The 576,716-nt window shown below is 45.8% G+C and overlaps 1 protein-coding gene across 4 annotated transcripts; it reads left to right on the top strand.

Annotated features, from left to right (window-relative positions):
• Positions 1 to 95,609: 95,609 nt before the first annotated feature.
• ABCB9 (ATP binding cassette subfamily B member 9) lies at positions 95,610 to 493,895 on the top strand. 4 transcript variants are annotated; one of them, XM_069619638.1, is made up of 12 exons: positions 95,610 to 95,980; positions 140,465 to 141,154; positions 145,377 to 145,491; positions 145,627 to 145,757; positions 152,949 to 153,154; positions 197,007 to 197,204; positions 206,568 to 206,696; positions 256,184 to 256,372; positions 363,752 to 363,925; positions 443,943 to 444,102; positions 478,667 to 478,803; positions 493,257 to 493,895. In XM_069619638.1, the coding sequence occupies exons 2-12, from the start codon at positions 140,539 to 140,541 to the stop codon at positions 493,533 to 493,535; spliced, it is 2,334 nt and encodes a 777-aa protein (XP_069475739.1). In that variant the 5' UTR covers positions 95,610 to 95,980; positions 140,465 to 140,538; the 3' UTR covers positions 493,536 to 493,895. The 4 variants fall into 4 exon arrangements, with proteins under 4 accessions (XP_069475739.1, XP_069475740.1, XP_069475741.1 ...); XM_069619639.1 differs by having other exon boundaries at positions 95,615 to 95,852; XM_069619640.1 differs by lacking the exon at positions 95,610 to 95,980 and adding an exon at positions 96,484 to 96,603.
• Positions 493,896 to 576,716: the final 82,821 nt, after the last annotated feature.

The following is a 576,716-nucleotide window of genomic DNA, read 5'->3' as shown; positions in this document are numbered from 1 at the left end:
ATTGAGAACTATTTTGAGACTTTTGAGGGCTTTTTCTTGGGGTATGTTAGTATATAGTTCCTCAATGTCCATAGTCACCAAAAGTTGTTTTTGTGGATTGAATTAAAGGCCCTCAATTAGATTAACGATATCACTTGTGTACTTTAGGAATGTAGAGGTAGAGGTTTGCGCTGCTAGTGGCTTGTGGAAATAGTCCACGTATCTAGATATTGGCTCCAAAATAGAGCCTGAGCAGGATACAATCTGTCTCCCTGGTGAATTTGACACATTTTTGTTTATTTGTGGTAAGATGTAGAATAGGGGTATGTGCCCTTCTGATGACTCCAAAAAGTCTGATTTATTATCAGAAAGAATCCCTGCCTGATGCCCTTTAGCAGCCAGTTCAATCATCACTTGGATCAAAAGAGAGCTTTTTGAAATGGTTCGAGACAGACAACAGTCTATTAACTTCCTGATCATATTTGTTGGCATCCCATACCACTATTCCTCTACCTTTATCTGCAGCCTTAATCACAATATTAGTATCCTTGCGTAAGGTTTCCACAGCTTTAAATTGAGATAGTCAGATTAGGTGTTTGTGAACATTGAAATGATTCTGAATAGTACATTGACAATAAGGCCACATATGATAAGAGGAAAGCTGTTAAAGTGAGTTGTGTAGGAGAAGGTGATCTGGTGAGTTAAACTTCCATACCTCTAAGACAAGGGCCTTTGAAGTGGTCGGCGATGTGGAATTTTAAAGGGATTGTGAAGGTAAGAAGTTTTGGAAGGGGCCATGATGTGCTTCCGGGTTCATGTGGAGCAGAGTATGGTGATCATGAGTTGTCTGGTAGAAGATCCTGGTCAAGCAGGCTGGTTAGGCAATTGGAAGAAAGTAAAGGATGATATGTAAGGAACTGATTTTGTTCAGGCTGTGCTTTTGTTTTTTCTTGTTTTGTTGTGTTTGTGTCTGGTTTGTTTAGCGAAGGGAGGTGTGTAGTGTGCTTGATGTCAGCGTTCTGCCTAGGGTGGAATGTATGTGCTCAAAGGGGGGTTCTGGAATGGGAGTTAACGGAAGGAGAGCAGACGACAGGATAGAAGTGCCATGGGGAGAAGGACACTTTGCTGGTGGGCTTATGTAGAATGAGACGTAAATAAAATCCTATGCCTCTTGCCTACCGTGTCAGCATCATGTGTGAGGGGTCATAAATGACAGATGGACACAACGTTGTAATTTTCTCAACATTAGACATTTTATTAAACAAAGGGGTTTGGATAAAGTCCTCTCTGTCCCTATCCAAAAGCGAATTTCCCTGCCTATGAAAGTAAAACTAAAGATCTGTCTAGGTCACGTCGTTTAAATTAAGCAAATTGTCCTTGTCCAAAACATATTTGACCCTCACACTAAAAATTAACAATAAAAAGGTGAAAGGTAAAGGTCTCTGGTTCAAGGTCAGCAAAAAGTGTGTAAAAAACAAATATGAAAGTTCAACAAAACAATACTTGTATCCAGGGGTTGATTCCCTTTCCCTGAACTGTTTCAGGTAGAATATTGAAAATGTTCTGTTCAAACAATAGTTCCTTAAGAGTAGTAGAATTTTTTCGCTCATCTCGTGTTTTCTTAAAGATGATGAAAACGTATCTTTTCCCACAACACTGTTTGGAAGTCTCTTCTGCTTTACAGCATGGCAATATGTCAATTTTCAACAACTGCTTTACAAATGACAGTGTATCTTTCATACAACTTTTCCAAGGATGATTTCCTGATATACTCCTCTGCCAGGAATTATTTCAATTGATTCTTAAGATCTCCTGGTAAAGTCTGTTGCCATGGTATCTTTCACTATGTTTCTTTCATATTCTTTATGCACTACTTTGTATACTCACCTGCCAGGAATCACCCCCGTCTGGATCTTGCAGCTCTCCCGGTGTACTCTCCTGCCAGGTATCTCTCTTAAAAAAGGGTTCACTGCCTGATGGGTTTCCATCTCCAGGTCTACCTACAATGTTCACCTTCTTTCCAAGTATAACGCAGTTGCACATCTTCACTGTTTTTACCTCATTGGCTTCAGATAATGCTTGTTCCAACTTCCCCCAAATTAACATCTTATATATCGAGATTTGTTCAGGTTCTGTCAGTCAACCCCTTCATTAGTATTTCTTGGTTATTGGCAATGCTTGTCCCAATTTTCCCCAAATTGACATTTCATATCAGGAGACTTGTACACATTTTGCCCTTCAACTTCTTCATTAGCATCTCTTGGCTTATGGCAATGCTTGTTCCAAGTAGAGGTGTGCTGAAGTTCGGCTTTCTGTAAGTATTCGGCCGAAATCCGGCTGTAAATCAGCTATCCGCCATTCGGCCGAATACTAACTCGACTTGTACTCAAAGCTGAAGTTACAGCCCTACATGAAACACATCGTACTCGTTATGCATTTTTTTCTGTTACCTATCAAATATTTTTAAAGATTACATGAGGATAAAATCAATTTTAAAAGGCATAAAAGTGAATATGCCCTCCCTGCACATGAAGGCGTGAGGAGTACGGCAGGTGGGTTGTCTCAGAAAGCAATGTGCATGTGACTTTTCCAGTTGCACAGGATTCTTTCGTTCGTGAGGCCAGTCCATGCCCACTTTTGATCTCCACCCCCACCAAGCCATGACTGGCCTTTTCCACCTTGAAGGGTCTTCTCCTGCCCCAAATCTCTCAGGGTTTCTCAGTGAGCTGTGTGTGCATATGCCAAATGGAATTTCCCTGGTGAAATATACACTAATATTCCTGCGTGCCGAACTACCGGTGTCTCCCGCTCCTACCACCCTGAGATGTTTGCAACTCGTCACCTCAAACCGCTGTGAAATCAATACTGCATTGCATTGTCTCTTGGTGCGTCCACAGAGCACCTGTGCATCTACATTTCCATGTACATGGGTAAGCAGGAATGTCTCTTGCACTTGAACACTGAACTTTGTTAAATCGACTATGCGAATTGCACTGAAACAAATAGACCCCCCTCAAATGCCCCACATCCTTCTGCACCAGGAGCTTGTCTGGTGATGAGTGTTGCGTTCCAACAAACAACTGCATTGCGCTTAGTTATCCAATAAGCAAATCGTACGTCGTACGTTGCATATATAAATATCTACATATATCTATATATATATATATATATATTTCTGAGGCTTGTGGAATCCGCTTAGATCACATGCTGTGCATAGGCCGACATCTAGTGGAATCGACTATGCGAATTGCACTGAAACAAATAGACCCCCCTCAAATGCCCCACATCCTTCTGCACCAGGAGCTTGTCTGGTGATGAGTGTTGCGTTCCAACAAACAACTGCATTGCGCTTAGTTATCCAATAAGCAAATCGTACGTCGTACGTTGCATATATAAATATCTATATATATATATATATATATTTCTGAGGCTTGTGGAATCTGCTTAGATCACATGCTGTGCATAGGCCGACATCTAGACATCTAGTGGAAGCTGCAGAGTATTACAGTTTGTTTTTCGAAACTCGAAAAAGGGCGTCGACACAGGGCGTGCCAGTAATACTATCCCTAGTGTGACGTCCACTGTACCCATGATCCCTCACGCGTCTAGGACCCTCAGATTGTTTTTTTCCGCCATACTGGTCGGAAGCATTTCGTGGAGTTCCCTGGCCTTAGCCATACTTTTGCTAAATATTGCTAAATTAACCCATTCTCCACCCCAACGTCGAGTCATTGAACTTCCACACTCGACGCCGGCCCGGAGAAGAATTCGACCGTCGACAGCTGCACGACGGATTTGGGCCTAGGAAGGCCTCTGGCCTCGGCCCGGGCCTTGGAAGGCCGCTGGCCTCGGCCCTGCAAGTAGGGAGAGTGGCGGGTGGACATACTCTACACTCTTTTGGTATATAGGTACATTCTTATATATTCCTACACTTACAAGCCCGCTGCCACAAGGTGCATATGGAGGGTACCCCTTTCCAAATCTGCCCCAAGTGCAACCGCAAATAACCTTTGGTCGACAGGCACGCCACATGCAATCTCTGCATGCCGAGGGACCACCCCGAGGCGAACTGCAGAGCGTGTAGTAGGTTTAAACCCAAAACACTTAAGGACCGTTCGATCAAGCGTTGGGCCCACCACGCCAGGCGTCAAGAGGCCATGGCAGCGGAGGGCGCCTTCAGCGATGGCAGCGACGCTGTGCTTTCGGACGGTGAGGGCATTATGGCGTTGAAAGACAGCCGAGCGGAAGTCCCCGACCTCGGAAGGTCGTCCGGCAGGACGGCTATGGGGAAGATCCCCGGCGACACAAGCGCTTCCCACAGCACTTGAAGTGCAACCGGGACTCGACGCGCACGTCGAGTTCTCGGAAAGAGGCACATAGAGAACGGTCCGAATCGGCGTTCTCGATCAAGATCGCCGCATGACTCCAGGCAATCATCCACTGTTGCCAAGAGTGCCTTGCTCCCCAAGGTAACGGAAGTTCGATCGTCGGAGGACGAAGCCGACTTCCATCCCCAGACTGCACTCCAGGAGTCGGCACCCGCAGACCGCGTTACGGCGGCTCCCGAACCCCTACCTCCACACTCGAAGGATAGGGACACTACCCCCGAACCTCAACGCAAGGCGTCGAAAGGCTCCAAAGGGCCGAAAAAACAGGGAAAACACTCTTCCACTCACGGGGAGGGGGAAAAACAACAAAGGAAGCAGCCTCTGCCTACTTCCACACCTTTAAGACACTCCACTCATAAACAGACAGACAAGTCCAAGTCTTCTGCTATCACAAAGACCCCTACTCAGACCACCAAGTCTAGTCAGGATAAGTCAGAGAAACTTTCAGAAAGAGTCATCCCCAGTTCTAGAGAATGGTCGAGTGATGACATAGACAGGGTCATGTCAAGGATGTCATCATTGGCAGATTTTTACGCAAAAAACCCTGAACACTTTCTCTCTTATACTCCCGACGGGTCAGCACCCTCAGGCTCTAAGGATCCTATACCTCCAAGTAAAAAGTCCCGGTTTGAAACACCAACACGGTCTTCGGACCCCTTCTATGTACAGCCCTACTCTCAGTATCAAGGAGAGACATCCTTTTGTGAGGATCCAGATTTGGGCATGTTGGAAGAACAAACTGGTACGCGCTACTATGGGGATGATGAGGACCAAGAAGAGGATGAGGACGACCCGGAAACCTACAGAGTAGATTCCCCGGTAGAGAAGGAACCCCCGGTTACCGACTCCCCTGTCGACAACCAACCTCTCCTGAATGAAGTTCTGTCTCGAGCAGCTGAACATTTCCACATTGACACCCAGGGTGCTCCAGAGGAGAAGGACTTCGCCGAAGAGTTAGTGGGAGAAAGGAGGCCTGTTGCTCAGGCCATCCCTATCCTGAAGTCTATTCAGAGGAGAATAGACCCTTCACTCGTAAATCCTAACCTCACCAGAGCAGTGAACCCCAGGATTGAGAAACTTTTCAGGGCAGCACAATCAGACCCACTGTATATAAGGGGGCATCTGAAGCCGGACTCCCTGGTTGTTACAAACACCCGTAAGAGGGCTGGAACACCCTTGTCATCGTCCGAAGCTCCTCCCGACAAGGAGAGCAAGAAACTGTATGGTTTGGGCTGGAAAGTAGCCTCCACTTCCGCCTACCAGGCAAGGATTGCCAACTCCACCACCCTGTTGGCCAGCTACAACTGCCATCAGTGGGAAGACGTCGCGGCACTCATAGACTCCGCCCCAGAACCCTTAAAGAGCCAGTTGGCACGAGTTTCGGCGGAGGGAAGAGCTGTGTCCTAAAGGCAACCTTTGATGCCGCCGGCAGATTGATAGCAGAAGGAACTGTTATCAAGAGACACGCTTGGTTACGGCAGTCTGGATTCAAAGCTGAAACCCAAGCATCATTGTTAGATAAACCGGTGGAGCCGGATCTGTTGTTTGGTAAGGCGGTCGAGGATGCGCTGAAAAATGCCAAGGACGAGTATGAAACACTCAAATCCCTAGGCCAACTAACCCCCAGGTGCAGGGTACACCGTGGAGCAATAATAACCAACAGTCTACCCAGGGTTACGGCAGGGGTAATAAGAGGACGCGGAAAAGGTAGAGGCAGCCCCAGTAGAGGAGGCGGCACGCCTCCACCAAAACAGTGATGCTCCGTTCAGGGTCGCTTCTCACGCAACCCCAGTAGGGGGACGCATTTCCAACTTCACCCAAGCTTGGGAAGGGATCACATCAGACAGATGGGTGCTGTCCAAAGTATCCGCGGGGTACTGCATAGAACTTTTAGAGCGTCCCAGAAACCATCCTCCACGACAAAAAATACATTCCTCGGACCACCAGAAGATCCTCCTCGAGGAGATCGTCAATCTGCTAGCAAAGGACGGGATAGAACTCGTCCCGGGACACCAGGTAAACAAGGGTATTTATTCAACTTACTTCCTTGTGCCAAAAAAAGATTTGACAATGCGCCCAGTATTGGACTTATGGCCTGCAAACAAGTATGTCAAGCCCCAAAAGTTTTGCATTACTACTCTCCAGGAGGTAATCCCCCTCCTAAAAAAGGGGGATTACATGGCAACATTGGACATGAAAGATGCCTATTTTCATATTTCCATGTTCCCAGCGCACAGAAAGTACTTGTGCTTCAAGGTGGACAGTCGGCAATACCAGTTCAAGATACAGCCCTTCGGAATAGCTTTGGCTCCAAGGGTATTCACCAAGGTACTGGCGGTGGCGGCAGCACACCTACGCAGGGAGGCAATCCCAGTGTACCCTTACCTGGACGACGGCTCATCACAGGGGAGACCCCAGTAATTTGCAGAGCAAACATTCAAAGGACTATCGACCTCCTCTTCAAATTGGGCTTCTTAATAAACGAGAAAAAGTCAAGTCTGGTGCCAAGTACATCCAAACAGTTCCTAGGAGCTATCCTAGACACTCAAGAGGGGTTGACCTTTCCTTCCGAGGAAAGAATTCGGAATATACTGCTGCAAATTCCGCAATATCAGTCCAGTCGCCAGATAACGGTACGTAAAGCAATGCGTTTGCTGGGCATGATGGCATCATGTATTTACCTGGTCCCCCACGCGCGCCTGGGCATGCGTCCCATGCAGGAATGGTTGGCGAAACAGTGGTCTCAGGCAAGTGGTCAGTGGGACAATCTAGTGGTCGTTTCGCCAACACTTGTACAAAGCCTTCACTGGTGGACAAGAGAGAATCTGTCCAGGGGAAAACCCTTTTACGATCCCGAGATACAGGCGGTAGTCACAACCGATGCATGCCTGACTGGGTGGGGTGCTCACCATCTCCACCACACAGCTCAGGGTCTCTGGTCGCACTCAGTGGCCAAGAATCACATCAACCTGTTAGAGCTTCTGGCAATATTCAGAGCACTTCAAGCGTTCGAGCCCTACCTGTTAAATCTGTCAGTGCAAATCCAGACGGACAGCACTACAGCCATGTTCTACCTGAACAAGCAAGGAGGGACTCGGTCGCCAAATCTGTCCAAGCTTGCCCAGAAAATCTGGATATGGGCACTCGGACGAAACATCTTCCTGTTATCGCAACATGTTCCAGGGGATCTCAATTCCCTAGCGGATGCTCTGAGCAGAGACCCCCTCCCAGAGGAACACAAATGGTGCCTACACAGATAAGTCGTAGAAGATATCTTCTCTCAGTGGGGTTTCCCCACTATAGACCTATTCGCCACAAGCGAAAACAGACAATGCCCAGGATTTGTATCCAGGTTCCCCCAACCAGACTCCCAGGGGAACGCCTTGTGGATGAACTGGTCAGGGATGTTTGCGTACGCTTTTCCACCAACTCCTCTAATCAGGAAGGTGGTCAACAAGATGAACAGAGAATCAATGACGCTCGTCCTAGTTGCTCCCATGTGGGCAAGACAACGGTGGTTCCCACACTTACGCAGATTGGCGGTGTGCGAACCCATCAAACTTCCGGGGTGGTACAACCTACTGTCCCAGCACCAAGGTCAAACAGTGCATACTCAACCCAACTCAGTGAAACTGGCAGCATGGCTCCTGAGGTCATAGAGTTTGGACATCTACATCATTCGGTGTATGGACATCCTAAAGGAATCTAGGAAACCTAACACGAGGCACTGCTACTTTGACAAATGGAAGAGATTCGTTATCTGGTGCCAGAATAAACAAATCAACCCAGTTGATTGCGCTCCTTCCACTATTGTTACATACATGCTCCACCTGCTGGACGCAGGACTGGTTTTTAACTCACTGAAGGTACACCTGGCAGCCCTGTCAGCATACACCACTTCCCATAACAAGGTGTCGTGGTGGAAAGTACCAGTAGTTAAAGCCTTCATGGAAGGAGTAAAGAGACTTCACCCTCCTATTTCAAACCCACCACCAGGATGGGACCTTAACGTGGTGCTATCTAAGCTGATGGGGCCCCGATTCGAGCCCATGCACAAGAGCAGTCTCAAACACCTGACTTACAAAACGGCCTTCTTAGTAGCAATTACATCTATAAGAAGAGTCAGTGAAATTCAGGCTCTGTCAGTGCAAGATCCCTTCTTTACTGTCCATAAAGATAAACTGGTTTTACGCACACACCCTAGGTTCTCACCTAAGTGTATTTCAAAATTCCACGTGAACCAGTCCATCGAGCTTCCGGCTTTCTTCCAAGACCCACAAAGCTCGGCTGAGGTGAAACTACACACACTAGATGTGCGTAGGGCGGTCCTCTACTATGTAAACAAGACCAGACCGCTAAGGAAAACAGATCAGCTGTTTGTCTCCGTAGCTACAGGCAGAGAGGGGGATCGCATCTCTAAAGGTGCCATCTCTAAGTGGATTATTAACTGCATCCATCTGTCCTACTCACTTTGTGAAAAGACTCTGCCTTTCACGCCTAGGGCCCACTCTACAAGAGGCATTGGGGCCGCTCTGGCTTTCATTGCAAATGTACCCCTTGATACCATTTGCAAAGCAGCTACTTGGAGCTCTATTCACACTTTTACTCAGCACTACTGCATTGACACTCATTCCAAGACAGATACACAAGTGGGACAACCGGTTCTAAGACATTTATTTGCTCATGACCCTTCTCACATCTCACCTCCTTCTTCAGGTACTGCTCGCTAATCTATGCACAGCATGTGATCTAAGCAGATTCCACAAGCCTCAGAAGGGATACATTACTCACCGTAATCGTATTTCTGATGCTTGTATCTGCTTCGATTCACATGCGACCCACCCTTCCTCCCCTCTGAGAGAAGGCGCATGGATGCTTGTAGTCTTACCTTTCTATCTATCTGCTTGGATTATCTGTACTCGCGCTACTCCTCATGCTACCTCATGTCAGAAAAAATACAATCTGAGGGCCCTAGACGCGTGAGGGATCATGGGTACAGTGGACGTCACACTAGGGATAGTATTACTGGCACGCCCTGTCTCGACGCCCTTTTTCGAGTTTCGAAAAACAAACTGTAATACTCTGCAGCTTCCACTAGATGTCGGCCTATGCACAGGATGTGAATCTAAGCAGATACAAGCATCAGAAATACGATTACGGTGAGTAATGTATCCTATATATATATATATATATCTCCCTCACCCATGAAGGATATTTTAGAACATGGTACATCGATGGGCAAATGATAGCTGTGCACATTCCTCAACGGAAAAGTTCTCAAATAAAATGCATTCCACTTTTTCACCTTCCAAAGAAAAACTTGTGGTGCCTCTCACCAGAGAAGCTGTGCTTGCGTGTCGCTTATGGCACACAAAACAATTTCCTGCGATTTCCCCCCAAGACTCGCAAGTGAATCTGTAGGGGCAGCATTCTTAGGCCACTAACGGGAGTGAGGACTTGCCCAGGTTCACACCACACTCGTCAATGTTACCAAGTGAGCAGCACTGTGAACTCTTTCACTTTTAATTATTCCGCTGTACACAGCTTGGAGGTGAGCATGTGTTTGTGAACACAGTGCTGTTATTGTTTTGTTTCAATCATCCTGTTATTAGCTGCACGCTGTCCTTGACGAAAAGAACATATTTCTCAGCACGATGGTCTGACTGGGCTATGCTTCTTTTCATTCTGCATTTGAGAAAACACGACAATATCGGCTGCCACAAGTACTAGAAATACATTTGTCGTGTGTCTCCAGTGACTGATTTATTCAGTTTCCAGGCTAAGAACGAGAGACACAGGCTGTTCAGCTAGCCCAGCCACCTTATTTCTTGCCATGCATCTTATATGTAGGGATTAGTTGCTGAGACGCAGCAGGCATTGTGACATCCAGATTTTAACAACCCCTCCCCAGGAGACCTGTTGGAACTGAAATCCACAGTACTGAAAGAAGCACTGGCTCCCTTCTCCTCTCTCCACCACCCACAGCGCCCATAATGTCTAATTCAGGGCCCACCCTGTAAACATAAGGGGAGAAAAACGTGCAGTTTTTTACTAGGAGTGGGCTTCACCTGTCACTTATTGGAGCTTGGATTGATTTGGAAAGACTAGGTGGGGAATTACTTTTAAGTTGTTTCTTTATTATTTGCAGGGCCTATTATAATATGAAAATGTTCAAGTAATTGGAGTTGTGATGACTCCTTTTGTGTTGCAGTGCCTTGCTAGAGCCAGAAGGCTAAAGACTGGGCAGGCCCAAAGGAATATTTAAAAGTACAAGTAGACCCGCCCTAGTCTCCTCTCACTGTGATTGCATACTATACTTTTGGGCTAGTCTTAGTTACTTGGGTCATGCCCAACAAGCGACACCCATGAGCGCACAAAAATACAAACTGTGCTGTTATTGAACAGTTTATTTTCTGATAATGTATTCCTTTCACAGTTTACACAAATATCTTCTAAAGACATCAAAGAAGAGGAAATGCAATAACGAATGGATGCGTTTTTCATTTACAAAGGGTTTTTTCTTGTCTACATAACTTTATTAAAAAGGCAACTATTCGGCACGTGTTTGGCTCCAGCCGAATACTTGTCCAACTATTCGGTATTCGGCCAAATACTTAAATCGACTATTCGGTACACCCCTAGTTCCAAGTTTCCCCAAATTGGCATTTCATATAAGGAGATTAGTACAACATTTGCCTTATCAATCTAATTGGTTGGTATTCAAAATAGTTATGCAAATGTTCATAGGTTTGCTGGCACGTCCCGGCACCCCAACTTCTATGGGCTGACTCAACCGGTGTAACATGTGGCCGCAGCAAAGTTTTATCTTTGGGAAGGTTTCCCCTGTCATACAAACTCTCGTTCGGGTACTATGTCGTCCTTCCAACCACTTGCCGATGTAACCGAGGCAGCCCCACAGGACCGCGTCCCCTACAGCCTTGTGGTGGCGGTCTGCCTTCCAGCGGTCCCTCCAAGGCACCTGGTGCACTTTTACCGGACTTGTGTTACTCTGGTAAAAGATGCTTCCAGGCGGTTGCCTGCAAGTGTCTGGTTCCTCCTGTACGGCTCTTCTCTGTGCCTCTGCTTCTGCTGTTGGTTTCGCTCCTGCTTCGCTTGCTCTGCAGCTCTCCTCTCTTCTCTTACTTCTGCCACTCCTGCTTTTAAAAGGCACACCATTTTTAAATGTTCTGCACAGTTGATCTTAATCACGACAACTAGTCTGCACATTTAGCTTGATGTCACTTCTGCTCCACATTAACTCCTATCTCACTCCTATCTCCGCTTCTTCATCCAAGTACTGTAGTTTTTATTGGAGTTGGGGTCCATATCATTTTTAGGCTCTTGAAAACTGCATTGCTTCGAATACTTGTTGGAGTGGAAACTGTCACAAAACTGGAGGTGTTAATGTGCAGTGGTATGTTGCTCAGAACTCTCATTTAGGATAAAACCATCAGAGACAAAGGATGGTAAATGTGAGCCATGTGTACCTGGGTGTGAATGTTATTCTGTTTGGGTTTTACCATGGGAGGGACTTGTAAAGTGACAACATGCCATTAGGTATTTAGGGATCATGGGGGGGGAACCCCCTCATTATAAAGAGTAGAATACTCCGTCACCACATCTGCCAGACAGCCATCTCCTCCGATGTGATCCTCCCTCACAATACCACTGTCAGGATCAGTTAGCGGCTGCCTTCCCCTGGCCCCATGGGAGGAGATCTTAGGTTGGGGATCAGTGATGACTCCGCAGGATTTATCACACACAATTCACATTTCTAATTAATCCCTTCCCCCGACAGATTCCTCTTCTTGTATGCATATCTCCAGCTGCATTGGGAAACATTTTCGGCCAAAAGGGTCACCATGCAGCTCCATGTCGGCTCCAATGTGCAGCTATGACACCTCAGGTAATGTCAGGTGCAGATTACCAGCCCATGACCATGGTTCCCTTTTTATACACACTAGCTATGCTTCTCACGAAAGCCACTAGCATTGTTTCAATTTTAACTGTGCCATGCAAATTCCCAGGGTAGGCTACAAGCCCCTGTAGAAACTGCTCAAAGCAGATGTCAGTCTCTGACACCACATGGTCTGTCTTCATTGCCTGTGAGAGGAACACAATACAGAAGACTGTTCTGGAAAAGATCTCTGTGAGCGTGTCACTAAATTGTACACTTTCCTCCACAAGAGAGTAAAGCACACTCCCACCATAGCTCTTGATTTGGAGCCTTCGTCAAAGAGAGCCTTTCTTAGTTCATCATCCTTCTAAAAGAAGAGTTTGCACTCCTGTTCCAGGAATGATGTTGTCACTTTTGGGGAAACACCACCCTTAATGGTGTCATTCCGGAGCTCGCTCGAGAGCAGCAGAGCACTGTACTGAGTGTGGGCAGACAGCATTTGGGCTGGCATCTTTTCACAGTGCACTACTGTGAGTTGATGTCTGTGCATCGCTATGTGCGTCCATTGGAATTAGTCTTTGGTCTGGTGTTGTTTGTTCAAAAAGCCATGAGAGAGTTGTGACATTGGAAAATAGTGGCAGCATTCTGAGCCAACACCGGGATTGAGTTCCACAGGGTGGGTGCATGACAAGATAAGGATTTAGGAAGTCATTTTTGCAGATGAGTAGTGATTCAAGCCGGTTGTTTGATTTTGCTGCGCGAGGAGCATGTGCCAAAAGATATGTGGAGCTTCCTTCCAGCAAACTGTTGCTTAAGGCTGTTGAAACTATGGGCCTATCAACCCCAATTAAGGCAGTTGTAAAGTTTGACATAACTACATTCTGGAGAAGGATCCCACAAATGAGACATTTCTTTAAAACCCTGCAGTAGCTGCCTGTCATTGCAGTCGGTAAAGTGCGCACTAACCTGTTTCTTTGTAGTTTTTCTTGATGTTTCCGAAAGGTCCCCCTTAAGGCATCCAGCTCCTGGAGTGTGAATATAGGGACATGTGTGCCCTCAGGGAAACCCTCAATGGGGAGAAAACCCTGGAGTCCGGCAGTGATGAAAGAGGCAAAATCCAGATATACAGTCAATATTGCTTTGTGCGAAGGCTGGGCTCCAATAAAGCAGCGAGCGGAAAGATTTGTGAGCATGTAGCCAGCGGGAAGTTGAAGCACATCAGAAATAGCCATAGGAGCAGGATAAAAGGAGGAGGCAGCAGAGACAGAATTCGAGGGATAGGAGGATTCCAGGAATGAAAGAGTGGGAGCCGTCGGAATGGCATAGAAAAGTACTTTTTGCCTTCTGGGAATATATAGCAGATAGAGCCCCAATTTCTAAGGAATTTCAAAGCACATTGTGCATTTAGCTACTGTGTAGGTCCATATTAAACTCATTTTGAGGAAATGTGCTTATACAATATCAAGATACTATTTACAAGGAATTACTACAAATAATTATCTATTGTGGCTCAACATCCAAGCAATATTGACTAGTTATTCTTAATGTAAGCCTAGTTGAACTGTATGCTGGATTTTGTACTAAACAATCTCCTTCTGTGGTTTATGGTGACTAAAACAACATCAGAATATCACGGTGCCATAACTGAAGAGATCTACTTCCCAATTAAATATGGTATCTACAAAAAGGGTGAATCAAAGAAATACCACCATCTCCTTCACCCAGAAAAGTGACTCTCCCACGCCAAAAGAAGAGACTCGGGACCCAGCCATGCAAACTATTCTTAAAGAAATAAGGGCTCTAGAACCATTTATGGAAGCCACAAATGCTAAGCTGTAAATGCTTGATGATGATTGAGTCAAGAATGAATGAAGTGGAGAGACGTGTTGGCGATGCTGAAGATGTTATTAGGAGAATTGAATTGCTGGAAACTACAGTCACATTTTTGCAAAAACAATCCGAAAACCTCAAACAGGAATAGAAGGAATAACCTGCGGGTTGTGGGCCTTCGGAAGGAATTGAAAAAGATAATACTATCTTGTTCCTAAATTCCATGCTTCCTAAACCTTTGGACCGTCCAGCGTCTGCGCAGCTCAATATCCACAGAGCTCATCTAATGGGGCCTTATCAACTCAGTACGTAATGCTAATGATGCCTCCCGAACTTTCATCTTTGCCCTACTAGACTACACATGTTTTACTTATTATGGATAAAGTTAAGCAGCTCTCGAGGGAGGGTAAGATCATCTTCATATCCCAGGATGTGTCTAATGCAACTGTGGCTTGGAGGAAAGGACTTGCCCTACGACAGCTAAATGACAGATATGGGTGTGCAGTTATATTTTCGAATGTAATAATTTCGAAAGTCAAAATGTCACAACATATTATTTCGAAAATATTCATGTTGAATAAACAATAAGTCATTTTTTTTTTAATAATTCTACATACAACGTAAGTGTTGCAATATATTCCATATTTTATTAAACAGTAAAATTGGTATATAGTTAATTATAAATACTTAAACTTTGTTTTAAAAATATAATAACATTTTTAATTACAATAAATACTTTATTAAAAGGTACTACAATAACTACAATAAATATTTTATTTAAAGATACTACAATAAATATTTGATTAAAAGATAAATATTTTTTTTAATAATTACAGGTGTATTGGGGACTTGCAACTTGGAATAAATAGTATCTGTTTTCACCGCTAGATGGTGCCATTGGATAACAAATTGTAATGTAGATTTTGTTATTTGTTAAAGTTCTTGACGTAACGGTACGTTAGCTTTACGTTGACGTAGGTGCCATTTTTAAAGTCCAGTTCGTATCCGCTTTCGTTCCGTTCGGGTCTCCGCGCTGCGTGTTCCTGGATTAAGTGTTTTTGGATGTGTGTTTTTCGAGGATTTCCTGGACCTGATGGATTTTTTTTTATCATATGGATTTTTCCTTTTGGATTGTGGATTGGAATCGGGTCTCCGTGCTCAGGCTTCTTGGATTTTGTCTTTTTGGATGTGTTTTTTGGTGGATTTCCTGGACCTGAAGGATTGTTTTTATTCATTTGGATTTTTCTGTTGGATCGTGGATTGGAATATGGATTTTTACACTTTTTTTTGCTGGATCTAGCTTTTTCACCGTGGATTGGGATATGATTTTTTTAGTTTTTTTCCTTGGCTGGCGTTGACTTTGATTATGGATTTCGACTTTTTCTTCGGTGGATATCATTTTTTTTTCTTTGGATTGGGATATGGATTTCGGAATCGTTGGACATGTTGGATTGGCGTCATTGATTACTTTGGATTCGCTATGCCGGATCGTGGACTCTTCAAACTGTGAGTTTTTTTACATTTTAAATTGTATGCAATTGAGTCTAAGTAGTTGTGTTTGTCTTCTTGGTTAAACTGTTTCACTATTTGTTAAATGTTTTGGTCATAGTCCCGGTAGTTCCTTCTTTTTAAATGGGTGTTTGCAAGTGAAATTCTCTGAGTCTAAATTCTTGATGCGATTGTTCACATATTAAGTCCTTTAAAAAGTACCACAAATTTGGGGTTTTCGTGTTAAAGTTCTTGTTAATCCTGTTGTGCCACCCTTCCAGCATATTGTTTGTTTTTGGCCTCCCTTCCATTACGGCATTGTAGAAATTGCACCATTGTATATTATATTTAGGCCTTCGTCTAGTGCCATTTCGTGTCAACTGTCCCAACCAAGTGCTTTCCATATAGTCCATTAAGTCTGAATTTTGTCCTTCATTATTTTTGAAATATTCACTGTCTATTAAATGTTCGTAAAATGGTATAACGTTTTCTTCCTTTACAAAGGCTAATGCGAATAGTTCTTTTACATTGTGTTGATATGTACTGTCCTCTATGTATTTTGTGTGGAGTCCTAGTTTCTGTAGTTTCCTCCAAATGGCCTGTGTGAAATGGAAAAAACATCCCTGTATGTTTGTCTCTTTATATACTGATGACAATGCCTTAATTTGAGCGATTTCAAAATCCATTATGATATTAGTAGGTTTTGTTTCTGGTCTTTAATTTTCTGAAATACAATTTTGTAGATATCTTCCGTTTTTTTTGGGCATCAAGACGTAGATTAGGGGTATTAGGTGGCTATTTACGGATCCATGTATAGTAAAAAAAACTGTTGGAAAGGCTGGGGGCATGTTTTGAAAGTCGCATCACTTTGCCACATTTCACACTCGCCAAGTTGTTTTAAATTGCTTTCTGTTGAAAATATTAACATTTTTTCATCCTTTACTTCTAATGTTCCGTGATGAAAATGTTCTCCTTTTTCTGTTATTTTAAATATATCAGGGATGTTTATATCGTTGTAATTTCTTGGTGCTGGCGGAATATTTTCTTTCTGTTGTTTTGTCCTGTTTATTGTACGTTGCATGTGTTTTTCTGCAGGCATTTGTGCCGAGATGTGCAATGGCATTTTGTTACAGGTTCGAGCAATTACAGACCCACTGGCCTCAGTAGGGTTTTCTACTGCTTTTCTCTTCTCTTCAGTTCATTCAGAGTTTTTTAAATTATTATACTGGTTCTGTCAGGAAGATGGTTGTGTTCCCCTTTTAATTTTACAACGGAAGTCTCAGTTATTACTCTTCCTGTACATTTTGTTTTCGCATATTCCGTGCACTTCCAATATGTTCTTTCATTTTTGTGGGATTCTTTATTATAAACGTATCAATTGTGAATTAGCTGTTGTCCTCCCTTCTGCGAAGTTACATACTCCACGTTCTCTGTCATTTTAAATGTAAAATAACGAAAAAAAAGTTTCACTATTTCTGTCACACATTATGTATAGTACACTTTTCGAATTGCCTATTTAGGTATATATTTAGTATGGTAATATTACCTGTACTTGCCTGAAGTAGTTGCACTGTTCGTCCTTTAGTATGCTCTGACCTTAGGTTCTGTCAGGTAATGACGGTTTGTCACAACCGTCATCTGTTCCTCAGTGTTTATGTAAGGTTCTTTACTCTTTGCTTTCATTTATTCGTTTAACCCTTACTAATCGTCCTTTCGTGTGTTTTTCGTCATTCATAATGTGTTATATTGATGGACGGCGAGACGGTTCTGTGGGGGGGGTATTGAGGTGGGTGTTTTGAGGGGGGGTCAAACCCCCTCCCATTTTAGCATTGCCTTTTTGATTTTTTTTTTGACATTTTCTTTTCGAATTAGTGTCTTTTTCTATTGTATGTATGTGATTTCGACATATTTACATTCAACCTTATTTTTTCGGCATTTTTGTTTTTCGGCATTACTTTTTCGATATTATTACTATAAACCACAGATATGGTATCGTACATCCAGCCATGCTAAAGGTTACCCTCAATGGCCACACTTCCACCTTTGAGAATCCATCTGACTTAAGAAATTTTGTTCAGAGTAACAGAAGAGAGGAAATGGATACGTCAAGACCGCCTAATTGAACACTAACCCTTATCTTGAAGCGCTAATACATTAGAATACTAGGTTGAAATTGTTCACCGGAGTGGAGTGTTAGGCGAGCTTTCTCCCAAACAGATCTCCACCCTGGTTTATGCCATTCATACTCATCATGAATAGGAGTGGCTCTTTCCTGTTAGCCACAATTCTATCTTTAGATTTTTTTTGCTTGGAAATTACAAATATCCATGTTGATTTTGTTTGTCTAACTACTTCCCTTTTGTGTCTCTCCCTCTTGTTTATTACCACTTAAGCAGATTAATCAATTACTGTTTACTTGATGTCTACCCTACCGTGTTACTACTCACATTGCCATGCTAGCCTTCATCTTGAAGAAATATATATAGAACATTGGTTATCTTCATGTGTATTTTAACCTTAATCTAAAAACATGCCTTTTAATATAACCTCCTGGAATATTAAAGAACTGCTTAACCCTATTAAAAGACAAAATGTCCTATCTCATCTTAATAGAGCTAAGTCATCAATCGCATGTATTCAAGTAACACATCTTTCACAGGCAGAAGCTGCTAAACTAAAACACCTCTGGGTGGGTCAAGTGTTCTCTAGTGCTGCAAATAGGAAAAAGAATGGAGTTATTACACTCATTAATAAGGCGTTCAATTGTAAAGTTATGACTACCGAATCAGATGATCTATGCAGATGGGTGTTGGGTGTTGGTTAAGATGTTAGTAGATTTGGATCTACTTACCTGTTTGCTCACCGCCACCTCGCCTGCAACCCTATGGCATCAGATCCGTCCCTCTAAAGCGGGCCTGATCCGACGCCGCAGTGTCCCTTTTTATTTATTCCTTTATTTTTGGTCCCAGCCACCTCCAATTTCGAAGAAGTGGGGGACATCCCTGCAACCCCCAAGCCCAATAATACTGAATATGGGGGACGGGGGACACCCCCGCAAAACCCGCTCCACGTGGTCGGTATATATATATATATATATTTTTTAAACTGTCTTTATTTGCATTTTCCAAAATACACTTTTTATACACAAACAGCGAGGAAAAAAACTCAAATAGACCCACAGGGACATGAACCCCCCTGTGACTCAACCCTCCCCCCACCCTCTCACAAGCATATTTTTAGCAGATTACGTTAGCACCAAGAGAAAGAAAAAAAAAGTTTCAACACTAACAGTGAATCCCAACCATTACTTCTTTCCTGAGTATACGAACGTGGAGAGTGGGGAGCACTCCAGGCAGACCTCACAGGGACTCCACAGCTGAAGCCATTTCTGTATCCTCTGCCCTTGCCATATAGCTCCTGAAGGGGCCCCAGTAGTCTTTAGGTCTGCTGTTGGGAGGAAGCGTCAGGTTGTATTTAGTCTCTATGCGTTCACAGCAAGCCATGAGGTTGAGCCAATGGTGGAACGAGGGTGGTGCCGGGGCGCCCCACTTGCGTGCCACTAGTGACCTTGCGACCATCGAAGCCATGCTTACAAGGCGATTCTGGCAGACGGAACCAAAGTCCACCAGTGCTAATAGCCAGCATTCGGGGGTGAGTGGGATAGGGATGTCGATCACACTCGACACTGCTTCAGCTATGCTCGACCATAGAGCGAAGACCTGGGGCACAGCCACGCAACGTGAAGGAAATCGGCAGAGGTTTGATATCCTCTCTTACATTCCGGGGGCTGGAGTGGATACATTTTGTAAAGCTAAGGGGAGAGAAATACGTCTGATGTAAAAATTTGAAGTGGATCAAACAAAATCTACTATTGACAGAGATGGACTTGGTCTGGGCACAAATCAGGCTCCACTGCTCTTCAGACAATGTTTTCCCTAGGGTGTCCTCCCAACTACCCCTTATAGTGGGTGTGAGGTGAGGTCTTGATCGCCCGAGCCATATCGTACAGGGTCGAGACAAGCTTCTTAGTGGATGCCAGAGCAGTGGTATAAGAAATGAGGGGAGAGGAGTGCGGGGAGTTCAGAAAATCCCACCACCTGGTTCTCAACACTTCCCTCAGTCGGAAATATAAAAGCTGTGTTATAGGGTTCCAAGTGCCCCTCGCCTTGAGGACCTCCCAAGGTGGAAATTTACCATCCGGCGCGACATCACCCAGTGTATGAATCTGGAGGTTAGAAAAGTGTTGTACAAAAATTGTCTCGTGTGTGAGTGGAATACCCCGGACGTGGAATAAGGCCATCGCGGGGGAGTACCATTGGGTCAGACCCGCCCACGCCACAAGTCGATGCCAAGCTCTAATGGTGGTGTCAACAGGTTGAATTTCAGTTCTAGGACATTTCTCCCATGAGGCCCAATGGAGACCCCTATGATCATCAGGATACACAATGGCCCTCTCCAAGCGGGAATGGTGTAGATCGTCCGAGGGGGACCACCACCACACGGCGTACTGTGCCTGCACGATCAGATAATATAAGTAGAGATCAGGTACATCCATCCCACCCTGGGAGTAAGGACGACAAAGAGTTTCCAAGGAGACGTGAGGATGTTTCCCAGCCCATATTAGTTTGGTCATCATACTCTTAACTCGTTGCCAAAAAGACGCAGGAGGCCAAATCGGGACATTATTAAACACATATAACAACTTAGGCAGGACCACCATCTTAGACAGCGAAATGCGAGCCCCAGGTGTCCACTCTGTGTTCCAAGTGTTGTAAGGCGGAGAGGTCATTCTCCTTGTAGAGCCTTGGGGGAGATGTGGACACACTAATGCCCAAATAGCGGATGCTTTGCGGATGCCACGCGAAGGAGTCCCCGCCGTCGGTGGGGAGAAACACCAGGGGTGAGCGGAAGCACCTCAGAATTGGCCCAATTGATACAGAGGCCAGATAAAGCCCCAAAGTCAGAGACCTCTTCTACCACAGGGTTCAGATTAGTCTGCAGGTTTTTTATGTAGATTAACATATCGTCCGCATATAATGAGACAATAGAAGTGTGGGAGCGAAGTGTAACCCCTCCTATGGGTGTGATATTCCCTAAAAGCGCAGGCTACTGGCTCAATGGCCAGAGCAAATAGGATAGGGGAAAAAGGACAGCCCTGCCTGGTGCCCCGCTTTGGATGAATGGGGTTGGATTGGATGCCATTAGTATACGCCAAGACCCGCGGGGCTGTGTACAGCAAGCGGATCCACTGTAAGAACATGGTACCTATACCTGCCCGCCGGAAGACCTCTAACAGAAAGGGCCACTCGACCGAGTAGAATGCCTTTTCCGCATCGAGTGCTGCCACCACTATAGGAACCTCGGGGTTAACATTGTGCATCAGAGTGAACAGTCTACGTAAGTTATTCTGTGTAGAATGGCCCGTTATGAAACCATCCTGGTCCAGAAGAACCAGGGCTGGCATGTGGGGTAAAAGCCTATCTGCTAATAGTTTGGCAATGATCTTGTTATCGGTATTCACCAACTACAGGGGCCCCTGCGATGCCCAATGTCTGGAATCCTTGTCCGGTTTAAGCAGGACAGTCACCAAAGCCGTCCTAGTGATCTCAGGAGGACCCCGGACGAGGTGGATGCTTCAAACAGGTTACGCAGATGCAGGACTATTAGTGACAGAAATGCCTTATACAGGTCGGCGGTGATGCCATCAGTCCCCAAGGCTTTACCGTTAGGAAGAGATTGAATAACTTTAAGCAATTCTTCGCCCGTAGGAGGGACATTCAGCAATGCCCCCACTTCTGGATCCAGCCATCCCAACACCACCCTATCTAGGTACCGTGTGATGTCGTCATGGGATGCTGTAGACTTGGAAGTATACAGCGTATCATAGTACTGGTGAAATGTTTGGTTTATCCTACCAATAACTCTAGTGGGTTCACCCCATGCAGTCACGATTTCTGCTATAGGTTGTAGGTGACGTTCCTGCCTAATAGCCCAAGTCAACGTTCTGCTCGGACAATCCCCCTCCACGTATCTGGCAGCTATGATCAGGTCCCCCAAAAATCTGTCCTACTCGCCATAAGAAGGCAGATCTCACGTTTCTTGGCCTCAATGCAGTCCTCTGTTTCAGGGGAATTATTCTGGGTCAGGCACAACTCCAGCTCCTTCAATTCCTTTTCCTTTAATTAAATGGCCCTACGAATACACCTCAGGATATCCGCCCCCCCCGAGAGATACACCAACCCCAAATGAACACTTTAAACTTTCCCAGACCACCCTAGGGTCCGGAACGGAGACAGCGTTTATTTGAAAGAATTCAGAAATGGCCTGGCAGATATCCTCGCGGAAACCTACGTCCTCCAGGGCTCGAGCTCTAAATCTCCACCGACGGTGTCTAGGGGGGACGGATGGACCATCGAATTGGACTAGGACAAGGGAGTGATTGGACAGGGTGCGGGGTAGTATCAGAGATTTGGAGGAACCACAGGACAGTTCAGGGGACAAGAAAATGTAATCTATTCTGGTGGAGCTCCCGTGCACACTCAAATAAAAGGTGAATTCCCGGCTGTCCGGGTGTTGAAGGTGCTAGATGTCAGCCAGGGAGTAGTCTGAAGCAATGGAAGACCATTTGGTAGCCGCACGAGAGAGGGATGTCTGTATTGAGGAAGACCTATCGTGTATCAGAGACAAAGTCACATTGAAATCCCCCGCCCAGACCACCTCCTACCCCAGAAACGTACATAAGTGCATAGTGCAATTTTGAAAGAATTCCGGGCAATCATAGTTGGGACCATATATGTTTACAAATAGGACGGACCATACCGCAATTTCCCCCGCGACCAGGACAAAATGACCCTCTGCATCCGTGAGTGTTTTATGCAGTTTAAAGTTTAGTGAACGGTGAATGTAAATTGCTACTCCCCTGGAATGCGTAGAGAAGGACGAGGCATATCTATGTATTCCCCAGCTCGCCAATGCTGTTAATTAATTCTCCAGCCCCAAGTGAGTTTCCTGGACACATAACACGTTCGCGCGATGGCTCCTCACGTACTTTGTAATGAGGCGTGTCTTCTTCCCGTTAGTGAACCCCTGGATATTCCATGTGACCACAGTGAGTGTTGTGTTGGAGAGGGCATCAGCCCCTCGGTGCTGAGATACGTCAAGTGGGAACTAGGACTGTGAATAGAGGCAGCTAGTTTGTCAGTAAGGGTATATTCTGAACATAGTGGACACAAAGTGGAATCCCAAGGTGCATATAATTTTAATGACATGGAAGAGAGTACCCACCCACCTCACCATAAAATCCAATAGTACATCTCGTACAACAATCAATACCCTCAGAACTCGAACTTCCCACCCTCCCCCTCCCACGCCAGAAAACCCAATCTACCGGTTAAAACATACCATCCCCACCCACAAACCCTATACCAAACACACCAAGCAAGAAAGCAGTGCCGCTGGGCATGGGGGCTTCTGGCGGCCGCTGCAGCTCCTTCTGTCCGGAGGCTATAACATATCCCCTGAAGAAGATTCAATTGCCATATTACTCCTTCATCTTTATCAAGAAAACTGAAACAGACAAAGATATGGCCCTGTGAGGGCCCCAAGCCATACAAGATAATGAAACATTACACCCAGCGCCCAGATCAGGGGGAACGCCGGGGGGATTCATCTGGACCCAGAATTTCAGTAGCAAATCTCTCTGCCGCATCCGAGGAAGTGAAGAACAGAGTTTTGCCATTGTGCACCACCCTGAGCTTCGCGGGGTACAGCATTGCATAGCGCACAGCCTTTTTCTTTAGAATGTTCTTAGCATTTTGAAATGGTTTCCTTTGGTCCTGTACTTGCTGACTGAAGACGGAAATAAACCTATCATTGCGGAACCCCATCTCAGAGTTTTCTTCTCTCTCGCCACCCTCACCAGCGTGTCCCGGTCTCTATAGTTGAACATGCAGGCAATGATGGCCCTCTCAGGAGCGCCCGGGGGCGGCTGGCTCGCCAATGATCAGTGAGCTCACTCCACCATGAAATGATTAGTGACCGGCGGATTGTCGAGTATCTCCATCAATAGCTTTTCAACAAACTGTTCCATATTGTCTTTCTGGGTGGATTCTGCCACACCCGTAATCCTTATGTTGTTCCGCCTAGATCTCCCTTCAAGATCTTCGTTCTTGGCCACGACTTTCTGCACCATTTGTTGGAGTGAGGCGACCTCCCGCTGGAGCGACGCAATTTTGTCCTCGCCTTCCCCAATTCGATGTTCCACTTTGGACATTCTGCTACACATCTTGTCAATCTGGACCGGAGATGTGTCCACCTTCCAAGATAAAGCATCAATTTTTGAACTGAGACTGTCTGTACTCCCCTTCAGCGCTAACAGGGTTTGATTGAGAGCCCCAATGTCAATCTGAGAGGAGACCGAGCTCGGCTCCTGCTGTGGTGGGTCACGGTCCAGCCTAGCAAATTTCTCCATTCTAGATTGCTTTTTCTGGTTACCCATGCCAGGCAGACACCACAAGGAATATGCTAGCCAACTTTAAGGTGAGGAACCGTGGGGTAGATTTGCTGCTCCGGATGAATCCCTGCCACCCCTGGCTCAGTCCTCCCCCTGTTGCGCTCCATTAGTAGGCACTGAAGTCAAGTGAGAAGGGCCGCCGGGGGGTGATATTGGGCCGTCCAGGGGACCCGGGCGTGAGCGGCCACAACTGGACCGCAGCGCCCCGCTCTGCCCGGAGCACCCGTCACTCAGACCAAGGCTCCCGGATCTCAGCCCAGGCCTCCACAAGGCACCCCCGACCAGGTGCCGGCACCAGTTAGGGCAGATTCAGAACAGGAGGGTGGCCACCCCCGGTACCACCACGGGAGCGGAGTCCAGCAGCACCCGCGGGGCAGATACCCCTCCAGGTGTCCCAGAGTGCAGGCCCGGGCCCAAATGAGGCTCCCGAATCACCGCCAATGTCGGGGGCACCGTACCTGAAGAGTGTCCCAAGAGCTGAGTCCACAGAGTGCCGCAATAGAGATCCACCCACCGGCCCCTCCAGCCCGGAATGTAGAAGAAGGGAGGTCCTCCAGTAGGGGCCCGGAAGGCAGATCCGCCGGCCGCATAACCAGTGAAGAGGCAGTGACGAAGTGTCAGGATAATGGGCCGGCACTCTTCAGAACCTGGCTAGAGGTATGAGCTCCGGCCAAGGTGGATGCGGTCCGAAGCCCGCAAGACCCAGAACCGAGCCACCTCAGCGCAGAGAGAGGCCCCAACTCACAAAGGCAAACCTTTAGAAGCAGGTAGGAATCCGCATCCAGGAGCGACGCAACGAGAGGGGGGGGCACACCTGCCGGCGAAAATCGCTGTTTCACTCCAAATCCTCCTCCCCAGACCCCATCCAGCACCCCAGAGTATCTCGTTGACGTACTCCTCCAAGCGGCGAGTTCCAGCATTCCACAGGGGGGACTGACCACGCTCTGCTGCCCGGAGCCTCCCAGATCTGAATGCGTGACAGGTAACACGGCAAGGCCGGGGCAGGGGACGCTAGCCTATGCAGGATCCACATTCAGCCCAGGTGCTACTTGTGCAAGCCGCTGCCGAACCCGGATAGACGTCTGGTCAGGCCCGGCCAACGGCGTCCAGTGTACGGGTCCGCGCCGCAGCTGTTAGCGCTGGGGGATGGGCTGCGCGTCAAGGATCACAGGGCCCGATGGTCCAGAGCACCTGAGGCAAATGTGGGAACCACCGGACCTCCGATGCCGCCACCGCTCCCAATGATACGAGGTACCTTCTGCCGCAGCTTAGACTCAGGAACGCGGCTGGGTGCAGCGATTAAAGGGCTTAATTCTGTCTGTATCGCTCTTTCAAGTGTACGCTTCAAAAGTACCAAATCTCACTCACAACTCACTAACTTCATATCAGAATTAGGTCTAATTGATGCTTGGCACATAACTCATCCCTCTGATATGGAGCTTACCTTCTTCTCCAACCCCCAAAACTTCTTCTCAAAAATTGACTTTGCATATATTTCCAAATCCATGGCTAACCGTCTTCTAGATGCCCAAATACAATGCATTGCTCTGTCAGACCACGCACCAGTCCATGTCCAACTCTTAGCTCCACAAAATACGTATAAATCCAATATGTTGATTTAATTTCAGCCCTCTGAAAGATGAGTCATTCACACAAAAGCATGAACATTTCTTTGCAGAAAATAATAGCCAAGAAACATCTATTGCTAATAATTGGGACTGTTATAAGGCTGTACTTAGAGGTCATATTATATCCTTTGCCACCAAAAAAAACAAAAGTCCTAAACAAGAATCTGCCAATATTCTTAAAAGAATCAATTCCCTAGAATCTCCGTACATACATACCAATTCCATATCTACTCCTAAGGAAATTATTAAACTTAGAATGCAATACAACAACATTGCTCCACAATACTCATGTGCTAATCTCTCGAAGTGTAAAGCTAAAATGTATCATCTTTCCAATAAGTCAAGTAAATCATTCACATCATATCTTAAACTTAAAAAAGAAAAAGCTAGAATTGCAGTCATTAAAGATCACACAGGAAATAGAATCTTCTCAGATCAGTAAATCAAACAAGTTTTCTCTAAATTATATCAGGAATTGTACACCCCCGATGTTCCCCCCAATAATTCTCATGTTCCAAACTTTCTTCGACATGTGCCGAATAATACATTTCCAAGGATTGATTTTCAAACATTGAATGTTCCTATCTCTCAAGCCATAAATGATCTCAAAAAAGGTAAATGTTCTGGCCATGTGGCTTTCCTATCGATTTTGTTCCTCACTTTAACAATCTTTTAGTTCCCAAACTTAATGAAGTTTACTCCCATTTAATTACAAAGGATGAAGCACAGAGAAAATTCTCAGAAGCTATGCAAATAGTTTTTCCTAAACCCAATAAAGACTCCGAATTGCCCCAGAACTATAGACCAATCTCCTTGATTAATACTGACTGTAAAATCTTTGCCAAGATTCTAGCAAATAGACCTATCCCCTTTTTACTTAATTTACTTAAAATGATCAAGTAGGATATGTTAAAGGGAGATTATCTTCTGCCAACATAAAGGTATTTATGGATGTTGTAGATTCAATTAACAAATCCAAAGACCCCTGTGCTCCTGTAGCACTGGATGCAGAAAAAGCTTCTGGTAGAGTAGAATGGTACTACATGTTTCAAGCCCTTAAATGGCATGGGATTGATAACCCATTTCTTTCCATGGTCAAAGTATTATATTCTAATCCCAAAACTGCTGTTTTTATTAATGGATACATTTCCCCATACTTTACATTATTTAGAGGTACATGTCAATGCGGCCCCCTTTCTCTACTTCTTTTCATCTTGGCCTTAGAACCCTTTTTAGAGGCAATCACACAGGACACCAACATACTGGTCATTAAGTGTGGAGGAGTCGAGATTAAAACTGCGGCTTATGCAGATGATTAGCTGCTGGACATTATTATGCAATTCTCTTTAGCCTCTGGCTAGAAACTTAATACTAATAAATCAGAGATTCTGCCTCTCAGCATACACTGCACTATGCATCACACTCAATCGTTGGGGATGAAATGGTGTCCCACTGGCATTAAATATCTTGGCATTCCTATTTCTTCTATTAAAGATATAATTAAACAAAACACTGCAACCTTACTATCTAGAGTAAAATAGCTAAATAACTAATGGTCCCACTGTATCTATCCTAGAGGGATCATTTGGAATCTATTAAATTGATGATATCCCCAATTATCCTACACCTTCCAATACCCCCATCCAATACCACCTTCCCTCTTCTTTCTTTAAATTGATAGATTCCTGTTTAGTTAAATTCCTTTTGGGGGGAAAAAAAGAAGCTTAGATTCTCTTTATGTAAGCTTAAAAAGCCACGGGCGTGTGGCAGAGTGGGATTCCCAGACGTTAGAAAATACCATATGGCCTTTGTTTTACAACTAGCACAACTGTGGTTTACTCTTATTGACTGTAACAATGTACCTAAGTGGCTTCTTTTGGAGAGAACAATGGTTTCCCCTCTAACTCTTGCTGATTGCTTCATTATCAAGAGGAAAAATAAATTCTGTAACTGCAAGTATTAATCTATCTGCCCACCATCTTAGAACCGATTTGTTTCCCTCTGTTACAAAATCATCCCATTTCATTTCACAATATATTTGGTTTAATTTCTTAATAAAAGAACTATCTTTTGGAAACCATGGCTCACTTTGGGCATTAAGCATATTAATCAGCTATTTGTACAAGGAGTTCCACTCACCTTCAACGAAATTGCTGCTAGATTCCATACGCCGATATAATTTTTGCAGCAGTATATGAAAACTATGGACGCAATTATGGAGAACTGTGACTTATTAATATGTAAAGTCATTGCTCCGAATGCAGAAAGAATGCAACATATGTTAAATTCAACTTTTACTGCCTCCTTCTATAAGAATCTCTTAGAGGTGCCTACCATAGAAAATGTATGTCAGGTTGCATTGCAGCGGGAATGTACTTTACCAGATAGCCAGCTACACTGCCTCTTCTGTGGAAGAACATCTCCAAGGTCACCATGTCAGCCAGCTTTCCTCAAACATTATACTTCTTTCTTCATCAGAGCTTTTATTACTTCGCTTTCTCTATTTAAATGTAGACTTTGGCAGATGACAATTGCTGGCGCTGTCTACATACTCAGGCCTCCTTTAAACATATGGTCTTCAAATGCGAATGTCAAATCATTTTGGAAAAACGTTTGGAATACCCTTAAGCTTATTTTTAATTTACAAAAGACTTATTTGAGATTCCATTTCTTAGGTAGTGCAATGATACATCATGTAACAGATAAGAATGGATGTTAGTTGTTTGATCTTCTTATAGTAGTAGCTATTCAAGCCATAACATCTAACTGGAAGAATTTAAATCGCCTTCATTATAAAATATGGTGGAGCTCCATTTTCAACAGCCATAGGATGGTAAAATGCAATGGGTCCTCTCCCGTCTTACTACAAAAACACGATTTGAAATGGCACGTATTCCCAAGATTTTTAGATACTGTAGTATCCAACTAATGAATGAAGTAAAGATCTGTTTATAATGTTTTCTGAAATTACCCCTTCCCTTGCTTTTGTACATTTTTGTCTTTATTGTTCATTGTTCTTGTCACATTATATGTATGTTGATATACTGATCTAAAACTTTAAGTATGATATGCATTGTTGCTCTCTCCATACTTGGCTGTAATAGATTGTGACTTGTATCCCCATTAAGAAAATGTTGTCTTACTGTATGTATACCTTATAATTGTTGTGTAAGTTCTCCAGCATGGGGTCTGGCATGGATTTACATGCTCATGAATATTCCCTGTCGTCAGGCTGGGAGTCCTCGGTAAAAAGAAAAAATAGTTTCACTTTCACTTACAAACTGTATTTCTCCTTTAAACCAAGCACTGTCCTCTAGGTCATACTGCCTCCCATCCAATGACAGTCCACTCCATAAGCCCCTCCTCTGGCAGCCATCTTCAGATTGTTACTGCACGCTTCAGTGTTGGAGTACTCAAGTTTGCTCTGCAAGCTACTTCTAAGTTTTGTGTTTTTGATGAAGGTTCTATTTTTGTTCCAAAAGAGCCTGTGTCCTCTTTTCTCCATCTGCCAACAGCAGGGATCTGTTGTCAGTGAATTTCAGTGCCCCTCCAGATCGTCGGAGATTCCAGAAGGCCATCAGGCCTACTTTGTGCCCTCCAACCATGATGGAGGAGGAGGAGGGACGGCCCCTCTTCAAGCCCCTGCACCAAGTGCCGGCTAGGGAATGTGTTTGTGGAAGACTAGCACCTGCAATGCCTCTACTGCACGCACCAACAGCATAAGGAGGTAGAATGCGTCTTCGCTTCCAGCAGTTGACCGTCGTTTTTTGCTTTCTACTTCGTTGAGCTCTGCGTGACGGCCACTATGTCTACCAAGGATGGAAAACTGTTTGTCAGAGAACTGAGTTTCGATACAGACGAACAAAGCCTGGAGCAAGTTTTTGCACCATCTGGACAAATATCGGAAGTTGTTGTGATAAAAGATCGAGAGACTCGGAGGTCTAGAGGGTTTGGATTTGTCACATACCGGAGTGCAGATGAAGAGAAGGACGCGATGCAAGCTATGAATGGGGAGATGGTTGATGGTCGGCAAATCCGAGTTGATCTGGCCGGAAAGTCGGGTGGTGGACGAGGAGGTGGCGGCGGCGGCTACAGAGGAGGATCCGTTGGAGGGCGTGGATATTCGCGAGATGGCGGATACAGTTATGGTGGGAGAAGTGGAGGCTATGGCGGTGGCTCCAGAGACTATTATGGCGGTGGTGGAGGCGGCGGCAGGAGTGGGGGATACAGCCGATCAGGAGGATTGTACTATGATAACTGTATGCTCTCAAGTAAAAATTCTGCCTGACTCGACATCATCCTTCCAATGGCTGTATTTATAAAGATTTTTGGATCCTCGCTGATTGATACATTATCGTATAGTTTACCTGCAGTGGTTGCTAGTTATCCGAGCTGGCCAATGCAATACTGAGTTGATTTTTTCACCTTGAGTTATATCATTGCCTTGTCCTGATGACACAAGAAAGATGAGATGTTTGGATGCTAAAGCTGTGGAATCTCTTTTTATAACATTCCTTTCGTGTTGGCAAGGGGCATGTATATAATAAAGGGTTAAGTGAAGCCCCGCCCTAATTCAAGATGGCAAGATAATTGTTCATTTTTTGTAAAAAAAAAAAAAAAGAAAAAAAGTATTTTTTTTTTTACTGGAAACAATTGCATTTTCACTGTTGTAATTTAGTGGTTACGGAATTCTTGTATCCAACTCTTGGCTTCATGAAGCCCATTAAAAGACGGTCTGAAAACAAAACAAAAATTTTTTTTAAAAAAGGAGGTAGAGTGCGAGATATGCCTCGGGTTCACCAAGAAGACGAGGGACAGGCACAGTAGACTGGCAGTGTGGCTTAACGCTATGGCCTGTGCCCTGTGCCCTGGGCAGGGCCATGCCTCACCCAGGACCGGCCAGTCCAAGGAGTGGTCTTCTATGTCCTTTTGAGGGCGCCTCCTCCGTGGGGGCCCAAGACAATGCAAAGAACCGCAAGTCACCACCAAGATTGCAGTGGAAGCGGTCCCAAGGTGGATAGGGCGCGATTGACATCACCATCCGCCTCCATTGCAAGCTGTCAATCCAGCTCCTCCTCAAAAAGGAAATCTACCGAGGCTAAACTCCAGGAGAACTCTGAGAAGCTGCGGACGGAGGAGAAGAAGGCCGAACTGCCCAAGTAGGCCCAATCGGCACAGCCTAATACTTTGTCGACAATGGAGTTGCTGACAGCTGCTCTCACGACTGCTAAGGGAGCTGACCCGGTGAAGGTAGCCCCCACAGCACAGAAGGTATCCCTGCTCCCAAGGCGCCATACCGCTGCAATGATTTTGGCAAAGTCTGCTGGGACGCCATAAGGAAGGAAAGCGGCTCAGGCTCTGCTTCAAGCCCCACAGGGGAGGAAAAATGGGGGGCAAGGAGGCCCCCAAAAAAGCCCTCAGAGGCCGTGGCCCAAGCCATGGAGGTCTCGTCCACGGACGACGAGGACCAGGTGTCCTTGCACACGGTCCACGAGGACGACAGTGACTGAGATGCCGATGCATGGTCTAGTTTTCCGATCCCGCCAGCTCAGCCGAGGGATGTCTCTCTGGACATTCTGTCGACCCTTCACACGTTGGCATCAGAGATCCAGAAGAGGATGCCACCGGGCCCGGTTCCAGTGGTCCACCATGCCCCTATTCAGCCTCCAACGAAGAAGAGGAATCATCATCATCCGATGCCCCCATTTCAGCCATCCCATCTGCGTCGAGCCCCTTCTCCCCCAGCAGATCCAGACACGGGTACCGGAACTGACATGGCCACGACTATGGAGGACGACGAGGATATCGTCGCAGTGGACGGCGAGTCTCCGCATTTGGATGCTCCACCTATTGTGTCTCCACTCCATGATCGCCAGAGCCTCCAAGCTTTTTCAGCTTGTGCCCGAAGAAACCAGGAAGGAGGGTTTCTTGTACCAGAGGCGTGAGGCCAAGAGGAAGACAATCATGGCGGTGCCCCTTCTGGATGACGTGTTGTAAGTGTCCTGGCCCTCATGAAGAACCCTTGCACAGCTCCAGCCAAATGGGATAGGCTGGAGAAGAAGTATCGTACGCTGGACTCTGCACCCAAGTGCTTGTAGTCGCAGCCATTGCCGGATTTGGTGGTATCGGCTGCTGCGAGGAAATGGTCGGCTAACCCGTCTTCGGTCTCTCCGGACAGCGAGGGGAAGAAGATGGACCCCATGGGATGGAAGTTCATTTACACCACAGCATCCACTATCAAGGCTGCCAACGCACTGGTGATCCTAGCCTGGTATGACAGGAAGCTGTGGTACAAGCTGGGGCCTATTCTGGAGTTCCTCCCTGACAATAAGAGGATGGAGGCAATCACTCTTTTCCAGGAGGAGGAAGTTGTGTCTGATCACGCCATTACAGTGGCATTGGACGTCGCCGACACGGGGTTCCGGCAGATGGGGAACAGTGTCTGCCTTCGTCGACAAGGCTGGTTGAAGGCAACAGATTTGTAGAAGATCATCACCACCAACAGATGGGTGCCGGACGCTCTTTCCCAGGGACACACCCTGGAGTTTCAATGCAGGTGTCCGCGGATCCCTCCGGTTACCTGTCAGGAGCAGCACATCCCTCGGCTCCTGGAAGAGGTATGGGTCATGTGGCGGAAAGGGTAGATTGAGCTAGTTCCACAATGGCGCAGGCGGTCTGGAGTATATTTCAGATACTTTCTGGTCAGAAAGAAGACTGTGGGGCGGGGGCCCATCCTAGACCTGCGACGTCTCAACAAATACTTAGTCCCAAAAGTTCTGGATGGTCACGTTGCAGCACGTGCTCTGCCAATTTATAGGATGGAGACTGGACATTGCTGGACCTGGAGGACGCCTATTTCCATATCCCCATTCACAAGAAACATCAAAGGTTTCTGCGTTTCGTAGTGCAGGGCCAGCACTATCAGTTAAAGGCCCTACCTTTCGGATTGACGTCGGCCCCCAGAGTGTTCACAAAATGCCTGGCGCCAGTGAAGGCCCATCTAAGTCTATGGGGTATACACATGTACCCGTACCTTGACTGGCTCATCTGGGCCCACTTGCGGGAGTTGGCCGTCGGACACACAGAGGCGACCGACCAGCTACTGACGGATCTGGGATTCTCCATCAACTATCTAAAGTCCTGCTTGACAACATCACAGAATGCGCTATTCCTAGGAGCCAGGCTCAATAGGGTGTCCTGCCTGGCGTCACGCTTGGAGGAGAGGGTAGCGGCCATTCAAGGGAAGGTGCAGCGGCTGTTGTCGATGAAGACAGCCACAGTGCAAACCATCAAGTCATTGCTCGGCATGATGTCCTGCATATACCTCATCCGGCTCTGCAGGTTGCAGATGCAACCTCTGCAGGAGTTCCTGGATGCTCGGTGGAAACAGGTGTCCGGAAGCTTTGCAGACAATATCCCGCTCAACGAGGTGTTCCGTCGGGCGATAGAGTGGTGGGGACTCTGCCCCAACATCGCTCGGGCACAGGGTTTCAAAACCGCCATACCAGGTGACGGTCACTATGGACGCTTCCATGAAAGGCTAGGGAGCCCACACTGGACATCTGTACGCCAGTGGCTGCTGGAGAAGGATCTCCATATCAACATTCTGGAGCTAGGGCAGTGTTCTGGGCCCTCAAACGTTCCTTCCATCTATGAAGGGCAAGGTGGTAAGGATCTTCATGGACAACACCATGTTCTACGTCAGGAAACAGGGGTGCACTCTATCCCCAGCGCTCTCAAAGGATGCGCAGGATTTGTGGCGCTGGGTCGTGGTACAAGCGATGTTCCTCGTCCATCTCCACCTAGTGGGAGTCAAGCACACCTCAGCAGGGAATTGCACTCCTGCCATGAGTGGGAACTTTGGCAGGACCAGGTGGATCGCATCTTCGCCAAGTGGGGTACACCCCAGATCGATCTGTTTGCAACGGCGGCAAACTCCAAATGCCAGAAGTTTGCCAGCATATTCCTCCAACCGAGAAGCCTAGGGGACGCGTTCTCCTTCCCGTGGGAAAGGATGTGTCTGTATGTGTTTCCTCCATTGCCTCTCCTGTTATGGGTCATCAACACACTCCGACAGTGCCAATGCAGGATGATACTCATCGCCCTGGCGTGGCCTAGGCAGATTTAGTATTTGGACCTTCTCAGCCTGTCAGCCTCTCCTCCAGTCAAGCTGCCAGTGGTCTGGGATCTTCTCATCAGAGGACGCGCATTCCTTCACCACGACCCAGGATCGTTGAACCGGAGGGTTTGGCTCCTGCAGCGCTAGAGTTTGGAGAATACGAATTGCCTGCAGACTGCAGGGAGGTCCTCGCCAAGTCCAGGGCATTGTGGACTTTGAAGTGCTACGGCCACAAGTGGAAGCGTTTCGCTACGTGGTGCCGGTCTCCGAAGATTACCCCTCTGAGGGTCACTGCCACGCAGATTCTTACATACTTGCTATCCTTGACCAAGGCCAGACTGGCGCACGCCTCTCTCATGGTACATCGGGCAGCTATTTCCCACTACACCAGGTCTCCAGGAAGATCTTCACGTTGGTTGGTCTCATCGACTCGTCAAGGAGTTCCTCAAAGCACTTTTTTTTTATCTTTCCTAACGGTGAAGACTCCTGCCCGGGCATAGGAACTCAACATGGTGCTGACAAGGCTCATGGGGGGCCCCCATCGAGTCTATGCATTTGGACCTTCTCAAGCTCCTCTGGTGGAAAACGGCTTTCCTTGTGGCAATCACCTCTACCTGACTTTACATGAATCGAGGGTGGTGCTGCGGACGCACCCCTCATTTATGCTGAAGGTTCAGTCGGAATTCCACATAAACAAGCCTTTGGTGTTACCTGTTTTTTTTTCTGAAGCCTTTGTCACTGGCTGAAAGGGCCTTGCACTCGCTGGACGTTGCTTATGCCCTGAAGTTCTACGTGACACGCACAAAGAGTTTTCGGAAGACTTCTCAACTGTTCATGATCTTTGGTCCTGTGACCCATGGGAAGGCCTTGTCCAAGGCTTCCATCTCAAGGGGGCTCTCCAGCTGCATCGTGCACCGTCATCGGTTGGCGAACCGACTGCTGCCCAGTCGCCCGAGAGCCCACTCCACCAGAGCGACAACGGCCTTCCTGACTGGTGTGCACCTGCTGGACATCTACAGGCGGCACACCTTCACGATTCTACTGCGTTGACAGATTCCAGGGAGGAGTCCAGAGTCAGCCAAGCAGTGCTAAGCAACCTGTTAGCTTGAGGTGAGTCTGTTCCAGAGGTAAGAGTTGATTACTTCTGTTGAGCCTTGCCACCTTCTGTGGTTGTGCATGTGTGTACTGGCATGTATTCTTTATTCATGAGCATGTGAATCCATGCCAGACCCCATGCTGGAGAAGGAACAAGTTACATACCTGTAACTATTGTTCTCCAGCATGATTCTGGCATGGATTCACATGCCAAACCTCCCTCTGTCCCCTCTGCGTCTCTTCTCGGTCATATTGCCACTTTACGTGCTTACCAAATCTGAAGATGGCTGCCATAGGAGGGGCTTATGGAGAGAACTGTCATTGGATGGGGGCATTATGACCCAGAGGACAGTGATTGGTTTAAAGGAGAAATACAGTTTGTAAGTGAAAGTGAAACTGCTTTTTTCTTTTACCAAGGATTCCCAGCCTGACAACGGGGAATATTCAGGAGCATGTAGCTCCATGCCATACCCATGCTGGAGAACAATAGTTACAGGTAGGTAAGTTGTTCCTTATATGCCTTGCATGCTTGCTGGTTAAAATAAAAATCTTTAAAACATAAAAAAGGGGCATCATCTGGCCAGGCTGTGTCTTGGCCCATCTGTTTAAATTTAGTAATGTATCACAGGGTTTCCAAAGTACTTTGTTTGAAGTCCAATAACTGTGAGCTGTAATGGTGATCTGTCTTCCAAACATGTCACGGATACTATTTGGGAAGCCTGGATAAGAGTCCAAAATGAAGTTGTTGGTGGTGACCAAAGGGGTAGCCCAGGCAAGGGCACTACCAGCAAGATTGGAAATTGTAGAACCTACCTTTGATTGGTCTGTAGGGAAAAATGAGGACTTAAAGGTGAATTGCACGGTACACGTTTTTTAGAATTGCCTATTTTCCACCTGACAAGGCACCAGGTGGTAGTTCATGGGAAGGATGTGCGTGCTTGATGGACCAATCTGCGGAAAGCAAGGTTTTCTTTTTAGAGTTTGCACCTATGTTGTTAAGGCTTGCACTGCGGCAAGCATTTGCTGCATAGCAGGGTATAGGAGTTGCTTTCTGATAATGCAATCAGTAAAGCGTGCATTAACCTGTCTCTGTAGTTTTTCTTGACGTTTAAGAAAGGTCCTCTTAAGGCATCAAGCTCCCTGAGTGAGAAAACAGGGAGCTTTGTGCCCTCAGGGAAATCCTCAATGGGGGGAAAAACCCTGGAGTCCCGCAGTGCTGAAGGAGGGAAAATCCAGAAGTCTGATAAGTATTCCTCTGTGGGAAGGCTGGGCTCCAATAATGCAGTGAGTGGAAAGATTCACGTGCAAGTAGCCAGTGGGAAGCAGAAACCGATCGGAAATAGCCACATGAGCAGGATAAAAGGAAAGTTGCAGCAAGGAGTCAGTGGGGACAGAATTAGAAAGATAGGAGGAATCCAAGAATGAAAGAGCGTGAGCCATCAGAATGGCAAAGGTGTAAAGGCTACCTCGGAGAGCGCAAGGAAGCTCAGGAAAAGAAAGACAGTGCCAGTGCTTGGAAAGAAACGAAGCGACGCGCTGGGTATAGTCTTTTCACCGAAAAAATTGTCCAGCTTTTTTCACCTCAAATTTTTCATTGAATTGCTTTTTTATCGAAATAAGCATTCATTTAATTTTGACGTTTTTCAATTAAAAAGTCTTTCAGTAAATAATTTTAGGTGACATAGCTCTCAAATGTTTGGGTGTTATTTAGGGTGGAAAATAGGGGTTTGGGGTGGATCCCCCCAATAAAATGAAAGTCTCCAGTTCTGAAATTACTCGCTGACACTGCACAAGTTAGAGAGAGCTGTCCAGTGCTGAGCTAGATTGTTGTTGTATTCAATCTAGTCATGGGTGTAATTTTAGGGGGGGGATAGGGTTGTTTGCCCCCCCCCCAACTTTCATGGCACACCATTTTATCCCCATTCATTTGGCTGGGGCACGTTTTCTTCAGATGTCATGTCCCCCCAACATTTTCAGAAAAGTTACTCCAATGAATCTAGTTCAGCACTGGACAGCTCCCTCGGACTTTATGCATGTTTTGCCGTTTTTTTTTTATACATAAAGGTCATTTACCGATTTTACGTTAAAAAAATGAAGTGTTCATATACCGAAACGCTTTACGGTAAAAGTGTTTCTCTATATAAACTCTTTTCACTTTATGTATGTAAAATCGGTAAAACATGTCCTCGATGTATATTTTTCGAGGTAAAGACGTAACCGACGCACTGCACTTACCGCTGGTTGTCCTCAAATAAACAGTGAAGTTCTTAACTGCGGGAATGCTGGTTTGCTGTGGGCGCCATGTTGTAACCGCTAGAGCGCTGTTAGCAATGCGTGGCTGTGAAACACGTCGGCGCCATGTTGGATTTCTCTGAAAGCTTTGAGAGACGGTTGCCTTCCATCTGTGCCACAGGGACCACGCAGGAACATGTCTCCTGACACTGCCGCGATTTTGGCCGTGTGTTTGAAATCAGCTTCTTTATCGACTGCAGACCAAAAAGCACTGTCCAGCCTCCACAGATCAAAGCTTGCTATCCATGCATGCCACTCCAGAGGTTCTGCTGTTTCAGGCCTCTACAGTGAGCTGTAAGATGGCCAGGTTTCCTTCTTTGGCCCCAGATGGCGAAAGCAAAAAGTTGGATACTTTTGGCTGAAAAGTGTTTGGTACTGGTTTCCTAGCCTCGAAGGCAGTACATGCCATCTTAACTCTGGTAAAAGGCACTCACTGTTTGAGGAGTGGCAAGGTGTGCAGCGTGTTACCAGAAAAGCTAGGGGTAAAGGAGCACAGAGAGGCAGCTTCTGTTTCCTCAGGGACGCCAAGTCCAAAACACTCTTTTGGACTTCTACAACCCCTCTAAGGGGGCAGGGGTGATGGAACTGCTTGCATTTGGACTATTTCATCACATTGCTTAAATAACATTCTACTCTCCTTGTAGAGGGTTGAGAAGTGGTACGTTGTTGGTAATCGCAATCTCAAATCCTCTGTCTCTTAAATGGATAATCTTCCAGAATGATTTTTGATCCTTTTCTTTGACAGCAAGAATTAGTGCTTCACATTTTTGCTTGGCCTTCTCTTCCTTTTTCGCTGTTATTAATTCCTTGCATTCCTTTCTAACCCTGGGAATGACGGAAAGGTTGTGATTCTTTATTGACGTCCGGCAGTATAATAACTCCAGCTTTTTCTTTCCACAGCCACGATCATATCAGCTATCCTGATGTTTTATTTTAACTGTAGTGCCAAGATCAATTTACAAGGTTGCGTAAACATTTTTTCAAGGCTCATGACAATTTTGTGATTCAACTCCCATACTATGGAGTGACTGTTTTAGTGAAGAGGGGAGGATGTAATGAAATATTTAAAGGAATGATCTATTCAAGTCTTGACTGTCCCATCTCAGCCTCTTCCGATTCATTTGAGTATGTTAGTGAGCAAATTCCAGTTCTAATGTAATTGATATAGGGAACTGATTGCTTTTGCATCTATTGTGCACTTCCATCCTCTGCACTCTATTCCAATGTGGCAGGTTTACTAATATAGTCTGACTGCAGCAAGTTCCCTGCGGAATTTCCCCACTAGCACGGGCATTGCATGCTCTTACCCCCAATCTAAAGAGGATGTGTGCTGTCTCGATAGCATGTTTATGTTGTTGCTTTTGTTTTGTGGGCTCTAAAGTAGGAATGGCCCAAATTTGATTGTCGTCATCCAGGAAATAATTCATTTTATTCAGGGGTTCATGTTGCAAATTGAAATCACCTACTATAATAATGATGGGTCTTTTCACATAACCTACCCACTTATCTAGCAGCTTCTCCTCAAGAGTGAGCAGTGTATCAAGAGCCTTGCTGCCATACGTGTGGTTGTATACACTTACCAGAATTATGCACTTGTCTAATAGCTCTACAAAAAAGACATAATAAATGCTTAATGGCTTCTAATGTAGTAGGTTGAAGATTCAGGCCTCCGTTAATCTAGAAACTCAACCCTCTTTATTTTCTGGTACTGATGGTGGATGGGGGCCTACCTCCCATCTTGGAAAATTAGATTTCTGAAATGTATCTGCCAAAGGACAATTTCAGGGTGGTCCATTTGGCCCATATCTTACAGACTTTTGAGTTACAGGACTGACTGGTGTCACTGGAAATTCATGATGCCTAAATTCACTGGCCGCTTTCTCCCAAACACAGGAAGTACCTAAGGTTTGTGGATTGGGAACACCCATTTCCAGCCTTCTGCTTTGAGGGTTTTCACCAGACTGTTAGCTGTGATAGCTGCTCATGTCAGGAGAGACAAGGTTCCTGCCTATCTTGATGATTGTCTCATTGTAACTCTCACTCCAGACCCTCCTGCACCACACCTGCCATCTGCTGCACAGCTTGGGATTTTTCCTGAACTTCAGAAAATCTTCACTGGACTGATTGTCAAGTGAAATGTATTTCTCCTTTGTGTTCTCGATTATTCTGGTCATTCTCCTAGTTCTTCACAGACTTCGCACGTTTGGGCCCCATGATCCTCATCGCTCCAGACTGGGCTCAGAGAGTGTGGTGCCCAGAGCTTCTGGACATGTCCATCTGTCCACCTCTGCACCTTCAGACGAAAGTGGACCTGCTCTCATATTTGGAGGATCAGGTCCTTCACCCAAACCTCTGGAGCCTCACTGTTCATGCTTCACTTTCGGAGACACTGAGATGTAAGTAGTGATCATTGTTTTGAATACCCTTGATGGACTCCTTTTCAATAGGAGTCCTGCCACCAAGTATTATTTATGCCTGCAGATGGTGTACATTTTTGTCTTGGTGCAGGGACAAGCGTCAGGATCCCTACTTCTGCTATTCTGGATTGTCTGCTCTTTGGTCCAGCTGGGCCTGCTGATGGGCACTGTGAAGCGGTACGTGGCCAATATTTCAATCTTGAAGAAATCCCCTGAGTGGGGTTAATTTTTCACCATCCGCATTGGTATGAAGTTCTTGTGGAGATATGGTACAAAGTTTTACCATGTGTGGTTTTTGTTCTGGCATGGGAATTAAATCTTGTGTAAACCTTCTTGATGGTGACCTCCTTTGAGCCCCTTCATTCTTGTTCTTTAAGATTGCTTACTCACTGCTGCTATGAGTGAGCTCTATTCTCTTTTGATGAAGCCTCAGTACCTTGTGTTCCCTAAGGAGCTAGTTTCTGAGAGTAAATCCAAACTTCCTTTTCAGGGTTGGCAGGTTTCTATCTTTCTCTGAAGGTTCATCTTCTGTCCTCCACCTCATCCATCCAAGATGGAGAGTTTTTATTGACTGTATCAAGGCAAGGTTCTCATCTACTATGTCACTTAAACGAGAGACTTCCGGAAATATGACAAGCTCTTTGTTGGTTACGCTGTTTCTTGTGCGGACTGGTCCACTAAAAAGAAGACTCTGTCCAGGTGGATCGTAATCTGCATTTTTAAATTCTATGATCTAGCTGATAAAGACATGCCTGAGTGTCTTGGGCTTACCACAGCAGATCTGGGGGCGACTTCTGTTCTGTAGAGAGGTGTGCCAGTTTTGGACACCTGTCTGGCAGCTTCTCGGGCTACCCTGAACACTTTTGACAATCACTTCTGCTTGGACTCTTTCTCTGGACAGGATGCCCATTTTGGGCAGGCATTGCTTTAGAGTTTTATGGTTGAGGTTTTGGTCCTTGCTATCCTCCCACCTTCAGTGTTCTGTACTGCTAGGGGAGTTCTTTTAAGATGAGAAAACTGTGAGAGGAAGGAATTAATGAAAAGAGCAAATGACTTGCCTCTCTGTAATGCTCTTTCTGATGGATTAGTCCTTCCTTCCACTGATCCCACATCCTCCTATGCTTACCCTCTTGTCGGATAGTTCTTTCACCTCTTGCTGGTTTGCAGTCCCTCAGCTACTTAGTGCTAGGGAAAAATGCAGAGGTCTTTGGGCATTGTGAGAAACCTGAAGGTGTCCCCCTGATTAGTCCCCGGGGATCTTTAATCCAGGTGGCCAGGACACGGCCATCGCTATTGGATCCAGTTTCTGGGGGTGGACCAGTGAGGGAGGATCACCTGATCACCTGGGGGGGTTCTTGGGGCATGGAAGTCGGACACACACGGGTGAGACGTGGCATCCCCTTTCTTATAACACCCTTTTCTCAACTTAGCACATAGGATACTCACTGCCCCCCGCCCCCATTTTTTCCGACATGAACACTTTCCACACCATGAAAGCCGATGGACAAACACCAGAACCGTCTACCTGACGTGTCCCAACACAAGGGTCAGGCAAAGTCAGGTAATTGACCAGAATCACACACACCTGACGGCCCTTTCCCTTCCCCACAGGGATGAAAGGTGGAGCACGAGAGCACAAGATGAGCAAGGCAGACCTCAGAGCGAGAGAGCTAACCCAGCATGGCAGTTCAAGAGGAGGAGAAAGACAGCGAGAATCAAGGGGGTGACAAGGAGAGAAGCAACCTTGCCCTTTCTGACCCAGGTTCGTGAAACCTGCGCTGAAGAAACTGTAAGAGTGCGAAACATAGCCAGCTTGTGAGTTTCTGCAGATATCAATGGTACATGGGGCCCTCCTCTGCTGATAAGCCCGTGAGCGACGCTTGCCACCGTGGTACCCTCCTTGACTTCAGAAGAGAAGAAAAACCAAGTGGTTGATCACAGCCGGTGAGTCGAGGGGAGCGCCGATAAAAATCCGAACTGTGTTGGACAAAAGTAGCAAGTGGCTAATTGAAGAAAGTACAAAGAACTGTTAATGTGAGAGGGGAAAACCAGCTACAGAGGAGTCGGGCACCACATGGGTGCTCACTCGGGAAACTCTGGGCAATTATCCTATTGTTGAAACTACCGTTACCAGAAGGCCTTGGGAAAGGCGTGAGAAAGGGGTCAAAGTGGTCATACAGGGGTCTAGTAAAATCCTCTGTGCAGACAAATGATTGTAAAGCTAAGGGAAGTGAATCCTGCATCGAAGAACTATTCAAAGAATTGTGTGATTAGCAAAGCTGGCAAGAGTGAACCCGATGGAGGGATGCCGACTAAAAGCGGGCAAAGCCCGAAAGTCCCAATGAATAGTGTGTTGACAAGAGTGAACCCGGCAGAGGGTTATACACAGTGAACTGTGTTGGCTCAGGCTGTGAAAGCTCAAGTGTATGCTGTGCTCCGGAATCCTCCCTTGTCCCGTGCTCAAAATGTGTGGAAGGGAGATGCTCGGCTACCACATCATGACTTATTAATTGTGTACACTTCTTTCTTGTAATTATTATCCCACTATTTTGACAAGACGCCACTAGGGACTGCCTTATTATTTGATGGTTGTAGCTTGCTCGCATCTTAGATTTAGGTTTAGTTTAGGCGTTTTTCCAACCTTCCAATACAGTTTAATAAGCACCCTTGAACTGTGATCACTTATGTCTGTCTTTACTGTTGCCACCATGAGTTCCTTACAGCAGCAATGTCTCAATATATACTGCCCCTGACGTCCTGTCCTGGGCAGCACTGGATTCGAATGGAGCTAACACAGAGCCGTATGGTGCCACCTGGTGGATGAAATGGTTCCAAACAGTGTTGCTGGAAGATGAGATAGATGTGGAACTTGTGGGGGGAAGGAATAATCCATCAGAAAGGATATAACCAAGAGGTAAGTAATTTGTTGTAGACTACATGAAGAGCACATTTCAGATTTAAAGAATGTGCGACCACCATAAAATAAAAGGTGTCTGTCACGATAAAAAGGGCCTCCGTTAATTTGGCCATTCATAGGCAATTGGGCATAAATGTTGACGCCAACACCACGGAGCAGATGATGGGTCACCAAAAAGACCTCCTCAAAAAACACTGCAGATTGTTCAAAGCTACTAAAGGAAACCTATAGGGCTACATGCACAAAATCGAATTTAAGAATATGTACCAATAAACCAGATGCTGAGACCAATCCCAGAAAAAGTGAACAAAAAAATGTAGCTGAAGTAATTGCTCTCTCAACTTACAAAGGACGGCATCATGAAGAATTTGGAGGCCACTGAATGGGTGGGTCAAACAATAATCACAAGGAAATGGACATGTCAAAAATTGAGATTCTGCATAGGCTTAAGCAGCCTCACCTAGGGAGTAATCTGTGACAACCTTCTCCTGCCGAACATCACTGAACAATTCCTTTAATTGTACACAGCCTCGTCATACACCAACTAGATGTTACAAACATGTAGTGCATCCTGGTTCTAAAAACTAAACTGTATTCGTGGCACCATTCAGCATCTTCCAATAAACCAGTATTCCATGTGGACTCTGTTCAGCGGCCTCCATATTCCAACGTATAATGACAGTACTGCTGAAAGGAATGGATAAAGCCAAATACGTCCAGGAAGACTTACTTATGAATGGCACCAGCCAAGAAGAGCACCACATGTCTCAACATGATGCTCGCAAGACAAGAAAAAAGTGGATTTAAATTTCAAAAAGGACAAGTGTAAGTTCTTGCAACATAATCTTGTCTTTTTAGGATACTCAGTCTGAAGAGCAGTTGTAGAACACAAAGCTTGCTTTGAGGCATTCACAAAGCAAGAGAACCAGGTGACAAGGATCAGCTGAAGTCCTTCTTGGGTATGATGGAATATTGCACTAAATTAATCAGGAACTTCTCTATTGAAATTGAGCACTATGAAAGAAAGGCGCACAATGCTCCAAGTGTTCCATACCATCAGAATCGATCAAGCAAATGGCCTATGTCCCCTCCCATTCAATGGGGAGAATAAGACTGTGATAGCCATAGAAGCAAGCGCTTGCAGTCTAGGCGCAGGCCTCCTACAAATGGAGCAAATCAACACTGCAGCATTTGCATCTTTGCCATTTACAGAGGTAGAGAATCACTATACAGTCATAGAGTGTAAAATGCTAGCATGCATGTGCGCAGTGACTCTTTGGGTTAAGAAATGTGGGCTTCGGACGCTCCATAAGGCACATATCAACATTTTAGGCATGAGAAGTACAGACTCCTTGTCTAGAGAGACAAGCATCAGAAATGAAGGAGATCAGTCGAGCCATAGAACACTTTACAAAGTGCAGAATCGCCAGGCTGGCTACTTGCCCCTGCTAACAAAGTTTGCATGCCAGACTGGTGACATCTAGTGGTTAGCCAAGGGGTCCAGGAGCTTCCCGGGCTAGTGAATGGGCGCAGAGTTGGTATAGCCAGGATCCCCAGTGGTCACCCACACTTGGTCTTGCCCTCTGGCAGAGGACTGTCTCATGAGGCCATTTAAGAACACTGTCCATTTAAGGGAAGTAGTTTCTAAACCCGGTGAGCTGAAACAATATGTGTAATCCTTAAGGCAATGGCCTCCCTGTTCCCTAAGAGAAGCACTTTATGGATACCTGGTTCAGAGTATTTTCTTTTTTACATGCATTTATTGATATCTTTCTTTTGATCCACATACAAAACAACAACACCGTGTTCATATTGTTTACATATCAAAACTATCAGCCATATGATATCACCCACCCCCAGCATACAATACCTCTATTCTGCCAGGCAAATGGTCCTGTAACATAGGCGGATGCCTTTCATCGGCCATTATCCTTGCACATTGTACATATCTGAAGGTGTATCCCCAGATGCATTGTTCATTGCATGTGCATCATGCTCATGTGTCTCCTTGTCCATCGCTATGTATGCCCTTAACGGGCCCCATATGTCCAGCAGTCGGCAATGTTGGCGCATACTAGGTTTCTCTCATTTCACACTCGCTCATGCAGTGCAGCCATTGGTGGAATTCGGGAGCCCTCTTCTTCCCTCCCGCACCCCCCATTCCTCTGCAATCAGAGTACGGTCTACAATGAAAGCCATGCTCAACAGCCGTTTGGTACATCTCACTTCCACCTTCACTTCAAATATAGCCAACAGTCATGGCTCTGGGATCTCTGGCCATTGAAGCATACCCATGTCACCCATAGCAGACATTACCTGGTCCCCGAATGGGTGTATTGAACTATATGCCCACACCACGTGCATGAGTTCTCATCTCGCAGGCATCTGGTATATTTCGCTGTCCTATCTGGATAGTATTTTTGGAATTGCTTTGGGGTATAATAGATTTGGTGGAGGTATTTAAATTGGATATATCTAAACCTGTTATTCAACGATATCCATCGCACCGGCATACAAGTTGATCTGAGAGCGCACATCCCAATGCCACCTGCCATTTATCTTTGACTCTATGCGTACGTTTTACTTTCGGAGCTTTTATGATACTGTACATTGTAGAAACTATATTGGTGTATCTGGGGGGCTGTGCCATATATTGCATTAGCGCGGAAGTGATGGGTTCTCCCGGGGAACTCGTCCATCTTGTACATGACACTTCCCTTGGTTCAGAGGCATTTTAAACACAGTACCTTGAAGAGCACTTTGCCCAGCAAGTGTAGGAAGCCATGTAGTGAGAGAATTTAATTCTGTCAATGTTGGGAGCGAACATCTGCTCAGACACCCTAGGCACGTTTTCTTATGGCCCTCATGCAATAAATCCGCTCTAACATCGGAAGCATGCCACATGCTTCCTTATGCCACACTTATCTATAACAATCGATTGCACGGCGTGGCTGCTTCAGAAACGCACAACACACCTTTCCCTGCAACACAAACCAAAGGGTGCGTACAGTGAGGCAGCACCACATTCAAAAGTGTTTTTAATTGCTCATCATCTGTTGACCCTCCTGTGGGATATGAGCCGAGGCTCCAGGCCGCTTGCAAACAAAAGAATCATGCTGGACAATCTAAACCAGGCACAACCCCACAATTGGTCAAGTTAAAATCCAACATGGCGAGATCAGTTTGTTAAAGGGTTGGTCTGATCCCAAAGTTCTAAAGCAAACACAGGTGAATCAATTAACTATCAGCAAAGACTCTCACTCGTTCACATCCACTAATGCAGACCCTCCCAAGGGGAGGAGTCAGAGGGATCTTTAAGCCCAGAGTGCCAGTCAGGCAGTGTGGATTTTTAGAGTAGCCACGAGGAAGCTCTTTGGGGGAGAGTTAAGAGAGGAGGAAGATGGAGACATGAGTGGGAGATAAGTCAGGAGGAGGTTGGTTTTAAGTCAACATTTAATATTTTGTTCACTCTGTTTTTCACTACATTTCCGTCTGCTGTGGACATTGATCGCTGTCATTGTCGGTGACACAGTACAAACCAAAGAAGAGGAAACCTACCTCAAAGACTAGTGCATTGTGGTGTTTGTGACTGACTAGGACGATGGAAGAAATGTAGCAATAGAAGGAGAAGGAAGCTGCCATCAAGACGCTACCATACAAAGGTTAACAATACAAAGGTTAACAATATACACAATCAAGAGCAAAGGTGTTTGCTGAGATATGCCTCCAAGGAACCTCAATGATAAGGAACTCAATATTCCTCCCTTGATCTTCAGACTAAGATTAATAGAACTAGGCAAATGACGAAAATGTAGATCCAGGAACGATACTGGTGGCCACAAATGGAAGCTAACGGAGGGCACCAAATTGAAAGGTGCCACGTATGCTGCAACATTAACAAAAGACTAACCATTAAAGCAGCACCTCCTATAGTCTGTAGGCTGTACGTTGTACAACGTGGGTGTCCATTTTATCGGACCAATGTAGAACATGCAGCCAGGAGAAAAATAGGCCATAGTGCTGATGGATTACATGCCAAAATGGATGTCGATTGAAAACCTTGATGATGGACCTGGTAGTTGGGTCCTCTAGAAATTCAAAGACCTATTTAGGAGGGAAGGAAATTCTGTCTGTGTATCGGTCAGTGGAGTGCAGTTCACGTCAATGGTGATGAGTGTTTCTGCCACAAGCAGGAATCTGACCTTACAGGCCAGCCTTGTACCCTTCCCAAGGTAACGTACACATTAAGAAGGCCAACACGCACATTAAGGGGATTCCAAGTGGAAATCAGAGGTTGGGGGTTACAGTCGAAGGAGTGCACAAAGCAGTAGCTCCACAGGTAATCACATTTTTCAGTAATGCGCAGGCGGCCAGTATGCACTTCACTTTCGCCCTATTGGATAACTAAGAAATGCAGAAAGAGATGTGCTTACTGGCCTACTGCACATTAATCGAGAGATGCAAAGAACCTGAGTCAACCTGAACAGATAAATCCAAGAATAGGAACAACACAAAGCCAACAAAAAGAACCACTTGATACCTGAAGAGCAATGCTCAAACACGACTTAGACAGGTGACTAGATAAGGTAAAGGGGCCACACAAAGACAAGCCTGCCCAGTCAAAATACAGTGCCCCAATACAAATCATTAATGCAAGAGAAATGCATGTCAAGTCTTCGGAAGGAAGAACTTGGAATATGGAATGCAACACTCTACCAAGAGCAGAAATTGAACACTGAAGGAGAAGACACGGTAGAAGTAAGAAAACTGAATGAAACACCCATTGAGGGAAGCTGCGAAGATGAGCTGATCCCCGAGACAGCTGAAGGAGGATGCCATCAAACAGAAAGACCATTCTGCTGGAGTCAAGGAGCTGAGTCCCAGTCTGCCCCAGTCTCCACGTTCTGCTGAGAGGAGCTGCACGTCTTGTCCTGTTTCTACCTCCATTGGCTTGGTGTTTAAAAACACCTACAGAGCGCGGAGCACGGCACGGGGTCAAGGAGCTGAGTCCCAGTCTGCCCCAGTCTCCACGTTCTGCTGAGAGGAGCTGCACGTCTTGTCCTGTTTCTACCTCCATTGGCTTGGTGTTTAAAAACACCTACAGAGCGCGGAGCACGGCACGGGGTCAAGGAGCTGAGTCCCAGTCTGCCCCAGTCTCCACGTTCTGCTGAGAGGAGCTGCACGTCTTGTCCTGTTTCTACCTCCATTGGCTTGGTGTTTAAAAACACCTACGGAGCGCGGTGCGGGGCACGGAGTCAAGGAGCTGAGTCCCAGTCTGCCCCAGTCCGCTCCTAGCCCGCTCCTCCGCTCTCCCGCTTTCTCCGCCTGACCGCGCACCCTTTTGGATGGCCGCGGCGGCGGCGAGAGCAATGACTCTTTCTGCAGACGGCCCATTGACCCGGAAAAAATCTTCACAGCAACGGCGCACGCCAAACCCTTGGTTCATGATGAAAGCAGCCGCTGGCCCCAAGGTAAGCAAAGCGACTGGACGTGCGCTTTTGGCTGCGAATGGCTCTTCAACGATTGTGGCTACTAGCCCTTTACCGCATCCAGTTTCGTCGCCTCTCGACGGGCGATGCTCGTTAACGGATGTTCCAATTCCACCCGCTCTGCCTACCGTTCATTCTGCTGCCTCAGCAGTCCAGTCTGATAATCCCTGTTCCTCGAGTGCCTCTGCCACCAATCTTGACTGTACTCTAGCCGCCAATGGTGAACAGCCCTCGACCATGCTCCCAGGCGAAACAGACTTGTTAGTATGCAAAGCGGCTAAGGTGGACTCATTGAACATGTCTAGTGCTCCTATCCTCATTCCGGCTCCTCGGACTGACGACCAGGCCCCCACTACACAACAATTGATGCAATCAGTCTTTTTGGCTACTGCGCCCTCAAAGTCCAATCACTTTACGAACGCTGTTGGCTCCTTTTTAGACAAAAGTCCTTTGTCCCACCTAGTGACTGATGAAGAACTCTTAGAAATTTCTAATCTTGATGTGGAAAATCATTTGGCTCCCTCACTGATTCCTAAACAACCTTTGAAGGCTCAACGGCTACCCATGCCTACTGCTGTTTCCACTCGTACCTTTACTGCCAAAGACATCTTGTTACAGGAGAAAACCTCTTGCTGTCCTACTGGTCATTTGTGCTGTCTACAGACTCATTCAGCTGACGGCAAAAAAGTAATGAGGCCTTCTGTTTCTATTCCATGCTTTCTGTCTACACACAATCCAATTTGCTCCTTAATCGATCTTAGCGGACCAAAAACAGCAGGTCGAGCTGCTCTAGGAGCCGTTCTTGAAAGTACTGACAATGACAGTGCTTTAGCATGCCAAGCACCCGATGCTGGGCGATTTTCCACGTTGAGCGCTAACGAACAGTCCATAGACGCTCATCCATCCGGCACCCCCCGGTCTTTGGTGCATGAAGCTAATCCACCTCCTATTCATCTCGATTGCTCGAGCCAGCCGCCTGCAAAGAGTCGCCGAGCTCAAGGCAAAACGCACCTCCACCATACCTCCTTTGTGTGGCAATTCCATGCTGAATGCTAGTACCCCACATCCTACGCTGCTTCCGTCCGGTGAAGTAATTCAATTGACAAATTATGCCAAAAAATGTTCTACTTTCAATCCACACTACAATTTGGATAACTCAGTTTGCTCTTTGTCAGTCCATGATTTTGCACCTCAACCGCTTGGCATTTCAACTGAAGCGCTCTCACAGATACATAACAATGTCCTAGCTACTCCTGCTGTTGCCCTAGCCCCGTTCACAAAAGTCTTTGAATCTCTAATAGGGTCTATAAGCGATCAAGGCGTGGCAATCTCTAACCTAACGACAAAAATTGACAAACTTGAACATTTCTCAAGATTCCTGCAAGTTCAAATGGTGTCCAATGCTGAAAATGCGGCGAGATGGCAAGATAGGCTGAGCGACCTAGCTGCACGTCATCACTGCCAATATGACTCCTTAATGGAGGGCTTGCTGGACTCAGTGAAATGGATGTGAAAAAATGCAACTATTTCCCTGCGGGGATCCTCTAATACACGAGATAATTCACTTGGAACCGCACATCCTCATGCTTTGGTTGCTCCTGCCACAGCTGCTAAAGAGCCGGTCCAGCTTGATCCAATAGGGAGCTCCACGGCTTCCTCTCATGAGGATTTGGATCCTAACTTGAACGATCATGGTCTAGCGCCGCAAGCGAGTAGTCTCGCATCTAACGAGATCCCGACTCAAGAAAGCGTACTTGCTCAAATCTCTCTCAGTGAACTCTTTCAATATATTTAAAGGCCCGGCAAAAACCATCTCCACAAGTCTTGAAATTAATTTGAAAAAAACATCTGGAAAACAAGCACAGCAATCCAAAAAAAAAGTATCCCCGTGAAACAAACACAACAAAAGGTAATAAAATTCATAAGAAATATAACGACTCCGAAGAAGACAAGTTTGTTTATTCGACCAGCTCACACAACTTTTGCGACAATCATTGCCACCAACGCATCATTGAGGACAACAGGCGCTCCACTGACACCTTCAAGGATTCCAGCAAAACGTCGGCGCATAGCATCAAACGACACCGCCACTGGAAATGTCACTTCAGATTCTTCCATTGATTTATGCAATCTATCGACCTATTCGGTTGACCTCGACAGCTCCACCAATGCTCTCTCTGAAGCACAAGCTGTTAAATCAAGCGGGTCACCGATGATGAGGAGCTTAGAGGTAAGCAAAAGCCTGAGGATACCGCAATCAGGTCCCAATGCACGACAACTTTCTCTTCCGATTAAGAAGGCTCCTCAGCAACCTCTAAACTCAAAGCTAAATCCTAAACACACGTTGAATCAGTTAAAATCGCGTTTGCCTCAAGCTCAGCGAGTTTCCGGACCTGTCAACCTCGAGAATCCATCTTGCAAGTGGAAACTTCGTCTTCAAAACATTCATTCGGATGGCAACAAAGCTAATTTAAATCGAGCAAATATTCTAAAATTATTTGCTTGTATTCCACCATTGCGAGCTATTTCATCAGACGACATCAAAATCGTGGAATACTAAACTGAAATGTCTTCCGATCAAGTTATTCTTCACATTTCATCGGCAGCAGTGAAAAATATGTTACTCCATGCAAACGAGGATCTCCTGCTTTACGGTTTTGATCTCACTCTCGAACCGTCTGCCACGCAATCCGTTCCATCTTTCAAGGCAAATCTCGATCAGGAAGAAAGACACAGAGCCGCTCAGCGTTCAGCCCTGCGTCAATCTCTAGCCTCATCACCTGACATTCTGGATGATGCCACACATCAGTCCTTTGAAAGAAAGGCTAACAACGTGAGAAGATTCCCAAATAGACCACGTAAATAACAATGAGCCAACGCTATACAACAAGAATGAATCCTACTGTCATGGAACACGAGAGGATTTATGCATTTGTTCAATACATTCCAAGAACCTCTGGAGAACGTGTTTGTCATATGCTTACAAGAAACGTGGCTACGGGACCCCCCTACCCGCGATGGATTCACTATTCTGATAAACCCGGCTGGAAAAAATCCTAAGGGCCGACCTTTTGCAGGTCTGATAACACTTTTGAAAATCCAGAACTGGTGGTCGCTAGTAGCCTCTTTGAATCCAAATCCTTTTGTGCAAAGTACTTTGATCAAACTTTCGCTAAGATCCACCATTTCAAACCTCTTAATAATTAACGTATACTGGAATCCCGCTATGATCTCGTCAACATCTTTCATCCAGTCAGTATTGAACGAAATCGATCATACCTTTCTAGGTTATGACAATGTCTCCATGATCATCTGTGGCGACCTTAATTGCAGTTGGTTTAAATTTGATCCATCTACCAAGTTAAATGTTCGGCTTCCTGATAATGAAGTTATTTCAAGAGGCCAAACTTGGGCTAAGGACCTTTTAGAACGCAATTGTCAGATGTTAAATGGATCAATAAAAGGTGATCTTCCAGCTAATCCGACGTGGCATAGTATGTCGCAAACAAGTACTCTTGACTACATCTGGGCCTCGACGGACCTTTTTGATAAAGCCTTTTCTCTCAACGTGCAGCCAATGTCATTTAGCGATCACGACATGCTGCGGCTTGTATGGCATGAAGAGCATCGCAACATGTCAGCAAACTACTCCTCCCAACTACAAACTAATGCTGCAGGCAACCGATTGGTAACTAATGGATCTGCAATTGCTTCTCTAAGCCACAGCTTAAATATGTTGCGAAGTGACTTGCAGGCTTAACTTAGGTTATATATTAGGTTTATTCAAGACACTTCAGTTACAGTTACATGGAAGTACATACAGGAGTATGGAGTATTATCAGCACTGGCCCCATCACCCAGGCAGGGGAGCTCTAACTGCCTGCCTCAGTATGGAACCCTCAGATCAGCATTCCATCATTCACCCAACAACATTCCATATGACATCACACACTCACATATGGCAAATCAACACAGACAGTCACTATATAACACATCTCCCTCTTTTTCCAAAGCCACACACACAAAGGAAGTCACAACGTAACACATCTCCTTCCTTTATCAGACCCACACATGTACAAATCAGTCACAACAAGGTTTATTTTTTCTAAAGCCGTCTCAAACACGCATCTGATACCAAACCCAAAACAGACACACCCACGACGACACAACACTGCTCACCCATTCAAACATCAATTATACTCAGCCCGTTGGGTATGACCTACATGGCCAATACATTCAAATACTGCAGAAAAAGCTGAGACACTGGCCAGACATCCCAAACCCATCTGCGTAGCCGGCGAATGACCAAAGTAAACCCAATGCAGAATTGATAGAAACTGACATGCCACACCCCACAAATTTGGATGAAACACAGGCTTTGACACAACTACACATAAGAAAATATCACTACAGAGGAGCTACCTCCTTTAAACAATTGTGGAAACAATATGACATGGTACTCATCCACTGAGGTACCAGTCGTACTCTACACAGGCTGAGGCGCTACCTCACACACATCCCTACGTTCCACAAACCAGAGGCGCTATCTCCCTCACATACACTGTGTCCATTCACATCAAAGGCACTTTTATTGCTAACACTAATAGAGACACCTACCAGAGGCGCTACCTCCCTCATATGCACTTACGTCCTTGCACATCACTAATGCTATACTTCGCATAATCCCGGAGGCGCTACCTCCCAAACATACCCTAGTGACACTGACACTCACCTCAGAGGCGCTACCTCACAAAAAAACGTATTGTCACCAGAGGCGCTACCTCCCTAAAATACCCATTTAGCCACACTAATAAGAGGCGCTACCCCATCAAACATGACCCACATATCAGAGGCGCTACCTCTAAGTACTACCACAGTGTCATTCACCTCAGAGGCGCTACCCCTTACTAATACTGAAGGAGACACATACGCACACCAGAGGCGCTACCTCTCATAACTACCACAGTGCCACTCAAATCAGAGGCGCTACCTCTCGCTGATATCACTCATGACACACTCACCAGAGGCGCTACCTCTCATTGCTAACACCATGCCATCCTAACACCATGCCATTCACATCAGATGCGCTACCTCTAAGTAATACTACAGTGTTACTCACATCAGAGGTGCTACCTCTTGCCAATACTAATCGTGACCCTCTCACTACAGGCACAACGTCACCCACACCAAAGGCGCTACCTTAGGGTGACTACCTGACATACACCATCTTCATGTCCTTCCTTGTGCATCCATTACACAGTCAATCTTATCTCATGCACAAAATATTTTGCATTACATAGACCTTAAATGCAATGTAATGACTGTAGGTCTAATGAAAATGCAACTCGAAACTGTTGAACAATATAGTTTTAACACTTTTTGTCCTAGAAGTCCATGTTGCAATTTGCAACGTACCCTAAAATGCCTCAAAGGGTTAACTCTTAACTCACTCGTACAACACACATAAGTCACCTCCAAATCTCTTCCTAGGAAATTACTGCGTCCTGACTGCTCCTTATGAGAGTCAGATACTAGTCCATAAAAGTACTTCCTGCAAATCCTCAAGACGGTTAAACTCATAAATCGAATACTGCTGGACTTCAATACTTGTTACAATCACCCACTTCTGTACCCCGCGTCCACTCTCATTCTTTAGTACTACACCCCATGCGCTGTGCTAAAAAACTGCATCTACACATGAAAACATAGAATACTTTAAAAGGATACACAAAGTTCAAATACACAAAGTTCCCATAACAGGCAGGCTTCTCCCTCCAAACCTGATACAGCGACGCTGCACACTCGACTGTCCCTCTGTTCTCCTTAGAGCTGCATTGACCAGGGGCGGTCTACATTCTTCCGGAGCACCTTCTTCTGGGGAACCTTGGTAGATCTGTGAACCCGGGTTGACTTTCCTTTCTGAAGTTAACGTTCTCGTAGTACAAGGATGACCTCTTCCAGATTTCGTACACCATGGACTCGAACCAAATTGCCCCCACAATACGTTGCACAATTCCACATAAATGTTTTCCTCTTTGGAAATGCTCCATGCCCTTCTCGGCTTCCACTTTTCTTCCGCGTCCACTTTTCTTCCACGTCGCACGTCCGGCGTAACACAACGGAGGGTCCTTTCCTCTTCTTCCACAACCATTTTCGGCCCCGCCTGCATTAGGCTGCCTGTTCATACGGAGCATTTAAACGGCATATAACCGTAACACGGTTGCAACAGAGAAAGTTCCTTAAAGCCGTCACACACTATGACGCGAACTCCGTCACTGGTTATGACGCGATCTGCTCACCAACTCCTGCTGCACATTTTGTGACGTCATCAATCGCCCATTTGCATCGGGCGATTAATATCACCTCCGGCCAACCGTCACCCAGCCTGAGATACGCAGCACCTCGTCCGTTTCCAGGACACACGCTAGCGCTGCAATGGCTTCCTTTTGGTTCTCCTTCACAGCGTACCAGGGTGCTCAACTTTTGTACTCGCTAGCCACTTCAGTGAAACATTTCCCTGTAATCTGCCATCACAGCACTGTAGAATAATGGGGCACCTCTCTGCTCACTGTTCATGGTGCACTGAACCCCTTCTACACGCCGCTCACGTGATATCCAGAAATCAGTGGATATATCACGGTACTTCCACAAGAGAGTCTTTACAGTCTTTCCCACTATAACGGGCTTGCTTAACCTCCACCTGGGGCTACTTCCCTTTCAGGGCCACGCTCCCTTTCCGAGCTCCCTTCCCGAGGCCCTGCTTAATCCTTTAACCCCTTGGGTCCTCTCACTTTTGCTGATCCCTGAAGGAGTGGGACTTCCTTTCTCTCTCCCACCTTAACCCTGGGTGATGGGTCTCTTACTTGTACTGTGGGGGCACTGCTGATCTCCGCTGTTTCCTCCTGTCTACTGCACCCCCCGCAGCAGGCTCCTTCCTTTTTGGCTCCTTCTTTTGGGCGCAGATTCTTCTCTCAAGACCAACTCGTCGCCAATGTTGCAAAGTGACTTGCAGGCTTAACTTAGGTTATATATTAGGTTTATTCAAGACACTTCAGTTACAGTTACATGGAAGTACATACATGAGTATGGAGTATTATCAGCACTGGCCCCATCACCCAGGCAGGGGAGCTCTAACTGCCTGCCTCAGTATGGAACTCTCAGATCAGCATTCCATCATTCACCCAACAACATTCCATATGACATCACACACTCACATATGGCAGATCAACACAGACAGTCACTATATAACAAAATACACACCGGATAGTAGAATATATGCCTCTGCTGATGGACCACACCCTGAAAATCTCTAACTCAAGAATTTTTGGCTCATCGATGAAACATCTATATAGTGCTGAAATAGCATCGGCAAAAAAACTACTAAGGAAAGACCTTCGACAAATCAAAAGAGAGCTGAGTGATCCATGCTGCAAGGCAAGGAAAGTCAAGGATCGGCGGCAAACATATTGAAATTGGCTAAGATCACAATCGACCATCATCGATCAAGGACGAGCAGAAACAATGCTAAAGCAACTAGCACTGAAAAATACACGCAAAATCTGGGCCATTTTTAATAAGGGCCGATCCAAATCCATTCCAGTAATCTCTAATGAAATTACAAGTAATAAATGGCGAGAATATTTTTCTTCAATCTATGAAAAACCTGCGTGCGAAGATTCCACGCCGTTTGATGTGACAACTTCTACTTGGGATATTACACCTTCCTGCAAAGAGCTTGAATATGCAATATCCAAGCTGAAGAATTCAAGTGCTGCTGGACCAGACCAAATTTCAAATCTCATGCTCAAAAAGCATAGTGTACACTGGGCCAAATTTGTCCACGAGCTGTTTTCCCAGATTACAAATAGTAGGAAGCTTCCTTCCTTTTGGTCCAAAGCAATCGTAGTCCCTATATACAAGGTCAGTTGGGCTGATCCTGCCAATTATCGCCAGATTGCCCTTCTCGATACCATCGGAAACATTTTTGGATCCTTCTTGCGCCAACAGTTGGTGAATTGCGCATTCTCAGCTGGTAAATTTGACTGCCGTCAAACAGGCTTTACGAAACTTGTAGGGCCTGATGTGAATCCCACAATCTTGTCAATTCTAAAGTTGTCAGCAATGGCGGCGAAAAAAAGAATCTTCTTTGCCTTTGTTGACCTTCGACAAGCATTCGATGCCATCAACCGCAGCAAACTATGGGCAAAACTACGCTCTTGGCAATGTCCAGATCACCTGTTAGAACCCATCATCGCCCTGTACTCCACACCTCCATTCAAATAAGAGTAAATTCACAAGGCGACCTCACAGACTCAATAGGAACATTCAAAGGCGTCAAACAAGGCTGTCCCCTTGCAGCAGATCTTTTTAAACTCTTTATAGCTGACTTACCGGAGTGGCTAAAGTCTGTCCATTGCTTTCCTCCCAAGCTAAACTGATCTTTTGTTAACCACCTGGTCTATGCAGACGACATAGTGTTGGTTGACCAAACACAAATTGGCCTCCAACATCTTCTTTCTTGCCTGCATGAGTTTCTAACTGCTAACGAATTGTGTCTAAATGCAGAGAACACCAAAATCATGTGCATCGGACGAACTGTGTCAAAGAAGGACAGGTCCTTCCGATGGTGCATAGAAAAAAAGGCCCTAAATGTCGTTAAGTCAATCCGTTACCTAGGTGTAATGGTTAACAACTCGGTCTGCGAAGCTGCCTGGACTAGCGCTTTGGTGGACAAAACAAAAATTCTGAGTCTCCAAGCTGCTAAAATTAACAAGGACTATGGGAAATTTTCCATCTCTCCCATAGTAACGTTTTACCTTCAAAAAGTAATTCCAACACTTGCCTTTGGCGGTGAAGCAGCCTTGAATGTCAATCACAACCTATGGCATAATTGGAAGGAAAATTCTGGAGGCGTGTTTTGGGCCTTCGTAACTACATCTCTGTCAGCCTTGAGATATGAGCTAGCCTTGAACTCAATCTATATGACAATTGTCTGGAAATCTCTGTCTACCTTACGCAGAATGCAACTCGGTTCATCCATCCCGGCATGCAACATCTTCGAGACGGGAAAATAATCTGTCGACAATTCCCTTATCCATGTATGGAAACTCAAATTAAAAGCTATTATGGAGGAAGCAAGTTATCGGAAGAAGAGCTAATCCTTCGCCCACATCACGCTAAAAAGAAGCTAGCGATATGGGATTGGATTACAACTTATAACAGCCGTTTAGCTCTTAAATCTACCCTGCCCACTTCCAGAAGTTTGGTTAAACTACATTGCCAAACATAATATCTCAGGAACTGTCCATCTCGTCATCATAGGGCACAGTTTCTAAGATTCTGATTGAACGCTCTAAACACAAATGAAATGCTCTGGCTGCGTAAGAATAAAGATATAGTCAACAACAATTGCCGATTCTGAAAATCAACAGAAGTCGAGACCCTAAAGCACCTAGAGACTGCATGCCCAATGTTGACTGATCTTCGAGAAGTGCATCTAAGTGAATTTAAACCACAAATCTATGTGTCCGACGACTGGTGGGAACACGTTGTAGCAGGTCACAACATCAAGCTTTCCTGTAATTTAATCAACTTCTTTGATGAAGTCTTAGTCATTCCCTAACTGAACTTTGAGTAAACGAAGGTCATGTCAAAACAGCTTGTGTTTTCTCTATGTGACCTTGTAACATCATAGTCCAACTTCGTCTGTCAAAACTTATTTTGGCTCTTTTAGGAAAGAGAGGAGAATTTATTTTTGAAATGTAACAAAAGCTTGATATAACATATCAAGTTGAAGTTTTACAATAAAATAAAAAAAATTAAAAAAAAGAAAGACCATCAAGGTGAGGACGTTCCTTCTTCCAAAAGCACCAGCCAAGTATAGTATCTGCAATCCCAGAGTGAGATAACACCCAGATAAACTTGCAGTCATGGACTAAATGTCTTGTTCATAAAAGCAGAAATAATACAGCATCATCTTAAAGGATTTCCCAGCACACTGCACACGCACCATATTACTACAGGTAGAGGGACTTCGGGTGACGTGGGAAGTCAGAGAGAAAGTGTGGGCAGAAGGGAGAGGCTCTATGAACAAAATGCAATGGCATGCTCACCAATGGGGAGACCAATAAATATGTTAGAAAAGTACTCCTACAGGCAATGTGGTCAAGGCATTAATGCATTCCTGCTTCCACAAAATTGCAGAGGAAGTCATTATGGCACTTGGTTAAGAAGTTATAAATGATGCTTTGAGACGCATTGTTTAGCATGAGTGACAGAGAGATGTAGCAGTATTTGTTTCTGGTAACAACGGGGAACCCAACTGCTCACCCCCAACTGCCAAATGTTGTACTAAAATTGATAACCCTGTTTCATAGATGAACGCTCACAAACAGAATTTGGTGGCTGGCGTTCATATTTTCCCCAAAGCATTTTAGTAGCTTAGCAACCTAATTACCAAAAACTACAGGTCGGAGGTGTTGGAGAAACCGGGCTCAAAGATCAATTTAGCGTGATGACAGAGGCATCTTTATTCGTTCAAGCCAAGGAAAGCAGCAACCTACACCTAACTGGAACTGACTGCAATAGCTCCAACATGCCCTCCACCTGCCCCTTAGCTATATAGGTCAGTGGTCACCTGACCAAATTTAAACTTAAGGACATTCGAGAACAGATTGCTAGGTGGTGTCACTGATGGATGGGGTAGTGGGAGGGGTGGGGGGTTAATGCAGAGGTATGTAACTGTATGACAAGTGTCTGTTTGCATTTCCAGAAAATGTTATAAAAAAGGAGTTTGAACCAAAAAAAGCCATCTAAATAGAAAAAACCCAAGGGCAAATGGCAGTGACGTAATAGGCCAACTCTATGTAGTTCATGGTTATTTTCGATTTGCAATTCCTGTGGCTTTATTTGCATTCACATATTTACTCTATTTATCATTGGTTTTCTCCATCAGAGGAGGGAGATTATAGCACCGAACAATAAGTTTGCATTTAATGTGTTTTAGTACAGTGTTCCCTTGTTCACACACCCAGTGGTTTACATTATATGAATATATATCATTGTGCATTTCAACACCATGTCATGCACGTTCTTAGTATGTTAATGGAATGAAGCAAAGTTTTTTGAGGAAATATAATGCTCATGCTTTTGTTCAACTGTTTGAATTCTGTACATCGTGTAGCTATTGCTATTGCTTAGGTTGAACCATACGAAGTGTGGCTGAAGTCGAAAAGAGAATGCCAACTGTTGGGACATTTTTCTTTTAGCAACGTGTCCATCAACTTTAATGCCACTCTACCATACATGCAGATGGTTTGATGGTTTAGGTTCTCCTGACTGTTTTTTTTTTTTTTAACGAGTTTGGGCTTTTTTAATATTTCACTTTCTTCAGTCCTTAGGCTACGACGGAAGGGAGATCTTCTGTCCCCCATTTAAATGTGTGTTGCTAGCGGTATGAACTCCATTATGGAGAGTACTGCAGGGAAACATTGTTTCCCCTTTATTTTCTGTTTAGAGTACTTGTTACACATTCCAGTACAACACTGGCAGGCGGATTGCATTGGAACCTCCTTTATCCATTTACGGGTGTATTACCTTGCACCCATAGTGGTGGTCCAAAATGAATAAACCTCTTGTTTGAAGACTTGCCTTTGTGTTTATGTTCTTGTTGGGGACCTGCCAGGAGCAGAAAGGCCATATTTGGTCTTGCATTCTTGTGGGATCCTTGAAAGAAACTCAACAAATGCCATGTGTAAATGAACTGACTGGAACTTGGTAAGGGGATGCAGACATCCTCAATACACGTTCCAGACAGAGTGATATTGTGGTTGCTGGGCAGGGGCTGAGTGAGATGGCTGTTCAGGATTGGACAGCGACATCCTGTTTGAAGGGCACAGGTCTTTCTGCTGGTGGGTTGGGGGGTCACACCCAGCCCAGGATTTGTGACAGTAGTGGATCTGGAGCCATTCTAGTAGACAACTAGAGCCAAGATTCCAAAGAATAGGCCACAGAAGGGCATCGGATGGCTGCTGCAGTAACCACCATTGGCCAAGCCAATCCACTGCTGAGGCAAAGCTTTGCTTCTTGACTTTGGAGATCTGTTCCTGGTGTCTCCCTCCCTTAGACTAGCCAGCCTAGGTAGTCTTGTCTATTTTTCCCGTCCTATGGCGCTCGGAAGAGCTACTTAGCCCTTAACTGGCCTGCATCCTCTGGGGTGGGGACTATTCCATGGTCACGTCCAGCCAAATGGTGATCAATTCCCAAATGGTTGCGGACTGACACAGCAGTCATTGTCATCCAAAGAAGGCCCGGCACTCGTGACCGGAAGGCTTTCACCGGCGGCATGAATATTTGTCTCACGCAGTCCTGAATTACTTGGTGTTTGTACTTTTCTTGCTTGGAGGTATGTTTAAAAATAACCTGATCCACATTAACTTCTAGGCACAAAGCCCTCTCGTGCAGCATTGTGGGTCTGAGTTTTGGTGGTGGAACCCGAGTCTGGGGATCCTGTCTGGTGTACCCCTGGACGAGTAGGATCGGTAGCTGCCCTTTCCCTACCCGTACAAGTATTGCACTGACTCTATTTCTATGGCTGAACCAAACCCATTATCAGCTATGGGAAAACTGTGATTAAATTTAGAAAGCATCATTTATTGGCCAATAACTAGATTACTTACCTTGAACTTTGAATACATTGTTTCTAAGATAGAGGTTGGTATTCTAAAGCTCAGTTCTGAATGATGGTATGTCTTTAATAATACTCTATGGCCTATTTAAGATTGCCGAACATCTTTTTCCCCCACTTTAGGTTATTGTTAGTGTTAATGCTTAAACTGTGTACATTCTAAAGTGTGGTGTATGTGTGTTCCAATTTGGACACCAAACAAACTGAGACTGTGCTTATGTATATATTGCTTTTAATTACCTTTTTGGTGGCTTTGCTTAATGCATGTGTAGTGCTAAATAAAAAGTATTCTGTACTTGCATGTGTGGATAATCTTTTGCTTGTTCAAGCTCTTGTGTCTGCTAAAGGTAACGGCGCAAGCGAAGCACCAGGTGCAGCGGTGTTAACCAGATGGTATGGCCCACCTGGAATGCCATTGTTGGTATTGGCACCCATGGTGGGCACCATAATAGCCATAAATGCAGGGAGAAAAAACGGAGTAGCAAAGCTGGGTATGAGCCATGGTTTCTGCTTGGTTTAAGTATTAAAGAAGGCGGATTGTGTGCGCAGAAGCTGGCCGGTGTGAAAGGAAATCTACAGCCCACACTGATGCAGATCCGCTTACATCATTAGACCCAACTGGGATATCGTACCAAAACATCGAATCCGGTCACTGCGAATACCATAACATGGGAATTTATTATTATTTTCACCGTAACTATAGATGGGGGTGTGGTTTGGATCTTAAGGTTGGGGATATGTAGGGGCTGCGGGGGGATTCCCCCTGCATATAGTTGCAGTGCAATGTGTTAAAAGAAAAATCGATGTTATGGGATTCGCAGGGATATTTTCGATGTTTTAACGTAGATCACTCAACTGGTATGGAGCGAGGGCTGCCTCAGTCTGAGGTGCGGCAAGGCCAGCTGAAGGAGAGAGCGAAGAGGGATGGGATGGATTACTTGCCGAGTAGAGCCAGATGAGAAGGCCACAGTAGCAGACAACATGTGAGAAAGAGGCTGTGAGGGATTAGAAAAATGCACAGGAGCAGCAACAGTAGAACGCATACTCTCCTGGCAGGTAAAGCCTGGGGTTTCTGTAATCTGATTGGCCTCGTAAAGTTCGGAGGGTGCTAATGGAGAATAAACAATTATGTTAAAGGACATAGCAAACCTCCTGCTTATTTATCTTGCATATCTCCTTACTGCTGTTTGTTTTCTGAATCTATTTTGTGCTTTCATGAAATTTGTCAACCCTTTACTTTTGAGAAGCAGAATGCTAAATCCCAGATTTATCATCAAGCAAATACATGATATTTCCTTTTTTTCTAGGTTATAGCCACCCTAGTTTCAACTTGCAAGCCAGAGAAGAAAAGGATCAAGGGAAGAACGGAGAGCCTACCCTCCATAACTTTAAACCCGGCACACAGCGGATGTGTAAACCACAGTAAAAGGCCAGCAAAGAAACTCAAAAAGGATCCACTCAAGCAGTTTGAAATTGAGACCTCCTGCCCTCCTGAACTTGGAGTGTTGGAGAGCGAAAAAGACAAGATGAGCAGCCTGGAATAAGATTTCTTCTCTACAAACTCATCTCTGTTTTGGTCTGTTGCTCTGAAGGCAAGGCCTTCCCCTCTTTGAAGTGGAGCTTGTTTGCCCTATACAGACGAATGTATTTTTTACAGAACAGAAAGCTGACAAGTCCTTTTTAAAACCAGCAGATTTTGATATCTGTTGTATGTGTTCAGTGTTTTTTAGTGGGGCGAGGGGACGGGGGGGTCTAAACCATTAAGTTTGTTTCCTCATATGTTCAAGAAATATGTTTGGCCGCAGTCATGGTAGATTAATAGGATACAGTTGAACACTATTTACGTTGTTCCCCATTTCTTGTTGGAGTGCTGCTTTCCAATATTTTGGTTACTGTTTTACACAATTCACATCAGGTACCATATGTAAGGTAAGTAAACAAATCTGTAGCCAACTTTCAATCCAGGTCTGTACTTTTTAAGTGTAGGTAGTTTGGGCCACACGAATGCCGCCAAATGCAATGCTTGGGATAAGTGGCAATGGCACTTTTGGCGGTCATTCCTGCCTCTTGGCTGCATAGTGCCAAAGTATATCACTGATGTGCTGCAGATTTGCAATGTTGTACATGCCATTTTATAAACTCTACACCCGCTAGGGACATTATTTATGGAATTACTGCAATGGCCAAAGCGGCTCTGATATCCCGATCCTTTTTGGCAAGGTACAGTTGGCACTTCTAATTGATTAATTCATTTGAAATGAACTTTGTAAATAATGCTATTACTCAGTGACAGCTGGTGTGTATTGAGTGACTGGGTGCTGCCCGTCCCCTGTGGGCCCTGAAAGAGACTCCATTTGTGTTATGGAGCAAATGTCTTTCACTTGCTCCATAATGCAGAGGGGAAGGGTGTCCTAAGTCTTTGCTTTTGTAAAGAATCTGAAAATCTTGAGATTCTTTGAACATGACACGTTTCTGCCACCCTGCACAGTGCTGTGCATATGCGATGATGCTGACACACGTGCAGCACCATGCAGGGCATCAGGGAGACCAGAAAACCAGGGACAGTGATGGCACAGCCTTCGTTGTACTCAGTGGACGCCTCTTTCTTCCTTCATTTCTCAAGTTGGGGTTGGAGTCAGAATGATGACCCACCCACAGGTTCATTCGGACATAGAGAGGGCTCAGGGGTGGCGTTTGGTACCCTTGGCACTGCGTCATTCTGCACCAACTGGTTGTCTCAGAGAGGCAGCACTGATCAGAGGGGGAGGAGACACCAGCAGCGCTAGAAAATGTAAGTGAAAAAAGTAATGTTTGTGCATGTTGCGACTGTACAAGTGCGTGTGTGTGTGTGTGTGTGTACTTTGGTACATGTATCCATGTCTTTCGCAGGGTTGGGGGGGGGGGTCTTGCCAGTGCATTCTGGCATATATTGGGCAGAGTGAGTTTGAAAATGTTTTACAGCACAGCCCTTACTTATGTTTTACAGTGGCATTCTGCCATATTTTGGGCACAGGCAGCATAGACCTATTTCTTGTGGCATGCTGCCATATATTGGGCACTGCCAGCATAAAAATGTGATCTTTATAGAGGAACGCAGGCCTATGTTGCGCACAGGTAGCATACATATATATTTGCAGCAGCATTATTGTCATCCATTTGGGCACAGATGCCATGAGAATGTGATTTTCAGGACCGTGTTGGCATATATTGTTCAGACAGCCCTTATGGATTGGAAACCAATGCAGCTTGTTAAGTATGGGGCAAATAGCCTGTCAGTATGATGCTCCAAAAACAAACGTGCAGCAGCGATTTGGAGATGATGTAACTGATTGAGCAGGTATTGCGTCAAGTTACAGAATATAGGAATAATCCGTTTTTTAAGAGCGGGGGAAATGGCCACAGGGCATGTGTTCCTTGTGAGGTTGAAGGGAAATTTATTTCCTACATATTTGGATGGATTTCCAACGGAAGCTGATTGACGAGGGTACTATTCGCAAGCTTTCCAGCCAGAATTCTGAAGACCATAATGTGGCATCTCTGCCCCAGATCAAAGCCTTTGTTGTGTGCACTTACACTTTAGAAAGTTGTCCTGCATCTAGTGATGCAATTCTACTAAGTGGTCACTTTGTGCAGTGGCGACTGACTGAGGCTGGTTATCTGCATATAGAAACATCTGTGTGCCATTTCCTTAATTTATGGAGTTATACTGCTCAGAATGCAGGACATAACCACCATTCCCCTGAGACTCGATGGCTCACCTCGAGGCCATTTAAAGAGTAAAAGGCCAACCTCCTATTACTGTTTCAGCCTCCCTTTTGGTTTGACGTTTGTTTCTGAGGGAATTTGGCACATGCTGTAGGTCAGAGATGCTTGTCTCTCAGAATAAACATTATTAGCACCACAGACGTTGATCCAGGGGGCTTATTGATTTAAAAGAAATATATATTTGTGTTATGGCTTGCAAAGGCAAGCCTTTCACAAATAACAATTGACAAAATTAGAAAAAAGCAACATTTTGAAAAACAATCACATTTAAAGCATATCTAAAATTCATCCACTTTCTTTAAAACAACACATAAAAATGCATACTATGCTAGTATCAAAGGAACCCCTTTTCCCGTCATCAGTCTGATCCAAAACATTTCAGATACATTCAAGACCCCTAGGTAGCGGCATCTAGTCTCCTCAAAAGCCACACATTGTGTTTTAAGGTCTGTACGATTTTCTCCAGTCAGAACTCGTTATCCATTCATCCCACTTGATCCTCCTCTCTAGATTAGAGAATTGGTTTAAACGAAAACACATACATGTACCGTGAATTTTAGGACATTGAAACAACGACAAATACATTTGCATTTCTGATTTTTTCCCCCCAAACTTAGAATATTCTGTATAGAGAGAATAAGTCGGAAGCAAGTCAGACGTTTCGGCCCAATCGCCATCAAACAGTTTCTTCTTGACCAGCTGTGGGAAAGCCCTTAGTTCGTCAGTTGAGGGACTAATCCGGTGCACAATAGAAACCATGTTCCAAATAAAATGTTTGTACACAAGGCTAGTGCCACCTGTGACCTAAAGTCCACAATGAATAGCTTCTTGGTGAATGCACGCTTCTTGGCGGCACATGCCCAGAATTGTAAACAGTTGGTGGAAGATTATCACCCAGACTTTGTTTTTATTGCTGAAACTTGGTTGGGCCCTCACTCTGAACCTATTGTGATGCAAACTCGTCTTCCTAATTATGAGTTGCTGCACTGTGACCGCAGCCCTCCATGCTCCGGCGATGGGGTTGCTGTTATTTTTAACTCAGATTTTAAGGTTCTCCCTTTACATTTCATTCATGCGTCAAACATGGATGGGATCCTGATTCGTATTTCTCTTCCAGCCACTAATACTTGATATGTGCTTTTGATATATCGCCCTCCAGGTATGATCGCAGGTTTTGCGATGAGTTCCCTAGTCTTGTTGCCATGTTGCGCCAAAAATATTTTAATCTGGTTATTGTCAGTGATTTTAATCTCCCCATTAATAAATCTAACTGCCATTTAGCCAGTCAATGTTTAGCTTCGATGTCCGACATGGGTCACTTATCCGACCCATCAGCTGGGGACACCCTGGATTTTATCTTTGCGTACCCTGCAGTCTTATCTGTTTTTCCTGCTTTTCCTATTATCTGATCAGATCACATGGTGATCCCCTTTTCCTTTTACGGTGGTCTCGCTCTCGGCGGTTTACCTCGAAGCGATGTTGTCATTCTGTCTCTCCTTTGAATCTTACTTCTTTGATTCTTAAGGACTGCAGTAATGTCTCTTGAACACTTGCAACAGTTTCTCAGACGCTAAGGTCAGTGGCAGACACTCATGCACCCTGTAAGCGCTGCCCTATGAAGTCCCACCGTTCTGAACCGTGGTTCACAGCTGAACTTAAAATTCTTATACTCCATTGTAGGCAGGCAAAAGAAATGGAGGATAGCCTATTCACCTTCGGACTGAGTCTTATACCGCCTTGCCACTTTAGAATACCAAAATGCTATTTTGGTAGCTAAACAACTAAACTTTAGTGCCAAGATTGAACAGGCTATTAACCTAGAGCCCTATTTGCGGTTGTTCAAACTGTGCAGGCTAAACCTCAGTCTGCTACCCCCCGCCCCCTCAGGAACTCTGTGATTCTCTATCATCTTTTTTCGATGAGAAGATAGCCACCATTCGCAAAACTATCTACTTTCCCCAGGAGGTGCACTCTGGGACATCTCTTAGGTCCCCAACGCCTATGGATACTGAACTTGGCTCTTGGTCCGCCTTTCTAGTGTTTTCTGATAAGGAGGTTTTGGCAGCCATTAATAGTCTGAAATCGGCCTCTCCTAGCGATTCTATTCCGCTTCCAATATTGAAGAGAATCTCTGGCGACATTGCTCCGTGGCTTACCAATGCTGTCAACTAAAGTTCCTTCTCTTCATCGGTGATTCCTGATAATCTTAAGCATGCCTTTGTAATTCCACTGCTGAAGAAGCCTGGTTTGGACTCTGCGGTTTTGTCAAATGCTTGCCCTATTTCTCTGCTTCCCTTTCTAATGAAATTGCTTGAGTCCTTGGTGTCCCCTCTTCTTAGCACTTTTCTAGAATCTTCTGGTTTCTTTGATCCATTTCAATCAGGGTTTGGCCCTGGTCGAGGTACAGAATCACTGTTGGTTTCCGTTGTGGACGACTTGGCCCGTATGTTGGACCAGGGTGGGTTGGGGGCCCTAGTTTTGCTTGATCGGTCAGCAGTGTTTGACACCATTGACCACCACACCCTGATTGCCCGGCTCTCTTCGGTGGGCCTGTCTGGTCAAGTTCTTGCCTGGTTCTCGTCCTTTTTGGCAGGGTATTTTTTTGTTTTGATTTTCAACTTTTTTATTTTAAATCATAAACAAATAAACCATGACAACAAGGGTTCAAATATTCAGTAGAGGATTACAGGTGAACTCACAAACTCGGTAACCAAAAGTGAACGTGCTAAAATGTACTTAATAATGAAGTAAAGAAACGAGAAAGAGGAGACAAGAAAAGGAGAAAAAGGAAAAATGAACCTAATAAAGAAATAAGTCATTAACTGTACAATTCATGAATAATCATAAAACAATCCCCAACAAGACTATTGTTTTGGCTAGAATATCAATGGCCTATACAGACACAAAGAACAGATCAACATACCTTGCAAACAACATTGATTTACGAAAGAACAGATCAGTATATGCTTTCAATTTCGGACACGTTAACCATAGGCATCAAGGAAGCTCCCCAATGTGTCCAAAAGCGTATCAGTATCCCTGGGTTGTTTGTAAATACCCCTTTCATAGGTGGAGACGGTGAGCAACTCTTCCACCCAATCGTCGATGCAAAAAGGGGCAGACGATTTCTAGCTCTTAAAATAATCTTTTTTGCAATCAAACAAGCTTGGAGCAGCCATATTCTTTTACTGAATTGAATATCTTCTAACAGAGATACTTCTCCAAGCACCTAAAGAGTTGCAGTCATTGGAACTGTACAACATAAGACTAAACCTAGTCTTTCACAAGCCCCCCCCAAAAGTTTGTTTTTTGACTGAACCAGATCAGATGACTGAGAGTGCCCCTTGCTTGCTTGCACTTCCAACATAATTCGCTTTCCAGAAGGTGTCTCTTGAACATGCGTACCAGCGTCCAGTAAGTCCTAAAAGGAGTTTGGTTTGCGATGCTCTTAGGCCCCAGTCCATGCTAATCAGTCGCACATTACCACAGCACCATAGCCAACAACCTTGATCAATCACTTCACCCAGTTCTTCTGCCCAAACATTCACGAACGCCGGATCACCTTTACGACATGCTTTCAGGATTCCGTACATAGTGGCAGGCGGATGAAATGCATGTTTGCAGGTTTCCAAAGCTGACCTCTGGGTCACCAACTGTGACGGGTCCATACTCGTGGTGATGCTGTTCTTCAACTTTCTGTACTCTGCATAAGTGCAATCCCTCATATTCAAAGTGAGGCGCAACTGTGCAAATGGGATCCATTCGTTATCTTCAACCAAATCCTTAATGTACTTAATTCCCACCCGAAACCATGCTGGCCATAATAGTACTTTCCCATGTGATTTCAATGCAGGGTTGAGACAGATCGAGGCATCCGGGAATAAATATGGACTGGTTCCTATGCGATTGGATATGTTGCACCAGCATTCCTTAATGAAAGCAGTAAGCAGGTTTTGCCCTGTGGAAGGTTTTGTCATCGTCGTCAGTAAGGCCTTTGGAGCCAGTTGTGACAATGCATTACTCTCCCTTATTATTTCAACTATTTGATCTCCATCCGTATCGATAACCTTGCACATATGTCTAGTCATGAATGCCAGATGATAATCAGGAAAGTTAGGTAGATTCATACTGTCTTGTTTTTGAGGAAGCTGCTATTTCCACCACGCAAGTCTCAGCGGTTGGTCATCCCATATGAACTTCTGCATGATCCTGTCGATCTCCCTAAAAAAGTATTTGGCACCTTGATGGGAAGCATTGATAGGAGATAATTTACACGTGGCACTAAGGTAATTCTAATACAATTGAATTTCTCCCACGTGGATAGCCTCAAGAGTCCCCATCTATACAAATCTGATTAAAGTTTTGGCATTATTGTTGCAAAGTTCATCCTCAGTAACTTCACCACCTCCGGTTCTATCCAGATACCCAAATACCTCATTCTTTCCGGACACCTAGTAAATTGGAATTGATTGCAGGCATATTGCAAGCACATGTTATTGATTGGGAGGATCTAGACTTATCCCAATTCACCTTATAACCTCACATTGTGGAAAACTGTTGAATATCTTGCATCAGATGTGGGATGTCAATTTCAGGATTGCGTAACGCCACTAGCAGGTCATCCGCGTAAAGCCAGATTTTGTTCTCATGATCCGCCCCTATTATTGCGCGGAGATTGTCATCTGATCGCAGCAGCACTGCCAGTGGTTCCATTGACAAGATGAATAGTAGCAGGGAGAGTGGACACCCTGGTCTGGTACCCCTATGAAGCAGAAATAATTCCGAAATAAGACTGTTGTTAAGTACGCTTGCGGATGGATTCATGTACAGCTGTCGTACCGATTGCTTGAAATCTTGACCAAATCTCATCTAAACAAGTAAACAAGAAAGCCCACTCAATACGATCAAATGCCTTCTTGGCGTCTAATGGGACCACAGCATCAACGTACATTTGTTATGTCCATGTTCAGTTGTCAATAGAAAACGTCTCAAATTGCCTACCACAGCTCTTCCGGTTACAAAGCCGACTTAATTATCATGAATTAACGAAGGTATCACTGGTTCCAATCTTCTAGCTAACATTTTCGCCAAGATCTTGCAATCTGCATTTATAAAACTAATCGGTCTATAATTTGCACATCTTGTAGGGGATCGATCTTTCTTTTTTAACACAGTGATCAAAGCATGCCGCATAGTATCTGGTAGCGATCCAGTTTCAAAAGACGTGTTATAAACCTCACATAGCAGTTGCAGGGCGCTGGCAGGCAAAATCCTGTAGAATTCCACAGGCAGTCCATCGCTGCCAGGCGACTTGCCCATATTAAGCTTGGAGACGGCCAAACGAACATCTTCTATTTCTATCTTACTTTCAAGACTGGCTGTTTGATCATCGGATAGGTAAGACATTTCTAAAGAGTCCAAGAAAGTTTTCATAGTGTCCAATTCAAAATTCAAATCTGATCTGTAGATGTTTTCATAAAAATTGTGGAACATGGCATTTATTCCTTTTTGTTGCGTCTCCAGACTACCACTAGGGTTTCAAATTGCAGTGACAACACGACCACTCTCAACCACCTTCAGCCTGTGCGCAAGGAGCCTACCAGCCTTCGTCCATTCTTAAAATTGTTTATTCTTTGTCTGAACAATGTGTAATCAATTTGATCTGTTACCAGTTTATTTAGCTCGTATTTTGCCTTCCTCAGTTGAGATTTAATTCCTTCATCTCGGCTTGCAGTAAATTGCCTATACAAACGATTGGCTTCTGCAGATAGTTTCTTTATTTCTTTTTCTCTCATCCTCTTTTATTTACCAGTTTTAGATATCAGCACACCTCGAATAAAAAATTTTAACGCCTCCCATACTATAGAGACTATAATGTCCTTTGTTTTATTTATTTGAATGAATTCTTCAATCTCTTTCACAATTTCATCTTTAATTTGTTCATTCTGAAGAATGTTTGAGTTCATCCTCCACCTTACAGATTTAACCATAGTATATTGCAGAGAGAGGCACAAAGATACAGGTCCGTGGTATGAGATATTAATGAGTCCTATTCTTTAACCAAAGCAACTGTGTGTCACTCGTCCAGAAGTCAGAAAGAAGTCAATGCGTGAATAAGTGTTATGGTACAAGGAGTGAAAGCTATAGTCTCTTTCCAATGGGTGCTCCAGATGCCATATGTCCGCCAGACAGACCACCTGCTTTTCTTTGGTATCCGTGAACATTCTCTGAGCGGTCAAGTAACGGGTCCAATACTTGGTTAAAGTCACCAGCTAACACAATTGAGTCAACATTGCAGTTTTGAATAAATTCTGCAAGCGTGTTTGGTGAATATACATTACATAACAGTAGTATCGTATCTTGTATTTTGACACAAACAATTCTTCCGTCCTTTTCTGCTTTGCTGGACAGGACTGTTAAAGGTAAGTTCTTCCTAAAATGTATCGAGACACCTCTCTTGCTGGTCGAGTGTGTTGAAAAAAAGGACTGGCCTACGCACCCGTGTTTAAGTTTCAAAGCTTCATTATCATCAAGGTGTGTCTCTTGAAGGAAAGCAATGTCACATAGCGTGGATTTCAAATAACTTAACACCTTGGGTAGTTTCACAACATTGTTAAGACCATTCACATTCCAAGAGATCATGTTAAGGTGATTCATAGATTGATAATTCATGTTGTTCATCCCAATATAAGACAAATAAGGATTGCAATTAATAAAGGAAAGAGATAGGAAAAGATAAAGGGAGAGGCCCCCACCCAAACTGGGAATGTGTAACCAGACAATTCTGGCAACAGTTACAATTAGATGGCCCACTGGTCAGAAATAACGCTGTGTAGAGCACAATAGTCGCAAGTAAAAATAGTATAAACAAAGTTCCCAACCCCAGTCCCCCGCACCCTGCCCTTCATAGATGGTCGCAGCTGACACTAATGTTTAAAAATAATTCACAATCCTAAAAGCACCCAACCCCTAAATACGTTCACCTACACAACATGAACTGACATTTGAGATGAAGGATCAGCCCCCATACAAGAGGTTTCCGAAATAAGAATAGGAGTCTCAGTAGTGCCCTTTAACAAAACACAAGTACGGTCACACCATAACATCCAGAAGCAAATTAGCCTTCCAAACCCTGATTGACCGCGTATCCTAACAGTATAGTACCACATGTGTGAGAGAGCTCTAGTCAACCCTAGTGAGCAATGCAATAGAGATATACCTACCCTGAGGTCCCCATTAAGCAATGCCTTAGAATTACAAATACGCCCCCTTTGAACTATGACTGCCCATGGCACGCGCGACTCGAAGATGGTAAAACCCACCCCAGAGGAGGACAAGAGGAGCCCCCCAACACCTCTCTGACACCATGACTGCCCAGGCACGCCAAAGAAAACATGCACGCACAATCAACCTAGCGGGTTATAACACTTCTATGCAACTGGTGTTTTCGTGGGTTAAACTACTGAACCAACTCAGTGATTTTATGGACAACCAGCCCATACAACTACGCCAACACCACCAGCGGGAGGAAGGAACTCCCAATACGAGGCATGGCACAAACGCTATCCAGAAGGCAAGGGTAGGACACTGATGAGAGAAACGCTGTGGAAAGTAAGCCGCAGAGCTACAAAGAAAGTAAGAGAGAGTCCAACGTCCTACGGGTACAGGTGCTGTTACCCCTGAAAACAGAAGGTAATCCAGGGAACGGGAATACCGGAAGGTCAAGAGGGTCTCATTAGAAGTTAAACAAAACACGTCCCAGTACTTATGTGAAAGGAAGGAAACATAAGACAAGGGGACAGAACTAGAATCTTATCACACAGGACTGTGTTAATGAGACAAGGAGAAATCGGAAAACCATAGAGGGGGAGAGAGCTAAAGTTGGAAGCTTGATCCGTTGGGGGGGAAAAGGAAAGGTCCACTCATATCCCGAGGATAAGAAGAAGAAGACAATAGAGACTCTTAGGAAGTACAGACCTGTGGGGTCAGAAGTCAACCCATATCACAAGGATAAGAAAGAGAGCATACTAGACAAAGACACTTTGGGAATAAAGACACGTGAGCTCGGGAAGATATGGTTTATTCATGAAACAGCACCCTGGGAATAGGTGGATTACAATTGGAAGCTGAACAACCAAAATATTTGCAGGGAGAGCAATATACAAGAGGGTCTCCAACCCTATCAGAGAAATAGAAGGAACCTGACCAGAACTAAGACCATACCTAAGACAGAGGGAGGGGAAAATACCAGATCCCTAAAAGAATTGCAGAACTTAAGCCAGAGGATAACCAGAGATTGTTTACAAATGGTCTACGGATTGTAACAATGGAATCAAGAAAACCCTGTGATAAAACACAGCAACCAGGAGAAGGGAGTCATTCTCCTGGCCTTAGTTAAATTAGTGGTAGGGACAGATAGATTATATTTGGATGATGGAGTGACTTGTTTTGGACATTCACACTGACTGATGAGAAATAAACTATATAGTGAGAATGTCTTTACAGTATCCGCCTCCTCCTCCTGAGCACCGCAACGCTGATAACACTCGTAAAAGCCCACTAGCAACCTATGGTGTTGCCATGCCTGCTGGGCTAAGCTTCGGTGAACACCATGATCTTGCCACATGACTAACCGGCTATGCAGATGTATTCTCCCCAAAACCTGGGCGAGTGCAGGGGTTTGTCCACAAAATTATCACTCCCCTAGGGAGAGTAATCTGGAAGTCTGTAAGGTTTTAGCCAGAAGTATGGAAACAACTTGTACATGAAGAATTCAAGAAAATGCTTGACATGGGGGTAATTGAAAAGTCACACGGCGACTGGTTATCTCTCATAGTTGTGGTACCTCAATCTGACCAGAGCTAGAGGTTTTGTATAGACATTCGATGCCTAAATGCCATATCACAATTTGATGCATACCTCATGCCCCAAATTGATGGTGTTGGTGTAGAGATTGGGGCCAACAAAATATATATCCACTTTGGACCGGATGAAAGGATACTGGCAAGTAGCCCTTGAAGAAGAGGCCAAACGTGAGACAGAATTCTTCACCCCATTTGGCCTATATCTGTTCACAGTATTACCTTTTGGACATCATGGGGTTCCAGCCACCTTCCAACGTCTAATGGACCATCTACTCAAGCCTTTCCAAGGGTTTTCTAGGCCTACCGTGATGGCATTGCCTTATATAGTGACCCTTGGAAAGAACATCTAAGGCGCCTTACAGTACTTTGTACCCAACCCAGGAAGGCCAACCTAACTGCCAATTTCTCATGATGTCATCTGGCATAGCTGAGTGTAAAGTATTTGGGATTTCAAGTCCGAATGGGAGAGTCCTTCCCCAGAATGTGAAAATTGAGGCCATCCAAAACGTGACGATACCCTTCACAAAGAAAAATGGATGGGCCTTCCTAGGGTTGGTATGATCCTATCGACAATTTGAAGGTTGATTATATGAGCTAATCAGACGTTTAAAGGGCATCTTAAAGAAAAAGGGCAGCCCACCCTTTTCTGGGCAATAAACAGGGACAGAAGGCTTCAATCGCTTTCTGTCCTCATTATGCCCAACTTTATAAAATAATTAATCTATAGGAAAATGCCTCCACTGTTGGACTGGGGCTGTAGTATCTCAGCTGCATGATGAGGAGGAACTGCCCAACATTATTAGTCGAAATATTCAGCGCTGAGAAATGAATTATTCTATTGTCAAACTGGAAGCTGTAGCAATCAAATGGGTCATGTGTACAGCCTCTGTTATTACCTGACTGTAAGGCAGTTCAAACTAGTTACGGACCATGCACCACTGGTCTGGTTGGCCTGAAATAATGACACAAACTCTAGAGTATAAAACAGACCAGGAAAATGTTGATTACTTATCACTATACCCTAAGCCAGAAAGAATCAGGGACAGGACGGAGAAAAGGGGGATGTAGGAGAAAGGGTGATATGCGACAAGGCCAGGAGGGGACAGGTACCCCTCTCAGCTGGGGGTGGTGACGGGTCAGTAATGCGAGGGGGACAACTTGAAGAGGAGGTGCCAAGACCCCAACCGTGCTCTTTGTCACCTCTTTCATCCTATTAGGCTCTCATGGATGTTCTGGGGCCCTCTGTTGCTCTCCAGGGCTCTCTGCTACTTTCCAGGGCTCTCTGCTACTCTCTGGCATCTCAGCAAAAGCAATTCAAGCAGTAGGCAAGGAGGCAGAGTCGGGTTCAATCAGGTTTTATTTCATGCCAGGCTGACACAGAGCATGAACAGCATCGTTATCAAGTACACAAAATCCTCTACTCTGCTAAAACGGAGCTCCCTTTTATATCTTGTCATAGAAAGAGGATTCGAACCTCCACCCTTTCTGAACATGTCCAGGCAAACTCTTCGTTAAACATTCGCGCACTGGGCAATTATTTCTTATCTTGTTTAAACCTTCAAAATGAAATACATTCTGGCACACATCCTAGGTTTTTCCCCGTGGCTCTGCCCCAAATATGCTCATGCAGCTGGTACCCTTAGACACATCCCAATTAACTGTCTGGTTTCTGAAGGCACGGTGGCCTTGAATGTTTCAACTTCAGAACTGACTCATGCTACCACGCTCTGCAGCATTTCTCCATTTCACCCATTTTAGCAGCATTATCAGTTAAAGGCATTGTCAGTTAAAGGTGTTGTCAGTTATATAAATGGCAGAGTTCTTTTCTGTCTGGTTATAGAAAAAACCCTTAATCATTTTCCTATTCAATTTTATAATATGCATTCTGTACCTTGCCTACTTACTAAACCAAACTTAAAGCATTTTCGACTTTGTACACATTCTATTTTTCCACATTTACAATACTAAATCATTCTATACAAAATTCTCTGTCTAGCTTTAAGTGGGGGTGGGGGACTGCCCCCTACTGCATTCAGTTGTTGGTACCTTATCTTCATTTCAGCACCTCCATTACATTTCCCCGTCTTTAAAGTTCTTTGTTAAAACAATAACTTTCAACCATATACATGTCCACCCTCCTTGATACTTATCTAAAAAACATCCTATCACAATCCTACAATTTGTCACATACTAACGTATTGTTATTCTTAAAACAAAACATGTGTGTGTCATCTTCTTCCATATAAGCCCCACTTCCTGTAATCATTTGCTTTAAACTAACTGTATGCCTTAGATAATTTCACAGCCATTGTGAGACTTGAGAGGTTGGTCAAGCTTTGAGATAACCCATTAGCTCATTGTCTCTTTGTGTGTCATATCTTGTCTGCAACTCCCACCCCAACAAAATACAATCTTTCATTGATCTTCTTCTGCCCATGCATATACATATAACTTTTCTTTTGGACTGTGTCTTTCCCTCTTGTTCCACACATTTTCTTCTTCCGCATCTTCCACTTTAATCATCTTAGTTTGTCATTGGTGGACCGTCTGTGTCCTGTCATCTTTGTCCTTGCTTTTGGGCTGTTTTCATAGTCAGTCTCCCCGGTTCTTTTGATGCTTAGACCAGGAGTCCATTGTCTCTTTTTTTTTCTTTTTCACAAACAGTTCATTTTTACTGGAGTGTCTCTCTTTCAAAAAATACATTGTTCGAATGAGTCCAAAAGAGGGGATGTTTCAGCATTGGGACACAGGGTTTGGGAGTCTTTTGCAGACACAATTCAGACGCCCAATCTTGTCGAGCTTCCACTGGGTTTCTCTACGACCTCCCTCTTTTTTCACGCGGTTCAACGTTAATTTCCCAAGGCATACAGGTCCCTCGAGATATACCTGTAATATAAAACTGAATGAGTTTCTTTTATAAAATGAACATGTCTCTTCCATCTAAAACATTTCCTATCACCCTATTTCCTTAAAACCTCTCTTCTCCACATTCCAGCTCTCATACCCTACCTCCTAGAAATCGTGAGACATTCCCTTTTATTGAACACCCCTGCCTCCTAGACAAAGCTACAAGACATTCTTGCCTTACAAACAAAATACCCCCCATCCCTAGCTCTGTGTCAGCTGGCTAGAACCTGACTTTGTTTTCAATAATATACAATACATGTTGTCCTTCATGGGACACGTTTTTCCCTTTAGGGTGACACATGTAAACCTAAGATGACAAAAATAACAATTAAAGAAAGACGTCTTCTTCTATTCTGGTCTTCTAGGCACGTCCGTAGCAGATGACAGAAGCGTCCTTTTGGATCCCTGTCATCTGTAGAAAGTCAAAATAGGGACTAAGGTCATTCGGGCACTGGTAAGGGGTCAGGTTTTCTTCCCAATTTCAACCCTTTCTTCCTTTTCTGCTATCAAGAAATACTTTCTGGCTCATTCTCCCCTACTTGTTGGTGCACATAAACAACTATTTTCCAACCACCCCGCAGGATACTTAGTTTGGGCTTGGTTCCTTGCTCCGCTCAGCTGCACGTGCTTCTTGGTTAGCAGTAAATTCTTGCTGGTTCGCTTCAAGTGCTTCCTCAGCTCAGCAGCCATTCTTCCTTTTCTCTTCTTGTCTTCTGTTGGACCATGGCCTTTGCATTCATCCTAGGGAGACAAAACAGAGGTGTTTCGCCGCACACCGTCCCTGCCTAACTTAATCTAGCCTACCTCTGTTTTTCAAGTCTATGGCACCAATTCTTCCTATGTGCCTCCATTTTTTATCGTACCCAACAGTGTTTGCCTCGTCTAATGATTGCATACCCTTAGCACATCAACCTTTTTTGACATTATGAACACAAAAATAATTACTCGCCCTCAATTTAACTTCTGTTTTCTGTGGCTGTCTGAAATGGCCATTTTGTCATCTATTTTCTACTCTTTCCACACCTGATTGCACCTATCTTGGGAAAAACAGCTTAACACTTGAAGACATTGGGCCTCATTACGACCGTGGCGGTCCGGAAATAACGGTGGCGGTAAACCCGCCGCCACCGTTGTTTCCGGACCGCCTGATCCCGACCCCTGCAGGCGGGAGGTGATGTTCCCGCCAGGTCTGACCTGGCGGGTTTAACACCGCCCGCCTGCAGGCGGACGAGGAAACACCGGCAGCATTACAAGATGCTGCCGGTGTTTCCATGATCCCGATTCCCATTGAGTCCCATAGGACTCAATGGGAAAGGGGATTTACACCATTCCGCCTCCGTGATTCCCGGAAAACCGGGGTTGTGATGCCCCGGTAATTCCGGGAATCACGGAGGCGGAATGGTAATACGAGTCCGGCGTTAACCAGGCGGTTTTACCGCCTCGGTTAACGCCGGACTCGTAATGAGGCCCATTGTGTCTCTTACTACCTCTTTTCCTGTTACTCACCTGGATCTTACTTTTAGTGCTGATTAATTGTATGCCCAGACCCTTTTAGTGTGAACTAGTACTTACCTTTTTCTTTTTCTCCCTAATTAAGGCCATGCAGACATTTCTCACACTTCCACGCGAGGGTCCATGACTTTCATCTGTAAAATAAATCAAAATTGTTACAGGCACTCAAAAAATGTTTTTTACTTACCTCACTATATTTTCTTAAAATGGCTTGTGTGATTTTCCCTTGTTTGGTTGACTCAATTCTTTGTCAGCCATACTCCTTTTCTTGGTCTTTATGGTCTCTGATGCTTTTTATTGCCCTACGCTCCTTTTTTGCTGTTGGCCAGGAAACCTCATAAGTGCTATTTGTTTTCCAATTTTTTGTTTTTTGTCCGTTTTATGCTTTTGAGTTTATTCACTATCCTTTTATTCATTTGCCCAATTGTTCCCTTCCTCAATTTTTCTTTTATTCATTTTTTTTAAAGATAATCAATCATTTTCATCTTTTCTGATTTATTTATTCCTGATCCTGTGTAACAGAGGCCCAAAGTCTCCCTAACATTTTTATCCTTTATTCTAATCATCTCTTATTTAAGTTGGGCATTTATTTCATTATTATTTTCTTTTTCATGTATACTAAAACACACGTCATTTCTTTTTCTGCGTGATGCTGTAAGGAAAGTACCATTTCATACTTCATTAAGCCCTATATGGCTGCATTGTCATCTATGATATTGTTTAACCAAAAATGTTTTATCTGAACCATTACTGTCCTTCATGATTCTCATTTCATTCTGTTTGTTTCTTAATCATTTGCCATGTTTCCCTACGTTATGGCTGCCTTTAATTTCCTATATAATATTTTCATTATTTCTCCACCATGTCATACAGCTGGCTATATTCACCATGCTGCCACAATAATAAAATATTTTAATTTTCACCCAAACAATCTCATTGGCCTTCTGCCGTTTTCATGCCTTCAAAATTGTGCTTTTGTCTAAATGGGGCATCTCCCAAATAAACAAACATGCTTTCATTGATGGCCTAAAAACCCTCATCATGCTTTCAGGCTTCGTCATTCAATTCTTTCTTCAGCCATCTGAGTCCTATAATAATAGAATCTCAACTGATTGTCCTGAATCAAAAAGGTTTTTCACTATTTTTCAAAGAATTTTCTCCACGTCAGCCGCCAAGGCCTCAACAATTGTAAAATACCACCCTTGGTATAACACCATTCAGGCAGTCCTATCACGCACGGTGGAGCTCCTGACAAAATACCTTTAGGAGCACCCCAAAAAACCACATCCAATACATTTGTGCTGTCTTGAAATTCCCCAAAAAGCAGGTCACAGAGGACCCAGTAACCCCCTTCACTTCAGAGGGCATTCTAAGTCAGAAATAATAGAAAACATGAATAGCATTGGACCATTCAGCTCCAAGGCGATGCCTGCCCCTGTCCGCACATTAGTTTAAAAACCCAGTTTAAAATCACTTGCTCCACATCTCATGACGTTCACCAATACCTCCTTCAATCCCAACATTATTTAAGCAGCTGTAAAACAACCTTTAGGAGTGTTCCTCCACTCACCCTTGTTCATACCATGCCAGATTACATGCTAGAGTCTGTTCTGTTGCACTTATCATTTGAGTGCCATTGCTTCCGCTTCACTACCACATTTAATAATGCCACCGGCCCTTTCCTTTCCCCACAATGCTTACAAAAACTGCTCATTCATTTCCCGTGTCATTATCAGAATTAAATTGGATTACTACACTACCCTCCTTGCAGACATCCTAGCAAAAAATCTTCACAGGCTCTAAAAGTGTGCAGTGATGCTGTGTGCAACTCTCAGTATTCTCAAAAGAATATGCATTACTCACGCTATGTGAGCTGCTCACTGGCTACCCGTGAAGGAACGGTTAATTTCAAAATCCTAACCATTATGCACAAATGTATGTCTCACACAGCACCAGTATATTTAACTGATGCTGTTAATAGTCAGTTTAGCCTGACCCAAAAAAAGTCACCATGTCACTCAACTACAATTCCCACTAACCGAAGAGCTAATGCCAGAGGGCATTAGTCTTGTTCCCAAACCATGGAATGCTTCCTCTAGCAAACTTAGAGCTACCTTGTTTAACTACCCTATCAGTTCCCCCAGCGGTGTCTATAAGCATCCCCCCTGCTGCTTAATAACCTCTATGCCATGTGTTTACCCAATTTGTACTCTATCCAATGTACGCTAAATATGCAGCTCATCCATTGTAACCACAGTATGTATTTATTTATCCTATAACTACAGGCGAAGCTGTGGCATGCAACCACTTGTGTATGCCGTTTTCATTATAATCTGCAAGCCTCTTCTTTGTAACAGCACCACGATGCCTAAGGGCTTCTGAGTGCTCCATGAAAAATAAATAACTAAAGGTTTTTTTCATGCACTCAAACCTTTCCTTTCTACTAGGAGTCGCTCATTCCTTGCCAAACTACAGTAAGCACTACCATTGGATTAATACAATGCCCCTTCTCTGGGCACTCATGGACAACTCCTCAAAAATAAAAAATATGTATAGCACAGAAAAATACCTTTAGGCAATACTGAATATTCCCATACAGAAGCCTCTCATAAGCCAGGAGAAAATCGCACTGGCTATCAGTAAACAAATGCATTCCTTTATTAAACTCATGGGCAGCACACAAAAGATGTCTTTTTGTCCACGCCCTTTCATACTTAACAGAATGAATCACTCTTGTTAGTCCATCAGACCCTCCTGGTCAGTCCAATATATATATATTTCTGAGGCTTGTTGAATCTGCTTAGATCACATGCTGTGCATAGGCCGACATCTAGTGGAAGCTGCAGAGTATTACAGTTGGTTTTTTGAAAGTCGAAAATGGGCGTCGACACAGGGCGTGCCAGTAATACTATCCCTAGTGTGACGTCCACTGTACCCATGATCCCTCACACATCTAGGACCCTCAGATTGTTTTTTTCCGACATACTGGTCGGAAGCATTCCGCGGAGTTCCCTGGCTTTAGCCATACTTTTGCTAAAATATTGTTATATTTCCACATTTCTCCAACCCAACGTCGAGTCACCGAACATCCACACTCGACGCCGGCACGGAGAAGGAATCGCCGTCGAGAGCTGCATGACGGATTTGGGCCTCGGAAGGCCTCTGGCCTCGGCCCGGGCATAGGAAGGCCTCTGACCTCGGCCCTGCAAGTAGGGAGAGTGGGGGGTGGACATACTCTACACTCTTTTGGGTTATAAGTACATTCTTCTATAGTCCTACACTTATTAGCCCGCTGACACAAGGTGCGTATGGAGGGTACCCCTTTCCAATTTTGCCCCAAGTGCAACCGCAAATACCCTTGGGTTGACAGGCATGCCACGTGCAATCTCTGCTTACCGAGGGACCACCCCGATGCTAACTGCAGAGCCTGTAGTAGGTTCAAACCGAAAACACTCAAGGGCCGTTCGATCAAGCGTTGGGCCCACCACGCCAGGCGTCAAGAGGCCATGGCAGCGGAGGGCACCTTCAGTGATGGCAGCAACGCCGTGCTTTCGGACGGCGAGGGCAACATGGCGTCAATTGACAGCCAAGCGCAAGTCCCCGACCTCGAAGGTCGTCCGTCAGGGCGGCTATGGGGAAGACCCCTGGCGACACAAGCGCTACCCACAGCACTTCCACAAAACACACAAAGTCCAACCGAGACTCGACGCGCACATTGAGTACTCGGAAAGAGGCACATACAGAACGTTCCGATTCGGTGTTCTCTGGGCGTTCTCGATCTAGATTGCCGCATGACTCCAGGCAACCATCCACTGTTGCCAGAAGTGCCTCGCTCCCCAAGGTAACAGAGGTTCGATCGTCAGAAGACGAAGCCGACCTCTATCCCCAGTCCGCACTCCAGGAGTCGGCGTCTACAGGCCGCGCAACGGCTGCTCCCGAGTCCCAACCTCCTCTACACAGAGATAGGGACACTACCCCCGAACCTTGGCGCCAGGCGTCGAAGGACTCCGGAGGGGCGAAAAAACAGGGTAAACACTATTCCACACATGGGGAAGGTGGAAAACAACAGAGGAAGCAGTCTCAGCCTACTTCCACTTAAACAGATGGACAAGTCTTCGTCTTCTGTTACCCCTAAAACCCCTGTTCAAACCAGTAGCTCTAGTCTAGATAAGACAGGGAAAGGCCTTCAAGAAAGAATCGTTCCCAGTTCAAGAGAGTGGTCTACTGATGACATAGACAGAGTAATGTCATCATTGGCAGATTTATACGCCAAAAATAAACCCTGAACACTTTCTCTCTTTTACCCCAGATGGGTCAACTCCCTCAGGCTCTAGGGATCCGATTCCTAGAAGTCCCGGGTCGAAGTTCCTTCTTCAGACCCCTTCAGCATACAGCCCTATTCTCATTATCAGGGAGATCCATCCCTTTATGAGGATCCAGATTTGGGCATGATGGAAGTGCAAACTGGGACAGGCTACTATGGGGATGACGAGGACCAAGAGGAGGAGGAGGACAACCCAGAAACCTACAGGCTAGATTCCCCGGTAGATAAAGAACCCCCGGTTACCGACTCCCCTGTCGATAACCAGCCTCTTTTGAATGAAGTGCTGTCCAGAGCGGCAGAACACTTCCACATTGACACCCAGGGTGCACAGGAAGAGAGGGATTTTGCCGAGGAGTTAGTGGGAGAAAGGAGACCTGTTGCCCAGGCCATCCCTATCCTTGAGTCTATACAAAGGAGGATAGACCCTTCCCTTGTTAATCCCTATCTCACTAGGACGGTAAACCCCAGAGTTGAGAAGCTTTTCAGGGCAGCCCAAACAGGCCCACTGTACATAAGAGGGCATCTGAAACCGGACTCCCTGGTAGTTAGAAACACCCGTAAGAGGGCGGGAACACCCTTGTCATCATCCGAAGCTCCTCCTGACAAGGAGAGCAAGAAGATTTATGGCTTGGGCAGGAAAGTAGCCTCCACTTCCGCCTACCAGGCAAGGATTGCCAACTCCACCACCCTGCTGGCGAGTTACAATTGCCACCAATGGGAAGAAGTCGTGGCACTCATAGATTCCGCCCCAGAACCCTTAAAAAGCCAGTGGGCACGAGTTTCGGCGGAAGGGAGAGCCGTGTCCGGTTGCATATTAAAAGCAACCTTTGATGCCGGGGATAACGCCGGCAGATTGATAGCAGAAGGTACTGTTATCAAAAGGCATGCTTGGTTGCGACAGTCTAGGTTCAAAGCCGAAACCCAAGCATCATTGATAGATAAACAGGTGGAGCCGGATCTATTGTTTGGAAAGGCGGTCGAGGACGCGCTGAAAAATGCCAAGGACGAGTATGAAACACTCAAATCCCTAGGCCAACTAACCAATAAACCCCCTAATCAGAGAGGGAATGGCAATTTTCATCGCCCACGCAGACAAAATTCCCAGAGAGGATCTAACTATTCCCAGGGGCAGGGTACACCATGGAACAATAACAACCAGCAGTCTACCCAGGGTTATGGCAGGGGTAATGAAAGAGGGCGTGGTAAAGGTAGAGGCAGCCCCAGTAGAGGCGGCGGCACGCCTCCACCAAAACAGTGACGTTCCGTTCAGGGTCCCTTCTCACACATCCCCAGTAGGGGGACAAATTTACAACTTCATCCAAGCTTGGGAAGGGATCACATCAGACAGATGGGTGCTGTCCACAGTATCCGCCGGGTAATGCATTGAACTGTTAGAGGTGCCCGAAATCATCCCTCACGACTAAAAATACATTCTTTGCACCATCAGAAGATCCTCCTCGAGGAGATCGTCAATCTTTTAGCAAAGGACACGATCGAACTCGTCCCGGGACACCAGGTAAACAAGGGTATTCATTCAACTTACTTCCTTGTGCCAAAAAAAGATTTGACAATGCGCCCAGTATTGGACTTACGGCCTGCAAACAAGTATGTCAAGCCCCAAAAATTTTGCATGACTACTCTCCAAGAGTTAATCCCCCTCATAAAAAAGGGGGATTACATGGCAACATTGGACATGAAAGATGCCTATTTTCATATTTCCATGTTCCCAGCGCACAGAAAGTACTTGCGCTTCAAAGTGGACAGTCGGCACTACCAGTTCAAGGTACTGCCCTTCGGGATAGCCTTGGCTCCAAGGGTATTCACCAAGGTACTGGCGATGGCGCCAGCACACCTACGCAGGGAGGATATCCCGGTGTACCCTTACCTGGACGACTGGCTCATCATGGGGGAGACCCCAGTAATATGCAGAACAAACATTCAAAGGATGATCGACCTCCTCTTCGAATTAGGTTTCTCAATAAACGAGAAGAAGTCAAGTCTGGTGCCAAGCACCTCCAAACAGTTCCTAGGAGCTATCCTAGACACACAAGAGGGGTTGACCTTTCCATCACAGGAAAGAATTCAGAATATACTGCTGCAAATTCCGCAATATCAGGCCGGTCGCCAGATAACGGTAAGCAAAGCAATGCGTTTGCTAGGCATGATGGCATCATGTATTTACCTGGTCCCCCACGCGCGCCTGCGCATGCGTCCCATGCAGGAATGGTTGGCGAAACAGTGGTCTCAGGCAAGTGGTCAGTGGGACGATCTAGTGGTCATTTTGCCAACACTGGTACAAAGCCTTCACTGCTGGACAAGAGAAAATCTGTCCAAGGGGAAACACTTTTACGATCCCGAGATACAGGCGGTAGTCACAACCGATGCATGCCTGACCGGGTGGGGAGCTCGCCTCCTCCACCACACAGCTCAGGGTCTCTGGTCTCACTTAGTTGCCAAGAATCACATCAACCTGCTAGAGCTTCTGGCAGTATTCAGAGCGCTTCAAGCGTTCGAGCTCTACCTGCTGAATCTGTCAGTGCAGAACTGGATGGACAGCACTACAGCCATGTTTTACATAAACAAGCAGGGTGGGACTCGTTCGCCAAATCTGTCCAAGCTTGCCCAGAAAATTTGGATATGGGGACTCAGACGGAAGATCTTCCTGTCATCTCAACATGTTCCAGGGGATCTCAATTCTCTGGCGGATGCTTTGAGCAGAGATCCCCTCCCAGAGGAACACGAATGGTGTCTACACAGAGAAATCGTAGAAGATATTTTCTCTCAGTGGGGTTTCCCGACTAAAGACCTATTCGCCACAAGGAAAAACAGACAGTGCCCAGGATTTGCATCCAGGTTCCCCCAGCCAGACTCCCAGGGAAACGCCCTGTGGATGAACTGGTCAGGGATGTTTGCGTACGCTTTTCCACCAACACCTCATCAGGAAGGTGGTCAACAAGATGAACAGAGAGTCTATGACGCTTGTCCTAGTTGCTCCCATGTGGGCGAGACAACCGTGGTTTCCACACCTACGCAGACTAGCGGTGTGCGAACCCATCAAGCTCCCGGGCTGGTACAACCTACTGTCCCAGCACCAAGGTCAAACAGTGCATCCTCAACCCAACTCAATGAACCTAGCAGCATGGCTCCTGAGGTCATAGAGTTCGGACATCCCAAATTACCACAGAGATGTATGGACATCCTAAAGGAATCTAGGAAGCCAAACACGAGGCACTGCTACTTTGACAAATGGAAACGATTCGTTATCTGGTGCCAGAACAAGCAGATCAACCCAGTTGATTGCACTCCTTCCACAGTTGTCACGTACATGCTCCACCTGCTGGATGCAGGACTGGTATTTAACTCACTGAAGGTACACCTGGCAGCGCTGTCCGCATACACCACTTCCCATAACAAGGTGTATTCCAGTGGTTAAAGCTTTCATGGAAGGAGTAAAGAGACTTCATCCTCCTATTTCTAACCCACCAGCAGGATGGAACCTTAACGTGGTGCTATCTAAACTCATGGGCCCCCCATTCGAACCCATGCATAAAAGCAGTCTCAAACACCTGACTTATAAGACGGCCTTCTTAGTAGCAATAACTTCTATAAGAAGGGTCTGTGAAATTCAGGCTCTGTCAGTGCAGGATCCATGCTTTACAGTTCATAAAGATAAACTGGTTTTACGTACACACCCTAGGTTCTCACCTACGTTTATTTCTAAATTCCACGTGAACCAGTCCATCGAGCTTCCGGCTTTCTTCCAAGACCCACAAAGCGGGGCTGAGGTGAAACTACACACCCTAGATGTGCGTAGGGCGGTCCTCTACTATGTAAACAAGACCAGACCGGTAAGGAAAACAGATCAGCTGTTTGTCTCCGTAGCTACAGGCAGAGAGGGAGATCGCGTCTCTAAAGGTGCCATCTCTAAGTGGATTGTTAACTGTATCCAGATGTGTTACTCTCTTTCTGGAAAGACTCTGCCTTTCACGCCAAGAGCCCACTCTACTAGAGGCATTGGGGCCACTCTGGCTTTCATTTCAAATGTACCCCTTGACACCATTTGCAAAACAGCTACTTGGAGCTCTATTCTCACTTTTACTCAGCACTACTGCATTGACACCCATTCCAAGACAGATATTCAAGTGGGACAAGCGGTTTTAAGACATTTATTTGCTCATGACCCTTCTCACATCCCACCTCCTTCTAACACTGCTCGCTAATCTATGCACAGCATGTGATCTAAGCAGATTCAACAAGCCTCAGAAGAGATACATTACTCACCGTAATCGTATTTCTGATGCTTGTATCTGCTTAGATTCACATGCGACCCACCCTTCCTCCCCTCTGAGAGAAGGCGCATGGATGCTTGTAGTCTTATCTATTTATCTATCTGCTTGGATTATCTGTACTCACGCTAATCCTCATGCTACCTCATGCCAGAAAAAATACAATTTGAGGGTCCTAGACGCGTGAGGGATCATGGGTACAGCGGACGTCACACTAGGGATAGTATTACTGGCACGCCCTGTGTCGACGCCCATTTTTGAGTTTCGAAAAACAAACTGTAATACGCTGCAGCTTCCACTAGATGTCGACTATGCACAGCATGTGAATCTAAGCAGATACAAGCATCAGAAATATGATTACGGTGAGTAATGTATCTGATATATCTATCTATATATATCTATCTCTATCTCTATCTCTATATATATATATATATATATATATATATATAATTTATTTGGATTTATAAAGCGCCAACGGCCCAGGGGCATTGTGGCGCTGTTACAGGGAGGTTTTCTTGCAGATACAGTTGTTTATACATAAACGTTACATTTCTGGGTCCAGAGCAATCATGTCTATACAGGGTACAGTTGTTTATACATATTATACGTATTTCTGGGTCTAGTGAGGTCAAGTCTATACAGGTACAATTGTATCTATACAGGGATAGATTTACATAGTGGTTTAGTAGGCATAGTATTGATGAGATGGATTAGTATATAGAGTACAGGATAGTATAAGTTATTGATCACTATGACATTATCTAGGTCTATATGCCATAGTGGCATAGGTTCAATAGAGTATTATTGGAAAGGTTGTGTTTTGTATATGCCTGCCTTTAAAAATCCACAACTGGGGGCCCAGCTCTAGCCATCCGGCTCCTAAAAACTGGAATGCCCTCCCACCAGCACTAAAAATGAAAGAATCTTGCATTTCTTTCCTCAACATGCTGTAAGCATTAATGTGCAATCAAGCCCCTTCCTAGTCTCATCATGTTAAATAGCTAGGCTGGCTACAACAATGCCATCATGTGCTAATTATTCTCTTGTTAAATGTATTCTTGTACCTACACCATTGCATCCTTTGTACTCATGCCAAAACATGCCCTTGGGCTAATGTGCGCCTACACGTTTAAATAACTACCACTGAAAGGTGCCTATTGAAATCCCACCATAGCTGACACATTTTCCTCAAAAGACTGCTAAACAAATGCCACATCTATAATCCAAAAAGCCATCTTTGCTACATGGATACACAGTCCCACTGTCTTATCATTAGATCAAAAATCGTTTTTCCTTGCCATATTTCTCCTTGCATTCCAAAACCCTAGTGCCACTTAACTCTTCTAAGCACATCCGGTCAACCTCTGAGGCTGTCCTACCGTGAAACACATTCATTTTCCTGTTTTGCAAAAATATTTCTCATTTTTAGGTTGACGCCTTTTATTCCCAGGTGTGTCTGTGTATTCTGTGTTTGCATATTGCTGAGCCTACATGTACGCTCACTTAGACGCCCCCTGTCAGCAAATTAATTTAGCATGTAATGCACTTTATTTTCAAAAAATAAATGCAATGTATAAAACACACTCACTTGAGCATTTTCCAGTTTACTAGAATAGCTTAACAATTACATCAGCTGTACACATAGCTGATACCTCCCATGCATCATGCACTGCTGTCTCTCTCAACTTAATTAATCTATGGTTCTCGAGGGTGTTCAACCTATCAGTGCTTTAAAGCAATACCACTGAATATGTAAGGTGCTATATGACTGCCAAATAACATGACAGGACATATTTTTCTCCTTTTAATGTGTCTTTTTGCCACATAAAAATAATGTATGTAGTTTTACCGCCCTGCTACAAAATGACCACCATGAGTCATAATGAAAAATGTAATGACCCAACCAGATCCGAGCCCTGCGCTTACCAGCCGTCCCACTAAAACATTCAGCTGCTGTCTTCTTTAATAAGTATCCCCTTACTGCTGGGTTATTAAATGAGTAAACTGCAACTACACTTATGAATTTTTCCAACTTCCAAGTGTGTGCATCTATTCCATAATGTGCAACAATGCTCAGAATGACCCTTCACATTTGCAGTCTATATTTGACACATTGTTTCTAAATAAAATAAAGCCTGTCTTTTACTGCACTCGCTTGTGTTCGATAAATACGGCCTTGCAAGACACACAATCATTTTGTTTTTCTTTCACCATGGAGCGATCGCTAAGCTTGGCAGTGCTTATCTCAAAGAACTGCCATCGCACATTCCTGTCTTGATAAATCACTGCATTCACTCTCGTGGGCCATAATGAAAGCATTTTTCTTTTCTCTTGTATTACTTGGTTGCATCCTGCTTAAACATTAATTCTCAATTGCGTGTTTTCAAGCCGCTGCTCTGACTACATTTTTTATGCTACACAAAATATATTCATGTTTTTATCATCTCACAAATATAAGCTAATTAAAATATAAAAATCCACTTTCGAGGGGATTGGGTCCTCCGACGTATTCCATATCTATGACAGGTAATCACCACAGCTTTGCTGCTTCGGAAACTTTTCCGGCGTCTGCGTCCTGCGTCGTCGACGTCGATGCGCCGACGTCGAGGACCTCCTCCGACGTCCGACGTCATCCGATGTGATAAGTAGGACGCACGACGCCTGTAGCCTCAGTTCTGTTTTTTCCGCGAACGTGTTGCTTCGTGTTTCTCGGTTCTAAGCCTCGACTCTTTGGAGTTCTGTTCTTTCTGGTTCTTCGAACCTGTTTGTTTGTGTATTTCTTCGACGATGTCTTCCACTGCGTCGTCAACCCCGCGTCCGGGCTTTAAGAAGTGCGGCGAGTGCGGGTCCAAGATGTCGGTGACTGACTCGTACGACGCCTGCCTCTGGTGCCTCGGGGAGGCCCACGACACGGATGACTGTATCGACTGCCTGTCGCTCACGTCCAAGGCCTTGCGCGAGCGTAAGAAGAAATTGTCGGTAGGTCGGGTGTCCAAGCCCCGGAAGTCGAAGTCGGCGGGGGTTTCGACGGATGATTCGAGGGTTGACTCTCCGCGTCATCGTCGGAAGTCTCGTCGGTCTTCTTCTAGGAGTCGGTCTCGCCACTCCTCCGCCTCTTCGAGGCATTCTCGGAAGCGCCGACACCGGTCGCCTTCCAGGTCCTCTTCGGAGGACTCTGTCCGGCCCGTCGGTTACCCCTCTAGCCGTGCGACGCCGGAGGAATGGGCTTCCTTCGGGAAGAAGATGTTGGCGATTCTTGAGTCGCAGGGTACTCAACCGTCCGCGCCCCCGAGTGGTGTCGGCCGTGTGAGGTCGAGAGCCACCGCTCGCAAGAGTGGTCGGCGCGAGTCACGGGAGAGGTCCCGTTCGGACAAGGAGGCTCGTTCTCGCCGTACCCGTTCCAGGTCCCGGTCCTCAACGCGATCGAGACCGTGTGCACCTGTGATGTCTTCGAGGAAGACATCGACGCCTGTGGCGTCGAGGGCGTCGACAGGCTTTCTCGAGGCTCCGGCTCCGAGGAAGTCGTCGAAGCCGTCGACGTTCAGGTCGTCGAGGGACACGCTCGGGGGTCCGGCTTCGAGGGCTGTGTCGACGCCACCGATACTGGAGGCGCTGCATCTGACGTTGACGCCGATTTCCTCGACGTCGACGCCGATCCTCTCGGCGCCGTTGCCGGTTTTCTCGACGGCGGCGCCGATTCGCTCGACGCCTTTTGTGTCGGAGGTGCCCCGTGTGTACCCCCTAGGAAGGCTCTGGCTAAGAGCAAGCACTCTCGGGTGCCTTCTTTTCGCCACCTGGAATATATTTCAGAGGCGGATGAGGATTCTGATGGCCTGGTTCCTCGTCAGGTGCCAGATGACATTGTCTCGGGCCATAGTCAGTTTGACGATTTGAGGCAGTCTCTGCATGATGCCAGTGGACTGGACACCTCTCCGGAGGTGGAATTTTGTCGGCCTGAGCCTGGCTCCCATGCCGATTCCTCTTACCGGCGCCTTATGGCTGGGGTTTCTGAGTATCTGGGATGGTCTGCTCCCCCAGGGGAGTTTGTGCAGGATGACCTGACGGACATCCTTGATGTTGGTCCCCCAACTGACCCGGTACTGCCGTTCCATATGGCTTTACAGAGAAGGGTGGCGGCGGCTTGGACTGCTCCGGAGAGTCTCCCGGCGGTGGGCAAGTCCTTGTCGCGTAAATACCGTCCAGCCAGTAGCGACCCCTGCTACTTGACCAGGCACCCCACTCCTGAAAGTTTGGTGGTGCAGGCGGCCACGGCCCCGGCAAAGCAGGCGTCGTACCCTACCATCCCTCCTGATAGGGACGACAAGCGTTTTGATGGCTGGGCGAAGAAAGTGTTTTCTTCTGGTGGTATGGCGCTTCAGGCGGCCAACTCCATTTGTGCCTTGTCACGTTTCGCGCACACTCTGTGGAACTGTGTTGCGTTGGCGGCTGAACATATTCCCGAAGGGGTTGAACGGGATGGTTTCCTTGCTATGGTCCAGGATGGTAAGGATGCCATGTGTGAGTCCGTTCAGTCGGGTCTGGACTTGGCTGATTGCGTCAGTAGGTCCATGGCGGCGAGCACCGTGATACGCAGGTTTGCGTGGTTGCGGAAGTCGGGGTTTGCTCCTGATGTGCAATCCCGGCTCCTCAACATGCCCTTTGACGGTGAACACCTTTTTGGCAGCAAGGCTGACGAGAGCCTTGAGAGGTTGCAGACCTCAAAAGCTGCAGCGAAGTCGTTGGGCGCTGCAGTTCGCCAACCTCCGCCTTTTCGTCCTAGGGGACAGCAGTGGAGGGGTGGTTCCTTTCGCTATTACTCGTCCTTCAGTACAGCGAGAGGGGCTGGCAGTCAAAGAGGACAGCGCAGGGGTACCAGAGGTGGACGACAGGGTACCCGTGGTGCCAAGGCCGCTCGGGCAGTTGCCTCTTTGCCCTCAGGTAACGCCGCAGCCGCTCCTACTCAGTCATGAGGCCATGTCCCATGGTTCGCCGGTTGGGGGAAGGCTGGCGCAGCATCTTGTAGAGTGGCAAGCCATTACTTCAGATGTGTGGGTTCTGGAGATCATAGCCCACGGCTACTGTCTTCCCTTTCGGCACAGGCCTCGCGACAATCCACCGGGGAACCTCTCTTTGAAGTGTCCGGATCCGCTCCTTGCGCAGGAAATTCAAGCCCTGCTGGTGAAAGGCACTATAGAACTGGTGCCTGTAGCGGAGAGGAACAAGGGATGGTATTCCCCTTATTTTTTGATTTCCAAGAAAGACGGGGGATTGAGACCCATCATGGACTTGCGCGGTTTGAACAAACTCCTCAGGAAGGACAAGTTCAAGATGGTTACTCTCTCTCAAGTCCTCCAGGCCCTTCAGCTTCAGGACTGGTTGGTGTCACTCGACCTCAAGGATGCTTACTTCCATGTGCCGATCCATCCCAAGCACAAGAAGTACCTGAGGTTCGCGGTTGGCGACTCGCACTTTCAGTTTCGGGTCCTGCCGTTCGGATTGACCTCCGCCCCAAGGGTCTTCACCAAGCTCATGGTGGTGGTGGCAGCGCATCTCAGGCAAGGGGGGATTCACGTCTACCCCTACCTGGACGATTGGTTGATCAGGGGGAGCTCTCCCGAGCAAGTCCTGGATCATCTGTCCGTCACCTGCCACTCCCTTCACAGGCTGGGCTTCTCCCTCAATTTAAAGAAGTCCCATTTGACGCCAACGCAGAGGCTCCAGTACATCGGAGCAGTGCTCGACACTTCCCTGGGGCAGTGTTTTCCTCCCCAGGTGAGGGCTCTTCACATTCAGCAGATGGTGCACAAGTTTCAGCATGCCCAGACGCTCCCAGCGTTCGAGTTATTGAGGTTGCTCGGCCTCATGGCATCCTGCATTCTTCTGGTGCCAGAGGCTCGCCTGCGCATGAGATCTTTGCAGTGGGCACTCAAGATGCAATGGTCGCAGTCCTCCGGCAGGATGTCGGACCCTATTCAGGTGCCGCCCTCGGTCGCCCAGGACCTTCTGTGGTGGGCCGTCAAAGGCAACTTGATGAAGGGGGCTCCGTTTTGGCTTCCCTGGCCGGAGGTGACGATCGTGACGGATGCATCCCTCACGGGATGGGGAGCTCATGCCAGCGGGCTGACAGTCAGCGGTCGTTGGTCTCCGTCGGAGTCCAGACTCCATATCAATCTGTTGGAGCTGAGGTCCGTCAGGCTAGCCCTGAAGGCTTTTCTGCCGACTGTGCGAGGGAGGAATGTCCTGATCCTGACGGACAACACGGTGGCCATGCACTACCTCAACAATAAAGGGGGGGCAGGGTCACTTCCTCTGTGCAGGGAGGCGATGCAGCTCGAGTTCTGGGCCATCCAGCAGGAAGTTTCGGTCTCGGCAGTTCATCTGGCCGGAGTCGAAAACGTGACGGCGGACGCTCTGAGCAGGCAGAGCGCGATCTCTCACGAGTGGGAGTTGGCTCAGGAGATTCTCCTGGAGATCTTCGCCCTTTGGGGGACCCCTCAAGTGGATCTCTTCGCCTCCAGTGTCAACCGGAAGTGCGAGAGGTTCTGCTCGCGGGAATTTCCTCCAAAAGGAGCCTTAGGAGACGCGTTCGTGGTGGATTGGTCGTTCCCGCTGCTGTACGCGTTTCCTCCAGTCCCCGTCATCCCGCAAGTGCTGCGGAGGTTACGGAAGTTCGGTTCCCGGATGATCCTCATTGCTCCGGCGTGGGCTCGGAGGACGTGGTACCCGGACCTTCTCGACTTGTCCATCTGCCCTCCATGTCGTCTTCCCTACCGAGACGATCTGCTCTCACGGGAGGGGGGTCTGGTTCTCCATCCAGAGGTCAGATCCCTCAACCTTCACGCTTGGCTTCTGAAAGGTTGAGGTATAGGGATTGGGACCTCCCTGAAGACGTGATGGAGGTGTTGCTCTCGGCCAGCAACAAAGTCCCTGTACCGTTGGCGTAAGTTCTGTGAATGGTGCAGGGTTAAGAATGTGGATCCTTTCACATGTGACATTCCTTAGTTCTGTCTTTTTTGCTTTCTTTGGCCCACAGGGGCCTGCAAGTGGGTACCATTAAAGGTTACCTGGCGGCGCTGTACATATTTAAGCGCTCGTCTGAAGAGTGTTCCTATTTTAAAATTCCTTTAATTTCTCAGTTTCTGAAAGGGCTCACTAATGTGTTCCCTCCGTCACCTTTCCAGGTGCCCGGTTGGGATTTGAACCTTGTTCTCAAGTTTCTGATGGGTGCTCCGTTTGAGCCTTTGCATTCATGCCCTTTGAGACTGTTAACTCTTAAAACTGTATTTTTGGTTGCGGTGACTTCCGCTCGCAGAGTGAGTGAGTGAGTTACAGGCACTTTCAGTTAAGCCACCCTTCACTGTGTTTCATAAGGACAGGGTTGTCTTTAGAGTTCGTCCTTCCTTTCTTCCGAAGGTGGTGTCGGAATTTCATTTAGGCCAGAAGGTTGTTCTTCCGGCGTTTTATCCTCTTCCACATCCTGGTTAGGAAGAGGAGAGGTTCCATAGGCTTGATCCTAGGAGAGCTTTAAGCTTTTATGTTTCACGCATGTCCCGGGACAGAGTGGACGATCAACTCTTTATTGGTTACGCTGGTAAGCGTTTGGGGCAAGCTGTGACGAAACAGACTTTGTCCCGCTGGATTATTTTGGCCATCTCGGAGTGTTACCGCTTGGCGGGTAAGGACCCACCGGCTGGCTTGCGGGCCCATTCTACCAGGGGTATGGCTGCGTCTACTGCCCTGCAGAGGGGTGTTCCTATTCGCAACATCTGTGATGCAGTCGAACGGTAGTTTGCTCATGAGTCTCCATGGCCGCCACTTGGATAGCTGTCCTTTCCCTTTGGTGTCCCATGGTCCATATTCGCTCCAGCACCATATTTCTCTCTGACAGTATGGCCATGTGCAGCTTCTCTGACGAGAGTCCATGGATCACTTGCTGGCATACCTCAAATTCTTTGTGGGAAAAGTCGCATCTTATTGCCATCTCTCTTAATCAAGCATTAAAGTCATCGATTTTTCTCATTGGCCCACTGGCGCCGGACTCATTTGGAAGTGTTCGAAGTCAGGATTTAGTTGTGGTTTAAAGTTGTCAGTCAGGACAGTTTTGGCTGTGTCATAATCATCTTCCGTTCCCCCTGTTTGGTAGTGCGTTGAATAACCTGAGCTCCAGTGTCTTTAAGTTAAGCATTAGGAATGTTCTCGTCTTCTTGGTCTGTGACCCGCTTTTATTTAATGTGTATCTCTAATTGTTGCAGCCATAGTTCCCCCTTGTGGGCTGCTCTTGGCCCATAAGGGTCAAATGGTTTCATAAAGGTCCCCTGGGATGAGTTTAGCCACTTGGCGCCTTCAGGGACTCATTCCTGGGCAGCTGCTCTTGCTGATCAGGCCATGGGGTCATCCGCCATGTTAGTTGTGTTATGTCCCCTCTGGGTGGTGTGTGTAGTTCTGTAGGGTTATTGGCCAGACGCCCCCGCCTAGTTAGCTGTTCGATATATTGTGGTGTGTCCCCCAGTACTTCCAGGACACTGTTTTCGTGCTGCCGGTGGTGTCTGTGTGAGCGAGGCGCTTCTGCCAGCACTGGCGTTGACCCAGCAGCATGGCCTGTACTGCATAAGCCGCGAATGGAGCAGTGATGTTTCCGCTCCCCATGCTCCGCTGTCGACTGGTGCACGCGGTGCGGTCACGTAGTGGCAGACTTGTGTCTTTGCCACTGCCTCGTCGCCAGTGTGGTGATCGCTCAACGGGGCCCCGATGAGCACGGCATAGCTCTCAATTCACACGCTTTTGGCGTAAAGAGCTGACTCACCCGCAAAGCCACATCACACCTATCATAAGTTATTTTCCAGGAGAGGAGCTCATGATTAACCTCCCCAAAAAGGCAAATGTTAATTTGTGTTGGGGGCTGTGGGGTTTGCGAAAAATACATCTGACATGCCCCTCCATACACCCTTCCCCCTCCTCCCCCCCGGCAGGATTCCAGTAAAATTTGTATTATTTCTGGCACTGGTGGTGCCCTACAAGTAAGTACTGGGACGAGGAAGAGGGACGTGGGGCTAATGGACAATAGGAGCACGAGGGTTGCAGAAAGGAAGAACGTTTGGTGTTTGCATTTGGGCGTGTCAGTCCGATGAGTTGGACAAGTTCTGCCAATCAGTGGTCTTTGTGGATGACGATGAAGGCCCGGAACCGTCTAAATAGTGTGTATACGAAAACGGGAAACTTTAGTCACTTCAGCAACTCCCACGCCACAGACACTTGGCAGCGCCCTGCAGGCCAAGCGCACTTAAAAAACAGACTTTCTGTTTTACATCCTGTGCCAAATTTTTACAGAACGGCCTCTGTTTAAATTGTACATCTCTCTGAAAAGACCGCATCGTATTTGTCGAGTCCTGCCTCCCTCACTGGCGCCATCGCCGGCGGGGGCAGTTTTTGTTGGCGCGCGCACTCATTTCCGACTGCAGGTGAGCACAAGAGGTCTCCCCGTGACGTCACCGCTGGTGGGCGGGCCTAAACTCGGCGGCTCTCCCTGCACTGCGCGCGGCTAAGATGTCACGAGGGCCGCTGCACACACCCAGGGGACGCTGCCAAGGTAGGACCTTCCGTATTCCATATACAACCGGTCGAACTGTGTGTATTGCCGTCTGAACCTTTAAGCCCAGAGAGGGTCTAACGCCCGACCCCATAATAACACGTCAAGATAGAGCTCACTGGGCCTGCGGTTAAAACTGCGCGTAACTTGCAAGTTCGAAAGCTGATGCGATAGATGCACCCTTTCATCTTTGTCGTGTTCATAATAGGAGTACCTTTGAGTAATAGTAACGTGGATGCGCTAAAATGTAGGCAGAAAAGACTGCGTGTTATTTAATAATGAGTCATAGTAGCGCGTTTACAAATCGCCAATGAAATTAAAAATAACTTGCATTTCCACTGCAAATATTTTTCTCTTTGGCAATGTTTGTAAAGCTTGATTTAATTAAATGATTTCGTTGGGAATATGTTCAAACTAGGTAATGCAATTCATACAAAAGTGATATTTAAAGTACTCCTCTGCAATGAAAATGATTTTACATACGTATTCTTCAATTATTATAGAACTCGTTTAGCCTACATTGTTACAATATTCGGTTTCTGCTGATGAAACACTGAAAATGTGTGTTCTGCAAGGATGTACGCCAGTTTGCAAAAACTGTTACTGTACCCATTTGTTCCAAGGTAACTCTATAGTCTTTCCATTATTTAAAAAGTGCCACAGAACACTGCTGGGATATAGACACCATGGTAGTTGTAACCTGCACCGAGTGTATGCACAGTCCATTCAAGGATAGAGGGAATGTGACTGTGCCCGGTCTATGCTAGGCAGATTGAATGGGAGTATACCGTCTGCCTAATCAAACATAGAGGGGATACAGGTGAAATGTAAAGTACATGCAAGGGTAGATTGCATGCCCTATTCATGCAAGAGTACAGGGAATGTATGTTCAGTCATCAAGCACGAGTGCATGTCCTATCCATGGAAGGATAATTATAATTGGTTATTTATAATCTGCTTAATACCCAGAGGTTTTTAATCGAGAATGCAGGGATCGAACCTGTGTTGCTCCACATTGTCTTGCTTTCAAGGTGAGCTATCCTCCCAACCCAAGGATAGAGCGAATGTGCGTGTATGTACTGGCTTCTTTGTCATAAAACCAAATGGCCATTTTATGTGAGTGGACTATATTTGCCCTGGGTTTTTTTGAGAAGATTTGTTTTCCCTTTTTATTTTAAAATGGGGGGGGGGGGATTGGGGTGGGGGTGTCGCCCCACTCACCTCCTTCTACACTCCTCCCTTTTATCCCCCCCACTTACTCCCTCTACTACTTTTTCCAGCCATTTCACGCTCCATCCCACCACATTTCCTTTTCCAACATTTCTTTTCTCAATTGTGGGATCGAAATGGAGGTATTCTTAGTAGAATTTGTTAATTGGTGGTGAGTGTACATGCATGCACTGTTCTGCAAGGAAATGGGGAATGTGTGTGAGTGTATGTACAGTCCATGCAAGTGCAAGTGTATGTACAGTCCATGAATGATGCAAGTGGGTGTACAGCTCATGCAGATACAGGAGGTTTGAGTGTATTTACTGTCCATGCAAGCATACAGGTATGCAAGTGTATGTACACTCATGAAAGGATAAAGGGTATGCACGTGCTTATGCAGTCCATGGAAGGATAGAGGAGGCATGTGTGTCTTTACAATCCATATATGGATAGAGGGTATGCTGTTGTATGTACAGTCCATGCAAGTATACAGGGTATGCAAGTGTATGTATAGTCCTTGAAAGGATGGCGGATATGCATGTGTATGTGCAGTCCATGGAAGGATGCAGGAGGTGTGCATGTATTTACAATCCATACAAGAATACAGGGTGTGCACTTGTATGTACAGCCATGCAAGGATACAGAGAAGGTGTGATTATATATACAATCCATACAAGGATACAGGGTATTGTGAGGTGTCAGCAATGCGAAGCGGACAACTTTTGGATGATTGTTCAAAATATGACATTTTATTAAATCATAAATGTTATTTAACGCCTCACTATCCCTATTCTGATGAGGATTTCGCTGCCTATCAAAACTAAAGGAAAACACTAACATAGGCTATCTGGCCCTCACACTTAAACATCAGATGCACAAAGAAAACGTATGGCAATTCAATTATCATCAACATTGATATTCACAGTTTCTTGATAACCTCTTAGTAACCTGGGTGAGCTCCCGTTCCCCAGGATTCAAGGTAAACTCCGCTCCAATGTTCAACAAACAAGGAAATCCATTTATGTAGTACATTCTTAGTTCAGTTCTTAGCTCCTTCAATGTTAAAGTTACATTTTGTTAACCAAAGATCCAACAACAGCAAAGCTTTTCTTCTTGGTGAAATTAAGACTCCACAACTTCAAGTTGTCCAAGAAGAATTAACACAGTTAAAAGGACATAGTACTTCTGTAAATGTTAATGAAACACAGTTCTTGGTTAACACTTAATAAGTCTCTCTTAACAATATTAGGAATTAAAGTAGGTATCTTTGTCAGGATGACTGCACAGCACTATCACTTGCACTTCAACAACTTCCTTCTACAAGAGTTTACCATGCAGGCTTACTCTCTGCCTCATAGTATTCCACATTCATTTGTGCTACTGAAGTCTCCAATCTACTGACAACCAAAACACCACCACAGCTTCAGTACTTTGTGACACCACCACAGCTTCAGTACTTTGTGACTAACAGGTTTTGGTTATGACAAGATTCACTTTAGGATACTTCAGCACCTTCAAGTAGACAAGGCACTCTTCTTCTGAACCTACTTTCAGTGGGGCAGCCTCTTTGCCTTTCTTGTCTGTCTGCAACCAACAACAACCTAGAATTGTCTTTTGAGATGCACCGTTCTCTTTCTCCCTGTTCTTTGGCAATGTAGGTTGGATCAACTTCAAAGAATGTTTATAAGTAGCAAGTTCCCCTTCCCCAACCTTGCCTTTATCCCTTTGCCAACTGTTAGCCAGAATAATTACCCAGAAGTTTTGTTGCCACTTTTTTGGCTTCAGGTAATGCTTGCACTCTTGTATCTTAGGCAATGCTGAGATTCTATTTGGCTCACTGTACTGTTTAGACTGTTCTCTGGCTTTGGGAAAGGTTAGATTCAGTCTCAATTGGAAAAATACCTTGTTCACTCTTGGCTTGTGCAATGCTTGCTATCTCACCTCCAAATAATATTGAAACGCTTGACATTCTCTTAGCAATTGTTTACTGCGTTAATACAGATTTAGAGGTCCCTCTTCCTCTTAGAATCGTAAATAGTGCTTTACAAGGTTTACAGTTTTTAATAATTGCTTTTCATAGCGTTTGCTTCTCACACAAGTGAAAGAGAGAATACCCGATCATACACTAGTGCTACTTTTCAAGTGTTCCTTTGTTAAAGACTCAATGATCGACTTTGTATCACTTCTGCTGATACGCAAGTGATTATTTAGCTGGATAATGTTGCTGGCAGTGCTTGCGCAAGGAATTCGTACGCCTGGTTTAACTCGCCAGCATCTGTGTTCTTTTCTCAGGGTGCTGAACAACTTCTGACTTCACTTGGGACTCATACCCTTCTTCGCTGAAGGTGTCTCTGTTCCGGCCACTCAATTAAGGAACCCCTCTCGCTCCTGAGACCCAGAGATTCACAGTAGTTCCCTGCCACAGTCTCTGACATGCTTTCTGCTGCGTAATGTCTGCAATTTGGCTCACATGGGGAAGGGCAGCCTTCCTACCCGCCATCAACTGTGCAGCCTCTGCACACTAGAGTTTGGGGGAGCAGGATGCACAAAGGACAAGCAGATGAAATCTGCTGCATCAGAGTCCCGGTGTCCCTTTGGTTCTCCCACCTCTGCCTGGATTTCCAACATTGCCGTCTTCCTTCTGCTTCTACTACTACTGCATACTCTCCAGCCACAGTTTCAGCTCCTCCCTATTGCTTGCACCCGAGGGGGCCTTTTAAGCCTCTCAGCTTCCCTCAGGTGTGGGCTACCCAGCTTAATTGCCTGACTACTACTACAGCATGACTTTTCAGCCCTCTTCCTTGTCCCAGTACTTACATGATTATGGGACGTGTAGTCTCCAACAACAAAATCAGTTATTCTGTTGTGCAAACAGCCATTAAAAATGTGGGGTTATGGGGAAAATTACACAGGAGGTTTTCCCAGTCTTCCTGCCCCCCCCCCACACCTCTCCCATGTGATCCTACCGCAGATCACCACCCAGGGTTGGGATCAGGAAGTATTTGCCCTTCCCTGTCCACATAAGAAGGGTCTTAGGACAGGTTTCTGGGAAGAATCATTACTGATTCATCACAGTATGCAATTGTATGAACAGTCCATGCAATGATACTGGAGCTACAAAGGTATGCACAGAGAGGGGTGGTAGTGTATGTATAGTTTATGCATGGAAAGAGGGGTGCAATTGTATGTTGCATGCAAATATGTATGGAGTGCAAATGTATCTAGAGACTATGAAAGGAACTGTAAAGGTATGCCAGAGGACTGAGGTACGTGCTACACAGTCACCATTCAGCAGAGTGCCCAGAAGTTCTGGCCTTATGACCCTTGATGGGGTTTTCTGTGTAGCTATTACGTTGTTCACTACTGACTGGCTTTTATTAGGGTGGGGCCTTCCAATTGTTTCATCGTCTTCCTTGATTGAGTAGACAGATATATTAGCCAAGAAGGCTGAAATATCTGAGACTGGTCTTTTACTTTCAGTGTGAGGTCCTCACTAGCTGGCTCCTGTTCTTTTCTGTTTTCCTTTCCTTTTTTTCAAAATGTTATTTATTCATTTGGTACTTTATATACAACACTAAAACATAATACAATGTACAGAGTAATACTTATTCAAATACAACATAATAGTCAAATATTTAAAAGAATAAGAAAGATAGAAATCGAGGTGAACAAAAAAAGCCAGAGAACAATCAATAGAGAATTAAAAGAAACAAATGAAATAGAAGAGTAAAATTACAAAATCCAGAGAAAGTAAGAACCCTAGAATACGAATAAATAAGATAATTAAATGACCCCAAATCCTCTCATAGTTATCAAGTTGGTCCTTTGCATTAAAGGATACTTTCTCTCTCCTCGACAAAAGGGACAAACTCTGCAACCAATCATCAACACTGTGGTAAGTGTCACTTTTCCGAAATTTCAGAATGTGATTCTAAGCTAGAAAATGGGCTCTATATGTCCAGAGCATTTTACTGTTAGACAACCCAATATTTGACAGAATTAAACCCAACCCACCAAGAAGCAGATCTCCAGGTATAGATAGATCCATAACTAGTTACAATTATTCTGGGATGGTGTTTTTCAGAGAATGTATCTTTCCACACAACCACAACATATGGAGTGTGGTGCCCACCTCTTTTACATTTCCAACAAACGTCTGTATTACACAGCTTGCACGATCTCATCTTCCATGGAGACCAGTATAGATAATGGTTAATTCTTTGTTGTGTATATCTCAAGTCTAAATCCACTTTGTATTTAACTGGACCTGTACATATGCGGTTCCATTTGACAATGAGCAACGCAATTCCAAATCCCAATTTGCTGTGCCAGTTATAGAATCTGTTTTCCTTTCCTCTTCCTTTTTTTCTGTTGACTAACAGTGTTTCTGTAGGTGATAATGATAACTTCCTGAAAAAGTTCCTGGAATCGTTGGATTTGTTATGGTTATTGTTGTTATTCAAAGCTTTCTGGACCACCTCTTTTCTTGATTTCCCTCTCCCGAGGGTTCTTACTCTGGGTCACTAGCAGAAGGGTCTTTACTGCTCTAGTGTTTTGTTTTGTTTTCACTCAGGTCTATTCTCAGTGGTCGTTTGAGGGGGGTTGGGTGTCCTCAAGGGGGTGTAAACATGCTACACTTCGTTGGTTTTCCAAAACCTCCTCAGAAGGGGGTATTGTTGAGGGTTCGTTGGTAGGCGCTTTGTCTAATGTTTCCTCCTGATAATTAATACTGGCAACCGGCATCGCTCTGCTGTTGTTCATTGCCGTGATGAATCCTTCGATATATAACCTCTTCGAATGTAGCATTGCTAGAAGCGTGGTATGGTCTTTTAAGGTGTCATTAATGCCTTTGTATAGTTTTACGAAGGGGGCCATTGCAATGGTAACCACTGACCTCTGGGGGAAAAAAGATCTTGTTTGCCTTTTCCTTACCCATTGTCATTTCCTCTTCTTTCCCGCTTTTGGGTATAATCTGTTGGATTGACAGCCATGGGTGCGGGGAGTCCCTCTAGGGGACTGTCTTTCTTTGCCAGCCAGGTTTGTTCTTTCCATAGGGCTCCTTGTCTGATCGGATACAGTAAGTTCCTGGATGCGGTCGCCTCTATTAAGGTGCTCCTCCCCCCTCTCCTTATCCGTTTTTTCGGAGCCTTCTACATAGCTATTAGCATCACTGGTGGTCGTGTTTTCCCAGGATTGCCCCGCTAGACTAGATTCTTTTGTAGTTCTCATAGTCATATGGTCATTCTCGTGTCTTTGTCTGTTTGGGTCCTTTTGTAGGACTGACTGGTTCTTTGTGGTCAGTTTGGGGTTGTTCCCCACATCTCGTTTCACTCTTTTCGCTGTGCCCTCACTTTTCTGACCGGTTGCTTCTCAGGCTGTCTGCTCCTTGAGGGTATGACAGTGAGGTCTTTGTCTGTAGAAAGAGTCCTTGGTCTCTTTTGAGGGGGAGGTCGCTTGTGTAATGTAATGCATTGTTTTTGATGCTCCCTTGGTGTTTCTCCTTCCTCTTCCAGGGTTCCTTCCAGCAATTTGTTGTCTGTGGGTTCATTTGAATATATTCTGGCATAGGTCGGGGTATATTAAGCCTTTTTGGCTTTTCAGGTGGACGTTCGACCCTACCCTAATTTCTTTCCAGCTGACTGTTTCTAATCTTCCTGGCACTTGGTTCCATCCATCTCCACTTAAGTTTGGGTGTTGGCTTACTGTGATGTTCAATGTTTGCCTGTAGGGAGGGGCTGCTGTTTTTCCCCCTCCTTTAGTCTGTAAAAGTAGCGATTTAATCTGGCAGGCACCACTTCTGTGCCATTACTAGTGCTTGTCCCGTAGTTGCTTGTTTTTAGAATTCCTTTTGTAGATTGGACGGGGGTGTTAGTGCAGTATTAATATGTATCAAAGCACTGCCTCCTTGTTCCTCTCTCTCCCCTGTGTCCGGCGTTCCTTCCGTTAAGGACCCTGTTCTCGTTTGAAGCTAGGGTCTCCTGGCCGTGCTGTCACGTCTCCCACTAGTACTTCTCCCTGTATGTCACTCATTTCCATTGATTACAGGGTTAGTTCATTATTGTGGTTTGGAAACTGTAAATTGTTATGCAGTTGTGCCTCTGTATTTTTACAGAGATTGTTAGATCTGGCGCCACAGTCCTTTGGCACCCCACCCTCAGTGCTTCCTTCTATGCCCTCCATTTTAAGCCCTCCTCACCTTTTGTTTGAGCGAGTCTTTTGACAGAAAGTTTTATCCTTGTGCTGTCGCCCCATAGGAACATATCGTGTTCCAATGCATACTGTGTTGGCGATGTTAAACATTGTGGGTCAGATTCGGAGGGACTCTCGGGAGCAAACAGGCTATTAGTCATTTCTCCTGTTTCCTGGTATTGCTTACCAGAGTGTCCCGGATGGTGGGATGACTCGCTTCGTTCTTTGTTCGGCCGAAACGATCAATCTGAAGGGAGGGCTTCGGTTCCAGGTGGTCTTGAGCAGTGCGGGCGCACCAAAGGCTGTTGAGCCTTCCCTCGTGATGTCTGCCCTCATCCCAGTTCAGATATTATTTTGTCATGGTTGTCCGCTTCTCTCCTCCGGGCTTCTCCAGGTTTAGTCGGGGTCAATGCACCTGACTCGATGCTGGATAATTGCGCAGTCGCTCTGCGCCTGGAGTAGATTTAGTTAAAGCAGCAGCCCCTTTCTCCAGGCACTTTCTCCGACTCTTTTTTTTGCCTCAACGAAATACACAGCGATAAGGCTTCCAGTCCTCCTTTTCTGCAGTAGAACTCTATGCCGGACTCACTGCGCAGGCGCTCCGTGCCTGGGGTAGATTATTATACTTTAGTTAAAGCGGCAGTCACTTTTTATGGGCATTTTCTCCGACTCTTTCGCCTTAACGAAATACACTGAATAATCCCTGTGGACCGATTGGGCTAAGTGATGACTGCAGCCAATTGCAGGAGAAGAGGAATCTTATGTGTATTCAGTGTGTGGGTTCCAAAACAGCACATAATACTAACTATTCCTGCTATCGTTTCAGGGATTCCAAGGTTGCAATTCCCACCCGATAAATCCATTACTGTGGATGGAAACCATTTCCGTTGCTTACCGGGGGGTTTTCCTGACTTTAGAATCACCCATTGAGGAAACGGGCACACAATTCAAAGCTGGGCATCACTCTAGAAGACAGGAAGGGCGAACACTGATGTTTACAAGGCCAGAATCAAATGTAAAATGGTGGCAACATATGATACAACCTCAGGGCCCGACTGGCCTCAACCCACAAAACCACAAGCACATAGCCCTGCGTGTGACAGGCAAGTACAGCCCACACAGGACAAGTGCAAACCACAACCCATAGCACCACCCAATCGGAGGAGAGACTAGCCTTTAAAAGGCAGTCAGCCCAATCATTGTCAATCCTTGGAGCTGGCAGGATGAGAGCAGTAGAAATTGGGAGACCCCTGCCCTGGAGACACCAAGCGAGGCGAGCATGCCCCGGACACCAGGAAGGTGGAGACCATGGTGTGTGATGAGAAAGAAAATGTGTGGCGTAGAGAGAAGGCTGAGAGCTTGGTAGGAGGAGAGTTGTTAAAGTAGTACTAGTAGTAAGAATGTGGTGGAGGGAGGAGATTCTGATTTGCTGGCAACAGAGCAAGATATTGCTGAAGGTACAGTTATTGTTTGGGAGCAGAGAAAGGGCGATGCCACTTGAGAAAGGATAGTGAGGATTAACTTGTGAAGAGGAGGAGAGTGATATTGTGTAAAGGAGAGATACAACTGAAAGAGAGTAAGGATGGAGATAACATCACGTGGAAGCAGGTAGATACACATTTTGAAAAGAGAGGACACCATGAGGAGGTAGGAGTGAGATATTTATCTAGAGATTTGTTTCAGGTAGCAGGAGAGGAGTGAGGAGAGGTGTTGTGAAAGAATAACAACGAGAATGAGAGGTGCCATCAGCAGGGAGAGCATTGTTGGCATGAGGAGAGAAAAGACTACCATCAGAGGGAAAGGAATAAATCAAGCCTCTGGAAAGGGCATGGAATCATATCAGCTTAGGCAGAGGACAGAAGAATAGACCACCCCACAGTTGTTGAGGCAAGGGAGATTCTGGAGGACAACGTTGGTCAAGGAGAAAGTGTTGAGGTGGGATGAGTAATGAGACGCTGCCGCTGTGCCAGGGCACAGGAAGCACCGCTTTGGATTAGTGAAGCCGAAGCAGGGCCAGGTTAAAATCCACATGAGAGTGGGGGTCTATGTGAGAGCAGGACCAACCTTCTCTGAAGAACCCACCAGGGGCACACCATATCATCAAATAGGCATCATCCTTGGGCCCAGCTTTTTCGGAAGCCCCCTTAATTCTATCGGGAGGAAGCTACAAAGAGAAGTTCTAGAAAGCAGTGGTTGGGAAGACCCCCAAAATTCCTGCCTGCCAGTGACTTTTGGGTCTGCAGCTGGAGAAAACCACAGCTTGAACCGAGGGTCCGAGGACCAGACGACCCCCATCATACCACCATTGTAAGGGCCGTCGACACCCTCTTTGAAGAAGTATGATTGTTTATGCACCTAGGCTTTGAAGGTTTGGGCTTACTTTCAACTATGCAACACAGAACACTTAATTGTAGAACCCATTTGGATTAAGGGGAATGTCTCTATTTCTATAGACCCATTTTTAAGACTCACTGGCCCTCCCCTCACGTTAGACCCTGACATCTTACTTTTCATTGAGTGTGGTCATCATACTGATGCTTTGAGTTTTGCAAGCATCCTGACACACTGCACAATCTTTTGAGCAACTAGTTGATAAACCTTTAAAATTTACATCTGGTGTCTGATCTCAGTTCTGGAAACACAGTGGCCATCGTTTTACCGGCCTGTCTCGCAGGGGATTGAAGTGAATGCCCTACAATAGAGGGTGTAAGTATATGTTTAGTCCACGCAAGCATGCAGGGGGGCAAACGTTAAATACAATGTATGAACAGCTAGAGAGTGGTTGTGTAGGTACAGTCTAGGTAAGGATACAAGGGATGCAATTGCATGTACAGTCCACACATTGATAGATTGGAAACAGGTGTAGTACACCTCATGGAGTGATGCAGAGGATACACGTGTATGTACAGTTATTGAAGAGGTACATATTTGTACAATACATGCAAATATACATTCAATGCAAGTATGTGTACAGTCCATGCAAAAATGCAGGGAATGTGACTGTAGGTGTGGTCCATGCACACATTCAGGGGATGCGAGTGTATGTACAGTGTATGCTAGGATAAAGCACGTTTATGTACAGTCTAGTACCAGATAGTTTATGCTTAAATGGAGGAGGTATAAGGAGATGTTTAATAATACAAGGTACTTTATGAGGCATGACCAGATTTTACCAAAGTAAATGCATAGGACACACAAAACATTACCGTCTTTCCGGAAGTGTACATATCAGTTTTAGGCCTAATTAAACGTCCATGTTGCTTTATCTAATGTACTTCTTTGGCCATATGCATATGTATAAGCCTATTTCTTATTGGAAGACGATAGAGCAAATTTAAAATCTGTTCCTGTTGGGCAATGATTTTAACCTGGTTTATTATATCACAAAACTATGGAACGGAATATGTGATACAATGAATGACTTTTTACTTGGTCATTATATGTAAGTTATGGATGAACACATGCTTATTGAATGTGTAATATAAACAATCTTAAATGACGGTATTATACTTACTACTTATTCTAATCTCTGCTGATTCTGACGGTGCACAGAGGATAATCCAGAGTCGCTCTACTCCTCTCTTATAGCCTTTCATGTGCCCAGAGAACGTGCAAAACAGGTGCCCCCCAAAAATGCCGTTTTATGCAGCACATTGTTGCAGAAGTAAGGGCCTCCCAATCTCAGTGAGTGAAATAAAATTGATGAGCAGGAGCTAAAAGCAACGCCCGAGTAAGGTGTTTCACCCAGTGAACAGGGATCTAACGCCATTCCTTGAATTTGTTTTTGCCAAATGACATTTCGCACATTTTGGTTATGGCCGTTTTACTCTCCTTTTTTAACTGCAAAGGGCGGGCCGAGACCCCCGGCCCCACCGCATTTCGCTTCTTCCCCCCCTTTCTATATACCTTACCCAAACTTACCATCTATATGTTTGTGGTAAAAAATTTGGCGCAAATGTCATTTGCCAAAAATGGGCAATACCGGGAGCAGGTGCTACCTAAGAAACACCATGAACTACTGCATAGAGTGCTGCAAATCTAACTTTCATGTGAAATGCAAACTGTGACCATTACACACGACCCTGAAGCAGTACCGCGTAATGAAGCTAGAGTTTGATAAGCCACTCCCTATGAAGAGTTCAATCAAAGTGAGGGAATGGGGTTGTGCTCCTTATTCTGCCTTATTGTAGACGCCCAAAAGTGAGATGGATAAACTGAGTATTAAAACCTTCAAATAATAGAACTCATAGACTTAATGAAAAGGCACCTGTAAAGAGATTTCCAAGCACAGAGTTCATGTCACATGGGTTTTCAGTATGGCACCAGTTGTCCTGGGGCGTCAACGGTAGCTCCTGTTAGCTGTTGCTGTGAGGCTAACTAGGCTCCTCTAGGCTACAGGCAGGTGTCAAATAGTGCCCCATCCAAGTTATTGAGAGCCCTGCCAGCCTTACTTCTCCTGCGATTTGCTTTTGGTAGATTCTATGTTCTCTGTGCTTCTGGTTTGATCTCCGTCATCTCTGCTCCTAGTATGTGGCTGTATAGGCCGTAATTGGATGAGGGTGTTGTGTTTTATTTTTTTTATGTAACCATATCTTTATTCTTTCCAGAAAGAAAAAAAACGTTTACCAAGACAATCCGTCATGCACATTTCGACAAAATATTCCATTACACTGCCTCATTCCCAATCCTATTTTCGACTTGTGTCAACATTAACCATAACTCCCCCCTCACCAGTTCCTTTCTTTCCACCTCCTCCTCTACACTATCCCTTAAGCCGCTTCATCTTCCTCCCACTCCTCCAAAAATCCCAGTGTCTGCAGTCTCATTGGGATATACAGGTGCATCATGTCCTTACATGCATAATATAAAAAGGGCGACCAAACTTTTCCAAACTTCCTTCTGAGGGAGCCTCATAATATTGCTGTCATTTTCTCCACATCCCCAATGTCCCAAATTTTATGGTACCACTGTACCATTGACGGAGGCTCTGACTTTTTCCACAGCTTGGCTGTGCACCGCTTGGCTGCTAATATTAAATTGGCCCATAATCTCTCCGCTCCCCCTGCCATTCCCTTTTCCCCTCGTAAAGTAATCCCCAAAAGGATCTCCGTCCCTGTGAAGTCCCTGTCAATATCCAGTATTTCCAGTACTTTTGTTTTCACCTCTTGCCAAAAATGCCTGAGCCGTTGGCAGCTCCACCATACATGCTCCATGGTCCCTACTTCCCTGCACTCCCTCCAACACTCTGCTGGCAGCATGCGATAAATCTGATGTAGCTTCTCTGGAATATAACGCCACTGGTGTAGTATCTTGTACTGCAGCTCCCTTTGTTGCATATGCGAGGTGAACCAACTTTTCCTCGCTCTATCCCACTCGTAATCTGTGAACACCTTCCCCCATTTTTTCCTCAGCATCTTCTCGTCCTTCTCCTCTTCCTCCTGTATTAGGCCATAAATTGCTGATGTCACTCCCTTATTCGCCACTGACGTCAGCACTAGTTTTTCCCAATCAGTGTGCTCCCTTGTTGCCCCTTCCTTCATCACAGCTTCCCTAGGCCAGTGCTGGACTTGATTGGATGCAAATAGGTCCTCATCCACTAATCCCCAGTCTCTCTTACCTTCTTCAAATGATTTATAATGCAATCCTTCATAAAAGTCCCCCACCCACCTCACTCCTCCATCGCTTGAACCTACCATACTTTCTCCCCAGTGGAAAAGCCGGGTTCCCACAAATTGGAGTACCTGGCGAGGGCCAGGGGGACAGGCTGAATCTCCCATTTAGCTGGTCGCAAACTTTGATTGTGTTACTAGTTATCAAATTCCTCTCAAGGCCTGCAGGTCTGTCACCCATCCCTCAACCCCGAGATCTTCCATAGGTGGATCCCCGCCCCTGCCCGTTCCATGCAAATCCAGTGCTTCTCATTGTTTGGCCTCCCCCATACAGCCATGGCTCTTAGCTGAGCTACCCAAAAGTATTTCATTATATTGGGGGCACGCCACTCCCCCCTTTCTCTTACTCCTGAATAACATTGGTCTCCCTATTCTCGGTTTCTTCCCTCCCCATATATATCCCATGAGACAGTTTTGGATATTTTTTATAATTTTACTCAGTATTGCCAGTGTAATCACCTGGAATAAGTATAACAAGCGAGGGAGTATGTTCATTTTAATTACTGCAATCCTTCCAAACCATGATGTGCCTATACCCTTCCACCTAGCTAAGTTCGTTTTGATTTGCTTTATTAGGCCTGGGTAGTTCGCCCCCACTATCCCCCTTAAGGATGCCGTTAATTTAATCCCTAAGTATTTAACTGACCCCCACGCCCAGCTAAATGGAATGTTCTGTTCAAGCAATCTCCTCTGTTCCTCAGCCATAGACAGATTCAAAATCTCAGATTTCCCGAAGTTTACTTTGACCCAGACACCTCTGCGAATGCTTGTATCTCTCTCATAATTACCGGGTTGGATCTCTCCGGGTCAGTGACCGTCAGGATCACGTCATCCGCGAATAACCCAATTTTGTGCTGACCCTCCCCCCCACTTTACCCCTCGGATTTCCCCATTTTCTCTAATCCAATGTGCAAAAGATTCTGTTACCAAGGCGAAGAGAAGGGGAGATAGGGGACATCCTTGCTTCGTTCCTCGTCTTATCGGAAATGGTTTAGTCAGCCCCCCATTCACTCTAACACTTGCACGAGGTTCCTGATAATTTGCTAGTGTCATTTCCCTAAAATTCGGCCCCAGACCAATCCTTCCAAATACCCGTTTTAGGAAGGACCAATTGACGCAATCAAATGCCTTCTCAGCGTCTAACATCACCAGGCATGTCGGCTTAGCTCCTCTGTCCCTCCCCACCTTATCGATAATATGAAGCACTCTCCTTATATTATCGGACGCGCTCTTGATTAACCAAACCCGGCAGGATTCCCTCCAGACGAGCCGCCAAAACCTGTGTGTACAATTTAGCATCAACTTTGATCAATGCGATAGGGCGGTACGAGGAGCAATGGTGTGGATCCTGATGTTAGTCCATCCTCCCCCGGACTTTTATTACTCTTATGCCTTTCGATTGTCTGCAACACTTCCTCATATGCTATGGCTAGCTACCTGCTCCTGTGTGAGGCACTGACCCTCCCAGGTTTCCAAATATCTCCTCTGATCCTCCTCTTTCACCGCCTCCTCCCAATAGAGCGCTGCAAAATATTCTTTCACTACTCACCTCTTTTCCCCTTCGGTCGCAACTCATTCCCCCTCTCCCCTCCAACGCCTCTATAAACGCCCTCTGCTCTTTCACTCTTATCTGCCGCACCAGAGCCGCCCCCACCTTGTTCCCTTGTTCCTAGAACCTCTGCCTGCTTCTCAGTAAAGTGCTCTCCACCGCCCTGTTGGTTATCTGTCTAAGTTGGCCTTCCGCATGCGCTAGCTTCCTGGCTGCTTCAGGTGTCTCCCTCTCCTTGTGCAGGTGCTCCAGTTCCCTAACTTCACCCTCCAATTTCCTTTCTGTCTCCTCTCTGTCCACCGCCTCTTCTTCGCAGCCCTTATAAAGTGGCCCTTAATATGCCTCTTGAATCTCTCCCATCCCTTCCCCGAGTTCCTCCATAAAAAGGCGGATCTCATTCTCTGTCTGCTGCCTCACTACCTGATCCCTCAGGATATAATCCTGCAGCCTCCAGCTCCCCTTTCCTCATTTCAGATACCCCTCCTCCCACTCTACCGAGATCATTGCATGGTCCGATATCTTGCTATCTGTATTTTACTTGTTGCTTGGATCACCCCTTTAGTTGCCCAGATGTAATCAATACGGGAGTATGTTTGTGAGCATGTGAATAGAAGGAATAGTCCCTCTCTTGTGGATGGAATATCCTCCAGACGTCCCTAACCCCTTCCTCTTGGAGTTTCCCCAACAAATGCCCAGACATCGCCCCTACAGTGTGTTCCCTCATCCCCCCCCACCTCTATCCCATACCCGGTCTGCTACCATATTAAAATCCCCTGCGATGATCAACTCTCCATCCCTGAATTTGCTCAGCTCCTCCAGAAATCTGAGTATAAAACTTTCCTGCCCCTGGTTGGGGGCATACACTGATGCCACCATATATAGCTGGCCCCTCAGCACCCCTTTAATCATCACAAATCGTCCTTCCCCGTCCTGTCTTACTTTTACCCCCTCCAAGCGCATGTATCTATGTCTCATTATTGCTACCCCTGCCCTTTTAGTTGCTGCCATAGTGTGGTATTGTGTAGGGTAGTTTCTATGTCTGAGGCGTACCTCATCCCCTTTTGTCAGATGTCTCCTGCAGACACACTATTGCTGGTTCTCCCTTATTCAATTCAGACTTGATGAAGAAGCACCTGTAAAGAGATTTCCAAGCACAGAGTTCATGTCACATGGGTTTTCAGAATGGCACCAGTTTTCCTGGGCGTCAAAGATGGCTCCTGTTAGCGGTTGCCGTGAGGCTAACCAGGCTCCTCTAGGCTACAAGCAGGTGGCAAATTGTGCCCCGATCCAAGTTATTGCGAGCCCTGCCATCCTTACTTCTCCTGTGATTTGCTTTTGGTAGATTATATGTTCTCTGTGCTTCTGGTTTGATCTCCATCATTTCTGCTCCCAGTATGTGGCTGTATAGGCCGTCAATGTATGAGGGTGGTGGTGTTTTTTCTATTTGTAATGCTCTAGCTAGTTCAGCCTCGCAATACATTGTATAATTCACTGTTGGGGATCGGCCAATCTCTCCTCCTACCTGTGGTTTTCTAGTCTGGGTTACTCTGGGGTGTGGCTACATTAAAGACTGCAGATCTGGAAGTTCTTGTTCTGGTGATTCTTTGGCAGGTTTGATCTTTCAGCAGCTGGAGAGTGGCAGAGCGTTTGCCACTTCTCTTGCTATGGCAACAGAATGTACAAATATGCGTATGCACATTGAACAGTGGGGAGGGCACAGGGGGCCCTCTAGTTCTGCGCTGCACCCATGATTTGGGCAGTTTCTATGCACACACAGCCCCTCTTTGCAGAACAGGTTGTGCAGGATTTCTGTGGTAGATTTGTCCCATTCATCTATTATTTTTGGTTGTAAGGTGGTGCTTAGGTGCCACCTATAAGCCGAAACAATTGCATTGGAGTACAGCTAAGAGGGATAGGACATGTGATTAGAGATACACAGTTGGTAGGTTATTGGCCATGGCCATGCTAACACCTACGTCCCTTTCCACCCACTGCCAGCCCCTGCCACCCAAAACGCATCCTCCCGGGATCTCTTTAATCTAGCTCTATCAGCAATAACGTCACACTTGAGGCAGTGTTATTTCTAAGCACTCTGCAGAGTTAAGAGCTTAATGTCAGCCTTATGTACTGGTGTAATACACATTTCTTAATCATGTGTGCCGTCTGCCACTTGATATCTGTTCCTTGAACTGAAGTTCTGTTCAAAACAAGCATTGACAAATCAGTCTTGACTTATAAATATAGGTATTCGGTAGGCACTTGCCGGGCACTCAGGACCACAATTTTCCAGCTGTTGCTATGCTATGGCCAGGCCGTCATGTCATGGCAGCCCTGACAAAAGCCAACACTTGTTTAATGTTGGACCCCACACCTCATTCCTAAGAAGGCAGATAGGAGAGATGATGGTGTCAAAGAGTTTGTATTCATTTTACTGGTGGATGAAAGTATACTAGTTGCTACTTGGTGGTGTATAATGCAGATATGACTTTTTCAGGAAGGGCTTTTATTACCAGTTTAAACCCCTTGAAGCCCCTACTCTGAGTTCTTAGGAAGTGTAGCCTGTGACATACCCAACTCCTGTTTCAGTGCGAGATATTTTAAACGTGTTGCGGTTGGTCTGGGATAGCATAGTGCTGGTCTTTTGGTCTTTTTTTTTTTTAATTATTTTTTTAGATTCGTTGCTTACATCTAAGATTGTGCTTGGGCCCTTATTTGGTAGGTGTTCCTATGACCAGGCGATATGCATGTGCAAGGCATGTGGTGTCTTGTTCAAGCTCACACCGAGGTAGGGCCTGGGAGTGTTCTAGCAATGTAGCGAGGCTATTGATATAGAGAGTGCACAGGGTTGGGCCGCGGTTGCACCCTTGTCTCGCTCCACATTCCTGTTTGAAGGCACATCGTTATGTTGTTAATCTTTACCTTGTAGCTCGATGAGTCATGCATAGGTTTAATTACGCTGTATGTCTCCTCCCTTTCCTGCCTTCAGGATTTGGTTTTCTTAACATATTTGCTGATCCAATGGCAATGCAATAAAGCCCGGGGGGGGGGGGGGGTGGTATCGGGTCCTATGTTGCCTGCCCCAAGAGGGGGCCCTTTGTTAATTATTTATTATTCTTTACCATGAAGAGATTGCTATTTAACCAATACAATTCAAGCGTCTTGTGTTTAAGAAATGTGGGGGATCTTGGTAGGGTATGTTCCTTGAGAATATGTGATTGTCCCCCTGGGTAAGAACAAAGTCTAGGTCTGCACATGTATACACTTTTCTTTGAATTATAACACATGGTCATGTCATCATACAAAATGAAGCCCCCGTCCTCCGATTGTCTTCTAATAATGCAGCTTAGGTCCAAAAAGAGTCTGTTGATTGCTCGTAGGTAGATGCATTGATCCCATTATGTGGGAAACCCTTCGTTAGGCGTGTACATAATTCAAGTGCTTCAATGTACCGTAACAAGATCACCACCAAGTGTATTGCCCCTCCTGTGGTTTTATTTTTTTTTATAGCTGGTTGAATGAACTAATTTCTCTTATGCCCAGCTGTTGTTAGATCCTGTGTCAGTGCAAGTTTAATTCAGTTATTATGATCCATCAAACGTTGTAGAAAGTCTGCATTTCTGTGCTTCTGTACTTCTGTCTATATAGAGCTGAAGTTATATTCTGACGTGTGACCATTAAAGGCGTTATGGTAGACGTTTAGGGGCTAAGCAGGTGTACACAATAAAATACTAGTAATCGACAGTAGTGACTTCAACAGGCGCATCCTTCAGCAGATTCTGAAATAAAATTGCCGTTTTACGTTCTTTCTTCCAAGGGCTGGAAAGTGGATGTCATTGGTCACCTGTTCTTTGTGCTGCATAAATCATTTAATCATTTAGTGTATTTAAACACTAAAGTGTGTTTTTTTTTTTTTTTTAATGTCTTTTAAAAAAAATATCCTTTGGGGTGCTATGGCGTGCTATATGGCACCTTCCCGCTGCTTCAGAATCCCTGTTAGGCCTTAATGTCTAAAAAATTAAAGGTGGGCAGGCGGGTACTACTATGCAACCCCCCACCCCACCGCCCCAGCACTTCTCCCCTCCATTCTTCCCTGCACTTGCACGATCTGAATGACACAAGGCCTATTAAGATCGTTGTTTTGTCCTCCTTCTGTTTCCCCCTCCCTGTCTTGTCGCGCTTAGACACTTGTGTACAGGCGCGTTATAAATGACTTATCATATAATTCCACTGTAAAGTGCAAACTGCGTGCATGTTTCTAATGACATCTACAACAACTGAGTTTATATTTTTGACATGTGGGTAGGGTGTGTGGGCGGAGTCTTGTGTGGCTATGGGTGGGGCATACATCTCAGGGTTTTTGATTTTCAAATGAAGGCAGGTATGCTAGGTCCTGTTCTTAAGTGGAACATTTCAGGAGTCTATTTGCATTCGAGAAGTCTATTTGCTCTTTAAGGTGAGGATGTCTAACTGTTGAATTCCCCTGAGGGCCGCCGGTTCAACATGCAGAGCGGAGAAGGAGGGCATCCACAGAGCCACGGAAAGGAAGCACATGCGATGAATTACTTGCATATCCCCTAAAGGCTATGAGTCTGGCCACAAAGCACTGAAGGAGGTTGACTGATGGAAAAAATAACGGCGCAGAAATGGTTAATGAGTTTCTTTTTTCTGTATGTTGTTTTATGTTGAGTTTTGTTTTTTTAAACGTATACATTTTATTTGTTATATACTGCACCATTCATCACTGTAATGGTCTAAGGAAGCACTACGGTTTATCCAGAGAGTGGCAGATTGGGATGCCTTCAGGGTTATCCCAACAGAATACATTTTTCCACTTTGCAAAGTCCGGAATAGTAATTCGGGGCTGCCAAGCAATGGGGCAAGATGTGGCATGGCTAGAATAAACTGAGTGAAAGGTGCATGTAGTTAGAGAGTAAAAGGGTGGGACTTTCTGCTATGGATCTGTGGATATTCTAGGTTGTGTTAGAAGGTTGGCAATTAGAAAGGGGATGGACTAATGTGATGCCCTGATAATATATTTGAGGGGCATTCGCTGCACAGATTAGAGTTCCTGTGCTAGGGGGCTATTTTACTGTCGTGGCTGTACCACATACGGCTGTGGCACATTTGCTGCTAATAGAGTGCTTTATGTCACAGAAAGGCAACCGTACTGCACACACCCCCCTCCCCCCACACAAGAACAGCCCTGAAGGACCTGCAGGAGGGTATGTGGTGCAATCATGTTCCATGATATTTTTATAGGGCCTTCATGTCATTGTTAAGTGGTATGGGGGTGAATGGCCCCTCGGCAGACTGTAGCCTGAAAAGACATCCGGGTTGAAAATTGCTGGGTGCTGTAAGGAACTCATGGTGACAACAGTAAAGACAGACACAAGTGATCACAGTTCAAGGGTGATTTTTAAACTATATGCAGGTTGGAAAAACCCCTAATCTAAACCTAAATCTAAGGTGGGAGCACGCGTCGACCATCAAATGAAAATAAGGCAGTCCTAGTGTTGTTGTGTCAAAATAAAAAGGGCCTTTACTAAGAAACCTATTGTCAAACCTCACAACTAATACGAAAAGGGTGTGGGATAGTTCTCAAGAAAAGAAAGAAGTGTTCATAAATAATATGTCAGGATGTGGTAGTCCGGATCTTCTTTCCTCACATTTTGAGCACAGTGGGATCTTGGAGCACAGCACACACTCGAGCTTCTCCAGCACGAGTCGCCAGTTCCATTCCAGTTTATAAGGGGCCTCGATGGCCAAGTCTTGTTTTTATTGAAAGTTTCTTGCCTTCGACGGCCTGAAGTACTCAAACAATAATCAAAAGTTTGTTCAACAAATGAAAGTTTGTTTCCTGGTTTTACTTGGGGTGAGGGCTTCAACTCTGAGTCCCACTCTTCCGGCGCTGACCCCTGTTCCTCGTAGGGTTGGGTGATTGCTTTTCACCCCTTGGATCTCCCTCTTCCGGACTTGAAACCTAAAACAGTTCTTTTCAATGTCAAGGCCTTCAGTGGAAGGTTTCCTGGTGCCAAGGGCCTAATAGGTTAACCACACAAAAAATTAACTAACAAACACAAAGTTCTGTTTTACGAAATTTCTCGGTGATGGCTTCACCCTAGGGGTCCCCCTCTTCTGGGTGCAGACCCCTTTTCTACTTGTAGCCTCCCTCCAACGGGTTCACTCTAGCTTTTCTGAGGTGATGGATTCACCCCTGGCTCTCCCTTGTTCGGGCTCGGACCCTTCTCAAATGTCAGTCTTTTTGAACAGTTCATAGTGGACATCCCTCGGCCGGGTTCACGTCCCTCGGTTGAGTTCACTCTAGCCAACTTCACATTCATAAATGTTTGCGGGATTCACTTCCCTTTCTTTCTCACAGTTCTTAGGTCAAAGCTTTCGACTGTACTAGGATTTTGCTTGACCCCCTGAATGACCACTTTGACCTAACTGGGCAGGTCTCCTACGGCCTTCTGGTAACCAGTTTCATTCAGACGGGGATCGACCAGAGTCTCTTGAGTTAGCACCCACGTGGTGCAGGTTCCCTCTGCACCTGGTCTCCCCTTAACCCTTTTGCAGTTCTTTGAACTTAGTTCAACTTGCCACTTTGCGTCTTTCATTCACCACATTCTGGAACTTATCGGCTCTCCCCCTCGACTCACCAGTGTGATGAACCGCTTGGCTTTCCTCGTAACTGGAGTCAAGGCCGGTACCACGGTGACAGCAGTTTCCCTCACTGCGGCTTATCGGCGTCAACACTCCCCGTCCCGTGTACCATTGACATCTGTTGCAGCACACTTGGGCTATTGTCCTCGGTCTTACGATGCCCGCCGCAGAGGTTTCGCGGGTCTGAGTCAGAAAGGGCATGGTCGTGTCTCTCCTTGTCAGCCTCTCGATATTTGCCGCCTTTCTCCTCCTCATGAACTGTCGGACCTGTATAGCTGTCTCGTTGTGCGTCTGCCTTGCTCGTATTGTGCTCTCTTGCTCCACCTTTTATCTCTGAGGGGAAGGGAAAGGGCCGTCGGGTGTGTGTGATTCTGATCAATTGCCTGACTTTGCTTGACCCTTGTATTGGGACATATCAGTTAAATGGCTCTGGTTGTGGTCCCTTCTCTGGTGTGTTGTGCAAAAGTGTTTGTGTCGGAAAAGTGGGGATGGTGGTGGTTTTGAATGTCCTATGTTTTAGGATGTGGAAACAGTGTTGTAAGAAGGGGGACACGGCGTCTCACCCGTCAGTGTCCCACTTTCAACCCGAGTACCCAACCACTCCAGGTGATCCTCCCTCACTGGTCCACCCCCAGGAACTGGATTCAATGGCGATGGCCGTGTCTGGGCCACCTGGATGGTAGACCCCCGGGGACTAGCCAGGGAGACACCTTCAGGTTTCTCACAGCGCTGAGAGCTATTTAGTTCTGGTTATAGTCTAGTTGGCTCGAACAGCTCCCACGAGCTATATTTGGCTTGCCCGGCCAACTCATGCCATAAAAAAATATACCTGTGCGACTTCACCTCTGTATGTTTTTGAATGTGTATGCATATCGTCCAGAAGATATAGTTTCTTGTCCCGCAGAGATAACTCCTGCTTACTGGGTGATACGGAATACCCAGGACCTGCTTTTAACCATGAGTATTACATTTCGTGCAAAAATGATCTTATGTCCTGGGGTTTCCTTAAAGCCAAAAAGAAAATAAGGGATTTCTTTTCGACATTAATTATTCAGGTCTCTCTGTAGAACAGTAGTGCTCAGTCCTTTGCTCCCTCCCTTCTGGTGGGCAAAATGTTACACACTTTCTTGGCTCAATATGATGGTTTGCTTTGCTTTCGTAGAAGTTGTCAAGATGTCGCGCTCTATTCCATGAGCTCCTACAAAATCTGGCACAACCACCACTTGTGCCATGGTCCACCTGAATATAGGCCATATATCCAACTATTAAGCATATTTTAATATTGAATTCAGGCTTGTGCTTGTTGGGATTAACCCCATTTCTATAGATGTCAGGACTTCCCTGTGTCCTACTCCTCCACCTGTCTAGAAGCTTTTATAGGAGCATTAGCCCAGTCCAACCCCCTCACTTGCTGCCCCTCTTCTGGGGCCCCTTCTCTTCCTTGTCCCTTCACCCCTTACTACCCTCTTGTTTCCCTCCTGGTTCTCACCTTTTCACCATTCCGCCATTCGTAACTGCTCCCACCACCCCTTTCTCTTAGTCTTGCCTTTCTTCCTTTCCTTCTGATGGTAACTTTCTCCCCTTCTTCACACTTAAACTTGCTCCCTTCCTGCTCCTCCTTCTTAGTTATTCTTGCCACATCTCCGTCTGTTGCTCTCGACTCTAACTCCTCCTCTCATCAATCTCGACTCTTTTTCCTCCTCACTCTCTGATGGTCCAATGTTCCTCCTCATCCTTCTCCTTAATGCTCCTTTCCACCTCTGCTCTTCTCTCTCTTCGATCTTCTGTCCTTCTCTATGCTCCTTTTTACTTCCGCCCTGTGACAAAATTACTACTGCTCTGCTGGAGTAGGGAGTACAGGGATGAGAAGTGGCCAAATCACCTACTCAAGCCCACACTACTACTACTACTGGTAAACCACCAGCAGTGATCCCAATTATAAAGGTTAAACGGGCTCCAGCCTCCTTCGCCTTTTGTGGCAGTGCAGGACAAGATCAGTCTATATCCTCAGGAGGGGTGTGAGCTGATGACATTAGCAACGCAAACAGGAATAGTACAACGGTTTCAAAATAAAGAAATGTTCATTCAAGTTTCTATAATAATAAACAGTAACAAATCAATTAAATAACTAGAAAACACTACCCAACCTGTAAAAGAAAACACAAAGAATGCAGATGTTTGTGAAAAGGTTTCAAAGTCACTATAATCCCAAAAGTGCTCAACAGCATTGCACCAGACTTTTTGGCACTGAACTTGGAGTCTGGGCAAAGCCCAGGTCGAGTCGTGGAGCGTCGACAACAGGTTCCCAATGTGTGGTGGTGTTCGGCAGTGACATCTGCTTGCAAGTCGAAGACTATGGGAATGGCAGGTGATGTCTGGTCAGCGACATTGGAAGTCTTGGTGACCGAGAAGCAGAGACTTTTCTTCGGTGGCGAGCCATGCTTGGCTGGGTCAACACAACATCGGGGTACTGCAGTGATGTCAACTGAGGTGATGACCAGGTAGCAGTGTCAATTTGGGGACACTAGGAGGTACACCGGGTTTCCGAGGTGGAGACGGAGGAACTTCGGCACCAAATTAACTCAGAGATGTGGAGGAAGTTGAGTGTCAGTCATGGATGACTGCAAAGTGTCCGTTGCAGCCACTTGAATGCCATTAGAGGTGCCTAAACTGGCTCCAAGGGAGTGCCAGGGGTTGCTTCTTGGTTCGGTGGTTGCTGAGAGACCCAGTGTAGGCTTTCCAGGGACAAGGAGTGTCCTTATTGTCTGCTTGCCCACTCCATGGAGCTTGGCTGGAACCTGGAGGGATACTTCACCTCCAGTGCAGCCAAAAGAGGGGCCTTGGATCAGCAACAGTTCACCCCCACTATTCCCTGGGAATGGTTATGGGACATAGCTCGACTTTGCCTTGAATGCCTTCTGTCTTCACATCTATGATGGAGGACTTTGAAATAGCATGCACTTCCAACAAATGTCCAGTGAATGCTTCTTGTCCTTGATAAAAGATGAATCAAAGAATAGGAGGAGGGTGCCCCTCTCCTTTTGCAGGCTAAATGCCACAGGGGATTGGTCCAAAGCAAGCCTGCAATTATGGGTTCAATCCCTTTTGTTGTAACAGGTGCCCTTTGCCTTATGACCTCACACTCTGGATACCTTGCGTGCAGGAAACTGAGGGGACAGGAAAAGGAAGAGAGTCCTAACAGAAACCTAGCAGATGGGAGCAACCTCGCCCTGTGGCTCCTCTAACTCTGCTCCCTTCTCATGCCTGCTGACTTTAACACTCTTGTGTGAGAGTGGCTTTGTTATGTCAGTGCAGCCTTTGAGTTTCACTGATTGAAACCTTCTATGGGAGGTTCCTGTGCCATGAGGGAAGGTGTTACCCTTCCTGCAGAAGAATAAAAGGGGCATCATGCTGGCCCTTGGTCCATGTAGTTGTAGTGGGGCCAGTCAGACCAAACGCAAATCCACATCAGTCATGCCATAGCTGGGCCCTTCTCAGATCTGACAGTGTGATACAAAATTGATGTGGCTGTATAATTGTGTGCTCTGTAAGGAAGGCATAGTATCAAAGTTAGGCAGACACAAGTGATCACAGTTCAAGGGTGTTTTTTTAAACTGTACAATGGGTGAGATAAATGCATAATCTAAACCTAAATCTAAGATGGGAGTAAGCTACGACCATCAAATAATAATACAGTCCTAGTGGAGTCTAGTCAAATAAAAAGGGCCTATACTAAAAAAAAACCTATGCTACAAAATAATGTGGGCTAATGCTCACAAGAAAAGAAAGAAGTGTTCACAAAAGAATGTCAGGATGTTATGGTCAGGGTCTCACTTCCCGATGTTTTTTAGCATGGGACGAGCTTACAGTTGCTTTTCTCTATATCCGGGTCTCTGTGGCCAAGTCTCTTCTCATGCAAAGTCTCTTGCTTCAGAGGGCCAGATATGCCAAAACAACAAAACAAAATGATCCTTCTACTCATCTTCACGTCAGGCGATTACCCTTCACCCTTGGATCTCCCTCCATCGGGCTCCGAATCTACTGTCAGCCGTTAACCTCCCTCAGTCGGGCTCAGACCAACCACTCACTGTGGACATCCCTCAGTCGGGTTCTTACTTGTCGTCACAATGTTATTACACTTAGCTTCTTCACAATGTGGGATTCACTTCCCTTAGCTTTTCTTTTGACGTCCCTTAGTCATGTTCACTACCGCCTTTCAATCACGATCTCACCATTTGTAATATTCAACAGTCTTAATGTCTTTTTAAGCAATCATCTAGTTTCCGTTAGGTCCCCCTCATTGGGGCTCAGACCTTCCAACGCACTTGCCAATTTTAAATAGAGACTGCGAAGGGCGATAACATCTTGCTGGGTCACTGTTAGCCTATGGCAAGTGCATGTCTCGCAAAGTCACAGTCCACACAGCCCTCCCCTCAGCTGGGCGCAGACACCTGTTTCACAATTCCCTCAGTCGGGTTCACAATTTCACATTCCTCAAAACTTCTGCAACATGCCGAGGACTTTCGATTGTACAAGAGGATTTGGCCTGACCCTTGTATGACCACCTTGACACCTCACGCCGGCCTTCCCTATGGCCTCTATACAGTCTCTTAGTTCAGGAGAGGGGTACCAGCAGAGACCTTGACTGAGCACCCACGTGGCACTGGACCACTCTCTGGTACCAAGTTAGTTAAAAAAAAAAAAAAAGACCGCTCTCTATTTACCTTCTTCCTTCATGCATATTGTTGCCATTGCGACCTTGAGCCTAACACAGTCCGGTCCCCTATAAGGTTCTTCCCACTCACTGGCTGTGCTGAACTCGTTGGCGTTTCTTTGCAGCTGGAGTCAGGGGCGGTACCACATTGGCAACCGCATCTCCCCGCCCTATCGGTGCGGGAGGATTCCCTGTACAGATGACATCCGTCACACCATTCGCAAGCTATGATTCCCGCCTTATGTTTCCTTCGTCAGAGGCTTTGCAGGTCTGGGTTGAAAAGGGCATGGGCAATTCCCTCCTTGACGTCCTTTCATGTCTTGCCGCCTTTCTCCTCTGCTTGAACTGCTGTCTTGGAATAGCTGCTTTCTCGTGCGTTCGGCCTTGCTCAGAGTGTGCTCTAGTGCCCTGACTTTTATCCCAGCAATTGCCTGACTCCGCCTGACCCTTGTGTTGGGACATGTCAGGTAAATGGCTCTAATATTAGTCAGTTGTCGCTTACTGTGAGTGAAAGTGTTCGTGTTGGAAAAGAGGGGGACTAGTTTCTAAATGTACTATGCTGTAGGATGGGAAAAAGATGTCATAAGGAAGGGGATACTGTGTCTCACCCTTCAGTGTCCTACTTCCTCTCCCCAAAGCCCCCTCATCCAGGTGATGCTTCTGTACTGGTCCACCCTCAGGAACTGGATCCAATAGCGATGGCCGTGTCCTGGCCACCTGCATGACAGATCCCTGGGACTTGAGTGAGACATCTTCAGGTTTCTCACAGCTCTTAGTAGTCATCATGCCACAACAGGCATGGTTTATATTTAAAGGTTTACGTGCCACCAGACTGACTACGGCATACAGTTATTAAGTTTCGAAAACTGGTGTAGGAGCTTAAAAAGCCACCTCTGCTTGTAGGAACTTTGTGTTCTAGCAGCTGTCAGGAATGCATGTGCCCTTTAACCCTGCCCTGTGCCAATGAGGGCTGGTGCTGTAGATGTTAGTAGACTGGTTACAGCAAAGGCACATATGTGCATTATAATGTTTGCGTGGAGCATTTATGAAAGGGGTATGTGATTAGCAGACCTCCCTTTCAGTGACAGAATTACCCGTACCATTTTAGTATTCAAAATAAAATGTGGGGCTTTCACACCCTGGCACATGGCATCCTGCCACGCTCCCCCCCATTACCTCCTCCACCCTGAGGTGGCCCAACGAGGTATGGTTATTTCATTGGAGTATGCCATTTTGAATCGGTATTCTTTTCATCTGCAGTTACTACTCTCTGGTAGAGTCCTGTTCTCTTCTACTCTGGCGGTGGGTAAGTGTTTGGTTTTCTCGTTAGCACAGGGTTTCATTAAGCTGCAAGAGCTGGCTGAAGAAGGATTCTCTTCCTCGTGTAAGACTCCACAAACTCTGATCTTGCAGTGTTGCTAGGGTCCTTGTGATGCCAAATCTGATCCTGTTTTTTGCTGAAACTAGTCATCCACATTACTGTTTGGTGTCCCATGGATGGCATTGATAGCAGGTCTCCAGCATGTTGAGTCCTGATTTTCCATGTTCCTCTGTTTTACAAAATGGGTATCTTTATAGTAGAGGGGTAGCACCCCCTGCCCTCTTTCCCCCATCCCCCTACCTGATTCCACCACTGCCTCCAGTGAAGCTTACTAATGTAATTTTGTATGTTTAATTAGTACCCCTCTTTAGTTTGAAGCAGTTGCCGCCTTTGATTAATGCTACCTTTTGTAAGTCACCTGTTTACTTGTATACATTTTGTTTCTGTTGTCCCTATTATATGTCCTGATTGTTTACACCATCATAAACTGGCTCCCTACTTGTTCTCATCGTTACGCCATTGTTCAGGCACCCTTTGGGGCAATACTTCCTACATCTGTAAATGTGCATTGCATGTCATTTCTGTTCAAAACTGACATCTCTGTTCTTCAAATAAATGCAAATAGTAGTAACAGCAAGTGCTTTATGATAATTGGTAGTATCATTCCTTCCATGGGGAACAATGAGTCCTCTGTGATGAGTATATGGGACTTTTCTACCGGTGGGAAAATGATATAGGGGACTACTTTGTGATTCAAAAGGGTTGTCCTCTATTCACTGGTGTAACGGGCCCCCACCCGCCCCTTCTCCATGGGGGGGGGCCCTGCCTCGGCCCTCGCCCTGACTGAAGTCAAGTCGCGGGCTGGGCTGGGGACGTCTAGTGGCCCAAAAAGGAGCTGCTCCACCTAAAGCTCCCCTGTGTACGCCAGACTGATGTGCTCAGGGGAACCGGAGGTGGAGCGGCTCTGGCTCCCGCCCTCCATGCAGACAGGGACAGGAAGCTCTAAAGAGCATTCCGGTTCCTATCCATGTGGTGGGGGACTGCCGTAGACCTGGAGAAGGAGCATTGTGGCTGATCCAACACAGGATGCAAGTAAAAGTGTTTTGTTCTGTGTATGTGTGCATGATGCATATGCGTGTCGGATCGGCATGTATGTAAATCGATAGTCTTGTATGCATGTGAATGGTGTTTGTATGGGTGTGAATGCATGCATCATTGTGTGAATGAGAATGCAGTGTGTGTCAATGTTCTGAGTGGGTACACGTGTGGGAAGAACAGGAATACCCACATCCCGGGCGTACTGTACGTCAATATAATTGCCTGTGGCCCCTGAATCAATGACCACAAACTCGTTCCAGGGTTTACCCAAAGGGAATGAAAAAACCACTGTAAGTGTAAAGGGGGATAAGGCATTGGAGTCTGGGGGTTGGTTACTCAGCAATCAGACTCTGTCTATTGTTGAGCTTTGGCATTTTCCTGTCGTTTGACAGGCCTTTTGGGGCAGGACCGCAGGAAGTGTTCAGAGGCGCCGCAGTAGAGACAGAGGTTGTTCTTCCTCCTGTTTTCCCTCTCTGCCAGAGACAAAGGACCCCACACTGCACCTATTTGCAAGGGTTTGCTATCCCCGCTGACTGCGGTATCAGAATGCGTGGAGACCAGGGGAAGGGGTCTCCTCTCGCCCTTTGTGATGTCTATCTGAAGCATGAGGTCCAGTAGTTCAAGGAAAGCCATGGGAATGTTAGCCAGGGTTTACTTGAGGGAGTCGGACAAGCCTTCTTGTCCTCCGGGCCAGTTTGTCTCGGCCACCAGTTGGTTAGACTTTGGTAAATAGGTCAACAGAGGTGTGTCTCCCTGGTGCAGACCAAGTAGTTCTAAATCGGTGGCCTGTGATTTATACCATGTGTCAAAGACACGACTCATGGCGGTGATTAGCGTATTGCAATTATACAGCATGTAGCTGCCTTCTTCCAGTAGAGGATTAGCCCATGCAGCAGCAGTTCCTCCTAGATAGGATAACACAAACGCTGCCTTCGTAGTGGAGTCTGGCAAGGAGGCCGGGCGACACAGAAAATGGAGTCTGTGTTGGTTGATAAAAATCCTGAACAGTTTCTGGACTCCATTGAACCTTTCCGCGGGAGCCAAAGGGAACTGAGCCGACATTGGCACAGGAACTGGATCCTGTCTTGGTAATGGAAAACCCGAGCCGGAGGCTACCGCAAGAGCAAGTGTTTCTACTCCAAGGGGTTGTGTCTGTTAAGCATCAATACAACGCTGTGTGGCTTCATGTGCAGCTGTCATGTCTGCCCGGAGCTCATGGACCAATTGAATAATAGTAGCCAGGGTGTCGGAGGTGTCCATTAGGATGGCTTCTGATTTTGTTAGGATTCACCCCCTGGGCTGCCTCTCCATGTGTATTGGCAGAATCCTGTGCCACAGATCAGGAAGGCAGCAGAACTCGTTAACAGTTGACAACGAGTTCTTCGCACCTATGTACCCCTCTGTTGTATGAAGGTATCAACCGGAGGTGTCAATTAATTGGAAGACTGGGGACACACACCACGACACCACCGGCTGCAAAGCAAGAGATCCTGTTAACACAGGTGTGCAGCACAAGCAGAGAACAATACAAAACCAAATCAGGCTAACCTCTGGTCAGGAAGAGGAGCGAGGTCCAAGAACCTTACCCGATGGCACGAGGACGCCCAACCTTCCAGGAGAGTGCACTTAAGGAAGTCTCTAGTCTGTGCAAGCAAGGTAATAGTAGCACAGAGGAAGTCCACCGAAGAGACCGCCGTGAAGCGGCATTGGAATCCGGGTGAGGAAAAGTGTTTGGTAAGGGAGGAGGCAAAAGGAATTCCGAAGACTAGATCTGTAGTTAGCTTTAGGCAAGCATCGAGGTACCAAACATGAAGCAGAGCAGTCCGTAGAGCAGGCAGGGTAGTTGGTGTTTGGCAAGCAGCGAGGTACCAAACGTGGAGCAGAGCAGTCCGTAAGCAGGCAGGGTCAAATGCTGATCATGGAGTTCAAAGTACTGAAGAAAGGAACGGGCAAAAGCGGGGTCCAAGGAACAGATAAGAGTCAGCAGCGGGAGTTAAAAGGGACGTGATACAATGGAATTTTTGGAAACCACTCCAATCCAAAGCGCCGGTCTATGGAAGAGGGCGGTCTTAAGTTCTCTGTGTCACGTGACCAGCAGAGACCTGCTTTCTCGCTCTGGTCATGTAATGACGCGCATGCCATGATTTCCACAGTTTCCATGGCAACCCCCACTGCGCAAGAAGCGACGCTCTATGCATACGTGGGGATTACTGTACCTCAAGATGGGGGCATGCGTTTTCAGGCATGGATCGTGCCGAGGTGTATGCAGATCCTTTCCGTGCATGAAGCAGCCTAGGTGCACGTATAGATGGATTCCTGACACAAAGCCAGCTTATCATTACTGGCATTATTTGCAGCGCAAACATGAGTATTTATTTATTTTTGCATTTGTTAGGCGCTGTAAACACAGAGTCATCAAATGTTCTTGTATGGGAATACTGGCATACATTAGTGTTCATGAGTTGCCCTAAAAAGCTGATTGCAAACTATCTGGCTTTATACGCAATTTTACAAAGTAAGTGAGCTGTATAATGCACCATTTGAACCTATTATTTGCTAAGTATTCTCGGACCGGCGGCTGGGGCAGTTGTATTGCTTTACTCGGACCACCAAGTTAGGTCAGTCTTGCCACATAACAAAATGGACTTCAAGGGTAAAGCAAACACAGATCCACTCTTACTCCACTGCTTTAATCGTGATTTCCACTGGATTGGCATGTTTCAATGGGAATCAAGAGTAAACCAATAAAACGTCAACTTGATTCATGTTTGCTTTACTCTTGATGTCCAGTTGTTACGTAGAAAGAGTAGCTTACCTTGGTGGGCCATTCGGGATATACTTTTTTTTTTTTTTACTGTATTACAGTAAAACGTATATCCAGACTGGCCCACTAACGTAGGCCAGTCTTGCCACGTAATAACAGAATGGCATCAAGAGTAAAGCAAACAACCCATGAGCAGAAACTAGTCATTGCACAAGGAATGAGTAAGGAGTCAGAACCAGGCACACAAGGGAAAGCAGGAGGGAGCAGGAAGAATGGGGAACTACTCCAAAACCAGGGACAAAATCACACCAAGAATAGAGCTCACCAGAAAATAATGCTTGCCAAAAGGAATGGAGAAACCCTCCCAGCTAAGGGAGACTGGGGAGGGGGGAGGGGGAAGCACAGGTAGTCTGCAGCCTGAATATGGAATCCAATAAGAATAGCCTAATTGCTGCCACCGTGCCATATTGCTTGCTTGCAGACCCTTTTTTATCCAGCCTTGCATCCCATATTGGATGCTTCCCTGTATCATTCTGCTCCTTTTAGGATACCCACATACCGGCACAGGAAGGTAACCTATGTCCGCAGAGGAATCTGTGCCACCATGCCAGATCGTGAAAGAGCCGCCAAGAACAGAAGTGCATCCTCTGAATGCCAGAGATCCTGGCACGGCACAACTACGTGAAAGAGAAAACTCGGGCATATGTGGCAGCTGTATCAAAACACGCGGTCATAGATATGGGCCTCAGAGCAGTAACTTCTACCTGATGCTCCCAGTTTTTCAGCCCAAGAAGAAGTTATTACAGATTCTATTCTGTTCTTCTACATCTATAGTGGCCTACAGCTCATTAAATCTCCCTATCAGAAAGTCTAAGTACCCTTGGATGGGAATTTCTTTCCCAATACGTGCGTCCGTCCTGTTCGTGATGTGCTGCCTTTGGAAAAAAGGCAACACCTCACGAATGAGATGGACGCACGTATGCTAAGGCCCTGGATACAAACCGCAAGATTCTGGTGCTGAATAAGGATGCAAAATATGTGGAAAAAGTGAGGAACAATGAAGGCTTCTCAAAGGGGCACATAAAAGGACCCTCCGGCAGACTTCAGAAGGCTGGTATTCGTAAGAAAACCCACAAGATTGCAATCGAGGGGTTGAAACAATGAGAAAAGTGATTCCAACCATAGGCTTGGGCCTCTGTCCTGAAGAAAGTGGCTAGACTTAGGCAATTGCCACTGAAACCGGTCAACTACAGGTTCAGGGTGATGTCATGAACCCCCAAGACACTCAGATGAATTGAGAGCTTGGGAAAAAATCTTTTTAAGAAGCATATTTCTTCTGCATAATTTTTATTTGCAGTGCACCAAAATGAAAGGAATAAAAAGAAAAAAAATACCTTTTGAAGTGTTTTTATCGTTGGCTATAGGAATGTAGTGAGTAAGTCAAGGGACATTCTCTTCTCTATCCCCTTCTCTAGATAGGTGGCACCCCAGCGCCAACTAGTGAAAGAAATAACCATACATGGCAGCAGGCAAGGATGTTCAGAGCCATTGGAGATATCGGCGAGCCTACTAGACCACCAGGGACAAGGAAGGGAGAGGGATCCACCCTTCCTGAAAGGACTAACTGGGAAGTCTATGGGAACCCTGGAACACAGGCCGGAACATTGATCTTCTAGGACCACTCACATTGAAACAAGACAATGTTGCGGAGCTCCCAAATGAGGGAGAGGCGATAGCGGAGCAAACCATTGGTCCCCTAGACCACCAGAGATGCAAAGGGTAGAAGAAGCCCTCCCCCTACCAATTGCCAACACCACCATCATTGGTATGTGGACGGCCCTTGCAGAGAAAATGACCAGGGCGTAATCCATGTTTGTTTTGCCATCACACATATACAGACCGTAGGTGTTGTCTGTGTGTGTGATTTCTTTTAAACCCTCAATTTGCTTGTGGAAGATGAGTGAATCCATAAATCCCTGCAAGAATGTCAACCAGTGGAAGCGCTTCCTTCTTACAAGAATGCTGTAAATGCTGTTGGCAATGTCCCCTTCGAGCGTGAACAGCGCTCCTGACATACTGATGGCGTAAAAAGGAGGATCAGCTGTCCTGTCCCTGAAATGAAGATGTAGCCGGAGGTGGGTGAGAAAGGAGCAAGTGCCGGTTGCGATGGTGAGAAGGAGTGTGATGCTTGACAACGACTCCCAGGATCCTTCGTGGTTGACTGTTTTGGCTGGAGCTAATGGGCTTTGTAGTCCAAAACACCTGGAGAGCTAAATGTTGCAAACCCCTGCACTATTTCTTGATCGTGAAGCCTGTGCGTGGGTAAGACTTTTGTTGAAAAACACCTGGCAACTCTCACAACAGTCAGCGTTTACGATCAAACAACAAATTCTATCCATAAATCAGTTTATCAGCTCCAAAGGTTACGTAGGCTAGCCCTTCCACCAATGTTTTTTCTTCTCGAAAATTGGTATGGGCCGAGTCCTCCATTAGCGAATCCATGAATTTGCTCACCCAGGGGTGGAATGGGTAATGAGTTTTGGTGGATGGGGTTTGGTGAGGTAGAGCAAGGCATTGGTGGGCTTTGGTCCCTATACATGGATCCATTCTACTCTAAACATACTCTATCACTGTCTTCACTCTCAGACACCTCCCCTAGGGATGCTTTCAGCAGATTAACAGACGTTGTACCCTTTATCAGCAACTGATCCCTCAGCTTGGTTGCGGCTTCCTGTTTCACTGCACGCCGCTTCTGCAGTTCTCAACCCATACCCTTACAGTCTTGATCGGCTCACGTAAAATGTACTACACTGTCTTTTGGATTCCAATACCTGCCAACATCCAGTTTCTTAGCTGGATCTTGACCAGTCTGATAGTCCTTTCACTGCTTCTGCCCAGGTGCCGTCCATTAATGTATCAGACTGGTGTTGCTAATTCTCCTCCAAAACTCATTAGCCCTGTGTAGAAACCTAAGCTACACATCCCATGACCAATTCTGCTGCCATTTCAGGATCCTTTGTAATTGCCATGTGATTTCTCACCTACAATCACATTTTTTAAAAGATCTGTAGTCGCCTATCTCTTTCCTGTTATGAGACTTTGGCTCCAGCTGTGGGTACCTATGTGTCCTCCATTCTAGCAATAAACTCGCTGGTGGATTCTCACTGTTCTTGATAACTGATTGAACCCATCCAGCACTATCAATACCCTATGTTTGTCCACAAAATAGACTTGCAAACTGTCAGTCTTCTAACTCCCCTCCTTTCCATCTGTAATGTTTTCTCCGGATTCTCAGCCATGTTGACAACAGGTTTATTATCTTCTGGCTCTGGCGATGCTGCTCCATCAACAAGTTATCATGCCTCTGTGGTTCTATGTGCTATTTCTGCATTTTGAAGGCTGAACACAAAAAAGACCAATCGATAAAATCCTCTCGCGCCTTGAGAAGGCGATTTCCCCCACCAACCCCACTTCTAACCTCTCCTGTGCCGGATAGATTTCAATGAATTCTGGGGTGTCGCCCCCCAAACTCACCCTTTCATCCATATATACACATACTCGATTTCCTTTTTTCGATCATTATAAAACTATTTTTCTCTTCAACGGTTGCGGTTAGATGTTTAATCAATCAACTGGAAGTGTTGCATTTCTGTTCAGGTAAGACTGCTACCAACTTACTGGGTGCTAATAAATCCTGTATACTCCCATTCTGGCAATCTGTGTATACAACGCCCCTGATGGAGCTGGGGATGGGAGCAGGCTGGCCTCCTTTTGGGGCTGAAGGGATATTATCTAAACTCGGAGTTACTATCCCTTTGGGACAAACTGGAGTATGCAGAATAGGTGCTTTACCGTTAAGGCCCACCTGTGGACTTGGCCTCTGGTTTGCTGGAGAAGGTGATGGTCATTCACCCATAATACCTCACTTATATTCCTCTAACTCATGTAGCTCTTCCTCCATCCATTTCTTGTGAATTGCAACATCATTGTCCCTGACTCCTAAATTACACCTCAACTGTTCATTCTCTGTCCTTTACACTCTTTTCTTCTGCTACCTCCTCAGCCAGAGCTACTACCAAAAAGTATTTTTCCATCATTTATTTATGAGCATAATGTTTCCACTCCTGGCCTACCTGTCCACTCCTACCAAGGGACTGAAAGGGAGCCATCCTTAGAAAGAGGCTGGTAAGGTGGAAGAATCTCACATGGTGCTGTCTGTGTTAGTGGGACGCCCATTGGAGGGTTTCTCCAGCAATAGGGTGTGTGAGACAGGCATGGTATCAAGAGAGACAAAGACTCGAGGAAAACAGTTTCAAAACCTGTATTTAATAAAGTTCTGTTGTTGGTGTAATACCTAAATGTCCCTAACTCCAAAGGGATTGTTCCCTCAACTGATGCTTCTAAGTGCCGTGGATGTCTGTAAGTCCAAAGACAAAATCTGTCTGTGTCCAAACCTATGCTTGTGCTCACTCTTTGACGAAATGTGATAAAAACTCTTCTTAAAAGAAAAACAGTGGATCCAAAAAGAAATATCAACCAAGGTTGGTTCCAGGTGGTCTTCTCACCAGGTGTAATTCTGCCAATGTCATAAAAATGAATATGATCAAAAAGGGTTGTTCGTGAAACCTTCTCCACAGGGTCCTTGTTATGTTCTCAAACAACTTTTCAATGTCTCTGCTTCCTTCGGATTACCTTCCCCAAGCTCCAATTCCTCCAAGTTTCAAGCAAAACAAAATATAACACAGTTCCTCAAAGGTATTTTAGGGTTCCCTTCCCCAAGCGTAGGCCCCTTTAATCGACACAAATGTTCAGTTTGCTCCTTTCTCTAATCACAGTCCTGTTAGGGGCAGTATCAGAGGCTTTCGAGAACGCCAGGCTCTTTGCTCCTCCTTGACGCTACCACTCTGACAAATAATCCATCTCCCCTTCTCCTACTTTCACAATAGGTTTCCTGCGCCCCCTTTCACACTTTTCATATCTCACATACTTTCGTCTCACTTTTCGGTGCACATTTGCACCGGTTTCTTGTTCCTTTTTACTGTACTGTCGTCTTATCGTACTTACTCGTACCCTGCTCCTCTTTTCGGGTTGCTCGCACCCGCTCGGTACTTCTTTCGTTTTTTTCATTCTGTCTTCTTTCCTTTTGTAGCACTTGCACTAAGCATTTCTTTTTTCTTTCTTTGATTTCATGCTGCTTATAATGTTTCAACTCCGCTCCAGCCACCCGCACGCTACTGAGTTTCTCTCTTCCTTTTCGCATGAAACTCACCGGTAAGTGTGGCGCTGGCAAGTGGTCTTCCTCAAGTTGCTTGTGTCGAGGCCAGGGTCTCGTCACCTGCCCCTCTGACACGGCACACATCCCAAGGGAACGAGAAATGTCTTGAACACGGCTAGCGGGCTGCAGTTGAGTACCTCACTTCGACTCTTTGGAGACACAGATCCCTAGCCACACTGCACCCCTTCTGGGATACTGGGTCAGCGTCTCGGCACACCATTCTTCTCCAGGTTCTCCTGCTTTCTTCACTGCCTCGGTCTGCTGCTTGGCGCCCACGCTCCACACTGCACATCCAGCTCGCTCTCTTGTTTGTACAAAACCACATCTTTTGTAGTTGAAAGAAGAGTCAAGCGGAGTCAGGTGTAAGTGGTCAGTGCTAAATACCTGAACCTGCCTGACTCTATTAGTGGGACAACCTAATGGTAGTTGGCAGCAATCTTCTCTCTGTTTCTCAAAGTGTTCCTCCTAGGTAATCCTCACTGCTCTTGGTCGCCTCTTCCTCATCCCAATATATATTGGAAATGGGGAGCGGGAGATGTAATGGGACTGGAAATATCCCATAAAAGCTGATGGGGAGGATTTTGGGGTGTATTGGGAAAAGGGGAATACCATGTCTCGCCCTTGGGAGTTCTCCTTCCAATCCCTCATGACTCTCCACTCCCTCGCTTGTCCAACCCCAGAGTCGGGATCCAAAAGCGATGACCCTTCCTTGTCCACCTGAATAGAGGATCCCGGGGCAGTAGGTGGGAGAACACCATCAGGTTTCTCACAGGTCCCATATTCTTCGTGTTATACCAAGTATTTACTTTTACAGCACACTTTATATTTCTGATCAGGGTGTCTGCAGCGATACTCTGTTATACCATCCATGAGCTTGTCAAACTCCTGCCTCATGCACCTGACCTCCTGCGCTTCCTCCCGCTCTGTTTAAATGTATTAAGGTATTCGCAAGTAGCATGCTTTTCAAATGGTACGGTTCTCTCTGTAACTTCACATCAACATCTGCCAACACCTGTGCACAGTCTTTCGTAACTGTCTATCTTTTGCATCCGTAGGTTTTTGCGCCTCCACAGCATTGCTTTTATCAGTGGCTATTTATTATACTTTGCAGCCTCAATTCTCCCATAAGTCTTGGATACTATTTCTGTGTCCCTCCTCGCGGCCGGGCCAGCCATTTTAGTAATCCTTTTATCGGTAATCTCTCCCACTATTCTGTCATCTTCACTAGTAGGGGAAGCAGTAGTGGTATCCGCCATATCTGCAGCACACCTCATGGGCATTCACAATGTCTTTTGGGGTCCATTAATGATAAGTTCAAACAGGCATATTTGTTGTGCACACACTCCACCCAAAATTCACCATCCCACTTCTGACACCAAATGTAAGAGTGGACCCCCATTGAACTTGGCTCGCAAGGGCTTGGTTTGGGATCTGCAAGGGGATCGGCCAAGCCACTGTCTAGTCCCCTGTTCTGGGTCAGTTGGCTCTTATTCACTCCATAATATGAAAGGAGCCACTGCTGGCTCCAAGTGTTGCAGCAAGTAACATTTTATTAGGCTATATTGTAAGGTCCCAGGTGTCTAAACATGTGACACTGCATATATATGTGTCCTTTCACAACCTAATTGTACCAGAACACCGCTATTTCATGCCTCTTACCCCTACTGCCTCTAATAGAGAACCCTGAACTGCCTGTCTCATTGTTCACTTCACACCATGTCAATAGACGTATGAGTCCATATGATTGCTGGCCCGTTGGCGTGCAATTGGCTAAACAAAGAACCTCCTAACCCAATGAGTAGGTTACACCATGCATTTATATTGAAACCCAACTAGATGTGGAGGTTGCCAACCCGTAGAAATGCACAGATGATTAGGTCCCCCCTCCCGTCAAGTTCAGGCATAATTTAAGCTGTCTTTCTGGCGTCCTGTGCCACAACGTAGGCCTCTGGGAGATGCATCCATGCAGCTGTAGTAATGTTTCTCAACAGAAAAAATAAATGGTGCAGTGAGAGGAATTGGATGCTCAAGCAGGACAGTGGGTGACTTTCGTTGCCAGCCGATAACGGAGCCGGCTCAGACTGGCATCTCCACCTCTCTTTGGTGTATGGCTTCCTTGGTCCACAGGTAAAGCAGACCTGCACTCGCAGGTGATGGCTAAGGCCTCCTCGGAAACGAGACTGGCGGAGTGAGCACCTGAGGCCTGTTAATAAAGCATGGTATCAGTACATCTCACTGCATTAGAAGTATATATGCATTATATGTATAAATGCATTAACTCTTCAGTAGCTGCAGTTTCAAATCCTATTACACTCTGTAATCTAACACCAGTGAGGACAGAGTTTATACTCTTGTGCATCTCCAGCAGAGCATCTTGTAAGAATGGTCCAGAGTACCTCTCAGACTGCTTGAGCAAATGCATCCAGAGAAGAGCCCTAAAATCGAGTACACTTGACCACAGAACCTTCAAGCATAAGAGATTTGGGGAATGGAGTCTGGCAGCAACGGGCCCTGCTGTATAGAAACCTCTCTCCCAGAAACTGACATTACAACTAGACCACCTGAATTCAGGAAAGGGCTAAAAACACTCTTAAGAAAGCTTTTCCCTACAACTTCTGAGTAATTAGCCTCTTGGTGGTGCTTTTTGTGTGTACCTCGCATCACTTTGTCTATTCTTTGAGGTTTTTGTTAAGGTGTGTTTTTATCCTGGTTCTTTTGACAACCTTTGCTTTTTAATGTATTGTATTTTCATCTGTTCCCGATGTGCCACGATGAAGGATATTGTTTTATCATAATTGTATTGGTCATAACATTTGTTCTGTTTTTATTGTTGATTTCCAACAATGACTATACAAATTAGCTGTTAAATACCCATATAAACCTCTGTGCTTTGTTTGGACTCATCTAAAATATTTAGTGTACTACGCCACAGGGTGTCCAGTCATAATATCGAATACAAAATTTCGAATGTCAAAAAAGTCGAATCAAAAATGTCGAAAAAAAAAATGTCGAATTATTTTTTTTTTCAATATTTTTTTTTTGGGCTCTAGTTTATATATAAAAAATAGGTAAAAACAAAAAAAAAAAGAAAAAACGGGGGTTGGGGGGAACCCCCCCATTTCGAAAAAAAACGTCATAAAAAATAAATTCGACATTATTTTTTTCGACATTTTTTTTTCGACTTTTTGACTTTTGAAATTTTTGATTTCGAAATTATGTCTATAAACCACACCACAGGCAGAGACCTTCTGTGAGCATACAGCATTATAGCTAGTTAGCTATAATCATTTTGTTTTTAGTGCCCCAAAACTGCAATGCCACAAGATATTTGCTTGTTCTTTAGCCATATTGATGTTTGGCCTTCTTCCTGCCTTGCCAGGTCAGGAAATCCCATATAAGGTCATGCACTTGGCCAGGAAAGCTGCAGCTTTCGCAGGCTAATGATGCCGTTGTGTGTGCATGGCCCAAGAAGTGGGTGGGACTGCCTGGTCCCACTCTACATCCGTGGTGCAGGTGAGTCTAGGTGTGGGGCATGAGTGGATAACTACTGGCTGTTTAAATGGTGCAGATTATTACCATTGGTGGGCTTGGACTTGCTCCCAGGCTGGATTTTGGACGAAGATGGCTCCTGCAGTCATTTCTTCAGATCAGCGTTGGAGCCAAGAATCCCTTGTAGAAAAACAGCCTGCTGAAGATTGAAAGACGACTTCTGAAGAGGCCCCGCATCCCTTCCTGTGTCTGGCCTGGTGAAGCCCTGTTGGACTACATGATCAGTGAAGGCCCTGAGCAGTGCTTCAACCCCTGGACTGGTGGGACCAACCAGTCTCAATGTGTTCTCAAGGAGCCAGCCATCCTGACCCATTGAAAGTGTCCCTGGACCACCCTGTGGACTGACCAGCTCTCCAGTGGGCTACCTGGCCAGAACCATCGCCATTCCACGTTTGCAGCCGGAACTTCGGTGGTGTACGTCACATTCTTGACGAATTTCAGCCTCCCCGCATCAAGTGATCCTGCTCCGGAAAGACATCTAGAACCGTGACTGGAAGGACACCTGCTGTTATCTGTGTGTGGTGGCTGTCGCTGGAACCCGCCTTCACGCATCCTGTGTCTCCTGAAGCTGGCTGTACCGGTGCATTCCCCATTGCCAAGGGTTGCACTCTGCTCCCGACCGGGAGAATCCTTGCACCCGCAGCTTCTGGGCACCTCTCACCAGACTCAACAGCAGGAAATCCAACCTCCAGCAACCCCCAGTTGATCCATCCAGTTCCCCGGGAAAATCAGAGTCTGGGATGTAGGTAGTCTCCTCTCCCCCTGTCCTCCATAGAATAACATTGAGAACAAGTCTCTTTTTATCCTTCCTTTCCACTGCTCTTCGGTCGTCGCACCTGAGCAGCAAAACCTGAAAGAAACACCTTTTACCTACCCAGTAACTTTGTTGCATCTCTTCATTTGAACAATCACCAAGACAAGTAACATACATGCATCAGATACATTCTGGGGAGAAGCATTGTGACCTTTGGGCACAAGGCCCCACTCTTCTTAGGGATTGGGTTTATGAAGCTAAGGAATATCTCTTGTGACTTGGTTCCATTTTACTGCATCACTTTACTTACCTCTTTTGTTGATTTGTCATTAAATGCATTTTAAGAACCTATGTTGACTATATATATGTTTATTAGTGAGTGTTGTGCAATATTACCTGCTTGATGTGTTTAAGACGTAGAATAAATATAGTCTTTTTGTTCATTCCTGTCTAAATTGAATTATTGTGTGCTTCACTGTGTGGACTCATTGTGGACCCCCGACCTGACACTTGCTCTCCTGAGAATAGCCTTGACTGCTCTCCATTGCTACCTCGATTTGGTTTTGACTAAACTCTGAGCTCACTGTTCACTTAACTAGGGTGGTCTCCTAAAATCTGCCCACAAGGCCAGATTCCAGAAATCCATTTTACACAGATTAATATGCATAATACCCCTTCCTTTAACGGGAAAGAGGAAGAGCCAAGGTGTAAGAAAATGGAGGAAATTAGATGGAATGCGGTCATTACGTCTGGCAAAATTCCAAAAATGTGATAATTGTCACTATACAGACATTAAAATCCAGAAGAATTTGTAAGGCATTTAACAAAAAATGTGCAGAATTGTTTCTTGGGGGGGCTATAAGGCAACTAATTAAGCAAAATGCCCTGAGCGGGGGGGGGCATTACCACTTCAGGTAATGTAGTTAACGAAGGCCTGGGGCATTACCTGAAGTGATAATGCACCCCTGCAAGTGGATTATTGCTATTAGTACCCAAGCCCGTAAGACTGGGGGTACTGAAAGCATTTTTGTTTCTGTTTCAAAACGTTCTGGCTTTTCGGAATAGAACATTGCTTGTATAAAAAAAAAGGTCGCCAGTGAAGGGAAAACGAAGTCTGTTTTTCCTTTCCATGGCAGCCATTGAAAAAAGTAAACGAAAAAATGGCCGCCATGGAAACGGGAGAAGGGACTACATGTAGTCCCTTCTCTCTTTCCATGCACTCATTAAAGTAAACAAAAAAAAGGCTGCCATGGAAAGGAGAGAAGGGACTACGTGTAGTCTCTTCTTCCTTTCCATGATGGCCTGTCACATATCGGGAGCGGACACACTGGGCAAAAAAATGTTCCCAGCGCGTCCGCTCCCGAAATTGAAGGTAAGTGGAAGATGCCAGCCTCCAGTTGTGAGGCGGCTTGGAGCGGGGGATTACTGCTGGTAATTCCCCTCGTTCTAAGCATTCTCATTGACTGAGAGGCACTCCCCCCAACCCCCCAATCTCCCGGGTTCTAATATAATGTGGGTATGAGAGTATGCGGTTCTTCCCCATGGACATATTAAATCTGTCTCTGCAGGGCCCAAAAAGAGTCCTTTACATCACCTGGGACCAAGGACAGATGTCTCTGAAAAATATCTGCACAAATATCTTTTAACTAGTAGCCTGAGATCTTCACCTACCATAACACTAGAGGCATTCCCGTTCAAGGGAATCTGCCGTTTGGGAAGCACCTTTGCTTACCAACCTCTAAAACACTGCAAAAATCTACCAACGCCCTGAGAATGGCAGAGAACCTGTTAAAGATGAACGTTTTTAAACATGCCTTCAATTGCTCTATATAAGACACAGCTCTCCATGTATATACATGAACACTCTATACGGAAACCAATAATTCTTACCTCTCACATTGCAACTTCTGTGGGCTGCCTTTGTAGGTTGTGCATAATGTGCATTATGTGGAATGCGATTTACCTCTGAATGTTTTTGTATTCCCCTCCTTTTCCAATCTCCTCTTCCACGAGGCTGGGGCGGCTATCAGCTTTACAGGTCCATAGGATTCAAGTATTGCCCACGGGCTTCACCACTTAATTATTACATCTGTGTGAACGAGTACTATTGGCTGGAGGTTGGCACATATGTCTGTCCTATCCTCAAAACTAAAATCATCCCTTGTATTCCAAATCATTCCATCAAACGTCTCTTCAAATATCCAATATCGCACCTTTGCCGCCCATATCTGGCCAAGTTCCCACAATCCCTTGTATGTCCTGTCTTCCTTTATTCCCTCTTCTGTGCTACTAAAGTCTCTTTCCTGAACTTCCTAGGTTTGTGGTTTGGCTTTTGTGCCCATTGCTCTTTCAGATTTCATTTGATTTGATTTGATAATAGTGTTATAGAGCACACTACTACCCATGGATCTCCTTACAACGTGTCCACTGTTTATTCAAACTCTCTTCCCGTGTGTATTCTTCCTTCTTCCTCTTCCCCTTTTAGTCAGGCCATCTTTGGGGTAACTTTACCAGGGTGAATTCCATTTCAGGCCTCTTAGGCTGAGGGTCCAATTACACTTTTTTTCTCCCTCTCTTCACGTGTGTGCGCCCGTGTGTGGGTGGTCTCTCTTTGCGCCGGAGCATGGTAGAAATTGCCACCATGCAATGGAGTGTTGCTAAGCAGGTGTGTCCACTTGAAAGGAGGTGTGCGCCGAAGGTGGCGGCAGCTGCGCATCCAAAGACAATGTTCTTGATTACACGTCAGAAGAAGCATAAGGAAAGCCAATGTAAATGGCCCCCGATCACCAATCTGAGGGTTCAGGAGTAGCCGACCTGTCACACTCGATATATATATATATATATATATTTGGATCTAGACCCATTTGACATCAACGTAAGAGCAATGCTGTGTGGGGCCGCCTGCTCATGTCCCCCCCGCCCCCACAAGTTCACTATGCGTCTGTCCCCCTAGCCACATTTGGGTGGTACCTCCACCCTCTGTTTCCACTGTGCTGACCCTAAACCTCACCATTTGCACCGCTCGCTGCATCGAACTGTCCCCCACCTTCCTTCCTGCTGCACCTTCCTGCCACCGCAGAGAAGCGCAACCAACTGTTGTGCGTCGGCCTCTACATGACGCTTTCATGTGCATCGCGCTTCTCTGAGATGGTCTATAAACCGCAGTCTATTTTGGCCTAGAACTCCCGCAATCCATTACCACTGACCATGCTGGCAGCAACTGATGGGAGTTGTTGGCCAAAACATCTGGAGGGTGACCAATTGACTGCCCCTGGTAGATGGTGCGTGATGATCAGTGTCCTCCTTTTGGGTGACTAGGGGTTGCAGTTGCTAACCCTAAGTTACAGCTGGCAACCTCTGTGCACTGCTTTGAAAAACCTGGGAATCAGCCGATGTAAATACTGATCTATGCATTTCACTTTGACTTTAGGAGGTAGTGTTTTCAATCATGTATTGGCATGCTTCATCCCTGAGAATTCAATGAGCATTGAAGTAATGTGCAGTTACTCTTCATGCAAGTCACGGTTTGTGGGCTGCCATATCTGCTCATAATACTTTGGTTCAGTGGGTCCTCTGTTAATTTATAAACCCCTGTTTAACCTTTATTGTCAGTGTAAATATATTCAAATATAGAGCAGTTCCCTAAAATATATTGTAAAATGGTGATTTTGCTCAATCGGTCTACTGTTCTGGGGAAGGCTAACACCCACCATATTTATTTTCCTTTCAGAGAAAGATATGCAGTGAGCAGAGCATCCATGACCCGCTGGCGTTCTTATTAATATTTCCCAGAGGAGTGAGGCCATGGCACCGTGGACGGCCATGAGTGGCACCGTCTTGTTTACTGTGGCAGATCTCGGTATCACAACATTACTACATGCAGACCGCGGCAAAAGTGTGGGTACCATCCAGGACCAGGCAGATCGCCCCTCATTGGACTCCTGGTTGGCCGTGTGGGGGACCTCGCTGCTGAGGGGCGTCTTGCTATGTGGCGCTCTGGCCGGAGTGACAAACTTTGAACTCTGCAGAGAGAAATGGTTTAAGCCAACAATGTCCACTGTATCTTTCATTGGCTCAGTCACCGGCGCGTGCGCCCTGCATAATCTCCTCCTTCGTCCAGGCGTCCAAGAGGCCGGGAAGGAACCCTGGTTTTGGAGTTTGCTTGCCTGGACATGCGTGTCTTCTGCCACCACGCTCTGCTTTTGCAGGCTGCTCTTTCCGGTTGCACGTTCACCAGAGCATCAGAGAGCACCCAGCAAAGGACACAGGGAAGAAGACGAGACCTCTGGCAGTCGTCGCGACAGCAAGCGGGAGCAGGAAAAACCATCATTGGCCACAGTTGCTCAGCTGTTGACTCACTGCAAGCCAGATGCTGCTTTAATTGGCGTGGCATCCATCTTTCTAGTAGGCTCTACCCTAAGTAAGTTAATTGTGTTGAATTCTATTGCATAGCCAGTTTGTAGAGCACACCATCTCTAAGAGGCATGTTTGCACTGCAATGAGCAAATTTGTGCTTTTCTAGGTTACATATACATTAGTCAGTCACTTTCCAAAAACAGATGCAAGATTTATAGACTGACCACTACCTGAAAAGATCAAAATTCAAATAAGTAATAGAACATGCACTCCACTGACTGACCAATCAGTATGCTCAGGGCGAGGGCTGCAACTTGTATTAAAGTACTGCTATCCACAATGCAAAATGCTTCAGCTGCCAATCAGAAACTTATGCTGACTGCATCCACTGCTCGTGGAAATGAACAGGTCCTAGAGACCTTCCTAACAGCATTACTAAACACCAAAAAGGCATTATTTTAAGATAATTACCATCCCACCCTTGTGTGTCTTTGACATTAGCTCTCAGAGCATAGCTTGAATGGTGGGATCTGTATTCTCTATGGAACATTCAATAATGACTTCAATGTGCTGCATTAGCACATGGAAGTCATAAATGGGTACAATCGACTGTCTTTATTTAATTTTTTTTAAACCAATTCTTTTGCACAAACTTATCAAAAATTATATGGGGTAGTGGGTAAGGGTATACCCGCACACCCGCTCCGTCCTTTGCTGCCACTCTCTGGCCGGCCTCTCTTGGCCCTCTTCCTGCTCCCTCCTGTGAGGCTAAGAACCTCGGGGTCATCTTCGACTCTACACTCTCCTTCTCTCCTCATATCTCTGACGTCTTTAAGAAGTCACACTACCAGCTGCACCTCCTCAGAGGCATTCTTCCTTTCTTCTCCTTCCCCCAGAAGCTCACTGTCTCCAGAGCGCTGGTTTTCTCTAGGTTGGACTACTGCAAAAGCCTCTTTCTAAATCTGCCTGCTTCTACTCTTCGCCCTCTGCAACTCATCCAAAACAGGACTGCGAGACTTGTCGTTGGCCTCAAGCCCAGGGATCGTATCTCTCCAGGACTGAAATCTCTCCATTGGCTCCCACTGGCTACGAGGATTAAGTTCAAAGCCCTCTGCATTGTCCTCAAGGCCTTCTGGGGCCTGGGGCCTCAATACCTTCAACACTCTCTTCCTAAATATCTTCCTTCTCGAGCTCTTCGCTCATCTGCCTCCAACTCCCTCAGGGTCAGTCGCTTTTCCAAGCAACGAGTTGGTGGTAGATCTCTTTCTTCGGCTGGGGCCTCCCTCTGGAACAGCCTCCTTGCCTCCCTGAAACTTGACGCGAATCATCTCCGGTTCTGGAAGCGCCTCAAAACCTTTCTTTTTGCTTCTGCTTTTTCTCCTCTTCTCCCCTACTGACTTCCTGGCTGAAACTGCAATGGTTACCTGGCCACCAACTGATCACGGGCCCAGGTCCCCTCCCCCGCCAGTCGCACACCTGCACTGTCTTCCTGGCAACCCCTGCACTTGGGGACTGTTTCTGTATCCCTACAGTCCCACTACCAGCACTTGACACCTGTTGTCTGCACTTACCCTTGCCACCTTCTGGCCGTACTTTTACTTATTGTTTGTTTATTCTATCATCCCATGTACTGCACTGTCCCTCTCCTTCCCCCCGCACTGTCCCACTACCGCCTTCCCATGCACTTGGGTGATCTGAATGACACCTGGCCTAGTAGGATTGTTGTCTGTCTTCCCTCTCTTCCCCCTCCACCATTGCCTCGTCGCACCTTGAAACACATGTGTATAAGCGTGTTATAAATGCCTTATATCATATCATATATATATAAGGGGTAGGGAGTGAGGGAATAATGTTAAATTAATGGGAGAGGAATGGAGGGGAAAGGGGCCCAAAATAAATGTCGCGTATTTTCAGAGAAAAAAATGACCTATTCTGAGTCCATTGGAATTCATGGAATGCAGTCAGTAAGTACTGATTGCTTTTCGATCATTGTGATTTTATAATCGGATAAGGAAACAGCAGAGAACATTTCTCTGCAATCAAGAAACAGCAATGTAGTGTTCCAGCAAGATACCTTTCAAAAAGTTAAACCATCTATGCAAAAAAAAAAATCCCGCTGCACATTCAACGTGACAGGAAACATCCAATTGAGAACAGCTTAATTTAACATTACTGCCAATGTATGCTCCTGTTAAAACCGTTCCAGTACAACCAAGTTACAAGTAAAATGTTTACATTTTAAAGGCAACCCTATTATTTAAATAGTCAAAATAAAACCATGTTTAATTTAATAGCACATGTTGTCCATTTACATTACTCACTATTAAAGTAATGTTTTATACTTCACCACTAGAACTCCAACACGTGTATTGCTATTGCCATATGTGCTAGTAGCCTTATAGGAGACTGTCAAGGTTAAATGTTAGTGTTAATAATGTACTATGTGCATGATGGGTCTGAGCTGTGTTGCCTATGTTTAGGTTTTTAAAGGTTGCAGCTGAGCATGACCCATGCAGTCTGTTTTGTGATGCTCCGCGTAAATAAGATGAATGATGCAGCCAATGTCACAGTTCCTCTCTGAAGAGCCATTGCAGGGTGATGGGCTTGTGCAGGATGGGGTTGATCTGCAGTAGGGTGTGATGCTGTGCTGGTCATGAGGCAGGGTTTGATTGAGTATTAGAAAGGTTATGTGGGGTGGTGGAACGCAGCGGGGTGTATGCAGTCAAGACGGCATCGCGCAGGATGCAGTGTTGGACCAGGTTTGGGATATGGACCTGGATCCTGTGAAGGACATCAGGAAAATGGTTGCCTTTAAAGGACGGATGCTTGGGCAGAGTGGGGGCCTTGCGTATGTGAGAGGTGTGAGAGGCAGCCGCTCAAACTGAATCATTAAGGAGCCATCGTTGGAACGGATGCAGCATTAGAATAGAGTCTGAAGACGTCAACTTATAAAGGACCATCATACCTAGGTACAACGAAGAGCATGATGCTGTGCCAACAGAACTGCAGCGACCATTGTCCCACGATGCAATACATGCCCTACTACCATAGACCTGCATACCTTGATACCAACTAAGGGTCCAGAGTTCCTTATGGATTGGCTGCTGCACTCTAAACTTGCAGCATGAGGGAGTGACCTGGTAGGTCATCTGTAATAACAGGAGCACAGGCACTACGTGGATAGCAGACAACTATTGTGCATACTTAGAAATGAAAATTGGCTTTGGGAGATTCAGTGTCTACCTGCCAAGAGATCAAGGCATGCACCTTCTCTTTTCATCCTCCCGCTGCTTAGGTGCCACCTGCATTTCTTCTCCTTAAGCCAAAGCCCTCCTGCTAGCCTATATACGCCGGGTGCTGGAGCATGCTGTGCAGTGCACCTGGGTGTTGCATTGAGCCAGTGTGGGAGGACTGGAAATCCAGGATCCTTGCCTTCAGTGCACACCAAAGATACTCCTGGGTCACCTCTCATGCTCCCATTGCTGACACACCGCCGGCAGAGCACCACGTTCTTCAACATCTGCAGTGCACATGTGCCCTCCCCACCTCTGCCACTCTTCAGGCTCCAATTGAAAAGGCAATAATGGTTTGGGACACAACGCATCACTCCTTACACTGAGGATCAATGATAGCTGGGGTAGATACAGCAGCGGTACACTTTAAGCCTGGAAACCATGATACTTTAGGTACGTTTGAGCCCTTTAATGTCGGAGACAAAGGGAACCTTTGAGGGGGGAAGCACAGACAGCTGAACAGGGGCTCAGAGGAGCGCGCACAGGCCGCAAGGTGGAGAAGGGAGTTCAGCAAAAGGCACTCTTTTCTGATTCCATAGCAAATGCGCACCCACCATCCACTAAAAAAAACAGCCATTGCAATTAGCTACCAAAACAAATATTGCAGCATGAATTAAACAAAGGCCAGTGAAAATACAAGGGAACTTGAATTTAATTAATGTATTTGTTACATACGCTCCTATGTGAGAGCGAAAGTTTTCTGTGGCCAAACCTAAAAGTCTTCTTGCGGTCAGACATCATAGATGAACCCGGAGGCAGCAGTTCCTAATAATAGCAAGCAATGCAAATGCGGGACAGATATCTTGGGATACAATAAAAGGATGTTTTAGATTGTGGATGCCAAGGATTTGGGTGGGCACTGCTAAATTGGTTTTGTCGAAGTAAACTCTATACATCGTTTGATTAACAAATATACATTCAATCTTCCGTGTTTTGTGACAGATATTCTTGGTGATTTTCTACTTTTCATCTTTGTCTCTATTTCTCCCTTAGCGGATATATTTTCCCCATATTACGCTGGTTTGGTAGTTGATGGGATTGTCATTCAAAAGAGCATGGCTCATGTTGCCAGCTTAATGGTTTTCTTGTCACTCTTTTCACTAGCAAGGTAAGCAAATACTAGTGATTTACCTTTAATGAAAGTTGGAGAAATCTGTAAGGCAATGTTTGCTGTTCTTTTCACATCCTGCGCAATTACTGTATGGTAATATTTTATTGTGCATTGTCTCCTCTCTGCCATCAGCGCATTCTCGGCGTGTGTTCGGGTCTACCTCTTCAGTTCTGCTTACACCCGACTGAACCTGAGAATCCGCCACCTGCTTTTCAATGCCCTGCTTTCCCAGGAGATTGGTTTCTTTGATGAAAATCAAACAGGTTTGACGATACCTTCTTTAATAAACTCTAGTGTCAAAATTGGCCAATAATTTGCATAGAAATCCAAAATCACATGATTTTATCTCTTTAGGCAATTAAAAGGTTTCAAGTGGCTTACATATATTTATTTATTGTGAATTTTTTAGGCACTTATACAGTAAGTCAATTCCATTTTAAAGCACCCACCGGGCAGCAGGGAGGGAACATGGGATTGAAAAAACAATAAATACAGTGGAAGATAAAGACAAACGTACTATGCCTCGTGATTATTCCGAACATGCAAGTGCAACGAGAAGAGGGAAGCGGAAGTGGGAGTGGGGTAGGCGCTTGAATGCCCACGCTCGTGGGTTAGCAGCAGATGAAGTGCATGGAAGTGCTGTCCGACCAGGAGCTGCATTGGATAGATAGTGCAAGCCTACAGGACGAAGGCCGGTGGGTGCCGAGGCAAGTGCTGCGAGGCAGGGGCGATTGGATGTGGGAAGCCATGATACCAAAGGATGCATAAGGGCCCAGGTCACCAATCACAGTGACTGTGCAATTAGAGGAGGGTGGATGGGAAGTAGGAGCTGAAGAGGAAAGTCTTGAGGACCTTCCGGAATTTGAGGAAGACCTGCTCAAGACGAAGATGTGGGAGGCTGTTCCATAAGAGGGAGCCAGCTGAAGAAAGTGAACAGCCCCCGGCCCTCTGTTTGGTGATACGCTTTACACCCAGAGAGTTTTTGCCAGAGGATCGTAGAGGGCTAGGGGGGGGGAGTATTTAGTAAGAGAAAGTTGCAGATAGCGTGGTCGCAGGTCCCAGACAGCCTTGTGGATGATGCAGAGGGATTTGAATTTAATCCGTGGAGCAACCGGGAGACAGTGAAGAGTTTTTAGGGCAGGAGAGATGCGGTCCCTGGGCTTAAATCCAAGGCTAAGTCTTCCTATGCTATTCTGGATTAGCTGGAGGAGACGGAGAGAGAAAGAAGGTAGATTCAAGACAAGTCTATTGCAATAGTCATGTCTAGAGAGAACCAGGGCTCGGGTAACATTCAACTTCCGGAGAAAAGGGAGAATTCCTGTGAGAAGGAAGAGTTGAAAGTGGGACTTCTTGGCAATGTCCTGAGTGTGAGGGATGAAGGAAAGGGAGGAGTGGAAGATGACACCAATGTTTCGGGCTACAGAAGGAGCACGGGGAGACCCCATAGAGGATGGCCAGAGAGAGGGGGGGGAGAGGGAGCAGGGGTCCTAATGGGAATGATCTCAGTCATGCTGGCATGGAGGCAGATAGCGCTGGAAGTGCACCAGGCCTGGATGGCAGATAGGCAGTCGGGGATGATGGAGGATGCAAGAGAGGGTCAGCAGGAAGTTTGAAAAAGAGTGAGTGTCAACTGCATAGCACTGGAAGTTGGCAGAGAAGGAGTAGATGAGGAGTGCCAGCTGAGTAAGGTAAGTGATGAAGAGCCTGGGGGATAGGTTTGAGCACTGGGGGATACCACAGGTGGAGAAGGAAATAGGTGAGGAGAAGGTGCCCAAAATGACTTGTGATGAACAGTTAGTTAGGAAGGAGGTCAGCCGGTCTAGTGTCTGCGCCGAGATACCAAGGGTATCATGGAGCCATTTTATTAGTATAGAATGGTTGACTGTGTCGAAGGCAGAGGAGATATTGAGTAGGATGAGGACAGCTGGGGAGTTAGTGTCCAGAGATGCAAGCAGTTCATCACGGGTGTTCATAAGAGCAGTTTCCGTGCCTCTGGATGCTCGGAATCCAGATTGGTGGTCGTGGAGACCACTAACAAGTTCAGTGTGTGAGGTAAGTTGTGGAAATGCCTGCTTCTCGAGGAGTTTCCCAAGGAACGGGTGGATAGAAATAGGACTGCAGTTGGCTGGACAGGTAGGGTCTGCTGTAGTTCTTTTCATTGGGGGGGCACAAGGGAGTGCTTGAGGGAGGAGGGGAAAGATCCACTGGCAAAAGAGTGGTTGCAGAGATCAGCGAGTGCAGGGGCAGGAGAGCCTATGTTGTCCTTCATGGTTCTGGAGGAACAGGGGAAACCTGTTTGGAATAGACCTTCATGGAGCGGACAACTCTGGTACCTTCTTCAGGTGTGACAGGAAAGAAGGAGGAGAGAGAGGTAGAAGGAGGGTGAGAAGCCATAGGAGGCAAAGGAGTGGGGGACGGGTTGGGGGAAGAGGGTAGCAAGGGTGCTCAGGATATCCAGAGTTTTAGTGGTGAAGTGTGTGGCCGTGCATTGCAGAGGTCTGGGGCCAAAGAGTGGAGGAGGAGACTGTGGAACGGTTGGCTAGTTCCCTTCAGATTTTGGATGCACCAGATACCGGAGCCTGGATGTGGACCCTTTTGTTGGCACGGATGGAGAGTCTGTATTGCCTTTGGAGCAGGCAGCAGGCCAGTTTGTCAGAGGGTGTACTGAGGTATAGCACTTCTGTTCCGCAACTCTGCACTTGCGTTTCAGGGCTGCGAGTTCAGAGTTGTACCAGGTGTTATGTTTGGAGGTGGGTTTCAGGCGGAGCCCCGTGACTGGCGCAAGAATGTCAAGTGTGTTGGTAATGGCCAAATGAAGGTTGCTGAGAGCAGAGTCAGTGGTAGTTGGTGGGGGGATGGAGGTGAATGCGAAGGCAGCAGCTGACGCACGTTTGATCGGACGGATGTTCGTGAACGAGGTTGGCAGAGCTTTTGGCGGTGCGGTCAGAGAGGACCCAGGTGAGAGGAGAGAATGATCAGACCAAGAGAGTAGAGTGACCAGAGGGAGAGAGAGAGAGGTCAGAATGGATGAGGGCATCCAGAGTGTGTCCAGCTTAGTGGGTTGGACCAGAAGGGAAAATGGAGAGGGATAGAGATGTGCACAGGTCAAGGAAGAGAGTGGATGCTGTGAAAGGGGAGTCCAATTGGATGATGAAATCGTCCATGAGGAGGAGGTTGGAGGTAGTTGAGAGTAGGGAGGAACAGAAATCGGCCCATTCAGAGAGGAACAGGGTGGTAGCGCCAGCAGGCCTGCAGATAGTAGCAACGGTCAGAGAGGAGGAGGGAGAGATGACCAACTTGCAGACCAGGCTTTCAAAGGAAGAATAGAGCTGGGCGTTAAGAGTAGCCAGGTGAAGGAGGTTGCCACCTTTTTGAAGGTTTGCTGAGGTGGAGTACAGAGGCGTGGTACACCAGTCAGAGGGGGGGGGGCATAGAGAGTGGGAGAGGCAGGAGAAAGAAGGAAGTTAATGAGGTGACAGCAGGTGCCGGTCAAAGAGGAGGAGGAGGAGGAGGAGGAGGAGGAGGTTGGGTTGAGGACCCTGAACCAAGATAGTGCCTGTGTGATAGACATTAATGATGCAGCGTGATTATGTGAATCCGGCCAAGAGGACTTCCCACTTGGTGCCACCATTAATGGGAGAGGATGTGAAAGGGAGAAGAGTGGAGATGAGTCCATAGATCTGGAGAAGGGACAGAGAAAAGGATGTCAGTGAAGACCTCTCTGGACGTTGCACTGACATCGGCGTCTGAGATAGGTAGGTCAGGGTTGGCTCTCAGTATGTTTTCTTATGCTTTTTCCTACAATACTTTGTAATAGAGGGAGGCTAAGTGATAGTGTAGCAGTTGGCTTGAGAAGATAGGAGAGATAGTGAGTGCCATCAGGGTGGCAGAGGCTAATTGAAGGGAGGAGTAGAGGCTGCACTGCAGGTCCCTGCTCTGCTCACAAGGGGCCTAGCGGTTGCAGGAGGGGCACAACATGCAATGCAATCTGCGGTGTGCAGGATGTATAAACACAGCACCTAAGTCTGAGAGTCAAAAGCAAGGCACACATGCGATGAAGAAGTAGAATAGGTGAGGCAGGCAGAAGTGAGAGGCACAGATCATGTTCAGAGTAGATGGTGGCAGTAGAAGAGTTCAGCCATCACTCATGTGATGAATTTGCAGATAGTGTGCAGGTCCAGTGGCACAGGAACGTGTGGGTGCCAGCTGCATCAGGATATTTCTTAAAGATCCAATGGGGGAAAGAGGAAGGGAGGGCCCTTCCAGCCCAGAGAGGCTCAGACAGGGCCTTTTGTGTGGGCCTTCGGTGGGGAGCCAGCAGAACAGCCTGCCGGCTCCTGATTGGATGTTAGTAGTAGACAGCAGCCAATCGGCATGCTGGCATCTGTGCAGTTATGGCAACCCCTGGAAGCCAAGTGTTGCAGAGGAAAGAGGCGTAAATATTGATGTGGGGGGTGTCCCCACTCTTCCTGGGAGCCCTCACACTCTTTTCCTTGTTTCTGGGCAAAATCAGGAAGCCTAAATGTCCGTAGCCGCTCAGCGCAGGAAAACGAGGCAGATTGCAGAGGTAATGCACTTTGCCAGCAAGCACGAGTGCCTGCTCAAGATCAGCCCCTTGTCTTACCAAATTCATGTAATCTCCTCAGAGGGTGGGAGAGCAAGGCTCCCTGATGCGCCCATGGCAGTGTCCTTCTTGCCCATTCAAAGACTTCCAAATCATATTTGGACCACAGTTTGAAAACGTAAGCTTGAAAAATTAAAGTTTGAAATTTCAAATCCCCAAAACATATACTATTAACCATAAAAGTTCAAAAATAGAATTAAAAGTTTTGCTATAGTAGTTTATCGTCAACTTGGAAGGTTCTCTTTAAAACCGCTACTTAAATTATATGAAGCAAAGGTGGTCCCAACTGTATGCTATGAATTAGAAATGTCCCATCAATTGATAAACTATACTTTTGATTACATTGAAGGCCTTCTATGGAAAAATGCTTTAGGCCTACCAAACTCAGTTCAAATGTCGATTATTCAACATGAGTTGGGCCTAAACTCGAATAGAGCCCTTCCATGTCAAAATATTGGGCACCCACCGCATCATTCAATATTTGCACAAATGGATACATTAAGCGCATTGAGAGAGAGAGAGTGAGCTGGCCCAGTCCAGTTGCACATTTCTTGATTCTGCGTCTACCAATTTAAACGAAATTGTGGCAAATAACATCTTTTCCAGGAAGAAATGCAAGAAGTATGACTGGGTCAAGACTGGTGACAAGGTTAGGTCATATAAGTTGAATAAAGAGGTAAAAGAAAGGCACAGAAAAAGAGGAAGCTGTGCTCCCTACTTTTATATCCTTCATTGGGTTTTGCCAGATGCCTTTTACCATTCCGACTGAACGTTTTGCCAACCAAAAAAGAATGGTTTTAGAAGGGAACTGTAGGGCATAAACGATGCAAAGTGTGGATACTGCTTAGGGCCTGTAGAGTCTTTGAAGCATTTGGTCTCTGAATGTCCAGCTTTAAGGACACTTGGAAATAACCTTCTTGGAAATGATGTTAATTATACTGGCTTTCAAGCCTGGACAACATTTTGGGAAACGGTTCATTCTGATTATTGTTCAAGATCTACTTTGTTGGCTTTATATTCTTTTTTTAAGGAAATTGAACTTGTCCTAACATGAGTACTTTTGATATTTTTGATATTGACAGAAATTAACAATTTCATTTTCAATGTTGTTCTTATCTTAATGTAAAGAGGTTTTATGTTGAAAAGGTAATTTAGAGTGATATGAATTATTGTTGACGTGTTAAGAGCTATTTATTTAGGTCATATGACGCAATCATAAACAAATAGTAATTTGTTTAAGCAAAACACTGCAGGAAAAAGGTTAAAGAGTTGGTAGAGGTAAAATGAGGGCATAGGGGCAGTCTGGTAAAATCTTAGAAACCTAAAAAAGCCAAAAAGTGGAAGTGTTGTTTTGGTAGAAAATAGGATACCCCCTTGACCCCCCATCAAGTGTACCTATAATTGACTTCTGGATGGAAAAACCATATTCGGGAATACTTTTTGAAACAGGACATGGAGGAAAATTATGCTGGAAAAGCAATGTAAAGGAATGTGTGCCAAAATTGCAATCCTTTGCATTTAAGAAAATCCTTTAAAAAGTCAGTGACTTCAAACTTTTATTTTCTCACACAATGGAAGACTTTATATAACATCTTTAGAAATACAATTCTAAGCAGTCAAAGGGACCTCCTCCTCTAGACATAGAACCAGATCATCACATGTAGAACCTCAAGTGCAAGCAATCGGATCTATGTGACAATACCAAATATGAAAAGTTTGAGTTACAAAATTGCAAAGCCCACTTGTTCACATTTTGTGACTCAAGCTTTTCGTAATTTGGTTGTTTGTCCCCTGCTTTCCCTTTAATGTATGCCAGGGACACCCCCTCAACGACCAAGCCCATAATGCCCAGCTCACCTAGTTCAGCATTTTGGGATTCAACATTTTGTATTGTGCCGAATGCGCAATAAAAGCACATTCAGCATGATATTTATGGTATTTTGGGTTAAACCCAAGCAATCAGCCTGTTTCGCCAGTGATCTTGTTTTCAATCCCTCTTGCTTTGAGCCATGGTTTTTCTGCTGGGATATCGTTACTGCCTCAGATGCCTGTGCCTGCTGTTACCGGAGCCCTAGTGTTCAGGCCCTCAGACTGCTGCTAGACCTCTGTCAACCTGTTCTGCTCCTAGTCTCCTTTTCCCTAGCTGCTGTAGCTCCCAAGTTCCCCTTTCCCCTTTTGCTCAGTATTTTGTAAACATTAGCATATGTACTGAATGGTTTGTAATATTTTAATCGATGTGTTTGGGCTTGCGGGGGCCTATTTCAAAACAAGGTTTGGGGGCCCCCTTGTTTACAGCTGGGAGAACCAGTCTAAGGCAGCTGGGGGTGCATAGATTTAAAGGAGTGCACAGATTTGTTTAATAGCCGCAGATTACCATGGGACAGGAAACCAGTGGGGAGCTGAAATGCTATTAAGCTCTATGTCAGCAATGTGCTAATTCAGTAGAAACCAGAATAAAAAGGCAAGCAGCTAATGAGAATTGATGCAAGCCCCGAGGGATGTGACAGTTCAGGTTGCCAGAAAACGCAGCTGTGAAATGTGTGCTGAAAAGTGCCCATTTAACATACTGGATTAAATAAGTATTTTCTTTGTGGTAAGACTGCCAGCATGGGCGTAGCTGCTTTGGGTGGGGTGCAGGGTGATCATCAGACACTGTTAGAACTGGGCACTCAAGGCTAAATTCCAACACTCTTACTGGCATCCAACATGTTTTGCAGAATGTATTAATTGAAATGGGTGGTGTGAGGTGTGGATGTGTAGATAGCAGTGCACTTGACAGGGAGAGCTTTAGAATCCTGTTGACCACTAATCTCAGTTCTTGCTCTTCCAGGGGACATCATCTCCCGCTTGACTGCTGACACAGCAAAGCTGAGCGATGTGCTTGCAGGAAATGTGAATATCTTCTTGCGAAGCGCCGTGAAGGTGCTGGGGATTATCAGCATCATGTTTAGTCTCTCCTGGCAGCTATCGCTCGTCACCATCCTGGGATTTCCAGTCATTCTACTGGTCTGTAAAGCCTGTGGGAATTACTACAAGGTAGGAATAAGGACCAGATCTCACTTTTGTATTCCCGACTGCAATTTTATATTTGCTCTCAAAGAGAGGAAGAGTCTATGATGGGATGTTAAACCTCCTTGAGAGCATTCACATTAGAGGGCAACTGAAGAACATTGTTTGTGCTTGGACTTCCTTGACATAAAGTAGTTCCAGAAATTGTGAGAGCTATCCTCTCAAAAAGAAATGTTTCTACAGCTGTGCACCATGTAAATATAGAAATGAAAGGTGATGCAAAACAGTTCTCAATTCAGTATTTTAAAAATAATTGTACTATAGATGAATGACCTCTCTTGGTGATCTGCCTTGTGAGAAACCTGAAGGTGTCTCATCCACTAGTCCCTAGGGATTGTCATCCAGGTGGCCAGGACATGGCCATCGCTTTTGGATCCAGTTCATGGGGGTGGACCAGTGCAGGAGGATCACCTGGGTAAGGGGTCTGGGGGGACTGAAAATGGGATACCGGATGGTGAGACGTGGTATCCCCTTCCGTGTAACACCTTTACCCCATCCTACCAAGTAGGATACTTAGGAACTCAACCCCACCCCCTTTCCCAACACGTACACTTTCTCACAGACTGTGAGAGAAAACGGACTAGCATCTGAGACATATACCTGACATGTCACAATACAACCGTCCGGCAATTACTGACCATTACACACATCTGACTTCCATCACACTTCCCCACACGGATAAAAGGTGGAGCACGAAAGCACACTCTGAGCAAGGCAGAGCGCACGAGCAAGCAGCAGTTCCAAGTTGGCCATTTAATACAAGGAGAAAGACGGCAAATCCAAAGAGGATTGCAAGAAGGGAAGTACCCTTGAACATTTCAACAAAAGACTGTTGCTTTCATGAACCTTCGAGAATAGGAAACGTAAGACCAGGAATCAAGGCTGAAGAATTCTGCATTGTGTCGGAGATACCCGAGGCCCTCTAGTGTCGATAGTCGAGGCAGGTAGAATTGCTTGCCGCCGTGGTACTGTACTTGGCTCCTAGAATAAAGTAGCGCCAGTGAAGCCCGCACAGGCGGTAAGTTGGGGAGACTGATACCAGAACGGTATGTGTTGAAGCATAGGTTGCAAGCGGCAACATTATATAGTGAAAACTGAGGAGAACAGTGCTTGAAGCGTATGTGGCAAGCGACGCAAACACAATTAAACCGCATTGAGTGATTGAACTTTGAAGCCAAGATACGATACCGCAGACAGAATTGTCCGGCACCATGTGGGTGCTCATTCGAAAGTCTGTTAGGTATCCAGCTGAAAGGTGGCAAATGTGAAGAGCGATAAAGAATTGTGAAATTGAAGTGGTCCTGCAACAGGTAAAGCAAAAACCTGTGCACATTCAAAGTCTTTGATGGTTGAAGTTGGTCCGAGCCCGGTGGAGGGAGATCAGCTAAAAGGTTTCTGGTTAAAGCAAGTTGTGTAAAGTTGGGATTAGTCCGAGCCCGGCAGAGTGAGACTAATTGAACATTGTGTTGAGAGGGATCTGAGCCCGACTGAGGGGTATCCGAGATCTGAGCCTGACTAAGGGGGGATCCGAGATTTGAGCCCGACTGAGGGGCATCCAGGGTGACTGTGAGTCACCGGAAAAAAAAAAAAAAATCCTATGAGAAATTGGATGCATAAATAATTTACGAACATTGTGTTGAGAGGATCTGAGCTCGGCTGAGGACAAACCGAGGCGACTAGTGAATTGCCTAAGAAATGGAGTACTTGTGAAAATCTGAAAGAGGAAAATAACTTGTCGTTTGTTTGGTGCATCAGGCCCTCTGAATCAAGACACTTTGAAAGGCAAATAGACTTCGGCATGGAAGGCCCTGATGCTAATGTTTGAACTGTATCCTCGTGCTAGTAAAGACGGAGACTATGCAAAGCTCTAGTGTACTGCCTTGACCCGTGTTGAAAACATGGGGAAGGGAGGCCAACGGTCTGAACATCCTGACATATCAGTTTGTGAACACTTCTTTCTTTTTCATAACATTGATTCCCATGCTATTTGTATTTATAGGTAAGCATTGGCAATAGGTTTATTAGTATAGGCCCTTTTATTGTGACAAGACACCACTTGGACTCCGTTATTATATGATGTTATCTAGGAATTGGGCTCTCCATGTCATTTTGGGGCTATAACTCCCATGATCCCTCACCATTGATTATGCTGTCTGAGGTTGATACGAGTTGTTGTGCAAAATATCTGGAGAACCAAATAAGGCAGACCCCTAGACAGTGTTCCATCCTTAGGCTGCTGCTCCTTCCAATCACTCTTACCATTCTCTTTTGAACGTCTGTCCTCTGACAAATGGAAACATTCATTTGCCCCCATTTCAAAGTCGCTGGTGGGCCGAGGGCTGGCACATCTGCTTAAAGCTGGGGTCCGCAACCTATGACTCTCCAGATGTTTTGGACTACGACTCATGACCTCTTGCCATTGACTAGGCTGGCTAGTTCTTATAGGAGTTGCTTTAGACCCCTGGCTTAAAGCGATAGTCAATCGTGCATTTATGAACATAATTTTCTCTTGATATTTTATTTATTATGAATGGCAAAGTTAAGCATTTACAATTATTTGTCAACATTTTTATATTGTACTACAATTATCTTTTAACTATAATGTTTCACTGACAAATTTCTTGAGTGTTCTCATGAGACTTGCTCGTTCACATACTTTACAAGGCTTTCAAAAACATATAAATCACTTCTTTTTTCCCACATAAGTAACTCTTGATTCAAGCACATGATGTGTTTAATTTGCGAAGACTTACACCTCAGAGCCTGCCACGGTTGTGCAAACGAAAACTGGTATATTTCCCAAACGCCAACCCACCGGAGTGAAGCCTTCTACCTGATATTACCAACTGGATTGGAGTGCATTCCCTAAAGGTGTTGCAGCTCCAGATACTCTTAATGGACAAAATGTTTTAAATTGTATTGGTAATTAATGCGGGTGACATTCAAATTGAGAATTCACTAGAGGGTGTACTTTAATGAGTACCTGCACTAATCTTGGTAAACAAGAAGCACCTTTCGTTTTTCCAGGTGAAGCATTACATTTATAGTGATGTTAATGCAATTCACTGGCAGCTGCCAGTCAACAAAGCACCTGAACTGTCTAATTTGGATTAACGTTTACAAAATGAACACAGTCAAAAATGTAATTTTTCTTGAAAAAAAGTCCTTGTGGGTAACATTCAAGAGCATCCTTGCATGCGTGCAGCAGGTTATGAACACCACAACGAAAGGCGGATGGTACATGTGTGGTCTAAACCCACTTCAATATAGGCTGAAATACATTTACTGGCCCCTTGGGATCTGTGCGCTGGACAAATTCTTAGATGCTTTGGTTGACTTTAATGTGGGTTGGAAGTGGGCAATATCTATTGGATCAATAATGGTAGCTGGCGATTTAAACTCTGCTTGTCCCTTGTTGGATTAAGAAGTACACACAACAACCTTCTTAGTTAAGGCACATTCTTTGGGGCCTAAGGCTGGCTGGGGATAGAAATGGACCTCACGCTCGGCTGGGGTTGGCCTTCGGATGTTCAATGGGGCACTGCCAGGTGACATTCCTTTCGAGCCCACTTGGCAGAGAGGAAATTCGGCCTCTGATGGATTAAATCTTTGTAGATAAACACTTTTTAGGAAGTGTTTTCAGTTGAAGATGTCCCCCAAAACTGAAAGTGATCATTCAATAGTATCTAAAACATTTGATAAAGAACTTGTCCTGGGACATAGATCTGAACTGGTAAATTTGGAGACAAATTCCTCTGGTAATAGAATTAAGTGGAACGCCTTTGCTATAATAATTTTCAATACAAGAAAAGTAGACCTAATGCAAGAAACTTTTATGATTGGAAGTTGAATGTGTTTAGTATGAATAACTAGGAAACCTTTATAGCTGAAAGCTTTATGTTCCTCCGGCACCAACTCTGTGTGTCAAGCACTTCGCTAAACCACAAACTGCTGGCCAATCTCTTTCCTCAGCTGGCTCCCTCCTATGTAACAGCTTCCCCCCCCTTCCTCTTTGTCTTGAGCCAGATCTCCTCAAGTTCTTCAAGCTCCTCAAGACCTTCCTTTTCACCTCCTCCTTCCCTTCCTCTGTCCACTGCTAAACCCCACTGTTGCTGAGATTGGTCACCATGGCCCTTATGTGTCCTCCTGGGTCCTGGCCTTCCACACTAAATCACCTTCAGCCTCTGCCCTCCCCAAAACTTGCCTTGGCACCCACTGGCCTTTGCCACCACAGGCCTGCACTTATTTATTGGCAACTGACCACTCTCACCAAGTCACTTAATAGCTGCTTACTCCGTAGCACTTCTCTCTTTGGTACACCAAGCACTTACCCACCATTTCCTCACCCCTTCCCTGCACTTGCATATTCTTAATGCTCAAGAGGCCTAGTAGGTCCGCCTCAATCTTTGATTGTTATATTTGATTTTCTTTCCCATGTTCCCTCCCTGTTGCCCTGTGGGCACTTTGAAACACAATTTACTTGATGTTTAAGCGCCTTATAAATGCACAATAACATGAATAAAAAATAAAATCCAGGCCTTTGGGAATTCCTTTCATATGCATCTTTTGAGTCCTAGAAGATTACTCGTGCTTATGATCCAACGGTTGTCCATAAGAACAGAGAATTTAGACAAACTCTAAGGAATGTTTATCGGATGTCAGTTGACCCTGTAAGAAAAGCTAGGAATATATGTATGCTTCAAGAAACTCATGAAAATTGGTTAGGAGGCAAAAAACTGGTCTCTTGCCGAATGATGTGGAAGCTATGTGGAAGGCACTGGCTGCCTCAGATGTCAGGCATTTTTGGAGATTGGTTTATCAGTTAAATTCCACCCAATCTGTTGCACAAATCAATGCAGTTTCAGAAGCTGCATAGGTAACCCTAATTCGGGGATTTGTATTCGACTGAGGTAGATTGCTTTATTCAAATTGGTGAGTTTGCTAATGACGATGATTTTTGGTCTTGTGAGCTTGGTCCGGACGTGATACTCAAAATGATTACCCATTTGAGTGATTCCAGGGCTCCTGCCCCTAACAACTTGTCAACCCACTTATTTAAGGGTGATCCCTCTTCATGGGCTTCCATTGTCTCCATTCTTTTTAAAGAAGCTGTAATAAAAGGAGAGTTTCTGTCTTTATGGAATACAGCGTATGTGGCTCCCATATTTAAGAGTGGGCCTAGAGCTATTCTGAACTTAGATAGGAAAGTTTCCGCTTCAGTTCTTCTCCGTCACTTGGAAAACTAGGCCATCAGCACATGAAGGATCAATAGACCACAGACTGGTTTTAGAAAGTCTCATAGTGCCAGTCTAAATGTATTCCTAAATGGGTGTTTGAAGGGCAGACCTGATGGAAAATGTATGAATCCACGTACCTGGGTTCAAATCATCTATCCTCCGCGCTTGACACTATTGACTGGAATCGCCTGTGGGGAACACTGCATGCATTGGGCATACCAAAGGGATTGCTCAAATTAATCATGGGTCTACATGAGGGTTCTAATATTAGAGTCCGATTGGACCAGAAAGATGATATGTCCAGGAAAATGTTTACGTTTACTGCGCAGAGGTAGAGGCGGATTTTTGCCCCCTGCATCTTCAATTTATATATGTCAGACCCTGGTGAATTATCGGAGCAGTCCTCTTTTGCTCCACCAAAACTGGGATTGCTCAGGTTAACTTGGTTAGCTTATGCAGATGACTATTAATTGACCAAACACCAATTGGTCTGCAGCGGCTACTTGCATGTTTCTCCAAATTTGCTGTGGATAATAGATTAAAAATGAACATCTCTAAGTCTTAAGATATTGCAGTTCACGAAGGGGAAAAGAAAATCTGATTTTGTATGGAGGATGAAAGATTCCTGCTTGGAACTAGTGGAGAATATAGTGTACCTGGGTTTTCCTATTGTTTGTCGGCCTGGCAAACAACATGTCACTGATTGTCTGTTTTATAAGGCGAAAGCTTTATCGTCTCAGTTGGTGCGCATTCATAGTGGGTACAAGTCTTATAATCCCAGAAGTACTAGGAAAGGGGCTGAGGAGGCAAGCTATAACAGTAGTCAGGCAATTAAGCCTAACGGCCCACACCTGAAGTAACCTGGCAGGCAATTGGAAGGAGCTGGAACGGTCACAAGAATGCACGCTGTAGTAGTAGTAGTAGTAGCAGAAGGAAGAAGGCATGAAGCTGTAAAACCAAGCTGAAGTGGGAGCACAAGAAGGTTCTGTTCCCCCCTAACTCTTAAGTGCAGAGGCGGCACAGCGGAAGACGTGCAGGAGGGCGGTCCACATTTGAGCCAGATTGCTGTGGTTACGGAGCAGCAGACATGAAGGAGACCGAGGCAAGAAGTAGTTGGCGAGCCGTGAGCCTCAGGAGCGAGAGGGGCTTCGTATACGTGTGGCCAGACCAGAGACGCCTTATGGGAGAAGAGTGTGGATCCCTAGCTAGTCAGAAGCAGCAGACGTTGTGGCAGAGGCCGGAAAAGCAGTGCAACCTGCAGAACAAGGGTCGGAGAAGCCGGTGAGTGAAGCAGTGTTCTACAACCTTGCGCGCGCATTGCCGGCAACAGTATCCAGTTCCTTGTTCACTTACGTAGGAATTAAAGTGAGTAGAAGCTGTTCGTTGAAGTTAAAAGACTTTAACAATGGAAATGTTGCACTCGTGTACAATGTGAAGTTATTTTTGTTGCCTGAGAAGCTAATGTTTTTTAAATCCATTTTTCAATCTGTAAAGACTGTTACTACTTGAAGGAGTGGTTGCGTGTCCCTAATTAAGGAGGGGTAACACTGTGAAAACCATTACTGAATACCTAAACTTGACAATACAAGTATGACTACCTTTAACTTGTGAAAACTACATGAAAGAGTGGTCGTGTGTGCCTAATTGTGATTTCTAAAGAAAGACTGACTTTTATTCTTTCTCTTAAAATGGCATACCTCTCATTTTATAAAAAGATTGAAGTATCTATCCATCTATCTATTCAATAAGAGAACATGCATTGCCCAAGCCAAGAGTCTCCCCATATTAACAATGGAACCAGCCTTTCACAAAAATAAGAAGCAATCTTTTGAAGTTGATATGTTTATTGCCCTAGGATAAAAGTGCAAGCATTACCTAAAGCTGAGAGTGGCAGAGAGGCAAAGAGGCTGCCCCTTTTGAAGAGAGTTATTCAGAGGAAGAGTGCCTTACTTACTTGACGTTTTTGAAGCACTTTAAATTATGTCTTGTCGAAGCCTGTCTAGTAGTCTAAAGTACTGAAGCTGTGGTGGTATATCGGATTGTCAGTAGTTGCAACATTGTAGTAGTTTAAATGATATGGAGTACTGTGAGACAAGGCAACTGTTCTCATAGCGTGTCAAGTAGAAGAAGTTGTTGAAGTGGAAGCAGCAGTACTAAGTCATCCTGACAAATATACCATTGTGAATTCAAACTGTTAACCAATAACTGTGTATCGCTGGCAATTGTGGATATTTCATTTCTTTTTGAACTGTGGCAAGTCTTCACGAAAGTGTGACAACGCATTGTGGCTGAGATTACCATTGGTACTATTTGGAAGAAGTGGAAAGTGGATATTTCACCAAGAAGAAGAGATTTGCTAGTAGAATTTTGGCTAGCAAACGTTTCCATTGACTTTGAAATATCAAGAACTGATTTAAGATATTACATTCGTTGGTTGAACACTAACAAATCTGAGTTTGAATCCCAGGGAAGGGAAATCCCCCAGGAAATTAGGTTATCCAGAGACTGTGAATGTTGTTCGTGTGATGTTATATTGCCTCATATATTCGTTGTATCTTTGTGGTTTAGTGTGAAGGCCAGTTACACAATTACTCCTATTAGGGGACTTTAACATAGGTTTCAATGACCAAATGGACAAAAATGCCGCAGATATAGTCAATATAATCAGTTCACTAGGACTCACTCAAAAAGTCAATAAACCGACCCATCTAAAAGGTAGAATACTGGATTGGGTAGCGGACTACAACTGAAAAGTCACTATCTCATCTATCATGCCTCTTTCATGGACAGACCACTCGTTGGTGTCCTTCTACCTATCCACCAAAAGACCTACTCCACTAGCTCCACCCTGCCTCACCAGAAATAAAAAAAGTTTTACAGCTGAGAAAGTAATCCCTGCTATACTCCCTAATCTGAACGCACTGTCCGAAAATCTTGATCCCAGTATCCTAGTGCATGAATATAAGATTATGCTCACTACACTAGACAAAAGCGCCCCTCTCAAATTAAGATCTAGCAAACCAATAGCCCATTTAAACAAATGGTTTACGCCAAAATTTAAAGACCTTCGCATTTTGAAAAGAAAGAGTGAAACCAATTGGAGACTTTGCCCTTCCAATGAGAACAAAGCCAAATTAACCTCACTCTCCTCGCATTATAAGAAGGAAGTTTGCCGGGCCAAACACGACTCCTATGATGAGCGCATTGCCAAATCTAATTCTAGTATGAAAGAACTTTTCTCCGTTCTAAAAGAACTTGAGTCCCCAATAGCTTTACCCAATATCTTTGCCAAAGACCAATCTTGGTGTACAGGCATCCAACAGGCGCTAGCTAACAAAATCAACATGCTCCAAAATAAAATACAGCAAAAAAAAGAAGCACTGAATCTACAGTACTCGCCTAAAAAACCTCTGCCTAGTGAATCACTAACGGCACACAATAATTTATTCCACTTTTCCAAAATGTCTACTTTGGACGTTGAAAAAATAATCCTGTCACTGAGACCTTCTAATTGCAAAGGTGACACTTATCCAGCAAAACTAATAAAAGATGCTGCTAGGGAATTATCTCCATTCATTACTAAACTGATTAACGCCTCCTTTGCTTCATGCTCTATCCCTGCCAACCTTAAACAATCTTGGGTGCTCCCTCTCCTCAAGAAGCAAACACTAGATCCTCCCATCCCTACTAATTAACGCCCCATTACCACGGTTCCATTTTTACTTAAGATTCTGGACAAAGCAGCCTACATTCAAATTCAAAAACACCTTGAATTGCATAAACTTCTAGGGAATAGACAATCTGGCTTCCACCCATTACACGGCATGGAAACAGCTTTAATTGACTTAAAATCCCAAATAGACGGGCTGAGAGACAAAAGGAGGACAGTACTTCTGCTCTTACTCGATTCTCAGCCGCATTTGACCTGGTTGACCACAAGGTCCTCTGCAGACACCTTGACTCTGCCGCCCATTTCTCCACGGAGGCTATCAGATGGATCGAATCCTTCCTGAGTGAGAGAACTATGAGAGTTTTCTCCCCCTCGGCAGCTGCTGACCCGACCCCTATCTTGTGTGATGTTCCTCAGGGTTCATGTGTCTCGCCAACTCATTACAATATCTTCACCAAACCCCTGTTCGATGATTTGGAACATCTGGGTGTCACCCACACAAACTATGCAGATGACACCCAGATTCTCCTCTGTTAAGGAAAGCGTCTCGTGGGCGCTGGGTACCTGAACTTCCAGTGGATGGTCGTGGTGAAGTAGCCAGGCTGTCCGACTGATGGTTGCAGAATGTGTGACGCGAGGAACCAGCGCAGCACCCACCCTGAATTCAAACAGGGTCAGTGGTGAACCAGCTCCCAACGCCACGGATGCGCACTTCCCTGATTTGTGTGACGTCGGGACAGTGCAAGCACTGACAGGGAAGGCGGGTCTTGACTGGATGGAAATTCCACAGATGATACCACTGCTAGGCTCCAGAAGTAGCGGGAGTCCGATGAAGAGAACTGAAGTAGGCAGGTGCAGTGGAAGGATTTGTAGACTCAGAACTCCAGGGAAGGCAAGGCACTGAACCAACAGGCAAGAGGCAGGAGGCAAGGCAGTGAACCAACAGGCAAGAGGCAGGAGGCAAGGCAGTGAACCAACAGGCAAGAGGCAGGAGGCAAGGCACTGAACCAACAGGCAAGGAAACAGGAGGGACTAGGAACCCTGGGGCAGAACAAGGGAATAAGCTGGAAGGTAGGAAGGGAGCAGGAAGGAATAAGGCCCAGGGATCCTACTGGCTAGAAAGGAAAGAGGCAAGAACTCCCAGAGGCAGATAAGGAAAGGAACCTTCCGCAGGGAAGGACAAGGACAGAGAACTGGGAATACTGACAAGGTGCCACTTAAGAGTGTAACAAGCGAGAACGAGATCAGGAAACAAACCGCGTTGAGACGCGGTTTGTTCAAGCAAACTGGCCCTTATATAGGGCAGGCAGCACCCAGGAGGCTTGGAACGCAATCCGTGCTGTCCCCGGGTGCTGACGCGCCCAAAATGAGGCTTGGGAAGCAAGCTTGCAACCCCCCCCCCGAGCGCTCTGTGGACGGCGCATGCGCGAAGGGCGAAACACAGCCCTCCGCGCCTGCGCAAACCACGCGTACGGGAAATTCCGGAAGCGGCTTGAGCCGCAGATGACCAAGGTTCCCCCAACCTGTATCGGGGATAGATGCGCCAGGACAGGAAGCGCCGGGACCTGCAGATGCGCCCTGCACCCTGGGTAAGTGGCATGACATCCTCCCGCTTTCTGGGGATCATAGCAAGGACACGGAGTTGGTGAATAAGATATACTTGATCATCCAAGCATGGATGGCCACTCATGGCCTATGCTTAAACGATGATAAGACTGAGTTGTTAATTTTAGGATCACAGGCCAATATCCGAAAACTAGGAAAGGAGTTTTCCTCATTTAACATTGATGATAATAGCATGAAAGTCTCCAAGGGGGTAAAAACCCTTGGTTTCCACTTGGATTCTACATTAACTTTCAACAAACAGATAAAATCCTTAACTTCATCCACAGCTTACACCTGCAAGCTGCTAAGAGCAGGCAAACCATTCCTCTCTGATGATAGCTGTCTGATCCTGGCCAGAGCCTTAATACTTTCTAGAATTGACTATTGTAATGCCTTATATAGTGGTGCTAATAAAACTACTATCCGGAAGATCCAGATATTACAAAACAACGCCTTAAGAGCAGCCCTAGGCATAAATAAAGGACCAGATATTTCTTCCCTTAGATGCCAACCTAAATGGCTGTCTAAGGGCAATAAAATACAGTTAGACACTGTCTCTGCCTCATAAATCTCTCAACAACGCTGCCCCTAGCTACCTTACAGATACATTTCAGAGAAGAATCTCTCCCAGACTAACCAGAGCTGACAACACTAACTGCCTGGCTATACCCAGATATAGGCTCACCATTATTGTTGGCAATAGCTTCCCTGTAAAGGCAGCGAAAACTTGGAACTCACTTCCACAAGACTTGCGAACAGACCAACCCTACCTACTCTTTAGGAAAAATGTTATAAAGCACATCATCCTGTCTGACCCATAGTCTCCTACCGCTTCTGTCCGTGCTGAGTCTTATTCCCTTTCGCTCACCAGCCCTACTTAACCTCTTGTCACCACTTGAAACCCAAGTGGAATCTTTTTCACCCTCGAGTCCAAGTACTCTACGGAGTGCAACATTCTGTAATTTGTATTTTTTACCATTGTATATTGCTGTAATCATATATAATACACTCTACCTGCGAGTCTAACTGCTCCACGGAGTGTAGTATTCTGCAATTTGTATACTTGTACATGATATATTACTTTAGCCATATAGATGTTATATTCTAACTTCTGTTTGTGCTTTGTATATACTGAAGCCCCACATTATCTTTGTACATACCTGTTTACTGTATAACTATGTAAGCCTTGCATTCTCATACTGTCGCACCCTATTGCCTTCAGGTCTGGTGTGCGTAATAAGTGAATAAACAAACAAACAGTTATCCTGTGTTAGATTGTGTTTCCTCAGCTTTAGTTAGGCAGGGAAGTCCTCAGCAGAGTAGTGATAGTGAGGCATTTTCTTTTTAATATGATTACTTTAATAAAATGGCAAATGTTGATAAATCAACAGTTGTCTACCTCGCATTACTAACCCCTCACACTGGATAATCAACTGTTTAAAATTAGAAGAATAATGGGATGCATTTTAAGCTGTGGTTTTATGTTGATTTTAAAAGAGACCAAAAGTATGTATTTATAGCAAAAATGTTAATGGAGTGATAATGTTTTATGGAATTGTATTGGTGTATTGTTATATGTCTGTTTTATTGCGCTGTTCCTTCCCTTTTCTTTTTTTCTTTCTCTTTTTGTGTTTCTTTGTTTTTTTATTATTATTGTTAAGGTCGAAGTTTTCTTATATTTAACCAAAAAAACAATATATTTTTATAGAGGGTGAAACCATGACCTGTTCTATTGACAAAGATCAGCGCCATTTCTATTAGCATGCATATGGTATACATAGAGGGTAATAAGAGCATTTTTTGTAAATACTGCATATGCTGTAATTCTACTACTGCATGTGGTGTATACATGGTCAAGGACCCTAACTTGGGGGTACAATAGGTAAGACACTGGGTGAGCAGCGAGAATCCATTCTGCACTGCCAGGATTTGTCAGAGAGACCAGGTGAGCCCTAAATTACCACCAAGCTACTTATGTATACCACCCCCTCCTCAATAAAACCCAGGGGGGTCTGTTACAGGATCAAACTGATGTTACTCTGCATTGGCACCTCTCTGGTTGGGCTCCCTCACCCTGACTTGCACAACTGCACCTCTGGTGTTTTTCCTTACCGTCCGCCCGCATTGAAGCCCCCATCACGTCACCTACCAAAACCGAAGGCAAGGGCACAATAATGGACTCGTTCTCTAATCAGCATAAAAATCGTGACCGAGTCCTAACAGTGGCAGTAGAACAGGGGGAACCCAGTATGCAACCAAGGAAAATCCCCAAGAAAATCAGGTCCTAGCTGCTATAGCTGCTTTGTGGTCCTTCATGGAAACCAAAATTGATGAGGTCAAGATCGATGTCCAACTTTTGTCGCAGGATGTACGTACATTAGCAGAAAGAGTTACCAATGTGGAATCGCAACTGAAGGAGACCACCATCACAACCACTGGAGACCTTGTGTCAAGAGTGAAAACGCTGGAAGCACAAAACGCCATGCTTGAACTGAGAGCGGAAGATGTGGAGGACAGATCCCTCAGAAATAATATTTGCGTCCTTGAGGGCGCAGAGGGCCCGGACACGACCACCTACATTGAAAATGTAATCCTTCACAAAATTGACCCTAGGAAGTTATCGCAGGGCATTCTGGTGGAAAGGGCCCACTGATCACTTCAGAAGAAACCCCCACCGGGGTCTTACCCCAGACCCATAATAGCCAAAATACTGAACTTCAGGAAAGTAATCCTGCAGTTTTCCAGGGAGGAGGGCGAAATACAAAGACAACTCCAAGATTGCCATGTACCCAGATTATACACCAGCTGTACAAAAAGCGAGCAACACGTTCATTCCTATCAAGGGGAGGCTCACCCAACTGGGGCTTAAATATATGCTTATGTACCCGGCTAGGTTGAAGGTGTTGCACAATGGGAACTATGCGGCATTGTTATACATGAATTGTATGAAGTAATACTAGGAGGATGCACACTTATCTGAGGATAATTGCAGTTTTGTTTGGTTGCACAATGGTAAAACACACTTTTTCGACAGCCCTGCTGCAATAAATATGTGTATTGAGCACAATAAGCTGCTTGACAAGAATATACAGGAGCTTGAAGAGAGGTAGGTGCTGCCCTCCAGATCCTTATGGGAGTGAAACATCACCACTTTACTGCAGATCCCAACAAACCTGTACGCCCTCCAAACAATGGGGAATGGGCCTTGTGAGAAATAACTGACTAGGGTTGGGGGTAAATGTATCACCTTGACTTTACAGGTAGTCGGACGGCGTACTGCAAAACGCTGGTCTTGGAAACTCCTATGTCGCTACTTGAGAGGACTAGATGTCGCTTTAACACAGCCTATGTTCTTCAGGTGGGGGCGACGTTTTGTTGCCCACTGTTGGGCTTGATACTTGGTGCCAGCCTATTGCTGGCTCAATTGCCTCGTACATAAGGCCATGGTAGGCCCAGGAAGTACAGGGGTGCCTGAACAGGGGACTCCTGTTGGGCAATGTTGAATTTTTTAGTTTGTTTTTTTGTTCTGTTTCTGTGTAGGTTGTGCTACACGCCTTGCATTGTATCGCTGCTGGGCTGTGTGGGGAGAGAGAGAGATTAAAATATTTGTCTGCCATGAATGCACTGTGCACGATGGAAAAGGGCTTGGGGTGCACGCTCCACGCCACTGGTAGGGGTAATTTGGGCTGATATGTCAATCTATTTGGGTGGCCACGTGGGAACTAGGGAGGCGGTGTTGACCATGATTAACTAATACTCAAATTAAGGTTATGACATGGAATGTGCGGGGTATGGGTCCATACATGCGCAGAAACAGGGTGAAATCATTCTTATATCAGAGGAAAATGGCTATAGCTTTACTACAGGAGACCCACCTCTCGGCGGAAAGCCAGGACGTCGTCATATCTCACTGGGGAGGAACAGTACACGCTGCCAAATACTCAAGTTTGCAAGAGGGGTTTTTATTTGGATAGAAGGGGCGATACCCTTTCTATTGTTAGAAATAGAAAAAGACAAGGAAGGGAGATACTTAATCTTGTGGGGTTACCTTGACCACAGAGAAACATGCATTGTGAATTCCTACTTCCCTAACCATATGATACCGAATCACATACGCACATTGTGCAAACGCATGGCTGGTCCGATAGCGCAGCGAGTAGAGCGCTCGCTTTGACATCTGTGCAGAGGCTGCTGACGCAGGTTTGAATCCCGGTGGTGCCAAACTCAGCCTTTCATCCTTCTGAGGTCAATAAATGAGCACCACACACTGTGGGAAATAAGCAGCGCTCAGAAACCTGAGGGTTCATAGCGCTATATAAATGCTAAATTATTATTATTATGGCATTGAAACGGGGGTGCGATTTTAACACTGTAAGCGATGTAACTCTTGATATAACCTTTCCTCCCTGGTGCGGCCCTTCCCCCGCTGTCATTGCTCTAAATACGTCAATATCTGACTTGGGTTTAGTGGATGTGTGGAGAGAAATGTACCCGGACACCAGGGCATACTCTTTTCTTCTCCTCTCCCCATAAACTATACACTAGGATAGACTATTTCTTTGTGGGGACTGAACACCTGACTGAATTTACTGCTGCCGAATATATGGGCCGCACAATGTCTGATCATTCTCCTTTAGTGAATGTATGGGACAATGCAGGCCCCACACCCCCTATTCTGACATGAGGCATGCCTACGGACGCTCTACGAGATGGGACACCCTGGTTAACGTTCTGTAGGACCCCATTGAAAGTGTGGATAATTGGGGCACTGTTTGGGAAACCATGAAAGTAGTGATCAGGGAGCAGTCAGAGCCAGTGCTGGGGGCATCTATCGGACGTTGAGGGAGGAGCTGCAGGCTGTAGAAAACAAAATGGACACATTGGAAGAATTGCACTCTGAAACGCGACGGTCGGACGTACACTACTAGAGGCCCGATCCCAATGGCTATCGGCATGGGGGAGGCTGTCCAAGTTTCATTATGGTACACGAACGGCCTGAGTCCAAGTAGATGGGGATAAGTCTGGCGTGGCTCTGCAAAGGAGAACACCCCAGAGTCATGACCACGTTGTTACATGACAAGTGTGGCGCTCCATGGAGGGCCAGGTGGCAATTAACAAGATCTTTGCTACTTATTACCCTAATCTGTATCGGCATGAAACCCAGATACCCCCAGGTGATATTGCGGAGGCACTCTCAATCCGGCTCCCAAGGCTTTCTGTAGATCAGAAGGCTGCACTTGAGCACCCTACTACTATAGATGAAGTATTAGAAGCAATCTCCTCCCTCTCCACCTGTAAAACACCGGGGAGCGACAGGCTCCCTTCAGAAATCTACACAGCATACAGTACCACTCTGGCCCCAGCATTATTAAGTCTTTGAGGAGGCCTATGATAAGTTTAAGCTTCCAGCAAGTATGAAGAAAACACTAGTGATCCCCACCCTTAAGCCTGGGAAACCGGCGGAACAGTGCGACTCATACCACACCTTAGCTATGTTAAACTACGACGTGAAAATACTCATGACTATTCTAGCTACATGCCTACGAAAAGCTATCCCTTTTCACCCGGCCAACCTGGATTTGTGCCTGGCCGCAACACTACCCTGAATCTCCGACAGTCACAACACATAATTGATCAAACTAATTTGCATACTGGACACTATACAGTAGCATCCCTAGATGTAATCGAAGCTTTTGATTTGGTCTATAAACAGTGGATGATTCCGACACTACAGAGCTTTGGGTTTCGGGTGAAATGTGTCTGTTGTGTAAAACTACTATACGCCTCCCCCACGGCTAGTGTAAAATCGGGTAGGCAAAGTTCTACACAATGGAATAAACAACGTGGAACGCGCCAGGGTGTCCGCTGTTGCCAATGCTGTGTATATAGCAACCTTGGAACCATTAGTTGTATACTTAAGACAAGAATACTTGAAGCATTACAGTGGGAGGCACCCAGCATCTCATATCATTATATGCAGATGAAGTTCTCCTCTACTTGTGCGAACCCCACCACAACTTACCTGTAATATTGGATCAGTTGAATTATTTTGCCAGGTTATCTGGGATCTCTTTCAATAGACCGAAATCCTGCCTTTGCCCCATAGCGGGACTTTGCAGAAGGGACAAAACTACACTGCCTGATCTGGGCCTAGTCTGCGAGACACACTCCTTTTTAAATACTGGGGCATTCGGATCACTCATACACCTAAAGAAACGCATGCATGCAACACACTGAAGACAGTAGATGGAATTAAGAGGTCCATGAACTTTTGATCCATGCTGCAACTTTCACGTATGGGTAGGATTGCTATAAACAAAATGCTCATTTTACCAAGGTTATTATAAGCCTGTACGAATGTCCATTATCGCATTGAGCCTGCATTTGTGCGGTCCCTGGACACACTTCTTAGGTGCTTCCTGTGGGGCCCGAGACGACATAGACTGGCCCTTGGGGTGTTATGCTTGCCTTATGGGGATGGTGGGGCGCAGTTCCCCAAGCTCGAGCTTTATTATCTGTCTGCCTAACTAAGTTTTGTTGTGAAATGGCTATCAGATGATCCTACAACTGAATCAGAGTTACCAGCATGGCTCAAGGGGCTCCTTTGGCTCCCAGAGAGCTGCTTGGGATCCTAACCTTTGCTTGTGAAGCTGGGTAGGCAGATCCGGTCCAGGGTTTTGAGAAAAGTTCAGATGCAACACCCATATACCCCCAGTGTTCAAATTGCTGCAGTTGTGTGTACGCGCGTTGAAAAACTTGGTTCCGCACAGCACTCTGTGGAACTGGGTATATCTACCTGGGGTGACATGTATGCCAATGGTACATTCAGAGATCTGGAGAGCCTACAAGGACAGCAGGGCCTTCCCTAGGGACGATTCCTGTGGTATATGAAAGTGGCGCGATCCAAATGGGCGGGGTAGCTGGCGGAACTGGAGGTGAATAAATCACTGGCCCTGATGTACACACCGGAGAATGGCTGGAGGCATGTGTCCAGACTGTATGAATGCCTGCTGAGTGATACCACTGTTAGAAATCTCAAGCTGAAGGTGCAGTGGGAGGCTGATTTAAATTTAGAGATCACTGAACAACAATGGGACCTAGCGCTAAGCTTTGTGAAAAATGTGTCTCGTAACGCGAGATTCAGACTGCTTAAAATGAATGTGCTCCATCTTAGTATATGATCCCTAGGAGAGTGACCCCATTTAATGTTAACGACACCCCCTTGCCCTTGGTCTAAAGGTGACAATGGTGACCGAATACATGTGTTTTGGACTTCTATAAAAGCTCTGGTACCGAATCGAACAAGCCTGTGCGAGGGCCGGCATCACCAGATAGCACGGGAACCCACTTGAGTGCTTGTTGGGAATTTATTGTAGAGCGAGTAAACATAACCATTCCTTTAAATTCATGGACCTTGCCTGCATATTAGCGAAAAGACGCTTGGTCATGTCATGGCAGCTTGGAAAAGGTCCACAATTGAACAATGGTACAAAGAGTGGGAGAGAATAACCTGGTGTGAGGCAGAAACGAGAGCGTGGCTTGAGGCAATGCAAGGTCATGATGACACTACACCTACCACTTTTGAAGCATGGAAGATGCTTACCGTGTCTATGTCTCACCTATTGGAAGATAAACCACCCTGAGCGTGCCTAAAGGCTACCCAGATAAGTGTAAATGAGTTTACAAGACCCATCATGGTATTGGCCCCTTTTGAAACACGGTTGTGGTGATGTTAACCCTGCTGTATGAACAATTGTGCGCAGCACCCTCCCCCCGCCCGTCTGGTGTGACCAGCAAAGTACCGGTATACTGTTGCAGGCCTAATTTTCTTTGTGTTCCGGTTTGTATTTGTTTGTAATGTTTCATACGTTTCAGTTCATGTTAGGAGATCTTAATGTTAGGCTGCGGAGCAGCGATGTAACTGTAAAATTGTAATCTGGCTATATTATTATAACATGCTGCATGGCGCTGATATGCAACTTAATAACACATTTATAAAATAAATACTTGGTCAAAGACCCATTATGCCATTACTGCTGCTAGAATGGTAAAGGATGTGTTAAAATTGGATTGCTGCATGCAGTGATTCAATTCTAATGCATGTTTTGTTGCACAGATGTGTTTATTGAACACCTGTATTCTCACCCCCCTAAAAGGAATGAAAACAGATGTTGCCATCCCGTGGGAAAATCATGAACGTTATTTATATAGCGCTTTTGCCACAGCACTGTACATAGAACCTATTCACAATGGTCACCCAACCGAAGTTGCTACTCATTTATTGACCTTGAAAGGATGAACGGCGGAGTTGGCCTTGCCAGGATTCGAATCTGTGACCTGCAGATATCACACAGATCGCAGCAGGAAGCGCTCAACCCACAGAGCTACTTTACTGACAAAAATTAAATTAAGAAATTAAATGCGACATTTTTGGCGCATTGCACCATCACCTGCATCTATTCAGACCGTCGCAGAGGGATGCTTTGCTTATCCAGGCATTTTCATGCGCATCCTGTTGGTGAATATGGGAAGCTAATTGGAATATTCCACAACGCCCTATTCTACCTTTGGATGTTCACAATTGTTCAGAGGGGTGATGAAAAGGAATTAGAATGTGTGCATCTGTGATGTGCTCGCTCTGATGTCCTTAGTGAGCGGAATGCAAAACAATTGCCTATAATTGAAGTGGATGCAGTAGGCATCCCCTGCACTCACGGGAAAAATCTAACTGGACGTGGGAGAGAATAACCGTGGTAATGGTAGTTTTAAGGGATACTTTCCAAGCGGTTTTTATATGTGGCCAGTGATCAACCGTTGTACTGAACGCAATCTCCAAACGCTTCTATCTCGCACTCCAGGGACAGGGAATTGCGGATGCCCAATTCATGACACTCTTGCCAGGTCAATGGCAATACCTCCATAATTGAGTAAATCGATTGTTGCACCAAGTGACTGGTGGTTATAGGCTATGAATGTAGATGTCTATATTTTTGTGAGAGACGATTCCAGCAGCACCCTGAAGCTTACACCCATTGCCACTGTAGAGAGAGGCAGAACGCACTAAGTGTCACTCCCAAAAAGTTGCTTATCTTCTGTGTATTGTAAGGAACGCATGGTGGCGACAGTAAAGACAGACACAAGTGATCACAGTTCAAGGGTGTTTATTAAACTGTACAGGTAGGTTGGAAAAATGTCTAAACTAAACCTAAATCTAAGGTGGGAGCAAGCTTCGACCATCAAACAATAATAAGGCAGTCCTAGTGGCGTCTTGTCAAATAAAAGGGCCTATACTAAGAAAATCTGTTGCTAATCCTTATGCTAAATACAAAAGAAGTGTGGGATAATGTTCAGAAGAAAGAAGGAAGTGTTCACATATAAGTGAGGATGCGGTAGTCCCTGTCCCACGTTTTAAGCATGGACTAAGGTATGATTCTGGAGCACAGCACATGCTCAACCTTTCCCAGCACGAGCCAACAGTTCCGTTCTCAGCAATCGGGGCCTTTGGTGGTTAAGTCTCTTTTCTACAAAAAGTCTCTTGCCTCCGAGGATCTGATGGGTTTCAAAATAATAAACAAAAGTTCCTTTCTGTACATATGTTGGGTGATGCCTTTTCCACTTCTGGATCCGGCCTCTTTCGGGCTCAGACCCTTCTCGAACGTTTGCTTCCCTTCATTGGGCTCACTGTGGTTTTCAGTGCAATTTGGTCTGTGATATTCACAAATCTTAATGTCTTTTTAAACAGTTCACTGTGGACATCCCTGGCCTGGTTCACTCTTGTCAACACATATATTGGCACTTTATACTTAGCCCCTTGTTTATCGGCATCCCTCCTTCGGGTTCCCTCTTGCCAACTTTTATTATCAATTTTACGAGACGGGATTCACTTCCCTTAGCTTCACAATCAATCATCTGTCGGTGAAAGACTTTCGACTGCACAGAGGATTTTACTGGACCACTGTATGCTCACTTTGACCCCCTTTCTCATCTTTCCCAAGCCTTCTGGTAATGGTAGTTTCCACAATCAGGTAATCGCCCAGAGTTTCCTGAGTGAGCACCCTTGTGGTGCCGGATTCCTCTGTTGCCGGTTTTACCCCTTTTTAGTATCAATAGTTTGTTTTCACAGTTCAATTAGCCGTTAACTACATTTTCTTCAACACAGTTCGGTTTCTTATCGGCTCGCCCCTCCACTCACTGGCTGTGATGAACCGCTCAGCTTTTCTTCTGCTTGGATTCAAGGTTGGTACCACGGAGACAAGCGTCTCTCCCCGGGTTGGTTATCAGCGGAAGAGGCTCCTGTGTACCATTGACATCTGCTGCAACACATGCTTGCTATTGTTCGCGGTCTTACAATTCCTTCCGCGGAGGTTTCACAGGCCTTGGTCGGAAAGGGCAAGGTCACTTCTCTCCTTGTCACCCTCCCGGTTTGCGCCGTCTTTCTCCTCCTCTTGAACTGCAGTGCTGAGTTAGCTCTCTCGACGTGCAGACTGCCTTGCTCGTATTGTGCTCTCGTGCTCCACCTTTTATCCCTGTGGGGAAGGGAAAGGGCCGTCAGAAACACACAATGTGTGTGATTCTGGTCAATTGCCTAACTCTACCTGACCCCTGTGTTGGGACATATCAGGAAAACGGCTCGGGCGTTAGTCCGTCGTCCTTCGTGATATGTGAAAGTCTTTGCATTGGGTAGAGTGTTTGCATATCCCACGTGGTAGGCTGAAGAAAAGGTGTCAATAGAAGGGAATACCGCATCTCACCCATCGGTGTCCCACTTCCACTCCCCGAGGACCCACCATCCAGAGGCATCCTCCCTCAGTCCTCCACCCGCAGGAACTGGATCCAATAGCGATGGCCGTGTCCTGGCCTCCTGGATGACAGATACCTCAGGGAGACACCTTCACGTTTCTCACACTATCTAAATCTATCTTGATTTTCCGTTAGCGAAGTCTAAGAAGCTGAAGGCTTCCATTGGCAGAGTGCTAGTCCAGGGACGAGAACCACATCATGGAAGCAAGCAAGACAGGAACAGGGAAGCTTTAACAGAAATCGAGACGCAGACTGAAAACCTCTGGAGGATTGTGAGCAAATGAGCCTGAATAACAGAAGAAGAGGACCCAGCCCTTGCAAAGCCTTCTGGCACTAGAAGGGGCCTTCATTTGGATGATTTATTTGGCTGGGAGCCAGCATAGAAACTGAAAAAGCTGCAAGAGCCGGCAGAGGACACGTGTGGCGTTCAAGGCAACGGAAATTCCCATTACCCCAGTGGGATGAGACCGAGGGGATTATGACAGACCTTTAAGTGGCTGAGGACCGCATTGGTAAGATAACTCTAACATGCAAAGTTCGAGGACATTAATAGGAAGCAACCGCATTCAACTGAGCAGAGAGTGACAGATCTGAGTCAGGATGGAGTACTGATTCCTTTACTTTACATACTGAGCGGGATCAGAAACCAATAGAGCTGGGCTTGAAGGTTTGCGCCTTGAAACACAAGCCAGGCAATCAGACACGCCTCTGGCCGGGGACTCAAGCGCGCTGCTCCAGAGGAAGCAGCGGGGAGTGAAACACTGCAACAGCGCTCCATGCCGGAGCTGCACAAAGTAGAAAAGAGGCCCTGCAGTGAGACCATCGGTCTGGGGCCCGTTGGCGGTTGCTGCATTGCTGCTCCTGACGTGGGGGTAGGGTGATTGGAGCAGCGCTCCATGTCAGGGCAGGGGAATAAAAATAAAAATGCAGTGCTCTGGGTTGGAGCAAGGCTGTGAAGATCCCTGGCCTGAAAGGCAGTGAATAAAGGAGTGCTCCAGGTTGGAGCAAATGGCAAGATGAACTGATCCAATGTGGTGCGATGTTCTACACGCATGTGATCCTGTAGATCCGGGGAAAACAGTGGTCAGTCGAACGGAAGGTAAAGAACCGACATACCGGGGGAAACTAAGCGTGTGTGTGGTCTGCCACAGCTCCAGTGAGGAAAAAAAGAAAAGGGGAAGAACGGAATTAGCATCTGCCTGTGGCAGAAACACCGGAGCGTTGCAGCTCATGGCTGAGCGTGTGTGCACCCTCTAATACTGGCAGTGTCCTGCCCGCTGTCATGCCTGGTGGAGCGAAGATTGAACAGGCACAGACCCAATACAGAACCGGACTGGCACATGCCTTCATGCAAAGTTAATAGAGGGATGCAGCTCTGTGAGTGCTTGTGCGCCCTCCTGTGCCCCTACAGTAAAGTGATACCCCTGCCTCGGTCAAAACTCCTGACTAGGCAAGGCTGAAGTGTATGCAGTCCGCAGATGATTCCCCAACAGACTGCACCTGCAGCAGTAAGGTGAACATCTCCTGCTTAACTGGGGAGGGACTGAGAGCAGCCTCCCACTGCCATGGGAAGAGCGAGAGAAAGAGCAGCACTCATGCCTGGGGGAGCAGAATAGGGAGTATGGCCCTGACATCCGCCACCAAGACGTACAATGACCGAGTGAGGGTTTTAGCGCTGTAAGGGTGCTTGGGCACCCTCTGATACCGTCAGCGTTCTGCCCACCACTCCAGTCTGGGGAGAGCGAAGAAAGTGCGAGGCCCCGGCACACTGCCACCAGTGTCACCCTGCCTGACCTACCATCCATGGACAAGGCCAATGTGGACCCAGGTGCGGGTTTCCACCAGCCCCTGAATTGGGACATCACCTGCCCAACTCTACTGCCAGGAAGGAGGGAAGCTAGGACTTGCCAGGACTTCTGCCCTGCCATCGACAGCAGTGACTCCTGCCTGAAGGAAGGGAAGGACCTAGCACATGCCCAATCCGAACAGGAAAGAGGGTGGCTGCTCACACGAGTGCTTGTGCGCCCCTTGTGCAGAGTCATGCCAACACCCCAAGGAAAAAAGGGGCTTGGGGGAGTGTGTGGCTGGTACTGCTCCAGGAAGAGCAAGTGGCCCGACACCTTGCACCGATGTCTGCCTGCCTACCAAGCTGCCACTACTGCCTTGCCAACATCAAGGGGCTGATGGAGACTGAGCATGGTGCAGCCTAGACGCCCTGCTACCTGCGTCTCGCTGTCTGCCCCGACATCAGGGGACTAAGCCGATGTGGCCCCTGGTGACCCCAGGTACGGTTTTGCTGGTTTTGTCTTGGAACTGTGCCATCCACGGACTTTGGCCTGTGGTAGTGACTGTCCCGAATGGACACTGATGTGAAGTGAACTGGTTTCATACAAGTGCTTTAAGAGGACTCAGTAAACGTGTGTCACGATTTGTCGATCCTACAATTCTGAAGTGGCCAAAGTGGTGATGTTCTGTAATGGGGGTCGTGGGGGGGTAGAGTCATTTTGTATTTCAGTAACATTTGTTTGTTATGAAAAAGGAGGAGTTTGGTGTGTGACCCTTCCATGTGTATTGCCCTTTTAAAATGGGCAGGGTTGTGTGTGGCCCTCTCATGTGTAGTGCCCTTTTAAGATGGGCTATGACTGTCATGGCCCAAGCTAATAAAAGGAGCCCCTACAGGCACGTGCCTCAGGCCGGCTGCAGACTCCAGAAGGGAATGACTTGAGTCCGTGTCTCATTTAGGCCTGCAGGCCCACACTTGTGAGCACGGGCCTGCACTCCATGGTGCTGTGGGGCCCTCGTGCCAGCAAGGTGGCTAGGCTCCGCATGGTTTGGGTATGGCTCGCCCTGCCCCAGATGAGACGAGGTGTCCCCCTGCAACCCCCTGAGGAACTGGGTCTCCAAGGTGCTGATGTCTGTAGCACCAAGGGGGCTGGCGGGATACCAGTAGCCGGCCCCCATAACAGTAATGTAAAAAAAATGCAAAGGCTGATGCGTCATGCCAAGCTTGAGCCTTTATATTTAAAGTAATACAATGCTGTCATCGGACTGATGGGCCCTCGATGCATTGCGCTTTTACAGTGCCTGGCTTCCGGCAGGGAAATGGACGTGGGGACTGCTGAGGATGAAAGGAGGAGGGGCATCGGTCAATCAAGAATGTGCTTGTACCTGCCTCCGTCCTACATTCTGTGGAAGCACTGCTTCAAAGTGATTGTGTGTGCACTGCGCACAGCCTTGGACTGGCCTGTAAAGCAATGCTTAGAGGGAGGGCCGAGCCGTTATGGTGGTATGGCCGGGGCAATGTGGGATGCTCGGTATACTTTGTACAGGGACCGCTCAAACAGTTTGTTGTGAAAGGTCCAAAATTGTGATTTGTCACAGTTTGACACTTGTTTTCATTGGTACCAGGGCGCGGCCTATTCGCAGTGCCAGGCGGATTCTGACGCATAGCCTTTTTTGTGAATCAGCGCACCCGCAAAATGTGGGTGTGTTCGCCATTTTGGGTGTGCCCTCGATTTTGGGTGTGCCCTCTGCGTTCACAAGTGGAGAATTGTTTATTGTGGGGGTTTTGTACTCCTCCGGTTTCGTGTTTCCACTGCTCGCTTCAGTTATATTGTGGTTTTGTAAAAGACCAGTAAACATTACAGCATTGGGACAGACAGCTGACCACATGTTGGATTCTGACTATGATTGGAACCACGTGCACCCCACGTTCTATGCGCAGCACCCTGCTTAGCACCTCACGGGCTCGAAAATGTAAAGTGTGGTCTGCGGATCCTTAGAGAGGCGTCTGCCACATAACACGTACCTAAAAACTGGTGACCTTCAATTAGTAGTGCCTATTCTTTTTCATCGAACTCCTACAATTTTATTTTTTGTACCCCACTATCTAAATGGTTTTGTAAAGGAACCCTGTAAATTAATGCATAGTGTAAACCTGGAACGCATTTATTATGCGAAACCCTCGGCCTTGACTTCTTCCCAAACCTCATTCCACTGTAAATCCAGAGACGCTCAATGCTGCTTTGGCACCATCTAGTGTTAGAGCGCCACATTGCAACGAAGTCTACAAAGCCCAAAGAAGATTCCAGTATTACTTACTCTTTGATGCATCTATACGTTTTTACAGAGCCCTGACATAGAACAGGTCATCCTCAGTGCCCGCGTATCCTCGGGCTGTACTGCAGTGGTCGAGGTTTTCAAGTATCGCCATCTGGGAACCGCTGCCATAGTCTGTATGTTGCAGGGCCCGGGCAAAATAGTAGTTCAATGTGTATGCATTGTATTTCTATAGATCGAAAGTAGCTGGTTAGCACCGGAGGGCAGAACAAAGAAAGTAGGGGGCAAATAAATTGTGACTATGATGTGTCCCATTTTAGAGCAAACTTGGAGGGATTATTATATAATCAAGTACGCTAAACCCTCAAAGGTAGTTCAGGCAAACTCAAGATTAACTGGGCCTATATAAGTCGCAGACTACAATTGGGAAAATGAGGACATCCTCTGGGCCATTGCGGAGTAAAAGGCATCTATGGCTCCGGGCCCTGATGGGCTTGCTCCTGCGGTCAGTAAGAGCGACCCTGAAGCCTGCCTAGACCCACTGATGAAGCTTTTTAAATACATTTTTGCTACACACAAACTCCCATCGACATGGCTCGAATCCATTGTATGTGGTCCCAATTTATAAAAAGGGTGACACACACAAATTAATTACAAGCCCATAGCACTTCTAGATGATCCAGCAACATCAGTAAAAAAAACTTTGTTAAAGGGACGTTATGGTTCCAAGTAAAACCGAAAAACCCCTGAAATTCGCCAGTTATGGAAAGCTAAGCAACCATACCTCGTGCCACCACTTTGCACTGCTAAAACTAACATCCCAGGACATCGAAGATGACATCACAAATGTCATGACGACACCACTGATGACATCACATGTTTGGCTCCCCCTTTTTTCCTTTACTGACATATCTAGGCCCCATGTTTTTCTTCAGTAACAGTCCGGAACTAAAAATTGAAAAGGTACTATATTTGTAGACTTATCCTTATATTATGTTCTTACACTAATTCCCTTAGGGTCCAGTCACATCATATGAAACATATACATAGGGGAAGACACAAGCTTGCAAGACGGCAATCCTTTCTGTGCATGAAGATAATCAGTAGGGTTATCAGCACTTTCTGATAGTTCTGTTGTTTTTTTTTTTTATTACTGTATTTGTATACATTGTACTCGCACTACTTTCCTTAGGTTCAGTCACATCATGTGATACATATACATAGGGGAAGTAGCAGCTTTGAAACGGAGCAATCATTTCTCTGCATAAAGATAATCAGTTAGGTTATGAACACTTTCTGCTACTACTGCTGCTTTTTTGCTTACTTCACATTCCCTGTATATACTCATATTTGTATGTGTTGTCTCTTTGTGTTTTGTCTGTAATAATGCAATTATGTGGTAAGTGGGTTTTATTAGCTACATATTACATGTTTCACAGTACGCAAAACTCTAATAAGAAAGCAGTTATCATTTCACTATTCAACATGGCAAGCTTATGAATATTGCACCTCCATCATGTATGCTGCACACAATGCCTATGTTTCTACATGAATAGCTTAGTATACTGGATAGAACTTCATAATAGAATGCTATTTATACTAATGCATTGCTTAATGTTATGTTATGTTATGTTATTTTGCACTTATATAGCGCCTTATATACCATTGGTATGGTCTGAAGGCGCTGGTAGGTTGAACGCCCTTGGGAACCGAAGTTCATATCAGTAGAGAGAGTAGAGAGAGTCAAAAAGGTGCGTGTGAGCACCGGGTATGTGTACAGCTTGTGCGGTATCGGTGTAATAGCTGCTTTCTAGCGGTAGGTGTGGTGGTTGAGAGGTCAGGAGTATGTGTTCGTTCTGGCAGGATTCATCCAGATCGGATGTGGCTGCGTTAGGCCTGAGGAGAACGCCTCGCTGGGGGCTGCGTAACCAGCAGTGATTACAGAGTGATGTGGGGTGAGCGGCAAATGTTGATATGAGAACAGCTATACCGAATGGTGTCATAGTATCTCTGTGTTCTATTTGAGTGGTGATGTAAGGAGAGAGTAAGCGTGTTGGTGAGATATGATGGGTTACATGCCCTTTCAGAGACTTCTAAATTCACAGAGAGGTTATTGGGTACACTTCTATATTCAACTTTCCACGGGAGGCTATTGGGCGTACTTCTTAATTCACAGAGAGGCTACAGGGCACACTTCTAAATTCAGCGGGGCTGTTGGGCACATTTCTAGAATCACAGAGAGGCTATTGGACATGCTATCTTTCACAATTTCATCTAAGTGTGGACATGCTAACTTTCACAATTCCATCTAAGGGTGGACATGCTAACTTTCACAATTCCATCTAAGAGTGGACATGCTAACTTTCACAGTTCTAACTAAGTGGGGACATGATAATATTCACAATTCCATCTAAGAGTGGACATGCTAACTTTCACAATTCCATCTAAGAGTGGACATGCTAACTTTCACAGTTCTAACTAATTGTGGGCATGCTAATATTCACAATTCCATCTAAGAGTGGACATGCTAACTTTCACAATTCCATCTAAGAGTGGACATGCTAACTTTCACAGTCCCATCTAAGAGTGGGCATACTAGCTTTCACAATTCCATCTAAGAGTGGACATGCTAACTTTCACAGTTCTAACTAAGTGGGGACATGATAATATTCACAATTCCATCTAAGTGTGGGCATGATAACATTCACAATTCCATCTAAGAGTGGACATGCTAACTTTCACAATTCCATCTAAGAGTGGACATGCTAACTTTCACAATTCCATCTAAGAGTGGACATGCTAACTTTCACAATCCCATCTAAGAGTGGGCATACTAGCTTTCACAATTCCATCTAAGAGTGGACATGCTAACTTTCACAGTTCTAACTAATTGTGGGCATGCTAACATTATGGCAGTATATCTTATTAGGATGTAAGATAGAGTGGCAATGGCTTTCAGGAGTGGAGTGATTGCTCTACTCCCCACCCACACCACACTCACGGTTTTTGGTGGTGTCTGTTAGTTGTTGGCTTTATTGGCTTCCCCTGCGGACACCTGCAGACACATCTTGGAGCCGTCTCTGTTGGAGCTGCCCTTGGCCTTGGGGCCCTTAGCCGCTGGGGGCTGCCGGGCAGAGGGCTGCCCTGGGAGGACCAGTGATAAAGATCAAGGGGCCTATCAGAGGGGGGGTGGGTGGGAGGGATGGGATCAGGAAGAGGTTTAAGAGGAGGGGAAGTGGGGACTGACTCACTTGCTCCTAGGATGGGAAGTAGGTGCAGGAAGCGGGTCGGAGCACCGACGCTGCCTCGCCGCAACAACCATTCAGGGGCGGGGGGCGGGATGGGAGGCGGGAGGAAGGGGAGAGACCAGGAAATGGTGGCTGGGCCACGAGAGGCACACGGGGAATCTAAACACTTTTACAGTGTTTTCTTTAAAAAAAAGGGATCGCGCGCTGCTGCTCCACTCGCCTTCCTTCTAGATAAGGAAATGAAGTGGGCTGCAGCGCTCGAAACGCTAGGCCCAGGAGCTGCTAGCTGTGCAGCCAATCACTTGCTAGTGGGCGGGATGGGAGGCGGGAGGAAGGGGAGAGACCAGGAAATGGTGGCTGGGCCACGAGAGGCACACGGGGAATCTAAACACTTTTACAGTGTTTTCTTTAAAAAAAAAAAAGGGATCGCGCGCTGCTGCTCCACTCACCTTCCTTCTAGATAATGCACTAAGTAGCTCATGATATTTATTCCAATGATCCTTGACACTTTTTTGTCAACATTATAATAAGAATCCCTTGTACAGACTTTTCATGAAAAGTAAATGCACATGTGATGTCATCAGTGACATTTGTGATGTCATCTTTGATGTCCTGGGTGTTAGTCTTAGCAGTGCATGGTGTTGGCACGAGTTATGGTTGCTTAGCTTTTTTTACGGAATTTCATAGGTTTTTAGTAGAGCAACTTAACCAGAACGACCCTTTAAATGGATGAAGGCCATTAGCACCCTAGGTTCACAAAGCGGGAACCTGGGGTGCTAAAAAACATTTTTTTTTTTTAGCACCCCGGTGTAGATTCCTACACCTGCGGCGTCCCGGTGTAGGAAGGGAAATCCTTTACCAAGATGGCCACCATGGAAAGGGAAGGCAGGGTTCCATACAGGGCCCCTCTTTGCTTTCCATGGCAGCATACAGAAGGCAAAAAGAGAACTCTATGACCATATTACCACAAGCACATTTTTCTTCCTTTTGAAATCTATACCAATTTCGAATAACTTTACCACAAAGCCAGTCCCAGGAGGACATGGCCACTTTGACCCCATGTTTTGTCCCTCATGGTCTTGGCCAGTAGCCAAATTGTCCAGATCATTACCTTATTATATGACCCGGACAATGTGGCCACTGTCCATGGCCACAGGCTACACCTCAGTCACCAAAGGTATATCACTATTTTTTGTACCTACATTATGACACTGGTCAAAAAATAAAACACAGGCACATTTGCAAAACCATGCTTTCAGGTCCTTCTCAATGCTCCAACCAATCGTCATATAATCTAGCCCCCACTTGATAAAATCAATTCAGACTTTACGAAAACATTTATATCTAGATCTATAATCTTTTAGCAAACCTTTGTGTAGATTTGTCAAATGGCACCACATTAATAAGCCTTTACAATATTTTGGGACCCCCCCCTCTAATTTTGCCCCTCTTGACAAAATCCCACCAAACTTCCCAAATCATGTATATCTATAGGTATTATCAGTTTCCCATATTGTGTAGATTCGTCAAATGGCCCATCATTTATAAGCTTTTATATAATTTTGGGACCCCCCCCGTCTAATTTTGCCCCTCTTGACAGAATCCTACCAAACTTTGCCAAGAGCGGGTGAAGTAGTTGCGCGCGTGCGCGGTTTTTGTTTGTTCGTGTCACTAACTCTGCTGCGGTCTTCACCGATACGTGTTTCTTCTAACGCGTGTGCACAGACTTCCCTGCTACGTGAAATCTCCTATGCGCGTGCGCTTTGCAACGTGAACTCTTCTATGCGTGAGCGTGGTCTACACCGCTATGTGCTTCCTTCAACGTGTGCGCAGTCTTCGCAGCTTCGTGTTTTCTACAACGCGTGTGCGTGGTCTTCGCAGCTACATGTTATCTACCGTCGTGTGTGCGATCTTCACAGCTATGTTTTTTCTACAACCTGTGTGCGTGGTCTCCGCAGCTAAGTGTTATCTACAGCACGTGCGCGCATTTTTCACTGCTACGTGTTTTCCGTTAATGCCTGTGCGCAGTCATCATTTCTGCGTGTTTTTCTTCAAAGCGTGTGCGTGTTCGGATGAGGCGCGTGTGAGCTCGGATTTATCTGTTAAGAGCGCGCGTGCGAGTTTGAAAAAGATACACTGATGCGTGCTTCCTTCAATGTGTGTGCACGGTCTTCTCAGCTACGTGTTATCTACAGCACGTGTGCGTGGTCTTTGCAGCTACCTGTTATCTACAGCACGTGTTTGGGGTCTTCGCAGCTACGTGTTTTCTACAACGCGTGTGCGTGGTCTTTGCAGCTAAGTGTTATCTACAGCGCGTGTGTGCGGTCTTCGCAGCTACGTGTTTTCTACAGCGTATTTGTGCGCAGTCTTCACTGTTACGTGTTTTCCGTTAACTCCTGTGCGCGGTCATCATTTCTGCGTGTTTTCTTCAACGCGTGTCCGTGTTCGGATGAGGCGCGCGTGCGAGTTTGAAAAAGAAAGTGCATGTTTTGACTGCCGCGGTATGTCAAGAGCGGGTGAAGTAGTTGTGCGCGTGCGCTTTACCACATGAACTCTTCTATGCGTGAGCATGGTCTACACCGCTACGTGCTTTTTTTCATGTTCGGATGTATTTTTGTTAACACGTTTTTTTGCTTCTTGCAGCCATATTTCATCCCATCCTCATAACCCCTCACCTCCCCAAAGATTATTTGATAAATTTGACAAGTGCAATGTTGTGTTATTTTTAATATGTTTTACCGCGATGCCCGCGGACCCCAGGCGTGAATCCAAGATGGCGGGCATCTCCAAAAATCTGACGCGCATCACCCCAGCCAATCGGAGACCACGTCACATGTCCGTGGACATGACGCAAGCCGCTTGGCCAATCCGTGTCCTGTCCGCGGAGGTGACATAGACATCACAATTTCTTTTGTCTTCCGTTTTGGTCATTTAAAAAAAAAACTGCTGGACGGATTTACACCAAATTAACAAAAGCACGCTTTCGGGACCAAGCTGCTGCTCCTGCCGCAAATGTGGTGAAAATCCGTCCAGCGGTTTGGGCTGTAGACGTGAGCAAAGTCTTTTCCCCATTATGTCTATGGGAAAAACAGAAGTTTTGCAGTTCCCTGCAGACTCTGTCGAACGCGCTACTCATGTCTATTGATGCCATGTAAATAGTATCTGTTGTGCCTCTTCATGGCTACTAACAGGTGAGATATGATAATTTGATTGAAAGCTAATCCCATAGGAAGAGCACTTTTTGGATGGCTTATAACTTTGCCCCCCCTGGACCAAACCTCACCAAACTTTGCAAAAAATAAATTTAGAGTGGGCCATATACTTTTTTTTGCAAAGTTTGGTGAGGATTTGTCCAGGGGGAGCGAAGTTATAAACCGCCCAAAAAGTGCTCTTCCTATGGGATTAGCTTTCAATCACAATTATCATGTCTCACCTGTTAGTAGCCATGAAGAGGCACAACAGATACTATTTACATGGCATCAATAGACATGAGTAGCGCGTTCAACAGAGTCTGCAGGGAACTGCTCTGGAATAAAATGCTGGACTGGAGAGCGCCTTTAAAGCTAGTGCAGTTGTTAGCATCTATTCACAGCGAGACTAGGTTTAAAGTAAGACTGACTAAAGAGGGCACAGTGTCACGACCAATTCGGACCTTCGGAGGCCTCAAACAAGGTTGTGTATTGGCCCCTGCCCTCTTCAATGTTTATATATCTGATTTAGACAACCTTTGGTCTCTTAACAGTTCCTACCCAGTTAAACTAGGGCACTTGTGTTTGTTTATTGAATTTATATAGCACTTATGCCAAAGCGCTTTACAGATTAACAACAAGATACAACATTTTGAGAAGCTTATTACAAACGTGAAACAAACCAGAAGTACAGTATATGGAACAATTTACTCAAGGGGAGGGGAGGAGGAGGGAGAGGGGGGAGGGGGAAGGTAGAGGGTATGAGAATCAGGATCGATGCTAGCAGGGTGGGAGACGGGGGGACAAGAGGGGGGAGAGTCCCAGGTGGCCTCTTGCCCTCTAGGTGGCAGTGTCCAGTGAGGTCAGTGGGAGGAGGGGGAGGTGAGTGGAGGGGGGTAGGGTTTTGGGGAGGGGAGAGGGGGGTAAGGAGAGGGTCAGGGAGTGGAGAAGAAGGGATTTCAGGGAGGAGCGGAAGGATGAGTAGGTGGAGGAGGAGCGGATGGAGAGAGGTAGAGAATTCCAGTGGAGGGGGGCCAGGAGTTGGAAGGAGCGGAAGCGCGAGGCGGCGCAAGGGGCAGGGGGTACTGTGAGAAGGTAGAGATCAGCGGACCGGAGAGAACGGGAGGGATGGTAAAATGAGGAGGGAAGAGAGATGGGGGGGGCGAGGTCATGGAGAGATTTGTAGACAAGACGGAGGAATTGAAATTTCAGTTGTGAGAGGAAGGGAAGCCAGCCGAGTTGAGAGAGAGAGAGGCAGAGATAGAGTCACGAGGACCGAGAAGACATAGAGTACGGATGGAGGAGTGGTAGATGGATTTTAGGGGAGTCAGGTGAGAGGCGGGGAGACCAAAAAGAAGAGCGGAGCAGTAGAAGAGGCGGGAGAAAATAAGGGAGGAAATTAGGAGTTTAGAAGCGTGGAAGGTGAAGGAAGAGCGGATCTTGCGGATGTGGAACAGGTGGTGCCGACAGGCGCGAGAGGTTAGGGAGATATGGTTAGAAAAGGAAAGAGAGGAGTCCAGGTGGAGGCCAAGATTGCAGGCGTGGGACGAGATGGGGAGATTGGAAGGGGGAAAGTAGATGAAAGGGGGGGATGGGGAGGTAGTGTTAGGAGGGAAGAAAAGTACTTCCGTCTTGTCAGTGTTTAGGGAAAGAAAGTGGGAAGACATCCAGTTTTTTATGGATATGAGGCAGGAAGAAAGAGTGTGGTGGAGGTCAGCAGTGAAGGAAGAGAAGGAGAGGAAGAGTTGGGTGTCATCGGCGTAGAAGTGGTGAGAGATGCCGAAGGAAGAGATGACAGGGGCGAGAAGGGAGGTATAGAGAGAGAAGAGAAAGGGTCCAAGTACGGAACCCTGAGGGACTCCGTAGCTCAGGGGGAGGCTGTCTGAGGTACCGCCACCCCAGGAGACCGTGAAAGATCGGTTGGAGAGGTAAGAGGAGAGCCAGGAGAGGACAGTGCCTTTGAAGCCAAAGGAGGACAGAGTGCTGAGAAGTAAGGGGTGGTCGACAGTGTCGAAAGCAGCAGAGAGGTCCAGGAGGATTAGAAGTGAGGATTGTTTGCCGTAGCGAGCAGAGAGGAGAGAATTAAGTACGTGAGTGAGGGCAGTCTCAGTGGAGTGTTGGGGCGGAATCCAGACTGAGAGGGGGGGGAGGAGGGAGTGGGAGGAGGCGAAAGATGAGCGTTGAGAGTATGCTAAGCGCTCGAGGAGCTTAGAGATGAAGGGGAGAAGGGAGATTGGTCGGAAGTTGGAGGTGAGAAGAGGGTTAGCAGAGGGCTTTTTCAGGATGGGGATGATGGTGGCGTGTTTGAAAGCTGAGAGACAGATGTTAAAGAAGGCGGTTAGGTAGGGGATAAGGAGGGGGTAGACTTTGGGGATGAGGGAGGTGGGGTATAGGATCAGGGGGCAGCAGTGGGGTGAGTTTTGGACAGGAGATGGGAGACACAGGCTGGGGTGATAGGAGAGAAAGAGGACATAATAGCAGAGGTCGGAGGGGAACAGGGGAGGGGAAAAGGAGAGGTGAGGATGGTCTGGCGAAGAGAGAATTTCGGAAGAGAAGAAGTTGGCAAAGTCAGAGGGAGAGAGGGGGGAGTTTGTTGAAGGGTCAGAAGTAGGAGGGGAGAGAAGACGAGAGAGGGTCTGGAAGATACGGCGGGGGTGAGAAGCTTGTGAGTGGAGGAGGTTAGAGTAGAAGGAGCGCTTGGCGGATGTAAGGCAGGAGTCGTAGAGAGAGTGATAAGAGAAGTATGAGGATTGATTAGCCAGAGACGGAGATTTGAGCCAGCGTCTTTCAAGGCGACGGAGGAAGCGACGCATTGACTGAAGGTGAGAGGAGAGCCAGGGTTGGGAAGGTTTGCGGGAGGGTGAGAAGGAAGTGAGAGGATAGAGCTGGTCAAGACTGGAGGATATAGAGGAGGACAGGGAGGAAAGGGCGTCGTCGGCGGAGAGGGAAGAGAAGAGTGGGGGGGAGAGAGGAGGTGCAGGAGTCGAGGAAGAGAGAAGGGTTGAAATTGCGAAGATCGCGACGTGAGAAGCAGGGGGATGAGGGAGTGGGGGAGGACAGAGAGGAGGAAGGAGGGGTAAGGGAGAAGGAGAGAAGGGTGTGATCAGAGAGATAGTTGGGGAGGGACGAAACAGCGGAGGAAGAGTGAGATGAGAGGAAGATGAGATCAAGAGTGGAGCCAATTATGACCAATTGGCTGGCTTTCGCCGATTACCTTATATTGTTTGATCAAACTCCATTGGGTCTATAGAGGAAGTTGGAGCAATTCTTTGACTACTAAACCCAAAACAATGTACTGGAGGGTGGGTGACTGCAAACCTGAAAAGGCTATCCTCAATTAGATATCTGGGCTACACTTTGACAAACTGTAGCTCCAGAACCGATTGGAGGACTACCCTGAGAAAGAAATTGCGTCCTTTAGTCAAACAGTTGAAAAGACTCCATAGCCAATTGTGTACTTACTAATTGCTTTTGCTAATAAAGTTCTACCTGACTAAAGTGGAACCATCGCTACTATACGGCTTAGACATTACACAGTTCGACTTGGGCCAGTATCTAAACATCCTTCAAGGTCTCATATGGAAGGAGACTCTTCGGCTATCAAATTCAATTCCCAACTCGATTGTTAGATACAAGCTGAGGTTGAACTCACTCCAATCCTGAGTATCTTGGAGACCCCTTTGGCTACACAAAAATGCTTAACACCCCACACCCCATGTTCTTTGTACATTGACATGAGTAAGATCATAGAGTGCACCACACTACACTCTCTTGCTATCTTTAAGGCCAAGATGAAGGACCTTTTGTCTCTCATTCAATCATTGGAAGAGGAACTGATCAAAAACCCAGGAAAGACTAAATATAAACTATTCAATATGGACTGGTTGGAGACTGCAGAAAGTCTCAGTAGGAAAACGGACAGATTGCCACAATACATCTGCTGGTTTCCATGTAACAAAAGCATCCTCTACATGTGCTTTTGTCTGAACCAATTTCCAACTCTTGAACGATTGGGCGGGCATCCAGGGTATTCGGATCAAACTTTACATTGTAGACTCTGTCAACAAGAGACGGTTAGAGCATCTCTAAAACATCTAGTATTGAACTGCCGTTTTCCCACGAAAACCAGAACTCTTTATTTTAAAAATGCTGTACATGAGGGCGTTTCTTGCTCAGCTGATTTTATTTTGGGCTCATTTAATGTGGGGTAAAGCTGTATCATTGATTTTAGCCCTGTGTAGCTTTCTTGCTGAAATACTACGCTTATTGACCAGTGATTGCAACGGACTCAACTAAGCATGGCATTACCTTGTTATTCTGAAGTGTTTATTCTCTTTTCTTACTTTACTCCACTTATATTGCTTCGAATTTTCTTTTGCACTGTTTTAATCATACCTTTGACTTTGTGAAAGGTTTATATTTTAAAACCATATCCCAATAAAAAAAGGAAAAAAAGAAGAAAGGAGGGGGCCACAATTGGCAGGGAATGGTAATGACGGGTGTAACAAGAGAAGGATCAGGGTTGAACATTATATTTTGAATTGCAAGAAACATTTCATATATATAGGGGATAATATGATTGTTATGGTGAAATATGCAGGGAATACTATGATGAAAACACATAGGGGCTCATGTTCATGGAATTCGTATTTTGACGGCGGGGAGCCGTTGTTTCCACTTTTATGTAAGCAGGTCCCTACCACCAAATATTGGTAATTTTGAACAGCGGGGTACAAATGTAAAGAGCAAAAGGCGGCATCCAAGCCCTTGAAATTTGCAATCCTCAGTGTAAAGTGAGTATAAGTGAGTATACGCTGCCTAGGATGCCAAGCAGCTTTTACTTTTGATTGTGAGTGCTGCTTACCATGCTTGAACTTTAAACCTAGCATATTAAAACACTTGCTAAGATTCAGCGTTAAAAATATTGGACTTTCTAATAAATTAGGAATTTTCAAAAAGACATAAATAGAAGGAAGAGAAAGGAGAACAATCTTAACTTTGATGTTCTAACATTATATTGCCTAAAAATAGGAAGGAGAAACTTTCTTTTTGAAAAATGTAAGATCGGGCAGAAAAATAAAAAAAATAGTTAAATCTTCCAATGTACTCCCATCACAATAACAGAATGGAATTGAAGCCCGAGACGAGCTGAGCTGAAGACGGTTAGCTTGCAAGTCAAATGAAATGCCTGTCTTATGTGGGTTTCTAAATCAATTTGTATAGTTGTCCAGACGGAATTGGGGACAATGCTCAAAGTGTTAGTCCGTGGACTTTACTAATTGTGAGCTTAGGCAAGTCAAGTCATTTCCCGGCATAAAAACAGCCTTTAGTTTGATATCAGGTGCGCTTTCCTCAAAGGATTTGAAGAAAGGGTGGCTTAGACCCAATGAAGACCAGGCATGTTTTATTGTTTGCCACCATGGACTGCGCCGCCTACCTCTGACGCCAACGAATCCTTGATAAGCCAGTGTGTGAGATAAGTGCACTCCCTCTTACGCCACAGTCTTGCCCATAAACTCAAAGGTTTAAAACGTAGAGTGTCGGAGATGAAGCACCAGCCGGCTTCCAAATGCAGCAGATAGGATCCACCCTGTCCCCTTTTTTTTTAAAAAAAAGGAACAATAGCCTGCTTCTAGCTCAGCAGAAAGAGATTATTTCTGCTAATTGCATTAAAAAGCTGGGTGAATACTGGAACCCAAATTGACAGGTGCAGCTTCAGAATGTCCAGTGGTGTCATGTCTCCCCCCCAGGAGCATTGCCAGTAGCTAAAGACAGTAAAGCTTGCTGAACTTCTGGACACGTAAACCCAATAACATCATCATTGGTTTTAGCCAAATCTGTCATGGGAGGTGAGCTTGACAAGGATGGCAAATGGGTCGCCAGAGATGACGGATTGTACAAAGAAGAAAAATGCGTCATGCCAACATCAGAGGAAATAAGGTTACATTGTTAATTTGCATACCATTTAAACCCTGCATATGATCTTAAAAACATCATGTTCTTGCTGTGAGCAGCACCCTCAAGCTCGATCCATTCCCCACGTTTCCATCGAGCTTTAGCCTCAGACAGACCTCTCCTGTAGTTGAGCCTGGCTGTTCTAATCAACCCTACATCTCTAAAGTGACTTATTTTAAAGCGCTGTGATAAGAGTGCCATTTAACATCCATCAGCTAAGTAACCCTTTATTGAAATACCCATTGGTTGATGTCAAAGCATAAAAAAAGATGGAGAAGGACGGCCATGAAAAAAGATCCTTTTTCGCTGCTTCAGTTAATTGGGCGTAAATGTGACTGAATTTATGATTGAATTTATAGAGCGTAAAATTACTCCATCTCAAAGGATTCCTAGCTGAATTGACAAAAGTGTGGGTATTTCCTTCTTTATAGGTCTGATAAAGGTCTGATAAAGTATTCAATAACACATGTAAGAGCTGAGTGGTCACTATTGCCACCAAATTTAAGATCAGTGCGAAACCAAAATATAATCAATAAGGGAGGAGGAATTGCCTCTCTGCCAAGTGGGTTTTAGTGCTAGATCGCCCTCAACTTGACCCTTCATACAGCACCAATTCCATGTTTTTTGCCAAATTACACCATGCATAACCATTGCTTGAGTCCGGATCTATACCTTTACGAGACCTTTACAAGGTTTTAGACTAGCGACCTGATCATAAAGAAAACGCCTGCATTCGCAGTTCAAGTCACCTTGGAGAATAACGTAATGCGAACTGTGATTTACATCCCATATAATTAAGATATCTGCCAGTATGGGGATTCCATGTGTGTCATTTATAATACGCTCACTGCCTGTTTAAGGATTTATTTGAACCACTCATGGTACATTCAGCTTCCATAAAGCCAGGATGAAACACATTCCAGACTCTACGGGTGGTACCCAAGTCGTGCCTTATAGCTGTAATTGGGCAGCGATAAGGGCAACCCGTATCCCCCTTACGGGGGCCGGTTGTAAAAACACATAAAAATCATCCCGACAAGGTGGACTCCTTAGCCAGACTTGTTGTAAAATAAGAATATCTTAGTCGCTTAAATGTACCAAGCCCCCTCAGGGGCCAAAAAGATGAGTAAAGCCACCTGTATTCCATCATCGGATCTTTAATTCCAGATTCTATGCCTATTCGTGCTTGCCTACCGCAGGTTTTCTCTTTTGTAGACATAGATTAGCAGGAATCCAAGACCAGTCGACATCCTGAATACCTACGACCTGGGCCTTCGTATCAAAATGAACAGATCTTTTAGAAGACCCCCCAGTTGCAGAGGACATTTTTAAACCACAGTAAACCTCTTGATCACAAGTAGTACTTCCTACATTGGTCATTGGTTTAGACTTTGGTAATGGCAGAGGCCCTTATTCATTGTGTACAATCAAGTCATAACCCACAGACAAGAGCCTCTCTCTCAGATAACAGCATTTCCCAAACCATACTCGAAGAAACCCATAGAACAACAAAATCAGTCCAATTTGTATCCCTAAATTCTATCTGTTCAATATCACTATTTTGAGGGTATTTATTGAGCGTGGACCTAGCTTTGGGAAGCAACGGAACACTTTAGCTGGAAAGCGGATAAAAAGGGAGCTGGGTGCTAACAGAGGGTGGGCAATTGGTAGAAAGGGATCTACAGGCAACCGGGAGGGGAGATCGTAGGTAGCAGATCAGAGTCTTAGGTAGGGTGGGGGGGGAGTGCGGGGTTTGTGGAACTAGGTGTTAGGTATGAGCCATTATTATTATTAGAGAGAATCATCTGGATTTCGTGTAAAAGGGCCAAAACATTATATCTGTGCAGAACAATAGGTGATGCACGAGGATGTATACATTCAAGCCCAAAGTGACATGTGACAGTGGATGATTTTCATTAAAGGTGCATAGAGTATTAGAGCATGTCAGAGTACCGCATTTCCGATCAGTACTTTGAATTGTGAATAGTGGACGCTCATCTAGGGTACTATGGGGTCTGGAGCCATCTTGTGATAAGTCCTCATAAACCGAGAAGTCCCGCATAGAAGATTGTACAACCTGTGGATCATCCTCATTTTCTTTTTGTAAAAATGGGATTAAGGAGTCATCCTTAACAGGTTTAAGAGATGATTTGGGTCGACCAAGCTCCTTAATGATCCCATTCTGTTTCCTTTAAAAAAAAAAAAATGCTTCCCCAATATTACTTTTTGGTGTAGATCATCACAAGCTGTTGCAGCTCCACAGTGTTTGCACGAAGAGCCTTCTTCATATTTCTCTGAAACTTTGTAGATCCCTGATTCTTAGTGGTAACCAAGTATTTGACATTTTTATAAAAATGTTGAATGTAAAAGACTTGTTTTCAGGACATCGGGCAGGTGAAACAGGGACTACAATGTGACCTGAACCACCCACCAGAACGTCTACGCTGTTACCCAGCTCTATGTGACTAGTGCTAGCTTCACGCTCATTTGTCAGAACAGTGGTAGGACTTTGCTGGAAGGACCGAGCTCTACGTCTGTCCAGATCGATCACTGTCAAGTACTCAAAAGGGAGAGTTGACCTTGGTCTATCAGCCAAAATAAAGCCCTCTAAAAGACACAACTTGGAATTCACTGTGTTTAAAATCAATTTTCTATCTTTTGAGATCCTCACTGATGTTTTCATACAAACGTATACATGAGTTTGAAACCAGTTTTAGTGCTGAAATAGAGTTCGAACCCTTGTGAAAGAATTGATGCATACCGCCTGTGTCACCCATATCAACTTTGTTGGGGAACAAATGTGTGATGGATGATGTGGTGTTCAGTCTACGTGAGGAGTTGTGATTGAAGAAGTTGCCGGACGTATTGGGGGTGGTGGGGTGCTAACTAACAGCATCTCCGGATCGCAGGGGGAGTTAGAGGTAGCGGTAATGCCCATATTAGCATTGCTATGCAAAGCCTACATAGTTAAATAAAAGAATTTCAAGGTTGCTTACCGCAGCAGACAGATGTTGAGGCAAGACCTCCACCAAGGAACAAATCGGCGTTGGTCATAAAGGTTCTCAAAGAAATTAAGGTGACTTCCGAAAGGCCACCAAGTGAGTGTCGGCGCCCTTTTCTTTTCTTTTTCTCTTTAGCGTCGTTTTTAACTTCTCTCCACTTCCAATAAGGCACAATTTATTTATTTGTATTTATGTATTGAGTATTTATCAGGAGCACTGTATAGCATAAAGTGTTTCTAGGCACCACACAGCAACAAGGGTGGGGGAAACAGGAGATCTAAACAAAAGTAACGATCCTACTAAGCCTTGTGACATTCGGATCGTGCAAGTGCAGAAACAAGTGCAGGGGGGTGGAGCAGTGGTGGGGGGTATAGTGCAAGGGCATAAGATGCAGGGAGGGGGTTGGAAGGGCAGGGCATGGGCCAGGCAAGATCTCAGGGGGGACCCTGGGGGTTGGGGCGGGGCAAGTGCCAAGGAGATGACAGGGGGGGCCACTATCTAAGTGCAACGGATTGGGGGTGGACCAGATTCAGGGGGTTTGCCCATCCCACCATGCTGATCAGGGACAGAACTAAGAGAGGGCAGTGCAGCTAGGGAGTGCTGGTGAAGACTGGTCAGGGAGGGCCTGGTGTTCTCTGTGACTCATAAGTGAACCAGGTCTCCAGTCAGTGGCTGGAGGGGGCAATATGCAAGGGAGGGTGAGGGGGAAGGAGGTAGAGAACAGCAGAGTCTTGAGAAGCTTACGTAACTTAAGGAGGTCTGTCAAGTCTGGGAGGCGCAGGGAGGTCCTTTCAGAGGAAGGCACCCCACTCTCTGCTTGGAGAAACTTCTGATCTGCAGAGAGTTGGAGCTAGTGTACCTGAGAGCTTTAGCAGGGAGGTATTTAGGGAGAAAGAGTTGGGTGTAGCAGGGTCCCAGGCCCCAGCCGGCTTTGTGGATGATGCAGAGGGTCTTGGATTTGATCCTTGCAGCTGCCGGAAGCCAATGGAGAGATTTAAGGACTGGAGAGTTTCGGTCCATGGACTTGAGGCAATGGCTAAGTCTTGCAGTCCTGTTCTGTATTAGTTGAAGGGGGCAAAGAGTGGAAAGAAGTAGATTGAGGAAAAGGCTGTAGCAGTAGTCCAGCCTAGAGAGAACCAGAGCTTTGGAGACAAGTTTCTGGAGGAAGGCAAGAAGGGGAGAATTCCTCTTAGGAGGTGAAGCTGAAAGTGGGCCTTCTTGGCAAGGTCCGTGATGTGAGGGGAGAAAGAGAGCGGAATCAAAGATGACATCCAGGTTTTTTATTTCACTTGATGGAGTTGGGAGGGCCCCAAGGGGGTGGCCAGAGAGGGGGAGGGAAGTAGGGAGCAGGGGTCCATGAGCCAATGAGAAGGATCTCGGTCTTACTGGCATTAATACAGAGATCATTAGCTGTGCACCATGTCTAAATGGCATTTAGACAATCAAGAAAGAGAGAGGAGGTAGAGGAGGGAAGCATAAAGGAGAGTGGAATGTCAGCATAACACTGGAAATGAGGAGAGAAGGAGGAAATCAAGTGGGATAGAGGGGCAAGGTAAATATGGAAGAGCCACGGCAACAGGATAGACCCCTGATAGACCCCTGAGAAATGCCACAGGTAGAGAGTGAGGTGGAGGAGAAGGGGCCCAATTGCACCTGGGAAGGTTGATAAGAAAGAAAGGAGGTCAACCAATTCAGAGCAAGGTCCGTGATACAAAGGGTGTCGTAGAGCCGCTTTAGGAGGGTGGCATGATTGACTGTGTCAAAGGCAGAGGCGAGATCAAGGAGAATGAGAACAGAAGTAGAGTTGGAATTAAGGTTTAACAGCAGGTCTTCCAGGTGTTCAGGAGAGCAGTTTCTGTGTCTCTGGACGCTCTGAAGCCAGACTGGTGGTCGTGGAGACAGCCAACAGATTCAGTGTGGCTGGTCAGTTGGGAGATGACCAACTTCTCCAAGAGTTTGCCCAGGAAGGGGGTAGTGGAGATAGGCCGGTAGGTAGTTAGCTGGGCAGGAGGGGTCAGCAGACATCTTTTTCAGTAGAGGGTGCACAAGGGAGTGCTTGAGGGAGAGTGGGAAAGAGCCATTGGCAAAGGAATGGTTACAGAAATCAGGCACGGCAGGCGCGAGAGCAGAGATGTCCTTGATAGTTCTGGAGGAGCAGGGGAGCACCTGCTAGGAAGACACTTTCATAGAGCGGACCGCTATAGAGACCTCATCCAGTGTTATGGGTGAGAAGGAGGAGAGTATAGGGGAGGGAGAGACTGGGGCAAGGGAGGCCTGAGAGCAGGTGGGGAATGTTGAGTGGGTGGGAGGGCGGTAGAGGGAAAAATTTGCAGGATGCCCTGGGTTTTGGTAGTAAAATGGGAGACCAGTGCATTACAGAGGGCCTGGGATGGAAGAGGAGAGGTGAGGCTGCAGTACAATTGGCAAGTTCTTTACAGATTTTGAAGAGTTCAGCCATATTGTTGGAGGCCCCGGAAATGCAAGCTTGGATATGGTCCCTTTTCTTGGAGCGATGGAGAGACGGTATTGCATTTGGAGCAGGTGACAGACCAGTTTTTCAGAGGATGTGTTTGAGGTCTGCCACTTCCGGTCAGCAACTCTGCTAGGTCGGAATCGTATTTGGAGGAAGGCTTCATACGGCTCCTCATGACATTGTCAAGGGTGATGGAGAGGTGAAGGTTAGGAAGGTTAGGAAGGGCTGTGTCAGTGGGAGAGTCAATAGCACAATAATATGGAGTGCTGCCACAAATCTGCTCCCAGCAGTCTCATCAAGGTAAACGGGAGCAAACAGCGACAGCCAGCTCCTGCAGCCGATGAATAATCTGTGGAGTATGGTATCCATTAGAAATGCTATTTTGCTACATTGGTGTCACTTCGACATGTTCAATGAAGAATTTGATATTTGTATTGATTTTTAGAGATAGACGTTTACATTTTTGCATTTTGTAATATGGTACGTTATTGTATTTTTTGTATGATGGTTTGATTTTGTTTCTAATGAGTGATATGTAGAACTGTATTTTCATCATTCTCTTTATTATTCTGTCTTATTTAGAAGCTTGCTGAGGGTGTTCAGAACGCCCATGCAAAAGCCAACAATATTGCTGTGGAAGTGCTTTCTGCAATGAAGACAGTGCGAAGCTTCGCCAATGAGGAGATGGAGTCGAACCTGTATGGGGAAAAATTGCAGCAGGTGCAGGGTTTGTGCAAAAAAGAAGCTGTGGCCGCAACCTTCTTTACATGTACTACCATTGTAAGTAGCTCCTGCTCCTAAATACTGTACAATCCAGGTATAAACTGACCCACATGCTACTGGTTTACACACAGATGCTTTGGCCACCCCCTAGCCCTTTAAACCACCCCATGCTGACATAGGGGGTACTTGTTGGTAGCTATGGATAGAAACCGACTGGTTGCTACATGCGACCTCTGTAGGCTGCTTTGAAACCACTTAAGCAATATAGCCGAGTAGGATGCATTACCGGTCAGGTAATTGCTCAGGCTTTAACATGAGCCCTGGGGCATTACCTGACCGGTCATGGGCCCCTCAAAGGGTTATATTGCTATTAGTACTCTGGGATACTTAGTGGCTAGTCGAGAGCAGTACAAATACAGGCTGCTTGCAAAAGCAAATAATCAGATTTTGGCTCAACGGTCTCCTCACAGGCTAATTAAGAACCAACCTCTTTCTGGAGAAAAGTACATCCACTAAAAAGTGTTTTCTTTTTTTCAAACTATTTTATTTAAAAAAAAATAGCCAACCAATTGGCTAAATAATAGATATTTTACAAAAAAAAGAAATTGTTTGCTAAAAAGCTAGTGATTTAAGAAACAAATGAACAAACTCTCTCATAAAATAGCACTTTGTCTACAAAACAAACTAAATTTGCTGGCAAAAAGCACATTTATGTAGACATTCAAACCTGAGTTGAAATTTGACTTTGCACAAAATGATTCTAGCGTCTAAATGCAGCCCCTATAGACTTCTTTGGAGCTTCTGTCATTTATCTTTTCTCGCTACTGACCTTTTAAAAGTAAGGAGCCCTGCTTTGTCTGCTAGCTTTAGTTGTCCATTTGCGCCTGCCTTTGCTTTAAATATATCATTGTTTATTAACCCCCTGCAGCCTCATGCTTTCAATATAGATGTTTTATACACAGCATGCACTTGCCCATCATGTGGGGGTCAAATATCATATGGTGTCAGTTCCTGTGATCTGGGGTCATATGATAATACTTCTGCTCCCCCTTGACTTTGTTAAAGGGAGGATGTTACCCTGTGGACAACACAAGACGCCAAAGGACCTGGTACCCTCGACCTGATTGCATGAGGCTTTTCCCTTCCAGACAAAACCTACAGTACTTTAAGTCCTCATTTGGCTGTATTTTTCCAAGGCCTATGATTGAGCACTTCAGTGAAGTTTGTTTACTCATCATGTTGTCCCACTTTCTCTGCGGGAAATATAGATTTTTTTTTTGTTATCGGGGGACCAGTTTTTTAAATGGGAAAGTTACACATAAGCAGTATAAAGAAAAAGAAAAAAATGATTACCCCTCTCTCTATCCATGTTATGTTGACCGATTAGCTAGATGTAAAACTACTACGTTTCGCCGACATGAAACATAAGTCTACACAATTTCACAGATTTTTTTAATTTTTTTATTTTACCTTCAAAACATTTACAATTTATTCTATACATAAAAAAGCAATTTTTATCACCATCGCACACAGAGTGATTGTACGATACCAATAGTAAAAAACAAACTCCAGTCTCAAAAACATAAATTGGGACAAACACTTTCTAAAAAAAGGAAGAACCATTTGATGGAGTGCTAAGAAACAGTGTAAGTATTGTTACCAAAAAGAACACACTCATTGGGAACGCAACTTGAAAAAAACAGAGACACATCACTTGCCTAATCTCTGTTTGTTCAGTGTTTAGAGGGATGTCACTCTCAGTAACACTGAACTCAAAATACTACACGAACAACTGTTCTAACCACAAAATACAAAACACAGTAAGACGTGTTGTTATACTAGTCTTGTAGGATTGTCAATATTTCGGCCCCATTTTTTGATGAGACACCATCCCTGGTGTCTTTTCCAAGTTGTTATATTGGCCTTCTTCAGGACGTATGCATATTTTTCTGTTGTATTGTATGGATCTTCTATACCCCCATAGTATGTCAATGGTCGCTTTAAAATCAATAAAAAAAACGTCACACACTTATAGTTAATGGCGGGAATCATGACAACACACTTTTGCAATTCATATTGGCTAAATAGGTCTAGTCATTAATCAAACACAAGGACAGGAGCAAATTTACACAGAAAAATTTGTAATTTCTAAAAATTGCTATATATTTCATTTCTTGCATCTTAACGCAACAAAACCCCTGAAATTCAGCTAAAGCCACCTTAACTTCGTGCCCCCGTGTTGCGTAGCCTATGACCACAATGATGACATCACAGATCACATCACTGATGACATCACTAATTACATGACAACAGTAATGGCCATTAAGCATGGCCTTCGGCCATGGTCAGTCTGCATGGCCAAAGATATTTAAACACATGAATGGGTACTAGTCATTGCCTTCAGTTATGGACAGTGGTCACAACCTTCACCCATGTGCACTGAATATTTTAAAACACTGATAGACTACCAACCATAGATTTTGCCCTTTATCAGTGGATACAGCTTTCAACAGTGGTACAGCTTTCAACCGTTTCCACTGTATATTATTAACAACACTACCAGACTCCCAGACTGCTACAGCTCTACAGCCCCCGAGCCACACGGAGATCCAGTCCACCTGTAAAGCGTGTATCGTGACATCGCCAAATCGCCCCCTTTTTTTGCTACCTGGTTCCATCCATCCAACCAGACAACAAAGAACAGTTTTTTGTCAGTACCAAGCATGGCAGTTGACCATTTATTTGAGTTTACAAAACTAATTTATGGTACTGTTCAGTACCTGGTTCGTAAACACCCTCGTCCTGATGACCGTTCGGTCCCTCAAGACAAACTGACAAGACACAACACTTGCTGAGGTTCATTGTTCACCGAACCAGAAACACTTACTATATAATGTGTCGACAATACTGGTGTACTATTATCTCTAAATAGTACATAATTGTTGCACAAAAAGTATTACTACTAACCCTCACTACAATGCAGAGTTTTGCATGTTATTGTATACCTTTGCCCTATTGGGCTAATGTATGTCTCTTTTATGGCCCAGTGTGATTGTGGCCTACTAAATTTTAAATGTGTGTTCCAACAATAAATTTTATATATACTTTTTTCTGACCATGGCTTATGACTAGTATTTGTTGAACCTAGTTCTCTGCTGCAACCCCGACCTTTGTCTTTAAACAGGGGTAGCTGCTGACTCTTGTCTCTTGCTTTATACACTGTATATTATATTCACTGATCAGGCACTAGCCATGGCCTTAAGCAAGATACTGGCCCATGGCCACAATCTTTGGCTGTGCCCACTATATGTTCTAACATATATATATGGCCCACTAGCCATGGCCTTTGACCTTGACCAGTTTGTACATCTTTTGGCCATGTCCATTGTATATTTTAAAATAATAAAAGGCAATAAGCGATGGCCTTTGACCGTGCCGACTGTGTATTATAGAACACTAACCAGCCACTAGTTATGGCCTTCGGCTGTGTCCACTGTAAATATGATATACACTAACAAGCCACTAGCCATGCATGGTCTTCAACACAACACTAGCCATTGGCCACAGCCTTTGGCTGTTTCCCGACTGTATATTCTAACATATTAATGGGCACTAGCTATGGCCTTTAGCCATGGCCATTGACTACAGCTTATAACATTGCCCACTGTATATTTTAAAACGGTGATGGGCTACTAGGCATGGCTTTTAACCATGCATGTTGGTATTTTTGAAAACAAACCGACCACTAGCTATGGCCTTTGGTGCTGGCCAGTGACCCCAGCCTTTGTCATTGCCAAGTCCACGGCCTGAATTGTTATTAAGGTAATCAAAGTTTTCATGAGCTAACTAATAAATTATGTTATGTATAATTCGGTTCCATTTGTTATTAACGAAATAGAAAATAAACTTTTCAAATTAAAAATAAGTAACGAAAAAATACTTTTTTTTATTTCGGCACCCCCAACTCCCCATTTCTTTGATTCTTACACCACCCCAACCACCCCACTACCTGTGTTAACCCCTTACCCCACCCCTATATATACTTTTTAATTTTAGGTATTTTTTGTTATTATAAAGTTATTCGTCATTTTCTATTCGTTAATTTCACTGTATACCGTATAGTTCCATTATTGATTTAATTGGTTATGTACAATGTAATTAGTGTTGTCACCAGTGATGGCATCAGTGATGTGTTTTGTAATGTCATCAGTGTTCTCATACAACATGTAATTAGTAATGTCATCAGTGATGTGATCTGTGATGTCATCATTGTGGTCATAGGCAGCACGACAGTGGGTGCGAAGTTAAGGTGGCTTTTGCTGAGTTTAAGGGGTTTTGTTGAGTTAAGTTCTCACCTTAACATCCCTGCAACTAAAGGTTTTTCCTTGAATTTCAAGGGTTTTGTTATTACATATATTTTTAGAAGCCTCCAGACCACTAGCATGGTCTTCGGCCATGGTCAGTGGGCATGGCCTTTGGCTGTGCCCACTGTCCATTTTAAAACGCTACCAAACCACTAGCCATGGCCTTTGGCCATTGTTGGTGGGCAGGGCCGAACACTACCAAACCACTAGCCATGGCCTTTGGCAACATATCGCTCAAAGACGTTCATCAATCACAAATTGATTTTGCTCTGTTTGGACATTGGTATTTTTATGTGTAGAAGATTGCAGGCTTTGAGAACTAACTACATTTAAGCAGCATGGAAATGGGAAACAAATGACTGGCTGCAAGAATAACATATGCCCAGGTACTTTCTGCACCATAGTGAAAATCAAAAGCTGGCACCCATGAATATATACACACAGTAAGTGAACATATATCTTAAAGGGAGATATACAAATGTAGTTAATTTGACCTTCCCCTTAGAAGAAAGTGTGCAAGACAAAATAGCATTGGACTTTTAAAAAAAAGTAATGAACACCAGAAAAATAACCTGATAGAGGAAATGTTCCAATGACTATTCTGGCAAAGTATAAAAGGTGCTCACCTTTTAAACCCAGCACCTGTTGTGAAATATTCCCCGGTAAACAAAATCCCAATGCGAAACAAGTGCTTGTGGTCTTTTGGGTAAGCGTCTGCACTGGGAACATGACAGCCTGAGTAAACTCCTGGTAGCCAAATACTTGAGCAAGCTTGCCAACCTAAAAAAAAACCATGTGTTGTGTCCACCCTCTGAAAAAAAGTTACGCTTTTCACCCCATGTGTGCTTTACTGGTGCCCTGAAAAGCAGCCACAATCGGGGAAGAATAACTGCACCAGTGTCCAGGATTGCAATCTCTTGCCACATCATGGGCAAATACTCATGACTTACCTACCTTCATTTTCCCCTCACCCCCAAGTCTGTCTTTCAACAATACTCTGCTTCATAAAGAGAACTTGAAAATTACACATTGTCACTCAAATATATAAATCCTTATACAACTATGTTAGGCAAAAAGTGTACAATTGTGGCATTATTCCCCCAATCTTGACGGGAGACTACACATACCAGAATGCAATTCAGCAAAAGGCAAAGAAATTGAGTGCAAAACCTTGAAGGACTGACAGTAGCAGGGTTTTAAAAAACATAATTTGGATGCCCATTCCGTTGTCCATCCATGCAGTAACCAGGACTGACCCTATTTAGCTTCAAAGTGGGACTGACCCTGATTAGCTTCAAAGCAAGGGAAGGGCCGACCCGTTTCTCTAAGTGGTCTTGTAACTTTGGCTCATTGATCGGGCAACATGGCCTGAGGTGGCTGGCCCCTTCCTCACTTTGAAGCTAAGCACGGTCTGTACTGGTTACTGCATGGATAGGAGACCTGGATGGCAGTCGTGTCACTGGCCATGGCCTTGATTTTTCACCCCGACGTCACTATAGCTGTAAAAATATCCTTTAAAATAAAAAACTGGATTCGCGTGTACTGTACTACACATAGCCTCAGCTATCCGTAGTCCTTTATAGCCTCGAATATAGCCGCAAATATCAGAAAAACTGAAGAAAAAGAAAAAATGCTTTCCTGCCCCCTCAGGCGGTTATTAAGTGCTCCCCTCACTCCCCAGATGGCCTCCTCACCTCCCCTCCCCACAGCACACTTTGCTGTGAGATGTCGGCTATTTGCGGCTATAACCGAGGCTACAGACAGCTTTGTGTTGCAAACTCAGTCCCTAGACCCCCTCCAAATCCCTAATTTCACTTGGTGCCCTCTAGCAAACCCCCATTCACTTCTATCTAGCCTGATGACATGTGCATGTTTTTTGACCTGCAAATGGCTTTTTTCTTGTGTTTCATGTTCCCATATCCTCGGCTATAATCTTGAATATCTCTTGCATCGAGAGAAAACAATATGGCGTCAGTTTCATTCCAAAAACACCCAATTTTTTGTAAATCCCTGAAATTTAGCTTTCTATTTTTGAGACAGAGGCAAGCTAGATGAGGGGATGCTGTTTTGCAACATGTTGCAGTAAAGAACTGTCCGAACATTATACAGCATGCTGTGCAGCGGCTGCCGTGAGATCGGATCGATTGGCCTCCCCAGCACCGAGAACTCAGAAGTGGCATAGCAGGCCGAAGTGACTGCGGAGCAAGGTCGCAGGAGCAGCAGGGGTGAACCTCCGGTGCATGCCGGGAGAGTCATCAGAGGAGCAGTTGTGGGACCGCAGGGACACTTCAGTGAGGGTGATCCTTTACAGGACACTCGTTACACGGTACACTCGTTGCTGCAGCCCAGCCGGGGAACATGGAACTTTGGCCCAGTGAGCCGTGACCGCCACCGGATATCTCAAGGTAGGAGCGTGAGTGGGGTGACCTTCTGGGCATACGGAGCTGATGGAGGCCTATGTGCAAAGCATAGTGGGGAGTGGGCCAGAACCCATCTCTGGCCCACTACAGCGGGGAGTGGGCATTAAGCAACCAGCCGCCCACCGGGGAGCCCATGTAAGAGGGGGTCCATCAGAACCAGGAGGAGGTAAACAAATGTACTGCACAGCATACCCATTGGTCAGTGCTCTGTGTTTTGTTGTGAACTTGCCTCCCTGTGGCCACCAGTGGTTGGGGCTGTCAGGTGGGAACTCGTTCTTTTGGAAGGTGTATGTGGAATCCCGCATTTGAATAAGCGTGGAAAGAACAATGGCATCAGGAAAGTCAAGGAAAAAAGCTAACGTAAAGGGCACAGACTTCTTTGCTCCCCGTTCCGGGCTACACAGTCAGGAAAAGCCCACTCCCAAGGACCCTATCATGGCTGCTTCAGGACGAATAGAGCAGTCGAAGTCACGATTGGCAGGCAAGCTTGACAATCCAACTGAAAAAGTGGCCCAGCTAGAAACAAGACATTGGAACAAAAGACTTCTGAGCTGAATAAACTGTGTGCGCACACACACCCATTGGTGCAGAACATGAGCCGTGAAATTGAGCCTGTGGTATTGGGCAGCAAGATCATAGATGACAGAATGGAATTTTTTAAGAACGCGCAGTGAGCACCACAGCTTACATTCATCGGCCTCCCGGTGGGATTAGAGGGGAGTGACCCATTGGAATTGGTCTCCACCTGGCTATCTGAGTCGCTTGACCTGGAGCTTGAGGAGGACCTTATATACATAGACAAGTGCTACAGACTTAAACATCCATATCTAAAACAGGTTTTGACTCCAGGGGAGGGTCCCACGCTTATGGTACGGCTGAGTTATTCTCGTAACAGAGACAGGATCCTGAAAGTGGCAGCAGCGAAGATATTTTGCACTTACAGGGTCACAGAATGCATCTTTTCCCGAGATCTTTCGCCGGTTACTGAAGTTCCCTGAATGTCGTCAAAGCCTTTCTGAAACGAGGAGTCACAGCGGGTCTCCTTCGGCCTGCCAAGCTTAGGGTATCTTGGGAGGGGAAGGACTATCTTTTTTGGGAGGCAGAGGGAGCGAATAGCTCTTAAAGTCCATTCCTCCCGAGAGGCCCCCTGACGGCGATATAGGATGAGAAGTCTCGGGGACAGAGGGAAATGTAGCCACTACTTGTTCTTCCTTTTGCGTTGCTTGTTCTAAATAACACACGTCTAGATAACATATCTGTCATGTTTTGGAAATCTCTTTCTCAAATGCGATTCTTGCGGCAGCCCGGAGTACTTTCCTTTTGTGTGTAGTCCCTTCGAAGGCTTGGCGCCTGTCAATTTTACTCTACTATACCCCTGTGGGCAGACCCTGGACACCACCTGCAGCAGACAGATGACCTTGCTTCTGTAGTAGCAGGCTCCCCCCTACTCCCCCTCACTTAGTTGGTGATGACTCCCAAAGTTGTTGCCAAAATTGAACAAGAGAACTAATTTGACAGAGGCTTGTAACGTGCTAGTGCATCCTACTTTTGTTTCCTTGTATTGTATTTGCAAGTTTGAAAGAAATAAAATTCAATTGAAACAAAAATACTTAACTACTGCACGGAATAACCCCAAACCAAGCATCTATAACAAGTTAATGCTTCATGCCCAAGTTGTTTCGGACCTGGCCCAAATCCGTGCAGCGGTCTGGGCTGTGTGCTTTGGCAAAAATTGACCTTTGTCTACGGGAAAATTAATGGGAAGTAGGCCGCAACTTTGGAATTTATTTTAGTTGTCTTCTTAATAACTTTCTTATTTTCTAACGTATCTTTACGAAACCTTGCAGTCGCTTTCGAATTTTCTGTCAAAAAAATATTAAAAAAAGTCTTTAATCCATATCACAAGTGGTACACGTTTCACAACCCTCCGGCGGCTGCTTGTTCACGTACAACACTATGATGCGGGGGACACTATTTATAACATAGCAGTGACTCTATGGTTTTCTTGTTCTAGTGTAGCCCTTTTGGCATCCCTTGGCAAACAACAGACAAACAATGACATTATATCGTGCTCATGGCAGCCATGTTGTCACTGGTTGCGAATCTCACCAAATCAGAATAATAACAGTGCACTAAATCATGATAACCAAAGATACGGAATACCAGCCATTAAACGTTTGTTATTTATACATGCAGCAGAGCCAACCATAAATAAAGGCATTCCTGCGCTGACGCTCAATGAGACTTGTTTCCATTCAATTGGATTATTTAACATCGTAATTTAATAACTCGGGTTTCCGTTATGTTAATACAGGTGCGTGGCTATTACTGAATATAATTCCAGAAGTTAGAGTATATATCCAGAAGCAATATTAGAACATAATACAGTAAAGTGCATAGTGCATTTCTGTTTCTACTGCAGACCAGGCAACTGCTTATGTAATATAAGCAAAGTGCTTACACTTAATGGTCACACTTGCTATTTGCCGCTGCACATATTAACTGGTACTGCTCTACGGCACTAAATATCTAACCATATCTATGTATATGTTTTTTTTTTAATGCTTTTGCTGAGGGACGAAGTTGAAGTTGCAAGTGGTATTTGTCTCATTAAGCCTCTTTCTCATTGATTTCAGCTCACCCAGCTGCTCTTGCAGTTCAGCATTGTGACCTACGGGGCCCACCTTGTGATATCCAACCAAATGAGCAGCGGGAATCTGGTTTCCTTTTTAATTTACATCTTTCTGTTGGGGGACTGTATGCAGGTAAGTCCACGTTCACCAATGGGATGCTTCTTGGTGGCGCCAGATCTTAGCCTGGCTGGGTCAGCAGGGTAGGTAAATTATAAGCAGCTCTATAAGCATAAATGCGAGGAACATTGGAGTTTTCAAAGACCAGCACATTTTCAGAAAGAATGCATTCTACCCTCCCAGACCTTCTTTATATTTTTCTGAAAGAAACACCAACAATGATTTTGTGTGTCTGTGCACTGAAGTACAAGAGCACTTTAAATGTAAGTGACTGTCCACTGGCAATCCACAACCACTAGTAGACTGTCCCAGTGAAGAAACAGTTCAGCAGCAGGTGAACTTAACTGAGGATCCCGCCACTACCCTGTCGGATCAATTCATTTAATTCAAAACATTTTACTATGTAATGTGGGATTTCTCCTCAGGAATTTTTAAGATATTTCTCTTGAGGTTTCTGAGGTAGTGGTAGATGAGACCTGCAGGGCCAGAGGATGAATTTAGCCATGTTTATTACTTAATTAGAAATTAATAACAATGGCATGCGTACTGGTCACGCCATTTTTAATGGGAGACTGAGTTCAGGGAAGGAGACTTTTTCCAATGTAAGGACTTTCATGGTGATGTATGTCTGCTTACCTGTACCAGCTGGGTTGCTTTGTGTTTTAGCTAATTAGAATAATTTTGTTTCTTATATTTTATGTTTATGATATTGCTGATGTACAGATCGGTTTCTCCTCAAAAAAATTGTTGATATGAAACATTCAAAAGGTTCCATTTATCAAAAATGTGTTTAGTCCAGTAGTTTAAGTGATTCCATAAAAAAGGTGCCATATTCCATCCAATAGTATTAACTACGTTTAAATGTACAACATTTTTTGAAAATGTATGTCTCTCAAATACTTTTAACCTGGCACCTGACTAAAGCTCCATATACATAAGCCCCTCAAAATGGTTCAATGTGAAGATGACTACAGTATCTTCATCAGAACTGAATCAGAAGAAAGGTCAATCCAATAACAACAATATCATACATTTTCATTTGTAATTCGATTTATCTTATTTGGAGTATTGTAACTTGCTACATGCATAATGCCCAATGACTCCCTGAATTTTAAGTTGTTCTGTTCTGTTTTAGCCTCAGGCGAGAGACAGCATGGGAAATTGTTTTTAAAGCTCAGGGCCTCAGCAGGCCAGTCTTTTGGAACTTTTCTTTTTTGGTGGGTGTTTGGTGAACAGTGCTTTTATGTTGGGATACAGTAAGAGAAACTTTATTTTTGGCTTAATTTTGTTATGCAATTTGGCGTGCACTTAGCTCTCCATTGCTGGAACCTCGACACTGAGAAATGAGCTTGGTAGAGAATGGTTGGCCGAAAAGAGAATGAAATGTTATGAAATTTGTAATGCGCACCTGGTACCCGAAGGCTGATGGGCGCAGACTAACAAACACAGAGCAAAACTAAACATACAGCAGAACTAAGAGCTGTCCGTTGTTACTACTAGCACGACTCTAAGCAAAGAGCAATGTTTTTAGCTTTTTTTAAAAAAAAGTTCTGTTGAGACCAACGTTCTTATTGAAGTTGGGAGGGCATTCCAGGCAGTGGGGGCCGCTACTTCAAAAGACCCTTGCCTTGTCTTGTTGGTCTTGTGCCGGGGAACAATGAGTATATTAGAGTTGTCAGATCTCAGTGACCTTTCCTTGTCTTTCACGATTATGGCTTCCTTCAGATATGATGGCATTGGACCAACAATACATTTGTGGGTGATCAGAAGGAGCCTGAACCGAATTCTCTCTCCAACCGGTAACCAGTGAAGGCTCTTTCTGGCCTCAGAGACATGGTCTCTTTTTCTCAGGCCCTTCACTACTCTTACTGCCCCATTTTGGATTACCTGGAGACGATGGATCTCCGTCTGGGGGATACCCACCAAGAGACTGCAGCCATAATCTAATTTTGAGCCAATGATGGCTCTCGCCAGTGTTTCTGAATTTATTTCAGAGATGAACGGGCGAAGATGGCGGAAAAGTTTTAAGAAAATAGGAGGCTGACGAGACAAGGCTATTCACCTGCGCCTTCATGTGTAGATGTCCGTCCAGACATACACCCAAAGTCTTAACCTTGGACAGAGTTTTAATAACACAATTGTCCAGGTTAATATTCTTATATTCCCCTCCTAATTTATCCAATTTGCTTGGAGAACCTACAAGGAGGAGCTCAGTTTTGGCACTGTTCAGGGCCAAACCGTTGGACACCATCCAATTTTGAATCTTCGAATAGATTGCATTAATGAAGCCTTCATCTTTTTGATATATTCCTGAGATAGGTAGGATGCATTGCGTGTCATCCGCTTAATTGGCAAACACAATCCCTTCTTCTTCCAGCATCTGGAAGAAGGGCATCATGAAGATGTTATAAAAACACGGAGACACGCATGCTCCCTGGGGGACTCCATATAATGAGAGCATAGGATCAGCTTCTGCTAATTCACTGTCAACTCTGATTTGCCTATCTTTTAATAAGGAAGATATCCATTGAATGGCCTCTTCAGAAAAAGACGCATTCTCTCTTAACTGGTGGACAGAATCGAATGGTCCACCAGGTCAAATGCCGCGGAAAGATCCAAAATCATCAACAAGGCAATCTGACCTTTATCCATACCCTGAATAAGATGGGATTTAAGGGCGAGAAGCGCTGTTTCTGTGCCATGATGTTATGTTAGGAAACCAGGTGGAATACCCAGGTCTGTTTCAGAGAAAGAGCAGTCTATCAAGGTTTTCCTTATGGGATGCAGGTTGGGGATTCTGCACAAGCCAGGAGGCAGAGAATTCCGGAGGCGTGTCGACTTCACAGTGAATGCACAACCCCCCGATACGTGTGACACGAAAAGATGGGGAAAGCTAAATATTTGCATATTGGGAACAAAGCTGTCGAGGAGGTTGATGGCCCAAACATTTGGATGCAGGAAACTCTGTACATGAAGCCTAAAGAGACCTAAAAACAAGACACAAATAATTAAAAGCTACCTGTTTTTGTATTGAGAGCCAAAGCAGGGATTTTAGTGCTTTGGAGCGGTGTTTAGATATGTCAATTCCAAGAATCAGTGCGTCACCATTGGCTGTCGTTTCTGAAAGTCTTCCTTGCATAGACTTGCATGCATGCTATTGCAGTCGTGCAGTTCAGTAGCACTTGTCACTCCCAACTTGTGTTGAAAATCCAAGAATGGAAAGATCCTTTATGTAGATGTGGTTGGAGATGACATTTGGGTCCGTGTATTGCTTTCGGGCTAGAAGAGAGTTTGCTGTCAAAGACTGTGCTTAGATTCTTGATGTTGTTGGCAAGAACAGGCAGGGAGAGGCTGGCCAGGTAAATGGTACTTGAGTCGGTCTGAGCATGCCTCGTAGTTGCATCTCCATTTAGTCACCATTTAAGAAGAGGCTACTGTCAATCATCAAATCTTTGAGGGTTTGAAACAAGGTGAGAGTTTGGATTGGTTGTCATTGCAATTGCAATTTGCGTTTAGACGATGGTTTCAAATCTTGTGTGAATAATTGGGAGAGTGGTTAGATTGGAGGAAACGCTTGCAAATGGGTTTGTGAACAGCCAAAGTCAGATCAGTGACACCAATTTGTCTCAGCCTTCTAGAAGGATCTGGTGATCAAAAGTGTTAATGTTGCTGAGAGATCTAGTTGGATAATGTCACCCACTCCTTCTGTGCCTAAAAGGTTCCTTGGGCACTTATAATAACTTGCAAATATAGATCTACAAACCATAATGGTCCCAGGAACTTCAGCTTGTGACTGTGTGAGTGGGACAATACAGGGAATATGGGAATGACACAGATGTATAAACGACCCTATCTACTTACATCAACCTTGAGAAGAGAAAGTAATCATCCATCAATCTTACTACATAATGAATGGATGAAGTACAACCTATGTATTCGAAAAGGGCAATATTGATCAAATTCCTGTGGACATAGAATCAGAACGGTTCCATGTCTTATAAATGAATAACTAAATAACGAATTAATTTATAACGAAAGAAATAACGATTTGTAAACATAATTTTGGGGGTTTCCCCTTGCTAAAATCCACCCCATCCCCCTCCCCACAAGATGTAACCATTTAATCCACCCCAGATATATTTTCTTTAAAAAATTCAGTATTTTTTCATTATTTATGTTTCTTTATAAATTTCATTTGTTGTTTATTTTTCTTTATTAACACTGTCTACCAGTCAGAACCAGATATATGTTCGCTGATGTCTTGTGGATAGGGCAGCTTGGAAGAAATGCAACAGTCTCGGGCATCTCTTTATCACATACACAAAGACGTTTGTTCTCTTTTTTTTCCAAGCCACTTTACCAGACCGAATGCAATAAGTAAGATGTACAATTGAAAGTGGCCATGTGGTGAATGTCTCCAATGGCTATTGCTCCATGCAGGATATTACTCTTTGCCTGGATGTCTTTTTAGCTGAATGCTACCATTCTGCGTGGGAGCGTCATAGAATTTGTGCTGTGGGAAGCCCTGAGGCCTTGTGATGTCTTGGGCTGCAAAAAGGTCAGTGTGTGCTGATGGAGGAAGGCGAGGATTAGCAGAGGCTTAGGGGTGGCATCCTCAGGAGCAGGGAAGTGAAGAAAGATGAAAAAGGGAGCAGCTAATTGTCAGCCAGTGGCGGCTGCAAGCAACTGTCAGTGTGGGAGAATAAGCCGGGCTAGGGAGGAAGCAAGAAGCATTGTGTGGCGTTGATTATGGGGTGGGGGAGAGACAGTGACAAAGACCATGGCAGGGGGAGATGGGAGTTGCAGGATTGGGAACGAAAGGGGTCTGAAGGGGAAGTCTGGAATGGGGAGAGCAGGGTACTCTAATCCGAGATCGAGATGGGGAAATAGCATTTTGCACAAAGGCAGCGTCATAAAGAAAGCATTATGCAAGTGGGTGGTGTGGTGAGTCAGAAAATGGACACAAACATGCTGAGGACATTTTCACCATATCTTTATTAAAGACTAAGGCCCAACTTTCTCTATCGCTATAGGGTATTCCCTACCTACTACTTTACTAACTAAGGTGCTCGTCAGTTGCCAGTGAATGTCCAAAGGGAATAATTCGGATGTCCAAAACAAATCCTAACTGACCCTACCACTAGTCTAATCAACTAAGGCCTGGAGAAGGACTCCCTTCTCCTTATGGTTGTGCTTTTGCACTTGTCTTTGCTTCTTTTAAAGTTCTTGTTAAAATGCAAGTTTGAAATAGTCTCTCGTTATTCTTGTTATCAGTTCCTTTAACTCCCTTATCGGACTGGTAGTCTTTCTCCCCTCTTCAGTATGGGTTTCCTGCCCTTGTCTTAATCCTTTGCTTTGTTTAAGTGAGTTCTGAATAGTCTTGTATAGTGCCTTCTCCTCTGGGACTTTGGCTTTCCAAACAATTATAGTTCACTTTTCTTGGTATGAACTTTCTTGTACAATTTTTATCCTCTCTGGTTTTTAGTTCCCAGTTCTCTCTCTCTGTTATGTTCCACTCTTTGTTGCTTGGATAATGGGTTATTTTACCCTCTTCCTGAGGTAGTGATGCTCCTATCCTATTTCTGTTACTCTTCTCTTTGCATTTCCTATGCTAATCTTTATCACATTCACACAGTTCAAGTTTATCAAATAGGCTTTCACGCTTTCGTAATTTGTACTGGGACGAGTTTCTCTGATTCTATAACAAGTCCCCTTTGGCTTCCCAGTATTTCTGTTCTCCCTGTTACTGTCTGTATTGCAGGGGAATGTTTCCGGTGCCTGTAGATACTGGGGGCTTTCTCCTTCCTTCTGTTTGCTTCTCGGTACGCTTTCTGCACCATCTGTTGTTTGCGACTTTCTCTCTCCTTCATGGCTTCTCGATTCCCCTTATGCAGTGCTCCAGATAAGATTTGGAAGTGGGAGTATTGTACTCCCTATTTTTTAAGGTTGGGAATAAAATCATTTTTTAGGGAGTAAAAATGAAATTCCAATTCTCAATGGGAGTATTTTATGAGCGATTAAAAATAGGTTTTAACTGGAAAATGGAAATGTTTTTGTAATAATTATTTCTTTGAACCTAGTTATTCATGGATATTAGAAAGATGCATGTTTACCTCTTCAGATCAGGCTGCAATATTAGTAGTTTCTTCCTGTGTTACTACGTTCACTACTGGCCCAAATATATCCATGGACATGTGTGGGTGAAAGCAGGGGCACAATGTTTTGTTGGGAGTATTTCTACTCCCTATTTTAATTTATTGGGAGTATTTACCTATTTTTAGGGGACAAAAGTGCCTGATACACCCCTTATCTGTAGGGCTGCCCTGATGGGTAACCAGTTCTGTCGTGGCTTCCTCAATGGGGTGGTGTCGCCGTCGTTGAACAGGCAGCCTGCCCACCAAGGTTGCTTCATGGTCACGCCACCACCAAGCTTTCCGCTTCAGCCGTCTCGGCTTCTGGCTTCTCGTACACAGTGGGCTCCCAGTGCTTCCTTCTCCTGCTCGCAGCAGTTTGAACTTTGCGGGGTTCACGGTCTGCTTCACCATCTGTATTCCTCTCTCGCTCGTTCTCCTCTTCTCTTGTGTTCTCCCTCTTCAACGCACTCATAGTTAATCGGAGATTCTGATTTAAAGGGACAAATTCTCTTTCAGTTTGACAACAGCATTTCTGATGCTTGTGAATCTGCTTAGAAACACATGCTGTGCATATAGTCCGACATCTAGTGGTAATCACAGAGTATTGCATCTTGTCTTTCAAGGATCGAAAGGGGACGTCGACATGGGCGGGCCTGTAACACTATCCCTAACGTGACTTGTAGTGTACCCAAAATCCCTCACGCGTCAAGGTCCCTCAGATTGTTTTTTTTAGCCAAGCTAGCTGGTCGCCTTATGTGGAGCTCTTACAAATTGCAAAATGATATTCTTTCCACGACCTTCGGTCGTTTATATATTGTCCGTCCCCTCTTCGACGCTTACTTCCCAACCACCACACGAAGACAGCGGAAGAACAGACTTTGACAGCTGGTGCTCTGGTCGACGCTGTCAGCCTTCTGGCCGGCCTACACAGTAGGGAGAGTGGGAGCTGAGTGGGTCTCTATTACTTTTTCAAGAATGTCTTTCCTTCTCCCCTCTCTTTGCTCCTTTGGTTTTGCCATCGATGTAATACACCTGAGCTATGGACAGGACACCATTTAAATGTTGCCCTTCCTGTAAAGGCAAGTAACCCTGGCAGGACACGCACCGGAGGTGCAATAAGTGTCTCCCTCAAGATCAACACGAGGCGTCCTGTGCTCTTTTCAGCTCTTGCATCCTAAGATGATTAAGGAGCATAGAGTTAAACGGTGGACGTCCTATGCCATGAGGCAGGCTGAGGGTAGCTCCCCTGCCGCCACAGGCGCCGAGAGTGACGAGGAGATAAGCGACGGCCGTGGCTCCAGTACAGAACCCATCGACCTTTCATCAGAGCGATTGGGCTCCGAAACATCCGTCCCTGGCCCCACCTGACAGGACAATAGTTCTGCTATGGGGAATGTACACCCTGGCGACAGGGACACACCTGCTACTCATAGAAGCAAGCACACGACCCCCCAGTACCGCCTCAACGGATCTGTCGAACCGGTCCGAGGTGCCAACTGGTACGCTGAGCTCCTCGACGGCACACTCTGATCCGCGTGGTCGGCAGCTCTCCCCGCAACCGCGTAAGTGGCATGCGTCCGGGCACTCCACAGACAAGGGCGCCAGCACCAAAAGTCACAAGGCCGTTGAGACGCCTCCTAAGAGCGCGCTGACGCATAAAGTTCTGGCAACGTCGAAATCTACGGCGAAGCCGCTTGAACAGCCTAAACCCCTCCCGGAGAGTCTCGCAAAAATAGTTTTGGTGGCCAATAAGCCCAAAGACAGGTCGAAAGACACGTCCGCCCGCCGAGAAAGGCAGGAAAAATATTCTGACAGTCCCCAGCCCTTATCCAAGACTCTCTCAGATAAATCTCAGCTTTCTAGGCAGGTAGATTGCCACGAGGAGCCCTTTTCCCCCTCTGGACCCCTCTGCCTCCTCTTTATGGACCAGGAAAAAGTTTGAAGGGTGTATGAATAGGCTTGCAAGGTTTGTGGACTTCTCAGAAGTTCACCATGCCCAAAAGGCCTAGTAAAATAGACCTTTACCCCACAGTGGCCTCTTGCCCTCTTCACGATGAGATCTTTGACCTGATGGATCCGGATGAGGTTACTCATGACCCCTATTTACAAGAGGATGATCCCTTTGAGGATTCCACTGACCAGGGCCCAGATTGGGGAGATGAACCACCGGTGGGCAACCCACCATGGTTGTCACCTACCCATACCCCAGATCCTGACACCATACGCATGGATCCTCCCTCCTCCCCACCTCTTCGTCAGGCATCTCCTATAGATGACCAGATGGCGTTTAATGCCGTTCTGAGAAAAACAGCCATGCATTTCCAGATAGCCACGCAAGAGGCAGTGCAAGATTTCGTGGAGGATATACTAAAGGAGAAGCCTGCCAGCCAGGCCATCCCTTTAACTCCATTAAAAGGCGCATCGCCCCTTCCTTAGTGACACCTTCACAGACCAGGGCTGTGAACCCATGGGTGGAGAAACATTTTCACCCCTCCCCTATGGACCCTCTCTATATTTGGGGACATGCCACACCAGATTCTCTTGTGGTCACTACAACAAAAAAGAGGGCATGGGTATCCTAGTCCACAGGTAAGGCACCACTGGACAAGGAATGTAAAAACTGTATGCCCTAGGAATGTGGGTCACTACTGCGGCAGCATATTCCACCAGGATTGCCAACAATACCAGGTTGTTGGCCAGCTATTGTGATGTTCAATGGAACAGCTACAGGAGGGCCTGCAGGAGGTCCCCGAACCAGTATGTTTTCGCCTGCCCATGATTGTGTCAGAAGGTAAACAAGTAAACCACCTTAGATGCTGCAGAGACAGCAGGGAGGACCCTGGCCCAGGGTACTCTTTTGAAACGACACGCCTGGTTAAATCACTCAGGGTACAAACCGGAAACACAAGCATCTCTCATCAACAAACCGGTGGAGTCTAACCTGTTTGGCAAGCCTGTAGATGAGGCGCTAGAAACTGCCAAGAAGGAACACGAGACTTTGAAATCTTTGAACCAGATCACTCAAAGGGCCTTTCAACAGTGAGGTGGAAGGTCTCGCCGCTCCTTTCACAGACAGTCCTATTCTCATTCCACACATAACCAATATTGAACGGGTAACGCATGGTCCTCAGGACAATGGCCTGCTGCCTCATATCAGTATCCACCTAGAGGATAACGCTGCGGGAAAGGAAGGGGTTGCAATGCCACTCCTATAGGGTCCCCGGCCTCCAGTCAGAAATGACTCTCAGATCCGGATCCACTCCCATGCCGCCCCGGTCGGGGGACGTATAACATCATTCTTAGACGCATGGGAGGGGATTACCACAGACCAGTGTGTGCTCAAGACCGTCACCCACGGTTATTCCATCGAGTTCAGCCGGCCACCTTGATTCAGACCATCGTAGTCCAGACGCTTAGCATTGGTACACATCAGAATCCTGTTTCAAGAGTTTGAGATCCTGCAGGAAAGGGCGCAATAGAAGTCGTCCCCGTTCTACAGGTAAACAAGGATATTTATTCAGTGTACTTCCTTGTACCCAAAAAGGATCTCACCATGCGCCCTGTGCTAGACTTGCGCCCAGCGAACAAATTTGTCAAACCACAAAAGTTTTGGATGATACCGCTGCAAGAAGTAATCCCTCTGCTAATGCAAGGGGATTACATGGCAATATTAGACATGAAAGATGCATACTTTCATATTCCAATGTTGCCAGCACACAGGAAATACCTAAGGTTCATGATAGAAGACAATCAATTCAAGGTTCTTCCCTTCTTCCCTTCGGCATCGCCTCAGCACCAAGAGTGTTTACAAAGGTGCTGGCAGTTGCAGCAGCTCACCTGCGCAGGCAATCCATTCCAGTATATCCTTACCTCGACGACTGGCTAATAACGGGGGATTCCTACGGAACATACCTGTCAAACACCCAAAAGACTATAGACCTCTTCAGTCTGGGATTCTCCATAAATGAGAAGAAGTCCCTAATTCGGACACAAGACGACCTTGTCTTCCCCTCCAACGAGAGGGTTCAAAACATGCGGTTTCATATCCCTCCGTATGTAGCCAGTCGAGAGGTGACGGTACGCAAGGCCATGTGACTGCTAGGGATGATGGAATCCTGAATTTATTTAGTCCCTCACGCATGTTTGCGCATGCGCCCCATGCAAGAGTGGCTCAACGGCCAGTGTTCAGGCCAGCGGACAATGGGACGATCTAGTGGTTGTCTCGGCAGCCCTCGTTCTTTCTCTGCAGTGGTGGTCGAGGGAAAACCTCTTGGAAGGGAAAACCCTCACCACCCCCGCAGTAGAAGCCACTCTCACAACGGACGCATCTCTCACGGGGTGGGGGGCTCACCTCCATCATCAGACGGCGCACAGCGTTTGGTCCACAGAAGTAGCATCCACCCACATAAACCTGTTGGAGCTGTTAGCGGTGTTCAGAGCACTGAAGGCTTTTAAGGCACAGTTGCTGGGGAAAACAGTACTGGTCCTCACGGACAGCACCACTGCCATGTACTACCGGGAAAAAAAAGGGAGGCACTCACTCTCCAGGGCTATCCAAACTCTCTCAGAACATTTGGAAGTGGGCTCTCAAACACAAGATGTTCCTACTTTCCCAACATGTTCAGGGGAACTCAATCTTCTGGCAGACATGGTCAGCAGAGACTTCCCACTACACTTAGGGTACAAATGGCAACTACACGAAGACATAGGGCCTCATTACACGGAATGCGGTAGGGGATTACCGGCACCGGTGAAGGCAGCGGTGCCGGTAATCCCCACCGCCCTACTACGAGGTCCCTCAGTGGGTCCCGCCCTTAACGTGCGGTCAGACCACACATTAAGGACAGGACCCGCTGAGGGACTTCAGTGCAAATAACGGTACCGCAAATTGCGGTACCGTTATTTGCGCCTTCCCCATTCCCATTGAGCCCTATGGGGGCTCAAATGGGAATGGGGAATGGTTCCCGGAATGGGGACTTACCAGTCCCGCAAAGGACGGAGTAGGCCGGTAAATCCCTATTCCGGGAACCCGGCCTCCGACGGCGGTAAGGGAGTAGCCATGGCGCTAATGGCGCCATGGGTACTGCCTTCCGTGTAATGAGGCCCATAGTCTCCAACGTTTTCGCAGAATGGGGCTTTCCAGAGATCGACTTGTTCGCAACTCTGGAGAACTCACAATGCCAAGATTACGCCTCTAGGTACCCTCAGAAACCGATCCAAGGGGAACAGTCTCTGGATAACATGGTCAGGGAAATTTGTTTACGGTTTCCGCCCTTCTCTCCCCTCTCCCCCGACTCTTCTACTCAACAAGATTGTGCACAAGATGCACCAGGAACCAGTCACCATGATATTGGTGGCCCCAATGTGGGCCTGCCAACCCTGGTTCTCCCATCTGATGGAGATTTCTCTCTCTCTCCTCCGATGAAACTGCCTTGCCCATGCAACATGCTATCTCAGGGGAAAACACTTCATCCATGCCCCCAGACTCTCAACTTAGCGGCCTGGCTCCTGAGGTCATAGAGTTCGGGCATCTCCAACTTCCTCAGAGATGCATGCACATACTTATATAGAAGCAAGAAAGCCTAACACCAGGCATTGTTACTCCAATAAATGGAAACGCTTCCTCATCTGGTGCAATTCCAAAAGCATCAATCCCATTGACTGCTTGCCTACTCATATTGTACTTTACCTGACTCACCTACTAGACTCAGGTCTAGTCTTTAACTCCCTGAAGGTCCACCTAGCTGCACTTTCAGCCTATACCATGTCCCAGCACCACGTCCCAGCAGATGGTGTTGTGGTGGAAGATTCCAGTAATTAAAGCTTTCATGGGAGGGGTTAAGAGAATGCCTCCCCCTATTTCTAACCCGGCTCCCGGATGGGACCTAAATGTGGTATTAACCAGACTTATGGGGTCTCCCTTTGAACCAATGCACAAAGCAGTCACTTCTATAAAGAGAGTCAGTGAACTACAGGCCCCTTCAATCCTAGACCCCTTTGTCACAATTCACAGAGATAAAGTGGTTCTGCGCACTCACCCACAGTTTGCGCCCAAGTACATTTCTAAGTTCCATGTGAACCAATCAATAGAACTACCCACTTTCTACCAGAACTCCACTAATGTGGAGGAAAAAAGCCTACAGACACTGGATGTGCGCAGGTCAGTCATGTACTATCTGGAAAGAACAAAGCCACTAAGGAAAACAAACCAATTTTTCGTTTCAGTGGTGGCTGGTAGAGGAGGGGAGCCTGTCTCTAAATCAGCCATCTCAAGATGGATTGTCAATTGCATCACACTCTGCTATACTTTTGCCAAGAGATCTGCCCTTCAAGCCTAGAGCACACTTTACTCGGGGCACTGGGGCTTCCATAGCATTAATTTCAAATGTTCCTCTCGAGTCCATTTGCAAAGTGGCAATTTGGAGATCTGTACACACCTTTACAAAACACTATTGCCTAGACACTCATTCTCGGTCTGATTCTCAGGTGGGACAAGCAGTACTAAGACACCTTTTCACTACTGTTCCTTTTCACATCCCACCACCAACTCCGGGTACTGCTCGCTAGTCTATGCACAGAATGCGATTCTAAGCATGTTCACAAGCATCAGAAGACATGCATTACTTACCGTAGTAGCATTTCTGATGATTGTATCGGCTTAGATTCACATGCGCCCACCCTTCCTCCCCGCTCGGATGGAAGGAACATAGACATCTTACTACTTCTTCCCTCTTTCTGTACTCACAATAGTCATAAGGCTCCCTCATGGCAGAAAAAATACAATTGGAGGGACCTCGACGCGTGAGGGATTTTGGGTACACTACACGTCACGTTAGGGATAGTGTTACAGGCACGCCCATGTAGATGTCCCCTTTCGATCCTCGAAAGACAGGATGCATTACTCTGCGGTTACCACTAGATGTCAGACTATATGCACAGCAAGTGAATCTAAGCAGATACAATCATCAGAAATGCTATTACGATAAGTAATGCATGCCACATTTTCTTTCTTTTCATCCCAGTTTTTGAACTTGTAATTATTTTGTGTATTAGTCCCAAATATGCCATCATGTGAAGGGCATCAGGAAGTTCCTCACGGGAATGGGAGTCCTTGTCCCCAAAGCGTGAGTCTCTCCCAGTGAGGTCCCACTTTCCTCGTCCCCTAGGGAGGCTGTTGCAGAGGAGGATCACCTCCCAATCCTTGGGGTCGGGGGGGCTCCCCCTTGTGGAGAAAGAACATGTTCCCTCAATGCGTCAAAGTGCTTGGAGTGGTGCTGCTGCAGGTCTTGACCCTCTCCCTGCTACTTTTTCATGTATGCGTTTTTCATTGATGCAGCTATTGGAATTTTATGGAATGAGATACTTGTATTATGCTGTTCACAAGCAGCTTCTACTGAACACCCCCGCTGACAGTTAAAGGCTTCAAATGAATTTTACCAATTGCTTGTTAGGTATTGACTCTTGGGGTGTCAGTCAACAGGTGAAATATACATTCTTTAAAGACTGAGATCTTGATGTGTGCATGATTTGCCAATAGAAATCGGGTCTGGCACTCTGGGCTCCTCTCCCTCTTCAGTTGCTCTGGTGTAGATCCTTGTTATGAGTTCTTATAAAGCGCACGTTCACCCTAAGATATCATGGCGCTAGAATACTATGGTCGGCAGCCCACCTGTCAGATTAGAAAAGGAGAGTTTTTTAAAAGCGGCGCTATTACAGATGGTTTTCCGTGCTCTGCAGAACAGGAGGAAAATCATTCCAGAGAGTTCCTACTACCATGGAGAAAGCCCTCACTCTCATGCTCTCCAAAAAGTCGGGACAACCACCAGATCGCGGCTGACTGGCAGGAATATAGTGTCGGAACTTCGGTTGCAGAAATTCTGCGCCTTGCCCATAAAAAGCCTTAGGCTCTTGGCATCTTAATGGGGCACTAAACTTGCCCAGGCACAGAAGCTGTTGCAGTCCTAATGTTAGGCTTTTACACCCTAAAACTCCTTAGAAGAAGGTTTCTGCTCTGTGAACCAAACCAAGCCATACAATCCATATGATATTTACACATGTGCTTCCATGCCTAGACTAGTGGCCTCTATCTTAGCCTCCCAGCATACTTGATGAGATTACTTCAGTGACTGCAGGAAATGGCAAGAAGATTGGTTACCTCAACCAGTTGCAGAGATTCTGAGACCATGCTCTTTTGAAGCATTGTGAATTACAAATGGGGCCCATTACATCACTGGGTCGAAAGTTGTCAGCGACACTTTCACACCTCACAACCTCAGCCAGTGTGTGCCCTCCCTATCTGCTCAGGCAGAGCAGCATTGGTCGGCAGGAGATTTGTCATATTGGCCTCCTTTCTCTGGAACAATCTGATGGTTTATGGTCTTTCCATCGATGGAAATGCATCGAAATGCAAATCCATCAAAATGCTATCCTTTACATGTAAAGGTATGTATACATCGAAACCTGTCCATCCGCAAAATTCGACCCTTCCTAACCTTCCATGCTACTAAACTCCTAATTTCCTCCCTCATCTTCTCTCGGCTTTTCTACTGCTCCACTCTTCTTCGGTCTGCCCTCAACACATCTTATCCCCCTTAAATCCATCTATCACTCTGCCATTCCCTCTCTCTGTCTTCTCTCTCCTCATGATTCCATCTCCTCTTCTCTCTCCTCTCTAAGCTGGCTTTCCTTTCACTCCCAACTCAAATTCAATTACCTCTTTCTCGTCTTCAAATCCCTCTATGGTCTTGCTCCATCTTACCTTTCCTCCCTCCTCTCTTTCTACACTCCTTCTCGCTGTCTCCGCTCTGCTATTCTTTTCCTACTCACTCCCCAACCTCCTCCCTGTGCCCCATCCCGCTTCCGCTCATTCCAACTTCTTGCTCCTTTCCACTGGAACCGTCTCCCTTTCCCTATCCGTTCCATTTCCTCCTATTCCTCCTTCCGTACTTCTCTTAAATCTTACCTCCTCCAATCACCAGCCTAACACCTCTTTCAACTCTCCTCAACGGTTCTATACCCCACCATAACACCTTCATGCTGCCTCTCACTCTGTCCTATTTCAATCTATGTTGCTCATGTAAATTGTTCCATATACGGTTTTCTGGCACTTGATTCATATGTTATGTAATGCTTGCTATGTACTCACTGTTGTCCTTATGTAAAGTGCTTTGGCGTAAAGCGCTATATAAAATTTTAATGAATACAAACACAAAATATGACTTTTAAATGTAAAAAATATTTGGATGCATTATTTTTGTAACGTTAAAACGTTACATGGAGCTGCCCAGTGCTGAAATCTTCAAAGGATGTTGGCACTGGGCAGCTTCATGTAACGTTTCATTTTTTTTTTTGGGGGGGGGTCCCCCACCCAACTTCCAAGACACCCCCCTAACCCAACTCTAAGCCTAATTCTAACCCTTGCCCGACCCCTTACCCTAATTCTAACCCTTGCCCTAACCCTTGCCCTACCCCTTGCCCTAGTTCTAACCCTTGCCCTACCCCTTACACTAACCCTAACCCTTGCCCTACCCTTACCCTAACCTTAATTTTAAAAAATCCATCGAATATCCATCACATTTTATTCAATGAAAATGCATTTCGATGGAAATGATTTTCGTTGGAAAAATTTGATAGAAATGTATTAGATGGATATAAATTCGATGAAAAGTCAGGATACCATCTATGACTATACCTGGAAAGAAGAACTACCACTTTATGTTTAAAAGCGTATTGAAAACACACTTATTTTTAGCCCAAAACAATCGTTCGAGTCTCGGTTTCATGTGAACCGTTCTCAGGGGTTACACCGGAGGCGCTTCCACAGCCATCACATTCTATAAGAACAAACATAACATCAAAATACCATGTTTATTGTTTAATTTTGCGGTAGGGATCTCTCATGCGCTGGCTCCTGTTTTTAATGTGATTGTGGGTAACTACTTTATTTGCTTTACTGGCGTATAAAAAAGCGTCTTTGATTTGAGTTACCGTAAGAGCAAATGGCTTCCTGAATTGCTGCAAAAACCACTCAGGGAGATTCATTTTACAAATACACCTCATATGGGGATACATACCTTCCTGTTAGATATACATTGAGTTATCACACACAAACAAGGACAGGTACTTTTCGAGATACAGAGTTAAAAATAACTACTGTGAATGACCGGTGTCTAGATGACATGTGATAGGTTATGTTTTTATTTTTATCTCCTGTATTTATGCAATAATGCTCGTAGTTTTATTGTAAGACCTGGAAAAAACTAAAACCATTAGAAAATAGGAACAAAAGGGTCTTACCGTACACTCTTTTTTTAAGAGGAAAAATCCCTCATGGTCAGATGGAACATACTTTGCGGATGGTGAATAAATTATGGTAGTCTACCAATCATTGAATGTTCCCACGTGAACTGTTCTACCGTAGATACAGCTATGGGACTGGATCCCAAGTTGTTTTGAGTAAATTTGTACTACTCACTGTAGCTATAGGGACCGTTTTCTCATCTCCTATCCTTTTAGATAGGCGGTGCACCAGCTTGAATCTAGGGATAGCGTACCTTATAGGGACAGGGTGTGCTTCTGGGTAGGGATAGCATTAGGGAACACATTGATTGCCTTTTAAATTAGTTTAAAGAATTAACGACCTGTACCTGTCCTTGTTTGTGTGACTTCCTGAATTGCTGAACAGCAAACACAAAGGTCCTCTGTAAGACCTTTATTCAGCAACTCTCTTTAGTTTTCACAGCAAAAGTCTCAAACAAAGCAATGTCTAACGGGAGAGAATGAGAGATTCAGTCGAGATCTATGTTCAGTGATTCTGCTTAATGCCGCTGGTGAAAACTGTGTCAACTGCATTTCATCTCCCACTCCACCTGCGGGGCAGGAATTAAGATGGTGGGGGCAGGTATGCATATGTAAAAAACAAAAGATAAAGGGAATGCCACCCATAGCATTTTCGCAGATACCAATGTCAGGTGGAGTAAGGAAACATCACACTCTGTACCAGAGCTGTACCGCGTTAAATACAGGAGACCCCCGCTGCTCTGATTTTGCTACGCACACAAGCAAGGAGTATGATCAGTATAAAAGCAAATAGAAGGCATTTGGGACAGAAACATATTGACGTACCCCCCACCTCCTCTCCTTTTCATATTCCCTTTTAATTTCCTGGAGACTATTCAAATTGCAGCCAATGTAGTATCAATACCAGTAATTTAACATAACCTCTTTCCTGCAAAGACTTTGGAGCTTAGGACAGTTTCTTAGAATAAGCATGCTGCTACTGGAAGCAAAGATGTCTGGAAAATATTTCCATTGATAGTGAAACCTCCTGGGAGAGGGAAAAGACTTGGATGAAAGACTCTGCCCACCAGTTCTCCTTCTCTGGAATATTAGACGTTTTTGGACACCATGTGTGATCCTCAACACACAGCCCTTGCAAATCACTTTGCAGCCAGATTTCTTGTTTGAATCAAGACCACCTGGCCTCCAGGAACCGGAGCGCATCATAGGAATATGGAAATTCTTCACCATCTCCTATTTGCCTTCATGGTAATCACTACTGGGTCTGGAGTTACCAGATCACTGACCCTGCTGCCTTTGGGTTGTCCAACTACAGTCTACGTACCTCCTTCCTCTCCCATCACTTGTTATGGGAGTACGTATGCCTCGCCACCCACTTGGGTAGCTGACAGAGCTGGCTACACCATCCAATGCCGTAGACCATGCCCCTTGCTAGGATCATAGCTGGGATTGTTTCAAGTGGGTATGATGGTGAGGCATCATGTAGAGTTTTCTGCCCCCATGTCATTCCATGCGTCACTTAGGTAACTATTTTGTGCAACAGCATAGAGCGGGAATCAGCAGCCGTCTACCTGAGTCATTGGATCATGAAACCACATTAATTTCTCACCAATCACATACTACACCAGAAACCTCAATAAATGTTATCACACTTCACCCATATCTGTCTCCACCTACATCTTTGTTGGTTACTTGGGCAGAAACGGGACATCCAGATAATGATGGTATTAAGTGAGTAACTAAAGATAAACACTGCACACAAGATCTTCAGTCCGCTCTGCTGTGCGATTAAACTTTTTCTTTTCATTTTTGCTTTCTTGGTATTCTTAATATGCTTTTTTCTATTTTTCCAATTATAAAGAAATAGGTCAGGTTCATAATATACTGCTCTGTTTATTTCCTATTGGGGAGAAGCAAGTATGATATACTTCATTCCTTTACTGTGTATTCAATCAGTCATTTCTTTCCCATGTTATTACGGATGCAATCAGCCTCTGTCTCCTCTTCCTTTTACACAGTTGGACAGCTTCCCTCCCACCCCCGTCCTCCCTAAAATTCTCCTGCACTGACCTCCTGAAAAGAAAAGTGTCTTAGGTCTGTACCTAGGTCACACCCAAAGTATTTGAAAAAAGATAAGCTTGGTAGATATGGGGAAGTATCCCCTCAAAATTTAGACAGGATGAACGAGGCGGCAGGGTGGCATCCGTGTGAATCTTGTGTGGTGGACCACATTTTCTGCAGGACTCTTGCCAAAGGGACATGGACCAAGTTTGGAAACACGTTGCAGAAGATTTTTGAATTGAATGAACAAACAAACTTGTTAATCATCAAAAAACATTAACTTAAAACACACAACAAGAATACTATGTTTTCAAAAAGCCAACAATCTGTGCACCAGGAACCAACACCACATCTACTTTTAATAGGACCTACACCAAATCCCCCAGACTCCTGACTGTGATGCGGTGGTGCAGCTTCAGAGCGCCACTACAAAGATAACATGCTTGCTGTGTAGATGCACACCGGAGACCCCACCTTCAGGAGTCCCTTTGCATCATTAGCTTTTCCCTGTTATGGCTCTCATTGTTTCACCACGTTCATGACAGCATAACCAGTCGTCGTGCATTCATGATGTGATTGCAAACATAACATCCCTCCCCACAATAGAAATATCTCAAGCTTCCCTCATAAGCTATCTAGTCCTGCATCCATCTGTGGAGTCTCACTGGGTAACGCCTGCTTTCAGTGCTGTCTTCTCCCCTTGTTCACCCGGCCTCTTCATCCGTCCTGTGGTCAGTTTCTAGGAGGTTGTCAACGATTGTATCATGGTCTTGATTCATGATATCACAGTATTGTTCAGTTTATGCATTATCTTCTTCTGTGGCCCCTGTTTCTTCCTGTGAATCATCTCTTATATATACATTTCTGATGTTTGTTAATCTGCTTAGAATCACATGCTGTGCATAGTCCGACATCCAGTGGTCACTGCGGAGTATTGCATTTTGTTTTTCGTAGTCGAAAAGGGGACGTCGACAAGGCGTGTCTGTAACACTATCCCTATAGTGACGTGCAGTGTACCCACAATCCCTCATGCGTCGGGGTCCCTCAGATTGTTTTTTTCCGCCCAGATATTGGTCGCCTTTACGCGGAGCTCCTCGAGCGATATTGCAAATATTCACTCGACCATTTGGTCGTTGTTTAACTTTACCTAACGTTAGGTTCCTCCTTCGACAAAGCTATTCTCCGCCGACAAGATCTTCGACGGCTGTGCCTTTGACGGAGGACATCCTTCGGCGTCGCCGAACACGTGGCCTGGCCTCGCTGGCCAGAAACAGTAGGGAGAGTGGGGTCGTGGGACATTTCTTGTTTCTCTTTAAGAATGCCTTTCTCTTTCCCCACCTTTTCCTTTGGGGTTGTTATCACGTCTGACCGTTTCCTCAGCTATGGAGAGGACACCCTTTAGATTTTGCCCGCGCTGCAAGGGCAAATTCACCTGGAAAGACAAGCACAAATGGTGCAACTTTCACTTGCCCCTAGACCACAAAGAAGACGGTTATGCGGCCTGTAAGCTTCTTAAGCCTAAAACTTTAAAGGACCGCAGGGTCAAGAGGTGGGCAGCCTACGCCATGTCTAGGTCCGATTCCTCACCCGCCGCTGCCGAAAGTGACGAGGAAAGTGATAACCGACCTCCGCTTCGGAGGTTGTACACCCCTCTAGGGAGTGGTCACGCTCCTCGTCGTCTGTCCCCGGCTCCGACAAGCTCGACTCACGCCCCGCTTATGGGGATGAACACCCCGGTGACACTGACGCACACGAACGCTTACATAAGCACACGACCCACAGCTCTTCCTCGTCGAAGACGAAGAAAGTATTAGTGTCAACGGAGGCGCAGGTCCTACCGGCGGCCTCCACAGACCATAAGGGTCCAAAGCCCCCCTCTCAACCGCAGACGCGACCAGCGACTGGGCTACCCCCAGATAAGGGCACTATCACCAAACCGCCAGACAGCGAGCCCCTGTCGGGTCGGCGTAGAGAACGCAACACATGTAACGTCGACGCCAGAGGAACCCTCGACAGACAATTTAGTCGTTAAGAGCTTGGCGCGTATTGTTTCCACCGATAGCCAGAGACGGATGGCGAAAGAGACACTGAATACCGCTCGCAAGGCCAGGGAAACGTTGAAATGGGACTCCTAGCCTACTAGAAGGCTTCTCAGAAGGTGATGGGAGTTTATCCTCAACGTTATGGGATAGGTGAAAGCGTTTACAGGCCGAAAGCCTTCCCTTTTCCCCCCAGACCGCTCTGGATTACCACAAGGGACCTTAGAGAGACTCCAGTTTTGTATGGACAAAATGGAGAGTTTTATGTGTACTCAATACCTTCCCACACCCAAAAGACCAAGAGAGGGACCTCAGGAGGATCCCAGGGCTAAGTACCCTAGGCTGTTTAACCCCCTCCAGGAGGATGTAGAGTTATATGACCTCACTGAAGAGGTCTCCCACTTTCATGAAGATGAGGAGTTCTTAACTAACGAACAAGAACAAAACCTAGACCAGGAAGGTTTCGAGGATAACCCAGACATGGGTGGTGGGGGCTTTGAAGAAGACCCAGAAGAAGGTGATTCACAGCCCTGGCAGTCCCCATCAGCGTCCACAGACCCTGACGCCCTAAACCTGTCCCCCCCCCAAAGACTCACCAATCAGGAATACGTCACCTATAGACGATCAACCTACCTTCAATGCACTACTACGCAAAGCACAGCGCATTTCGAAATCGAGACTGGGGACATTTCTCCTGACATAGACTTTGTGGAAAAGATCATCAAGGAGAAAACCCCCGTCAGTCAAACCATTCCCCTCCTTGCCTCAGTAAAGAGACAAATCATTCCTTTGCTATCTACACCCGCATTGGTCAGAGGGGTCAACCCAAGGATAGAAAAATGATTTAGTCCTGCTCCATTGGACCCGTTATACATCAGGGACCACTCAGTACCAGACTCCTTGGTAGTAACAAATACAAGAAAGAGGGCAGGGGTCCTGCTATCAACCAGCGAGGCACCACCAGATAAAGAGGGTAAAAAGCTGTATGCCCTAGGTAAAAGGATTACAGCCTCGGCAGCCTTTTCCACCAGGATTGCCAACAACTCCTTACTGGCAAGTTATGCAGATGCCCAATGGAGCAAACTATGGAAAGACATCGAGGAGGTACCTGAACCCCTAAGAACTCGGCTTCTGGCCACGGTTACTGAGGGAACCTTGGTCAGCCAGAGCATCATTAAGAATACCCTAGATGCTGCAGAAAGGGCTGGCTGTTCCCTAGTCCAAGGAATCCTCCTCAAACGTCATGTCTGGCTACGTAATTCAGGGTTTAAACCCGAAACACAAGCATCTCTCATTAACAAACCAATAGAGAATGCCAACCTCTTTGGCAAGGCGGTGGATGACGCACTAGAGACTGCAAAAAAGGATTTTGACACCATTAAGACCCTAGATCAGATTTCAAGGACTCCCAACAAGCGAGGTTATGGAAACAGACACTTTTTTCGAGGCCAACGCCAGCAACAACATCAACAACAGCAGCAATACTCTGCAGGCAACTGGTCCCCGAATCAAGGAACCAGTGGCCAATACACCCAGAGGACAGCGTTGTGGCAAGGGAAGAGGTTGGGGTCCCACCCCTAGAGGTTCCCAAGCCACCAATACCAAATGACCCGAAGATTCGGGTCCCCTCCCATGCATCGCCGGTCGGGGGCCGGTTAACATCCTTTCTTCCAGCATGGGAGGGAATAACATCAGACCGCTGGGTACTCTCAACCATAGCCCGCGGCTACTGTATTGAATTCAACCGCTCCCCGACGTACAGACCCCCAAGGGGACGATGCCCGTCACCAGAGCACCTCGCCATCCTTCTTCAAGAAGTGGACCAGCTACTAGAAAAAGGAGCTATAGAGGTCATGCCTCTATCACAGGTAACGGAAGGTATTTATTCAGTGTACTTCCATGTACCCAAAAAGGACTTAACCATGCGCCCTGTACTAGATCTGCGCCCAGCGAACAAATTTGTAAAACCTCAAAAACTTCGTATGGTGACATTACAGGAAGTAATCCCCCTGTTATCTCAAGGGGATTACATGACAACACTGGACATGAAAGATGCATACTTTCATATTTTAATGTTGCCAGCGCACAGAAAATACCTGAGGTTCATGATAGAGGGCAAACACTACCAGTTCAGAGTGCTACCCTTCGGCATAGCGTCAGCGCCGAGGGTATTCACGAAAGTACTGGCAGTGGCAGCGGCCCACCTGTGCAGGTTGTCCATCCCAGTATACCCTTACCTCGACGATTGACTCATAACAGGGGATTCTTACGAGACATGCTTCTCAAATAACCAAAAGACTGTAGACCTTTTGTTCCAACTGGGCTTCTCAATCAACGAGAAGAAGTCCAGCCAGATCAAACAATTCCTAGGGGCTCTAATTCGAACAAAGGACGGCCTCGTCTTCCCCTCAAACGAGAGGGTCCAAAATATGCTGTTTCAGATCCCTCAATATGTGGCCGGTTGACAGGTGACGGTGCGCAAAGCAATGCGTTTGCTGGGAATGATGGCGTCATGTATATATTTGGTACCTCACGCGTGACTGCGCATGCGTCCAATGCAAGAGTGGCTCAACAGCCAGTGGTGTCAGGCCAGCGGACAATAGGACGATCTAGTGGTGGTCTCGCAGGCCTTGGTTCTCTCGCTACAGTGGAAAACCTTGTAATAGGGAAACGATTCGCCACCCCCACAGTGGAGGCCACTCTTACCACAGACGCATCCCTCACAGGATGGGGGGGCTCACCTATCCCATCAGACTGCACACGGAGTTTGGACTCCGAGCGTAGCGTCCAAACACATAGACTTGCTGGAACTGTTAGCGGTCTTCAAAGCACTGAAGGCTTTTCAGGCACACCTGCAAGGGAAGACGGTGATGGTCCTCACAGACAGCACCACAGCCATGTACTATCTGAACAAGCAAGGGGGCACTCGCTCTCCAGGACTGTCCAAGCTGTCCCAGAACATCTGGAAGTGGGCTCTCAAACACAACATGTTCCTGTTGTCACATGTACCAGGGGAACTCAATCTGCTAGTAGACGAACTCCGCAGAGACTGCCCTCTGCCCGCAAAGTACGAGTGGCGGTTACAAGAAGACATTGTCTTCGACGTCTTCACACAATGGGGATTCCCAGAAATAGATCTGTTTGCAACTCTGGAGAACTCCCAATGCCAAGATTATGCCTCCAGGTACCCCCAGAACCAATCCATGGGGGACGGTCTTTCGATACCATGGTCAGGGAAATTTGTTTACGCTTTTCCCCCCCGACTCCCCTTCTCAACAAGATAGTGCACAAGATGCACCAGGAACCAGTCACCATGATACTAGTGGCCCCTATGTGGGCCTGGCAACCATGGCTCGCTCACCTGATGGAAATGTCTCTGTCTCCACCCTGCCCCTACAACATGCTGTCACAGGACAAGGGCAAGACACTACACCCATGCCCACAGACCATGAATTTAGCAGCATGGCTCCTGAGATCATAGAATTTGGTCATTTACAACTCCCGCAGAGATGCATGGACATTCTCAAGGAAGCTAGGAAGCCTAACACTCGTCACTGTTACTCTAGCAAGTGGAAAAGATTTGTCATATGGTGTAGAAATAAGAGCATAAACCCGGTTGACTGCTCTCCCACACAAATTGTTCTCTATCTGACTCACCTACTAGACTCAGGATTAGTGTTTAATTCTATTAAGGTTCATTTAGCTGCACTTTCCGTATACACCACTTCTCAACTTAAAGTGCCGTGGTGGAAAGTTCCAGTTATTAAAGCCTTCATGGAAGGAGTTAAAAGAATACACCCTCCCATAGCTAACCCAGCTCCCGGATAGGACCTAAATGTGGTACTAACCAGGCTCATGGGTGCACCTTTTGAACCCATGCACAAAGCAACGCTTAAGGACCTCACCCTTAAAACTGCTTTTCTAATAGCTATCACCTCCATCAGGAGTGTAAGTTAACTACAAGCGCTATCTATTCTAGACTCCTTTCTAACAGTTCACAAAGATAAGGTGGTTCTAGGCACACACCCTAGTTTTGCACCTAAATTCATTTCTAAGTTCCATGTGAACCAATCTATAGAACTACCAACGTTCTTTCAAAACCCTTCAAACATGGGAGAAAAAAGCCTGCATACACTGGATGTGGGCAGGGCTGTTATGTTTTATATGGCAAGAACTAGACCACAGAGAAAGACTAATCAGTTCTTTGTCTCGGTGGCAGCAGGAAGAGAAGGAGATGCAGTTTCAAAATCCACTATATCTAGATGGATTGTACAATGCATCACCCTCTGTTACACTCTTGCTAAGAGAGAACTACCCTTCAAGCCAAGAGCACACTCTACTAGAGGCACTGGGGCTTCCATAGCATTCATTGCAAATGTCCCTCTTGAGTCCATTTGCAAGGCGGCAACCTGGAGTTCTGTACACACCTTTACAAAACACTACTGTCTAGATGCCCACTCTAGGTCTGATTCACAGGTGGGACAAACAGTATTAAGACATCTTTTCTCTTCTGTTCCTTCTCACAACCCACCTCCAACTCCGGGTACTGTTCGCTAGTCTATGCACAGCATGTGATTTTAAGCAGATTAACAAACATCAGAACACAATGCATTACTTACCGTAAAAGCATTTCTGATGGTTGTATCTACTTAGATTCACATGCGCTCACCCTTCCTCCCCGCTCGGATGGGAGGAACATAGACATCCTTTTATCTCTCTCTTTTCTGTACTCACTCACGTCTATAAGGGTCCCTCAGGGCAGAAAAAATACAAACAGAGGGACCTCGACGCGTGAGGGATTGTGGGTACACTGCACGTCACTATAGGGATAGTGTTACAGACACGCCTTGTCGACGTCCCCTTTTCGACTACGAAAAACAAAATGCAATACGCTGCAGTGACCACTGGATGTCGGACTATGCACAGCATGTGAATCTAAGCAGATACAACCATCAGAAATGCTTTTACGGTAAGTAATGCATTGTCATATTTTTTTAACTTTCAGAGCCAACTGGAGTCCCCTGTGACAGTATGTATCCTGATGCTGGTTGCCACCATGGACCCTTTCACCCCTGTGATTATCCAAGGGTGTCTCTCGAATGGCATCGTTAATTTCGACTGTGGTGTCTATTTTACACCCCTGCGTTGCCTCCTAGCTTGAGAATCACCTGCTTTTATTTTTCTACGTAGACTCTCTCGTTGGTTGCTTTGGACTGGATGCTGTCTTTTATTGTCTTGTCTATAATCGTCAGCAGCCTTATGCAATGGCATGGAATTAATTATCTTATTTTCCTCCAAAAAAAAAGGCTTCTGCTGGGGACACATTTGTGTACAAATGCAGGGTGGTGTGATAAACCATGAGGAATTGGCATAGTGCTAACAAGGGCCCTCCCCTTGTTCCACTGCAATGCTAAATTATTTGTTGAGTGTCCGGATAAAATGTTATGCATCGTTTTTGGCCATAGGCCAGCATGGGGTGATGTGCTTATTGGCAATGATAACTTCCCCCAGAAACCGCTATCTGAGCAACTCAATTGAGCTAGCTGTAAACATCTTATGCAGTATTGCATATGTATGGCCGCATGAGTAGCTGTCGATCTGAGATATTCCTCTTCTGAGTAACGGGATATTCGATTATGATTGCTAGGAAGTGTTGGTCATTCATTACATTGCCAAAATCATTGCTCAATGTTTGCCACTGTGTCTTAGGTCTCACAGGTGAGTCATTTGGGGGATGGTCAGCCGTTGGGTGCCGTGAATATCCTCTCATGCACTGCTTTTTGCTGAGCTGGGATTTTCTTCGAACTGTGCCTAGATGTCCCACATGGTTTAAAGCAACTATTAATCAACTAATTAAGATGAAATAACTATGCAGGGTTCCCTTGCCCGGATGCGGAAAGCTCAGTGTGCTCTTTTGATAGAGTTTGCAATACCTCTTGAGCCGCAGTTGTGCGTTGATTGTTTTGACAAAAATCTTTCTGCTTTCCTTATTGGAGATGAGGTAGCACTGCATGGAAACAGGCATTCGATCTTTACCCGTCTGCCACTATTTCTAGAGAGATGGACAGTGGCATACCTCCATGCATGAGGAGTCCTACATATTCATCTGCCCAGACTTCTACTTGAGGTGAGACTACAGGTGTTTGACGGGTAATCTCCAGAGTTTGTCGAAGACTGCAAGTCACCTCTCAATTCCTGCTTGCAGGTTGGGGCCTGTACCATTTATGATGGGTTAGTAGCGGCTTGTGATCCACCACCACCTGTACCGGATTACCATATTGGCAAAGATGAAAGTGTTTTAATCTCCACAGCATGCCCTGCTAGTGCTTCCCTTGTAATCTACAAGTATCTTTAGTTGTTGGGTGTGAGAGCCTTGCTGGCGTAAGCAATCTGCTGTTGGATTTCACCAGCATAAGGACTGCACCCTGGCCTGTGGGGCTGTCTCTATCAGCAATTCCATTAGCTTTTTTGGATCAAAATACTCCCAAATACTATGCCAAAGCCTGTTTGATTTGCTCTAATGCCGCTTGTTCAAGCCTGTCCCTACTCCGCTTAGTCTTTGCACGTAAGGCACCAAAGTAGCTCAGTCATGGTTACCATGACCTCTTGGTTGCCAGGAATGGAATAAATCTTCATCAAACGTTCACTATACCTAGGAAAATTCTAGCTTATGTTGGAGAGGAGGGAAGGGGAAGCAATGCTAATGCCCTACACTTTCTTCTGTTCTAGAGAGAGACCCATTCCTTGGAAGATGTACCCAAAGGATGATAGCTTTGGCTGCAGGATAATGCATTTTCCTTTTTTGAGGGCCAGACCATTGTCTCATAGTCATCTGTAAACACTGTTGAGTCTTACCTTTTTTGTGGGGATGGAGAAGGCATATATTAAGACATGGTAGATTATAGTAATGCTTTGTAAAATGTAAATGGTGGTTTTGAGAGGTTGCCAGACACAAGACCAAGGACACTCTAGGGAACTAACCCCACCCAAGGATGCATAAAGGTGGCCACAGAAGGCTTAATGGACTCCTTCATGAGGTAACGAAGCATACAGAAGGGTGCAGGAAGTCTCTGACAACCTATGAGGAATAAGAAAGTCCACCCCACGAGCATAGAGAATGGCCCAGAAAACCAAAGACACCCTGTTAAAGGTGGGGCGTAACAGACCCAACTAGAGCAGGCAGACAATGTGGCGTGTGCAGGCATCTCCACACACTATGATAGAGGACGGTAGTTGGACATAAACTATCCAGCACTAGGGCTGGGAAGCATAGAGGAGAGGGTGCAGGTATCCCCAGAGGCCATGGCATAGTGAGTGGGGGGGGCATAGGTTACCCAGTACTAGAGCGAGGAAGTACAGTTGGGGGGTTCAGAAATCTGCAGGCACCATGGCGAGGGGGGTGTGAGCGGAATGACATGCCCAACCCAAAGTCGAGGAAGCATGGAGTAGGTAGCAAACACCAATGGATAACCTGAGGTATAAAAGACTCCTCCTAGGGCGAGGAAGTCCCTGTAGACCCCTGGCAGAGGGAAGAGCCAGCGAGTAGGGCAGGCAGGTTTGTGTTAGTCTCCAACCAGTGCAACTAAACACAAAGGAGGATGCAGGGGGGCCACAGACACATGGAATCAGCATACATACATGTATCTAATATGTTGGCCCATCTGAGGTCTAGCTGTCTTCTGCATCTCTACCAGCCACTGTGCTATTTTGAAGATACAGTGAGTTGAGTTCATATTCATCGCTCTATATTAACATTATTTCAAAGCAAAACAGTTTTTTTTGCGTTATCGACTTGTGTTTGTTTCACTCTTGATTTCCTGATATGACAGCAAAGTGGGCTTGAGATTTCGGGTCACTAGTGTATAGGTGTGGGGGCAGTGGGAAAGCAAACACTGAATAGAATATATAGTGGGATCACTGCGCTAGTGAATACATCTTTATTTGTGAATGTTCCGAAGACCTGAGTTCTGTTTTGCAATTGTGGACTTATTTCAGTGTATTCTCAGTGGCCCGTGCACCTATTTGCCTACTCCTGGGCTTACTGAAGGACAGAACTAGCCAACCAATACATGAGATGAGCCCGTTAGGGACCAATGGTGTGACTCTGTTTAACCGGACCATCATGGCTTCATACCTCGGAATGAGGCTGCATTCTGAAGAGCACCAATACATTTGCTGTGCTCCTGTCTCACCTTCTATCCCATTGCCATAAGGGGGCCCTAGGCTGATGCTCCCAAACCTGACCACAGCACTTGAGCAAAGCCCGCTGTGCATTTGAGCCCCTACAGATTAGTCAGTCACTCAAACAGCCAGGAGTCGGGCCCTGGGATATGGATTCTAGTCCTTGCTGCTAGGAGAGTGTCACGCCCAGGAAGGGTGACCTTCCAGGCAGCTTGATGTCCTTGCTCTCCCAGAAGCTCAGTCTGCCTAGGGAAACAAAGGGCGGTACACATGGCAGTGGTCCAAGCTTACCCTTCAGCTAACTCCCTATGGCAAAGGGATCCTAGTTAAACATATCCATTGAGGAGCGAGCCAGGAACCAGAGAGAGTATGTATCAGGACACTGCCCTGTGAAAAGGGAGAGAATTGCATGCCTGGGCCCTCTGTGTCAAAGTCCATCCTTATTGCTGTGCTCATAACTAAGCTCCAGATTGCTGTCAAATTTCCTTTCATCAAAGCCCCTTTGTTTCTTTTCCAGCCTGCAAGCCTCCCTCTTCTTTCCCCTCCTTCTCTCATTTCTAGTTTGCCTCTCCTCTTCCCCTACAGCTCTTTGAAACATCCTAAATGGGGCTTTAAGAGCTACGCATGAAACCCCTATACATACTGAGCCAAAGTAGGTAGATGTAGCATGTCAACAAAATGTGAATATATCTTGACATCTTCCTATCGAAAACAAAGATTCCCAATCATGATCTGCACGTCACAAGCCTGCAGCATCCCTTCAATAGTTTATACCCGAGAATCAAGTAACTAGCAAGGAATGTCCGTTTGTCGAGTTCAATCATTCCAAGGGAAAGTCCAGGATAATGTCATCTCATGTCGGATAAAAATGGCATTATCAGTCAATGACGGACATCACCCTTCTACTGAAGATCATGGTGCATATTCTACTCTTTTTAAACCTGAATAGTATTCTGTTTTACCCAAAATTACCATATATTGTTCATACTGTAATCTTCCATGTTTTTGTGCTGCGGTGCGATGCAATGCTTTCCATTACAGAGGAATTTCAGTTCTGGCAGTGGGTACAGTGCATGAACAAGATGCATATGCAATCAGTGGGGTGTGGACACCACAGTAGTGGAACCAGGTATTGCATCCATGTTGTGTTGGTTCTACCCATATTCAGAGAAGATGTACTAGTTGATTCTATCTTCGCTGAATGTGGGTAGCCAAATCCACGTGCCACTGACTGGCAGGTACAGCGAACACAGGATAATTGAACAGCTTTTACGCTTTCTTTATCCAGTGTTTGCTGCACAGAGCCAGAAAGAGTACCAGGGTGCACCGAAGACAAGCATGTAAGGAGATTGTGCGGGGGGGAGGGTTGGGAGAGTGAGGGGCATTGAGTGAGGTGAGAGAGCCTGTGGCAGCGGGATGGGAGTGTGGGATCAGGGGGAGTGGGCAGGCTGGGTCTTGCGGGGATTGGGGGAAGCAGAGCCCCTATTAAGTGTACAGACTGGAGGGATTTGAGTGGGGTAGTGACGTGGCTGTGGGAGGGTGGAACCCCCTTTAGTGTGGATAGTGAGGCCTGCGGGGTAGGAGTTTTGTAGTAATGGGATTCAGCATGTGGGAATGAGGGAGAGGAGTTGAGTGGGCAGGTATTCTAGGTGGGGGATTCAATCAGAAGTGATTCGGATGAATCACATAGAACCTTTTGTGTTGCCAGGGAGCTAAGGGCACATGTCCTGGCTGCACTCTGTTAGATCTGGAGATGCAGGTCCCCATTTACTGAGCATCTTGGAGCATGTGCTCTCCCCTCATCATCAGCAAGAGGCAGTTCATTGGTCACATTGCGCAAGCCTTCCGGAGGGCCCAGGGGACGAGGGTAACACTTAGCTTGCAAATACAGATTTGTATTCATTCAAACTTTTGGCAGCCACCCAATTATTGGGGGAATGCTGCATTCAACATTTGCTTCTTCCCAGCTCTGGATTGAAGTCTGAATCCAGGCACTGTTCCCGAATAGGCCATATCTAGTTCTGAGAAATGGCACTTCCACCCTCCAAGACAGACCTTAATTATGACAGTATGGCAACAACTTATCATGCCATTGCATTGCCGTCATCCAGATTTACTTTTATTCCAGTTACCCTTGAGGTGATATGTACTTTAATCTTAAATTTAAAACATACAAACTATAATTAATATAAAATTCCAGCTTGTCTTGCCAAACATGCCAGTTCATTGTGTGACTTCATCGCTGCATTTGTCAATGCCTCTTTGAATCAAGGTATTGTACCATCAGAGCTAGAAAAGAGCTTTTCTCACCTGTGAAAATCCTGAAGGTGTCTCACCCGCTAGTCCCCACGGATCTGTCATCCAGGTGGCCAGGACACGGCCATCGCTTTTGGATCCAGTTCCTGGGGGTGAACCGGTGCGGGAGGGTCACCTGGGTGAGGTGTCTTCGGGGACTGGAAGTGAGACACCGGATGGCAAGACACGGTATCCCCGTCCCTGTAACACCTTTACCCCATCCTACCAGCTAGGATACTTAGGAACTCAACCCTTCACTCCCCTTTCCCAACTCAAACACCTTCTCACGGACAGCTCACTGTGAGAGAAAATGGACTAACACCCCACCCGTATACCTGACATGTCCCAAAACAATGGTCAGGCAGGGTCAGGCAATTACTTACCATTGCACACACCTGACTTCATTACAGTTCCCTACACAGATGAAAAAGGCGGAGCACGAAAGCACACTCTGAGCAAAGCAAAGCACATGAGGAAGCAGCCGTTCCAATATGGCAGTTTAATACAAGGCAAAAGTCGTCAAAACTGAAGTGGATTGCAAGGAGGGAAGTGCCCTTGGCCTTTTAAATGAAAGACTGTTACTTTCATGAACCTTCGAGAATAGGAAACGTAAGACCAGTAATCAAGGCTGAAGAATCCTGCATTGTGTGTCGGAGGTACCGGGGGCTCTCCCGCGTCCCTAGTCAAGGTGGGGAGAATAGTTTGCCGCTGTGGTACTGTCCTTGGCTCCTACAACAAAGCAGCGCCAGGGAAGTCTGCAAAGCCGGTGAGTTGGGGTGACTGATACCAGACCGGTCTGTGTTGAAGCCAAGGTGAAAGCAGCGACATTGTATAGTAAAAACTGAAGAGAACAGTGTATGAAGCATATGTGGCATTAAACAGCAGATGAGTGAATGAACTTTGAAGCCGAGATGCTATACCATAGACAGAGTAGTCAGGTACCACATGGGTGCTCATTCGAGTCTCTGTTAGGTATCAAGCTGAAAGGTGGCAAATTTTAAGAGTGATAAAGAATTGTGAAATCGAAGTGGTCCTGCAACGGGTCAAGCAAAACAAAACACTGTGCACATTCGAAAGTCTTCGATAGTTGATGAAAAGTATATGAAGTTGGTCCGAACCTGGCAGAGAGAGATCAGCTAAAACTTTTGGTTAAAGCAAGTTTGTTTAAAGTTATATTGGAAATTGGAATTTGGAATTGGTTCGAGCCTGGCATAGGGTGACTAATTGAACATTGTGTTAAAAGGAATCTGAGCCCGACTGAGGGGGATCCGAGATCTGAGCCCGACTGAGGGGCATCCCAGATCTGAGCCCGACTGAGGGGGATCCGAGATCTGAGCCCGACTGAGGGGCATCCCAGATCTGAGCCTGTCTGATGGGGATCCGAGATCTGACCCTGACTGAGGCAGATCCGAGATCTGACCCTGACTGAGGCAGATCCGAGATCTGACCCTGACTGAGGGGGATCTGAGATCTGAGGGGGATCCGAGATCTGAGCCCGGTTGAGGAGCATCCAGAGTGAACCGCGAGTCACCCGAGAATGAATGTCCTACAAGAAATTGGAGGCATAAATAATTTAGGAACATTGTGTTGAGAGGATCTGAGCCCGGCTGAGGGGATTCGAGGTGAATAGTGATTCGTCTAAGAAATGGAGTACTTGTGAAAATCTAAAGAGGAAAAGAACTTCATTTGTTTGTCGCATTATGCCCTCTGAATGAAGAGACTTTGAAAGGCAAAGAGACTTGAGCACCGAAGGCCTTGATGCTAATGACTGAACTGTATCCTCGTGCTAAAGAAGGCAGAGACTGTGCTAAGCTTGAGTGCACCGCCTTGTCCCGTGCTGAAAACGTGGGGAAGGAAGCCAAACGGCCTGAACATCCTGACATATTATTTTGTCATCATTTCTTTCTTTTTTGTAACATTGTTTCCAACACTATTTGTATTTAGAGGTAAGGATTGGCAATAGGTTTATTAGTGTAGTCCCTTTTATTTTGACCAGGCACTACTAGGACTGAGTTATTATTATTTGATGGTCGTAGCTTGCTCCCATCTGTAGATTTAGGATTAGATGGGTGTTTTTCAAACCCTTTTTAAGTTCAATAAACACCCTTGAACTATGGCCACTTGTGTCTGTCTTACTGTTGATACCATGCCTTCTGTACACACCCCATTGCTCAAAAAACCTTCACAAGATCACAACGTACTTTCTAATTACTGCCCCTTTGCAGGCTTGGTGTAGCTTACCAAGGTCCTTGAAAAAATTGTTACCTTACAACTTCAGAACTTGCTTGAAGGACTTGGTTTCCAGTCAGGGTTCAGACCATGTCATGGCACCAAAACCGCTCTTGTGGCCGTCTAGGATAACATTCTGAGGTATGCTGATGAAGGTGATGTTAGCATGCTAGACATGCTCAATCTATCGGCAGCCTTTGATACAGTAAATTTTTATTTTCAATTCAACTTTATTGAAATGTTTCAGTATTGTAAAATACGATACAGCCAAATTCTGAACATGACCCAGAAAAATCCCACGTAACAATGGCCCACCAAAACATCACTCATATGTGTCTTCTAAAACCCTTTTCCCTCTTCCCCCACTCCCCAAAGCATGCTCACACTACCACCCCACCTGAGTTAACCAGGAATATTAAGGCCTGTGCTGTCTGTCCCACAATACCACCTGAATGTCTCTCCTACCCCTATAAGTTTGATCATCCTCCCCTTTGCACAATATAAAATACGTACCCAACGCACCTTCTTCCCCCTGCCCCACTCTTTCAAGCCCCACATTTCACAAATTACGCTTCCATAGACATATAGCTGGTCCGAAATTCCATCCACAGCACCTGAAGGTTTGCTGTATGGCCACCGTGATCCTTTCCATCACATATATGTTCTTCCCCATATTTATCCACTCTTACCCGGAAGTGACAGACGTTTCCAGTGCATCACCAAGCAGGCCTTTCCCTCCCGCAGCAAAGAATGCGGCAAGTGCGGCACACGGCTGCAATCCCCCTTCAGTGCCTTCCAGACCAAATAAAACCAATAAGAGTCTTTATTCTGGAGACCCCTTCCACCTCTTTAATCCACCCAAGGACTTCATCCCAATAGATTCAGACCTTGTCACACCCCCACCACATATGCCAATAATCAGCCTGCTCCCCACATTCATGCCAGCAAAGAGGACTCACCCGCGGGAACAACTTAGAGAGGCGCACTGGATCGTACTGCCACCTATGGAGTAATTTAATCTTGTGCAGTTTATACTGACAGGCAATTGAAACCTTGAACGCCCTACAGCACATTTTCTGCCATAGAGTTTCATCGACTTTCATGCCCAACTCCCTTTGCCACTTACTCCGAAATTTCTCGGTACTTCCACGGCCAGCCTCCACCAAGGCCCCATATAGGGATGAGATCAACCCTTTAAATTCCCTTCTTGAGTCCACAACCATCCTGCAAGGGGTTAGCTCCCTCTGTACCATGTCCTTCCAGGCGTCAGCTGTAAGTACACCTTTCAGATGCAGGTATGAAAACACAGATTTCAAGGGGATTGGGTCCTCCGACGTATTCCATATCTATGACAGGTAATGTCCACAGCTGTGCTGCGGACATTACCTGTCATAGATATGGAATACGTCGTCGGACCATCCCATCGAAAGAACGTTACCAGGTAAGAAAGTAACTTGTTCAACTTTTCTATTCCCAACTCCCCCTCCAGATCTACCAACTAAATGAACAGGCCATCCCTCCATAACTGACCAACTCTTGTGAGACCCGCGACAAACCAAATCTGGAACCTTTCAAGATTCGAGATCCGATCCCTCATCCCCAGAGCCCACAGATGACTCATTGGAGAGGGCCAGGTTGTGATCATCCTCATCTCTGGTCCCTTCTGCCATACATTCCAGATGACCCCTAGGATGGGGGGGTTCACTAATCCTCTGCATAATTTTGTGTCTCAGCAACCAAATCCATTCTCCTACCGTCAGCGGTCTAAGATGAAAGTTCTCTAACTACACCCACTGAAAATCCCTTTGATCCCTCAGATATGGAACTAGGGCTGTATGTTGTGCTGCCTTGTAGTACAAATTTCCAGGAAGCCCACCCGTCCTTTTTCCTTTGGCAGCACCATGAACTCGTATGCCACCCTCGCTTTCTTTCCCTGCCACAGAAACCTCAGAAGGCAGCTGTTAACCTCTCGAAACACGGCAGCTGGGAATTGAATCTAGATTAACTGAAAAAATTAGAGGATTCTAGGGAGGAAGTTCATCTTTATAGTGTTCAACCGTCCCAACCATGAGATCGTCAATTTACCCCAGAGTGGTGGGAAATGTGCTTCTTATAGACCACCTATCTCCCTTGTAACATTAATACCTAGGTAACGCAACTGATCCTCTTCGACCCTCATCCCCAATGCAGCCAGTCTCTGCCTATCATTCTACTCCATCTGGTCCAGTGGGACCAAAATGGATTTCCCCCTGTTGATTTGAAAGCCCGAGAGCGCCCCATTTTTTCCACTATCTCGACCATGGCCGGGACCGAGAACACTGGGTTCCTAAGGTGCAGTAAAATATCGATATTAAAAACCCAAATTGTATTCCACCCCCTCCCCCACGAGAATACCTTCCACTCGAGGGTCGTCCCACAGTTTCTTACCAAGTGAGATGGCAAAGAGTAACAGTGAAAGGGGGCAGCCCTGTCTCGTGCTCAGTCCCCGCCCAAACCATAGTGAGAAATGTACATTAGGGGCTACGTAGGCCTTCAGGTCCAAGTACAATGCCAGGAAACCCTGCAAAAACCTAGCCCCCAATCCAAACTTAACCAGAGTTGCCCTCAAGAAATCCCAGTTCACTCTGTTGAATGCTTTTTTCTGCATAAACAGATAAGAGCGTGGAGTTACCGACCCTGCCTCGGGTGCATAGATTTACCGATTGTGTCTACCCTTGTCTCTTCCTTATGAAACCCACCTGGTTGGGATGCCCCAGTCGAGGCATATGCGCGCCGAGCCTCGATGGCAGGACTCGGGTAGATAACTTTGCGGTCACATTGAGGAGCCAGATCGGACAAAATTAACCACATACCCTGGGGTCTCTGCCCTCTTCATGTATCACAGTGATAAGCGCCCGCACAAGTGTTATCAGGGCCCTTCCAGATTCCAGGATGGAATGAAATAGTTTGACTAGGTGCGGGACCAGGATGCCAACAAATGTCTTATAGAAACCAGCGGTACACCCATCTTCCACCAGTGCCTTTCCCATTTGCAACGTATAGATCACCATCAAGATCTCTTCTCCTGTAATAGGAGTATCCATTTCCTTAGCCTTCTCCAGGGTCAGTTTTGGTAAATACACCTCTGACAGATAGGTTTCTGTACCCGCCCCCTCTGAATGGTCCTCCCTCTTATATAAGTCTGCGTAGAAGTCAGTGAAAGTTTCAACCACTGCCCCTGTTGATGTCTCCAGCGTGTCCCCGGGTCCGACCACCCCCGCTATCCATCTGTCAGAGTGCTGGCCACGTAATCGCCCTGCCAAGAGGGCATCCACCTTGTCCTCTTTTTCATAGTATTTCTGCTTCAGGAACTGGAGCTTCCGAATTATCCTGCCTTACTCCAACAAAAGACGTTCCTCTCCCTCCTCACTTCCTCTATCTATTCCCCCTCCCCTTCCTCTGATGTCTATATCCGTCTTTCCAAGACCCCAATCTCCTTGCGCAACCTATTCCACAGCAAAGTCCTCTCTCTCTTTCTACGTGACCCCTCTCTAATCAGCATGCCTCTGCATGTCACCTTACCCGCATCCCACAATGTACCCTGTTGTACCTCCCCCTTGTCCTGCATAAGAAAATACTCTTGTATCTCCCGCTCAAAACCCTCTCGAAATACATGATCGTTCCACAGGGATTCGTTACATCTCCATTCTGAATTGTTGGGGCCTTTTTCCAGGACAAATTTAGGGTTACCATGTCCTGATCGGACAATGTAACGGGGTGGATCTCTGAGCCCAGCGCCCCCTCCAAGAGGTCCCTTGATAAGAGATAATCTATACGAGTATAGTTCCCAAGGGGCGCAGAGTAAAAGGTAAATCCCCTTTCTTGACGGTGGAAGAAGTGCCACACATCCTGCAGGCCATGCAAATCCAGGCACTCCTGTAACCCTTACCCCACCACTGAGGGGACCACCGTTCCAGTCAGTCCCATGGATTTTCTATCCCATTGTAGGTCTGCCCACATATTGAGATGCCCATCCACAACCAGGTATCTCACCCCTTCATTCAAAGCTTTCACCAGCATGGAATTAAGAAAGTGCAACTGCCCTTGGTTGGGGGCGTATAGTGTAAGAATTTAAGTAGAAAAACTAGTGATATACATTTGGTGTCTGAGTAGTGGGCCTGGCCATCTGCATACGCAAATGTGTACTCTAATTTGCTTATTGGGGAACGCGGAATTGCCGAAGCACATGCCCCATGGATTTGGAGACTGGCCATGGCTGCAAGCCATGAGCACTGGCCATTGGTTACATTATTTAGGGTATAGTGGACACTGAGCTAGGATGCAGGGTAGGTGCAGTGAATAATAGGGGTGGTCTGGTTGGGCTGGGGCCATGGTTGAGCCATATGCTGTAGGCTATTAAACAATGATTTGCATTCCCAGCATGCGCTGCTGATAACGACAGACATAAGTATGTGTTGCAAAAATATGTTTCTGAAAGGAGGTTTATAGTTCTTTCATATATGTGAAAAGGGGAATGATTAATAAATTATATATAGTGATGTAACACCATGAAACATTTTCACTTATAAAAACCTATTAAATTGACAGAAAAACGCTGTTAAAGGAATATTATGGTAAAGATGCATCCCACACTTGGGACTCCTCTGCTCCAGTAGTTCGCCAGTGGCATCCCACTTTGGCATCCCTTGGCATTTCACGTCTGGGTTCTCATGAGCACTTGCCCATCCATACGGCCCCTTCTATTTATGCACTTCTTTCACTGCACAATGCATAATTACATTTATAGAATCACTGTGTACAATTAATTTGTATAAGTAAGGGAAATGCAGATACAAAAGAATAAGTGGCAGTTAGTGTGTGGAAACTTAATAAAGCCATAGGGTTATATGTACACTTTTTGGAAGTGATTGGTGGATGGATGTGTGACTATTTGAAAACAGACATTGAGGGAGTGTTACAAATATATAATTAGAAAGGGTAGAAGTCCAGAGAGAGAGCAGAGAACGTAAGCAGGGGAAGCTCCCTGACGGCGTGACACCTGAGAGAGGTGGAGCTCAGAGAGCCTCGGATCCCGTGACTTTCAGATGTGGCCTGAACTCTAGAACAAAACGCTGGAGGCCCAACATTTACACGCAGTAAGAAGCTGAGGAGAAAGGAATACAAATCCCAGTGGTGGCATGAACAGAACCCTTTTGTGGTGGGCAAAGTGCACGTCCAACGACGCCAAAGCCACAGCACGGAGGAATCAGCGAGACATCCGCTTACCGTCAGTCATACCTGATCCCAGAGAGAGAGAGAGGATCGAGAGCGGGACGCTGGCGGAGTCGAGTAGACTGAGAATCAGAGCAGACAAAATAACCCAAGCCAGTACAAGCCCTGGTGATGTTCCCCTGCAGAATCAAAGATAATTGAGAGCATGGGAGAACCAGGAGGCTGTCATTGTTATGAAGCAGGAGAAACCCAACCTAGTACAATTTATGACACATTGGGCCACATTACAAGTCTGGCGGTACCCTGGCGGAGCTACCGGTGGGTTGCCGGCAGACTTGCAATATTTACTGGTGCCTGGCTTGCCGGCGTTCCGGGAAGTCAGGAGCTGGTAAATGTTAATCCGCATTCCCATTTGAGTCCCATCAGACTCAATGGGAATGGGGACCACGGAAGCACTGGCACTGTTAATAACCATGCCGGTGCTTCCATGACACTCTGCGGGCAGGTGCCGATCCGCCCGCCAGGTCTGACCCTGGCGGGTGGAACGACACCCGCCCGCAGGTTTTATACTATGCCGTTCCGATAACAACTGTGCTGGTAGGCTTACTGGCACCGCTGCTACCGGACCGGCATGGTTGTAATGAGGCCCATTGAGTTTAAAGTCAAAGTGGAGCTGTATTAATGCAGAAAGAGAGATCTCTACCACGAGGTACGAATAACCTGGGAAGAGGGGCAAATAGCCCATAAGTCAAAAAGTAAAGAGCAGCGAATATCAGAGCGAGAATTCTGTGAATGGGGATAAAAGCCAAGTGAACCACTTGAGGGAAGAGATATTTAGTGTAAATCACCCGAGGAGAGGGGGAACCCTAAGAGCCAAGAAGGCGTTTCACAGTGTGAAGACAAAAGATAAAGACAACATTTTCAGAATTAAAAAGAAACACTTTAATTAACTTAAATGTCAAGATGGAAAAAGGCCTATCTTGCCCTATGCTAAGGTGGGATTTCCCTACCTAAATGAAACTAAGGAAAGTCTGAGTCAAAGAGTTCAAGTTAAGAATCTCTGTGTTCAAAACCTATACTTGCACTCACAACTAATATATACATTGTGTAGGGTTGTCAGCAACCAAAAGAAACAGTGTCCAACATAACTTTCTGAGCTTCTTCCAGCTCCCTTCCCCAAGTATAAAATAATTCCACCAAAAAGTCTTAAGTTACCTTAAGTTCAAAGTGATGCAATTTTAACCAATACTCGGGGTACCCTTCCCAAAGTTCCAAGTAGCACAGTTCCAAACGCAAAAGCACATTGAGGCAACCTCCTCAAGTCAGTAAATACTTCAGATCTCAGGGTTCCCTTCCCCAAGACTCAGTCTCAGTATCACAAAAATATATTTGATCTTCTTTTAGGGTCCTTTGTCGCACTTGCCCCCTCTTTTTATTGTTGGGTTTCATGTAATATAGTTTTCACACAGTTTAGTATTCAATATGCCTCTTAGGGTCAAGGTTAAAATTCATTGATTTTAGAATGCAGCGCACAATGGTTTTACTTGAATTTAAAGTTTCATTTAGTTTCAATGTTAAAGTTGCAATGATTTCAAAGTTTCATTAATTTTAGTATTCAGCACACGGTTGGTTTTCACTTTAGAGTTCAACATACAGTGGTTTTAGAGTTTCTTTCATTTCTGAACTCAAGATATAATAGTTCTGCTTATTGGAGTTTTCATTGAGTTCGGTATTCAATAAAGGTTGGTTGAATTCATAACACACTTTCAATTCAACCCGTTGTTTAATATTGTGTCAATTTGCTTTAATTGTAGAGCCAAGCCCTAGGAGACGTTCAAAAAACATGTTTCCTTCAACATGCGAACACTGATACAAAGTATTCCGGGTAATTCATTAGATAACAATTGTTCATACCAGAGAAATGTGTTCCCTCAAACTCCTATACAAAGTTTTCCTTTAGAATGAAAGAGTTCACATGCTTGCGCACCGGGTTTTTTACTTGTTAGAAATTCACCAGTCGCATTCACAGCTTCCCCAGCAGCATGGATTTTAAGGCCTTCTGCGTGTGATATCAGGGTTCCAACTCCTGTTCCTCAGCTACTCCTGGGGCAAACTCCTGACACAGGGGAACAAACACCTTAACCACAAGAAAAAGGGACAGCCTCTCCACACCGCTCCCTTCATAATGTTCGGTTTGTTCCACAGACCCTCAACTCCTGCACCACGCTTCCATAGATCGGCTCTCTGCAGACCTCAGCATCTTAGCATGTTTTCCAAACAAAGTTCCCTGCTGCTTACATCGGCCTTCCTGCTGCTACTCCCATCCCTAGTGGGCTGGTCTCCTTTTATACACCTGCAGCCCCTTGATAGACTGCAGGTGTGGATGTCCAATCAGACCTGCTTGACCACAATTAAAGGGACATGCCTGACCTTCACTGCTCTTAACAGGCATCTTCCTCGTCCCAGTACCAGAGTGATAAAAGAGCGTAGGCTTTGTTGCTCTTAGTTGCCTCTTCTTCGTCTCAGTACTGTCAGGGTTTACATGTGGGGAAACAAGGGGAGCTGACTTACAATAACCTATAAAGGTCGGGGAGGGGTTGGGTTGGTCGTCGGTAGGGAAAGGGGATACCATGTCTCGCCCGAGGGCTCCCAAGTCCCTAGGACCCTCCACCCAGGTGATCCTCCCTCGCTTCTCAGCCCCCAGGGTCGGGATCCAAGAGCGATGGCCTTTACCTGGCCACCTGCGCAGAGAATCCATGGGGCTTAGGAGTGAGAATGACCTTAGGTTTCTCACAACAGCTAAGAAGGTATATTGTACCAACCTCAAAAGGGTATAGTAACCTGAGCCAGAAAAGAATAAAGATACCAAAAAGGGAGCATTGGAGAACTATCCCAAAAGGGGAAGAAAGACCCAAAGACATTGTACTTCTGAGACCTTCTCCTGAGATTCAGACTGAACATCTTACCAACGGGAGAAATACTGCAAAGGAGAAAAAAGTTGAACAGTCTCGAAAGTTGTAGAATATGTACAATAAAAGGAGAGAAAGAATCTCTGAAACACCTTACCCTACATTGCGTAGGACTTAGAGAAGAACGTACGCAGTGCTTGGGGGTAATATTGAGAAGCTCGACGACAATGGGCGCTGAAGAGTGGTGGAGGACTCTAGTTGAAGGAGAAAAAATTAAGATGAACATAGCGCTCATAAGACTGGTGATCCTAATACTCAAGAAACTGGAGGTACTAAAAAGCGTGACAACGCTTGGAAGACATTAATAGGCCCAGAAACATTAGACCAAGTCTGGAGAGTTAGACAACGTTCATCTAACTGTAGACAACCAACGAAAAACTGGACACGGTGAGGTTAAAGGTTTCATATATGGAAACCAAATAATCTGTGCAAATAATAAAAAATAAAAAATAAAGACATTGTGAAAGAGTGGCAAGAACTGAAACAAGAAGTGGCAAGAGGCTAAAAAGGAATCAATTAGAAAAGAAGAGACATTGCCATAATACAATCAGGAGAAGGGAGACATTCTCCTGATCTTATTGAAGTTGGTAAGAATAGTGGTAGGGTCAGTTAGAACTAGTTGTTGGACAGCGGACTGATACATTTGAGACTTTTTGACCGACGAGCATCTTGGTTATTTAGATACGCAGGGAACACCCACATAGCAGTAGGGAGAGATAGGCTTTATACTTGTTATTTAATAAACAACCAATAGAAATGTCCTCACAGTGACCACGTCCTACTATTGACCCACGACACCTGCTTAAGTGCAATGTTATGTTGGTTTTTGCTTAGCCCCAGAAAACTGTGAAGCTGGTTTCAGCAATACGACAGTACTGTCCTAATTAAGCACACTTTCACGCACCCTCTTCTTGATCGATCCCTCTCAGTGCATCACTAGCAGGCCTCAGAGAACCTGGCTTCACTGCCCTAGGAATGCTCCTGTGCTGCACTTGCCTTGGTCTATGAAACTTGGGCGAACTCTGTCCATTGACTGCATATTTTAGCAAGTATGTGGGGTGCTGTCTGGGTATTCTATTTTGTAGGTGGCTTGAAGTGATGGTTTTGAGTCATTTGTTCACTAGGCAGAAGAGTGTAGGCTATATTCTTTGCCGTATCGATAGCCAGTGCAAGCGCCTCAGGCACTAATTGTCTTTTTCTGACGTACAATCAATATACTTGTCACATTTTGTACTTTTTAAACTTTGACGCTGCCACACTGACAGCTCGGCATGTAGTACTTTGGCAAAGTGTAATCCTGAGTTGACAGTGCCTCCAACAACACTGTTAGTATTCTCTTTGGAATCTACTCTCTTTGGAATATTCTGAATTACTATCCTTTATTTGTAGGGGAGACGTGGCAGAAGATTTCCCAAATATACATTACTATTCATAATTCCAGATCAGGAAACTCTGAGTGCAGGTAGCGTACACATATTGCATGTCCTGTATCACACTCCTTGTCATGCAAGAAGATGAGGGAAGAAAATGCAGAAAAAGGCTTTCGAATCACTAACGTGAATCATTTTAAGGTGTGCCCTTTACAAGCACTAACCGGAATCCTTTTGGGGCGACTCCTTTATAAGCAATAACATGCATCCTTTTGAGGTTAGTCATTTTCAATGTTAGCCCTTTTCAGACACTACAACATTTTATTAACACGTGTGCATTTATATAAACACAGATAGACTGCTTCATTAAAACATATTTCCACAATTGGAAGCACATTCATGGTTTGCGATGAGGATGATCCATAAAGTGAGGTGCTGTGCTTAAACCATAAATTCCTTGTGCTAGTTTCTCATCGACCACTTTGACCTGCGTCATCCCATACTCTGTGATGGCTGTCACTGAAAAGTGGATTTCCCCTATTGGCACTGTTATGACTGGACATATGTGATGAGTGGACCTTAGTGTGTGCAGAGTGAATGATGTCAGTGTCTGAGTGATGTCGTGTGGAATGTTGGGTGAGGTGGATTGTTCCCTAGTGTGAGTGTTCCAGGCAAAGGCTGTTAGAAACCCTGTATCCTGGGTGGTGGGGGCCAGTGGGCTTCCTCCCTGCCCCTATACTTTTCCTGTCAACATGTGTACCTATTTCATGTAACTAAATAAAGTAACAAGCATTGACTTACCTCAGCTGCCTAAAGCACTCTTCATCTTAACACACTGCCACTCTCGCTGCCTGCCGCACAACCTTTGCTATTATTTTACTGCTGTCCTTGACTAACAAAGAAAGGTGGTGGTGTTGATCTGTTGATCAGTAATGTCCAACCATTGGCCCCTTTTCCCCTTTTTGGCTTTTCTCCATCCTCTTTTGAACACATCCTTGTCCAGCGTCTTGCCCCCACCGCTCTAACTATCCTCCTTATGTACTGCGCACACAGTTCCTTTAATTTCTTCTTCACCAAACTTGACGGGTGATGTAAATGTCTCCCATTTCTTGTCCTTCCTGTCATAATGGTCATCTCAACCATATGGCTAAAGCTCATCAACTACACAACTGGACTCCACTCTCTCTGAACCCTCGCTAGTCAACCTTCATAGCATTCCTACTAAAACCCAAGGAAACTCCTCAGAAATAATCTTCATTTTGGCCACTCTTAACTAACTCTGCTGTCTCCATTGACCTCTCTCCCTCTGACCTTCCACTCATCCATGTCCCCATCCTCATTCCCCTCTACTCCTATATCTCTCTCTGGTCACCTAGCTAAAATTCAGGCCTGACTCTGTGATCTCCAATCTTGAACCAGGTAAGTCCCCACCCCGCTCTTTCCCTCAGCCAAACTTGCCTGTGATGATTTCAACACTGTACTGCCTAACCCCTTTGACTATCACATTTGACTGGGCAGTCATTGGTGCTCCCCCATTCCCCTACTCTGAACCATCGATTTCCACAGCGATCCCACACCTGAGAAAACCATGCACCGTCACCTATTCCGCTGGTACAAGGATCACGCCCATATTCATCCCTTGCTTTCAATACCACTCTTGAATCTTCTAAAACCACTTACTACGTAAATCTCCCCTCTCTATTCACACCCTCACAACCTATACATGACCTTATGGGCCAGTCCCCCCACCCTTCTAAAAATGTATCCTTATCCTCTTCTATCTGATGATGTCTTTTCTTTATACTTCTTCCAACTCACCAAAATACATGGCACCCTCTCCACCCTTCTATTTCTCTCACCCCAGTCTCCTTCTTTCCACCTCCCATTCCCACCATCCATTATTCTCTTCCCTCTGCCCCAATTAACCTCAGTCTTCCTCCCCTTAGCCAAACAATCTTGATCTCTTCAGACCCCATATGATCAAAGGGCATGCACCTGTCCCCTCTTCTTGGCTCTCCTACCTATTCAACCTTTCTCTCTCATCAGGAAGCTTCCCAGTCTGCCACAAAATAGCCGCAGACATACCGACTGTTCAGAAGCCCATTGCAGTCCGAAACAACCCCTCATTATACCGCCATGTCCCTCTTCATCCATCTATCTATCTATCTATCTATCTATCTATCTATCTATCTATCTATCTATCTATCTATCTATCTATCTATTTATAAAGTGCCAAAGCCCTCCGGCATCCATGCCGAAATCCTTGATGGTCTTCAGCCTCACTGTTGACTAACTTGAGGTACACACACTATGTGACTACCTCCAATCAGGATGTCAGGGTAAACAATTCACTCAAACTGCTCTTGCCCATGTCTCCAACTTTGTACCCACTGCACACAACCATCGCCTCTCTGCCAACTCATTATGTTTGATCTCTGTGTGGCCTTTGACACTGTAATTCATCCCTCTATCCCCCAAACACTCTCCACCCAGGGCTTCAAAGACACTATTGAAATGGAAGGCCTCAGTGTTGCTGACTGATTCTTCTCCATCTCCTGGAACTCCAACACCTCTGCACCTATGCTTTTTCCAGTGGGTGTCCCCCAGAATGCAGTCCTTGGCCCACTCCTCTTCACTCTCTATACCTTCTTCCTGCTAAAACTCATCTTATGATTTGGCTTGCACTGCCATCTCTTTCCTGATAATTTTCAGATCTTTTTGTCCTCTCCCTTCATTCGGCCCTGCTATCTACGGTTGCATCACAAGCTGCCTCACTATCTATTACTGGACAGCTCTATGATGTGTCATGGCCAAGAGATTGTTAGAGGACTTGTATACCATTCTTTCATTGACTCACCTTTTTTCAATGTTTTTTTAACAAATCTTGTTTTTTCGAAAGAAGTCATTGAAAAGTATAGGGGAGAGTGGGGAAGTGCATGTAAGGGGGAGGGTAGGGTTGGTTGGGAATACATAAAAAAACAATAGGGGAGGGAGGTTTAGGGAAGTCCCCAAAAATCAAAAAAATGTAAAACCATCGAAAAACCATCTGATGATGAAAGAACATAGAACCAGAGGACTATAAACCAGTTAAAACATTTCTATTTGGTTTATTTTGGTGATAGAAGAGGGCTAGGCTTGACTGAGCCAATGATGATTTCAGGCACTGTACAATGGAACTCTGGATTTTCGGCAGATCCTTCAGTTTTAGGTCTGTGGTCCTCAGTTCTTCTCTCTTTGTATTAATTCAAGGCTACCTACTGGGCCGGTTAAACAGTCACTCTCTGGCTCCCTGATTTTGTTAGTGCCCCCGAATATTTCTTTTAGCTCTGTGTCTTTCTTGGCCGCTGCCAAGGTTGTCAGGGTCACAGGTTGGGCCTCCTGGACTCATCTACTCGTTACCACCACCCGGTACCTATACATTACCCGACAGGGTACTTCAGCTCCCCAACCTGTTTTGTGTTATGTGACGAATCCCGCGATGTTGTTGCTTCTCCCCAGAATCGACACGGACATGCTAGCTTTTGGAAGCTAGAATGCAGTCGGTACATAAAAATGGACAAGTGACTCCCCTCAGAGTCTGTCCTGCCCCAGAGCAGCTTCCTGCCACAGAACGAGATGCCGAGTATATGTCCCGCGGCACACCCGACCACCTGGAACCGAGAGGCGGAGAACGGCAAGGTGGGGAAGCACCACGACTTACCTCGTTGTGGGATGCGGTGGCAGTAGCAAAGCCATCCGAGTGGTCCAGGCGAGACCCGACGCACGGAGAGACACCAGTTTGGTACAGTCGCCAAACACCGAACGAAGACCGTGAGAGCTCGAGGGAAGCAGCAGAAGCCGTCCAGTGTTGCCGAGGACTGGACCTCTCACAGACCAAGTACAAAGGCACGCAGAGGGGGACAGGGATGGCACATATATACCCCAGAGGCTGTGGTTGGGAGGAAGTGCAGAGATATCTTCCTCGTCCCAGTGGGACCGAAGAGAAATACGAGTTGAGTACCGATGGGTGTGAAAGAGTGCCTCAAGAGACTGCCAGAGAGGCCTGGCAGGATAGTGAACCAGGCCAAGTTAAGAGATTGAGAAACTCAGAGGGGTCAAGGACCAAAGCATCAAGGTGTCCAGTTGAGAACAGAGGGGTGAAAGAGCACCCCACAGAGACTGAAAGAGAGGCTTGGCAGGTTAGTGAACTAGGCCTAGTTGAGAGACATTACAGAGTTGAACAAGGGGTCGGGTACCCACAGAGCGAGACGAGAAGTCGAGGGCAAGAGAACCTTTGGCATAAAGCACAAGAAGTCCAGGGGAAGAGAACCTTTGGCATAAAGCACGAGAAGCCCAGAGGAAGAGAACCTTTGGCACAAAGCACGAGAAGCCCATGGGCAAAGAACCTTTGGCACAAGTTGGGAGACGCTTTCGTACAAGTCACGGAAACCCCAAGGGTGAAAGAAAGATCCTTTTGTCACAAATCACGAGAAGACCAGAGGAAGGGAGTCGTATCCTTTGGTAGAAGACAGAACTGTGATAAAGAGTCTATTGATAAAGAGAACCTGAGGAACGCTTTGGACAGGGAGATTCCTTCCCGATTGTGTTTTGAAACTTGGATCTTTGAACTGCCTTAAGCATCCCAAAGAAGGGAGTCATCCTGCTCTAAGCAGGGTGTAGTTTAATTATAGGTTTTCTGTTGAAGTGTAAGGGATGGTAATAGGTTTAGGACACAGTACAGTGGACTTTATACTTTTGACAGACATTCTGACATTATCCTTAGTTTTGTTTGTGACAGGGAAACCCCTCTTAATCATAGGGAGAGATAGGGTTCTTCCTTACTTTTAGTTCAATAAAAGTCTGTACCAACAAGCTTGACATCTTTGTGTCCTGAGTCTACTTCTGCACCCTTACACTTGGCAAACAAATCTCTCATGTGTGGTCTAGCTAGGGCGCTCACCCTGAATTTCTCCACTCTGACCCTTGTTCTGGTCCCCCCCCCCCACCACCTTATGGGTGCTTGTCTGGCCCAGGTCTTAGCTGCTACTCATTTACTTTGGCTCCTAGTCCATGCTCTCTGTTACTCCTCATGGCCGTAATTCCATCTTGACTTGGTGCACACTTTCACATCTATCTCAGTCTCACTAACTCTCTCTCCCTCTCTCCTCCCTACCCTGTTCCCTCCATTTTTGTCTGTTCTCACTGCTGCACCTCGGTGCTGTTCTCTGTTCTGACATTTCACCCTCTCCTCTTCGCCTTCCTATCTTCTTCTCCCTTTTCCTCCTCCTTTCTCTTTCTGACCTTCCATTTTCTAGCTTGAGGTATTTTGCAGGTGGGCTTTCATAAATGTTATCCCACAGCTTGCAGAGCCCTCTGACTGTGGGCTCACGAGTGGTTCTCTCTTGTTCCGAAGGTTATCTCCTTCTGAGTTGCACATCTCATTTTACGGACCATTGTGGGTACCCTGTGAAGTCATGGAAACCGTAACAAGAGTCTCGGGGGAGTCCCTAAGGAAGCCCCCATGTACCTGTCTCAGGATCAGTCTCATAGACTTAGTGACAGCCCCCATCCCCCAGTGTCAATCAAACTCCATCTTCTACCTCTCAACTCTGACCTCATCACAGTTGCTTGATTTTATATTCCCCCAAGACAAAAGTCATCTTTCTCCCTTCCTCTACTGCACACTCTAGGCTTCCATTTTTTTCCCTCCTAACTTCATTAGCCCTGCCTTGCAGCCTTGAGATTCTCTTCAATAGCAACCTTTAACCTCCATCCGTTCATATCTACCATTGCCACCGCAGCCATGGTCCTGCTTCTCAACATAAGGAAGATATGACCACACCTCCCTCATCAGTCAGCACAAACTCTCATCTCTACCCTGGTGCTCATCAAACTAGATTACTGCTGAAGCCTACTACTCTCTTCCCCTCTACTCTTTCGCTGTACTGAACAAAGTTCTCAACTTTGTTGGACACACCCTTCATGCTGGATGGCGTATCAATCGCAAAATCGCTCACTATTTATGTTTCGGCTCCTTGTCTTTAAATCTTCCTATCCATGGTTGTCCCCCACCCCCCCATTCCCTTACTGAATCCATCTCAACTCTTTATGTCAGATTCTGTTCCTCATTTCTCCACAACCTAGGTCTTCCCCAATCCATCTGCGCCTACTACTGCTTTTGCTCCCTACTGCCACTTAACCCTCTCCACTGCTTTCCGTCTGGCTATCAAAGCCATTCCATCACTGTTTAAGGCCAACTTTACTAGCTGAGTAGAGTGTTTCTCCAAACCCCCTTTCTACCCTGTCTCAACTGATTTCCAACCGGTCTTCCTGTTTTTGTCACACATAGATGTATATATGTTTCTGCTGTTTGTTAATCTGCTTAGAATCACATGCTGTGCATAGGTCCGACATCCAGTGGTCACTGCGGAGTAATGTCACAATGCTATTCATACACATTTAGTTATGCCTGTATCTGAGTCAATGTCCCTGCTATGTGTTCTGTCATGCTACCCCTCCAACACTTGTTGTACTCTCACCTGCATGTTATCGTAAATTGTAAAGGCACACTACACAGGGAATACCTCTGAAACCTGTCTGTTCACAAACAATGTTTAAATAGGTATACAAAGGAGTACAGGAAAACCCTGGCATGAGGGGCTCACAAAAGGTATAACAATACATGACTGCTCCTCTATGAACAGTGTTGTGATGAAGACTATTCTTTACTTCTAGGACATCAACTCTGTACATTCTGCGCTGATGCAGGGCATTGGAGCCGCTGAGAAGGTATTCCAATATCTGGAGCGGAAGCCTCTCATGGTCTATGATGGAACGTTGACTCCGGAGCACCTCGAAGGAAAGGTGGAGTTCAAGCATGTTACCTTTGCCTACCCTACACGGCCCACGGTACAGGTATTAAAGGTCAGTGCTCAAACCCTGCAACATTATATTTCAGGACTGTATCTGATGTAGTGAAGCTTCACCAGCACATCCCGGTGACTTCATATGTAATGCTTCTTGGTTTACCCTTATGTTGCTGCCCGTGACCTGTACTGGCCTTTTCTTTGCTCATTGTTTAAAATCTACATGGATATTTATGATTAATACCCATGATTCTGTTTCCACAAGTCAGTAAGTTCAGAGCGTTGGCTGTATTTGTAGGTATAACGCACACATTCCAAGGGTGGCTGTCACCTCACCCTAATTGCCTATTGCCATTGCCATCTTGCTCCTCTTCCTCGTCTATTATGTATTAAAATAATGAAAACGGTTTCACCTACCTTCAGACACACCTGCCTCTGTTCTCACTATCACTACTCCTCCTTCACTCCATGAACGGCATGGGAAACAACAAGAGACTCTTCCCAGATCTCTGTTTGCTATTCAATTGGCTGCCATCTTGTTTTGTATGTTTTTGTTTGGGTGAAGAGGGAAAGGGTTTACGCTCTCCACTCAAACCTTTTTTAACAAAAAGATATAATAGCACACCAGATGGTCTGCCAGGGTGCTACTGGAAATAATTATGTCTGTGGCGGGCTGTGCCAGCACTATAGTCCTTGGTCATGCCCTTTGTTGTGCTGAGGCTGTTCAGCATTACCAAGCAGAATGGCTGAGGTTATTAGTGGCTATTAGCACCCTGGGAGGTGTCATCCACCAATAAGAATGCTCAGAACGCGGACTGTATTCACTAAGGTAAGCCTGCCTTCCAAGCATTCTCATTGTTGATGGGCACTTCTCTTACCCGCTCCCCCTTCTCCATTTAGCACCCGTGTATATTTCTACACGGGTGATGATGGAGTCCTTTTTGGAAAAAGGGAAAAGATAAAATTAAACTTATTTTTGTGGTGCAGCTCGGCTCCGGCAATGCTGCTCTTCAGGAAGTCCATTGTCCATGTTGATGACGTCACAGTCATCAACATGGAGAATGGCGTTCCCTGACGGCGCTGCCAGAGCCGGGCTGCACCACAAAGGTAAATGTCTTCCTTTAAAAAAAAAAAAAAATCCTTACCTTTAGCACTCACATAGGCAAACTACACGGGTGCTAATGGCGACATTAACCTCGCCGGCGGCCCAACCCTGTCGGTAACAGCACTGCCGCCTTTGTTTTGCTCCGGCCCTTAACTTGGGCGGCAGGCCTTTATCGACAGGGTTGGCCCACCGCCTTGGTTAATATTGCATCAATAGTTCCATCATTATCTCTGTTTCCTCCCTCTTAGGAGTTGCATTCTTCCTAGAACAATTGTAGATGTCATGTTTTGACATGTTGCCCTTTACTGGGGACACCTACTCTAAACACACCCAGTGCTGGCAGATATTTCAACTGACCACACAAGAAACACTTGCCACGAGACCACATCTCTACCACCATGTTTCGGAAGCATTAAGATGGTCTGTTTTTAAAGCTTTGTACGTAAGCAACCCTAGATCTAACTTTGGATAGTGATTTGACTTGCTACTTTAACTATGTATCCCTACATTTACTTTTTATATTAGTTTTAAAGCCCTACATAACCATGGTCTCAAAGAGCTGGGAAATGTGAGTCGGGGATACCATAGACTCATTACACAATCACTGATGTTGGGTCTGATGCTAGTGTAAGAAAATCACACACTGTTGGGAACAGAGGGGAAAAGGGCAGTGTTTGAGGTGCACATACTCGTGAACATAGGATGAGGCAGTGGGCAGCCACCACTGGTGCAAAATAATCCTAAAGTGAAAAGCACATTTCTTTTCAACACGCACACCAGTCTTGGGTCAACAAAAAGAAGTTAAGTATAGGGATTTTATCAGGGACATTGTTAAAGACCAATTAGCCTACAGAAATGTATGGTCACAAAGGATTTAGCATAGTTGCACAGGTTTTCATAGGGTGTGAAGGACCTAAACATTAGTAATAGAGGTACAATAGATCAGGAACTCTGATGTAGCGAAAATAGCGAAACATGTGTTGACACTAGGCCCAATGACAGGATTTAGTATTATATCTTCTTACTACAACTGAATAAACCTTTGAAAAAAAAAGTCTCATATTCTCTTTACCTATAAACGAAGAACGTACTAAGGATTAGAACAACCCATTATATAATGGTATGCTATGGTATGTTTTTAGTCTTTTATATTGCGCACCTCACCGCCGTAGTGGTCTTAAAGTGCCAAGCCTCCATGTATTAACAAATTGTGGCCCCACTCAGTGTGGCAGCCAGACTGGGTCTGTGGCATGAAAAGGAAATGTGGTCAAGGGGAGCAGGAAAGATGTATAGTGGGAAATGTCAGAAATGTACAGACTTAACTCACAACGCGTAGGAAGTTGAAAAGTGTGAGCGATAGCGATCGTTGGAGTGAATTAATATTAGTGTTTTATCCAAGAAGAAAATGCAATAAAAAAGCAGGGACGAGCGCTTCCATTATTAGCCAGCAGTGATTTGATGAAGGCAACTACTTGTGTGGTGGTGATATTGCGCGATGGCCTTGAGATGTGCATAAAAGTGTCTTGGAGTTGCAGAGGCTACCAACTAGATGATCAAATTGGATTCCCTCCTGCTGATGGCCAGAGGGGTTTCAGGTAAAGCTGAGCCTGCTGAATAAGGTGTACAAGCCGAGAGATGGCTGAGTGCAGAAAGAGCGCTGGGGACACACAAGGAGAGTTTGAGAAAAAGGTCTCTCCGACCCGAGCATACCAGACTGTGCTCGGCTGGAGAAGAGAGAACGAGTGTCATCCTTTTATATGGTGAAGTGATAAAGAAGCCACTATAATGCAGTATGGGAGAAATAAATTAGAGGGAAGGTTGTAAAATAATGCATGGCAATCTAGCTAGGCCAAAGGGAACATTCACCTTAAAGACAACACTCTAGGTGGGCAACTGTCTATATAAGGCCTGTATGCATGCTTTAGGGCATTTTTGCACTGCATTGGAGTGTTAAAAACACATGCTTTGGACCTATAGCTTTCCCCTTCTACATCAGTAATGCAGTTCTAATTGATATTTAGCATTTGAAAGGCCGACTTTGTGTGTCCTTTGAAATGCTGAAATATAACATACTGACCCCCCTTCCCTCCATTCAAAGGTGATTCCACCCCCACCCTCTCCTGCTGATTTCCAGTAACCCCCGCCCCCCAAAACCTCCCTTTCACCCACCACCCCCTTCCCAGCTCAACACATTCCCCCCTCTCTCCCAGTCATGCAAACACACTTCCCCCACCCGCCCTCTCCGTTCCACAGCACAATCATTCCTCCCCACACACACACACACACACGCATGCATGCATGCATGCATGCACGCACGCACTCACAAAACATACGCACGCGCGCATGCTTTTAACAACTGTGGCGAGTCGGAAGGAGGACATGACTCACCAACTTTTTATTAAAGTAAAGCATAATGCCTAACTTTCCCTATCTCTATGGGTGGGCATGCCTATTTTTCTAACTAAGCTGCTCGTTAGTCGGTCGTAAATGTCCAAAAGGAAATAGTCTGCGGTCCAAAAATTATTCTAACTGACCCTACCGCTATAAGAACTAACCCATATCCGGAGAATGACTCCCTTCTTCTTAATGGTATTTTAATACCAATATATAGGCTTCTATGCTAATATGAAATTCTAAGATAATCTCTTGTGACTTCTTTGATTAGTTTCTGTAACTCTTCAATTACGTTCTGTAATTTTCCCTTCTCTTTTGGATCCCCTTTAGTGCTTCTTTTCCAAGATATCTTTGTTACTACTTCCGGGTTATCCTAGAAGCATACTATTCAGGTGGGGTTCTCTCTGGGTGAATTAGAACGCCACTTGTTTTGTCCTACTTGCTTATTTAGCTGGCTCTCTGGTATATCTTCTGATTCACAATGTCCATTCCTTTTCACATCCTCTTTTACTGATCTGTAAGATCTTATGGATGTGCCCTTCTCCGTGGGTATTGTTATTGCTTGTTTTAATACTTTGACATTTAGATTCTCAGTGGCTCTATTACTCTCTTCTTGATAATTTAAGTGCATGGATTTAAAAATGTGTTCTGTCTCTCTTTTCTCATTTTCAACAATATAGGTTCAGCTCGTTCAAGGATAAGTCCCTCTCATAATTTATACTGGGACGAGTGATCTGCACGATATAATCTCTCTTCGGTCTCCCGTTCTCACTCTTACCTTCTCTTATGAAGGGGAACGTCTTTGGGGAGCCTTGTTCCTTAGCGACCTCCTCTTGAGCCTCGGAACATGTACGATTTGCCTTCTTTGGTGTTACGGGAGTTGTCGGCTTTGGTTCCTTAGTTTCTCGTCTTGGGCTCATGCCCTGTGTCTGTCTTATGTCGAGACTGCGCCGTGACCTTGGTGTCTCAGCCTCTCGTCTCAGGCTCCTGCCATGGGTCTTTCTTATGTCAGGGTTGTGCCGTGACTTTGGCGTCTCAGCCTCTCGTATCAGGCTCTTGCCCTGATGCTTTCTCGTGTTGGGGTTTCGCCTTGGCTACGGCATATCAGTTTCTCGTGCTGGGCTCCCGCCTTGTTGCTCGCTGGTACCAGGATTTTGCTGTGGCTCTGGCATTCCAGCTTCCTGTCTAAAGAGAGTTCAAACTTGCAGTTCTCATCTCTGGTGCGTACTCTGCCTCTTTCCACTCTGACACCACGCTGGGCCTTCTCTAGGCCGCGTATGCGTTCCTCCCTCTCCCTGCTCGTCATATAGGGTCTGTTATTTAACGTCCTCGTCTCAGTGAGTTGCACACTTTGATTTAAACTGTTATATGTTAATATCTCATAAGATGATGGTATCTCTGTGGAGTTTCTATGTCCCAGTCTTTATCTTGACAGGATTCTGATATTGTAGAACCTGTCATGTAGGTCACAGTGTGTATAATTATTGGGAGTTCCTCATGGGAATGGGAGTCCTTGTCCCCTAAGGGGGAGCCTCTCCCGGTGAGGTCCCACTTGCCTCGACCACTAGGGAGGGTGATGCAGCGCAAGCTCACATCCATAGCCTCATGAGGGGGTGGAGGGCTCCCCCTTGGGGAGAAGGGGAGAATTCCTTTGATTCGTCACACAACACATCCAATTACTTCACTCACCCATAAACTCCTGAACACACGCGTGTGCGAAAGGGGCATGACATTTTGATTTAGAAAGACCGCTCAGAGCGCTCTCCAAACAGTCTTTTTAAATCGTTTGATTTTCTCGCATTTTTTAATGCAAGTTCTTCACTCCACACCCAGTAATGCAGACCGAAATAGCAAATGCACAGCTAAAATGCAGGACCTTCTACAGACAGACAAAATTGTACTAGAAAGTCCATTCAGGACTCCATCCTAGGAGTAGATTGCATTACGTGGTGTTGGTTGGAAGCCTATGACAGACATGCCAACCTTGTGGAGCCCCCTGAGAGGGATATTTCACCACAGAAATCGGGAGAGTGTCATTTTCCCATAGGATTGCATTCAGGTTATACTTATTTTAGGCGGGAGACAGTAAAAAATAGCACTATTTTTAAATGAAAAATCAGGAGTCGCCTGCCGAAATTGGGAGGATTGGCATGTATGCTATGGCTGCACTCTGCGTATAAAAAAGGTGGTCACAAATCACATATATCAAATCACAAATTTTAGTAATTATACATCCATGAAATAAATACAGTTTCTTCCTTGTCCTTCTTTTCATCCCAGTACTTAACTTACTTATCGGCTCCATCCAAACCAATTTCATTCTTTTCTTCTCTCCCATTTTCCCACCCCACTGAGGTGTATATACACCACTCCTATCTCCAGCATGCTCTGTTTTTTCCATTTCTTGTCTCCCAGACAGAGACCAAAAGCTGCATGCAGGGTGTGTGGTACTGTTCATATTGGGTTTACGGAACATCTGCAGTTGGTTCCTCCTCGTGGTTGCTCCCTGTTCTGCAGGGATCGAACTAAGGGGTTGAGTGCTACTCCGAGGGCCTACTCCTCCTGCACTAACTCTCTGCGTGTCGAGCGTTTTGCTAAACAGAGAGTTGGTGGTCGATCTCTTTTCTCAGCAGGCTCCCTCCCATGAAACACCCTCCCCTTTCCTCATTGTCTTGAGCCGGATATCTTCAAATTCCAGAAGTTCCTCAAGACCTTCCTTTTCGCCTCTTCCTTCCCTTCCTCACTCCTCTGCTAATCCTACAGTTGCTGAGATTGGTGACCAGGGCCCATATGTGTCCTCTGGACCTCTCACACCCAATCGCCTTCAGCCTTCGCCTGCACCCAGCACTTACCTTGGCACCATTGGCCTATGCCACCGCAGGCCTGCACTTATTTATTGGCTGCTGATCACTCACTAGCACTTCTCCACTTGGCACTTATTGATGCTCACTCCCTAGCACTTCCCTCCTGGCATACCTCGCACTTCCCCCTTCTACCCCCTTCCCTTCTCTCTGCACTTGCACGTTCTGAATGCTCACAAGGTCTAATAGGTCTGCCTTTTTCCTTCATTGTTTAATTGATTTTCATTCCCTTGTTCCCTCCCTGTTGCCCTGTGGACGCTTTTAAACACAATTTACTTGTTGTATAAGCGCCTTACAAATGCACAATAAAAATAAATAAAGCACGGAGCAGGACAGAGTCAGACACTCGTCTTCTCTCAGTACGGGCCTGAACACGCGCAGAGAGAAATATATACATTTACCCTCAGCGTGCTGTCGTTGACACAGATGGTCAGCCATGTTGGACTGGGAAAATTGTGTTTTACTATTTAAAGTAGGTTGGAATGGATCCCAACGAAACACTGTATTGGAGAGGCATTCCAGTGCAGATTATGGGGAATTCCAGGGGTAAAGAACTAAGCATATTGTCCTGCAAGCATTCTGGTCTTCTAAGGTTCAATCCTCCTCTCATTCCAGAAAGAAAACAATAACGTCTAGAAAACATACAAAGCAGAAGAGACAGAATTAGAGAAGCACAAGAAAAGACTACAAAGGGATGCACAAGAAAACAGCGTCACCTTTTTTCACTTGACTTTCCTCTTCATCCTCGAGCTCCCCTTCTGCCACATCTTCCTGAAGCAAGTCAGAATCGCAACAGGATGATCTTGGGGGGAGGTCTGGGGGGGGCGGGAAATATCTCAGCAGAGAGGCAGTGGCAGAGGTTGCGATAGAAGTAGTATAGGCCTTGGACCGAAGTGGTATGGATTCCCCTTGTTCAGCTAGAAACCCAAAGATCTTTTAGTTTAAGGATGCGACCATGAGGTGCCTTCCAGTAATCGCTTGCATCAATACAAAGATATTTTAAAAGTGGAAGTAGCCAGAGAAAATAGCTGTGCCCAGGTTCTTGGTAAAGTTGTATTCTTTTGGTGAGGTAAAGGTAGATGCTGGGTAACATGGTAATGGACAAGATCTTTCCAAGTGTTACTGGTCGTTCCTTTATGGCACATGAAGCCATTACCAGATTAAGTGGATAGAAAGGTGGATGGGCTCTGAAAAAAGACTGCACAGGAACTCACTTATCCTTAATGTCTTCAGTTTATGCTTCATCTCATGTACTAGCCAATGGACAGCTTGGACAGTGGAATTCTTGTTAGACCTAGAATTTGATGGGGTTAGAGCCACAACATCTTTATCTGGTCGAAAACATGAGCTCGTCAGAGACTAGGTAAACACACCTGCCTTTTTGCAATGTTTTTTCTGCAATGGGCACTCAAGGGCCAAGGCAGTGGCCACCGCAGAGGAACATTTTGGTTTGGAGGACGCCTGAACCTTGGGGCCAAAAACAGGCAAAATCTCTTGATTGCTCTCTGTGTAAAATAGTCAATATGCTAGACGAATGTTCAAAATGACTTTCAGTTTTGACCCAATTACATGTTTCATCACTCATCACAGTCGGGTTTCAGTCATCCGAACCGCACAACCCACACGTCCCATAAAGAACACCTCATTTTCAACGTGCTTCAGCTGCAGTAAATATATACTCTAAAATGCTTCAGAGCTAAAGCCGAACCTTAGAAAAAAGCAACCCCTTTTTTTTGTAAAGTTTCCATTTATGGGAGCATTTAAGTAGAACGAGACCGCTGTGCAAAACAGGCACGTTTCAGGAGCTATCTCTCTTCCACAGCCGTATCCTGTGAGTGATATCTCATCTCCCTTCTGCAGCCACCAACTTCAAACCTCAGAAATACTTACTGGCCAAACATTTTATCTCAAGAGGCAAGCGACCACTACACAATAAGGATGAGTCACGCTTTGCAATCAAGAGCTTTGTATAACACCAAGTTTAAAACCATATTTGATGGGGGTTGGTTCCCACGCGAACAGCCTTTAGCATTCTGCCTCTTCTGTTGTAGAAAGATCTGAAAATCCTCCTACTAGAAAAGTACCACCCTTCTGAGGTGTAACCCAAATCGAATATCACAAAGCCATCATATGCCAAATTCAAAATTCTCTTTATTTTTATGCACTTTCAGCCACATAATACACAAACAATAAAAACATGCTTAAATCAAAACATTCTAAAATCATAAAATGACATAAGCAAGTCTGCAACCTTTCCCTACCCTCCCTCAACTTCATGCGCACCCTCTTCTGCCAAGCTCTATTGAATTATTACAAGGTGGCAAACGCCACCCCCTTGATAGATAGAGCCTGAGTGCCTCTAGGATCCGCCTCAATCCGGCATCGCTTAAGACTGAGACTAGCCATGAGCCAAAGTATCTAGCACAGAAAAACATAAAAGCACAAAGGACACTTTCACCCGACCTACACCAGCGCCAAACTCCCATCTTAGCTAGCTTTGAGTATTAGTTGTTCCATCTGGGCACAGGTGAACAGAGATATACAGTTAAATGTATAGATCCAGGACAAATAAGGCTTCATGCCATCCCATACTCTATGGACCAGATAATGTACGCAGGTTACATGTTTTCCAGCCTCCAAAATCAAAACCGCCTGTCTGTTTTTGCAATATTTTTCTTTTAAAATAGCAATGTACCCCTTCATAACAGACTCAGGATTTAGCCACCACACCGCCAGTCCTACCTGTACATACCCAACCTGTTTGTAGAGCTCCCTTTCCCCTTCCGAGTTCTTAACATCACTGATGTTGTCCTTATATAGGGAATCATTGGGATTAGACCTGTTCTTAATCCACATGAGGGTTGCCGTAGCTGAATTCCATCTCCAATAGGGCATAGTATACATCCAGTTCTGCCTGAATGGGGCACCTTGTTGGACCCTGAGGAAAACACTTTATTACCACCGAGTTGCCTTATTCCACATGCCTCTTCTACGTATAGGCTAGACAGCCTTGGCTTTATACATTGTCAGTTTATCTTGGTATGGAGCCCCCAGCCTTCTTACAAGCCCAAGAACACGATTCTACCAATGACCGGACATAGAACCGATAGGGGGTTAACTCCTCACCACTCTATAGTGAACAACTGCTGTGTTGGCTGTCTACATATTCTGGAGAACTGCAGTAAGAGGTGGGGCCGACACAGTATACCTCCAGGACTGACTAGAGCCTAGCTCTGTTTGTGTTATAAAATGCCTTTTCACAAGTTAATAAACACTAAATCAGATCCTTTTCAGCACCATCTATATACTTTGCCTAGATCAGGTGCATCAGAAGGCAGTCCTCCACTGTCTTCTCTGAAGCCTGCCTGGAGAAGGATAACACCCCTTTTACCTCTTCCCAGGCTTTGTCTCTCTAATAGGACCTTCCCCATAATCTTAGCTGATTAATCAATTAAAGGAATCGGTCAATAACATGCTGGGTCTATTCTAGAGACCTTTCTTAAAAAGGGGCCTAGCATGGCTAACCACCAGTACCCCGGGATCCTCTCCTCGTGTAACACATCATTGATCACACAACAATGAAGTGGTACCCACTTGATAGATGGATACAGATTGCAGTTTCACACCACCCCCGGAGCTTTATCAGACTTTTAGAACAAAATTGTCCTTTCGACCTCACCTAGTTGAAATGGATCCAGCTCCTTGGACAACCCTCCCCTTAGCTCTCCCTGTAATTGCCTATCATGCACGGAATACACTCTAGAGAAATGTGCAACCCAACCCTTGCCAGTCGTGCAGGTTTCGATACTGAAAGCCCCACAAAGAACCCCATCTTAATTATTTGCAATGATTTGGCATCTTTGGAGGCTGTTGCTTTTTCCAAATGTTCCCACATCTGGTGCTTTAACCCCCAGCCCCCTTCTCTCCTCTAAGTGTGTGTTGTGCTTCCTTAGTGGCCGGGCCTCCTAGGGGCACTTGCCTTGGCAGGAGCCAGTTCCATAGCTAGGGCTCACTTGACTCACCTGGTATGGTGGGGGAAAGCCTTACTTGCCAGGCTGGAGAAGGCCTTGATAATTTCAGCATTGTTTGAGGCCTATGGTAGAACTACCAAAATCTCAGCCCTGCTATTGTTCATCATTACACTAATAGTCCACAGAGGGACTTCATTCCTACTCATTTTCCTGATCTACTCGCAGAGAAACCGCCTCTTAAGAACTGGATCCAGAGTGTCTCATACCCGAAGGGAACCCGCAGGGTAAAGCATAGTGGGTTATGTTCCAACTCTACTGGTATCCACCAGGAAGTCCTTCAGTTACACCCATTGATGAACAGGGGCCAATACATAATCTATAATGGAGACACACTCTCATGGTTGTAGTTGCTGGAAGATATCCATTAAGTCTACCAATTAACCATTGCAGACCATCCCAGAGAGCCATTTGTACTAAAATATCCCCAGCACCTCTTGTTTCCTGTTTAATTCAGTGGCTTCTGGTTAGCAAAATGATTCCTTCTCCCATGCCCGCTGGGCCAATGTGGGTATTAAAGTCCCCTCACCACAACTAGTGAAGCCTGCTTCCCTTTATCCAATAGGTTAACTAATAGAAACAAAGAGCAAAGTATAAACATTTTCTCATTTTGAAAACTATCCATGGACTTGCCCCATCTTACCTATCTGATCAGCTCACTCCCTACTCGCCCCCTCACTTGTTATGATCATCAACATCTCAACTCTTTGCCTCTACTCAAACCCCCCTGTGCCCCATCTTGTTTCGGCGCTCGCTCTCCCCTACTCTGGAATGGTCATCCACTCCCTCGCCGTACTACTCCAACTCTACCACTATTTAAATCCAACGTCAAAGCACTCCTCCTTTCTGAAGAACCTATTTCCTAGCACTCTAGGTTTCTCCATCGACCTGGTTCCCTCTGTCCCTACCCTCATAGACAACCCTATAGCACTTTTCAGTCACCCCCCTCCATCCATAGTTTAGCATTTTCTTCACTATCCCGTTTCTATGTCATTCTGCCCGTCCTCGTCCCTAGTTTGTTTCCACCTTCCCCTGCCACATCTGGTCTTCAAGCCACAGTCGCCCTATAATCGAAGACCAACGTCCTCTGCTCTGTTATCAATGTTACATTTTGTAAACGTTTTTGTGCCAAAAATGAATTGGTTTCCTGTGAGTTCTATAAATAAATGAATATTATTCTAAGATAGTGGTGAGAATTTGACATAACTGTGCGCTCTCTCTGTGTGCGAGAGGTAGACCGGTTTGGGGAGCCTTCAAATCATCGAGAGCAAGGTCCATGATGGTCTCTACCTTATCTGTTTTCAAAGAGAATGGAGAGCCCCCTGGGGTGGTGCCCCACTAATCGACTGCCAGCACTGAAAGGATCTTGTGCCTGGGGCCTATTACTAGCCTGGTCTCCTGGAAAAAGTCCGCATCAAAAGGTAGCAACATACCAGCCGGGGTTTTTTAATGTATTTTCTTTCCGCTATCCAAACCGTCTTTAGCACTTTTTTCGTCTTCCTGTTTTAGAAAGAAACCAAGGTCTACCAACTAGAAAAGCACCACCCCACTGTGACGTAACGCAACTCGAAATGTTGTGCAGCATTCAGAGTCCACCTACGCAAGCATCCACACATGCATGGGTCACTGATAGCTTCATCCTGGTTCAACCTGCAACACATCTACCATCTCTCTTCCGGTCCCTGCAAACCACTAATAGCATATTCAATGGCTACCACCTATGCATGTCTGTCTGAGGCTTAGCTGCACCCATTTTGCTTTATTGGCCAGCTGTCCCAGCACACATCCTTGTGAAAATAAGTTACCCATTCCATCCCTCCTGAACACAAGGTTTGTTTTATCCACTTTCTATACCCTTTAATACACCTGTACCTTCTTACAAGGTGGCTCTATATCTAGTCCCTTACCTTCGGAGGGGGTGGGTGGGGGGGGGGTTTGATGGTGCTATACAGTGTGATAAATGTTGACCTATCCAAAGTTAATTCTCTCGAGTAAGCAGCCATCGGCTAGCACAGAATGTGCCACGTAATATCTTCCTGCCAACCTAAATATTATTTGCTAGCAATTGCTATTATTACCATGTGTATATTTCTATTTCAATTTAGATAATAAAAAAGAAACATTCAGGGTGGAAAGCTTTGCATAAATCATAAAGACATGTGCAGTCACTCGTGTTCCCATAAAGCTAGGGCATTTGGGCTTGAGGGCTCCCTTTTGAGGGTGGCTCAAGGCTGATTTACGTATGGTTGGTCTCCTTCTGTAATGGTGCCGATAGACTACAATTCCTAGTGGCTATGATCAATTCAGAGCTCCATGTCTGTCATGTTTTGATGCCTACAAAAGTCAAAGAAATGTTGGTGAAACTTGCTTGTTACTAAATTACTGTATTACATGTCTGCCAGCTATGCATAGCTCTGTGTCACCAAATGGGGTGTGGTTTGTGCTTAGTAAGACAACACAACTACATATGCGAATAAAATAAAAATGACCACTCATAGAATGGTACAAAGCTCTCAAGCTTTCAGTGGCCATGTGTGTTTTTTTCCATTTAGATTCTGATTTGATTTTTTTAAATTAATTTATTTATAAAGCGCTCCAGGCAGGGTAAACTCCATTAAGGCACAGATCTTAATTTGTAGAGTTAATAGTTTAATAGGTACATCCCAAGGCTAGGACACTGGAACAGATGGGTTTTCAGAACTTTCCGGAATATAATTAAAGAGGTGTTGTTTCCTAAATCAAGGGGCAGTGAATACCAAAGATGTGAGCCATATACTGAAAATTCTCTATCGGCCCTAAGAACACAGCAAGATTGTTGGATCACAAGTAATTTATTGTCCTCAGATGTAAGTGATCTGGTGGGCGGTAGTAAGAGATCTTGTCAACCAAATAGGAAGGTGCCATTACATTTAGACACTTATGGACCAAGCATAGAATTTTAAAATTGATCCTTTGATCCACTGCTAACCAGGGTAAGGAGCAATGAAGTTTTTAGAGACAGGAGTACACTTGAATGTTCCTAAAAGCAGCCTACCTGTGCATTTTAAGTCACTGCAGCTGGTACTTCGGGATACCCGTCAGAATAGCATTGCCATAATCTATCTTTGAGTTTACCAATGATCCTACCACTACTGGGAGATCTGATGGGGCCAAATAAGGAAGGACTGGTTGCAATAGTCGAATTCGAAAGGTGTAATACATTGAATGAACTATAGTGCCAACCTGGTAGTCGCAGCCCAAGTTGGACTGCCAGTAGCAACCAACATTTTTTACTTTAGAAGCAAAGTGGGTTGGTAAACTGAACAAAGCAGGTTGGTAAACTGAACAAAGAAGCAGAGGGAACAGTTCTGCTAGGTTGATTAGACAATCGTTAGGAGGCCCAAAAATATTATTTTCTGTTTTTTGTGGGGTTCGATAGCAATATTTTGAGTGTCATCCATCTTGCGATCTCATCTGTGCATTGTATAGTTGAGGGGAGACAGCAGGAACATTACCTTGCCTATATAGCTGTGTTTCATCTGCATAGGAATGGTATGACAACTCACTTTGATAGGATGCTCATCAGGGGTTGCATATAAATATTAAACAAAATAAGAGACAAGGTAGATCCCTAAGGAACTACATAATTTACTAGGGCGTCTTTCGACACATGGCTACCCATTTTAACATATTGGCAAGGTTCCATCAAAAAGGCCCAAAACCAGGCAGGTGCATGTTCATATACCCACCACTGTGGTGACTTTGGATAACATGTCGAGCTCCACCATATCAAAGGCCGCAGAAAGGTCTAGCATGATTAGCAAAGTCATTGCTCCTTCATCTGCATTTTTTAAAATGTCATCCTATATGGTAAACAGGGCTGTCTCGGTTACGTGTAAGGGATGGAATCCCGATTGGTAAGTATCCAGAATGTGGTATTTCTCTATATGGGTTTGCCGTTGATGCTTTTCTACCTTCTCCAATACCTTAGCTAGCCATGGCAATCCTGCCACTTGATGATAATTCTGGAGAATTTCTGGATCTTATGTAGATTGCTTTAGCAGTGGGGTCAGTGTGGTAATTATTAGTGTAGATGGAATATATCCATGATGCAGTGAAAAGATGACGAATGCCGTCATGAAATCTCTGAAGTGTAATGCACTGTTCCTTGAGACACACGCGGGGACTCCGTCAAAGGATTGCACGGTAGGTTTCTGTTTCATGAGTAGTTTGTATATTATATCTGAGGACACCTCCAAAAAATTCTAAGGATTTAACCACGGGGGCATTCTCAAAGGGTAGTGGGGTAAGTGTGAATGCCTTTTCATTGATCTCTTGTTAAATGGTTTCTATTTTCCGTAGAAAGAAATAATTAAAGTGTTCAGCCATTATATTAGATGGAGCAGGACTTTTTATATTGTATGAAGGAAGCTTTAGGTGCTGTTTTATCTGCAGGACCTCCACGTTTCCTCCACTGTTTTTCTTTTAGTCTATACGCTTATTGTAGATCCTTTCGATTAGATGTAACCAGAGGTTATTATTATAGTTGCTTAAATATTAGTGGGGCAATTTGATTGATTGCATGGGTTCTCCAGTTTGTTGAACGAGTTTGCAACAAACTCTGGGTCAATAGCCCATCCAGTGTTCAGCTCTCTCTTCTCCTCCTGAAACCAGGGTCCGGTTGCAGAGTTCTTTGCCTTTCTTAGTTTCAGGTGTACCCAACAAACAGACGCTTAAATGACCAGACCATGATGCAGGGATAGTATCGATCAGTGTAAATCCTGATCCCTTAACTGCCAGAATATGAAGGCAGTGCCCCTCCTAATGAGAGGGGGTAGTGGTCAAGGGCCATGAGCCATTACATTTTTGTTCACCTGGTTGGTGGGATATTATCTGTAGAGTATATCCACATGAACCTTTTTGTTTTTTGTTTCTTCCCGTTTGGAATGTACGAACAGTCTCAGAATTCAAAGCAAAATCTGGACTGGATCATCACGTATGGCCACAGGAAACTTGAGACCTCTACTGTATAGTATAAAGCCCAGTGTATTTCAGAGTACCACCACCTTTGTTCTGAGAAAATGTGCAAAGGTTATATGCCTTTAGGACCAGTCGGCCACAGTTTCACTCAGTTAAGTAGTCCCTTTAAATAGTAAGAGCCTATTATTGACTCTCTGGTTGCCCTTCCTCCATCCCAGAGAGCTTGAGATTGAGTTGGTGAACGTACCTCTGTCCACAGAGCTCCTTATACTCGCAGCCTGGTGCGGCTCTCAATATGGTTTATACTCACAGCCGAGTGCAGGGGTCTGCAACATGCGGCTCTCAATATGGTGTATACCTTCAGCCTGGTGCAGGGGTCTGTTTATACGCACAGCCTGTTGCAGGGGTCTGCAACCTACGGCTCGCAATATGGTGTATACTCACAGCCTGGTGCAGGGGTCCGTTTATACGCACAGCCTGGTGCAGGGGTCTGCAACCTGCGGCTCTCAATATGGTGCATACTCACAGCCTGGTGCAGGGGTCTGCAACCTCTGGCTCTCAATATGGTGTATACTCACAACCTGGTGCAGGGGTCTGTTTATATGCACAGCCTGTTGCAGGGGTCTGCAACCTGCGGCTCGCAATATGGTGTATACTCACAGCCTGGTGCAGGGGTCCGTTTAGACGCACAGCCTGGTGCAGGGGTCTGCAACCTGCGGCTCTCAATATGGTGCATACTCACAGCCTGGTGCAGGGGTCTGCAACCTATGGCTCTCAATATGTTGTATACTCACAACCTGGTGCAGGGATCTGTTTATACGCACAGCTTGGTGCAGGGGTCTGCAACCTGCGACTCTCAATATGATGTATACTCACAGCCTGGTGCAGAGGTCCGTTTATGCTCACAGCCTAGTGCAAGGGTCTGCAACCTATGGCTCTCAATATGGTGTATACTTATAGCCTGGTGCAGGGGTCTGTTTATACGCACAGCCTGTTGCAGGGGTGTGCAACCTGCGTCTCGCAATATGGTGTATACCCACAGCCCGGTGCAGGGGTCTGTTTATACGCACAGCCTGTTGCAGGGGTGTGCAACCTGCGTCTCGCAATATGGTGTATACCCACAGCCCGGTGCAGGGGTCCGTTCATATGCACAGCCTAGTGCAGGGGTCTGCAACCTGCGGCTCTCAATATGGTGCATACTCACAGCCTGGGGCAGGGGTTCGTTTATACGCACAGCCTGGGGCAGGGGTCTGCAACCTGCAGCTCTCAATATGATTTATACTCTCAGCCTGGTGCAGGGGTCAGCAACATGTGGCTCTAAATATGGTGTACACTCACAGCCCGGTGCTTGGGTCTGCAACCTGCGGCACTCAATATGGTGTACACTCAAAGCCTAGTGCAGCGGTCTGCAACCTGCGTCTCTCAATACGGTTTATACTCACAGCCTATAAGTTTTGGACCACAACTATCACAAGCCCTCACCATTGGCTATTCTAGCTGGGCTGATGGAGCTCAAGCACCCATGCATACATGTCTGTAAAGAGTGTTGTAAGAAGAGTTACAATCCAGTTGAAAGAAAGCAGTTTTTTAACCTGTGAGTGAAACGCCCGAGGGCTGGGTGAAAAACAGTCCCACCGTACCACTGAATGTGTAGGCAATCGCAATCCGCAGCCTCTGCAATACTACTCTGTGCTGCCCTGCTCCTACAAACATTTATTTTTATTTATTATTATTTAAGTCACTCAATCAGGGTGCCGGAATGCTCAGCCTCTCTCAGATTTCAGGATGTCCCGCCTCCAAGCCAGTCAGGTGGCCAGAAGTCAGCATTGCTGCCAGTCCCCCTCAGGGAAAAAAACTTAGCAGATTTAGCTGAATTCCGGTCCGTAAATATTGAGAATTCCGGTTGCAAATCTGCCTAATCGGCAATTGGTATTTTCTCATTCACCCTCGAGGGCGTAGACAGGCTTCTATTCCCAAGGGCCCCACCTTTGACATTAAACATAGGTGAGGGTGAGAGTGTGGAGTGGGGCGCTGCCCACGTGATCGTGGTGTGCTGATATATGTGAACATACTTAAAGCATGGTGCTACGTTGCTGGGCATGTTGTCTGGCTGGCTGCTGTTGACAACTAAGATCTGAATTGATCAATACATCCTGTAATGCTTATGTGTTCACTGTGCAGTACATAGTGTGAGCCTTTACAATAGCACAACGTATGTCGGACTTGCACCTTTTGGGGGATGGTGGGGATACTGATCACGTGCAATAACCACATTTGAAATGCATGTTGATGGGAGTGCCATGATGGTTCAGAAGATAGCTCAGTGTGTCAAACACTTGCAACAGAGATCTGTGTTCATATGCCAAATCACATTTCCAAATCCCATCAAGTAAGACTACTGTCGGTAATTGATGAACTTGAGTACAAACTTGGGTGATAGTAGCACCTGCTGTGATACAAAACAACATCCCTGCACCGCAAAGTGCTAGTTATACAAACTAACATAGCATCACTGTGGTGCAGGTCGAGAGCTTGGTCCCTCTAAACAACTTTTGCAAAAACTGGGTATCCACCTCCATTGAAGAATATAATTTATCAATCGGGTGGTGATGGAGTGGCCAAAATGGAGACGTTGGGCCAAAGTGTAAAGACCAATATCCCAGCTTTGCCAGTGGGTGGTACTGGACCGTGGACAGATCACATGGCCCTGTATATTACTGTGCTGTCTTCGGAGCAGTGGTTTGCATTCTCATATTCTGCTGCCATTGCTTAGCCCATAGCCTGCTCGTGTTTTCCCACAGGCCATTTGCGAGGGCCAAAGGTCACTGGCCCGTTTAAGATATGCTTATTTGACCCAAAAACTGTTTACTTGTTTCTACAATTTCAAATATTCTTCTTCATATCATGAATATCAAAATGTAAGTATGTGTAAAACAAGTACTATAAGCAGGTGAACTGATCACAAACCTTGTATTTTAATCAGATGAGCGCTTTTAGGTTCACATCAGTTAGTATTGGGATACTTGTAAACTACTGGTTATGACTGAGAAACCAAAGCTTCTTTCTCCTTTTGCACTTTCAAAAATATTCATGTTGGTTATCATGTGATGTATATACTTTCCAGGTCAGGTTTCCAAAACAGTTAATTATTTCAAGTTCATGAATGGCAAACATTCACAAATAATTGCACATTGCTTGGTGCCAAGAATTGGACACAATGCAGTGAGGTGCCAAAATTGTAGACTGGGCCCAAAGTGTGTGATGCTGGAGAACTCCTTGAATCTGATAGTGCCTAGCCTGTCAACATTGGCAGTACCTAAAATCGCCAGACCCTAAAAGTAATTTTCAAGGGGCATGCTTTAAAAAGTATTTTAAGTGGCTACAGTGTTGCTTCATCGATCATCGGCATAGTGGACACCACAACTTGTTTCCTGGCAGCCTCATGGCAACACCACTTAACATGTCCCATTCTAATCTCACTCTGTGTTCGGGTGCCTGCACCTTCCTGATCATTTATATTCTGAAGTCCCTTATCTATGCTTTGGTATGTGCACATTGCTAGCTGCTTCCGATCTGCCTCCTTCGTGCATGCTTCAGCAGTATACATGCTTTGAGTTTGCTAATCTGAGCTATGTACCTGTCATAAGGCTCCTCATCTGAGCTCTGCAGATGTTCTGTAGCCTGTGTACCGTCTTCATGTCTGCTATTGTTAGAACGTGCCTGGAACCTAGGCCGGAACACGAGTATCCTCACTGTGGAGAGCTAATGCCACTTGTTTATAGTTCTCATTCTAGCATGGCCAACGCTATTGATGGGACTTTAAGGAAGTGCCCACCAGGGCGGATCTGGGATATTTCATCACAGTGGCTGTGTCGCTGCGTTTCTTCTGGCCCCATATCCCCTGCCCATCGTCCACTACTGGAAAATTCAATATTATGAGATTCCTTGCCCCGCTCACCTCCATAAAAAATTCCAGAAAAAGAGGCGAAATGGCAGTTCACCTCACCAAATGCAGTGGCATGGCCAAGATGAGGTGGGTGGGTACCAACAGGGCAACATATATGGTTTTGGGTTGTGATTGTGATGAAGGCGTGAGGGAGAGATGACCTGAGAGTCTTAGTGGCTCATGATTTTTTGCTCAGGTGATCATCAGATTTGTCTACCATGGGCTACTAAATACATTAAGATGGCCCTGACTCAAAAGGGTCAACACCATTTTACAGGGAACGGAAGACGGCACAGGAGAGTAAGAAACCGCCATAGCTCCATCGGCACATGGGTTCTGTCTGCCGTGCAATTTACTCCATTCGATATAATACACTAATTTCACCAATTTCCATGCCTGCCATGGATCCAAATGGAGCCTGGGTACAGGGATAAACACACATCTTATTGAGAAGTATTTCCCTTCTACTGCGGGATGTTGGATGTTCATGCTACAATTTGCAAGTGTGCAATGGGGCTGCACATCCATATTAAGAGCACTTTTCCACATGGAGTCCTCAACCATAAAGGACAGCACTGGGAGACTCTGCACAAAGACCCTGTTGCTAAACTAACACACACACATAGTCCAGTTATATCTGTGATAGTCCCAGCTCTGACCCCAGCAGGATTAACAAAGAACGTGTGGTGCTCCAAAAGCTTCATTTGTAGCCATGGAGATGAGTGGAGAATCCAAGACGAAACAATAGTGCCATCTAATCTGCCATATTAGTACTCACGTTTGTGCCAGTACACACAATTCCACGTTGAATTACATAAATATGTCCAAAGACGAACAACAAGAAACATGTTGAATTGACAAGAATGACAGAAATGACCACCATCAATGGATAGTGTTGTGAAATGTCATAACATCCTAGTAAAATACATACTCTTTCATTCGCATATATCCCTCCAATCAGTCTCACAACTGATCCAAGCGCATCTCCTACGTGCGCAAAACCGTGGTGCCACAGAAAAAAGCATGCACGGTTTCCTGTGTATAAGTAACCAAAAAGCAATCCAAATTGTACTTATTAAACGAGAACAGCAGGAGGGTTTCACTGCCCATGTGTTGCTTAACACCTGTAGTTGTGCATTTGTCAGAGTTATGCATATTGTCCATAGCACCAAGATACTTGCATTTGTCAAAACATGTCTACAAGCAGGTGATTGCGCCAGAGACTCTTCTGGTTTGTGTGCAAGTCTGAACGAAACACAACCATTCGCAACCGTACATAGTGTAGTTTGCAGACATTTTATGTTGTGCTATGTCTGGTGTGGAGTAAACAGATTCTTTCGAGGGAATTGGGTTCTCTGACGTATTACATATCTATGACATGTAATCACCACGGCTGTGCTGCTTTGGAAAATCTTTGGCGTCTGCATCCTGCGTCGATACGCCGCCCTCGAGGACCTCCTCCGATGGCCGACGTCACTGGATGTTATAAGTACGACGCCCATAGCCTCAGTTCCGTTTTTTCCGCGAACGTGTTCGCTTCGGAGATCTCGGCGCTCCTCGACTCTTTGGAGTTTATGTTCTTTCTCGGTTCTTCGAACCTGTTTGTATTGTGAAGTTATTTTTCGTGAAGATGTCCACCTCGTCTTCCACCCCGCGACCGGGCTTTAAGAAGTGCAGGGATTGTGGGTCCAAGATGTCGGTGACGGACTCGCACAACGCCTGCCTCTGGTGCCTCGGGGAGGCCCATGACACGGATGACTGTGTCGACTGCCAAAGCCTTGCGGGAGTGCAAGAAGAAGTTGTCGGTAGGTAAGGTATCCAAGCCACGGAAGTCGAGGTCTGCGGGTCTTTCGATGGACGATTCGAGGGGCGACTCTCTGCATCGTCGTCGGAAGTCCAATGGGTCTTGATCCCGGAGTCGGTCCCACCACTCCTCTGCCTCTTCGAGGCACTCCCGGAAGCGCCATCATCGTCGCCTTCCCCGTCCTCATCCGAGGACTCCGCCCGTCGGCGGGTCGCTTATCCCACCAAGCATGCGATGCCGGAAGAATGGGCTTCCTCCGGGAAGAAAATGTTAGCGATTCTCGAATCGCAGGGCACTGGTCCGCCCGCGGTATTACCCAAATTGTTTGAATGACCCAATTGTTCGAAAGTCAAGGGTCTGAATTGACCTTTGCACAATTGACCATATATATATATATATATATATATATATATATATATATATATATATATATATATATATATATATATGGTTTCCCCCCGCAGATATGTAACAATTGACCTTCACAATTCGGTCAATTGTGCAAAGGTCAATTGTGATTCGAACAATTGTAGTTCGAACAATTCGTATACATCCCCGCCCGCGCCTCCGAGTGGGGTCGGTCGTGATCGGTCGAGAGACAATGCTCGCACGCCTTCGGGCTCGGGTGGTCGGCACGATTCGCGGGAGAGGTCCTGCTTGGACAAGGGGAATCGTTCTCGTCATGCCCGGTCCAGGTCCCGGTCCTCGACGCGCTCGAGACTGTGTGCACCTGTGGTGTCTTCGAGGAAGACGTCGACGCCGGTGGCGCCGAGGTCGTCGATAGACTCTTTCGAGGCCCCAGGCTGTCGAGGGACACGCTCGGGGCTCCGGCCTCGAGGCCTCTGTCGACGCCATCGATGCTGTCGGCGCCGCGTTCGGCGTCAACGCCGATTCCCTCGACGCCTTTCGAGGCTGTTTCGAAAGGGTACCCCGGGGCTCGGTGGAACCCCCTAGAAAGGCTCTGGCCAAGGTCAAGCATGGCTTTGTTCCACATTCTGTGCCTTCTTACCGCCATCTTGAGTTTATTTCAGAGGTGGATGAGGGCTCTGATGATGGTATGGTTCCTGATACGGTGCCAGACGAGATTCTCTCGGGCCATAGCCAGATTGAGGACCTGCGGCAGTCCCTGCACGATGCCAGTGGGCTGGACACCTCTCCGGAGGTGGAGTTTTGTAGGCCTGAGCCTGGCCCTCATGCCGACTCCTCGTACCGGCACCTTATGTCTAGGGTCACTGAGTACTTGGGATGGTCTGCTCCCCCAGGGGATTTTCTTCAGGATGACCTTACGGGTATCCTCGACCAAGGTCCACCAACTGACCCGGTACTGCCGTTCCATATGGCCCTACAGAGGAGGGTGGCGGTGGCTTGGACTGCTCCGGAGAGTCTCTCGGCAGTGGGCAAGTCTTTGCCGCGCAAATACCGCCCAGCCCGTAGCGACGCCTGCTACTTGACCAAGTACCCCACTCCGGAGAGTTTGGTGGTGCAGGCGACTACGGCCCCGGCAAAGCAGGCGTCGTATCCTACCATCCCTCCTGATAGGGACGACAAGCGTTTTGACGGCTGTGCGAAGAAAGTGTTTCCTTCAGGGGGTATGGCGCTTCAGGCGGCCAACTCCGTATGTGCCTTGTCACGTTTCACGCACACTCTGTGGAACTGTTTCCTTAGCGGCTGAACATATTCCCGAAGGGGACGAACGGGATGGTTTCCTTGCCATGGTTCAGGATGGCAAGGATGCCATGTGTGAGGCCGTTCAGTCGGGTTTGGACATGGCAGATCGCGTCAGCCGGTCCATGGCGGCGAGCACCGTTTGCGTGGTTGCGGAAGTCGGGGTTTGCTCCTGATGTGCAGGCCTGGCTCCTCAACATGCCCTTTGACGGGGAACATTTTTTTGGCTGCAAGGGTGATGAGAGCCTTGAGAGGTTGCTGACCTCCAAACCTGCAGCGAAGCCATTGGGCGCTGCAGTTTGCCAACCTCCGCCTTTTCGTCCTAGGGGAGGTTCCTTGCATTATTACTCATCCTTTGGTAAAGCGAGAGGAGCTGCCAGTCAAAGGGGCCACCGTAGGAGTGCCAGAGGTGGATAACAAGGTACTCGAGGTGCCAAGGCCGCTCTGGCTGTTGCCTCTTTGCCCTCAGGCAACGCCGCAGCTGCGTCTGCTCAGTCATCAGGCCATGTCCCATGGTTTGCCGGTTGGGAGAATGCTGGCGCAGCATCTTGCAGAGTGGCGCGCCTTTACTTCAGATGTGTGGGTTCTAGAGATCATAACCCACGGCTACTGTCTTCCTTTCCGGCAGCGGCCTCAAGACAATCCACCGGGGAATCTCTCTTTGAAGAGTCCGGATCCACTCCTTGCGCAGGAATTTCAATCCCTGCTGGAGAAAGGCGCCATAGAACTGGTGCCTGTAGCGGAGAGGAACAAGGGATGGTATTCCCCTTATTTTTTTATTTCCAAGAAAGACGGGGGTTTTAGACCCATCATGGACTTGCGCGGTTTGAACAAACTCCTGAGAAAGGACGAGTTCAAGATGGTTATTCTCTCTCAAGTCCTCCAGGCCCGTCAACTCAGAGGCTCCAGTACATCGGAGCCATGCTCGACACATCCCTTGGGCAGTGTTTTCCTCCCCAGGTGAGGGCTCATCACATTCAGCAGATGGTGCACAAGTTTCAGCTTGCCCAGAGTCTCCCAGCGTTCGAGTTCTTGAGATTGCTCGGCCTCCTGGCATCCTGCATTCTTCTGGTGCCAGAGGCCAGGTTGCGGATGAGATCTTTGCAATGGGCACTCAAGCTCCAGTGGTCTCAGTCCTTCGGCAGGTTGTCGGACCCTGTTCAGGTGCCGTCCTTGGTCGCCCTGGACTTTCTGTGGTGGGCCGTCGAAGACAATCTGATGAAGGGGGCTCCATTTTGGCTACCCAGGCCGGAGGTGACGATCGTAACGGACGCATCCCTCACGGGATGGGGAGCTCATGCCAACGAGTTGACAGTCAGCGGTCGTTGGTCTCCGTCGGAGTCCAGACTCCATATCAATCTATTGGAGCTGAGGGCCGTCAGGCTAGCCCTGAAGGCTTTTCTGCCGACTGTGGGAGGGAAGACTGTCCTGATCCTGACGGACAACACGGTCGCCATGCACTACCTCAACAAAAAGGGGGGGCAGGGTCACTTCCTCTGTGCAGGGAGGCAATGCAGCTCTGGTTCTGGGCAATCCAGCAGGAAGTTTCGATCTCGGCAGTTCATCTGGCCGGAGACGAAAACGAGACGGCGGACGCTCTGAGCAGGCAGAGCGCGACCTCTCACGAGTGGGAGTTGGCTCAGGAGATTCTCCTTGAGATCTTCACCCTTTGGGGGACCCCTCAAGTGGATCTCTTCACCTCCAGTGTCAACCGAAAGTGAGAGAGGTTCTGCTCGCGGGAATTTCCTCCAAAAAGAGCCTTAGGAGACGCGTTTGTGGTGGAGTGGTCATTCCCACTGCTGTACACGTTTCCCCCAGTCCCGGTCATCCTGCAAGTACTACGGAGGTTACGGAGGTTCGGTTCCCGGATGATCCTCATTGCTCCGGCGTGGGCCCAGAGGACGTGGTACCCGGACCTTCTCGACTTATCCATCTGCCTTCAGCGTCGTCTTCACTACCGAGACTATCTGCTCTCACGGGAGGGGGTCAGGTTCTCCATCCAGAGGTCGGATCCCTCAACCTTCACGCTTGGTTTCTGAAAGGTTTAGGTATAAGGATTGGGACCTCCCTGAAGACGTGATGGAGGTGTTGCTCTTGGCCAGACGGCCCTCAACAAAGTCCCTGTACTGTTGCCGTTGGCATAACTTCTGTGACTGGTGCAGGGTTAAGAATGTGGATCCTTTTGCATGTGACATTCCCATGGTTCTGTCTTTTTTGCTTTTGCTTTCTTTGGTCCACAGGGGCTTGCAAAGGTTACCTGGCAGTGCTGTCCATAATTAAGCGCTCGTCTGAAGAGTGTTCCTATTTTAAAATTCCTTTAATTTCTCAGTTTCTGAAAGGGCTCACTAATGTGTTCCCTCATCACCTTTCCAGGTGCCCGGTTGGGATTTGAACCTTGTTCTCAAGTTTCTGATGGGTGCTCCGTTTGAGCCTTTGCATTCATGCCCTTTGAGACTGTTAACTCTTAAAACTGTCTTTTTGGTTGCGGTCACTTCCGCTCGCAGAGTGAGTGAGTTACAGGCACTTTCAGTTAAGCCACCCTTAACTGTGTTTCATAAGGACAGGGTTGTCCTTAGAGTTCGTCCTTCCTTTCTTCCGAAGGTGGTGTCGGAATTTCATTTAGGCCAGAAGGTTGTTCTTCCGGCGTTTTATCCTCCTCCACATCCTGGTAAGGAAGTGGAGAGGCTCCATCGGCTTGATCTTAGGAGAGCGTTAAGCTTTTATATTTCACGCATGTCCCGGGTCAGAGTGGAAGATCAACTCTTCATTGGTTACGCTGGAAAGCGTTTGGGACAAGTTGTGACGAAACAGACTTTGTCTCGCTGGATTATTTTGGCTATCTCTGAGTGTTACCTCTTGGCTGGTAAGGACCCACCGGTCGGCTTGAGGGCCCATTCTACCAGGGGTATGGCTGCCTCTACTGCCCTACAGAGGGGTGTTCCTATTCGTCACATCTGTGATGCAGCCACCTGGGCTTTGGTACATACCTTTGTACGTCACTACTCCCTCGATTCCATCCGTGGGCAGGATCTGGCCTTTGGCAAGGCGGTCCTTTACTCTGCAATTTGATTGGGCATTCTAAATTTTTGTTTTCTAAATTCTTTTCCCACCTCCTTGCATTAGTACTGCTTTGGGTGTCTGTCATAGATATGGAATACGTCGGAGGACCCAATCCCCTCGAAGAACAAGTTACTCTCTTACCTGGTAACGTTCTTTCGATGGAATGGTCCGACGACGTATTCCATATCGCTCCCTCCCCGCTACGAATTTCTTATGCGATTGCAGCTTACGTTTCCGCAAGGCTTTGTGTGTCAGACTGGCAGAAGACTGGTGCCACACGTTCTGGGGAAAAACTACAACTGAGGCTACGGGTGTCGTGCGTCCTACTTATAACATCCAGTGACGTTGGCCGTCGGAGGAGGTCCTCGAGGGCGACGTATCGACGTCATCGACGCAGGACGCAGACGCCGAAGATTTTCCAAAGCAGCACAGCTGTGGTGATTACATGTCATAGATATGGAATACGTCGTCGGACCATCCCATCGAAAGAACGTTACCAGGTAAGAGAGAACTTGTTCAGTTTTTATGTTCGTACTTTTGCATTCGGGTACATGTAGTCCTGCAATTATAATGTGTACAGGAATACAAAATGGGATGCGATACCAATGCTACTACTTGTAGAACATGATTTGACATCACTGTTTGGGCATATTTTTTAGGAATCGGGAGAGTGCACGAAGAATTGATGTTGTGAGAAAAGTGGATTGAGTTTTTTTTCTGAATTTTCATATTCAGCCGTTACTTTGCCAGCATTGTACTGTTTGTACCAGAAGAAAAAACTTGCACATGCTCAAATTTTGCCACCGCCAACTCTATTATCTTTAGCCAGGTGGTAAAATGAATACTGTTTAGTTTGGTAAATGAATTTCCCAAATGTTGTGAGCTACTTGTGCTCACTTGGATGCTGTTCATTTTACTCTTGTTGCCTATGACGGCTCTTTCTGGTAAGCGTGAATGTTAGTTATTCACACTGCAGTAGGTGCATCTGGTCTGAAAGCCCCACATTCGCCCATTTAGCAATCTAATGTTCGAAAACAAGATGAACCACAAAGTTAAATCCACTTTCATATTTTGGAGCAATTCAAATTTGTCATCACAGACCTTGTCAAACAATGGCTACAAGCAGGTCACCCTTAAAATGCAAAGTACAGTCATAAAATGCAGAGATTACTTTTGGGCTCACGTTACTTTTTTCTAGCACAAAGGAATGAAGCATTAGGTTGAATTGTCTTTTCTTTTCACTTGTTAGAAGTACCTGACAGCCTGGAATAGTTCAAACTTTAGACCAGTCCGCAGAAGCATGCACAATAAAACTGTGAAATAAACATATCCCTTTTAGGTGCCCTGGGCCCGCGTGTACAGGCCGACCCTGCCAAGAACTTCTAGCTACGCCACTGCCTCCCCTTCTGCCCCCTTACAGTTTGCCACATTCAGGAAATGTCACACTTGATGTTGTGGACTTAGGCCCCCTCCTGGGCTCGTGCAATGTCATGTGTGACGAGCACATGGCACACAGCATATGATGCTGTTAATAAAAGGGGCACACGGCTTCCCGTGTGCCAGTTTCACACAAACTCCCTGCGTCCTGTGTGTATATGTCCATTCAGCATGCAGGAGGGGTCCTGCCCTGTCGGCCCCCTTAACACTGGAGCACGCCGAGTGGGTGACTGTTGCATAGCACCCCTCCTGGGAGCATGGTAGCTCCCAGGATGTTGTACTGGGTCACGTGGCAGTAGCCATGTGACCAACTTAATAAAAGAGACAAGCTGTTTCCGGCTCGTCAGTCAATACCATCCAGACTCCTGTGTCTTCTTGCACCATGCTGGTGCAGCACAGCGTGCCGTGGGCCCACCACGTGGTCTGGCCTGAACACAGTGCCCCTGCTGGGCAACGCCGTCTATATTGAAGGATCCTGCCGTGTGAGCACGGCGATTGTTGCCCCGGCTTGGGTGCCCCAAGGACCGGGGCTGATGGACCTGTGACGCCGGTGCCCCGGAGCCCAGGAGGCCGCTGGCTGGTCCCTGCGGTCCACAAAGAGCAGCTTGGCTCGTCCGGTGATCCGGACACCAGAGGGTGCCCCCTCTAGTCCTCACTCCTGCATGAGTGCAGATCCGGTGGGGGCCTGGCCCCCCCAACAATGGCGACGAGGGCTGGAGCCCGCGTGCGCATGGTGCCATCGGCGCTGCTGTGGTGGTCGCTCCGCGGGTGGCACAGGGCCCGCATTCATGGGTGCGGGACGCCTGGTGCCCACGGGGGAGCAATGCGGTGTGAAGCCGGAGCGGCCGCGCTGCCTAGGAGGTGGATGGCTGTGGCAGCCTCGGCCACGCTCCATGGGGGTGTGGCCGGAGTGCCGGAGCCCGCTCTAAGGAGCGGGCGGTCGTGAAAGCTGTAAATGGGGGGCCGCCGAACAGCTGTGGCGGTCCCGAACATTGAGCGGCGTCAGCCGCAGCACTGAGGAGTGCTGGGGCCGCCAAACAGCTGAGGCGGCCCCCAGGGAAGGTGGATCAGCACCACTCCCATAAAGGAGAAAATGAGGTGGGCCCAACTCCAACTGGGCCTGCAAGGGAGCCGCAACAAGATGCACGGCGGCTCCCAGCTGCGTCAGGAATAACGGGAGTCGGACCCCGCGATGAAGAAGGGATGAAGCGGCTGTGGCCGCAACAAAGAGGTAAGCTGCCTGCCCCTCCCCCACCCGAGAGCCGCAGCTGTCGCGCTGGCCTGGAGGTGTGGCCGTGTGAGGCACCACGGGGAGGGGGACTGCTGCAAGCAAGGGGGGGGCACCAAACAGCTGACGTGGCCCCAACACCAACTGGAACCGCCCAAAAATAAATGGTGTGAACTGGAACAGGGGAGGTCGCGCTCCCCGACATGAACCATGGGGCACAGACAGAGCCCACAACGGCCCGGATAAAAGGGGCATGTCCCGGCAAGACCTGGGCCCGCTGGGGTGAAAAGCAAGAAAAGGGGTGGAGTCTAGTCGCCCGGACCTGCAGCGTGGTTGGCCATAGCATCCGGCCTAGAGTGTGGGGGCGTTTGAGTGCACCCTACTAAGACCCAAAAGACGGGTGTCCACAATAAAGGAAGTGGACATTTGAAGTGACTGCCATCTTGCCGGAGCGAGCCCTGCATAGGGGCGTGGCCTCAGAGTCATGGCTTCCTTGGACAATGAAAAGGGGGGTGGCCGATGTCACTGGGCCACAGCAGGGGAATGAAGGAGCTGCAAAGAACGCACGACACAGCGGACCTGTGGGTCCTCCAGCGGGCATGTCGCCCTCACGAGGGTCAGCCTCAACAGCCTGGTTGCCCAGAGGGAGAATACTTGTGAACAGTCCCAAAAGGGCAGTGAGGGCTGCAGTGACCCCTGCCAAGAAAGGGGTGTGGCCGAACAAGAGCGGGCCTGCAGAGGTGAAAACAAGGGGCCCAAGGGGCTCCAGGTAGGAGGCAGTGAAGGCTGTGATTTGCTGTGGCCCCGACAGCAACAAGAGGATAGGTGGCCCCAAATACCGATAACCAATATCTCCCTGTCAGCAACCCTCGGGTAGAAGGGGATGTGAAATGAGTGGCTTGCCATCCCGCCACCAGTACCCTGCAACGGGGAGCGGTGCACCATCCATGAAGGAGGCAGACGTGGTGCCCAGTCCTCCCAGGGGCAGTAGTCCTGGACCCAAAACAGTATAATCATTTGGCCACCGCCCCCATCCTGCCACAAGGCGTGCCCTCCAGACTGTGGACTTGTCCGATGTGGCCCCTGGGCCTCCCTTTGTTTGTGACTTTGATGGGCCCAACCGAAACGAACATTGGTGCGTTTGTTTTGTGATAGTAGAACCACTCACCCAGGTTAATAAAGGGTGTGAAAAGAACTAGCAGAGTGGTTGTAGCATCAGTAGTGTGTGGTTGTGTAGGGTTTTTGTTTTGTTGTTATGAAAAAAGGAGTGGTGTTGCATAGCACCCCTCCTGGGAGCATGGTAGCTCCCAGGATGTTGTACTGGGTCACGTGGTAGTAGCCACGTGACCAACTTAATAAAACAGATGGGCCCACCATGCGGAACTCCTTTTGGTCAGGTTGGACTGTGTCCGACGACCGTCAGCTGTGCTGATGAGGTCCTGTGGTGCATGGGCGTCCCGCAGCTGGAGAACCGTCAGGTCCTGTCCTGATGACAGGCGCACCGCCTGCATGAGTGTCGCACACCGGAGATTGTGGGGTGTGCGGTTGCAGGGCAGGAGTAAAGGGGGTATGGCGGGACTCACACCGCCACAGTAGCACAGTGAGGCGGCTTACATCGCTGCCATGGTGTAACCCCTGCCACAGAAGTATTGGTCTGCTTCCGCCTGAGGGGGCGCAGCAGCGTCTGCCACTGGAGTGGCGCCATGGAGGGAGAACTCACTCCTCGGGAGAGAAGGTGCCTCCAGCCCGGGGAGAAATGAAATAAAGCGGCTGTAGCCACGCAGTGAATGGAGGCGCGAGGCTGCACATAGCTGCTGAAAGACCCGCCGAGCTGAGAGAAGTGGCAGGGCAGCAGTTATCACTGCCGCAACACTGCCCTGGCTGCAGCCTTTGTTCCAGAGGGTGCCTGTGCTACCAGGTAGAGGGAATACTGCAGCGCAGCTGCAAGATAGGTAATCTACCCGCCTGAAGGAGGGAGGCCGGAACGGCACGGCCTCCACTGCCACTCGGGACAAAGGGGGCCTCAATCGCGAACAGTAAAGCTGCGGCCTGTGACCGTAACCTAACATTGTCGGCTATCATCTCCCCATCAACACATCACACTTGGTTTCGCCTGTAAAATAAAAGGGCTATGCCCAAATGTGCACCTCCCCCCCAAATGTATCTGTGGCCCCATGACTGTGACGCTCTTGCTGCAACGCAGCCCCAGCGTGTGCTAGTAGCAGGTTGTGCCCCGCTCCTCACGGACAAGGGTGCACTGCCTGGAGTGCTTACAGTGAACCCAGTGATGGGCATTTTGTTGCGTGGAGGAGTTCGCACCTCCCCTGTGTATTAAAGTTTCCGTAATTCATTTGCCACCAGTTTTCAGAGAGCCTGACCCAACACCAATGAAGTGAAGGCCTGCACCTCCACCACTAAACGGCCGCCAAGGTGGACTTCCCAATTCTGGTTAATGTGTTCCAGAGAACCAAGATGTGAATTTTAAAGCTGTGATCCCGCATGAAATAAGTGGATTAAAATGGTCACAATAAAAGCTGGCATCTCGCATGTGTTGCATGCTTAAACTATAGACCCAGCAAAAGCTGTGTTCCTTCCTGTCTAATATGCTTAAACGGGCATGTCATGGCTATTCCACCTCTGCTGGACTTTTAAAGTGTTATATGTATGTGACCAAAGAAATAAAAAGTAATGTGTTTGGAGCTATGCTTATTGTTGTGAAATGCCATTTGTTTGAAGCTATACCCTTGGCATGGGATGTTTTGACTTAGCCCCTTCCTGGGATCGTACAATGTCACGTGTGAAGCGCACGTGGCACACCCCCACGTGATGCTGTAAGGGCCGCACAGCTTTCCCAGCGCCAGTTTCGCACTAAACTCCCTGGCTTCTGTGTGGTCCAGTCGGCATGCAGGAGCTGTGCTCCGATGTCACAGAGAGCCTAAACACACATCGTTTCTGTGTAATATGACGTTATAGTGAAGCGAATCTGAATAGTGCACACTATCTCAAACAATGTGATAATCGTGCTGTAGGCTGTTCCAGTCCCACTCTACCCTTGTCTGCGTGCAGACTGATGGCTCGGTGTGTGACGGTGATATTTCCAGAGGCGCAGCCCGTGCGATTACAGTCCTCATACTAGGAGGAAGGAGGAGGCGCCTCAAAGCTCTATTTTTAGCGTGTTTGGTAATCGCTTACAGTGGGAAAGTGCAATCTACTGACTAGCCCTGTGGAAACTCAAGATGCACCTTTCACCCGTTTGCTGACCAGGCTCATTAGGACATAATGTTTCATCGTGTTGCACGTCACTCTTGCGTGACCATGTCTGCGTGTCAAATGATTCTTCCACATATATAGAACAAATTGCACCTGATGCAAACACTGTAAGTGGAAGGCATTTTAAAACAGACTTGCTGTATCTGCCGCAGTGCTGGTCATTGGGCCGGCTCTCAGTGGATCCGAGATCCGGCACCAGATTTGGATCCGGCCAGAGTCAGCCCCCCAAGACCATGAACTGCGCTGGAATAGTAAAAAAAAAAAAAGTAAAGCGCACGCGACGGCAGCATTGCCTTTTACCGAGGCTTTGGCACTGGTGTGTAATGCATTGGCACTGGTGTGTAATGCATAATGCACCAGTGGCAAAACCGGTGGTAAAAGGCAATGCTGCCGTTGCAAGCGTTTTTTTAAATTTTTTTTTACGTATTCCAGCATTGCTGGATGTCCACTACGAGCCCCGCCCCCTCCCCAAACTCCTCCCCCACCCCGGCCCTTGTGTTGTGGGATCCCCCACCACTTTTTTTCCATTTCCACCACTGATCTGCCGTATGAAACCGGATACATGCCAACATGCTCCATTCTTTTCGGGAGATGTTAGTCCAGTCCTGGTTTTAACTTTGCATTCTGGGACTTTTAAACCTCCATTCCTCCATTACATAAATAAGGAAACCTCACAAAAAATGTGAGATTGTTTTTGCCCACTTTTCAGGGAGTTTTTTTCAAACTTGCCAAATTGGGATTTCTCGCATGCAACACCTCCCAAATGTTTGTTGGGGGCTCTAGGGAAGGTAGGAAGTAGAATGATTTTCCTTCAGTGTTTTCTTGGGAATGATGGTTTATACATGCCTTGGCTCACCAGGACACTGGAAGGCTGAAGGCCGGACCACTGCTGAGCTATAGGTGTTGTGTCCTTAAGCAGCACTTGGCACAGAAGCACAACCTTAGGGCTTGGTCCACAAAAATTGTATGGTATGTATGACATGAATAAGGACCCCCCTACCCCAAATGTGTGGTGGTTTTTGTCTTGCTTTTCAGGGAGATTTTTTAAAACTTGGCAAATTTTGATTTATGATATACAATCCCTTCCAAATGTGTGTAGGGTGTCCAGAGAATGAAGGAAGTAGAAGGGTTTTGCTTTCTGTGTTTTCTTGGACATGGCTTCAACATGCCTTGGTTCACCTCGAGATGAGTAAATTGCACACATACCCACTGGTGCAGCAGACGTTTCTTTCTAACGGCACCCTATAGAATGCAGTTGAGTGCCACGAAAAATGGGCTCCAATTGTGCACATAGCTCTTCCACCCCTTCCTTCTTCTGCCTTCCTGAGCCACTTATCTATCCTCAGCATGCATGCCAACTACCTGACCTGGCTCCTCCCTACCACTACTGCAAGCTTTGTCATACCCCACCTTTGCCTCTCTGACGTGTAAATCGCTTTGACATCATAAACCATGGCAGGAAGCGCTATACAAATGCAAGATAACAGAACATGACACTGTGAGCGGCTCAAAAGCCTGATCACTGTTAAGCCAAAGACATGCTTTGTGTCCTTAAGCACTTTGCACAGAAGCACAAGCCTACAGTTTTGGGATAAAAGAAAATCCTTTTGGTAATCATGACATAAATGAGAAAACCCCACAAAAATACATTTGAGGTTGTTTGCTTGCTTTTCAGGGAGCTTTTTCCAAACTTGGCAAATTCGGATTTCTCTCATGCAACCCTTCCAAATGTATGTTTGAGGTCCTATGGAAGTAAGTGTGTAGAAGGGGTTTGCTGTCTGTGTTTTCTTGGGCATGGCTTCAACATGCCCCAACTCACCATGAGATGAGTACATTCCAGACTTACCTCCTGGCGCATCAAACACCTCTCTCCAGCTGCCTCTCCTTTTGACTTTGCTCCTCCCTGTTCTATCCTACTGTTCCTTTGGCTCTCGAACAGGCAAATCACTTTGACATCATAACCCATGGCAGGAGGCGCTATACAAATGCAAGGTAGCGTAACATAAACCCAAAGACTGAAAGTCCCAGAATGCAAACTTAAAACCAGCACTGAATCAGCATCTCAAATGGAATGGGGCATGTTGACATGAATCAGATGCAGCCATCTAGTGCATGCTCCTTCTCTCGGCATCCTGTTTCCATCATGTTTTAGGATGGTGTATAATTTTAAAATAATATGACATGGTTGTAATTTTGCATGTTTTTTTTTATGTCCGTCCCAATGATAATGAGCTCATAAAATAACTGCTACCTACATTCACGGACGGCTCTACAGCTAAGCAGTGCTGGGCGGGCGCTTGTGGCACCAACAACAGAGGGTGCTAAACTATTCAAGCACTAATGGATTGCCTCTTCAACTGGGTTGTGGGAAATGATGGGCGGGGTTGGCAAAATGGCACTGATCATGTCTGCAATCATCAGTGCAGTGGCAGACCACACAGGAGCTTGTGTTGTTACATGAATTCATAACCATCTCTTTGACAACCAATAGTTATGTCTATGTAGATAGAGGTACAGGTACGTTAAAAGTGGCTCCTGAAGACCAGCGGCATCATTTCAGCAACAGTTTAGTAGTATTGGCAGTGACGTCAGATACGCTTTCACCTCAGTGACATCACATTACATTTGACACACATGACCACCCGTTGTACATTTTCATTAAAAGAAATGTGCATTAAATTCTCAGGTCATTACCATGGTAACAAAAAATGACTGAGGCGTGCTTACTTTAAAAGAATCAGTGCTCAGACTGGTTAAATAACGGCGTAGCAAGCAGCCCAGAGGATGTAGCCAGGGTCAAAGTCTGCCAGGTAGGGTTGCTGGTGCATTTCCACAAGGAGTGGGTTCTGCAGTAATATCAATCATATATTGTCGTTATAATGCAATGCGAAAGCAAGGTAATAACTAATTAAACACTTGATGGAATTGTGGACATTGGCCTGCGTCGCATCTAGAGGGGACTTTGAATGCTAGCATGCCCGTCCTCAGATAGAATTATGAATATTAGCATGCCTACATTTAGATAGAATTGAGAATATTAGCCTGCATCGCATCTAGATAGGACCATGAATGTTTGCATGCCCGCACCTAGGTAAAACCTGAACGCCAACATGCCCACACCTAGATAGATTTCTGAATATTAGCCTGCGTCGCATCTAGATAGGACTTCGAACGTTAGCATGCCCGCACCTATGCGAAACCTGAAGACTAGCACAGGCCACACTTAGAGTTGTGGACATTGGCCTGCGTCGCATCTAGATGAGATTGATTGAAGGATAGCAAGCCCGCGCCCAGATGAAACTTGAATGTTGGTGTGTGCCACACTTGGAATTGTGAACACCAGCCTGCATAGCATCCAGATAGGGTTGCTAGTGATAGCATGCCCACACCTGGACAGATTTCTGGATGCTAGCTTGCACCGCATCTGGATGGGACTGTGACTGCTGGCTTGCCCACACCCAGATAGAATTCTAAACATTGGCCTGTGCCGCATCCAGATAAAGTTGTGGGGGTCAACGGGTGCCACACTGGGACAGAACTGCAAATGCCAACATGCCAAAGGTCAGGTAACCCACTAACCAATATAAGCTCAAACTCTGCATACTTATCTCACTCAAAAACTCACACAACCATCTCTCGCACAACAAGCCGCACGCACTTCACAACACAGCAACAACACAAGCCGGACCAACAGCACACGCGGCCTGTCACCGATCCAATACCCGCACCAAAGCTCAGCATCTGGTGTATACCGAGTTGAAGCTGCCAACAGAACACCACTCCTCTCACTATCCTACTCCCTCTTCACCTTACTAACCCACCCCGCCTTACCTTATCATTTGCAGATCCGCCAGATGACGGTGCGCGGTACAAATACCTTTAACATTTAACATTTAAACTAATTTGAAAGTATTGAAAGTCGTTTTTGTCCTAGCTAGGGGATTCGAGTCACCGGACAGGACCAGCAACGAGTGGGATTGAAACAGCCTGTTCCATTCCATCAGCAGAGACTGGTCACATACATTGGCCAGCTGTCTCGGATGCCACTGCAAAATTAATTCTGAGTAGTTTATCAAAGTATTGGAAAGAAAACAAAATAAATGCTGTGGGTTGAGTAGCAGGCAGAGAACCTCCTGCAGTTATGAGCATGTGTACCTTATAAGGAGCTGTTTAGGGGAAGTAGTGGGCTCTGCCCACCTACCAACCGAGCACTCAGGATCACAAAGGCGTTGATATAGACATGAAACAAAAATGTTCAGAGTCTAAGATGCATAATGGGTCGACGTCCAAGCTGTCGCCATCCATATCCTACATTTACAGGACCCGGTCGATGCATTGTTCAAGACAAGCATATCTCAGGTTTCATTGACCCAAACGAGTCATGTTTTCAGGATGTTAGCCATATACTTATGTAGACTGTTAGTCTTTACAGTCATTTAGTATTTACAACACTAGACAACCCAGGGAGCTTGCTTTTTCCTGATACATGCCTGTCTTTGGAACAAGTTATGGTCCCAAACGAAGAATTCAAGAGCTGAGTCACACAACTATGCAGGATCCAACTTACATGGTTCACCAGTTCTCAAGAGAAAGGTGCATACAGGAGCCAATCCTTGCAAGTGTTGCCAAAGCAGGACATGCCAGTCTTAATGCCATTATTAGGGTATTTGAGCGCAGACCTAGCTTCGGGAAGCAATAAAGCGCTTTATAATCATAGGGGGCACAATTAGGTTAGGGAGAAGAGAAACAAGGGAGTGGGGATCTAACAGGGGAGGGAGGGCAATAGTCAGCAATAGATCTACAAATCATCAAGGGAGGCAACAGTGGGGCTCAGATCACCCAGTTTCAGGTAAATTGGGGAGTGGACTGTGTATATTCCTCCCAGGCCTGACTTTACCCTGAGTCCCATTCATATTTCTCATGACACAACGTAACACTAAGAAACAATCCATATAAATCTAGATTAACAAGAAACATTTGTACATCAGTGGCTTGACTGCTTGTTGTGGGTACCATCCAATGCAAAATCCATGCTAAGGTGACCACCCTTGGAGATATTTTGGGAAGCGACCAAAGAAGATGGCTGTACATTTTTCCTTTGATCGTATCTCCCACTCCTTATACCACCATAGGTTGAAAAGGAGTCTTTCAGGGTTTTTCCAGCACTCGGCCAGGAGTATGCCATCTGAGATGGAGTGATGAAAATTGATGATCCTCCACTAGCCATATGTAGATCAATGACCTCGTTATTACCGACTGGTTACAAAGGCAGAACCACTCGGTTATCTTCTGTCACGACTTACTGGCACCGGCGTTCCCTGTGGCAACGCTGGAGATTGCGAGCACTCTCCGTTTCCCCCTCTTCCAAGATGGCTCCTCATCCTTTGGGTTACGGTGCAGTGTTTCCACGTTCGCATGGCAGACGTCCTCTGACGTCATCTCGTTCTCTCATGGATTCCGGATATGGCCCAGCAGAGCCGAAGCTCAGTGCGTCGCTACTCTCTACAGACGCTACGTGAGTTCGCATCTAGGGAAATTATTATTCTATACCTTATTCCTATGCTTATCTTTCCTTCCTGCTCTTTCCTACAGCCTTGCCTTTCTGCCCAGCCTTCCCGTTCCGCTGGTCACGGGTCTACAGGAAACTCTGGTAGCCTCCCCTTCCAGACACGTTAGGTACATCACCAACCATTACATGATTCCTCTCGTACCTAGTTCCTTCACTCATCTCTTGTTTACTTATCTAGAATCCGGACTTCGCCGAGATTCTGTGACCAGATCCAGTGAATCCTGTAAACTGCCAGCGGATAAAGCAACCGATTCACCTCCACATCCGTTCCAGCAGGGTTTTTTCCCCCAGGAGGGTTTCCCTGGGATCCCTCGCACAACCCTTCATTTCCCTCTCAGGGAGGAGGGAGGTGTTAGGGGCCTCAGGGGACTCTCCATTTGCCTCGTTGATTGCTGCACGATGCAGGTTAGTGTTGAACCATTACAGCTAGCGACGCCATAAAAGAAAAAAGGCTTAGATACACATCATGGCTACTTTACAGGCAACCTTAGACCAAGTGCAGCAGTTAACGACCACAGTACAAGGATTGTCCCATGAGATACAAGCCTTAAAGCATGAAAATGCAATCCTCAAACAGCAAATGTTAATTAAGGCCCCCACTAGTTCAGAGATTCCTCCTGGCCCTCTACCAGGCGGGAAATACGACGGAAACCCGCATTCTTTAAGGGAATTTTTGGATGCATGTACGGTGCAATTTGCTTTTAAGACATCCTTTTTTCCCCTCGGACAGAGATAGAGTGGGATATATGATTACTCATCTCACAGGTCCCGCGCTAGCTTGGGCCACGCCGATTGTCACTTCCAACAATGCCATATTGGATTCTGTGCCCGCTTTTACGGCGAGCCTAAAAGCTATGTTTTCTCAGAGGGAATACAATGTCTCCTCTCAAGAGAAACTTCTAGATTTCAAGCAAGGGTCTTTAGGAATTTTAGAATTCATTACCCGTTTTAAACAAATGGCCCTAGGCACATCATGGGCCGATGATGCGCTTATTACGTTGTTTAGGAGAGGGGTTAATGAGGAGTTGAAAGATGAACTAGCTCGAGTTCCGAGACCAAACACATTAGCTGAACTAATTTCGTTAACCATGCAGCTGGACTATCGGCTGCAAGAAAGGCAAACGGAGAGGAGAAAAGGGAGAAGTCATCGCTCTGCGCCAGAATTAGCATCCTTCCCTAAAACAGCTACTCCGGAAGAACCTATGCAGTTGGGCACTACACAGAGTCCTCTGACTCAAGAGGAACGCGCCCGCAGAAGAAATCAGGGACTATGCATGTATTGCGGCTCTTCTGGCCATGCCGTGCACGAGTGCCCAGTCGCTCCTCTCAGAAAACCGTTTCGTTCGGGAAACGCCAGACCTCAACCGTAAGGGAACATACGGTCGGGGTAACAGATACAGGTTCCCAATCTCCTACAAGGTTGTCTCCCTCGCTGGACATGGTAGTCCTGCGTGTCACTTTTTCTCTGTCAGATGAAAACATTGTTACTGTCCCAGCCTTGGTTGACTGTGGGGCAGCTGGTTTGTTCATGGATGATTTTTGGGCGAGAAAACTGAATATTCCCCGATCTCCTAAAGCAATCGCTATACCTGTAGAAGGCGTAGACGGAACCCCGCTAATATCGGGACCCATCCGAGAACAGACTCACACTTTGAAGATGTTCATTGGATCACACAGGGGGGACGCCGTATTTGATATTATAAAAGCAGCTCACTACCCTGTCATTTTGGGCTTGCCATGGTTAAGACTACATAACCCTTACATAAATTGGACAGCCGGTTCCATTTTTTTAGGATCAGAATACTGTACCCAACACTGTCTTGCTGAAGAATCGGTCGGATTTTGTCTTCCTTCTTCGAATCCTGTTGCCCCTCAAAGGATAGTAGACTTGATTAGTCTTGTTCCTCCTGAGTACGAAGAGTTTCAGGACATTTTCTCCTCTTCCAAATTTTCTGAACTTCCGCCTCATCGTAGAGACGATTGTTGCATTCGTCTAGACTCCTCTCAGCCACTCCCTTTTGGAAAGATGTACATCCTTTCCGAGAAGGAAAAATCAGTCCTACGACAGTATTTGGATACCCACCTTAGAAATGGTTTGATTGCGGAATCGACTTCCCCTGCAGGCGCATCGTTATTCTTCATAGCAAAGAAGGACACGGACGAGTTACGTCCCTGCATTGATTATAGGGGTCTTAACAAAATCACGATTCCCGATCGATACCCAATGCCCTTAATACCAGACATCCTAGAAGCAGTAAAAGGGGCAACGATTTACACAAAGTTGGACCTCAGAGGGGCTTATCACCTCATCAGAATCAAAGAAGGGGATGAGTGGAAGACCGTGTTTCGTACCCCCTTTGGTCATTTCAAATACCGGGTGATGCCCTTCGGACTCGCGAATGCACCTGCAGTTTTTCAAAGATTCATTGCCCATATATTCTCAGACCTCCTTCATACGGTAGTGGTGTATCTTGATGACATATTGGTGTTTTCCAGCAATCCTACAGAACATCACCAACACGTGTGTCAGGTATTACACCGATTACGAAGTAACCACCTCTATTGCAAGCCAGAAAAGTGCAGATTCCATCAGACTAAAGTCACGTACCTGGGGTTCGTTCTGTCCCCTACTGGAATTTCCATGGATCCCCGCAAGGTGACCGCTATTCTGGAATGGTCCTCTCCTAGTTCTATCAAGGAACTACAGAGATTTCTGGGATTTTCGAATTTCTATAGGAAATTTATAGCGGGATTTTCCTCAATCGTTCTGCCCCTTACAAATTTACTCAAGAAGGGAAAGCCTTTTAACTGGACAGAAGACGCCCAGTCAGCCTTTGATACTTTGAAGACTCTTTTTACTTCCGCTCCACTCTTGCGAACCCCAGATCAGAGCTTACCGTTTATTGTTGAAACTGATGCCTCCCATTTTGCTTTGGGTGCGGTACTTAAACAAGCTTTTGCCCAAGGAACAGAATACCCTGTGGCTTTTCTGTCCAAGACTTTTTCTCCCTCTGAGATCAATTACACGGTATTAGAGAAAGAGTTGCTGGCTATAAAACGGGCCTTTCAAGAATGGAGACATCTCCTTTTGGGCTTCCAACATCCCATTGAGGTCCGCACCGACCATCAGAATCTCAAGAGTTTACAATACGCTGAAACTCGCAACAGCCGGCAAGCAAGATGGGCCCATTTTTTCTCTCCCTACAATATCACTTTCACTATCATTCCAGGTAAAATCAATCTTCAAGCAGACGCTCTATCTCGAAGAGATCCCGATTGCAAATCCGGTTTTCAGACCGAAAGACTGTTTCCTCATGCTACATTTATAGCTATAGTACAGGACTTCCTTCACTCTGTAGCAGCCCAAACTCATGTCTTAATGGACTCCATTAGATTTCAGGCGGATAAATTGGGACTAAGTCTCGAAGACGGATGTTTCTACCGGGGTCATCAGGTGTACATTCCCTCACTCCAGCTTCGAACTGAAGTAATGCACATGTGTCACGATTCTAGTGTAGCTGGTCATCGTGGAATAGCCAGCACCCAGGAGCTCATACTGAGACATTTCTGGTGGGAAACATTAAGAAGGGACGTGACTGATTACGTCTCTTCCTGTGTGATCTGTCTGCAAGTCAAAGTACCTCGCAGTAAACCATTGGGAAAGCTGTCTCTAGTCCAGATACCTACTCGTCCTTGGGAATTGATTTCTACAGATTTTATTGTTGACTTACCTAAGTCTAAAGATCATACCATAATGGTTGTAACAGTGGATTATTTCACCAAATTGGCTTGTTTCCAGACTCTGCCCTGAGTACCGACAGCTCCACAGATGGCCAGACATTTCATAGACTCCATCTTTTCCCGGCATGGTCTCCTTGACAGCATAGTGTCGGATCGGGGTTCTCAATATATTTCCCGATATTGGCAACAAGTGTGCTCTGCCTTAGGCATAAAGAGAGTCTTGAGTTTGGGTTACCATCCTCAAACGAATGGGCAGACTGAACGTTTAAATCAGACTCTGGAAACGTATTTGCGCTGTTTTGTACCAGCGGCACAGGACAACTGGAAGGATTTGTTACCTTTGGCAGAATTTGCCTACAATAACGCTCCTCATGCTTCTATCAAAACTAGTCCCTTTCATTGTACCTATGGGTACGATCCTTCCTGCTATTCATCCTCTCTTCTCAGATCTTCGGCCTTTCCAGATGTGGACGCCCTAATGGGCGACATTCAACAGGGACATCTTTTGGCCAGAACCGCATTACTGGAAGCTCAAGAGCATGCTAAACGTTATGCTGACTTGCATCGTTCACCATCTCCAGTGATTGTTCCGGGGGATTTGGTCTGGCTCTCAGCAAAGTTTCTGCCCAGACATCTGGTTCCTTCTAAATTGTCTCCGAAATATTTTGGACCTTTCACGGTATTGAGAGCAAAAGGTTCCTTGGCTTTTGAGTTACGGCTTCCACCTTCTTGGTCCAGAATCTACCCAGTTTTTCACGTTTCACAACTCAAGCTTCACGTATCGGATCGTTTTGGTCGATCTACTAAGGCCTACCCGCCTCCAGTAGCTACTACGGAGGGTCCGGGGTTCGAAGTCTCGGGCATTTGTGATTCCCGTTATCATCGCGGTCGACTGCAGTATTTGATCCATTGGAAGGGTTACTCTGTGGCCGACCGTACATGGGAACCAGCTTCAGCAGTCCACGCCCCCGTACTTGTTCGCCATTTTCACAAGTGTCATCCGGGCAAGCCAGGGGGTGTTACCCTCGGAAGGAGGCATACTGTCACGACTTACTGGCACTGGCGTTCCCTGTGGCAACGCTGGAGATTGTGAGCACTCTCCGTTTCCCCCTCTTCCAAGATGGCTCCTCATCCTTTGGGTAACGGTGCAGTGTTTCCACGTTCGCATGGCAGACGTCCTCTGACGTCATCTCGTTCTCTCATGGATTCCGGATATGGCCCAGCAGAGCCGAAGCTCAGTGCGTCGCTACTCTCTACAGACGCTACGTGAGTTCGCATCTAGGGAAATTATTATTCTATACCTTATTCCTATGCTTATCTTTCCTTCCTGCTCTTTCCTACAGCCTTGCCTTTCTGCCCAGCCTTCCCGTTCCGCTGCTCACGGGTCTACAGGAAACTCCGGTAGCCTCCCCTTCCAGACACATTAGGTACATCACCAACCATTACATGATTCCTCTCGTACCTAGTTCCTTCACTCATCTCTTGTTTACTTATCTATAATCCGGATTTCGCCGAGATTCTGTGACCAGATCCAGTGAATCCTGTAAACTGCCAGCGGATAAAGCAACCGATTCACCTCCACATCCGTTCCAGCAGGGTTTTTTCCCCCAGGAGGGTTTCCCTGGGATCCCTCGCACAACCCTTCGTTTCCCTCTCAGGGAGGAGGGAGGTGTTAGGGGCCTCAGGGGACTCTCCATTTGCCTCGTTGATTGCTGCACGAGTCAGGTTATTGTTGAACCATTACAGCTTCTTAATTTGAGCTAGCGCTTCTTTCCAAAATGTGTGATTTTGGACATGCTCCCCATATGTATATTTGGTCACCAGTTCCCCCTCAGTTCTTCCAGCAAAGAGGGAGAAAGTGGGAGTCATTGTGTGGGTTCGTGATGGGCACAGCACACTCCCTGTTTGAAATACAAATGGAGGTACAGTGTGCCCTTTTCCAGATTTTGCTCCATGTTTCATTGGGGATAGGTTTTGTTTTATCTCCCTTTCCCAGATGATCATGAGGGAGTGTTTATTAGCAGAGACAAGCCTATCTAAGATTTGATATAACTTGTTAGTCTTGCCCCTTACGATCCTGTCCCTCAATGTGAGGTCTATCGCAGGTGGTGCATGCATACAGGCCTTACAAACTTTGTCTGAGTTAGGCACAGGGAGCGCTCGTTCTCAGAGATATGAAGTTCATTTTTACATTCCTCAAAAAGAGAATCTCACCATGATTAAAGTTTAGAGGCTTGGGAGAGGCCTCAATCCTGCCATGCTAGAAAGTATCTTTTTCGCAAGCCTGGTGAGAGCTTGGATTGCCCCGCACTTGAGAGTGGGGCCAAACCCGCTCTGCAATCCCCACAACCAGATAGCTTTACTCCAATAAAATAGAGATGTTAGTGTGGAAGGGATAAGGATATCCTGTTGAGACCCACCCGGCAGATCTAAAAAGGGCACAGATCCAGTTTAGTGACAGATTGTTCGATATCTATCCAGCAAGCTCTGGGATCCCTCCCAGACTATTCCAACACATGAGAAAGTTGGGTGGCAATTACATATCTGTAGGGCTCAGGAAAGCCAAGGCCTTCTCTGTCTAATATCAGGTAACACTAATCTATAAACTGTCGGCTTCCTCCCTGCACGAGCAAATGTCAAAATGTTATTGAGTAGTGCTCCGATTGCTGCTGTAGGGATCTGGATCGTAAGCGCCAGGGTGGTATAGAGCAGTTTGGGGATTATGTTCATTTTTAGAGTGCAGAGCTGTGCCAACAGGAAATGTTAGCCATGTCCTCCTCGAGCGCCCTAAATAAGGGGGAAGGTTTGCATGGTAAAGAGAGTCGAAGAAGGGTGTCATTTTGATACCTGGGTAATCGAGCTCATTCTTCCTCCAGGGAAATTTGTAATTTTGCTTCAGGGAAGACATTATGTTTGGAGAGACTGATATCTTCAGGCCCTTTGATTTCGTGAATTTGATAGCAAAACCCAAGACGGCTCTAAAGGCCTCAGGCTCCTTTATTACTGCAGGGAGGAGTGTTAGGGTATTGGTCACTGTTAGCACATCATCATCTACATAAAAAGTGCCTTATGAATCTCATGACCAAGAAGAATTCCTCCTATAGAACCATTAGCATGGATCACTGTGGCAAGGCGTTCCATCGTCAGGGCTAATATCAACAGTGAGAGGGGACACCCTTGACCAGGCCCCATAGAGTTTGGTATATAAGGTGAACAAGCGCCATTGATTCAGAGTCTGGTCCATGGGAATTAAAAGATTGCTGTGATATCATTGATACATTTAGGCTCAAAACTAAAAGTCCATGCAGTCCGATAAATGAAATGCCACTTCACTCTGTCGGAAGCCTTATTGGCGTCCAATGCCAGGAAGGTCATAGGTTTAACAGTGCATCTCCTGAGCTTCGGTCAATAATAAAGCCTGCCTGGTTTTACCCTATCAGGGCATGCAGCATCCCTATCAGTCTAACAGCCAATATCTTTGAATGGATTTTAGCATCTACATTGAGTAAAGGGATTGGGTAGTACGTATTTTATTGATGAGTGGTGTCATCACAGACTTGCCCATTGAGTGAACAACAGTGCCTTTGCGTAAGTTGTAGAGAGAGGTCAATGGGGTAAGAAGTTCAGCCATGAATGTTTTGTGAAATATTGCGTGTTTGTTCTATTCCTTTCTCACATACTGTGATTTCTAGGCGTGGCCTGACTGCGCTCTTTGCTTTCAGGTACACTGAGGATCTGCTTAAAAATTCGTCTCAGATGACTGTTTTTAGTCATCCCATACGATGCCTGGGTGCATCATCCCTGACATTGTCTTTGAGATAGTTATTGCTTTTGATGTGTCAGAACAGGTTACCTGGTCCTTAAGCAGGGGATTGTCTAACTTCAACTTGATTTTATGCTGAGGTTGGGATCTCATGATCCACACAGAGACCGGCACAGTGGATTGGTCTGAAAAAACCTTAGCCCCTATGTTGGATTCAGCTATATATGGAATGAGGAAAGCTGAAATCAGGAAGAAACCAATACAACGGAAGCCTCTGTGTACATGTGAGGAATGGGCATATATCCCTCTCATACAGGAATCATCATGACTCAATAAGAGCCATTTCCCAGAGACTTGCTAGCGCCAGGGCATTCCATCGTGGTTGGGGGAAGTGTTTTATCCACTATGGGATGTGGAACCAAATTGAAATCCCTACCAGTTATATAGTCCCCCTTGATAAAAGCGGCAAGAGTCGAAGAAGAGTCAGCAGATAGTCGTGTTAATTGTCATTTGGGAGGTAGACTGAGATTTGCGTCATGGGATGTCCATATAGGGTACCCTTCAGGAGAATGTATCTTCCATTGGCATCCTTTTTGACCCCGGATTTAGAGCAAGGGGTTCCTTTTGAGACCAGTAAGGCTTTGCCTCTCCTTTTAGAGTCAGCTGAGGCAAAGAATTGTAAGGGAAATACTCTACTGCGCAGCCATTGTTTATTTGCAGAGATGAGGTGGGTCTCCAGTGAGTGGAGTCTCTTCAGAATAGACTTCATCCTAAAGGTGGAGTTCAGCCCCTGGGCATTGATGGTTAGAATTTTAAAATGATCCGAATGGGGACTTACTTATCCTTCTAATGATAGAATACCAGCCCAGATCTAATAACGAGAGCTGAGTAACATAATCAATACCGAACATACAGCAATTCATAGCTTTAGTTTCTTCATCCCTAAAATGTACCCTGAATCTCCTAACGCAATCAACGTTCAAGTCCCCGCCACCGCCTCCTGCAGGGGGAAGGTACGGTAAGCCAATCACCCCTCATGGCTTAGGGCTTCAAGTCCACCAAGCCCATCCCTACGTGTGGCCATCTCCCCACCACAAACATTGTTGAGATAACTAATACTCACTATGAGAACATATCAAAACTGACAACTAGAGACCTATTTGTGATGAGTTGACAGTTGTCCTGGTTGTAGGCTCTCAACAGGGCTAAATCAGAAAGTCTATTAGAGATTGTTCTGAGCCTTGAATGTGTGCGCGTTCAGTGAGGCATTGCATCTGCCAGGGTTCTGTATGAGATGTTTGTTCACTTTGTTAGGCAGCCTAGTAAATCCACCATAAGGAAAAAATGGGACCATGATGGTGAACACAAGTGGAGATTATCAGAGGAGGCATAGCTGCCTATCCAGAGTTCCTCCGAGGGTCCATCAGCCTGGGATGTAGTCAAGAGCTACTGGTGTGATTCAGGTACATCTAGAGGGTAAAGAGGCCATCCCGCTCAATGATGATTGAAAGTTCTTTGCACGCTCCTTGCCTCCTTTTACCATTGGGTCTGCCAACCTTAGATCACTTTCCAGCCCATGGTGCATGAGTATTGGAGGGAAAGCTCAATTTGTTGAAGCATCCGATTTGGAATTTCAGTCCATTTGGTTCATCAAATGCATGACTCCTGTCTGATATTTGCTTAGGTTCAAAAGTAAAATGAACCCCATATGTACTTTATTTATTTCTTATGCTGCCATGTGGTGAGATCTCAGAGCGACTGTCTTTTGAGCAGACCCCTCAAACATGACTTCTGTCTGACCTCTTGCTGTCGACACAATGTCCTCTTTTATCCTGAAGTAATGCACTCTTGTGAGCATATACGCCAGGCGCTTAATCTCCTGCTGGATCATGGTATACATGCAGTGAGTGAAATCCAGTTTGATATCTGTGTCATCTGGAGATTTCAGAAGACATCCAAAGAGGTCTAAGTATATATTGCTTCTGGTCAAGCTCTTGCACATGGAGGGGAATGCCCTGGATGCATATTTATTTGTTTGTGACCTATTATCAAGATCTTCTTCAAGTTTGTTGATTCGGGATTTGGCAATCTCTACTCGTTTGTCCACCAATGAGATTTTCTGCAGTAGGTCTGCTGCCCTACTCTGGATTTCGTTTGTGATTTCTGCCAATATTTGAAGGAGGTCCTTTAAAGTGGCTGGTGCTGTTATGTCATCCGGTACTGCAGCCTCTGCTGGTATTTGGTGGACCTGCATTTCTGTTGTCACCTCAGATTTTTTGATTTTGTCGAGAGGCTGCATGAGAGGTACAATCTTGCCTCTCCTGGAATTTAATCACCATTTTTGCTCTGATTCTGAGGAGGGAAAATGGAGAATCTGCAGGAAGATTGCTGTAGTGCTATTGAGATGAGCTTAATAAACAGTCCCACATGTGTCTTCCGGATTCCATTGTATATGAGAAGGAAAAAGGCACATAGCTCTGTGGCCTTGGATCCTCCTGATCCACATGCTTAGTATATGTTTGGTTCCCACTTCAGATCCCTATTGAAGAGGAAAGGCGGCTGCGGGCTGCCCTGTGATTTAGAACGTGTAGGATACGTGAAGACATCATGAAGTAGACACAGACAACTAAGTTCAAGTTTTAACAGCAATCTTTTTATTTAATTAAAAGGAGGGGTGGCAAAAGGCCTAACTTGTCCTTTGCTAAGGTGGGTGTTTCCTACCTAAATGAAACTAAGGTTAGTCTGTCAGGATGTCCAAAGTAAATGTTGTCTATGTCCAAAACCTATACCTGCCCCCACGTCTATTTGTGTACATTGTGTAGGGATATACTAGCATCAAAATGATAAGTCTTCAAATAACAGTTCAGAGCTTCTTCCAGCTCGTGTTGGAAAAGGGCTTCCATTCCCCACGGTTCAAGATAGTTCACAATACAAAAATGGGGTTCCGTTCCCCACGCTTTCAAGTCTTCAAGCTTTTCCAAATATACGATTTGTTATACTTCCCAACTCTTCTGGTCTGGTTACGTTTCACCAAGTTCTGTGTGGAACCTGAGTGTCCTCACTTCTTTTTCCCCAGGATCCTCCTCTCAGGTGGCCAGGGAATGGCCATCGCTTTTGGTCCCTACTCTCGGGGTGAATATGCGAGGGAGGATCATGTGGGGAGAGGAAGTCCTTGGGTGAGTCATGGTATCCCCCTTTCCCTTTTCACAATAAGCCCTCTGTCCCTAAAGCCTTGTAGGGTATTGTAAACCTTTTCCTCTCTGTCCAAACTGCCCCGCAGAAACAACACCTTATCACTGGAATGAGGAATAGACCAACTAGGAGGACACATCCTCATTTTCCTAAAACACACACCAATCATAGACAAAACTGTAACAGATTTTATGACACAACACACTCCAGCCAGGGACTTCTTCCACTGAAGGTGGCGTACAATTAAAAACATTTTTTTATTTTTATTTGATTGATTCTTGGTTTGAATAGGCCCCAACCCATCTCACACCCAACTTGACAAATACCCTGTGTCGCAATGGACCATGAACCAGGCCTGTGTGTAACAATGAAATATTTCTTTCTTTTTAGAATTCTATGAAAAATCAGAGCAAAACAAAAATGAGGGCAGCAGCCACCCATGGCGTGGCAATACAAATGCAAAATCCTATAACACAGTTAATTCAATTTTCTAACATAATCTACATAAACCTTTAATAGAAATGGAAACAAAATCACTTTTCTTCACAATCACAGATGGCACATGGGTTAAGCACTCCACCTGCAACACTTCCCCCAAACACCTGCTGACTAAATTCTTTGTGGATGGAAAGCAGTGGCAAGGATTCAGAAAGAAGCGGGAAAAAGATTTAAGATACAGCGCACCACCCCAGAATGGGAGGCCAGAAACAAAAATGAAAACCCTCAAATGAGCAAAATGGCATACTCGGATTTTACTGGTTACTTATAGATCAGTTAACACTTGCGGTAGGATAGCTAGGACACAAATTTGTGTGGCTGCACTAAAGAGACAAGGAAGCTTACAGGCTACTGAGCAGGGCACCAAAGCAACGAGAACACAGGTGAAAAAATAGATTTTGGGTGGAAAACCATGCACAAGAAAACACACGTGGCAGGATTGCAATTTTTTATTTCATACTGGTTTTAAAATGACAAACAGCTAAGAAAAGAGGCTTAGCAGTCAAAATCGGAAATCTGTTTTTCGGATGAGAAACAAAGGCACAGGACAGATAGGATTCTGAGGGGACGGGATGACTCTATAGGATGATAGTATGGGTTTTTCTATGGGAAATGCAAATCAGATTTATTTTAAAGAAAAGCAAAATACACGGGCAAATTCGGTTTTGTTAGCACAATGACTAGTTCAACTGAGACTAGCTTAAGGACTATTATTAAAGAAAGGCACTTGACATGAGGTGATTGAGTTCGAATTGAAACCAGTTCTCTGTGAATCTCTTTATAGGGGAATTAATACATTTAATTCAAATGATATTAAGGACTTACACACATAACTGGAAGAAAATGGAAAATAAATATGCTAACAGATATGGACTAACACAGATTCTTCTAAGGAAAGGGTAAACAGGATACTGGCAATTTGGGATATGAGTGGGATTTGAATGGGATTTCTATAGGATTTGAATAGGATGCACGGGTAAAAGAGTGGGATAGGCAGTTTTTGGGTATTTGGTTATAGGATATTTACAAGGCAATCTTGGGTTTGGCAATTTGGACCGCTAGTAAGGTCTCTGGACAGCGGGGCCAAGTATCTGGTCACTTGGCAGCAGGGTCAAGAGATCTGATTCCTGGGTCATCTGTGCTCTCTGGAATGGGATCAGCTGGGCAAGGTCTGGTCACTGTGGACAGCAGGATGGGTCAGCTGGGCCAAAGGTCTGGTTACTGGATTCTCCTAAAGGGGATCAGCTGCCTTCCCCCCTTTCTCCCTGGAATATTGGGTATGCCTGGATCTGAATATGTGGTTCTGCCTGGATTTGGATGGTCCTGCCTGGATGGGATCAGCTGCCTCTGGACCTGGTTTTTGAATTCTTTGAATCATGAAACTCCCTGTGTCTCCCTGTCTCCCCCTTGTATAGCCAAAGTGACATAATCGAATTTTACAATCTGGGGGAAGTACTCTGGACCCCCCGAATGGGATAGGCCAAGCTACTGGCGTCCCCTCCTCCCTGATTGGTTCAAGAGAAGTGACATCACTTTATGTGTGTGCATTTTATGACTCCCTTTGTCTCACAAGTCTATTTTCTTTTACAAAAATGAGTTATGGAACAAAACTTCAAATTTACACTAGTCACCATCATAAAAACTAGATATGCAGATCCTATATTTCATAAGGAATTGGCCAGTCTTAACGCCAATTCTGTGTGATGTTGCATCTCCCTTTGGCACAATTTCACCATTTTAAAGAGAGACATAATATTTAAATGTCTGCAAATGGCAACACATATGCCCAGTATTATTTAGCATATTTTCATCAAGTTTGATGTCTGTGCCATTTATACCTCACCCAGAAATGCATTTTTTCTGCCATTCCAGTTCACCACGTGCCAGAAAGATGCACATGGTCTCATGGTGCTTGTCCAAAAATCCCACAGAATACTAGCATGATATTGAATTCTTGCTTATTTAGGGTGCTGGGCAAAATGTCTTAATGTACAACTGTTTTTAAAATCAAGGGGCTAGATTAGTCACTTGTGTGGATGGTCCTTCCACTCCCACAGCCAAATTGTCTCCTTTTGGTCAGCCTAAACACAGGGTTTCCATGACTCCCCTTTGAAGCCATCCAGTGGGTGCTGGGAATAAATGTAGAGGAAATCGCACTTCTGGGTCACAACACAGGGCTTCACCCCCTTCCTTTGTCCTTTGGAGCAGTTCTGCCTGGCAGTCTGGTAGAACCAGTAATTATCACACTTTTAATCCCAGCCCATGTCCTTGAGCATCAGTTCACTGGTTAGTGCGAAATTAGCCTTTCTGCCAAACTGGTTTGACAGGAATTCCTTGGCCTCAGCCAGGCTGATTGAAGTCTTTTTGGGGGCGGGGGGAAGAGCATAATATACATAGCTTTGTAGCCCCTCTACCCACCTATACAATTGTATTTCTGTGCGAGCCACAGTATTATTTCACATTTCGTTTTCAAAGGGCATTTTTTTCCTGCTTTGCAAAAGCAGATTTACACACGTTCATTTTCTTTCATGTTAATTTCACAAAATGTGGTTTCTGTCGCACACAGTTTCCTTGGAATTTACTTTCTGAAAGGCTTTTAAGGATATGGTCAGTTTGTGGACACTAGAGATATGCTGCAAAGAGTTTCTTGGTAATTGACACGAGGCAAGAGAGAGAGAGCCACACTATAGCCTTCCTTTGCAGTAATTTGCATGTGCTTGTAAATCCTAACCGTGCGGACTGAAACCAAATTCTTTGCTCCTCATGGACTTTATTAATGAAAACAATGCCGTTCTGGGGGGGATTGTCTTATTTTATGGCAATCAAATGAAATACACATGCAGGGCTGCGTTTTAATGGAGCAAAACTGTGTGATGTTTAAAATGAAAGAAGGCACAAGTGCGATGCCGCCTTGAATGCAGGTCATTTTCTTGTGCAACCTTGAGTCTTAACAGCAGTGTATAGCCATTCTGAATTTGGTATTTTCTCTGGATTCACGTGAAGTAAAACAAAATGCAGCCGTTCTTGTGGTGGCTGTGTTCACATCACGCCACACATATGCTAAGCCGACAAAAGCACAGCCGTTTTTGGTTGAATGCTGAAATGTGGTTTTGTGATGAAGGGAATTTCTGCTATGGAGGCCTCCTAATGGATTTCTCCATAATAAGGGTTACATTCAAGGGCGCCTATACACACTGTAGGGCTCCCAGGCCAGTTATACATGTACACAAAACAGCAATGAACCTAGGCAAATGAAGCTAGAGAGATCACATATGTAACAAAATGTTTTATATTTGTATCAAAATATGATCATTACAAAAATACAATTAAACAATTTTAATACTGTTCATGATTCACCATATACATCAGTTATCAGACATCGTTCTCATCTTTCTCACCATCCATACTCAACCTCATTTACACACTCTCAATAGTTACTTCATACAAAAACAAAACAGTGACAAAACAAGTAATCACGTTTGTGTAAAAAACAATCTCTGTATATAATATTGTTGCACCTATGACATATATAGTGTGTTTTCAGAGAATAGCACAACTAGCTTTTCTACAAGAAAAGCTAGCTGTGCTATTCTATGAAAAAACAGACAGGATTACTTGTTTTGTCAGTTTCGTTTTTGTATGAAGTAACTATTGAGAGTGTGTAAATGAGATTGAGTATGGATGGTGAGAAAGATGAGAAATATGTCTGATAACTGATGTAGATGGTGCATCATGAACAAACAGTATTAAAATTGTTTAATTGTATTTTTGTAATGATCATAATATTTTGATACAAATTGAAAACATTTTGTTACATAAGTGATCTCTCTAACTTCATTTGCCTAGGTCCATTGCTGTTTTGTGTACATTTCTCCATAATAAGCAATGGAACTCAATGACCCACACCAGGGGTCAGTTAGTACACCTGAGGGATATATAAATGCCAGCCGCTTTTGGAGAAGTGAAACAGGCTTGAGGAAAGGAAGCTGGAGACCTTGGTGCTCGGAGCAGTATTGAACAGGAGAAGAGACGACGGAGCCGTGGTTGGTTGTGCGAGGGTCCGGAAGTCCTGTTACCCTCCAGAGTGGGTCTGCTTCATGGAAGCTGTGGAACTCCCATTGACCCCAGCCACCGCTATGGGAGGCAGTAGAGCAAGCAGTGCTCTCTGCAGAGGCTGTGAAGGAGAGGCAGAGTCCTGGGAAGCCTGGAGAAGCCTGTTGCAAAGGATACTGAAGAGAAGGACACCGAGGTGTGCGACCAGTGAGTGTAAAGCAGTTACACACTCATGTCGGGGCGCTCCGGTAACGCATAAAGCAGTCCTTTGCAAATGTCGAATGAACTGAAAGTAACTTAAAGTACTTTTGCATACCTGAACAAGTACTTTTAAAATACAGAGTGAACTGAAACTAATTGAAAGCGTTTTTGAATGCCGCACAGAATACAAAGCACTGTGGATACTCCCAAATAGAGTAAAAGCCAAGTGTTGTTTGAAACAGAATCAAGGAATGCGTTGTATGAAACAAGTATGGACAAAGATAAGAGAATACCAAGGAGGGTATGAAGTATTGGCCCAAAGCAAAGAGGGGCCCATGAATTGCAAGCTAAGAGTCAGCCTGTGTTGGCAAGAGCCAGAGGAATACATAAAAGGATAACAAAGTGATCTTTGTATTGTTTCCAACTTTGGAACCAATACAAAGGGGTATCTGTTCCGTGACCTGTGATGGGTGGACCACAGGTCCAACAACTGCACCTAGACCTAGTGCCCTAAATGAAAGCAGCCAATGAAAGTATGCCCAAAGAAAGTTATATTTTGCAACAGCCTGAAACTGGAAGTTGAAGTTAAGAAACAGCTGTTTAAGTGAAATGGCACAAGATAATCTTAAAGGAACCGGGAAGTGTCACAAGGAACGGTTATTTGTTAAAGCTAGAAAGGTTGAACTCTTGGGGAAGGGAACCCCAAGACTTTGTGAACTGTGTTTAACTTGGGGAAGGGGAAGCTGATCCTAAGCCAAGAGCTGGAAGTAGCTCTGAACGTTCTTATTTAACACTATTCTTTTGTTGCTGACATCCCTACACTTTCTATACAATTAGTTGTGAGGGCAAATATAGGTTTTGGACACCGACAGACATTTGATTTCGACTTCCTGATAGTCTATCTTTAGTTTTCTTTAGGTAGGGAAATCCAACCTTAGTATAGAGCAAGTTAGGCATTACTCCATCCGACATTGTAAGCTAAATACATTGTTGAAACTAACTTTTAATCTGTTGTCTGTGGCTTACTCCATGATGCCTTCACAAAGTTCCTTAATTTCTGTTCACAGTAGCTTTCTTTTAGACTAATTTACAAGCTTCTTTGCAGTTGTTGGACCACACGGTCCACCCATCACTGTCACGCAACAGACACACTTGACTTGCTTCGCTTTCATCTGCACATTGCCACTGTTTCCGCTTTACACTGGTGCTTGGTTTGTGCTCATCCTCGTAATGCTTTACCATTGCTTGCTTTGCCACTATTCACATGTTTCACTTTGCAATACTATTGTGACTCTTGCAAAATGCTTGCTCTTTCAAATTACACAGTTCCTTTATATTCCTTATGGCTCTTGCCAATGCTAGGTCATTCAAAATGCACAATTCCTTTATATTTCTAATGGCTCTTGCCAATGCTCGCTCTTTCAAAGTACACAGTTTCTTTATATTGCAAGATTCCTCAAAACTGCTTTCATTTAGTTCAGTATTCAAAACATGCTTACTTTCATTTGTATCAACATTCAATAAAGTTCTCACATGTAGGATATGTTTGCATGCCCTCCCGGTGTCCCCCTTCCTAGGTTGACTCACCGGTTGGTGCTTATGGCGTTCCAGCGAGGCTCCCAGCTGCCACAAGCTCACTTAGTGTAGTGTAGTAGTGTCACAAACCCTCCACCAGGCTTTGTGACCAGCTGGTGCTTATCCACATCAGGGTAAAGCCTGACAAGGAACGTCGGAAGCGGCCAGTTCTCAGCTCGGTTTCGGATTGCGAGCTTCGAACGTGGTGCGGCTTGACGTGCTCGTCCGTCTTGTGAGGTCCTTTCCTCTATGGTGTGGAGCGTGACGAAGAGAGTACAGAGGAATTAGGAACAGCGTTGGAGAGCGTCGGAGAGATGCAGGAAGCGAAGCGAGTCAGCGCCTGTGTCTGATCTCGCCGCTCCTACTACCTGCTCGCCACCGACACTGACACTGACGCGCGGCTGCCAGTTTCCCGCTACCACCGCGACCTCCTGTCTGGTCCTTCCAGCAACGGGACTTCATTCGTTGTATGGAGGTAAAGTGTGGTAAAGAGCGGTAAGGTGCAGCCGTACTAAGATTGGTGCCCTCCTGACCTTGCCTTGCCTGATTCTGTCTGATTAATCAGTGGGGTGTCTGAATACTGGCACTGGGCTTGGAGGGTTATAATTGCTGGTTTAAAGATACTGGCTGGAACTACTTACCTTCAAATTATAGTTTATGTGGGGCATTCAGTTACTCTTAAAGCCTTACATCTCGATTGCTGTGGTGGGTCTAGTCTGCTTGTACTGCCTCTACATAATACACGTATAAGATAGGGGAGACTGCGGGGAATAAATTCTCCTTTGATCCCACTAGCTAACTCTAGAGCCCACTCTTTTGAGTTATTATGCCGCCAAAAGTGAGCAGTGCTAAAACGTCTTACAATCTGAGGAAAGGTAAGACAAATAATCCAAAGATGCCTGTTAATCTGCCTGGAGGGGACAATTCAAACTCCCCAGCTAAGACTAGAGGCACTATCCCGGCATTGTTTGAAAAAAATACCACATGTGCGTCCTACAGATTATACGGAGGAGACTCGCCCTGCAATCCATAATGGTAGCCGTCCCCTGGATCTGACGAATTTTGATGACATAGATAATAATTCATTACTCGATTTATGTCTGTCCATACAGAAATCAATGGCCCCCCTACAAACTCTGAGGTGCTGGGAAACCCCAAGAAGGTGCCCACTCCGAGGGCAGCAAGCATGACAATCGAGGCTCAGGTACTGCAACCAGAAAATACCGCCCTGGGGTCTCTCTGCTCGGGCCGTTTGTCGGAATCACCTAATCTTTTGATTGATATAGATCAGCCTGGGAATCACGACGCCGATCGATTCAACGAATTATCACTGTTGAATTCTGCCGCGATTGCCGATCTGCAGGCGTCCTTAACTTCCTTGCAGTTTGCACTAAAAATCCTCCTAAAACTATTTGGGAAAATACATGTAAATACAGTCTTGCAGCTAAATTTACCTGGTTCAAGTTCATCCCACGGAGTGGAATCTGAAGGAAATAAGGAGCCTGATATATTGATAATTCCAACTAATACAGAGGGGGGAGAGCCCCCTCCAAAAGCAGATCAGATTCATTTGACTAAAAAACAGCGCAGAATGGCTAAGAGAGCGGCCTTAAGACACATTCCAGTGGAGGTGGCCTCTCCACTTCCCAATACAGCGAATCCCCAGCAGAAATCTAAAAAAGCTAAAAAAGGGGCTCTGAAAAGAAAAACTCCGAGGTAAGGGCCTGGGAACACTCACGAGCTGGTTATTGCCGGAGAAGTCCAAAGAAATATCTGCAGTGAGTAATGACAGTCAAGACTCTATTCTTATTGACAGCCCTATTGCTATGGACAACCAATTTTCCACCCCGCAAAGGAACAGTCTAAACAGTACCTATGAAAGCATGAACTCAGAGAAGGCATGTCCTATCCCAGCCAGAGATGAAAGTAAAGATGAAAATAGGATCTGCATCGTGAAGAACTTGAATCAAAAATGTGGAGGCAAGTGGTTACCACGAGAGGCTATGCTTGAAAAACTTCACTTAATACCTCAATTAAGAGTTATTAGGTCAAAGGACTTCTCATTTGTGGAACCACTGTGTAGCACCAATCCAAATGTAATGGCACTCCATTGTACGGTTTTGGCTTCTGCACAGCTGATCTGTAAATATAGAGGCAATCTGGCGCAGGTGGGGTTGGGGGTGGATGTTAATCCTAACGACGAAGATCCATTGATTAAGGATAAATCTAAACCTACTAAAATCAATGACAAAATCAAACTCCCCCTAATTACCGGTAAGCAAGTACAAATGAGTGATATTCAGAACACTCTCGTGGTTAGCAGAAGCTCTGCCCATGGCTATAAATAAACCATGAACTTGCTCATTGTTGTCCTGGAACACGAGGGGTTTTAAACATTTTATTGCAACTAATGGGTCACTACCTTTTATTATGAACTATTCTTTTTTTATGCTACAAGAAACTTGGTTGATTGCTCCGATTGTGATAGACGGTTTTAAACTATACCACACTCCTGCTAAAAAAGGGCGAATGGGAAGACCATTTGGTGGTCTGATGACTGGGGTGGCCAACTCTATAACATCAAGAGAAATACCCACCGACCTTGAGGATAACATTAATGCGGTGGAGGTGGTCACATTAAGTAAGGACCACTGGGCCAAGTTATTGCTGATTAACCTTTATAACCCCCACGATGCATCTGTGAGTGACCAAATTCAAGATAGATTGCAGGATTTGCTGAGTTATTGGAAGACTGAATGTAAAAGCAATCTCATTGTTATTGCAGGAGATTTTAATTGTCTTATCAAGGGAGAAGGAGGTACGACCAATAATAAATTACTATACCCTGATCCTCTTATGCAACACAACAGTGACGAGGAAGGAAAGAAATGGTTATGTTTCATGAAGAGTTGGGAGCTGGAATGCCTAAATGGAAGAACTATGGGTGACCGTCCAGCTCACTTCACATGGGGAGCAGGTGGGGTGCATCGTACCCTGGACTATTGTTTTGCTAGTGCAGAGGTGGCATCCCTGGTTAATGATATGAGAGTGGTTGAGAATGATTGGAGTGATCATAATGGTCTCAGTCTAACCCTGAATAGCTATATCGAATTGCCCCCTAAAATGATGACGGGAAGCCTTCTTGTTAATCACTCAATTTCTCGACTAATTTGGTCAGACACAAATATTTCTAGAGCTTGCCAGGATTGTGGTGATTGGGACAATAATCATTATAATAGGTTTGTTAAATTATCTATGGAGGACTTGGAAGGGTGGATTTATAACTTCACTGGTAAATATAAAACCAAACAATCATTATTGGTTATTAGAGAACCGGGTTCGACTGAGACCTATGATAAGACAATAAGAGATGCTAAACGCACACTTAGAAGGGAGATACGTAAAATCAGAGCTACCACAAAATCCATTATTACTATTCATGCCAGGATTAAAGAGATAAAAAACAGGTATAGATCTTCGCTGAAACAATGGAAAAGGGCAAAAAAACTGGCATGTTGGCAAAAGACTGTGAGGATTATTTGCTCAAGAAATTCCCGTAATATCTGGGCGCTTCTGGGGGATGCGAGGGGAAGCAGGGAAACTCCGCAAATAAACCCGATTGATGCAGAGGAATGGGTGAATTTCCTTGAGAAACGTAATGGGACCAGGGTCGCTAATCCCGAAATAACCGGAGTACCTTTACTAGCTCCGATGCCCCTCCAGGTGAATTTGGAAGAGCTCATTGATAAGATCTCTAAACTCAAAGCCTCAAGGGCTCCTGACCCGAATGGGCTTTCCAATCTGCTTATGAAGAAAAACCCAGTGTTCTGGGCTAACCTCCTAAAAATACTCTTTGAAAAAGTGCTTCAAGAGGGGAGAATACCAGAGACTTGGCAAAAAGCAATTCTGGTACCCGTATTTAAAAAAGGAAATGGATCCGATCCGGGAAACTACCGTCTGCTCTCGATGTTATACTGTTCAGGTAAATTATTTGCATCTTTACTTTTACAGAGATTGCAGACCTGGGCAGAAAATGCAGGTATCCTGGACCGCTTTCAGAGTGGATTTAGAACGGGATATTCTACTAGGCATAATTTATTAATTATGAATAGTCTAAGAGATAAAGCCCTGTCCGCTAATAACCCTCCTCTGTATGCCTTATATATTGATTTTAAGGCGGCTTTTGACACAGTTAATGGAGAAAAATTGTGGATGAAGCTGAGGGGAATGGCATGCCCGGAAGGGCTGATCCATTACCTACAACTCCTGCATCAGAATTCCTCTGTTCAGTTGAGGCTTGATGGAGGTGGATCAATCACCAGGGCGATTAAACAATTCAGAGGGGTGAAGCAGGGATGCGTAACTGCACCCACACTGTATCATCTGTTTGTCTCTGATATCCCTGAATATTTACGCACTGTACGTAATTGTCCACCGAAAGTTGGTAGCCAACATTGTTTAGTTATGGCCTACGCGGACGATGTGGTTATTTTTTACCACACGTTCAGTGGAATCCTTCGCTCGGCTGAGAGGCTCTGGGAATATGCTAAAGAGAATGAAATCACTATTAACCACACGAAAACAGAATTGATACTTTATAGTCATGGCAAGGTGAGCCGCCCGAGAATGATGTTGAGAGGAATGGAAATTCAATACACACAGTGCTACAAATATTTGGGAGTGGAATTTGATGCTAGTGGGAATTTTCAATCCTGTGTGCAAAACCGTAAAATAAAAGCGGCCCAATTAACCACTCTGATCTGTAAGTTCTCTCGTAACCAGAGTGGTTTTTCTATTTGGGCGGCTCGCCAACTATACATCCAAAGTTGGGTCCCTATGGTGATATATGGACTGGAAGCCCTGGTCGATCTTAACCTCGATTGGCTCCAAATACTGGAAGGTAAATTCTGGCGTAAGCTTTTAGGTTTACCACAGGGAATACCGATGGCGATACTGAGATTAGAATTAGGCCTACTCTCGTTAAAAGCATTGGTCTTAAAGAAAAGAGCTGTCCTTTTCATTAAGATACATATGAACAGTACCAATCAACTCCTGATGACGATGAAAGAGAACATAATTGGGAATAAACAGGTTAAGCTTGTGAGAGAAATGATCACCCTATTTGAGATGATCGAATGGACACACAACTGGGGTGATAATTTTGAATACTCGAAAGCCTAAATGGGGGAAAGACTAAACATTTGGGACTGGCAAAACAACTTTAAACATCTGGAAAGCCTACACAGCTATGGGTTTATATCCCATTTACTTTACACCTATAGAAGGGCACAAAGATATCTGAACCTATGCCCTTCTGATAATTTAAGACGCTTTATACTACTCTTGCGTATTAATCACCTACCTGTCTTAACTGTGATCGGACCTGAACGTGCCATTCCCAAACATGAGCGATGTTGTAGGATGTGTAAAAATGAAATCTCACCCGAAACTGCGAGACACGTCTTACGCTATGCCCCAGACTGAGTCTAACTTATATAAAACACTATAGTAGCTATGTCCATAATTTAGATCACATTAAGTCGAAAGATTTTTGGTATATGTGTATTAATACTCTGAATGCAAGTTTACATCTGGCTCTATATAGAGTATGTCATATGGTCAAAGGAAAACTTGAAGAATAGTTACTCCTCCATTCAAAGTTAGCTTAAGAATTATAGGTGATTGGTGATTGACGCTTAGTATCCATTGCTTATAGGGACGTAGACTTTGTCTTTGGGGGATAGATAGTTTATAAGAACTATTAAGGGAGGGACTGATTAGTGATTAATGGATTATGGGTGGATTGATAAATTACATTCTCCTTGCACGGTCAAAACATTCTCTTCTTACTTATGGATTTTATGTGAAATTGAAGGTAGTGTACTCTTTTATATTGTACCTAATTGTATGAAATTTGAACTGAGCATCTGATGAAGTTATATGAAAGAATAGACAAACATGAAATATGTGTAACTTGATAAATGTATATGATGAAGATATCTATTTTTATTCCCTGTATTATGTAATTTGATAACAATTTTATGAAATCATGTGTAAAGGTTTTGTTTAAAAAACTATATCACATTAAAAAAAAGAAAAAAAAAACAAGCTCACTTACTGTCGCTCCTTCTCTCAGGCAGCTCTACGTGGCTTTTCTCCCACCACTGATGCACCTTTGCAGCTGGGCCCCACTCTACAGCTTCGCCCGCTCATGCTGGTTCGCTCTCCATACTATGGCACAGGCCTCCAGCTTCCTTCAGCCTCGCTTCACGCCGCCTTCCAGGAGAGGTCCGCTCTCGTCCAGCAGTCCGTAGATCTGCCCCCACAGCTCACTCCATTTTCACTGTTCTTGCTGCATTTAAACTGGCCGCCAGGTTGATTGGTCCAAAAAGAACTAGACCACTCACTGCAGGCTTGGGAGTCCTGCGTTGCTCTTGCGTGCCTCCTCCTCATCCCAGTATCTAAGTGGGGTGTGTGTGTGTTAAGAAAGAGAGGATGTATAGCTCTAGTTTGTCTCTTCCTCGTTCCAGTACCTAACTGATTAATAGTGGTGGGGGTTTTACTGGATACATAGAGAAGAGACTGGTAACAGCCTACAAAGGCTTGGGGGATGTCAGAAATGGGGGGATACTGTGTCTCACGCAAGGCTCGCCTCCACTCACTAATTCTCCTCCACCCAGGTAGTCCTCCATCGCATATCCACACCCAGAGTCAGGATCCGATAGTGGCAGAGTTTCCCTGGCCACCTGGAAGGAAGCTATAGGTGGAAAAGAAGTGAGGAGAGCCTCCGATTCCTCACAGATACCCCTAAAAGTCCCAAAAATGTCTGCTGTAGCAATTAGAACCTGCACTTCAGACAGTCCAGAAAGTGAAGCCAAATATGTACATTCCCGAGCACGATGTGCTCTGGTGTATCTTGGGCCTCATGGGGCCAAGGGGAGAATGGACAGGAGAAAACAATCCCCCACCAGTTCTCGCGTAAGGGGAACTGGGCATCTAACAATCAATCCAGTCCCTTGCTCCACCTCTGCAATGCCACATCAATTGGTGCCCAAGTCACTGGGGCCCGCTAGATGACAAATGCTAGCCCTTCAAGGTGCACGCTGGTACGGAACGGTGGCCAAGCTGCCTCACCCTCTTGTCCTGGACACAGAGGGATCGCCAGCCACAGTTTCTTAACTGGTACCCCCATAGCTGAGAGGACTCCGATCTCACCCTCAATCTGCCCAGCCCGGATCGGGCCAAAAAACCACTCACTGTGCAGAAGCCTTAGAGCCACCTCACTGCCAGGTGCCATCTTGCATGCCCCGCAGTGTGAGGAAGTGAGCCCAGGCATCGCTTGTTCAGTGCCCAACGTAGCTGAACTGCCTCATTGTTGCGAAGCTCTGTTCTCCAGGATGTTTTGTAAATCTGGGGCATCCATAAAATCAGAAGGCGAGAACGTCCCACAAGATGAAGGCGGCTTCAAGGCCTCTGTCTCGGCAGAGCCTCCATAGAGCACGTCTGTCTCTGTGCTCAGGCAGTCCACCCCCAAGCATTATTTTCTAACAGTTTCTATAATACGTACAAGCCACAGTGAAATTGCTTCAGCTCACAGGGAGGAAAGGACTAGAAAGAGAAAGAATGTTCAGTGATCTGCGTGTTGATAAAACAGTATACAGCACGCTAAATGGTCAGATTGAAGAGGCAACAGTCGGAGTCGTACCACAGATGGAACAAGAGTTTACAGAATGTTATTCTGTCTGGCCCATGTCTGAGAGAGTATGGAAAACAAAAGAGGTAACAGCTGGATGGTTTAGAATTAATCTTAACGTCTGTCATTGTTCTGGGCATCCCTCCGGACCATTGTTCTTCAGCCTAACAAGCTATCACGGGTAGTATACGGGTAGGATAGCTCAGTGGTAACACGCTTGTCTTGGAAGCAAGATGACGCAGAGCAACACAGGTTTGAATCCCGGGTCCGCGCTCAGAAACCTCTTCGGTATTAAGCGCGGTATAAGAAACCAATTAGAATAATAATAATAATATAATTATAGAAAGGGGAAATACCACATGCAGTTTAGGCTTGGTCCCACCCCAAAGGGGGCAGTCCATCCCGAACTGCTTAGTCACATCAAATCTGCACAAGACCACAAGCAACCCCAGACATGTTTTGGCGTCATAACTGAGGTGTAACTTGGGCCTCTCTGTGGAACGTGGTTACAAAGGGAAGAGCCTCGGAAGTCCAGAGTTCTTCCACTAAATAGTTTGTTATTGGGCTGGTAGGAGGTGCAAAGGTTTGGGATTCTGACAGTAGGCAATTGTTTGGCTGCTAGAGTGCTAAGCCTTTGACTAAATACTCTGCCGCTACAGAGAACCTTGAAGTCAACCTCTTTCTTCATCGGAAGCCCATAATTCCCGGGAGGTAGGCCAACTCATTTTGTCTACAGATGTGATGAACTCCATGATTTTAGGAATGTTGCATTTTGTGCATTGTTATACAAGAAAGAATAGCCTTATGCTATGCACCTTAGGTAAATATGCTTTCTAGATGATTAGTAAGATATTATTCATAACCACTGACGATAAGTAAATGATTTATTGAAGAAAAAGTTAAATAGATGGAGTTCAATAGTATGATCTCATTGCAGATCTGTATCATTACATCAATCAATATGTGGTGAAAAATGTGGGCATTACATAGTTTGTTCTTGTCATGTAAAATAGCACCAATATTTGAGAAACATAAAATTCTGTCATCATTTCAAAACATTACATTGTTTATCACTTCGGTCACTGTATCCATTGTTAACACTGTCACTTAATCAAAACACAATGTCTTAGACATAATACTTAATCGCTGCAACATTTTCCAATAGTGTCTATTATCATATGAACCAAAATGTGTAATTAGCCAACACCATGGCCATGTGTTTCACCAATCGGGCTTTCTCAAGTCTAAAACCTGGATTCACTATTGTTCAAATTGCAACTTCGAACAACTCTAGCAGCATAATTCCTAGATAGTGTATTACCACAGTCCTTCATATCTCTATTTTACATGATTAATTCAATGTTCCAGTTGTACATATGGAAAGGAAGAAAATAACGGGGAAGAGGGAGCGAGAGAGAAAAAAGATCACATTAATTAAATATATGAATAGGTATGGATGAAACTATTGTTTACTCAGTTTGTTAGTTGTGATCATCGAAAATGTACTCACTTGTGTGAATAGTCTCATGTGATCTAAGTTGGTTTATATAAGCGTGGAACTTAAGGCATTGAAGGCATTTAATTGCCTGTTTGCTGAAGGAGGAGAACGCTGGTCCACGTTTCATTGTTTGTCCTGGGAATTGCCTGCCGCTCCCCCTCTGAACAGCACTGCGAGCACAGGGCTCCTGCTGTCTTGAAGGAGGCGGGGCCGCCGAGGATCACGTGACTGGCTCACGTGACACAGTGAAGTGCCATAAATCAGCAGTGAAGGCGCCCGAGCGGCGTTGACTGAAGGCATTTAATTGCCTGTTTGCTGAAGGAGGAGAACGCTGGTCCACGTTTCATTGTTTGTCCTGGGAATTGCCTGCCGCTCCCCCTCTGAACAGCACTGCGAGCACAGGGCTCCTGCTGTCTTGAAGGAGGCGGGGCCGCCGAGGATCACGTGACTGGCTCACGTGACACAGTGAAGTGCCATAAATCAGCAGTGAAGGCGCCCGAGCGGCGTTGACTGAAGGCATTTAATTGCCTGTTTGCTGAAGGAGGAGAACGCTGGTCCACGTTTCATGGTTTGTCCTGGGAATTGCCTGCCGCTCCCCCTCTGAACAGCACTGCGAGCACAGGGCTCCTGCTGTCTTGAAGGAGGCGGGGCCGCCGAGGATCACGTGACTGGCTCACGTGACACAGTGAAGTGCCATAAACCAGCAGTGAAGCCGCCCGAGCGGCGTAAGCCCTGGTGGCAGAAGGGCTGGTGCTGTTTGGCTGTTCGGCGCGATCGGCTAGCGGAAAGTATTGTTTTTATGACTTATTCATTTAAATTCAGGACCATTATTTCTAACTATTAATTAAGCCGGTCTTTGGGGAGGAGAGACGGACTAAGGCTGCTCCTTAAGCCATCGGGCGTTCCCTAGACGGCGAAGGTTTACATGCAATTACTGATCAAGATAACATTTAAGGTCCTGTCCCAAGCATTTTTAAAAAACTCCAGCATAACATTTTACTTTTAAAGTTTTTATCTTGTTATCGGATCATATTTTTTTAGCAGTACCTACTTACCCTGTTTTTATAACCATTTCTTTATTCAAAATTTTAACTTAACTGTATATCTCATTTGGTGACTGTATTATTATAAGGTGACATGCGTACCTTAAGAAGTACAAAGATGAATGGCCCAACATTAGTCCAGGACAATGTAGAAACTCAGACACGAAATTTAATGGGTAGTACGCCTCGGAGGCATCATTCTGTTAGTGCCTCTAATTCTAATAGGCATACATCTTCTGCGGATATAAAACGCTACTTCTTTGAGACAAAACCCCTATCCTGTGACTTCACCGGGAAATCAATTGACTCTTGCTTTACATTTAATACGAACACTCAACCCTCTAATGTAAAGAATTCCTTGGGAGTCTCTGATAACACCCTTATTAAAGAGGGCGTCATCCCCCTCTTAAAAGAGCCACATACAATGCCTGTAATATGTGAAGCACCTGAATCCCCAGGGTCCAATATCAATTCCAATAGAAATCAAGAGCCTCAAACACCATGTCTGAATTCTTTGGGCCCTGCTGAGGGGGTTCGGGGTGGGTGTACATTACCACATGGTTGTTATGTTCCCTCTCCCCTCCCCCTGATTAAAAGCTGTGTAGGTTTAGTGGATTCTCAACCTGCAATAATTGAACTGAGTTCAAACTCTTCTCTCTTGGAAGGAGATGATTGTCGGAACTCATTAGAGTTACCCGAAGTCTCTTTTATTTACTCAGACTCAGCACATAGTTTAGTCGCTTCATTTGCTGTTCCGACCCCCAGACGTATTCCTGATGTTTCAGTTCAACCACCTGATGACCCTATTTTGCCTCCAGTTATTTCTCCGTCCATTTTGATCGAGACTACGTTGCATGCCATGAATTTGGCTATTTCCTCTCTTTTTAAGCTGTTTGAAACACTTGATCGAAAACTGCAGATACATGATAAACAGATTGAGAAATTACTACATTGGCAGGCTACGCTTAAACTCAGTATTGAGATGAATTCCCGAAAAAAATCAAAATTAAATTCTGAGAAATCACTTAATTCTGATAAATCCCCTATTGAGTTCAGTACACAATCACAACCTCTGAAATTTACGCCTTTACCTGCTTTTCCCAATGTAATTCATGATGTTTTCTCATTCCCCCAAAAAACTGAAAAACCACAAGACAAATCTCTCCCAGATCCGATTGTCCTTGGTGACAAACAAGTGTTTAACATATTTACATCTAATGCACCCAAGCCACCCGAAATTACATCTAAACCAAAACAGAACCCGAGTGGTAAAAAAACAAAAAATGTTAAAAACATAACTAAAGCGACAACCTCGGCAAGTAAAGCTTTTATTAAAGCCCTATCCTTGCCTAGGAAACAATCCATCATGGCCGCAGAGGCAGTACAAAAAAAATATAACATCTTGGTTAACGGCAAGAAAATTAGTACACAGCCCACGGCATGCCCGACCCAGATAGTAGCCTATGACCCATTAGACGCATTAGTCGAGGCTGCTGAACAGGATAAGGCGGCAAACACACAAGCGTCACTCCCCTTAGTACCCTTATGTCCAGTGGTACAAGTAAAAGATTGTGATACCTTTGTAGCTCCATCACCTTGTTCTCTCGAGCTGATCATAGATAAGAATGCTGAAGCTAGACGGAACGAAATTAGAAAGGAGATTGATCATTACATGTCCAAACAGCGACCTTCGAATGACCAGGTTGAGATGTCGAAAGACCCTAACATTCGAGAGAAACCTCACATAACAGTGTATACAGAAAAGAATCATGTGGCACAACCACTTATTACGCCCTTGATCCCTGGGCCCTCTTCTTTAAAAAAAATGTCTGTGCCCCTCAAAATTACTACTAATCCGGTTGATACATCTTCTACCAAACAACCCTTATTTGATGTATCCGAAATCCCAATACAACAAGTAATTAAAATTGTAGTGGAAGAATATATGACTAACTTACACAAAAATGCTCCATTATCTACGAAGTTAGAGGTTGACCAGCATATCACGCATTTACAAGCAAATGATTCGAGCCATTATCCGGTTGGCCCCGTTGCAAAGGTCGATATATATCCTCAACAACAAAATCACTCTGTGGGTACAAGCTGGCCTCATTCTGACAAGTTTCCATCAGTATCAACAAAAAAATCGAAAACATCATCCAAACAACCGCTATACCCATTGATTATTCGGTGCAGAGATACACCTTATGTGAAGTATGACTTAAATCGTTCTAGTATACTTGCAATTCTAGCTGAAATCCCTGCGTTAGATGATCTGCAATCTTCCGATATTGATTTGGTGGAATTTATTTATGATAACGATCTCTCTGTTGCACGGTTTTGGGTGCTCTCACGAGTTGTGTTAAACACTTTGTGGCTTGCAAAACAAGAAATATACGAATTAGGGTTTGAGCTCCTCATTGATGTGTCAAATCAGGTTCCTATTCCTGCGGTGCAAAATACATCAATGCAGCCTTATATTTCTAATCAGAGACAGGGCGTATGTGCTCAGTCGAGTAATCAAAATTATCATCCAATGCTCCATTCTGTATCAAAGCAGTCATAACTTATCTTGCAACATCCTCCACCACTTTTGTCTATGATAAGTTGGAATACTCGAGGTCATGGGCATTTATTGAGGAATGGTTCCAATAAGTTATCGCAGCATGATATCATTTTATTTCAAGAAACCTGGCTTACGGAGCGGCCAGTGTGGGATAACTTTGAAATAGTTTTTAATCCGGCAATACGCTCTATGAAAGGTCGGCCCATGTCCGGTCTCCTTGTGGCCCTAAACAAGTCCTCTGAAGTTGTTCTAGAACACCAGTCTGCGCCAAATCGGTATACCCAATTGATAATTATTACTATAAGAGAACAAAAATATGCGATTGTAAATATATATTGGAATCCAGTTGCAATAGCCACCAAAACATTTTTTAGCGATCTGGAAGAGTTATGGTCAGAGATCATCAAACTCCCTATATACCCGCATGTTATTCTAGCTGGTGACTTAAATTTGCACTGTCTGGATATTCCCCATAATCGCAGGGATAGCAGACTGGTCTTATGGAACTCCTTTATTGAGTCGAAAAACTTGGTTATGCTAAATGGTTCATGTCCGGCCGACAGCCCGCCACAATATACGTGGAAAAGGGGTCACTCCGGTGCAATTATTGATTTTATTTATGTTAATCGTGAATTATTTCTTGATATTAAGTTGTTTTGTGTGATCTCTACTGAGGATAGTGATCACAACATATTGAATGTGAAATGGCATTGTACGGCGCCACAGAGAAAAGAGGAGATATATAATACATATCATCCTCTACTAGTGAATCAAGGTATGAATAGAGTACACTGGACTGAACACAATTTGGCAAAATTTGCCAGGGTTTTTGAAAAAACAATAGTGTATGAAAAGGTATTAGGATCCAAAAAGTCACTAGAGTATAGTGACTTGTTGCATACATTTGCTACAACAAATAAGGTAAAGACAAAGTACTCTCCCTTGCATTCTTTTAACAAGGAAGTACAGCAACAAAAGTCCTGGTTTAGAAGGGAAAAAAAGGTAGTTCTGTCTTTGCCCTCCCAAATAAAATGGCAAGCCCTCAAATCATTGAAAACAAAACATAAAAATTGGATGAAGGCCCATCGAGCTATTCTTTACCAAACTGATGGAGAACACATGCTCCAAAAGATGGGATCAAAAAACTCTGCGCAAATATGGGCACTAATTAATAAGACCAACCCTAACACGCAGATTTCCCTACAAATCAATGATGTGGCAGAGGCCCAATGGGTTGAACATTATGCAAATTTGTATGCCTGCCCTGAGAATACAAATTCACTACTTAGTCAGTGTGATCCAGGAGCCTTTACCTTGCAATTCTCAGTTACAGACATCTTATTTTATATTACCAAATCTAGTAACTCGCGTGCCCCTGGGCCAGATGGGATATCTAATCATATGATGAAACAAGATCCGAACCTATGGGCAAGGATTTTGTATCAACTTTACACTACAATCATACGCACTCAACAACTGCCTAAATCTTGGTCTCTCTCTATTATTGTCCCGGTATTCAAGAAGGGTAATAGACAAGACCCGTCAAATTATAGACCGATTGCCCTCCTTGATACACCGGGTAAGATTTTTGCTCGGTTGATTCTTAGAGACTTGCGAGCATGGATTGAAACTGCTGGTAAAACTGATGTCTTTCAAACCGGATTTGTGGCAGGGAAAGGTACGGCAATAAATATCACAGCAATTAATGCGATTAAAGCTAAATGTGAATCTCTCAATCAGCCCTTGTTTCTAGCTTTCGTAGATTTTAAAGAGGCCTTTGACTCAATCGATAGACACCTGCTAATTAGAAAATTGATTAAAATGGGCTGCCCTGGCTCATTAGTTAAATTAATTGCGCTTTTTCACACAAATACCGCAATTCAAATAAGAACCACTTTAGCTGGGCAGCTAACTTCTAAAATTACGACAGCAAGAGGTTTGAAACAGGGCTGTATTCTGGCGGCCACTATTTTTAATTTATTTATACTGGACATGGGTACGAATTTTATTGATATTAACTCAGATGCGCCAAAACTTGGATCTCATCAAATTGCATGGTTATTATATGCGGATGATCTTATTTTAATTTCTAAAACGCCGGCTGGTTTACAGAGGCTGATACAAGGGCTTTCATTGTATGTTCAAAGAAATCATATGGCTATTAACTTAAGCAAAACACAGATCATGCAATGTTATAATAATAAAAAAAAATGTCGTCCTCTAAAAACGTCTGTCTGGACCTTTCAGGAAGAGCTTATCTCTATCACCCCACAATACAAATATTTAGGAGTGATTATTAACAATCTGAAGTGCGATATACCCTATGTGCAGGATGTAAAACAAAAATTGCAAACACTAATAAGCCAAGCTAAAGTCCTTTTGCAAAAATTTGGTAAATTTACATGTTCTCAGATATTGTTATATTATGCGCAAAAAGTCTTACCAATAATAACATACGGCTCAGAAACTAAAATACCAAGAGACCGTGTGTTTTGGGACCGATTGGAGGCAAAATTTTGGCGGTCAGTGCTTAAGTTACCGAATTCAACCCCAGGGCCTTTGATACGATATGAGTTGGGTGTCCTCTCAATGTTTGTTTTTTATGCATGGAAACTGTGCTCGCTAATGAGGAAATTTCTACTGTGCACAAATTGTTCAGATCTATCTTATATATTGGCCATATATATGTTGAAATCCACACATTTTTTTCCCAAAAAATGGAGAAATTTTGTTATCAATCTTTTAGTAGAGGCCGATATAACTATAGAACTGCTTTTAACTAATCCCAACCGTGCACAAAGAAAGCTATATCAGCATGACTGGATTTGCACTTTAGAGCTTTGCTCGCAATACAAAGATTATTGCGGCCTGCCTTTTGGTACGAAAAGAATGAGAGTTGCGGCCTCTTATTTACTTAAATTCCCCTCGCACCATTTTAGAAACAATTACCTTCGATTTAGACTTAATTTATGGCCCACTAGAGAAATTTTAGCGCGAAGAGGCCAAATAACAAAACAAGAAAATAATTGTCGGTTTTGTCAATTACCAGAGTGCGAGGAAACTTTAAAACATTTGATAGTAGAGTGCCCCTCACTAAAGGATTTACGCTGTAAATTTTTTAAAAAACTGTACGAAAATTATAACTGTCTAACTAAAGATGTACTTTGGTTTAGAATATTCTCTTCACCTCTCCAAGCTGTTCGTATAGCTACAGTTCAATTTCTGCTAGCCCTAAACCTCGAGATAATTGAATGTATAATCTAATCTCCCTCGAAATGGACGACATGTGTTTTGCAACCAATACCCCCTAGCTGGTGGTTTATTAGTGGTTTTAATGATGTGGAATTTGATTCTATTTGAATTAATTAATTTTAGATGAAAATTCAGATGATGTATATATATGAATTGTGATTTTATTACTTTTTGTTGTTAATGAGAAATAACTGAATGTTGAAGTGGTGGGGTCGTTGGGTTTTGCTGAATACTGATTTTTAGCTTGATCTATTTGGTTAATGTGTGATTAATTATGTTGTATATTAAATTGAAAGGTTGATTATCAACCAACCAATAAAAAAAAAAAAAAAAAAAAAAAAAAAATAAATTTGATTGCGAGTTCTTTAATAGCCGTAGTCTCATGAATAGAAGTCATTAATATACCTGTGAAGTGTGGAGTCCTGCTCAGTAATAATTTTAGGAAAATAATCCATCCAAAGTATTAAGATAATTGAGTCTAACTCACCTCATCAGATAACACTGCTTCTTTTATTCAAAAGATATGTGAGTTGCTTCATGTGTGCTCATCAATTTACTTACGATATTCCTAGGTCGTATAAATAATATAGAAGTAGCAGGGGGCAAAATATCAGTGGCAAGCAAATAGCCAGTCATAAAAAAAAGTCACTTGCAACCTCAATTCTATACATACACACATCACACCTTTTTGTACACGCAAAGAGTAAAATATCATTAGCTAATGGCTAGTGGCGAGTGCAAATGTTGTACCCAGGATTGATTTATTTATTTGGCATTTGTTCAGTGCTTATACAAGAAATAAATTGCGTTTCAAAGTGCTGGAGTGCTCGTGAGTGAGCAGCAGGTGTAAGTGCACAGAGTAGGAAGTGCTAGGGAACTTTCATCTATAAAAATAAAATAAAATGGGTAAGTGCAGACCTACAGTGGTGAAGGCGGCTAAGTGCCAAGGCAAATGCTGTGTGTAGGCGGAAGCTGAAGGCGATTGGGTGTGGTAGGCCAGGATCCCAAAGGACACATACAGGTCCTGGGCACCAATCACAGCTACCGTGAGATTAGCAGAGGGGGGGGAAGGGGATTAGGGGGAGAAAAGGAAAGTCTTGAGGAGCTCCAGGAATTTGCGGAGGTCCGGCTCAAGATGAAAAGAAAAGATGAGGCTGCTCCATAAGAGGGAGCCACTTGAGGAAAGAGATTGGCCTTCGGCCGTCTGTTTAGCTAAATGCTTGACAAACAGAGTTGGTCCTAGAGGAACATAAAGGTCTAGAGGTAGAGTATTTAGTAAGAGCAAGTTGCAGATAGCGTGGTCCCTTGTCCAAGAGAGCCTAGTGGATGATGTAGAGGGATTTGAACTTGACCCTTGCAGCAACCGGGAACCAGTGGAGAGATTTTAGGGCAGGAGAGATGTGGTCCTTGAGGCCAAGGATAAGTCTTGCTGCCCTCTTCTGGATTAGCTGGAGCAGTCGTAGGCATGAAGAGGGTCGATTCAAGAGAAGGCTATTGCAGTAGTCCAACCTTAAGAGCACCAGAGCTCTGGTAACATTGAGCTTCTGTGGGAAAGTGAAAAAAGGAGACTTCCTTTGAGAAGGAAGAGTTGAAGGATGGACTTCTTTCATGGCAATGTCCTGAATGTGAGGGAGGAAGGAAAGAGAGGAGTTGAAGATGACTCTAAGGTTTCTGGCTTCAGATGAAGGAGAATGGGGATAGCCCATAGAGGATGGCAGAGTGAGGAGCTCAGTGCTGCTGGCATTGAGACAGAGATCGTTGGAAGTGCACCAGGACTGGATGGCAGATAGGCAGTCCGGGATGATGGAAGATGCAAGAGGGTCTGCAGGAAGTTTTAAAAAGAGTTGTGTGTCATCTGTGTAACACTGGACATTGGGGGAGAAGGAGGAAATGAGAGGTGCCAGCAGAGCAAGGTAAGTGTTAAAGAGCCAGGGGGAGAGGTTGGAGCCCTGGGGATCCCACATGTGGAGAAAGAGGCACTTTATGAAAAGGTGGCCAGAATATCCTGGGACGAACGGTTAGTTAGGCAGGAGGTCAGCCAATCCAATGCTGCTTTGAGATGCCCAGAGTATCATGGAGCTAGTTTATGAGGATGGTGTGGTTGACCGTGTCAAAGGCAGAGAAGAGATCGAGTAGAATGAGGACAGCTGGAGAGTCAAGAGCTGCAAGCAGTTCTTCACTGGTGTTCAGAAGAGCAGTTTCCATGCCTCTGGATGCTCGGAATCCAGATTGATGGTCGTGGAGACCGCCAACAAGTTCAGTGTGTGAAGTAATTTGGGGGAACGCCATAGAAATTGGGTGGTAGTTGGCTGGACAGGTGGGGTCTGCTGAAGGTTTTTTCAGGAGGGGGCTCACAAGGGAGTGCTGGAGAGAGGGTGGGAAAGAACCAGTAGCAAAAGAGTGGCTGCAGAAATCAGTGAGTGCAGGAGCAAGAGAGGCAATGTTGTCCTTGATGGTTCTGGAGGAGCAAGCGGGAAACCTATTTGGATGACATCTCCATAGAGCGGACAACTCTGGTGACCTTATCCGGTGTGACGGGGAGAAGGAGGAGAGAGAGGTAGAGGGAGGGTGGGAGGCCATAGGAGCTGGGGGAGAGGTGCTCAGGATGTCCAGCGTTTTAGTGGTGAAGTGTGCGGCCAGTGCATTGCGTTTCAGCACTGCAAGTATCGGAATTGTACCAGATCTTACATTTGGAGGCAGGTTTCAGGCGGATCCTCATGACGGGGCAAGAATGTCCAGAGTGTTAGTAATGGTCAGACGGAGGTTGCTCAGAGCAGTCAGATGTAGAGTCTGGGGTGGGGGCAGAGGTGGGTGTGAAAATGGATGTGAAGGCTGCAGCTGAAACTCGTTTCATCGGACGCTGTTTGTGAACGAGGATGGCAGGGCTGGAGCAGGTGCAGAGGGGGGAGGGGACCCAGGTAGGAGGAGAGGCGAGGAGGGAATGGTCTGACCAGGAGACATGGGTGACCATTGGGGGGGAGAGAGGGAGTGAGGTCAGAGTGGATGAAGGTGTCAAGAGTGTGTCCTGCTGTGTGGGTAGGACCATAAGGGAGAATGGAGAGGGAGAGAGTGGATGCAGAGTCGAAGTGGATGTTGAAGTCACCCAGGAGAAGGAGTTTAGAGGAGGTTGAGAGGAGAGAGGAGCAGAAATCAGCCCATTCAGAGAGGAACAGGGTGGTAGCACCCAGGGGCCTATAGATCGTGACAATGGTTAGAGAGGAGGCGGGAGAGATGGCCAACTTGCAAACCAGGCTCTCAAAGGAGGAGTAAGGCTGGATGGGTACGAGGGAGGATGGAACCCACTCAGGGAATATTATGGCAAACCCACTGCCAGCACGGTTAGGTTGTGGCTTGGAAATGATCTTGTAGCCATCGGGGAGAAGGGAGTTGAAAAGGAGTGACTGAGCCGGGATAGAGCCATGTCTCTGTAAGAGTGAGAATGTTAAGGTCAATGTCTTCAAGAAGGAGGCAGATGTTGGTGGAGTGTTTTTTGGCTGAGCGAGCGGTATGTGTAGCCATGTAAAGGAGGTCTCCGCCTTTTAAAGTTTTCAGAGGACAGGGGCGTGGTACACCAGTCAGAGTGGTAGGGACAGAGAGAGTGGTTGGGGGAGAGGCAGGTGGGAGAAGGAAGTTAATGAGGCACAGCAGGCGCCTGTCGAAGAGAAGAAGGCTGTGTTGAGGACCCCGAACCAAGATAGTGCCATTGTAATAGACATTAATGATACAGCAGGATGACGAGAAGCCCGCCAAAAGGACTTTCCACTTTGTGACACCATTAATGGGAGAGGATGTGAAAGGAGAGAGGGACTAGAGATGAGATGCGGAGTCCATAGATCTGGGGAGGGTACAGAGAAGGATATCAGTGAAGACCTGTCTGGAAGTAGCACTAACATCGGTATCTGCGATAGGTAGGCCAGGGATGGTGGTCACAATGTCTTTTTTTTGGTGCTTTTTCCTTCCAGACTTCGTAAGAGAGGGGGGTAGGTGGTAGTGTAGCAGTTAGAGAAGATAGCAGAGATGGTGAGTGCCATCAGGGTGGCAGAGGATAGAGGAGTGGTTACACTGCAGAGTCCTAGCCCAAACTCACAAGTCACCTAGTAGTTACAGAGGTGCTCAAAATACAATGCAATTGGTTGCAAGATGGTACAAACACACACCCACATTTGAAATTCAAAAGGATGGCACAGAATGCAATGCAGCAGTGAGGTGCAAGATGTTAAAAGCACACAATCCAAATTTGGAATCGCATAACGGGGCACAGAAGGGAAGGAAGGGGTAGATAATGTCAGCCAGGGAAGGCAGATTGAAAAAAAGGCACAGTAATGGTTCAGAATGTGAGTGGAGGAGGCAGATGAAAGGGTCAGACATCTCTCACAGGTCGAGGTGCAGGCGGGGGCACACGTTCGTATGTAATGGCCAGATGCATTGTGTGGTTGTCGCATAGTTTGTAGTTTCAGGAGGGTGGGGGCCCTCCTAGCCCGGATAGGCCCAGGCAGGACCTTGGGGGTGGGGGCCGGCGTTCGCCTGCCGGGTCAGCCAATTGGGCAAGATGTAGCAGGCAAGGCCCAATCGGTGAGGGGGAGGCAGGGGTCAGCAGGCAGTCCAGTGCCTGCTTTTATAGGTTGCCGATCTTTAAAGATGAATTAATCTCAGCAAAGGCTGTCCCTCGGTTTAACATTTGATGTCGATCTTTAGGTTGCTTGGTCCGCTCTCCTCGTCCCCCACTCTGAGGCTGGCAGCCAGCACCTTGGAGCCGGCAGTGATAGCAGGGTGCCCTCTGCACAGTGACAGCTTCGCCATGCATGAGCTGTGCACCTGGATTAGTATTCATTGTTAGGCGTATATAGGGTGGGTAAACGTTAAAAATAGAGATGCCCCAGTGCATAACTCACAGAATTTATTTGGATTTAAGTACATCCTGCTGAAGGTGGCAAAATCTGGTGTTCCGCATGTGTAACGCGGCACCATTTTTAAATATTGTTCATATATTGTTGATGACGTTGTACGTAGCTCATGTTACGTCATATATAAATATGACTCCATATTGGTGACAAGCGCTAGCCGCGGTTGTAAACTAACTATCTGCTTTTTTTTAATTCATTTTAAGGCTCATATCTTTTTCCTGCTTGCTTGAGTTATGTGTGTTAATTGAATAATTTAATGATCTATTCACTAGTAACATAGATAAGAAATACATGTTATCAAAGCAAGTACATGTATCCTTAAAGCAAGGAAGGTCTGCTCTTAATATACACATGCAATGTTCACCAATCATCCAATCATTGGGGCATCCATCCATTGCACTTAAAGGGTCTATAGCAACCGTTCGTAAATCTAAGGCTCATAAGATAAGTATTATACCTGCATTATCAAAGAAAAACATTGAGTTCATTATCTGTATTGAGGCCCAGAAATGTTGTTCCTAATCTGCAGATGTAGTTAGCTTCCAATCTTTTCAAAGTGTACTTTCTGTTGCCACCTTTTATCGACTGATTTACTATGGCGCATAGCGTATAAGGCCAGTTCTTTCTTGTATTTATTTTGACGTGACCTAGGGTTGAATGCCATGGCTCTATACCGATAGCAGCCCCACGTAGGTTTAGTTTAATTTTCATTTTTGGGCGTGAGGAAAGTAACCGTTAATCCTTGTTTCCCTTTTATTTTGTGCATTGTGCTTGCCATTAGAGGGATACAGATGATTTTGCAGTAGCTAAGTCTGGAGATGAGAAGGCAAAGATTAGTGAGCTGGCAGTGCAGAAACGTTTCTTCTTTGGGACCTGTCATCAACGCAGCATTCTCCTCGACCCGCAAGCCAATAACAAAACGTACAGCTTTCACTGCCCCACTCCTGAATGTGAATAAGCGAGTCCTGCAGGTGTCCTTCCAGTCCCCGCTTCTTTTTCATGTCTGTCTGCGTTCACTGCTACCAATCATCTCATATTTGTCTCAAGCAAATTAAGAAATGTATGGGCAAGCCTACTGCTAAAGCTACAGAGCTTAAACGCATACATCACCACAGGACCTGCATTCCACTGTCAGCCAGCCTCAAAACTATCAGCAGTCCCTTATGGCATGCCAGTCTACACCAGTAGGTGGCACCAGATAAGAGCCGGTCAGTTCTGAAGTCCAGGCATGATACTTGGGGCCTGATTCACGGAGCGTTTTCCTATGGGATGGCGCCATTATAAAACACTTGTGTGAATCACCCCATTAGTGTGGACCTGCCCGATACATTTTGCGTCGTGATGTACTAATGTTTGACTCAGGTGGGCGCCTGCAACTCTACTAGCAGTCTGCTCCAACCAGTTGTACTTAAAGCCACATGCCCCAGAAGACATTGGGCTTCATTGCGAGCTGAGCAGTATCCCGGCGCCCAACTGAATTACCGTTACCGACACTTGGTCCGGCGGAATTACCGCCGGATTACAAGTGGTGGTGGCAGTGTAAATCCCCATTTATTCTGAGTCCATTTTGGCTGAATCACTGTGGCGGGATTTCCGCTGCGTTAATTCCGCCGATTTCTTTCAGCGGTCAGTGGGATAATTTACCTAAAGGATTTTTCTGGAGGTAAATCCTCCACTCCAGGCCCGACCTCATAATTTGCTGTAGAGGTAAAGTTAGCAGATTTACCGCCAATTTTACCACTTGACACCATGCTTGTAAGGAGGCCCATAGTGCTTTGCTGTAGGTGTGCTGACCCAGACTGGTAGAGAATGCTGAATGCTGATTGGTCATGATTACGGGTATGTGACCAGGGGCTCTGAATGCAGTATATAGTTCTTGGTAAATATGACAGTATATTTGCCACGCCCATTGCTGGACCCACACCCCGATTCACACTATTGCATTGTATGCCTTTTCTTTTGCTTATCTGTTATTTCTGCCTCCTTCCACATCCTGTGCGTTTCTTTATTTGCCTTGTTCTTGCTTTTGCTTGGTTAAAGCTGCTGACTCTGACTCTCCTGTTTCCTTTTATTTGTCACTTTAGCTCTAGGTTAGAGTTTAAGTTTTTATTAATGTATGGTCTTTTATAAAGCGCTGCATGCAAAAGAAACTACTTCAGAGAGGCTTTTAGGATTATTTCCTGTCCACAGTGTTTTGTCGTTTCTTAGTACAGTGTCCCCTGTCCCCAACTTCTGCTTGGCTTTCTTGACAACCACACATGTGGTTTCTATTGCAAGCCGTTTCCTCTCTCTATCTAGTGGTAGTCTCTTGTGCGTATTGCCGGCTTCCCCTTTTCTCTACCGTCCTCCCAGGGCACTGTGCTAACCTCGCAGGGACGACATCAGGGCTTTTCGACCCTTTCAGTTGAATTGAGCTTTGATGCTCGGGGGCTGGGGGGGAGTGCCGAGCAGTTCCCCCCCACCATGTTCGTAGTCTTATGAGACAAGTAAAATTAATCTTTAATTCAGAACATTAAATGTGTGCTTTGTAGTGTGCATGTTACAGGCTGCCCTTGCTACAGCCCTCATGCCATCACCTCCCTCGTACCCTTTACAGGCTCCAACAACATTCTAGGCAATGAGACTTAAGCTTGAGTTGTTTATCATGTCACTTGGAACATCAAGGCGGAACCCACCCAGTAGTTGGTACCTAACCATCTAGTATTCTTTGATGTGTACCCTCTGAGCGATCTCAATGACCCAGTAGTGCCGGTGATGGAGAGCAGAGTCTTCTGGTAAGCACACATAGGTTAGGGCCAAAAAATAAATACCTGGTGTCCTCTCCAACTACCCCATGTGTCTTCCGACAACACAACAGAAACCTGGCCTCTTCCCTTAGTGCCCACGGCGGTCTCCCCTTCACCCAATAAGCAACACGACACCTGCTATCATGCCTCCATCCTGCCGCTGCCCCCAGCTTCACCTTTGCTCCCTCCTCCCGGTTCAGCATTGCTCTCTGGCATAACCACGGCTGTGGGTTTGTTACACAGCTCAAGGCTGTCAGGGAGCAAAGAGACATGTTACAGCAGCAGGCCTACTGCCAAGCAAGGTCTGCGGTAGAGCACCTGGACACTCCTGCTTCCCCAAGCTTTGAGATAATTGAGTCTTTAGTTGGAAATCTTAACAAGTTTGAAAAAGAATTTTGGCACTGAAATGTCGAAAATTAAAGTTAAAAAAATGACATATTTTGGTATAATTTACATTGCTTATGCCTTTAAGTTCGAAAATATAAGCTTGACATTTTTTAAGTATGTTATCTTTTTCATTTATTAAAGTTTGAAATTAATTTTTCCTCCGGCGCCCTAGTGTCCACCTTCCTGGCTTTATGATCTTACATCTTCTCTAACCCTCAAAAAACACTTTAGCATCTGGCAAAACGAGCCGACTGCTAATAACATTAAGCCCTGCATTCTGGGGTGACTTGGGAGTCTAGCTCACTTATGCCAAATGGCAACTTTGCTACATTGTTTTTGCTGATGTTTCTTTTTTAAAATATTTATTTTAATTATTCAAACAATAACCGCGCAAGTATTCACGGTCCAAACCATGTAAATACCTAGGATCTGTGGCATGCCAGTCCTTTAATATTCTGTTTTTCTAATGATTGGCCCCCGGCGTGGTGGGGTCAACCAATCGGCATCATGCAATGCCAGGCTCAATACCCCAGTAAATACCTGCATTCCAGCCAGGGCAGCGTTAACTGCCCCCCCTGCCCCCATCCCCGTTCGCCAGGATCCCTGCCCTCCCCATTGCCCTGCTCTTCCACTTCACCCCCCCGCCCCCACTCACTGGCCCCTGCTTACTTCTCAAGTGGACCTGCACTCTGCTTTCTGCTCCCTCCTCCCTCAAGATGATGCCATTGTCAGTGAGAAGGAACGTGGTCATCTTGAGTTGGCCTGACCTTCCCTTTAGTGGGTGGGCGCACCACTACACGTGCCCATCCATCAAAGGGAACATCTTCTCTAACCCTCAAAAAAACACTTTAGCATCTGGCAAAACGAGCCGACTGCTAATAACATTAAGCCCTGCATTCTGGGGTGACTTGGGAGTCTAGCTCACTTACGCCAAATGGCAACTTTGCTGCATTGTTTTTGCTGATGTTTCTTTTTTTTAATATTTATTTTTTTACCCCAAACAGGTGGGGGTAAGGTATATAATGGGGAGTGTCAGATAGAAGGGCCGAGAAGCGGGGGAAACTTTGCGAAACATATTTGGCGAAGGCTGCCTGCGCGGGGGGGGGGGGGGGGGGTCAGAGCCTGTGATTAAGAAACAAAAAACGAGGCGGGGCACACCAAAAGGAAGGATGATGGCGCGCTCTGTCTCTCCTTTTGTGTCTCCATGAGAGGTGCCAATCCTCTCAGGCAGCTCTTTAACTCAGCGTAGCTGCATAGTTAAAGAGCTGCCTTAGGGCTCTGCACCTCGGATTAAGAAGGTGTGGCAGGGGCATTGCTATCATACTTTTTAGTGACCTGCCTCTTTTTTAAAATTAGTGGTGAAACCCGCAGGCAGCCCTTCAACCATGCAGCTCTTTGAGTGAATGGGCTGCCTGAGGGGGGTTGGCACTTCTAGGTCTAGTCGGGTGTGAGCCCAGGAGAGTCCCAGCTCGGGAAACTTTTTGGAGACTGCCAGGGCTTTGCCCTGGCTCACTTAAAGTCCTGACTAAACCAAACATTGCAGACCTCCGCTTGATTTGGTACTTGGCAAAGTGATCTGGTGGATAGTTGCAGCATAGCTACTGGTGATAGTAATACCCCAGCTTGTCAGGGCCCACCCCTGCCCTCCCCTGACCTGAGACCACTGGAGAAGACACCCTGGTAGGCATGTGACCCCATAAAGATGTGGACACATTTTCACCAGCAACGTTTGATTAGAGCTACACAATAGAGCAGCTTGTTGCTGGTTAGGAACATCAAGGAAATCATGAATGCACTAGCCCTCTGCACAGCGCGTTGTGAGCCTATGGAAGATGTCTGAGCCAGATCTTGGATGTATATGTACTACATGGAACACCTTTAGGACCATTAATGGGAAAGGAGCACACTAGGTTATAGACATAGGAACACAATTTAGGATATGTGTTTGGGACACATGATAGGAACATAACATATGAAGAGAATTCAAACACTTGCAACCTGATGAGAGAACCTGGGGTGGGGGGACCAGTGCTCTGAGCACAACAGTGTTGGTTTAGTGGTTAGTGGTGTGTGTCAAGGAAGATTTCCCCAGAACTCTGAGCTTCTCCCAACTGGTGTGGGTAATGTGTGAGCCTCAGAAACAGCAAAATCGGGGGGTTCAGATAAACTCGGCTAGGGAATTGGGTGGACACATCCCTCCTCCCGGTTACAAGGCAGTGGAAGTATTTTACAGGGAAAAAGGTATGCGTTTCAGGAAGTGGTTGAGGCAGTTCACTTTGAGCAGTATATTGGAGGAAAAGAACTGGTTGAACGCATGGTGACCAAATGTTCAGACAAACTGCTTGGCTTTAACCACCAGTCTATGAAAACACGTAAAAGACGGTGGTAGGACTAAAAACACAACCTAACCTGTTGTTTCGTGTTCCCTTTATGCGTGTTCTACTACGCGGTAGTGCGCAGCTAGACAGGTTTCAGGCTGGTGCAATTCTGATGCACATCACCCGGACCCATTTGTTGATGGAGCAAGTGTGAAAGGTGCAGGTGCGGACTCTAGGCGGTCACACCTCTGTGCCTGCTGTTCTTGGAACGGCACATTTTGTGATCTTGGAAGTCCCTGAGAGGCATGGGCCAACTCAAAGAAAATGAACGTCTTTATACTACAAGTCCAATTTCAGTCCATCGGTCGTCCCCAGGTGTTTGCAGATGCTTTCAATATCTTACTCTTTGGAGGATCTTGCCGTCTGGGCTATTTTTAAGATCTAAAATGAAGGCCCGTTCCTTTGATTGCACCTTGTTTCTGGTCAAATTTAATGAATGACGTGACACAACCCTGGCCATCGGCAGTGAGCATGTGGACATTTAGTACAGTAATTGAGAGAGTCTGGCCTGTCACACTCATTAAAACAGGATGGTAACAGTCTAGCCTGAGGAAAAGAGGTTCTTCTGCTTTACCAGGGCCTGCGAGGTGAATCGATGAATGCCTTGTCACAAATTGAGCTCTTGCCAGTGACGTGGCTACGGATTATTGGATACGGATTAATCTGGTTCTCCGTCTGGATGACAGGATAGGTGATGGAAAGGGGGGGCGGAGAAGGTTGGATCCAGTGTTATACTTTTCTCGATTCAATATCTAAAAGGACATGGAGGACGGTTCTCCGAAAATATTGAAAAAGGCAGGATTTGCATCAATGAAATTGTGAAGAATGATAGAAGAGAAGAAAGACAGGTTTCTGCCTCTACGACTGCAAGGCGGACTCTTTGTTCATATAGCGAGTAGTCTACACAGAACCAGACATCTCAAGCTAAACTATTAGCAAATAATTGGCAAATGCGCTCCAAGTGTGGTTTTCCACCAGCTTCCACCGACAGACTGATGGGCAGTCTGAGCCGGTCAATGGAGCAATACCTCTGTTGCTTCTTAGAGCTGGGGAAAGTGGAACGAGTTGTTGAGGACAGAGGGGTTTGCCTACAGTAATGCATGGCACTCCTCCTTAAGGGAATCACCTTTTTACTGCTCATATGGCCAATAGTCGATCGGGCACTGGGTAGCGAATGCCAGAACAGGTGGGTAGCGAATGCCAGAACAGGTCAGGGTGAAATCCCAATACAAATGGTTGGTACGACGTCCTTACATTGCCTGCCTGTTCATCCCCAGGCTTTTTAACGTACACATTCCATCGAATGTGCTCATCAAATTTTTTTAGGGGGTGTGGGAAAGGGCAGATAAGAGTTTGGGCGGGAGGGCAATAGCAATAAATACATGTTGGACGGGGTTTTGGGGGGGTACCCCCCCAACAAAAAAAAAAGATGAGCACATTCGATGGAATGTGCACGTTAAAAGGTCTGTTGATGAACACGAAGCCGATGAAATGGCACGGAAGCAAATGGTTTGCTCACTGTAGGATGAGTGTAATGCTACAGGAAAACAGCGGTGACGACACATGGGAGTGGTTGTGCGCATGGCCCATATATACAGACCCATTTAATAGTCAGCCAACCAAGTCACTTATCACTTGCTGCTACGTGTTCATGCACCCAGTATTTCACACCTCCCTCTTTAAATTAGCACTTCAGTGAATCGGTTGACTTGTTGTTACAGTTCCTCCCCCCCCTTTGATGCTAGTTAATAGTTCCCCGGAGTTTGACATGGACAAGATCAGGAACTCCCAGTTGGTGTGCAGACAGCTTGGGTATCTGATCGACTGGGTAGTCTGGCCTGAGGATAGGTTCTGATGTTTCCCTGCCTGATAAGGGCCTAGCATTTCTCACACTAAGGCACCTGGGCTGGGTAGAAGGCGGTCAGTCTGCCAAGTTTGCAAAGGACTCCCAGTTAGGCGTTCACCACATCAAGGACTGCACCCAACACTTGCATCCCACATTGCCACGCATTCATTCTAGGGGTACGACGTACTTTCATCGCCTGCATGTTCATCCCCATGCATTTTAACATGCACATTCCATCAAATGTGCTCATCGAATTTGTAAGGGGGTGGGAAAGGGCAGATAAGGGTTTGGGCAGGTAGGCAATAGCAAAAATAAGTGTGGGAGGGGGTAAACCCCACCCTAAAAAATAAATTAAAACAAAAACAAAAAAAATGAGCATTTTCGATGGAATGTGCACGTTAAAATGACAGGGGATGAAATTACAGGCAATGAAATGACATGGAACCATTCTAGGAAGGTGTGGGCCTCTGATGGCTGCAAATCAGCAACATCCCAATTACAGTGAGCAATTAAGGGCTGACCTCAGACCAGGAAATACAGGCAAAAACAAGCTCTGTGAAACAGCTCAATTTCCCAGAAGCACCGGCAACGCAGCCATCATGGCTGGCCATCTCCTGGCAGAGCATATAAATATTGGCCGCTCCCAAGCATGAGCACTAGAAACCTAGAGGAAGCACATGGAAGAGAACATGCTGATCCCTGCTACAAAATCAAGTCTGTGCCGGCAAGGTGGAATTAGTGCAGCACAATAGAGCCGTGCATTGCTGCACTACAAAAGCAAGGAAGATTGAATAAATTAGCCTTCTCTGCAGCATGTTGGGAGTACCTTGGAATATTTTCGCGTCAGATCTTGAATGCATGCTACACAAAACACTCTTAGAATTATTAGTGGAAGGGGTACATATTAGGTTATACATTAGGAACACAACTTTGGAAATGTATTTGGGACACATGATTCGAGCATAACAATTAAGGAGAACTGAGAAACTTTAGGTCTGGTAACAAGCTGGCTAACTGGTGCCACAAGGGCAATTGTGTAGGTTTAGTGGTTAGTGGTGTAGGTCAAGAAAGATTATCCCACAACCCTGAGCTTCCCTCAACTGGTTTGGACACTATGGGAGGCTCGGAGGCAGCTAGCCTAACACAATGGGGTGCCTTTGAATATAGCCAGGACATTAGGTGGACACATCCTTCCACTCAGTTTACAAGGCTGCTTCAGGATTTACAGGACAGTCCTTGTTTCAGTTAGGGGCTGTGGAAATCCACTGAGATCAGTATGGAGAGAGGTGGTAGGACACATCTTAACCCATTTTCTCTAATGTATCCACACATGTGCTGCTCACTCCAGAAATCCCTAATCCCTTCACAAACCCACCACTTGTTAGACTTTCCCCATAGGGGCTAGAGGGTCACGTGTACAGAAAGTTGCTATGTGGGCTCTGAGCTGTTTCTGTGGTGATGCCGGAATCTGAGAAGCCTCCATCTTCAGTCCCCATTGCTTTGTACCCCAAAGAAATTCCCCCGTTGTGCAATCAAGCTTGTGGCATTGCTGTGGGATCTCTGAGGGCAGGGAGATGGGCAGTAGAGAGTTTCCCTGATATCTCCGAGTGTGTGGATTGTTTGCACGTGGTTACACCAGGCAGCCACCAGCAAGCAACTGTGAGTGCAAGTAATCTACCTGGCAAATAAACTTCCACAGGCTGACAACTCCCTCACTGCCACTATTGCTGATCAGATTCCATAACTCAGCAGCAGCACGGCTTCATGGCTTGAGTGCTGGGAAGCAGAGCAGAGCAGAGATCTTGCGGAAACGTTGCTTCCTCTCCAGCTCCCTTATATAGAGACTTAGGTGTCCTAAATGTATCTGGGTAGATTGAACGCTTGATTCTCGCATAAGGCGGACTGCACTTCACACGTTTGAATCCTGCAGTAGGGCTGACTTAAATTGAGTTCCATGAAATTGGGCAATAATGCAACCTGTTATTACAGAGCTTATACGCAGGAGCAATCCAGCAGGAAGGAAAGTATAAGAAAACAATCATTATCATCATCAGGACAGCTAGGCTTTGCCTGTTGTTTTAATTTGAATTCAATAGAAAATGCTCTCTGGATCGCTGGTTGCATGTGATTTTGGCAAATAGTTTCAGGTACCATATTAGGCTGGCTATCACTTGGACTGTCCTACATTCCTGTCATAATGGTTAGGATCTGGCATAATCATCAATCCTAGTGGGATTGATTTAAGGTTAGTGACCTGGCTGGGCTCCAGAGTCAATCAGATTGCTTGGTGGAATGCAGGCTTACTTAATAAAGCTATGTCGTACTGCACCAAAGGTTATAAGCATCTCAAATCGATATCTTCTAGAAGTCTAACTAACATAGCTACATGCTCTCTATAGCTGATCCTGTAATATTTAAGATACATAAACAGATAGATAAATGGGTATTAGGGATTCTGAAGCTCTGATCTGTTACAGCAACTCATATCACACATGGTTGCAGATGGGAATTTTTAGATATTTGGGATTAATCAGATTTGATCAACTAATAGCGGTTTTATGTCTAAATTCACGTTCGTTCTCAGTGACATATCATCAAATTATGAAATAGTAATGCATAAAGATCTTGATGAGATGAAGGCGTAGATACAAACTTGGTAATCCTTCTAAAACATCAAGCAGAATTCACCTCCCTTCAGAAATATCCAAATATGGTCTTCAAGCCCTCCAATCAATATGGTACTACGGCAGTATTGTTGGACGATTATTTTTTACTGGAATCTCATAAACAACTAAGAGTCGCATCTTGTAGGCGTGTAGTTAAGCAAATGTGTAATCAGTAAAAATAAATATGAAATTTCTTTGGTGACTTTCCCCCTTATTACCGTTCTTTATCATTTAATGAAGGAACCATAAATAAGTGACAAATCCCTTGCGCTGCTTACATAGAGTTACAGTGGATCACAACATCTCTCTCCAGTTTCATTAACCACGTCTTAGCTCCATATGTCACTCAACTTTCCTCCTTTCTCAGGTAAGCAGGGGAAGCCCTCAATATAATTCCCTAGGGGACATTATATTTTGCTGCCCATTGTTAGATGGTAAATCATTATATAAATCTATTCAGTAGCGTGATGGCCTCCAGGCTGTACAATGCTACTTACAAGACACATTTTCCAATCACAGACAACACACTTGCATGATAGGAGACCTGATTCTATTTTATATTGACCAGTAACTATTTTATATCCAATTAAGTACTCTACCATCAGATACAAGGAACTGCCATGGGCACTAAATTAATTCCAGCTCATGTTAATATAATGACTGGTTACTTGGAGCAGACCACATTTTTGGTGAAAAAATCAGTGCTTTGGCTTAAATGTTCTGATTTGCTAATAATATGGAGAGGAAGTAGTTGAGACTTGATGTAGTTTGTGAAATGTTTTAACAACCATGACTAGAACATTAAATTAACTCTTTTATAGTGAGAAGCTAAATAGGTGTAGTATACAACAGCAGGGGGACCAAAATGTTTAGGACGGAAACCTCAGCCGATTCCGTTTTGCATTCATTATTAGTCCATTTTATGAACATCAGGAATGTACCTTAAGTCGAGTCCCTACTAGCAAAGATAAACTGCTCTCTACCAGAAACATTTACACCAGATTGTGAAAATATGATGGAAGATTTTGCTATAGAAAATACTCTAAAGACGAAGTGCAAAAAGCTTGATCTCAAGCAGATTGCAAGGATAGGGGAACACTACTGAATCCACCCAGACAATTTATAGAGCAACCCGTTATACATTTCACCATTAGGTAGCTATGTGAAAGAGAGCAAAGAATTAGTCAATGTATTAAGCAAAGGTTGACGTTCCTTTAGGAAATATTTACTTACTCAGTCACATGTAGGTTTAAACGTGGCATTTGCTACAAGAAGGGAGCTAATTTGAGAAACCAACAGTTTGAGTTATGTTTATTTCGGACAACTCAAATGTGCCCATCAAACAAGATACATGATAAAACCATGCAATAAATAATACAGAAAAAAAACTTTAGACATAAATACAGAAGATAATAATACAAAATAGAAAACCCTAACGTCAATATCTGTGAGAACACGATCCAGGCCAACAAACCAAAGTACATGGGTGCTTAAATGGGTACGAAAGATGTGAAGAGTAGAAGAGCAGCAGAAAGACGTAGAGAGTTCCAAAGTTTAGCCGAAAAGCAATGAGTATAATGTATTTGTATAATCACAGGCTCAGAAAAAGTATAAAAGTACTCTACGTGTGTTTTTTGATCCACATTGCAGGTTTTAAAAATAGTTCAAGGCACCGGGTTGCAACCATATCTAGAATTAATTTTAGGTTTCAAAATGTAGGATGACACTTGGTAAAACTCTTGGTTTCCGAGTATAGGCAACAAGTTGTTATGTTGAATTTTAAGGTATCTTGGGTACAGGAGAAAAAAGAATCACTGCGTTCATTACAAAAAGGCCAACTTTTCAACATTTCTGCCTTTGTAGTAATGTTGCACTGATTGGAAGCAGGTCAAGGCGCATATGAGTTATCCAAAGTCTTTCCCTCTGTTTCGGCATTGGGTATTCCGCCATCGTACCCACAGAGGTTATTATGAGATGTTCTCTATTTTTGCCATTGCATAAGTTGCTCTCCACTCTTACGCTACTTAGAATTTCTCTCACCTGGAAGAAAATGTTTTTGTTGCTCTTCCTAATCAAGTGATGACTGTCAAAAAAACAGACTAATGTGCTGATGCAAGTAAGTGTCGGACATGGAACATCCTTATGCTAAGATCTTATGGGTTAGGGCTGCAACTGTCCGACATGCAAAGTCCATCTCCTGAGATCTGGGTCAGGGCCGCATCCGCTCCTATGGAGCACCCCAATGGCATCAGGGCCTCGTCCTCCAAGAAAGGCATGCTCAACTCATTGCGACTTCTCCAATTTAGAGCTGATTTAGGGACCCCAAAGCATGTTTCAGGACTAGATCTTCTCACCTTTCTTCTAAGTTATACTGCTCACAGCCCCAAATATTGGCCTCCGAAAGGCCTATAACCCAGGATCTAGCCATGTATAGGCGCAAGATGGACTTAATCAGTGGATAACCTGAAAAAATGGTGAAGTGTAATGTTGCACCATCTATCTGTGCCAAAGCAGTAAAACGGTACTTCATGGCTGGCAAATCAATTGTTATAAGAGAATACGGTGCCCAGATAGGTGAAGACTTAGAGATACTCCAACTGAGTAAATCTACAAGAACACGATCCCCTGCAACCACTATTAGTACCTTTCACCTATAAATATGAATTGGCAGCTCCCTTTCTTCCATAAAGTCTAGATAGCCATCAGTGAATCTCTGCAGAGCGATGGGTGTTCTTGCCAGTTATACGGCATTGTCCACGTACATGAGACCAACTAATAATTAGACTCTATAAAACGAATAGTCTTGATGTGAACTGGCTACATAAGCCAGTTGCTGTTTTTCCAACTGTGGGGACTGCATCGTTTGCAAACATTGCATAAATGCCCTTAAACTATTTGAGGTTCAAAATGTAAGTTGCTGTCATTATGTAGGTGAACTGCAATTAAAGGTTTGTTTTGTGTGGTCATATTTGTTCTTGCAACAAGCTATACAATGGTAGCACCATTCGCAAAAAGAAATCGGGGTGCTAGAACATATTTGAGTCATCAGTAGTCGAGATTATACCTATTCAGTGGCGCAGCGCATTAAAGAACAGGATAACTGTGACCTACTGGGTTTAGGGTATTTGGGTTTCAGTCATGTGAAGTTTCTCATGTGTAGAGGCAACCAAAATGTACTTTTATTAGAAACAAGCTTAGTTATTACATTTCAATCTAATATTCCAGTCAGAATTAACACGAATGGTGGTTATACTCTATTCGCACTAGAGGAAGGACGCTCAGCCAATCAGGCGGTGGGCACACAGGTGGAATCTGTCAGTGACTGCCTGTGTTCTCCCAGCCACGTGCTCCACTTCTTTCGCTTGGCAGTCGCCATTTATAGTTTTTTTGACCCCTTCTTCACTGCTGGCCCACACAACAGCACCTCTGTCCCCATGACATCCTGTCAGCTGCCCCTCCATAGCTTTCATGCTTGCCTGGGGCTTCTACGCTCCCTCTCCATCCGCACCACTCTCCCGTAGATATAGAAAATGGACTCAGTCCCTTTTCTATTTACCATGGCGGTGGCCATCTTTTTTCTTGACGGGAGATTGGCAATGCGAAGTATGCGCGCATCACATCTCCTGTCAAAAAAAATAAATGTCACTTTTGGCACTCAACAGGGGAATTCGGAATTGCGAATAGCTGGCATCACTGCATTTGGGGGAGAGAGAGCCCCTAGCAGAGGCCCAAATGAAAGACTTTGGCTGGCGGCCGTCACTGGACATGTACACGTCCGAACATGGGGGTTATGTAATGTAATGTAAAAGGATTTATTGAGCGCAACCAAGGCCAAAAAGGCATCTGGGCGCAACTGGCCAAAAAGCAGAAAAGAGCCAAACGGGTCACACGCCCTCCTCAGAACAAGAAAGTCTTGAGAGGCTTCCAAAAACGCAGGTGGTCTGAAATCTCCCGCAAGTATAAAGACAGTAAATTCCACAATGTAGGAGCCAAAACCGAAAAAGAGCACCTCCTGCACGCATTTTACAAAGGTGTGGAAATTGCAGCAAATTTGCAGAAGCAGAACGCAGGGGGCGAAGAGGCATGTAGCGAGTACGTTTCGACTGATGGAAAGTCGGCCCGGTGAGAAAGAAAGCCTGGTGTGCAATGCACAGTGCCTTAACCTTTATACAGCTTCTCACCGGAAACCAATGAAGTCTAGTCCATATGAGAGGGAGGCGGAGGACCGCCTCGGAGCATTCAATGCCAAGCGTGCTGCCAACTTTTGCAGTATCTGAAGCCGTTATATCAAGAAGTCCGCTTGACCCAGAAAGATGCCATTGCAGTAGTCCGACGCTCCCATTATAGAGGCTTAAGGAGAACCATCTTCTGTTCCAGAAGCATCTCAAGACCTTCTTTTTTGCTTCTGCCTTCTCTCTTCCTCTCTCCTGCTAATCTGTCTGCTTTGGCACTGGGCACCTGGTTACCCTCTGATTTTGGACCCAGAGCCCTGCCTTCCCAGCCACACACCCGCATTGCCTCCTGGCAACCCTTGCACTTCGGTATGTATCTGCTACCCTACAGTCTCCTTCCAGCACTTATCAGACACCCGTTGTCTACAACTTATTCTCGCACTTCTCACCTTCTGGCCGCACTACCTGTTGTTCTATCACATGTTCAGCACTTTCCACTCCTCCCCTCGAATTTTCCCCCTTCCCTCTCCCCTGTACTTGCACATTCTCAATGTCACTGGGCCTAGTAAGATTGTTGTTTTCCCCTCCCTTGCCTCATTGCACTCTGAAACACTTTTGTATGGGCGCGATACAAATAAAATATCATATCATGTGACTACTGTTGCCCGAAGCTGAATGGGGACAAACGGGAGCACTTCAAAAGTCTTTATTTTGAAAAACCTGCATTACAGATCCTTGCAATCTGCCCCTCTCTAGAGCCAGAGGGAAGTAGCTTAACCCCTAAACTCGTAACAAAGGGGCTAGGGGTTGGGCAGGGTCCCAAGGATTCAGGTCAGAAATCGGAGTGACAGAAATAATGGGTATTCGGCAGACCGACCACCAAAATCTTTTTTTCTCACCGTTTAACTGCAACAAATTTCGCGTCATCCACCGGCTAATCTCCGATAGACAGGATTTAAGCTTAGAGGAAGGCTCCGATGCTGGAGAGTTGACCCAAAAAATGAATTGCAGGTCATCGGCCTATGTATAGAAAGATACACCAGACGAGGCAATGAGGTCGGCCAACGGCCGCAGTAATAAATTAAAAAGAAGCGGGGACAAGGATAAACCCTGTGTAACACCACACAGGGTAAAAGTAAAAGGTGCACACAAGAAGAGACCCAAGCGAAGACTGACCCGACAAACCTGCTTGTTTCAGTCGCTGCAAAAGAATCTTATGATCAATGTTATCAAACGCTGTGGAGAGGTCAAAGAGAATCAAAACTGACCGCCAAGAGGTCCTTAAGTAGGGTCAAGTCGTCCATGATTAATATCATTACCGATTCTGTCCCCATATTGACCTAAACCTAGATTGAAACAGGTGCAGGCAACCATTTTCATCAATTTCATAATAGCAGGCAGGAGAGAGATAGGTCGATAACTGGCCGGCGGCAAATGATCCAATTGTGGCTTCTTCAGAAGTGGCATCACCACTTATAGTTATAGCTATACTTTTATGATTAGGATATTTGCATTCTATTCGGATTCAATGGGCTTTTGTTCTAGAACTCCTTTGGATGTGTGTTGTTTGAAGACCATGGGGAAATTTAAGACATTTAAAATATTTATATGTAACCAAATGAACCATTTCAGATGCCGTAATAGGGCATAAAGCTTGTGGGATGTTTTTACCCATGCATCCAAGCCCTACAATAAAACTGTGCAGTACTGGCATGGAAAACATCATGATGGCCAGAACTCCCCAGAGAGTGCACAGGGAAAACATGAATTGGCTGCCACCCATTTTTGCCTATGTTGTGAGCACAGGAGGGCACTGCCTAAAACCACCATTGGGCTACACACAGTAGCCTGAAACCATTGGGAATGGCAATGCTGATTGCCAAAAAAGCAACTCAGAACTGTGGGGAATTCATTTTCTTAATCCCAAAAATGGTTGCATTACCAGTACTCACCACTATCAGAAAGCCGGCGTTTTAAAACCACCAGACTTTTGTGTAAAATTGCACAAATGAAACAAAACCAGACCAAGGAAAGACTTGCTAAGAGGTGGAAGAATGTAAAACCATATTCTGAAATGACTTGAAGGAAGTAATTATTTAATGTATAGGTACAAATTGTCAGTTTGATTTGAATATAGAAAACTGGGAACAAAAAGTGACATTTAGCTGAAACCTGGCTTAGTAAAACTGGATTCTGCCTGACAACTACCCCCGACAGGAGAAACCTGTTCAGCCACTCTTCCCAGGCCTAGCTGCATCCTGCTGCCCCTTGCCAAAAGGAGTTGTCACCTCTCTGATTAGATTAGGGGTGGAGCACCTGGGAACTGGAAGGAACAGAACAATGCAACTCCCTTGACTCAGGCAAATGTTATATTGGGGGCGTCGTAAAGTGGCTTCCTCTTAGGGGAAACTGGGAGGGGCAGTGCCTCTGCTAGCAGCTGAGCTTGGGGGAAGTGGATAAACAAGTTATTCCACCCTGTGATGTGGGAAGCCACACCCCTTTTTGACCAGGGAATAATTTTAAAAAGATAGATAACTCATAGTGCAGACTTGTCAGAATTATATAAGTAATATCATTATTTTTGTGATTTTTCTGTGAACATTTTGAGAGGCGTTAGGACCCTGTGGTGTATTCTGGGGGGTTGCTAGCGGAAAATAGGGTCTCACTCCAAATGTCTGCATGTTAAAAATCTGACACTTCATCAATTAATGTCCATACTCCTTGCGCACATGTGTGTAATTTTGGGTAAATGTCCGATATTGCAAAACCAGTTAAAAAGCGCAAAATGTTGTCATTTTTTGAATGCAAGCCCCCAGGAAGATCAGAGGCGGACAAGCATGGACCATAAGGAATATATAATGTGCACATGTAATTTCAACAAATTGTATATCTGGGAAAGATGTATTTGAATCAAATATAGATTTGTGGGAAAACTGACCAGGGGAGGATCCTCTGACCCATAAACAGACCTCATCATGATGACAATCCATTTCCTTCCCCCAATCATGGGAGAGGGGAGAATTGGGCCAATGACAAGTAGAGAGGGGCAGGCTTAGCTAGGCCCAAGCACACACCCATTTTCAAAACACATATAAAAAGAGACTGCTGGGACAGGTAGAGACATTCAATTCCATTTGCTGCGGAGCATGCTGACCGACGACTTCACATCCAGAGATCCAACACTTAGACTTCCAAGCTAAACAGAGACTACAGAACTTTGAACCAAGAAGGCCCACTGCAAGCAAAAGTATTTGTCAGCAGGCCTCAAAATCATTTGCAAACTATTCCACAGCCGGTCGAGCTGTCTGAATTCTTTTGCCAAGAACTCTTGCCAGTACCCAGAAAGCAGTGTTACATCCAGAATCCACTTGATCCGAACCGGAAAGCAGAGCAGTATCCAGAACCAGAGGCCGCTGAATCCAGAGAGGCTAGACCAGCAGAGCAGAGCTGACCCAGATCGCTGTGAGCAGAACCGGTGCCTGATTGATCCGCCGAGCAGACAGAAACGCAGCCGGACGTGTTCACCAGATCCGTAACGAGGCCTAGTTCAAATTTATATTGTGAGTACCTAGCAGAACTGTGCAGAACCAATCTCTTAGTTAAAATAGTTTGGATTAGATTATTTTAACTAAGTAGAACTGCCTTCCTAGAAATCGTGTCATCTGTCATTTTTAAAGCTGCACAACTGTCACCTGTCAATTCTGCAGCTGCAAGCTATCACCTGTCATTTTGAGTTTACTTTAAATCCGAAAAACTACCTTTATTTAATCGTCCGTATCTCTGGAACCGTTTGGGCTAGGAAAGAAATTCTTACTTCCTACTCCTTATACTTTTACCGCAATCGCGATTCACGCACTCGCGAAATTTACCGCAATTTGCGATTTTGGCTCAATTTCTCCACTTGTCAAAATAGCAGCTCCATTCTTTCTATTGTTAAAATCCGTTTGCAACTTGGTAATAACTCATAGAGCATTGCTAAAGTGAACCTGAACTAATACCAACACGCATCTCCCACTCACCCTGAATCTCTAGAGGGAATTAAAATCAGTTGCACATTTTCCCATCCATTGCCATCACATTTAAAAAGCATTTTGGGCCTGTGTTTCAAACTCCTACCTGCTTCCTCTAAGCTTGCTGGGGGGGAACTGAATTTCGTATTGTATTTGATTGCATTCCTGAGAACTGTGTGCTCCACTTTCCATCTCCTTCCATTTCTTACATTGCATAGGGGAGGGGGGTGAATTGCCAGAGAAAAAGTGATTATCTTATCTTTTGCTAAAATCATATCAAGTATTTCTGTACTGCATTTTATTCCTCATTGCTTTTCCCTTGAAATCATAAAAGTATTTTTGCTACTTCATCCATCCTATACTAACTCCTCATTGATTGTAAAGAAGTGTGCTATTGCCAGATAACCCATTGTTGATCAACATCATATGTCTAAGTGTACTATCAGATATTAATTTATTATAAAGTGTGATACATATATATTGTTTATATTCTCAAATAAACCTTTTAATTTGCAAAACAAACCTACTTCTTGGCTCGGTGGGGTCAGGGGGATTCTAAGAGGGGGGTGTTATACAAGGGTGGTCATCCAGAGTACTGAACTAGACATAAAAATACATTAATAAGGGTTTTCCTCAGCATCCCAGACTAGGCATTGACTTGGCTGTAGTGTTGATTGAATATCACTTACAAAAGTGGGGGCTCGGAGCCGGGATATTCTGGGTTAGATCTATCACTTGTGCAGATAATACAGTGTGCTAACTGACGGGAGACATACATCCGGTCGGATCACCACGCTGTGTTACGCTGTAAAGCACTCCTCAAAGGAACGCTCTAAGGAAATGGTCTGTTTTGCAAAGTAAAATACAAACTTCTGTAAGTCAGGAAGGAACTCAAATTCCAGAATGACGACCTTGGTAGATATGAAATTAGCTAGAGAACACTTCTTACATACGCTATTTGTGAGAGGTGAGTGGACTCATCAGGACCAAACGGTCTGGTTGCAGGCAATCGCGCAACAGGTCACTGAAACAGGGTCAGATATATGGGGAGATCAGGGTCCCCTACATGTGGCCCTGAGTGAACTATATATGGCCCCTAAAGCCAAAGATAAACATAATAAGATTTCCAGGATAGCGGCATATTTGTATCTATATATGGGAGCCATGCAGGACAAATGTGCTGAAGGCCAAGATCTGGCAAATAGGCAACAGATGGCGTTAGTGAAGGCCCAATCTGATCTGGACTATTCTGAGCAGAGGCTGCTGAGGAGCCAGGAGTCAGAAAAGGACAGCAGACAGTACATCACTAAAATAAAGGAGGATATGGATGTGCTGCAACAGGAAAAGGCAGACCAGGATACCAGATTTCTGGCCTTGCAGAAGGAGTACCAAGAAGGTTTGGACTCCCTACTGCAGAGCCAGAAAAAGCTGGAGCAACAATTAGATTTCAATAGGGCATGTGCCGAGCAGGTAGTCACCCTGCAAAGCCACCTAGATAGGGAGAAGGCAGAGAGCAATAAACTGATTTTGAAAGACCTGGATACCCAGGCAGAGTTTGACCAGGAGCGTCAGAAAGCTGGTGCCTTCCAAAGGTAAAGGGACGACCTGGCGGCACAGATGCAGGCTCTTAGTCAGGAAAGGGATACCTTAGGCCAGGAAGTCTACCACTTAAAAAGGAAAATGGAAGAAAATCACCTGGCCCTCCAGGGACTGGGTGACCTCCAAAAAGAACACCAGAACTTGTTAGAGCACACCAGGAGGGTGGAGGATGCTCTGGCAAGAAAGGAGCAGGCCCAGTAGGGATGGGTCTGAGGAGGTAATCCTCCTGCAGCAGAGACTGGCCCAGTACTCCAGGACCAATCAGGAGGCACAGAGAGAAAATGAGTCTCTCTGTCAGCACAATGATAGGCTCCAGCAACAGGTAGCGATGCAGGATAGACTGATAGTCTAGTAAGGCCTTAACTGAGGAACTGAAAGCGCAGGCTCTTGCATTGCAACAGGGAACAGGGGCGGATAGAGATGAGGTTCGCTGGGAAAGAGAAACGCCTGAGCATAACCTCAGGAGCCCTAGTGCCAGAGGCCTTCACCTCTACCAGTCCCTGGACTCTGCCACCCCCATGTTCCCTGGCGCACATGAGCACGGGGCCACAGGGATGACAGACCACTATCCAGCTAAAGTTATGGGGCTCATAGGCCAGTACCACCCAGGAATGGAGGGGCGGGCATCCGGGTATGGGCACCCAAGCACAGTGCAATTTAGTGGGGAACCCCAGGGGTGTAGGCCCATTAAGGGCATCCTGAAAACCTCTGCCCAGTTAGGTCAGTGGGGGGGGTACCCATCAAATCCTGGCAGCAAGGAGGGGTCTGAAGACTCCTCTGAGCATTACAGGACACAGGAGACCAGGTCCCCACATTCTGCCAGCCATTCCCAGGCTCGCAGAATCCGGGAAAACCTGGAAGATCAGACGGGCACTTCTGGGAGCAGCGCTTCTGAGTCGGAGGATGAATGGACCAGGGTTACCCGAACCAAAAAGGCCAATAAGGCAAAAAGGGCCTTGCTTAAGGACCCATTGAAACAAATAAAGGCAATAAGGAGTGTCATCACGCCTTATCATAAGAACGCCAAGTATTCCGTTTGGGAACACTTGGAGCTCTATGAGCAAATGATGGAGACTTTCCATTTGAAGGACAGCCCAAGCTGTATTCAATATGTAAAGTGGACCTTCTCACCAGAATACTCCAGTTTCTTTGCGGGGCTGGAGGATCAAAACCATTTAAGGTGGTCCACATATAAGGCGGCCATCTTGAAACATTTTTCTGTTCACAGAAATCCTCAAGAGGCTCGCAAGGCAGCCTACAATTTGCAATGTGGGGAGGATCAGGCCCCACAAGAGTTTGTGCAAGAAATAAAGCGTGCTTTTGCGCAGACCACCAGAAGGGTGCGCACGGATAGCAGAGAATTTATCAATACGTTTTTCCATGCCTTACCCAAATACATAATGACCCAGCTCGTGAGAGATTTTCATGAGAAAAGATCTTTAGACTGGGTCATTGAACAGGCTACCTGGATCTATGAGGTGCAGAAGCCCATCGAAAATAAAAATAATGCGCCGAAAAACCCCAAAACCAACAGCACCCTGCTGCTGCCAAGGTGGCCGAGGTAAAGGTTGCCCCCGTTTTAGATTTGGAGATGGGGGGCCTAAAAACCTGCCTGCACCAAATAATTCACAGCCCAGAAGGCCCTCGGGCCAGTCACAGACAGCCAGTCGAGGAGGTAGTCCCACAAATGGGGTCCCCCGCCACACTGACTATATAAGTCCCCGCTACAAGGGAAACCAACCAATCCTGGGTTATGTGTGGACTCCTCCAGCCCAAGGGGGGGGATCCAGCTAAGCACCTGACCAGGGGAACTTCCCTCCTAACTTCCCCCAGGAGGGCAGAAATTCACCAAATCCTGGGCAGAACTTTTACCCCAGGTATCCACCCAATTTCCAGCCCCAAAGTCATCCATCCTTCTTTGCCCAATTCCCTGAGCCCAGACAACCTAATCCGGGAGAGGGGAGGCCAAGGGTGGAGGGGTACCAAAATCTTCCCAACCAGGGGTACTACCAGAGAAGGGATAGCTACCCTTCCCGGGATCAGCCCAGGGGAGAAAATAGAGCCCCGTATCAGCCTGAGCGGGTTTCACAACTTGAGCGCCAGGTCCAAAATATGGCACGAGATCTGGGTCACATACTGAGGGCTCAACAGAACCCTCAGATGAGCATGCCACTGCAGAATGCCCCAAACTCTGGACCTGGTGCTCCAGAACAATGACGGGGGCACCACCCCGATAACCCACCGGTTCCCAGGGAGGAGGCACAAGGGGAAGGGGGGGTGTAAAGCCTTGGAGGAAGCTTCCTTCCCAACTTGTAAACAGCCCCTGGAAAACCAGGAACCGGAAACAAAATCTCCTGCCCCTGAAAGCCTGCCTCCCAAGGAGCAGAGGGGGGGTAGGAGAAACAAAGGACCCAAACAGACCCACTTTGTGGTGGAGGTACAGGTCTTCCAATTTGAGGGAGAGGGAATCCACAGAAGATCCTGGGAAAAGGATCTTCTCCTTCAGAGATGGGGGAACTCCTCCCAAGGAAAAATGGGTCCCAAGGGATTCCAATCCAGACTGGGGAGATGTGGAGACTGAGCTACCGCCACCCATCATCTCATCCCAGAACCGACAATAACAAAATCCCAAGGGTCAAACCCATCCTGATGACTGCCTCCAAAAAGGGCGGGGCGGCCCAGAACCGGAACCAGGGGAACCCATAATGGCTCTGATCTCCAGTTGCCAACTTTTTTCTTTCAGATTCCCAAGGCTCTCCACAGAATTCTGCCCAAATCTCTTCGCTAGCAATGTCCAAAACCAGAAAGTTAGCCCACCAGTTGTCCAAAAATGTGCATTATCTGTGCCCCCTTGAGGAGAAGGAGGGAAGATACTATGCCCCGGTACAAGTACAGGGGCAGGGTACAATTTTGACACTGGATCCCAAGCTAGCCTTCTGTCCAAAAGGGCCTTTGAGGAACTAAATGCCGGAAGGGGGGAGAATTACCATATTCCTCTCACCTCTCTTCCTGGACAACTGCAGAACTTTGACGGGAAGGAAATTCCTGTCGAGGGGACTGCAGATTTGGACATCAAAATTGGGCGACACAAGGTGAAACACCCGGTCATAGTAGTGACTCCAGAGGGCACCCCTTGTTTACTAGGGAATGACTTCCTGAGAAGGTTGTCACCCCTAATAGATTGCGTAAACAAGGTCCTCTGGCCCCAGACTAGCCGACCAATAAAATTAAAACAGAGTGTCAACCATGTTAGTTTAAACGGCACCTGCCACATGGTTGAACAAAAATCTGACCAAGTAGAATTACACTTCCAGAACAACCAGAATCCAGACGTGACAGTAATAGCAGTAGGACAACAGACTGGTGATGGGGGGTCCTCTCTATTTCTGAAAATCAACCTTCCTTCCAGTTTAAGGTGGTATTCCACACTGGAAGGAAACACTCTGAGATTCTTCACCAATCCACAATCAGACACTCCCACTCCTATAGTCCAGAAAGATGTGAAATCAGCTCAGAGCCTGGCTGATATTCAGCAAATTGGAGAGCAGTTGTTCATCCCTGTTCAGTTAAATGACGGGAAGGACTCTGTTCTCGCTCGAGTGTGTGTGGACAACGGTAAGAGCTTCATCAGCGAAGCCATGTTCCGCCAACTCCCAAAAGATCCAGCCATTCCCACATTCAAACTGATAGACAAATGGGAAATGGACCTGGAAGCACCTAATTCAAAACATCTCCTGCCAAGCAGGTGTATGCTCAAAATCTCCATTGCCAACAAGAGCATAGTCCATAATTGTTGGGTTGTGCGAGACGTCACGGCCGCCTTTTACTTAGGCAGTGACATTCTCAATCGCTTTGCCATTAGTTTGGACCTAATAAACTTCAAAGCTTTGTCCCGATTAGCGGATAATCCCATGGGCTTTGATGATCCAGAAAAAGCATTTAGGTCAGCTCAATGAGGATGTCACCATCCCAGAAAGGACCCAACAATTCTCCCTGGAAGTGAAAGTTAAAAGAGGACAAAAATTGAAAAACCCTGATGCTTATATCCATCTAAATGCTTCTCTCCAACAGCAAGGGTTAGGGGTAAACCCAACACCATTAGTCAACATAGATCATGACACCATTCCAATAGAGGTGGATAACAGCGACCTAAAGAGTATTACTCTAGCCGCAGGCACCATTATTGGAATGGCGATTGATGACCGACATTTCTCCATTGATTTAGGAAATGAACTGTTAGGACCAATCCCCAAGGACTGTTTTGACAGTGACAGTGAGGACAATACAACACCAGACAGGATTTTCACCCGGCACGGGGGGAACTTCCTGGTGTACACTTCTTGCCCTTATGGTAAGGAAGATGTGACTTGTGACTTCAGGAGGGATGGGGTGATTTTCCAGGTCCATGAGGGCTGCCTTTCCCACCTGAAGCCTCCAGTCCAAATCAGCACTCTGACCAGGGACTTCTCCACCCAGCTGGAGGAGGCCGCTGAGATAGCCAAACAAGAAGTCTTTCCAGGCTTCAGGCAGATGGTGGAAGAGAGAGTCAACCTAGCTGATGCCTGTGTGGCTCTGGAACAGAAGCAAAAGTTGAAACAAGTTTTCTTGGATTTCCAAGATCTCTTTGCGGTAGACTCATATGACTGTGGTCGCACCGACATCCACACCACAACAATTCCCACAGGAGTCCCTTACTGAAATGGAGAACCTTTAGTCCCGGGGAATAATCCGTCCAGTCCACAGCACTTTCAATAATCCAGTGCTGGGAATATAGAAGCCAAATGGCCAGTGGAGACTCTGCGCCGACCTTAGGGAGCTCAACAAACGGGTCCATACTTCCCGATGGCCTCTGCCCTACATTGACCAAGGGCTGGCCCAGATTCAGGGGTCACAGGTATTCACAGCAATAGACCTGACCAATGGATACTGGACTGTGCCTGTCAGTAGGGAGGACCAATACAAACTGGCTTTTACCTTTGGGGGCCAGCAGTACACATGGACCCGGACTCCCTTCGGATACCTCAACTCCGGCAATGAATTCAACATTTTCCTACATAAGGCCATGCCCGGCCTGGGTGCGAGGGGTAACCTGGCTTATGTAGATAATGTCCTCATCAAAAGTTCATCTGTGGAGGAACACATAGCGGAGATCCGTTATGTTCTGACACAGTTGAGGGCCGCCGGAGCAAAACTTTCCTTTCAGAAAGCACAGTGGTGTAGAACCCGTGTTAATTTCTTGGGGCATGAGATTACTCCTCAGGGTCTCTGTCCCCAAGAAAAGAAAGTGGAAGCACTCCAGAAACTGAAAGACCCCACAACTCTGCGGGAACTAAGGAGCCTCCTTGGACTGACTAATTACAGCAGAAAGTTCATTGAAGGCTACGCAGAGATCACTAGACCCCTGATTCATCTCTTGAAGGGGGGGTCAAGTGGGAATGGGGTCCAGAACAATCCGAGGCAGTAAGACAACTCAAAAGAAGCCTCTCGCAAGCGCCTTGCCTAGCTTACCCTGTCGGAAACAAGGAGTTCTTCCTGGAGACAGGGTTCTCCAATACGTGCTTGACGGCAGTATTATACCAAAAACATGACAAGGTCAATAAAGTAATCTCCTATGCGAGCAAAACGTTATCCTCTGTGGAGGAAAAATTCAACGATTGGGAGAAGGCACTCCTGGCAACGGTGTGGGCATTGAAGAATTACCGCCCGTTCATCCATGGGGAACACATCATAGTGGAGACTCCACACCAGCCTCTGCAATATCTCCAAAGTGACGGAATCCGGCCCGGAAATGTGAGTAATTCCAGAATTACTTCCTGGATTCTGTCAATGCAAGGCTTTCCTGTGGAGGTCAGATATGGCCAAAACAAGAAGAGTCCCCTCGCGCAAGGTCTGGCTGACTTGCATGATTGTGCCAGAGAAAACTGTCTCGACGACGAAAGTCTAAAAATCAAGGACAACACGGAGGCATACCTTTATTCCCCACACAAAGTATTTGAAGAAGACAAGTGTGAGGGAATGCCCCCTGTCTATGTGGACGGATGCTCTTACCATGTTGCCACAACGGGGAGAAAGAACTGGTGGCCGGCGTAGGGAATGCATGGGTGAATGAGTCCCCAGAACCCTCCGCTGGATACAAAATTGGTCCCCGAAGTAGTCGGGTGGCAGAATTGATGGCTGTGCATCAAGCCATCCTCACTGCTGTCCAACACCAACTCCACGAACTGGTCATAATCACAGATTCAGATTATGTACGGAACGGGTTCGTGGAGCACCTGGTTAATTGGAAAACCAGAGGCATGTTATGTGCTAATAAACCCTTGAAACATGGGAAGTTAATTCAAAACATTGATGATCTGGTCACCTCGAATGGGATGACCATCTATTGGAAAAAGATCAAGGGTCATTCCAAAATAGAGGGACCAGAAAAAACTGGAAATGACTTAGCTGATCAGCTGGCCAAAACCGGGGCCATCCAAGGGTATCTAATAGAAATAGAATCCCTGTTGGGGGAAATCCAGGTCACTGCTATCACTAGGTCCCAGACAAATGCTCACAATGATCTTTCAACTGCACAATGGAGTAAGGAGACCCCTGATGCTGATTTAATTACAGCTCAGAAGGGGGATCCAATTATTGTTAAGTTTTACCAACACCTTGAGGACCCTGAGAACTTTCCCCTGACGGATACCGATTACATTGGGAAAGAGGACCTAAGAGTGTCGACTTTGTAGGCCCCGTGATTCGCTCCACTAGGGGAAATAAGTACATGTTGACCGTCACATGTTTGTTTACCAAGTGGGTGGAATGTCTCCCAGCCCCAAATTGCAAGGCAGAAACTGCAGCTGCCCTGATGATTAACCACACCTTTTCCCGTTTTGGTCTACCTCAAAGGATTCAGTCAGACAGAGGTAGCCACTTCACCAGTGAAGTAATGACAAAGATGTGGGAGATACTGGGGGTCAAAAGAAAGCTACATATTGCTTACCGGCCAGCTTCTTCTGGGGCAGTAGAGAGATACAACCGAACCATTGTGAGCATCTTAAAAAAGTTTGTGGCAGATTCTGGGCCAAGTTGGGATATCCAACTACCTCTGGTCCTAATGGCCATCAGATCTACCCCTTCATCTGCAACTAAAATGTCACCATTTGAGTTGATGACTGGACGCAAGATGGTGCTTCCCCAGCATTTGCTCTACAGAACCCAAGAGCAAACATTGATAAATGCCTCCACAACTCATGAGTATGTGGAGAATTTAAGGAAACGCCTTCAGCATGCTTTTGCCTATGCTCAGCGGAATCTAGAAAGATCAGCTGAGAGCATGAAGACCCACTATGATTTTAAAACTACCCGAAAGGAATATAAGGTGGGTGATCGGGTCTATCTATACAATTTCCAAAGGAACCAGGCCAAAGAGCGAAACTTTTTGCCTACGTGGAAGGGACCGTTTGAAATTATAGACAACATCTCCCCTGTGGCCTACAAGATCCGCATCCCCAAAGGCGGTTTGGCAGAGGGGGAAGACAAGTGGGTACATATAAATCAGCTAAAGTGTTGCCATCCCAGGCACACACTGCAACAACTGGAGGAATCCAATGGAATCCCAGAGGGGGCCGCTCCAGAGTAATTCAGTTCCAACCCTAAAATATTCCACATATAGCATATAAAATTCTGTGATCCTTGTATATGTATATATATATATATATATATGTATATATGTTCTTATCTCCTAAGTTAAAAAAGAAAATGTATATGTTCATATCTTCTGATTCATAAAATGTATATGTTTGCCACACCATTAATAGTGGTGGAAAAATGTCTAGGAATGTGTATTGCCGCTTTGCTTTATCATCCTAGGAGAGATGAAACCATGGAGACTGACCAAGGAGGACGACCGGGGACCGGGAGCAGAGACCCGAGGGGCCCGGGGTACCGCCCAATATTCCCATCAGGACCCACGAGGAGAACCGATCTATCCAACTGGGGAAGAGATGCTGGGGAAAAGATGCTGAACTGTGCCATCTACCGGAAGAAGATGAGGAGAACATCCCAGATCTTGCGAGTTCCATCTGAGAAAGGACAGAATGGCCATCGCAAGAGGGGGGGGGGCTTGTGGGATGTTTTTACCCATGCATCCAAGCCCTACAATAAAACTGTGCAGTACTGGCATGGAAAACATCATGATGGCCAGAACTCCCCAGAGAGTGCACAGGGAAAACATGAAGAATAGGCTGCCACCCATTTTTGCCTATGTTGTGAGCACAGGAGGGCACTGCCTAAAACCACCATTGGGCTACACACACAGTAGCTTGAAACCATTGGGAATGGCAATGCTGATTGCCAAAAAAGTAACTCAGAACTGTGGGGAATTAATTTTCTTAATCCCAAAAATGGTTGCATTACCAGTACTCACCACTATCAGAAAGCCGGCGTTTTGAAACTACCAGACTTTTGTGTAAAACTGCACAAATGAAACAAAACCAGACCAAGGAAAGACTTGCTAAGAGGTGGAAGAATGTAAAACCATATTCTGAAATGACTTGAAGGAAGTAATTATTTAATGTATAGGTACAAATTGTCAGTTTGATTTGAATGTAGAAAACTGGGAACAAAAAGTGACATTTAGCTGAAACCTGGCTTAGTAAAACTGGATTCTGCCTGACAACTACCCCCGACAGGAGAAACCTGTTCAGCCACTCTTCCCAGGCCTAGCTGCATCCTGCTGCCCCTTACCAAAAGGAGTTGTCACCTCTCTGATTAGATTAGGGGTGGAGCACCTGGGAACTGGAAGGAACAGAACAATGCAACTCCCTTGACTCAGGCAAATGTTATATTGGGGGCGTCGTAAAGTGGCTTCCTCTTAGGGGAAACTGGGAGGGGCAGTGCCTCTGCTAGCAGCTGAGCTTGGGGAAGTGGATAAACCAGTTATTCCACCCTGTGATGTGGGAAGACACACCCCTTTTTGACCAGGGCATAATTTTAAAAAGATAGATAACTCATAGTGCGGTCTTGTCAGAATTATATAAGTAATATCATTATTTTTGTGATTTTTCTGTGAACATTTTGAGAGGCGTTAGGACCCTGTGGTGTATTCTGGGGGGTTGCTAGCGGAAAATAGGGTCTCACTCCAAATGTCTGCATGTTAAAAATCTGACACTTCATCAATTAATGTCCATACTCCTTGCGCACATGTGTGTAATTTTGGGTAAATGTCCGATATTGCAAAACCAGTTAAAAAGCGCAAAATGTTGTAATTTTTTAATGGAAGCCCCCAGGAAGTACAGAGGCGGACAAGCATGGACCATAAGGAATATATAATGTGCACATGTAATTTCAACAAATTGTATATCTGGGAAAGATGTATTTGAATCCAATATAGATTTGTGGGCAAACTGACCAGGGGAGGATCCTCTGACCCATAAACAGACCTCATCATGATGACAATCCATTTCCTTCCCCCAATCATGGGAGAGGGGAGAATTGGGCCAATGACAAGTAGATAGGGGCAGGTTTAGCTAGGCCCAGGCGCACACCCATTTTCAAAACACATAAAAAGAGACTGCTGGGACAGGTAGAGACATTCAATTCCATTTGCTGCGGAGCATGCTGACCGACGACTTCACATCCAGACATCCAACACTTAGACTTCCAAGCTAAACAGAGACTACAGAACTTTGAACCAAGAAGGCCCACTGCAAGCAAAAGTATTTGTCAGCGGGCCTCAAAATCATTTGCAAACTATTCCACAGCCGGGAGAGCTGTCTGAATTCTTTTGCCAAGAACTCTTGCCAGTACCCAGAAAGCAGTGTTACATCCAGAATCCACTTGATCCGGACCGGAAAGCAGAGCAGTATCCAGAACCAGAGGCCGCTGAATCCAGAGAGGCTAGACCAGCAGAGCAGAGCTGACCCAGATCGCTGTGAGCAGAACCAGTGCCTGATTGACCCGCCGAGCAGACAGAACCGCAGCCGGACGTGTTGACCAGATCCGTGACGAGGCCTAGTTCAAATTTATATTGTGAGTACCTAGCAGAACTGTGCAGAACCAATCTCTTAGTTAAAATAATCTAATCCAAACTATTTTAACCTAAGTAGAACTGCCTCCTAGAAATCGTGTCATCTGTCATTTTTAAAGCTGCACAACTGTCACCTGTCAATTCTGCAGCTGCAAGCTGTCACCTGTCATTTTGAGTTTACTTTAAATCCGAAAAACTAAGTTTATTTAATCGTCCGTATCTCTGGAACCGTTTGGGCTAGGAACAAAATTTAACTTTCATCTGAAGTCTTACAATCTAGGCTTTCCAACAAGCCTAGAACCGACTTCGTACTCACGGAATTCACCCCGAATTGCGATTTTTGGCTCAATTTCTCCACTTGTCAAAATAGCAGCTCCATTCTTTCTTTTGTTAAAATCTGTTTGCCACTTGGTAATAACTCATAGAGCATTGCTAAAGTGAGCCTGAACTAATACCAACATGCATCTCCCACTCACCCTGAATCTCTAGAGGGAATTAAAATCAGTTGGCACATTTTCCCATCCATTGCCATCACATTTAAAAAGCATTTTGGGCCTGTGTTTCAAACTCCTACCTGTTTCCTCTAAGCTTGCTGGGGGGGGGAACTGAAATTCGTATTGTATTTGATTGCATTCCTGAGAACTGTGTGCTCCTCTTTCCATCTCCTTCCATTTCTTACATTGCATAGGGGAGGGGGGGTGAATCGCCAGAGAAAAAGTGATTATCTTATCTTTTGCTAAAATCATATCAAGTATTTCTGTACTGCATTTTATTCCTCATTGCTTTTCCCTTGAAATCATAAAAGTATTTTTGCTACTTTATCCATCCTATACTAACTCCTCATTGATTGTAAAGAAGTGTGCTAGTGCCAGATTACCCATTGTAGATCAACATCATATGTCTAAGTGTACTATCAGATATTAATTTATTATATAGTGTGATATATGTATATATTGTTTAAATTCTCAAATAAACCTTTTAATTTGCAAAACAAACCTACTTCTTGGCTCAGTGGAGTCAGGGGGATTCTAAGAGGGGGGTGTTATACAAGGGTGGTCATCCAGAGTACTGAACTAGACATAAAAATACATTAATAAGGGTTTTCCTCAGCATCCCAGACTAGGCATTGACTTGGCTGTAGTGTTCATTGAATATCGCTTACAAGATGGAAAGAAAACATGTCTTTGCCAGAGAGATATGTAACACATAAATAAACTTACGGATCGCATGTGCAATCTAATACATTTACATCGTGGGTGCAATACTGATTATGCATGAGATTGAGTACAGAAGGTTTGGTAATTAATGATATTTGAAATCCAATTAATGCAGTTAATGTCCGCACACAGCCATGTGAGAGGCTCGTCCATGTATCAAGGTGACTTAACACATCTTTTGACATTTGATTGTCCAGGTGGGGGAATCAACTTGTGATCCTGATCAAAAACGGGTTGATCTATTTTTTATATTTTGTAAAACGATTATTCTTGAAATGAGAAATGAAATCAGGAACTGGATTTGAATATGAAATGCCGGCTATACATTTAATAACCCACGCATTTAATAACCCACTTTGCCAATCGTTCATACTATATAGTTCCCCTACTTCAATACGTCAGTGTAGTTTTGAATATGTAGAAACTATATGATGATATCATACTTGTGGAAAATGTAGTCCATGATTTCAATGGAAGATTTACATTTTGTAGTGTTTATTAGTAATCTGTTTCCTAAACAGTTGCATCCATGGTTGCCAGGGCATGTGTCAAAATGTTTTTTTCAGGCGACGGGAGTGGATTTAAAAAAAATCAATTTTCAAAATGAAGATGAATTCATTTAGGTGTCTATTGAAGACACCAGACCATCCTTTTTGCAGCAGAACATATGTCAATGTCAGACGTCCTTTCAAATGAAGCCAGTGGTAGATTGGTTGTTGGTCCACAATTCGACAAGTGGTCACACCGCTCGATGTATTGTTTTCATGCTGTCGGTGTTTACTTATTTGTGCATTTATTTTTGTTGATTATGGGATTTTGTATGGCACCTTATTGTTCCCTTAGTTGCTTTAAAAATAGGAGCAACAAACAACTCATATGTTAGTTTTGTGTGTGGAATCGCATTCTCTCAGGTCATTTAAGTGCCAAGGACGAGTATACTCGTCCTTTTTACATAGACTTCAATAATAGCCTGCCACTTAAGGGGTTAAGCGAGGGATGCCCTTGTTCAGTTTCTAGTCCAAGACAGCATAACAATTCACCTCTTGGTTTCCATTTTAGGATGTCTCCTTCACTCTTGATCCCGGAAAAGTGACAGCGCTGGTGGGACCTTCTGGCAGCGGAAAGAGCTCTTGTGTCAATATTTTGGAACATTTCTACCCCTTACAAGAAGGAGAGGTTCTGCTTGATGGCCATCCTATCAGCAGCTATGACCACAAGTACCTACGCAAGAAGGTAATAAATATTGGGTCTGCGCAGTGTTAGCTAAAACATGCTAATTTCTCACACATAGGTTGCACCGTTTTAGAACTAAGAATTTTAGATAATGGATAGGCACTTGCTAGAAATGGCTTTGCCTTGTAGAATCGTTGGCAACTTGCAATCCACACTGTAAATTTCCCAATTGTAGAAATCAAGTGGTATATGTAACTTTATGGTTGGTTAAAGATTATACGCTTTCAGCTACGGAATATCCTTAAACCCTCTCCTGGTCGGGTAGTGACTGGGAGCCAGGTCCTTCGGGCGGGTGCTACGGACGCGCATTAAATGCAATGCGTTTTGACAATCTCACCCTCAGGGGAGGATCAGTGGGCTGTAGACCCCGGCACTAAAGCCACAATGGTGTCTTATTGGTACATGTTGGGGATGCTAAAGATTGAATGGGTATGGATTCTGAAGCGATCCCGCACCCACTAGATGTGGCCCTTCAAATACAGGATTGAGTGATCTTGGTGGGTCACTGCTTTCTATGACCAGCATGAAAGTCCTATTGGAGTACATTTTGCCCTCCATTAAGCTCCTTTCGCGAGCATGAGTGATTCATACAATAAATCAAGACACATCCTCCGCTGCTGAAACTATAATTGTGCCTCTATAAGAGAAAGGAAAGAAAGGTGAGATACTTGATTTCAGCGGGAACATAAACTTCTTCCATGCCAATGTTTTGGTGGCCATGTGTGCTGCATGTGTGCTGCAGTTTCTTAATATTTGCATAGGTGTTCTGCAAACATTGCCATCATGCATGTTTGGGCCTTTGACTAATGAGTCAAAGGCATATATAGTTGTCATACGCGTGCATTGAGAGCACCCTTTGATGACCGATCCTGGGCAGGGAAGCAGATAATCCTATTCTGACAACCATGTATGCATGCGTACATTCCAGAACATTGTACCTAATGCAAGGGACTACCAACCAACTGGCCAACTACATCTGTAAAATTGATTTGATCTGTCTTATTTATGCTAGTCGGTGTGCATGTGAAGTCCCTGTTCATCTCCATTGCATGCACAAACACTACATAGTAAGCATATCGTGTTGATGGGTCTTTGCAGTGGGGTAAGGTGTCCTTTGTGGGATTAGCCACCAATTCCGGACGAGTTTCTATGTCTATTCTAGGAGTGACAGCTTTAGAAAAAAAGTCCACACTGCAAACCTAAGAGAAGCCAGAACATCTGTTGTGTGAAGATTGAAGCTGTTCACACAGCAGCCTGAAATGTGCTAGGAATCCAGGCTGAGGCAGGCTTGCCATCACACATGCTGAGCTAATGACCGTCTGGCCCTCGGTGGCAAAGCTTTAGGAGCTTCCACCTTGCAGGCTCACTCAGCTGCAGTTACATACTGGCCGGGCCTTGCTCTCCCAGTGCATCCCAGAACCCAGGAATAGTCCTTGGGCTTTGAGTATGCTCGTCCTTTGTCCATAGACTTGATTAAAGCTCAGCAGTTAAGGGGTTAAGCAAACGTCCTGCTGCCTGAGCAAAGTCCTAGTTATAAAGTATTTTGTGTCAAGCCCAACAGGACGTCTTACGGTTCTACAACCTAATCACGCCTGGTAAAGGGCTATGAGATGTGTTCTATTGCGGTGGCACCTGTGATGAACACACCCCGATGTGCCTGCAGTAACCCTGCTGTAACAGTGGAGCATTAAAATGAATGGAGAATGCATTAAGCACAAACACGTGTACACCACTGCCGTACTCTGTCCTGCACTACCACAAGCAAAAGAAGACATTACTAGCCAGGCCAAACCTTGCGTTCTTCAACTGCCTTCTTCATTTGTGCCCTAAAAGCGTCCCTGACTCGTTCACCCCATTTCCATTGAAATCCCACCTGCTTCAGACTTGAAACTTCTGCTTAGTGCTGCATTTATGAAAAACACCAGTTAGGTTCTCCAACTGTACCTAGACCAATTAAAACCACTTAAAAGATTCCTAACTTTCTTCTTGTTAAGCCATCCAATGTCACTCGGCTCGCATTGACTATTGCAATGATGCCTACTCGGGACAGCCTTGTTCTGCTGTTGGGGGCAAGATGGAGGGTTCCTCTTCTCATACCCACCAAGGCTTTCTTGTAGAGCCCTCATGGCTGCCCTGAAGATTTCCATGGATCAGGCCTCACGTTATGGATCATACACTGTCCCAATATTCTCTGTCATCCCCTTTGTTTGGCTTCTTGGAGGCGTTCGATGATTCCCAAAATGAAGCATGCCAAATGGAGAAGACGCTTGTTCTCTTTCCCCGTCCCTTCTCTCTGGAACTCACTGCCACAAATACTGGGATTGGTTGGCAATGCTCTAAAACGTAAGGACTGCCTCAAGGCCGATCTTTTTCATGCCAACCTTTAAGTTGCCTTCTTCCGCACATCTGTGATCAATGCCAACATGCACCATCAGGGGTGAACCTTTGTGCTTTACAAACGGTAGCATAACATGACTACTTCTCGTTTACCCTCCGGGCTTTCACAGGGTTTTTTGCTGCCAGGGGCCAAGAATTTAGTAAGCTCCTCTTCCCCGGAGTAGGTTTTGTGGTGGCTCAGCCACGCTGCCAACAGGAGAAGAGGGAACCCTTTCAGTTTATGAGTGGAGTAAAGCCACATTTGGTTTGTTGCTATATAGACGCAGTTTGTTTGTAAAAGGAACTTTGTCCAAATGAAACGCTCAGTAAAGGAAGGACTCACAACAAACCCACCTATTTGGTGCCCTCATAAGCAGGCAAGACAATAAGGGCTCTTGGTGGGGCCCGGCCCTAGGATTTGCAGGGCCCCGGGCGGCAAAAGATGTGTGGGGCCCCTTTATTTGCATAACAGAAAAATGATGTCTCAAAATGAGTCATTAATATCCATGGGGATCAAATAAACTGACGTTCAGTATCTGAATTTTAACTGTTAATATTATGGTTGTAGCAATATCAGGAGTGAGGCTTATATTGGAGTAGCCGACTGAGTGAGCTGAATCTTTTGTAGAGGTGCGTATCTCAAAAGAAAGTACCTTGATGAGGAAGAGCAGGACAAAGAGTAATGGGGATCAGTGGTAAGTAATCCAAACATACCTAATGTGACTGCAGGTTTCAAGAATGTAAGGGAAGGGATTGGTTCTGAGCCAGACAGGGCAAAGTGCTATAGCTGCAGGATAGTGCAATCGTAACAGCCTATCTACTGGAAAGGTACTGAGGCAGTCGCAGGAAGCAATTCCGCAGTTCTTCAAATGTCATCAATAGGGCTGGAGTCAAGGACTGAACGTATCCTAAAGTGAAATGCGCACATTTAATTCAACTGGCCTTTCCTAATAGAAGAAAATTCAAAATAGAAATGAATCATCAAAACCCGGAGAAAACAACAGCTAGAGGAGATTTTCTTCGAACACTCTGGCAAAGTATAAAAGGTGTGCACCCTTTCAACCCAAACATCTATATTGAAATATTCTTTGGAAAGCAAAATACCAATACAAGATGTGTGCTTTGAAGACACTTTCATGTGGTTTTGTGGGTTCAAATTCTGTTGGGCGAAAACACCCAAGGGGGAATAGAGTCGGTTCTGTGAAAAAAGTTGGTGGATGCTGTCAACCCACATGGAATCGCAACTTGTACCCTGAAAATCAGCAGAGGGCCAGGCAGAACATCTGCAGTCCAGCAACCTCTCTTCCCACATCCTTGGACATGTTAAATCACAGTCCTCACAACAAATTTCCCCTCCCCACCATGACGTTTGGCTTTCAGCAATACTCTGTTTTATAAATCAGACTTGATAAGTACATACATCATAATTAAAGTACTGCAGGAATATAGGAATCCGTATAAAAATATGTTTAAAAAAAAAAAAGAGTACAAATGTTACGTTATTTTCATCCCTTCTTGAAGATTACAAATGCCAGAATGCAATTGCATAAAATTATATAAAATGGCTTGTAGGCTATATTTCAACAAAAGATAATGTGAAATGTGAACCTTTTGCATTGTTTGACAAAGGCATGCTTTAAATGATGCAAGTGAAATGTGACATTCCCCACCCCCCCCCCCAAAAAAATGTATTCAACACACCAAATGTGGACATATTTTAATTACAGATTTGGTCAGCAACTCGTTTTTTTGTATGTGCTTTCAAAATAAAAGGCCCCTTTGCAACCCCTTCCAAAACAAAGGTTCTTAATTGGACCATTACTTTAAACTAAGAGCGTGAAAAGCCCTAACTGTGGGGGACCACGGGTCTAATGGGCTGCTGGGGAGGTGGCCCGGAGGTATTTGTCTCTAGAAGCGCATCAGAGGGGATTGTGAGATGACCGCACAGCCTTGCTAAAACAGGCACAACGAAAGGCCCTGTGGCTGGAAGCAGCTTAGTCCTCGTTACTCACAGCAGCAGGTAGCTGCGGGCCCCCAAGAGCATAGGGCCCTGGGTGACAGCACAGACTGCCCATGGCCCGGGCCGACTCTGCGGATCTACTCAAAAGGGCTCCACTCAAAGGAATTACTCTATAGAATTCAAAAACGCCACAGACAAAATGGAACCTGCACAAAATGACTTACCCCAAAAGGACTCCTTTTATTGACCATCAAAGAACTTTGGTCAAACAGGACTCCCTCCAATGGACTCCCCTCAAGGGGATCCAAGAACTGGATAACTGCTATCTCTCTCTTGCACATCCACTTCCCCAATCCTCTTCCTTCTCGCACCACCAGCAAATGCACACCTTGTAAAAGAAGTATTTCACCTACATTGGTGCTTCTGACCTAACGCACAATTTCTACCTGATGGGAGCCATTTTCCTTTTCTAACAAGCGTTGTTGCCCTTCGTCTATTGTTACTTATAATATGCACCTACAGATGTTGCGGACTCCCACTCCCATCATCCCTAGCCAGCATAATCAGTGGTGAAGAATTATGGGAGCTGTAGTCCAAAACATTCAGACAGCAGCCTGAGTAACATTTATAGCTGAGTTTTTAAGAAGCTTACATAGAAAATACAGGAATGCATAGCGTCCTATTGAAACAGATAATGTTGCACTTTATGTCCCTATATCCCTGCTCCCTACCATACTTGGGTAAGGTGGCTGAGCGGGTTGAGCACTTGCAGCTGTGATCTGTGTTTGATCTGCAGGTAATGGGTTCAAATACCGGCAAGGTTGACTCAGGCTTTCATCCTTCTGAGGTCGATAAAGTGAGTACCAATTTCGATTGGGTAATAATAGTGTATGCATATATGTTCTATGTAAAGCACTTTACATAAAAGCGCTATATAAATAGCAAGTTAATATTATTATTATACCCTATGCACACACCCCCAGTGCGCATGGCTTTAAGGTCTGACAAGAACAGAAACCTCCATTCACCAAAATAAATGTTATAGCATTTCCCCAAGTCAGCGGTGGAAGCAGCCAAGACAAAGCCCACGTGAATGTTTTCCTGTGCATTCGTTTTCCTGGAAAAGTGCCCCATTTTGGATAAAGAAGAAATGAACACCCTGCGAGGAAGAGTAAACAGTTGATGCTTAGGGGCCAGCTGAGATGCACGATGTACCTTCTCCTGCTGTGGGCCCCCCACGAATGGCCGATCTCAGCTTGCTCTACAGGCGCGTCCCCCTCCATAAGGATTGAATGTAAAATAGTAAACGCTTTGTTTGATGACTGCAACAATGTGGGCGATGTCTGTATTCTTGAATAAAGGTTAACAACATTAAAGCTTCGTCTACAGGCCACTAGTGGGCGCGTGGCAGAACTTTCTGCATAGCAATGAGTGTGCCCACGTGTGATGTGTTATTTATAACGCGCCTAATACCCAGAGGTTTCTAAGCGCGGACCCGGGGATCGAACCTGCATTGCTCCGTGTGGTCTTGTTTCCAAGGCGAGCACGTTGCCCCTGAGCTATCCTCCCGACTCCGCTCTAGCCTTCCCAGAGCCGATGGTCTGTAGTAAATGTGGCTTTCTGTGGACATGCGCGTGCACGTACCCTTGTACGGGCCCCGAGGGCCTGTTTCCTAGTAAGAGCCCTCGCCTCCACCACCGAGGGCTGACTCAGCCTTTCATATCTTTCCATCCAGTAATAACAGCAGTCCCTGTTACAGAGGGAGAAGTAATCTCGTACCATGCTGTCAAGGGTCCACTGTTTGAGCCTGACTGGCCGTTCAGCCAGCCGAAGCAAAGCCCCTCAGCCCTGGCCCCCACACGACCCTCGGAGGAGCTCCTGAACGTTCAACGTGAATGCCATTTAACTTGGGAGGTAACTACTTTGCAGTGGGACCCAGGCAAAATGCATGCATTGTTAGCTGCCTGTAGGGTGGTTGCTAAGCAACCCAAGCTCGGCAGTGGGACTTGCTGGCTGGCTGCTCGGTGCTTTGCATTTTATAACACTAAGTTGGCCCAGCAAAACGGAAGGAACCCATTCTCACTAGTTTACACACCTTTCCTTTTTTGTCACGATGCGTTGCCAGGGGCCATGCCCACCCCTGCCTCGCGATGGCGTGCCAGTAATGGTAAACCTGCTCTTTAAAAAGTACTATATTTTCTGGCAATAAAGGCGGTCCAACGTGTATTTAGGTTTGCATGTCGTGTCCTTCACGTACTCTGAAGGACACGTCCTGCAAACCTAAAGACACGTTGGACCGCCTTTATTGCTTAATCCAGTTCGAAATGTTTTCTGCTCGTTGCTTTTGCTGCGTTGGGGTTTTGCGGCAATTCAATACACTATATCAATGGCCTACACAGTGCTGGAAATGGAAACCATTTTCTCTGCGAGCGCTCTACTCCATGAGCGGGTGAGGCCAGGGGACGGGGCCAAAGCTAGGTAACGGTTACACAGCACATTTACAAGTTTGGCGGTCTGGAAATAAGGGTGCTGGTAGCAACGTACCGGCACCCTTTCCGAACACCCACACTACGAGAATGCCTGCAGAGGCGCACTGGCCCCTGCAGGCAGGGCCAGCCTTAGTTAGGGCAGGGCTGGCCAGGCGACCGCCCAGGGCACCATTAGCACCCCGCCAGCTCGGCGGAGTCTTTCAAGGGCTCCCCCGAGTTGGCGTAGTTGAAGAAGGCGCTGCAGACGCCCTTTTGTTATTAAATGCGGCGGGGCGCATTTAATAACAATAGGGTGCTGAGCACCCTATTCACATGATTACCTCTCAGCTCCAAAGCGGGAGCGAGGCAGTTTTCATTGAAATAGGGTGCTCATCCATTAGCATGAGCATCCTATTCCAGTGATTAACCCCCTGCGAGGAGCCGGAGCGAGGAGGTATTAAAATAAATGTGGCGCATCCTGCAGGCCCCTCATCCCCTCCACTGTTGACCAGAGGCGCGCAGGGAGGGGTGGGGGTCAATTTTCCAAGGGTGCTGCAGCCACTAAGGCTGCAGGCATGGTGTCGGTGCCGGTGCTGGTGCGCCCGTCGCCTGATATACAGGGCCGCCGGGACTTGTAATATCCTGGTGGCACTGGGATATCAGGTGTCGGAAACGGTGTTATGAGGTCTTATTGAGGCCCACTCTTCATGGAACCCAAGCAAAGCGTGTTTTGGGAACATAAGAATGCCAACAATTTTAAATTTGAAAATGTCTGCTCTCCCAGTGGCCACACTCACAAAAAAGTCTGCAAATTGAAAGACATGTATACCAGGCTTTGGCTGTTTATGCATTTGGTCCTGAGGGCTGAGTCTTCTTGGAGCTCGGCTTGGCAACAGTTCTGGGACTTTCCTAGGCTAGCCCATGGGCCTCAGGATGCAGCAAAGCTCTGGCAGCGTTCCCAGCAAGGCAAGACAGACTTTGCCAGAACTCCACTCCCTCTTCTTCCGCCCCATTTCCTTCGCTGGGTTACAAAAAAAGCTGTTACTCTTGTGTTGAGTAATAATAATAGCACACAAGACCAGTGCTCTGTTTATTTTATTTATTTAATTATGTTTTTGTTTATAACGCACTAAAAGCCAGCAGGCACTGCCTCAGATGCGTCCTTTTAATCAATGAACGTAATGACGCACAACATTTCATATATCTTTAAGAGATCGTTTTTGAAACGTAACTTCCATCTTTTACCATAGTAACAAACAATAACAAAATATAAACTATAATCTCTACTATCACTTTGTTTCTGCATATGTATCACACAGACGTTGCCATGCGTAAACTATATAATCATCTTGTCTCTTCCGCCTCTTATGAACGTCTCTCTTGATATAACGTGGTTCCTGATCTAGATCGGCTGGATGCCCCAGCATGACATTTTCTTGGAAGGAGTGGCTTTCACCTTCGTCATTCGAATCATTCTCGTTCCTATCTTCCCTTGTCCGCGACAGGGGTGCCCATTAGGCTTGGCTTGCCTATGGGGCAATGCCGACCCAAAAACGCAAACTGCTACTGTGGGCCAGTTTTTTGGGTCAAAGTGGGCCACTTTTTGGGCCAATGTGGGCAGTTTGAGGAGTTACTTCACTATGCGGCTAGTAGTTTTGACCATTGTTGCTGAATAAATATTCTTTAAATTGCACAATTTTCATCACATTTTATCAAAAAACTCCCCGTAGGGTACTATTCAAACATTCTGTAAAAAATGTAATGAATTGCAATTTGCAACTGTGGGACACTTTTTCATTGGTGCCTGTGACCATTTTATGTCCCAGTCCATCCCTGGTGCCCATCACTTTGCGTCAGGAGTTTTCAAATGTGCTCCCCATTTCATTCGGCTCTTCCAAATCTCCTGGCTTGTTTAGCCTCTTGAAGAAGCTTGTATTGCTGGTAACTCTTTGTCTGCCATCGGAGACCGTAATAATGGATCCTGTTTCCGCCATTATAGTCCCATTTGTATCGTTCGTATGTGAGACTTTGTTTCCCTGCAATCTTTCTATTTCTTAGTTGTACCACATCGTCCACATGAATGTCCTGTGGCCGGAACCTCCTTCAGACATTTTCACAGCCATTTCCTGATGGACATTTCTCTCCCTCCAACCTCATCTTCTTTAATTGTTTTGGATTTCCGGGATGGGAGTTGATCTATAGTCTCATCAGAATTGATATAGTGCGCAATCAAGTCTTGTTCCTTGACCTTGTGCTATTTGAAACACCTTGTTTGATGTCCGCATAAATCTCTCTTTATTTCAATTGACGCGTGAGCAGTGATTCGCTGATGTTTGATACACAGGTCATCCAGGAAGTTTCAGCACTCTGAAAGGGCGGGCCACTATCAGATTTGAGCTGCTCAGGAAGCGCATGTGTTGCACATATTTTTCCAACACTGGGATGACATCAGTGGCTTCTGTAGAGTTAACAAACTCAACATCGAGATTATTGATCAATCACCAACAGATAATGACAGCCTGCATTTGTAGAACCAAAATCGATGCTCATGCACTCCCAGGGTTTGCAGCTTCTCGCTGGTGGATGTGTGGGAGGATCTTGCATTGCTATGAAGCCTGACACTGTATACACTGCTCAAGGTACCCTTCGACCCGTTTCTGCATTGGATCTTTCGTGGATTTACATGCTGTGAATATTTCCCGTTGTCAGGCTGGGAAACCTCAGTAACTTTAACTTAGTGTTTTCCTATGGAAAACTTCGACACTTCAGTGTCCTATTGACATTCTTTTTGGGTGCTCTAGGCCACACCAATAGGACATTTGATATAAATAGCCCCGCCCCCGCAGCTTCCCTTCAGATTTCAACCGTCTCCCAACTGTTGGGGTCACCTTGTGTTCCTCTTCGTGTCTTGCACTTGCTTTTCGTTTCAGCGGCTGCTATGTCATCTGTGTCCCAGAAAAAGTCTGTTTCGGCCTTGTGCTATCTGCGGCCAGAAGAAGCTATTCGAGGGGGACGGCCATACGGACTGTGTACTATCATTCGATCGATGCCTGCAAAATCTGTCAGGGGTTTTCGCAGAAGACTTTGAACGACCGTAACTGCCACCTCATCTGTTGGCTTGTAGGGTGTCCTGACCCACGTTTAAGCTACCCTGCTACAACATTTGGTGCTGTGGGCTTAGGAAATTCAAGATGGCGGAAAACCCACATGTGCGCCGAAATCCAGGAAAGCTGCGCAGTTGTGCGCACACCAAAATGGTTACCTAACTTGCCACCCACCAGGGTAAAGAAAGGTCTTTGTTAACAAAATCCACTTTTACTGATGTCAAAAAGTTGCTGAAATCGTGACTCATTGGACCACTTTAAAGATTCAACCCTTTTTGTGGGGTTCCACATAACCATCTTACTGTAAGGAGCCCCATCAAAACAATGTTAAGCAAGGATTTACTACCATGTAAGAACCATTCCTGTTTAGAATGCATTAATCCAAGAAAATCCCAAAAATGGGTGCAGTACCAGTACTCACCACTATCCAAAAGCCGGCGTTTTAAAACCCACTGTGTGTTTTTCTGAAGGCAAGCAAAATGCCTATTTCAAACCTTGCAACATGTGCAAAATATTCACTGAACACCAGCAGACATTTGGCAGAATGGAGTTTTGTGTGCCTACAAAATCTGGGAAATGAAGAGCCCAAAAACAATGCTTATAACAAAAATGCTATGGAGTCAGCAGCTTAAGCCTAACTGCAACTGGATTTAAAACCACCAAAATCGAAAATGTTAAATTAAATGAGTGACCTATGTTTGGTGTCACATGCCTTTGTAACTGTTGAAATGTCATAGTTTTGCACTTAGAATCAGCATTCTAGCTGCATGTGTAAAATTACAAGTTATTTTAAAAGCAACAAAAAGCTAGCTGAAGGTCTGGCTTAAGGAACTTGATTTTGCCTAGCAACGGATCCCATCAGGAGTGAAACTTGAGTCACAACTATGTTCCCAGGCCAATGTTCCTTTTGCTGCCCACACTAAGGATATGCCATCTATCTGATAATTGAATTTCCTGTGCTCTGCCAGAGAGTGAACAAAGCCCTCTCCACTCAGGCAAAGGTTTTTATTACAGACGTCGTAAAAAGTGTCTTCCTCCTGGAGAAGCTGGGAGGGGCACTGCCTGTGAGAAGCAAGCTGGCTTGGCAGAAACTGGAAAGACTGGTTTCTGTACCATGTGACCTGAAAAGACACACCCCTGCAGCAAGGATATGGTTTTATAAAAAGGGGGATAATTCATAGTGCGGACATGTGAAAATTTTATAAATGATACCATAATTCTTGTGATTTTTCTGCCCACAGTTTAAGACGTGGTAGGAACCGGTGGTATGTTCAGGGGGGTTTTAGCGGAAAAGTGGATATTACTCTAAATGTGTGCATGTTAAAAATCTGAAACTTCATCAGTTAATGTCCCTACCCCCTGCACACATGTATGTAAAGTTGGGTCCATGTCGGAAATTGAAAAAGCAGTTAAAAAGTCAATTATGTACCCTCCCTGAATGCAAGCTCCTAGAATGAGCAGATTTGGACAGAGACATGGCTAAATTCAGCCACACCATGTATATGTAATTTCAAACAACTGTGTAACTCTGAAGTATGTATTTTGATCATATATAGATTTGGGTGTACAGATGATAAGGGAGGTTGTTTCAAGAGATCATAAAATGACATCAATCTGACTCACAGTTCAGTTTGCCAATCAAGCGGAGGAATGGAAGCCTGACCAATGACGAATGAGAGGGGCAAGTCTAGTGATGCAACACACACACCCATTCTCAAGAAACAGATAAAAGCAGAGAGTCAGGACACATAGAGACATTCAATTTCATCTGCCGCTGGAAGCCCTGCCGGAAAAATCCATACTTACCTCCATCAAACTCCAGAAAGCCAAACTAGAGACTTCAATCTATCCAGAGCAGAGACCAGACCAGAGAGAAAGCAGTGCTGTGCCTAGCAGAGACCAGACCAGAGAGAAAGCAGTGCTGTGCCTAGCCGAGACCAGACCAGGCGCTGTGAGCAGAATCCGGAAAGACCTGACCAGACTGAAGATCGTGACCAAGTCGCTTTCCTGTTCAAAATCTCTTGTGAGTACTTAGCAAAACTCAGAACACATCTCTTAGTTTAAATTCATCTAATTCAATCTATTTAACCTAAGTAGAACTGCCTCCTATCTGTCACCTGTCATTTCTAGTAAAATTTGTCATTTTGAAAAAGTGTGCGTTTAAAATTTACAAAACCAAAAACGACCTTTACTAAATTACTCATATCTCCGCAACCGTTTGGGCTAGAGACTTGCAATAACTTTCATTTGGAAGCTGAGATCCCAGGCTTTCCTAGGACCCCAAAACGGTCGAGATAGTCCTTGCGGTTCCTTTGTAATAGCGCTCGGCGCATCCGCGAATTTTGCCGCGATTTGCAATTTCTTCACATGTAAAAAAACTGCTGCTGCCTGATTTCATTTGCCAGAAATTCGTTTAACCTGCTAACTATCCCTGCATCATTGCTAGTGTGAGCCTGGACTAATATTAACTAGATACCACTCATCCTGAACCTCTAAAAGGGAATTAAGAGCGTTTCCAGCATATTTCTCATTCATTGCTAGCACCTATCAAAGCATTTGCCTGTGTTTTCAAACTTCTGTTTAAGCTTGCTGGATTGAACTGAATTACAGTTGATTGCATTTCTGAGAACTGTGTGTTTTCCTTCCATTTCCTTGCCTTGCATCAAGGGGGGGAGGGGAGTAGCCAGAGAAAAGTGATTACATTGTTTGGTTGAAATCATATTGCGTATTTTCTGTACTGCATTTCATTCATTCAACCTTGCATCCACCTGAGCTTACATAAAGCATCCTCTACCACATTATACTTTTGTTCCTACTTACCAGTGTGCTATCTTATCCATTTCATGTCAACTCATTAGTGATTATAAGAAGTGTGCTAGTGCCAGATTCTCCGTTGTTGATCTTTATCATATCAGATTAAGTGTGCTATTCAATTATTAATTTATTAAAAAGTGTGATATATATTTTAATTTATCAAATAAACCTTTTAAACTTGCAAAACAGAATTACTTCTTGGCTCAGTGGGGTCAGGGGGATTCCAAGAGAGGGGTGTTATACAAGGGTAGTCATCCAGAACGCATGAACTGGACCTAAAGATATATCAATAAGGGTTTTCATTCAGTATTCTAGACTAGGCGTTAACTTGGCTGTAGTGCTGAATTGAATCCTCTTACAAAGTGGGGGCTCGAGCCGAGACGTTGGGTTAGATTTACCAGTTGTGCAGCTTAATACAGTGTGCTAACTGACGGGATACATACACCCGGTCGGATCACCACGCTGCATTACGCTGTGAAGCATTCCTCAAAAGGGACACTCCAAGAAAAGTTCTGTTCTGCAAAAATAAAATACTAACTTCTGTAAGTCAGGACAGAGACCAATCTCTAGAATGACGACCTTAGTAGACATGAAAATAGCCAGAGAGCACCTCTTGCATAAGCTATTTGTGAGAGGTGAATGGACCGAACAGGGCCAGGATGTGTGGTTGCAGGCCATCACACAACAGGTCACTGAAACAGGGTCAGATATATATAGAGATCAGGGTCCCTTACATGTGGCCCTGAGTGAACTATATATGGCTCCTAAAGCCAAAGAGGAACACAATAAGATCGCCAGGATAGCAGCATACCTGTACCTATATATGGGAGACATGCAGGATAGATGTGCTGAAAGCCAAAATCTGGCAAATAGGCAACAGATGGCATTACAGAAGGTCCAATCTGATCTGGACTCTTCTGAGCAGAGGCTGCAGAGGAGCCAGGAGTCAGAAAATGACAGCAGACTGTACATTACTAAAATAAAGGAGGATATGGATGTGCTGCAAAAGGAAAAGTCAGAACAGGATACTAGATTTCTGGCCCTGCAGAAGGAGCACCAAGACAGTTTGGACTCCTTACTGCAGAGCCAGAAAAAGCTGGAGCAACAGATCAATTTCAACAGGGCATGCACAGAGCAGGTAGCCACCCTGCAAATCCAACTAGACAGAGAGAAAGAGGAGAGCAATAAACTGATCCTGAAAGACCTGGATACCCAGGCAGAGTTTGATCAGGAGCGCCAGAAAGCTGGTGCCTTCCAAAGGCAAAGGGACGACCTGGCGGCACAAATGCAGGCTCTTAGTCAGGAAAGAGACGCCTTAGGCCAGGAAGTCTGCCATTTAAAAAGGAAAATGGAAGAAAATCACCTGGCCCACCAGGGACTGGGTGACCTCCAAAAAGAAAACCAGAACTTGCTAGAGCACACCAGGAGGGTGGAGGATGCTCTAGCAAGAAAGGAGCAGGCCAATAGGGACACAGCTCAGGAGGTAACCCTCCTGCAGCAAAGACTGGCCCAGTTCTCCAGGACCAACCAGGAAGCACAGAGGGAAAATGAGGCCCTCTGTCAACACAATGATAGGCTCCAACAGCAGGTAGCGATGCAGGAGAGACTGATAGAGTCGAGTAAGGCCTTAACTGAGGAACTGAAGGCACAAATGCAGGCTCTTGCATTGCAACAGGGAGCAGGGGCGGATAGAGATGAGGTTCGCTGGGAAATGGAAACTCCGGAGCATAACCTCAGGAGCCCTAGTACCAGAGGCCCTCATACCTCTCAGTCCCTGGACTCTGCCACCCCCATGTCCCCTGGCGCACATGAGCACAGGGCCACAGGGATGGCAGATTACTATCCAGCCAGAAGCATGGGGCTCATAGGCCAGTACCATCCAGGAATGGAGGGGTGGGCATCCGGGTATGGGCACCCAAGTACAATACAGTTCAGTGGGGAACCCCAGGAGAGTAGGCCCATTAAGGGCATCCTGAAAACCTCTGCCCAGTTAGGTCAGTGGAGGGGGTACCCATCAAATCCTGACAGCAAGGAGGAATCTGAAGACTCCTCTGAACTGCGCAGGACACAGGAGACCAGGTCCCCACATTCTGCCAGCCATTCCCAGGCTCGCAGAATCCGGGAAAACCTGGAAGAACAGACGGGAACCTCTGGGAGCAGTGCCTCTGAGTCCGACGAAGAATGGACAAGGGTTACCCGAACCAAAAAGGCCAATAAGGCAAAAAGGGCCTTGCTCAAGGACCCCTTAAAGCAGATTAAGGCGATCAGGAGCGTCATCACGCCTTACCATAAGAACGCTAAGTATTCTGTTTGGGAGCACTTAGAGTTGTTTGAACAAATGATGGAGACTTTCCATTTGAAGGACAGCCAAAGCTGCATTCAATATGTAAAGTGGACCTTCTCCCCGGAATACTCCAGTTTCTTTGCGGGGCTGGAGGACCAAAATCATTTAAGATGGTCCACCTATAAGGCGGCCATCCTGAAACATTTTTCTGTTCACAGAAATCCTCAAGAGGCTCGCAAGGCAGCCTACAATTTGCAATGTGGGGAGGATCAGGCCCCACAAGAATTTGTGCAGGAGTTAAAGCGGGCTTTTGCACAGACCACAAGAAGGGTGCGCACGGATAGCCGTGAATTTATAAACACGTTTTTCCATGCCTTGCCCAAATATATCATGACCCAGCTCGTGAGGGATTTTCACGAGAAAAGATCTTTAGACTGGGTCATTGAACAGGCTACCCGCATCTATGAGGTGCAGAAGCCCATAGAAAATAAAAGCAATGCCCAGAAAAACCCCAAAGCCAACAGCACCCCTGCTGCTGCCAAGGTGGCAGAGGTAAAGGTCACCCCCGTTTTGGATTTGGAGATGGGGGGGCCTAAAAACCTACCTGCACCTAATAATGCTAGGCCCAGAAGGTCCTCGGGCCAGTCGCAGACAGGGAGCCAGGGAGGCAGCCCCACAAATGGGGTCCCTCGCTCTCCTGACTATGTAAGTCCTCGCTACAAAGGTAACAGACCCATCCTGGGTTATGTGTGGACTCCTCCAGCCCAAGGGGGGGGATCCAGCCAAGCACCTAACCCAGGGAACTTCCCTCCAAACTTCCCACCGGAGGGCAGAAACTCTCCAAATCCTGGGCAGAACTTTTTCCCCAGGTATCCACCCAACTTTCAGCCCCAAAACCATCCATCCTTCTTTCCCCAATTCCCTGAGCCCAGACCACTGAATCCGGGAGAGGGGAGGCCAAGGGTGGAGGGGTACCCAAATCTTCCCAACCCGGGGTATTACCAGAGGAGGGACAGCTACCCTTCCCGGGATCAGCCCAGGGGAGAAAACAGGGCCCCGTATCAGCCTGAGCGGGTTTCCCAGTTAGAGCGCCAGGTTCAAAACATGGCGCGGGATCTGGGTCACATACTGAGGGCTCAGCAGAACCCTCAGATGGGCGTGCCGGCGCAGAACGCACCCAACTCTGGACCTGGTGCTCCAGAACAATGGCGGGGGCAGCACCCCGATAACTCACCGGTTCCCAGGGAGGAGGCACAAGGGGAAGGGGGGTGTAAAGCCTTGGAGGAAGCTTCCTTCCTCACTTGTAAACAGCCCCTAGAAACCCAGGAACCGGAAACAAAATCTCTTGCCCCTGAAAGTCTGCCTCCTAAGGAGCAGAGGGGGGGTAGGGGAAACAAAAGACCCAAACAGACTCAGTTTGAGGAGGAGGTACAGATCTTCCAATTTGAGGGAGAGGGATCCTCAGAGGATCCTGGGAAAAGGATCTTCTCCTTCAGAGAGGGGGGAACTCCTCCCAAAGAAAAATGGGTCCCTAGGGATGCAAATCCAGACTGGGGAGATGTGGAGACTGAGCTACCGCCGCCCACCATCTCATCCCAGAACCAACAGCAAGAAAATCCCCTGGTTCAAACCCATCCTGGGGACTGCCTCCAAAAAGGGGGGGGCAGCCCAGAACCGGAACCAGGGGAACCCACAATGGCTCTGATCTCCAGTTGCCAACTTTTTCTTTCAGATTCCCAAGACTCTCCACAGAATTCTGCCCAAATCTCTTCGCTAGCGATGTCCAAAACCAGAAAGTTAGCCCACCAGTTGTCCAAAAATGTGCATTATCTGTGCCCCCTTGAGGAGAAGGAGGGAAGATATTATGCCCCGGTACAAGTACAGGGGCAGGGTACAATCTCAGCACTGGTGGACACTGGATCTCAAGCTACCCTTCTGTCCAGAAGGGCCTTTGACGAACTGAATGCAGGAAGGGGAGAGAATTACCAAATTCCTCTCACCTCTCTTCCTGGACAACTGCAGAACTTTGACAGGAAGGAAATTCCCGTCGAGGGGACGGCAGACTTGGACATTAAGATCGGGCGACATAAGTTGAAACACCCGGTCATAGTTGTGACCCCAGAGGGCACCCCTTGTTTACTAGGGAATGACCTCCTGAGAAGGTTGTCACCCCTAATAGATTGCGTAAACAAGGTCCTCTGGACTCAGACTAGCCGACCCATAAAATTAAAACAGAGTGTCAACCATGTTAGTTTAAACGGCACATGCCACATGGTTGAACAAAAATCTGACCAAGTAGAATTTCACTTCCAGAACAACCAAATTCCAGACGTGACGGTAATAGCAGTAGGACAACAGACTGGTGATGGGGGGTCCTCTCTATTTCTGAAAATCAACCTTCCTTCCAGTCTAAAGTGGTATTCCACGCTGGAAGGAAACACTCTGAAATTCTATACTAATCCACAATCAGAAACCCCCACTCCTATAGTCCAGAAAGATGTGAAATCAGCTCAAAGCCTGGCTGATATTCAGCAAATTGGAGAGCAGTTGTTCATCCCTGTTCAGTTAAATGATGGGAAGGACTCTGTTCTCGCTCGAGTGTGTGTGAACAACGGTAAGAGCTTCATCAGCGAAGCCATGTTCCGCCAACTCCCAAAAGATCCAGCCATTCCCACCTTCAAACTGATAGACAAATGGGAAATGGACCTGGAAGCACCTAATTCCAAACATCTCCTGCCAAGCAGGTGTATGCTCAAAATCTCCATTGGCAACAAGAGCATAGTCCACAATTGTTGGGTCGTGCGAGACGTCCCTGCCGCCTTTTACTTAGGCAGTGACATTCTCAATCGCTTTGCCATTAGTTTGGACCTAATAAACTTCAAAGCTTGGTCCCGATTAGCGGATAATCCCATGGGCTTTGATGATCCAGAAAAAGCATTTAGGTCAGCTCAATTGCTACCTTATGCAGTTGAAATTCAGGTTAAAGAGGAAGTCACCATCCCAGAAAGGACCCGACAATTCTCCCTGGAAGTGAAAGTTAAAAGGGGACAAGAGTTGAAAAACCCTGATGCTTACATACATCTAAATGCTTCTCTCCAACAGCAAGGGTTGGGGGTAAACCCAACACCATTAGTCAACATAGAACATGACACCATTCCAATAGAGGTGGATAACAGCGACTTAAAGAGTATTACTCTAGCCGCAGGCACCATTATTGGAATGGCGGTTGATGACCGACATTTCTCCATTGATCTTAGAAATGAACTGTTAGGACCAATCCCCAAGGACTGCGTTGACAGTGACAGTGAGGACCACGCAACACCAGACAGGATTTTTACCCGGCATGGGGGGAACTTCCTGGTGTACACTTCCTGCCCCTATGGTAAGGAAGATGTGACTTGTGACTTCAGGAGGGATGAGGTGATTTTCCAGGTACATGAGGGCTGCCTTTCCCACCTGAAGCCTCCGGTCCAAATCAGCACTCTGACCAGGGACTTCTCCACCCAGCTGGAGGAGGCCGCTGAAATAGCCCAACCAGAAGTCTTTCCAGGCTTCAGGCAGATGGTGGAAGAGAGAGTCAACCTAGCTGATGCCTGTGTGACTCTGGAACAAAAGCAAAAGTTGAAACAAGTTTTCTTGGATTTCCAAGATCTCTTTGCGGTAGACTCATATGACTGTGGTCGCACTGACATCCACACAACAACAATCCCCACGGACCCTGGCATGACTCCTGTGTTTGTGAAGCAATATCGCTTGCCTCTCGCATCAATGGAGTCCCTTACTGAAATAATTAAGAACCTTGAGTCCCGGGGAATAATCCGTCCAGTCCACAGCACCTTCAATAATCCGGTGCTGGGAATATTGAAGCCAAACGGCCAGTGGAGACTCTGCGCCGACCTTAAGGAGCTCAACAAACGGGTCCATACTTCCCGATGGCCTCTGCCCTACATTGACCAAGGGCTGGCCCAGATTCAGGGGTCACAGGTATTCACTGCAATAGACCTGACCAATGGATACTGGACTGTGCCTGTCAGTAGGGAGGACCAATACAAACTGGCTTTTACCTTTGGGGGCCAGCAGTACACATGGACCCGGACTCCTTTCGGATACCTTAACTCCGGTAATGAGTTCAATATTTTCCTACATAAGGCCATGCCCGACTTGGGTGCAAGGGGTAACCTGGCTTATGTAGATGATGTCCTCATCAAAAGTTCATCTGTGGAGGAACACATAGCAGAGATCCGTTATGTTCTGACACAGTTGAGGGCCGCCGGAGCAAAACTTTCCTTTCAGAAAGCACAGTGGTGTAGAACCCGTGTTAATTTCTGGGGGCATGAGATTACTCCTCAGGGCCTCTGTCCCCAGGAAAAGAAAGTGGAAGCACTTCAGAAACTGAAAGACCCCACAACTCTGCGGGAACTAAGGAGCCTCCTTGGACTGACTAATTACAGCAGAAAGTTCATTGAGGGCTACGCAGAGATCACCAGACCCCTGATTCATCTCCTGAAGGGGGGGGTCAAGTGGGAATGGGGTCCAGAACAAGCCGAGGCAGTAAAACAACTCAAGAGAAGCCTCTCACAAGCGCCTTGCCTAGCTTACCCTGTCAGAAACAAGGAGTTCTTCCTGGAGACAGGGTTCTCTAATACGTGCTTGACGGCAGTATTATACCAAAAGCATGACAAGGTCAATAAAGTAATCTCCTATGCGAGCAAAACTTTATCCTCTGTGGAGGAAAAATTCAACGATTGTGAGAAGGCACTCATGGCAACGGTGTGGGCATTGAAGAATTACCGCCCGTTTATCCAGGGGGAACACATCATAGTGGAGACTCCACACCAGCCTCTGCAATATCTCCAAAGTGACAGAATCCGGGCCGGAAATGTGAGTAATTCCCGAATTACTTCCTGGATTCTGTCAATGCAAGGCTTTCCTGTGGAGGTCAGATATGGCCAAAACCAGAAGAGTCCCCTCGCGCAAGGTCTGGCTGACTTGCATGATTGTGCCAGAGAAAACTGTCTCGAGGACGAAAGTCTGAAAATCAAGGACAACATGGAGGCATACCTTAACTCCCCACACAAAGTCTTTGAAGAAGACAAGTGTGAGGGAATGCCCACTGTGTATGTGGATGGATGCTCTTACCATGTTGACAACAACGGGGAGAAAGAACTGGTGGCCGGCGTAGGGAATGCATGGGTGAATGAGTCCCCAGAACCCTCCGCTGGATACAAAATTGGTCCCCGAAGTAGTCAGGTGGCAGAATTGATGGCTGTGCATCAGGCCATCCTCACTGCTGTCCAGCATCAACTCCACAAACTGGTCATAATCACAGATTCGGATTATGTACGGAACGGGTTCGTGGAGCACCTGGTTAATTGGAAAACCAGAGGCATGTTATGTGCTAACAACAAACCCTTGAAACATGGGAAGTTGATCCAAAACATTGATGATCTGGTCACCTCGAATGAGATGACCATCTATTGGAAAAAGATCAAGGGTCATTCCAAAGTAGAGGGACCAGACAAAACTGGAAATGACTTAGCTGATCAGCTGGCCAAAACCGGGGCCATCCAAGGGGATCTAATTGAGATTGAGTCCCTGTTGGGGGAAATCCAGGTCACTGCCATCACTAGGTCACAGACAAATGCTCACAACGACCTTTCAATTGCACAATGGAGTAAGGAGACCCCTGATGCTGATTTGATTACTGCTCAGAAGGGGGATCCAATATTTGGTAAATTTTACCAGCACCTTGAGGACCCTGAGAACTTTCCCCTGACGGATACCGATTACATTGGGAAAGAGGACCTAAGAGTGTTGATGAAATGTCCCAAAATGTTCCGGATCCAAGACGGTTTGTTGGTAAGGAAATCCAAAGCTGGCCACGATCAGTGGGTGGTTCCTACCTCATTCCGAAGCCTGATGTTAAGTCACGCCCATGATGCGGCCACTGCCGGTCATAGGGGGTTTCACACAACATTGGAAATCTTAAGAGAGGTTGCATACTGGCCACACATGGGGCAGGACCTCGACCAGTACCTGAAGGGTTGCCTTGTGTGTGCACAATTTCAGCCATCATCCCTCACACACCGGGCGCCTTTACAAAAGAGGGGAATGACACTGCCATGGTCAGATTTACAAATCGACTTTGTAGGCCCTGTGATTCGCTCGGCTAGGGGGAATAAGTACATGTTGACCGTGACATGCTTGTTTACCAAGTGGGTGGAATGTCTCCCAGCCCCAAATTGCAAGGCAGAAACTGCAGCTGCCTTGATGATTAACCACATCTTTTCCCGTTTTGGTCTACCTCAAAGGATTGAGTCAGACAGAGGTAGCCACTTCACCAGTGAGGTAATGACAAAGATGTGGGAGATACTGGGGGTCAAGAGAAAGCTGCATATTGCTTACCGGCCAGCTTCTTCTGGGGCAGTAGAGAGATATAACCGGACAATTGTGAGCATATTAAAGAAGTTTGTGGCAGATTCTGGGCCAAGTTGGGATATCCGATTACCTCTGGTCCTAATGGCCATCAGATCTACCCCTTCATCTGCAACCAAAATGTCACCATTTGAGTTGATGACTGGGCGCAAGATGGTGCTTCCGCAGCATTTGCTCTACAGGACCCAAGAGCAGACACTGATAAATGCCTCCACTACTCATGAGTATGTAGAGAATTTAAGGAAACACCTCCAACATGCTTTTGCTTATGCTCAGCGGAATCTAGAAAGATCGACTGATAGCATGAAGACCCATTATGACCTGAAAACTTCCAGGAAGGAATATCAGGTGGGAGACCGGGTCTATCTATACAACTTCCAAAGGAACCAGGCCAAGCAGCGCAAATTTTTGCCTACATGGAAGGGACCCTTTGAGATCGTCGATAAGATCTCCCCTGTGGCCTACAAGATCCGCATCCCCAAAGGTGGTTCGGCAGAGGGGGAAGACAAGTGGGTCCACATAAACCAGTTGAAATGTTGCCATCCCAGGCACACTCTGCAACAACTGGAGGAATCCTCTGGAATCCTAGCGGGTACTGTATCAGACTAATTCAGTTCCAATCATAAAACCTACCACATCTAGTCTCTAAAATATTGTGATTTACATGAAACTGTCTCTAGTGATGCTGTTTTTTTTTTTTCAAAATAAGAATGTAATATTTCGTTACGATGAAATGCATATGCTGCCCCACTATCTCAACAGTGGTGGAAAAAAAAAAATCGTCTATGAGTAGATATTGCCGCTCTTCCTTTATCATCCTAGGAGAGATGAAACCAGGAAGGATGACCAAGAAGGACGATCCGGAGACCGGGAGCAAAGACACAACGGGCCCGGGGTACCGCCCAATCTTCCCATCAGGACCGGCGAGGAGAACTGATCGATCTGACCGGATGGAGAAGAAGATGCTGAACTGTGCCATCTACAGAAGAGGAAGAAGATTATGCGGACAGACCGGTGCGTGGGTCAAAACCCTTGGGCACGCGACTCCCCATCGACCCAAACTCAAAGTGCAGTCTCGTGGGGGGGCTTGTAGGGTGTCCTGACCCACGTTTAAGCTACCCTGCTACAACATTTGGTGCTGTGGGCTTAGGAAATTCAAGATGGCGGAAAACCCACATGTGCGCCGAAATCCAGGAAAGCTGCGCAGTTGTGCGCACACCAAAATGGTTACCTAACTTGCTACCCACCAGGGTAAAGAAAGGTCTTTGTTAACAAAATCCACTTTTACTGATGTCAAAAAGTTGCTGAAATCGTGACTCATTGGACCACTTTAAAGATTCAACCCTTTTTGTGGGGTTCCACATAACCATCTTACTGTAAGGAGCCCCATCAAAACAATGTTAAGCAAGGATTTACTACCATGTAAGAACCATTCCTGTTTAGAATGCATTAATCCAAGAAAATCCCAAAAATGGGTGCAGTACCAGTACTCACCACTATCCAAAAGCCGGCGTTATAAAACCCACTGTGTGTTTTTCTGAAGGCAAGCAAAATGCCTATTTCAAACCTTGCAACATGTGCAAAATATTCACTGAACACCAGCAGACATTTGGCAGAATGGAGTTTTGTGTGCCTACAAAATCTGGGAAATGAAGAGCCCAAAAACAATGCTTATAACAAAAATGCTATGGAGTCAGCAGCTTAAGCCTAACTGCAACTGGATTTAAAACCACCAAAATCGAAAATGTTAAATTAAATGAGTGACCTATGTTTGGTGTCACATGCCTTTGTAACTGTTGAAATGTCATAGTTTTGCACTTAGAATCAGCATTCTAGCTGCATGTGTAAAATTACAAGTTATTTTAAAAGCAACAAAAAGCTAGCTGAAGGTCTGGCTTAAGGAACTTGATTTTGCCTAGCAACGGATCCCATCAGGAGTGAAACTTGAGTCACAACTATGTTCCCAGGCCAATGTTCCTTTTGCTGCCCACACTAAGGATATGCCATCTATCTGATAATTGAATTTCCTGTGCTCTGCCAGAGAGTGAACAAAGCCCTCTCCACTCAGGCAAAGGTTTTTATTACAGACGTCGTAAAAAGTGTCTTCCTCCTGGAGAAGCTGGGAGGGGCACTGCCTGTGAGAAGCAAGCTGGCTTGGCAGAAACTGGAAAGACTGGTTTCTGTACCATGTGACCTGAAAAGACACACCCCTGCAGCAAGGATATGGTTTTATAAAAAGGGGGATAATTCATAGTGCGGACATGTGAAAATTTTATAAATGATACCATAATTCTTGTGATTTTTCTGCCCACAGTTTAAGACGTGGTAGGAACCGGTGGTATGTTCAGGGGGGTTTTAGCGGAAAAGTGGATATTACTCTAAATGTGTGCATGTTAAAAATCTGAAACTTCATCAGTTAATGTCCCTACCCCCTGCACACATGTATGTAAAGTTGGGTCCATGTCGGAAATTGAAAAAGCAGTTAAAAAGTCAATTATGTACCCTCCCTGAATGCAAGCTCCTAGAATGAGCAGATTTGGACAGAGACATGGCTAAATTCAGCCACACCATGTATATGTAATTTCAAACAACTGTGTAACTCTGAAGTATGTATTTTGATCATATATAGATTTGGGTGTACAGATGATAAGGGAGGTTGTTTCAAGAGATCATAAAATGACATCAATCTGACTCACAGTTCAGTTTGCCAATCAAGCGGAGGAATGGAAGCCTGACCAATGACGAATGAGAGGGGCAAGTCTAGTGATGCAACACACACACCCATTCTCAAGAAACAGATAAAAGCAGAGAGTCAGGACACATAGAGACATTCAATTTCATCTGCCGCTGGAAGCCCTGCCGGAAAAATCCATACTTACCTCCATCAAACTCCAGAAAGCCAAACTAGAGACTTCAATCTATCCAGAGCAGAGACCAGACCAGAGAGAAAGCAGTGCTGTGCCTAGCAGAGACCAGACCAGAGAGAAAGCAGTGCTGTGCCTAGCCGAGACCAGACCAGGCGCTGTGAGCAGAATCCGGAAAGACCTGACCAGACTGAAGATCGTGACCAAGTCGCTTTCCTGTTCAAAATCTCTTGTGAGTACTTAGCAAAACTCAGAACACATCTCTTAGTTTAAATTCATCTAATTCAATCTATTTAACCTAAGTAGAACTGCCTCCTATCTGTCACCTGTCATTTCTAGTAAAATTTGTCATTTTGAAAAAGTGTGCGTTTAAAATTTACAAAACCAAAAACGACCTTTACTAAATTACTCATATCTCCGCAACCGTTTGGGCTAGAGACTTGCAATAACTTTCATTTGGAAGCTGAGATCCCAGGCTTTCCTAGGACCCCAAAACGGTCGAGATAGTCCTTGCGGTTCCTTTGTAATAGCGCTCGGCGCATCCGCGAATTTTGCCGCGATTTGCAATTTCTTCACATGTAAAAAAACTGCTGCTGCCTGATTTCATTTGCCAGAAATTCGTTTAACCTGCTAACTATCCCTGCATCATTGCTAGTGTGAGCCTGGACTAATATTAACTAGATACCACTCATCCTGAACCTCTAAAAGGGAATTAAGAGCGTTTCCAGCATATTTCTCATTCATTGCTAGCACCTATCAAAGCATTTGCCTGTGTTTTCAAACTTCTGTTTAAGCTTGCTGGATTGAACTGAATTACAGTTGATTGCATTTCTGAGAACTGTGTGTTTTCCTTCCATTTCCTTGCCTTGCATCAAGGGGGGGAGGGGAGTAGCCAGAGAAAAGTGATTACATTGTTTGGTTGAAATCATATTGCGTATTTTCTGTACTGCATTTCATTCATTCAACCTTGCATCCACCTGAGCTTACATAAAGCATCCTCTACCACATTATACTTTTGTTCCTACTTACCAGTGTGCTATCTTATCCATTTCATGTCAACTCATTAGTGATTATAAGAAGTGTGCTAGTGCCAGATTCTCCGTTGTTGATCTTTATCATATCAGATTAAGTGTGCTATTCAATTATTAATTTATTAAAAAGTGTGATATATATTTTAATTTATCAAATAAACCTTTTAAACTTGCAAAACAGAATTACTTCTTGGCTCAGTGGGGTCAGGGGGATTCCAAGAGAGGGGTGTTATACAAGGGTAGTCATCCAGAACGCATGAACTGGACCTAAAGATATATCAATAAGGGTTTTCATTCAGTATTCTAGACTAGGCGTTAACTTGGCTGTAGTGCTGAATTGAATCCTCTTACAGGCTCAATGAGGGCACTTACCTGGCTTCGGAGGTGGGTTCGGCCCGGGGTAGCCAGTCCTCTGTGAGGGCGGAGAAGGCCTCAGGACACTGGCGAGCGGCGTCGGCGGAGCCCCCCACTAAGAAGCAACGGGCGGAGTTGCCTTCATCTGGTGTGGGAGAGGTGGCAAGTCATCTGCGTCCAGGCCGCAGCATTCGAAAGGGGTGAGTGGCTTCTCGCTGGCCAAGTCGGATCGCTCCGACAAGTCCAAGGGGTCTGGTGGTAGGCCCGAGAAGTCGAATGTATCGGACAAGGAATGTGCGAGGCCGAAGGAGTCTTCCTCGAAGCATTCATCGTCTAAAGATCACCATAGATCCTCATCCAGCCGGGACTCTTCAAAGCACCGTTCCGGTGCATCATCCAGGAAGTCCGGGTCGCCGGAAAAAGGCTAAGGCTGTGGAGGCCGCGATCCTGATGACGAGAATGGTGTCCACGGATGTTCTGTCGTCGACGGTGGTCTTTCAGTCGACTCTTCTGTCGTCGACGGTGGTGTCATCGGCTCCGTCCTTGACCGTGACTGACGGTGGTCTGCTGTTGTTGTTGTCGTCACAGATGGAGCCAGAAGGTTTGTTGCCGACGAGAGGGCAGTGGCAGTCTGCCGGCTTTGGGCCCATGCTTCCTGTGGATATTCTGCAACAGGACCCAGCTGCGTTTTCTGTTTCCTCGGGGATGGAGGAGAAACAGGAGCTGCTTTTCAATCCGTCAGCTCTGGATATGCAAGGTGCACGGCCGTTGACGTAGAGTGGGGTGGGGACTGGGCCACCCCTTTACCCATTGGTGAATCCCCAATCTCTGCTATGCTTGCAAGTCTTGAATATGCTGCAGTCATCATTGGGGCAACTGGATGCGAGGCTCCGACCGCCTCCGAGCCTGTTGGCATCAGTGCTTGAAGGTGTGCCTGCTGAAGCCCCTAGGAGGTTGCCTCTGGTGCGGTTGCCATTGCCGTTGCCGGTGGGGTTGGACCGTCCTTGGAGTCATCCTGAAGAAGGGGAGTTGCCTGATTCGGATCCGGAGAGTGCTCTGCGTGATACCCTTTCGACGGTGTCCTTGTCGCCGACAAGAGATGATGCCCGAGATACGGATCCGGAGGTGGAGCAGCCCGGTAGCCCCACACAACTGTCTCCGCCCGATGATGTTGGGGCATTCCACACCATGTTGGCTAAGGCCTGTCGGGAGTTTGGTCTGGCTCCTGAGGAAGAACGTAAGGACTGTTTTCTCTTCGACCATATGGGGAAGTGCCGGAAGGCGGTCTTCTCGGTTCCAATTCTCAACCACTTGTGGCAGGAGGGCCTGCGCACGATACGCCACCCGTTTTCTGAGCCTGCAGTGAGGGGTCGGCTGGAAAAGAAATTCAAGGCTCCTGAGTCCACCCCCAGATGTCTCATGTCGCAGCCCACGCCAGAGTCAGTAGTTTCAGCGGCGGCTGCTCGAAAGGCCAAAAGCCAACACAAGTGTGTTAAACCCCTGGACAGTGCAGCCAAGAAACGGGACGCCTTTGGGGAAAAGGTCCTGATGGTGTGGGCTACCACAGTAAAGGCTGCTAACTCCTTGGCTATTATGGCCAGATATGATGGGGTGAGTGGCACCGGATGGCTCTGATTCTTGATCATCTCCCGGAACAACACCGCAAGGAGGCTATGCTGTTGGTTAGCGAGGGGGAGGAGGCCTCCAAACACAGCATCAATATTGCAGTGGACCTGGCAGAGTCTGGCTTTAAGCAGATCAACAATGGGGTGGTTCTCCGACGGCAGGCTTGGTTGAAATGTACGGATATCCACCCAGAAGTCCAGTATAAGGTCGTCGATATGCCCTGTGAGGGTGAACACTTGTTTGAAGAGAAGATTGACGAGGCCCTGAAGGGGATGAAAAGGGATACTGAGACGTCAATGTCCTTGGGTTCCCTGCAGAGTGGCCGGTCTTTTTGCTCCTTTCGGGCTTTTCATGGAGCCTCTGGTAATGCCCGGTTTGCCTCCTCCCGTGATCGCACCTACGGGCGCTCCAGCTACTCGTCTCAAGGCTACAGGTGCTCGTTCCAGTTGGCTCACAAGAGCAGGGACTTTCAGGCATCAGCGCAAGAAAGGTGCCCAGGCCTCGACTGCTAAGGGACGGCAGGGTGACGAACCACATTGACGAGTGGCTACTTATAACTTCAGATCAATGGGAGCTGGATACAGTACGTCTCGCCCACTCTGAGTTTCGGTGCCCTCCGGTCCCTATCCATCCAGTGTATGTGGCGCAGCCGCATCTTCCAGTCTTGCGGCAAGAGGTGATACTCATGCTAGAGAAAGGGGCGATAGAACCAGTTCCGGTCGCGGAACAGGGCCTGGGAGTGTACTGCCGGTGTTTCATTGTGACGAAGCCCAATGGCAAGTGGCGGCCTATCCTAGATCTTGGGACGGGGAACAAGTTTCTGCAACGCCTGAAGTTCAAGATGCTCACTCTTCAGGATGTCATCCGCTCGGTGCACCCGGACGAGTTCCTGGCGTCGTTGGATCTGCAAATGCATACTTCCACATCCCAATGAGGCGAAAGCAGCGCATGTTTCTGCCTTTTGTGGTTGGGGAGGATCATTACCAGTTCCGTGTCCTCCCATTTGGCCTGAAGTCATCTCCCAGGACATTCACAAAGTGTCTCAGGGAGGGCCATCACGTGTACCCCTACCTGGACGATTGGTTGGTAAGGGGTGTCTCGACGGAACGGACCAGGGAGTCTCTCATGTTAGGATTCGCCATCAACTTCGAAAAATCCTATTTCACGCCGTCCAGGGAATTGGAGTTTCTCAGGGGGCAGTTTCTTATGTAGGTCAATATGGTGAATCCTTCCAGCGAAAGAGTGGTGAAGTTGCGGTCGAAATCGGCCGACTGGGGCCGCGGTGCAGTGGTCTCGATCCGCAGCTATATGTCACTGTTTGGGGCCATGGCGTCATGCATTCCACTCGTCCCTGAATTGCAGCCTGTTCATGAGGCCAGTGCAGGAATTCCTGGCGGACAGGTGGTCGCAAAGTCAAGGGTTGTGGACGGGCAAAGTGGTCGTCGACAAGGGGTTGGTGAAGGCCCTTCGATGGTGACTTTCATGGACCATCTCGTGCAGGGCATGCCCCTGCTGGAACCGGAATATCGGTTCACGATCGTGGCAGACACTTCCCAGATGGGGTTGGGGAGCGCACCTCGATGCGTCGCAGGTATGAGGCCTATGGTCTCGGCAGGAGGCATTGTTGCATATCAATGTGCTCAAGTTAAGAGCGGTGCACTGGGCGATGAAGTCGTTTCTTCCTCTCATTTAGGGTGCAGTGGTGCAAGTGTTGACGGACAATACCACCACAATGTTCTATTTGAGGTAGCAGAGCGGCACGCGTTCCCGGGTCCTGTCCAAGGAAACTCAAGAGGTCTGGCATTGGTCTCTGGCTCAGGGAATCCAAATTGTAGCTTTTCATCTGCCGGGGGTTCTGAATGTTCAGGCGGACGCACTCAGCAGGTACATCGGTCAGCTACACGAGTGACGCAGAAACTGGCATGAATCTTCCAAAAATGGGGATCTCCCCCCGATAGACTTGTTTGCCACAATGGAAAACAGACCATGTCCAAAGTTTGCCAGAAGGGGGGCTCATCCGGAGTCCGTGGGGGAAGTGTTCTCATTCCCGTGGACGGACCTCTTCGTGTATGTGCTTCCACCGTTTCCACTTATTCGGAGGACAATCCAGTGGGTGCACAAGTACCCGGGCAAGGTGATTTTGTTTGCCCCGTTCTGGCGAAGGCAGACGTGGTTTTCGGATCTCCTTCACCTGGCGGTGGAAGAGCCATTTGGTCTAGGGGGAAAACAAGGATCTCCTGTCTCAGGACAACGGCAGAGTGTGGCATCACGATCCGGCATCTCTCAGCCTGGCAGCGTGGCTCCTCACTACTCTGAGTTTGGTCGTCTAGGCATCTCCATGGAGTGTCAGCGGATCTTGGAAGCAGCAATGTGTCTTATGGACATAAATGGGCGAGGTTCTGTGCTTGGTGTGAGGGTCACCCAGAGACCCTGGTGTGAGGGTCACCCAGAGCCTTTGGACGTCTCTCCGGCCCAGGTTCTCCCGTACTTGTTACATCTGGTGCAAGGGGGCCTGGCATTATCCTCCATCAAGGTACATTTGGCGGCGATTTCTAGGTTCACGAGACTGCGCCATGCGGCTCCGTTGTTTAGTGACTGCTTGGTTAAAAATGTTCTGAAAGGACTGTTTCAGACATTCCCCCCGGAGAAGAGGTTTGCACCGGTGTGGAGCCTCAATGTGGTTCTCTCTGCTCTGATGAAGCCTCCGTTTGAACCCATGTCGTCGGCTTCCTTGAAGTTCCTCTTGTGGAAGGTTGCATTTCTGGTTGCAATTACCTCGGCCCAATGGGTGTCGGAACTGCAGCGCTGGTCATCGATCTGCCTTATCTGAGATTTATGAGGGACAAGGTTCTCCTGGCTACTAATCCGCACTTTATCCTGAAAGTGCCATCGGCGTTCCACAAGCTTGCTTCCATTGCCTTACCTTCGTTCTTTGCTAATGAGTACACGCCAGCTGAAAAGGCTGTGCATTCTCTGGAGGTTAAGAGGGCGTTGAAGTTTTATCTGAACCCTACTCAAGACTTCTGGAGGTCGAAGCAGCTGTTTGTGGCTTTTGTTCCCTCCAATAAGGGGCAGTTTATTTCCAAGCAAGGACCTTCCCGTTGGTTCTCGTCTACAATTTCTTTTTGTCACGCAAAGGCTGGCAGGCCTTTGAGGATGCTCCTAAGGCCTTTTCTACTCAGTCAGGGCACCGTGGTCTGGGGTACCACTCGTGGACATTTGCCAGGCGGCTTCCTGGGTGGTGCCGAATACCTTCACCAGGCACTACTGTCTGGGACAGCAACATGTGGAAGATGTGCAAGTGGGGCGGGCAGTCCTCCAACACCGGTTTCAGTAAGGTAGGCCCCGCAGCTTCGGGGGTTTTTCTATTTGACTTGCTGGTCTGTTTTGGTTCTCCAGTGGGTTTATGACTGTTGGGTTATGGTTTGCCTGTGATGCACCACCACTTTGGGATTGTATTGCTATGTAATCTATTCACAGCATGTGAATCCATGAAAGATCCAATGCTGGAGAAGGGAGTAGTTTCTTACCTGTAACTCCACTTCTCCAGCATGGGGTCTGGCATGGATTCACATGCTCATGAATATTCCCCGTCGTCAGGCTGGGAATCCTCGGTAAAGAAAAAATCAGTTGCAGTTTTGCTTCTGAACTGTCTTTCTTAGTAGTAACCAATCACTGGTCTCTGGGTCATACTGCCCCCAGCCAATGACTGCCCTCTCCCTAAACCCCTCCCCTGGCAGCCATCCTCAGATTTTTACCGCACGTTCAAGTGTTGGGAGTCTTCGTGCTATAGCTCTCGAGCTTTTACTGCGTTTTGCGATTTTTCAAAGAGTTTAATCTAATTTTTTTCGGTCAATCGAGCCTCAAGCTCCACCGTTTCTACTTCCGATCAACAGGGAGCGGTTTTGGAATTTTCTACGCCCCTCAAGGGCAAAGTTCTCAACGAGTTACGCTTTTGGAGGTTTCCAGAGGACCTTGAGGCCTACCCGTGGACATGGCCCAGGACAAAGGAAACTCAACGCCCGGATCCAAGCTGTTCAGGAACTGCCCTGGATGCGGATTGTAGAATGTCTTCAAGGAGGACGAGCATTCTAGATGCCTCTACTGCCTGCACGAAGACAAAACGCACGTGGAGAAGGACTGTGCGTTTTGCAAGAACATGTCCGAACGGACCATGAAGGATCGGTGTATCCGCCTAACCAACTGGCAAGAAGTTTGAGGAGGTCCGGTCCCACGGGAGGGATCCCGACGAGGCGGACGAAGAGAGCGAGGGTGGTGCCGACGAGGTTCCCGTGGAGGCGGAGGATTCCACTCCCCAACTCGGGTACCGTCGCAGCCGGTACCCGAGCCTCAGGACAACTCGGGAGTCATCTTGATGGTGATCCAGGCCTTATGTACGGAGATGAGGACCAGGTTGCCCTTACTGCCAACGGACGATCCAGCGGAACCTGCCCTGTCGTGGAGCCCTCCAAGCAAGCGGAGAAGAGTTCATCCCCCCCGCCCCTCCAGCCTGCGCGGCCCTCACAGCCTTCATCCCCTTCCCCTAATCCTAGGGAGGACACAGGAATGGAGACGGCCACGACGGGGACGGATGACGACGGTGGTGACGACGGGATGGACCTTCCATCACTACCACCTCCTCGGGCCTCCCCGCCCGATGAAATTGGCTCCTTCCACGCCATGATTGCCAGGGCATCTGAGCTCTTCACGCTCTGCCCCGAAGAACAGAAGAAGGAAGGTTTCCTCTATCAACGACGTGAGGCCAGAAGGAAGACGGTCCTCTCAGTCCTGTTAATAGACGACATCTGGGACGAGGGGTTCTTGCTCCTGAAGAACCCATCCACGACTCCTGCCAAGAGAGACCGGTACAAGAAGAAGTACCGGGTCCCTGATTCCATCCCTCTGTGCTTTAGGGCTCAGCCAACCCCGGATTCAGTCGTCTCAGCGGCATCCAAGAGGAAGGCGGCAGGGGCTACGGCTTCGTCTTCCACCTCCCCCCCAAGGACGGCGAGGGGAAGAAACTGGACGCCATGGGGTGACGGGTCATCTCGTCAGCGGCGACGACGATTAAAGAGGCCAACGCCTTGGCGATTGTGGCCCGTTACGACAGGGAGCTTTGGTTTAAGATCGCTCCTCTGCTGGACTACCTTCCGGACGACACGAGGGCGGAGGACCTAGAGATCCTGCAGGAGGGCGAGCTGGCATCGGACCACGCCATAACGGTGGCCACGGACATTGCTGACACCGGCTTCCACCAGTTGGGCAACGGTGTTTGTCTGCGTTGGCGTGGTTGGCTCAGGGCGACCGATTTCCGCCAGGATGTGCAAACCAGAGTTTTGGACATGCCCTTTGACGGAAATAACCTATTTGTCAAGGCAGTGGACGAATGGCTGCAGGCCATCAAGACCGACGCAGAGACGGCCCGGGCCTTGGGGGTTTTGCAGCAACAACGGCTGCCCTTTCGGAACTCCGGAGGCAAGCAAGGTGCCTCCAAAGGATTCGGCGGCAGTTCCTTGACGTATTGCCAGGCGGCCCGCTCCTCGTTGCAGGAGGCCTACAGAGGACGCAGCAAGTCAGGAGGATCTCGTCATCGTCGCCAAGGAGGCCAAGGCGGCTAGGCCGCTGCCAAGCAGGACTGAACCGGCCGTACCGTCGGGCCCCCACCTGAGCACCCCAGTGGGAGGCCAGCTGGCAAAGTTCGTCAGCGTGTGGGAATCCATCTCCACCGACCGATGGCTGCTGGATGCCCTGGCCCGCGGGCACACTCTTGAGTTTCTGAAGAAGTGCCCCCGCATTCCACCCATGGCCAGGAAGGAAAACCACATCCCCCAACTGCTGCTGGAAGTAAGGGCGATGCTGAAGAAAGGAGCCATCGAGCTTGTCCCAAAGAAGCTCCGGGGCTCAGGACTGTACTTGTGGTACTTCCTCGTAAGAAAGAAGACCGGCGGCTGGACCTTCTTCGTTTAAACAAGTACATGAAGGCCCAGAAGTTCTGGATCGTTACCCTCCAGCACGTGCTGGGGCAGCTGGAGGAGTGCGACTTCCTATCATCGCTGGACTTTGAGGATGCCTACTTTCACATCCCCATTCTAAAAGGACATCGAAAGTTTCTCAGATTCGTAGTCCAGGGACGGCACTATCAATTCAAAGCCCTTCCCTTTGGATTGAAGTGGGCGTCCAGGTTATTCACCCAGTGCCTAGCACCGGTGGCAGCGGTGCTGCGCCTGCAGGAGATCCACGTCTACTACTACCTGGACGATTGGCTCATCCGAGCAAAGACAAGAGAACTCGGCGTCGGGCACACAGCGAAGACCGTCCAACTGCTCACGGATCTGGGCTTCTCCATCAGCTTCACCAAATCCCATCTGGTTCCGTCGCAGGTCGCACTGTTTCTGGGAGCTAAGCTCGACACAGTGACGCGACTGGCCTCCCCGTCGGAGGAAAGGACAAAAGGCCATCATGGGCAAGGTGCAGCGGCTGTTGGCCATGGATGTGGCCAGGGTGAGGTCCATCAAGTCCCTTCTCGGCATGATGTCCTCGTTCATCTACCTAGTGCGCCTGTGTAGACTGTGGATGCGACCACTGTAAGAGTTCCTCGATGCCCGGTGGATGCAAGCGGCGGGCAGATTCGAAGACAGGATCCAGCTCAACGAGGCCTTCCGCCAGGCAATCCGGTGGTGGGGCGCCCGCGCGCATCTGACGACGGGTGCAGACTCCGGCGCATCAGGGGATGGTGACGACGGATGCCTCCATGGAGGGGTGGGGAGCACATACCCGAGATCTCCACGCAAGAGGCCTTTGGCTCCCGGAGGAGAGGTCACTGCATATCAACATCCTGGAGCTCTGAGCCGTGTTCTGGGCTCTCAGATCGTTCCTCCTGTCCCTCAAGGGCAAGGTGGTGAGGATCTTCAACCACCACTATGTTCTACATCCGGAAGCAGGGAAGCACCAGATCCCCAGCCCTATCCAAGGAGGCCCAGGATCTGTCGCCCAAGGGATGTTTCTTACCCTTCCACCTGGCAGGAATAAAGAACACCATCGCCAACTCACTCAGCAGGGAGTTGCGCTCGTGCCACGAGTGGGAACTGCGTCAGGATCAAGTAGATCTACTCTTCCAACGATGGGGCAATCCCCAGATAAACCTATTCGCGACGGCGACAAACACCAAGTGCCGGAGGTTCGCCAGCAGGTTTCCCCAGCCAGGGAGCATGGGCGATGCCTTCATTCCCCTGGGACGGCCTGTTCCTGTGCGCTTTCCCCCCGTTGCCGTTGCGACTCATCAACCAACTCAAGAGGTCCCAGTGCAGGATGATCCTCGTCGCACCGGCTTGGCCGAGACAGATCTGGTTCCCAGACCTTCTGGACTTGTCAGCGTCCCCCCCCCAGTCAAGCTGTCGATGGACGCGAATCTCCTCGCCAGAGAAGGAGGTGCCATCCTCCATCACGACCCAGGGTCGCTGAACTTCAGTGCTATGGACATAAGTAGAAGAGGTTCTCTGTCTGGTGCGGCGCACAGAAGATTAACCCTCTGCGGATTACGGCCCCTCAAGTGCTGCCGTACTTATTGTCGTTGGCCAAGGCGGGGTGGCCCATGCCACCATCAAAATCCATCTGGCGGCTATCTCCCGCTACACCAGAACTCTGGGGTGCTCATCTCTATGGTCCCATCGCCTGGTGAAGGAGTTCATGAAGGGACTGTTCTGATCATTCCTGCTGGTGAAGGCTCCGGCCCCGGCGTGGGACCTCAACGTGGTGCTGACATGGCTCATGGGGCTGCCATTCCAGCCTCTGCATTCTGCACCGTTGAAGTTCCTGTTGTGGAAAACAGCGTTTCTTGTGACCATCACCTCCGCACGACGAGTGGGAGAGATCCAGGCCCTCTCTTGTAAACCTCCATACCTGACTTTCCACGAGACGAGGGTGGTGCTGAGGAGGCACCCCTCCTTCATGCCCAAGGTGCCGTCGGACTTCCATCTCAACGAGCCCTTCGTGCTACTTGTTTTCTTCCCATCGCCTTCGTCGTCGGCCGAGAGGACTTTGCACTCGCTGGATGTAACTAGAGCGCTGCAGTTCTACGTGGACCGCACAAAGAGTTTTCGGAAGACATCACAGCTGTTTGTGAACTTTGGACCTGTGAACCAAGGAAAGGCCCTCTCGAAGGCTTCCATTTCCAGATGGCTCTCCGGCTGCATCATGCACTGTCACTGGTTGGCAAACCGACCGCTGCCTGACCGTCCGAGAGCCCATTCGACCAGAGCGATTGCTGCTACCACGGCGTTTCTATCTGGTGTGCCCCTGCTGGACATCTGCAGGGCTGCTACGTGGAGGTCGACGCACACCTTCACGAAATTCTACTGCGTCGACCGGGATTCCAGGGAGGAGTCCAGAGTCGGCCAAGCAGTGCTGCGCAACCTGTTCGCCTGAAGGTGGGCCTGGTGAGGAGGTAAGAGATGCTTAATGTTGAGCCTTGCCACCTCCCGTGGTTGTGCATGTGTGTACTGCTATGCATTCTCGTATTCATGAGCATGTGAATCCATGCCAGACCCCAGGCTGGAGAAGGAACAACTTACTTAACTGTAACTGTTGTTCTGCAGCATGGGTCTGGCATGGATTCACATGCGGACCCTCCCTTCTACCCCTCTGCGGCTCTTCACTTGGTCCTACTGCCACTTTACGTGCTACCAAATCTGAGGATGGCTGCCAGGGGAGGGGCTTAGAGAGAGGGCAGTCATTGGCTGGAGGCAGTATGGCCCAGAAAGCAGTGATTGGTTACTACTAAGAAAGACAGTTCAGAAACAAGACTGCAACTGATTTTGTCTTTACCGAGGATTCCCAGCCTGACGACAGGGAATATTCATGAGCATGTGAATCCATGCCAGACCCATGCTGGAGAACAACAGTTACAGGTAAGTAACTTGTTCCTTTTCCAGCGTTGGTATCTTTCATGGAGTCACATGCGCCCGCTGGCTGCCCCCGCCTACAGGCAAGCCCTGGTTCAGTCCCCCTCGAAGACCTTCTTCTGGCCGCAGGTAGCACCAAGCTGAGACAGAGACTTATTCTGGGACACAGATGACATAGCAGCCGCTGAAACGAAAAACATGAGGTGACCCCAACAGTTTGGAGACGGTTGAAATCTGAAGGGAATCTGCGGGGGCGGGGCTATTTATATCAGACGTCCTATTGGTGTGGCCTAAAGCACCCAAAAAGAATGTCGATAGGACACTGAAGTGTCGAGTTTTCCATAGGAAAATACTAAGTTAAAGTTACCGTGGTTTCCCAGTCTGACGACAGGAAATATTAACAGCATGTGACTCCATGAAAGATACCAACACTGGAGAAATGGAGTTACAGGTAAGAAACTACTCCCTTCTGCCCTAAGGTCATTTTTGTTTTTACTGCACCTTGGTGACCCTGATGAGCCAATTGGATTACATTCATGACCAGTGTTGGAGGAATGACAATGCAATTTCTTAGTAGCAGTTCTTCTGATGTTCTAGTTAATTCATGCTTAACTCACCACATATTTCCCATGATGCCTGTGGCCATCAGTGTTAACGATTTAAGTCCACATTTCCAGTCTCCATTTTTAACAGCCTGGATGATTATCTGAAAACATTTCATTTGATGACGCTTCAGCAATTCCTTGCAATGACATAGATTTAGGCACTGCAACTTCTGCCATCGTGTTCACATGCATGTCAGCATCATATTCTAACACTGTAGCATTTTGAAGTTGTAGCATCTTTTTTTCAATTATCTCTAAAGGGTGTAGGGCCGCTCCTGTTCCAATAAGGACTACGGGTTTAGGGTCAGTGACTAGTGATATGAGCTTTTTGTAGATATGGATGTGGCAGTGTCGATCCCTCCTTAGGACCGCTAGTACCGCTCTCTCTGTTTATGAATACCTTTGTTCTGTGGCTAACCGAGGACGACTGTCATATGCCAGTGGTTTTACTTGCCCACTATGCTCCAGCTGCTTAAGTATAGTTCGCAGCCCAAAAGGACTGGCATCTACTATGAGTTCTGACTATTTCATAGGGTCAAAATATGCCCTAGTTGTGTTTGAGGTTAGTGCCTGTTTGAGGCTCTCAAATGCAGGTTTTTCCAGTTTAGTCTATTGCCAGGGATGTTCTCGCTTTGTGAGCTATCGCAATGGTTCATATAGTCCCTAATACATCTGTAACAATATGTTACTATTGGCAGAAAGCTTCTCACTTTGGACGGATATGTTGGGGCCTACGCCTTGTATATGTCCTGAACATTTCTCGGTTCAGCCGATACCCCCTCTGCTTGGAATGTATATCCAAAAACCTCTTATCTTTGGGCAGAGGAATTAGCACTTTTCTTTCTGAAGTGTTTGGCCTTGCTGTTGAAATCAATCTAGTATAAGTGTTCATCTTTAGGCGCAGCATATACTAGTATATCGTTACTAATATTGCTCACTCCCGGAATCCCTGCCTAAACACCTCTGACAGCACACTGAAAAACCTCTGCTGTCGCGGGGATGCTGAAACACATTCTCCTGAACCTATATAATCCATAATGTGTGCAATGTGCGGTTAATGTAGTTATGTATTGGGAGCCCGGTTGCAGCATTATCTGACGATAACCAGCTTTGAGGTCTTGTTTGGTGAAAAATGAATCACCTTATATATCATCAAATACAACAAGACCCCTCTAAGATTAACTTCTAATTAATTAATTAGATTAACGTCACAAGGTAGTGTTTTATTTGAAAAAAATGTATCCATTTCCTTTATTGAAAAACCATACTGAAATATGATAAAACACGTCTAATACATCTCCACCTTACAATGAGACTATCATTAATCATTTACATTCTTTATGTATGACATGAGCGTTTCCACCTTCCTTAGCTCTACAACACTTTTCATTATAAAAAAACATTCTTTTTGCACATGGCCTAGTGGGCAATTATTTACTAATGCACAACTTCACTGTAATTCATGAATATTCAAACCTACACACACAAATACCCAACATGTTTAGTTCCTCGTGAAAATACAGTACTAGCAACAAGGGGAAGCTGGCATTTAGGACTTATTCTTGTTCCCAAGAAACATATATCCCCCAAGATACTTATGTCTTCTTTGTGATGTGTTTAGTTTCTCCTACAAACATGTAAAAGCTTTACTACAATTTCCTTCTAGGAGCAACCAACATTCAGTAGTTATGATAAATTTTAGATCTCCTATTTATCCAAGCGTCACTTCTGTCTTCACAGCACTTCAATGTCACACCATCTCACAAAACATTCTAAACTCAGTGACGTCGTCTTTGTTTTTCAAAGAATACCACTTGTGAAATAACATGTAGTGATCTTCAGTATCCTTTTTAATTAACAGACAACTTCAAAAAGGAGTTTGTTACTCCCATAATGGCAACTCTAACTCATATAGCAACTGATCCATACTTCATGCCTACGCAATTGTGACATGGAAGCGCTATGAAGACAGAAGCTTTGCATGGATAAATAGATCTAAAATTAATCAGTGCTGCTGAATGTTGATTGCTCCTAGAAGGAAATTGTAGTATTATTTGAATATTCATGAATTAGAGTGGATAAGAGTGTAAGTAAGCAATTGGCCATTTGGGCATGTACAATAAGAATTTTATTTTTTATAAAAGAAGTGTTGTAGAGCTGACGGAGGTGGAAGTGCGCATGTCATAAATAATGAATTATAGCCCAACTAGTGGTACCACCCGGTGCTGCACGGTTCTGTAGCTGACATGCCCGTGGCGGTCTGCCTTGTGTATGTTTTAGTTGTGTCTTAACTTCCTATTTTTGGAAAAGTCGCAAAATCGTCAATCTCCTGAATTCGCCTTTACTGATAGCACAGGGCCAACCCTGCCTTGTTCAGGACGAATTAGTGGGGTCAGATTTTACCATCGCCAGTACACCCCAGACTGGTATGCCAGCTTCCACTAGATGTTGGCCTATGCACAGCATGTGATCTAGGCAGATTCCACAAGCCTCAGAAGGGATACATTACTCACCGTAATCGTATTTCTGATGCGTGTATCTGCTTAGATTCACATGCGCCCGCCCTTCCTCCCCTCTGAGAGAAGGCGCATGGATGCTTGTAGTCTTATCTATCTTATCTGCTTGGATACTCTGTACTCATGCTACTCCTCATGCTACCTCATGTCAGAAAAAAAAACAATCTGAGGGTCCTACACGCGTGAGGGATCATGGGTACAGTGGACGTCACACTAGAGATAGTATTACTGGCACGCCCTAGGTCGACGCCCATTTTCGAGTTTCGAAAAACAAACTGTAATACTCCGCAGCTTCCACTAGATGTCGGCCTATGCACAACATGTGAATCTAAGCAGATACAAGCATCAGAAATACGATTATGGTGAGTAATGTATCCTATGGTTAAGTTGCTGTTTCCATAGGAAGAGCACTTTTTGAGCAGCTTATAACTGCACTCCCCCTGGACGAATCCTGACCAAACTTTGCAAAAAAAGTATATGGGCCACTCTGAATTTTTTTTGTAAAGTTTAGTGATGTTTGGTCCGGGGGGTGGAGGGAGTTATAGGGGGGTCCCAAAATGTCTTTTTTTCCCATAGTGTGAATGGGGGAAAAACTTTGCGCACACCTACAGCCCAAACCGCTGGACGGATTTACACCATATTTGCGGCAGGAGGGGGACCTTGGTCCCGAAAGCGTGCTTTTGTAAATTTGGTGCCAATCCATCCCATAGTTTTTCTTTAAATCGACCAAAAAGTATGTCTCAAAAAATTAGTGATATCTATGTCTGCTCTGCGGTCACACTTCCCTGTTCGCTATGCGGACAAGATACCGTTTTGCTAAGGGGCTGAAGTCATGACCGCCGACACGCAACGTGTCCTCCGATTGGCTGGAGTGAGGCGTGATGTGCGTCAGAATGTTTGGATGCACCCAACATCTTGGATCCGCCGACAGTGCGGCACCGACCAAAGGCGAAATGCTGTTTCGGGAGATTTTTGATGTGTCAGAGTGCTTGGGGAGGTTCAGATAGAGATGGGTGAAATACTGTATTTGTTTAGGCGGCAGGTGTTAATGATGTATTCGCCATGCCTGCCCTGTCCGGGATGTTTGTAGTTACTGAAAAAGAGGGGTCTCATAAGGATAGTACTTCCGTCCGTGCTGTGCGCAGGCAAGTTGAAACTGTTATAAGGACACGCGAGGTGTTAGCGAATATTAAAATTGAGTACATGCCGCAGTTAAAATGTTTTTGTTTCTATGGGTGTGCTACGGACTTATAAGCCACCATGGGTCTGATATGCTGCGGTGGTTGTGGCCAGGGCCTAGAGTCTTGGGTGAATGGCCGTAGGCCGTAGGCCATACTCCCAAGACTGTAGGCCCTGGCCACAACCACTGCAGCATATCCCAGCAATAGATACACCCGTACTATCGATTATCGATCAGGTGGTTGTGGGGAGGGCCTAGAGTCTTGGGTGCATGGCCTTTGGCCATGCACTCAAGAACAAATTTATACGTAGTGAAGTTATAAGCCACAATGGGTGTGATATGCTGTGGTGGTTGTGGCCAGGACTTAGTTATATTCACTGGAGTTAAAAGCCACCAGGGGTTTTATATACTGCACACCCATAAATTCGAATATCTATGGCCATACATCCAAGACTCTAGGCCCTGGCCACAACCACCGCAGCATATCACAGCAATAGATACACCCGTAGTATCGTACATCGATCAGGTGGTTGTGGGGAGGGCCTAGAGTCTTGGGTGCATGGCCCAAGTACAAAGTTATAAGCACTGCAGTTATAAGGCACCATGGATTTTATATAGTGCAGTGATTGTGAGCAGGATGTAGAGTTTTGGGTGCATGGCTGCAGGCCGTAGGCCATACACGCAAGACTCTAGTCCCTGCCCACAACCACCGCAGCATATCACATTCATACATCACACCCATACAATCGAATATCTATCTGGTAGGTGTGGGCAGGGCCTAGCGTCCTGGGTGAAAATTGAGTATATTCTGCAGTTAAAATGTTTCATTCTATGGGTGTGCTAATGACTTATAAGCCACCATGGGTGTGATATGCTGCAGTGGTTGTGGCCAGGGCCTAGAGTCTTGGGTGCATGGCTGCAGACCGTACGCCATACACCCAAGACTCTAGGCCCTGGCCACAACCACCGCAGCATATCACACCCATACCTCACACCCATAGAATCGAATATCTATGAGGTGGTTGTGGGCCAGGCGTAGAGGCTTGGGTGCAAATTGGGTATATGACGCAGTTAAAATTTTCATTGTATGGGTGTGACAATGAGTTATAAGCCACCATGGTTCTGATATGCTGCGGTGGTTGTGGCCAGGGCCTAGAGTTTTGGGTGCCTGGCCGTAGGCCGTAGGCCATATACCCAAGACTCTAGGCCCTGGCCACAACCCCTGCAGCATATCCCACCCATAGATACAGCCATAGAATTGAATACCTATCAGGAGCCTGTGGCCAGGGCCTAGAGTCTTGGGTGCATGGCCGAAGGCTAATGTACCCAAGACCGAAGTTATAAGCACTGACGTTATAAGCCACCATGGGTTTCATATACTGCGGTGGTTGTGTCCAGGACCTAGAGTCTTGGGTGCATGGCCGAAGGCCATGCCACCCAAGAGCAAAGTTGTAAGTACTGAAGTTATAAGGCATAATGGGTGTGATATGCTTAGTGGTGCACCCAAGACCAAAGTTATAAGCTGTGAAGTTATAAGCCAGCATGGTTTTTATATAATGTGGTCGTTGCGGGCAGGATGTAGAGTCTTGGGTGCATGGCTGAAGGCCATGCACCCAAGACCAAAGTTGTAAGTAATGCAGTTATAAGCCACAATGGGTGTGATATGCTGCAGTGGTTGTGGCCAGGACATCAGTGATGTCATCAATGATATTTGTGATGTCATCTTTGATGTCCTGGGTGTTTGTCTTAGCAGTGCACGGTGGTGGCGCAAATTATGGTTGCTTAGCTTACCATAACTGGCAAATTTCAGGGGTTTTTCGGTTTTACCTAGAACCATAACGTCCCGTTAACAAAGTTTTTTCTTAGTGAATTTCATAGGTTTTTAGTAGCGCAACTTAACCATAACGTCCCTTTAGCAACGTTTTTTTACTGAATATATATATTTATATAGTCAGGTGGAGATGTATTCAAAGTGTTTTATCATATTTCAGTATAGTTTTTCAATAAAGGAAATAAATGCATTTAAAAAAAACACTACCTGGTGAAGTTAATCTAATTAATTCATTAATTAGAAGTTAATCTTAGAGGGGTCATGTTGTATTTGATGTATGTATTCTAGGGGTGGCGCCGCTAATTAATATCTGTATGGCCATACCATCTATCATTGGGGTAATGTGTATCTCTCGCCTTATTGCCTTTTTGAGCAAGCGCATGTCTATCCAGATTGTTTTGGCCGCCACCACAATCGGTGAAACCCAGGGTATGGAGCCATCAATCTTTTAAATAATGTCTTCCAACGCTATTTTATACAAATCCTCGTCCACTTTTCCCCTCAAATGGAATGGTATTCTTCAGTTTTATAAGGCCATTGGTTGTATGGTGTCATCAATATGGAGCTTTTCAGGGCTACTTTCTAGGAAACCCACTCCTTGAAATAATTGTTTGTACTTCGATATAGAGCTATTGACATCTTCAGCATGCACACCACAAGCAAAATGTACAATTTGGAGAGCTGCTGTAGCATCGCATCCAAGAAGAGGGCCTTCGCTCCCCACCGTGACATAGAATCAAGCCTTTATCCTTTGTGATACATGAGTCACATCCGTAACAAATGATCCCTGCAACGGGATTGGGGTGGAACGTCACAGGTGTATATGCTCACTTTGGTGTAAACCAACGGACCTGGATTGCTAATACGTTGAAAATGCTTGAGGGCCATGACATTTACTGAGTCACCGTCCTGTGTTGATTAGCACTGGTATGTCGCCCCATTGAATCTTTACTGAACAGTGTGGCTGCCTTTTTTTCTTACTGCCTTCCCCTAGAATGCTAGAAATAAAGAAGACATCCTCATCTTTTGTGTCTTTCCCTTCAGGGTGTCATTGGATACTTCAACATGGGCCACTTTCTGGTGTCATTTGGTAAATAGAGGACACCCTTTGTTCCTGGTTTAAGGAAATTGCGCACAACATACTTTCGCAAAATGATTTGCTCTCACAGCAATTGTACACATGGCCTTTTGATGGGCAGGTTCCTGTGTGTGGTAGTACGTTTCTGTAGTATGTGCAGGCTCATAGCTTCACTGGGTCTCTCTGCCCTGGTTGTTTGTTTTTGGGCATGCTTTCTTATGGCACATTCCTCTTCTATTTTAACAGATTTCAGAGTTGAATCCATCCAGGTTGTTCTTTCCTTTGCAAGCCCGTGAGATCTACACAACTCAAGTATCCTAGTGAGTGTGATGCCAAGTTCTCTCAGAGTTTGGTTCCTAAGTTTTACAGAATAGCACCCTTGAATAATTTGAGAAGGTACCTCTTCTTCGCCGATTATATTGCATGCAAATGCAAGATGATGTAAACGAGCATGAACGTCTTGTAATGTTTCATCTTCCTTTTGCTTAGCTTCAGGAAATAAGAAATTTTCATAATCTGCATTGACCATGTGGCTGAAATAATTTCCGGGAGCTTTTTTGTTTACTTGATTTGAACCATCAGTCGATGTCAGTGTTTTAAATATCTGATGCATGGCTGGATATGCCATGTATAGCAGTGTGGATGGTTCAGCAATATCACATTATTCTCTAGTAGCATCAAAGTACATTTCTAATCTTTCCATCCAAAGTACCTGTCATGGTCCTTGATCCAATAGAGCTCCTAGATTGTCAAACTCAGAGGTGCAAGGGATTCATGTTCTTTGGCCACCACGTTGGCCATCTCGGCTCCAGCAACTTCAACAGCGATAGTATTACAGGCTTATAGCTTTCTTTCTTTGAAATTGTGGGAGCTCACTTTATGAAGTCTGTGTTCGCCCTCAGATGCACAGAAAAGGCGCACAACCAATCCTAAACGGGGATGCTACCTTGTTAGTTATCCACTGACACACTCAGATCACCAGTATCGTTGTTCAAGATGATGCGTTGGCTTGAGTTTCACTTTCTGTTGTTAATATGCGCCAGCAACACCAGTGTATGGAGCGACGCCACGTGATTGGTCTCGCTGCCTTTGTGCTGCTGGCTATGAAATTGCACAGAGGCAGGGCATTATAACGGTACGTTGGGGAACCCCTGCCAGGTGGCTGTTGGCATTGGTGTTTTAGGTAGCTAGATTGCCCGCTCATCCGTATCCCAACTTTGTCGCCAAAGTTATTCTTGGACTATTCTTGGGCTCAATAATAATAGCAAACAACACCAGTGCTCCGTTTGCAGGCATTGCACGGACTGCATCAGGCACGCCCAGCCGCTCCTTTTATTCATTGAGCTTGATGACGCACAACATGTCCTATTTCTTAAAGAGATTGTTCGTAAAACATAGCAGGAACATCAACCGGGTTGGTAGAAAGGTCAACTCAGTGGTAACTGAAACCAATCTGCAATTCCTCTGTTCTCCTAAACTCTACACTCATTTTCCACGGCATTAATTGGGTACCAATGTTCCTCTTGAGGCACGCCTCCCTCTTAAACACATGTCGGTGATCCTACCTTTTATATAAGGGAGCATCACTCATAATGTAGCATTAGTCTGGTTGAAACTGGCTTCCAACCATCCTGGTAACCAAAAATGTAGCTACCCAAACCTTTCAAAAACTTAAATGAGGCCTCAGCCTAAATACTTGTGAGCCCAGTTAATGTTGCCTCATTTCCCAATGGTGAAGTACTAAAATCCCATGAACTTCCTTGCTATGCTATGCAGTCAGCCTGGTACGCCACTTAACCTGTAGCTCTAGTAGAGATGTCTTCAACCTTTGGCTCTCTAGATGTGTTTGTCTACAACTCTGTCAGCTGCACCCAATAGAGTCAATGGTCAGGGATCATGGGAGTTGTAGTCCACAACATTTAGAGCCACTCGTTGCAGAGTCCTGCAGTCTAGTTAGGGCTTCTCCAAGTGGCCTGGCCATGCAAGGACCACCCTCACCATGCATGCACATTTTACTGCAGAAAGAGGCAGCTCTGATTCCATGATCGCACCATGACAGCACATTACATTTACATCTTTCACATAGTGATGGAAAGCCAAGAGGGCAGCCTCACCCAAAGGGATAAATAAACACATCACAACGACATGAGCATTGCAAATAGTGTTGAAATAATTAAGCTACAGTTGGAATTAACTGCAATGCGCCCCTTAGAAGTTCAGTAGATGCACAAAAAGCCATATGTGGCAAAAGAACCCCATGGAAACTGTAACTGTTCCACTGGTATTTCCACCAGGTTGGTTGAAAGGATCCTCGTTTCTCAGTCCTGGATTCCCGAGACCCAGTGAGGGAATCTTAGCGACAGCCAATGACAAAGCAAAGCAGATTTTCGAACAGTATAATTACTTCTCTTCCTGTATCTGCACCCAGGAACAAAGGAGGCAGATGAGTTCAAAATGCTCCTTGTTTATTTTATTTGTGGAAAAATAATCTAATAATTATGATATTAATAACACAGCCTTCTTTTTGCAGTGTACTGTGGTCCGTCTTAAATGCACTAATGCTTCTGTGCTATCATAATTCATTCACCCCCCCCCCCCCGCATCTCTATCTCCTCTGCTCTACTTACTACACTCGCTCCAATCCTCTTATCTTTTTCCTGCTTCGTTTCCTCACACAGACTACTTCAGTGGTGCTTTGGCGCAGTATAAAACTTTATTATATAACCTAACATAAGTCACCAAATGATTTCATGTCACCGGTGGCAATGTACGTAGTCCTAGGCATTGCGTTTACTTTTGTCCATTTTATTCAATTGAAATGAGCCTAGACTGCAATGCCCAGAGTGCAACTGATTTCAAAATGAGCCCCCAGGATTGATGCATGGTGTCCTCAGTGGCATGGACACATTGGGATATTTATATAGGATGGACCTGACCACATGGTGCTCTTTGTGTTGGTCAGGAATGACCCTCCTAGACGTGCAGGGTTGCTGGTGCGTGCATGGGCTTTTGCATAGCCGGGGGATATATAGTACATTCTAGTAATCCTAGGTCAGTAGAAGAGGAATCGGGAATGTAGCGCAGTCTAGTTTGTTGCACATAGGGGAGGTGCAAAGGCTTACGCTACTCCCAGGCAAAGTGTGGGGACAAATGCATGCACACATGCACACTATCTCTCTTTCGCACTCTCTCTCTCTATTGCCCCCTCACAACAGGGCTAGGTTTCATAGTTTTAGGGCAAAACACGGCCCTGTTGTCTCTCTACCGATGGCACGAAGGCATCCATTTAGAATCACCTTGTTGTATCTACGGCCCTGACAGTCTTCTAATCTGCGAGTGATCTATTTGGAGAAAGTGTACCATTTCTGTTACCCAGGGAGGGCCCTACTCGACTCCGCTCTGGTAAACTATCACTGAAAGAGATAGTCCATTATGAATAATGATCGCTCGTAAGGCTAGAGAAAGGCCAATGATTCAAGTGTACACAGATACATGATCAAAGAGTCAAGCTGGTCAGTGCCTAGAAGATCCAGGCCTGATTACAAGTTTGGTGGTGGTGTTAAAACATGCATTATTACTGGATACTATATGTTTTACTGCTCTGTCAAACTATAAGTATCGATTCCGAAGCTATCCTTTTCTGCTTTTGTGTGGAAGAAAATTCCTACACACATATATGTGGTCTAACCATCTGGTATTACAACATGAGGTAATAACAGTCCAGTCCTATGGACTCCAAAAAGGGGAATAACAAAAAGGTTGGCATGATCCAAAATCATGTGAACCATACGAACTACTGCTCCTCCTCTAAGGCATGGACTCTGCAATACAGCAACCTCAACCACATCAGCCTCAAGACCATCAGCACCCCCTCACCATCTACAACACGGAAGTTGATGCTCGCCAAGGTCCCCTCAGCTAACACCCTACATCGGCGCATGGGGATCAGCGACCTTGCTGGTTCAAGTCCTACTTCGTCAGCTGCCAGCAGTATGTTCAGATGGACTCCTCTAGATTGCCAATGCTACCCGGCTACCCATCACCTGTGGAACTGCCGGGAGCCCTCGTAGCAACACAGAACATCCACATCCACCAATACACCAATGACACGCAGCTATACTCCAAGATCAACTCCATCAAGGACATCCACAGGCTCAAAACCTGCCTCTCACTGATCAGTCTTGGATGTCCAGTGCATACTTGAAGCGCAACCCCTCCAAGACCGAATTCCTACTCCTCACCAACAACCCTGAACACCCAGACATACAGACCTGGCTAGCAATCATGAACCCTAATGGCTTCACTCCTAAGATCACCTCCTGTGCCAAGTCCATCAGGATCCACATCGACAAACACCTCTCCTTCAAGACACAAATAGCTAACAAAACTCAGACAGCTTGGTATCAACTCTCCCTCCTGCGAAAAGTCAAGCCCTTCCTCCCTTCATACAGCTTTAGATCCACAGTTCCATCACTGGTCCAATCCCACCTGGATTAGGGCAATGCCCTTGTCGAAGGCCTCCTTTCGTCCTCCCTTGTGCCCCTGTGAAGTGTTCTACATGCGGCCACATGCCCCATCAAGGATTTACACAGATTTGTCCACATCACCCCTGCCCTCATCGACTTTAACTGGCTCCCACTGAACGCAGAAATCACTTTCAAGACCTGCTGCATCATATATAATGCAGTCACCCAGCTACCTCTTTGAGAAAGTCTGCATTTCCGGCAGACAGTGCACCACGAGAAACCAGGACACGTGCAGACTTGAAATCCGCAGCTGCAAAAAGAAAAGTACCAGAAAATAATCTTGGGGCGTAGCATTTTCTGCCTACGCCCCAAGACTATGGAACCTCTTCCCCGTCTGCATCAGAGTCACCCCCACACTCCTACAATTCAGAAAATACCTCAAGATCCACCTCTTCAATGAGGTTCTCCTCAACACCTAGGCCATCACGTCGTCCCCCGCACCAACTAACTTGCTAGATGCTGTCCACCCCTCTTCTAACTACCACCCTGTACAGCTGTGCCTTTCCTCTGTACCCCTCTGTATCCTACCCCCCCTGCTGTATATCTGTTCTGTTGTTACCTCTGGAAAGTGCCCTGTCTGCATCTATATTGTTCTATACCTCTGTAAAGCGCTCCATTGCTTCTTGAAACTTGGTCCACGCTCAATAAATACCATAATAATAATAATAATAATGCTTTTACCCCACGGTAACCGTGAATACGTTAGTTCTGCCAAACTCATAATCACACAGTGAACATTTAACAGTTTGCATGCCAGTAACATCATGTAACTCGAATAAGTACAGGAATGAATGAGATGTATTCATTTGAGTGGACAGGTTCAAATGTTGCTTGCCATTTGTACATTTTGCAAATTGCATGTTACTGTTTTTTTGTTTCTGTTTGAAGATATAAATGAACTTCCTTTCATCTTGTGTAGCTTGTGAAAAAAAGTATAGGCGGCGCCAGTGTGGAGCTTTTCGGTGCATGTTTCCAAGTTTGCCTGACTGGGGTAAAGGGTAAGGGATGTGTGCCAACATCCACAGTGAGCAATAAGATCCTTGTCTGTGATTAGGGCCTGCTCAAAACTCCATATCATTTTAAATTCACAAGCCCTTTTCTGCGTGTTAATAAAGTAAGCTATGATGATGAGTGCGCGGGTGAATGAGGCTTAGACTCTTAGGATTTCTTCCAATGTGGTGTGGTGGTTAGTTTTGTTCATTTATAACGCGCTTAATACCAGGGATTGGTTTCTAAGCGTTGGATCGGGATTCGAACCTGTGTTTTGCGTCTCGTTGTCTTACTTCCAGGACAAACACGTTGCCCCTGAGCTATCTTTCCTCTGCGATTTGGGCCCGATTGCTACATTGTTTGCCTTGGCAAGGTATATCCCAGGTTCTGTTGTGAGGCTGTCAAGGAGGTTTTGACAATCCTTTGTTGCAGTGTTAGACTGTATGAAGGATAGCAATGGTGTTTGTAAGGGACCTCCCTTAGCATTTGCCTTTCATCTCCCTGAAGCATCAATAGATTGCAGTTTTCTAGCAAATTTAAGCAGGACATACCAATGGGGGTGGTAATTGGACCACAGTCAGTGCTCAGTTTTGTTTGTATTGAATTGTGGTGTTTGTTGGTTTTCTAAAGGGTTTGTGCATCTGGTAATTCACAACGCTGGCCTTGCAATTACATTTGAAGAAATACCACTTGTTGGCTTTCCTCTATCTGCTGTACTGTGTATTTCGTATTACTTGGTGAAGGATGTGAAAGCTTGTGCATGTTCTGTCTGGAAGGAGTCCCTCGGAATGGTAGGTGTGGCCTGCGAGTTTGCACAATAGGGAAGCCTGTTCTTTATGCTGATTATTGCATTTAATTACGATCTTTCTTTATGATATGATGATATTTCAACTATGCACAACATTAAACATATGCACAACTTTAGGGTTGTGCATAGGTTTAATGTGTGTGGCGGGGTGTGAGGTGGTGTGAAACTATACCAAATTGCCTCAGTTAAGGATGGTAAAATGATATCAGTGGAGTGGACATCGTGTTTCCAGTGTTTGGCAGTCTGCTTGCCATTGCGATCTTAGAAGGAGGAGTCGCCTATCAAAACCCCTCGCTACACGAAGCGGAGCGGAGTGGACAGAGTGTTTCCAGTGATCCCTGGGGGTCCGTGGGCCGCTGTAGCCTGTCCTGTTGAAGCAATGTTTTGACATTAAGAAAAGAAGGAAAAGGTAAGAGCCGTGCTGCCAGCGTGCGCCTGTGCGTGAGTACCCCGCTAAAAAAAAAAAAAAACAGAACATTGAACATTGAACCCTGAAACATTGTCCAAAATGAGGACGGGTGCTACGGCCAACACCCGCGCTCATGTAAAGCGAGGGCACAGCGCAGCTAATGCCGTGAGCGATAGGCTTGTAGTCGAAGGGCTATTACAAGCTATTGTTAGAACTGCCGCCCCTTCTGTATCACCGCGTCTACCCTCTGTGAGCAGAGTTTCTTGTGGAACTCGGAACACGAGAGGAGCGGATGCCAAACAAAAGCATACATCGAACGAGGTCCGCGAAGGAAGTAATGACTGTAACTATGAGAGCCCATATGAGAGTGATGAAGCGTTTGAAGAATCTGAAGAGGAGGAAGAGGAGAAAGACGTGGGTAAAAAAGTAGTCGAGGGTGAGAAGGTGACAGTTGGAGGTGGGAAAGTATGGGCCCCTGAAATGCAATTACTCTCACCTACGCACAAGATGGAAGTAGAAGCCTCACTGCAACAGAGAACTTGGTTGAAGCCGTGGAGTTAGAGGAGGATGATGTGTGTTTAGTAATGATACATCGAGCTCCAGCAGCAAGTTCCCTCTCTCCTCTAAATTTTCCGGCAAGGCTCGACCAAATGCCCAAGACCCCCACAACCCCCACAGACCTTGTGTGGACGCATGAAAAAACAAACAAAGATGACAATGGAGAACTAAATCTGGTCACAGATGAAGTGCCAAGAGATGTAAGAGAAAGTCATCAATCAACGGCAGAACCTGATGTCCAGAATAGTTCCATAGAAGATGATGAATCAGCAAGAGCAATGCAAATGATGCAGGTCCCAATCCGAAAGAAGACAAATTGTAATAGTGAATCTATACCATTAGAATCGTGTATAGAAAAACCTCCAAAGCCTGGTCCATCATTAAAACTGCTCGCATGGTGTTACGCTCACCTGGTTCCCACGGGGGCGTCGACCGGAACTGGGCCGCTGTTGTTTCCACCAGCGTGACGTGTAGCGCCGAGATGACTGACTGGACTGGCCCGCTCAGACTAGTTTGTCTGGCTCACAAGAATATTCTTCTGCAAAGGAGAAGAGGAATTAACCACCCGTGGAATTGAGTGTCAACCCACCTTCCCCACTCCCGTTGTCTTCCCACAGATCACTCTTGATCCCCTCCTTAGTCTCACCTGATGGTTTGGAAGGATGAGCTCTCCATCCTGCGTCGACCACAGGGGCGCGTTGATGACCAGTTACTTCACTGGCGTAGGGGAATTGGTGAGTTCCAGTATTGACTCTAAAGTCCAATTGTTCATAAGAGTTCAAATGTCTGATCTGCACTCTGTCCGATTCCTTGCAGGTTGCCGATTAATCCACTCGAAGATTTCCAAATGGCACTTGGTAAGATTCAGGTAAAGTCTATTGTGGTTTTCCCCTTAGGGGCTGGGGTACGGCGATGAAGCAGAGTTGACTGTGCCGACCCGAGATGAGGTGAGACCCCCGTGGTAAATCAGGTAAGTTTTGTGGGTGGTAACTGGTATTGTCTTTGCTTTCTCCCCTTGCTCACCTTGCTGTCTTTGTCTCCTTAGGTGTCGGAGGGCGGCCGCGAGATGGAGAGAGCGTGATGGAATGCTGAAGTACCGCCAAGCAGGTGAGTTCAGCGCGGCGCCGTAGGAATGCGAAGCGATGCTTCAAAGACTTCTGTCTTTCAGTTCCGTGGCGAAATGGATCAGGATTCAGGTAAGGATTAAAGTTAAAACTCCTGTTCTAACCTTTATCCTTCTTTTCATCTTGTTTCAGGAGTCCCAGGACTGAAGCGGGCGTGGCTGAAGACTGGAGCTGCTGAAAACACGGTGAGCGTTATGCTGCAGCAAGCAGAATAACGCGAAGCACGTGTGGCTGTCCAGGCGTGGTTTAAATAGCCTTGGAAGAAGATCCAGGTAAGTATTCTTCCACAGCCCCACCCAAGTAACAAAATAGTCCCTTCAGTAAAATAGTCCCTCCAAAGCCTCATTTGGCTTGAGTCTTCATGCAGCATGGTCTGCCTCAGGTGAGTATGCAGCATGGTCTGCTTCAGGTAAGTTATCAATAATGAGCCTGGCGCCCATGGCGCCAGGACTGACTTTATCTTTGACTGCACCCAAAAATTTGAAATCGCAAGTGGGAAATGACAAAACTACCAAAGCCAAGATAGATGAATTGAAGCAGAATAAAGGTAAAAAAAAAGTCAAAATATCAGCAAGCTCAAAAGACCAAAAATCCCCGAAGTTCAGAAAACTTCTTCAGAAATATTAAAGCATTGAACATCACAGTTAACAATACAGAGCACTTGCCAACAAAAAAGAAAAAAAGTAGTGAAGAAACTACAGAGTTGGCGGAAAGCGATAAGTTGGAAATTGAATCTGAGGATAAGGAAGCTCAATCTGAAAACAACAAAATCTCAGAGTAAAATCGCTCCTGTAGTGATTGAAGATGATGATGTAGAGGTCGAGGAATTGTTGAATATGTCAATTTACAGTGACACTGTAGATGAGGAACGGGAGGAAGACAATGTGGAAGAGGTAAACAAAAAAGCGATGGGAAAAGTGGTCAAGGAGAACCTGAAGTGGACCTAAATTGCCCGCAATTGCCCACACAAGATCCTGAGAAAACGAAAGAGGAGAAAACAATAGGCAAAAGAGTGTTCTCGTGGCCTCGAACACCAAAAAAGGGCCAACACATCGAATGTGAATAAAACTGAGAAGGCAGAAGAACCTCATATCTTCTACACCTTAGAAGAGAAACGTGTGAGAAGCAGGCAAAAATCAATCTCAACAACTCCGCAGAAGAGTAGTTCTAGTGAGGAGTCCCAGACAGAAAAACCATGTATTTCAAAGGAAATAGAAGAGGCTTTAAATGAGGAGACAAATGAGCTCGACCGCCAACAGTCTACCCTCTCTAGAACTAACCCCAGTAATACCCCAGTAAGGTTCAAACCCTATAGGGTTTTGGTAGAAAAAATTGAAAGCAGGAAAAGCAATGCCCCTTTAAACAGATACTGTATTACAGTTATTCCAAAAAATCCCTGTGTTAAGAACGATAAAGAGCTCACAAATTGAGCATGTGGAAATCATAACAGAATCAAACAAGAAATTCATGTTGCTACACATCGTGGACAGAAAGGATGTAGAATCTGGACAGAAAGGGTGTAGAATCGGACATGACGTGTGAGAGACAGTTGCTTGACGCAGGGTATCAAGTGTATGAGGTGGACAGCACCTTGGGTGAAACTGATCATGAAAAGTCTAAAATTAAAAAAACGCCAACGAAAAAGGGAAATGACCTCCCTCTAAAAAAGCCGCCAAAAATGAATAAAGGAGTGGAAGCCCAGACTAATGACAATACAAATCTAGAGGATGGCGAAGTGGTGACACCCAGCTTAAACGAAGAGACAAGACAAAAGAAAATGAAAATAACAGTTGAGAATTCCCTGTACATAAAGACAAAGGAACCAATGAACCCAAATCCGATACCAGATGAAGAGGAAAACAAAAAATGGGCATGGCTGGCAAAGTCGCTAAATGGATCAATGAAGAACTAATGTCATGAGGAAATGACAAAGTTGGTGATAGCCTCTTGGAATACGAGAGGGTTTTCCCATCTGTTGAGATCAAGTTATGAATCTTTAGTAAAGGCTGATATGATATGTATGCAAGAAACGTGGCTCACAAGTATACCATGTGTAGAAGGCTTTGAAGTGGCAATAAATCCAGCTACTAGAAAAAAAAGGGCCACCCGATGTCAGGTCAATTCGTTTTGATCAAAAGAAACTGCGGGTTGAGAATCAAGTCAGCTGTGAATTTATCGCCATACCTTCAGTTGGTCTGTATTGAACCAGTGAACCAAAGGACGCCAAACGCGCAAGCTATTCAGCTTTTAAATGTTTACTGGAATACAACATCTAAAACATACCAAAAATTTGAGGATGACCTTTTAGAGGCAATTGATAATATACTAATAGACGATCCGAAGGCGTTGGTGATAATGTGTGGAGATTTCAACATGAAATTAATTGAACTTGATCAAAGGAAGGCTCTGGTGAGTCCTAAGGAGAGAAACAAATGTGAATGCTGGCTGGAAGAAATGTCTCAGAGAAATCTGGTAATGCTGAATGGAGCAACAAGAGGTGACATTCTCGGTAAAGCTAACATGGCAAAGAGGGTGCCAAAAATCCATACTAGGTTACATTTTTGTATGGGAGGAACTATCACAAGAAATAGATTCACTGAGAGTTTCAGAAACCAACCAAAGTGACCACAATATCGTGTCAATAGAATGGAATAAGGTCAAAGTGTCTCAGCGCGATCAATGGAGACAAGAAATCTCGGTGGTACCTGGCCAGAATAGACTGCGACTAAGGAACACCGATATTGTGGCAGCAACAGAACTTCTGCAACAGTCCTCTGAGCCGGAGCAATCTGATCCAATTGAATATCAACAGTTACTCGAGATCTATAAAATCAAAAAGAAAAATTCCCTGAATAGACCCAGGTATCAAAAACACCAGTATGATCCGGAGGTGGCAAAAAGAGTGGGAGTTAAAGATGACACTAAGAATTCTTGCGTCAAAAGTGTCGGACGGTAAGAGTCTGTCAAAAAAAGTAAAAAACCACTACAACAATTGGTGCAAACAACATAGAGCACTGATGGAGCAGCGGGATGCCGCGACAGTGTTGATGGCCCTAAATAAAAAAAATGCGAGAGGATTTTGGGCGATAATAAATGAAACCATGAACTCTGAAAAAGCGATATTATCTAACATGATAATTGAAAAAGAGTGGGAAAGACACTATTCAGAGTTATTTAAAAAAAGAAAAATCCCAATCACTATAAAATGCTATGCACACCGACCGTGGGAAATTGAAATAGATAGAGAGGATATCCAAACAACAATAATAAAAAAGTAGTGCCTCCCGTGCCGCAGGACCCAACGGCATTTACAACGCCGATTTAAAAGAGAACATTGAGGAGTGGTCAGACTTTTGCGATATCTTGTTCCGTTCAATAATAAAAGGAGGACGGATCCCTTCAACTTGGAAATCTGGAATTATTGTCCCGGTTTTCAAGAAGGGGCTACGTACAGATCCCGCAAATTACCAGCCGATAGCCCTACTCGATGTAGTGGGGAAAGTGTGTGCAACACAGCTTCTTGCTCATCTCACAACATGGATCCGACTGCAAGATATCTTTGATATACGCCAGTCTGGTTTCGTTAAAGGAGAGTTCCGGGACTTTTTTTTTATTGTCCCTACGGGTCGGCCATGTGTTTGTAAGCATAAATCGGTAGATCGTAGGAAACTTTCCTATGGACCTTACCCGACTTTTCGCCCATTATCGCACTCGAAATCAGCCTCCATTTTGTGATAATCCTATCATTCCGCCGCATCGACCTGGCTCACCTGCCTTTGCGGCACTAAATCAAATCCCCCGCCCCTGAAACAGACTTTATCAAAACATTCATATTCCCCGCCTCTATCCGTGACGTGACTGAGCTGCGTAGGCAAACGCGCCCAGGCGTCTTCTACGCGACTCCACACAGACCCCGGAAATCAACACAGATCAGCTCACAATACAGCGCGCCACAATTCGGAATATGAAACTGTACTTTGAAATCAAACCGCAAGATTGTAAATGTGGTAAAGTACATTTATTTGACATCAAATGTTTAGAGAATATTCAGCGATTTACATTTTTATTTGCTCACGTTCCAAAAAGTTCGTATTGAGGAACGCGATGGTCCTTTGCTGTACACAGGGTCTTAGAGCATCTCACAATACAGCGCCACAATTCGGAATGTGAAACCGTGGTTTAAAAGCAAACGGCAAGATTGTACATTTGGCAAAGTACGTTTATTGGACATCAAATGTTTAGAGAATATTCAGCGATTTGCATTTTTCTTTGCTCTCGATCCAAATTAGTTTGTCTTGAGGGAAGCGATGTTCGTGTGCAGTACACAGGGTGTTGGTTTACGATAAAAATAAGCTCTTCGGTCGCACTGATAATCGCATGGCTGTTCCAACAACCAGGCACTAGGCCACCACAACGGTAGGTATGTTGCATCTAACCGTTAGTACCGCGTAAGGGCATACTTGTACTTGGCGATCGTCCCATAAAATGGTCAGGGTGGTAACGTTGTTCACGCGGAGAAGCAACTGGCGGCTGTAGAACCCGTCCGCAGGTGTCTGGTACTCGTGACACAGACAGTAGTGAATGATGTACCTAAAAACATAAAAAATGAAATTAGTCTCACCATCAGATCCTTATTAAAATTATTCATTTCATAGCGAGGACAGCGCTACTGGGTGTACACAAGTGTTTAAAGGCGTGGCGAGGCATGGAGGGGGGGGGGAGTGGAGTACAAGGTAAGTAGCATAAAATAATAAATAAATAGGGCCAGCTGGTGGCAAGTGCAAGGTAAGTGCAGAACAAGTGCTGGGAAGGGGGGGCTGTAGGATACTGAGACAGTCCCCCAGTGCAGGGGTTGACAGGGAGGCAGTGCAGGTGGAGAGTGGAAGGGCCCAGGACCGAGGTCGCAGACAGTGGACCAGTTGTAGCAGGGGAGAGGGAGAGAGAAAGCAGAAGCAAAGAGGAAGGTTTTGAGGTGCTTCAGTAAAAGCAGATGTTTCTCCTCAAGATAGTGCGCGGTAGAAAACAATATGCCACATAGAACGAACAAGTACAACTGAACCCGTCTTTAAAGCCACTGTATAGTAATGAAATTGTGGTATAAACTCATCAAAAGTTACTTACATTATATTTGCATTTTCCATTGTGTCTCTGTGTAGGGCAGACCCGAAACACCACTCCTTCTTTGCCGACGTTACTTCTTCTAATTAACGTGGCTCATCGTTTCGTTTCTGAATTTTTATTCATTATCTTTTCTTAGTCTTTCAGGATGGTCCCGGCCTGTCAAGGTCAAATCACAATAGAACCTTATATTGGGTCGTGGGCCGTTCCGCCACCCGAGCAAAACATCAAAGCAGCTGACCTTCACTTTGAGCGAGCACACATTTCTAGTTAGCTGCAGTTAGTTTTAGGGACATCTTGTCTGCGTGCCTTTTTTTTTATTGTCCCTATGGGTCGGCCATGTGTTTGCAATACGGAAACATTCTATAATTTTTGTAAAAATGATTTATATTACTGTTTGGTTTAATTGCAATGGGCCTGCAACATGAGGAGACTCGAGAGAACAGACAATCAAATTACAATCATTTAAACCGTGATGTGTATTTCTCAATGAGCTCTGCTTTAGGTGGACATGGAACAGAGGCAATGTTGGGTGGCAATGCAGTTGTCCCCTGCATAGGTTCGTTCACCACTCCATGTATGTGCCTATCGAGGACATCTACGATAAGTCTCTCAATAAACTCATATTGCATATCCTCAAACACTGGTTTGATCACCCATTGTTTACTTCTTTTAGTGAAGGCCTTATTGTAGCGAAGCGTCCCTAAAGTTCCGGTCGTCCTACTTTGTTGACGGCCAACATTATGGTTATGTGCCAAGACCGCTAAAAGAGTCCGATTTATCATGCCTTCCATGCCAAAATGCAATCTTTTGGGCCTGTACTTGAGGCACATATTGTGGAACACCTCCAAATCTCCTGTGTGGCAGAATTCCGTGAGTCCCCTCAAAGCTTTTGTTATAGTTTTATCAAATACAATCTTTTCAATGGCTTTGTGAGTGGGTGATGAAGGAATCAACCACTTCTTCTTCCGTGCCTCCTCTGTGGACAAATGGCCATGTTCACATTTGTGGAAATGCTCATTTGTCGACCATCGATGTACGTTGCTACAGTGCAACATTACTGACCGCCATTTTTCCAGTAGAATTTCCAACGACCCTTCACATGTTTTTGAGCTCCACCAAAGATGGTTGCTGATTGACTTGGACCACTGTGAAATACCTTGCAATTCTTTTTTTTTACCTGCAGCAGACAATTTTTTATTGATTGATTTTGCAAGATGCCAAACGTCAAATTGGTGATTTATATTTTTGTACTGTTCTCTCATTGTCTTGGCAATTGAAACGTGTCTGTCCGTGGCTATCAGGTCGATCACCATTCCCCGCGATTGTAGTTCTTGCAATGATGCTACAAAGCCAACTTTCTCCATGGCCACTGAGGATGTACTTTGTTACACCTGCACGACCACCGAACTCACAATTTTCTTACTTTCCATGTCCTGAAAGTGGTAGGTGCAGTACTTGGCTGAAAATCCTGGGCTGTCGCACTGTCCATCACCGGCTAGCCTGAAGCGTTTGCCCGCGAATGTACTTTCCATTGACATTTTTTCCATTCTCCAAGCTTCGCTGATGGCTGGAAATAGATAATCGGTTTGGTATTTGTAGAACTGACTTTTCGCAATGAAATGGATTCCCACAAACTGAAAGAAATACTGTAACTTTTTAAAACTTGAACCACTAAAAAGTGCGGCCGCTGCACAAAGTAGATTGCCTGCTGGCAGTTGCCCCAGCATGGGTTGTGCAGACCATGCGAACGGATGATATTGTGTACAGGTGGCATGTATTTTAAGGTTAGTGCCTCGAATTGCACGAGTCACATTAATCAATGGCTCCCCACATACTTCCCCACCAACCGAATGCCCACATTTCATCATCATAATAATATCCATCAAACAGCTATCGAATACAATGAATTTGGCCTCTTTCCTTATACTGTCACTCTGCATCCCAGCTGGTTCGGCCTGTAACGTTGAGGACATGTCACTCGCATGAAAGGTACAATCTCTGATATCGTCTTCCGCTATGCTGAGTGATATTGATGGTGTTTCATTGTCGTCCACGTCATTCTCTTCCATTGCAACATCTGTTCCTTGTCCGGAGATGGGAGAAAAAAACAATGTCTTCAACTTTCGCGCGCTCTTATTTTTTGCGGGTGTGGATTCTGTGAATTGATCTCCGACTGCATCCAAACTACCAGGAGGACATTCACTATCAATGGCTGGTGGTGGTATAGCTCCGTTGTCAATCACTTCATATTCTTCCCATTGGCACGATGCATCTCCAGTCTCAAGTCCCTGCCAAAAGGTTTGACAAGCAACATCTCTCGTTCGCTTCACTGTCTGTGTAGATCTAGTTCTTACACCCACTCGCAACTAGAGGACAGATTAGAAAAGGGATGTTCAGTTTAAACACAACTTACAGTATTGAACTATTGACAGTGAAAGACAACATAATATAGTGAACAGGACACTAACCTTCTTTTGCTTTCTTTTCTTTGAAACTTTCTTGCCTCGAACTTCAACATCTGGACGCTGTTGCTCCGACTCGTGTGTGCATGTCTCCACTTCCTCTCGCGCTGCAACGACTATATTTTCATGATAAGCACATCCATCACTCACTGAGGCTCCATCGACTCCCTGAAACATAGAACTTTCATTAGTATGTATAATAATATTGAAAACACAAAATGTACTTGGGGACCAATACCCATACGTACATCTCAATAGCAAAACACGAATGAACGCATTGTGTAGAACATTCAAACGACAATAGTTCACGCATTGTTGATCTAGTTAGATTGAACTGTCAAGATCCATACCTCGGGCTCCGCATAGACTTCCATTGATGATATTATTGAAGATGACGCTTCAGCAACTCCCTGAAACACAGTAATTGCATTAGTATGCTTTTCTATTTTGTTAAAAAGAACATAAACTTTGAGCAGGCGTCAACGGCTCATCTAAATAGACCTGCACAAATGATCAGTTGTCTAAAATAAATAATGGATATGTAAATATGATTCGATTTGCTCGATCGTTGGAAGTGTCACCACCCAGAGATCTGCATCAACTACTAGGGGTGATGTTCTTGTAGAAGAAGCTCCGTCATCTCCCTGAAACATAGTACTTGCGTTAATAAAGAAGGAAGTATAGCGGATGTAATCACGTCATATGATTTCGCTTGATCGAACTGTCAGTATCCATACCTCGAAATGCATAAGAACATCAAGGGACGATGTAACTGCGGTGCACACTTCTGCAAGCTGTTGCGCCGACCCGTAACTGCATGCTCCCCCTTCTACTTGGACTAATGCTCCATCGACTCCCTGAAACATAGGACTTTCATTAGTAATGAACACAATATTGAAAAAAGAAGACAAATAGGAGGGCGACGACAGAAGGACATATCAATGGCTAAAAACGAAAGAAACATTGTGTGTAACAATCACGCTACAAGAATGCAAGATCTGATGATCTCCATCGATGGAACTGTCCGGAAACGTACCTCGAGCATCTGAGTGACATCTACGGTTGTCGTCAATGCGTTGGACTCCTCAGCATCTCCCTGAAAGACAGTACTTGCATTATTTTGGATAACAATAATTATAACTGAAAACAAAGACTAGAGGACGAGTACAAGGGTGTACCATTAGGTAAAATAATTACACGATCAATTAAAACTATTGATTTACATGCCTAAAACAAGTCAGTGTCAGAATAGCTAAGTAAGATTACCCGATAGGCGCTTGAAGTGGCTGATGACTGCAATAACGACACGGATGGAGAATCTTCCGCCTTCATATTGAGTGGATACATAAATGGGGAAATTATTGTTAGCTAATGCTACACACTACCGCAAGGCCGAGAGATAAATACGTAAACTTGACTCACCAGTGGAGGGATGTGGACGAATAGAGTGGGAATAGCGGTTGAGAGCAATTTTCGCCTCGCTCGCGGTGTTTTCTTCTTTATTAGCAATGATGTGGAGTACATGTCTGGGCTAAAGTGCCTGCTGCAGATGCGGTATCGATCACCCCTCTTGTCCGCAAAGACTTCTAGGACTCTACTTTCTAGCTCAGAGGCTGGATATCCGCAATATCGGACCCATTCTCTTATCTGATCTATTGTCTTAGGGAAAACATGCATTATAGTACCTTCAGATTTGTTATGGGTCTTCGAAGGGCAACCGCCAATGGAACAGGCAGGCATTATGGAAAGTTCTGAAAAGTAAAGATCAACAATTCTCTATGAATACCAATGTGTTAAAACAGTAAATGACACATAAAAGGTTCAATGCAAGGTCCGTTTTGGTTCTTGGAACTATACACGTTATTCACATGCGGATAAGTATTTCAATAACTTTCAAAAAATAGAAAAAGTAATTTGACTAAACTCAGAACATGTGACTAGTTCCTTGCATGTACTGTCGTGAACGAAAAGAAAACATGGATGCAATTTGATGACTACTAGCAAATAGATATAAATTAAAAAATTGGACGCAAAATGATTATGGTACATGGACTTACCTTGACGAACAAACAGTTAGATGCAGGGATCAGAGTAGTTTCTTGTCGTAGAACAGGGAGCAGTTCACAGGTTGCAAACTGACGAGTTTGCTCAAAGTGGTCACGGAAGTTCACAGAGACGAAGAGCAGATAACCAGCACCTTCACGGGTTGACTAGCAAAGCGCAAAGAAGTTCTCATTAGAAATATGAAGTGGGTTATAAAGAATTCGAACCAGGGGTGTGTTTGTGAATGAATGACGTGTATATGTCGTGGCATTATGTGGATTGCAGGGGGCCGTCCAGCGTGAGGGGGATGCTTGGCAGGAGACACGGGGTCTGGAGGTAGACATGGGAACAACAAACCCATGCTCTATAGACCACTTTGAAGTGTACATGGTCTTTGGCACCTCTTGGCCTTTATCGCTCCCTGACAGCTCCACTTGCCAGCAGCGCAAGTACCCCGGTGCGAACTGCCTTTGATAGGGCGGGGGGTGGATCGGGGCGGTGGTCGTGCAGACAAGACACAGGAAGACTCGTGAATGGAGACACACTTATGTGGATTGCAGGGGGCCGTCCAGCGTGAGGGGGATGCTTGGCAGGAGACACGGGGTCTGGAGGTAGACATGGGAACAACAAACCCATGCTCTATAGACCACTTTGAAGTGTACATGGTCTTTGGCACCTCTTGGCCTTTATCGCTCCCTGACAGCTCCACTTGCCAGCAGCGCAAGTACCCCGGTGCGAACTGCCTTTGATAGGGCGGGGGGTGGATCGGGGCGGTTGTCGTGCAGACAAGACACAGGAAGACTCGTGAATGGAGACACACTTATGTGGATTGCAGGGGGCCGTCCAGCGTGAGGGGGATGCTTGGCAGGAGACACGGGGTCTGGAGGTAGACATGGGAACAACAAACCCATGCTCTATAGACCACTTTGAAGTGTACATGGTCTTTGGCACCTCTTGGCCTTTATCGCTCCCTGACAGCTCCACTTGCCAGCAGCTCAAGTACCCCGGTGCGAACTGCCTTTGATAAGGCGGGGGGTGGATCGGGGCGGTGGTCGTGCAGACAAGACCCGTTTGCCGCAGGGCCTCACCAAGGAGAGGCCATCTAACTGAATGTAAGAGGATGGCTGCAGGATCTACTACATGGAAGGCAGGGGGGTGAGTTTATAAATACCTCACCCTCCCAGGAGAATATACACTAGATTCATTTAAAAAATCAAAACAACCATTGTTAAAATATATGTTGGGCTTTATTTTAGATTTTAATTAAACATAAATAATAAACATTACACATTGTAAAGTTGAGGTTGCAGCACATCGAGGGAAAATCCGCGGTATTGTCCACTGTCACTGGGGAAATGTTGTCTAATGGCAAGTACCGCACAGGCAGGTATTACTCTCCGAACGCGGTGTCCGAGCCTCCCGTGAAGCCACCAAGTGAAGCAACGATAGGCCACCAGCCTGTACCACCTGTGAAAAAAAAAGATGCAAACTGTATTAAACTGACCAAACTTTCTTATCAATGTCGATTCAGGTAACACATGTCATTTTCCTTAGAAAAAAATTATATCTAGAAAATGCACTATATGGAACCAATTTACATGCGTTCCAATGATATGTAAATGTAATTTTATATGTGGGAGACGACCATGAAATAGTGGTGGCATCACTGACATCACAAACAGAGTATACTTACTCGTTACTCGGATTACGCGGACGAACAGTGCCACGAAGTTCGTGCATAAGCACCATCATCATCCTCAACACTGTCCGTGAGAGGCAGGCTTCCCTGAACTCTGGCAGCTCGGTGATGCATTGCGGACTTTGCTCGCCTTCCTGCTGACTTTGCTCGCTTTCCGAAATGTAGGCCAAGCACCCGGAATTTTCACGGCAGCAGCAGTTCTCCTCCTCAGTTGGCATTAGCTCGCACCGATTGCACGTGCACCAGGTGGAGACGCCGTCCATGCGACATGGTCCAGGCTCTTCATCCGTTGACTGGTCCTCCCAACTGCCGTCCGAATCCCCATCGTTTTCGCGTGCTTGCCTTTCCAGTAGTTCTTCCTCGGTGTACTCGGGCTCGTACATATACGGCATTATTGTGGCCATTGTGCGGTAAAGATAGTAAAATAATTTATAGCGGTGGTACTGGTATCTGTTCACACGGGCTACAAGCGGCGAAGGTAGCTGACCAGAGCACTGAAACGAGTCACAGAATACTCAAAGTAACACAGAGAGAGGAATGGAATCGAAAATCTGCTGCTGTATGTTGTGAAACGGTCTGTTTATACTTATTGGGGAAAGAGGCGTCCTGCCATTTCCATGGCAACACGTCAATAGCTGAGGCGCAGCGATTGTTGACACGAGACGTGCTTGAAATGGGCAGTACGCGTCTGCTGATGTCAGGCTCAGGGGCGGGGGATTTGATTTAGTGCCGCAAAGGCAGGTGAGCCAGGTCGATGCGGCGGAATGATAGGATTATCACAAAATGGAGGCTGATTTCGAGTGCGATAATGGGCGAAAAGTCGGGTAAGGTCCATAGGAAAGTTTCCTACGATCTACCGATTTATGCTTACAAACACATGGCCGACCCGTAGGGACAATAAAAAAAAAGTCCCGGAACTCTCCTTTAAGGGTGTAGGCTGTGGCGTAAACCTTTTAATCTTGAACCTGCTAAAAATTGATGCCATCAGAATGGGACAGAAAATATATCTAGCATTCATCGATATGGCAAATGCCTTTGGTGGAGTGGATAGAGAGATTCTGTGGTACAAACTGAAGGAAAGGGGATATAATGAGAGTCTTATCCAGGCTATTAAAGAACTATACTCAGACACTGTTATACAAGTATGCCTGGACAGAGAAAGAAACTTGACAAACCCAATACCAACCGAGAGGGGAGTGAAACAAGGATGTCCACTAGGAGCCACCCTATTCAATTTCTATATATCTGAAGTCGGAGCAGCTCTGGCAAACATGGAATCATTTCCTCCGCGTGTGAATGGAATCCAGATAAATCGCATCTTGTACGCAGATGACATGGTGATCTTAGATCAGACACCCATCGGCCTCCAATGAAAATTGACAGCCCTAAAGAGCTTCATATAAGATCTGGGACTGGAAATCAATGTGGCCAAATCAGAAATCCTAGTATTAGAAAATAAAAGGGAAAGGAAGACCAACAAGTTGGGAGCAAGTTGGATGCCAGGAACGAAACAATTGACCAAAGTGCCACATACTGGATATTTAGGAACAATCATTCATTCTAGTATAAATGATGACCCCATGAGGAAAAATCTCTTAAATAGTTGCAAACAATTAACTCTGCAAGGCATTTTAATACAAAAAAATATGGTAAATTCTTGTGTGAACCAGAAAGCAAATGCTATCAAAGCAAAGTCATACCAATTCTTACTTATGGAGCAGAGAACATGTTTGGGTGTGATCGTGCCCAAACTTTGTGGTGTGAAGGCACTTTTTGGAAGAAAATCCTTCAGATCCCCCAAAGTACGCCAACTGCCTGCGTGTTGTATGAAATGGGGCTCTCGTCCCTCAACGCAAGAATCACTTGGAACAAGCTAGCGTTGTTTAGAAAAACATTTGGCGAAGCCAATATGCACCTCTCAAAATCCTAATGGAAAGGGAGCCTCAGAGGAAATCAGCGCTGTGTGAATGGAGACAACAATGTAAAGGGATCCTAAATCAAGTGGGATCAGATGAACGAACATTATGGTATAATCCAGAGTTGGTAACAAGGAAATTGTTGGATCTTGATTGGATCGAAATTGGAGAGAAAAGATCATCCCAAAGATCCATGCAAAGCGTACCGACAGAAGTCAAAAAACGCAACACTACTGAAATATTTTATTATATCTCCCTGTAAGCGCTTAAGAAGGCTGTACCTAAAATTTCGATTGAATATATTCGAAACAAAAGATACACTGAGAAACCGACGGATGATTTCAACTGAAAATTTAATATGCAGAATCTGCACAAAAGGTGAAGAGAATTTAAAGCATCTAGTCTTGTTTTGTTCTGAACTAAGAGATCAACGCGCGAAATGTTTGGGAAAGGAGTTGAATCGTTTCCAGACTTATAATTTGGAAGATTGGTGGAAACAATTACACATTAATGAAAGTAAAACGTTAATGATTGCAACGATGAGATTCCTTGAACAGTTACAAATTCGATTGGAGACAACATCAGCTCATTTGAATAGAGAAGATCATTCGCCTGTAGGACAGGAGAACTGATGAAAAAAGCAGGGAACATATGATCTAACATATGAGCATTACCTGTCCAAATACTTGTAATTAGTGTTAGTAAACCAAAAGGGAAACGGACATGATCTCAAATTTTAAGGTCAGATGAAATGCAAATAATATGATGAGTTTTTTTTCTTTTAATACATTTCAAAAAGTTTGTATAAACTAAATGAAATCAGAAAATTAAAAAAATGATATGCTATGGCATTTATAACACGCCTATACATAAGTGGCTGGCCCAGGACTCTCTTGTCCTTGTTTATCATCATCTGTGTGGATTTTCTCCACTGTTGAATAAACACAAGTGGCTGACTTAAGGTCAAAGGTTAACATTGAGCTGAAGCAAGTAGCCATCAGCAAGCGAGAAGACAACAAGACGCTGTGATAGAGTTGCAGAGCCCATTTCAAAAGTGAGCTGCAGTACTGCAAAAGCTGTGTAGAGATAGGGTGACCCAACAACCCAGTTCTGCTGAGACTGGACTGGTCCCCTTGTCCCAAGACATTTCGTTTTAACTTCAAAAACATCCAGGGAGAAAGTGCGAGTGACCACTGGCAGAATCGTAGCTGTAACTGTATAAATCATTACATGTCGCTCACCAACAATTATGAACCAAATAAAAGTTATTAAAATGTACATAAGGGACCGTCTCAAGGGAATTCAGGTTGCAGAGAGCGACGATGCATGGAGGCACACTATCACTGTTACTCTTTGCTCTTTTAGTGGAACCCCTGGCAGAGAAAATAAGAACGTCAATGTATTGAAGGGCATATGGGTGGGGGACAAGGAATTCAAATTTGGGATGTGCACAAATTATATACTCTTACATTTTAGGAACCCTGATACATCCGTTCCCACAGTTTTTGGGTTGATTGAGGAAAATGGGGCAAGAATTGGAAGACTCTGCATATTGGGAATCTCTCGGTTTTCTCTTACATACAGTTAAAGGGTGTTCGAATGGCGCAAAAATGGAAATTGGTTATTCAAAGGGCTTTGGTGCTGACATAGAAGATACTAGACACACACACACACACCCATGCACGGATACCAAGGCATTAAAATCATGTCTAAACAATGAACTTGTGTTTGCTATGGGTAAAGACACAGAAGGTCTCAATGCAAAATGTCAAAGAGACTTGAATAGGGAAGTAGATGAGAACTTGTGGAGGAAAATGTGTAAGGGGGCCCACAAGACATCGATAACTTGTCAGTTCAAGCCGCATGGCGTAAAATGGTTGCATAGGTGGCAGTATGATCCAATAATGTACACGTCTGTGTGCCCATACTGCTGTCGCAAGTGTGGCGAACGGGCAACTTATTTGCATATGTGGTGGTCTTGTGATGGGGTAAGGGAGTTTTGGAAGGATATCCTGTGCTGGAGTATGGGGGTAGACCGTATTGAAAGAGAAGTGGAACTAATTTTAGTATTATTTGGTTTGGAGGAGGTGGAGGAAGGCAGGAGGTCCCTATCGGATATGGTGCACTTTCTGTTGTCAGTAGAGAGAACAATTAACGTCTGAAAGGGAATGGGCCTCCAAGGTCAAGGGGATATATACTTAATGGAATCCAACACCTTGTCCATGCATGGTGGTGGATCTTCGTTGGAAGTGGAGTAGTCTTATTTTATACGAAAATATACCAGGAGTTATAATCCAATGGGTGTACGGGTTTTGACAGTTTGCTTGTAAAGCCTAGTCTATTTATAGTGGTGTCTGCAGGTTTTCCCCCTTAATGGTGTCTGGGGCAGGTACGATTTAATGCACTGTTTCCATGTTGCTACCACATTACATAGGGTCCTGGCATTCAAATAGCAGGGGATTGTTATATTTTGTTTAAAGTCCGGGAAAATGTCCACACCTGGGGTGGGATGGGTGGGGGTGGAATGGTGAATGAGTCCTTTTATTTTGTATCCTGTGCTTTTTCACCAACCCATGTGGAAATACGAAAAACCAATAAAGACCTCATTTAAACAAAATTACATAGAGATGTAATCCTTTGAGGGATAGGCTTGAACCCACAAACCTTTCTTTTGAACATACTTTGTCACTGCCAAATCTGCACCGTTTATATCCCAGGGCATTACCAGAAAGCCCCCAGCCACCCACCATTCCCACTACTGAAGTGTAGTCATGGTAGCCAATTGTAGTCCTACTTTTATGTCTGTGGCAGTCCCGGTTTTTATTGTGAAAATCTAGTCAGTCTTGGTAGAGAGGGTGTGCATGCGAATGGCTTTAAGCAACTAGACCATGAGTGGCTCTAAGCAACTAGACCATGAGAGAAGTTTGCAAACAAACAAGCAACTAGAGTGTGAAGGCTCTGCTCTGTAGCCTGTGTTCATTACTGTGAAAGAGGCACTGACAGGAACTCCCGAGTGAGGGCAACCATTTTTTCGTTTTTTTGTTTGATTAAAATAAATTCAACCTTTACAAATCAATTTTAAAAAAACAATTCATAATGCAATCAGTCACCAATTGCTTACACTATAAAAAGGTAAACAAGACACATTAAAAAGCATATATAAAATACATATACCATAAAATCAACATATTTTCAAAATTTCGTTAAACTTCAGCAACTCTATTCTAAATTGGGACACAAGAAGTAAACTCATGTAGATTCAGGCTATTCAAGAAATTGACCACTGAAACCACAAGAGATGTTTGCAAACCAAGAACACATTTCACCTTCCCCAAAAGAGTCTTGATCTATGCTGTTACACGTATCGAAAAATCTCTAGAAATGCAGATGCCTCCTAGTTCCAAGAATTGAGCATTCTGCTAATAGGTGTGTTAGGCCACTTACCTGGGAGGGGGCGAGACGCTGCCGGTCTTCGCGGGTCTATCCGAGGTTTCGGTTAGTAGGGAGAGGAGTCTCCCGACGTCCGAAGCCTCGGATTGATTTCGGCGCGCGCATGCGCCACAACACGCGGAGGCCGGCGGCTTGCGTTTCAAGCCTCGTTGTCGCTCCTGGGCTGAGTGGCTGCGCATGCGCGGTCCAGCCTGCGCTCCAGGCCTCGGCTCCATGCCGAGGGCCGTAAATAGCGGCTGAGTCAATGAACGAATCGCGTCTTAACGCGGTTCGTTCCTGACCAGCCGTAGCAGCGCTTGCCTCCAGTTTTCGCCTTCCACACCTGTTCTACCCTTTCAGCCGGTATCCCTGGTTCCCTGGTTTCCATCCCTACCTGCCTTGCCTGGTTCCAGTCTTCCCCGGCCGGATCTCTGGCTCTAGCCTCTCCTGGATCTCTTTGGGTTCCCACCTGTGCTGTCTGATCTGGAATCAGCCATCCTTTGCCTTCTTGGTTGGTCTCTGACCTTTTGCCTCGCCTTTTGGCATCTCTCCCCCGTTTTCCCCTTGGTTCTCCAGTTGCCTGTACTTCACAATCTCCAGCATCCTGATCTCTTCGCTTCTGGTTTCCCCTTCGCTCTTCTCGCTGTGGTACCCTGACCCTGTAAGTACCACCGTGTGCATTTCTCACTCCTTGGCTGAAGCATCACCTTGTCCTACCGAGAAGGATTGGAATTGCTACTTTATAGACCTTCAGCCAGAGATATTTCCACCAGTCTGGCCTCCCCAGTACGGACGCCTTCCAAGAGTCCTGCCTCCAAAGGTGCTGCCCGATCCCGGGACACACACCTTAACAGATTAAGACGCCTACCCATCTGTACTGATCCAGGGATGGATGACATGGAGGATTTAAGGAGTGAGATCAGAGCTTTACGTGCCGAGATGACGGCACTTCATCAGGAGAATTTGGCTTTAAGACAGATGGTGGCTCAAGGGGCCAGTGCTAATATTTCGCCAGAGACAGTGATGGCACAGACCAGCCCAGTGAAATTCGACGGAGATCCCAGACGAGTGGCTGAATTTTGCAATCATTGCCGAATCCATTTCTTGTGTCGTCCAACCCATTTTAATCAGGATAAGGCCAAGATTGGATATATTTTGGGCAATCTGGTTGGGAATGCGTTGGCTTGGGCTACGCCCCTTGTGGTAGCCAAGAGCCCAATATTGGAGGATTTTGTAGCCTTTGAAAAGGCCTTTTTGGAAGTTTTCCAGTCACCAAACCTAGCAGCAACAGCTCAGAACCAACTAATGGATTTAAAACAAGGCTCCAGTGACATTATTGCTTACATCAGTCGTTTTCGCCAGTTGGCCACAGATTCCCAATTGCCGGAAGTTACCCAAAAGACTCTCTTTCGTAGTGGATTAAGGGAGGAATACAAGGACGAATTGTTACATATTCCAGAACCTGAGACCTTGCAGGCACTTCAAGAACAAGTCCTACGTATCGACCATAGATTGACGGAGAGACGGAACGAGAGGCGCAGATCTGAAAAGCCACTTTCGAGAGTCCTGCCAGAAATTCCTAAAGTCTCAAGTTCACAAGAATCAGCATCTGAACCCATGCAATTGGGAGCCCTGAGAGGACCCCTGTATGACGCCGGAAGGAAAAGGAGAGATCTCAGGTTGTGCCTGTACTGTGGGACCTCGGGCATTAACTTTCTACGTGCCCTCAATGCCCTCTCCGTAGGTCGGAAAACTAAACGGGCTGTCGTATGTAGGGAAGGCAACGACAGGCCCCTCTTCCCTAATTTCAGTCCTTCCAGAGGATAACCGGGAGAAACAGCCAATGCAGCCAGTGGTACTCATGGCCTTGAGAATCAAAGTTACGTGGGCAAGAAACGAACCTGTAGAGGTCCTTGGTCTGTTGGATTGTGGAGCTTCCGGAAACTATATTGATGCTGACTTTGTAGCCAAGAACGAGATTGCTTTGTTGCAGAAGAGATGTGCTTCCGTGGTAGAGGTAATTGATGGCACTCCTCTGTCTTCCGGACCGGTCCATCAGCATACTGGAACATTACAACTTCAAATAGAGGAGCATCAGGAACTGATTTCTCTTTATGTCATCAAGACACCTTCGTATCCAATTATCCTGGGTTTACCTTGGTTGTTGCATCACAATCCTAACATCAACTGGGAGACCAGGACACTAGAGTTTTGTTCAGCCCGTTGCAAGCAAGAATGCTTAGGCATCTATCATCCGGCAATGAAGACCACGACCTCAACCCAGACCGATCTAGGTAGTAGAACAAGCCTTTACTCGGTCTCTACAATACCGTCAGAATACATAGAATTCCAGGAGGTTTTTTCTGATCCTAAAGATATCCCGTTGCCTCCGCACAGAAACTTTGATTGTTCAATAGAGCTTCTTCCAGACACTACAATACCACATGGCAAGGTCTACTCCCTAACAGCACAAGAAAAGGAAGTACTACAGGAGTATCTACGGGATTGCCTACAAAAGGGATACATCGTACCCTCTATCTCTCCTGTGGGATTTCCTTTATTCTTTGTTAAGAAGAAGGAGGGCACCCTTCGGCCATGCATCGACTATCGTCAATTAAATGACATCACTAAGAAAGACTGGTATCCACTCCCCTTGATACAAACTATTATGGAGTCATTACATGAAGCCCGGGTATTCACCAAGCTAGACCTCTGAGGAGCTTATCTAGTGCGCATACGATCTGGTGATGAGTGGAAGACCGCATTTAAGACTCCAATGGGCCATCACCCAGTCTTTCATGTTTCCCTGCTGAAACCCTGTCGTCCCGACTCCTTTGGTCGTTCCCATCCTCGACCTGCAGCCATTGATGTTCAGGGTGCGCCAGAATTTGAGGTCCAGGAGATCTGTGATTCCCGTTTTTATAGGGGTAAATTACAATATTTAGTGGACTGGAAGGGCTATCCCCCCTGTGATCGCACCTGGGAACCGGTTGTCAATGTTCATGCACCTCGTCTGGTTCAGGAGTTCTATCTCGCTCATCCCTGGATGAGCGAGATAGAGCTCCTGGTCTTTCTGCAGGGGGTCATGGTGTTAGGCCACTTACCTGGGAGGGGGCGGGATGCTGCCGGTCTTGGCGGGTCTATCCGAGGTTTTGGTTAGTAGGGAGAGGAGGCTCCCGACGTCCGAAGCCTCGGATTGATTTCGGCGCGCGCATGCGCCACATCACGCGGAGGCCGGCGGCTTGCATTTCAAGCCTTGTTGTCGCTCCTGGGCTGAGTGGCTGCGCATGCGCGGTCCAGCCTGCGCTCCATGCCGAGGGCCGTAAATAGCGGCTGAGTCAGTGAACGAATCGCGTCTTAACGCGGTTCGTTCCTGACCAGCCGTTGCAGCGCTTGCATCCAGTTTTCGCCTTCCACACCTGTTCTACCCTTTCAGCCGCTATCCCTGGTTCCCTGGTTTCCATCCCTACTTGCCTTGCCTGGTTCCACTCTTCCCCGGCCGGATCTCTGGCTCTAGCCTCTCCTGGATCTCTTTGGGTTCCCACCTGTGCTGTCTGATCTGGAATCAGCCATCCTTTGCCTTCTTGGTTGGTCTCTGACGTTTTGCCTCGCCTTTTGGCATCTCTCCCCCGTTTTCCCCTTGGTTCTCCAGTTGCCTGTACTACACAATCTCCAGCATCCTGATCTCTTTGCTTCTAGTTTCCCCTTCGCCCTTCTCGCTGTGGTACCCTGACCCTGCAAGTACCACACTGTGCATTTCTCACTCCTTGGCTGAAGCATCACCTTGTCCTACCGAGAAGTATTGGAATTGCTACTTTATAGACCTTCAGCCAGTGATATTTCCACCAGTCTGGCCTCCCCAGTACGGACGCCTTCCAAGAGTCCTGCCTCCACAGGTGCTGCCCGATCCCGGGACACACACCTTAACAATTTGTTGCAATGTTTCAACCTTTCCATCCTGATTACAAAATCTACATTGAACCTCATTCCCGTTCACCATTTTCCATCTAAACAAAACTCCTTTAGTTGAGAATAAATTCCATGAGAAGTGTATAAGCGTAGAAAGTCATTTCTAATCTTGTCACTAGGGAACCTTAATAAGTAGGGGGCTAAAGTCCCTTTACATTTATGTTAATTTTGAAGTTGCTTGATGGATACATAACCATGCAAACTTTGTATTTATATACCAATCCTATTTGGGCAACCTTCGTTTGGTCCTAGCTGGTTTATTGACCAGATCATCTTTAGTGCGATCAAGATTTTTCAGAATTATCTCAGTGTTCAGTGAATTCTCCCAGCGTAGGGACTTGTCCAAGATTCATAACCTCGGCAATAGCTTACAGTATTGTAGGAATTTCCCATACAGTGATAAGATGCGCCATTGCCCTTTTGCTTTCATGGAAGATAGACCAAATTTGTGTCTGATGGCAACTATTGGGACTGAATTCGAAACGCCCAATTCCCTACACCAAAACACGCATTCGATCCGGACAAGATGGTCTAATGCCAAATCATCAAGCAACTCAATGCCATACAACAGTTTTGGGCTTATCTTTCCTTCACAAAATGTAATTATGGGAACCATTGAGAACGTACAATATTGGTACTTAATGCGTTTCATTTGTGAGATATAGGAATCCGCTTTCGCTCTCTAATACCTCTTAAGGAATACTCTGTTCGGGGAGCAAGTAAACGGGAAACCAAGGTAAATTATAGAGTTGACCCTTTCTAGGGCTATACCATTTAAAGAGCATCGTAATATGGACTTTCGTTTTCTCTTTACCAGGGACATGATCGTTTTTTTTTTAGGATTAATCTTTAAATTATTATGCCTTGCAAAGCCTTCGAAGGCAGTTGGAAGCCGACACAGCCCCGTTTGTGTGTAATCAATTAAGACAAAGGGCCTCATCATGAGTTGGGCAATATCCCGACTGGGATACCGGCCAACTTTACTTGTGTTAGCGCCCGCCTGTCCAGCGGTATTACCGCTGGATCACAGTTTGGGCGCTAAACGTTACTCCGCATTCTCCATTGGACCCAATGGGGAATTTTCAGTGCAATTACTGTGCGGTAATACCGTCAGTGGTAATTGTGCGGAAAATGTTATTTTTCTGGCATGGTTACCTCCGCTCTTAGCTGGGAGTATGTAAGACAGACTCGAGATTGGGCCGAGCAGTAAATGTGCCGGTAACACCATTACAGCCGCATTTAAGGGCTACTGCCCAACTCATGATGAGGCTCAAAGTCATCAGCGTATGCCATCCAAATGATCGCCAAATTACCGATTTTGGGGGGACAAAAGAAATAGCTTCCAGCATTTTACCCACATCTGCAACATATAAATTGAAGAGACAGGGGGCCAATATACCCCTGTCTCAAACCATTACACGTGGGAATCTTTTGTGATAAGGAAACCTCCTGGTTCAACCTGACTCTCACATTAGTGTCATCAAGCCATTTAATGATCAGTTTTATTACGCCTTCTGGGATGCCCCAATGCGTTTTATTTCTCCCACTGTCTGGTTCTAAAGACTGTGTTGAAGGCATTGGATAGATCCAATGCCGCCAAGTGGGTGACAGGGTATTTTCCCTTGATGACTGATCCTGAAGACTGCTCAGCAAGAAACTATTGAAGTTAGCACCATGTGATTTACAGAAGCCGGTTTGGAATGGTGCAATCAGAACATTACTACTTGCCTAGGCTTCCAGATGTTTCAATATCATTTTACTATCCGAGGCCAAGTTTTTATATCGACTGAGATTTTACAATCAGTTGATAGTTTTTAGGCACCGTTCTGCTCCCCTTTTTGTGAATCGGAATTATATAAGCTGTCCGCCAAGTGAGCGGATATATGGCTGGCTTTAGGATGTCATCAAAGAGGAACTTCAGGATCCCTGCCCATTGTAATGGGGCTCCCTTAAACAAACTATTCAAGGTCTTATTTGGTCCCTGGGCTCTTGAATCACTTCTTCCCTTTATGGCTTCCAACACGTCATCCAACTCAGACATCATAGCGCCCGCTGAACCAGGGTCTTCAATGCTATTATACCCATTTGTGCAATTGTCTAGCTTTGTCTCCCTGTATAAGTCACCAAAGTGCTTCACTCAATCCCTTTCAGATACAGCATTAATAGTATTTTCCTCAAAGCCTTTATTTTGATCATTCATCAATACCCAGAAGCAACATGAACCTTTCTTTCGAAGGTAACCCAGCATTTCCTCTGCATCCGCCTGGGCCATTAACGCACAGTGGACCTCATTACAACCCTGGCGGTAGCCGTGCCTGTAAAACAGACACGGCTGCTGCCGGAGTTGCATTTTTTCCTGTGCCCAGAAATGGGCAATTACCGGGTCATTACGGCCTTGCCGGACTTGGTATTTGCCCATTCCTAGGCGCCGGAAAAAATTCTTCCCCATTCCCTTTGAGCCCCATAGGGCTCAATGGGAATGGGGAAGCCGGATGCACAGGCACCGTTATTAACGGTGCCTGTGCATCCGAAATGCAGCACTCACGGATGTCTTTCATTCCACCAGGTCAGACCTGGCGGAATGAAAGGTACCCGCAAGCACAACTCGGAGTTTGCCGGTCCGAATACAATGGTACCGGTAAGCTTACAGGTACTGTTGTATCCGGACCGGCAAACTCGTAATGAGGCCCAGTGATTTTTAACCCAGTTTTTGTAATTCAATTTGGATTTTTGTATTCTCTTCAAACGATCCAGGTCAGTAAATCTTTCCTTCTGAATTACTCTTGTTGGCAACAACTCCATCATATTTGTGTGATTTCTTATAATTGGGTTGTTTATCATTACTCTTATTTTGTTTACCACCAAGGGAACGCTTTGTCTCATGTATAAATTCACTAAAGTTTTCATGTGTAAGCAATTTCCAATTAAAATAAGTGCCTTTCACCACCCCTTTAATTTCATTATTCACTGTATCAATCTTGCACTGGTTCCAAGCTATTCTATTGTGGGCTGTATTTAGCAGGATGTCATCATCGTAATACGCCCGTTCAGGTCTTAATAACCAATTAAATGCACATCTAAATATAGAATGGTAACGCCTGTTGTTTCTAATGATTTCACAATCACTACAACTGGACAACAAAACGTTATCCAAAAAAATGTAATCTAGGGCAGATCTACGAGGCCCACTGAACCATGTAATCTACTCCCCGGGAAAAAAGTACAGGCCCAAACTATTCAAACAGTTTTTCCATTTAGTGCCATTATCACATGCATCATGGGGCTCTGTGACCGGAACCATGTCCCTTAGGGTTGATGTTTTCGAGGTGCTAACATCCACTTCTGTCTTAAAACATGCCGAGTTAAAGTCCCCAAGGACAATTATGTGACCATCTTTATTATTCTCATCCTATCAGTAGTGAAGAGTGTCAAAGTAGCTAGAAAATACTCTGACACACACCCTCATGCCAATGCCAATAAACGTTAGAGTAAGAATTGCAGAGTCGAAGACCCATTTAAACCCTACCACTCAGTAGCTTCGTCGACGGATCCCTCATGGGTGAACTCCCTTTAAAGCAAGAGCCACAGGGCATCGGGAGTCCTTGAATAAGAGAATTTGATGCCGCAAATATGACTCGATGAAGAACGGAGGCCCGGCAGAGGGTATTTGGTGTCTGCGTTCGCGTAGACGATCGGGACTCGACCACAGCTGGCTTTCAGATCTTCGTCAGCGTCTTTGTGGACTTTGGGTGGTGGGAAACCCACCAGCGGATTCTCCTTGGTTCGCCAGCGACCTTGACTTTCTCCGGCGGTAGAAAGCAATATCGACGGTGATGGCAAGGGAGTCCTTTGTTTCAAATGTCTTAGGCAAAGGTGGAGCGGCGTGGCTCCGGTCATCGAGCAGCACAGCGTCAAGCTGTTCCCGCTTCCAGCAGTTATGGTAACCCTCGGAACCCTGGTTGATGGCAATGGACATCGACAGCTTCGATGTCCGGGTGCTTCACTTTGAGATTCCTCGGCGGACCCCGTCACCGGTCAACAGCCTTTCGGGACTGGCTTCCAGGGTGCCTTGGTGAAGATCAACTTTCTGCACAATGTTCCTCGTCGCTCGGGGAGAGGTCTCGTAGCCAGGTTCTCTCGCGGATCAGTCGTTGACAGACTCGACAGCTTTCGGATCGGGCAAAGGAAAGCGGCAGAAATTCTTCTTCTTCCACCTGGGCCTCAAGGATAAGAAGCTACAAGTTTCAACTTCAGCTTCTGAACAATTCTAGTAAGTGAGAGGACCCCACATATACTGTTCTGTCTCTCATTCATACTGCTGAGCCAAGCTCAGGCAGCCAATCATTCAGAAGGGCATTCATGAAGACAGGCAGCCAATCAGGCTCACGGTGCATTCAGGCCCTTCACTTCCACCCAGACACCCATAACAAGTAATGTAGATTGGGGCAAGCACCCATCCTTTCATCACACCATAGTGCATTCATGTCAGTTTCGGGCACAGCTGTCTCATTCTTTGTGTCTCACACACACAGATACCAGACACCCATAACCTGAAGTGCATATTGGTCACACACTCCATTCACCCAGGTCCCACCCCAAGGGTGTACCCACAACATACAGTCACTAGGAAGGCTCCAGCCAGTCTGGCCTGGACTTCCCCACAATATCATATAAGGTTCTTCCACTGAACAGCCAGTCGGGGGAAGGGACAGAGTCAAGGCTTCCCAGGACTTTGGGAAAACAAGGTAACAGGTAATAGAAACCAAGACGCCACAGGGGCCATCTTGTCTCCTATCAGGAATCCACTGATTCGTATGGCAGGGCTTGGTTATCCCAAAATGGAGGATACTCGGAGCACCTGTCAAATTCAGTATGGAGCTGCTACCATCCCATACCCTACTCGCAAGTGCCAAAAAACATACACTAGGGGTACAGGGTTGTACCCCCGCCCATGGGTGCCATAAGGGTATCCCAAAGGTCTGTTCACCGCAACCAAAAAGAGGAAGAGCTGCACTGCCAGGAGTCATGGACTCCTGTGCAGAAAACAACACAGAACACACATGATAAAGGAGTACAGAACAAGGACATGGAGGCCCGGTCCCTCCAATGCATTTCCAGCATTACAGTCATCCCTCCATAAATGATGATGTACTATCAGAAAAGCTGATATGGTGGAATCATACCAGATGATATTGCATATCTTTGATCCTGCATGTAAAGCGCACAGACCCAGCCTGAGTTGTGTGTATAATCGTCGTATATGTTAAGTGCCATACGGAACGGGGAGCTCATGTCTCTCCTGTTCTGATCTGTAAATTGTCCGTAGTGATTCTATAAGAAACTTGTCGCTGAGTCGGAAAATAAGGGAATGTACCCATCTGTAGATTAACGGAATCAAGCGTACCATCAGTTTACCATGATTCACAGCCATGTAGCGGTGTAATATGGGAGTGTACATCAACAACATTTTAATTTTATGGAGGGACGACGTTATCTATTTGAGCTTATATGGACCCAGTACACCTGAAACTTGCCCGACCATAAATGTATAGATTGGCTCAGGTAGCCCCTGGCAACAGCGACGTGGGACACACGCGACGTTGTCGTGTTTCTGACTGCACAGTGTCTGGTTACTAGCAACAACATACTCGAGTACACAAGCAAGCAATACAGTCGGATTCATGATTGATTAATTAAATATATGATATTCTTGAACTTAACAAACATTAGCATAATGCCATCCGCATAGCTCATTATACCATGGAGTGGTGACAAAACGCACCCGAGAGTTGTCCGGTATGAACTTAGCACACTTTTAATATAGGCTCAGCACACACCCCCAATTTAGCTCTTTAGGGGTTTCATGAGCAGCACATCGTACCAGCAGATTGTATCAGGACATATTGCAGTATGGCAAGCCATCCCCAGGCCACAGGGACCTGAGGGACACAAGGTGTCCGTGACGCTGTTGCGTTTTTCAACGCACAGCGTCACCGCGCCTAGCAACGGCTTGTCAGATTACATACAGCAGTAGACCCCGTACGCGCCGCCTTGTCCAGGCGGCGTTCTTACAGATCGGCAACAGCAGGTATGTACATCAAGAAGTACCGGACCTATTTCTTACTAGGTTGTTGTCCACTATAAATTGAGAGGACTGACCTTTGTTAATGTTACTGTTTAGATCGATTGGCCGTGTACTGAATAGAAAACGCCGGCAGTTAGGCATTCTTTACTTATACAACTTGAATATACGGAAGCGCATAACTCGATTGAGATCTCCTAAATACTTTGGATTCTACTAAACAATCACAATGCACTCTTGATGTCTTTCAGGCATATTTAAGAATTTAGGACACACTGTCGGGTAATGGTACACTGGACCATATGTAAATTGGTTGATCTAGAGTGTTAACTCACAAACATTTTTCTAGTTTCTAATGTTTATTTTCACTGTTATCTCCACTTATTTTCCTATTTGAATTTCGCCACTGATTGATTGCAACTGAATACAGTATGTTTTATATCATGACTTTTCACAAACTGATAACTCTGTGATAACTCTATGAATATGGTGATAATACACATTGAAAATGAAACTCATCTGCATACACGTATGGCTTGAATCTTGTACTCTGACCTGGGTATATTCACTGGTTCTGGAATTATGAATTTCGAATTTTGATATATTTGAACATATTAAACATTGCCAATGCTTAATAACCTTAAACCAACATGATCATGTACAGTGCCCTAGCCCTGAAGATGGACTTGGTCCGAAAAGCATTGGCATACCACGAATAGTGGCACTGACTTTCTGAATGCACCCTTTTGCCTCCAAGCAATTAAGAATTGAAAGTACTATACACATGAAAGTTTCTTGTTCTTTTTGATAGTTGGATATACCGGAAATGATAACACCAGTTACAGCATATTCAACTGCAGCTTCATAGGAGAGCTCTGCTTCAGCACACCTTGAACTAGATTGATTTCTAGTTCTTCTTTCTTCTAGCTTCTGTAACCTTGTGCCAAGGTCTCAAGGTGTGATCCGATAATCTTATTGCCCATAATTACGGATATTAACCATTAAACTATAAGCAGTGCCCACCCTTAAACATCCAGGTTCTTAATGGCAGGCGTTGTCCTATCAGTGTGCCCCACTTTTTCTCATTGCCATTATACATTTCTAGTGATGCATGTTATTTCCAAGTACAATGCAATTGTGAGTTAATATTAGCTGTGCATGAGTTGGGTGACTCTCCGGGGTGGATCTTGCCCTTCCAGTAATTCCCCACAAGCTGCCACTCCATTCTTCTAAGGCATATTGGTCTTGGCGAATTCCACTTCTACGGTAGTAGTGATTATGCTACAAAAATATATATTTTGTTTTATAGGTCTATATATTATCTAGTAGCAGGATATATTCCATTCCTATATTATCAGACTTTTTCTTCACAGCACAAGATGTTTGTATGTCATTTCTGGACCCTATGCTGTATTCTTGTGGCATTTTCCTTAATTCATGCTGCTCTTTTTCCAGGTCTCTCTGGTTTCTCAGGAGCCGGTGCTGTTTGCTCGCTCAATTCGCAGCAATATTTTGTATGGGCTCGAATCATCTAGCGCCTGCCCAGTTATTCAAGCAGCTGAGAAGGCCAATGCCCACACCTTTATATCAGAGTTGCCAGATGGTTACGAAACAGGTAAATCTCTTCTTCTCTCAATAAATATGTACAACTTAACATGAAACAACCAATAATATATGTATTAATATAATATTTGTGTTATATAGTGCTTGCTACCATAGGTTTACAATTTGGTAGAAGTGTAAATAACAGGTGTTACAAATACCCCTCTCAATGGCATTCAATCAAAATTAGAAGGATGAAAGTTTGCATCAAACCAACCATGACTCAGTACCGGTTTCAACAGTTTCACACAGACACATGTAATAGGTGCTTAACTCGCCAAACTATCACACTGGCATTGGTGGACGGAGCACCTGTAGCTGATATTGATATGTATGTAAACCTCTCCACTCCCCACCAAACCAATTAGGATTGCATGGGATATTTAGAGCATGGGGTACATAGTACATATGCCATGGGGTAAATCTTGTGTATATAATCCTGTAAGGATGTGCAGTGCTTTTCAGGATTGGGAAGGTGTGCAGCTAGGATTCAACACTCTGCTTCTAAAAATGTGATTAATTGGGCCTCTGTTTTCAGATGTCAGACATTTTATCCTTGCATTCAAATCCTAAGGCTGGCCAAATGAGCATATATAGTTCATGGATACAAACACTTTCGTTTTTGGGGGAGTGTTGTGAATAATGAAAAGCACTGAGCCCAGTGTGCATAATGATTGTACTAACTGATTCGAGCTTTCAACCCTTTTACTACAGATGTAGTTGTCAAATATAATGATGTGTGGTCATTCTTTTCAAACAATTCTCTTGGATTTTATGCAAAGCAGGTGGGACCCCTCATTGGTGCCATATGCCCTGTGGCCCTTTCTCATTGCGATATGCCAAAAGATTCAAAGATCAGTATCAGAATGTCCATCTTGGAGTTTTAAGCATTCCAAAGTGTGTCATCTCTTGGTGAGCGCCTGCCTACTTGTAAAATATTCAATAGCTCAAGTTGGTAGTATATCTGTTTAAGAGGTTTATTTGTGTTGTCCCTATGTCGACACATGTTTAGACCATTTGGTCTTTATCAAGACTGCGCTAGTGTTCTTGAGATTCTTTCATCCTTGAATTTCCTCCGTTTTAAAGCAGGGCAAAGCCTGCCCACTTTCCGTGTGACCCGACTCTGGTCTAGGAACCAATCTAACTGCTGATAAAGAGATCGTTTTCAACAAGATCTGTGGAGAAAACTCCATGTATGAAAGAATCTATCCCAGTCTTGATAAAGACCAAATGGTCGAAACATGTCTCGACATCCGGACAACACAAATAAAACTTTATTGAAGAGATATACTACCAATTGAAGTTCAGTATTGAATAGATTACAAGTGGGCAGGCCCTTGCCAAGGGATGACACACTTTGGAATGCTTTGAATTAACAAAGTATGGGGATACCTCAGTCCACCCCGTGAAGTGATAGCCCAACTAAGCGCAGAAGTGACACCATGAACCCCATCTTGGAATTATAACCTATCATAAAATGATTTATATGGTTATTCTAGGTTTTGATAATGTGTTTGCTCAGTAAGACAAGTGTAACATTCGTTTTACGACTACAATTTATGCTGGTTGTATATCAGAAATGGAACATTGTAAAATATTAAGAAGTGCCAGTTTCCAATGTTTGTATAATTAAACAATTTACTTTAAAAAAAAGCCTCTTTTGTCAGGAATGCAACCCATTTTGTCTCTCAAAATGTCCTTCGTTCTGGGAAATGGAAGTGCTTAAAATAAAAAAAAAATTCCTGTTTTCCTGTGAGCACTGATTACAAAAGCACTAATACTTAACAAAAATTGAAAACTAGAAAAGGGATGTGCAACCTGCATCCTGTTGCTGTGGTCCCTTAAAAGATCTCTCCAAACACCAGTATCCCATCAGCATCTCTCTGCATCCCACTGTTTGTCCAATATGTTCTAAATATGATGGCGACTGCAGGACCCCCAAGATGGCACTGTATGGGCCTCATTACGATTTTGTCAGTAGCCATGGCGCTATTGGCGGCATGGCTGCCGCCAAAATCGGGATCGGGTGCGGGTTCCCAGAATGGGGAATTACCGGGCCATTCCAAGTTCGGAGGGCCCGGTAATTCCTCCATCCAGGAACCCGGGCCCGGACCTTCCCCATTCCCATTTCAGCCCCTATAGGGCTGAATGGGAATGGGGGAGGGAGCAAACAACGGGTCGATTACGAGTGGCCCGTTGTTTGCTCCCTCTTCAACTCGCGGGACCCGGTAAGCATGCCTGGTTTGACCAGGCTTTACTTACCGTGTCCAGCGAGGGGAGCTTGTAATGAGGCGGAACGGGTTTAACGGGCCCGCCTCCTTTAGCGGGTCCCATTAACCCGCTCGGCCTCACTTGTAATGAGGCCCTATGTCTCTAAATACTCAGTCTATTCCCACCTCAGGGCATGCCTCTGTCACTGCTGCTCTCATTCTATTTTTTTACAATAAAAATGCATCACCGTCCCCACCCACCTTTCTTTATGATATCTGTGTTTTCCCTGGTTGCAGTATGTCGGCAGTGGCTGGGCTGTCATATATAACCTCAAGAACACATCAACTCGCAAAAACAATTCAAGGGGTTTTATTGAACTGATGGGGGGGCTCCTTGGGGCGACGTCCCTCTCCCTCATCTACCCTGCGTAGTTCCCTCTCTAGCAAAAGCGTCCCTAAACCCCAAGATGATCATTAGAGATTGGTAACACCTACTGTCTAGTAGCTGACTGCCTGGTCGTGATGCCCTTTTCGGCAAACTCCTTTTCCATTTTACTTCCCAACCTGGCTCCCACAATAGGAATGTTATCCTATTGTGGGATAGGTATCCCTACAGGTTAATAGGTATCACTCTGTCCTTTCCTTGCATGCTCTCTTGTACTCTTCGCCCTAATGTTCTATCCTTCCCTCCTTTTTTCAACTCTCTCCTGTCTTCCTTCCAATCTCCTTTTATTCTCCCTCTCGCTGTCCGTCTGATGTTCTTTCTACTCCTGCCCCACTTTGTTCTCTGCTTCTTATGTCCACTCTACTACTTTACCCTCTCCACTCTACTCTCCTCCCACACCTTCTCCCACTGTCTACCTCCTTTAACTCTTATGGTCACCTTCTCATTTGTCTCATTCACTCCCTACTCTCCCTCTACTAGACTCACTCTCTTAGCTTACATGCACTTTCGCATCCAATTACCACTTTCCCCCACCTACCAGTACCTCACTTTGCACACACTTTCAGCAATTCTCCTCCCTGGTCCTCTGCACTGTACCTCCTCTGCTTTGTCTTTTCAACCCCTCTTCTCATCCCTCGAACTCACCCAAACAACCCACACTTCCTTGATTTCCATGTCCCTTTTATTCTCTCCCTTCCACTTCTCCCTCAGCTGGTTCCCACCCCCACCGCTGGCTTCCTTCTCCCTATGGGCTGGATTACAAGCATAAAAACACAAATAATGAGTATTATGCCCAGTATATGTTTTTCATAAGTGGGTTAGCTCAGTGTTTGGTAATGGCAGTCCGCTCAAAGTATAGCCAATTTCAGAGTTCGTTTTAGAACTAAACAGATCTTCTGGATTGCCGGTTTGATATGCGTACCGCACCGCTGTCATGGTGATGGTGTAATACGCTTCAGTCTGGATTGTGTTTTCTTCTTTTTCACATAGTAGCTCTGATGACCAGAGATTCACCGTATGATCTTGTTGTGATTCTTACATTTGGAAGCACAATACATTCTATTATTTAATATTTTTAAGTTTATTGACTATTTCGAGGTGATCTTATATCTAACGGTACGTGAAGCAGATCCAGTAGGTACCTCATTCCGTATGCATACTCCACAGTTGTAATACTTTCTTTTTTCCATCTCTTACATCTTTCTCCCTTTTAAACCACTTCTTTATGTCTCCTATCCATCTGTTATAGTTTGGGCCCTTAGGATTTTTCCACTCCATTACAATGTGTCATTTTCACCAAAAATAAGCCCATATCCAAGAAATGACACTCCATTTTACCTTCTGTAGTGTAGGTGTAGAACTTAGTCTTGACCAATCACCTACCATATTTACATTCCCCTTTGCTTAACACTGAGACGAGGAAGAGGACTGGTGCAATGAAAATCACTAGAAACGGAAAGCAAATGCTGCATTGTAGCTGTTGGAAAAGGTTAACAGGTGCGGGGACATTTAAATGCACCACACCTGGAGAGAAGGAGAGACCCATTTCTTCTGATGTCGGTCGGGACACTGGATGAAAGCAGGCTGCAGTGTGGAGCGGAGAAGCTGCTGGATTGCCATCCAGGGAAGTGAAGCAGTGGGAGGTTTGCTGTACTTGTGCTCAGACAGCAGGAGCTGTCAAGTGAGGAAGGTGGCAAAGCGGGAACCAGAGAGCTGATGGGGCGCTCTCTCAGCTGACGAACCAGCAGCAGTGAGAACAGTGAGATTCGAGGGACGCAGAAGTTGCCAATGGAGACCGGTACCTCAGAGAGAGAGGCTGGGATTCTGGGGCCCTTCATGGCAGAGGCTGCGTACCATTGATGAACCTGGTAAGCCCAAACAAGGGAGCTGGGTTAACCGGGGCAAGAGAGCAGAGAGACTAAGACTACTGCAAAGGGGTCGCTGACCCAATACATGAAAAGTATCAAAGAATCGTGGAACTGTATAAATGAGATAGTGAATGCTGATGAGAAGTGAGTGTCCGGGACTTGCACCCAAATATTGAGCCAAATATGAAAGTCCTGGCAGGAGAGTAAACCAGGCATACAGCGAGTTTGGGACCTGCATCAAAGTAATGAGATAAGAAAGCCCAGGCAGGAGAGTAAACCAGGCATGCAGAGAGTCTGGGACCCGCACCCAATCAAGATAGTTGAACTTGAGAAAAGGGGAAAGGGCATCCCCTCTATAATTGTGGAACTGTGAAATATGTGAACTGTGGAAAACATAAGAAAGCTCAGGGACAAAGACACCCTCCTTGAGCTTTTGGGAACTGTGAAATGTGTGGAATGTGGAAAAGCTAAGAGAGCTCAAGGGCGGAGACACACCCCTTGAGCCTGTGAATTGTGAAAACTTTGAAGGGAAGAGTCATAGCCCTTCAGATTGTGAAATGGTATAACCTGGAGTTGATAAACTATAAACGGGGGGGAAACTCAGGGGAAGAGTCTTCCACCTTGAGATTGTGCAGTATATTAATGTGACATTGAAAAACCAGAGACATCCAGGGGGAGGGAAGGGCTCCCTTTTCTGGTGCAACTTTGTTTCTTTTACATTTTCGAACTTTGTGTTTGGGACTTTGAAAAGAAGCTGCAAGTGTTCCGCTAAACAACATCCCCATTTTATATTAAATTAAGTTTAGTGTGTGAGGGTCAGTTTAGGATTTTGGCCACAAGACAGATAACTCTTTGTTTTGGACATTCTGACAGAGACGATCCTTAGGTTGAGGCAGGTAAGCACCTCCTAAAGTTAAGGATAGGTAGGGATCCCCAAACCTCTTTTTTCTTCTATCAATAAAAGTCTGTAAGCAATACCAAAAATGCCACTGTGTAAGAGTCGTATTCTTGATCCTTTATAGTACTTAAAGGGATGGTCTAGTAAAATTTTTTATTTAAAAAATAGATAGGCCACATAAAAAAAATATACTAGCATCCTCCGTTTTAAAACTTCCTATGTAAAATTTTGAGCTATTCAAGCTCAAAATTCGAAAAAGCAAGCACAGGGGCGCCGCCATTTTGTGAAATGGAGGCCCTCCTGTGCTGGCTTTTGCTTTTGCGGCACTAATGAAGGAAAAGCCAGCCAGCTGTAGTAAACAGTCTACCGCTGGGTGGCTTTCCCTTCATTAGTGCCGGGACTCGGAGGACGTGGACTGGAGACCAGAGCAGGAAAGCTGCAGCTGAATCTCAGTAAGTGCTATTTATTTTTTTTACATAAAAAAAGCACTAGCTGCGTTTTTTTTTTCTATGTTTTCCGGGCTGGAGGAGCCCGGGAAACTTAGAAATAAAACCGCAGCTTTAAAAACGTTGTATTTATGTTTGCGGTCCCTTTTGAAGCGACCGCAAACATAAATACAACGTTATTGTGTTGGAAAACGCTGCGATTTTTTGTTCCAAGTTTCTCAGGCTCCTCCGGCTCGGAGGAGCCTGAGAAACTTGGAAAGAAAAACCGCAGCGTTTTCCAACACAACCGCGTGTGTTTCTGCCTGCTGTGGCTATCACTTTGGGTCTCCGGTGCTCCCAGGGGAGCACCGGAGACCCAAAGTGAAAGCCACAGCAGGCAGAAACACACGCGGTTATGTTTACATGCCGCATAGTGTTTCTACCTGCAGCTGATTTCCCATTTGGGGCTCTCGCGCTCCCCCTGGGGAGCCCGAGAGCCCCAAATGGGAAATGCTAAATGCTGCGTTGTCTGCCTAAATCTGCTTTCCCATTTGGGGCTCTCGGGCTCCCCGGGGGGAGCCCGAGAGCCCCAAATGGGAAAGCAGATTCAGGCAGACACAACGCGGTTGTTTTCCGCAATGCCGCATTGTCTGCCTGAATCTGCTTTTCCGTTTGGGGCTCTCGGGCTCCGGAGCCCGAGAGCCCCAAATGGAAAAGCAGATTCAGGCAGACACAACACGGTTGTTTTCCGCAATGCCGCGTTGTGTCTGCCTGAATTTGCTTTTCCATTTGGGGCTCTCGGGCTCCCCGTGGGGAGCCCGAGAGCCCCAAATGGTAAAGCAGATTCAGGCGGACACAACGCGGTTGTTTTCCGCAATGCCACGTGGGGAGCCCGAGAGCCCCAAATGGTAAAGTAGATTCAGGCAGACACAACGCGGTTGTGTTGGAAAACGCTGCGGTTTTAAAACCGCAGTGTTTTCCAACACAATAACGTTGTATTTATGTTTGCGGTCGCTTCAAAAGCGACCGCAAACATAAATACAACGTTTTTAAAGCTGCGGTTTTATTTCTAAGTTTTCCGGGCTCCTCCAGCCCGGAAAACTTAGAAAAAAAACCGCAGCTAGTGCTTATTTTTTGTAAAAAAAATAAATAGCACTTACCGAGATTCAGCTGCAGCTTTCCTGCTCTGGTCTCCGGTCCGCGTCCTCTGAGTCCCGGCACTAATGAAGGGAAAGCCACTCAGTGGTAGACTTTGTTTACTACAGCTGGCTGGCTTTTCCTTCATTAGTGCCGCAAAAGCAAAAGCCAGCACAGGAGGGCCTCCATTTCACAAAATGGCGGCGCCCCTGTGCTTGCTTTTTCGAATTTTGAGCTTGAATAGCTCAAAATTTTACATAGGAAGTTTTAAAACGGAGGATGCTAGTATTTTCTTTTTTATGTGGCCTATCTATTTTTTAAATACATTTTTTTACTAGACCATCCCTTTAATTATAAAACAGCTGAGAAGGCAGCACACACTTTTTGGGCTTGATTACAAATTTGCATGTATTTTCACCCAGAAATACTTTGAAGCAGCAATACTGTTATCGTATAGGGTAAGCATGCACAGTCATTTTAAGTGCCTGCAGGATTCAATCATGGGGACAAGTATGTTATTCCCCATTTTAAGTCCCATAGGTCTCCATGGGAATTTTTTATTACTGCATATGGTAATTACCACATGCAAGTCACCATAGATGTTGCCCCTCCCCTCTTTTGTGACTGCCATTAAACCAAAGCCTTCACTTTGGGATTCCATGAAAAAATAATCGCCATTGCTCTGTTCGTTCCCCCAAATACATTGCATTTGATGCTGGTTGCCTGTGATTTCCAGCCAACTTACTAATGGGTGTCTGACGGCTGCTCTTAGCCAGTGTCTCTGGCCACGAGTGGTGAGGGTCTCGAGTTGGATTGTAGGGTAGACTGAATTAATAAACAGCTTTAATCAATTGTAAATTTCGCCCAGTTACCTTTGGGTTCGGGGCGCTATATAAATAAACTAACAAACAAACAGTCAAAACGCAATGAGTAGATATATTTCATTTATTTATTTCCATGTAGATACATTACAACATTAAACGTTGATTAATTATAAAGTAAAGTGTTTTTTTCTGTCTGGGTGCCCTTACAGTGCTTTATTGCCATGTTTGTGTATAATACAACATTAAAAGGTGATTCATTATAGTCTACATTAAAGACTGAATAATTTATGTCACAGTATTTTTGCACAGTGGGTACCCCTATAATTCTTTATTTCCATGTATGCACAATACAACATTCAAAGTTGATCTTTTATACATTAGTCATTTTTCTGAGAAGTTCATGGTTGCAGACAATCCCAGTGCCTTATTTCTATGTACATACAATGCAACATTAAAAGTTGATATCCACTGAGTCATTGATTATTGCAAGCTCTGCTCAGTGACCCATGGCTGCTGTTGCTTCGAAAGACAAGGTGAGCACGGTCAGTTCATTTGGCAGATTTCTGACTGCTGCTGTATAACAGAACATGCTCCTTCTTGGTGTTATTAAAATGCAGCACTCAGACTGGCACAGCATAGCCAAAACCATTAAAACATAGCCTAACATTAACATTCAGGTTTTGTTGTTCCTATTTGACAGTAATAGCCATGCATTGTTACACTAACTCAAGGATCTGCACTACTGTAACACTTTAGACTATGTTGTATGCATACTGTATGTACATTTGGTGTAGGGTATGTATTCATCTTCTAGGGCCTGGGGATTCTATTTTAAGATTATTCTGTTGTACATGCTGTTATCTGTAAAACACAAAGTACTGTACGTAGCATTTCTACACTGATCATAGGAGAGCATCGCAATAGCACATCCTGTGTCCAAATGTCTTAAACCTACTGTAAATATAGCAAATGTCCTTAGACCTTCCAGGGAGTAGGAACAGCAAAACAATTATTCCAAAATACAGTGCCTTTGCCTCTGAAAGTCAAGTTTGGTATCTTCAGAAGATAACATTTTTATTTCTATAATAGAAATTGGCTTAAGATTGTGGGTCAGAACCCCCTCAATCTGTGTGTCTGTGTCATCAAAAATACATTTGGCCTATGCAATAGCGTTCCTTTCCTTCATCAGGTGAACAGGCCACTGTGTGATATCCCCCCTTGCAACCGGCAACAAGAGACAGTGGCCCACATTACGAGTCCGGCAGTAGCTGTGCCGGTAAAACCGGCAGGCTGCCGCCGGACCCGTAGTGAATTACTGGCACCAGACTTGCTGGATTTAACGGGGCATTACAACCCCGGTGGTCTGGTAATTCCGCTGCCGGGCCGGGAATTCTGTTAATCCCCATTCCCGTGGAGTCCCAGAGGACTCCACGGGAATGGGGACCGCGGAAACACCGGTACCATGTCCTAATGGTGCCGGTGTTTCCGTGCATCTCTCGTAGTTTGCTGGTTCGGAAAACAGTACTGGTACGGTTTTACTGGCACTGTAAATTCCGGACCAGCAAACATGTAATGAGGGCCAGTCACTTTATTCACTCAATTCACTTTATTCACTCAACCAATACATTAAGAACAATCTTGAGGGTTTTGGGGGATGAGGGGGTCTGGCCCAGCCAAATGTAGGCCTCCCAAACCAAAGTAAATGAAGGCGTCCAATTATCTCTTGACAACATTTCAGTCACAGAACATAGCCTATATTAATCATCACAAGGAAGTTGCATACAATGGACGAAAGCTTATGGTTTGAGTTACAACAGGAGCACAGTACACATAAAACTACTTTATCGTACAGTAAATTCAGAACACAGATTAGCAGACTACAATTACTGCATCAGGGCTCAATCGGGATGGGGATGCCGGATGCACCGGCACCATTCGTGAATGGTGCCGGTGCATTCGACATGCTCTGCTCGCGGGTGCCGGTATGCCCTGCCAGGCCAGTTCTGGTGGGCGGGAAGGCAACTGCAAGCAAAACTCTTAGTTTGCTGGTCCGGTAACTAAGGTACCGGCAAGTTTACGGTACCGTAGTTACCAGACCGGCAAACTTGTAATGAGGCCCATTGTCTTTTATTGCTAACATGCAATTGTAAGAGATCTTTAAAGCTTCAAATTGAAGTTCAGTCCACACAACACTATTGTCTAGACACACAAGCAAGAGGTGGTTCACATATGGGGCAAGCAGTACTTTTTCTACTGTATCTACTACTCGCCTGCACACCTTCTCCAGGTATTGCTGCAAATCTATCCAAAGCATGTGAGCCTAAGCAGAGTCACAAGCCTCTGAAGACAAATATTACTTACCAAGTAATAGTCTTTCTGTGTCTTGTTACTGCTTTGAATTGCATGACAAAGGCTTGATAAACTGCTGTCAATGGACTGACATTACACAGGGGCTGTCCCCGCTGTTTAAACTAAACAGCACAGAAGGACTGAGTTCTTCGTCGTCTTCTGACCCGCACGGCAGTGGCCCATGCAGTTCTGGTATGCTTAGAGCTGTTGTACATCCAGAAGGAGAACCTGGCAAGCGAGGGAGCTGCTTCAAAGCCTGTAAGGCCCAACTTGGGATTCGGGAGACTGCAGCGAGGCACATCTCACCCTAGCTAAGGCCAAATCCTTTGAATCCAGAATCTCTGAAGCCCAATCCAGCACTAAAGAAATCTTTGCCATTTTCAGGGAGCTAGAGACACCCGCGCCTGCCCCCCAGAACTTCACCAAAGACAAGGCCTGGTGTGATGATATACAAGCAGCCATGAAAAATAAACTGAGTCTGCTCCAAAACAAAATACTAGCCACCAAGCAAGCCCTACCCAACACACACACCCCTGTCCCACCACCAGCCCCGGACACCCCCCAACCCTTTTCATTCAAACCCATTCTAGAAAAAGACATCACCAACATAATGAGGAACATCAAACCCTCCAATTGCAAAGGTGATGTATGCCCAGCCACCATTATCAAAGACTGCGCCGAAGCATTAGCTCCCTTCCTTACAGCCTTTGTAAACGCCTCCTTTGCTACAGGGAAAGTCCCTGCCTCCCTCAAGGAAGCCTGGGTCTGCCCTCTTCTAAAAAAACCCACCCTTGACCCCACCTCCCCCAACAACTATAGACCCATCACCACTGTCCCCTTCCTCCTCAAAATACTGGACAAAGCAGCATACCTGCAGGTTCAACATTTCATTGAAGAGAACAAACTCCTAGGACTCCCGACAATCAGGCTTCCGCCCCAGACACGGGACCGAAACCGCCCTACTTGACCTGAAAAACCAAATGGACGATGCCAGAGACATGGGCAAACCAGCACTTCTCCTACTTCTTGACCTATCCGCGGCTTTCGACCTCGTGGATCATGACGTCCTATGCCACCACCTCTCCTCTACGGCCAAATTTTCCCCTGAAGCCACAGCATGGATCACTTCCTTCTTACAAGACAGAACCATGCAAGTATTCTCGGACCTAGCATCCGCCTCACCTACTATCATACTCTGTGGTGTGCCCCAAGGCTCCTGCCTCTCACCCACCCTCTACAACATCTTCACACGACCCCTTTTTCTCATCCTTGACGCCATGGGCCTTTCATACACCAACTACGCTGATGACACACAGATCCTCCTCACCCTCACTGGCAACTACGACACTGACTCCATGACCCTCAACAACCTCTACAACACCATCCAAGCCTGGATGGCAGACAATGGACTATGCCTCAACTCAGACAAGACTGAACTCCTCCTGATAGGCTCACCCGACACGCTGAAAAATCTAGACTCCCAGTTCAGTCACTTCACCATAGACTCCATCAAAATACCTGTCTCAGAATCAGTCAAAACACTTGGCGTCTACTTAGATTCCAACCTATCCATGGTTAAACAAGTCAACGCTATAGCCTCTGCAGCTGCATATCATGCCAAACTAATCAACGCAGTCAGGCCCTTTCTCTCCAAAGAGAACTGCACTAACATAGCCAGAGCCATCACTGGATCTAGGCTTGACTATTGTAATGTACTCTTCCTAGGTACATCCAACAAAAACCTAGAGAGGTTACAAATCATTCAGAATAGCGCTCTCCGGGCAGCCCAAGGCATTGCCAAACGAGAACACATCTCGGAAGCCAGAAAACGAGCACACTGGCTCCCAATAAAAGAAAGGATCATCTTCAAAACGCTGACACTGACTCACAAGTGCTTTCACCTTACTGCCCCCGACTACCTCTCCCAAAGGATCCACCCCGTCTCTACTACGAGGCCAACCAGATCACCATATACTAACATGCTCTCTGTGCCATTAGTAAAAAAAAGCCAGAGCTGGCGGCTCCAGCTTCCCATATCTCGCACCCACTCACTGGAACGCCCTACCTCCTATAATCCGAGGTGAGGCCTCCCTTTGCACCTTCCGCAAATCCATAAAAACCATCTTATTCACATAAGATTCCTCGCACCAGATGAATACATCTCCTATGTTCCAGTGCTTAAACTGTTTGTAATGACCAACTGTACCAACCAAAACAGCAGCTCTATGCCTGTTGAATACATAATGTACTGATGAATGCTTCTTTGCCTGTAACTAAGCTCTTGCAAGTAACAGCGCCTCAATGCCCATGGGTTACTTGTGCGCTATATAAATTTAAATAAATAAATAAATAAATAAAATCTCCAAAGTTAAATAGACAAGCAGTGGGACACCCAAGAAGTATCTTATGGGTTGGTTGGGAACCGGCACAGAAAATCTGAAGCGATGGAAAGGTGGTTACGCAACCTGTAGTGGGTGGACCATTGAGTGCTGAGACCGCCTACTGTAGCCAACAGCAGAGCTGTGTAGATGAATGTGCAGAAAGTATAAGTGGTGGTGGCGTGGCCTGCAGTGGGTGAACCGAGGGGGTCTGACAACTGCGCTGAGACCGCCGTCAGTAGTTGGCCGTGGAGAGAAACAAGCCACAGAAGTAGTGTGGAAGAAGAAGTTGAAGCAGAGAAAGTGAATCCTTGACCCCTGGCAAAACTGGCAAAAATTTCTCTGGGCAAAGGTAACGGGAACAAGTCCGGGTGGGGGCCGGGAAGATGCAAGACTTTAAGCCATGAAGAAGCAGAAGATCTAGTAAATCACTTTGAACCCCAATTCCCTGGACAGTTCCACAAGTGGGTGGTGTTAGAGACTCGAGAGGGACTCACAGAGCATTCTCATCATCCCAGTGGAGGCAGGATAAAGAGTATAAAGAAAGTTCAATGTGTGGAAACCTCCTTAAAGCAAATACACGTTTTGCCGAAAACTGTAAGGAACATTGGAGAACCTGTTTGGAGAAAGGAGTAATTCTCCTAGCCCCATAAGGATCCTGTAGAGCTGTTTTCTTTTTGTTGTCGGTTACGGAAAGCCCAGAAATTAAGTGTAATTTGACTTTGAGAAAATCTGGTATCTTTTAGAACACATTATATCCAGGAGAAGGGAGTCATTGTCCTGGTTCATGATCAGAACCGAACTTTATTATTATTTATTGTAGTGGCAGGGATAGCATAGGAGCCTTTGGACTGGGATGATGCCTATTGATTTGGACCTTCACAGACTTCCTGACGAACGAACACCTGAGTTTTGGTAGGAAAACCCCCATTAGTGTTAAGGACATATAGGTTTATTTTTCTTTTGAATAAAATATTATAGCAATCATCATGGTACCACTTGGTCAATCTCTTAATTCCTTGTCCCCACAATGGGCACTTCCTCCTACAGTATTCAGTACTGTACAACCAATACTTCAGTTAAGCCCTTTTCTGACATTTTGAGTCAAGGGAAATGCAGTACCGGGCACTCTTCAGGAGATTAATATTTCCATATTGGTGGGGCACTTTTGCCCCACAGCAAACCTACATCCAAAATTGAAATGGAGAGATGAAGGTGAGATATCTTTGTGTTTGGGGATTATGCTTTGACCCCATATTGGCTTATGTTACAAAAGCAACAAAATCAAATTCAATAAAATAAAGATTACACAGTTCATCAGCCATATCAACATTTGTACATACCAACGCATAGTTCAAATGTGTGACTTGTGGGCTGGGCACTAAAAAGCAGCATTGGATGTCAGGGGCTTCGAACCTGTGCCTGTTCAGCATTGATACATAGGGAACACCAGCCAGGGTATTTTGCAGCTCTGGTAGCATATCCTCATACATCGCATGCCAGCAAGCGATCTAGGACTGTTTGTTGACCGGGAATGAAAAAGGGCTCCTGCTTCAAGCGTAGATAAGCTTTGAGGTCATATTGCTGATGGTATTTGCCAATGGGTAAACAAATGAAACAAAATGAAATACAATTTAAAAAAAACATACGGCTAGTAGCAAAGTGCATTGGCAGAGTTGTTATCCAAACCCAGGTCTTAAAAATTGCTCCCCACTTGGAAGCTGTATCCAAACCACTTCACATTTCAACTCAGTATGCGTGAAGCCATGGAAGCATAGATGAGCATTAACCCTCCCACATATCATGTGCTCTGCTAGGCGTAAATCTGGTAAATGGGCCAGACGTTGTTCATCTAGAGCCCCACTGTGGAGACAGTAGAGAGGTACAGTTGATTTAAAGATGGGACAAAATAAATCAACCAAAGTTCACTCAACGAGCCACAGGTCATAACCACAAAAACGTATAAAAGGGTACTGCGTGTTGGACGATATTACAGATGTCTATGACAAGTACCGTGATAACCCATATTGGCATAATGCTTTCTTTCTCCATAATGTCGTAAAATTCCCATCTGATTCCAACTCATAATTAGGTGGAATGTTCAAAACAGAAAGTACTAGTCATACCACCTCTTTTTTATCATCCACACGATACTCGTAATGGAGCCCCATGGGTTTCAGTGGAACTGTCAGGATTAGCACGTGGATCTCTTGGTTCAACGGTCAACAACTTCATCACACTACTAAATCTCTGCTCCTAAGATCAGGGGCTCGATTTACAATGTGTTTTTTCCAGCACAAGGATGCACATCTCAAAAAATGCACAATTGTATCCTCATGGACAAAAATGTCCAGCGATTTCACAAAGATCAGAGGGATCCAATAATAAGCAAAATAGGGCAAATATGCCAAAAGAATGTAGGTGCCACCCAAAGCATCATAAGTGATGCAAGAAGGAGGTGGCCATGAACACACCACAAGTGCAACAAACACTCACCTGGATGTGGAACAATGGTAAAAAGGTGTGCTCATAAAAATTGAGCAACTGATTTTCCCAGAAAAACACATATCGAGCCTCTCTTCAAACCCAAACTGAAGCAAAGTATAAAAAGTGAAGTACATTTATTTTTTCAAAATGGCCGATTTACTGGGCACTGTAGTTCTGCATCACATGACATGAGAGAAAGTATATGAGCATTTTATCCTGAGTAAGCAGATGGCAAAGAAATACTACTAGAAATGCTTCCACAGTATAAGCATAGCTTGCCCGCACCTACCAATGTGTTCCCAAGCCATCCCACCAGAAGTGAACTCTATAACTGCCCTTGATTTCTCGGCCACTGGCTTCTTTGTCAGGACTGGTGGCATCCCAGTACATATATCATAAGCTTTAATCACCCGCCTTTCATTAGGTGCTCTATGTTCTTCTGTCATCAGACACTGAACTCATCTCAGGGCCCCATAATGCCTGTGTAAGAACAAGGCTAGAACTGGGATTTTATTACAGATATGTTTCTGTGTGTGTGCCTTTTGAAGGTGCAATTAATTACATCCATGTGGCGCCTATATTACACCTAGATACAAAACACCTAATTTAGAATAGGAGAACTCGTCCGTCAATGATACTCTAGATAGTATCTGATGACCGCAGCATCATGGTTAACCTCAATGCCAACTACCCTGTTCCACCACTTATTTTTATTTTATTTATTGGGTATTCATAAAGCGCCTATACACCAAAGTGTTTCAAGGTGCAACAAGATGAGAGGGAAGGGGGGAACAGGGATGTAGAAGGGAAAAAAAAGGTCCTACTAGGCCTTGTCATTCGGATTATGCAGGTGCAGTAACAAGAAGTGCAGGGGGAGGGGAGGGTGGAAGTGCTGCTCAGGGCGGAAAGGGCGCATGGGTTTTGCAAGTGCCAGGGGGGGTGGGGGCAGGTGGACAAGTGACAGGGGAATGCAGACAGTGCAGGGGAGGGAAGGTCCACATGCTAAGTGCGAGGGATGGGGCTAGAAGGGCTCAAGGGGTACAGGCCCAGCCAGGCTAGTGCAGGGAGGGATCCCGGGGGGGCAAGTGCAGATTTAGGGGGGGTCAGAAAGATTAAGTGCAGGAATAGAATGGTCGAAGAGGGCCTGGTGTCCTGTAAGAATCTGAAGGAACCAGGCAGCCAGTCAAAGCGGCAGAGGGAGACACTAGCAGGGGTGGGGGGTACGGGTTACTAAGGAGGAAGAGAAAAGGAGGGTCTTGAGAAGGTTCTGGAACTTAAGGAGATCTGGGTCAAGTCTTAGAGGAGCAGGGAGGCACCTGTGGAGGAGAGAGATCTACCCCCCACTCTCCGCTTGGAAAAGCATCAGATCTACAGAGAGTTGGAGCAACAAGACCGAAGAGCTCTAGAAGGGAGGTATTTAGGGAGAGACAGTTAGATGTAGTGGGCGCTCAAGCCCCAGAAAGCCTTGTGGATGATGCAGAGGGTCTTGAACTTGATCCTCGCAGCAACCAGGAGCCAGTGGAGAGATTTTAGCCAGTGGAGAGACATGCGGTCCCTGGGCTTGAGGCAAAGGATAAGTCTTGCAGTCCTATTCTGGATTAATTCAAGGGACGAAGAGAGGAGTTGGGCAGATTGAGGAAGAGGCTGCTGCAGTAGTCCAGCCTGGAAAGGACCAGATCTCTGGACTGGAGACATTGACTTTCTGGGGGAAGGTGAGGAAAGGGAAAATGAGGAGGTGCAGCTGAAAGTGGGCCTTCTTGGCAAGGCCTCTGATGTGAGGAGAGAAGGAGAGAGAGGAGTCGAAGATAACATCAAGGTTTTTTGGGGAGGGGGCCATGGAGGGCAGCCAGAGTGAAGGAGGGAGCTGAGGTGCCAATGAGAAGGATCTCATCTTACTGGCATTAAGACATAGATCGTTAGCAGTGCACCATGCTTGAATAACAGACAGACAGGTGTGAGAGAGGAAGCTGAGGAGGGGGTGGAGGGCAGCATGAAGGAGAGCGGAGTGTCGTCTGCATAGCCCTGAAAAGTTAGGGGAGAAGGCGGAGATCAAATGGGCTAGAGGGGCAAAGTAAATGTTGAAAAGCCAAGGCGAGAGGATAGAGCAGGATAGACAGGTGGAGAGCAGGGGTCGAAATTGGCATTTGTTCACCGGGAGCAAAAGGCAGCGCCTGGGTATTGGGCATAATCAGTTAGGCAGGAGCCGTCTGTGTGGAAGCAGGAGCTAATACGTAGTGCACAGCAAATCTAACTTTGTGCAAGCCGCAAACTCTAACCTTTTCTCCATTTTATGTTCGCTAATATGCTCTTAATCTCCCTAAGGTGAGTTCTTTATTTTCCTCGATATACATTCCCAAATATACACAGTTAATATCACATAGCGAGGGATGAATGGCACCACTTTCCCCAGGAGTCAAAATGTGCTCCTGGTAGTTGTTGGTTTCAAGCTAACCAGACTCCCCTTGGGTATAACCAGGAGCTAAATAGCGCCCGGCTCCTGGCATTTCCGAACCATGGGAGATGGAGATGGAGGAGAGAATGGGGCCCAGTTCAACCTGGGAAGGTCGGTCAGAGAGGAAGGAGATCAACCAGTCCAGAGCCAGGTCCGTGATACCAATGGTATCATGGAGCCTATTTATAAGGGTGGCATGATTGACTGTATCAAAGGCAGAGGAAAGGTCAAGAAGGATGAGAACGGAAGGAGAGTAGGAATCGAGATTAGAGAGCAAGTCTTCACAAGTGTTCAGGGATGCAGTTTCCGTGCCTCACAGCCATGTACTTACAGCCACGAAGCAATTGCACGATAATGGCAGAGCTGCTCATAGGGGAGCAATAATGCCCAGAGTGACATGCCACTCCATGCGGTAATGACCCACCACTCAAATTAATAGCTTTACAAGGGCGACATCACAATCACACTCAGTATGGCCTACCGGAGCAGGCATTATTTCAATTAGTATCCTTGTGCTTTTATTGATTTATGTGCAACACACTGACCCCAAAAACAAAACAAACAAACTTGGCTGTCTGCTAAGCGGACACGTGATCTTGTTAAATGAACACTGCTCCTTTCTGTTTCTATGATTAGGTGGCAGTATGGCTGGTGTGGAGAAGGAAGAATTGGAGGGGGAAGACAGCGAGGAAGATTGTCTAGTGAGAGGAGGCACAGAGCTGGGAAGGCAGAGGCCAACTGCCAACTCTGAATGCGGGTTTATACCTACACCTGTTATTTCCCATCAGGTGACAGTGGCTGCCCCTGAGGTAATGCAGAAGTGATACCACATACGAACCCAATAGGTAGAGGGCAGCATCAGTTCAGTGCAGCACACATCAAGACCCACACTCTGATGCAGTGGACATTTAGCATTCCTAAATCCAGCTTCCACTGTCTGTCTCATTCAGGATGCTTACTTTTGCACTGTACGCCCTTGCCACAGAGTGCAATATCATAGTGTCCTGTGTTGTGTTGCACAATAAAGCCATGTCCTGCAAATTCATGCAAGCCAGTTACCTGCACCCAGAACCACAGGTCCTAAATTCTGCTGTCATTGGAGGAATGGCCATAAGAAATGACCATGTAGAAAGATACCGGTATAAAGATACCGAACATAACGTGCAATATGTATGCAGTGCATATGAATGGTGATACGGACCAGTGCCACATAGGCTAGTGACAAACTAGTGTGACACAACTGTCCACATATTTTCAATATGGAGATAAAAACCACATGACAGTTGTAGGATGCAAATAAGTGTATGTGCAGGAGCTCGTACCACAGTAGATGAGAACTTAACAGCAACGAGTTGAATCCATGTGAACCTGGGGAAATGATGGTCAGGCAAAATAACTCTTAACGTGACACATTTGTCCCGTTACAATTGACAAAAATATGTTTACTGGTGGGGGTTTCATCTTTATAGAAACTGCATCATCATAATCCTTGCACCTTTGGTGTCACAGCATGAACATCTGTCTGGACATTGACAGATGGGGAAGATAGAGTAGGGGCAGCAAACAGGATCCTGGACTACATTGGGAATGGTGTTCCTGGCTCAGAATGCACAGTAACAGTTGCAATGTATGCCTCTCAGGTATCATTCATGGTTATAGACCATCTGTAGGCATACTTGGCACTTAGCAAGTCAAACCTTATTCTTTAACTATTGAAAATTCAAACTGCAATCTCTGCAGCTCTTACCCCCAGCGTGAAGCAAATGTTTATCAATTAGGCCTGGTTATGTACCCGTTTGTTCTGCATCTCACCTTCCTATGCAAGTCCCTGTCAACCACATTGAAAAAGCCAACAAACTCCTCCCCCCTCATCCATGGGCTCTGGATCTGGTGTAGTTCATGGAATTACATCTGCCTTGAGGGTTGATGAGGTACATGAGGATGGTCACTGATGGGCGCGGGGGTCTTCTGCTGCAGGCATGTGCCCTGTGGTTCATGGGCACCTGGCTATTCATGACCATCCTGCTTAATGGTAGAAAATTCCCTTCTCCCTCTTCTTTCTCTCCTTGTCCCACTAGAGTGGTGTGAGAAACCAGAAAGTGTCTCACCCACTAGTCACTGGAGATCTGTCATCCAGGTGGTGTCCAGGACACAACCATCGCTTTTGAATCCAGTGCCTGGGGGTGGACCAGTGCGGGAGGATCACTTGGAAGAGGGGTCTTCGGGGAGTGGGACACTGAATTAGATGCGATGTCCCCTTCCCTGTAACACCTTTACCCCCATCCTATCAGGTAGGATATTTAGGAACTTAACCCCCCCCCCTTTTTACAACACAAACACTTTCTCACAGACAGCCCGCTATGAGAGAAAACAGACTAACACCCGAGCCGTATACCTCACGTGTCCCAATACAATGGTACAGCAAGGTCAGGCAATTACTGACCATTACACACACACCTGACTTCCATTACACTGCCCTACCCGGATAAAAGGTGGAGCACGTGAGCACACTTGGAGCCAGGCAAAGCACACAAGAAAACGGTTCCAAGATGGCAGTTTAACAAGAGGAGAAAGACGGCAAAACAGAAGCGGATCGCAAGGAGGGAGGTTCCCTTGACCTTTTCGACAAGGAACTGTTACTTTCACAAAGCCTTGAGAATAGATAGGACCAGGAAACCAGGCTGAGAAATCCTGCATTGTGTGTCAGCAGTGTACTCTGGGGCCCTCCTGCGTCGATAATCAAGGCAGGTAGAATCACCAGCTGCCGTTGTACTGTCCTTGGCTCCAACAACAAAGCAGAATCAGTGAAATCAACAAAGCCAGTGAGTTGGGGAGAGCGATACAAGACTGGTCTGTGTTGAAGCCAAGGTTGCAAGCGGCAACATTGTATGTCGAGCGCTGGAATGATCTTTGTATAAAACGCATGTGGTAACCAACGCGAGTAAAGGTGAACTGCAGATGAGTGATTCAATTTGGAAACCAAGATACGATACCTTTGACAGAGCGGTCCGGCATTGCGTGTATGCTCAATCAAAGGTCTATGTAAGGTATCCAGCTGAGAGTTGAAAAAAGTGAGAGTAGCAACAGATTGTGAATCGAAGTGGTCCTGCGATGGATCAAGCTACATCCTGTGCACAATCGAAAGTCTTCAATGTTGATACAGTTGAGAACATTTTGTGTTACCGTAGATAAATTGGTCCGAGCCCGGCAGAGGGAGACTGATGAAAGATTTTGTGTCAGAGCAGATCTGAGCCCGGCAGAGGGGGATCCGAGGTGAACATTGAATCACCCAAGAAATTGGATGGCTGAAAATCCTGAGAACATTGTGTTAAAGTGGATCTGAGCCCGGCGGAGGAGGATCCGATGTGAATAGTACATCAACTAAGAAAAATTAGTTTGTATGAAATACAAAAGGGAAAGACGCTTTGTTTGTTTGTTGCATCAGGCCCTCTAGACGAAGAGACTTTGAATGACGGAGAGACTTTAGCAAAGAAGGTCATGATGCTTAAGATTTGAATTTCACCCTTGTACTAGAAGAGCCAGAGACTGTGCTAAGCTCGAATGTGCCTCCTTGTCATGTGCTGAAAACGTGGTAAGGGAAGCCAATTGATTGAATATCCTGACATATAATTTCTTGAACACTTTTTCTTTGGCATAACATTGTTTCCCACACTATTTGTATTTAGAGGTAAGGATTGACAATATTTATATTAGTGTAGGCCCTTTTATTTTGACTAGACACCACTAGGACGGTGTTATTATTATTTGATGGTCGTAGCTTGCTCCCATCTTTAGATTTAGGATTAGATGGGTGTTTTTCAAACCCAATTGAAGTTTAATGAACACTCTTTAACTGTGGTCACTTGTCTGTCTTACTGTTGATACCATGCCTTCCTTACAGTGGATAATGGAGGTTGGGAGGGCCATGTTCCAACAAAGTTCATACTCTGGAGTTCATTTTCATGAGTCCCATTAATTTTGCCGCAGGGACCCCACCACCAAATTTTCCTTGGGCATGGAAAAAGACAGCATAAAAGCGAGTATGCCGCCTTTTTCTTTCCACTTTTGCACTCTGCCGTGCAAATTGAGTAAAGGCTGCCTGCCGTGTAGACATGGCAGGCCACATCTCCTGGTTCTTCTCAATCTGTCAGCAGCCTTTGACACGGTCCATCACTCTCTTCATTTCTTTCCTCTCTTCGTTTTGGGGGTTCTGTGGTTTCTTTCTTACCTCGTTAATCATACATATTCTATATCCTGGTCCGGGCAACCATCCGCTGCTCTGCCTCTCCAATTTGGTGTCACCCTGGGTTCAGTCCTAGGCCTGCTTATATGCTCCCTCCACACAATTCCCTTAGCTTCTGTTTAGCTCTTCCTTCAGTCTTTCTCACCAATTTTATGCAGATGATAGGCAGCTCTTTCTTTCTCCTCTTTTTCTTTCTCTATTCACTCTACTCTTACATCCTGTATCCTTGCCATTCAGTCTTGTATGGTGGATCATTACATCCATCTGAACTCCACCAATACTTGTGAGGTCCTATTCTTCCCTGCCTCTACTATTCCTCCTCCTTTACCCCTTCCTTCCATCTCTTTTCCTCCTACCTTTCTAAACATCTCTGCATCTGGCCGGAATCTCTGCTTTTTCCTTGATTCCTCTCTCATATTCTCCTCTCATATTTCCAGCACCGCCAGCTCCAGCCGCCACCAGCTCTTCAATATTCGGAAGGCGCAGCCTTTTCTTTCCATCAATGCTTCCAAGACTCTTGTGTCCTATTTTATATTCTCTTGACTATTCTACTGTAATTCTCCTTGTCCTTCCTGCTACTCATCTGGCTCCTGTCCGATCTATGTACATATCCTCTATTCGTCCTCTTTTCTCTTTACCCTCTCGACAGTTTATGGCCCCTGCGCTAGCATCACTTCAGTGGCTCTTTTGAGTCGTGCAGTCGTTTACATTTTCTCTGTCTTGTTTTGAAGTGTCTCCACAGCCTAGCCCCCCTTATCTCTCTTCCTTGTATTTTTTTTTTTATGCACCCTCCCGCTCCCTTCAGTCACAAGATCCTTTTCTTCTTACTGTCCTTCGTCCCTCACGTGCTAATTCTCGCTTTCGCTCCTTTTCTCTACTGGCCCCCAAACATTGGAACTCACCCTTCCTTTTCGTACCCTCTTCCTTTCCTCTCTTCAGAACTCACCTTAAAACATATCTGCTAGCTTGTTGATTTAGTTGTATCATCTATTTCTGCTTGATTTGTGCTGTTTCTTTAAACTTGTTAAAGCGCTTGGGCGTATACTGCTATACAATTTACTATAGATCCTTAGAGAGTCTGCCGGCTTTTTTCTGGTGCAAAAAGACAGCGGATTCCATAGGGATCCCCCCAGCATTTGCATAGGCATGAAAATGCATGCCAGCGTAAATGCTGGAGTATTAGTTTAGCGGAGGGCAAGGGAGGGGTGGAAACGCATGTTGGAACTGGAGGGCTACCATGGGTGGTAGCATGAAGCGTAGGTAGTGTCTGGAGTCTGGGGCTGCAGGTAAGAAAACAAAATTATGTATGCATGTAGGCATGAAAGGGTCTGTGCAAAAAGACAGCGGACTCCATAGGGATCCCTAGCATTTGCTAAGGCATGAAAATGCATGCCAGCGTAAATGCTGGAGCATATGTATAGCGGAGAGCAAGGGAAGTGCAGAAACGCATGTTGGAACTGGAGGGCTAACATGGGTGGTAGCATGAGGCATAGGTAGTGTCTGGAATCTGGGGCTGCAGGTAAGAAAACAAAATTACAACATTCTGTATGCATGCAAGGGTCTGTCTCTTTGGGTGCACATGAGGGGGGTGCGGTGTGTGTGTGTGTCTCATGGGTGTGCATGTTAATGATATAGTGTGTGTTATTTGAATGCATGTATGAATGTGTGTGCCTGCATGCGGGCTAGCGGGGAGTCGGCATCTGATTGGATGAGAGCTACATAGGTGCAACTGCAGCTGTCATTAATGTTTTTTTTTACCAAGACACATGTTTGTACTGTCATTATGAGCAAAGTCAACATGAGTGTTCTTACATGGCAGTGTGGGGGTAGAGGGTGGCTACAATGATTGTGAAGTGGTGGCCCGCCACCAATAACCACGCTAACTCTGGTAGCAAGCGCAAGGGTGTCTGTTTGGAAATACAGTTAGATTGGCTGTGGGTCTGATGGGATATCTTTCGGGCTACCGGGTCTTTTGGAAACTTGGCACTAGGGCTGTCCGTCACTAGTGTGTCTACCCTGGACTTTCCTTCCTCCCTAGCCCAGGTGTCCCTAACAGGATGTTAGTACTACCGCCAGGTGCCCCTAGTATCTGTTCTTCCTGGTGCTTATTGTGTTTTCCCTAATCTGGTGGCTACTAGTGGGGCTTTAAGTCTTTCCCTGACCTATCCTACATAGTAGTCGTGGGGTGGGGGGGTTTAGGGATGGTGCTTTCTTTTACCTGGTATCACTCTTCGGTCTGTCACACCTGTTCTCTCCTGACCCTTTTCTACACTAGTCTCAACAGGTGTTCTCCTCCCACTACTGTTCCTCTGATCTCTCACTCTGCCTTTCCACTTCCACCCTTTGATCTTACTCCTGCTATTATCGATCTTACTTCAAACTACCCCTCTACATCTACCTCTGCTGTTATCTTCTCCTCCTCCCACTGTACTTTCTTGCCTCTTGCTATTTCTCTTGTTATAATATCTCTCTACTACCACTACTCCTATTCTCCCACTCCCTGTCGTCCTTATGCTCTCCCTCTATTACTATATTCACATTCACACTATCTTACCACTACCTGTCTACCCTCTAGTCTTATTCTTCACGGCCGTTACAACTACTACTGCTGCTTACTACCTCTTTCACTCACAACTTTGCTTCTACCACTCTGCTGCTACTACTCTACCTCTATTCTGTACACTCTCCACTCTCACACACAAACACTCCCAAGACACACACTCTCCAATAGCCTCCATACTCCTGTCAATCTCACCTCCTCTGATCTCTCGGACGTCCTCCTCCACCTTCTGTCCTCACCCAACTAACCCACAATGCACGACTCGTGAACACCTCCTTATACTTTCCACCCTCTTCCAGGATTGGTCCACTTACCTTATCCAATCACCTACCTGGCACCAGGGGTGTATCTGGGGAAGGCGTTGGTGAGGGTTGATAAAGGCTGGTAAGCCCCGCCCATTTCTGCCTTGCTAACACTGACCCTGGTGGGGTCACGGCCTTCTTGAGCCTTTAAATAATCAAACTATCCCTGGTGGGTTAGTGGATGGGCTTACTGGAGGGCATTGTATGTTAAATATATCTTCCCTGATGGCTTAGTGGTCTGGGCCTTTCGTCATCAAGATCACTGTCTGGTGGTTTAGTGGAATCATTTTCCTCACGCAGGCTCCAGCGTTGTTGCTGTGCCACCCCCTGGTTGCCATGTCCTTCTGTGCTGTTGATGGATCGGGCCGTTGTTGGCAGCCCGGCCTCCTTCCTTGCAGCGACTTGCATACGGCGGGGCTCCCCCTAGCCCCTCTGCCGACGTCTGCTAATTCCTGGGGTGGCTGCCCCCATACTGGGAAGGGGGGGGCGCCCACGCTCACTCAGGCACTGCTGGTGGGTTGGGTGGGCTCCCTCCCGGTGGGCTCCCTCCCCTGACAGAGCCACAACTCTGGCCCTGTCCCATGATGCATGGTAGCATGGACATATTTCCTTACAGGCGGAATAGCATTTTTTTCTGGCATTATGCGCAAAACCAACATTATTTGTTTTCTTAAATGTGGGGAGGGGTGATCCTTGGTGCAGCCAGTATGTACATATTTTTTTTTTTACCAAGGCATGGCATTTTGTTACTGGGATTATAGTCAAAGGCAACATGAGCCTTCTTACATGGCCATACTGGCCTAAACTAGTGCAGCCTGAGTACAGACATGGTTTCTGAGAGTGGCATGGCATTTTTGTAATGTCATTATGAACAAAGCCAACATGAGTGTTCTCATGTGACCATACGGTCTTATATCAGTGCAACCAGTACGGCCATTCGGACAGTGGTATGGCATTTCTTTCTGGCATTATGGGCAAAGCCAATATGATGAAAGTTCTTGCATGGTCCTGTAGGCCTACATTGGTGGATTATAGGAAAACCCAACATTGGGGGTGAGGTTGATACAGGCAGCATGTACATGGTTTCCTTCATTTGGCATAGCATGTGTATTCGTATTTAGGACAAAGTGACCATAAGGAGTGTTCTCAATTGGGGGTGTGACCTGCATTGGTGCAGTCAGTATGCACATGTTACAGTGCCATGGCACTTTTACTGGCATTTAGACATTTCCAACAGGAGTATGTTCTTATTGGTATGCTGGCATATATTGGTGCAGCCAGCGTGGAAATGTATGCGGACAAATGTAGGGACATTTATTTCCAGTGGCAGAAAATAAGATATTATTGATAAAGGCATCATGAAAATGCATTGGGCAATGCTCTGGAAAATGCTCCTTTGCACTATTGATGGCTTAGCATCTATTCGATTTTTTTCATGTCTAACCCTGAAACAATTATTGTAAACTGTGTGGCTTTTTACTGAGTTTTTCACAGAAAGTATGTTGTAAAATGCACCATTTTAGCACATTTTATTTTAGAAATGCTCTCAAGAAGAGAAACCCCACAAACCCACCTTAGGTTGTTTGGGCTCCCACCCAATGTTCTGTGCACCAGCCACCATTGCATATCTTTTTATCATTTTTAGAGATCCACAGTTGCTGCTTCGAGTGGATTGTGTCCTCCAACATATTCCTCATCTTTGATGTATTCCATCCAGCTTCAGCTGCTTCGGAAATTTTTTCGGCAGAGGGCGCTGTGCGTCGATGTCGTCGAGTCGATGGTCCCTCAAAGGCCTCCGTCGAGGGTGACGTCATCGGGTGTAGCACGTGTGGCGGCGCCCATTGGCCTTAGTTCAGTTTTTCCGCACTGTACGTTGCTTCAGAGATTCAGGGCGCCTCGAGTTCTGTGAAGAAAGAATAAATAACAAAATATATCTTCGTCATCGACGCCGACCACGACCCTGAAATCGGGTTTCAAAAAATGCAAATTGTGCGCCTCAAAAATGTCGATTACCGATCCGCACCGAGAGTGCTTATGGTGCCTTGGAGAAGGCCACGACATGTAGGCCTGTATGAAGTGTCAAGCGATGACAGGGAAAGCCTTGCGAGAGAGGACGCGAAAACTGCAGGTAGGTCGTAAATCGAACCGAAAAGCTTCCAGCGTCGAGCCGAATTCCCGTGAGGAGAAATCTCCTCGATGCGAAAGGCATCGGTCCAGGTCCCGAAGCGATTACCATCGCTCGTCGTCTTCGATGGAAAAAATCGAAGAAACAACGCCACAGAACCCCCTCCACTTCGTCTTCGGATGAATCCCCAAAAAGGATGAAATGTCCCACAAAACATTCATCATCCGAAGAATGGAAAGCATTTAGAGTAAAAATGATGGAGGTGTTCGAGAAAGCGAAGCCTCGGTCCGCGCCTTCCTTGCGCGCCCTCCAGCCCAGGTGATCGAAGGAGGAAGGATAGAGAACCTTCTAGGACGTCGAGTGAAAAAGATCGCTCGAGTCGACCGCTCAAGGTCACCGACACCATCTGAGACCAAACATACCTCGAAGGGCAAGTCTTCGAAGAGTGCCTCGAAGAAGTCGAAGTTGGGTACTACGTTGACGTTATCGACACCTTTGTCGACGCCGAAGCCCTTGACGCCGAAACTTCCAGCTCGCCAAGATAAGCTAGGAAGAGAGAAAGAAAAGGCTAAAACACCTGGGTTGCATTCAGGACCCATTAGCAGTCCTCCTCTACCTCTTCCAGAGAAGGTTTTCAAGCCTCTGCCTAGGAAGGAGTTTTTCAAATCCCTGACCTCAATTTTTGAGGAACAAGAAAGATCTAATGAGGAAAATGTACCTTTTGGGCTTGAATTTGGTACTCCAAATGTTCCTGAATGCCTGATTTCAGAGGAAAGCAGGATGAAGGATTTGGTTGAATCATTGCACAATGCAAGTGGTATTGATACGTCCCCGAAAATTAATTTGGTAGACCAGAGCCAGGTGAACATGGTAATCCATTATACCGTCAGTTAATGACTAAGGTAGTAGATTATTTGGGCTGGGCCAGGCCTACAGCCCAATTTGTCCAAGATGATCTTACAGACATACTGGACCAGGGTCCTACTGAAGACCCAATTCTACCTTTCCATGTGGCCTTACAAAATAGGGTGGGCAAAAATTGGGAGACGCCGGATTCTATTCCTCCAGTGAATAAATCCCTTACTTTAAAATACCGGCCTGCCAGTAGCGACCCCGGCTATCTGTCTAAACATCCCACTCCCGAAAGTTTGGTCATACAGGCAGCCACAGCTTCTAGCAAACTTGCGTAACCATGAGCGTGTGGATGGCTGGGCACGGAAGGTATTTTCAGCTGGGAGCATGGCATTAAAATTAGCCAACTCCACTTGTGCCTTGGCAAAGTTTTCGTACACTCTTTGGGAGTGCATTGCAATGGCGGCAGAGCACATACCAGAAGGGGAAGAAAGGGAAGGATTCCGAGCCATTGTTAGAGATGGAAGGGAAGCTATGCAGGAATCTCTTGAATCTGGTTTGGACACTGTTGATAGTGTGAGCAGGTCCATGGCCACTAGCACAGTAATGCGTAGATTTGCATGGTTACGGAAGTCGGGTTTTGCACCAGACATACTGAACCGTCTTCTGAACATGTCCTTTGATGGGTCTCACCTTTTTGGCAGCAAGGCGACGAGAGTCTTGAGAGGTTGCAGACCTCAAAGGCAGCTGCCAAGTCGTTGGGAGCTGCTATCGGGCAACCTCAGCCCTTTCGTGCGACAAATCAATCTTGGAGGGGACGATCCTATCGTTACTACTCCTCATATGGAAGAACGAGAGGAATGGCCAGTCAGAGGGGCCAAAGAAAGGTGCAAAGCCAGCTCCAGCCACAGCCTCTTTGCCATCAGCGGCTGCAGCAACCGCCACAAAACCACTTTGAGGACTTGCATTACAAAACACCTGTAGGAGGCAGGCTGTCATAGCATCTGCAAGAATGGCGAGCCATTACTTCAGATGTTTGGGCTCTAGAAATAATAGCCCAAGGTTACTGCCTTCCTTTTCTAACGCAACCTCAAAGCAATCTACCAGGGAGACACCCTTTGAAGTTTTCGGACCCGCTCCTACAGCAGGAAGTTCTAACCCTGCTGGAGAAAGGTGCTATAGAACCTGGAGCGGAGAGGAACATGGGATGGTACTCCCCATATTTTTTGATCCCCAAAAAGGACGGAGGACTGAGACCCATCCTGGACTTAAGAAACTTGAACAAGTTCCTCAGGAAGGACAAGTTCAAGATGGTCACTCTTTCTCAGATCCTCCAGGCCCTTCAGCTTCAGGATTGGTTGGTGTCATTGGACCTCCAGGATGCTTATTTTCATGTGCTGATTCATCTCAAGCACAGAAAATACCTGAGGTTCGTGGTTGGCGACTCCCATTATCAGTTTTGAGTCCTTCCATTTGGATTGACCTCCGCCCCGAGGGTCTTCACCAAATTGATGGTAGTGCACACCTCAGGAGAGAGGGGATTCATGTCTACCCCTATCTGGACGATTGGTTGATCAGAGCACGATCTGCCGAACAGGCACTGGATCAACTGAAAGTCACCTGCCATTTCCTCCACAGTCTGGGCTTCTCCCTCAATTTCAAGAAGTCACAAATGACATCTTCTCAACGGCTCCAATATATAGGAGCTTGGTTTAAACACATCCCTGGGAAAGAGCTCGCCTCCCAGGTCGAGGGCTCAAGACATTCTTCAGATGGTTCCCAAATTCCAAAACGCCCAAAATCTTCAGGCTTACGACTTCTCAAGGTTGCTCGGCGTCATGGCATCCTGCATCTTTCTGGTGCCAGAGGCATGCCTGAGAATGAGATCCCTTCAATGGGTTCTAAAGACTCAATGGTCCCAGTTCTCAGGTCGAATGACGGATCTTCTCCAGATTCCGAACAAAGTTTGTCAGGATCTTTTATGGTGGTCTTGTTCAGAGAATATTCTGAAAGGAGAACCCTTTTGGCAGCCATGGCCGGAGAGTACAGTAGTGACGAACGCCTCACTCAAGGAGTGGGGAGCTCATGCCAACGATCTGACAATTAGCGGTCCTTGGTCTCCATCGGAGTCCAAACTACACATCAACCTTCTGGAGCTGAGAGCAATCAGACTAGTGCTGAAGGCTTTCCTGCCATCTGTCAGAGGGAAGAATGTCCTGACAATGACGGACAACATAGTGGCCATGCATTATATAAACAAAAGAGGAGGTGTAGGGTCACTACCTCTGTGCAGAGAGGCAATGCAACTCTGGTATTGGGCAATTCAAGAAGGAATCTCTCTAACGGCAGTTCACCTAGCCATGGAAGAGAATATGACGGCAGATGCTCTGAGCAGGCAGAGCACTGTGTCCCAGTGAATGGTAACTGGCTCAGGAAGTCATTCTAGAGATCTTCGCCCTATGTGGAACCCCCCAGGTAGACCTATTTGCGACCGGTATCAACCGAAAGTGCGAATGGTATTGCTCAAGGGAATTTCCCTCGAGAGGAGCCCTGTGGGACGTGTTCGTGGTGGAGTGGAATTTCCCACTATTGTATGCGTTCCCTCCGATTCCCGTCATTCCTCAGGTCATCTGGAGACAGACGGTTTGGGAGCCGCATGATCCTAATTGCCCTGGATTGGGCCAGGAGAACATGGTACCCGGACCTTCTAGACATGTCCATCTGTCCTCCAGTACGTCTTCCTCAGAGAGAGAACCTTCTCTCTCAAATGGAGGGTCAGGTTCTCCATCCAGAGGTCAAAACGCTCAACCTTAATGCTTGCTATCTGAAAGGCTGAGATACAGGGATTGGAACCTTCCAGATGACATTATGGAGGTGTTGCTTTCGGCAAGAAGACCAGCAACAAAGTCTCTATACCGTTGCCGTTGGAAAAAAATTTGCAACTGCTGCAGAGAAAAGAATGTCGATCCTTTTCTATGTTCTATTCCGGAAGTACTATCTTTTCTTCTGACCCTAGCACATAGAGGTCTAAATGTTGGAACCATTAACGGTTATCATGCGGCGCTTTCCATCTTCAAGCGCTCGACGGAAGAATGCTCCTACTTCAAAATTCCTTTGATAGTACAATTCTTAAAAGGACTCACTAATGTGTTTCCTCCTCACCCATTTCAAGTACCGATTTGGGATCTCAATTTGGTCCTAAAATTCTTAACGTGTGCTCCTTTTGAGCCTTTGCACACGTGTCCATTAAGATTACTAACATGGAAAACTGCCTTCCTAGTTGCTTTAACATCTGCAAGAAGAGTGAGCGAATTGCAGGCACTGTCTTCTGGGCCACCCTATACTGTGTTCCATAAGGACAGAGTTGTGTTGAAGTTTAAACCATCATTTTTACCAAAAGTGGTATCTGAGTTTCACTTAAATCAAAAAATTGTGTTACATGCATTCTATCCTCCACCCCATCCTAGTAAGGAGGAGGAAAGATTACACAGGTTGGATCCAAAAAGAGCTTTAAGCTTTTATATCTCTAGGCTTTCTAGGCTTAGATTGGACAACCCACTGTTTATTGGCTACACAGGAAAAAGATTGGGTCAATCAGTAACAAAACAGACAATATCACGCTGGATTGTGCTTTGAATTTCGGAATGCTACAGACTGGTGGGAAAAGACCCACTAGAAGGTTTAAGGGCTCATTCCACCAGGGGCATCACTTCTTCTACAGCCCTGCAAAGAGGTGTTCCTATAAAGTCCATTTGCGAAGCAGCGACTTGGTCATCGCTGCATACTTTTTCAAAATTCTACAACCTAGATGCTTCCCAATCTAAGGAGCTGAATTTTGGTAGAGCAGTCCTATACTCAGCCATCTGAAGATATTAAAAAGAAAAAAAAAAAAAATCTAATCCCTCCTCCATAAGAATTATCCTTACTGCTTTGGGAGTCTACCAAAGATGAGGAATACGTTGGAGGACACAATCCACTCGAAGAACAAGTTATTACCAACTGGTAACGTTCTTTTGATTGGATGTTCCTCCAACGTATTCCTCATCGCCCTCCCAACCTACCCCTCTGTAGATTTTTCCCAGGCTGTTGCCACTCCAACTCTCGAAAGGCAAAATACCTGTCTACCGGCACAGTCTGCACAGTGGAAAATTGATAATAAAAGGGGGAAAAACAGAACTGTGGCCAACTGAAGCTGAAGGGCCTGAAGGATCTGAGAAAGAGTGACCATCTTGAACTTGTCCTTCCTGAGGAACTTGTTCAAGTTTCTTAAGTCCAGGATGGGTCTCAGTCCTCCGTCCTTTTTGGGGATCAAAAAATATGAGGAGTACCATCCCATGTTCCTCTCCGCTGCAGGTACTGGTTCTATAGCACCTTTCTCCAGCAGGGTTAGAACTTCCTGCTGTAGGAGCGGGTCCGAAAACTTCAAATGGTGTCTCCCTGGTGGATTGCTTTGAGGCTGCGTTAGAAAAGGAAGGCAGTAACCTTGGGCTATTATTTCTAGAGCCCAAACATCTGAAGTAATGGCTCGCCAGTCTTGCAGATGCTGTGACAGCCTGCCTCCTACAGGTGTTTTGTGATGCAAAGTGATTTTGTGGCGGTTGCTGCAGCCGCTGATGGCAAAGAGGATGTGGCTGGAGCTGGCTTTGCACCTTTCTTTTGGCCCCTTTGACTGGCCATTCCTCTCGTTCTTCCATATGAGGAGTAGTAACGATAGGATCGTCCCCTCCAAGATTGATTTGTCGCATGAAAGGGCTGAGGTTGCCTGATAGCAGCTCCCAACGACTTGGCAGCTGCCTTTGAGGTCTGCAACCTCTCAAGACTCTCGTCGCCTTGCTGCCAAAAAGGTGAGACCCATCAAAGGACATGTTCAGAAGACAGTTCTGTATGTCTGGTGCAAAACCCGACTTCCGTAACCATGCAAATCTAACCATTACTGTGCTAGTGGCCATGGACCTGCTCACACTATCAACAGTGTCCAAACCAGATTCAAGAGATTCCTGCATAGCTTCCTTTCCATCTCTAACAATGGCTCGGAATCCTTCCCTTTCTTCCCCTTCTGGTATGTGCTCCGCCGCCATTGCAATGCACTCCCAAAGAGTGTACGAAAACTTTGCCAAGGCACAAGTGGAGTAGGCTAATTTTAATGCCATGCTCCCAGCTGAAAATACCTTCCGTGCCCAGCCATCCACACGCTCATGGTTACGCAAGTTTGTTAGAAGCTGTGGCTGCCTGTATGAGCAAACTTTCGGGAGTGGGATGTTTAGACAGATAGCCGGGGTCGCGACTGGCAGGGCAGTATTTTAAAGTAAGGGATTTATTCATTGGAGGAATAGAATCCGGCGTCTCCCAATTTTTGGCCACCCTATTTTGTAAGGCCACATGGAAAGGTAGAATTGGGTCTTCAGTAGGACCATGGTCCAGTATGTCTGTAAGATCATCTTGGACAAATTGGGCTGTAGGCCTGGCCCAGCCCAAATAATCTACTACCTTAGTCATTAACTGGCGGTATGATGGATTGGCATGTTCACCTGGCTCTGGTCTACCAAATTCATTTTCTGGGGATGTATCAATACCACTTGCATTGTGCAATGATTCAACCAAATCCTTCATCCTGCTTTCCTCTGAAATCAGGCATTCAGGAACATTTGGAGAACCAAATTCAAGCCCAAAAGGTACATTTTCCTCATCAGATCTTTCTTGTTCTTCAAAAATTGAGGTCAGGGATATGAAAAACTCCTTCCTAGGCAGAGGCTTGAAAACCTTCTCTGGAGGAGGTAGAGGAGGAGTGCTAATGGGTCCTGAATGCAACCCAGGAGTTTTAGCCTTTTCTTTCTCTCTTCCTAGCTGATCTTGTTGAGCTGGAAGTTTCAGCTTCGAGGGCTTCGACATCGACAAAGGTGCCGATAACGTCGACGAAGTAGTGACTTCGACGGCATCGGCTTCGAGGGCGTCAAGGTACTCTTCGAAGACTTGCCCTTCGAGGTATGTTCGGTCTCGGACGGCGTCGGTGACCTCGAGCGGTCGACTCAACTTGAGCGATCTTTTTCGCTCGACGTCCTAGAAGGTTCTCTATCCTTCCTCCTTCTATCGCCCGGGCTCGAGGGCGCGCGAGTGTCGGGGCGATAACGCTCTCGGCCGGCTTCCGAGGAAGGCACAGACCGAGGCTTCGCTTTCTCGAACACCTCCATCATTATTACTCTAAATGCTTCCCATTCTTCAGATGATGAATGTTTTGTGGGACATTTCATCCGTTTTGGGGATTCGTCCGAACACGAAGTGGAGGGGGATCTGTGGCATTGTTTCTTCGATTTTGTTCGTCGAAGACGACGAGCGATGGTAATCGCTTCGGGGCCGGGACCGATGCCTTTCGCGTCTAGGAGATTTCTCCTCACGGGACTTCGACTCGACGCTAGAAGCTTTTCGGTCGGACTTATGACCTAACTGCAGTTTTCCCCTCCTCTCTCGCAAGGCATTCCCCGTCATCTCTTGACACTTCATACAGGCCTCCCTGTTGTGGCATTCTCTAAGGCACCATAAGCACTCTGGGTGCGGATCGGTAATCGACATTTTTGGAAACCCGATTTCAGGGTCGTGGTCGGTATCGATGACAAAGACATATTTAGTTATTTATTTTTTCTTCACAGAATTCGAGGCGCGCCAAATCTCCGAAGCAACGTACACTGCGGAAAAACGGAACTGAGGCCAACGGGCACCGCGTGTGCTACTTATACACCTGATGATGTCACCCTCTACAGAGGCCTTCGAGGGACCATCGACTTGACGACATCGACACACGGCGCCCTCTGCCGAAATTTTTTTACCAAAGCAGCTGAAGCTGGATGGAATACATCAAAGATGAGGAATATGTTGGAGGAACATCCAATCGAAAGAACGTTACCAGTTGGTAAGTAACTTGTTCGTCTGCAATATTTAATAGAATTTCATCCCACAGCAAATATGCGTTTTGGCCTTGGGTCTCCGTCATGTCTAATTGTACAACATGCATTTCTTTGTTTGCTCAGAAGTGGGTGAGAAAGGTGCCCAGCTCTCTGGTGGGCAGAAGCAACGTGTGGCTATTGCCAGAGCATTAGTCCGAAGCCCACGAGTCCTTATACTGGATGAAGCCACAAGTGCCCTGGATGCAGAGAGTGAGCATGCGGTGAGTATGTTTTGTTGGATGGAAGGAATTTAAAACAATAGGGCCTGATTACAAGTTTGCAGATGATGGTAAAAAGGTGATATTTGGAAATACTGCATATTTCACTGCTCCACCAAACTGCGATTGTTGTGACTGAAACTTTTAAATTCCTCCTGCTTTTGCCGTGCAGTAATTCTGCATGCTGTAATCCCACATTTGGTAATATGGCATTTCCCTATGGAGTCGAATGGAACTCAAAAATGGGGAATATCTGAAAGATACACATGGCTCAGAATCATGTGGATCCTTCAAGTTACCACAAGCTTTTACTGCATGTGTTAATGGTAATACTTTTGCCTGTTCCTAAGGAAATATAGCCAAACTTGTAATCAGTCCCAATGTATAAAATAGCTTAACAAGCTAGTGGGCCTCATTACAAGTGAGCCAGTCTGGAAATAAAGGTGCCGATAACAACGTTACTGGCCCCTTTCCGGACCGGCTCACTTCGAGTCTGCCGGTAGGGGCTGTGAACTACCGGCAGGCTAGTCTTAAGGAGCAGGATTCTGCACACACACACCCCACTCCATGGGTGCACCCACACCGGTGCATGCGCACATACACACCTCAATGTGCTGTAAAGAGGGTGTTTGTATGCATGTCACAGCGAAGCGATCAACAGATGACTCAAAGTAAAGTTCTACGATTCAAAGGTTTTAAATATAAACCACAGAAAGTAAGATTAGATATGACTGAGATCACATGGTTCAACTTTAACAAAACATAACCAAATCAGGCATCTCTTTTGGGCCATGGTCCTCAGTCCTCCCCACACTCCCTTATACTCTGCTGGATGGCGGGCAAAAAGTCAGTCAGCCTGTAACCCCAAGATAGGGGGTTATGGAAGTATACAAATAAAGAAAAGGGACACTAAGAGTTTGTTTAAAGCTTGTATTAAATGTGTATGTGTTTTACATAGACTGACTTACCGGACTGTACCATCTTCCCCACCATGGGGGACACATGGAGCCTTGAGGCTGAAGGACAATGGCAGGTCTCCCCTGCCAACCAAGATACATGGACTGGACTCACCTGGGAGATGGAAATAATCCATTGAAAAGTGACAGTTGAAAGAAGGATGAAGGGAGAAAAAGGACAGAAAAGAAGGAAAAAGAAGAGTTGGGGCCTCTGGGGGAGGGGGAACGCAGCCTCGAGCAGCACCCCAGGGCAATCTCTGATGAGCCGGGCTGCGTCTGCAGCTGCAGCCCAGCGTGAAGATAAGGCTAAGGCCGTGTGTGGGGTGCGGCCTGGATGACGCAAAACGGCCACACCCGGGGTTGCGTATGCAGGGCAGCCCGAGATGCGAGCATGGCCTAGAGGCAGTGGCCCACCCGGTGGCCAACCCGGGCAGACCAGAAGAAGAGGAAGTCCTGGGCTGTGTGTGTGGTGCGGCCCAGGTGAAGATAACACCCCCGCCCAGGCTGCTTGGGTGCAGCAACCCAAACCGGTGTGTGGCCTGATGGCTACAGGCTGCCCGGGGGCCAATCCAGGCGATCCAGATGCAGGAAGAGTCCTGGGCCACGTGCACGGACCGGCCCTGGTGAAGAGTGTGGCTGTGCTGGGAAGAAGCTTGCCCGCACCGTGGTCAGACGAGGCAGGCAGTGAAGAAAATAAATCCCTGGGAGCACTGGTGCGAGTGCCAGCACCACCGGGGGGCCTGCAGGAAGTCCACTCTCCCCGGGGCCAGACAGGGAGAGAAAGGACTTACCCGGAGTCCCGGCCGCAACATCCTAAGCGGCCAGGGCTCATCTTGGAGTGTTGCAAGGGCAGGGATTAACTCGAGCACAGGAGGCTCGTCCATTTCACAAATTGGACGCCTCCTAGTGCTTGACTTTAAAGCAGTTGAAACATTATTTCTGTAAAATTTTACATAGAAACTTTAAATAAAAAGATGTTTATTCTATATTTTTTATCATTGCCCATGTTTTAAGACCAAAACGATTTTGAGCGCACTATTCCTTTATTTCATTTATTGATGGGTTTGTGCAATGAGTAGCTATCACTCTGATGAATTAATTATTCAACACTGAAGGGGAAAACTGAATTGTTGTATGGGGCTGGTATGAATAAAGAGGGTGTTTTGCCAGCTTAAAAAAGTTTGTTTTATCCACAACGGTAACTAAACGCCCCTCCTGGTGTACTGTGCCATATTAACATCAAGGAACTTAGTATTGTGGCCCATCTCCTGTACTAACATTTTCATTGCTGAGTGCACCTCACCCGAGCAGGTGGAATGCGCGGGTGGGGTGGTGTACGCGTGGTTTGCCATTTCCTGGCCCCAGAGTATTTTTAATACTAGGCTTCCTGGGCCGGGGGGGAAAAAACAAGGGCTATATTGGAGGCACTTCTGAGATGGGGCTGGGACCCCTAATGGCCCAGGGTATAGGCACCCCAAGTTAAGATCTCAGGGTGCCTGGCCAGTACATTCCCGGGACGGGAACGTTCCCTGAGGTGTAACCCCTGGCCCCAAAGGGGCCCTAAAAGATAGGGGTTATGGAAGTATACAAATAAATAAAGACAAGACACATTAGGAGTTTGTTTAAAGTTGTTATTAAATGTGTATGTGTTCTACATAGACTGATTTACCTGACTGTACCATGTTCCCCACCATTGGGACCTATGGAACCTTGAGGCTGAAGGACAATGGGAGGCCTCCCCTGCCAACCAACAGGCATGGACTGGACTCACCTGGGAGAAGGAAAGTAACTGTTGAAAAGTGACAGTTGAAAGGGGAGGGTTGAAAGAAGGATGTAGAAATATAAAGCAGGAAGAGAAAGGACAGAAAAGAAGGAAAAAGAAGAGTTAGGGCCACCTATGCCTCGATGACCCCCAACCTCCGCAAAAGGACATAAAGTGATATGTCACAAATACTAGATTGTACGCCTCAAGGAGGAAAGAGAGCCAAGGTTAAATTTGGAGAAAGAATATCGAAAACTGGGGTCTATGTTTGATAAACACAATATACCAGAGAGCTAAGGGTAATTTACCAATATGGTCAAATGGTAATCTATACTCATGTATCGATTACATCTTTGTAACAGATTGTTTGGGTGATCTGGTAGGGGATTTTAAAGTTGCAAATAACGAATTCAGTGACCATAGAATGCTATTCATGAGACGGCTGGCATGAAACCAAAACAAAAGAAGCACTTGTATAATGTTCCTTTGACTATAAGTACAAAAGGCAATCAGAGTCTGTTGCACGAGGGAAATATACAAAAAGTTAATAGGGTCCTGTTGAGTAATGTTGATAATTTGACTATGAAACAATAGTTGGTTACAAATAGCGGAAGTAGTATGGAAAAATTGTTAGCCACAGTCATGTGTAACCGATTCACAATGAAAAAAAGGGAAAAAAGCACACAGACATACATTTCATATACAAATTCATGAAAGGAAAAAGATGACTCGTAAGGTGATGCGACATATAAAAAAAATCCCCATGGAGCAGTCCTTGAAGTTGAGCTTGTTTCAGAAGGTAAAACAAAAGCAAAAGAATTAGCTAATACACATTAAGATATGTTATATCAAAGAGATGGAGAGGCCATGCTGGACGCTTTAAAAGATTGCAATCTTAGAAGTTTTTGGTCTCAAATAAATGGATTGGAGTCCAATCAAAACAAATCCAAACTAACCCAATCGATAACCTCTTGGAGCCAATATTTTAAACAACCGCATGGTCCCGGAAGAATGGCAGCTAGAGACCACTATTGGGACAGCCCTTCGTGGTGCCTGAAAATCTCAGTAGCAGATATTGAGAGAAATATAAGTAAATCTAAAGCAGGAGGTCTGGAATTAGTGGACTAATGTCATCCTGAAAAATAACGTGGAATTATGGTCTAGTATTTTGTGTGTGATGTTAACGGACGTGGTAATATCAAAAACAATACCGTGGCCCTGGAACAGCTCAATAATAATTCCAATCTACATGAAGGGCAACAGAGAAAGCCCACTGAATTATCAACCAATAGCACTGTTAGATGTAGACTCAAAGTTATTTGCATCGATAGTTGTAGAGAAAATCAAAAGTGGTGCGCTACCAACAAAATCCTAAACTCCTTTCAGTTAGGCTTTCGGAAAAACATAGGAACCGATAGTGGCAGCCTCTTACTACACTCTTTGCAGAGTATAGCCTGAAAGCTTAATACAACCCCAATATATGTGGCTTCAATGGACCTATCTTTAGTGTTGGATTTCGTTGATAGAAACACTTTGTAGCATACACTGGACAAACTAGGGTTACCACCTAATATACCATCTATCCTAATGCAGCTCCAGGTCCAGTTTGCAAGTGAGGCTTAGCGATGATGGGAAGCTAACCAATTCTATCTATCGAAAACGGCTTGAGACAAGGCTGCATACTGGCTTCTTGCCTATTTAATCTGTATGTAGCGGATGTGGGGAAGTGTCTAGAAGGAACCTCTTTTCTGCCTCCCAGGATAGGAGAAATTCAAATAATTTGGGCTGCATATGCGGATGACTTCATTCTCTTTGACCATATGCCAATTGGTCTGCAAAGGCTTATTTCAGACTTTAACCAGTATACCCAAACCAACACCCTAAGAGTTAACGCAGGGAAATCAGTAGTCTTAAGGTTGAATAGAACAAAAAATAAGTGTAAATCCTCATGGTATCTATATCATACCAAACTTCAAATGTGAATGTCAATGATCTATCTAGGCTTTTCTATCATTTCTTTCGCAAAGAAAAGCTTTGATCGTATGTACCTGAGAGATATGGCATTGAAATTGACTGTGCAATTGAAAAAGATAGCTGGTAAATATGGGAATTTATCGTTACTGCCAGCTGTGAAATTCTATACTGCCAAAGTGATCCCTCGTCTAGCTTATGGGGTCCAATTACTCCCTTCTTGGATGTTGAAGGAAGCTGCAAAAACGGAAGCCACAATTTGGCAATCAATTTTAAGCTTTATCCTCAAATGTGTTACACTTCCTGCCTTAAGGTATGAACTGGGTCTGCACGCCATGAAAAATGTCTTTGAATGGAAAAGATTAGCTTTGTTTAGAAAGATCTATGCCTCTCAGGAAGCAAGTCTTTATAACCTATTAAGCAAGGGGGTGAAGGAAGGTAGCATAAAAGAGGGATTTACCTACGATTTGCAGACTGGATGTTTGGATTTATTAGATAAACTGGGAAACACGCTGGAATTACTGTTGACCAATCCTTCAAACGATTGTGTGGCGATACGATAGGACACGTACATCGATTTAATCATGAGCTCCCAACTCTATTCACATATAGTTTCCCCCAAACCATTAGTAACGACTGAACCTTACCTCATGCGTTTTCATTATCGGAAAAAGATAAATAATTTCATTCAGATTTAATGTGATTTATACTAATTAGATTTTAAGCATTAGGGATAGATTAACAAATACAAACCAAAATGTCTATATTGGGAAAAAGAAAATGAATCCCTCCCTCACTTGATTTTGCACTGCAAAGTTTTGCAAATCCAGAGAATTAAATATGTTAGGAGACATGTGTCATTTCAATTGGTCCCGACGGACCTCTTGTGGCTTAATATTATGCATGGCAAATCAGTGGCTTTGAGTTTAGCGGTTTTGAGCTTTTTACAACATGTATGTAATTGTATTTGAATATTTGAATAATCTGTGTGAAAAGATCATTAGAAAACCTGGGCTTTGACTATAGTGCCACCGAAAACCCTAAAACATTCATACAATTTTATTCAAAAGATCTGTGCGACATGATAACTTGATGTAGAAAATGTATATAACTATATCTGAATAATCTGTGTAAAATAAAATGAGAAAGCAGGGCTATTGAGCATAGCGGTATGGAGACCACTAAAATACTTATGTAATTTTATCTGAACAATCTGTGTGATTAGATAACTTGATGTATGAAATGAATTTGCAAAAAAGAAGGGAAAGGACATTTAAAGAAAAATGTAAGTAATGATATTCGAATATTATGTGTAAGAAATAATTAGATTGTAATCAAAACTTATTTAACTTAACTTTTTATCTTTCTAATTGTAAATATAAATGTTGCTTAAACTTTGTAACGGTTTTAAATGAACCAACACCAATAAATAAATAATAAAAAATATATATGCGTGTGCATGAATAAGTGTGTGTGAACGTGGGGCAGTGGGTGGGACTGGATAGGGCCCTTGCGTGGTGTGGTTCAGGGAGGCATGAGTACAATATGTGGCAATCAGAATTACAAGAGACAAGGGCACAATGGGGCTGTTCTGGACCAATGCAAGTGACACGGGGCAAATGAGGCAGCAGTGGAGCATTGTTGGCAGAGCTGCTGAACGGAAGTGACAGACCTCAAGCTCATCCTCTGATAAACTGGCCTGCCGCCTTCTCCAAAGGCAATATCGTCTCTCCATTCGCTCCAAGAAGAGGGCTCACATCCAGCCCTGCATCTCTGGATCTTCTAACACGGCTGAACTCTTTAAAATATTCAAGGAACTAGCCAATCCATCTGCAGTCTCTACCACACTTCCTCCTTCCCAGGCCCTCTGCACTGCACTGGCCACCGACTTCTAAAACTCAGGACATCCTGAGCTCAATCTCATCCTCCCCTTGCCCTCTCCCCCTGCCTCCTCTGGCCCCTTCCCATCCCTCATCCACTTTTTCTCCTTTCACACCAGACCAGGTCACTAGAGTTGTCTGCTCTATGACGGTCTCTTCCAAACAGGTCTCCCCCTGTTCTTCCAGAACTATTAAAGACAATATTGGCTCCCTTTCTCCTGCACTCACACCTCTGCAATCACTCTCTTGCATCTGAGTCTTTCCCTTCTTCCCTCAAGCACTCTCTTGTGTGCCCCCTCCTAACCAAGCCTTCAGCCAACCCCCCATTGCCCGGCTAACTACCGCCTCACCTCTCTCACTCCCTTTCTTGGAAACATCTGGAGAATTTGGTCTTCCCCCAACTGACTCAGCATACTGAGCTTGTTGGTTGCTTGCATGACTATCAATCCTGATTCTGAGCATCCTAGAGACACGGAAACCGCTATCCTGAACACTGAAGAATTGCTCGCATCTATTGATTCCAACTCACCTGCTGTTCTCATTCTACTCAATCTCTCCTCTGATTTTGACACAGGGAACAACTCCATTCTCATAAAACGGCGCTGTGATACCCTAGGTATCTCGGAGCGGGCACTGGTCTGGCTGACCTCCTTCCTCGCTGACTGTCCCTTCCAGATTATCCAGGGTTCGTTCTTCTCACCGACTTCCATCTCCACCTTTGGAGTTCCCCGGGACTCCAACCTCTCACCCTGGCTCTTTAACATCTATCTCGCCCTCTCGCGCACCTTATCTCCACCTTTTCACCATAGTTCTAGTGATATGCAGACGACTGCCAACTCTTCTCCCGACTACCCACTGCATCTCTTCTATACCGCCTCTGTCATTCCTGACTGCCTTTATGCTATCCAGTCTTGGTGTACCTCCAAAGACCTTTGTCTCAATGCGAGCAAGACTGAGATTCTTTCTATCAGGACTATTGTTCCCTCTTTTCTCCCTTATATAAATTATAATTGTTCTTTTATAACGCGCTTAATACCAGAGATTGGTTTCTAAGCACAGGATTGGGATTCAAACCTGTGTTGCGCTGCGTTGTCTTGCTTCCAAGACAAACGCTTTGCCCCTGAGCTATCCCCCTCACCCGTAACTCTTGACACCCTCAGTGGGCTCCTTCCTCTGAGGCCAGAAACCTGGGAGTTATCTTTGACTCCTCTGTCTTTCATTCCTCACATCTTGGACCTTGCCAAGAGCGCCCATTTCCAACTCTTCCTCCTCAGGGGCATCCTCACCTTCCCCCAGATGCTCTGTTACTAGAGCTCTGGTACTTCCCAGGCAAGTCTACTGCAACAGCCTGTTCCTGAATCTACCTTCTTCTACCATCTCCCCGCTCCAGCTAATGCAGAATAGGGCAGCAAGACTTATCCTTGGCCTTAAGCCCAAGGACCGTATCTCTGAAGCCCTAAAATCTCTCCACTGGCTACAGGTTGCTGCAAGGATCAAATTTAAATCCCTCTGCATCATCCACAAGGTTGTCTGGGACCAGGGACCACGCTATCTGCAACTTACCCTCGCAAAGTACTCTGCGTCCAGATCCCCCTGATCTTCTGGCTCCAACTCTCTGCTTGTCAAGCGCTTCTATAAGCAGAGAACTGGCAGCTGTTCCCTCTCCTCAGCTGGCTCCCTCCTCTGGAACAGCCTCCCCCTCTCTCTCCGTCTTGCTTTGGATTTCAAGTTCCGCAAGCACCTCAAGATTTTCCTCTTTTTCTCCTCCTTCCCTCTCTCCCTGCCGTGCTGAACCCCACACCTGAGGATTCGGTATGCCCGTGGTGAAGGGTAGCAGACTCGGGCATGGAAGGAGAAAATACAAAAAAGGTAGTACTGCTACTCAGAAAGGCTCAAACCAATTTCTGTCAGTAAATGAAACAAAACATTTAGGTTATATTGGGGAGTCTTTGCCAGTTATACTAATGGACTGTATCCCAAAGTTTGTAGCCCGTGAAATTGTCCAGGAAGAAAATAAAAACCACACACACATATCTCCGGGGCTAGCAGTTTTAAATTGTTTGTATTGAGACAAAACAAATGTTTTCTTATGAACACTTACATATATAGCAAACTTACAAATTATAAACAACACCATATAGTGGAGTCACAAAAATAAAGCAGTATGAACAATATTGTGACTCTTGAATTTCTTATTTAAGCAAAAGGTTTCAAGATCACAGCAAAAAAGTATAAAAAGAACATGTATAAATCAAATGAAGAAGTGATTAAGTACCTGTAAGAGTCTGTAAGACTCTTTGGGCCTCATTCCGAGTATGGCGCTAACCAATGGCGCTATTAACGCCTTGGTTGATGCCGTACCCGGTACGGCAGCGCCTTGGTGGATGGCGGAATCACTGCCCCATTCCAAGGTTGGCGGGGCGGTAATTCCCCATTCACCAAGGCTCTTCCCCATTCCCAAATGAGCCCCCATAGGGCTCAATGGGAATGGGGAAGATGCAAATAACGGTGACCGTTCATTACGGTCACCGTTATTGGCTTGGAGGCCCCCTTGCGCCCTCGACTTTAACACCTGCTCAAAGCAGGCGTTAAGGGCGAGGGCGCAGAGGGAACTCGGAGTATGGTGGTAAGGGATTAACGCCACCGGTCTCGTTACCGGTGGCCGCTATCCCTTACCGCCATACTCGGAATGAGGCCGTTTGTCTTTAAAATGATGCCCAAGTATAAAGTGTCTTGGGCATGAGCTTTTTGTAGAATACACCTTGTGTTGCAAATGCGTAATGGGTTCCAGCAGTCTTAGGTTTGCCTATTCTATTCTAATAAATTCTGCTGGAAAGGAGAAATATGTTTTTCTTATAATCCTATGCCTCTGGGAGTGCCTGCCCACTCAGACAGAGTTTATATACATATTGAAACTAACCCCACAGTAGCTGTTGATTGGTGGCCTGGTCGTATGTGTCCCTCAGCGTCCTGGCCTACTGTCCAATCGCCCACAGCATCCGCACCCCCTGCACTTGCCTTCGGGCACCACTTGGCATGTTGCCTCACACGTCTGCACTTACTGATGGGCTGGTGTCCCCTCTTCCATCTTGTGGTCACAGCCGGACACTCACTTGTTGCCTTCACAACAGACTCCTGCACTTACCTGTTGCCTTGCAACCATCCCCTGGCACTTCACCCCTCTGTGAATCTGCCTAGCACTTACCCACATGCCCTGTCCCCACTGTCTCCCTGCACTTGCACGATCCAAATGTTCACAAGACCTAGTAGGACGCCTTCTGTATTTTGCATTTTACATTGCATTGCTGTTTTTCCCTTGTTCCCTTCTGTAAGGAAGGCATGGTATCAAACAGTGAAAACAGGCACACTCGAGCTTAGCGCATACTCTGTCTTCTCTAGCATGAGGATGCAGTCAAAACCTCAGTATCAGGGCCTTCTGTGCCGAAGTCTCTTTGCCATTCAAAGTCTCTTATTACAGAGGGCTTGATGTGACAAACATTTAAGTTCCTTTCTTCTCAGGATTTTCACATGCACAATTTGTAGCGTGATTCACTGTTCACCCCGCGTCCCCTTCCGTCGGGCTCAGACCCATTTTAACACAATGTTCTAAATTGGGCTCCCATTATCGGGCTCGGACCATTTTATCTCATCATTCAAACTTTCCTTTCTGCATCAGAAATCGAAGGCTTTCGACTGTGCAGAGGACCCTGCCCGACCCATTGCAGGACCACTTTGATTCACAATTCCTTTCTCATTACAACTCTTTAGCTTTCACTTCTGCCACCTCTTGGCTGGATACCCCACAGAAATCTTCAACTGAGCATGCACGCGGTTGTCGGACCACTCTGTCAACGGTATTTTATGTTTCCTTTCCAAGTTCAAGTTCATCAGCAGTTCAGTTTTACTTGCGTCTTTCATCATGCGCGTTTTAGTAATGTTCTTTCCAGTGCTCGTAATACAGTGTTGCTGCTTGCAACCTTGGCTTCAACACAGACCGGTCTTGTATCGTTCTCCCCAACTCACCGGCTGTGTTGATTTCTCTAACGCTGCGTTGTTCCTGGTGCCAAAGACGGTACCACGGCAGCTGCTGCTTCTCCCTGACTCGATTAGTCATGTAGGAGGAGCGCTTACCTTTGACACACAATGCGGGATTCTTCAGACTGGTTTCTGGCCTTAAGCTGTCTAATCTGCAGGGCTCTTAAAAGTTATGGTTTCTTGCCGAAAAGGCCAAGAGTATTTCTTTTCTTGCGAGCCCCTCTTGGTTTGCCGTCTTTCTTCCCTCGTTCAGCTCCCGTCTCGAAACTGCTGTCCCTTTGTGTTCTTTGCCTCGCTCAGAATGTGCTTTCGTGCTCCCCCTTTTATCCGTGTGGGGAAGCCTAATGGAAGTCAGGTGTGAGTGATGGTCAGTAATTGCCTGACTTCGCCTGACCATTGTATTGGGACATGTCCGGTATACTGTTCGGATGTTAGTCTGTTTTCTGCCAGAGCAGGCTCTCTGTGTGAAAGTGTTCATCTAGGAAAAGGGGATGGGGAGGTAAAGCTCCTACATATCCTACCTGGTAGGATGGGGTAAAGGTGTTACAGGGAAGGGGATACCGCGTCTCCCACTTTCCGAAGATCCCTAATGCAGGTGATCCTGCTGCACTGGTCTACCCCCAGGAACTGATGGTCGTGTCCTGGCCCTAGATCCCCAGGGACTAGTGCGTGAGACCCCTTCCGGTTTCTCACAATTCCCACAATTCCCTTTGCACTGTGGGCACTTTGAAACACAATTTATTGGTGTATAAGCACCTTACAAATGCCCAATGAGTAAATAAAATAAATTATGTGTTCCGTCTGTAGAGTAATGAGTGGTATGAAGAAAGTTGAGGGACAACGGGTCAGTTCTGGAGCAATGAGAGTAAAATCGGGCCCAGTGGGACATATTGCAAGGTGCAATTCCAGAGGAATGAGGGCGATATTGAGCAAATCAGGGGGTAATAGACCTGTTCTGTGGAATCAGGAGCGACATGGGGCTATTTTAGGGACACAGTAATATGGGGTAAATGATGGCACTATGGAGTAGTTTTGTGGGAAATTAGGGATATTGAGTAGATCTGGGGACAATAGGCCGTGACATGGGATGGTTATAGAGACAATTGACATGGGGCAAATCGGGGATCAGCGGGACATGGTATGGGGCAGCTCATGGGGCAGTCTGTGGGAAATGGGGTAGTTCTAGGAAATAATTGTGACATAAAGCAAATCGGGCACAGTGGGAGGAGACATGAGGATGTTCTAGCGACATTGAGTGACATGGGCCCAATCAGTGACACTGATGGCATGGCATAGGCTCCACAGTCGATGGAAGTGACAGAGAGAGAATCAAGATGCAAGAGGACAGTTCTTCTGGAGGCAGTGACTCTTGGAAAATCAGAGCACAATGGAATGTGACATGTATAGTTCTAGAGCTAAAGCCAATTATACGGGTCAAATCAGGGCAAGTGGGATGAATAACAGGGCACTTTTGAGAGCAATGGAAGTGACCTTGGTCAGTGGGGCAGTTTCTGTAGAAATGAGTGATATGGGGTGGGCATTAGGGTTCCATGTCATATCTTCGCGGGATGTTTTTTCGCAGGGTTTTTATTGCAAATTTTTTATTGAAAAAAAACATCAAATTCTTTTCAAATGTATTTTGGGGGGGCATCCCAAACCCCCCATTCCCTTTTAGTTTATATCTATTACCAAAAACCCACATCCCATATATTTAATTATTCAACCCCCCTCACCAGTCCACCCCCCCAAAAATGAGATGGGTTTTTCTTTTAGAAATAATTTTCTGTAAAAAAACCCCATGAAAAAACGTCCCGCGATGAAAGGACGTTGTACCGGCAAAAGAATGTGCCTTGCTGCAATTATGGAGGCACTGTAGATAACACCCATTTTCTTTTTGTATTGTGTTACAGTTATAACATCTAAACAATCTGCTTAACTGGCACACACAAGCGTGGTATTGTTGAGACTGGCATCATTGCTGTCTGGGAGCAATGCGAGTGTATCTCCAGTGTCCCCAGAATATTGTGCTGTTGGTTTAAAAAATGCCATTCCATGCTGTGTTTTACTGGGGCAACACTGGCATGCATAACATTATTGAAACTGACGTGACATTGATACTATGAAATTAAGTGAGGATGTACACATTTTGTTTTCTGTTTTCATGTATATACTATGTTCAGTGTTGGTGGGTTTTAATAAAACTGCATAATTGTTTACACTGCGATATCTTCTAAAATTAGGGGACGTATATGCTAATGAAGTCATAATACAGTTGTTGCTATCAATAGAAACACAAAAGAAGATAGGAAGGGCAACATATTGAGAATATTCGGGTGTATTTTGAACCATATGCGTCAGTCACTAGCTCATGATAACTATGGAACTATAATTAGCATAAGATGACGGCCAATTCCTGGGTATCTGAGGCTGCATTTGTCATTTGCTGGCAGCACTTTGGTATCTCGTTTGGCACTTTGCTTATGTTGCATATGGTATGATACATGGGATATGTAAGGCCCTTTATGCCATTTCCATAATGTATAAATTGGATTTTTAAAGTGCAAACCTAGCTGGGAAGCAGCGGCGTGCTATACAAAGGGGATGCACATAGTAGGATGCAGAGGAGCTGGGATGGGAATGGGGAACAGGGGAAGGGAAGAACTCCAGAGAGGAAGTAATAGCGTTGGGTAGAGAAGTCACCTAGCGTCGACAATCATCTTGTCTGATACTGAATATTTAGCATTGGAGGCCAGTCATGGTGTGTATCTGAGGGTCAGTGTGGAGATTATCCTGACTAGGGGGCCAGAAATGTCCCAGCCCTCAAGCATCATCTTCCACTTTCTGAGAATGTGCCCTGGTAGGGTTTTCGAAGACCCAACAGCCCTCCCTGTTGTCTTCCATTCATGATTTGATAAAGTGACAGGTCTGCATCTATGTGAGTTGCTGTCTGGGAGTGTCAGATATGGGGCAAGGGGGGGGGGTACCTGTACCTGTTGCTGTGGGAGGAGGGGAGTGGTCAGTTAACTTGTGGAGATCATTTGTGCCACTTTATTCAAAGCAAAATAAGTCACACTAAGGCATGGTATTTGGCTCCTAAATATCTTTTGCAAATGGTTGTTAAAATACCATTGCATGCAGAAAAGGATTTTCAAAACTGCAGAATATGTCAGTAGTGCCTGAGCAAGGCCGCATTTAGCACATGATGCCTGTAATAAGCATGGAGGCTATACATGTCATAAGAGGACAGTAGATGGCCACTTGATATGACCTTGCCATATCGTTAATCAACATACACCTGACATACCACAGCAACACCCAACTTATAATAAGGATGGTCTCAGTAGCAGAGGCAGCTTTTGCTGCCAGGGCCGGTGGATAATAGGATTCCAGTGGGACTCTGGGGGGTGCACTTCACCAGCGTGGAGCCACGGGGGATGACTGCCCCCTCCCTGGCTCTGCCACTGGGTGGTATATAAACCAGCCTATTGACCGCTTTAGTCACTTTTTGATATTTTAGTAATCATTCTCCTCTTGTGATAGTTTCTTAAATCATTGACTCTTAATACCAGCAGGATCAACAGGCATGTAACATCACTCCACAGTGATGTCTGAGTCAAAGGTCAAGAGATGTCATTGGACATGTGATGTCTCTTCCTGTGATGTTGAGATCAAAGGACATGTGGCATCACTTCCAGTGATGCCGTTAGTGCCAAAGGTCAAGTTGATGGCATTGGCCGTGGAATGTTCCTTCTTCTACCTCCAGGATTTTGTGAATTACAACTGAATGGATGAAGCCAGAAGGCGAAATGTTATTATTTCATTTAATCATCTTATTCTCTCCCCTTTTTGCAGATCCAGCAGGCGGTGAGCAGCAATCTACAGAAGCACACAGTGCTTGTTGTGGCCCACAGGCTCAGCACTGTGGAAAAAGCCCACCACATCATTGTGCTGGACAAGGGCTGTCTGGTGCAACAGGGGACTCACAAGGAGCTAATGGAAAAAGGGGGACTTTACTCCACACTGGTCCAGCGGCAGGTGCTAGTGCGGGATCCAGGCGAAGAGGATGACGATGTCACTAGCAGGCAAAGCTGTGCTGTGGAGCATCTACCAAAGAAAGACGTGTTGATGTGATGGTAGCCTGGAACTGTGTCACCTGCCTAACTGATTGAAATGAAGGAGTCATAAGCAAGAACTCCAATATTCTAAAACATCTCAGGATACATTGGAATTGATGTCGATTCCTCACATGAAAACAATATTTATTACTTTGGTTCTGTGTGATAGTTTCTTATAAATCATGTTGTGCTAAGAAATATCATGGCAATATTTTCGTTAGTGGAAATATCGTTGCACTTTGTTACTCTTTTTTGTTCATTTTATGACTTTATTTTGGGAATGCTTTTTTTTCCTCATCCCCAAACCCCCTCCAATTAAGTTCCTCATTATTTACAATTACAAACATAAAGTTATTGCATGGATTCCTTCAACCAAGCAGCTGAGTCCTTCCTTCATTTCCAACATAGAAGGAACTCCCATTACTTTTGGTAGTCCGCTACCTAGATCAGTGGTATACAAACTTTTCGATGCTGAGCTCCTCCCCCTTCATTAAACATATTGTTATCGGGGGCTCCCCTTTAGTAAAAATAGTGTTGATAGCCCCCCCCAGATGCCATATCTACCTATATTTTTTATTGAAAGCAGTCACCGTTCTCCCTTTTTGAAGAGCCCCAAGCTCCCCACAACCCATCCCGGCTATCCTTGAGCGGCAGCCCCACAGCTTGAAGACCACTGATAGATCTATCCCCCATGCCCAGATGCACCCTAAAATAAAGGAGGGAAACGACCAATGGCGGTCCTTGGTGTGAGGTTATTAAGTATTGCTAAAACAAGAAAGCAGGCAGGGAAGAGAGTGGTGATGGGTGTTTCAAAATATGGGGGAGGCAGGGCAAAAGGAATTACATGTTGACTTTATTTATTTCCTCCATAATTTTTTGCTACATGTTATTTTACTCTAAATTCACCTGTCACCATGACTGCCGTCAAGGATCCGTACAAACTCCAATAGACTACTATATGCCGTTGATACTGTATGTGTTCACACAGCCATACTAAGTGTTTACATATGAAACACTTTAAAAACTCTTAGGTCCGTTTTAATTTTTAAGTCTTTTTCCTATATAATTTATCTATTGTGTTCCTTAACAGTCACAACAGACCAAAATGCTGATACAAAGAAGAAACAAACACTACAAAACCAAAAAAGTTTAACGCCAAGGTACAACAAGAGAGGCTAGTGTGAGGAGCCAGGAATGAGACGCGGACACAGGGGTTCATGATTTTGCCCATAAACGTTTATTGACGATGGAAAAGGGGGGTTGTCCCTACGCTAAGAGGTGTTTCCCAACCTCAAACAAAACTAAGGGTTTGTCCGATGTCAAAATGTCCAAAGCAAAACATCCTGTGTCCAGAATACTATTCTGGCCCTCACATTTTAAAAATCAATTCTAAGGTGACGATGGAAAAAAAAATGTGCCTTGAGTAGTGCACAAATGTTCAAAAGAAAATATATAACTCCAACACAAAATGTCCAGGAGGATATATTTCCTTGATCCAGAGGGTGGCTCCCTTTCCCTGGATTTCTCCTCACTCTGCTTTAGATTTTCAAGAATGTTAGTTCTTTAAGTTTCTCTTGTTCAACAACATAACTGGCGCACAGAACAACTTGGCTGTTAGTATGCATCTTGATAGGATACCTGGTGTACTCTCCTGCCAGGTTTCTGCTCCTTTTTAATATGCTTTAAGACAGCCCTTTTTGATCCTGATGCATTCTTCTCAGGATCTCTTTAGATAAGATATTGCACACACACACAATTTGTCCTTGCCTGGTGTGTGTCCCTACCAGGGCTTTCTCACATGAACACACTTGTACTTGCATCCATCTAGTATACGCTCCTGCCAGAGCTTTCTTATATAAACACATTTGCAACTGCATGGTATACTCTCCTGCCAGGGCTTTCTTAAATTAGCACACTTGAATCTGCCTGGTATACTCTTCTGCCAGGGCTTTCTCTTGTAACTTAAATATACCTGCTATATTATCTGGCCAGGGCTTTTCTCCTGTGGCTTGAGGCTGCCTGGCATATTCCCTTGCCACGACTTTCCTCTCTTGACTTCAATCTGCCTGCTGCAGCCGTCCCCACAGCGGACCGTAGCCTTCTGACAGCTTCCTTCGGTCTCCTCGATGAGCCGGTTGACTCCACACACTTCATACTTCATACCTGCACTGCAGTCCCTTGGTCAAAACCGAGAGGTGGTGAGTTCTCCAGCCAGCGTCTCCCTGCACAGAAAACTCACTCCCTGATTTCCCCCTCAGTGAGGGAGTCTTCAGTTTCCTTTGGGCTGTGGCACCCAGTTGGTGCTCATGGGTTTCCCTTCTTCCGGAGGGGGCAGACTGGTCCCCTTGGTTCCTCCAGCACTTCTCAGCTCCCAATAAGCAGTTGGGGTGCAAGGATTTCCCTTCTCTTTGGCTGAAACAGCAGTCTACAGTTCCTTCTCCTGGAACACACGCATTATGCTTTTATGCTGGTTCTGGCCAATAAGATTTGGGGAAAGACCAGACAGTTGTATGTGGTTCTTGCATCTAATTCTCATTCCTCCATTCTTCTCCCTTGTCACAGTACTGATTTTATAACTCTCTTGTGAGACATTGGGGATCTTTCTCGTACTAGTACTGGGAAAGTGATCCCCATTCAGGATACTCCTTATCCCAGTACATTTTAGGGAAATAGTAGGATAAGTGCAACACATTAGTCCATTAGGGAAAGGATTGTGCTTACGGTTGTAAGAAGGGGGTCAAAGGTACCGTGATTGGTGGGGATACATGTAAGCCTTTTCTCACTAACTTGCTGTATATCGTGCTCTTTAGGCATGAATAGGTGCATAGAAAATTAAAGATTAATGTGAGAAACGCTAAGCACTGGAGTGTCTGGAGTGTTTCCTGTGTGGAGGTTCTAAGTAACTCCACTTTCAGTCTGCTGCTGTTACTGAGTATTTTGTTGCTCTTTACTCATTTACGAGGAGAGGAGGGGCTAAAACATCAAAACTCACTGCACAACGTGGAGCGTCTGGAGTGTTTCCTGTTTTTGCCTAGGTTGCCCAAGTGTGACCAGAAAAAACAATGTCTGACCTTGGACGTTCAATCCCTCGACTGAAGAACGTGGGAACTGTTTCAGAGCCTGGGCGGTTGCTGCATTCATCGCTACAAGCAAGACTTCAAGCAGGGCGAGAACTCTCCCTGTTGACCAGTCTCCCATCTGCCGACAAGCAGTTGGGTAGAAAGCCTACTAATGGAGAGGTAAGCCAAAACATGCTTTATTGTGACCCCGACAACCGTGCAATGGATGTACCTAGACAGGATCTGACTGTGTTTTCATGTCTCCCCCCGCGCAAGACCCGCGACCCGCGCCTGAGCATGAGCCCTGTTTTGCTAGCAAACTCACCCGCCGGGATCCAGGCATGGGGAGGAGGTGGTCTTGCTCGCTGGTCCCCCCCGCTGATCCCCCGTCTTCAGCTCCGCGGCTCACTGTGCTGGTGGCACGCGCTGCACAGGCAGTTGGCTCTGTTTCCAGTGCTCAGCTTGCAGAGCCCTGGTTGTGAGGTGCTGAGTGCTCCTCTCCGACTGCAATCAGCTTGGCAGGGAGCAAAACAGCATGCCATAGCCAAGCACTCCGGCCAGGAGAACAAAGGTGCTCAGTTATGCCAACCGCTTTGGAGGTTTCAAATTAACTTCCAAACCATGTGACTAACCCTTCAACAGCTCACGTCATACTGCATCAGCTCGCTTGGGGAAATGACGAAGTCTATAACTCTAGCCATAAGGAAGATGTTATGCTGGTGTCCTCAGCGACGAGCACTAGTCCTTTGATCGTTGATGTCTTGACAGCTCCTAGTGCTCAGCAGCCCTTGGAGTTATTGCAGGAGTCAACCCGTGTATTTCCAACAGAGCTAACATCTATTCCTTGCCTGCATAATACATTGTGTGAGCTGGAGAATGACCCTGAAGTCATTGGGGAAAGCTCAGGACCACGGCGGAACTCGCTAGCCGTGGCAGATAAACTGCTTCGTGATCTAACAAGATTATCTACTGAAGTGAGCCTTAACAGAGCAGACAACCCCCTTAAAGACTCAACAAGGGAGATGGAGGAAATCACGATAAGTGCCAAAAACAGCGCACTTGGAAACAACAGATCCTATAACTGCAGGGGAGTGGAATCTAGCATCTCACCCAACATTAGATGCTCTCAACATTAGGCATGCGCGCCTCAGTAAATGGTCACAGGACTCCATGAGCCTGACAAAAATACCTATGAAAGTGCAACCCTGCACCAAGGGACTCAGCAAACCTCGAAGGATTCTTCTTCTGACTTGTCTTTTATCCAGCACGACTTCCCAAAAGTGAGAAGGCAGGTCCCCCATCGCAGTTATGGAGGTACTTCAGAAAGAACAAGTCCAAAATAAATCTTGGAACAAGTGATACAAGAGCTAAGCCCTAACATCATGCCTGCAATAACAATAGCTTAAGCTCCTTTCCTAAAAATGTACAAGCACATTAATGATAACTATAAAGATCAAAGCACCCTGACTGCAATGATGAACTCCAAGCTCATCAACATTGAAATGGGAATGAACACGCTCAAAGCAAAAACAGCTGATGACAAAGAGGGAGCTGACCATTCCCATAAATTGCTACTGGAACATCTAAAAAACAGCAGCCGGGACAAAAGGCTTCTAGCAGAAGTTGCCAAAGAGGCTTTATCTCTGTCAAAAATAAACAAAAGTACACCCAACGCAGAAGAAGCGAGGGGAGCTTTCAATGATAGATTACAGCCAGATGCATCAGAGCCACAGAAGCCTCAAGTGGACAGTGAAAAAGAAACTACACAACTACCACCTGAAGGCACAAGAAGTACAACTGATCTTGGCCTCGGGAAATACAAACTGGAGGACACCCCATCATGAACATAGAGGACTCGCCACCAAAAACTAGAGAAACCAACAAACTGTCCTCAAAAAACAAAAGTTCCAAAACACTTGAATTAGATGGGCCTTCCACGAGGCCCTCTACTTCGGCTAATGCTGAAGGCATCATAGGCATCTCTAGCATTCCACATGCAGTGGCAATGACTGCAATCAACCAAGGAGATGGCAATAATTCATCCCGCAGAAATATGTATTTAGAGCGAGAGGCAGGCTAAAGCCACGCAGGTAAAGAAATCCTAAAAACCAACCAAAAAGAAAGAAGTGTAAATCCAACAGTTTGCAAACAATTTTGTGAAACATCAAGTCCTTTGGTGTGGAAACAGAATTAACTTGTGTGATCTTGATGCCGTAAACTTCATTGAATCAACAGAAAAACTTGCAGCAAAATCCTGAGGTAAAAGAGGCAGACTGCGTGACTTGTTTGACGAACACATAATTATAAGACATGTCCCTGCTGCTAAACCTAACGACATATGACATGGATGATGAAGATCCAATTAATCATGTCCAAAACGACTCACAAGAAACAATACATGATGACGCTATTGAAAGTGCTGAATGCCAAGCGCGCGAAGCGGTGCCCCGTGTAGACATTCATTTCCAAAATAACACCCTAAAGTACAAACAACATGTTGGAACAAATCATCGGGTGTAATTTGAAAGTGAAATCGAAGAACAAGCCACAGCAAACTTTCTCACGTTAGAAGAAAAGAGAGAGAGAAAATAGAAGCCTTGAGTCACATAAAACGGCCATTGGAGAATAACCTGTGTTTGGAGTAGAGCGGCCCTTTCCACTCCCGAAAGGAGTTCCTAGGCAATTTTCATTGCTTAGAATGGGCCCACTTGCGTCCTCATGAGCGTCACCCGGCGAGTCAAAACACCAAGGGTGACGCTGTTGTGTGAGATCAAGGAATGCAAATGAATACGATCGTCAAAACAAGGACAAGTCCTAAATCACTTGATAATCACCATCTAACATTGGAACAAATACTATCAGCCAATGATGGATGATTTTGAATCGGAACAATTTTCTACGTTTGTTGCACCATATTCCAGCCCTAAGAGCTATTGACTCTGATGACATTGCTATTGTTGAATTCACATAAGAAACTCAACATGATCGGGTGCGTTTGCACATTCATTCCAGAATGATTTGTGACCTTCTGATGGGTGCAGCCCCTTCACTTAACCCCTTGGGATTCGACATCACGGAAGGTAACAGAGTCACCATACTGGTTCAAACAGTCAAAAATAAAAATGAAAGAATTGAAGAGCTGACCAAGGAAGTAGAAACCAGAAGACCCCAAACCTGGACGGAGAGTCTGAAATTGCTTCCTCCAAAAAAGGCTGCAACACCGGACTCACAGCTGAAGTGTGCAATGAATTTAATGAAACGAAACAGTAGGGATCCACTGGAAGCGCCTTTAAAAATTACAAGGGCAATAACAACATTTAACACAAGAAACAGACTTGAAGCAAATCCAACGACAGCTAACGCAAAGGAAGAAAATTGAGTTGGTTAGCTGGAGCCTTGTGTGGTACCGACAACAGTCAATGCCAAGAAGCACAATATGTCGTCAAATATTCCATTGGATCATGGAATACCTGTGGATTCTCTTATCTGTTTAACAACACCTCATGTGACTTGAATAGATCCGATATTCTTTGTTTGCAAGAAACATGGCTATCTACACCACCCATTGTGGAGTGCTACGAAACAACAATGAATCCGGCTATAAAAGGAAAGAAAAGGGCGCCCAATGGCAGGACTTCTCACACTAATAAAAAAGAAAAGCGGATGCTGTGTCATACTCTTACATCCCGTCCCCTTTCCTCCATACTGTGTGGGCGTCCCTTCGAAGAGACGGAGACTGAACCTTTTTCACAAGAAAAAACCTTCTTTCCCTTTAAATTTAGAGATGCGCGGGGGTGCGGCCAAGGGAGCATGCGCTGCCCTGACTCCGCCCTCCGACGCCACACCTCAGTCCCCTTTTCCGCATCGACAAGAAAGGGCCGAATTCACCAGCGCGCCTGTGTTTGGCTTCGGCCATGTAATTCCACGCATGAATACTTCTTCTCTTTGTCTTCCTTTTTGTCTTTTTGTCATCCAGGTACTCGGTCCTCCGGCATTACGCTCCTCCCTGGCGCATGTCGACTTCTACAGAGTTCAGCAGGTGTCCATCCTGCAACGGGCTCTTCCCAACTTCAGACCCCCACGCCCTCTGCCTATGTTGCCTTGGCCCAGACCACGGTTGGCAAGCTTGTTCAGCCACTAGCTCGCTGTCCTCGAAAGAACAGACTTGCCAGGTTGAGGGAGCTCTTCCAGAAGTCGCCTCCAGAGGACCTCAAGAACTTTGTGAAACATCGAACCAAGCCCAAAGTAGGGCGGTTATTCACCATCGCACCCCGCAAGAGAGACTCCTTCCCAGGGACTCCAGCGTGGGAGGGACAGGTCAGGTCCTTCCACCGCACGTGCACCGAGGCTGCTGCAGGTACCGGCCTCCGGGCCGAGGGATCCTCGGATCCTTCCGGTGACAGTGTTGAGGGACCGGAAGGTTCTTTTACCGGGTCTTCGCCTGAGGGGCTCCGCCCTTGTACCGGCACCATGGCTGAGGGGCTATGCCCTACTACTGGCAATAAGTCAGAGGGGGCACCTAAAAGCAGCTCTACTGACCCCTGGGTCGAGGGTGCCACACCTACCGGGCCTAGGCCCGAGGAGCAGGGTAGGCCTCGTGATCCACACGCAAGAGTCTTGTTCGAGGCCGGGCAACACGTCGTAGACATGTGGCAGGTAGCTCAACAAAATGGCTGCTGCGCCAGATAGTCAGCCGTCCAACGCCATTTCAGGAATTCGCCGAAGAATTAGTGTCAAGGTGGGACTGGCCTCAACCAGGTATGTGGCCTACAGCCTACCCCTCTTTTGCACAGGGCAGCTTTCCTTTGCGTCCATAGGGGCAGGGTACACAGCAGCTCCAGCAGCTCCCCGCTACCCTGTCAGCACCCCCTGCAACCGCCTCGGTCAGTGAAGAGGTTTTCTTTGAGAGGTTCCTCAGCCTCATGAAGTCACCTCAGATGGGTGGTATCCTCAAAGACGCCATCAATGCTAGCGGCACCACAGACGCCTGCGTCGGCACCCCAGGCCCGGCGCAGGCGCCTCCTCTGCCTCCTCAGGTGGCTCCGTACCAGCCTCCGCTGCCTCCTCAGCCTCCGGCCACAGTCCCTGTACCCCAGCCTCCAGCACCAATTACTCCTCCACAGGATCCCCCAGATCCACAGGATACGGATGAGGAGGAGGATCCGGGCGTGCCTTCCTCAGCGAGGGCCTTCCACAAACATCTTGCTGGGCTGGCAGAGTATCTGGGCCTACCCTAACCCGAGGTCGAGCAGCCGGCAGAGAGGGTTCTGGCGGAAGCCCTCACACAACGCCCCTCTGCCAGATCAGGGATTCCTCTGCAGACCGACGTAGTCACCCTGGCCAAGAAGAGCTGGATCAAACCCCTCTCAGCCCAGCTGGTCAATCAACGCCTGAACGCCAAGTACAGGCAGATGGAGGGGGATACACTTTTGCTCTCAGGCCATCCTCAGCCACACTCCTCAGTGATCGCTGTGGCATCACTATACTCCAAGACTCAGTTTTCCTCAGCCTCCTCCTCTGCGGCGCTGCTAGGCAAGGAGGAAAAGATCTTGGAGGTGTAAGGCAAGAAACTCTATTCCAACGCGTCCTTACATCTTTGTCAGGCCAACACAGATGCCATGCTGGCTGCCGCCAACCAAGGATTATGGTGGGAAATTGCAGACTTCCTCTCAAAACTCCCCACCCAGAGCCAATCACGCTTTAATGTGGGGCTTGCCGAGGCCAAGCTTGTGGCGCATGATCTCATGGAATCCACCGTGGCCCATATTGACAACTCTGGCCTGACGAGGACAGCCTGGCTACGGGCAACAAAGTTTGACTCTGATGTCCAGGAACACATTTTAGATCTACTGTTCGAGGGTGGGGGGGGCTTTTCCACTCCTCCACGGACAAGGAGCTGGACAAAAAGAAAAACAGCTCACAAACAGCCAAGTCTTTATCCATCTTGACAAAGACCACGCCCAAATTGTACACCCAATCTCAGCAGCGCTCTGATAGGGGTTGTACGTACGTAGGGTTCCGAGGCTTCCAGGAGCGTAAATCCAGGCAGCCGGACCGCTTGCCGTCTCAGAGCCGGTGCAAGCAACAAAAGGGGGGTGGGGGGTACAGGCTTTTTCCAGTCCCCCTCCTCCGCAACAGCCTCAGAGGGAAAGAAGGCATGACACTCCCCTTCAAGTCCACGTGTCTCCAGTGGGGGGGGGGGCAGGCTTGCTCTCCATGCACATTTCTGGCGTCAGAATTTCGCGGACCCCTGGATCCTCTCCATAGTATCCACGGGGTACCGCCTCCCTATCCCAGCCTCTCCTCCCTACTCACCTCCACTCCCACAGGTTGGAACAGCAACTCTTTTGACAGAGATCCGGTCGTTCATGGAGAGCCAGGCAGTGGAGTAAGACCCAGCATCCCAGCGACTCTTTGGCTTTTACTCCAGGATTTTTGCAATTCAGAAGAAGAACCAGGCGGGCCTGAGAGTTGTGCTGGACCGTTCCACCCACAACCTCTCCTTACCCCTGCAAAAATTCAAGATATTTACGCCAGGTTTTATAGCGGAGACATTGGACAAGGGAGACTGGATGTGCTCCCTGGACCTGAAGGACGCGTACCTACACATCCCGATTTGGCAGCCCCATCGTTCTTTCCTTCGGTTCAGGATCATGGGCTACCATTTTCAGTACAAGGTCCTTCTGTTTGGCTTCAACTCAGCCCCCAGGGTCTTCACCAGGATCATGAATGCGGTAGCGGCCCTCCTCAGAGCGCAGGGCCTCCACCTGGGCGACTGGCTCGTCGGGGCTTCATCTCTGGAAGCGGTTCACCACTCTTCTCATGCCCTCATGAACACTCTGCACGATTTGGGCTTTTCACTCAATCTCAACAAGTCTCAGCTGCAACCCACGCAGACTGTGATATTTTTGGGCCTCATCTGGGACACTTGCTCCACACATGCTCCCAGAAGGTATTTCCTTCGGAGGACAAAATCTCAGCTATCAAGAGGGCCACCACCCACTTCCTCAGCAGAGAGTTGACCTCGGCATCGGGGTACCAACATCTCCTGGGTCTAATGGCAGCAGTCCTATTAGCCGTCCCGCACACAAGACTAAAGATGAGGAGGATTCAGCTGCACTTTGCGGCCTCATGGAATCAGGAGCAGGGCTCTCAATCCGAGATGATCAACGTTCCTCCATCTCTCCACCCGGACCTTACTTGGTGGTCCAGAGACTGCAACCTACGGATGGGCAAGCCCTTTTGAGCACCCACTCTGCAGGCCACCGTCATCACGGATTCCTCTCTCGGGGGCTGAGGAGCCACCCTGGAGGATCTCTCTGTCCACAGCACCTGGACTTGTCTGGAACAGGAATACCACATCTATTGGCTATAGCTGAACGCCATCTGGCTGGCGCTCAAGGCATTCCTACCACTTCTCAGGGGCAAGGTTGTCCTCATCCAGACGGACAACTCGACCAGCATGTACTACGTCAACAAGCAGGGAGGCACCAGATCCCTGCCTCTGTGCAGACTGGTGATCAACATGTGGGAGTGGGCCCTAGAAAACGACATGTACTTCACGGCAGTCAAACTCCCGGGGGAATTCACCTGGAAGCGGACAGACTCAGCAGGCTGGGAGCAGACAATTATGAGTGGCAGCTAAACGACCTCATTATTCAGGAGATCTTCAACAGGTGGGGTCTGCCCCAGGTGGATCTCTTTGCCACCTGGCACAACAAGAAGTTTCCCCAGTTTGCATCCTGGCAAGGTCAGGGCCCCAGCTCTCTGGGCGACGCATTTCACCTCCAGTGGACCGACATGAAGGCCTACACCTTTCCACCCACGCCCCTGATTCACAGGGTAATTTATAAAATCAAGGAGTTTCGCCAACTCCTCATCCTTCTAATAGCTCCATGGTGGCCGGCCAGGCCATGGTTTTCAGAAGTGCTCAGTCTCTCGTAGGTGCCCCCCATTCACCTCCCAACGGGCCCAGCACATCTTCTGGCACAGCAGGGGGGGGGGCAGAGTCATCCACCCTGCACCATGGAAAAAACTAGCTCTCACAGCTTGGTACCTGAGCAGGTAACGCTGCGGCACCTCTGCCTATCACAGGCCAATTTGGAGATCATACAGGGTGCCAGGAGCAAGGCTACCAGGGCCCAGTACAAAAGCGAATGGACCAGATTCTGCCACTGGGCAGACTCCAAGGGAATCAACCCCCTGGCATGCACCTGGGACGACGTGCCCTCCTTTTCAGCACACCTCGCCCACTCAGGCATACAGGTGGACACCTGCTGCACATACCTTGCTGCCATTGGGGCTTACAGGAACTCGGAGGAAGGCATCTTCTCCTCCTCCAATCCTATCATCAAGAAACACCTGACGGGACTCGCAAGACTCTACCCGCCCATCAAGAGACCGCGCCCTATGTGGGACCATAACATAATTTATGGCGCTTGGGCGCACAAACCGTTCGAGCCTATGGAGTCTGTGGACATCAGGCTGGTCACCATCAAGATGGCCTTACTAGTCTGCCTCACCTCGGGTCGTAGAGTCAGCGAAATCCAGGCGCTGGTCGCCTCGGAACCATATACTACCTTTCACAAGGACAAGGTAGTCCTGCAGACACACCCGGGATTTCTGCCCAAAGTCCCGTCTGCTTTCCACTTGAACGAGGAAATAGTACTCCCTATGTTTTATCCCGATCCCAAGGACGAAGCACAGAGAGTGCTGCACTGCCTGGATGTCAGGCGTGCCCTGAAATTCTACTTGGACAGGACCAAGGGCTTCCACAAAATTGGATGCCCTGTTTGTCACTTTCGGAGGCTAAAGACCAGGCTATTAGGCCTCTAAGGGCCCCATAGCCCCCTGGATGGTCTCTGCCATTAGGGAAGCGTACGAGGGCCAGCACAAGCCGCTTCAGGCCAACATGCATGCCCACGCAGTCAGGGCCAAGGCAGCGGCCATCGCATTCCAGTGGCAAGTCATAAGCAGGGCGGCCACTTGGGCCTCTCCCTTTCTGCACAAGCATTACTGTTTGGATGCTGGCTCTAGATCTGATGCAGCTTTCGGACAGGCGGTTCTCAGGAACCTATTTGCTTAAGGAGGGTCTCCTCTCCACCCTGGGACTACAATCAGTTGTAATCATCCATACAGTATGGAGAAAAGGGGACAGGACGTAAGAGTAATTATAAGTTACTCACCGTAGTGAATAACATACTCTTAGTCCATAGTCCCCTTTCCTCCATACGTCCCACCAACCTCCCCCCTAATATTACTGGTGTCATTAGGGAATGTTAAATCTATTGTCGAGGCGTCAATGGGGACTGAGGAGTGGCGCCGGAGGGCGGAGTCAGGGCAGCGCATGTCCCCGGGCCGCACCCCTACGCGCCTCTAAATTTAAAGGGGAAGAAGGTTTTTCCTGGTGAAAAAGGTTCTGTCTCCCTTCCCTTGGAAGGGACACCCATACAGTATGGAGGAAAGGCGACTATGGACTAAGAGTACGTCGGTCACTACGGTGAGTAACTTATAATTTAGCTCAAACAACCCTAGCCCATATATTCAATTAACTGTAATTGAAACACCTCAAGATCTTAAAACCGAGGGGAGATTGATCAGATAACTACTTTAATAGATAGGTTGAAAAGTGTGGATGAGAGCTTCAACATAATAATGTGTGGTGACCTAAACATTAGCCGCTTAACATCAAGCAGCGCAGCAAAAAAGAATAATCAAAGAGCTGAAAAAAGCAAGACCTTGGCGAATAGATGGCAAGAAGAAATGGAGGCCAGAGGCATGTTCATTCTCAATTGACATGTACAAGGATACATTCCGCCACAATTTAGGTGGAGAAGAAATAGCCAGGAATCCATACTGGACTACTTCTTTGTATCCGAAAGATTGGCACAAAGAATAGCTCCGCTACGTGTTATATCCATGCAGCAGAGTGACCCTAACTTAGTGGAAATAATGTATTATGGTCAGCTAAGAACAACTCAAAAATTGTGGAATTCATCTTTGACAGTGGAGCCAGGTAGAAATAGACTCCGCCTAAACGCCACTAATGTGAAGAACATCACAAGAGAATATCGAAACTGAGTTAGTCACGGAAAGATGAGTAAAATTGAAAATGGTTCCCTGCTAGGTCAATATGTATGAAAACAACACGGATGGCGAAACATCGGCTTCTAGAAAAAACACGTGTTTGATCTAGAAATATCAACAAGGAAAAGAAAACTACGAAAATAAATTAGATCTATTATGCAGCAAACAAAACAGCCATGAAGAAGCTGCTCAAACAAAAACATAACAACTGGCTAATTTCTCACAAACACATATTGGAACAACGAGATGGGGAAGGCATGATGAGAACCTTGTCAAACCGGAATCCGAGAGACTTTTGGTAACTCATTAACAACATAAGTGCCCCACAACAAGCCATCCAGAGTAACATGGTATCGGAAATACAGTGGGTGAGCCACTTTAATGAGTTGTACAAAAAGAAAGGACTCTCTCAAAATCTGGTACTACCACACATGGATAAGTGGGACATCCGCTTTGAGAAAGACGAAATTCGAACAAAAATTCAACAGATTAGCTCATCCATGGCGACCGGACCAGATGGCATTATCAACCAAATGCTGAAAGAAAATACGGATGAATAGGCTGAGTTTTGCATTTCCTTGTTTAGAACAATAACGGACAAGTGTGAAATCCGGGCATCTTGGAAAAGTGCGATCGTGGTTCCGATCTTTAAAAAGGGCATTGGATCTGACCCAAACAATTATCGACCGATCGCACAACTCAACGTTGTCGGGAAATATGTTTGCATTGCAAATCCAAGCAAAAATGACAACTTGGATTGGATCAACCCAAACCTACGGCCCCAGACAAACAGGCTTCATGAAGGATGTGGGTTGTGGGCTGCACTTGTTGCTAATCAACCTCCTAAAAATGAAAACAATTCGACAAGGAGTGAAGATCCATCGTGCTTTCATTGATTTGGCTCATGCTTTTGACAGCAGGAAATGTCCAACAAGTCTTATCATGGCAATCAAACCATTACATACCAACGCTGAAATAAGAATACAACTTGATCAAGCAGGTTTCTTATCTGCTCCGATTAAAACTTTCAGAGGAGTCAAACAGTGATGTCCTCTGGCGTCTCTTCTCTTTAATCTCTTTCCAACATTGGTGAGACCTTAGGAAGTGTCACTTTGTTCCCGCCAAAAATGAATGGCGAACATCTGGGTTGGATGTTGTATGCGGATGACCTTATTCTGCTCGATCTAACACTGATCGGCTTGCAACTGAAACTTCACTTACTTGAAAAATATGTAGAAGCAAATGGCTTAAACATCAATGCCTTGAAATCTGAAATCCTGACACTACAATACATAGAAGTAAGGAAAGGTAACAACAAAAAGAAGTTCCATTGGCGTCTTCAAAAAGAAGTAATAAGCTGTGTTAATTACACAAAATACCTAGGGATGTGGATCAATTCTAGCATCAATGATGCTTCCTGGGTGGAAATAATAAAAGCCAAATGCAAGCAGTTGACAGTGCAAGGCATCATGATCAACAAAAACATTTTGTAAATTCTCGCTGAAGGCAGTCATCAATTTCTACAAGCAAAAGGTGGTACTTGCTTTAATCCATGGAGCAGATTGGGCTTTCGGATGTCCCTGGGCACTGTGGTCATCCCTCGAATACAACTTTTTGCGAACAGCGCTGTGACTTCCAAAGGGTGTGCCGATCGTTTGGATAAGATATGATTTGGGATTGACTTCAATAAACGCCAGAGTGACGTGGAGCATGCTGACACTTTACAGGAAAACTGCAATAGATGACAGGCCCCCACAATTCAACATCTTGCACATGCCCCGCAGCTGCAAGAATGAACCTACACTTAAAGAATGGGCCGAACGATGTGAAGAAATCTTCAAGGCTTTTAACACATCCATGGCTATGCTCCTATCGATTCCTGAGGCGGTAAAAAAGAAACTCTGGCATCAAGACTGGATCGATACTGTAGATCAGAGACTCAAACACAAACTAATCAAAAACTTTGGTAGCGAGGCAAAAGCCTTGAACAAATTACCAAACTATTTCTGACCAAAGAAATCTTGGATATGCAGAAAAACAGTCCCTTCAAAGACAATAAGTGCAGATTCTGCAACAACATAGCAGAAATAATAAAGCATTTAACTCTATTCTGTCCGGCCTTAAGATCTCTGAGAACGAGACACTTGAGACGCTTCATAGAAGAAAGACAGCTCTTCATTGGAGAAGAATGGTGGTCACTATGCTGCAATGGAATGAACAATAAATTAACTTTTGCATTAACCACTTACCTGGACCAAATCTGCAAGCTACTAACAGTAGCAGCTGACAATGTTGAAGAGCGAAGATAAACCTTAATAAAAGTAATCGAGGGAGGGCATGGGAGAGGAAAAACACTAGAAGACTGACAAGAAGCACGGAAATGCCACTTATATGAAATACCACTCACACATCATGTATTTTTAAAGGTTTGTAACAAACAAATAAAAAATACATTAAGCACTAATGCAGAGTTACAGCACCCAGGAAAATATGATGACAGAACCCTTTTTTAAGCAACCTGTGTGATATGCAGGCGATGGCTACACCACCACTGTAGTGGCTTACCTGAATTATTTGTGTAGGAGTCACTGTCACTAGTGTGACCCTTGGAAAGTTGCAGCACAAAAGAAAGGCAACATCCTGCAACAGTACCAGTTAGAAAAACCTCAAAATAATTGATGTAAATATAAACCTGGATTTCTTCAGCCCCACCTGAAATTTAAAGAAAGATTAAACCAACAGGAAAGCAGAGAGCCTGGTGCAAATAATACTAATAACACATGTAGATTTTAACCACCCCAAAAAGGGGATCCTTTGTATAGTGCATATAAACCAATCACATTATACTTCAACTAGGAACGTTTACATGAACAACAACAAAAAAACACTCCATCTTCATCATTTTTAACTTTCCCAAACAACCTCCCAGTAATAATGGACTTAGTCTGAAAGTACATCTGTGTTGAACATACATCCTTTATAACCCTTGCTACTCAGTCAATTCAAAACATAACGTGAGTATGTTCCCATTTGACTGAAATAATGCAACACACCTTTGGCAGCTGAAGTCTGCCATGGATATAAAACAGTGTGGGTCCCAAGTATGAGTTTTCGTGCATACTGGTGTCCCTGCCACGCATCCCAGTCACGGAATGCTTCTTTTGTTGAACACTTTCTTTGCACCCACTCTGCCGCAGGTTGCTCTGAAGAAAGGGTTACCTCATGTCCTCATGAGGGAGGACAGTGAGGCAGGTCTCCCTGAGTAGGAGATGTTGAACTTATTTAAGGTTTCTTTTGAATGTGGACACCCTCTGACTGCAGGTGGCTTTGATAGGGTTTCTCACAGACTCTCATGAGGGAGGGCCTAGAAGCAGGGCCTAGAACCAGGTCTCCCTGAGGGGGAGAAGAAGAGCAAAGAATTCTAAACCTCTGTACTTGGCTGGCTACCCCTTGCAGTGGTCAGTGAGGAGCATCCTGGGGTCTCCCTGTGGGGGAGCTTAATAAATCATATACTGGGTTGCTTTATTTTGAGGGAAGCAACCATGGGCCACAGATGATTTTTGCCCTTAATTTTCTTATTTTGTCACAATTTTCCTTCCTTGTTTCTGTGTTCGTCTTCGTTTAACATATCCACGCAAACCGCAGGTGGAATTGGGTCACTTTAGGATTCCTCTGGCTTTTTATGGTCCAATCTCTTTCTTCACTTGTACTGCTGCCTAGGAGGTGCTGCATGAGCCTAGAGCAGGCCCCTTCACTTCCTTCTAAGCACAAACTGTCCCAACGGACACACCAGGGATAATTAACTCAGTCTTTGCTTTATTCATAACACTTGGGAGATATTCGACAAGTTCCCATTTGTTCTTGCTTTGGCATCTAGTACTTTTCTTCAGCTCAGAAAGTTCTCTCCCTGAGTTAAATGATGTTTTAATGTTTTCTTCATGCTCTTTCACCTTTCATTAACTATTTTCCTCCTGCAGGGCGCAGGTGGCACAAAGGGCTCAATTTTCTCATTGAAATGTTGTCTTTTACATGTGAGGGTAAAATGGGCAAGCTTTAACACATTAAACATAAGGGGCCTCATTCCGAGTGCGGCGGTAAGGGGTTAACGGCGCCAGTAAGGATACCGGTGCCGTTAACCTCTTACCCCTGCATTCCGAGGTCCTTTAGCAAGAACCGCTAAAGGACCAGGGAGCTAATAACGGGCCCAATATTAACGGGCCCGTTATTAGCTCCCTCCCCATTCCCATTGAGCCCTATGGAGTCCGAATGGGAATGGGGATGGCTTCCCTGAATGGGGAAATACCGGGTCCTCCAAGGTTGGAATGACCCGTTAATTCCCCATTCAGGGGACCTGGTATGCGGTATGGGGGTAGCCATGGCGCTAATCTTTGCTTGGTTTTCTTCTTGGCGCCAACATGCTATAGTCTTATTTTCCATACTCCTGTCAGCAGCAGGACATTTGCACTTCGAGTATGGGCTATTGGCCCCACTTCCTCCAAGAAGTTCTGATGGCATGAAGCTTTATTAATACATTTGTTTATTTGACCCCGTCTCTCAGTGTCTCTGCATACTCCTGTAGGGCTGAGAAAGTAACTTCCTCTCAAGGGAGCTTGATTACAGACTGGAACGTTTCCCCCAATCCTGGGCATAAACGGCAGCTACTGATTTCATGTGGGAAAGACAGAACACGTGGGGTCTCTTATCTTTCCCTAGGCACATAGGATCACGCAGCTCGAGAAACGTAGGGACCCTCTTTTTTCAAGCACCCGTTCACTGGACAGCCAGGAAATGCACATACAGGGTTAGAAAGGGTTTGCTTTTGGTGTTCTCTTTTTGGTGAGGTGCTTCGCTTGCATTGTCCATGCACCGAAGCTGGTGGTTTTATATTAATTAATGGAGTGTCTATTAATCCTGATCCAACCATCTTTGACTGCATTTGCAGCAAATTCTATGTTCTACTGTAACCAAGTTAATCAGGCCTTGCTTTGAGGAGCTATAGCTGTTATTCTCAGGATTATACTGCTGGGGTGTAATGAGAAACAGAGTGCTGTATTGGTTTGCTTCCCCCTTTATTCAGTGGTGTCGCTAGGTGCGGGCCTGCGGGGGCCAGGGCCCCCCTGTGAAACCCTGTGCACCCCCATGTGTCCCCCCTACCTAAGAAGAGCAGTGACCATGTTCTCCCCTTACTTTTGTCTGTGCCCCCCTACTTTTGTCTTTGGCCCCCTCTGTGCCCCTCCTAAATTTGATTCCTGGCGACGCCACTGCCTTTATTTGTAAACCTTTTTTTAGCGCAGGTCTCGCGCTTCAGCTTTCTACATAGGAAATGACAGCCTCTACATTTTTTTTTCTTAATCTTTTCATTTCTGATTTCGTAGCACACAACTTGTGGTGATTATCTGGGGGGAGGAGGTCACTGAACTCTTTCACTGCCCGAGCTGGCAGCACTGCAGTAAAGCAGCTGTTAGTTCCTCTCACAATGAACAGAGCACTACTGCTTTAATGCTCTGTGACTAACGTATCATTTTGGTCCTCTAAAAAGGATTTAAACTGCAAAGTGATGGAAACAGGAGCCCAGTATGGGCTTTTATCAAAGTCACACAAATGCCTGGGCTTATACAGTAGCTATGTTACATTTCTCTCACCTCCTATCTTCACCCAGGGAATTGATTTCTCTTCTATTTTCTTTTTTGCTTGGCAACCATCCACGTGATGAAAGCTCAGAGCTTTGAAGTCATACTTGCAGCCGGCAGTTTTATCCTGCAGGCTATCAGCCTCTCAGTCTGCCTCTCAGTCTGCCTCTCTCTCTGTCTGCCTGTGCCTCCTCCTCTCTCCTTCCTAAACACTCCCAGGGCAAAGGGTGGCAGAACCGGACACGGGCTACAACACAGGCCCTGGACAGGCCTCAGCAGCCCCACAGGGCTTCAAACAGCCATGGCCAGTTCCACTTTTCTCTTGTTGCTAGGGGTGAAGAGCTCTGCCAGGCATTGGTCAAGAGTTCAGGGCACACATTTCAATGTCCTGACAGAGTCCCCCTGCAAGAGGAACCGTTCCGTTGTACACCATCTAACAGTTAAAGGTGAGTAGCATGTGTATACAATATGGTGGCTGTTTGTTTACATAATATTATTTCCTCACAGATTAGGTGTTTCTCAAAATAAACAGTTAACTCTCAATAGTTAGCACATCCTGGTAGTGGAACATTTTACACTATAAAACATTTCATGCTCACTTAAATAGACAATGTGAATTACATTTTACCTTTCACATTTAAAGGGTGGTCACCAACAATTAAGAGAAAAATCGTGTCTGGGTAGTATTTATGAATAAAATGATAAAGTGGGTAAGCGTGCGAGTATGCGCATATTATTATGGAGGGAATTTGTAGCCCGGGCAACAGAATGCAGTAATTTGAACCCCGGGTTACACTCAGCATCTCACCTGATGATGGTGTGTCATGCCCCTGAGGGTCGCCATCCCATCATGTAATCCTCCCTCATATAGCCGCCCCCAGAGTCAGGATCTGGTAGCAGCTGCTGTCACCTGGCCACATGAGGAGGGTTTATCCCCGGGAAAGGAGTGATGACAACATCAGATTCATCATACTAGGAAGCCTTAGAAAGCATTTTGGACGAAAGCTTTATTGAAAAGGCAAGTTTTCAGGGATTTCTCAAATTATGCAAAGTTCTGCACAGTGTGTAACTCTAGAGCTACAGAGTTCCACAATACAGAACCACAATCGGACAATGTCCTGCCCACAGAGGTGTATACATTGTAGTGTCTGTACATTGGGCAAGAGAGACCAATCCCAAGGAATTACTGGGGAATTAGTGTTAGAGGTGTCTCTTCATAAAGAGGGGTACTGTTGTTACCTTGCGCATGGTACACAGTGCTTCAAAGCACATCCTACAGACAGCAATGAACCCATGTAAGTCTCTTTGGTATGATTTGGAATCATTTTGGCTGAATCACCACAACCCTATTTAAGGATATTGCAAGTCACTGATGAGTTCCATGACTGCACAGAGGCACATGGCGGCCATACTCTTTGATTAAGCCTTTTCGATCAAAGGGAGGGTTCATTATTGTAAGATAATGACCCTCTAGCTCCCAAATTTTCCTGAGGCAAAGTCATGGGCTATACATTGGGCAAGGGTCATTATCTCAAGTGATAATGAATCCTTTCAAGGTCTATAAGACTGTAAGTTCATGGAGTTGAGCAAATGAAAAGGGAAGTGTTTTTGTAACAAACACATTTGTAATGTTCATTTGATGAACATGGAACTAGTAGCAATAAAATGTACACCTTTTGTGTTTCATTGGTGTTTGTTAGTCTGGGGAATTGAACTGCACATGCTACACTCTCTCTCTTTGCAAAGCTGAAGACAATTGTTTTGGTGCTACTTCTCGTGCTGCTGCTCAAGTTGGAATGTCTGCAATTCGGTCGATACCAGAGATTATGAACTACTTTCAGAGCCGTCTGAATGGCTGAGAAGAGGTGGCCTATAATGGAATCCATGTGCCAATATATCTTATAAACTAGCTGTGCAAGAATTATACTTTCCAAGTTTTGGTTTGAAGCACTGAATGTCAGTTTTGACAATAAGCCTACCAGAGGAGAATTAAAACCACTATTCATTCACTGTTTGTTGCACCCATAGGTGTCGCTGGTGCGCCCATCAAATGTGTTATGTGGTCTTCTGATATCAAATTGTTAGGGTTTTTGTATTGTAATTTATTTTGTTTTATTTCGAGTGCTCACCCTTTTCTACTTTAATTTATCGATTCTCCCCACCCTCTGAATTTGCTACATGTGGAAATATCGCACCTCTAGAGCCCCATTGTTGTCTTATCCATCGGAGCGTGTGATATATGCAGAGAATTACCAGTATCTTTGGTCTCAAAGACTCGGGCTACAGCAGCTGCCTTCAAAGGGTAGGATGGTCACTTAGGATGTAAATACCCATCCTCATGTTTCTGATAGGACTATGAGAAAGTGGCTGTGTGCCCACCAACACCAGTGACATCCAGTTGAAATTTTATACAAAGTTGTTGACTGTGAAAGGATTACATTTAACTTATTAATAGAAAATAATATGTATCACTGAAGAAAATCTTTTTATTTGATCCCATATGACCCCTCACCATTGACTATATGTGCAAGGGCTGAGGGCAATTGTAGCCCAGACTGTCTGGAGAGCTGCAGGTTTCACACCCCGATCTAAAGCAGAACTAGCAAGATGGTGGTACAGCTATTGATCAATGATCTTTTTTAAATGTCTAACATTTTTAGTGCTACATAGACTGATAACATGTAAAGCATTGACAGTGAGAGGGGCCGTAGCCACAGGAGGGGGTGGGGAAAGAATGGGAGGGAAAGGAGTGGGCATCTGCACTTGTACATTCATGCATCGGGAGCATCATTATTGACCGGCTCTCCATTCAATAATGCTGCAATTAATGCAGCCCTGGCCTTATGTCAGTTGAGGGTCATTAGCTAGCATCCTATCTATCAATTCACAAACAACAATGCTAAATTAGAAACAAGAAATTGTCATGAAAAACCTATTTTAACAGATAATGTTGGTATTAAACATGTTCTCTGGAACTGCTTTCCTATTTCTGTGTGGTTGGTAACGTCGCTTTCACTTTTCTTCCAATTGAACTTAACTATTTGTTTTGTATTTTTCATTTGATTGTGATCTAAGCTCTCAACTGTTGTACAGAGCATAGGTATCAAATGGTGCTGTCTATGATGAAACATAAAGTTAGCGATGGGCAATAATATTGGCTCATGATTTAAATCTGCCTTTTTAAGATTTGTTGAGCTTGAAATTTAAAGTGGTGGAAGTGTAATGTAGAAAAGCAGCGATGGATACAAATACTTGAGCGAACACTTCTTAACCACTGACAATTCCTCTTGTGGGCTTCTATTCCATTGTGCTTCCATAGGAGGCAACCCAGTCCGAACTAAACAAGGCAAAAGGGCTTAGCCCGATGGTAAAATTGAGGAGGGCTTCCTATTATTGTATAATAAGCAGAGCCATGGCCCTGTATTATTGTGTAAAGCATCTTATATGTCTGGGCATATGTTGTGCTACATTTGCACACATTTGTTACTATAGGTGAATGGAGGATAGCACGGGCAACACGCTGGCCTTGGAGGCAAGACCATTCAGAGCAACAGAGGTTTCAATCCTGGATCCGTGCTCGGAACCTGAACTCACGTATGGTATCAGGCGTGTTATAAAGCAACAATTAAATCAAAGGTCTCGATTTAAAGGTTGGCAGAAGTAACCCTGCTGCACACCTGCCAGCTCCACCAGATTTGGAGACTGCGCTAACGACCAGTCATACTGGCTGTAGCTCCACCCATGCTCTGCGTGTGTCCTGCCTTTCTTCCCCGTTACCACAGCCAGTGGTTGGATTCACCGCTTGATTTCGTGAATTGCAGTAGGAGCCAGTTATAAGAGCCCACTACCCTCCCATGCCTTGGAGGAATTGAGGGCACGTAGGCATTCTCTCAGCACAGATGCCCATGCGCAGCTCAACAGAGGGACTTCCTTTGCTCTCTCCGAGCAGTCCTGAATGGCGAATTGGAGGTACTTGACACCTCATCTACATTTTTCTGCGGCACCAGAGCAAGAAGAAAAAAGTATTTTTTTTCAATTCATCTGCATCATGGAACAAGTGCCTTTCACGTGTTCTGTAATACACATGTAGTGTTTGCATTTGCAAACAATCGGAAAATATTTAGATTAATTGCAAACGTCCCTAAGGCTCTGCAAAATGTTGAATGTGGGCCAGTCTGGGGGCATCAGCTGCTCAAGCCATGTGAAGGCATTGGAGAGACTTACTGCAGCATCACAGTACTCGTTGTTCTCAATGGGCATTAGAAAATCTGGCCAATTGAGCAGAAGGCAAGTCTCTTCACCCCTTTTCTCACTGTCTCAGGTCAGGGGCGGGATAACAGTGCAGACCACAGCTGGATTCCTGAGCAGGGAGAAGGAGGGGTGAAGGGAGTATCTTGCCCTCTGACCTGTTGTGTGCAGATCTTAGTTCCTGGAAAGAAAACCTAGAAGAGTCGAGATCATCAATGCCACTTGCTGAGCCAAGGTAAGTGTTTTTTAAAAAAAGTGTAGATGTGTGTATATGTATGGAGTGTGTGTGTGTGGCAATGTGTGTGTTTCTGTGTGAGATTTCAATGGTGCACTGTATGCCTCTCTCCCCCACTATTTGTTTGGCAGGGGAGTTGTGAAAAGGACACAGAGAATACAAATGTTTAACATGGGTAATGCTGGCAGCATTTTTAGGGCACAGAAAGCATGAGCATGTTTTACATTGTCAATGCTGGCGTATTTCTGGCCACATCATGCAACAATTGTACAGTGCCAACCCTAGCTGCATATTGTGTGGGCAGAGAATATGAAAAGGTTTTACAGTGGCAATACTAGTAGCATGCATTTTCTAGGCTTGGAGAAAATGAAAATGTATTACACTGGCAATACTTACGCATTTTAGGAAACTTCCATCTTGCAGTAAATTGTAAAATTCTCCATCGAGTTCTGTGGACTCCAAAAATGGGCAATTACACTGCCTTTATCCCACTCGGAAACCTACTGAATTTGCGTGACAGAGTGGCGATAACACTAATTGAGTTTGGCGGTAATTCCATGGAAATACAGGATAATTATTGGCAAACCTGTAACAGGGCGCAATGTCTTTTTACATTGGCAATACTGCATTACTAGACACGGCCAACATGAGTGTGTTCATATAATGGCAATACTTGCATATTGTGCAGCCAGCGTGAAAACACATAACAGTGGCAAAATAAGCATCATTTGGCATAGCAACAAGAGTTTGTTCTCAAAGTGGCAATACTGGCAAATATTCGCATAGACAGCATGGAAATGTTGTCTACGGTGGCAACATGCATGCATCATGATCATTTGCCAGGCTTTACTGGCATATATTAAGGAAACGTCATGCAAATGTATTGGAATAACATCCTGTGTAACGTGTAAGGGTGCAGAAGAAGGACAACGACAGACAGGTGGCATTTGTGTGATGTACAAGCTTTGTATTCAAAGTAAAAAGGAGTTGGGGCAAAGGCCTGAGTTGGGAGAAAGGCCTAACTATCCCTAACCACTAAGAGGGGTTTCCTTGCTGCAACAAAAAGAATACTATGGGCTCTGTCAGGGTGTCTGTCAAACAAAATGTCCACCGTCCTGCATCTAATCCTGTTTCCGTCCCTTACAATTTCTTTCTAAATAAAGGAAGGAGGCCTCTCCCGTTCTGGTTTTTGACACTCAAGTGCAGTTCCTCTGCCAAAAGAATATAAATAGTTCAATGTTAATAGTTCAATGTTCACTATTCACCAGTTTATCCAACTTAAAGATAACCCAGTTCCCCGGTCTCCCGTGGGGAACCTCTTCCTGGGTTCTTACTTCCTTCTATTTGCACAAAAAAAAAAACCTTTCTCATAGATCCTCTGGGGAGTTCTTCTTCCCCCCAGTTCGTAGCACATAGAATGATCCTTCCCATCCCCCTGTTTTTGTGGCTTGAGTTATGCTTCTTATTATACATACAACTTTATCTGGTATACTCTTCCTTAACCCTTCATGTATCCTTATTATGCATACAATTATGCTTGAACTGCTGGTCCGGAATAGCTGCTTCCTTGTGCTTTTGCCTTTGCTCACCGAGTGCTTGGGTTTTAGGAAAGGATCCTCTGCCGGTCTCAGCCTTGCAGCCTCCCTCCTCTGTTCCCAATAGCAACTGCCTTCCCTTCTCCTGCAGGCTCCTTTTAAGCACCTGTGGGATGTTAATGTGCTTCAGCGGTGTGGGTAGGGTTGGCCCTCCCTGATTCTGTGTGTCCTCATTAACAGGACATCCTGCTGTTAGTAGGGGAGAGTCTGTCGTCTGTGCCTTAATGTGTTTCTTGCTTATACTCTTCATCCCTCTCGGTTGCCTCTTCTTCTTCTTGGTATTGTTAGGAAAGGGGAGAGGGGGGTGACATGGAATGACACTGTACCGAAATTCTAAGAATAGATTGGGGGTGTTGGTGAACAGGAACCTGACCCAGCCTACTCTGTTAAATGGGATAGGAACATTGTATATCGTCAGAAAGGCTCCTCCCCTTTTTAGTCTTTGGTTCTGCATGATGGATATAGGGATTGTGGGAGTTATGACTCTTGTCATGATGAAGGGGGTAATGGTATTGTGGGTGAATGGGCTTTGAGTGATAACCTTTAGTGACTGAGGGGATGTTGATCAGGGATGTACTGGAGTGGGGAAAATACTGTGTCTCGCCTGCGGGCGTTCCTCCCACAGTCTCCCAGGTTTCCCTTCCCAGGTGATCCTCCCTCGATATCCACCCGTAGGGTTGGGATCCAAAAGCGATGGCTCTCCCCTGGCCACCTGAGTGGGGAGATACGCGTCAGGTTTCTCACAACAGATACTGTGGTACTGTGTGGAGTATTTCTGTATTCTCTCAGTAGGTTACAAATAGCCTGCATAAAAGACATGTTTGTGATGTTGCATAGTTGAAATGTTCTCTTGATGTTGGCAATTAACCTTTCCACCGTACCATTAGCCTGAGGCCATAAAGGTGTAATCATCATATGATGAAACGCTAAGTACTAAGCAAATAATTTAAACTCGTGTCCACTGAATGGAGGCCCATTATCGGACTTTACAATATTTGGGATCCCATAATCCACAAACATTTTATCAAGAGCAGGAATTACTATACCAGTTGCACTTCTGGATAACGTGACATATCATTATTTGCCACCAACACGTTTTTGCCATTTGAGCGCCGTCTGAAAAGATCAACTGCTACTTCTTCCCAGAGTCTTGTGGGCAAAGTCATTATCTTTAAAGGTTTCAGGAATGTCCTTGGCACTACCAATTTACAAACGGTACACCCTTCTAGAGCCATTTCTATCTTTGCATCCATTTTGTAAAACTATACCTGTCACAACCATCTCTTGGGTTACACTTATTCCTCTATGGCCTGCATGTGCCAGCTCAATTACCTTTTCTTGCGATGATGATGAAGTCATGATTCTATTTTCTTTAAGAAGTAGGCCTTGTGGGGAGATGGAGAGTTCATCCTTTATAAGTGCAAACATTTGTAGCATTTTGTTCCCCTCTTCTGGGATCTCAGGTACTGCTCTGGCAGAGAGATGCCGCCTTTTTGATAGAACTTGTTGTTTTACCTTTGACAATATTTCATCTTGGGACGTCTCAGCCACGATGGTGAACATGGCGAGAGCCTTCTCGAGAGCATTGTGAATGATGGAAGTGATATACTGATCTGCCTTCAATGTCCGGGCACACTTGTGAGTTTGGAAGGGGATGTCTTGACAGAGGTTCAGCTGGATTGCTGCCTTTGCCTGGCTTGTGAATAATGTCAAATTGATTCCTGGAGCCGTAGACCCTATTGTGCAGTTCATGGCGGGCATCTTGACATTGGTTTTGCCATCGATGGTTGTGAGGGCTTGATGGCCTGTGATAATGGAGCATCATTTCCCATATACAAATAGATGGTAGTGTTCACACGCCCACACCCCCTCCAGACTTTCCTTCTCTGCCTGCGAATATGCACACTCCGTTGATGTCAAACTATGGCTGGCATACGATACTATTCAAAGTGGAGGTGAAGACCCAGGTTTGTACTGTGCAAAGATAGCCACAAGTCCCACCGGACTGGCATCTACAGTGAATTCAGTTTCAAGGTCTGGGTCATAATACGCCATGCAAGCAGCAGACGATATGCGTTCCTTAATGGTGCAAAACGTGTCTTCACAGTCTGGCGATCACGGAAATTTGTGTCCGGTAACTGTGAGAAGTCTCAATGGCGAGCTAATGGAAGATATAACTGGTACAGTAACTGTCCATCCCCAAGAAAGACCGTACTGCAGATGTGCCTCATTACAAAATTATCTAGCATTTTTTCTTTCGCTTGAGTGGTGGTGTGAAACACATGTCTTTTATAATCTATGTTCTTGTGTGAGGCAAATTAAGCATTTAGCTAGTCAATCAGCCCTACAAACGTGTTCGAAGCTTATTCTGCCACTTCATAAATGACATCTCGCATTGTGGGACCCACAGAGTGCATTAGAGTACCTTTCATGCACCTGTCTTCATGCAAACCCATTGCATTCAGATATACATACAGATCCTTGAGCCAACCTGGGCCCTAGATTGCTGGAATCAGTGATATCAAAAGGTAGCACCACTTGTTACACAGCGTCCTGCAGTCTTTCAAGACGACTGGCCAGCGATGTGGAAAACATGTGCGTGTGCGAAGAAGAGTCTTCATCTGACATGATGCTTTCAGTATTAGCGCTGTGGCAGACTGACCTGTCTGCTTTCCACGTGAGCTGCACAGAGTATCTCTTTACTGTAATGCCTATCTGACATACATGACAACCCTCCCGATTTAGTTAGGAGACTCCCGATTTTTTTAGTGAAAAATATAGCTATTTTTCACGTTCTTCCGCCTAAAATAATGATTTCCCCAATGCAGTCCTATGGGGAAATTGTTGTCTCCCGATTTCTCTGTAGAAATCTCCCTCTCAGGCGTGTCAGAATGTTGTCATGTATGGACCCCCTCCTTGTTCTCCACTCGGATCATGTAAATTTCTGGCGGGAAACCTTTTTCCTGGAGGAGCGAGCTTTTTCCCTATCCAGCAGAGCTACGGCACAGGAGCTTGCTTTCTCCTTCCTTACAGCTGCTGCCTCAGCGGGCCTTCCCAGCTCCAGTGGGGCACCGTGTGCGCAGACATGAGCTCGTCCCTGTATGGCCTCAGTGGGACCCCTCCTGCCCAGCTTCAGTGGATTTTGCTGCTCCACTGCCAAGTCCCCTGAATAATGAGCCAAGATGATGATCGACCCTGGTGGGCCGTTTGAGCTCTCGCATGGGTGTTTCTTTGCAATATGTGCAGCAGTTAGAAGTCAGGCATTGCCAACGCCAGATCCCTCTGTGGAGAGCATGCAGCGGTTCGCTCCGTCTCGTCGCCAATGTTGTGTCCCGATGTGTGGACACAGGTAACTGTTATAAAGAATAAATATGAAAACACAAGGGTATGGGAGACATATATTCTTTACTCTGTTGTTACACTGTGACTGACTAGACTCCTCCTCTCATCACCTTCCTGCCATGCCTCATGCAACAGGGCATGAACATCAAAAAAGGACAAGACTCTACAGGATGTGATTGTAAGTGCAACTGTGCCTGTATTTATTCACCCACTCTTGGCCTGCCCTGTTACAGACCCGAAACGGGAATGTGCAATGCTTCGTGCAGTCTTTTTAGACCCGTGGCAGCATTACTCTCCCCCAAAATAAAAATATTAATTCTTGGCATGAGTGTTACTATTTATTTTTACATTTCCAAATGAAAACAGAATGTGGGCCTCATTACGAGTCCAGCGGTAACCGCGGCGGTAAAACCGCCTGGTTACCGCCGGACTCGTATTACCATTCCGCCTCCGTGGTTCCCGGAATTACCGGGGCATTACAACCCCGGTTTTTCGGGAATCACAGAGGCGGAATGGTGTAAATCCCCATTCCCATTGAGTCCTATGGGACTCAATGGGAATCGGGATCATGGAAACACCGGCAGCATCTCGTAATGCTGCTGGTGTTTCCTCGTCCGCCTGCATGCGGGAGGTGTTAAACCCGCCAGGTCAGACCTGGCGGGAACATCACCTCCCGCCTGCAGGGGTGGGGATCAGGCGGTCCAGAAACAACGGTGGCGGCGGGTTTACCGCCACCATTATTTCCGGACCGCCAGGGTCGTAATGAGGCCCTGTGTCCTAAAAGCAGTTTCAGCGCCGCCCTGCCCACTCTATCCATTTTATGTGTCAGCAGAGGCTGCCTCTAAATTAATAAAAATACCTTTTTTGACCATATTCTATTTTTAAAACAAAATGCTGTCATGATTCATAGAATACCTAGGCATTATGCTTGAACCTTCTGTCATGTTTGCATTTTATCGGCCTGACAGTCATATTCAAGTCAGATTTCCATGAAGTGTACGTTGCAGGATATCCTTCTACCTTGGGGACACAGTTTAAAAAAGAAAGTACTGAAATACTACTAATACAGGAGAGAACAAGCATTGGTAAAATCACTAGCTCTGTTTTTTAACACCTTGTTTAACACTTTTTATTTTAATTTTTTTATTTACTTGTTTTAATCAATGAAAGATTGTTACAAGGCAAACACAGTTTGTTGCTGATTATTTGTTAAGGTCCTTTATTATTTCCAATGCATTCTGTAAGATTTTTGCCGTGGCAATAGTCCACGCTGTCTTTTCTCCAGAGATCAGACTGGCCCACCAAACGTCCTCCACTCGGAGCCTGGCTTCAGAAAACAGCGGTTTCAGATATGTAAGTCTCAATGATTTTGTTTCCGGACAAGTCATTAGAAGATGTCTTGAAGTCTCATGGTGTTTTTGGTCTTTGCATAGTCTGCACGTATTACAATTTGAGAGGTCTTATTTGCAAAATTTCATTAGTTGGGAGAAGATTTAGTCGAGCTCTTATGAACATGCTCCTTGAAGTCTTGTTCTGGAATTTTTTGATGTATTCTTGAACTTGGTTTAGTTTTCTTTACGGTCGTTGGGAGATGGCTTGGCAGTTTGTTTTCTGTTGCACCTTCTTGGGTATGGATCCAATCCAATTCCTCCATTCTTTTCTATATTCTTAACGGGTTTGTGATTAGGTCCTCCCCGGTGCATTGAATAGCTGCCAGTTGGGTCTTTTCGTTGGTGACCCAATTGTTCAACATTTTACAATGGCCTCCGTTAGCCTCCTTAGCGATCAGATGGTAGGTCGGGGGGCTTTCTTGCACCAAGATTTTCCTATAGAGCCGCATGCTACTGGATTCTACCATCGCTTTCAGTGAGAGTAAGCCCAGTTCCCATCTTATAGCTACGATGGAGGTTGATTTGGGTAAACTTAGAACCGATCTCCAAAAGTAGCCTTCCAGCTTCGGCCATATATTGCACGGGATGTTTGGCATCGCGTCAGCCCCGTAAAATAGAGATGGGACCACCTTCGCTTTGTAAAGTTTTATAGCCGGGAGAAGTGAGAACCGAACACATTTCTTGTCTATCACTCGGGTTTGATATGTCTTGTCCCAAAGAGATTGCTGCATTTTGGATTCGAATCTTGAACTGTCAAGCATGACTCCCAAATAATTGTATTGATGGTCTCTTTCGATTCGAGATCCTTCCAGGTTCCAATTAAGTTTTTCATTTCTTTGGGTTGATTTTTCCAAAATCATGATCTTTGTTTTTTCCTTGTTTATTTCCAGGTTATTTCAAACATATGTATTTTGCAAGGTTATTAAGTTGTCTTTGGAGACCAATAGGTGTTTGATCCAAGAGGATCACATCATCTGCGTAAAGCATTCGCGAGACTGTTGAGTGCCCAATATTTGGTGGAAATGACCTGGCCGCTGCCTCAGATTCTTTAAAGACACTGAGATAGGCGATGAACAGGACCAGCGCCAGGGGGCAACCTTGCTTTACCCCCTTTTTGGTGGAAATTTCTTCTGAAAGGAGGCCCTGTTGACTGAGACAGACTCTCATCTTTGTGTCCGAGTGTAGGGCTCTTATTGGCCCCAGAATTGTAGTTGGATATTTCCAGGCTTCAAGTTTATTCCATAGTCTTTCTTGGTCGAATGCTTGCGTCGGGTCGATAAACAGTAGAAAGACCCTTGGGCTGCCCATTCTGATTGTACACTTAATTATGCTGAGGAGCATAATATTTACACAGGTACCAGAGTTCTTCATGAAGCCCGTTTGAAATGGGTCCGCACAGGGAGAAGCCTTTGCCCATGCTTGGAATCTTGTGACTAGTAGAGATCCGCAGACCTTCCTGATAATGTCCAGTAAGGCAATAGGGCAGTAGTTTCTTGGGTTTTGTTTCCTGCCTTTCTTGTAGATAGGTACCACCCCAGCAGAAGTCCATGATGACGGGATGGACTTCAGGTACTTACATCTCTTTAACACCTTACTAATGAAGTTTGTCCACTCCTCAGGGTGGCTTTTTAGATCTATGTTTGTAAGCCTGTCAGGCCCTGGGGCTCTTGATGTTTTCAGTTTGGAGATAACTCTTATGTTTATGTTTAACATTTGTATAGTGCACCAGGTACCCTAAGGCTTAAGGACGCTGTGAAACGTAAAACAAACAAACAGAACAGAGACAGAAAGAACGGAACTAAATCAGAGATAAGCTCTGAAGCAGGAATCAAACACGAACACGAACAAGATCAGGCGTAGGGCAGAAGTATTTTATACAAAGAGTACGGTTTTCAGCCCCTTTTTAAATATTTCCGTGTAAGAAGTGGTCCTCAGTGTGGCTACTAGAGAATTCCACTTAAGGGGGGCTGACGAGATGAATGCTGAGTCCCTGGATTTTTTTGTTTTCAAGCGTGGCATAGCCAAGGTATTAGATTCGTCCGATCGAAGGGATCTAATGTTGTTTTTTACCAAGACTAATTCTTTCAGATAGAGTGGCATGACTCCATGTACACATTTATGTGTGATGAGGAGAAGCCTGAACACAACCCTGGCCTGCACAGGTAACCAGTGTAAACTACGCCGAGCTTCAGACACATGGTCTCTTCTAGATAGGCCTTTCACTACCCTAACTGCACCATTCTGTATGACCTGTAACCGATGAACATCCGATAACGCCAACCCTACAAGGAGACTACAACAGTAGTCGATCTTAGATCCAATTATGGCTCTTGCCAGGGTTTCGGAGTTTGATTTGGAGATAAAAGGTCTAAGGCAGCGAAACAACTTGAGGAAATATGAGGCCGATGAAACGAGATTATTCACTTGGGCATTCATATTCAGATTTTTGTCAAGATAAATGTCAAGATAAATGCCAAGGGTTTTTACCTTGCTCATAACCTCAATGTGGCAGCTATCTATGAGAAACGACTTATAGCTAGGTCCTAACTTCTCTAATTTGGACTCTGAGCCGATAAGTAAAAGATCTGTTGTGGAGCTATTAATGGCTAAGCCATTCAGTACCATACAATCCTGATTTTTTTTGTAGATTTAATTAATTCTTTGTTCATCTTCCACATGGGATCCAGATATGGGTATGACACATTGGGTGTCATCCGCATAATTTGCAAATATGATCCCCTCTTTCTCCAGCATTTGTAAGAAGGGGATCATAAATATATTATAGAAGCACAGCGACACGCAGGCTCCTTGAGGGACCCCATACGTAAGTACAGTCGGTTTTGCTTCGGCAATGTCACTGGCCACTCTATTTTGTCTGTTCTTCAGAAAAGAGATGACCCAATTTGTTGCTTCATCAGAGAAGTTGGCATTCTTCTTTAGCCTGGTGGACAGTATGGTATGGTCCACCAGGTCAAAGGCAGCCGACAAATCTAAAATCATAAGGAGTGAAATATAACCGCCATCCATCCTCTGCAGGAGATGGGATTTAAGGGCCAGCAAGGCCGTTTCTGTACCATGATTCAGACGAAACCCTGATTGATATTTATGATAAATCTGGTTTTGCTCCAAGAGGATGGCGATCTGATTATAGGCAACTCTGTCCAAGATCTTCAACAGAAAAGGAGTGTTAGTAATGGGCCTATAATTGGAAGCAGTGAGGGGACAGAGATTAGGTTTTATTAACAATGGAGTAATCCACGCCTTTTTTATGTTGCCGGAACTTCCTTCGCTAAGAGAGAAGCATTAACAAACTTGGTCAAGGCTGGAATAAGGACAGGGGAGCACTCTTTAATTATAAGAGAGGAGCAAGGATCTCCTTTGCAGCTCGTACTTTTTAAATTGGAGATTACTTTGGCCAATTCTTGCTCTAAGATGGGCTTTCTTGGCTAAATAAATCGCTGTTTTATAGACCTTAGCAGCTTTTTTATAAGCATCAAAGTCCACACAGTTTTTATTTTGCGCCAGGTATGTAGGAGGTTAATTTTCTTAGATTTGAGTGTTTGAAGTTCTTTACTAAACCATGCATTACGTACCTCTGCAGGTATTGATTTATTTTTCAGTGGTGCCAAGTTCTCTGTGATTGAGCCTATCGCCTCAAAGAGTAGTGGACATTTCATCAAGATTGTCCATGATGCTAATCTGCTTGTTAAGAGATAGAGCCCAATCTGCCAGGTGTGTAAGGTTTACCTTCCTGCGGTTACGAGTCATAATAGATATTTTAGGGAGAGGAGCTCTCTTTTCGTAATAATCCGTCTGGATTGAAAAATGAATACAGAAATGATCAAACCAAGGGCATGCAAGCACCTGTTGATTGATGAAATATCCTCTTTGTTAGGTCTTCCCAGATTGTGTACGTTTTCTTCTTTGCTGGCGAGTTTGTGCATGGTAGTAACTGGAAGAGTGTCGTGAAATGGGTCACCCAAGCGGTTTCTCTTATGCAGTTTGTTAGTGCATCATCAATTTGGGGACCTGTTGTTTTGATTAAGGACCAAAATTCACTGGATTTTTTGCCGCTCACTGACTTTAACATTTTCTCCGAGTCGTGTTGGTAAAAGCTAATTCGATAATTCTTGAGCCACGACTTATATTTCTTTGTCTCTTCACAGAGAATGTTTCTAGATGATTTGGAGTTGTATTTTAGCACCGTTCTTTTAATTTGTTGTAGCTTTTGTCTTTTTTCAACCAGAGTTCTATTGAAGTTATGCATTTTCACTTGTGGAGGTTTGTTTGATTTTCTTTGTCCCACCTTATATGCTGCTAGTAGTCATTGGTAATTTATTGTTGTAGAAGTTTCCCGCTCTGCCGAATGTACTGATTGCCTTCTGTAGTTTTCCGTTAGCTCGTTTATATTTCTGGCAGTTAGTTGCAGTCGATTTCGTTGGTTGTTGATTTCGATTTTTGCCGTTAAAGTTGTTTTTTGTGGAACCAGCGAGGCCCATGACATGGCCAGAAGATTATGGTTACTTGCTTTTGTTCTTATTACTTTGAAAGAAGATTTTAATGGGAGCAAGGCATGCAAAACAAAGATATAATCTATTGTTGCGGATGACTTGTCTCTTTCCCAGGTGGGGATATGGGATTTCTCGTCAATTAGGTGGTCAGAATTCTTAAAGTGTCTTGAATCCATTAGTTCTAACCAAAGAGCCCCACGCTCCTCAGAGGGGGACCTTGTCTTTTCATCTGCGTCACTGTGGGCGGATTTATTGCATGCCGCGTTTAAATCACCACAAATAATTGTGTGCTACTTGTTGATCCACATATATTTGAACAATTTGTGTCAACTGTATGCAAAAGTTTCTGTTCATAATAGTTTGAGGATTCTGATATATGTTGATGACCGCTATAGGTGTGTTTACCTTTATCCTTGAGTGTGGGTTGAGGTGTTCCCAATTTGCTAATATTGAGAGATGAAAATGTGACGGCGAAAGCCTTTTTAGGATGTTGATCCCAGATCCTGCGTGGGCGGCAAACAGAAGGCCCGATGAAGGGCGCCCCTTTGGTCCCTTTAAGGCTGGTGAAATATCGATGACAAAGCTGTCGAGCAAAAGGCTTATTGACCAACCAGGTCTCCTGAAGGCCGAGCATGTCAAATTCAACGAAGTCTGGACCGCCTATTGTCGTGAGGTGCTGGTGGTCTCTGGTATTCCACAATCCCATCCTTAATGTTGTTGCTTCAGGGTTTTTGGCATGTTGAATTTTTGTTGCGTGTGGTGGCCATCTTAGGTCGGCGAATTGCTATTTCGTCGAATGGTTTGTAAGTGCTTTTGGGATCCACAGCTCTTTTCTTGAATTAAGGGTGGCACCTTTTTCCTTAGTGTTGTGTAAAGAAGGTTTGGAACCATGGTTAGAAGCTTTTTTTTCGGTTGGCACCGGGCCTTTTGAAGCCCTCTTCGAGTCCAGCGGTTCTTCTCTCATTGGAGTGCCCCGTACTACTGGGCGTGCTTTACCTTTCTCAGTCGACTGGAACTTTGTCTTTTCAGCATGTGTTCTTTGTGTTTGGGAGTGATGAGATCTGTAGTTTAAGCCAGTGTCCAATGTTTGCATGTCTGTGACTTCTGTATAGAATCTCAGTTTTTGATATGTAGCGAGGTTACGCTTGACAATGTCTGGCTCCCTGTTTCTTCTGTGATTTTCAGAGTGGCTTCCTCTTAGTAGGTATCCTAGTCTCTGAAGATCCTCGTATACTTCTTTAGGCATATCCTTCAGCGAAGAGGCCTTTATATGGAGGTAGGCCTTTGCTTTTCGATCCTTATGTTATGGTACCACTAATGTGAAGTCGTCCGACCTCAGTGATCTTAGTTTGCGGATTCTACTGAGAAGATTCAGGACGGTTTTCTTGTTCAGAACAACATCGTTGTAGTTGTGGATGTCTTGCTCTAATTTAAAAATTTGTGTCTTGATAGTTTGCCTATTAGGTTTGTCATCTGAGACTTTTTTTTTGTTTCCTTTGTTTACTCTGTTTCCCGTCTGTGTGGTTGCCCAGGCAAAGAGTATTCTGTCTGATGTTTACTGTTTGTCAAGGTTTTTGAACTGGGCATTCTGTAGGTTGGGATTTTGGCATTTGCCTCCTTTCCCTTTCCCGACCTTCTTGATCACGGTAGCAACATTTTTCTGCCTCACTGTTGGCGTTGTTTGATTTTTCCGCTGTCTCTGCGTTTCTTTAGTTATTCTCTGTCTCAGAGACATTTTCTGACACGGAAGTCCAGTCTGTGAGGTGGCCCAGGTTTTTGCTGTTTTCTTCAAGGGTCCTGAAAGGCCCCTCGAGGTTTCCTTTTCTAGTGTTGTGGATCGCAAGTGGGGAGTATTCCACGATCAAGAAGGTGGTAGAAGGCCTCAGCTGCGGAAATGCAGAAGCTCCCTCCTGCGATATTTCATGTTCAGTGGATAGGTGTTGAGTTATATCCATTAAGGACTTGTCTGCCATAAAGTCTTCAACTGTTCTTGGTGATTAGTCTAAATAGTCCTGTCTTCTCATTGTTTCTTGCGGCTTTAGTATTTTTGTCTCACTTGAGTCCTTTTGTGATTTCCTAAACTGAGGTTTCGGTGGGACGTTTGTTCTGTGAATACTTTTTTCATGTTCAATTTTGTCAAAAGCTGAAAGGCGAAGTATGACTTGTCGTTTCCCACCATCACCTACTTTGGCCTTCATTTTTAGATTTTCAAAGATTGGGAAGTCTTTATTTGTCTCCTCCTGGGCCTGTGTTGTTTCAATATTCAGGTTGTCCTTAAGCTGTGAGGCTTCTTGGCGCTTTTGTGCATCCTCAGCGTTTTGAACTTTCGGTTTTAATGAACTATTGACCGCCTCTTTTCTCCAATGTTGCTTGTTGTTCGGTTGCTTTTTGCTCCATTGCTGTAATGTACCCCTCCAGAAATATGAGTTTCATATGCATCATTGCTATGATGGTTGTGTGATCTTTCAGTGTGTCGTTTAAGACTCATATAGTTTGCTGAAGGGGCCAGCGCAATTATCACTGCCGACATAATAGTCAAGAAGTCCGGTGTCTTAGACAGTGTTTCTTTTAGGGAGTTAGATGGTAATTCGCTCAGTCTTCTATTTCTGGATGGGGTGCAGGCCGGCGTCGTCAATTGGATACTCAGAGAGGGGAGGGTATTAAGTGTTTCGTATGAATTGCTTTGGTACTGGATAGGTTGTAGAGTGACGTTTCCTATGTCTGTTTGTAGACTTGGGAGGGCTTGATCTTTGAGGACGTCAGATTTAGATGCCCTAGTGCGAAGTATGGCGTAAGTCTCCGCCAATGAACCCCGATTTGGGCCATACCTCACCTCATGGAACCGATCAGAAACCGGAGCCAAGATTTCTGAAGGGGAAGGCTCCATTACATTAACAGGGCTTTGAGGCGAGACTGGTCTATCTCTTGCATGTCTTTCTGAGAGGGCCCAGATCGCTCCACGTTGTCAGGCATAAGGGCTGGTGTTATGAGATTGGTATTCAGTGGAGATAGTGATGGCACAGGTATGGAGATTCATGGTTTGGCTATAAAAGGTTCTTCTGTTTTTCGGGCTTTTATTGCTGGTTGTTTTTCTTGCACAGCCTCGAGCATTTCTGCATCTGATAATTCGGCTGATAGTTCGAGTTTCCGTTTGTACTGCTGCTTAAAGAAGTCTTTTAAAGCATTGGATAACAATGGCTTTGGCAAACCTTTCTTGCACGTGTTGACTTTTTTTTTTCCTTTTTTCTGTGATTGTTATTTGTGAATTCACCCCTCACATGCTTTTCTGGTTGTGACAGGCACTGTGACGTTTCATTTCCCCTTTTCTTTGATGTTACCTTTTTCTGAAGATTAGTCAGTGGTTGTTTATTCTTGACTCGCATCTTGCGAGACGAAAATGGTGGGCATTTCTGCATGGTGTTTTTGTTTTTTTTTTGTCACGTTTTCCTGTGAAGGGTCCAGTGTGGTAGTTTCTGTGTCTGTTTCATCACTTTTAATTGTGATTTAATTTGCGTCTAGGAGGGACTGGTCAGACACCCCCAGGTTTTCTGCCCAGCTAGAAGAGCCTCCTTCACTGTCCGCGTATACTTCAACTACGGCGTTCACGTAGGCTTTCCCAGCCACATCACCTCCCTGATTCGAGCCGTCTGTTTCGTTAGTTGGAAAAGCTGAAGACCCATTAGGGATTGGGGAGGTAGGAAGAGCGTCCCCCGCTCCGTCTCATCCCAGAACACTGAGCTCCTTGAGGACTCCACAAGTCACTAGGAGGTTTGCTCCTTCCTCCGAGTTTTGCTCCGGACCAATGTCTCCATTTGTCCGTACCTACACCCCCCGCACCCACTTGCGGGCTGTCCTCTGACAGCCTGCGCCGGGCCACAGCTCAAGAGTAAGGAGCCGGGGGCGGGGGGCTCTGGTCCAGGTGGGGCTAAAGAGCCCATGGGTTCCTGCGGATCCGAAAGTGCAAAAGGCCGTTGTGACTGGTTCTTTGTATTTTCCATGGACTTTTCGTCCAATACAGTGTTTATCCACAACGATGTAGATAATTCTTCCAGAGTGTCTGGGTGTTGTTGTAAATTCACTGTTTGCAGGACTGCCGAGGCAGCACGAAGCCTGCTCGGTGCCAATGTCGGAGGCGTCTTTCCTTCGTGACGAGGCAGAAACTTCTGAGGCGCCGACCTTCGTCTTCATCTGGATTGTAACTAGCTGACATATTTCCTGGTATGGAAGTGAGAGTAGCGTCAATTTCCATTTACTTCCACTGACTGCCAAGGACTGCAGTCACCTCTGTGGTCAGTTCTGCTGCCGCTCCGCAGCCGTAGGAAGGCTTTTGTGGGTCCACCCACAAACAATAGAGCAGCAACAGACTCTCTTGCCCCAGGCCCCGTGCAGTACAAAGTACGGCACGATGGAGGGCCTGGGGGGTTAGGCGCAGGGTGGGGGAAACAGAACGGCGCGAAATACAAGGGGAGGGGCAGCCAAGCGGCGCCCCCACCCTCAGCGTAGCTAGGGAAACCCCACACGATGGGGGAAAGGTGTGAGGAAAGCAACAGGGGGGCAGGAGGAAGTCCGGCCTCCCCAGAGGGACAACAAAGGGCCAGGGGGGTATAAGTACCCCAAGCAAATGCAGGATAGGCACAACCAGGCAAGGAGCTCACCTCACTCGGGTAAGCTCCCAGGGCCTGGAAAAGCGGGGAGAAGGAAACGTTTTGCCTCTGCGGGCTTAGGCGTAGTCCGTGTCGTCGGTTCCCTAGTCAATTTCGCCTCTGCGGGCTTAAGTGGCGGGAAGAACAAAAGAACGTAGGAGGAGCGGAAGAAGGAAGACCCACCTCGACTTGGCGGCGCATCCATCGGCGAAGATCGAGACCCCGGAAGGCGAGAAGCGGAACCAACGGCTTTGTACCTGGGAAGCCGGAGCTGCATCCAGTCGGAGGTACGGGAGAAGAAAGAAGACCGCTGCAGCAGCCATCAGGGAAGACCAGGCAGCGAAGGCGGTGGACGAAGCGGGAGAAGCCGGACAACACGTCACCGAGTAAGAGAGCCGGAGAGCTGAAGCAGGCACCCACGACAGCCGCAGAAGTTACAGAAGAAACGTCGCGCCTAGGGGGCGGGGCGAAGGACACGCATCAGAGGCTTTAAAGCGGCAGTACATACTGCCAGTCGCTGTGGAACAGTCAAGAAGGGTTTGAGGCTGACACCTGGAAGGTTGGGGGTTCGCGCCAACCCTCCAACTGCAGACATCGGAAAGTTTTAAAAAAAAAATATATATATTTTTTTTTCTTTTCGGCAAACAGCACGTGCTGGGACAACAGCCGGGAGAGCAGGCTGGTGGGGCATTGTGGCCCGGGACACAATTAAACACCGGAGCAAAAAGAAGCGAATTAACTGGAACAATCGGGCGGAGCAGGCAGCACAGGAAACCAGACGCAGATAAACCCGAAGAGGCAAAAAGTTGAGAAGGATGGAAGAAAAAATAAGAAGAGCGCAGGAATTCAGCGCATGGGCCAAAAAAGCGGAAAAAGACTATGGGGCCAAATGGGTCCTGGAGGTGATGCAAAAGAAAGAAAGGGCTAGGGCAATGTCGCCCCTGCTGCTGGAGGATTCCACAGACAGCGATGAGGAAGCTGCGGTACCCCAAGGTCAGAAGAGGGCAAGAGGAGCAGCGGAAGAGTCGCAGGAGCCAGAGAGGCCGAAGAAAAAGCAGAAAAACAAAGATGGCACAGCGCTGGAAGAAACGTGATCCGGTCCAGATCGGGGGAAGAAGAAATCCACGGTGGTGAAGGATCCAGGTAACGGCAGCGGCGGTAGAGTTGCCCACACAAATTAGGCAAAGAAGAGGGGGCAAGTTTCACGAGATGGCAAAAGAAGGGGCAAGAGCCTGTGAGATAGCTCAGGCGAACGTTATACTGACTACATATCCCCAGGGCGCAGGTTCAAGGCACAGGTGGGGGTGAAGATTAAAACAAAAATTATGTTTGGAGCAGGCGACTCGGCACACGAGGATTTTTGCGTGCCAAAACATTATTCGAAGGAGAGGAGAAGACATTTACAGTTCGGAGGCAAAAAATCAGAGCAAAGTCTGAGGCAATTCACACAGGATGACAGAAGAAAGGGCAGGAAGAGAACATGTTTTCAGCGAATGGGCCAAGAAAATTGAGAGAGAACATGGAGCACAATGGGTGCGTGATGTAATGAATAAGGATGAAAAGGCAAGGGCAATGTCGCCTTTGCTGCTAGAGGAGTCTAACAGCAGCAAAGAGGAAGATGGAATACCACAAGGCCAAAGGAGGTCAAGAGAAGACCCAAGAGGGGCACAGGAGCAGCCGGAGGCACCGTTGAGGAGGCAAAGGAAAGGTATTGTGAAAAGGGATAACAGAGTTGGGGGAAAAAATTGTAAAAAGGTTAAAGGCATGCAGCACGGCTCAGGGTAAGTCGCCCAGAACCTTGGAGCATGGAGCACAATGGGTGCTCGAGGTAATGAATAAGGATGAAAAGGCAAGGGCAAGGTCGCCTTTGCTGCTAGAGGAGTCCAGCAGCAGCGAAGAGGAAGATGGAATGCCACAAGGCCAAAGGAGGTCGAGAGAAGACCCAAGAGGGGCACAGGAGCAGCCGGAGGCGCTGCTGAGGAAGCAAAGGAAAGGTACTGTGAAAAGGGATAACAGAGTTGGGGGGAAAAATGGTAAAAAGGTTAAAGGCATGCAGCACGGCTCAGGGTAAGTCGCCCAGAACCCCTGGAGGGAAGGATAAGAAGCACAAGAGGCACAGGGAAAAGCAAGGGTTAACGTCTTCAGAGACGAAAGTAGTGAAGGTAAAAAGGGGGGCCCTTTAAAGGCATGAGTGAATAGGAAGGGAGTAGTGAGCAATAACGAACAGAAAAGGGCAAGGGTAGGAAGTGCAGGCGATGGGCAGGGGGGCCTGGACCAGCAGGCAACGGGGTTCCCATACCGCAGGGGTTGGCACAAGGAAGTACGCCAGGGTCTATTCCCCAGGGAACGACCAACAGCTTACCGGTGACACCGAGAGGGGTCACTTCTGTAGCAATACAAGGGGCAGAAGCAGTAATGACGAAATATGGCAGGCCCCTCAGTCGGTAAGGACGCCCAAGGCCGGTCCATGAAGACGCAAGCATGGTATATTGATGAGAAAGCGAAGGAGAAAACATGAGAAAAGAATGCACTGATATTTTTTCATTAATGAATTGTCAAAAGAGAGGTCAAAACGTATCAGTAGAGGACATGAGGAGGATGAGAAGGGATTATTAAAAGGGCACCAGTAGCAAGGACTTTTTTATAATAGGATGGTGGCTTTCCAAAGATTGTCCATTGTTAGTTTGCAGAAATACCCAGTAGACGGGGGGTCATTTGTAACATACCAACAGAGAGTCTTAAAGGTCTACAAAGCAGTTGAGGGGGAAGAATGGTTAGAATATGACCACGAATATAGGAAAGAAATGGTTTGCTTCCCAGATATAGGGTGGGACGAAGAAAAATTCAACCTGTACATATTCAATGTTTTAAAATGGGACACCAGGGGGCAGAGTGCGGGAAGATATCATAGAAGGTAATATTGGCAAAACGATTACGGAAGTGATTAATAATAGAATAGCAGTAGAGACGAGAACAAGTACGGCAAAGCAAGGGATCGGGGGGTGAGAGCAGGCAGTACAGTTCACAGAGTAGTTGGCAGAACAACATACTACCAACAGCCCAAGGGAGTGAAAGGGGAAAGAATGGGGCAACAAGGACGGTGGCAGCGCAATGTCGAAATTTCAAGAATGGGAAAAACTGAGCTAGGAGAGGAGATGAGTAGGGGGCCAAGGAGCTGGTGGGCAGGAAAATCAGGTAGGAGGTAGAACTGGGGAGAACAGGGGGCACCTACAAATCCCAGCCGTTGAACGAATAGACATGTTCAGACGGGTTAACGGATTAAAAGATAAAGGGGACCACAGGGTCCACGGGTCAGGAGGGCAACAGGCATAATGGGAAAATAATGATAGAAGCAAAGACAGGTACAACATCAGGATTCGATAATAACGACAAGGAATCATTTAAGGTCAGGGGAACAGAACCTGTGGGGCAGTCAATAGGGGACACAGAGAGGACAGTAGAGTAGCAAAGTAACAGACCACCAATGGTTCAAAAGGGGTGGCAGGGGAGATAGCGGGAAAGCATAGCTGGGAGCATGGAGCATAAGAAGAAGGGCAGGAAAGGGGAAATGCCAAAGTGTCCATTAAGCTTACACGAATAAGCATCGGGGAAAAGGAGAAAATGGCCGCATAGATGGCAGGAAAATAACGCCCACACCGGGAAAGGCATGGGTTCCACGAATAAAGCTCCGGAAATAATGAAAAGGTTAGCCAGAAGGCTGACAGGGAAAGGAAAAAATGGCCAGGTGTATGGCCTATACCGGGAAAGGCATGGGTTCCATGAATAAGCACCGAAAATAATGAAAAGGTTAGCCACAAGGTTGACTGAAAAAGGAAAAGTTGGCTACATGTATGGCAGGAAAATAACGCCCATACTGGGAAAGGCATGGGTCCCCCGAAGAAACATCAGAAATAATGAAAAGGTTAGCCACAAGGCCGACTGGAAAAGGAAAATATGGCCACGGCTTTGGCAGGAAAATAACGCCCATACCGGGAAGGGCATGGGTTCCACGAATAAGCACAGGAAATAAGGAAAGGGTTAGCCATAGGATTGGCTGGAAAAGGTAAATATGGCCAAGTGTATGGCAGGAAATTAACGCCCACACCCGAAAGGGCATGGGTGCCACGGGAGGAGAAGCGAAAATAGCAACAAAGAGGTCCGAGAAATAGGTAAAACCAAAGGAACCAGGGCGAGTCAAAGAGAATCAGGACAGGAACATACAAAAACGGGTAAGCAGTACAAAAGCATGTGAATAAGGTGATAGCAGAAACAGGACAAGACGTAGGTGAAATTACAATTGCCAACCGGTGCGATTTCTGTTGAAAAAGCATTTGCCCAGGGTAAAAGGAAAAGATGGGCAGCAGCACATTTGTCTGCGGTAGCATATACCACAAAGGTGGCCGGGGTGACGGACCCAACAAATAGCACACAGATAAAAAATGCAATGAAGGGTTGGGCGAGATTGCAAAAGCAGAGTGGGATGCAGCGGAGGTTGGGACCCACCCGTTCTGAACAGGGGCAGCCACTTCAGCATGGGCAGGAGGCCTGGGAGCGAAAGGCGCAAAGAAGGTTGGGGGGGTTGAGGTAATCCACCTTGGGGGTAGTGACCTGGCCAAAACAAATAGGGGCGAATTGATGCGCAACATGTGCGAGTCATCAAGGGCTATAGCTCATTGCTGGTGGGAAACCGAAATTTCTGAGATATTTACACGCAGAGTCTAGTACGGGGCGCGCAGGAGGCATGCCATTGAAACTACAAGGAAAAAGCTAAACAGGGCAGTGGAAAGTTATTGTAGGAGTACAGGGCCCCAGTTTATAAAGCATGGCTTATCACAGAACATTCCGGAGAGGCCCCACCAAGACGGCATACACCTATCCAGCAAAGGGATGGGACATTTTTCAGATAATATTTTTAGAGCCTTAGCAGCGCGAGGATGCAGTTAAGAGCGCGTTTTTGGGGGGACCTGAGCGGCCGAGGCGGCACCCACTCAGGTGTGGCGGCACGTGTCCAGGAACGGATGCCCCAGGGTAACTAAGACGAGCCGAGGAGAAGGCTGGGCATCTACAACCCCTGGACACGAAGTGCCCAAAAAGCGAGTTGGTGTTATTCTGTGTGTATTATGATTATTATTTGGTGTTATTTTCTGTAGAAAATAAATAAGCCTACGGCCTATAATTTTTCCACAAACAAAAACCTGTCTGTACTATTCTTTCGGGGGAATAGGGTAATAGGAATAAGAGCGACGGGGTGCCCACACTACTCAGCCTATGCCCCAGGCCCCGTGCAGTACAAAGTACGGCACGATGGAGGGCCTGGGGGGTTAGGCGCAGGGTGGGGGAAACAGAACAGCGCGAAATACAAGGGGAGGGGCAGCCCAGCGGCGCCCCCACCCTCAGCGTAGCTAGGGAAACCCCACACGATGGGGGAAAGGTGTGAGGAAAGCAACAGGGGGGCAGGAGGAAGTCCGGCCTCCCCAGAGGGACAACAAAGGGCCAGGGGGGTATAAGTACCCCAAGCAAATGCAGGATAGGCACAACCAGGCAAGGAGCTCACCTCACTCGGGTAAGCTCCCAGGGCCTGGAAAAGGGGGAGAAGGAAACGTTTTGCCACCCAACCCACCCAGCAGAAAAAAGGCAAGGAAAGGAGACAGAACAAGGAACAGGAACGCCGAGTACTTTCTTCGGTACACGGTAGGAGAAAGTCATAGGCGGCGGCACGTGTCCAGGAACGGATGCCCCAGGGTAACTAAGACGAGCCGAGGAGAAGGCTGGGCATCTACAACCCCTGGACACGAAGTGCCCAAAAAGCGAGTTGGTGTTATTCTGTGTGTATTATGATTATTATTTGGTGTTATTTTCTGTAGAAAATAAATAAGCCTACGGCCTATAATTTTTCCACAAACAAAAACCTGTCTGTACTATTCTTTCGGGGGAATAGGGTAATAGGAATAAGAGCGACGGGGTGCCCACACTACTCAGCCTATGCAAAAAACGTAGCACGACTGCCAAGGACTGTTAACACTTTTGTAACACTTTGGCAGTACACAATGGAATATAAGGCGCATAACAGAGGCCGCTCTGTTGCAACAGAATACAAGAATAGATACATATACTGCTAGCATTTTAGTTCAATTCAACAATTATGATGTTCTAGAGCAGCGGGACATGCTTGCCCACGAGTACCAGACCAATGCCTTAACATGGGTTAAAATGAATTCAGTCAACTGCTGCTGGGGTGATTGAGTGGTTAAATAGTTCCTGAAGTGCACCTATATGGGGCCTAGGTGTGGCGGTGTCCGGTCCCAAAAATTACTTTCCAAGTCAGGACTTGAGATGATGTCTTTCATCCAGTCTTACCTTTATAACCAGCTACACAAGACAGCAAAGGGCACAGACTACAGGAGCAGCTGGAGGCCAGGACACTGAAGAAGCCAGATAGGGACAGAGTTTGGAGCACCCAGCCAATTCCATAAATTAAAAAAAGAAATGATAATCATTTTGTGGCAAGCTAAATAAAGATCTGAACTGTTTTGGTAACAAGAAGCAAATAGCTTTCCAGATGTCTTCACCCTGAGAAAGTAAACTGCTCGTGGGTATGAAAAGGCACGCACTTTGCAGCCGCTCATATGGACAGGAGCCAGCACAGGAGTGCTGTTACATAGATACTCTTACCTGTGTTCTATTGTAACTATTAGCTCCTTTTCACACATTCTGTATAATTTGCCTTCTGACATCACTTGATTTTTTTCTGCAATATGGATTATTAAACCGTGCCGTGGCATTGCAGCCTACAGATCTTACTGAAGTCTGTGCCAAATCAACCTTTAAAATATCTTGTATACATGCATTATGGAGTTGTCAATGAGAATAAACACACTATGTTGCAAGTGTAAATACTTGTTGGTTTAGTGATAAAACTGTGTAGGGAAGACATTGATAACATCACATGTTTATCATGCACACAAGGGAAAAAGCATTGGTTCCTAGATACCCTGGAGGTTGACCCACCATGACAATATTGCTGTTAAATAGTAAGGCAGTCATTTGCTCACGGGTAGTGGTTTCTCTTGCACTAAGCGCAGCCATCCAACTTTCTCCAGAGCTATTAATTGCCGCAATCCTTGCCACAGCTTGAGGTGGGTATGTATACCACCTTTTGGGTGGAGGTTAGGCTCCAGAAAGCGGGGATAATGAAAATCACAACACCAGGGATGTCAAAGAATGCTCAGGTGGCCATGCCACGTAAACCTTTGACTGTTCCACAGTTCAGGAAGCACCTAAATGCTGTAAAGCAGGGTTACTTAAACCCAGTTGGCCTTTCCAACATGGGCTACCTTACCATTCTATTTTTCCTTTATGTATTTTATTGTTATGCTTTTACTTGTAATCAAGAGTCACTGGCCGAGGGATCAACAGATGACTCAACACCAAATAGATCCCACAGCACAGTCTTTGGTTAAGTCGGAACAGTGAAGTTGCAGTAAGGCCTATAGGTAAAATGGGGAGTGGCTATAGCAAAAACAAGGTTATATCACCTTACAACAGTGCAGAGGTTCAAGGAAAACGCAGCCCTGTGAGAGGGTGTTCAAACCCTGACCTAACATAGTACAATGGCTCTAAATCCAAGTGTCCTAATCTATAACAATTTGGGTTCAGTGCTGTAGCACACTGAGTGGGTCATACATCGTCACTTACAGTTTCTGGAACTTCCAAGGCCCTTCGTTCGTTGTTTGCTTCAAGGGTTACCCTCCTGGGTTTTTGCATGATCTCCAACTCCGATGCCTCAGATTTGCGAGTGATTAGTTGATTTCTTACGTCTGTCCCGTGGATTTTTCAGTATGCATTCAAAATTGGTGCACCCACCCGCCCGGAGCCATGGGTGGTACTCATGTTCCAAGCCTCTCAACAGGCTCGAGTCTCACGGGAGCCCTATCAGAGGATTTGCTTTCACAAATTAAGTTTTTGGCCTGAGTTCAACTCTCACAGACAATTGGTCATGGCAAGAGTACTCCCTTGTCTTTGCTCTTCTTTTCTCTCATTCTCAACTATGGACTTTCATACGGCCAGGCTCTGGGCCAGAACCCCCAATAAGTTATGGCCTACTGCCCTTTCCTGCCAACACTGAAACTGGAGGACTTTTCTCTGTCCTTTTCTGATTCCGTCCCTCCATCATCTCAATACAGTATCGGTTCTTCCTCATCCTTCTATTTCTCTCCTTCATTTAACCTCAACCTCTTCGCCTTTTCCCTTCACCATCTACAGCTTCTCCCTTATACCTCTGCTTCTTGATATTTCCCTTCTCCATCTCCAACCGATCCTTCACTCTTCTTCACTCCTTCTCTTCTTTCCTCACTTTGTTCGCACAACTCTGTTTCTCCGGCCGGATTCCAAACTCTTTCTTGTTGGTTTGCACCCCATGCTCTATTCGTTTTTGTGCTGCATCAGAATCGGTGCACTGCTTGCTGCTGGCTTTATCCAGGGGGAAAACAAGTGATGGCTGGAAGGTTTAGGATTAATCTTAACCTCTGGCATCGCTCTGGGCAACCATCCAGACCATCATTCTTCACCTGCCAGGCCATTACAAAAAGGGGAAAGACCATATGAAAAACAGGCTTGGTCATACCCCAAATAGGGCCGTCCGGCCCAAAATTGGTGTTATATGTAGTGGGTGAGTGATGAATGGATTTGGAAGTGGAATGTGGATTGTGGAGTGTTGGAAGAAGTTGATGTGAGGCTGGGGATTCTGAACTCCACAAGTTGGCCAAGGAAGGAGTTCTAAGCTGGACGTGCTGTGGGCTGTTCCTACGTGTCTTAAGTACAATAAACTGTATATGGAGAAGATACCATGCAAAGCAGCTTTATTTGATTGGCGATGAGTTGGCAGATTGGAGCAGCCCCCAGCGTTTCAGTGTTACAGCTTGTCGCTGGATGCACTGAGGGCATTGCCAGGAGGGCCGTTGACAGCGTCCTTGTTGTTAGGGATGCTGCACACGTACGTTGGTGTTTGCATAGTGCTGACACGTCATTGGGTGTGTTGTCAACGACGTGCAGGCCTGTGAATGTGCATTGCCAGGGATACGGCACGTCATCACACGTGCGGCTAAAGATGCGCGGGCCTGTGAGAGCGTGTTGGCAAAGATGCACCTGACGTTACGTTCTTCTGCGGAGCACCAGCAGGATTTCGCAAGATACGCAGGAACGCCTTCTCACATCACATAAGTGTTGCGCTGGCTGTGGTGAGGAAAACTGCGTGGGCCGGCGAGGAAAGCTTATGGGCCCTGCAACAAAGGAGTGGAGCCTTTTGAGTGGACTGGCAGAGGAGGATTGTAGCTCTGCAAGTAAGTTGGATTGAGTCACTTGTTTCTTTGTTGTTGTTTTTGTTTCAATACGCTGCAAATACAACTCATGACTGGCCCGGTGAGGGGGCTTTATAAGGACTGAAGACACTGTGCAGTAAAAAAACAAAAACTTGTTAGTTTGGTTAGTCTAGGAAGCTAGTTTTCAAATATGGCCATGCAGAGTGTCCCAGGACTTCTAATGCTTGATGTCCCCAGGGACCTCTTAGATTAAGTGGTCCCAGTGGAAGAAGGGGTTTCTACACTATGTTAAGGCAGCGTGAGGGAACACTTTTGCAACTGACAGAAAAGTGTCTCTTTTGATGCATTACCTGGGCAATGAGGGGTGGTGAATATTCAAAACGTTACCTGAGTTGCCTGATTCCATGGTGATTGATGGTATGAATGAGTTTGACAAAGCTCTGTTGATGCTACATGTGCATTTGAATCCCAAAACGAGCACGTTATTAGACGTATCATTTTGGGGTTCGCTATCAGGAACCTAGTGAGAGTGTGGAGGAGGATGTATCTACATTGCGCCATTTCCCTCTGACCTGCAATGTTGGGAACTCATTAGATGAGCACATCGGGGATCAATTTACTGGCTAAATAATGATCCAAAGTCGCCAAGAAGGTGGAACAGTTGATGGCCTGTGTGGTTAAGATCACCAAGAAAGGTGGGAAGGTGGAAGAGAAGATGGAGGTATTGAAAATTGTAGTGGAGGATAAGAATATTTTTTAAAGTAAAGGTGCCGGTAATAAGGGAAAGACAATGGGAGAACCTTCACATATGCCAAAAGAAGGAAAAGGGACAATCGGTGAGAGAGGTTATGTTTCTATTATGGGACCAAGAGCCATTTGGCTGGTTCACCCATATGTCCAGGGAGAAAAGTGAACTGCACTAAATGTAAAAGATGGGCCATTTCGCAGATTGGTGTACGGACAACCAGGGAAACGTTAATAAGAAAAATGTGATATGGGTAAATGTAGAAATGGATGAGTCATCGGGGGATGACATTGATGAACATGTGCCTGTCATTACAGTGAATATGGTCAATGATGACAATGTTGATGAGAGTGAAAGCCATGAGACTGATATTGCGGTGAATGGAAAAGTGGTAAAAACTATGGCAGATTTGGGGGCAAAAGTACTGCATATGCCACAAAAAATGTTGAGCAAACTGTTATTGAAGGCTGACATTAAGCCTGGAGGATACACTATGGATAGAATAGAAGTGTTCGGATATTTCATTGGCAATTTGGAATTTAAGGAAGGAGTTGCAGAAGGAAAAATATGTGACTAAGAAGGGCGCATCTCTCTTAGGGTGGCGAAAACAGAAAACAGACAACCACTTCCCAATGTGGCAGAGATGTTAGCCATGATAGGGAAGGGAAGAATATTTTACAAAGTTGGATTTACCTCCTGCCTACCACCAGACCATGAGTCACGGATGTTGACGCGTTTGTGATGCACGTGGGTATTTTCCAAATTCAAACATTAGCACATAGTTGTATTGCTAGAGCAGAGGAGCTATGTTTTCAAGTTTCGAAAGTGGAGATTGGGTTCATATCCAGGCATCACCGTTTCTCTGGAATGTGATATCTGGGAAGATGATTTTATTTCAATGGACAGTATCTACCAAACTTGGGATTCAAGATATACGTTTTGTATTGAGGGTCAGAGTTGTGGTTGGAAGGCAGGAGGCCAGTAATGAGTTTTGTGTTTTGGAGGGTGGGCAGACACAATGCCACATATGGGCCTTGGGTTGTGGGGTCGGAGAGGCAGAATTCAAGGTGAAATTTTTATTGTGGGGGTGGGGAGGGAGAATGGCAGGTACAGGTTTGGGTTTTGACACTTGGTTTATCGTGTTTCTTTTGCCATCTTGGGTTCAGTTTGGCTTTTACATCCAAACAAAAAAAAATATTATGATAATGATTTATTATTTATGCCAAATCCCTGAATATAGAACCTATTTGCATACAATTATATTCCCAAGTGAAGTTGATACTCATATCCGTGGCATGACCCCACCCCCCACACGCACCCACAGACACACTGCTGTCACTGTTCAGTTGTTTAAATTCAAAACATAGGGCACAAGCGAAAGATGTCGATATGAAAAGTTCTACTGAGAAACACGCAGTTAGCTTCTCTTATACCAGGTAAAGCCAAAAGTCTCAAGGTAATGTTGACCTCTTAAACATGCCCCACAACATTCTTTCCTATTTTACACACCTGATGCCAGGACTGTTTTTTTTTGGAGTCTTGAATGTAGCAAGGAATCTTTTTCCGACTGTGGTTGTGCGACACCCCAGACATAAGGCTACGGCTCCCCAGTTTAAATAGCGCAGGTTTAGTGTGTTGACCGACAATGGCACACAGTTTGTAGGGAGGAGTATGCAAGAGTTTTGGAGGAAATGTGACCTCGTTCACAAGAGCAATGCACTGTAACATCCCAAGTGTAGTGGGATGGTGGAGGGGGTGAACTGGAGTATTATGGATGCTGATCGTGTGTTTGGGAGAGCTGGAAAGGAGTGTATCCAAGAAAGGGTGCATGCTTTCAAAATGTCATCTCATGCAGCAGCAGGTGTGACACCATTTCAATTGCTAAGAGGAAGGAAAGAAAATACCTGGGTATGTCTGGCGTGGTTGGAGAGGAGTGGATCCTCTAATGGACGAGTGGAGGATGTGCGGTCAAGAGAGGAAGGGAGAGGAGAGTTTTGAGGATTAACAGGTTGAGAGATCATTAGGCTACCAAGGTATGTGTGTATTTGTATTTGGTTTATTTATAAAGCGCAACCAGGCCCAGCAGCATACGGGCGCGTTGCCCCTGGGTGGGTGTGGGTGACTGGGTGAGGCTAAAGAAAGGAGTGGTGAGAAGGAAGGGAGATGTATTGTACAGTGAGCCAGTGCAAGTTGAGAAGGTGTTGAAGGGTGCAGTGAGAATTCATGGAGGGCAAGTGTGGAATCTCAGAGGGTAGCAAAGGTGAAGAGAAGATTGGAGTGTGTTGAATGAGTGGTGGGAAAGGAGGGAGATGTGTTATATATATTGGGTGAGTGATGCATGGATTTAGAAGGTGGGAGTGGAATGTGGCGTGTTGGAACAAGGTGATGTGAGGCTGGGGATTCTGGACTTCAGCAGTTGGCCAAGGAAGGTGTTAAAGCTGGACGTGCTGGGGGTTGTCACTATCTGTCTTAAGTAGAATAAACTGTAAATGAAGAAGTTTCTGCCTGGAGCAGCTTCATTTCTCTTGGCCAGATTGCTGTCTGTTTCTGACTGAGTCAGTGCTGTTGGGCACTGATCTTGATCCTGTCGGCTGTATTCAGTGTTTGCAGTGGGCACACAGCTCCACTAGCTAAGACAATAAAAGGGGAAGCTGCAATGTTGGGGTCATGCAACACTGCAATAGCAGCTATATGGTTGGTTTGCTAGTGCTCCAATATGGGCTGCCTGGCTCCCCTGCAGCTTGTGGATTCCCCACTCATAAGTGGTTCTTCCCTTCTCTCTTCCAGGGTACCTAAGCGAGTCTATGACATTCCTGCACTCCTGTATCAGCTGCCTGTGGCTTCACTACGCTGGCGGTCCCGATTCATGGACTTCAGCGACCAGGGTCTCTTCTGGGATTCGGGGGTCTATGGTTGACCGAGAAATGATCTTCAAAGGTGAGACTGTGGGCTCAGTGAGAAGCCGGGGGTCAGAAGGAGGTTTTGGGGAATGGGGAACCCCCATACACTGCATACTGGTCTGCAGTGCAGGGCAGGCAGAGTTCCTCTGTCCCCCGAATCTCTCATACGCTCTCATTTGGCTACCCGCATGTGACTCCATCACAAATGGCTCCTCTTTTAATACTTATCACAGTGACAGAATGCCCTTTCAAGGGAAAATGCGTGCTCCTTACCGCTATATAATCAATAAACCAGTCTATTCTCTCTTTTACATGTCTGGGGTTCTGGCTTACAAACACAAAGGAAATGCTGGTCAAAGGGGCCAGCATTTCCCTAATCAGTCACTGCATGTTCAATCCCCCCAACGCTACTGTCACAGAAAACTATATGTATAGTGAGGAATCCCCGCTCCCCCACCACTTCATTAAACTCATTGGGGTGGTGAAAGAAGCTCCACCCCCCTCCCCCATAGCTCAATGAAAGGTTAGCAGAATCATCTTTAAACAGTGGACAGTGTTATTCTCCCTTCAACATCACCAACCATCAGTCGAAATTGTTCTCCCCTTTCACTCTGCTCTTCTTAAACATAAAGGAACCTCTTTGAAATCCTAAATGTCCATTTCCTATGACAATGTGCCATTCTTATCATGGCTGATGTGACAATACGTCCCTATAGCCCACAGTTGCGCACTCTACCAAATGCGAAAGGCTTCAAGGCCAAGTTAACCTCCAGAGCCACAAAAAATTTGATTAATGAGGTCTGAAGAAATGTAAGAGGCAGATACAGCCCACAGCTGCAGGCTATAAGGATTTTGACACCCGGGATGATGGCGAGTTTGCTGAATGGAGTAAAATATCACACTTTTAACGCAAAATGATCACAGCCTAAATATGTTACTCGACGGCTCAAGAGAAACAGTGCGCTCCCCATTTGCTCTCTACCTCAGGTCATGACAATGACATGACTACTTTAGCAACAGCCCTCCAACGGGGGTGCGCCTGTAGGAAGGGTAGGATGAAGGAAAGTTCCAGAAGCTCGGTGGGGTTGCCTGCCCATGTAAGTGAGTGTAGACATGTAAGCCAGCTCCGAAAGAGACTTCAGGAGTTCCTGATCCTTTTAATCCAGACCTCCTCACAGAGGTAAGAGTCATAATACAAAGAGGGCCCATTTAACCAGTGCCATGGCTAGTCCTGGACCCTGACAACAGACATGATGCCTCTCTTGAAACATGTTGTTTCCAAAGAGACAGGTGGTTAATATAAGAGTTTCCAGAGCGTTTGGCAGGGATCTAGCTTGGGGCACCATCAAGGAAGTTTGGCAATGACTGAATGTATGCTGTAGAACTGAGTCAGGAAAATACTGGCTATAGGGTTGCAACCTGTGGCTCGCTAGTTGGTTTGTACTATACCGCATGCAGAACACAGTCTTTTTTGGTTTATGCCTAAAAGGTAAATTACATGAGGATGTTTTTTCACCAATGAAAGCTTTGTATGTTTTCCCACTCGTAATCGAGTGTTCTTGAGTATAAAACGGTCTTGCTAACATTAAAGTACACATGGTTCCTTACGGAGAGGGAGATGCCCAGGGTGCTGTGTAAACGATGATTCTCAAGATGCTTTGGACTACAACTACCATCAGCCCTAGCCAGTATAGTCAATATTGAGGGATCATGGGACTCGTAGCCCAAAACATCTGGAGAGCCGCAGGTTGCAGACCCCTCTCCTAGAGAATCCGTGTCCATCCAATGGACAAGTAGAGGCATTAAGCGCTTTATAACACACCGCATAAGTAGTACGGCACAGGTGATGCTACCATCTAGAGAATCCAGGGATGCTAGCTGATAACCCGGGGAGCACGGCATGTAACCCTTCTTCTGTTTCAATGCACAGGTAATAACATTCCATCAAAACAGCAACCCATTCCTCATCAGTATTATGTTTGTTGCCTTTATGTAAACCTTTCAGTAAACACCGTCTCGGCAACAAAAGTTATGATTCAAGAAACCATTCCAGACACACGTTACTTTAGTTTCAGATACATTAATAGTATTAAAAGGCAACCATTCTTGAATCATCATGTTATTTTTGTATTAATCTGATATAGTTTACATGAAACTTTCTACATAAATTAATACTTTTTTTATTTTTTCATTTTATTGGTTTATAACAAACCTTTAAAATGTTACACAATACAAAACAAAACATATAGCCAATTCCTTTCTCTGCTCATCACTAGGCCTTCCATACTCGCAAACTTGTGAGAATAGGTTTCATTTGGTTTCAGCTAAATCCAAACGCAACCGTCTTTCGATCTCAGCCAACAAAGACGATAGCGGAATTAACAATTTCGAGTCCGTTCCATTGAACATATTCTGCCATGAATCATCAGCACAGAGAGAAGGATGTTTTAGACTCCAATATCCCAAATACAGTGTTCTTTCAGATCGAAGTTCGCTGCAGAACAGCACCAAATGTTTAAGAGTTTCCTTTTCTTTTTCACAAAATCTGCACATTGGATTTAAGTTTGCGATACATGCCCAATACTTCAGTGCAAATCACTTATTACGGTACACGCATTTCCTTTCATGATTTAGAACCCACAACTTTCATCCCAATTTCATCATTTGTGTTAAAAAAAATCAATTTCATCAAGTATTAAAAAGTCCAATATAAATTCTTGAAAATTCCTAATTTCTCATATTGCATTTCCAAACTTTCCTTTAACAGTTTCTCCTCTGACCATTTCATCAGAATCCTTTTCCACACATGCACAACAGCTAAGATTATCGAAATGTGCTTTCCTGGCATAAATGTGATTTGTAAGTCATGAGTAGGATAGGTAGTTATGCAATGTAACCTTAAAGAAAATTCTCGGAAGCTCCAACAAGAAGCATCAGCGCACAATGGCACGCGGAAATAAGTCCACGTCACCACCGTTCCAAGATGAAAGGAACCTATCAATGCTTGGATGCAGACAGAGCTAATGCTTGGCAAAGAGCAGGGAAGGCGAAGGATAGCCGCCCCACAGCAGTTTATTTTTAAGAAGCGTTGACTCGAGCATATCCTCAAATAATACGTGTTGATTGAGTGTGAAAATGATCACAGCACAGGAAGAAAACTCATCGAGGTTGTTAGAAAAGATATTTAAAAAGTGTTATACCGCTCTCACCCCTCCAAGCAGTGCCACAGATGCATATACTTTGCGTCAAAGTCTGCTGTAATGCTTACACAACTTTCTAACCTGGCTTGCCGCCTTAACAAACTACCCCCCCCCCCCAACAATGTACTAATACAAAGTGTCAAACTATGCCATGCAATCCTGCCTGCAACCGCTGCTGCTACCCCATGATTGAAACCCCCACCTTTTTCGGTTCTCCATATGACCCTCCTCCTTCCCTAACACTTCGTGATCCCAGCTAGCCTGTTTGTATCCATGCGGAACTAATTGCTCCTCCCTAACTTCCCGCAACCATTTAAAAACCACAACCTTAACATATTTAACTACTCCTAGCTACCCTGCTTCCTTCAGACCACTCTCTGCCCCATCACACGAGCGACAGCAGTGAGCAATGCAAGGTACCGTCTGAATTCCCAAGCCTGTTTTCTAAAGCCAGTCTATACTCTTATCCTATCTTAAATGTATCAAATTGGCAATGAATTGTTCATGTAAGCAAAATGTGTGCCACAAGTTCAAATGCCTGTTCTGTGTCCAGTTTAATGATCACAAATTGATATAAAAACATGGATTCACAATTCATTCCACAGTGCCACAGCCAACATGTGTTTCGACCCACAAGGGTCTTCTTCAAGGCTGGTTAGTTTCACAAACATGATAACAAAGATTTGTGTCAATCAGCAGGATGTAATTTACCACTGAATACATTATACAATTGGTTTGTTATAAGTCCATATTTAAATTTCATATACAGAAATGAGGGTGGAAATGTTATGTACAACATAGCATGTGTACAATCCAAAATATTTGTTCATGTAAAGATGAATTATCAGACCTTTTGGTGCTAGAGAGACTGAACAGATACAGACCTGATGATGGACCACTCGTCTGAAATGCATTGACTGGGGTCTCTGCTACTTCTTCTGAAAAGAGCACCATTAAAAAGATTGTTTGAAGAAGCTTGTGGTATTTGTAATGTGAATTAGTGATAGCGTACATATGCAGTAGTGATTACTACAACCTCTCATCCCCAGTTCGGATGATTATTTCCTCAGATGTTTTACATGATCTCCGGTTTGGCCAGGTTGAATTTGAGTCTATTGGCATTTATTCAAGTGCGGACTCATGTCATGTGTTTGGTTTGGTTTATTATTTGTAGAACACACAAAACCCAGGGGCATCTAGGCACTTTTACTTAAGAAAATGGTTACAGTGCTTCAGGTTACAGGAAGGAAGGGAATATTTTGATTACATCATAAGGAGCATTTAGAAGTAATACAATACACGCAAAGTGCAAAATAAAGGTAAAGGTAAGTACATTCATGAGCTTAAACCATGTTGCAGGGTGGCAGAACACACAAATGTAGAGAGTCAATTCAGTGGGCATAAACATGGACCCTACCCCATGTTGCAGGGCGGCAGCACACACAAATGCAGAGAGTCAATTCAGTGGGCATAAACATGGACCCTACCCCATGTTGCAGGGCGGCAGCACACACAAATGTAGAGAGTCAATTCAGTGGGCATAAACATGGACCCTACCCCATGTTGCAGGGCGGCAGCACACACAAATGCAGAGAGTCAATTTAACCTGACAAGTGATGAACAAGTCAGATAAAAAAATGTGGTGCCTGCGAATAGGGATCATCAGAACCTGACGCTTCGTTCTACCCAGCGTATTAAGAGTGAAAGAAATGCAAGAAACTCCTACAAAGACGTCCATCTTGAAACGACATACCTTAATATGAATAAAAAGAACTTTACACAAGGATCATATACCCGAAAAATCCAAAGCTTAGATCGAAAAGGATGGATAAAGTTTCTTGAGCAGGCAAGGCTTTTATTCAACTAGATGCAGCTAAGTTACAGCAAATAATTAAGTAAAAAGAAAAGGGGAATTGTTTTTCAGATGGGGAAAGTGACTCTGACGTTAGAGAAGACTCTGGGGTCAGACAGGATGAGGTAAGCAAAGGGCAAAGTAGTGGAAAAAGAGTGAAATTGTTTACACTCAAAAATTGACAAACCGAGAAACCTGAGGAGAAACAGACCCTAGGGGGACCTGTAAAAAAAAAAAGTAGTCGTGGCTATTTCAGGTATTGAAACACAAGAACTAAAGTAACTTTTACAAATTCCTCCACAAGAAAAGTTGTGAAACCAAATATATCTCAAGCAAGGGGGCTCTGAGAGGGTGGAAGGGATACCATGTCATCAAGTGAGACAGGTTTTGGTTAGACAATATGAAGTGCATTGGAACGCCTGCAGTGCCCAAAGTGAGTTTATGTACTCGAAGCTCAATGTATAAAGATGTATTAGAAAAATAAACTACTCTCATGGAATGTTAAAGGTCTGAACGCAGTACGTAAAAGAAGACAAGCGAGGTGATAATTTTGTAAGAACACATATTGCTACATTGGAGAGTAAACCGTTTATACAGGGTGGACTAGAATTATCGGTTACTCAACCAAAGCTCCAAAATGAAGGGACTAGAAATGAAAGTTAATAATGCGACTAGTGGCTCACAGGGCAGGTGGGTATGGTTAGTTAATGTGGGTTGGTTACAGGTTACTATGGGCCTAAAACAGAAATTCCTGAGCTAGGTAGGCAACCTTTGGAAGAATTTGCTAGCTACTCTGATCCTTACTTGGTAGGAATCTTAACTTAGCATTATGTCCTAAAGTAAACGCATCTAGGTGTAGGATTTACATGAATCATCTTCCTAAAATGTGTATTGTGAGAAACCTGAAGGTGTCTCACCCTCTAGTCACTGGGGATCTGTCATCCAGGTAGCCAGGACACTGCCATCGCTTTTGGATCGAGTTCCTGGGCGTGGGCCAGTGCGGGAGGGTCACTTGGTTGAGGGGTCTTCGGGGAGTGGAACTGGGACATCGGATGGCGAGACGCGTCATCCCCTTCCCTGTAATACCTTTTCCCGATCCTACCAGGTAGGATAATTAGGGACTCAAACCCCCACCTCCCTTTTCCGACATGAACACTTTCTCACAAATAGCTCACTGTGAGAGAAAACTGACTAATATCGAGCCATATACCTGAGATGTCCCAATCCAATGGTCAGGCAGGGTCAGGCAATTACTGATCATTACACACACCTGACTTCATCCCACTTCCCCACACGGATAAAATGCAGAGCACAAAATCACACTCTGAGCACGGCAAAGCACACAAGGAAGCAGCAGTTCCATGGCAGTTTAATACAAGGAGGAATATGGCAAGGCCGAAGAGGGTTGCAAGGAAGGAAGTGCCTTGACCTTTTCAGAGAAAGACAGTTACTTTCGGGAGCCTTTGAAATTAAGAAACATAAGACCCGGAATCAAAGCTGAAGAAACGTGCATTGTGTTTCGGAGGTACCCGGAGCTCTCCCGTGTCGATGGCCAAGGCAGGGAGGATCATTTACTGCCGTGGTACTGTCCTTGGCGCCTACAGCAAAGCAGTGCCAGTAAAGTCAGCATAGCCGGTGAGTCAGGGAGACTGATACCAGACCAGTGTGTGTTACATCCAAGGTTGCAAACAGCAACATTGTATAGAGAAAACTGAAGAGAACAGTGTGTGAAGCATATGTGACAAGCGATGCAAATATAATTAATCAACAGATGAGTGACTGACCCTTTAAAGCCTAGACAGATACCGTAAACAGAGTGGTCTAGCGCCACATGGGTGCTCATTCGAAGGTCTCTGGTAGGTATCCAACGGAAAGGTGGCAAATGTAAAAAGGAATTGTGAAATCGAAGTAGTCCTGCAACGGGTCAAGCCAAGCCACGTACACATTCCAAAGTCTTTGATAGTTGATGCTAACTGAAATTGGTCCGAACCCGGCTGAGGAAGACTAATTGTATTAAGAAGGGGATCTGAGCCCAGCTGAGGGGGATCCAGGTTGAACTATGAGTCACTTGAGAAAGAATATCCTATGAACATTTTGAAAGAGGATCCAAGCCCGGAAGAGGGGTATTCAAAGTGACGATTGTTGTATTAAAGGGATCTGAGTCTGGCTGAGGGGGATCCGGGGTGAATAGTGAATCACCCGGGAAAGAATATCCTATGAACATTTTGAAAGAGGATCCAAGCCCGGAAGAGGGGTATTCAAAGTGACGATTGTTGTATTAAAGGGATCTGAGTCTGGCTGAGGGGGATCCGGGGTGAATAGTGAATCACTCGAGAAACAATATCCTGTGAACATTTTGAAAGAGGATCCAAGCCCGGAAGAGGGGTATTCAAAGTGACGATTGTTGTATTAAAGGGATCTTACTCAGGCTGAGGGGAATCCGGGGTGAATAGTGAATCACCTGAATTAAGTACTTGTAAGAGGAAAATAGCTTTTTGTTTGTTTTGTCGTATCAGGCCCTCTGCATGAAGAGACTTTGATAGGCAAAGAGACTTGGGCACTGAAGGCCCTGATGCTAATGATTGAACTGTATCCTCGTGCTAAAGAAGCCAGAGATTGTGCTACGCTAAAGTGAACCGCCTTGTCCCGTGCTGAAAACATGGTGAATTGAAGCCAACGCCTGAACATCCTGACATATCATTTTGGTGAACACTTCTTTATTTTTCATAAACACTACCCCCACACTATTTGTATTTAAGAGGTAAGCATTGGCAATAGACTTTTTTTAGTATAGGCCCTTTTATCTTGACAAGACACCACTAGGACTGCGTTATTATTTTTTGATGGTCGTAGCTTGCTTTTATCTATGGATTTAGGATTAGATAGGCATTCATTATACCCTTTTTGTGAATAAACACCTTTGAACTGTGGTCACTTGTGTCTGTTTTACTGTTTATAACATGCCTTCCTTACAGTATACAGATAAACAAAACTAACTGATGAATTCAGTTTGTGTGATAAATGACAGTAAAAGCATCTACTAAAGGAGTTTACCGTTTGTTCTTCAAGACACCACTCACATTCATGTATTAAAGGCCGAAAACAAAAAAGTTCGATTTTCTTTTTCCGCCTGTTTTCGTGCAGCCTTAATTTGCAGAAATATCACACTTCCATGATCCCAACCCTCCCCTCCCCTAGAATCTGATCTCTGGCCACTCCCCCCTTAATGAAAATCAGTGGATTAAACCCCAGAGCCACTGTTTCCTCCACTAATATCTCCCTTTCCCCAACCAAAGCTTCCCTCCTCTACCCACCCTTACCACATACACACTACCACTGCTACACAAACACTCAATCGTACCCATTCCAGGTGCCTGCGAGTAGAGTGTTGCATCAGTTATATTATAGCTAGTGCAATAGTGTGGCGGTTATTGATGGAGAGAAATGGTCTGCTGGTTTTTTGAAGTTTCATAGAGTAGGCGGGGGAGGATGCAATAACATGGGCTTGCCTCACGCAGGACTGGTCAGTCCGAAGAGCAGTCACCCTCAGAGAGGAGGTTGAAGTCCTTTGAGGATGCCACATCCGTGGCGGTCCAAGATAATGCCAAGAACCGCAAGTCTGATCCCACCGGGTTCACGCTGATGTAGGTCCCAGGTTGGATAGGCCGCGATCATCATCGCCGTCCGCCTCCATAGCCAGCCTGCCATTGAACTCCTCTTGAAAGAGGAAGTCATCCATCCCGGCCAAGTTACAGGACAAATCTGAAAAGCCAAGGCCGGAGGAGGAGGAGAAGATGGCAGCGCAGCCCAAGCAGGCTCAACTGGCACTGCGAAAGGCCTTTTTGACCACTACGTCGACATCTTCTGTGACTGACTGCTATGGCGGGAGATATCGACCCGATGAGGGTGGTTCCGACGGCACAGAGATTATCCCTGCCACATAGGTGCGACACGAACGCTGAGGCAGCGGAAACACCGCAGGCACCCCTCGGGCAGGGAAACACTGGTACACGGCCCTCAGGAAGGAAAAAGGGGGGAGGCCAGGGGGTCCCAAAACAGCCCTGCAAGGCTTACGTTCAGCCAATGGACATCTCATCCACAGATGATGACGAGGACCAAGCGTCCGTCCATACAGTCTAGGAGGACGATGGCGGCGCAGGAGGACGATGGCGGCGCAGGGTCTAGCACTCCATCATTCCCTCCACAGGTGAGGGACATATTGTTACACATTATCAACGTTGGTCATGGTGGCAGAGCAGGAGAATAAGAACGGCTCATAATGTATTCATGCAGGCTCCCAAAGCGACGATTCTTCAGGTGGAAGACAATGGTCTAGTTGTTTCACGTACATCTGACATCCCCGTACCTGTTCACGTGACACCTGATAAGGAAGGAAGTGTTGCTAGCATACACGTCGCTACTGCCTTTACCAACGCTCCGTAAATTCGCATCTAGGATTTCCACCTTCTGGAACTTCAGACTCTCATTACCTTCTTATCTCCAACTTCTGCATTCTCTCTTCATCTCATACCCAGAGGCATATATTCTGGCCGTATTCCACATTCACCATTAGTTTCGTGTCGGGAGTTCCTCCCTTGTCAGTGAGTGCAACTAAACTCTACTTCCCCTCCAGCTTTCTCTCTCCCGCCGTACCTCACACTTCTCTCTCCATTTCTGTTTGCTTTAGCACGACCGCTCTAACAAACCTGAACCGACTCCTTGGACTTCCGTACATCTCCGAGAATATCCGGACCCCATTAAGGACCCCATTCTAAATTCCTTGTACATCACATCTCCTATACTCAGTGCTCTTCTTTCCTCGCAATCTTTCTTGCTGGCACCTACCTGTTCTGTCTTGTTTCCTTGGTAAGGTCTTCGATCCTCTTCGCATTCCAGCTCGTCTAGAGGGACCCGTCCAGGCTTCTACCGTCCAGTCCGAAGAGTAACAGCCACTCAGGGTTTTTTCCCCCCAAGAGGGTTTCCCTGGGGGTATTGCCTTCCTCCTCACTGGTATTCTTTACAGGGAGAGAGGGAGCAAGATTCCCACGGGGGATTTTCCAATTTCTGCCAGTTGCCTCCGTTGCGAACCGCAGTCTGCCCAGGTTAGTGAAATTTACATTGATAATTCAATATCCGTTGACAGATAGCGACGCGCTAAGGTATCGGCTTGCCAGGGCGGATGGCGATCAGCTATGGAGCAACAGATGCAACAACTCATGGCTGCAATGCAGTCCATGTCGTTAGAAATGCAGACCCTAAAACAAGATAATTCACAATTAAAACAGCAGATAGGTTGTGCCTTTTCTGAAACTCCACCGTCAACATTTCACACTGAAAAGTTTGACGGAAACCCGCTCAAGTTGAAAGAGTTTCTAGACAGCTGTACTATTCAGTTCACATTTAAACCCAGATTCTTTCCCAAAGAGAAAGATAAGGTGGGATTTGTGATTTCCCATTTATCAGGTCCAGCATTAGCATGGGCTACCCCTTTGGTTACCTCGGGAAATGTCATCCTTGATTCCTACCCAGCCTTTACTAATAGCTTGACGACCATGTTTGGTCTAAAATAAATTTCGGTCTCCATACAAGAAAGGTTACTCGATTTGAAACAGGGATCAAAAGACCTCATTTCATATATCACGCTCTTTAAACAATTGTCCTCAGAGACCGGATGGCCAGATGATGGTCTTATCACTTTATTTCGGTGAGGGCTTTCAGAAGAGCTCAAGGACGAGGTCTCGAAGATTCCTAGACCAGCAAATTTGACAGAGATGATTTCTATTACTATACAGATAGACTATTGGTTACAAAAACGCCATTATGAGAGGAAGAAGGGTAAGAGCCATCGAGCCCATTCTGAGTTTCTTCCTGGAAACACAAAGTCAGTCTCTATTGAAGAGCCCATGCAAATTGGGACTATGAAGGGTCCCTTATCCAACACAGAAAGGGAGAGGAGAAAGACCTTAGGACTGTGTATGTATTGTGGTTCCTCAGTACACATTCTAAGAGACTGCCCCTAGTACCACCTCGTAGAAACCAATCCCAGGTTCCGGGAAACGCCAAACCCCTACCGTCGGGGGAACCATGGTAGGAGTCTTTAGCCAGGGTTCCCCTACTAGAAATGAATCTCTCTCAGACATTGGGTTTGTTGATCAACCTATGGTAGTGATATCTTTGACAATAATCCTCCCGAATACTATCCTAAAGAACGTCCCTGCACTTATTGATTGCGGAGCGGCTGGGAATTTTTTGGACGATGAATGGGCAACCAAGAAAGGGGTTCCTAGAGTTACCAAACCACTAGCGACTCCGATTCAAGGAGTGGATGGGACTCCTTTGAGTTCCGGTCCCATCCGGGAACAAACCATACCTTTAAACTGTTCGGTGATTACTCACCAAGAAACCATGGAATTCGATCTCATCAGAACGGCCCATTTTCCGGTTATCGTGGGTCTCCCGTGGTTAAGATTACATAATCCTTTCATCAACTGGTCAGCGGGTACTCTCTTTTTAGGTTCCGAGTACTGTGTCTCTCATTGTTTGTCCCACTCTTCGGTAGGAGTACATATCCCGTCGGAGATAGAAAGATGTCAGAAAATTCCGTCCATTAGTCACATCAGATGGATTCCTGATTGCCATCAACAATACCTATCAGTCTTCTCTACTCCCAGATTTCCGACTCTTCCACCACATCGCAGAGACGACTGCCATATTGATTTACTGCCCGATCAACCAATTCCATTCAGTCGCATGTATATACTATCCCACAAAGAAAAGGCCGCTTTGAAGGAGTACCTTCAACAAAACATCCAAAACGGGTTAATTTCTGAATCCAATCCTCCTGCTGGAGCTTCATTATTCTTCATTCCAAAAAAAGATTCAGAAGAATTACGACCGTGTATAGATTACCGCGGTCTGAACGGGATCACTATTCCAGACAATTATCCCATGCCGCTGATTCCAGACATCTTGGAGGCAGTTCAAGGGGCCTCATTCTATACTAAGCGGGACGTCAGAGGAGCCTATCATCTTATCAGAATTACTCCCGGAGATGAATGGAAAACGGCTTTCCGTACTCCTTTTGGACACTACCAATATCATGTTATGCCCTTCGGCCTGGTCAACGCACCGGCAATCTTTCAAAGATTCATGGACCATCTATTTTCGGATATTCTTTTTCACTTTGTCATAATATATCTCGATGATATTTTGATTTTCTCCAAGGACAAAGAAGAACATATCCGTCATGTCAATTTTGTGTTGGCTCGCCTTCAAGAAAACCAACTATATTGCAAGGCGGAAAAATGTGAATTTCATCAAAGACAAGTAACATATTTAGGATTTGTCTTGTCTCCTCAAGGGATTTCTATGGATCCTAAAAAGGTATCATCAGTGTTGGATTGGCCTCTACCAACATCCATAAAACAAATCCAGAGATTTCTGGGTTTCACAAATTTCTATCGCAAATTCATCCCCAGTTTTTCTGAAACAGTTCAGCCTATCACTAGGCTGCTAAAAAAAGGGGGTCTCCTTCGATTGGGATGAAGAGGCACAGAAAGCATTTGAAAGGCTAAAATGCCTTTTTACTTCAGCAGAGATATTGCCAACCCCAGATCAAAATCGACCTTTTACGGTGGAGACGGACGCTTCCCACCAAGCCCTGGGGGCGGTTTTACTCCAAAAGAACGACCAAGGAGACGAGAAACCAGTAGCTTATCTATCCAAGACATTTAGTTCCTCTGAAAATAATTATTCTGTCCTTGAAAAGGAGTTATTGGCTATTAAAAGAGCATTTGAAGAGTGGAGACATTTGTTATTGGGAACAAGATACCCAGTCGAGGTACGCACGGATCACCAGAATCTCAAGGTTCTGCAGAAAGCCTATACAACTAATAGCAGACAAGCGAGATGGGCACATTTTTTTTTGCCATTTCGGATAGTGTTTACTTACCTCCCGGGGAATCGAAACCTCCGTGCAGATGCTCTTTCACACAAAGATTTCTCCCCTTACCAATTCACCCCAGAACCCTTATTCGCTAAAGCCAAATTTGTAGCGATGATAACTGACTTTCTTCAAGATCTGAAACATGCAACGTCACAGAATAGACAGACTTGTGAAGAACTAGCGGGCCATCACCCACTTAAGTTGACTCAAGGCTGTTACTTTCACAAGGCTCAAGTCTTTGTTCCCTCCGTCTCTTTACAAAAAGAGGTGTTCCAAATGTGCCATGACTCCAGAGCTGCCGGACATCAAGGGTTTCGAAACACCTTGGAACTGATCTCTCGACATTTCTGGTGGCCTACAGTAAGAACTGATGTCCGCGATTATGTTTCCGCCTGTGTAGTGTGTCAACAGTCCAAGACTCCTCGAGTTCCACCCTACGGCTTATTATCCCGTATGCCTATCCCGGATCAACCATGGAAGTATATTTCTACTGATTTTATTGTTGATCTACCAATCTCGTCTCAACATACCACTATTATGGTAACTATTGACTATCTTACTAAATTGGCTCACTTTACTCCTCTTACCAAGATTCCCGGTGCAGAACAGATGGCAAAGGTGTTTTTAGCAGAAATCTTCTCCCAACATGGTCTTCCGGACACGATTGTTTCTGATCGAGGTCCCCAATATACCTCTAAATTCTGGAGATATTTGTGTCATGAATTGGGAATAAAGAGATCCCTCAGTTCACCCACAGATCAATGGTCAGGCAGAACGTTTAAACCAAACGTTGGAAGGGTATCTTCGGTGCTTCGTGTCCGCAGCCCAACATGACTGGTTGGGATTACTTCCATTGGCGGAATTTGCATACAACAATGCGTATCATTCCGCCTTGAACTCTACCCCTTTCTACTGCTCCTATGGGTATCATAAAATAAATAAATAAATAAAAATCAACAAATTAAAAAAAGATATCGCAAACTATAACGAAGAAAGAACCTATCCCTATTTAAGAAAAGGATTTTTTACTGATCCCCCAACCGGTGGTTACAACTACCGAAGAAATAACCGGTGCTCCAATTTTTCTAATACATCCGGATCTTCAAGTGGATCAGACCCTGCCCTGAATGCGCAACCTAGCACTAGTACAGGAGCGGGTGCCCAATATTAGTGATCTTAAGATCAAATCCACTTTTTTTCCACCCCCACACACTTGCACACCTGAGATCATGGCTTTCAAGAATAATGTGACCCGAGATGTACTCGAAGCCATTAAGTCTAAGAACCATAAGCCTGATAATTTGACAGGAGAAGAGAGAAAGAGTCTCACGAGGTTATGCAATGAAGAATCCATTACTATAAAACCTGCTGATAAGGGAGGTGGGATTGTGGTTCTTGATACAGTTAAGTATGAAGCTGAATGCATGAGATTGTTGGGAGACATAAAATCGTATAAAAAACTAGAGAGGGATCCCACAGTGAGGTTACACGATGAAATAAAGAGTTTGACCGATCATGCAGTACATGAACAGAGGATCAGCATTGAAGAGGGCCGTTTTTTGAATAAAACAGGATTGAAGAGGGCGGCTTTCTATATACTCCCCAAAATCCACAAAAATCCTACAAAGCCCCCCGGTAGACCTATAGTGTCTGCCATTGACTCGCTGTTGGAACCGTTATCAGTCTATGAAGAGCAATTTTTAAAACCATTTGTTCTGGAAATGCCATCATATGTTAGGGACTCGACGCACATGATTAATATCATCAGTGACATTCAAATGGATGAGACAGATATTCTGGTCACCATGGATGTCGAGTCGCTATACACGGCCATTCCGCAGATGGAATGTCTTCATGTTTTGGGTCAATATTTGAACAAGAGAACTAGACCGCATTTACCCCCTACTGGGTTTGTCCAAAAATGCATAAGGTTAGCAATGACCGAAAAATGTCTTTCTGTTCAAAAAACAACTTTATAAACAGGAGAAAGGGGTCAGTATGGGGCAACTTTTGCCCCCGACGTTGCAAACCTATATATGGCTGACTATGAGGACAGATTTATTCTGGGTCAACATAATCTACTTATGATCCATCCCACATTGAAATCTCATCTGAAGCTATGGCATCGCTATCTCGATGACGTTTTCTTAATTTGGAAGGGGTCGGTCACATCTCTCATGGAATTCCATGAATGGGTTAATCAATGCGACAGAAACATCAAATTCACTATTGAATATAGTTTTCGTCAGGTGAGTTTTCTTGATCTTCTGATCAAAAAGGATATGAACCAACTCACAACTACTCTTTTCAGAAAACCCACTGATAACAACTCCCTTTTACACTTTGGCAGCTTTCACCCCGCTAGTTTACGGCAGAATTTACCGTATGGCCAGTTCTTACGTATTAGGAGAAACTGCTCTGAGAAGGTAGAATTTAAGATTCATGCAGAACAGCTAAAGGAGAAACTCGAGAGCAGGGGGTATCCAAAAAGGCTGGTCAAAGACCAAATGAAAATAGCTGAAAATACTAACTGTGAGATATGTTTAATTGCCAGAGAAAAACAGAAGAATGAACGCCTTGTATGTGTGACCACATTTAATCCAATAATTGGGGACCTAAAAAGGATCATAAACAAACATTGGAGTCCAGTTAAACAACCAGGGTCACTAATGAAGAAACCTATGTTTGCGTTTAAACGCAACCAAAATCTCAGACAGAGACTGGTCCATACCTATAGAGAGCCAGCGAGAGAGCCAACTATTAATGACCAATGGGGTCTACCGCCCATTGTGGGACACTATAAATGCGGTAAATGTGTTGCATGCCCCCTCACCGAAACCAAGCAGGAATTTCATTATGGTCAAAGAATTTGGAAAATGAACTGCCATACGAACTGTCTGTCAAAATGTTATCTATATTATCAGCTGCCCCAGTCAACTTTTATATGTGGGTAAAACTACACGGGAAGTAAGACAGCGCATATCAAAACATAGGAGCTGTATAAGAAACAGAGTGGCGGATAAGCCGCTTATCAAGCATTTTGTTAAAATGCAGCACAGGGATACAGACCTAAGGTGGTTCATAATCCAACATGTTAAGAACAATATGAGAGGGGGTGATATTGGCACAATATTACATCGTATTGAGCAAAAATGGATTCACACTCTGGATACAGTCCGAAAGGGACTGAATGTTTCAGTGGAATGGAACAATTTGGTCACAAAATAATGATTTGTAACATGTGTTTGACCAGTTAGAGTATAGACTGATGTTTAAATATGGACATGTATTATGTGGTAAATAACTATACTGTATCCATGAGCCACTGCAGCATTGAAATTGAATGTCTACATTTTATGAATATCTCTCTGGCCAAATATGTTTCCATCCAAAAATGTTTCTATTTAACAAGGTTTGTATTCAAAGCATGTTTGTTTGAATCCAAAAATGTGATGACACAGTTGTCCGAATTATCAACAAAAACAATATGCAATATTCAATGGATATTAGTTCACGCCCTGATATGTGATGATGTGATTGTCTGTACCCTGCATACAACAACATGTAATTCTAGAAAGCCTAGGTTCACAAATAGGCCATGATGATATGTCTTGAACTCCCCATTGATAATGATTTTAATAACACCATGTAACATTAGAATTGATTATGTACCCAGAACAAGAATAATGTGTATATATCAATGATACACGGAGCTTAATTGTGCCATTTGCCCACTGACTCAGTCCCTTATATCAGAGAGTCAATGCGAGTATTTTTAATCCGAAGTTGTATGTGACCGTCTTTGCAGAGGCGTCCATCTCCAGAAACTCCGAACGCTTTGTTTACATTTTCTTTTTTACATATATTTACATTTTTTGCCTTTTTTTATCTTTTTTATTGTTGCCGAAACCATGGCTTTGGTGTGCACCATTCCCCGTGTGTAATTTTGGGATAAGTGCAAACATAACAAGATAAGTAACATGCCCGCACTATGCAATTATGGCACCGAGTCTGATGAGTCTTCTAGCAGATTGTGTATTGAAAGGGAACGATCCATGTATTACTGGATGTACATCAGGTGTCCCTCGTTTATGTCTATGTAAAATGCTGAGCCGGTTAGTCCATCTTTGATGTCGGAAAATATCTAAATATAGTCCTTTGTTTGTTTTGTGCTCGTGTAGCTTATCGAGGTATTGGCTAATCGTGTGGAGCGAGCTACTGTGGTGCCGTCAGCTGTATACCCTACGGAAGAGGGCATTACGTTTTTTGCTCATGGTAAGCCGCACACACGGCGGGGGCTCTTTGCCATTTGTAATCAGTGGTAGGCTATCTTTTATGTTAGTGTCCTTGGCGAACGGCACACGGGGTGAGCTTCTCGCCATAGCGACTGGAATTACATTTATCAAACAACACCATGCGTTATTTGACCGCATGTTGTCATAGCTTTGCGGACATAATGTTGGTAGTTTGTTTATCACATGATTATTGTGCACAGGCATTTCCTCATGTAGGAGTTTGCAGGGAGAATGTGCACGGTAAAAATATACAGAATTTAGCCCATATTTAGCGCCATTATATATGTTTGTTATGGTGGATACCGGCATTCTTGAGCATATTGACACATTGTCGTGTTTAATGGCGTAAATAGTGATAATATGCATGTGAAGGAAAGTCTCTCTACTAAGGAGTTGTTATTTTATGCTTTTTCTATAGCTTCGTGAAATAGCACTGACTGATACTTGCTATAAAGTGAAGGCTATCCCTTTAAGAACAACGTGTGGCTGCGGGGGGCAATTGGCAGCCTCTTGAAGATGTCCACTTTGCACCAGGGGTGCTTGTAAGTGTTTTTAGTGTTTTATCTACTTGGCTACAGGAATGAACACTGAGTGTTCGATATATCTCCAGAACGCTGAGAGCTGTTTCTGTTGATTCCACAGGTTGTCAACTTGTATTGATTCCGGTGGAGGATTGATTTCCGCCGTCCCGTTCACTATCCCTTGAGTTGGAACTTGGGGGTGAGTAGGGGCGTATGTGTTGATTGAATCATAACACATTTGTGACATTATTAGCCACTTTTTTGAAGAAATAGGGATGACACTTTGGTTTTGATCTTTTTTAGATTGACCACTGTCCCATATATGTTGAGAATAGGGCTTGGTGATTTCTCCATGCCCCATGTCCTGAAGAAGGTCTTTGACCGAAACACGTGTTGACGCTTTTTGGTGTGAATCATCTGGTCGAATAGAATACCGGATGTATAACGACACCTGATACTATGGACTGGGTCACTGATTAATTTCACAATTGAAACAACTGGTGTAGAAATATTACCAAGGTCTACTGGTTTAGAAATTACACTGTGGTGTTGTATAGATGAATGTCTGAATGAGTTTTGTATGTGGCTGTGATTGAAGGAATGAATTGTTTTTTATCGAATTTTATGATACAAAGATTATTTGTTATTATGAGTTTATTGATTAAAATTTGATATGTTTTGAACTCAGTTAGTGTCATCCCGTTCTACTGGTCCAATTTTTTTATTATGTCCTATGGGTATCATCCATCCTTTTTACCCTTCATCTCTCCTCCTTCATCGCATTGTCGGGGAGTTGACCGCATTGTTTGTGACATCCAGGAAGGTCATTGACTAGCCCGTCAATCTTTGAAAGCAGCCCAGGATCGAGCCAAACGATATGCAGATCGTCATCGCAGAAAGATACCTCCACTTCAGAAGGGAGAAATGGTTTGGCTAGCTTCCTGTTTTCTCCCCAAACATTTGGTTCCTTCCAAACTGTCTCCTCGGTTTTTTGGTCCCTTCAAGATCCTCTCCCTAGTAGGATCATCAGCGGTTCGGTTAGAGCTGCCTTGTTCCTGGTCTAGAATTCACCCAGTTTTTCATGTTTCCCAGATCAAGTTATCTATTCTGGACCGTTTTGCTCAGACACCTAAGACTCACCCTCCACCAGTGAACACTGAGACATGTCCGGAATATGAGGTAGCCAGCATCTGTGACTCAAGATACAGACGAGGTCGCCTTCAGTTTCATATTGACTGGAAAGGATACTCACCTTCAGAAAGGACATGGGAAGCTGCTTTGGGGGTTCAAGCCCCCAAATTGGTGAGAAAGTTCTATCACTTTCATCCCGGAAAGCCGGGTTCACCTCCCCTGAGGAAGGGTCATACTGTTACACATTACCAACGTTGGTCATGGTGGCAGAGCAGGAGAATAGGAAGAACGGCTCATAATGTATTCATGCAGGCTCCCAAAGCGACGGTTCTTCAGGTGGAAGACAACGGTCCAGTTGTTTCACGTACATCTGACGTCCCCGTACCTATTCACGTGTCTCCTGATAAGGAAGGAAGTGTTGCTAGCATACGAGTCGCTACTGCCTTTACCGACGCTCCCTAAGTTCGCATCTAGGATTTCCACCTTCTGAAACTTCAGACTCTCATTACCTTTTTATCTCTAACTTCTGCCTTCTCTCTGCATCTCATACTCACAGGCATATACTCTGGGCGTATTCCACATTCCACTCTATGATCTCCAGCGCCTCCGAGCTGTTTCAGCTGGTGCCTGAGGAAACCAAGAAGGAGGGGTTATTATATCAACAACGAGAGTCCGTCCAAGAGGAAGACGATCATGGCGGTAACCTTTTTGGATGCCATCTGGGAGGAAGGCCTAGCTCACATGAAGAACCCAATGTGCACAGCTCCAACCAAACGAGACGGGTTGGAGAAGAAATACACGGTGCTGGATGCCACTCCCAAGCGCTTGAGGTCACAACCATCGCCGGACTCGGTATTGTCAGCTGCCGCAAGGAAACGTTCGGCCAACCCGGCTTCCACATCATCAGTCCCCCTGGACAACAAGGGGAAGAAGATGGACGCCTTGGGGAAGAGAGTAATCCACATGGCGGCATCCACAATCAAGGCAGCTAATGCTCTGGCTATCTTGTCCCAAAACGACCAGGAGCTTTGGTACAAGCTGTGCCCTATCCTGGAATTCCACCCAATGACAAGAAAGCGGAGGCTCTTGCCCTCTTTCGGAAAGGGGATATGGCGTCAGACCTTGCCACTATGGTGGCAGTGGCCATCGCTGACACGAGATTCCGGCAGATGGGAAACAGAGTGTGACTTTGTCTGCAGGGATGGTTGAAGGCCACAAACCTTCGCCAGGACGTTCATGTGAAGGTGCTGGACATGCCCTTTGATGGTGAAAATCCGGTCGGCAAGGCACTCGACGAATCACGACAAGTCATAAAGACGGACACGGAGCCGGCATGTTCCCTTGGCACTCTACAGCAGCATCGCTTGTCGTTTTTTGCTCCTCTAGGGGAAAATCGAGCAGATCATCCAAAGGGTACTCTGTATCTTACAGGCAACCTCCATGATCCTCCATGCAGGAAGTCTACATGGGTCGCTCCCAGGCCTACAGTAGTGTAGGTCAGTGTCACCGCCGCCCATAGGGCAGGGTGCTGGCGCCCAAGCAACCCTGAACTGGCCACTCATGTACCTCTGATGGGAGGCTGGCTGACCAGGTTCATCAGCGAGTGGAAGAAGATCCCCACCGATGGATGGGTGCTGGACGCTCTCACCCAGGGTCACACCTTGGAGATCCAATGTAGGTGCCCTCATTTCCGCTGGATCCCAATCAGAAGCAGCACATCCCTCAGCTCCTGGAAGAAGTGCGAGCCATTTTATGGAGCGGGGCGATAGAGTTAGTTCCCCAACGGCTCTGGGGCTCCGGAGTCTATACCAGGTACTTTCTGGTCAGAAAGAAGAAAGGTGCTTGGAGACCCATCCTGGACCTGCACCGTCTAAACAAGTTCTTGAAATCCCAAAAATTCAGGATGGTCATGTTTGCAACACGTGCTCAGATAGCTGGAGGAAGGGGATTGCTTGATGTTGTTCGGCCTAAAGAAGTCCCCATGGGTGTTCACGTACCTTGACAATTTGCCTAAAGTCATCCCCAAGGGTATACCCGTACCTGGACGATTGGCTGGTACGAACCCGCTCCCGGGAGCTGACAGAGACGTCTGACTACTGACAGAGCTGTGGTTCTTCATGAACTATCCAAAGTCCTGCTTAACACCATCGCAGAAACCACTGTTCCTCGGCGCCAGACTCAACACAATGATTTGCCTGGCGTCCCACTCAGATGAAAGGCTGGGGGCCATTCAGGGGAAAGTACAGCGGCTGTCGTCAGCGAAGACGGCCACGGTTTGAGCCATCAAGTCTATGCTAAGCATGATGTCATCCTGCAGTTACCTCGTCCATCTTTGCAGGTTGCAGATCGACCCCTACAGGAATTCCTGGATGCACGTTGGATACAAGTGTCTGGTTATTTTGCAGACAAGATCCCCCTCAAAAAGGAGGTCTGGCGGGCGATAGAGTTTTTGGGGGTATTCTCCCACATCGCCCAAGGGTCGGGATTTAAAACCCTGCCATACCAGGAGACGGTCACCACAGACGCCTCTCTGGAATGTTGGGGAGCTCACACCAGACGTCTACATGCCAGAGGTCTGTGGCTTATGGAGGAAAATAATCTGCACTTCAACATCCTGGAGTTACGGGCAGTGTTCTGGGCCCTCAAGTCTTTCCTACCATCTCTGACAGGCAAGGTGGTGAGGATCTTCACGCACAACACCACCACCATGTTCTACATCAGGAAACAAGGGGGCACTCATCCCCGGTGCTCTCCAACGAAGCTCAGGACTTGTGGCATTGGGTCATCGGGCAGGGGATGTTCCACCTGGCAGGCGCCAAGAACACCATCGCCAACTCCCTCAGCAGTGAGCGGCGCTCCTGCCACGAGTGGGAACTTCGTTAGGATCAGGTGGACGTCTGTTTGTCAAATGGGGCAGACCTCCAATCAATCTTTTGCCACTGCAGGGAACTCAAAATGCCAGAGGTTCGCCAGCAGGTTCCACTGACCCAGGAGATTGGGGGACGCATTCTCCTTCCTGTGGGAGGTCGGTTTTTGTATGCCTTTCCCCCGTTTCCTCTCCTGCTATGTCTGATCAACACACTCAGGGCCCTAGTCTCATGTTGGCGCAATGAACGTGCCAAAGAGCATGATTCACTGCACCAAAAGAGGACGCCCAGGCTCCACTACTATTCTCAAGTGGGCCTGGGCATCCTCGGAAAGCACAACAGTGATTTCTGAGGATTGCGCCTGTTTGAAGGTGTTACAGGTGCAATCCTATCTCGGCAGCATTTTTGTAAAATAACGACAGATTGGTTATTTTATGAAAATGCTGCCGAGAAATCACACGTGCTAATGTTTACAAGCTTCCATTTGCGAATGCTTGGCTGAAGGGAAAAACAAATAACAAGGCCATAAAGAACAGTGCAGAGGGTCATAAAAGGGATTCCAGAGGTCTGGCAGCAAGGTCTGGAAATGTTGCTGTGGACACGAGGCCATATGGTGGGGAGGCACGTGGAAAATCACGTGCTTCTCTGCAGATAACAAACACAGGAGAAAGCACGGTGGAACGTGTGAAAAGCATCATTTTTTTTTCTACACATCTTGTTCTATTTGTAGTTTCTGTATTTTGTGGACATGGTCTGCATTTAACATTACATGTGCACAGTGTGTGTGCACATGGTACTTTCTGTGTAACCTGTACAGTCCAGCAGTGCATTTTTTGGCACTGTTGCAGTAAGGGAAGAGCAAGGAGTTCCAAAGAAAGTTGTGAGTAAATTGGTTACTGTCATGATGGCTGAGCAAAATGTGGATGAGCACATTGGAGGCCGCAAACGTAAGGCGAAGTTCACAGATGCAGCCTTCGGGGTACTAGTGGACGAAGTACTTGCCAATGAAAGGGTACTTTTTGGAGCAATGGCACACCGGACACCACTTTCTGCGAAGCATAGCCTTTGGGAAAGCATAGAAAACAAAGTCATGCTGTGTCCAATACGCTGCGTACAGTGGATGAAATGAAGAAACGGTGGTATGATGTGCGGCGCAGAGTTCGGGAAAAGTACATACAGAGTAAAGAACACAGCAAGGACGCTGGGGGAGGATTGCCCTTAAAGCCAAATTGTTCGGCCACTGAATTGAAGGTGCTTGCAGTCATGGACTCAGGGAGCCTTGAAGGCATGGGAGGCATGGACACACTGGCCACGGGTAAGTGGAAAGTCTTGTGACATCTGGGCATGTGCAGAGGATGTGTGTACGTGTTCCTTGCAATTGCATGGATCCTTCAAAATGTTGGGTAATTGAGATCGGTAGTGATCACTTGTGTAGCAGGTATGCATACGTTTGTGCAGGTGTAGTGGAGCACAGGTGCTCTTGGAGGGGAAGTTGGGGAGGGCTTCCATGTGGCATCGAAATCTCTGTAACTTCCATAGTAAGGCACAGGTGTATATGCTGGTCAAAAAATGTGTAACAGTGAGAAGGCAGACAGGGGTAGCAGGGGTTCACTGCCTGTACAGATATTGCTATGTAATGCAGGTCAAGACTACCACTCTTCCACCACTTTACTTTTATGATTGGAATGAAGGAGTGGACAGCATAGGTGTGCTGATAACATGTATTTTTGTGGATAGTTAGCATGCACAGAAGGCCCTGTGTTGAAATATTTTTAACATGTCCTTTTGTGGGCAGGAACTCAGGCGTCAGGGACTGTTGACTACTTACAGCATTCTATCCATGAAGAACCTGAGGAAGATCACACTTTGGCAGCCTCAACTGATTTAGAAGGTGAAACTGAAATGACTTTTTTTCGAGTACTTTGAGGGCGACAGTACTGCAGTGACCATTCCTACTGTGGTGGATGATGTAGGCACTGGGTACTCTTTTGTGGAAGAAACACAGGTCACCCAGCCACCACTGACGGTTGAAGAGCCAAGTGTGCTAACAGGTCAGGCCATTGATTATGACTGTCGTCTTCTTGCTGCCACAGAGAAGCAAACTGCGGCACTCATGCAAATGCGTGCTCACTTCAAGACGCAGCTCAGCATTCTTAAGAAGGGGAATGCAGTTGCACATGCGGATATGGCCTGTGCAACTGGTGTCTTAAATGACATTCAAATGAACGTAAGCACCCTGTGCACATCGATCAATAGTGTGGCGGAAGTGTTGGCGAAAAGTGTGTAGATGACCATTGAATTGCAGAAGCAGAATGGGGAAATTATGAAGGCGTTGACGCAGGCAGTGGAAATGTGCACTGACACAGTGAAGGGCAATCCATTGTGCTTGCAAAAATTGACAAATCTGTTGAGAGTGCAGGAACAGGAATACTCCCTGTTGTCGGCCAGCATGGTTGAGCCAATTGCAGTGGAGGCCAACGCAGAAGATAAATCCATCATTCAACCAAGCACTTCCAACATCAGTGAAGCGCATGTGCCTGCACAGGCGAGTGAGCCTCAGAGACAATGTAAACGTAAGCATGTTCAAACAAATAAGTAAGTGTACCTTGCGAAATGTTCCACTGGTTGAGTTGTTTGTTTACAGGTGAACATTTCATGTTTTAAGTTTCGGTCATGTTGACCATACTTTAAGAAGTGCATGGTTTAAGAAGTTGAAGGAAATAAGGAAACAAATGTGATGTAGATGTTCAAACTTTTATTCCTGGAAGTTTAGGGTGTTAACAGTTGTGTATATACATTTAAAAAGCATGGCGATACAGTCTGGCTTCCACTTAATACAAATGTTTAACATAAACACGTAACATATGCATACCCATACATACGTTGTAAATTTGCATTCGTTGCCAAGCACAATGTCACAGAAAAGAAATTGTCAATGACTTATGTACGAACTTTCCCTCCATCATCTTCCAGGTCGTCATTGTGGACGTGTACTTCATCCTCATCTTCCTCCTCCTTTGATACTGCATCCTCTGGGTCCGGCAGTCAGCGCTGAATGGCCAAGTTATGCAGCATGCATCACAATACTACAATTTTGCAAACTTTGTCTGGATCATACATGAGATCACCTCCAGACACATGCAAACACCTGAATCGTCGTTTCAGGAGTCCAAAAGTCCATTCAATTGTGTTCCTTGTCCTTATATGTGCAGCATTGTACTTTTGCTCAGCTGCAGTGCTTACATTCAAGACTGGTGTCAGAAGCCACAGTTTTAAGGGGTAGGCGCCATCTCCAAGTAGCCAGTTTCTGTCATTAGACAAGCCACTCATTACCGATGGAAAACTGCTACTACGTAGAATTAATGCATCATGTGTAGATCCAGGGAAGTTGGCATAGCGTGATTTGCAAGTCTGCACGGCAGGTCATTGGAACGTTCAATGAATAGTGCATTTTGCGGTTCCTGAATATTTGTGTGGGGGAACTATGCGCACATGAGTGCAATCTATGGCCCCTACAAAGTTTGGAAAGCCAGCTAGTGAAAAAAAGCCACGTTTTACTTCAGCAAGTTCATTTGGCGTAAGTGGGAAAGCGATGAACTTGCTTATGTGCCGCAGCAGTGCCGCCATTACCACCTGCATAATTTTGCAGAAACTTGCCTGCGACATACCAGCTGCCATCGCAACATTGCCTTGGAAGGATCCACTAGCACAAAAGTGTAGCACAGCCAAAACGTTCACTAAAGGTGTTATTGCAGTACTCTTGTTGGTGCTTCCTTACAAGTCCCCTTTTATAAGCTCCATCAAATATATTATAGCATCACCATCCAAACGGTACAGCCGACATGTTGAACATATTGACCCTAGTGCGATATATACGCTCTTTATTTGTCTGCCTTCTGTGTTGCCTGGGACGTGGAAGCTCATACTCCGCATTCTCCACTGGTGGTTGCACTGGTTCCTGACCATTGGCACACTTGCGACAAGCTAATGCATGTGCTACGGCAGCAGTTGACATATTTCTTGAAAATGCACAACACACTGCAATTACTTGAAGGTGACCACACTATTGATTGTTGTTGTCCAACTGTTGCTGTTCATGTAGCAACCGCAGAGTAGAAAATAAAAATTTTAATTACACATAACAGAAAAGTGGTTTTCAGAAAATGTGCAGGTAGTACCAGCAACAGGTTCAACAAGTTAACACTTTCAAAAGTCTCCTGGCCTACACAACACACACCCATTCAACACCTCAATGTGTGAGCACCCACATCACAGCAGTACAGAACTGTTGTGTTGTTACCCCTCCCTTCACCCCATTCTTCCTTTGCAGTGCCTGTCTTTCCACCATGCTGAACTACTGTGACAGACAGAGGCATGTTCCGCCTCTGTGCAAAACAGTACTGCTGTACCCCCAAATACTCCTCTTGCCCTCTGCTAACCCTTTGCCCTGTTCTGCCATTTTTTTCTGTTGCCCTGTGTGTCTGCCATCCTGACGCTGCTCACCTGCACTGGCTCCGACTTTTTTGTGGCACTCCTCCAGTTTAACAGCACCAAAAGGGTACCGTATTTGTGCGCTTGTTAGCGCACATATTAAACTGGTGGACTGCCACAAAAATAGGCTTCCAAAAAGCCAGTTTCCGAATGTGGTGGTTGCTATGTTGGTTTCCAACCCATCCCAGCAACCGACACATATATTCCGAAAGTGGCGCATTCCTTTCCGACTTCGGAGGAATGCGCCAACTTCAGAATAGGTCTTAAGTACGGAAAAGGTTGTTAAGCCTTTTAACGTCCTTTTCGGTACTTAACACCTAGATGAGAATAGGGCCCTCAGACAGTGTCAGTGCAGAATGACACTCATTGCCCCGGCGTGTCCGATGCAGATGTGGTATCTGGACCTACTCAGCCTGTCAGTGTTGCCTCCAGTCAAGTTGCCGGTACTTCCTTATCTGCTCACCAGAGAGGGAGGTGCAATCCTTCATCACGACCCAGGATCTTCGAACCTCAAGGTATGGCTCCTGCAGCCTTAGAGTTTGGAGGTTATGAGTTGCCAGCGGACTGCAGGGAGGTCCTCGCCAAAGCCAGGGCGTTGTCAACTCTAAAGTGCTACGGCCATAAGGGGAAGGGTTTTGCTACGTGGTGCCGGTCGCAGATGATTACCCCTCTGAGGGTCACAGCTCCACAAATTTGACCATACTTGTCCTTGGCAAAAGCTGGGCTGGCTGAAGCATCCATCAAGGTACACCTGGTAACCATCTACTGCTACATCAGATCCCCGGGAACATCTTTGCTGTGGTGCAGCAGACTCGTCAAGGAGTTCCTCAAGGGACAAGCCCCACTCAGGTTTCCCTAGTGGTAGACGGCATTCCTTGTGGCCATCACCTCAGCCAGACATTTGGGTGAGATCCAGGCCCTATCCTGCAACCAGCCATATCTGACTTCCCACGAATCAAGGATGGTACTGCATGCGCACCCCACTTTCATGCCAATGGTTCCATCAGAATTCCATCTCAACAAGCCTTTTTTTCCTTTGTTTTCTTCCTGAACCCTTCGTTGCTGGCAGAGAGGTCCTTGCATTCACTGGACGTTGCTCGTGCCTTGAAGTTCTACGTGACATGCACAAAGGGTTCTTGGAAGACTTCTCAATTGTTTGTGAACTTTGGACCTATGAACCATGCAAAGGCCTTGTCCAAGGCTTCCATCTCAAGATGGCTCTCCAGCTGCACTATGCACTGTCATCGGCTGGAGAACTGGCCTCTGCGGGCCGTCCGAAAGCCCACTCCACCAGAGCGATCACTGCAACGACAGTGTTTCTTTCTGGTGTGCCCCTGCTCGACATCTGCAGGGCTGCAATGTTGAGTCCCGAGTCGGCCAGGCAGTGCTACGTGACCTGTTCACTTGAGGTGCAGCTGTTTCAGGAGTAAGTGTTAGTTGCTTCTGTTGAGCCTTGCCACCTCCCGTGGTTGTGTAATGTGTACTGCTGTGTATTTGTTATTCATGAGCATGTGAATTCTTGCCAGACTCCATGCTGGAGAAGGTTTAAGTTACTTACTTGTAGCTATTGTTCTCCAGCATGGGTCTGGCATTTGAACCCTCCCTCCGGCCCCTCTGTGGCTCTTCTTGGTCATTCTGCCACTTTACATGCTTACCAAATCTGAAGATGGCTGCCAGAGGTGGGGTTTAGGGAGTGGACTGTCATTGGATGGGGGCAGTATGACCCAGAGGACAGTGGTTAGCTTAGAGGAGAAATACAGTTTTAAAGTGAAACAGTTTTTTCTTCTACTGAGGATTCCCAGCCTGACGGGGAATATTCATGAGCATGTGAATCCATGCCAGACCCATGCTGGAGAACAACAGTTACAGGTAAGTAACTTAAACCATGTTGCACATCATCCTATTGTACTGGTCGTTTGTGTCACCTTCTTGGCTATATGACAGACCTTAGTAGTGATATTCATACAGCGAATACAGAAACTGTTTCCCTCTCATTAACAGCCATAGGCACAAAAATAATTCAGCTCCTAAAAGTGGCAATATTTATGGGAAATCCTGAAAAGAATGCACTTCTCTGATAAAATAATAGCAAATCAAGCCTCATTAATAATAAAACATTACCCAGGAACAGAAAGGAGCAAGACACGGGTGTCCTCTCAATCCATTGTTGTCCACGATATACATCGAACCACTGCCAGAATTAACAAATTATTACAAAAAAACTCCTAGGACCATATCTGAAATGAGGGATTTTGAAGCTGGCTTTGTATTCTAACGGCCTTAGGATGTATTCACAAAATACATATAATACATGTATAATAATTCTAAGTTTCTTTGGCCTATTCTGAAAATTATCTGGATTTCTAGTAAATCTGGCCAGGTCCGATATATTTGGAATAAATACATTATTTGGGAATAGGGATTATTAAGAGCCTAACAAAAGATTTTAATTGATCTTCATGGATAGGCTGGCTTAAATTCTAAACAGAAATGATTAGGGTAACTAATTTGTGCTGTTTAATAATAGGAAATATTACCTATACAAAAATAAACATATTACCGCACCTCCTTTTTGCATTTCAATCCATATATTAGATATTCATAAAGGTTTTCTGAGACGCCCAGATGCTATTTTGGTTACATTTATATGGAAAAAGAAGCTACAAAGAATGTCTCAGATTAAGTTGGAACAAGATAAGTTAGTTAGATATTGGGGTCTCCCTAACCTTGAAATATATAATTTTGCAGAGAAATGCAAAACAGTTGAGAAATGTATCATTGGTAAGGGACTGATCGTTCATGAAAAAAAAGGAATGGTTATCTTTATAAATACATTCATCACAAATTCTTCAGATTTAAATTGGGATTTTAAAAACAGTATTAAAATGTGGGGTAGAACCTTGTTAAACAGGGATAATAAAACTGAGTCACCATAACCTCTACTGGAAGTTATGCAGATATATTTTGTGATAATAGTTATTATGAAAAGCAGAAATAAGATGGTTGACCAGAGATTAGTTAATTATTTCTTGATAATCAGCTGACTGAATGCAAAATGGCTAAAGAACATCATAGCTTACATTTTCTATAATTAAAAACAAGTATTTTTTCCGGAAATGTAGTCTACTGTATAATGGATTTGTAACAATAAATTATAATTTAGGACATTATAAATGTGCCAAAAAAGTTTGTCACAGTGTTACACCAGTTTTAAAAAAATCACAAAAGTGCAAGCTTTAAAGTATGTTGTCGGATTAACTGAAAAAATGCTGCATTGGTATTGTGAATGAGGTTTTGAAGTCACACAGACTTTATCAGATGGTACAGAGGACAAATTAGAAGAAAGCTAAATTTCTGAGAGGTGTGCGTGAAAATCTGCCATGCAAAGAATACAGTTCTATGATCGTCTTAAATAGCTGTAAATCTACCCTATAAAATTGTTTTCTTGTAGAAAGACCATTTAGAAATATTGTACTGTTTAAAAAAATTATTGCATTTACATAGTTAAAGCAATATGTGAGAAATTCTTTCTAAAAGGAATGGGCTAGGGAATTTGAAAACATGAAATTTCCTGTTCATGGTAAAAATTTCTCAAAGTGTAGGCATCTCTGGCAAGCATGTGAGTAGAGGTGTTTGGGCAGTAGGGTTTGCGTCCACTTGCGCTACACATGATCATTTCTGGTGCGTTTTTCACGGGTCGTGGAGGTGTTGCTCGCACCTCTTGTTAGGATTCATACTTGAATGTCCTTGGATAGCTCGCGCTTGAAAAAAAAGGGAGTCTTATTCTTAAAATCTTTGTTAGTAATCCATTGTATACCTTTTATTGTTAGGGTTATTTAAGTGGTCATCCTACACAATTTTCACCTGATTTGCATATGGCTGAACCCCTTTGCAATGGTGCAGACGGGCTAAAAATCTGTGGTGTGGAAGGTTGCCCAGAGCAATGCAAGTGGTTTAGATTAATTCGAAACCTTCCCCCCATTACTTTCTGGTTTTAGTTTGACTCCCTGTGTGAGAGAGGGTATGCCTAGGCGTGGGTCCCTTGCTCGCTGCGCGATAGGGAACCAAGTTGCACCTCACTGAGGAGGCCCAACAAGGCAGAAAATGTCGGGGTTAATTGTGTTTCCATGCAGAGGGGAACTGGCCCAGCAGTCCGGTGAGGGCTGCTCCCAATGGTGGCAGTACCTGACTGATTTGCATATGGCTGTACCCCTTTTGCAATGGCGCAGATGGGCTAAGAAACGGTGATGTGGGAGGTTGCCCAGAGCAATGCCAGTGGTTCAGATTAATTAGAAACCTTCCATCCATCACTTTGGGTTTTTTGTGAAAGTTGTATGACTGAATCACTAAATACCTAAAGCATGCAGGGTTTGGTGCGCATTTTCATTTTTTTTTTTTTTGTTTAAACAAAAGTCACCCCGAACACTAAAGCTTTGGCAAATATCAAGTATGTATACAAGTTTGGCCATCAAAGACTTAAGCTGTCAGAGTGGAATGACTGCTAACAGCTGTCATGATCTACCCCTTTGGGAAGTTCTGGGATTAGGCATGTTGCTAGGTCTGGAACAGACCAGGGGCTAAGCTAATGTCGGAAATGGAGGGATTCAGGGCTAGCTATAGCTTTTTGGTTGTAGCCCCTGAGCTTCTATCAAGGGCTACAACCAAAAGACCTGGGCCAATAGCCCCCTCAGCCCCACGTAGCAACGCCTCTGTCTGGGATCGATGGAAGCGCCGCCATCACGCTTGAATTCCGTAACTTGCATAGCGGAGTAGTCTTCCTCCAATATGGCTGCCCTCCATTTTACTTACTGTGCTGTCTCTGCCCATTCGGATTCTATTTCCTATGGGTAAGACTCTGTGCACTATCCTTTTTCCCTTGCTCCCACTCCTGTTCAACAAGGCTCTCTTGTCCTGACTGCTTCTGTTTTTCCATTTGCTTTCAAATCCGCCTGCTCCTGCTTGCATTTTGGCTACCCCTTTCCACTGACCCTTTCTGCTGCTTCTTCTGGGTAACTTCTCCCCGGCCCCCCTTTGCAATCCTTCATCGGCAGCACTCTTCATTCTGCTGGCACTCTGGATTCCTCCTTGCTTCATCCTACCTCAATGGAGAATTCTCCACGATCCAATACCTTTGAAAACGCTGTAGTCCACAATCTACAAGGGATTTTGTGCCTGCAGGCTTTTCCGCTTACA

The sequence above is a fragment of the Ambystoma mexicanum genome, chromosome 10 (assembly GCF_040938575.1).
Source record: "Ambystoma mexicanum isolate Mex_15411 chromosome 10, UKY_AmexF1_1, whole genome shotgun sequence".
Lineage (NCBI taxonomy): Eukaryota > Metazoa > Chordata > Amphibia > Caudata > Ambystomatidae > Ambystoma > Ambystoma mexicanum.
This window is presented reverse-complemented; position numbering and strand designations above follow the sequence as displayed.

What these genes read in the sequence shown, in the direction of transcription:
- ABCB9 (XM_069619638.1), top strand. Translation starts at nt 140,539, where the DNA reads ATGGCACCGTGGACGGCCATGAGTGGCACCGTCTTGTTTACTGTGGCA. An exon ending in TCTAGTAGGCTCTACCCTAA is followed by an intron (nt 141,155 to 145,376) that starts GTAAGTTAATTG and finishes TTTCTCCCTTAG; the next exon opens with CGGATATATTTTCCCCATAT. An exon ending in GCCAGATGGTTACGAAACAG is followed by an intron (nt 444,103 to 478,666) that starts GTAAATCTCTTC and finishes TTGTTTGCTCAG; the next exon opens with AAGTGGGTGAGAAAGGTGCC.